Source organism: Aulonocara stuartgranti (assembly GCF_965226115.1).
Source record: "Aulonocara stuartgranti genome assembly, chromosome: 9".
In the NCBI taxonomy this organism is placed as follows: domain Eukaryota; kingdom Metazoa; phylum Chordata; class Actinopteri; order Cichliformes; family Cichlidae; genus Aulonocara; species Aulonocara stuartgranti.
The window spans coordinates 32,152,745-32,729,460 of NC_138960.1; the positions used below are offsets into that span (position 1 = coordinate 32,152,745).

The 576,716-nt window shown below is 42.8% G+C and overlaps 12 protein-coding genes and 5 long non-coding RNA genes across 41 annotated transcripts in view; 11 read left to right on the top strand and 6 right to left on the bottom strand.

The window, feature by feature from the left end:
- The window catches only part of chrnd (cholinergic receptor, nicotinic, delta (muscle)), a 9,867-nt gene extending 5,157 nt beyond the window's left edge, over positions 1-4,710 (top strand). Inside the window, exons 8-12 of the mRNA XM_082547572.1 lie at positions 257-368; positions 1,231-1,345; positions 2,585-2,795; positions 3,053-3,171; positions 4,352-4,710. Coding sequence (XP_082403698.1) covers positions 257-368; positions 1,231-1,345; positions 2,585-2,795; positions 3,053-3,171; positions 4,352-4,534 — 740 coding nt within the window. The 3' untranslated portion in view covers positions 4,535-4,710. The remainder of the gene's footprint in view (positions 1-256; positions 369-1,230; positions 1,346-2,584; positions 2,796-3,052; positions 3,172-4,351) is intronic.
- Positions 4,711-8,018: 3,308 nt separating this feature from the next.
- LOC309713974 lies at positions 8,019-29,314 on the top strand. Of its 3 annotated transcripts, none has more exons than XR_014278767.1 (5): positions 8,019-8,214; positions 8,502-8,687; positions 26,484-26,772; positions 26,912-26,971; positions 27,045-29,314. It is a non-coding gene; the product is annotated as an uncharacterized lncRNA (long non-coding RNA). The 3 variants fall into 3 exon arrangements; XR_014278768.1 differs by having other exon boundaries at positions 8,020-8,214; positions 26,484-26,640; XR_014278769.1 differs by lacking the exons at positions 26,484-26,772; positions 26,912-26,971 and having other exon boundaries at positions 8,026-8,214.
- Positions 29,315-31,795: 2,481 nt separating this feature from the next.
- LOC309714469 (V-set domain containing T-cell activation inhibitor 1-like) lies at positions 31,796-42,839 on the bottom strand. Its single transcript, XM_082546961.1, has 6 exons — positions 42,666-42,839; positions 37,812-38,126; positions 37,421-37,687; positions 35,403-35,699; positions 33,960-34,053; positions 31,796-32,813 (listed from the first exon to the last, which is right to left on the bottom strand). The coding sequence occupies exons 1-6, from the start codon at positions 42,724-42,726 to the stop codon at positions 32,666-32,668; spliced, it is 1,182 nt and encodes a 393-aa protein (XP_082403087.1). The 5' UTR covers positions 42,727-42,839; the 3' UTR covers positions 31,796-32,665.
- A 5,176-nt stretch (positions 42,840-48,015) lies between these two features.
- On the bottom strand, positions 48,016-327,290 carry LOC309713967 (uncharacterized protein). Of its 9 annotated transcripts, none has more exons than XR_014278759.1 (5): positions 115,537-115,748; positions 54,428-54,800; positions 49,852-49,957; positions 48,949-49,711; positions 48,030-48,598 (listed from the first exon to the last, which is right to left on the bottom strand). XR_014278759.1 is itself a non-coding variant. In XM_082545970.1 (4 exons), the coding sequence occupies exons 2-3, from the start codon at positions 325,302-325,304 to the stop codon at positions 108,287-108,289; spliced, it is 1,368 nt and encodes a 455-aa protein (XP_082402096.1). In that variant the 5' UTR covers positions 325,305-325,392; positions 327,085-327,290; the 3' UTR covers positions 107,177-107,937; position 108,286. The 9 variants fall into 9 exon arrangements, 4 of the variants coding, with proteins under 4 accessions (XP_082402096.1, XP_082402097.1, XP_082402098.1 ...); XR_014278760.1 differs by having other exon boundaries at positions 48,031-48,598; positions 49,862-49,957; XR_014278757.1 differs by lacking the exons at positions 49,852-49,957; positions 54,428-54,800 and adding an exon at positions 109,807-109,909 and having other exon boundaries at positions 48,016-48,598; positions 115,537-115,753.
- On the top strand, positions 68,288-88,635 carry LOC309713973. Of its 2 annotated transcripts, XR_014278765.1 has the most exons (5): positions 68,288-68,466; positions 69,297-69,482; positions 85,889-86,177; positions 86,317-86,376; positions 86,450-88,635. It is a non-coding gene; the product is annotated as an uncharacterized lncRNA (long non-coding RNA). The 2 variants fall into 2 exon arrangements; XR_014278766.1 differs by lacking the exons at positions 85,889-86,177; positions 86,317-86,376 and having other exon boundaries at positions 68,294-68,466.
- On the bottom strand, positions 91,116-102,132 carry LOC309714257 (V-set domain containing T-cell activation inhibitor 1-like). The gene is made up of 6 exons (XM_082546556.1): positions 101,995-102,132; positions 97,134-97,448; positions 96,743-97,009; positions 94,723-95,019; positions 93,280-93,373; positions 91,116-92,133 (listed from the first exon to the last, which is right to left on the bottom strand). Exons 1-6 carry the CDS (start codon positions 102,053-102,055, stop codon positions 91,986-91,988), a joined length of 1,182 nt encoding a protein of 393 aa, XP_082402682.1. The 5' UTR covers positions 102,056-102,132; the 3' UTR covers positions 91,116-91,985.
- On the top strand, positions 295,177-300,032 carry LOC309713972. The gene is made up of 3 exons (XR_014278764.1): positions 295,177-295,347; positions 296,177-296,362; positions 297,789-300,032. It is a non-coding gene; the product is annotated as an uncharacterized lncRNA (long non-coding RNA).
- On the top strand, positions 303,869-314,301 carry LOC309713969 (uncharacterized protein). Its single transcript, XM_082545977.1, has 4 exons — positions 303,869-304,073; positions 306,365-306,470; positions 307,392-308,072; positions 309,737-314,301. The coding sequence occupies exons 2-4, from the start codon at positions 306,453-306,455 to the stop codon at positions 310,352-310,354; spliced, it is 1,317 nt and encodes a 438-aa protein (XP_082402103.1). The 5' UTR covers positions 303,869-304,073; positions 306,365-306,452; the 3' UTR covers positions 310,355-314,301.
- A 4,873-nt stretch (positions 327,291-332,163) lies between the features above and the next one.
- On the bottom strand, positions 332,164-470,926 carry LOC309713968 (uncharacterized protein). 4 transcript variants are annotated; one of them, XM_082545975.1, is made up of 4 exons: positions 470,258-470,770; positions 339,155-339,260; positions 337,105-337,869; positions 332,164-333,784 (listed from the first exon to the last, which is right to left on the bottom strand). In XM_082545975.1, exons 2-4 carry the CDS (start codon positions 339,170-339,172, stop codon positions 333,206-333,208), a joined length of 1,362 nt encoding a protein of 453 aa, XP_082402101.1. In that variant the 5' UTR covers positions 339,173-339,260; positions 470,258-470,770; the 3' UTR covers positions 332,164-333,205. The 4 variants fall into 4 exon arrangements, 3 of the variants coding, with proteins under 3 accessions (XP_082402101.1, XP_082402100.1, XP_082402102.1); XM_082545974.1 differs by lacking the exon at positions 470,258-470,770 and adding an exon at positions 349,325-349,665; XR_014278762.1 differs by lacking the exons at positions 332,164-333,784; positions 470,258-470,770 and adding an exon at positions 349,325-349,653 and having other exon boundaries at positions 333,791-337,869.
- Positions 363,987-388,937, top strand: LOC309713965 (uncharacterized protein). 4 transcript variants are annotated; one of them, XM_082545965.1, is made up of 5 exons: positions 363,987-364,615; positions 364,841-365,026; positions 382,462-383,158; positions 383,363-383,463; positions 384,596-388,937. In XM_082545965.1, the coding sequence occupies exon 5, from the start codon at positions 384,631-384,633 to the stop codon at positions 386,053-386,055; it is 1,425 nt and encodes a 474-aa protein (XP_082402091.1). In that variant the 5' UTR covers positions 363,987-364,615; positions 364,841-365,026; positions 382,462-383,158; positions 383,363-383,463; positions 384,596-384,630; the 3' UTR covers positions 386,056-388,937. The 4 variants fall into 4 exon arrangements, with proteins under 4 accessions (XP_082402091.1, XP_082402092.1, XP_082402094.1 ...); XM_082545966.1 differs by lacking the exons at positions 363,987-364,615; positions 364,841-365,026 and adding an exon at positions 382,158-382,388; XM_082545968.1 differs by lacking the exons at positions 363,987-364,615; positions 364,841-365,026; positions 382,462-383,158; positions 383,363-383,463 and adding exons at positions 383,470-384,345; positions 384,463-384,522.
- LOC309713963 (uncharacterized protein) lies at positions 407,877-450,563 on the top strand (the record flags this gene model as incomplete). Of its 6 annotated transcripts, none has more annotated exons than XM_082545961.1 (4): positions 407,877-407,893; positions 447,163-447,268; positions 448,605-449,621; positions 449,985-450,563. In XM_082545961.1, exons 2-4 carry the CDS (start codon positions 447,251-447,253, stop codon positions 450,561-450,563), a joined length of 1,614 nt encoding a protein of 537 aa, XP_082402087.1. In that variant the 5' UTR covers positions 407,877-407,893; positions 447,163-447,250. The 6 variants fall into 6 exon arrangements, with proteins under 6 accessions (XP_082402087.1, XP_082402086.1, XP_082402085.1 ...); XM_082545960.1 differs by lacking the exon at positions 407,877-407,893 and adding an exon at positions 440,960-440,977; XM_082545959.1 differs by lacking the exon at positions 407,877-407,893 and adding an exon at positions 441,277-441,312.
- On the top strand, positions 416,599-421,682 carry LOC309714790. Its single transcript, XR_014279025.1, has 3 exons — positions 416,599-416,887; positions 418,006-418,065; positions 421,183-421,682. It is a non-coding gene; the product is annotated as an uncharacterized lncRNA (long non-coding RNA).
- Positions 470,927-479,559: 8,633 nt separating the features above from the next.
- On the bottom strand, positions 479,560-511,390 carry LOC309713959 (uncharacterized protein). The gene is made up of 4 exons (XM_082545949.1): positions 511,343-511,390; positions 509,089-509,194; positions 484,798-486,822; positions 479,560-481,287 (listed from the first exon to the last, which is right to left on the bottom strand). The coding sequence occupies exons 2-4, from the start codon at positions 509,104-509,106 to the stop codon at positions 480,709-480,711; spliced, it is 2,622 nt and encodes an 873-aa protein (XP_082402075.1). The 5' UTR covers positions 509,107-509,194; positions 511,343-511,390; the 3' UTR covers positions 479,560-480,708.
- A 3,403-nt stretch (positions 511,391-514,793) lies between these two features.
- Positions 514,794-522,845, top strand: LOC309713964 (uncharacterized protein). Its single transcript, XM_082545964.1, has 3 exons — positions 514,794-514,949; positions 515,240-515,412; positions 520,385-522,845. Exon 3 carries the CDS (start codon positions 520,420-520,422, stop codon positions 521,992-521,994), a length of 1,575 nt encoding a protein of 524 aa, XP_082402090.1. The 5' UTR covers positions 514,794-514,949; positions 515,240-515,412; positions 520,385-520,419; the 3' UTR covers positions 521,995-522,845.
- Positions 522,846-530,950: 8,105 nt separating this feature from the next.
- LOC309713971 lies at positions 530,951-536,745 on the top strand. Its single transcript, XR_014278763.1, has 3 exons — positions 530,951-531,099; positions 531,391-531,576; positions 532,725-536,745. It is a non-coding gene; the product is annotated as an uncharacterized lncRNA (long non-coding RNA).
- A 12,435-nt stretch (positions 536,746-549,180) lies between these two features.
- On the top strand, positions 549,181-554,545 carry LOC309713960 (uncharacterized protein). 3 transcript variants are annotated; one of them, XM_082545951.1, is made up of 3 exons: positions 549,181-549,386; positions 549,538-549,723; positions 551,301-554,545. In XM_082545951.1, exon 3 carries the CDS (start codon positions 551,336-551,338, stop codon positions 553,544-553,546), a length of 2,211 nt encoding a protein of 736 aa, XP_082402077.1. In that variant the 5' UTR covers positions 549,181-549,386; positions 549,538-549,723; positions 551,301-551,335; the 3' UTR covers positions 553,547-554,545. The 3 variants fall into 3 exon arrangements, with proteins under 3 accessions (XP_082402077.1, XP_082402076.1, XP_082402078.1); XM_082545950.1 differs by having other exon boundaries at positions 549,181-549,324; XM_082545952.1 differs by lacking the exons at positions 549,181-549,386; positions 549,538-549,723 and adding exons at positions 549,752-551,028; positions 551,168-551,227.
- A 7,720-nt stretch (positions 554,546-562,265) lies between these two features.
- Positions 562,266-576,716, bottom strand: part of LOC309713962 (uncharacterized protein) — a 17,048-nt gene continuing 2,597 nt past the window's right edge. The window contains exon 2 of the mRNA XM_082545957.1: positions 562,266-565,453. Within this exon, the coding sequence (XP_082402083.1) occupies positions 563,775-565,448 (1,674 nt within the window). The 5' untranslated portion in view covers positions 565,449-565,453 and the 3' untranslated portion in view covers positions 562,266-563,774. The remainder of the gene's footprint in view (positions 565,454-576,716) is intronic.

The following is a 576,716-nucleotide window of genomic DNA, read 5'->3' on the forward strand; positions in this document are numbered from 1 at the left end:
AAATGTATTTGTAAACTAATTATAATTAAATCATTTATATTTTTAAACATTAATCTGGGAAAAAGTCAGAAATCACCGTAACTGGGAATCTCCTGTCGATTCCTCTGGTCTTAGTGTAAACAGAGCTCACCTGCAAACACTTTGCAAACACTTTGCTCTTAAACTGCCCAGAAATACTTTGTTGGAGGTTTAAAATAATCCCAGTCTGAACTGGTTTCCTTCACTTGTTGAAACAGTTTGTGCGTTTTGTGTGCAGGTGGCGAGAAGATGACCTTGTCCATCTCTGTGCTGCTCGCTCAGTCTGTCTTCCTGCTGCTGATCTCTCAAAGGCTGCCGGAAACTTCCATGTCTGTGCCGCTCATTGTTAAGTAAGAAACGCAAAACATACTCCCAACAACAGCTGGAAACATCAGCTTTAGATTCAGATTGAAGCTTTTCCAAGTGCTTCATTATAATATGCTGGTTTTCTTCAGTAAACATGAATGATTTCTGTTTGCACACAGCAACACGATTATTTCAGAGAACAGTCAGAGTTACCAGGGTCAGTGTTATTAGCCTTCTGACGCCCTTTTTATTGAGCCAGAGCGCAAACCACTGCTGTGCAGAGATGTACTTAAACTTTGCAATGCAGTTTAAAAACTTCAACAAGGCTTTAACATGTCACCTGAGAAAGCGTCACGCCAAAACCAGATACATTTGTTTAGATTTGAGAAAAAGAATAGTTGATGCTCACAACGCAGGAGATGAATATTCAAAGTTAGTATCACAGCGTGTATCATGAACTGGAGTGAGAAGTGTCGTCAAGAAATTCAGAGACACGCAGGACAGAACGAGCCTGGCAGAGGCAGGAAGCAAACAAAAAACGACTGAGATATGTGACGTCCAACAGTTGGGAATTGTAGCCTCAAAGGAGAGAGTCATGAGAGGAATGGACTGCAGGACAGAAGCCTTCAAACGAGACTGAAGTAATAATGAGATCTTGGAGAAAGAGTCTGCATACTGGAAGCGCATCATTTGTTCAGTAAAGTGTAGCACAGCTGAATTACAGAATTACAGTTTTGCTGTTTGGGGTGAAGACTCTCCAAATATGGACTGCTGTTTTTTAAAGTTCCCAGTCTGTAAACACTCGCTGACAAATAACAAGAAATGAAAAGTGAGAAAATAATGTGTATATTTAATTTAAAAAAGAAAGAAATAATAGATCAAAGTTAAAGTTAAACTGTCTCCCAGGTATTTGATGTTCATCATGGTGCTGGTTACTGTGGTCGTTTTAAACTGTGTGGTCGTCCTCAACCTGCACTTCAGGACGCCGAGCACGCACGTCATGACTGAGTGGACCAAGAGGGTAAAACACACACACACACACACACACACACACACACACACACACACACACACACACACACACACACACACACACACACACCATGTGATGTACATCCTGTCCAGGTGAAATGAATTTATAAAATATACCATTCAATGCACAAACATATTACACATTTTAAGCAGCAGCCAAAGAATATTTCTGTGCATTTATTTTAAATATCTGTTGCACGTTTTAAAAACGTATTAAAAACTGATTTATTTATTTAGAACTTATTTCTAATAATAATAATACATTTTATTTAAGGGCGCCTTTCAGAAACCCAAGGTCACCTTACAAAAAACAGAATTAATAAAAGAAACAATAGTCATAAAATACATAAAATAAGTTAAAATTACAAAACAGAGCTTGACAACAGATAAAATCAGCATTAAAGCGAATAAGCCAGTTTAAACAGATGTGTTTTGAGCTGTGACTTAAATACGGAGAGGGAGTCAACAGGAGGAAGGAGGAGGAAGAGAGCTCCAGAGCCGAGGAGCAGAGCGACTGAAAGCTCCGTTCCCCAGAGTGCTAAGGTGTGAGGATGGAGCAGTAAGATGAATAGCAGATGATGATCTGAGAAGGCGGGAAACAGTGGTGATATGGAGCAGGTCACATAAATATGAAGGAGCATATTTATGGATACACCTGTATGTAAGAAGTAAGATTTTAACATTTATTCTGGCCTCTATGGGCAACCAGTGAAGCTGCTGAAGAACTGGGGTAATATGAGCTCTCAACGGAGTGCGAGTTATGACCCGAGCTGCAGAATTTTTTATTTGCTTTGCATCTTTCTCTCACAATATTTTCCCAGCTTATTTTAATGCTTTGCTGCTTATTGATGTGTATTCACTGATTCACACTGACAGCGCTGAGGCAGCACAGCTGAAAATAAAATAATAAAGTACAATTAATTCAAAAGCAAAAATAGGAGAATCAATATCAAGGTACATAACTACAGAATTAAATACTACAAATATCTATTTATGGCGTATTTGAGCATTAATTCAATGACTACATTTTTAAGAATATTTATGGCATTAAAATTCATTTGTTTATATTTGATTTACTTTTGTTTGTCCAATATATGCCAACTTAAAGTGTCAGCTTTCAGACACACTGCAGTGTAGTACTGTAATAGTGCCATACAGCAATAGTAATGTATAAAATATAAAACTTTCTGAGTTTTATGTAAATAAACACGTTTCTCTCCACGTCCAGTTTTTCCTCGAACGGTTGCCTCGGCTCTTGCTCATGTCCCACCCTGCGGAGGCAGAGCCAGCGTGGGATGGAGCGTTGCCGCGACGATCGAGTTCAGTGGGTTACATCGCCAAAGCGGACGAGTACTACACCGTCAAGTCTCGCAGCGAGCTGATGTTTGAGAAACAATCGGAGAGACACGGCTTCACCACTCGAGTCACCCATGCAGCATGTACGCACCGTCGCCTGAGTGTGTTTATAAGATGCTGCGTTATTGTGACAGGAAATCAGAATCAGATGTAGTGATGTGGCCTTCGTCGCCAGGCTTCAGCACATCAGTATTACACGTAGTTTTGTGTTGGAGTCTGATGCTGCTGGGGCCAGCTGTTTGGTCGTATACGTGATCAGTGGACTCTGCAGTAAAACCTGCAGAGAGGATGTTTAAATTGAGGTGTGTGTGTGTGTGTGTGTGTGTGTGTGTGTGTGTAGTGGTGAAACCCCAGGATGACGGAGGTGTGACGGATCAGCTGTACTCTGAAATGAAGCCAGCTGTGGACGGAGCGAACTACATCATCAAACACATGCGCAACAAGAACGAATACAACGAGGTGAGAGCGAACAACCAGAACGTGACGATGCTCTGCTTGATTCAAGATGCTTTGAATTGTGTAAAAAATGTTAGCACGTTTTCATCAACATTTTGCATTTTTTTCAGTATTTCCCACACGCACATGTTTCAAATCAACAAACAAATTCTAATATTTGTCAAAGTTAATCCAAGAAAATACAAAACACAGTTTTCAAATGATGGTTTCATTGATAAAGAGAAAAAGCTGCCCAAACCGACCTGGCCCTGTGTGAAAGTCATCGCCCCTTAAGCCTCAGAACTGGTTGTGCCAACCTGGGGGGGGGGAAGTTCATGCATTGATAATAAATAAAAACAAATGTTACACATCACTGGGGAGGAATTTTGGCCCCACTCCTTTTCGCAGAATTGTGTGAATTCTGCCACATTGGAGGGTTTTTCAGCATAAACAGCATCTCCATTGGACTTTAGTCTGGACTCCAAAGCCAGTCCAAAACTTTCATCTGTTTTTTTGGGCTCATCATCCAGCTGTATAACCCAAGTGATCTTGAGCTTCAGTGTATGAACTGATGGTCGGACATTCTCCTTCAGGATTTTCTGGTACAGATCAGAATTCACGGTTCATTTACAGCAAGTCGTCCAGGGCCTGAAGCAGCAACGCAGCCCCAACCCATCACACTACCTCCATGTTTGATTGAAAAGTTGTATTCGTTTTAAACCTGATGTAACTGGACTTAAACCCGTTACATCTGGTCAGTCTGGGGATCATCCAGATGTTTTGTTGGTCAGCAGTGGTTTTCGTCTTGGATCTCGCCCATGGATGACATTTTTGCCCAGTCACTTTCTTATTGTTGAATCGTGAACTCTGACCTTAAGTGATGCCTGCAGTTCTTTAGATGTTCTTTTGTGACATCCTAGATGAGTCGTTGATGTGCTCTTGGAGTAATTTCGGTAGTCTGGCCACTGCTGGGAAGATTCACGTCTCTTCCAAATCTTCCACTGTGGTTCACTGGAGTCCCCAAACCAGCAGTTTTTAACACTGCTGTGTTGACTTCATTATTCTTGGATCTGGGGCCAGACTGTAACAACATCTGATGAGAGGACTAGAAGCTCATTAGTTCCTTTGGTTATGGCTTTATTGTTTTTATTGAATAAAAAATGAGGTGAAACATAAAACTCTGCCCTCGCTGGTGTCGTCACAGGAGAAAGATAACTGGAGCGGCATCGCTCGCACCGTCGACCGTCTCTGCCTCTTCCTGATCACTCCTGTGATGATCTTTGGCACCATCATCATCTTCCTGATGGGAGCCTGCAACAGTCCTCCACGTCTGCCCTTTGAAGGAGACCCGCATGACTACATGGAGAACCATGCACGTCTGCTGTAGCACATGAACAAAAGCACCCAACACAGCAGAGAGCGCTGTTACTGTGTTCATATCCTGAGGTTTGTTACTCTGTATGACAAAATATTGTAGCTGTGTGTTTTCTTGTGTTGAATGAATAAGTCTGTATTTGATTTAATCCGGGGTTTGTGGTTTGAATAAAGATTTATAATCAGAAATCTTTGACATGATTTGTTTCTGTTCACAATGATTGAACCAGCAGAGAATATTCACTTTCACTCTTTAACCTTTTTTTCTTTGCATGAACTAAAGACTGTTTTTTTAAACTCTCCAAGGTTCGGTGTGTAAAATGTCACCACTAGATGTTATTAGATTGCATAGTGCAGTCAGTTAAATTCTATGTTTGCAACTCTCCCAATTCGAATGCATGTCCAGCTGCAGCAGGATAAACAAGTCTATGATGTGACTCCTCTGTCAGTCAGCTGTTTACCTCGGCTGGTGTCCACGTCGATTCACTCTGGAGAAAGCTGTCCAGTGACACAGATATCAAGGTGAGCTGGTGAGGATATCCTGCATGTTTCTGTTGTTAAGTGCTGCTGTTAGTCAGCATTAGTACAACAGTCTGTAAAGTGGATGTAACTTTGTTGGATTCTGAGACTTGGATAATAAACTCGTATGATGTGAGAATGTACTTTACCTTTAAAAAAACTGTTTAAGTGTGATTTTTAGGACACTTCAGTCCTACATTACCTGTCATAATGGCGGAAAGGCTTTTACAGACAAAAACATGGCTGTGCCATGGGCTCCCCCGTGTCACCTATTGTAGCCAACCTTTACATGGAGGAAGTGGAAAGGAAGGCTCTTGGCTCTTTCAAAGGAAGAGTACCCAGCCACTGGTACAGATATGTGGACGACACCTGGGTCAAAATCAAGACACAAGAAGTGGAATCCTTCACTGCGCACATTAACTCTGTGGATAAAAACATCAAGTTCACCAGGGAAGACACAAAGGACGACTGTTTGCCTTTCCTGGACTGCGCTGTGCACATTGAAGAGAACGGCAAACTCAACATCGAAGTTTACCGGAAGCCCACACACACGGACCAGTACCTCCTCTTTGACTCCCATCACCCTCTGGAACACAAACTTGGAGTAATCAGGACCCTACACCACCGGGCAGAACATGTTCCCTCTAAGCCTGAAGGAAAAAGAAGGAACACACACATGTAAAGGAAGCACTCAAAACGTGCGGCTATCCTAAATGGGCGTTCTTAAAGTCAGCAAAGAGGCACAGAAAAGAAGACCAGACACCAGCGAGGGAGGACAGACGCAACAACATTGTCATCCCCTATGTAGCCGGTGTATCAGAGAAACTCAGGAGAGTTTTCTCCAAGCATGACATCCCAGTGTATTTCAGACCCAGCAACACGCTCAGACAGAAACTGGTTCACCCGAAAGATAAAACGCCAAAACACAGACTTAACAATGTGGTGTATGCTGTACAGTGCAGCGAGGAATGCCCAGACCTCTACATTGGAGAGACCAAACAGCCACTTCACAAGCGCATGGCACAACACAGAAGAGCCACCTCCACAGGACAAGACTCAGCATCCATCTGCATCTTAAGGACAAAGGACACTCTTTCGAGGATGCCAATGTTCACATTTTGGACAGAGAGGACAGATGGTTTGAAAGAGGAGTGAAAGAATCCATCTATGTCCACTGTGAGCGACCATCTTTGAACAGAGGCGGGGGTTTACGACACCAACTCTCTGCCATCTATAATCCAGTTTTGAGATCCTTCCCAGACGCCTTAACGCCCACTCACATCCTGGGCCATCTGATCTCAGGAATTCGCATGATAAGGTGGGGCCAGGTTTCACAATGAACTCACACGAAACTCTGGCTGATTGGGACCCACGCCCAGTTTCCCACCTTGGCTCAGGCGATTAGAGGATCATCAGGGGGTCCTTTTGTCCCTCTGTGGGGGGAAACTCCCACTAGGTTTATATCTGGGACTCTCCACCATTTGACCTTAGAACTGAAGAAGCTTCTCGGATGAGAGGTGAAACGTCTTCAAGCAACTTAAAGAAGTCCAGATCTTATCCGTGCTGACTCAATGAGCCCATTTGAGAAACTCACACCTCTCCCATCATTCCAATCCCAGTGGGCAGCCTTGTGGGGGTTTGAACAGCCAGTTCAGCTTTCTTAATTCTTCGATAAGTCAGGGCCAAGCCAGCTCCGATCAACCAGAACAATGTTACCATGGTTCCTAATAGGTAGATATCTTCAGCACTCAGGCTCACCCAAGCCCAGACTTCTCGTTGAGAAAGGGGTGTCAATTGCAGGGAAGATAAGGGAGAGGAGAGGAGAAAAAGTGCGACCGCCTTCGCTGAGAGCCAAACGAGATAATTATCATGTTTATTTCTTCCATGTGAAGTGTAGTTTGGATCTTCTTTTGCTGCTGGTTTGGTCAATATTGTTTGGTGAGAGATAAAACCTGCAGCTTCAGAACTTGAGCAAAAAGGGCGTAAACACAAAGCGCGGACCCGGCGAAACATTAGAATCAGCGAGCTGTCGGCTTTCAGCCCCGACCGCATCCCCGTACGAGCCGTCGGGTGAGAAAGGCGACATCTCACTGCTTCTGACCCGTCGGAGGCTCCGTGCTTTGTGTTTACGTCTTTGTGCAGAATCCGTGTTCCTGCTCTCATTTACTGCTTTAGCTGTTTGGTGGTTGTTGAAATTTTGTGAGGTTTAACCTGAGATTCTGGCATTTCGGGCAAAATACATTTATATAAAAAAATGATTCAGGATTTTAATGAATCGATATGACGTTATCCAAGAATCGATTTTAATCGATAATCAAAACCCACCCCTAGTAACTGTGTAATCATGCTTATGTACATCTGGATAATGACACAAACTAGTGTGTGGCGCTTCACTTTTTAAAAAACTAAAAGACAGAAATCAGATTATAGGATATGTGGTGTTGTTTATTTATATTGTGGTACTAATCATTCGTGATATTTAGTACTGTGTGCATACTTTATTAGAAGAGATGAGATAAAAAAAATCTCTTCCTTGCTGGTTCCATCGAACAATAAATGCTCAAGTAACTATGTAACACGTACGTAATCTGTTCAACAACACTGATGGGGAAATCAGCTGTGTTTTGCTGCCCATTTTATTTCGAATAAATTTATTGAACTTGAGGGGGTAGGGACAAATAAGTAAATACTTCTGCCTACTCCTTTTCAAACAAATAATGGAATGATATTTTGTAATGATCGTGAAGGCACATGTTTGAAATGTTTGAAATAAAAATGAACTGAACTGAACTGAATCTGGCGCGAAAACTCGCCGAGATTACCCGACACAGGTATCGAAGCTTCGACACACAGGACACATCACTAATTATCAGGCTTTATTCCAGTTTTTAAAAGAGAGTAAACATTTGGGGAGGGTTTGAGGGTCGACACTCCATACCAGTTGGTGGCGGTAACGCACCATTTTATTGTTTGCAAACCGCCAATAGAATTTAAGAAGCAGAAGAAGAAGTAGGGGAGAAGACGAAGACGAAGGGTTGTGCGTACTGTGCTCTTTGCTGTCTTTCCGCCGTTTAAAAAAAAAAAAAAAAAAAAGGGCACTTTTTGAAGAACCCGCATCAAAGTATTGTGGAGAAGCGTCGTGTTAAATCTAATTGATGAACGGCAATTTGTCAGGTATGTATTGCAGCTGCGAAGACGAACGTACGTTCTCCTGTTAGGTTACAGCTGGTAGGAAGGTGCGTTCAGTGTCTCTTTGTAATTTTAAGTTTCCATGTCAAACGAGATAAAACAGTTATTTCTGGATGCACACTTATTTGCTGAGATTAACAATGTGTTTTTGTAAACCACGTGATGATTTAAGTCATTTAATCTTTACAGAACATGTGAGCGAGGCTAATAGAGCAATATTTTTATGTTTAGTAAACTGACGTTTCTAAATGTTACTGCTTTTATTTCATTAGTTCTGACGAGGACAGCTGAATGATGTTGTTGGTGAGCTTGGATTAAATCATCTCTAAACAAAGAACTTGTCCTCGTGGTGACTGACTTGGGGAGTGGAGGTCAGTGAGCCCATTGTCTCTGCTGGTCCGACTCCAGCTACAAAGCCGGCCCGCTCGCCCCCTCCTGAGTCTGAGAGGAGATCCAGAGTAAGTCAGTTATAACTACACTGGTTGCTTAACTTCATCATTTTCTACAGGGTCTCTCTCTCTTAGCTCACTTTGGTTTGATTTCTGCCTTCTGTTTAGCCTCTCTGTTTGTCTGCCTCAGGAACTTAATGTTTTATCATTTGAGTTACACTCTTTGTTTCTCTTCATATGAAGGTGATGTCTGTGGAGTGATCATGACTTCATTAATAATCCTCTGTTTTCCTTTTCCACTTCTCTTTCATATTCTTTCTGTTCTTGTGTAAGCTGCTAACTCTTGTGATGGACATTTCTTTATTTTATGTGTTGATCATATGTTTTGACAATATCACTTTAGTAATATCTATAGTACATTTTGTGCGACTTTGTTCTACATATAGGAAAACATCAAATATGTTATTCCACACACAGATGGGTATTGTGAGTGAGTTGGACTGACACTCCCAGGCACCATGAGACATTAGGCAGATAGTGAGACTCCTTATCTCCAGGGAGGAGGTGTTGAGATGAAAATATTTGAAGTGCCTCAATTCTATGCTGTATATTAACTAAAATGCCATATAACCATATAGTGCAGTATTAAGTGGACATGGTCATGAAAAATAAAGGCATTAGACTACGTGTCCTTGGGGGGTAGAATGCTGTAGACTCTCACCCACGCTTGCCTGTGAAAAAGTAGATAACAGGGGACCATCTTCTAGTGGAGATGCATTATAACTCACCTATTGGCGCCTGTCAAGCCTTTGAGTTGCCGAGCAGCTGAATAGGGGAATAATGTTGACGCGCCCGCAGTTCAAAACGTATGTCAAAGTTCCAGATTGCAAGCTTCTTTATTTGTTATCAAATCCTTAAAATCCGTAGAAAAACAGTGATCAAAAAACATTCTAAGCTTGAGCGGTCAGCAAAAGTCGACTTCTCCCATCACCCACTCATTCACAAAAATTCCCTCGGGATGTGAACAGGTGATATAGCAATCACTATTACCGGCACCACGTGACCCAAAGCTACGCCTATCCATAACATTCCAGCCCCTAATTATTACATTCTTACAGTAATAATTACACATCCAACACCATAACTCACAACACACACTTCATCACATCACAGACACACTTCATCACATCACAGACACCCAGTGAGACAACGTAACATACTCAAAAGTCCACCAAAGTTATTTTCTCATTTCTTCTCTTCTTTTCTTCTGTCTGCACACGGTCAGTCATTCATAGGTTACCAGCACTTAGCCTAAATATAGTCAGTCTGTGATGTACATCTCATAACATTAAAGTCAATTCAAAGTTAGTTATGTCACTCTGTGTCAAAAATGTCATCGTCATGGGTCAGAGGCCTCCTGAAGAAGGCATATCTTTGTGACGGGTCTGCACACATGGCTGGTTGGGGTCTTAATCCAGACCTGACGCACAAGCCCCTTTTCATCTGGTGCAGCTCCGGTGACTCTCCCAATGATCCATGAACCACGAGGTGCAGAATCATCCACTATAAGGACCACATCTCCAGGAACAAAGTTGCATTTAATCCTTCCCCATTTCTGGCGCTGCTGAAGTTGTGGCAAGTACTCTTTAGTCCATCTGTTCCAAAACAGGTCAGATATATATTGAACTTGCCTCCATCGTTTACGTGCGTAGAACAGGCGGAACAGGCCAGGTGGTAAAGACGGGTTGGACTTGAAAAGGAGATGGTTTGGTGTTAATGCTTCCAAATAATTTGGATCAGTGGATTCCAGCGTAATGGGTCTACTGTTGAGGATTGACTCCACTTCACAAAGAGCAGTTTGGAGCCCTTCCTCGTCCAATGTCTTGAACCTCAAAATCCAACCCATCACCCTGATGAGACGAGTCCAGTATGAGGCACGATGGATTAAAAGGGTCAGAGGATGATCATCATCGTGTGCTTGTAAGACCTCGATGGCAGCAGACACCTTAACTTCAGGATCTTCATGTGGAAGTTCTTGCAAGTTTTCTGGGTTCACAGGCCAATTGTTCTCTGGCTGTGTAAGAAATGCAGGACCAGATATCCATTCAGTGTCACGTAAAAAGGTCTCTGCCTTCATACCTCTGGAGGCAAGGTCCGCAGGGTTATGTGTGGTGTTCACATACCTCCATTGGGAGGCACTAGAAGCCTTGAGGATTTCTGACACTCTGTTCGCCACAAAAACACGGAACCTGGAAGTCTCATTGTTTATATATTTCAACACTGCGGTGCTGTCCGTCCAAAAGACAGTTTAGGAGAGGTAGTCTCAACTCCCTCCTCCACATTCTATCCATGCAAACAGCTACCACTGCTGCCGTCAATTCCATGCGAGGGATTGTGACTGGTTTTAAAGGTGCCACCCTGGATTTTCCCATTATGAAGGAACTGTGCATCTGTGAGCGACTGTTGTACAGCAACAGGTAGGTAACGGCCCCATAGCCCTTCTCACTCACTCGCATCTGCAAAGTGGTGCAACTGAGCAGTGGTCGTCTGTCCAAAATCAGAAGGTTTTAAACATCGTCCCGTGCTGATGTTGTTCAACAGATGCAATTCTTCTACCCAGCTTTTCCACTCTTGAGCAACTGCTGATGGTATAGCATCATCCCATCCTATCCCCCTCTGGCACAGATCTTGAAGGATTCTCTTGGCTGTGAAGATAACAGGAGCAAGGAACCCCAGAGGGTCATAGAAGGAGCTTACTGTGGATAGGATCGCTCTCCCAGTCAATGGTCTGTTTGGGATGGATATGCAGAACTTATATGCATCTGACTGCAGGCACCACTTCACTCCCAATGCCCGCTCAATAGGTAAAAGGTCACAATCCAGGTCTAGGTCCTTAACTTCATTTGCTCTTTCCTCCTCAGGTATAACTGCCAAAACGCTGCGGCTATTGCTGATCCACTTTGTTAAGTGGAAACCACCCTTGGTGCAAATGTCTCTGAGGTCTGAGTAAAGATTGATGGCTTCTTCTTCAGAGCATATTGAAGCAAGGCAGTCATCCACATAAAAACTATACAGAATGGTGTCAGTCACCTGCTGGCTGAAGTATGCTTTGTTGTCCTCTGCGCATTTCCGCAGGGCGTAGTTAGCACAGCTCAGAGAGGACGTTGCCCCAAACAAATGAACACCCATCCTGTACTCCTGCATGCTCTGATTGTAATCACCACCGGGCCACCAAAGAAACCTCAAAAGGTCAGCATCTTCCTCTGGCACATGCACCTGGTGAAACATAGCCTCGATGTCAGACATCAAAACAATAGGCTCTTTTCTGAACCTCGTCAGTACGCCAACCAAACAGTTTAAGTCAGGACCACTCAGGAGCTGCGCATTAAGAGAGACACCCTGGAATGATGCTGCACAGTCAAAGACGACCCACATCTTCCCCTTGGTAGGATGGTAAACCCCATGGTGAGGGATATACCAAAGCTTCCAATCACTGCGCTCTAATTCTGCGACTGGCACTCTCTTTGCATATCCTTTAGATATGAGATCTGTCATGAAGGCAGTGTAGTCTTTGTGAAAGTCTTTATCTCTGATTAACCTTTTCTTCAAACCTAAGGCTCGTTGCTCAGCGATTGCACGGTTGTCAGGCATTCTTATGTCTCGGTCTTTCAGTGGCAGGGCAATGCTGTAGTGCCAATCCCCCAAAGTCACCGACTTGCTGGCCAATTCCAGGAACTTCAAGTCTTCCTTTGACAGCCCCATCTGTTCATCATCGCTGCTCTCTGGAAAGTCCATCTTGAACTGCTGTTTCCATAGCTTGTCCAGGTTGACAGCAGAAACTCTGTTGGCAGTAACTGTTGCCAAACATCCTGGCCTTCCACAGCATTCTCGATTAAGTGGCCCATTCACTGTCCAGCCAAGCACAGTCCTAATGGCAAAAGGTCCATCACCTACACTCCGGATGACCTCCAAAGGTTCTAGAGCTCTGGGCATATTCATGCCAATCAAAAGCTCCACATTGGCCTTAATTTCTGGCAAATGAACATGCTTCAAATGTGGCCAGTCATCCAGGTCCTGTTGATTTGGGATGTTACCAATATCTACAGGCATTTTATGCTGAGTGAAGAGGTTAGGCATATCACAGTACATGTCACTGTCCAATCCAGCAACTTCAAGTTCAGGTACAATGAAACTGTCCACCACTTTCTCCTGTCCCATGGTGCGCAGGAGAATCTTTGTCCTCCTCCCAGAAAAATTCAGCTTGTCCATAAGACCCACTGTACAAAAGGATGCTGAACTCCCTTGGTCCAGAAAGGCATACGTTTCCACTATTCTTTGACCTCTCTTTGATTTTACTTTAACTGGCACAATGGCAAGCTTACAGTCCTGTTCACCGGCCCCAGTAAGACCACTAGTCTGGATCGTAACAGGAATGTTATCTGCCTCATTATTAGGTTTGACTTCATTCTTCTCTTTGTGGTGGATATGGAGTATACTTGCATGTCAGAGACCACAGATTTTACATGAAAGGCGTTTTCTGCATTCTTTGTTTATGTGCCCAGTATACAAACAGCCAAAACAGATGCTATTCTTTTTAAGAAAAGAAATCTTCTTATTATGAGGTTTCTTATCAAGCAGAGCACATGACTCCAGTGTGTGTCTGCCTTTGCAGAAAAAAACAAGCCTTCACAGTGCTGTGACGATCTTGAGCCCCTGTCTGATTCTGTCTCTCAACATCAGAGACTGTTGTGGCAAAGCTACTTCCTTTAGCTCTTAGATGTGGAGAACGTTTCCCTCCATTGCTGCCCTTGGCTGTTAGATGTGTTGCTGGAATGTCACATAGATTTCCAAAGACAGGATCTGTTGCAATTTTAACTTGACGCTCAAGGAAGGAAACAATGTCAATGAATGCGGCTCTGCGATGTTGCCTCTCCTGAATGTCACATGGTACTGTTCGCCATTTGTCTTTTAACTTATATGGCAGTCTTCTAATCACAGCAAGCATATTGGCAGGTGTATTTAATTCAGAGAGATCATTAATCTCTTCCATTGCATTGCAGCATCCACGTAAGAACAAACAATATGCCTGAAGAGTTTTTCCATCTTCCGATCTAATCAGTGACCATGAGTGAACTTTGTTCAAACAAGCAGATGCAATCACATGTCCATTCCCAAAGTGCTCATACAGCAGAGTCTTTGCCTTTACATATCCAGCACTTCCAGACATATGTTGACAGCTTTTAACAAGTTCATTGGGCTGCCCCTTGGTGTACTTTGCAAGATAATGCAGGCAGTCGCCAGCATCGCCAGTCTTTGCTTCTATGACCTGTTCAAACGAGCGCATAAAAGCCTGAAAATGTAAAGGGTCTGTGGTGGGGCGTGGTCTGCGGTGCCGTGCAGGGAGGGCGGACGCACCTGCACGGCATCCTTAATCACGCCCGCCTAGTTAAAAACACGGGGACTGAGGGGTTTGGGGGTGTTGTGGTGTGGTGAGATGTAAATAAAGATGACTCTGAACGTTGCTCCGTGGTCCCGCCGTGTCTTATTCACGCCACATTGGTGCCGAAACCCAGGAGGCAGCACGGCGGGTCCATATCGGAGCCAGGGAATGGAGGAGCTGGCCCAGAGGGTGGCCGAAATGGCGGCCGCCCAGCGGGAGCAGGCGGCGGAGGTGCGTCGCCAGCAGGAAGAGCTGCAGGACCAGTCCGAGCGGCACCTGGAAAGGATTGGGGAGCTGGCGGCGCTGCTCTGGGCCTGGGCGCCACCCCCACAGGTGTGTCCCGAGGACAGTGAAGCGGTGGAGGAGCCGCGTGAGGCACCTCAGCAGCCGGAGGTGGCAGACGAGGCGCGCGGGGATCTGCGCCTGCCGGAGGAGGGGGAACAGCCAGGTGAAGGGCTGCTCCTGCCGGGAGTGGTGGATGAGCCGCTCCAACCGGAGGCGGCAGACGAGGTGCGCGAGGGTCTGCGCCGGTTGGAGAAAGAGGAGCTGCTCGAGCCGGGAGTGGCGGCGGAGGGAGCAGTAGTGACGGAGGAGTCGCGCTATGGGCTGCTCCAGCAGGGAGCGACAGCGGTGACGGAGGGGCCGCGCAAGGAGCTGGAGGTCCCAGTGCCAGGGGAGCTTGCTCGAGTGGAACTGGCGAGCGAGGCGGGCGCCACGCTTGAGATCGCCGTGCTCGCCAGACCGGCCTCACCACCACCAGAGGCCTGTACACGCCACACCTCTGCCCAGCCACCTGTGAGCTGGGGCTCACGCTTGTGCCGGCCGCGCCGGGTGCACCTGTCACGTGTCCGACTTCCGAACCAGCTTTGCCTGCGCCGCTGGATTCGCGGGCGGCCGCCTGAACTCGCACCTCCCCGTCGCTTGGCCGGGGCCTGGGGGTGCCAGCTGTCCGGGCTGATTCCCTCTCCCACTGGCGGTGGGGGAGTAGGTTCGGCCGGATGGCTCCCCGGCCTCAATCGGGCGATGGGGGTATGTGGTGGGGCGTGGTCTGCGGTGCCGTGCAGGGAGGGCGGACGCACCTGCACGGCATCCTTAATCACGCCCGCCTAGTTAAAAACACGGGGACTGAGGGGTTTGGGGGTGTTGTGGTGTGGTGAGATGTAAATAAAGATGACTCTGAACATTGCTCCGTGGTCCCGCCGTGTCTTATTCACGCCACAGGGTCACCATCAAAGGTTTGAATCTCCCTTTTGGGCAGTGAAGAAAGACTTTGCTGATAGACCAACATACAAGTTAATTCATTTTGTTTTTCCATAATGGACAACAGATTTTCATTGGCTACTGGATGAGCAGCTTGTGGCTTAGGCAAAGGTGGAATTGATCCAAAAGCGTCAGAAGGCCCATAAGAGCTGGTGCAGGCCTTTCCCTTTTCATATTCTGTTGCACTGTTTTTACTTGAAGCTCTGCATTCCCAGTGATTGCATTTCCTTTTGTAAGCGTCTGTGGAACAAAAGTCTCTGCATCCGCATTAAGAATTTCAAGGCCGTTTTCCCTTTGTTTTAAAATATGATTCCATTCCATTAGATTTCCGTGAAGTGACGCTCCGCATAGTGGATCCAGTTCTTAGCACGTTCACCTTTGCAACAGTTGCAGCTATATCTGCTTCAAGCTGAAGTTGTTCTTTCTCCTCAGTTCCTCTTGTTCTTCAAGAGAGTGTTTTTCTTTCAGCACATGTTGATGTGCGAGCAAGGCGGCCATTTCAGCTTCTGCCCTGAGACGTGCAGATGAAGTAGATGATACTCTTGAGCTTGACCTACTGCCTTTATTTGACACACTGTCGGATGGCGACACTTTATCATTAACATCATTCTGGGGATTAAGAGATGATTGAGGTTCTTTTCAGAATAGAATAGAATAGCCTTTATTGTCATTATACAGAGTACAACAAAATTGGAGTGCCACTCCCTTGGTGCAAGTTTCAATAATAAATATAAATGTAAAATATAAAAAGTACGAAAAAAAAACCAATCGTAAGTACTCAAACAATAGTATGTACAATATATACAGGATAGCAGCATTAATATAATGACAGCATGAATAGCAGCATAATATAATGACAGTGACTGTATGGAATAGCTAAGGTTCAATTGTTTTTGTGCTTATTTACTACGGTGATAGCTCTGGGAAAGAAGCTATCCCTGAATCTGTTTGTCCTGGTTTTATGTGACCTGTACCGTCGGCCTGACGGTAATAGTTCAAACAGTTGGTTGCTGGGGTGAGAGTGATCCTTGATGATATTGCCAGCTCTGCTGAGGTACCGAGAGTTTGCAGTGACCTCCAGGCTGGGCAGAGAGCAGCCAGTGATCTTCTGGGCTGTGTTGATGACCCTCTGCAGTACTTTCCTGTCCGCAGCTGAGCATCCTGCATACCATGATGTTATGCCGTACGTTAGGACGCTCTCTATGGTGGCTCTGTAAAATGTCACCAGCAGCCTCTCCTCCAGGTTGTTCCTCCTGAGCACTTTCAGATAGTGGAGACGCTGCTGGGCCTTTTTAACCACCGCTGTGGTATTTGCAGTCCAGGAGAGGTCATCAGAGATGTGCACGCCCAGAAACCTCATGGAGTGTACCCTCTCCACACAGTTCCCGTGGATGTAGAGTGGGGCCGGGTCTGCTCTGTCCTTCCTGAAGTCCAAGATAAGTTCTTTAGTTTTCGTGGTGTTCAGTTGGAGGTTGTTAACTGAACACCACTTAGTCAGTCTGTTGACCTCATCTCTGTAGTCCGACTCATCCCCCCTTGAGATGAGTCCAAGCACAGTGGTGTCATCCGCGAACTTTATGATGGTGTTTGAGAGATGGGTAGGGGAGCAGTCGGATGTGTAGAGCATAAACAAGAGGGGACTCAAAACACATCCTTGTGGAGACCCGGTGCTGAGTGTGATGGTGCTGGTGGGGGCCGAGTCTGACAGACTGTGGTCTATTTGTCAGGAAGTCCTTGATCCAGAGGCAGATGGGGGTGGAGAGTCCCAGGTGAGACAGTTTCTGGACCAGGATCTCCGGGATGATATGATTGAATGCTGAGCTGAAGTCCAGGAAGAGCATTCTCACATAGCTTCCTCTGTGCTCCAGGTGACTCAGCGCAGTGTGGAGCGCTATGGTGATAGCGTCCTCGGTGGATCGATTTGTCCTCTAGGCAAATTGGTGGGGGTCCAGAGTGGGAGGCAGACTGGCCCTGATGTGCTGACAGACCAGTCTCTCAAAGCACTTCATCACTACAGGCGTAAGTGTAACAGGCCTGTAGTCATTTGGGCTGGCCACAGCTGTCTTCTTGGCGATGGGGATGATGGTGGAGGTTTTGAGGCAGGGCGGGATGGTGTTTGATGACAAGGAAAGGTTGAAGATTTTAGTGAAGACTCCGGTCAGTTCGTCAGCACATGCTCTGAGAACCTTTCCATGTATTCCATCAGGACCTGCCGCCTTCCTGGGATTCACTGACCTTAGAACACACCTCACTTGATGCTCCCTGAGTGTTAGTGTGCCAGTGCTGGGGGCGGGTGGAAGTGGTGTGGCAGCTGGGGGCCTGGTCGTCTCAAAGCGGGCGAAGAAACGGTTTAGATCCTCAGCCAGCGAGGCATCAGTCCTAGATGTCGCCTGGTTATTGCTTCTGTAGTTGGTAATGTGATTGATCCCCTGCCACATTTTTCTGGGGTCGTTGTCAGCAAAGTGATCTTCAATCCTCCTCCTATAGGCAGCCTTAGCTTTTCTGATTCCTCTACTCCTGTCTGCCCTGGCCGCCCTATATGCAGCCCTGTCCCCTGACTTGAAGGCAGTGTTGCGGCTTTTTAGGAGGGATTGCACTTTGCTATTCATCCAGGGTTTTTGATTTGGAAACACCCTGACCCTTTTGTTGACGGTGACATTGTCAACACAGTTCCTGATGTACGAGAGTACAGTGTCCGTGTACTCCTGGAGGTTGTGGCTGCAGAATAAATCCCATACAGTTGTTGAGAAGCAGTCCTGCAGTTGAGAAAGGGCTCCTTCAGGCCAGGTTTTTATTGTCTTTGTCTGGGGCTTTATTTTTCTCAGCAGGGGGGTGTAGGTGGGGGTGAGGGACATGCAGAGGTGGTCAGATCCAGCCAGGTGGGGGAGGGGTGTCGCTCTGAAAGCATGCCTGATGTTTGAATAGAGATTGAAAATGTGACGTCATTCAGGGGTAAAACCGTAAAGAATTCTGGGAACTCGTGGCAAGAGGTACTAGCGCACGCAGGCTTTCAATTGAAATCGGTTATACAGCGATAAAAAGAAACACAAAAAATGGCAAGAAGCTGTTGTATTATTAACTGCAATAGCCGGTCGCATGACAGCCACGGGAAGCCGACGGGTAAAGAGATCGGTTGTTATCGGATTACGTCGTTGAAGAGAAATTGTTCGAGCCATGTTTCCGAAGTAACAAAGAGGCGACTGGATTGCAGCCATTCAAAGACCAAATATAACGTCCCAGAACACTCCAGCTCACAGGTTAGTCTGCTCCAAGCATTTCCACAAAGGTCAGTCTGCTGTTGTAGTTAATGCGTCATTTTTCTTAACATAATTAGTGATATAGGTTACAAGCAAGTCTGGCGCTGAACAGAAATTATCGCGCTATGCTCCTTTGTTTATTGTGCATAAATAGTGAATTGTCCTGCCACAATATTGCGTTTCGCTTCTGTTATTACCATGGTACATTGACAAAAACATATACTTTTATTCACAGGATAAAACAGTTGTTTTGTATCACTAATTGCCCAGTACGATTACAGCATACAATATTTGTCACTGCTACATTTCTGTGATGCGTACCAGAAATTATTTCCACTACTAATTAATTATTGTTGAGCTCAAAGGTCCTATTAATAAACTGTTAACGAATGTGTATTTATGAAGACTATTTGTAAGACTGGTAAACTTATGATACGTACGATGGTCTTTCGTTCTACACGGTGCATTTCAAGGTCCTGCACCCATCCGTCGGTAAACTGTACCTGGGCTTGTTGCAGTGACCTGAAGTTACCGTATTTTCACGACCATAAGGCGCACTTAAAAGTCTTAGATTTTCTTCAAAAAGTGCGGCGCGCCCTATAGCGCAGTGCGCCCTGTGTGTTGTAAGGAGGACGTAGTAGAGAACACCATGAGAACGTTAAAGGGTGAAGTGTGGGCGTTGATCGTATATACCGGGACAATCGCACATACCTGTATAAAAGAACAGGTATGTGCATTATGCAGGACATCGTTGTTTTAACAACCCTGAAAATGGCAAAGAGACACGCTTACGAAGCACAGTTTAAACTGAAGGCAATCAGCTACGCGGAGGAACATGGAAATCGAGCAGCGGCGAGAGAATTTAAGATTAACGAATCGATGGTTCGCAAATGGAGGAAGCTGGAAAACAAGCTCCGGCAGGTCAAGAAAACGCAGCTGAGTTTCCGCGGACATAAGGCGAGGTGGCCCGAGTTGGAGGAAAGACTCGAGCGGTGGATCATCGAGCAAAGAGCGAGCGGGAGAAGCGTTTCGACGGTCACCATTCGGCTAAAAGCAGTTTCACTAGCTGAAGAGATGAACATTGAACATTTCCAAGGAGGTCCGTCTTGGTGCTTTCGTTTTATGAAACGGTGCCATTTTTCCATCCGGACCAGGACTACGGTAGCGCAGCAACTTCCAGCGGATTATAAGGAAAAGCTGGCCATCTTCCGCTCCTACTGCAGCAAACACATCGGCGACAAAAACATCCAGCCCAGCCACATCACTAACATGGACGAGGTCCCGCTCACTTTTGACATCCCGGTGAGTCACACTGTGGAGAAGAAGGGGACCAGCACGGTAGCGATACGCACAACGGGTATGAAAAGTCTTCTTTTACTGTTGTGCTTGGCTGCCATGCTAATGGACAGAAACTGCCGCCTATGGTGATTTTTAAGCGAAAGACTTTGCCTAAAGAGAAGTTTCCAGCAGGAATCATCATTAAGGCAAATGAAAAGGGCTGGATGGATGAGGAAATGATGAAAGACTGGCTGAGGGAGGTGTATGTAAGGAGACCAGGTGGTTTTTTCCACGCAGTTTCACTAAGAGTGGAAGGCGGCGCCGGGCGAGTTACGCCACAATTTGCCAATGGATTGTAGATGCTTGGGCTAACATGTCTGCTGGCACTGTTGTTCGAGCTTTCGCAAAAGCCGGCATCATTTCCGAGGAGCCGCACGGCACGGAAAGTGACTCTGACGGTGAAGAAAGTGAACCTGGCATGTTTGATGGAGATTTAGCGCAGCAGTTCAATTCAGACACAGAGGATGAGGACTTCGATGGGTTTGACTGATGATAAAAATGTGAGTACCAAACTTTGTTTTGCTCCTGCTTTATTTTTAAATACGCACACTTGTATGCTTGTGTGTTGTTGATGATGACGATTATTGGTAATAAAAATGTGAGTACCAAACTCAGTGTTGCTCCTGCTTTATTTTTAAATATGCACACTTGTATGCTTGTGTGTTGTTGATGATGACGATTACCGGCAATAGAAATGTGAGTAAGGTACCGAATTCAGGTTTGCTCCCGCTTTATTTTTAAATACGCATACGGTACTTGTATGCGCCCTATGGTCCAGTGCGCCTTATGTGTGTGTTAAATACAGTAAGGGCACACATAACTGAGACTGCGCCTTTTAGCACAGTGCGCCTTATGGTCGTGAAAATACGGTACTAAACTTCACGAGTGTATGCACTCACTCCAAGAACCGTATAATTATAAATATGAGCATGGTGAAAGTTGGGCAGCATGCTAACGTATTTTGTCCCTCTGTGTGCTCGTAAGGGTCTAACCCTTTCACTGGTTTGATTTTTTTCCTCGTATCTTTTCTTTGACTTTTCATCAAGTCTGTCTTTGTACGGACCGGGATTGTTCTCCTTCGTTTTGTACATACCTTTTTGGGGGGCAAAGAAAAAGCAAGAATTTATTGGAACCGAAGAATGAACGTTTTGCGGTGCTGCAAATGCTTGCATTTGATGCGGTACTTGGATTGTTTTGCAATGCGCGAAAGTCACGTGGTCTGTCAATCTCTATAGACATGGTCCAAAGTGGGTTCTCCTCTCGTAGCAAAGTCCACAAACTGGGCAAATTTAGGAAGCACAGTCTTTAGGCACGCTTTGTTAAAGTCGCCGGCGACAATAAAAACCCCATCGGGGTGGGCAAGCTGTTGTTTGTTTATGGTGTAGAGCAAGAGGCAAAGAGCCGTGCTAACGTTAGCATCCGGCGGTATATAAACAGCTATCACAATGACTACTCTAAACTCCCTCGGGATGTAAAAAGGTCTGTACGAGACTGCCAGAACCTCCAAATCAGGAGAGCAGTGTGTGTGAATGATCCTGCTGTTACAACACCACTCGTTATGCACGTAAACACATAGCCCCCCTCCTCTGCTTTTACCTGAGTTGCTGTTTCTGTCATGCCGGTGTAGCGTGCGGCCTGCTAACTCGACTGCAGCGTCGGGAATCAGCGGGTGAAGCCACGTCTCCGTAATAAGAATAATGCTGCAGTTACGTGCAAAGCTCGTGGTGGCTATCTGTAGCTCCAATTTGTGGGTGATGGATCTGGCGTTCGATAGGAAAAGGCTCGGAAGTGCTGGCCGGTGTGGATGTTTGCGTAGCCTAGCGTCTGAGCCCGACCGGCATCCCCTCTTCTTTCTTTCCCTCCGTCGCCTTCTACGCTTGCTGGGCGGGCAGACCATCCACGGTGACCCCGGCGGTCTCGCTATCTCCTCCAGGATGTTTTGTGTTCGCTGATAGTCGCCAGAAACAGACAAACTATATTTAAAACCTAGGTCAATTAGGTTCTGGCGACTGTAAGAGATGGCGGCGTTGCAAACATTAAAAAATATCCACATTAAAAGTAAAAATGAGCACCAAACTGGAGAGCTGCACCCGTGCGTGCCGCCATCTTGATTTTCCAATGTGTTCTCGCACCTCCACTTCTCCTCCCAGGGAAGTTTCCTGTGACTGTGCTTTGTCAGATGATGGCCTCCCCGAACGTTTCAGAAAGCCATATCTTAACATCCTCCATAAACCCTTTATTGTATTTAGCGATGCTTGAGAACCATGTATTTTATCTTTCTCATCAAATGAGATTAGAGAAAGTAAAGATTCATGCAATGCACTGGCATCCTTAAACAGGTGTGTTAACTCATCAAACTGTTTTTTGACTTGTGAATGATTTTTATCACCTTTCATTAGCTCTTTAAGTGCCATAATAACACTTTTTATTTTGTTTACATGCCTTTTCCGATCTGTTTGGATGGTTTCAATTTTGTTTGCAAGAGCTTTCTCAGTGAGGGAAATTAATCTTTTATCCTTTTCAGTTTTTCCAACAACAGATGCAGCCTGCGATCCAGTCATTTTAAGCATTCAACATAAGCAGCATGCCAAAATCCAAAACAAAGGCAACAGCGATTCCTTCAAACTCAGTTGAATGCCTGCAGAGCCACAGCACACACACACACACCAAATCCAACAGCAAACGTAGCGGTGGGCGTGTCACGAAAACATCTTCGTATGGTCAGAATCCAAACTGCGTTCAAACAAACAACACGCAGCACAATAACACAGTTTACATACCACCGTCGTCTTCTCCTTATCTGTCAGACTAGCCGATTTTATGGGTGTAGTGGCGATGGCGTGTGGGCTCGCGTCGGCGTTTATTCAGCGCTGATTGCGGGAGGCTCCATTGCCGTCGCACGTTTTTGCTGACAAATATTGGCGACTGTCAAGCCTTTGAGTTGCCGAGCAGCTGAATAGGGGAATAATGTTGACGCGCCCGCAGTTCAAAACGTATGTCAAAGTTCCAGATTAAAAACTTCTTTGTTTGTTATCAAATCCTTAAAATCTGTAGAAAAACAGTGATCAAAAAAACATTCTAAGCTTGAGCGGTCAGCAATGGTCGACTTCCTCCATCACCCACTCATTCACAAAAATTCCCTCGGGATGTGAACAGGTGATATAGCAATCACTATTACTATTACCGGCACCACGTGACCCAAAGCTACACCTATCCACAACATCACCTGTGCATTATAATAAAAGGTTGTGGAGTATACCAGGCCCAAGCGCACACACACACACGCAGATCCGTATTGCCAAGGACCACATTTATTGATATTTACACAGCAGACAATAGTGTGACGCATGCACCAGTTTATTGTATTTCCAGACTTGCTTTCGGCACAATTTACAGTGCACGCTACTCTGTTTTTTGTCAGACTTGAAATAGCCGAAATACCTTCACACTACGGAACTTCTATGGCTCTTCCGTTCGACAATCTCTCCGGCATTGGAACCATCATCTGTTTTCTCTTCGGTCACGCTCGGTTGACTTTTCTAGTTGGCACACTCATTTCCTCCATTACGCGCTGGCTCCATTACCCGCTGGCTGCTTCCCAAACAAACACACGTGCGGCTTGGCACGTGTGCTGTAAGTAACAAGTCACGCGACGTGACGCTGCGGCTGTGATTGGTTCGGCTCTGTGCTACTTAATTTGGATTGGCTGACCTTTTTTTTTTTTTTTTTTAGAGGACAAGAGCGGCGAGGTCTATCGCGATAGCTTAATTTCTCTATCGAGTAAAAGTTATATCGCGATACATATCGTTATCGTTCTATCGCCCAGCTCTAAGTCAACGTCCCCGACTCGCCGTGTGACCACAAAGGGTCCTTGCCACTTGGCGAGCAACTTCGAGCTGTAAGAAGGGAGTAATACAAGCACTTTGTCTCCCGGTGAAAATTGCCTAAGTCTAGCCCCTCTGTCATACAGGCGTTGCTGACGCTGCTGAGCCTGGAGCAAATTCTCCCGTGACAACCTCCCCAAAGTGTGGAGTTTTGCTCTCAGGTCTAACACGTACTGAATCTCATTCTTGGCGGGGCTCGGACCGTCCTCCCAGCTTTCTTTAATCAGGTCGAGCACCCCACGTGGCCTCCTGCCGAACAGCAGTTCAAAGGGAGAAAATCCCGTAGAGGCCTGGGGCACCTCCCGCACTGCGAATAACAGAGGGTCTAGCCAGTGATCCCAATTGCGTTCATCCTCGTTAATGAACTTACGAATCATGGACTTTAAGGTCTTATTCAGCCGCTCCACCAGCCCGTCCGTCTGAGGGTGGTAGACGCTGGTCCGAATAGATTTAATGCCCAGTAATTCGTATAGTTCCCGCAGTGTACGAGACATAAACGACGTGCCCTGGTCAGTCAGTATCTCTTTCGGGATTCCGACTCGGGAGATGACCTGAAACAGTGCCTGCGCCACACTCTTTGCAGAGATGGTGCGCAGCGGGACTGCTTCCGGGTACCGCGTTGCATAATCCACCAGGACTAACACAAAGCGGTAGCCGCGTGCACTCCGGTGAAACGGCCCGATGAGGTCCATGCCAATGCGCTCGAACGGGACCTCTATGAGTGGAAGCGAACGCAAAGGCGCTTTTGGTATGGCCGGCAGATTAACAAGTTGGCAGTCCGGGCAGGACGCGCACCAGCGGCGCACATCCGCTCGGATGCCCGGCCAATAAAATCGGGCCGTTATTCGCTCCAGAGTTTTTTCGTATCCCATATGCCCTGCCATGGGGTTATAATGAGCCGCCTGGAAAATCGTTTCCCGGCGGCCCTGCGGCACCAACAGCTGGGTGTGCATCACCTCCGTGCGAGCGTCACGACTCACTCGGTATAACCCATCTTTCGACAAAATGAAGCGTGGGTAGGTCCGCACGGCTTCAGGGCGCACCACGTGACCATCAATCTCAATCACTTGGTCAAAGGCTGAGCGTAGGGTATCGTCACGAGACTGCTCCAGTGGGAAATCACCCGTGGGGGGAACTTCCGGAGCCGGCGGGACTACCTGTGAAGGACTCGCCGTCTCCCCCTCCCCAGAGTCAGTGTCGGACAACCCCGCGTCACCACTGAGCGCCGCGCAGACACTACATGCTACTAGCGGTCGTGACCGCACCCCCGCATACTGTCCCAACAGATGACAAAACCCCGGCCAATTTGTGCCCAGAATTAGGGGATGCGACAGGCGCGGGCTAACCGCAGCCGTTATTCTATGCGTTTTACCCTTATACTTCAATAACAGCGGCACTATGGGATACCTGTGAACATCACCATGCACACACCTCACCTCCACCCATTCTGCCTCCAGCAATGCCCCGGGGCGAACCAAACTTTGGTGCACGAGGGTCTGCGTGCAGCCTGTGTCCACCAAAGCATGGCGTATACCCCCTCGAGTCCTTACCGGAATGCTGTATGTCCCTCCCGGACCGGGAGAGGGCGCTGGAGCACCGGCAACGCGGAACACCTGCCCCACCTCCATCAGAGGACAGTCCCTCCTCAGGTGTCCCGGCTGTCCGCACTTCCAGCACTCCTGCCCCGGCGTCTGTGCTGCTCTCCGTGGCTCAGGGGCAGCGCTGCTTAGGTCCGGTCCCTGGGAAGGCACAAACGCAGCAAAAGGATTAGAAGGGCTCAACGCCAGCGTCCGCTCTGCCTGCCCTGGCACAGGCATCCGGCGCCTCGGTGCCGGCACCGAGGCGCCGGCACCGGGGCTTGTCTGTTCGGCCTCCGGCCGCTGTCCCGGGGCTCCCCCGCTCTAGCGGCAAGGTGGTCCTCCGCCAACGTCACCGCCACCTCCAGACTCGCGGGACGGTGGCACCTGACCCATCTCGCCGTCTCTGCAGGCAGCCCCTCCACAAACTGCTCCAGCACCACTTTGCCCACCAGCAGCGTCTCGCCTTCTGACGATCCCGGCTGCAGCCAGCCTACGGCCGCGTCATGCAGCTTCCGGGCCCAAGCAAACGGCCGATCCGCCACGGCCAGCCGACAGGCCCGGAATCGCCGGCGATGATCTTCAGCGGTGAGCCCCAACCTGTCCACCACCGCCCGGCTCACGTCCTGGAAGCTGCCCCTCGAAGCCGGCGGCAGACCCAGGGCCGCCGTCCGAGCCTCCCCTGACAACAGAGGCAGCAAACGTGGAGCCCACTCCGCCTGCGGCCACTGGCAGGCCTCCGCCGTGGCATGAAAAGTCTCCAGAAAAACCTGGGGGTCGTCCCCGTCCCCCATCCGGGGCACCGCCACCGACAGCGGTGGGGGCTTCGGCGGGTCGTGCCTGGTCGTGGCTCATCTTTGCCATCTCCGCCAGCATCTGCGCCAAATACTGCAAAGGCTGGGCGGGCGGCGCAGCCTGCGGGTCGGACATCCCCACACCGGCAGGCTCCTGGGTTTCGGCACCACTTGTGGAGTATACCAGGCCCAAGCACACACACACGCAGATCCGTATTGCCAAGAACCACATTTATTGATATTTACACAGCAGACAATATGACGCACAGACTGACAGCTCTCGATCCCAGCTGATGTGTGTCTCTTTTCCCTTAGCGCTCCTCCACTCCTCTCCGCCTCACTATATAAAGGGAAGGAAAACCACCATCAGTCCAAAATCGCCATCAGCTGTTCTTACCAGCACCGCCCCGTCGAGCTCACTGCACCACTCCTCCCCTGCAGCCGCGCCCCGGACCACACCTCCGCCACAAAGGTGTTGATTGCAGCTGACAGTGTCTGCAGACTTTGATAACTGTGTGTCACCCTCGTGGTTAATCAGAGGGAAATCTGAGTCAGTGTGGATTTGGTTGTACAGCTCTCACACATACAACCTGAACTGCACATTGTAAGTGTGATGTTCTTCAAATTTGAACAAAGTAAAAAGTAAAAAACTTTGAAGTCACACAAGCCAAAATTTTATTCACAATCTTGAACTTTTACTACTTTTATCCCCAAAATGAGCTCACTTCGAATGTTTACCACAGCATAGCGTCCCCAGGCACCTGAGACGTTTGGCAGATGGTGAAACTGTTTATCTTTGTGAGGTAAGAGGGGGCACTTGTTGATGAGCTGAAGGTATAGACCTGATGTCACTGTTTGGGTTCTTTGTCATTACAGGAGAAAGAAGTGAAAGCAGGCCCAAACCTCAGCACATGGATGACATCAACCAAAAACATCCAGCACCAGCAAGTAAAGATGAGCCAGCGGCGATCCCTGTGGAAAAGACTTTTCCTGCTATGAAGCAGCCCAGAAGACGCAAGCGCGCCAACGGGGAGGAGAGAAGCTTGAGCTGTGACCAGTGTGGAAAGACCTTTACTCTGATTGGTAGCTTAAAATCACATCAGCTGATCCACACCGGTGTGAAACCATTCAGCTGTGATCAGTGTGGAAAGACCTTTACTCTAAGATGCAACTTAAAAACACATCAGCTGATCCACACCGGTGTGAAACCATTCAGCTGTGATCAGTGTGGAAAGTCTTTTACTCAGATTTGTAACTTGAAATCACATCAGCTGATCCACACGGGGGTGAAATCATTCAGCTGTGATCAATGTGGGAAGACCTTTACTCATAGATGGAGCTTAAAAACACATCAGGTCGTCCACACGAAATTTAAAGCTTTCAGCTGTGATCAGTGTGGAAAGTCTTTTACTCAGATTGGTCACTTAAAAGCACATCAGCTGATCCACACAGGGGTGAAACCATTCAGCTGTGATCAATGTGGGAAGACCTTTACTCATAGATGGAGCTTAAAATTACATCAGGTCATCCACACTGAAGTTAAAGCTTTCAGCTGTGATCTGTGTGGAAAGTCTTTTACTCAGATTGGTCACTTAAAATCACATCAGCTGATCCACACAGGGGTGAAACCATTCAGCTGTGATCAATGTGGGAAGACCTTTACTCATAGAGCCAGCTTAAAAAGACATCAGCTGATCCACACCGGTGTGAAACCATTCAGCTGTGATCAGTGTGGAAAGTCTTTTACTCTAAAAACTCACTTTAACAGACATTATATGATCCATGTTGGAGGTAAATCATTTGTCTGTGATCTGTGTGGAAATTCTTTTACTGGGATTAGTAGGTTAAAATCACATCAGCGCACCCACTCTGGAGTTAAATCATTTGTATGTGGTGACTGTGGAAAGGCTTTTACTCACATGACTGGCTTAAAATCACATCAGCGCACCCACTCTGGAGTTAAATCATTTGTATGTGGTGACTGTGGAAAGGCTTTCATCCATTACAAAAGTCTATGGAGCCATCAAAAGACCCACAAAGTGTCCTCCTGTGAGAAAAGTGGCAGACCAATGGGACATTACCCTGACAGGGTTCATTTGAACACAGTGGGAGAAACGGGGGTTCTGAACAAAAGTTCTTCTGGATGCTGCGTCAAACTTAAAAAGCTTGAGATCAGGCTTCACAGAATTCAGCTTTAATTTCCTGAGAAAGTCAGAGCTTCACTGTCTTTGTAGATCTAGTGAAAACATGAAAGGGTGCAAAAAGAGGCACTGTGGTACTGCATGATGAAGTCAGAAGTGACAGAGAAGTATGTGAGCGTGGTTCAGGACATGTTTGTGTGGTAGCAGTGACTACCACACATACTTGGGTTGAAGGTGGGGGCAGGATTACATCAATTCTGAGCGCCTTCTTCCTTTTTCAAAGAGAGGGCAATACTCAGGAAAGGATGATGACAATAGAGCTGCAAGACAGGATGGAAAGAAAAAGAGTTTAAGAGAAGATCATGAATGTTGTGAAGTGATCGAGCCGCGATTACAAAATCTTAGCTTATGGAGTTAGTTATCCCAACACAAGTTTAGCAAGTTACACTTCACTGGCTGTGTCCACAAACAGCATGCAGAGCAAACATTACTCCCATCATCTGATCACAAGAAAAGCAAAATGTCAGAAGAGTTCACCTTCTGGGTCAAACTGTCAGACCTGTTACTGTTTATTTGGCTGTTCATTGTGAGGTAATTATCAGTGGCAGTGCTGCGCCACTTCTGTTGTAACTCACAGGAAATGTGTTTTAAATGGGCTCTATTGTCTTACAATATTGTGTGAGTCTGTTTTGCTCCAGAAGGACACAACCGTTCCTGCAATTTTTAATGTTACAGTAAAAAAAAGTAAATTCATAAATTTGTGTCATTTTAAACAGGCAGTATGTGGAAAATTACACGTGGGTAAGAATATATTTAATGTTTTCAGTGGTCTGTTTTCTTACAGGATGTGAGTGTGTTTTGCTCCATGAAGACACAAACCTTCATTTTTTGTTATGTTGCAGTAAAAATATTTTTATTGTAAGTCATATATTTTCGTCATTTTATCCAGGCAGGATGTAAAAGATTAACTGAATCATATGAAAAATAAAATGTAGAAAGATGTGACGTATCTTTCCGTCTTTTTCTGAATAATTACACACTGCTTAAAATTAATTGCAGTATAATTATTTGTTTATTTCTTCCTCTGTAAGAAACTGACTTGCTGTCCCTTTGTTCCCGTGTACCTAAGTAATTGTGGGTAATATCTAGATGCATGCTCAATCATCCAGGTAAGGAAATCCCAGAAGTTGATTCTGTTCATCTGGACGTAGCGTTTTCAGTGGGACAAACGTTTCGTAACTCATCCCAGAGACTTCTTCAGTCTCAGCTGACTGCAGGTTTCTCCAATCTTATAAACACTTGCATAATTTTTGCATAATGAATGAACAATGGGCTGTGAGGTCAGTTCCTTGATCATTAGCATGCAAAGTGTCATGACCACTGATCACTAAATCCACTATTGGAGTGTACATTGTCCGCTCCATTCATAGCTGAATGCATCACATTTACTTCTTCACATTTTGTACCAGAAGACTTACCAGCCTTTAGAAGACAGTGGTCCCGAACCAGAAATGGTAAAGTCGCTGTGTATAAGAGCAAGGATATTATATAGGGTCTATCTGACAATATAAATGGTACTTGATTAAATATTAACAGCAGTACTAAGTAGCAGCCTGACCATTGATTCAGATTGAATACATAATTTTCTCTGGGAGCAGGCCTGTCGTCTGGAACATGCTTTATATTTACAGCATGGAGGGCATCCGGGTGGGTCTTTATAAATTCCTTGCAAGTAGTCTTAAGATGACACTTTGCAGATCCCAGTGCCAACACTTCTCATAAGCCTTCACCCTTGTGTACTTCTGCTCTGTGCTCACTTGACAAGTTGTTTCAGATAGTGGTCCGTCTTGGTAGTGATGGTGAGATGAAGCCTTGTGATGAACTGAAGCTTTCCATCCAACTGGTCGACTCATGGTTCGAAGCATTGTGATGATTCATTTGGAATTCATGACGACGTTTATGTGAAGCGTAGTTTGAATCTTTGTTTGCTGCTGGTTCGGTCAATATTGTTTGGAGAGAGATCAAACAGCTTTAGAATCGGTGCAAAAAGGGCGTAAACACAAAGCGCGGACCCGCCGAAACATCAGAATCAGCGAGCTGTCGGCTTTCAGTCCCGACCGTGTCCATGTCCACGTACGAGCCGTCGGGTGAGAAAGGCGACATCTCACTGCTTCTGATCCGTCGGAGGCTCTGTGCTTTGTGTTTATGTCTTTGTGCAGAATCTGTGTTCCTGCTCTCATTTACTGCTTTAGCTGTTTGGTGGTTGTTGAAATTTTGTGAGGTTTAACCTGAGATTCTGGCATTTCGGGCAAAATACATTTATATAAAAAAAATTGATTCAGGATTTTAATGAATCGATATGACGTTATCCAAGAATCGATTTTAATCGATCATCAAAACCCACCCCTAGTAACTGTGTAATGCTTATGTACATCTGGATAATGACACAAACTAGTGTGTGGCGCTTCACTTTTTAAAAAACTAAAAGACAGAAATCAGATTATAGGATCTGTAGTGTTGTTTATTTATATTATGGTTCTTATCATTCGTGATATTTATTACTGTGTGCATACTTTATTAGAAGAGATGAGATTTTAAAAAAATCTCTTCCTTCTTCCAATCAGCTGTGTTTTGCTGCCCATTTTATTTCGAATCTGGCGCGAACCGGCGAGCCAGTTACTGAATCAGTCACTGCATACGTAATCAAAGCGAGCCTCGATACGCGCTTCACAAAAACTCGCCGAGATTACCCGACACAGGTAGTGATGGTAAATTTGATACTTTTTACTGAATCGAGTTTTAATGAGTCACTCACCAAAGTGAATCGGCTTATTTGAGTCATTTGATTCACTGAGTCAGTTGACCAGAGAGTGCAAAAAAATGTACATTTTCACTCAAACTTAATTTGTTTCTCTTTTCATGTAAATCCCACTGCTAAGATGAATGATTCTAAAAACAACTATTTTATAGAGCAAAAAAAGAGTAAAAAAATTTCTAAAATTAAGCAATTTCCTATCAAAATTGCTTAATAAACATTTATTTTGTTTATTTTTATTTTATTAGTATTTTCCTTAAATGTGTTAAATATATATTTTCTCATCTAAATGTCCACTGAAATGTGAGCCTGGGGGCGGTAATGCGCTTTAACATTGGTTAAAGCGCATTGAGTAGAAGCTCAACATTGGTTGAGCTTCTACTCAAGGTCTTTTCTTCCAGTTCAGAGCAGAAATGTTTTTGTTAAGATACTGGATGTTGTGTTTTTCTCCACAATTTTAATTATAAGCTAGATACATTGCTGCTAACAGCAACAGGGATGAGTCAGTGAGTCAGTTGGACTTGTGAATCATGATTCATGAGTCAGTAAAGTGATTCTCCAGTATTGAACGATTCGCGCATCACTATTGATGATGTAATGTGATGTATCAAATGTGATACACTAAGTATCACAGGGTTGAAAAAATAAAGTCTCAGTTCTTCACTTACATATACATTATGACAGAAATCTTTATTGGCATGCGACCACTGTTTTTTAATTAAGACATTTACAGAAATTCACATTTTCATTCAAATTGTGCAAATATCAGCAAATTACAAACATATATCAATCGAAAAAGGCGTTTTTGAAATTTTTTAAATGGGAAACATTTCAGTGTTAAACATTAGGCCAGAAAAACGTCAGAGCGTGACGTCCCCCCTCTATAGAGGTCTGCATCAGCAGTTTAGATGCTGAACCTGATCTGTGTTTAGCTGTGTTGTGATCATAGTGATCATAATACTGTCAGAGTATTGGCCAAAAATGTTTTCTAGACTAAACAACATAAAAAACTAAGCGCTAAAAACTAATAATTAACATTATTTTAGCTGTTAGCTTACACACACAAACTAACAGCTGTGGCTGTTTTGAAACCTTTGTCTAAACTGACAGTTGGCCACATTTTCACTGGGATGTTTTCACTTCAGGTAAGAATAAAACTGGAGACAATTCTTGAAAGAAAAGGAATCAATTGAAGCATAAACACATTCAGCACATCCTTTAAACACAACAGATTGTCAAAGGCAAGACTGCTGATTTACAAACGTTGTTTTCAAGAGTTCTCAGTGATGGTCCTTCATCAAACATCTTTGAACAGACAAATATGCTTATGGTCCATTTCCCCACCTCTAATAATACTGATACAGCATGTTTAGTCTATCAATTGTTTCGTAGACTAAACAAGTACAAGTGAGTCAAGTTGAACTAGTTCTTGTAATTAAGACTTTGTCCACCAGGGGTCAGCATTTTTCAAATCACAGCAGCGTCTGATCTGAGCTGACTGCATACAGAGACTGTTGGTGAAAACAGCCTAATGGTTAACTCTACGTCACTATGTTTTTACTTTGTTCTTCATCAGGTAGTAAAATAAGGTTTCTCTTTGTTGTGACTCTGAACAAAACAGAGTCCATCCTGGTTTGTGACGACGATACAAAGGCCGCGTGTCTGTAGCGCGTTAGCAGCAGTGGGTAGCTGTATATTGTAATACACAGAAAAAGAAGGCTCATGTGATTATTGCTGTTCTATCCAACTGTCCTGCGGATGATTGATGAATCCTTTCTTAACTTCCTGATTATTAAATTTAGTACAATTAATGAATCAATGTAATATTAACTATGTATTAGAGACGTTGGCAATGATGAGGTAAACTCAGCTGATGCCATGAACAAAGGTTATGGATGAGGCTCGGCTTCATTACACAGTCACCCGCAAAATAAAAAGACAGTAAGACACATATTCGTCCTCAGAATAAGAAGGTCAGAAAGTCATTCATGTCTAATCTACAGTAGCTGTTACATCATATCAAGTAGAAAAATTTAGATTTTTTAAAATCTATTTATAGGATCCGTTAGTTTAGTATTCATTTTTCTGTATCCACAATGAATTAGTTTATTTCCTGTTTCATTAAGTTGTTTGTTTCTTGTTATATTTGTTATATATTTTTATTGTTTTTGTACTTCACTGATGTTTTTGGTGCTTTCTTTTCACCTTATTGTAAAAAACCCTGAGAGTTTCATTGTCTTGGTGCATGCTCAATCATCCAGGTAAGTAAATCTCCAAAAGTTGATTCTGCACGTAGCGTTTTGTGGGAGCAGACGTGCACCATAAACCTACACATACGGATCAGTATTTAAGGTTTGACTCTCGTCATCCACTGGAGCACAAACTGGGTGTCATCAGTAACATAGTTCCCGAGTTCCTTCATCTAAACTCTCTGCTTAAGATTAAGGAACTGACCTCCCAGCCCTTTGTTCCTTCAGTGGGCTGATTTCAGTCATTATGCAAATGTACTGTTTATAAGATTGAAACCTGCAGTCAGCTGAGACTGAAGAAGTCACTTGGATGAGTGACGAAACGTTTCTCCCACAAAACGCTACGTGCAGATGAACAGAATCAACTTTCTTTTTTTTTACTTGAACAAAAGTACCAGCTGTTCAATATTTATCAGCTCAAAGTGTGACATGAACAGATTAGTTTCCCTCATGATGGCAGAACGATGCAGACAGACCAGCACAAACAAACGCCATCACACTCTATGGTGTGTAGACACTGCAGTGATTCAACCCTGGACTATAAACAACTCAAAGTCAAACAAAGTGATTAAAGTGTAGCACAGACCTCCTGATGGAGATTAGGGCAGCGATCGACAGGCCGATCAATACCAGTCCACACATAACAGCTGTAGTAATGACTGCAGTGTTAGAGCGAGCCCCTGTGGAAAAATGTGTAATGAAAGTACAGTTACTAATCATAATGTTGGTGATTATCAAAGAATGTACATGATCTTTATAAGTATAAACACAGCTGACTTAATACTTCATACTAGTTTGCGCACCAGAATATTACTGTAATCCCGACAGGCTTGTTTTACTGCTGAATTATTCAAAAACTGAAGTGTATGATGACTAAGTGACAGTAAAACTTGCTGCTGCATCAGGATTAGTTATGTTTTCTGTTTTGGTTCAACTGACAGATTCACTTCCTCAATAAGCTTTAACTTGTTAACTGAACCATGAAGAGAGAAACCTGTAAAAAAGTCCATTTCCCCTCCAATTGTTCCCCTCACAGTCGCTCACATGTCTTATTTTAGGAAATTATGAGTAAAGCTCAGGTGCAGTAATAACACGAGGTCATAGCTGCAGAAACACTGATAGGTTCACTTTTGATACAGTTACACTGAATCTTTACTTTTACGTTATTGGTCTGTGTAGTTATGTTTCAACAGCAAACATTTCTGGGTGTGGGCGACCGTGGCTCAGGGGGTTGGGAATTGCATCTGTAACCGGAAGGTCGCCGGTTCAATCCCTGGGCTCTCTGTCCTGGTCGTTGTGTCCCTGGGCAAGACACTTTACCCTACTTGCCTACTGGTGTTGGCCAGAGGGGCCGATGGCGCGATATGGCAGCCTCGCTTCTGTCAGTCTGCCCCAGGGCAGCTGTGGCTACAACTGTAGCTGCCTCCACCAGTGTGTGAATGTGAGAGTGAATGAATAGTGGTATTGTAAAGCGCTTTGGGTGCCTTGAAAAGCGCTATATAAATCCAATCCATTATTATTATTTCTGAGTAGAATAAGTCTTTGTCTGGCTGAATGTCCCCACTTTACAAATGCAATAATAAAAGCTCTGGCAGGTGCATGGTTACACATTTAGTCAGGACTCTACAGGTAAGAAGTTATTTGTTATGAGAAGTTGAGATTTTGGGTCATGTTGTTTCACTTTTTAAACCAATGCAAAGAAAATGTCCAAAATACACATTTAGTAGTTTATTTTATGCTTTTGTCCAATTATCCAAATTTATTTGCATAGCCACCCTGGGGCGCACAGACACTGGCGCCCTCTGACCACCACCAGTAGGCAATGGGTGAAGTGTCTTGCCCAAGGACACAACAACCGAGACTGCCCAAGCCGGGGCTCGAACCGGCAACCTTCCAATTACAAGGCGAACTCCCAACTCTTGAGCCACGATCGCCCAATGATTAATTAATTTCTTTAGAAATCTGGCTTTATCTGGTCATCAGCTGGGCAAGTTTCTCCCTGCAGTGTTTTATATCAGCTCGATCTTACCTTCAGTTATTCTCAGGTGGATGTGGGTAATGTGCGTCTCCTCAGCATTACTGAGCTTACAGGTGTACATCCCCTCCTGCTTTGTGGATAAGTCCTTTAGCATGAGGCTGCCTGACTTGGACACATTCTCCACCTTCTGCCTCCACCCGTCTGACACCGAGTAGGTGACGTCGGTCCAGGACTGGCTCAGGACGGTCTGAGTGTGGTTGAATCTCCAGAGGAGGGTGAAGTTGGTGAGTGAAGTGTTTGAGGGGGTGCAGGGGATTGTCACACCAGTGCTGGGACCACTGATATCAGCTGAAGGCATACAACGTAAATGATTAACAACAATATTAAAAACTACAGTCTTGGGAAATTACTAAGAGGTCCATGCAGCCCCAAGCAACACCGAGCCGAGGCGAGCACTCCCACACAGAGCGTCATGTATCCATGGTAATCAAAGGAGCTTGCAAAGAAAAGCATCTGGACTTCTTTAAGATACTTGAAGACGTTTTGCCTTAACGCCCACTCACATCCTGGGCCATCTGATCTCAGGAATTTGCATGATAAGGTGGGGCCAGGTTTCACAATGAACTCACCCGAAACTCTGGCTGATTGAGACCCACACCCAGTTTCACACCTTGGCTCAGGCAATTAGAGGATCATCAGGGGGTCCTTTTGTCCCTCTGTGGGGGGAAACTCCCACTAGGTTTATATCTGGGACTCTCCACCATTTGACCTTAGAACTGAAGAAGCTTCTCGGATGAGAGGTGAAACGTCTTCAAGTAACTTAAAGAAGTCCAGACGCTTTTCTTTGCAAGCTCCTTTGACTACGATGACCTGGATGACTGAGAACCTTCACAGACATATCCATGGTAACCACATAGTGAACCCTCACCAGCCAAAAGACCCCAGCAAAGAGCGTTGTCCAACACTCATCAGTGATGTGATATTTGCTTGAGTTTTCAGGTTCTGTTGCCACAGCATCTTACAATGCAGAGAAGACAGAATGCAATTGGACGAGAAGCGAAACTTAAACTCACCGGCAAAAGTTAAGGATACAAAGTTTGTGTTTGGTGATTTTAATTCTGTAACAAAAAGCAGGAAAAATGGTAAAGAAGAGGAGTCCTGACTCTGAGGGACTCTCAGACAGCCATGAATTTGGGATATCAACAGGAACTCGTGATGTCGTCTACGAATGTCATCACACACCCACTGTTGTGCTTCACTTCTAGAACAAAACATCCAAGTCAATATCCTCAGATATTTGTAACAGGGTATCAGACTGATCCATGCTGCACTGTTCCTCCTGAAGCTTGGAGTCTTCCTAAAAGTATCGTAGCACGGACCTTCCCAGGATGGCTGAGAAATGTGAACCCTCTAGTTCCTCTGTGGATCCAGAGCACCAATCCGGAGGAGCTGTCCCCAAACCCCCACTGATGTCACCCAGGAGAAGCCTTCAAGACCCAAAGCCTAAAAGAACTTGAGTTGAATTTCATCCACCTCAGTGCACCAACCACCAAACAGCTTAATAAATACCTCAGTGACCTCTGCCCCGCTGGCAGACCAATCTTCCTTGTTTTCACTGAGCTCATATAGACCCCTGCAGCTGAGCCCTCCACATACTGATATATGTATGTTATTACTGATATTTAAAGAAATTCCTGTATTTTCTAACAGTGTTTTGATGAGAGAGAGCTCAACAGTTTTTTCTTCTTTTTTGCATAAACCACATCCAAAGTCCGCCTTTAACTTTTCTGCTTTTTGATCATTCTGGTGCGCCTTGTTCATCTTGACACTTTTTAAAGGTCCACAGTCTTTGTGTGGATGCTGCATTTTATCTGAAAGTGCACGGTGACGAAGATACATCACGGATAGATTTCCTTGCATTGTTTCATCAGGATAGATAAACAGGTTTTGTGTTTTTTGTTTGTTTGTTTTAATTTTACAGACAACATATTTAATGCAGTTTTCCTTCATATTTTTCCTAGTTATCTACGTCCCATCTGCAGTTCTCCTAGTTTGGTTGAAATACTCACATAGTCTCTGCAGAGTGGCTCTCCTCCTGTTCCTGCGAGTGCTGATGGTGCAGATAAAGAGCAGGTGATAAACACCGGCTGAAAGCATCTGAGAGCTGCTGATGTTGTAAAGCAGCTGCTCAGTCCGCTCGACTGTGGTGGTGTTAGTGAAGGTGATGTTGGATGGAGGGCTTGTGGACCAGGTGAGCTGAGGTTCAGGGTAGATCCCCTCTGACCTGCAACTGATCCTGTTTTCAACCTGATTCATTTTGACCTTATTAACTGGAGCTGCAACAAAAAATCACGGATCAAAAACTCATCATTAATCTGATGACAAAAATGAACACAAAATCTTCATTCATCTGACAGTGCACGGAGAACTGAGCTGATGTTCACTGCAAGTTTCTCCTACCGTCCACTTTTAGGTTGACAAATGACTCCTGGTTTCCCGTGATGGTGCTGGTGTGGCACTTATATCTGCCCTCATCCTGAACCTCCACACTTGTCAGCTGGAGTGAGGCATTTCCACTGGAGATCTGGTCCTTGAACAGTGAAGTCCTGTTTCTGTAGTACTGGTCCTGGTTTCCAAGCTGGTCTCTGCTGTAGTAGAATGAGTGGACATGAAGGTCTCTTGGTGTCTTAAACCAGTGGATGACGATTTCATTCCCAATCTTGAAACTGCACGGTAAGACGCATCTCTCCATGAAAACACAGGACACCTCAGTATCTGAAACATCAGAACAGACAAACACTAAAATTAAACACATACAGCGGCTTGCAAAAGTATTCGTCCCCTTGAACTTTTCCACAAACATGAATCAATTTTATTGGAATTCCACGTGAAAGACCAACACAAAGTGGTGAACACGTGAGAAGTGGAACGAAAATCATACAGGACTCCAAACATTTTTTACAAATAAATAACTGCAAAGTGGGGTGTGCATAATTATTCAGCCCCCTTTGGTCTGAGTGCAGTCAGTTGCCCATAGACGCTGCCTGATGAGTGCTAATGACTAAACAGAGTGCACCTGTGTGTGATCTAATGTCAGTACAAATACAGCTGCTCTGTGACGGCCTCGGAGGTTGTCTAAGAGAATATTGTGAGCAACAACACCATGAAGTCCAAAGAACACACCAGACAGGTCAGGGATAAAGTTATTGAGAAATTTAAAGCAGGCTTAGGCTACAAAAAGATTTCCCAAGCCTTGAACATCCCACGGAGCACTGTTCAAGCCATCATTCAGAAATGGAAGGAGTCCGGCACAACTGTAAACCTACCAAGACAAGGCCGTCCACCTAAACTCACAGGCCGAACGAGGAGAGCGCTGATCAGAAATGCAGCCAAGAGGCCCATGGTGACTCTGGACGAGCTGCAGAGATCTACAGCTCAGGTGGGGGAATCTGTCCATAGCACAACTATTAGTATCTGACCCACCTGGCCTTTTTGACAGCCACGTCTGGCCCATGTACCTGAAACATAAGAACATCTAACTTTAAAATATTAGAAATAAGCTTGCCTAAGAGTTCAGGCTGTGTTGAAGAATAAATATGGTCAAACCAAACGTTGACTTTCAAGCATGTTACAGTTGTGTAAATGCCGATTTTGCCCTATATGCTGTATTTCCATGAATGTTTGCAAATTCCTCAATTTTTCTAGTGAATTATAAAAACACGAGTGGTGGCTCAAAACCTTTACACAGCACTGTATACGTAACAGCTGCAGCACTTCTTCCTGCAAGGGTTACATGTTGTAACTTCGTACTGTTACTAGAGGAGAGCTTAAAAATTGTGTTGGACAGCCATTATTTCTGTCTTAATGGGCAACTCCCACTAGGGTTTAAATAGTGGGAGATTTACCCGAGGCACTGACCAGAGGGCAGCAGTCAAACAGGTGGTGGACGGGGTGCGAGAGGTCACCTGAGATAGTCCTGCTTTTTCTGACACAGGAGGATCTGGCCATGGCCTCCAGGGGTCGCAGAGGGCAGCCAGTGATTTTTGGGCAGTGTTAATTACCCTCTGAGCAGCCTGTTCTCAGTCGTGGCCCCTGCACATCTAGCTCCAAACACCCAGGCAGGAGGAGAGCACGCTCTCTTCTTGAAAATGGCTGTGAGTTCACTGCTATAAAACGACAGCCAATAAAGCAACTATGAGATGTGGTGGAACGGCAGATTCACATCACGGATCTGACAAATCTCCAGCAGCTGTGAGAAGCTATCAAGTCAACGTGGAACAGAATCTCAGAGGAGGGTTTCCAGAAAATAGCTGCGTCTTTGTAATGAAGGATGAAGGCAGCTCTGAAGGCAAGAGGACGCAACAAGATGTACCTGCTGGTGATGAGTGTGTGCAGGCTATTACATTTGTATTCATGTTGGACAGTCGGCTGTGATTTATCGAACTTCTCTTGTTTGAAATCTGCTCTTACGTTTGGTTCAGTTCACTAAGTGAAACAGATTTTGAGTGATGGGATTCTTAGTTTCGGTCTTTGTAATCAAACATTTTGACTGTAGGTCTCAGACATTATTAACAGGCACGTGCAGAGGGGGGGCTAGAGGGGCTTGAGCACCCGCCCCTTTCCTGATGAGTGCCCAAAGTGCCCTTTTGTTGAGGCAACTTTTAAAAGATTTTTTGTGTGTGTGTGCGCGCGTGCGGAGTCCTGTCTGTGCCCCTCAACAATGTTATATTTAACTATTAATCACAGTTTTGCTAAATAAAAGGATCTGGCTTGCATCAGACGGCAGAACGCGCTGGTTACGAGCCGGGAACGAGCTCACAAAGAGCACGCGCATTTTTAGCGGTCCAGAGCTGTAGGAGAAACACAAGTTAACTCAGAGACACAGACTGATGCGACACAACCAGTAAGTAGGTGTACAGCGCACACTGTAGTGTGTAGCACACAGGAGTATCAGCTTATTACGTACACGTTGGTAAGCTGTCTTGTTGCAACTGACGAACTGAAACAAACGAGCGTGCTGTGTGTGCAACAGCGCGACAAACATTACCTGTCCTTTTATTAACTGCACAAGTAGTGCTGGTCATAGCTGCTGGCTACCTGTGTAAGGCTGTCATGGGTCTGTAGCTCTGTCACCGTTTTAGGGAACATATTTAGTTTTAAAGTAAGTTTCCGGGCTTTTCCTGCCTTTCTGGAGGGATTATATTTCACTAAAAACGATCTAATATGCATGTCCACATAATAATAATTATAATTATAATATATTAAAAACACACGCTGTATTTTAAAGAACATACATTAAGAAGCAATTATATTAGATTTATATTTTAAATAAGACAAAATTAGGATTTTACAGCAGTAAAATTATTGTATCTCTACAGTTTAAACATGTAATAAGCTTTGCCCTGCACAGAGTGGATAGTGAAACAAATGGAATCATCATAATGACATTATTTCATATTTATTACTTCCCCCTCCTCATTGCTTTATTATTGTAGCTCTAGTAATAAATAATAATGTAAGGATTCTGGATCAGCACCATGATGCCCATAGTATATACAGTATTCTGAAGGTCTAAAATGTCACTGTGTGCGTGCATGTGTGTGTTTTATTTTGATGGATTTTTAAAAAAAAATATTACTCATGATATAACATTGTCCAGACATGGCTGGTAAGGACATGAGGAGGAAACAGCAGGAGCTGTGTGAGGCTACTAAAGGCAGGGCTATAACATTTTTCTGTCATCATTTTATTTTAGATTAAGTGCAAGAGTTGTTAGGTGTGGATAATTAGATTATAGTTTATTGCAATAGCAAGTTGTGCTTTGTTCTCACATAGCAAGTGGAGAGTGATATATGAAAAGATGGGATGGAAGGAAGAAGAGAAGCAAAGAGTGATTCACAGGCAGAGCCTAAATTATTTCTCACAGTTTTTTGTGTCCTTATGGTTCCAAGCGCTGTCACCAATCTTTGCATTTTGTTATTATCTCATGACACTTGTTTAATCAGCTACCATCTCTCCTGTGGACTTTTTAATGTCTACAGTCTCAGATCAACACAGCCCTGCCCACCAGCACTATCCACAGCAACCCCTCAACAGCAACATTGTACCCATCAGGTAAAGCATCGGCTACGTTTGCTTTGCCTTGTTGCCCATATTAGATTCTTGATGAATGTGTTGTTGTTGTTATTCAGCCTGGTTCAATGTGCCCCTTTAAACCTCTCTGCACGGCCCTGATTATTAACATTGTGTCTAACCCTGAGTGTGAGCTTGTTATTACAGCCTGTACTCTTTTAATTATTGTAGATCTTTAGCTATGTTGTGTTTTGATATGCTGTATTTTTACAACCTAAATTACAGAACTTAGACTTCTGTTTAATATTTTGTAAGTGAAAGCGGGCGGACTGATTGGAAAGCAAACTGAAATGTTTAAAGTACTTAGAATGAGGTTTTCAGAAGAGGAAGGGAAAAAGGAAGTAACATTGATACTTGATCTTCGCAAATATTCAGACATAAGGACTTCAGTGTTCAGAGATTTCAGTTACTGATTATATTTACATGATTAACAAGCACAGTGATGCATGTCTCCTCTGCTCTAAGCCCCAATAACCAAACTACAGTTTCCTCTAATAATCAAAGTTAACTATGGAGCCCATTCACTGACGTGCCGTCCAGACTCGTGTAACTGGCTTTGGCTACGAATAAAAGCCGAGATGTGCTTTTGCTGCTGTCCCATTGTAGTCGCTCAGGAAGAGGACGTCTCCCACCCAGCCCGACCGTTAACTTCTCCGCTTTAAAAGCATTTCCAGACCCACTGATAAATACGACGCATTACTCAAATCCTGACTGCGACATCATGTCTACGTTTAGATTTTTGTTCAGCCTGCTGAGATTTTCAGGGCTTTCCCTCCGTCGCAGGAAATCCCGTGTAGTCGGGCTGAGTTTGTTTCCTGATTTTTAATGTTTTTAACTAAAAAGTTTATGCGTCTTTTGAAGAACACAGACGCCAAGCTTCTTATTACAGCCTGTACTCTGTTAAGATGCTTATTGTAGATCTTTATTTTCGTTACTTCTAAGCAAAAGTTCGTTGGTTCAGTTCCAGCCAGGGATAATAAATAAATAGATAAATGAACAAACCCCGCCTTGTCACGAGGGAGCAGTAAATGCCTTCACGAAACATCGAAAGAAGTCCAAAGAAGTCCAGTCGCAGAGCCAAAGCGTGAAAACTGAATACAGTGAAAAGTTTCGACCAAGTTCCCCAAAATGTTTTTTTTTTTACAAACGCTCTGATCAACTGACAGCAAACATCTCACTCACCTCCATCTACAATCGTCAGAAAGATCCAGAGCAACAAATACGAGCTCCGTTGACGCACCATTACTGTTACTGTAGCCGTCGCATTGAAATGTAATTATTTTGTGATTGCAATGTTCAAACTTTGGTGTTTAATCTGGATTCATGTTGTGTTGTCGCCACCTACTGGTTGGCCTGAGTGTGGCGCTTTGTGGTGCGCATGCTTTGGGGTGATGCTCAATTAAGTGCACGTGTCACCAGAGACTGAAGGCTCCAGCCAGAAAGAGAATGCTGGCCTGTGTAAAGGGTGGAAATATAGAAGATATGGACTACAATTGCTCATGAATGTTCAGTAGAAAGGCGCACACGGTATGTTGGTGCATTTACTTTGTGTGTATGTTTTATTTGAGTTGTAATTTTTGTTCTGCTGATGTAATATCCGTGTTTTTCATTGATCGTTTCACCATAGTTTTTCACGGTGTTTGCTGGTGAAAAGAAGATTAAAATACTGGCTGAACATCAGTTGGAGCATGGCCCTTTATTCTACTTCGAACATGAAAAACCTTCAGGAGCAGTTAGTTACATTCTCCGCTGTGTCCCGCCTCCTCACCAGGGACCTACTGTCCACAGTTTTCTTTTAAATCAAATCAAATCACTTTTATTGTCACATCACATGTGCAGGTACATTGGTACAGCACATGTGAGTGAAATTCTTGTGTGCGAGCTTCACAAGCAACAGAGTTGTGCAAAATACAATAATGTAAACAAGCAAAATACAAGAATGGCTACATCTGAAATAATAGTATATGCATTTCTGGATGTGTATACTAAATATTTTTCTACACGTGTGTGTGTGTGTGTGTGTGTGTGTGTGTGTGTGTGTACACATATTTTACAAATTAAATAGAGTAAACAATAAATAAAATATATAAAATATACAGAGTTGAATATGTGCAAAACAGTGGCATTACTGTACAGTATGGAGTGCATAATGTTAAAGTTCCAGTAGTGAAGCTGAGGTGTCTATGACGTGTTCAGCAGTCTGATGGCCTGGTGGAAGAAGCTGTTTCTCAGTCTGCTGGTACGGGACCGGATGCTGCAGAACCTCCTTCCTGATGGAAGCAGTCTGAACAGTTTATGGCTGGGGTGACTGGAGTCCTTGATGATCCTCCCCGCTTTCCTCAGGCACCGCTTCCTGTAGATGTCTTGGAGGGAGGGAAGCTCACCTCCGATTATCCGTTCAGAGCACCGCACTACTCGCTGGAGAGCTTTGCAGTTGTAGGCGGTGCTGTTGCCATACCAGGTGGTGATGCATCCAGTGAGGATGCTCTCAATGGCACAGTGATAGAAGGTCCTGAGGATGCGGGGGCTCATGCCGAATCTTTTCAGTCTCCTGAGAAAGAAGAGGCGCTGCTGCGCCTTCTTCACTGTTTTGTTTGTGTGTACTGACCACGTAAGATCCTCAGCCAGATGTACTCCAAGGAACCGGAAGCTGCTCACTCTCTCCACAGCAGCGCCGTTGATGGTGATGGGGGTGTGTACTTCTCTGCACCTCCGGAAGTCCACTATCAACTCCTTTGTCTTTGCGACGTTGAGGGTGAGATGGTTGTCTTGACACCAGTGGGTCAGGGCGCTGACCTCCTCCCTGTAGGCCGTCTCATCGCCGTTGGTGATAAGACCCACCACTGTAGTGTCGTCCGCAAACTTCACAATGATGTTGGAGCTGTTAGTGGCTGTGCAGTCGTAGGTGTAGAGTGAGTATAGTATAGTTTACATGAGGTGGATGAAGTCAAACACAAAGCTCCCTGTAGTCAAAGTTTTTTTTCATTAACGTTTTCATTAAAATCATGAAAGTTATGGTGCAGTGACTGTTTTTATGTTTCTTTAAATTCAGAACCATAATTCCTGCTGCAAAGGTTAAAAAGGGGCCTGTTTACACATGCAAGTGAAGTTACGGGCATGAAATACACTTCAGACTGTGTTACAGGTCAAAATGAATAATATGCGATATTCAACTCAAAAACAAACTTATTAAATCTGCGGGGGTTTTTGTAACTTGTCGTGTTATTTTCTGTTGAACACCCATTTGCATATTTCGTCACCAAAAACTCTCCCAAACAAACCAGAAAATGTTGCAGGATCATCGGATTAAACATGTAACTGGTTTTCAAAGCTGTGGGACAAATCTGCAACAGAAACAAGAAAAATGATTTAATGTGATGGGTCCTGCAACACTGACGCACCGACGCATGTATCAAGCTCACATAGCAAAGCCTGCGTGCGTCGCTTTAAGAAAAAGTCACGTGATCGACACAGCTGCAGTATCGCTCATTGCCAACGACCCAATCTGTGTTTAAAAGGTTCCGCATCTGTCAACGGAATGAGTCGCCACCAAAAAACACAAAATTACTCTCGCAAAGATAAAAAAAATACACATCTCTCCATAACAAAATGGAGCCCGAAAGAAAAAGAAATGTTTCTGCTGTGTGGGATCATTTTGATCTTTTAACTGCAAATAAGGTAATAGTTTGTCTGTCTTTGTTTCAGTGTAACCTATCATAATAGGAAAAACAGCAATGTGACTTGAAGTGTAAATTATTTATTTCATTTTATGCAGGTTAAATGTCGCATCTGTTCTGCGGAGCTTTCTTACACAAACAAAAGCACCTCCTCAGTGTTTAGGCATTACAGAGCCAAACATGAAAATGAGGAGACAAACACACCGAGGATGAACACTGGTGGGCCTATATAGACACTGAACATCTTTATCATCATTTGTTTTAATTAATATGTGTTTTATTATTTTCATCTAGGAAGACTGTTCTGGACCAGGCAGTCCTGAATTTTATTATAAAGGACTGCCAACCCCTTAGTATTGTGGAGAGTGTCGGAGAGAAAAATTCCAAGATCAGAGGATCCTTTAACGTACTGGGGGGAAAGGAAGACATATTATCAGAACCTTATCCACCTGGCTTTACAGTTTTTGTGTAGCCCAGCTTCATCTGTGCCTGTGAGTTTTCCAAAGCTGTGGAAATGGTGCAAAAAAAAAAAAATGCAATAGACTGAATTCAAAAACATTGGATAAACTTTTTTTTCTGAATAGAAATTTATAATAAACTCTGAGTCAAATGGGTAATATTACATTCACAATACTTTCATTTTAATTTTCACTTAATGTCATTCACAATATATTTGTAGAGTATAAAATAAAGATGTGTAAAATATTTGCAATGTAAAAGATATAAAATGATTCCATGGAAAGTACAATACCTTACAGTGTACAAGTGTGACTTGGCCATTGAATCAGTGTCTGTTGTGAGTCTCAAGTTGCCTGCAATGGTATTTAAGGTCCAGCAGGTGTCAGCATGGAGCAAAACAGCAACACTGTGTCGACACAGCATGGATACAGTTTGTGCTGAAACGCTTCACGAGGCCTCATCTACCCATCGCTACACGAAACCGAACATGACCGTATTCAGTCATAGTCCCCTGACCTGTAAAGCATCATCGATGCAAGCAGCATGTAAATTCAAAAGACGGCATAATATCATTTTACCTCTTTTCTTCGTCCAGTGCAGAACCACACCAGCTGCTGTCGCTGATAATGCAATGACCAAAATGTGCTTTTGGTATATAGGTTTTGCCTTCTGCACTTAAGATGCGTTTAGATGAGGCCTGCTGGCTTTTAATTCAATCACCATTTTCTGCACAGCTGTCACATGACTACACTCAGACATCACGCAGACTTCATTACAGGGAGATAAAAGATTAAAGATCTGCTTAATTGCAAAGAAAGCCTTTCAGATGTATCTTTTAGAAAAGTTCAGGGCTGCAGTGAGTGTGAGTCCAGGTCACATGCCCCAGCAGAGGGAGTGTTCGCCCAGGGCGCCAAACAGGCTAGGACCGCCACTGATGCCACAAAATGTTGAAGTCCTTCTCTTAAAGCTCTTTAGCCTTTTCGGTTAGTGTTCATACTCTTTCGCTTTTATGAGCAGTCTGTAGTTCTGTAATTTGCTCAGCATCATCTTCTTCCACTGCAGTAAGTGGTACAGCATAGTGCTCTTGGAGATCTTTGTCAACCGTCTTGTGAGTATAGTTAAATGTCATTTAATGGTCTGTGTTTAGATTTCAAAATCCTTAAGTATTACTCTGGGGTTACTGTTGCATATACTTTAGCTGTAATGACATTCACTCTTAATGCAGATGCGTTTGTACTGAAAGAACCCTGCGAACTTCACTCATAGTTCGACCTTAAACAAGCACACAGAACTCTTCCCTAAACTACAAAGCATCACTTTGAAGTACAGTAGAAATTAAGTTACCTTTGATGAACATGTTATAGAAACTTATTGTGGATCTTTCAACTTGCCTTACACCACTCTCATTCTACTTTTAACACTGTCCTTTGTTAATTTCCACCTTACTCCAGTTGTATACAGTAGTTGCTGCTGTGCTTGGCTGCTTGTGAGCAGTAAGCTTGTGTAATGGCGCCCTCTTGTGTCGCTCTACTGTACCGTCACTCTCTGCAGCTGCCGTCTTTGTGATGAGCTTCTTGAGAACTGAAGAAGCTTCTCGGATGAGAGGTGAAGCGTCTTCAAGCAACTTAAGGAAGTCCAGACGCTTTTCTTTCCAAGCTCCTTAGACTACGATGACCTGGATGGCTGAGAACCTTCACCGACTCTTAATATAAGCAGTCCTTACCCTTAAATCTCACCTCTCTTCTTCCTCTCCTGTCTTTATTATCTTTCTCCATCTCTGCGTGAAATTAGCTCCCCTTCTTTTCTTTCCCAGTGATATACAGCAGATGGACCTTCTGTGCCATTTCATGTTTAGGTCAGTTATATTTCTTTGTGCAGTCATTTGGTTTGTTAAGTTTGCAGTTCTTTGCCCGAGTTCAGTTTTGTTTCTTTGACCTTTTTTATGAGCTCAACATTAATTACTTTTGTAAACATAATTTTTGGGTTAAATGAATAAAAACCCTGTTTTTCTAATAATTCTTGTGACTCCTGCTTTTCCAACTCAGTCCATCACACAGACCTAAATATTTGTTTAATGTCCTGGTCAAATATTACTCCAAGGTGTGACTGGAGGCCAAGGTAATGGCATCCAGAGCAAGTATCTGGTTAGATACCACATTTCTAGGTATTTTAGGGCCAAGTATAATCAGCGGCATAAAGTTGGTTGTTACCCAGGTCTTTATATCAAGCTCTGCTGTGTTCAAGCTATTAATTACTGCGCGCAAGAGAACCACAACACACATCAAACATTAAGGTTCAGTTATGCCAGCTTTAACTTTGGGATGCCTCAGCTTCTCCTTTATCCCCCCACACACAACTCTCTGGCACTGGTCATCCTGGGAGTTTCGTCCTTCTACGCCCTAACAGTTAGCAGATAACATAGTGAAGCAGCGCCAAGCAGTTTTCACAAGGTCATGCTGACACATAATTTGACTATGACTTTAAACATTGGTAACTTCAGGTGTTGCTCTGATATACAGGAAATGACATCACGGCTCAAACTCTTTGTCAGTAAACCATTTCTTTATTTAACATATAAAATTTTGGTTTAACTGTTGCAGGATCTCATAACAAACAAGCTGAAAAAAAACTGCAGAAAACATGGATCGATGCATTCATTAAAAACATGATAACAGGAAACAGATTTTTTGATTCAACTGCTGGAACAAAGCTAACCACTCAACATGAACACTACAGTAGAACAGTTTAGAAAGCTTAAAATGTAACGAGGCACATTTTCATTCATATTGTTTGAAGTCCTTTGAAGTGGTGAAGCCTCTCCCACATTCTTTACAGTAGTTCAGTTTGTCTCCAGTGTGTCTACGTTGATGTATTTTAGGGTCTTTTGATGACTGAAAGTTTTTCCGCAAAGGTCGCAAAAAAGTCTTTCCCACAGCGATGACAGGGTTGAGAACTGGATCCATCTGTGTCGCTCTGCTTCTAAACAAAGACACAAACACAGTGTAAGTCAGTCCTTCAACATTTTCACCCTGAACGTTGCCTGAAATAAAGAGCATCTCTGCCAAAGTCCAATTACATTTTACTGTTTACATTATCACACTCGGCTCAATTTAAATTGCTATAAAAACGATAAGAGTAAAACCATTAAATTAATACTAGTTTAATGCTACAATAACAATAATACAATTCTCAAACACTATCACTAAAAACCTGTGATTAGAGTCTGAATAATCACTCAGAGGTGTTTTTCCATGCAGTAAAATTGCTAACATGCTAATACAAGTTGTTTCAAACAGTTGGGTTGACAAGATAAAAATATAAATACATACCTCACAGTAACTGCACTTGTAGAGTCTTTCTTGTGTGGATCTTTTGGTGTGCTTTCAGGTAACTTGGAGATTTAAAAGTCTTGTCACACAAGTCACATTTATAAGGTCTCTCCTCAGAGTGGGTAAACATGTGTTGTTGTAAGTGTGTGCCTGTTAAACATAGTTTACCACACTGATCACAGCTGTACACATCATGTCTGGTGTGAATGCGTAGGTGTGTATTTCGGTTCTGTTTCAGGCTGAAGGTTTTTCCACAAACGTCACAGCTGTATGCTTTAATCCCAGAGTGGGTAACTAGATGACTCTGTAAGCTGCTACTCTGAGTAAAAGCTCTGCCACACTGATCACAGCTGTACGCTTTAACTCCACTGTGGATGAGTTGATGTGATTTTAAGCTTCTAGGCTGAGTAAACGACTTTCCACAGTCTCCACAGCTGAACGGTCTCTCTCCAGTGTGGATGAGTTGGTGTGTTTTTAAGCTTCCAGACTGGGTGAAAGACTTTCCACAGTCTCCACAGCTGAACGGTCTCTCTCCAGTGTGGATGAGTTGGTGTGTTTTTAAGGTTCCAGACTGGGTGAAAGACTTTCCACAGTCTCCACAGCTGAACGGTCTCTCTCCAGTGTGGATGACCTGATGCATTTTTAGGGAAGCTTTAACGGTAAAATCCTTCCCACACTCGTCACAACTGTATTTTCTCTCTCCCTTTCTTCTGTGAGGTTTGTCGGCCTCCTGAGAGCGCTGACTTCTTGGTCCACGTTGGTCCTGCAGTGACAGAGAAACAAACAGAGGCAGTGAGTGAAATGCAGTCGTGGAACAAACTGAACTCCCTCCATTAACCCTTTATGGGTGGTCCGAGTGTGCTATAGAGATTATCTATAGCACATTTGGACACACACACACACACACACACACACACTCATTGTTTCCTCTGTAGTGACTCAGCTGAGTCCAGATGGCTGAAAATGTTCCTCTGCTGCTCCGTCAGACTCTTCTCCTCCTGCTGATCAGCTGGGACACAAAACAGATCTTTGTTAGGCTCCACACTGCACTGAAGAGTCAAAGTGTCTCATATGTTCATCTGACAACACAAAGTACAAATTTCACTCTGATTGCTTGTAGAAATCTTGTGAGACGTGTTGTGCTGCAAAGTGAGGAAACTCTCTCACTCACTTATACTTCAGGAGGAACTTTGTGACATTGGCTCTAATATTCTAAGCAGCCCTTTACTATGACAGGGCCAGAAAGTCCTATTTGAAGGTTTGGGAGAAGGACCATGTTAAAGGTGGATTGGGGTTTATACACTTTGTTATGATACAGGTAAGGCTGTAAGAGCCTGAGAAGGTGTCCTGAATGAAGCTCTAAAACCAGTTTTCAGCTAACGACTCTGCTTCAGTCTGGAAAACAGCAACTACAAGTTTAAAGACTCCATCAACAATTCACACCCAGCAACAGCCTGAACAGCTCCTCCTGTGGTTTCCACAAACAGGGACAGACCTGTTACTCCCCCACCCCACACTTTCCACACCTTCAGGCCCCCAGCTCCACCTACATAATGACTGCAACTAGCACCACTGAAGGAACAATGGGCTGGGAGGTCAGTTCCTTGACCATTAATATGCAAATTCTCATGACCATGTGATTGCAGCCATTCCCCAAACTCTTCATGAAAGGTACTCATGACCATTGATCAATGAGCTTCTATCAGTGAAAAGACTTTTCTACTCCAACTTTCTGCCAGCAAATGCTCAACTTCTCCCAGCGTGCTGAGCCAATGATTAGTTGGTGTTTTTCTTTTGCTAATTAAAAAAAAGAAAACCACTTCCTGTCATGTGTTCATCCAGAGCAGCTGGACAATAAAGTTTATTGTGATCCTGATACTGCAGCAGATCGCTCTCCAAGTTCCAAGTTCAACTTTATTGTCACTTCAACCATATACAGTTTAAAAATACACAGTGAGGCGAAACAACGTTCCTCCAGGAACCAAGGTGCTACAAGACAAGTTAGTGCAAAAAAAATAATAATATATAATATATCTAGTAATAATATTGTGCAAAAGAGCATTTACAGGTTGGTGTGTGCGATGGTTTGGTGGTGTAGGTCAGTGTGTTTGCGCTTTGTGTTGGTTAGTCAGTCCAGTCTCAATGTTTTGAGGTATTTGAGTTAAGCTGAGTGATAATGTTAGTGTATGTGTGTGTGTGCGTGTTTATCAGTCAGTCCCTTTTTGCTGAGGAGACGGATGGCTTGTGGAAAAAAGCTGTTGCACAGTCTGGATGTGCGTGCCCGAATGCTTCGGTACCTTTCTCCAGATGGCAGGAGTGTAAAGAGTGTGTGTCCGATCAGCCACAATGCTGGTGGCTTTGCGAATGCAGCGTGTGGTGTAGATGTCCTCAATAGAGGGTAGAGAGACCCCGATGATCTTCTCTGCTGTTCCCACTATCCGCTGTAGGGTCTTGCGGTCTGATATGGCACAGCTCCCAAACCAGACAGTGATGCAGCCGCTCAGGATGCTCTCAATAGTTCCTCTATAGAAGGTGGTCAGGATCGGTGGTGGAAGCCGGGCCTTTCTCAGTCTTCTCAGAAAGAAGAGACGCTGTTGGGCTTTCTTGTGCAGGGAGCTGGTGTTGAGGGACCAGCCGAGGTCCTTCTCCAGGTGTACACCCAGGAATTTGGTGCTGTCAACGATCTCCACAGAGGAGCCGTTGATGCTCAGCGGTGAGTGGTCGCCTCGTGTCCTCCTAAAGTCAACAACCATCTCTTTTGTCTTGTCAACATTCAGAGACAGGTTGTTGTCCTTACACCAGTCCGTTAGTCTCTGCACTTCCTCTCTGTACGCTGACTCGTCGTTCTTGCTAATGAGACCCACCACGGTCGTGTCATCAGCGAATTTAATGATGTGATTTGAACTGTGTGTTGCTACACAGTCATGAGTCAGCAGTGTGAACAGCAGAGGACTGAGCACACAGCCTTGTGGGGCCCCAGTGCTCAGTGTGGTGGTGCTGGAGGTGCAGTTCCCGATCCGTACTGACTGAGGCCTTCCGGTCAGAAAGTCCAGGATCCAGTTGCAGAGGGAGGTGTTCAGGCCTAACAGGCTCAGCTTTCCGATCAGTTGTTGGGGGATGATCGTGTTAAATGCTGAGCTGAAATCTATGTACAGCATTCGGACGTGTGAGTCCTTCTTGTCCAAGTGTGTCAGGGCAAGATGGAGTGCAGTGGAGATGGCGTCGTCCGTTGAGCGGTTATGGCGGTATGCAAATTGCATTGGGTCCAGTGAGGGGGGCAGCAGGGTCTTGATGTGTCTCATGACGAGCCGTTCGAAGCACTTCATGATGGTGGGTGTAAGTGCGATAGGGCGGTAGTCATTGAGACAGGACACAGAAGACTTCTTGGGCACGGGGACGATGGTGGTGGCCTTGAAGCACGTGGGGACAACGGCACTGCTCAGAGAGATGTTGAAGATGTCGGTGAGAACATTTGCCAGCTGATCAGCACATTCTCTGAGCACTCTGCCTGGGATGTTGTCTGGTCCAGCAGCTTTACGTGGATTGACTCTGCGTAGAGTTTTCCTCACCTCAGCTGTAGTGAGACACAGGACCTGGTCGTTCGGAGGAGGGGTGGTCTTCCTCGCCGCCACGTCGTTCTGCCTGTCGAACCGAGCATAGAAGTTGTTAAGCACATCTGGGAGGGAGCCGTCACTGTCACAGGCAGGTGGTGTCGTCCTGTAGTTAGCGATGGCTTGTAAGCCCTGCCACATGCGTCGTGTGTCGCCGCTGTCCTTAAAGTGGTTGTGGATTCTCTGGGCGTGTGCGCGCTTCGCCTCTCTGATGGCCCGAGAAAGTTCAGCCCTCGCTCTTCTAAGCGCCACCTTATCTCCCTCTTTGAAGGCAGAGTCTCGGGTCCTTAGAAGTGCACGCACTTCCGCAGTAATCCACGGTTTCTGGTTGGGTCGTGAGATGATGATCTTGGAGACAGTGACGTCATCGGTGCACTTGTTGATATAGCTGGACACTGATGATGTGTACTCCTCCAAGTCAGTGAAGTCGCCGTAAGTTGCAGCCTCTCTAAACATGTTCCAGTCAGTGCTCTCAAAACAGTCCTGAAGAGCAGAGATGGCTCCTGCTGGCCAGGTTTTCACCTGCTTCAGAACCGGTTTTGATCGCCTGACGAGTGGTCTGTATGCTGGAATTAGCATAACAGAGATGTGGTCTGAGTAGCCGAGGTGGGGGCGGGGCTCTGCCCGATATGCGCCGGGGATGTTTGTGTAAACAAGATCCAGCGTGTTTTCTCCCCTGTTGCAAAGTCCACATACTGATGGAATCTAGGAAGCACTGACTTGAGATTTGCATGGTTGAAGTCCCCAGCAACAATAAACAGTCCATCCGGGTGTGTATTTTGCAGTTCACTGATCTTTGTATACAATTCCCATAGCGCTTCCTTAGCATTAGCGCTAGGTGGAATGTACACTCCGATAATGAAAACAGTGGTGAATTCCCGTGGTAAGTAAAAAGGTCTGCATCTAACAGTCACAAACTCCACCAGCGATGAGCAATAACTAGAGACTAGCACAGAGTTCTTGCACCATTTCTCGTTGATGTAAACACACAAGCCGCCACCGCGAGTCTTACCGCACAGAGCTGCATTTCTGTCGGCGCGAAACGAGGCCAGCCCGTTTAGCTGAATAGCGGCGTCCGGTACTCTTTCGCTGAGCCATGTTTCCGTGAAAACAAAGACACAGCAGTCTCTAATCTCACGCTGTGTGGCCTGCTGGAGTCGGATGTAATCCAGTTTGTTATCCAGGGAGCAGACGTTGGATAAGATGATGGACGGTAGAGCCGGCCGGCTAGGGTTTGTTTTTAGCCTAGCACAGACTCCCGCCCGCTTGCCGCGCTTCCGCTTCCTCGCGCAACGCTTCCGATGTCTCCACCTCCGTCCGCCGGCATCAGGCAACGCAGAGGCTTCGAGGCCTGGTTCGCGGAGCAAGCAGAGTTCACGCAGCGTTTCCCGCAGCCCCTCCTGGATGTCGTCAACTAGGTTATTTAGGTTGAAAAGTGTCTGGCTGTTGTATGCACGAACACCGACACCAGTTGCGACGTTATCCATACATAGTGCAAAATAAGCACGCTACACACAAAAACGTAAACAATAAACAATGCAGCACCAGTTTTGGCTCCGGAGTGGCCGCTGCGTGCTACTGCCGCGCCGCCATTTCCTGTTATCGCTTCAAATAGAAATGAGGCTGTAGAGGTTTGGTGCAGGCAGAAAAACAGCTGCAGGGACAATGAAAAGACTTTTCTGCTCCAACTTCTCCCAGCATGCTGAGCTAATGATTAGTTGGTGTTTTTCTCCAAACACTCTCTCACTCTTCTCTCAACGTGTTCACAATAAACTGTGAACAGACACCGAGGAGAGCAGCAGAAGACCTCATTCAGGAGCTAAACTCAACATGAACTGAACTCACAGTAAAGTTAGCTCGGTGCTTACCTTTAGATGAGCCCACAAACCGAGAGAAACTCCGCGATGAAGCTGCAACTCTTTCCAAACACAGGAAACAGATCAGGGAGCAGAGACCCACGTGGTTCACGCTGATCTCGGCTACGATCCAGGAGACAAGGGTGGGCAGATCGATGCAGATATCGATCCAAACGGTGGTAGTGGTTTATGATCGATGCTTTAGTTCGTCCCTCTCCTCTAAATTTAGAACTTTACTCCCTTTGGATGAAAAAGCAGCTCTGTCTGTGAAAACACCGCTTCTTATGCGGCAGACTCACTTTGCTCCGCCCCCTTCTTTTTGCCCTGCTGGGATTTGTTACTGTGCGGTCACGTGACTCAGATGCGCTCGGAAGACGCATTTGGGCTGCAGAGAGAGAGAGAGAGAGAGAGAGGAGCACCATGTGGAGATATTTTACGGTTGTAAATGAAAATGCAGGAGAACAGATGGAAGGCATGTCAGCACCTAAAGCCACAGGAGACCACAACAAGATGTAGAGTTCAGCTTAGTTTTTTCACATCTCAGTTAAATGCTTTGACTGAATTCTCACTGCACAGTCTGTCAAGTAAAATATTCACAGTCTTGGAGTAATATTCGACTCTTCTTTGGGCCTTGACTCTCATGTAAAATATTTTTCTCGTTCCTGTTTCTATCATTTAAGAAACATATCTAAACTGCGACATGTGGTTTCCTCAGCTGAACTGGAAAAACTCATTCATGCATTTGTGTCATCACACTTAGATTACTGTAATTCCCTGTTTACTAGCTTGGATAAATCATCTCTCTGTCGCCTCCAGGCAATACAAAACGAAGCAGCCAGACAACTAACTCGCTCTACCAAGCGTGTTCACATCACTCCCATCTTATATTCTTTACATTGGCTCCCAATACAGTTTAGAATTTGCTTTAAAATTCTTGTTTTAACATACAGAGCACTAAATGGCCAGGCCCCAGATTATTTATCCAAGCTTCTTATAAAATACACTGCTGCTTGTCATCTCCGCTCACAGACTCAGAGTCTGTTAGTTGTTCCCCGTACACGACTGAAGACAAAAGGGGACAGCCTTTCAGTCAGTTGCACCAAGCCTGTAGAACAGTTTACCACATCAATTACGTTTGCTTGACTCTGTGGATTCTTTTAAAAAACAGTTAAAATCTTTTCTGTTCAAACAAGCCTTTTGTTGATCTACATATTTTATTTAATTTTTTTTACATTATTTACATTTGATCTTTTACATTGTATATAATGTCTATTGTTTTTATTGTTTATTTTAATATTTGTGTACAGAGGGGAAAAAAAGTTACCGGGCCACCGAGGAAATGCCCGATGGCCAGTCCAGCATTGGTTGTGCCAACACTTAATCCTTCACGTGCAAACTGTGGCACGCGTGCCTAGGGTTGCTGACCCCTGATGTAGATGCTAAAAATGACAGCCTCAACATGATCAAACTATCTCTAATAATCCTCTATGTACCACAGGCCTTCAAGGTGGCTGTAGTTAAACCTTTACTCAAAAAGCCATCTGTAGATCCAGCAGTCTTAGCTAATTATAGGCCAATCTCCAACCTTCCTTTCATATCAAAAATCTTTGAAAGAGTAGTTGTCAAACAGCTAACAGATCATCTGCAGAGGAATGGCTTATTTTAAGAGTTTCAGTCAGGTTTCAACAGCTTTAGTGAAGGCTACAAATGATCTTCTTATGGCCTCTGACAGTGGACTCATCTCTGTGCTTGTCCTGCTAGACCTCAGTGCAGCATTCGATACTATTGACCATAATATCCTATTAGAGCGATTAGAACATGCTGTAGGTATTACAGGTACTGCACTGCAGTGGTTTGTATCATATCTATCTAATAGACTCCAGTTTGTGCATGTAAATGGAGAGTCCTCTTCACACACTGAGGTCAATTATGGAGTTCCACAGGGTTCAGTGCTAGGACCAATTCTGTTTACATTATACATGCTTCCCTTAGGCAGCATCATTAGAAGACATAGCATACATTTTCACTGCTATGCAGATGACACCCAGCTCTATCTGTCCATGAAGCCAGATAACACACACCAATTAGTTAAACTGCAGGAATGTCTTAAAGACATAAAGACCTGGATGGCCGCTAACTTTCTGCTTCTTAATTCAGATAAAACTGAGCTTATTGTACTCGGCCCTGAAAATCTTAGAAATATGGTATCTAACCAGATTCTTACTCTGGATGGCATTACCTTGGCCTCCAGTAACGCTGTGAGGAACCTTGGAGTCATTTTTGACCAGTACATGTCCTTCAACGCACTTATTAAACAAATATGTAAGACTGCTTTCTTCCATTTGCGCAACATCTCTAAAGTTAGAAATATCCTGTCTCAGAGTGACGCTGAAAAACTAGTTCATGCATTTATTACTTCCAGGCTGGACGACTGTAATTCATTATTATCAGGAAGTCCAAAAAACTCGCTGAAAAGCCTTCAGCTAATCCAAAACGCTGCAGCAAGAGTCCTGACAGGGACTAGAAAGAGAGAGCAGATTTCTTCTGTATTGTCTTCCCTTCATTAGCTTCCTGTTAAATCCAGAATTGAATTCAAAATCCTGCTCCTCACATACAAGGTCTCAAATAATCAGGCCCCATCTTATCTTAATGACCTTGTAGTACCATATCACCCTATTAGAGCACTTCGCTCTCGTTCTGCAGGCCTACTTGTTGTTCCTAGAGTATTTAAAAGTAGAATGGGAGGCAGAGCCTTCAGTTTTCAGGCCCCTCTTCTGTGGAACCAGCTTCCAGTTTGGATTCGGGAGACAGACACTATCTCTACTTTTAAGATTAGGCTTAAAACTTTCCTTTTTGCTAAAGCATATAGTTAGGGCTGGACCAGGTGACCCTGAATCCTCCCTTAGTTATGCTGCAATAGACGTAGGCTGCCGGGGGTTTCCCATGATGCATTGAGTATTTCTTCCTCAGTCATCTTTCTCACTCACTATGTATTAACAGACCTCTTTGCATTGAATCATATCTGTTATTAACCTCTGTCTCTCTTCCACAGCATGTCTTTATCCTGTCTTCCTTCTCTCACCCCAACCGGTCACAGCAGATGGCCCCGCCCCTCCCTGAGCCTGGTTCTGCCGGAAGTTTCTTCCTGTTAAAAGGGAGTTTTTCCTTCCCGCTGTTGCCAAAGTGCTGCTCATAGGGGGTCATATGATTGTTGAAGCACCTTGAGGCGACCTTTGTTGTGATTTGGCGCTATATAAATAAAATTGAATTGAACTGAACTATATGCCTTTTTGAGCATTGCTATCTGTCAGGGAATTTCTTTTTTTTTTTTTCCTGTCCCATTTGGTTCTTTAGTCGTCAGAATTGTTGTCTGAAGACCTACAAGGATACCCAATGGATTTATTTTGCCAAATGGGTCATCATGGCATTGCCGTATTGGTCCATTTGATCGACTTTTGTTTTTATTATTTATTTTATTTTATTTTCAGTTGTTACAGACGGGACAGACATGAGTGAGGGATAGGAAAGGGAGAAAGAAAGAGGAAGGAAAAGAAAAATAGAAGGGGAGAGGGACAGTGAGAAAGGGGAAAAAAATCTCCTGGATCACCTGCTGAGAGAAAAAGAATAGAAAACAAGCAAAAAAAACCAAAGCAACATACTAAACACAACACATTATTCTAGCATCGCATTAATCTAGCTAAGTGTAAACAGCAGTAAACACTAAATATTGAATGTTGTTGTGCAGCACGCAGGACAGACAGCGCACAATGTGCTTTGACGTAGCAGCCAAGAAAGGTGTGATTTAAGTCTATGAACAGTGAACATCCATGTGCACACCTGTGTGGATCAGCGCGCTTATATTCAAATGGTTTCCCCATGTAATGGTCTGCAAGAGGATGTAGAGAGCCATAGCCCTGTCCCCCAGGGCATGAAGTAGGCATGGAGGAGATCCAGGCCCCAGACATCCAGAGGCCCCAGAGTGCGAGAGCCCAAGGAGGACCACTGGAGGGCATCCGTGCCACCCTCATGGGAAGGGCTGAGGATCCCCAGACGAGGGGTCACCCAGTAGCCATCGAGCAGAAGCTAGAGGGGGCTGCACCGGCGTGCCCGCCGGCTCTGCCGGCAGCCAGCTGTGCCAGAGTGAACCGAGCCGCAGGCCCAGAGGCCGGAGGCCCGAGGGCCCCCCCGCACCCCGGAGGAAGCCTGACCGAGCAACAGGCGCCAGGCCCCGGGGTCATATGATTGTTGAAGCACCTTGAGGCGACTTTTGTTGTGATTTGGCGCTATATAAATAAAATTGAATTGAATTGAACTATATGCCTTTTTGAGCATTGCTATCTGTCAGGGAATTTCTAAGAATCTCCCAACAGTTCTTCAGCTGAGACACCTGAGTTAGAAAACACAAACACTGCAGTTGTCTTCACTCCCGAGGGCAGCCAGAGCGCTCGTACTCGCAGAGAGACGCTCACGGATTCGTGCTCTGTCACTGTCTGCGTTCTTTATTTATACAAGCTGGTTACACGTGTGTACAAAGATAACAAAGTTATTCCAAGAACTCAGAGCTGAGGTTCCCCTTTTCTGCATCTGTATGTTCTCAGAACAGAGGAAGCTGTTAGTTGCTAAATAAGTTTATCACCACTGTAGCTGCCTCCACCAGTGTGTGAATGTGAGAGTGAATGAATAGTGGCATTGTAAAGCGCTTTGGGTGCCTTGAAAAGCGCTATATAAATCCAATCCATTATTATTATTATTATTATTATTATTAAAAGTTGTTATATGAAAAGTCACGTAGACATGAGGTTTGCTTAACTATCCTTACAAGGGCACATTTCATAAAACTGATCACATTATGTATAATTGACTCTTAACACTATCAAATCTACATTAGTGTCCGACACCACTGTAATTGTCATCTTTATATAGTGTCTTATTTGTAAGTATCAATAGAAATCCTGCGATCTTTTCCAGATCGTATTTTTTTTTTCAATGTATCAACACTAATTAAATTCCCATCTTTAATCCGCCTATCAAATGTAGGTAATCCTTCAGCAGACCAGCTTTTAAGACTTGAGTCCAATTTATTTGGGGTAAATCTCCCTTTTGACAAGAAAGCAGAACTCTTGCAGAACCAGGCTCAGGAAGGGGAGGCCATGTGCCACAACCGGGTAGAATGAGAGAAGGAAGACAGGATAACAGACATGCTGTGGAAAAGAACAAGAGATTAATAACAAGTATGATTCAATGCAGAGAGGTCTATTAACACATAGTGAGTGAGAAAGATGACTGAGGAAGAAATACTCAATACATCATGGGAAACCCTGGCAGCCTACACCTATTGCAGCATAAATAAGGGAGGGTTCAGAGTCACCTGAACCAGCTCTAACTATATGACTTAGTAAAAGGGAAAGCTTTACTTTTGTTGTGATTTGGCGCTATATAGATAAAAATTGAATTGACTTGAATCGGTTCTTTAGTAGGTCTAGAGGGGCATGCGTCCTCACATCTGCTTCATGAATATGAAGGGCTGTAGTGGGAGAAGGTGGTTTGAAATCCTCAAGGTTGTGAAGTGAGGAGGGGGCTCCTGTGGGTGAAGTCTTTGATAGCATCGATGGCTCTGTTGTGGGGGGAGCGGGGAAGGTGGGGGGATGATGGACCAAAGTGTCTCTATTGAGGTGTGAAAGCTGCTTGATGGATCATCAAACCGACAGTAAAAGTCGTTGAGGGTGTTGGCCAACAGCAAGTCATCAGTGGGGTGGGGCTGTGTGCTTCCTGAAGTGAAAATATGGCATTTAAAGATGAATGGGAAAACTCGCTCACAGCTGACTAATGAACATTTGTATGCATGCTTAAGAACTGCATTGACCCCATTTCACCCAAGGTTTAAAATTCTGCCTGCAAATGTCAGAGGTGTACTCGTCTGTGTCCATATTTTCTCCAGCATACGGGGGATTCCCATCATAAGTGCGCATGCGCCAACCAGCGTGCAGCCTGTTACAGTCGCTCCTGCTTTTCTCTTAGTTTAGCTCTTTTTTCTTACGTATTCTTTTTTTTTTCTGACTTGTATTTTCCTCCATTTTCTATCTCTTACTCAATCATGTGGATTGAGAGAGTTTTTGTTCTTCTGGTGGCCGTGGAACTGTTACTTTTATCATGGAACGGGACCGCGGCACATCTCCTACACGCACGGACTGTTTACTCCAGAGATCAGCTGATCGCCCTGATGCCGGCCGGCTCGCTGGCCAGGCCCGCAGAAGTGCCCGCAGAAGTACCAGCTGAAATTTGGAGGAAAACACATCGGGGATGCAGAGGTCAAGGACAGAAGAGAAGAAAAAAGGTGACGGTGAGACAGCGGAGGCTCGAAGCGAGGAGGAGGTTTAAACCGTGTCTGCCGTCTATCGTGATGGGAAATGTGCGATCGTTGGCAAGTAAAATCGACGAGCTCTCAGCACTGGTACGGAGTCAGAGGGAATACCGAGAGTGTAGCCTGATGTGTTTCACCGAATCATGGCTGCACCAGGTCATTCCCGATGAGAATGCTTCCGTGGAAGGCTTCCACACTGTTCGGGCGGACAGGGACAGCATCGCTAGCGGTAAGCGTAAAGGAGGTGGGCTTGCTGTTTTAGTTAACAACCGGTGGTGTAACCCTGCCAACATAACAATCAAAGAAAGGATTTGTTGCCCGGACACTGAACTGTGTGCTGTTGGACTCAGGCCGTATTATTTACCCAGGGAATTCTCTCACGTCATCTTGGTGGCTGTTTATGTTCCCCCCTCTGCTAACCCCACAGCTGCATGTGACACTATCCACTCTGCCATAGCTCGGCTACAGACTCAGCACCCGAGTGCCTTTATTGTGATCTCGGGTGACTTCAACCATGTATCACTGGACAATACACTACCAACATTCAAACAATATGTGGACTGTCCCACCAGGGGAGAGAAAACTTTAGACTTTAGACGCGGTGCTGGACCAAGGCCAGGAAGATGGTGAAGGACCTCAGCCATCCCAACAACAGACTGTTCTCTCTGTTGAGGTCAGGAAAGCGATTCCGCTCCCTGAAGACCAACACAGAGAGACTGAGGAGGAGCTTCTTCCCACAGGCGATACGGTCTCTCAATCACACCACCACACAGTACTGACCCACACATACAGTTCTTACACACACACTGGACTTTCTGGACTTTGGTTTTGCACAACACTGGTCACTATATTCTTCATTTCCGGTTAATACTTGTACAGCTGCTGTTATTGTGTATATATTTATTTATATTTAGATTTCTTCATACATTCTTATATAGTTCTATATTGTGTATTGTGTATTTTGTTGTACAGTTATTTTATTTTCAACTTTAATTTATATATTTATCTTTATCTTATTCTTCCCAGTTAAATTTACCCTTCATTCTAATTTGTGTTGTACAGTTATTTCATTTTTAACCTTAATTTATATTCTATTCCTTCCTAGTTAAATTTACCCTTTTTAATTTTTCATATTTATTTCCTATCTTATTCATAGCCTTTCCTTTTTTGTTTTCTTTAGGTCACGAGCAGTTGTACAAGCATTTCACTACATATCGTACTGTGTATGACTGTGTACGTGACAAATAAAATTTGAATTTGAATTTGAATTTGAATTTGAACTTACTGTATGCTAACGTCAAGGATGCATACAGCTCCTCCTCCCTCCCCCCACTTGGTAGGTCAGATCATAACCTGATTCACCTCACCCCCCGCTATGTGCCAATTGTGAGGAGGGAACCTGTGACCACCAGGACTGTTAGGAGGTGGTCAGAGGAGGCAATAGCGGAACTACAGGGCTGTTTCGAGGTGACCGACTGGGAAACACTCTGTGAGCCTCACGCCGAGGACATCAATGGGCTTACTGAGTGTATCACAGACTACATAACTTTCTGCACCGACTCCATTGTTCCAGCTCAGACTGTTCATTGTTACCCAAATAACAAGCCGTGAGTGACTAAGGACATCAAAGCCCTCCTCAACAACAAGAAGAGGGCTTTCAGAGGGGGCAACAAAGAGGAGGTGAGGAAGGTCCAGGTGTTACTAAAGGACAAGATCAGAGAGGCTAAGGACAATTACAGGAGGAAGCTGGAGTGGAAACTCCAGCAGAACAGCATGAGAGAGGTGTGGAGGGGCATGAAGACCATCACTGGATTCAGGCCAACCAACAGCAGGGGAGCTGAGGGAGGTGAGAATAGAGCCGACGAGTTGAATCTGTTTTTCAATAGATTCGACACCACAGTGTCTGCTCCCACCCCCACAACCTCACCTGCAGTCAGCCTGGAATCCAGAGCCACACCACTGTGCCAGCCTCTCTCTTCACATGTTGCCTCCTGTGAGATTCCTGACACCCCTCCCCCACCCATCACCTTCACTCAATACCAGGTTGAGATGCAAATGAGGAGACTTCACTCAGGCAAGTCTGCTGGACCAGACGGAGTGAGTCCCCTTGTCCTCAAGGCCTGTGCCCCCCAGCTGTGTGGAGTCTTTCATAAACTGTTTATGCTGAGTCTGAGTCTGCAGAGGGTCCCGGTGATGTGGAAGACATCATGCCTCGTCCCTGTACCAAAGACGCCTCGTCCCAGTGGCCCCCAGGATTACAGGCCCGTGGCACTGACCTCCCACATCATGAAGACCCTGGAAAGGCTCATCCTGGACCAGCTGCGACCCATAGTAAGACCACATCTGGATCCCCTTCAGTTCGCTTATCAGCCTCGTCTCGGAACAGAGGACGCCATCATCTACCTGCTCAATCGTGTCTACACCCATCTGGACCAGCCGGCGAGCACTGTGAGGGTCATGTTTTTTGACTTTTCCAGTGCTTTCAACACCATCAGGCCGACCCTCCTGGGTGATAAGTTAGCAGCGATGCAGGTGGATGCTTCTCTGGTGTCCTGGATTGTTGATTACCTGACAGGAAGACCACAATATGTACGTCTCCCACAGTGTGTGTCTGACAAGGTGATTAGCAACACAGGGGCACCACAGGGGACTGTCCTCTCCCCCTTCCTCTTCACCCTCTACACCACAGACTTCAGCCACTGCACAGAGACCTGCCATCTTCAGAAGTTTTCTGATGACTCTGCGGTGGTTGGATGCATCAGCAGGGATGATGAGACAGAGTACCGGGCTGTGGTCGACTCCTTTGTCACGTGGTGTGAGCAGAATCATCTGCAGCTCAACGTGGCAAAGACCAAGGAACTGATCGTGGACTTCAGGAAGACCAGGAAACACTTGACCCCTGTTTCAATCCAGGGGGTCAGTGTTGACATTGTGGAGGACTATAAATACCTTGGAGTACACATTGACAATAAACTGGACTGGGCTAAAAACACCACAGCACTTTACAGGAAGGGCCAGAGTCGTCTCTATTTTTTGAGGCGACTGAGGTCCTTCAACATCTGCCAGAAAATGCTGAGGATTTTCTATGAGTCTGTGGTGGCCAGTGCGATCCTCTATGCTGTTGCATGCTGGGGGAGCAGGCTGAGGGTCGCAGATGCCAACAGACTTAATAAACTGATCCGTAAGGCCAGCAATGTTGTGGGGATGGAGCTGGACTCCCTCAAGGTGGTGTCGGAGAGGCGGATGCTGTCCAAGATAAAGACAATGTTGGATAACACCTCCCACCCACTCCATGACATGTTGGTCAGTCACAGGAGCTCGTTCAGTGAGAGACTGAGATTACCGAAAAGCACCACTGAACGACACAGGAAATCATTCCTGCCTGTGGCCATCTCCCTGTACAACGCATCCACTTAACACACTGTTTGCTGCTACAACTACACATGTTTCTTTTCCAAATATTTATTTATAAGTGACTTATGTATGTATGTATATATATGTATATATTGTACTATTCTTAGTTAGCGTATTGTCTGTCTTGTCTTAATGTTGGTTTAAAATGGAGCACTGTAACAAAAAATAATTTCCCCCAGGGATCAATAAAGTATTCTGATTCTGATTCTGATAATGAGTCTTTTGGTAAGAGGTGATAAAGAACCTAATCAAAATTTTCCATCCAAATTCCCTCCATCTTTGTGAGGTAGTGCATTTCCATTGTTGTTTCCATATTTGAGTCCATTCATCCTGTGTTATGCACACTCCTCCCTCCTTCTCCCATAATATCTTATTTGTAAAAAATGTATACAAAGAGGAAATGTGTTTTTTGTTGACTTCGCCACTACATGCCTTTTTGAGCGTTGCTATCAAATCTACATTAGTGTCCGACGCCACTCTCATCGTCGTCTTTAGTTCCTTATTTGCAAGTATCGGCATGAATCCTGTCTTTCCAGATTGTATTTTTGTTTCAATGTATCAACACTAATTAAATTCCCATCTTTAATCAGACTATCAAATGTAGGTAATCCTTTAGCAGACCAACTTTCAAGACGTGAGTCCAATTTAATTGGGGTAACGTCACAGACATAAGCATATCCTTTAAATAATGCCAAGTCTTGTTCTAGCTTAAATTCAAAAATATATATTGTTAATTAAATGTTAAATAAAAGCTAGAAAAGGTTGCATTTCCTGCGAAAATGCAGTGTAGTGGAATCTGATGAAAACGGCAGGAAAATCTCCCTTTTAAAAGGACAGCCGAAGCTGCACAAAACACCTACAAACTTATCTCACTACAACGTGGTGCCGAAAATATGACTCGCAGCTCCAGCACGACACAGCTGCTGACATCCAGCTAGCCACAGCTAAAAAGATATTTAGAGAAAACGTACCATTTCCTCAGGTTACACGAGTTGAGTTTTTTCACGCTGAAAAGTTGGTTTGTTTTGGCTCTCACCGAAGACACCGACACTGCAGACATAGCTGTTCCTTTGTGCTGCTTTTAAACGAAACATTCTTTGCATGTGAGGAAAATGCTGTTCATCCTCTTCAGCTCTAGCGTAGACTCTGCAATGTTTTCATGTTTCTTCTTTCCATGTGTCGCTACTTTGAAACGCTTGGGCCGCTCTGCCCACCACAGCTTCAAACTGGTCATGTGACTGCATGGCCACATCTCATTGGTAAAAAAAGTTACCAGAAACTCCACTGACGTCATGTTATCTAATGTGTTAAACTAATTATTTTTTAAAAAAGTAACGAGTCGAATTTTGCAAATGTAGCAGAGTAAAAGTACCGTTTCTTCTTCACAAATGTACTCAAGTAAAAGTAAAAAGTATCGTGCAAAAAAGATACTTTAAAAGTGCATTTTTTTCAAAAACTTACTCAAGTAAATGTAATGGAGTAAATGTAACTCGTTACTACTGTTACCTGATTCGTGTTTTGAGGAAAGACAACGACTGCAGAGTCCCAGTACGGTGCGCCAAAACAAGGATTTTATTGAAACGTATATGGGGGGAAGTCGAGCACGATCACTCAAACAGCATCGATCTTCCCCGAACAATAGTTGGGGTGTGATACTTATAGACATGATGACCATGGTGACATGCGTCACTACAGATGAAAAACAACATGCATGTTCCAGTAATTCTATCTCAGGAGATATTCCAAAAAGAACAGTTCCTTCCGATGTTCCTCCACCTAACAGATGCATCCTGTCATTACACTCTTACACTGGACTAATCAGAACTAAACTGTCACGTATACAGGTACACAGCCTTTGCAATCAGTTCCCTCAGGCAGACTATGTGTCTGTGTTGTGACCTTAGCGCCTGACCCCCCTCTACGTCCTCTGTTACCAGGCAAACTTCAATGCAGGAGGCTGCTGAATGCACACAGGCAATATGCAGTAAATTATACGATAAACATGTAGGCAACCTTTCAATAGCTGAACTTTGCTCCATTGATCGGCCAGACATCGCGCTGCCCGTAGCTTCAAACCATTAATTAACTTGACCGAGCTTCAACCCTTTAATTATGCAATATGTGTATAACATGATTACAGTTGCACCTGCAATGAAAGATTATGTGCTTATGCCAACCCGTGAAATACAGACTTTAATATAACCTCACCAGTTTCAATAAATGTGTCAATGAAAGATTACAATGATAAATCATAAATGATACAACAGTAATATTGATTATGAATATAAAATAATATTTCATCTCGACATTACCCACCTCTGTCCAAGAGTGAATGTTAGAACAAGTTCAGAATCAGCAACTGACCTCACAATAGTGTCAGACTCATTGGCAGGTATTTGTTCATGGCAGGTACTGACCGTAGGTAAAGACCGCTATCCTATGACTGAGATAGAGCTGAATGTAGAGAAACATGACAAAGGGGGTGTTTAGAAGTGGTGTTGCAGTACTGCTGATTGGTAAACATTTAGATTAGTCAGTGACCAGGAAATACAAAAGATTGATATAAATGTTGAGGTTGCTGATTAAATTCTTCTACTTGTAATGCAGTCTCAGAGGTGGCAAATCGGGCGATAAGGTCTTAAGATCAAGCTTTTATATTTGAGGCAATTAGCCAAAATAAAGCCCATCTTATCAAAGGAGTGTTATGAGACAGCATAACTGAGTTTAAAACTTATCTGAAAACATACTGATTTGCTGAAGCCTTTGGCACTATTTTAAGGGGTTGACTCAACTTTCTTTAAAAACATTTTTAATGAAATTATTTTATTTTGTTTATTTGTTTATTTGTTTAAATCTACCTGTATATATACAGTACTTTTTAAAGCGCTATATAAACGTTAACATAAAACCATATAAATAAAGCTGGTACGGTCAGATGGATGGAATAAACGAGGAGTATGGATGTCCAATCTTGAGGAATGGAGAGGCAAGAGCAGTAAAAAATGAGGAGAAGGCAAATGTGTTGGCAAAAACGTTTGTTAAAATCCACAGTTCAGGCAATATTAGTGAAGAAGGGTGAAGAGGAAGAGTAATGCCATCATAGAGAATAGGGCTTTACTGAAACAGATAGAAGATACGGATGATTTATTAAATCACTTTAAAAAAGAGGTTGTGGTTGTGCCCATACATGAACCAGGAAAGGATGATACAAATCCAGGAAATTACAGTCTCATAGCTTTAACATCTGAGTTGGGAGTTCGCCTTGTAATCGGAAGGTTGCCGGTTCGAGCCCCGGCTTGGACAGTCTCGGTCGTTGTGTCCTTGGGCAAGACACTTCACCCGTTGCCTACTGGTGGTGGTCAGAGGGCCCGGTGGCGCCAGTGTCCGGCAGCCTCGCCTCTGTCAGTGCTCCACAGGGTGGCTGTGGCTACAATGTAGCTGCCATCACCAGTGTGTGAATGGGTGGATGAGTGGATATGTAAAGCGCTTTGGGGTCCTTAGGGACTAGTAAAGCGCTATATAAACACAGGCCATTTACCATTTATCTTTAAAATTACGGAGCGAATAATAAATGACAAATTAATGTGTTATATAGAAAATAAAGGATACATATCTAAACATCAAAGCGGTTTCAGAAGAGGGAGAAATACAATGGATAAAGAAAGGAGGGGACGATGCTTGTAATAAAATTCAAAGGAGAGCAGGAGAAATGAGGAGCACAGTTTGGAGTAGGCGCGAGGAGGTGGTCATTTCTAGAATAAGGTTTGGACATACTGGTTTGAACACAAAACTATTCATGACAGGGAAACATGATGCAGGGAAACGTGATCACTGCAGAGAAGGGTGAACTATAGAACGTGTTAGATTACACTGTCAGAAATATCAGGTGGAGAGAAGGTAACTGATCCAAAACCTCAGTAACATAAAAATTAAACTGGATCTTATTGATTTACTGCAAAAGGACTCAAGACGTGAGTGTTATCAGGCCCTATTCCACTTTTTAAAAGAGAGTAAACATTTGAGGAGGGCTTGAGGGTCGACACTCCATACCAGTTGGTGGCAGTAACGCACCATTTTATTGTTTGCAAACCGCCAATAAAACTTAAGAAGAAGAAGAAGAAGCAGGGGAGGAGACGAAGAAGAAGAGGTGTGCGTACTGTGCTCTTTGCTGTGTCTTGCCACAGTTTTAAAAGTAGGGCACTTGTTGAAGAACCCGTATCAAAGTATTGTGGCGACGCCTCGTGTTTAATGTAATTGATGAACGGCGTGTTGTGAGGTGTGTATTGCAGCTGCGAAGACGAACGTTCGTTCTCCTGTTATGCTGGGCTCACACTGTGCGATTTTTGGCCCATTTTGAGCCAGTTTTTGAGTCGTGCGACCGTTTTGTCGATCGGCCCGGTTTTGGCCTTCATCGTGCGTCGTGTAGTATACGTGGGGGTAACGAGAAGCGATTAACACCTCCGAGCAGCTCCCGAACATAAATCGCTTGGTCGGGAGGGTGTCACCGCAGCTTCTCGCACTGCGCACGCGCAAACACAACCGGGAAAATAGTTGGATTTACATTGCTGCTCAAACACAGCTGATCATGTTTTTCATTAGCAATTTAGCAAAGTTGATGGTGGTGGTGTGTCTGTGTGAGTGAAAGGCAGAGAGGGAGAGCGAGCGACAGAATTTCTGTTATAACCTTCATTTTATGGACGCACAGTGTGAGCACTCGGGTCGCATCAGAGCATCGGGCCGTATAGTGTGAGACCTGCATCGTGACCTACGAACTTCTAACCCCTGCGAGTCAATCGTGCAGTTCGAGCAGAAGCTGAATAATGCGACTGAAAAAATCGCACAGCGTCTGCCCAGCTTTAGGTTACAGCTGGTAGGAAGGTGCGTTCAGTGTGTCTTTGTAAATTTAAGTTTCCATGTCAAACGACATGAAACAGTTATTTCTGGATGCGCAATTGTTCGCTGAGTTTGGTAACAATGTGTTTTTGTAAACAGCGTGATGATTTAAGTCATTTAATCTTTACAGAATATGTCAGCGAGGCTAAAAGAGCAATATTTTTATGTTTAGTAAACTGACGTTTCTAAATGTTACTGCTTTTATTTCATTAGTTCTGACGAGGACAGCTGAATGATGTTGTTGGTGAGCTTGGATTAAATCATCTCTAAACAAAGAACTTGTCCTCGTGGTGACTGACTTGGGGAGTGGAGGTCAGTGAGCCCATTGTCTCTGCTGGTCCGACTCCAACTACAAAGCCGGCCCGCTCGCCCCCTCCTGAGTCTGAGAGGAGATCCAGAGTAAGTCAGTTATAACTACACTGGTTGCTTAACTTCATCATTTTCTACAGGGTCTCTCTCTCTTAGCTCATTTTGGTTTGATTTCTGCCTTCTGTTTAGCCTCTCTGTTTGTCTGCCTCAGGAACTTAATGGTTTATCATTTGAGTTCAACTCTCTGTTTCCCTTCATATGAAGGTGATGTCTGTGGAGTGATCATGACTTCATTAAAAATGCTCTGTTTTCCTTTTCCACTTTTCTTTCATATTCTTTCTGTTCTTGTGTAAGCTGCTAACTCTTGTGATGGACATTTCTTTATTTTATGTGTTGATCATATGTTTTGACAAAATGACTTTAGTAATATCTATAGTACATTTTGTGCGACTTTGTTCTACATATAGGAAAACATCAAATATGTTATTCCACACACAGATGGGTATTGTGAGTGAGTTGGACTGACACTCCCAGGCACCATGAGACATTAGGCAGATAGTGAGACTCCTTATCTCCAGGGAGGAGGTGTTGAGATGAAAATATTTGAAGTGCCTCAATTCTATGCTGTATATTAACTAAAATGCCATATAACCATATAGTGCAGTATTAAGTGGACATGGTCATGAAAAATAAAGGCATTAGACTACGTGTCCTTGGGGGGTAGAATGCTGTAGACTCTCACCCACGCTTGCCTGTGAAAAAGTAGATAACAGGGGACCATCTTCTAGTGGAGATGCATTATAACTCACCTATTGGCGCCTGTCAAGCCTTTGAGTTGCCGAGCAGCTGAATAGGGGAATAATGTTGACGCGCCCGCAGTTCAAAACGTATGTCAAAGTTCCAGATTGCAAGCTTCTTTATTTGTTATCAAATCCTTAAAATCCGTAGAAAAACAGTGATCAAAAAACATTCTAAGCTTGAGCGGTCAGCAAAAGTCGACTTCTCCCATCACCCACTCATTCACAAAAATTCCCTCGGGATGTGAACAGGTGATATAGCAATCACTATTACCGGCACCACGTGACCCAAAGCTACGCCTATCCATAACATTCCGGCCCCTAATTATTACATTCTTACAGTAATAATTACACATCCAACACCATAACTCACAACACACACTTCATCACATCACAGACACACTTCATCACATCACAGACACCCAGTGAGACAACGTAACATACTCAAAAGTCCACCAAAGTTATTTTCTCATTTCTTCTCTTCTTTTCTTCTGTCTGCACACGGTCAGTCATTCATAGGCCAGAGGTTACCAGCACTTAGCCTAAATATAGTCAGTCTGTGATGTACATCTCATAACATTAAAGTCAATTCAAAGTTAGTTATGTCACTCTGTGTCAAAAATGTCATGGGTCAGAGGCCTCCTGAAGAAGGCATATCTTTGTGACGGGTCTGCACACATGGCTGGTTGGGGTCTTAATCCAGACCTGACGCACAAGCCCCTTTTCATCTGGTGCAGCTCCGGTGACTCTCCCAATGATCCATGAACCACGAGGTGCAGAATCATCCACTATAAGGACCACATCTCCAGGAACAAAGTTGCATTTAATCCTTCCCCATTTCTGGCGCTGCTGAAGTTGTGGCAAGTACTCTTTAGTCCATCTGTTCCAAAACAGGTCAGATATATATTGAACTTGCCTCCATCGTTTACGTGCGTAGAACAGGCGGAACAGGCCAGGTGGTAAAGACGGGTTGGACTTGAGAAGGAGATGGTTTGGTGTTAATGCTTCCAAATAATTTGGATCAGTGGATTCCAGCGTAATGGGTCTACTGTTGAGGATTGACTCCACTTCACAAAGAGCAGTTTGGAGCCCTTCCTCGTCCAATGTCTTGAACCTCAAAATCCAACCCATCACCCTGATGAGACGAGTCCAGTATGAGGCACGATGGATTAAAAGGGTCAGAGGATGATCATCATCGTGTGCTTGTAAGACCTCGATGGCAGCAGACACCTTAACTTCAGGATCTTCATGTGGAAGTTCTTGCAAGTTTTCTGGGTTCACAGGCCAATTGTTCTCTGGCTGTGTAAGAAATGCAGGACCAGATATCCATTCAGTGTCACGTAAAAAGGTCTCTGCCTTCATACCTCTGGAGGCAAGGTCCGCAGGGTTATGTGTGGTGTTCACATACCTCCATTGGGAGGCACTAGAAGCCTTGAGGATTTCTGACACTCTGTTCGCCACAAAAACACGGAACCTGGAAGTCTCATTGTTTATATATTTCAACACTGCGGTGCTGTCCGTCCAAAAGACAGTTTAGGAGAGGTAGTCTCAACTCCCTCCTCCACATTCTATCCATGCAAACTGCTACCACTGCTGCCGTCAATTCCATGCGAGGGATTGTGACTGGTTTTAAAGGTGCCACCCTGGATTTTCCCATTATGAAGGAACTGTGCATCTGTGAGCGACTGTTGTACAGCAACAGGTAGGTAACGGCCCCATAGCCCTTCTCACTCACTCGCATCTGCAAAGTGGTGCAACTGAGCAGTGGTCGTCTGTCCAAAATCAGAAGGTTTTAAACATCGTCCCGTGCTGATGTTGTTCAACAGATGCAATTCTTCTACCCAGCTTTTCCACTCTTGAGCAACTGCTGATGGTATAGCATCATCCCATCCTATCCCCCTCTGGCACAGATCTTGAAGGATTCTCTTGGCTGTGAAGATAACAGGAGCAAGGAACCCCAGAGGGTCATAGAAGGAGCTTACTGTGGATAGGATCGCTCTCCCAGTCAATGGTCTGTTTGGGATGGATATGCAGAACTTATATGCATCTGACTGCAGGCACCACTTCACTCCCAATGCCCGCTCAATAGGTAAAAGGTCACAATCCAGGTCTAGGTCCTTAACTTCATTTGCTCTTTCCTCCTCAGGTATAACTGCCAAAACGCTGCGGCTATTGCTGATCCACTTTGTTAAGTGGAAACCACCCTTGGTGCAAATGTCTCTGAGGTCTGAGTAAAGATTGATGGCTTCTTCTTCAGAGCATATTGAAGCAAGGCAGTCATCCACATAAAAACTATACAGAATGGTGTCAGTCACCTGCTGGCTGAAGTATGCTTTGTTGTCCTCTGCGCATTTCCGCAGGGCGTAGTTAGCACAGCTCAGAGAGGACGTTGCCCCAAACAAATGAACACCCATCCTGTACTCCTGCATGCTCTGATTGTAATCACCACCGGGCCACCAAAGAAACCTCAAAAGGTCAGCATCTTCCTCTGGCACATGCACCTGGTGAAACATAGCCTCGATGTCAGACATCAAAACAATAGGCTCTTTTCTGAACCTCGTCAGTACGCCAACCAAACAGTTTGTTAAGTCAGGACCACTCAGGAGCTGCGCATTAAGAGAGACACCCTGGAATGATGCTGCACAGTCAAAGACGACCCGCATCTTCCCCTTGGTAGGATGGTAAACCCCATGGTGAGGGATATACCAAAGCTTCCAATCACTGCGCTCTAATTCTGCGACTGGCACTCTCTTTGCATATCCTTTAGATATGAGATCTGTCATGAAGGCAGTGTAGTCTTTGTGAAAGTCTTTATCTCTGATTAACCTTTTCTTCAAACCTAAGGCTCGTTGCTCAGCGATTGCACGGTTGTCAGGCATTCTTATGTCTCGGTCTTTCAGTGGCAGGGCAATGCTGTAGTGCCAATCCCCCAAAGTCACCGACTTGCTGGCCAATTCCAGGAACTTCAAGTCTTCCTTTGACAGCCCCATCTGTTCATCATCGCTGCTCTCTGGAAAGTCCATCTTGAACTGCTGTTTCCATAGCTTGTCCAGGTTGACAGCAGAAACTCTGTTGGCAGTAACTGTTGCCAAACATCCTGGCCTTCCACAGCATTCTCGATTAAGTGGCCCATTCACTGTCCAGCCAAGCACAGTCCTAATGGCAAAAGGTCCATCACCTACACTCCGGATGACCTCCAAAGGTTCTAGAGCTCTGGGCATATTCATGCCAATCAAAAGCTCCACATTGGCCTTAATTTCTGGCAAATGAACATGCTTCAAATGTGGCCAGTCATCCAGGTCCTGTTGATTTGGGATGTTACCAATATCTACAGGCATTTTATGCTGAGTGAAGAGGTTAGGCATATCACAGTACATGTCACTGTCCAATCCAGCAACTTCAAGTTCAGGTACAATGAAACTGTCCACCACTTTCTCCTGTCCCATGGTGCGCAGGAGAATCTTTGTCCTCCTCCCAGAAAAATTCAGCTTGTCCATAAGACCCACTGTACAAAAGGATGCTGAACTCCCTTGGTCCAGAAAGGCATACGTTTCCACTATTCTTTGACCTCTCTTTGATTTTACTTTAACTGGCACAATGGCAAGCTTACAGTCCTGTTCACCGGCCCCAGTAAGACCACTAGTCTGGATCGTAACAGGAATGTTATCTGCCTCATTATTAGGTTTGACTTCATTCTTCTCTTTGTGGTGGATATGGAGTATACTTGCATGTCAGAGACCACAGATTTTACATGAAAGGCGTTTTCTGCATTCTTTGTTTATGTGCCCAGTATACAAACAGCCAAAACAGATGCTATTCTTTTTAAGAAAAGAAATCTTCTTATTATGAGGTTTCTTATCAAGCAGAGCACATGACTCCAGTGTGTGTCTGCCTTTGCAGAAAAAAACAAGCCTTCACAGTGCTGTGACGATCTTGAGCCCCTGTCTGATTCTGTCTCTCAACATCAGAGACTGTTGTGGCAAAGCTACTTCCTTTAGCTCTTAGATGTGGAGAACGTTTCCCTCCATTGCTGCCCTTGGCTGTTAGATGTGTTGCTGGAATGTCACATAGATTTCCAAAGACAGGATCTGTTGCAATTTTAACTTGACGCTCAAGGAAGGAAACAATGTCAATGAATGCGGCTCTGCGATGTTGCCTCTCCTGAATGTCACATGGTACTGTTCGCCATTTGTCTTTTAACTTATATGGCAGTCTTCTAATCACAGCAAGCATATTGGCAGGTGTATTTAATTCAGAGAGATCATTAATCTCTTCCATTGCATTGCAGCATCCACGTAAGAACAAACAATATGCCTGAAGAGCTTTTCCATCTTCCGATCTAATCAGTGACCATGAGTGAACTTTGTTCAAACAAGCAGATGCAATCACATGTCCATTCCCAAAGTGCTCATACAGCAGAGTCTTTGCCTTTACATATCCAGCACTTCCAGACATATGTTGACAGCTTTTAACAAGTTCATTGGGCTGCCCCTTGGTGTACTTTGCAAGATAATGCAGGCAGTCGCCAGCATCGCCAGTCTTTGCTTCTATGACCTGTTCAAACGAGCGCATAAAAGCCTGAAAATGTAAAGGGTCACCATCAAAGGTTTGAATCTCCCTTTTGGGCAGTGAAGAAAGACTTTGCTGATGGACCAACATACAAGTTAATTCATTTTGTTTTTCCATAATGGCCAACAGATTTTCATTGGCTACTGGATGAGCAGCTTGTGGCTTAGGCAAAGGTGGAATTGATCCAAAAGCGTCAGAAGGCCCATAAGAGCTGGTGCAGGCCTTTCCCTTTTCATATTCTGTTGCACTGTTTTTACTTGAAGCTCTGCATTCCCAGTGATTGCATTTCCTTTTGTAAGCGTCTGTGGAACAAAAGTCTCTGCATCCGCATTAAGAATTTCAAGGCCGTTTTCCCTTTGTTTTAAAATATGATTCCATTCCATTAGATTTCCGTGAAGTGACGCTCCGCATAGTGGATCCAGTTCTTAGCACGTTCACCTTTGCAACAGTTGCAGCTATATCTGCTTCAAGCTGAAGTTGTTCTTTCTCCTCAGTTCCTCTTGTTCTTCAAGAGAGTGTTTTTCTTTCAGCACATGTTGATGTGCGAGCAAGGCGGCCATTTCAGCTTCTGCCCTGAGACGTGCAGATGAAGTAGATGATACTCTTGAGCTTGACCTACTGCCTTTATTTGACACACTGTCGGATGGCGACACTTTATCATTAACATCATTCTGGGGATTAAGAGATGATTGAGGTTCTTTTCAGAATAGAATAGAATAGCCTTTATTGTCATTATACAGAGTACAACAAAATTGGAGTGCCACTCCCTTGGTGCAAGTTTCAATAATAAATATAAATGTAAAATATAAAAAGTACGAAAAAAAAACAATCGTAAGTACTCAAACAATAGTATGTACAATATATACAGGATAGCAGCATTAATATAATGACAGCATGAATAGCAGCATAATATAATGACAGTGACTGTATGGAATAGCTAAGGTTCAATTGTTTTTGTGCTTATTTACTACGGTGATAGCTCTGGGAAAGAAGCTATCCCTGAATCTGTTTGTCCTGGTTTTATGTGACCTGTACCGTCGGCCTGACGGTAGTAGTTCAAACAGTTGGTTGCTGGGGTGAGAGTGGTCCTTGATGATATTGCCAGCTCTGCTGAGGTAGCGAGAGTTTGCAGTGACCTCCAGGCTGGGCAGAGAGCAGCCAGTGATCTTCTGGGCTGTGTTGATGACCCTCTGCAGTACTTTCCTGTCCGCAGCTGAGCATCCTGCATACCATGATGTTATGCCGTACGTTAGGACGCTCTCTATGGTGGCTCTGTAAAATGTCACCAGCAGCCTCTCCTCCAGGTTGTTCCTCCTGAGCACTTTCAGATAGTGGAGACGCTGCTGGGCCTTTTTAACCACCGCTGTGGTATTTGCAGTCCAGGAGAGGTCATCAGAGATGTGCACGCCCAGAAACCTCATGGAGTGTACCCTCTCCACACAGTTCCCGTGGATGTAGAGTGGGGCCGGGTCTGCTCTGTCCTTCCTGAAGTCCAAGATAAGTTCTTTAGTTTTCGTGGTGTTCAGTTGGAGGTTGTTAACTGAACACCACTTAGTCAGTCTGTTGACCTCATCTCTGTAGTCCGACTCATCCCCCCTTGAGATGAGTCCAAGCACAGTGGTGTCATCCGCGAACTTTATGATGGTGTTTGAGAGATGGGTAGGGGAGCAGTCGGATGTGTAGAGCATAAACAAGAGGGGACTCAAAACACATCCTTGTGGAGACCCGGTGCTGAGTGTGATGGTGCTGGTGGGGGCCGAGTCTGACAGACTGTGGTCTATTTGTCAGGAAGTCCTTGATCCAGAGGCAGATGGGGGTGGAGAGTCCCAGGTGAGACAGTTTCTGGACCAGGATCTCCGGGATGATATGATTGAATGCTGAGCTGAAGTCCAGGAAGAGCATTCTCACATAGCTTCCTTGGTGCTCCAGGTGACTCAGCGCAGTGTGGAGCGCTATGGTGATAGCGTCCTCGGTGGATCGATTTGTCCTCTAGGCAAATTGGTGGGGGTCCAGAGTGGGAGGCAGACTGGCCCTGATGTGCTGACAGACCAGTCTCTCAAAGCACTTCATCACTACAGGCGTAAGTGTAACAGGCCTGTAGTCATTTGGGCTGGCAACAGCTGTCTTCTTGGCGATGGGGATAATGGTGGAGGTTTTGAGGCAGGGCGGGATGGTGTTTGATGACAAGGAAAGGTTGAAGATTTTAGTGAAGACTCCGGTCAGTTCGTCAGCACATGCTCTGAGAACCTTTCCATGTATTCCATCAGGACCTGCCGCCTTCCTGGGATTCACTGACCTTAGAACACACCTCACTTGATGCTCCCTGAGTGTTAGTGTGCCAGTGCTGGGGGCGGGTGGAAGTGGTGTGGCAGCTGGGGGCCTGGTCGTCTCAAAGCGGGCGAAGAAACGGTTTAGATCCTCAGCCAGCGAGGCATCAGTCCTAGATGTCGCCTGGTTATTGCTTCTGTAGTTGGTAATGTGATTGATCCCCTGCCACATTTTTCTGGGGTCGTTGTCAGCAAAGTGATCTTCAATCCTCCTCCTATAGGCAGCCTTAGCTTTTCTGATTCCTCTACTCCTGTCTGCCCTGGCCGCCCTATATGCAGCCCTGTCCCCTGACTTGAAGGCAGTGTTGCGGCTTTTTAGGAGGGATTGCACTTTGCTATTCATCCAGGGTTTTTGATTTGGAAACACCCTGACCCTTTTGTTGACGGTGACATTGTCAACACAGTTCCTGATGTACGAGAGTACAGTGTCCGTGTACTCCTGGAGGTTGTGGCTGCAGAATAAATCCCATACAGTTGTTGAGAAGCAGTCCTGCAGTTGAGAAAGGGCTCCTTCAGGCCAGGTTTTTATTGTCTTTGTCTGGGGCTTTATTTTTCTCAGCAGGGGGGTGTAGGTGGGGGTGAGGGACATGCAGAGGTGGTCAGATCCAGCCAGGTGGGGGAGGGGTGTCGCTCTGAAAGCATGCCTGATGTTTGAATAGAGATTGAAAATGTGACGTCATTCAGGGGTAAAACCGTAAAGAATTCTGGGAACTCGTGGCAAGAGGTACTAGCGCACGCAGGCTTTCAATTGAAATCGGTTATACAGCGATAAAAAGAAACACAAAAAATGGCAAGAAGCTGTTGTATTATTAACTGCAATAGCCGGTCGCATGACAGCCACGGGAAGCCGACGGGTAAAGAGATCGGTTGTTATCGGATTACGTCGTTGAAGAGAAATTGTTCGAGCCATGTTTCCGAAGTAACAAAGAGGCGACTGGATTGCAGCCATTCAAAGACCAAATATAACGTCCCAGAACACTCCAGCTCACAGGTTAGTCTGCTCCAAGCATTTCCACAAAGGTCAGTCTGCTGTTGTAGTTAATGCGTCATTTTTCTTAACATAATTAGTGATATAGGTTACAAGCAAGTCTGGCGCTGAACAGAAATTATCGCGCTATGCTCCTTTGTTTATTGTGCATAAATAGTGAATTGTCCTGACACAATATTGCGTTTCGCTTCTGTTATTACCATGGTACATTGACAAAAACATATACTTTTATTCACAGGATAAAACAGTTGTTTTGTATCACTAATTGCCCAGTACGATTACAGCATACAATATTTGTCACTGCTACATTTCTGTGATGCGTACCAGAAATTATTTCCACTACTAATTAATTATTGTTGAGCTCAAAGGTCCTATTAATAAACTGTTAACGAATGTGTATTTATGAAGACTATTTGTAAGACTGGTAAACTTATGATACGTACGATGGTCTTTCGTTCTACACGGTGCATTTCAAGGTCCTGCACCCATCCGTCGGTAAACTGTACCTGGGCTTGTTGCAGTGACCTGAAGTTACCGTATTTTCACGACCATAAGGCGCACTTAAAAGTCTTAGATTTTCTTCAAAAAGTGCGGCGCGCCCTATAGCGCGGTGCGCCCTATGTGTTGTAAGGAGGACGTAGTAGAGAACACCATGAGAACGTTAAAGGGTGAAGTGTGGGCGTTGATCGTATATACCGGGACAATCGCACATACCTGTATAAAAGAACAGGTATGTGCATTATGCAGGACATCGTTGTTTTAACAACCCTGAAAATGGCAAAGAGACACGCTTACGAAGCACAGTTTAAACTGAAGGCAATCAGCTACGCGGAGGAACATGGAAATCGAGCAGCGGCGAGAGAATTTAAGATTAACGAATCGATGGTTCGCAAATGGAGGAAGCTGGAAAACAAGCTCCGGCAGGTCAAGAAAACGCAGCTGAGTTTCTGCGGACATAAGGCGAGGTGGCCCGAGTTGGAGGAAAGACTCGAGCGGTGGATCATCGAGCAAAGAGCGAGCGGGAGAAGTGTTTCGACGGTCACCATTCGGCTAAAAGCAGTTTCACTAGCTGAAGAGATGAACATTGAACATTTCCAAGGAGGTCCGTCTTGGTGCTTTCGTTTTATGAAACGGTGCCATTTTTCCATCCGGACCAGGACTACGGTAGCGCAGCAACTTCCAGCGGATTATAAGGAAAAGCTGGCCATCTTCCGCTCCTACTGCAGCAAACACATCGGCGACAAAAACATCCAGCCCAGCCACATCACAAACATGGACGAGGTCCCACTCACTTTTGACATCCCGGTGAGTCACACTGTGGAGAAGAAGGGGACCAGCACGGTAGCGATACGCACAACGGGTATGAAAAGTCTTCTTTTACTGTTGTGCTTGGCTGCCATGCTAATGGACAGAAACTGCCGCCTATGGTGATTTTTAAGCGAAAGACTTTGCCTAAAGAGAAGTTTCCAGCAGGAATCATCATTAAGGCAAATGAAAAGGGCTGGATGGATGAGGAAATGATGAAAGACTGGCTGAGGGAGGTGTATGTAAGGAGACCAGGTGGTTTTTTCCACGCAGTTTCACTAAGAGTGGAAGGCGGCGCCGGGCGAGTTACGCCACAATTTGCCAATGGATTGTAGATGCTTGGGCTAACATGTCTGCTGGCACTGTTGTTCGAGCTTTCGCAAAAGCCGGCATCGTTTCCGAGGAGCCGCACGGCACGGAAAGTGACTCTGACAGTGAAGACAGTGAACCTGGCATGTTTGATGGAGATTTAGCGCAGCAGTTCAATTCAGACACAGAGGATGAGGACTTTGATGGGTTTGATTGATGATAAAAATGTGAGTACCAAACTCAGTTTTGCTCCTGCTTTATTTTTAAATACGCACACTTGTATGCTTGTGTGTTGTTGATGATGACGATTACCGGCAATAGAAATGTGAGTAAGGTACCGAATTCAGGTTTGCTCCCGCTTTATTTTTAAATACGCATACAGTACTTGTATGCGCCCTATGGTCCAGTGCGCCTTATGTGTGTGTTAAATACAGTAAGGGCACACATAACTGAGACTGCGCCTTTTAGCACAGTGCGCCTTATGGTCGTGAAAATACAGTACTAAACTTCACGAGTGTATGCACTCACTCCAAGAACCGTATAATTATAAATATGAGCATGGTGAAAGTTGGGCAGCATGCTAACGTATTTTGTCCCTCTGTGTGCTCGTAAGGGTCTAACCCTTTCACTGGTTTGATTTTTTTCCTCGTATCTTTTCTTTGACTTTTCATCAAGTCTGTCTTTGTACGGACCGGGATTGTTCTCCTTCGTTTTGTACATACCTTTTTGGGGGGCAAAGAAAAAGCAAGAATTTATTGGAACCGAAGAATGAACGTTTTGCGGTGCTGCAAATGCTTGCATTTGATGCGGTACTTGGATTGTTTTGCAATGCGCGAAAGTCACGTGGTCTGTCAATCTCTATAGACATGGTCCAAAGTGGGTTCTCCTCTCGTAGCAAAGTCCACAAACTGGGCAAATTTAGGAAGCACAGTCTTTAGGCACGCTTTGTTAAAGTCGCCGGCGACAATAAAAACCCCATCGGGGTGGGCAAGCTGTTGTTTGTTTATGGTGTAGAGCAAGAGGCAAAGAGCCGTGCTAACGTTAGCATCCGGCGGTATATAAACAGCTATCACAATGACTACTCTAAACTCCCTCGGGATGTAAAAAGGTCTGTACGAGACTGCCAGAACCTCCAAATCAGGAGAACAGTGTGTGTGAATGATCCTGCTGTTACAACACCACTCGTTATGCACGTAAACACATAGCCCCCCTCCTCTGCTTTTACCTGAGTTGCTGTTTCTGTCATGCCGGTGTAGCGTGCGGCCTGCTAACTCGACTGCAGCGTCGGGAATCAGCGGGTGAAGCCACGTCTCCGTAATAAGAATAATGCTGCAGTTACGTGCAAAGCTCGTGGTGGCTATCTGTAGCTCCAATTTGTGGGTGATGGATCTGGCGTTCGATAGGAAAAGGCTCGGAAGTGCTGGCCGGTGTGGATGTTTGCGTAGCCTAGCGTCTGAGCCCGACCGGCATCCCCTCTTCTTTCTTTCCCTCCGTCGCCTTCTACGCTTGCTGGGCGGGCAGACCATCCACGGTGACCCCGGCGGTCTCGCTATCTCCTCCAGGATGTTTTGTGTTCGCTGATAGTCGCCAGAAACAGACAAACTATATTTAAAACCTAGGTCAATTAGGTTCTGGCGACTGTAAGAGATGGCGGCGTTGCAAACATTAAAAAATATCCACATTAAAAGTAAAAATGAGCACCAAACTGGAGAGCTGCACCCGTGCGCGCCGCCATCTTGATTTTCCAATGTGTTCTCGCACCTCCACTTCTCCTCCCAGGGAAGTTTCCTGTGACTGTGCTTTGTCAGATGATGGCCTCCCCGAACGTTTCAGAAAGCCATATCTTAACATCCTCCATAAACCCTTTATTGTATTTAGCGATGCTTGAGAACCATGTATTTTGTTTATCTTTCTCATCAAATGAGATTAGAGAAAGTAAAGATTCATGCAATGCACTGGCATCCTTAAACAGGTGTGTTAACTCATCAAACTGTTTTTTGACTTGTGAATGATTTTTATCACCTTTCATTAGCTCTTTAAGTGCCATAATAACACTTTTTATTTTGCTTACATGCCTTTTCCGATCTGTTTGGATGGTTTCAATTTTGTTTGCAAGAGCTTTCTCAGTGAGGGAAATTAATCTTTTATCCTTTTCAGTTTTTCCAACAACAGATGCAGCCTGCGATCCAGTCATTTTAAGCATTCAACATAAGCAGCATGCCAAAATCCAAAACAAAGGCAACAGCGATTCCTTCAAACTCAGTTGAATGCCTGCAGAGCCACAGCACACACACACACACCAAATCCAACAGCAAACGTAGCGGTGGGCGTGTCACGAAAACATCTTCGTATGGTCAGAATCCAAACTGCGTTCAAACAAACAACACGCAGCACAATAACACAGTTTACATACCACCGTCGTCTTCTCCTTATCTGTCAGACTAGCCGATTTTATGGGTGTAGTGGCGATGGCGTGTGGGCTCGCGTCGGCGTTTATTCAGCGCTGATTGCGGGAGGCTCCATTGCCGTCGCACGTTTTTGCTGACAAATATTGGCGACTGTCAAGCCTTTGAGTTGCCGAGCAGCTGAATAGGGGAATAATGTTGACGCGCCCGCAGTTCAAAACGTATGTCAAAGTTCCAGATTAAAAACTTCTTTGTTTGTTATCAAATCCTTAAAATCTGTAGAAAAACAGTGATCAAAAAAACATTCTAAGCTTGAGCGGTCAGCAATGGTCGACTTCCTCCATCACCCACTCATTCACAAAAATTCCCTCGGGATGTGAACAGGTGATATAGCAATCACTATTACTATTACCGGCACCACGTGACCCAAAGCTACACCTATCCACAACATCACCTGTGCATTATAATAAAAGGTTGTGGAGTATACCAGGCCCAAGCGCACACACACACACACGCAGATCCGTATTGCCAAGGACCACATTTATTGATATTTACACAGCAGACAATAGTGTGACGCATGCACCAGTTTATTGTATTTCCAGACTTGCTTTCGGCACAATTTACAGTGCACGCTACTCTGTTTTTTGTCACACTTGAAATAGCCGAAATACCTTCACACTACGGAACTTCTATGGCTCTTCCGTTCGACAATCTCTCCGGCATTGGAACCATCATCTGTTTTCTCTTCGGTCACGCTCGGTTGATTTTTCTAGTTGGCACACTCATTTCCTCCATTACGCGCTGGCTCCATTACCCGCTGGCTGCTTCCCAAACAAACACACGTGCGGCTTGGCACGTGTGCTGTAAGTAACAAGTCACGCGACGTGACGCTGCGGCTGTGATTGGTTCGGCTCTGTGCTACTTAATTTGGATTGGCTGACCTTTTTTTTTTTTTTTTTTTTTTTTTTAAGAGGACAAGAGCGGCGAGGTCTATCGCGATAGCTTAATTTCTCTATCGAGTAAAAGTTATATCGCGATACATATCGTTATCGTTCTATCGCCCAGCTCTAAGTCAACGTCCCCGACTCGCCGTGTGACCACAAAGGGTCCTTGCCACTTGGCGAGCAACTTCGAGCTGGAAGAAGGGAGTAATACAAGCACTTTGTCTCCCGGTGAAAATTGCCTAAGTCTAGCCCCTCTGTCATACAGGCGTTGCTGACGCTGCTGAGCCTGGAGCAAATTCTCCCGTGACAACCTCCCCAAAGTGTGGAGTTTTGCTCTCAGGTCTAACACGTACTGAATCTCATTCTTGGCGGGGCTCGGACCGTCCTCCCAGCTTTCTTTAATCAGGTCGAGCACCCCACGTGGCCTCCTGCCGAACAGCAGTTCAAAGGGAGAAAATCCCGTAGAGGCCTGGGGCACCTCCCGCACTGCGAATAACAGAGGGTCTAGCCAGTGATCCCAATTGCGTTCATCCTCGTTAATGAACTTACGAATCATGGACTTTTAAGGTCTTATTCAGCCGCTCCACCAGGCCGTCCTTCTGAGGGTGGTAGACGCTGGTCCGAATAGATTTAATGCCCAGTAATTCGTATAGTTCCCGCAGTGTACGAGACATAAACGACGTGCCCTGGTCAGTCAGTATCTCTTTCGGGATTCCGACTCGGGAGATGACCTGAAACAGTGCCTGCGCCACACTCTTTGCAGAGATGGTGCGCAGCGGGACTGCTTCCGGGTACCGCGTTGCATAATCCACCAGGACTAACACAAAGCGGTAGCCGCGTGCACTCCGGTGAAACGGCCCGATGAGGTCCATGCCAATGCGCTCGAACGGGACCTCTATGAGTGGAAGCGAACGCAAAGGCGCTTTTGGTATGGCCGGCAGATTAACAAGTTGGCAGTCCGGGCAGGACGCGCACCAGCGGCGCACATCCGCTCGGATGCCCGGCCAATAAAATCGGGCCGTTATTCACTCCAGAGTTTTTTCGTATCCCATATGCCCTGCCATGGGGTTATAATGAGCCGCCTGGAAAATCGTTTCCTGGCGGCCCTGCGGCACCAACAGCTGGGTGTGCATCACCTCCGTGCGAGCGTCACGACTCACTCGGTATAACCTATCTTTCGACAAAATGAAGCGTGGGTAGGTCCGCACGGCTTCAGGGCGCACCACGTGACCATCAATCTCAATCACTTGGTCAAAGGCTGAGCGTAGGGTATCGTCACGAGACTGCTCCAGTGGGAAATCACCCGTGGGGGGAACTTCCGGAGCCGACGGGACTACCTGTGAAGGACTCGCCGTCTCCCCCTCCCCAGAGTCAGTGTCGGACAACCCCGCGTCATCACTGAGCGCCGCGCAGACACTACATGCTACTAGCGGTCGTGACCGCACCCCCGCGTACTGTCCCAACAGATGACAAAACCCCGGCCAATTTGTGCCCAGAATTAGGGGATGCGACAGGCGCGGGCTAACCGCAGCCGTTATTCTATGCGTTTTACCCTTATACTTCAATAACAGCGGCACTATGGGATACCTGTGAACATCACCATGCACACACCTCACCTCCACCCATTCTGCCTCCAGCAATGCCCCGGGGCGAACCAAACTTTGGTGCACGAGGGTCTGCGTGCAGCCTGTGTCCACCAAAGCATGGCGTATACCCCCTCGAGTCCTTACCGGAATGCTGTATGTCCCTCCCGGACCGGGAGAGGGCGCTGGAGCACCGGCAACGCGGAACACCTGCCCCACCTCCATCAGAGGACAGTCCCTCCTCAGGTGTCCTGGCTGTCCGCACTTCCAGCACTCCTGCCCCGGCGTCTGTGCTGCTCTCCGTGGCTCAGGGGCAGCGCTGCTTAGGTCCGGTCCCTGGGAAGGCACAAACGCAGCAAAAGGATTAGTAGGGCTCAACGCCAGCGTCCGCTCTGCCTGCCCTGGCACAGGCATCCGGCGCCTCGGTGCCGGCACCGGGGCTTGTCTGTTCGGCCTCCGGCCGCTGTCCCAGGGCTCCCCCGCTCTAGCGGCAAGGTGGTCCTCCGCCAACGTCACCGCCACCTCCAGACTCGCGGGACGGTGACACCTGACCCATCTCGCCGTCTCTGCAGGCAGCCCCTCCACAAACTGCTCCAGCACCACTTTGCCCACCAGCAGCGTCTCGCCTTCTGACGATCCCGGCTGCAGCCAGCCTACGGCCGCGTCATGCAGCTTCCGGGCCCAAGCAAACGGCCGATCCGCCACGGCCAGCCGACAGGCCCGGAATCGCCGGCGATGATCTTCAGCGGTGAGCCCCAACCTGTCCACCACCGCCCGGCTCACGTCCTGGAAGCTGCCCCTCGAAGCCGGCGGCAGACCCAGGGCCGCCGTCCGAGCCTCCCCTGACAACAGAGGCAGCAAACGTGGAGCCCACTCTGCCTGCGGCCACTGGCAGGCCTCCGCCGTGGCATGAAAAGTCTCCAGAAAAACCTGGGGGTCGTCCCCGTCCCCCATCCGGGGCACCGCCACCGACAGCGGTGGGGGCTTCGGCGGGTCGTGCCTGGTCGTGGCTCATCTTTGCCATCTCCGCCAGCATCTGCGCCAAATACTGCAAAGGCTGGGCGGGCGGCGCAGCCTGCGGGTCGGACATCCCCACACCGGCAGGCTCCTGGGTTTCGGCACCACTTGTGGAGTATACCAGGCCCAAGCACACACACACGCAGATCCGTATTGCCAAGAACCACATTTATTGATATTTACACAGCAGACAATATGACGCACAGACTGACAGCTCTCGATCCCAGCTGATGTGTGTCTCTTTTCCCTTAGCGCTCCTCCACTCCTCTCCGCCTCACTATATAAAGGGAAGGAAAACCACCATCAGTCCAAAATCGCCATCAGCTGTTCTTACCAGCACCGCCCCGTCGAGCTCACTGCACCACTCCTCCCCTGCAGCCGCGCCCCGGACCACACCTCCACCACAAAGGTGTTGATTGCAGCTGACAGTGTCTGCAGACTTTGATAACTGTGTGTCACCCTCATGGTTAATCAGAGGGAAATCTGAGTCAGTGTGGATTTGGTTGTACAGCTCTCACACATACAACCTGAACTGCACATTGTAAGTGTGATGTTCTTCAAATTTGAACAAAGTAAAAACTAAAAAACTTTGAAGTCACACAAGCCAAAATTTTATTCACAATCTTGAACTTTTACTACTTTTATCCCCAAAATGAGCTCACTTCGAATGTTTACCACAGCATAGCGTCCCCAGGCACCTGAGACGTTTGGCAGATGGTGAAACTGTTTATCTTTGTGAGGTAAGAGGGGGCACTTGTGGATGAGCTGAAGGTATAGACCTGATGTCACTGTTTGGGTTCTTTGTCATTACAGGAGAAAGAAGTGAAAGCAGGCCGAAACCTCAGCACATGGATGACATCAACCAAAAACATCCAGCACCAGAAAGTAAAGATGAGCCAGCGGCGATCCCTGTGGAAAAGACTTTTCCTGCTATGAAGCAGCCCAGAAGACGCAAGCGCGCCAACGGGGAGGAGAGAAGCTTGAGCTGTGACCAGTGTGGAAAGACCTTTACTCTGATTGGTAGCTTAAAATCACATCAGCTGATCCACACCGGTGTGAAACCATTCAGCTGTGATCAGTGTGGAAAGACCTTTACTCTAAGATGCAACTTAAAATCACATCAGCTGATCCACACCGGTGTGAAACCATTCAGCTGTGATCAGTGTGGAAAGTCTTTTACTCAGATTGGTCACTTAAAAGCACATCAGCTGATCCACACAGGGGTGAAACCATTCAGCTGTGATCAATGTGGGAAGACCTTTACTCATAGATGGAGCTTAAAATTACATCAGGTCATCCACACTGAAGTTAAAGCTTTCAGCTGTGATCTGTGTGGAAAGTCTTTTACTCAGATTGGTCACTTAAAATCACATCAGCTGATCCACACAGGGGTGAAACCATTCAGCTGTGATCAATGTGGGAAGACCTTTACTCATAGAGCCAGCTTAAAAAGACATCAGCTGATCCACACCGGTGTGAAACCATTCAGCTGTGATCAGTGTGGAAAGTCTTTTACTCTAAAAACTCACTTTAACAGACATTATATGATCCATGTTGGAGGTAAATCATTTGTCTGTGATCTGTGTGGAAATTCTTTTACTGGGATTAGTAGGTTAAAAATGCATCAGCTCATCCACTCTGGAGTTAAATCATTTGTATGTGGTGACTGTGGAAAGGCTTTTACTCACATGACTGGCTTAAAATCACATCAGCGCACCCACTCTGGAGTTAAATCATTTGTATGTGGTGACTGTGGAAAAGCTTTTACTCGTATGACTTGCTTAAAATCACATCAGCGCACCCACTCTGGAGTTAAATCATTTGTATGTGGTGACTGTGGAAAGGCTTTCATCCATTACAAAAGTCTATTGAGCCATCAAAAGACCCACAAAGTGTCCTCCTGTGAGAAAAGTGGCAGACCAATGGGACATTACCCTGACAGGGTTCATTTGAACACAGTGGGAGAAACGGGGGTTCTGAACAAAAGTTCTTCTGGATGCTGCGTCAAACTTAAAAAGCTTGAGATCAGGCTTCACAGAATTCAGCTTTAATTTCCTGAGAAAGTCAGAGCTTCACTGTCTTTGTAGATCTAGTGAAAACATGAAAGGGTGCAAAAAGAGGCACTGTGGTACTGCATGATGAAGTCAGAAGTGACAGAGAAGTATGTGAGCGTGGTTCAGGACATGTTTGTGTGGTAGCAGTGACTACCACACATACTTGGGTTGAAGGTGGGGGCAGGATTACATCAATTCTGAGCGCCTTCTTCCTTTTTCAAAGAGAGGGCAATACTCAGGAAAGGATGATGACAATAGAGCTGCAAGACAGGATGGAAAGAAAAAGAGTTTAAGAGAAGATCATGAATGTTGTGAAGCGATCGAGCCGCGATTACAAAATCTTAGCTTATGGAGTTAGTTATCCCAACACAAGTTTAGCGAGTTTAACTTCACTGGCTGTGTCCACAAACAGCATGCAGAGCAAACATTACTCCCATCATCTGATCACAAGAAAAGCAAAATGTCAGAAGAGTTCACCTTCTGGGTCAAACTGTCAGACCTGTTACTGTTTATTTGGCTGTTCATCGTGAGGTAATTATCAGTGGCAGTGCTGCGCCACTTCTGTTGTAACTCACAGGAAATGTGTTTTAAATGGGCTCTATTGTCTTACAATATTGTGTGAGTCTGTTTTGCTCCAGAAGGACACAACCATTCCTGCAATTTTTAATGTTACAGTAAAAAAAAGTAAATTCATAAATTTGTGTCATTTTAAACAGGCAGTATGTGGAAAATTACACGTGGGTAAGAATATATTTAATGTTTTCAGTGGTCTGTTTTCTTACAGGATGTGAGTGTGTTTTGCTCCATGAAGACACAAACCTTCATTTTTTGTTATGTTGCAGTAAAAATATTTTTATTGTAAGTCATATATTTTCGTCATTTTATCCAGGCAGGATGTAAAAGATTAACTGAATCCTATGAAAAATAAAATGTAGAAAGATGTGACGTATCTTTCAGGGTTTTTTTTCTGAATAATTACACACTGCTTAAAATTAATTGCAGTATAATTATTTGTTTATTTCTTCCTCTGTAAGAAACTGACTTGCTGTCCCTTTGTTCCCGTGTACCTAAGTAATTGTGGGTAATATCTAGATGCATGCTCAATCATCCAGGTAAGGAAATCCCAGAAGTTGATTCTGTTCATCTGGACGTAGCGTTTTCAGTGGGACAAACGTTTCGTAACTCATCCCAGAGACTTCTTCAGTCTCAGCTGACTGCAGGTTTCTCCAATCTTATAAACACTTGCATAATTTTTGCATAATGAATGAACAATGGGCTGTGAGGTCAGTTCCTTGATCATTAGCATGCAAAGTGTCATGAACACTGATCACTAAATCCACTATTGGAGTGTACATTGTCCGCTCCATTCATAGCTGAATGCATCACATTTACTTCTTCACATTTTGTACCAGAAGATTTACCAACCTTTAGAAGACAGTGGTCCCGAACCAGAAATGGTAAAGTCACTGTGTATAAGAGCAAGAATATTTTATAGGGTCTGACAATATAAATGGTACTTGATTAAATGTTAACAGCAGTACTAAGTAGCAGCCTGACCATTGATTCAGATTGAATACATAATTTTCTCTGGGAGCAGGCCTGTCGTCTGGAACATGCTTTATATTTACAGCATGGAGGGCATCCGGGTGGGTCTTTATAAATTCCTTGCAAGTAGTCTTAAGATGACACTTTGCAGATCCCAGTGCCAACACTTCTCATAAGCCTTCACCCTTGTGTACTTCTGCTCTGTGCTCACTTGACAAGTTGTTTCAGATAGTGGTCCGTCTTGGTAGTGATGGTGAGATGAAGCCTTGTGATGAACTGAAGCTTTCCATCCAACTGGTCGACTCATGGTTCGAAGCATTGTGATGATTCATTTGGAATTCATGACGACGTTTATGTGAAGCGTAGTTTGAATCTTTGTTTGCTGCTGGTTCGGTCAATATTGTTTGGAGAGAGATCAAACAGCTTTAGAATCGGTGCAAAAAGGGCGTAAACACAAAGCGCGGACCCGCCGAAACATCAGAATCAGCGAGCTGTCGGCTTTCAGTCCCGACCGTGTCCATGTCCACGTACGAGCCGTCGGGTGAGAAAGGCGACATCTCACTGCTTCTGATCCGTCGGAGGCTCTGTGCTTTGTGTTTATGTCTTTGTGCAGAATCTGTGTTCCTGCTCTCATTTACTGCTTTAGCTGTTTGGTGGTTGTTGAAATTTTGTGAGGTTTAACCTGAGATTCTGGCATTTCGGGCAAAATACATTTATATAAAAAAAATTGATTCAGGATTTTAATGAATCGATATGACGTTATCCAAGAATCGATTTTAATCGATCATCAAAACCCACCCCTAGTAACTGTGTAATGCTTATGTACATCTGGATAATGACACAAACTAGTGTGTGGCGCTTCACTTTTTAATAAACTAAAAGACAGAAATCAGATTATAGGATCTGTAGTGTTGTTTATTTATATTATGGTTCTTATCATTCGTGATATTTATTACTGTGTGCATACTTTATTAGAAGAGATGAGATTTTAAAAAAATCTCTTCCTTCTTCCAATCAGCTGTGTTTTGCTGCCCATTTTATTTCGAATCTGGCGCGAACCGGCGAGCCAGTTACTGAATCAGTCACTGCATACGTAATCAAAGCGAGCCTCGATACGCGCTTCACAAAAACTCGCCGAGATTACCCGACACAGGTAGTGATGGTAAATTTGATACTTTTTACTGAATCGAGTTTTAATGAGTCACTCACCAAAGTGAATCGGCTTTTTTGAGTCATTTGATTCACTGAGTCAGTTGACCAGAGAGTGCAAAAAAATGTACATTTTCACTCAAACTTAATTTGTTTCTCTTTTCATGTAAATCCCACTGCTAAGATGAATGATTCTAAAAACAACTATTTTATAGAGCAACAAAAGAGTAAAAAAATTTCTAAAATTAAGCAATTTCCTATCAAAATTGCTTAATAAACATTTATTTTGTTTATTTTTATTTTATTAGTATTTTCCTTAAATGTGTTAAATATATATTTTCTCATCTAAATGTCCACTGAAATGTGAGCCTGGGGGCGGTAATGCGCTTTAACATTGGTTAAAGCGCATTGAGTAGAAGCTCAACATTGGTTGAGCTTCTACTCAAGGTCTTTTCTTCCAGTTCAGAGCAGAAATGTTTTTGTTAAGATACTGGATGTTGTGTCTTTCTCCACAATTTTAATTATAAGCTAGATACATTGCTGCTAACAGCAACAGGGATGAGTCAGTGAGTCAGTTGGACTTGTGAATCATGATTCATGAGTCAGTAAAGTGATTCTCCAGTATTGAACGATTCGCGCATCACTATTGATGATGTAATGTGATGTATCAAATGTGATACACTAAGTATCACAGGGTTGAAAAAATAAAGTCTCAGTTCTTCACTTACATATACATTATGACAGAAATCTTTATTGGCATGCGACCACTGTTTTTTAATTAAGACATTTACAGAAATTCACATTTTCATTCAAATTGTGCAAATATCAGCAAATTACAAACATATATCAATCGAAAAAGGCGTTTTTGAAATTTTTTAAATGGGAAACATTTCAGTGTTAAACATTAGGCCAGAAAAACGTCAGAGCGTGACGTCCCCCCTCTATAGAGGTCTGCATCAGCAGTTTAGATGCTGAACCTGATCTGTGTTTAGCTGTGTTGTGATCATAGTGATCATAATACTGTCAGAGTATTGGCCAAAAATGTTTTCTAGACTAAACAACATAAAAAACTAAGCGCTAAAAACTAATAATTAACATTATTTTAGCTGTTAGCTTACACACACAAACTAACAGCTGTGGCTGTTTTGAAACCTTTGTCTAAACTGACAGTTGGCCACATTTTCACTGGGATGTTTTCACTTCAGGTAAGAATAAAACTGGAGACAATTCTTGAAAGAAAAGGAATCAATTGAAGCATAAACACATTCAGCACATCCTTTAAACACAACAGATTGTCAAAGGCAAGACTGCTGATTTACAAACGTTGTTTTCAAGAGTTCTCAGTGATGGTCCTTCATCAAACATCTTTGAACAGACAAATATGCTTATGGTCCATTTCCCCACCTCTAATAATACTGATACAGCATGTTTAGTCTATCAATTGTTTCGTAGACTAAACAAGTACAAGTGAGTCAAGTTGAACTAGTTCTTGTAATTAAGACTTTGTCCACCAGGGGTCAGCATTTTTCAAATCACAGCAGCGTCTGATCTGAGCTGACTGCATACAGAGACTGTTGGTGAAAACAGCCTAATGGTTAACTCTACGTCACTATGTTTTTACTTTGTTCTTCATCAGGTAGTAAAATAAGGTTTCTCTTTGTTGTGACTCTGAACAAAACAGAGTCCATCCTGGTTTGTGACGACGATACAAAGGCCGCGTGTCTGTAGCGCGTTAGCAGCAGTGGGTAGCTGTATATTGTAATACACAGAAAAAGAAGGCTCATGTGATTATTGCTGTTCTATCCAACTGTCCTGCGGATGATTGATGAATCCTTTCTTAACTTCCTGATTATTAAATTTAGTACAATTAATGAATCAATGTAATATTAACTATGTATTAGAGACGTTGGCAATGATGAGGTAAACTCAGCTGATGCCATGAACAAAGGTTATGGATGAGGCTCGGCTTCATTACACAGTCACCCGCAAAATAAAAAGACAGTAAGACACATATTCGTCCTCAGAATAAGAAGGTCAGAAAGTCATTCATGTCTAATCTACAGTAGCTGTTACATCATATCAAGTAGAAAAATTTAGATTTTTTAAAATCTATTTATAGGATCCGTTAGTTTAGTATTCATTTTTCTGTATCCACAATGAATTAGTTTATTTCCTGTTTCATTAAGTTGTTTGTTTCTTGTTATATTTGTTATATATTTTTATTGTTTTTGTACTTCACTGATGTTTTTGGTGCTTTCTTTTCACCTTATTGTAAAAAACCCTGAGAGTTTCATTGTCTTGGTGCATGCTCAATCATCCAGGTAAGTAAATCTCCAAAAGTTGATTCTGCACGTAGCGTTTTGTGGGAGCAGACGTGCACCATAAACCTACACATACGGATCAGTATTTAAGGTTTGACTCTCGTCATCCACTGGAGCACAAACTGGGTGTCATCAGTAACATAGTTCCCGAGTTCCTTCATCTAAACTCTCTGCTTAAGATTAAGGAACTGACCTCCCAGCCCTTTGTTCCTTCAGTGGGCTGATTTCAGTCATTATGCAAATGTACTGTTTATAAGATTGAAACCTGCAGTCAGCTGAGACTGAAGAAGTCACTTGGATGAGTGACGAAACGTTTCTCCCACAAAACGCTACGTGCAGATGAACAGAATCAACTTTCTTTTTTTTTACTTGAACAAAAGTACCAGCTGTTCAATATTTATCAGCTCAAAGTGTGACATGAACAGATTAGTTTCCCTCATGATGGCAGAACGATGCAGACAGACCAGCACAAACAAACGCCATCACACTCTATGGTGTGTAGACACTGCAGTGATTCAACCCTGGACTATAAACAACTCAAAGTCAAACAAAGTGATTAAAGTGTAGCACAGACCTCCTGATGGAGATTAGGGCAGCGATCGACAGGCCGATCAATACCAGTCCACACATAACAGCTGTAGTAATGACTGCAGTGTTAGAGCGAGCCCCTGTGGAAAAATGTGTAATGAAAGTACAGTTACTAATCATAATGTTGGTGATTATCAAAGAATGTACATGATCTTTATAAGTATAAACACAGCTGACTTAATACTTCATACTAGTTTGCGCACCAGAATATTACTGTAATCCCGACAGGCTTGTTTTACTGCTGAATTATTCAAAAACTGAAGTGTATGATGACTAAGTGACAGTAAAACTTGCTGCTGCATCAGGATTAGTTATGTTTTCTTTTTTCGTTCAACTGACAGATTCACTTCCTCAATAAGCTTTAACTTGTTAACTGAACCATGAAGAGAGAAACCTGTAAAAAAGTCCATTTCCCCTCCAATTGTTCCCCTCACAGTCGCTCACATGTCTTATTTTAGGAAATTATGAGTAAAGCTCACGTGCAGTAATAACACGAGGTCATAGCTGCAGAAACACTGATAGGTTCACTTTTGATACAGTTACACTGAATCTTTACTTTTACGTTATTGGTCTGTGTAGTTATGTTTCAACAGCAAACATTTCTGGGTGTGGGCGACCGTGGCTCAGGGGGTTGGGAATTGCATCTGTAACCGGAAGGTCGCCGGTTCAATCCCTGGGCTCTCTGTCCTGGTCGTTGTGTCCCTGGGCAAGACACTTTACCCTACTTGCCTACTGGTGTTGGCCAGAGGGGCCGATGGCGCGATATGGCAGCCTCGCTTCTGTCAGTCTGCCCCAGGGCAGCTGTGGCTACAACTGTAGCTGCCTCCACCAGTGTGTGAATGTGAGAGTGAATGAATAGTGGTATTGTAAAGCGCTTTGGGTGCCTTGAAAAGCGCTATATAAATCCAATCTATTATTATTATTTCTGAGTAGAATAAGTCTTTGTCTGGCTGAATGTCCCCACTTTACAAATGCAATAATAAAAGCTCTGGCAGGTGCATGGTTACACATTTAGTCAGGACTCTACAGGTAAGAAGTTATTTGTTATGAGAAGTTGAGATTTTGGGTCATGTTGTTTCACTTTTTAAACCAATGCAAAGAAAATGTCCAAAATACACATTTAGTAGTTTATTTTATGCTTTTGTCCAATTATCCAAATTTATTTGCATAGCCACCCTGGGGCGCACAGACACTGGCGCCCTCTGACCACCACCAGTAGGCAATGGGTGAAGTGTCTTGCCCAAGGACACAACAACCGAGACTGCCCAAGCCGGGGCTCGAACCGGCAACCTTCCAATTACAAGGCGAACTCCCAACTCTTGAGCCACGATCGCCCAATGATTAATTAATTTCTTTAGAAATCTGGCTTTATCTGGTCATCAGCTGGGCAAGTTTCTCCCTGCAGTGTTTTATATCAGCTCGATCTTACCTTCAGTTATTCTCAGGTGGATGTGGGTAATGTGCGTCTCCTCAGCATTACTGAGCTTACAGGTGTACATCCCCTCCTGCTTTGTGGATAAGTCCTTTAGCATGAGGCTGCCTGACTTGGACACATTCTCCACCTTCTGCCTCCACCCGTCTGACACCGAGTAGGTGACGTCGGTCCAGGACTGGCTCAGGACGGTCTGAGTGTGGTTGAATCTCCAGAGGAGGGTGAAGTTGGTGAGTGAAGTGTTTGAGGGGGTGCAGGGGATTGTCACACCAGTGCTGGGACCACTGATATCAGCTGAAGGCATACAACGTAAATGATTAACAACAATATTAAAAACTACAGTCTTGGGAAATTACTAAGAGGTCCATGCAGCCCCAAGCAACACCGAGCCGAGGCGAGCACTCCCACACAGAGCGTCATGTATCCATGGTAATCAAAGGAGCTTGCAAAGAAAAGCATCTGGACTTCTTTAAGATACTTGAAGACGTTTTGCCTAAACGCCCACTCACATCCTGGGCCATCTGATCTCAGGAATTTGCATGATAAGGTGGGGCCAGGTTTCACAATGAACTCACCCGAAACTCTGGCTGATTGAGACCCACACCCAGTTTCACACCTTGGCTCAGGCAATTAGAGGATCATCAGGGGGTCCTTTTGTCCCTCTGTGGGGGGAAACTCCCACTAGGTTTATATCTGGGACTCTCCACCATTTGACCTTAGAACTGAAGAAGCTTCTCGGATGAGAGGTGAAACGTCTTCAAGTAACTTAAAGAAGTCCAGACGCTTTTCTTTGCAAGCTCCTTTGACTACGATGACCTGGATGACTGAGAACCTTCACAGACATATCCATGGTAACCACATAGTGAACCCTCACCAGCCAAAAGACCCCAGCAAAGAGCGTTGTCCAACACTCATCAGTGATGTGATATTTGCTTGAGTTTTCAGGTTCTGTTGCCACAGCATCTTACAATGCAGAGAAGACAGAATGCAATTGGACGAGAAGCGAAACTTAAACTCACCGGCAAAAGTTAAGGATACAAAGTTTGTGTTTGGTGATTTTAATTCTGTAACAAAAAGCAGGAAAAATGGTAAAGAAGAGGAGTCCTGACTCTGAGGGACTCTCAGACAGCCATGAATTTGGGATATCAACAGGAACTCGTGATGTCGTCTACGAATGTCATCACACACCCACTGTTCTGCTTCACTTCTAGAACAAAACATCCAAGTCAATATCCTCAGATATTTGTAACAGGGTATCAGACTGATCCATGCTGCACTGTTCCTCCTGAAGCTTGGAGTCTTCCTAAAAGTATCGTAGCACGGACCTTCCCAGGATGGCTGAGAAATGTGAACCCTCTGGTTCCTCTGTGGATCCAGAGCACCAATCCGGAGGAGCTGTCCCCAAACCCCCACTGATGTCACCCAGGAGAAGCCTTCAAGACCCAAAGCCTAAAAGAACTTGAGTTGAATTTCATCCACCTCAGTGCACCAACCACCAAACAGCTTAATAAATACCGCAGTGACCTCTGCCCCGCTGGCAGACCAATCTTCCTTGTTTTCACTGAGCTCATATAGACCCCTGCAGCTGAGCCCTCCACATACTGATATATGTATGTTATTACTGATATTTAAAGAAATTCCTGTATTTTCTAACAGTGTTTTGATGAGAGAGAGCTCAACAGTTTTTTCTTCTTTTTTGCATAAACCACATCCAAAGTCCGCCTTTAACTTTTCTGCTTTTTGATCATTCTGGTGCGCCTTGTTCATCTTGACACTTTTTAAAGGTCCACAGTCTTTGTGTGGATGCTGCATTTTATCTGAAAGTGCACGGTGACGAAGATACATCACGGATAGAGATTTCCTTGCATTGTTTCATCAGGATAGATAAACAGGTTTTGTGTTTTTTGTTTGTTTGTTTTAATTTTACAGACAACATATTTAATGCAGTTTTCCTTCATATTTTTCCTAGTTATCTACGTCCCATCTGCAGTTCTCCTAGTTTGGTTGAAATACTCACATAGTCTCTGCAGAGTGGCTCTCCTCCTGTTCCTGCGAGTGCTGATGGTGCAGATAAAGAGCAGGTGATAAACACCGGCTGAAAGCATCTGAGAGCTGCTGATGTTGTAAAGCAGCTGCTCAGTCCGCTCGACTGTGGTGGTGTTAGTGAAGGTGATGTTGGATGGAGGGCTTGTGGACCAGGTGAGCTGAGGTTCAGGGTAGATCCCCTCTGACCTGCAACTGATCCTGTTTTCAACCTGATTCATTTTGACCTTATTAACTGGAGCTGCAACAAAAAATCACGGATCAAAAACTCATCATTAATCTGATGACAAAAATGAACACAAAATCTTCATTCATCTGACAGTGCACGGAGAACTGAGCTGATGTTCACTGCAAGTTTCTCCTACCGTCCACTTTTAGGTTGACAAATGACTCCTGGTTTCCCGTGATGGTGCTGGTGTGGCACTTATATCTGCCCTCATCCTGAACCTCCACACTTGTCAGCTGGAGTGAGGCATTTCCACTGGAGATCTGGTCCTTGAACAGTGAAGTCCTGTTTCTGTAGTACTGGTCCTGGTTTCCAAGCTGGTCTCTGCTGTAGTAGAATGAGTGGACATGAAGGTCTCTTGGTGTCTTAAACCAGTGGATGACGATTTCATTCCCAATCTTGAAACTGCACGGTAAGACGCATCTCTCCATGAAAACACAGGACACCTCAGTATCTGAAACATCAGAACAGACAAACACTAAAATTAAACACATACAGCGGCTTGCAAAAGTATTCGTCCCCTTGAACTTTTCCACAAACATGAATCAATTTGATTGGAATTCCACGTGAAAGACCCACACAAAGTGGTGAACACGTGAGAAGTGGAACGAAAATCATACATGACTCCAAACATTTTTTACAAATAAATAACTGCAAAGTGGGGTGTGCATAATTATTCAGCCCCCTTTGGTCTGAGTGCAGTCAGTTGCCCATAGACGCTGCCTGATGAGTGCTAATGACTAAACAGAGTGCACCTGTGTATAATCTAATGTCAGTACAAATACAGCTGCGCTGTGACGGCCTCAGAGGTTGTCTAAGAGAATATTGTGAGCAACAACACCATGAAGTCCAAAGAACACACCAGACAGGTCAGGGATAAAGTTATTGAGAAATTTAAAGCAGGCTTAGGCTACAAAAAGATTTCCCAAGCCTTGAACATCCCACGGAGCACTGTTCAAGCCATCATTCAGAAATGGAAGGAGTCCGGCACAACTGTAAACCTACCAAGACAAGGCCGTCCACCTAAACTCACAGGCCGAACGAGGAGAGCGCTGATCAGAAATGCAGCCAAGAGGCCCATGGTGACTCTGGACGAGCTGCAGAGATCTACAGCTCAGGTGGGGGAATCTGTCCATAGCACAACTATTAGTATCTGACCCACCTGGCCTTTTTGACAGCCACGTCTGGCCCATGTACCTGAAACATAAGAACATCTAACTTTAAAATATTAGAAATAAGCTTGCCTAAGAGTTCAGGCTGTGTTGAAGAATAAATATGGTCAAACCAAACGTTGACTTTCAAGCATGTTACAGTTGTGTAAATGCCGATTTTGCCCTATATGCTGTATTTCCATGAATGTTTGCAAATTCCTCAATTTTTCTAGTGAATTATAAAAACACGAGTGGTGGCTCAAAACTTTTACACAGCACTGTATACGTAACAGCTGCAGCACTTCTTCCTGCAAAGGTTACATGTTGTAACTTCGTACTGTTACTAGAGGAGAGCTTAAAAATTGTGTTGGACAGCCATTATTTCTGTCTTAATGGGCAACTCCCACTAGGGTTTAAATAGTGGGAGATTTACCCGAGGCACTGACCAGAGGGCAGCAGTCAAACAGGTGGTGGACGGGGTGCGAGAGGTCACCTGAGATAGTCCTGCTTTTTCTGACACAGGAGGATCTGGCCATGGCCTCCAGGGGTCGCAGAGGGCAGCCAGTGATTTTTGGGCAGTGTTAATTACCCTCTGAGCAGCCTGTTCTCAGTCGTGGCCCCTGCACATCTAGCTCCAAACACCCAGGCAGGAGGAGAGCACGCTCTCTTCTTGAAAATGGCTGTGAGTTCACTGCTATAAAACGACAGCCAATAAAGCAACTATGAGATGTGGTGGAACGGCAGATTCACATCACGGATCTGACAAATCTCCAGCAGCTGTGAGAAGCTATCAAGTCAACGTGGAACAGAATCTCAGAGGAGGGTTTCCAGAAAATAGCTGCGTCTTTGTAATGAAGGATGAAGGCAGCTCTGAAGGCAAGAGGACGCAACAAGATGTACCTGCTGGTGATGAGTGTGTGCAGGCTATTACATTTGTATTCATGTTGGACAGTCGGCTGTGATTTATCGAACTTCTCTTGTTTGAAATCTGCTCTTACGTTTGGTTCAGTTCACTAAGTGAAACAGATTTTGAGTGATGGGATTCTTAGTTTCGGTCTTTGTAATCAAACATTTTGACTGTAGGTCTCAGACATTATTAACAGGCACGTGCAGCGGGGGGGCTAGAGGGGCTTGAGCACCCGCCCCTTTCCTGATGAGTGCCCAAAGTGCCCTTTTGTTGAGGCAACTTTTAAAAGATTTTTTTTTTGTGTGTGTGTGTGTGTGTGTGTGTGTGCGCGTGCGGAGTCCTGTCTGTGCCCCTCAACAATAATATTTAACTATTAATCACAGTTTTGCTAAATAAAAGGATCTGGCTTGCATCAGACGGCAGAACGCGCTGGTTACGAGCCGGGAACGAGCTCACAAAGAGCACGCGCATTTTTAGCGGTCCGGAGCTGTAGGAGAAACACAAGTTAACTCAGAGACACAGACTGATGCGACAAACCCAGTAAGTAGGTGTACAGCGTACACTGTAGTGTGTAGCACACAGGAGTATTAGCTTATTACGTACACGTTGGTAAGCTGTCTTGTGGCAACTGACGAACTGAAACAAACGAGCGTGCTGTGTGTGCAACAGCGCGACAAACATTACCTGTCCTTTTATTAACTGTACAAGTAGTGCTGGTCATAGCTGCTGGCTACCTGTGTAAGGCTGTCATGGGTCTGTATCTCTGTCACCGTTTTAGGGAACATATTTAGTTTTAAAGTAAGTTTCCGGGCTTTTCCTGCCTTTCTGGAGGGATTATATTTCACTAAAAACGATCTAATATGCATGTCCACATAATTATGCATTATTATAATATTTTAAAAAACACACGCTGTATTTTAAAGAACATACATTAAGAAGCAGATTATATTAGATTTATATTTTAAATAAGACAAAAGTTGGATTTTACAGCAGTAAAATGATTGTATCTCTACAGTTTAAACATGTAATAAGCTTTGCCCTGCACAGAGTGGATAGTGAAACAAATGGAATCATCATAATGACATTATTTCATATTTATTACTTCCCCCTCCTCATTGCTTTATTATTGTAGCTCTAGTAATAAATAATAATGTAAGGATTCTGGATCAGCACCATGATGCCCATAGTATATACAGTATTCTGAAGAAGGTCTAAAATGTCACTGTGTGTGTTTTATTTTGATGGATTTTTAAAAAAAATATTACTCATGATATAACATTGTCCAGACATGGCTGGTAAGGACATGAGGAGGAAACAGCAGAGCTGTGTGAGGCTACTAAAGGCAGGGCTATAACATTTTTCTGTCATCATTTTATTTTAGATTAAGTGCAAGAGTTGTTAGGTGTGGATAATTAGCTTATAGTTTATTGCAATAGCAAGTTGTGCTTTGTTCTCACATAGCAAGTGGAGAGTGATATATGAAAAGATGGGATGGAAGGAAGAAGAGAAGCAAAGAGTGATTCACAGGCAGAGCCTAAATTATTTCTCACAGTTTTTTGTGTCCTTATGGTTCCAAGCGCTGTCACCAATCTTTGCATTTTGTTATTATCTCATGACACTTGTTTAATCAGCTACCATCTCTCCTATGGACTTTTTAATGCCTACAGTCTCAGATCAACACAGCCCTGCCCACCAGCACTATCCACAGCAACCCCTCAACAGCAACATTGTACCCATCAGGTAAAGCATCGGCTACGTTTGCTTTGCCTTGTTGCCCATATTAGATTCTTGATGAATGTGTTGTTGTTGTTATTCAGCCTGGTTCAATGTGCCCCTTTAAACCTCTCTGCACGGCCCTGATTATTAACATTGTGTCTAACCCTGAGTGTGAGCTTGTTATTACAGCCTGTACTCTTTTAATTATTGTAGATCTTTAGCTATGTTGTGTTTTGATATGCTGTATTTTTACAACCTAAATTACAGAACTTAGACTTCTGTTTAATATTTTGTAAGTGAAAGCGGGCGGACTGATTGGAAAGCAAACTGAAATGTTTAAAGTACTTAGAATGAGGTTTTCAGAAGAGGAAGGGAAAAAGGAAGTAACATTGATACTTGATCTTCGCAAATATTCAGACATAAGGACTTCAGTGTTCAGAGATTTCAGTTACTGATTATATTTACATGATTAACAAGCACAGTGATGCATGTCTCCTCTGCTCTAAGCCCCAATAACCAAACTACAGTTTCCTCTAATAATCAAAGTTAACTATGGAGCCCATTCACTGACGTGCCGTCCAGACTCGTGTAACTGGCTTTGGCTACGAATAAAAGCCGAGATGTGCTTTTGCTGCTGTCCCATTGTAGTCGCTCAGGAAGAGGACGTCTCCCACCCAGCCCGACCGTTAACTTCTCCGCTTTAAAAGCATTTCCAGACCCACTGATAAATACGACGCATTACTCAAATCCTGACTGCGACATCATGTCTACGTTTAGATTTTTGTTCAGCCTGCTGAGATTTTCAGGGCTTTCCCTCCGTCGCAGGAAATCCCGTGTAGTCGGGCTGAGTTTGTTTCCTGATTTTTAATGTTTTTAACTAAAAAGTTTATGCGTCTTTTGAAGAACACAGACGCCAAGCTTCTTATTACAGCCTGTACTCTGTTAAGATGCTTATTGTAGATCTTTATTTTCGTTACTTCTAAGCAAAAGTTCGTTGGTTCAGTTCCAGCCAGGGATAATAAATAAATAGATAAATGAACAAACCCCGCCTTGTCACGAGGGAGCAGTAAATGCCTTCACGAAACATCGAAAGAAGTCCAAAGAAGTCCAGTCGCAGAGCCAAAGCGTGAAAACTGAATACAGTGAAAAGTTTCGACCAAGTTCCCCAAAATGTTTTTTTTTTTTTACAAACGCTCTGATCAACTGACAGCAAACATCTCACTCACCTCCATCTACAATCGTCAGAAAGATCCAGAGCAACAAATACGAGCTCCGTTGACGCACCATTACTGTTACTGTAGCCGTCGCATTGAAATGTAATTATTTTGTGATTGCAATGTTCAAACTTTGGTGTTTAATCTGGATTCATGTTGTGTTGTCGCCACCTACTGGTTGGCCTGAGTGTGGCGCTTTGTGGTGCGCATGCTTTGGGGTGATGCTCAATTAAGTGCACGTGTCACCAAAGACTGAAGGCTCGAGCCAGAAAGAGAATGCTGGCCTGTGTAAAGGGTGGAAATATAGAAGATATGGACTACAATTGCTCATGAATGTTCAGTAGAAAGGCGCACACGGTATGTTGGTGCATTTACTTTGTGTGTATGTTTTATTTGAGTTGTAATTTTTGTTCTGCTGATGTAATATCCGTGTTTTTCATTGATCGTTTCACCATAGTTTTTCACGGTGTTTGCTGGTGAAAAGAAGATTAAAATACTGGCTGAACATCAGTTGGAGCATGGCCCTTTATTCTACTTCGAACATGAAAAACCTTCAGGAGCAGTTAGTTACATTCTCCGCTGTGTCCCGCCTCCTCACCAGGGACCTACTGTCCACAGTTTTCTTTTAAATCAAATCAAATCACTTTTATTGTCACATCACATGTGCAGGTACATTGGTACAGCACATGTGAGTGAAATTCTTGTGTGCGAGCTTCACAAGCAACAGAGTTGTGCAAAATACAAGAATGGCTACATCTGAAATAATAGTATATGCATTTCTGGATGTGTATACTAAATATTTTTCTACACGTGTGTGTGTGTGTGTGTGTGTGTACACATATTTTACAAATTAAATAGAGTAAACAATAAATAAAATATATAAAATATACAGAGTTGAATATGTGCAAAACAGTGGCATTACTGTACAGTGTGGAGTGCATAATGTTAAAGTTCCAGTAGTGAAGCTGAGGTGTCTATGACGTGTTCAGCAGTCTGATGGCCTGATGGAAGAAGCTGTCTCTCAGTCTGCTGGTACGGGACCGGATGCTGCAGAACCTCCTTCCTGATGGAAGCAGTCTGAACAGTTTATGGCTGGGGTGACTGGAGTCCTTGATGATCCTCCCCGCTTTCCTCAGGCAGCGCTTCCTGTAGATGTCTTGGAGGGAGGGACGCTCACCTCCAATTATCCGTTCAGAGCACCGCACTACTCGCTGGAGAGCTTTGCAGTTGTAGGCGGTGCTGTTGCCATACCAGGTGGTGATGCATCCAGTGAGGATGCTCTCAATGGCACAGTGATAGAAGGTCCTGAGGATGCGGGGGCTCATGCCGAATCTTTTCAGTCTCCTGAGAAAGAAGAGGCGCTGCTGCGCCTTCTTCACTGTTTTGTTTGTGTGTACTGACCACGTAAGATCCTCAGCCAGATGTACACCAAGGAAGCGGAAGCTGCTCACTCTCTCCACAGCAGCGCCGTTGATGGTGATGGGGGTGTGTACTTCTCTGCACCTCCGGAAGTCCACTATCAACTCCTTTGTCTTTGTGACGTTGAGGGTGAGATGGTTGTCTTGACACCAGTGGGTCAGGGCGCTGACCTCCTCCCTGTAGGCCGTCTCATCGCCGTTGGTGATAAGACCCACCACTGTAGTGTCGTCCGCAAACTTCACAATGATGTTGGAGCTGTTAGTGGCCGTGCAGTCGTAGGTGTAGAGTGAGTATAGTATAGTTTACATGAGGTGGATGAAGTCAAACACAAAGCTCCCTGTAGTCAAAGTTTTTTTTCATTAACGTTTTCATTAAAATCATGAAAGTTATGGTGCAGTGACTGTTTTTATGTTTCTTTAAATTCAGAACCATAATTCCTGCTGCAAAGGTTAAAAAGGGGCCTGTTTACACATGCAAGTGAAGTTACGGGCATGAAATACACTTCAGACTGTGTTACAGGTCAAAATGAATAATATGCGATATTCAACTCAAAAACAAACTTATTAAATCTGCGGGGGTTTTTGTAACTTGTCGTGTTATTTTCTGTTGAACACCCATTTGCATATTTCGTCACCAAAAACTCTCCCAAACAAACCAGAAAATGTTGCAGGATCATCGGATTAAACATGTAACTGGTTTTCAAAGCTGTGGGACAAATCTGCAACAGAAACAAGAAAAATGATTTAATGTGATGGGTCCTGCAACACTGACGCACCGACGCATGTATCAAGCTCACATAGCAAAGCCTGCGTGCGTCGCTTTAAGAAAAAGTCACGTGATCGACACAGCTGCAGTATCGCTCATTGCCAACGACCCAATCTGTGTTTAAAAGGTTCCGCATCTGTCAACGGAATGAGTCGCCACCAAAAAACACAAAATTACTCTCGCAAAGATTAAAAAAATAAAAAATAATCATCTCTCCATAACAAAATGGAGCCCGAAAGAAAAAGAAATGTTTCTGCTGTGTGGGATCATTTTGATCTTTTAACTGCAAATAAGGTAATAGTTTGTCTGTCTTTGTTTCAGTGTAACCTATCATAATAGGAAAAACAGCAATGTGACTTGAAGTGTAAATTATTTATTTCATTTTATGCAGGTTAAATGTCGCATCTGTTCTGCGGAGCTTTCTTACACAAACAAAAGCACCTCCTCAGTGTTTAGGCATTACAGAGCCAAACATGAAAATGAGGAGACAAACACACCGAGGATGAACACTGGTGGGCCTATATAGACACTGAACATCTTTATCATCATTTGTTTTAATTAATATGTGTTTTATTATTTTCATCTAGGAAGACTGTTCTGGACCAGGCAGTCCTGAATTTTATTATAAAGGACTGCCAACCCCTTAGTATTGTGGAGAGTGTCGGAGAGAAAAATTCCAAGATCAGAGGATCCTTTAACGTACTGGGGGGAAAGGAAGACATATTATCAGAACCTTATCCACCTGGCTTTACAGTTTTTGTGTAGCCCAGCTTCATCTGTGCCTGTGAGTTTTCCAAAGCTGTGGAAATGGTGCAAAAAAAAAAAAAATGCAATAGACTGAATTCAAAAACATTGGATAAACTTTTTTTTCTGAATAGAAATTTATAATAAACTCTGAGTCAAATGGGTAATATTACATTCACAATACTTTCATTTTAATTTTCACTTAATGTCATTCACAATATATTTGTAGAGTATAAAATAAAGATGTGTAAAATATTTGCAATGTAAAAGATATAAAATGATTCCATGGAAAGTACAATACCTTACAGTGTACAAGTGTGACTTGGCCATTGAATCAGTGTCTGTTGTGAGTCTCAAGTTGCCTGCAATGGTATTTAAGGTCCAGCAGGTGTCAGCATGGAGCAAAACAGCAACACTGTGTCGACACAGCATGGATACAGTTTGTGCTGAAACGCTTCACGAGGCCTCATCTACCCATCGCTACACGAAACCGAACATGACCGTATTCAGTCATAGTCCCCTGACCTGTAAAGCATCATCGATGCAAGCAGCATGTAAATTCAAAAGACAGCATAATATCATTTTACCTCTTTTCTTCGTCCAGTGCAGAACCACACCAGCTGCTGTCGCTGATAATGCAATGACCAAAATGTGCTTTTGGTATATAGGTTTTGCCTTCTGCACTTAAGATGCGTTTAGATGAGGCCTGCTGGCTTTTAATTCAATCACCATTTTCTGCACAGCTGTCACATGACTACACTCAGACATCACGCAGACTTCATTACAGGGAGATAAAAGATTAAAGATCTGCTTAATTGCAAAGAAAGCCTTTCAGATGTATCTTTTAGAAAAGTTCAGGGCTGCAGTGAGTGTGAGTCCAGGTCACATGCCCCAGCAGAGGGAGTGTTCGCCCAGGGCGCCAAACAGGCTAGGACCGCCACTGACGCCACAAAATGTTGAAGTCCTTCTCTTAAAGCTCTTTAGCCTTTTCGGTTAGTGTTCATACTCTTTCGCTTTTATGAGCAGTCTGTAGTTCTGTAATTTGCTCAGCATCATCTTCTTCCACTGCAGTAAGTGGTACAGCATAGTGCTCTTGGAGATCTTTGTCAACCGTCTTGTGAGTATAGTTAAATGTCATTTAATGGTCTGTGTTTAGATTTCAAAATCCTTAAGTATTACTCTGGGGTTACTGTTGCATATACTTTAGCTGTAATGACATTCACTCTTAATGCAGATGCGTTTGTACTGAAAGAACCCTGCGAACTTCACTCATAGTTCGACCTTAAACTGCAGCTCATAGCTGCCTTAAACAAGCACACAGAACTCTTCCCTAAACTACAAAGCATCACTTTGAAGTACAGTAGAAATTAAGTTACCTTTGATGAACATGTTATAGAAACTTATTGTGGATCTTTCAACTTGCCTTACACCACTCTCATTCTACTTTTAACACTGTCCTTTGTTAATTTCCACCTTACTCCAGTTGTATACCGTAGTTGCTGCTGTGCTTGGCTGCTTGTGAGCAGTAAGCTTGTGTAATGGCGCCCTCTTGTGTCGCTCTACTGTACCGTCACTCTCTGCAGCTGCCGTCTTTGTGATGAGCTTCTTGAGAACTGAAGAAGCTTCTCGGATGAGAGGTGAAGCGTCTTCAAGCAACTTAAGGAAGTCCAGACGCTTTTCTTTCCAAGCTCCTTAGACTACGATGAACTGGATGGCTGAGAACCTTCACCGACTCTTAATATAAGCAGTCCTTACCCTTAAATCTCACCTCTCTTCTTCCTCTCCTGTCTTTATTATCTTTCTCCATCTCTGCGTGAAATTAGCTCCCCTTCTTTTCTTTCCCAGTGATATACAGCAGATGGACCTTCTGTGCCATTTCATGTTTAGGTCAGTTATATTTCTTTGTGCAGTCATTTGGTTTGTTAAGTTTGCAGTTCTTTGCCTGAGTTCAGTTTTGTTTCTTTGACCTTTTTTATGAGCTCAACATTAATTACTTTTGTAAACATAATTTTTGGGTTAAATGAATGAAAACCCTGTTTTTCTAATAATTCCTGTGACTCCTGCTTTTTCCAACTCTGCCGATCACACAGCCCTAAATATTTGTTTAATGTCCTGGTCAAATATTACTCCAAGGTGTTACTGGAGGCCAAGGTAATGGCATCCAGAGCAAGTATCTGGTTAGACACCACATTTCTAGGTATTTTAGGGCCACGTATAATCAGCGGCAGAAAGCTAGTTGTCACCCAGGTCTTTATATCAAGCTCTGTGTTCAAGCTATTAATTACTGCGCGCAAGAGAACCACAACACACATCAAACATTAAGGTTCAGTTATGCCAGCTTTAACTTTGGGATGCCTCAGCTTCTCCTTTATCCCCCCCACACACAACTCTCTGCATCAGGAAGGTCCTGGCACTGGTCATCCTGGGAGTTTCGTCCTTCTACGCCCTAACAGTTAGCAGATAACATAGTGAAGCAGCGCCAAGCAGTTTTCACAAGGTCATGCTGACACATAATTTGACTATGACTTTAAACATTGGTAACTTCAGGTGTTGCTCTGATATACAGGAAATGACATCACGGCTCAAACTCTTTGTCAGTAAACCATTTCTTTATTTAACATATAAAATTTTGGTTTAACTGTTGCAGGATCTCATAACAAACAAGCTGAAAAAAAAACTGCAGAAAACATGGATCGATGCATTCATTAAAAACATGATAACAGGAAACAGATTTTTTGATTCAACTGCTGGAACAAAGCTAACCACTCAACATGAACACTACAGTAGAACAGTTTAGAAAGCTTAAAATGTAACGAGGCACATTTTCATTCATGTTGTTTGAAGTCCTTTGAAGTGGTGAAGCCTCTCCCACATTCTTTACAGTAGTTCAGTTTGTCTCCAGTGTGTCTACGTTGATGTATTTTAGGGTCTTTTGATGACTGAAAGTTTTTCCGCAAAGGTCGCAAAAAAGTCTTTCCCACAGCGATGACAGGGTTGAGAACTGGATCCATCTGTGTCGCTCTGCTTCTAAACAAAGACACAAACACAGTGTAAGTCAGTCCTTCAACATTTTCACCCTGAACGTTGCCTGAAATAAAGAGCATCTCTGCCAAAGTCCAATTACATTTTACTGTTTACATTATCACACTCGGCTCAATTTAAATTGCTATAAAAACGATAAGAGTAAAACCATTAAATTAATACTAGTTTAATGCTACAATAACAATAATACAATTCTCAAACACTATCACTAAAAACCTGTGATTAGAGTGAATAATCACTCAGAGGTGTTTTTCCATGCAGTAAAATTGCTAACATGCTAATACAAGTTGTTTCAAACAGTTGGGTTGACAAGATAAAAATATAGATACATACCTCACAGTAACTGCACTTGTAGAGTCTTTCTTGTGTGGATCTTTTGGTGTGCTTTCAGGTGATATGGAGATTTAAAAGTCTTGTCACACAAGTCACATTTATAAGGTCTCTCCTCAGAGTGGGTAAACATGTGTTGTTGTAAGTGTGTGCCTGTTAAACATAGTTTACCACACTGATCACAGCTGTACACATCATGTCTGGTGTGAATGCGTAGGTGTGTATTTCGGTTCTGTTTCAGGCTGAAGGTTTTTCCACAAACGTCACAGCTGTATGCTTTAATCCCAGAGTGGGTAACTAGATGACTCTGTAAGCTGCTACTCTGAGTAAAAGCTCTGCCACACTGATCACAGCTGTACGCTTTAACTCCACTGTGGATGAGTTGATGTGATTTTAAGCTTCTAGGCTGAGTAAACGACTTTCCACAGTCTCCACAGCTGAACGGTCTCTCTCCAGTGTGGATGAGTTGGTGGTTTTTTAAGCTTCCAGACTGGGTAAAAGACTTCCCGCACTCATCACAGCTGAACGGTCTCTCTCCAGTGTGGATGAGTTGGTGTTTTTTAAAGGTTCCAGACTCGGTAAAAGACTTTCCACAGTCTCCACAGCTGAACGGTCTCTCTCCAGTGTGGATGAGTTGGTGGTTTTTTAAGCTTCCAGACTGGGTAAAAGACTTTCCGCACTCATCACAGCTGAACGGTCTCTCTCCAGTGTGGATGAGTTGGTGTTTTTTAAAGGTTCCAGACTCGGTAAAAGACTTTCCACAGTCTCCACAGCTGAACGGTCTCTCTCCAGTGTGGATGAGTTGGTGGTTTTTTAAGGTTCCAGACTCGGTAAAAGACTTTCCACAGTCTCCACAGCTGAACGGTCTCTCTCCAGTGTGGATGAGTTGGTGGTTTTTTAAGCTTCCAGACTGGGTAAAAGACTTCCCGCACTCATCACAGCTGAACGGTCTCTCTCCAGTGTGGATGAGTTGGTGTTTTTTAAAGGTTCCAGACTCGGTAAAAGACTTTCCACAGTCTCCACAGCTGAACGGTCTCTCTCCAGTGTGGATGAGTTGGTGGTTTTTTAAGGTTCCAGACTGGGTAAAAGACTTTCCGCACTCATCACAGCTGAACGGTCTCTCTCCAGTGTGGATGAGTTGGTGTCTTTTTAAGCTTCGAGACCCAGTAAACGACTTTCCACAGTCTCCACAGCTGAACGGTCTCTCTCCAGTGTGGATGACCTGATGCATTTTTAGGGAAGCTTTAACGGTAAAATCCTTCCCACACTCGTCACAACTGTATTTTCTCTCTCCCTTTCTTCTGTGAGGTTTGTCGGCCTCCTGAGAGCGCTTACTTCTTGGTCCACGTTGGTCCTGCAGTGACAGAGAAACAAACAGAGGCAGTGAGTGAAATGCAGTCGTGGAACAAACTGAACTCCCTCCATTAACCCTTTATGGGTGGTCCAAGTGTGCTATAGAGATTATCTATAGCACATTTGGACACACACACGCACACACGGACACACACACACACACACACACACCTGTGTTGAGCTCATTGTTTCCTCTGTAGTGACTCAGCTGAGTCCAGATGGCTGAAAATGTTCCTCTGCTGCTCCGTCAGACTCTTCTCCTCCTGCTGATCAGCTGGGACACAAAACAGATCTTTGTTAGGCTCCACACTGCACTGAAGAGTCAAAGTGTCTCATATGTTCATCTGACAACACAAAGTACAAATTTCACTCTGATTGCTTGTAGAAATCTTGTGAGACGTGTTGTGCTGCAAAGTGAGGAAACTCTCTCACTCACTTATACTTCAGGAAGAACTTTGTGACAGTGGCTCTAATATTCTAAGCAGCCCTTTACTATGACAGGGCCAGAAAGTCCTATTTGAAGGTTTGGGAGAAGGACCATGTTAAAGGTGGATTGGGGTTTATACACTTTGTTATGATACAGGTAAGGCTGTAAGAGCCTGAGAAGGTGTCCTGAATGAAGCTCTAAAACCAGTTTTCAGCTAACGACTCTGCTTCAGTCTGGAAAACAGCAACTACAAGTTTAAAGACTCCATCAACAATTCACACCCAGCAACAGCCTGAACAGCTCCTCCTGTGGTTTCCACAAACAGGGACAGACCTGTTACTCCCCCACCCCACACTTTCAACTCCTTCAGGCCCCCAGCTCCACCTACATAATGACTGAAACTAGCACCACTGAAGGAACAATGGGCTGGGAGGTCAGTTCCTTGACCATTAATATGCAAATTCTCATGACCATGTGATTGCAGCCATTCCCCAAACTCTTCGTGAAAGGTACTCATGACCATTGATCAATGAGCTTCTATCAGTGAAAAGACTTTTCTACTCCAACTTTCTGCCAGCAAATGCTCAACTTCTCCCAGCGTGCTGAGCCAATGATTAGTTGGTGTTTTTCTTTTGCTAATTAAAAAAAAAGAAAACCACTTCCTGTCATGTGTTCATCCAGAGCAGCTGGACAATAAAGTTTATTGTGATCCTGATACTGCAGCAGATCGCTCTCCAAGTTCCAAGTTCAACTTTATTGTTTATCAGTCAGTCCCTTTTTGCTGAGGAGACGGATGGCTTGTGGAAAAAAGCTGTTGCACAGTCTGGATGTGTGTGCCCGAATGCTTCGGTACCTTTTTCCAGATGGCAGGAGTGTAAAGAGTGTGTGAGAGGGGTGTGTCCGATCAGCCACAATGCTGGTGGCTTTGCGAATGCAGCGTGTGGTGTAGATGTCCTCAATAGAGGGTAGAGAGACCCCGATGATCTTCTCTGCTGTTCCCACTATCCGCTGTAGGGTCTTGCGGTCTGATATGGCACAGCTCCCAAACCAGACAGTGATGCAGCCGCTCAGGATGCTCTCAATAGTTCCTCTATAGAAGGTGGTCAGGATCGGTGGTGGAAGCCGGGCCTTTCTCAGTCTTCTCAGAAAGAAGAGACGCTGTTGGGCTTTCTTGTGCAGGGAGCTGGTGTTGAGGGACCAGCCGAGGTCCTTCTCCAGGTGTACACCCAGGAATTTGGTGCTGTCAACGATCTCCACAGAGGAGCCGTTGATGCTCAGCAGTGAGTGGTCGCCTCGTGTCCTCCTAAAGTCAACAACCATCTCTTTTGTCTTGTCAACATTCAGAGACAGGTTGTTGTCCTTACACCAGTCCGTTAGTCTCTGCACTTCCTCTCTGTACGCTGACTCGTCGTTCTTGCTAATGAGACCCACCACGGTCGTGTCATCAGCGAACTTAATGATGTGATTTGAACTGTGTGTTGCTACACAGTCATGAGTCAGCAGTGTGAACAGCAGAGGACTGAGTACACAGCCTTGTGGGGCCCCAGTGCTCAGTGTGGTGGTGCTGGAGGTGCAGTTCCCGATCCGTACTGACTGAGGCCTTCCGGTCAGAAAGTCCAGGATCCAGTTGCAGAGGGAGGTGTTCAGGCCTAACAGGCTCAGCTTTCCGATCAGTTGTTGGGGGATGATCGTGTTAAATGCTGAGCTGAAATCTATGTACAGCATTCGGACGTGTGAGTCCTTCTTGTCCAAGTGTGTCAGGGCAAGATGGAGTGCAGTGGAGATGGCGTCGTCCGTTGAGCGGTTATGGCGGTATGCAAATTGCATTGGGTCCAGTGAGGGGGGCAGCAGGGTCTTGATGTGTCTCATGACGAGCCGTTTGAAGCACTTCATGATGGTGGGTGTAAGTGCGATAGGGCGGTAGTCATTGAGACAGGACACAGAAGACTTCTTGGGCACGGGGACGATGGTGGTGGCCTTGAAGCACGTGGGGACAACGGCACTGCTCAGAGAGATGTTGAAGATGTCGGTGAGAACATTTGCCAGCTGATCAGCACATTCTCTGAGCACTCTGCCTGGGATGTTGTCTGGTCCAGCAGCTTTACGTGGATTGACTCTGCGTAGAGTTTTCCTCACCTCAGCTGTAGTGAGACACAGGACCTGGTCGTTCGGAGGAGGGGTGGTCTTCCTCGCCGCCACGTCGTTCTGCCTGTCGAACCGAGCATAGAAGTTGTTAAGCACATCTGGGAGGGAGCCGTCACTGTCACAGGCAGGTGGTGTCGTCCTGTAGTTAGCGATGGCTTGTAAGCCCTGCCACATGCGTCGTGTGTCGCCGCTGTCCTTAAAGTGGTTGTGGATTCTCTGGGCGTGTGCGCGCTTCGCCTCTCTGATGGCCCGAGAAAGTTCAGCCCTCGCTCTTCTAAGCGCCACCTTATCTCCCTCTTTGAAGGCAGAGTCTCGGGTCCTTAGAAGTGCACGCACTTCCGCAGTAATCCACGGTTTCTGGTTGGGTCGTGAGATGATGATCTTGGAGACAGTGACGTCATCGGTGCACTTGTTGATATAGCTGGACACTGATGATGTGTACTCCTCCAAGTCAGTGAAGTCGCCGTAAGTTGCAGCCTCTCTAAACATGTTCCAGTCAGTGCTCTCAAAACAGTCCTGAAGAGCAGAGATGGTTCCTGCTGGCCAGGTTTTCACCTGCTTCAGAACCGGTTTTGATCGCCTGACGAGTGGTCTGTATGCTGGAATTAGCATAACAGAGATGTGGTCTGAGTAGCCGAGGTGGGGGCGGGGCTCTGCCCGATATGCGCCGGGGATGTTTGTGTAAACAAGATCCAGCGTGTTTTCTCCCCTCGTTGCAAAGTCCACATACTGATGGAATCTAGGAAGCACTGACTTGAGATTTGCATGGTTGAAGTCCCCAGCAACAATAAACAGTCCATCCGGGTGTGTATTTTGCAGTTCACTGATCTTTGTATACAATTCCCATAGCGCTTCCTTAGCATTAGCGCTAGGTGGAATGTACACTCCGATAATGAAAACAGTGGTGAATTCCCGTGGTAAGTAAAAAGGTCTGCATCTAACAGTCACAAACTCCACCAGGGATGAGCAATAACTAGAGACTAGCACAGAGTTCTTGCACCATTTCTCGTTGATGTAAACACACAAGCCGCCACCGCGAGTCTTACCGCACAGAGCTGCATTTCTGTCGGCGCGAAACGAGGCCAGCCCGTTTAGCTGAATAGCGGCGTCCGGTACTCTTTCGCTGAGCCATGTTTCCGTGAAAACAAAGACACAGCAGTCTCTAATCTCACGCTGTGTGGCCTGCTGGAGTCGGATGTAATCCAGTTTGTTATCCAGGGAGCAGACGTTGGATAAGATGATGGACGGTAGAGCCGGCCGGCAAGGGTTTGTTTTTAGCCTAGCACAGACTCCCGCCCGCTTGCCGCGCTTCCGCTTCCTCGCGCAACGCTTCCGATGTCTCCGCCTCCGTCCGCCGGCATCAGGCAACGCCGAGGCTTCGAGGCCTGGTTCGCGGAGCAAGCCGAGTTCACGCAGCGTTTCCCGCAGCCCCTCCTGGATGTCGTCAACTAGGTTATTTAGGTTGAAAAGTGTCTGGCTGTTGTATGCACGAACACCGACACCAGTTGCGACGTTATCCATACATAGTGCAAAATAAGCACGCTACACACAAAAACGTAAACAATAAACAATGCAGCACCAGTTTTGGCTCCGGAGTGGCCGCTGCGTGCTACTGCCGCGCCGCCATTTCCTGTTATCACTTCAAATAGAAATCAGGCTGTAGAGGTTTGGTGCAGGCAGAAAAACAGCTGCAGGGACAATGAAAAGACTTTTCTGCTCCAACTTCTCCCAGCATGCTGAGCTAATGATTAGTTGGTGTTTTTCTCCAAACACTCTCTCACTCTTCTCTCAACGTGTTCACAATAAACTGTGAACAGACACCGAGGAGAGCAGCAGAAGACCTCATTCAGGAGCTAAACTCAACATGAACTGAACTCACAGTAAAGTTAGCTCGGTGCTTACCTTTAGATGAGCCCACAAACCGAGAGAAACTCCGCGATGAAGCTGCAACTCTTTCCAAACACAGGAAACAGATCAGGGAGCAGAGACCCACGTGGTTCACGCTGATCTCGGCTACGATCCAGGAGACAAGGGTGGGCAGATCGATGCAGATATCGATCCAAACGGTGGTAGTGGTTTATGATCGATGCTTTAGTTCGTCCCTCTCCTCTAAATTTAGAACTTTACTCCCTTTGGATGAAAAAGCAGCTCTGTCTGTGAAAACACCGCTTCTTATGCGGCAGACTCACTTTGCTCCGCCCCCTTCTTTTTGCCCTGCTGGGATTTGTTACTGTGCGGTCACGTGACTCAGATGCGCTTGGAAGACGCATTTGGGGTGCAGAGAGAGAGAGAGAGAGAGAGAGGAGCACCATGTGGAGATATTTTACGGTTGTAAATGAAAATGCAGGAGAACAGATGGAAGGCATGTCAGCACCTAAAGCCACAGGAGACCACAACAAGATGTAGAGTTCAGCTTAGTTTTTTCACATCTCAGTTAAATGCTTTGACTGAATTCTCACTGCACAGTCTGTAGTGGAGATATCAAAGATAGGCACGGCTGTGGCACTGATTCAGTCTTTGAGCACTACGGTCACCCCGGTGTGTCGGCCAGAACACCACTTAAGGCCAAATTGCCCAGAGCACGAAAGAAGGAGAGAGCTTAAGGTTCCGTTTGAGGCACTTTATTGTCACCGCTTAATTTCTGGGGCTGTAACACAGCGGGTGTACATAAGTGTGTGTCTGGGTGTGTGTGTGTGTGGTTTCCTACAAAGGAAATAAACAAGGGAAATAACAATAAATAAAGAGAATGGAAAAGTCAAATACTCAAATATAAACATAATACAACATAGTTAACATAATCAAATATAAAGATCAGAAAAATATAATACACTTCAAACTGCTCACACTATGCAACTAAATAGCATTAGTGCGAGGTTAAGCAACCGTCAGTACATGTGAACTACTTCCGGTAGTTATACAAAATAAAAGCGTCCCCCATTATATTCCGCTATAATGCTCTTATTGTGAAGGGCAAGCGGGACGCCATACTTCCGGTTATACTACGTTTGCTATTTTATTAATCCACGTACCTAATTGTTCGCTACAAACTCCGCTACTTCAAAGTAAACAATCACAAGCATCACATACAACATATAGAGAAGGTCTGATAACACAGGAATGACATTATGGACATACGAGCGACCGTACATGCGTCAACAAGCTAAACCGGGGCCAAGCTAACAACATAAGTTAGCATATGAAATGAGGGTGAACTCACGCGTTGCATGCGTGGCCTACCGCTCCAACTATGGACTACATTAGCTCCTAAATGGTAACATACTACAGTACTGACACAACAAAGGCAAAATACGACACAGGTCACTACTTACTTGTCATTTACGCACACCTAACATGCCCCAGGAATCAGTGCACCCCCTCCGGACCAACACTGCTCAGCCGCCATTAAACTGCCCACCTTACTAACCGGATGATGTCACTAGAAGGTGGGCTGGCCCAAACTGACAGAAGATGGAACATTACATGAACTTATATAAACTTATAAACACCAGTAAAACTATTATATGAACTTTGGGCAGGGATAGCTCAGTAGGTAGAGTGGTTGCCCCATGATCGGAAGGTCGATTCCCCTTAACAGCTACCCTGAGGTACCCCTGAGCAAGGTACCGTCCCTACACACTGCTCCCCGGGCGCCCAATGGCTGCCCACTGCTTCACTGAGTGAATGGGTTAAATGCAGAGAGCAATTTCCCCACGGGGCTCAATAAAGTACAATAATGTACACACTTTCTTCTTCTTCTTGGGGCCTTTTATACACAGTCTGTCAAGTAAAATATTCACAGTCTTGGAGTAATATTCGACTCTTCTTTGGGCCTTGACTCTCATGTAAAATATTTTTGTCGTTCCTGTTTCTATCATTTAAGAAACATCTCTAAACTGCGACATGTGGTTTCCTCAGCTGAACTGGAAAAACTCATTCATGCATTTGTGTCATCACACTTAGATTACTGTAATTCCCTGTTTACTAGCTTGGATAAATCATCTCTCTGTCGCCTCCAGGCAATACAAAACGAAGCAGCCAGACAACTAACTCGCTCTACCAAGCGTGTTCACATCACTCCCATCTTATATTCTTTACATTGGCTCCCAATACAGTTTAGAATTTGCTTTAAAATTCTTGTTTTAACATACAGAGCACTAAATGGCCAGGCCCCAGATTATTTATCCAAGCTTCTTATAAAATACACTGCTGCTTGTCATCTCCGCTCACAGACTCAGAGTCTGTTAGTTGTTCCCCGTACACGACTGAAGACAAAAGGGGACAGCCTTTCAGTCAGTTGCACCAAGCCTGTAGAACAGTTTACCACATCAATTACGTTTGCTTGACTCTGTGGATTCTTTTAAAAAACAGTTAAAATCTTTTCTGTTCAAACAAGCCTTTTGTTGATCTACATATTTTATTTAATTTTTTTTACATTATTTACATTTGATCTTTTACATTGTATATAATGTCTATTGTTTTTATTGTTTATTTTAATATTTGTGTACAGAGGGGAAAAAAAAGTTACCGGGCCACCGAGGAAATGCCCGATGGCCAGTCCAGCATTGGTTGTGCCAACACTTAACCCTTCACGTGCAAACTGTGGCACGCGTGCCTAGGGTTGCTGACCCCTGATGTAGATGCTAAAAATGACAGCCTCAACATGATCAAACTATCTCTAATAATCCTCTATGTACCACAGGCCTTCAAGGTGGCTGTAGTTAAACCTTTACTCAAAAAGCCATCTGTAGATCCAGCAGTCTTAGCTAATTATAGGCCAATCTCCAACCTTCCTTTCATATCAAAAATCTTTGAAAGAGTAGTTGTCAAACAGCTAACAGATCATCTGCAGAGGAATGGCTTATTTTAAGAGTTTCAGTCAGGTTTCAACAGCTTTAGTGAAGGCTACAAATGATCTTCTTATGGCCTCTGACAGTGGACTCATCTCTGTGCTTGTCCTGCTAGACCTCAGTGCAGCATTCGATACTATTGACCATAATATCCTATTAGAGCGATTAGAACATGCTGTAGGTATTACAGGTACTGCGCTGCAGTGGTTTGTATCATATCTATCTAATAGACTCCAGTTTGTGCATGTAAATGGAGAGTCCTCTTCACACACTGAGGTCAATTATGGAGTTCCACAGGGTTCAGTGCTAGGACCAATTCTGTTTACATTATACATGCTTCCCTTAGGCAGTATCATTAGAAGACATAGCATACATTTTCACTGCTATGCAGATGACACCCAGCTCTATCTGTCCATGAAGCCAGATAACACACACCAATTAGTTAAACTGCAGGAATGTCTTAAAGACATAAAGACCTGGATGGCCGCTAACTTTCTGCTTCTTAATTCAGATAAAACTGAGCTTATTGTACTCGGCCCTGAAAATCTTAGAAATATGGTATCTAACCAGATTCTTACTCTGGATGGCATTACCTTGGCCTCCAGTAACGCTGTGAGGAACCTTGGAGTCATTTTTGACCAGGATATGTCCTTCAACACACTTATTAAACAAATATGTAAGACTGCTTTCTTCCATTTGCGCAACATCTCTAAAGTTAGAAATATCCTGTCTCAGAGTGACGCTGAAAAACTAGTTCATGCATTTATTACTTCCAGGCTGGACGACTGTAATTCATTATTATCAGGATGTCCAAAAAACTCGCTGAAAAGCCTTCAGCTAATCCAAAACGCTGCAGCAAGAGTCCTGACAGGGACTAGAAAGAGAGAGCATATTTCTCCTGTTTTGGCTTCCCTTCATTAGCTTCCTGTTAAATCCAGAATTGAATTCAAAATCCTGCTCCTCACATACAAGGTCTCAAATAATCAGGCCCCATCTTATCTTAATGACCTTGTAGTACCATATCACCCTATTAGAGCACTTCGCTCTCGTTCTGCAGGCCTACTTGTTGTTCCTAGAGTATTTAAAAGTAGAATGGGAGGCAGAGCCTTCAGTTTTCAGGCCCCTCTTCTGTGGAACCAGCTTCCAGTTTGGATTCGGGAGACAGACACTATCTCTACTTTTAAGATTAGGCTTAAAACTTTCCTTTTTGCTAAAGCATATGGTTAGGGCTGGACCAGGTGACCCTGAATCCTCCCTTAGTTATGCTGCAATAGACGTAGGCTGCCGGGGGTTTCCCATGATGCATTGAGTATTTCTTCCTCAGTCATCTTTCTCACTCACTATGTATTAACAGACCTCTTTGCATTGAATCATATCTGTTATTAACCTCTGTCTCTCTTCCACAGCATGTCTTTATCCTGTCTTCCTTCTCTCACCCCAACCGGTCACAGCAGATGGCCCCGCCCCTCCCTGAGCCTGGTTCTGCCGGAAGTTTCTTCCTGTTAAAAGGGAGTTTTTCCTTCCCGCTGTTGCCAAAGTGCTGCTCATAGGGGGTCATATGATTGTTGAAGCACCTTGAGGCGACCTTTGTTGTGATTTGGCGCTATATAAATAAAATTGAATTGAACTGAACTATATGCCTTTTTGAGCATTGCTATCTGTCAGGGAATTTCTTTTTTTTTTTTTTCCTGTCCCATTTGGTTCTTTAGTCCTCAGAATTGTTGTCTGAAGACCTACAAGGATACCCAATGGATTTATTTTGCCAAATGGGTCATCATGGCATTGCCGTATTGGTCCATTTGATCGACTTTTGTTTTTATTATTTATTTTATTTTATTTTACACACGGGACAGACATGAGTGAGGGATAGGAAAGGGAGAAAGAAAGAGGAAGGAAAAGAAAAACAGAAGGGGAGAGGGACAGTGAGAAAGGGGAAAAAAATCTCCTGGATCACCTGTTGAGAGAAAAAGAATAGAAAACAAGCAATAAAAAGCCAAAGCAACATACTAAACACAACACATTATTCTAGCATCACATTAATCTAGCTAAGTGTAAACAGCAGTAAACACTAAATATTGAATGTTGTTGTGCAGCACGCAGGACAGACAGCGCACAATGTGCTTTGACGTAGCAGCCAAGAAAGGTGTGATTTAAGTCTATGAACAGTGAACATCCATGTGCACACCTGTGTGGATCAGCGCGCTTATATTCAAATGGTTTCCCCATGTAATGGTCTGCAAGAGGATGTAGAGAGCCATAGCCCTGTCCCCCAGGGCATGAAGTAGGCATGGAGGAGATCCAGGCCCCAGACATCCAGAGGCCCCAGAGTGCGAGAGCCCAAGGAGGACCACTGGAGGGCATCCGTGCCACCCTCATGGGAAGGGCTGAGGATCCCCAGACGAGGGGTCACCCAGTAGCCATCGAGCAGAAGCTAGAGGGGGCTGCACCGGCGTGCCCGCCGGCTCTGCCGGCAGCCAGCTGTGCCAGAGTGAACCGAGCCGCAGGCCCAGAGGCCGGAGGCCCGAGGGCCCCCCCGCACCCCGGAGGAAGCCTGACCGAGCAACAGGCGCCAGGCCCCGGGGTCATATGATTGTTGAAGCACCTTGAGGCGACTTTTGTTGTGATTTGGCGCTATATAAATAAAATTGAATTGAATTGAACTATATGCCTTTTTGAGCATTGCTATCTGTCAGGGAATTTCTAAGAATCTCCCAACAGTTCTTCAGCTGAGACACCTGAGTTAGAAAACACAAACACTGCAGTTGTCTTTACTCCCGAGGGCAGCCAGAGCGCTCGTACTCGCAGAGAGACGCTCACGGATTCGTGCTCTGTCACTGTCTGCGTTCTTTATTTATACAAGCTGGTTACACGTGTGTACAAAGATAACAAAGTTATTCCAAGAACTCAGAGCTGAGGTTCCCCTTTTCTGCATCTGTATGTTCTCAGAACAGAGGAAGCTGTTAGTTGCTAAATAAGTTTATCACCACTGTAGCTGCCTCCACCAGTGTGTGAATGTGAGAGTGAATGAATAGTGGCATTGTAAAGCGCTTTGGGTGCCTTGAAAAGCGCTATATAAATCCAATCCATTATTATTATTATTATTAGGGCCCGAGCACCGAGAGTGCGAAGGCCCTATTGTATCTGCTCCGTTTCTTATTATTATTATTAGGGCCCGAGCACTGACAGTGCGAAGGCCCTATTGTAATTGCTCTGTTTATTATTATTATTATTATTATTATTATTAGGGCCCGAGCACCGAGAGTGCGAAGGCCCTATTGTATCTGCTCCGTTTCTTATTATTATTATTATTATTATTATTATTATTAGGGCCCGAGCACCGAGAGTGCGAAGGCCCTATTGTATCTGCTCCGTTTCTTATTATTATTAGGGCCCGAGCACTGAGAGTGCGAAGGCCCTATTGTATCTGCTCCGTTTCTTATTATTATTAGGGCCCGAGCACCGAGAGTGCGAAGGCCCTATTGTATCTGCTCCGTTTCTTATTATTATTATTAGGGCCCGAGCACCGAGAGTGCGAAGGCCCTATTGTATCTGCTCCGTTTCTTATTATTATTATTATTATTAGGGCCCGAGCACCGAGAGTGCGAAGGCCCTATTGTATCTGCTCCGTTTATTATTATTATTATTATTATTATTATTATTATTATTATTATTATTATTATTATTATTCAGGTGAAACAAGGGCCTTTTTGAGGGCCTAAACATGCTCAAAAACTCATGAAATTTTGCACACATGCCAGGTCTGGTGAAAAATTTTGTATTTTAATGGTTTTACATATGAGCACTGGGAAATGGCTCTAGAGCGCCACCTATGCCTTGTTAAATGCAGCCCTACGACCACATCGTTTGGGCTACATGTATGAAATTTGGCACACATGTGTATCATGCCAAGACAAACAAAAAAGTCAGTGGGCCCATTGACGCAAACCCAACAGGAAGTCCGCCATTTGGAAGAGAAGGTGACATTTTGGCTCTAATTTTGCCATTTCCATGCCTCGAACTTTTGCGAACTCCTCCTTGGGGTTTGATTTCATAACCTTCATATTTGGTCAGTGTCAACTACACCCTTGTGCCATGTTAAATTGCGGAGCTTTTGAGTTTTCACAATACTATGAGGCCGTGGCGCCATGGCGAATTTCGATGACTCGCCATGAAAATCTTATTGCCTCTCATTTTGTCATACATTTTCTGACCTTGACCAAAGTGAACACATATGATAAGGCTCCACCCCTAAACATATTTCAACTGCCATATTTGACATCAAGGACAGCGCCACCTAGTGGGAACAGGAAATGTCATGTTTTACACTTTGGGGTACAGTATAGTGATGGGTGACATCTGCAGCCTCAAATTTCTCCAGAAAAGCCTTAAGGAGTTGGTCTTGGGTTACAGTGAAAACTGTGACTTTTCGCAAAAGGGTGTGACCCCAGCAGCATGGCGAACTTTGATGTCACGCCATGAAGAAACAAATTAGTATAACTCAATGAAATCCAGTCTGATCAGTACCAGACTTTACAGGCATGATGACAGACCCGCCCTGAACAGATTGATGTGCCCATTGTCGGGAATACGGACAGCGCCACCTAGTGGGAACAGGAAATGTCATGGCTTTAATTTTGTTGTACTGATTTTCACAGGTTCATCGTGGCCACCTCAAAAGCGGTGAATATCACCATCAGTCCCTTGTGATGCTTCAGTGCAAAAATTGTGACTTTAAACTGAACGGCGCACCCTGGTGGCAACGCTGTTCACCATGAAAGATGAAGTGGCTTTTGAGGGGCTTGGAAAGTTTAAAAAGTCTTGAAATTTGGCACACACCTCCAATGTGGTTAAGGCTTTGTTGTTATGTGATCATTTTCATTGAATATCCCAAAATGGCTCCACAGCGCCCCCTACAATATTTCAAAATCACAGCCCCTGCTCTGTGTTTTATGTATGAGTCTGAAACCTGGTAAGCTTATAGGAGATATCAAGATGTACAAAAAAGTCTCTTGGAGCAATATCCCAAATCCAACAGGAAGTCAGCCATTTTAAAATTAATGTGCAATTTTGGCAATATTTTCCACTCTTTTCAGGCATCGTTCTTTGACGAACTCCTCCAAGGGATTTCATCAGATTGGACCGATCTGCAGTTTGTGGAATCTAAAGACCTTTGTGATGTTAAATTGTGAAGCTTTTTACGTCCAGGGAAACGGGGTGGTTATGGCGGCACGTGGAGTTTCAATCACTCGCCAAAAAGCAGTAATCTGCTGTCACTCAAAAACACAATGTCCAATCTCTCCCAAACGTCTCAGGTGTGATGAGACTCGAGCTTGGAAGTGTTTGTTATGCCATTTGTACATAATGGTTAGAGCGCCACCTAGTGGAACGACTAACTAATCATGAATGAATGAGTTGAAATGTTAGCTGGTGGTTAAATGCATGAATTCCATCAATGTGACATCAGATCGGACGTGCTGGTTTTAGGTGTTGGGCGTGGCTCGACGTGCCGGGGGTGCGAGGGCCCTCATAACGCTGCTTGCAGCTTTAATTATTATTATTATTATTATTCACCCCAAACAAGGGCCTTTTTGAGGGCCTAAACATGCTCAAAAACTCATGAAATTTTGCACACATGCCAGGTCTGGTGAAAAATTTTGTATTTTAATGGTTTTACATATGAGCACTGGGAAATGGCTCTAGAGCGCCACCTATGCCTTGTTAAATGCAGCCCTACGACCACATCGTTTGTGCTACATGTATGAAATTTGGCACACATGTGTATCATGCCAAGACGAACAAAAAAGTCTGTGGGCCCATTGACGCAAACCCAACAGGAAGTCCGTCATTTGGAAGAGAAGGTGACATTTTGGCTCTAATTTTGCCATTTCCATGCCTCGAACTTTTGCGAACTCCTCCTTGGGGTTTCATTTCATAACCTTCAAATTTGGACAGTGTCAACTACACCCTTGTGCCATGTTAAATTGCGGAGCTTTTGAGTTTTCACAATACTATGAGGCCGTGGCGCCATGGCGAATTTTGATGACTCGCCATGAAAATCTTATTGCCTCTCATTCTGTCATACATGTTCCGATCTGGACCAAAGAGCACACATATGATAAGGCTCCACCCCTGAACATATTTCAACTGCCATATTTGACACCAGGGACAGCGCCACCTAGTGGGAACAGGAAATGTCATGTTTTACACTTTGGGGTACAGTATTGTGATGGGTGACATCTGCAGCCTCAAATTTCTCCAGGAAAGCCTTAAGGAGTTGGTCTTGGGTTACAGTGAAAACTGTGAGTTTTCGCGAAAGGGTGTGACCCCAGCAGCATGGCGAACTTTGATGTCACGCCATGAAGAAACAAATTAGTATAACTCAATGAAATCCAGTCTGATCAGTACCAGACTTTACAGGCATGATGTCAGACCCGCCCTGAACAGATTGATGTGCCCATTGTCGGAAATACGGACAGCGCCACCTAGTGGCAACAGGAAATGTCATGGCTTTAATTTTGTTGTACTGATTTTCACAGGTTCATCGTGGCCACCTCAAAAGCGGTGAATATCACCATCAGTCCCTCGTGATGCTTCAGTGCAAAAATTGTGACTTTAAACTGAATGGCGCACCCTGGTGGCAACGCTGTTCACGATGAAAGATGAAGTGGCTTTTGAGGGGCTTGGAAAGTTTATAGAGGCCTGAAATTTGGCACACACCTCCAATGTGACGAAGGCTTTGTTGTTATGTGATCATTTTCATTGAATATCCCAAAATGGCTCCACAGCGCCCCCTACGAAATTTCAAAACCACAGCCCCAGCTCTGTGTTTCATCTATGAGTCTGAAACCTGGTAAGCTTATAGGAGATATCAAGATGTACAAAAAAGTCTCTTGGAGCAATATCCCAAATCCAACAGGAAGTCAGCCATTTTAAAACTAATGTGCAATTTTGGCAACATTTTCCCCTCTTTTCAGGCATCGTTCTTTGACGAACTCCTCCAAGGGATTTCATCAGATTGCACTATTCTTCAGTGTGTGGAATCCAAAGACCTTTGTGTTGTTAAATTGCGAAGCTTTTTACGTTCAGGGAAACGGGGTGGTTATGGCGGCACGTAGACTCTCAATCACTCGCCAAAACGCAGTAATCTGCTGTTACTCAAAAACACAATGTCCAATCTTACCCAAAGGTCGCAGGCATAATGAGACTCGAGTTCGGAAATGTTTGTTATGCCATTTGTACATAATGGTTAGAGTGCCACCTAGTGGAACGACTAGCTAATCATGAATGAATGAGTTGAAATGTTAGCTGGTGGTTAAATGCATGAATTCCATCAATGTGACATCAGATTGGACGTGCTGGTTTTAGGTGTTGGCAGTGGCTCGACGTGCCGGGGGTGCGAGGGCCCTCATAACGCTGCTTGCAGCTTTAATTATTAGGGCCCGAGCACTGAGAGTGCGAAGGCCCTATTGTATCTGCTCCGTTTCTTATTATTATTATTATTATTATTATTATTATTCACCCCAAACAAGGGCCTTTTTGAGGGCCTAAACATGCTCAAAAACTCATGAAATTTTGCACACATGCCAGGTCTGGTGAAAAATTTTGTATTTTAATGGTTTTACATATGAGCACTGGGAAATGGCTCTACAGCGCCACCTATGCCTTGTTAAATGCAGCCCTACGACCACATGGTTTGAGCTACATGTATGAAATTTGGCACACATGTGTATCATGCCAAGACGAACAAAAAAGTCTGTGGGCCCATTGACGCAAACCCAACAGGAAGTCCGCCATTTGGAAGAGAAGGTGACATTTTGGCTCTAATTTTGCCATTTCCATGCCTCGAACTTTTGCGAACTCCTCCTTGGGGTTTCATTTCATAACCTTCAAATTTGGACAGTGTCAACTACACCCTTGTGCCATGTTAAATTGCGGAGCTTTTGAGTTTTCACAATACTATGAGGCCGTGGCGCCATGGCGAATTTCGATGACTCGCCATGAAAATCTTATTGCCTCTCATTTTGTCATACATTTTCTGACCTTGACCAAAGTGAACACATATGATAAGGCTCCACCCCTGAACATATTTCAACTGCCATATTTGACACCAGGGACAGCGCCACCTAGTGGGAACAGGAAATGTCATGTTTTACACTTTGGGGTACAGTATAGTGATGGGTGACACCTGCAGCCTCAAATTTCTCCAGGAAAGCCTTAAGGAGTTGGTCTTGGGTTACAGTGAAAACTGTGAGTTTTCGCAAAAGGGTGTGACCCCAGCAGCATGGCGAACTTTGATGTCACGCCATGAAGAAACAAATTAGTATAACTCAATGAAATCCAGTCTGATCAGTACCAGACTTTACAGGCATGATGTCAGACCCGCCCTGAACAGATTGACGTGCCCATTGTCGGAAATACGGACAGCGCCACCTAGTGGCCACAGGAAATGTCATGGCTTTAATTTTGTTGTACTGATTTTCACAGGTTCATCGTGGCCACCTCAAAAGCGGTGAATATCACCATCAGTCCCTCGTGATGCTTCAGTGCAAAAATTGTGACTTTACACTGAACGGCGCACCCTGGTGGCAACGCGGTTCAACATGAAAGATGAAGTGGCTTTTGAGGGGCTTGGAAAGTTTATAGAGGCTTTAAATTTGGCACACACCCCCAAATGGATGAAGGCTTTGTTGTCATGTGATCATTTTCATTGAATAGCGCGAAATTGCTCCACAGCGCCCCCTACAAAGTTTCAAAATATCAGCCCCTGCTCTGTGTTTTATCTATGAGTCTGAAACTTGGTAAGCTCATGGAAGATATTAAGATGTACAAAAAAGTCTCTTGGAGCAATATCCCAAATCCAACAGGAAGTCAGCCATTTTAAAATTAATGTGTAATTTTGGCGACATTTTCCCCTCTTTTCAGGCTTCATACTTTGACGAACTCCTCCAAGGGATTTCATCAGATTGGACCGATCTGCAGTTTGTGGAATCTAAAGACCTTTGTGATGTTAAATTGCGAAGCTTTTTACGTTCAGGGAAACGGGGTGGTCATGGCGGCACTTAGAGTTTGAATCACTCGCCAAAAAGCAGTAATCTGCTGTCACTCAAAAACACAATATCCAATCTCTCCCAAACGTCGCAGGTGTGATGAGACTCGAGCTCGGAAATGTTTGTTATGCCATTTGTCAGTAATAGTTAGAGCGCCACCTAGTGGGACGACTATAATCATGGTTCAATGAGATGAAATGTTAGCTGGTGGTTAAATGCATGAATTCCATCAATGTGACATCACATTGGACGTGCTGGTTTTAGGTGTTGGGCGTGGCTCGACACGCCAGGGTGCGAGGGCCCTCATAACGCTGCTTGCAGCTTTAATTATTATTATTATTATTATTATTATTCAGGCGAAACAAGGGCCTTTTTGAGGGCCTAAACATGCTCAAAAACTCATGAAATTTTGCACACATGCCAGGTCTGGTGAAAAATTTTGTATTTTAATGGTTTTACATATGAGCACTGGGAAATGGCTCTAGAGCGCCACCTATGCCTTGTTAAATGCAGCCCTACGACCACCTCGTTTGAGCTACATGTATGAAATTTGGCACACATGTGTATCATGCCAAGACGAACAAAAAAGTCTGTGGGCCCATTGACGCAAACCCAACAGGAAGTCCGCCATTTGGAAGAGAAGGTGACATTTTGGCTCTAATTTTGCCATTTCCATGCCTCGAACTTTTGCGAACTCCTCCTTGGGGTTTCATTTCATAACCTTCATATTTGGTCAGTGTCAACTACACCCTTGTGCCATGTTAAATTGCGGAGCTTTTGAGTTTTCACAATACGGTGAGGCCGTGGCGCCATGGCGAATTTCGATGACTCGCCATGAAAATCTTATTGCCTCTCATTTTGTCATACATTTTCTGACCTTGACCAAAGAGCACACATATGATAAGGCTCCACCCCTGAACATATTTCAACTGCCATATTTGACATAAGGGCCAGCGCCACCTAGTGGGAACAGGAAATGTCATGTTTTACACTTTGGGGTACAGTATAGTGATGGGTGGCATCTGCAGCCTCAAATTTCTCCAGAAAAGCCTTAAGGAGTTGGTCTTGGGTTACAGTGAAAACTGTGACTTTTCGCAAAAGGGTGTGACCCCAGCAGCATGGCGAACTTTGATGTCACGCCATGAAGAAAGAAATTAGTATAACTCAATGAAATCCAGTCTGATCAGTACCAGACTTTACAGGCATGATGTCAGACCCGCCCTGAACAGATTGATGTGCCCATTGTCGGAAATACGGACAGCGCCACCTAGTGGCAACAGGAAATGTCATGGCTTTAATTTTGTTGTACTGATTTTCACAGGTTCATCGTGGCCACCTCAAAAGCGGTGAATATCAACATCAGTCCCTCGTGATGCTTCAGTGCAAAAATTGTGACTTTAAACTGAACGGCGCACCCTGGTGGCAACGCGATTCACCATGAAAGATGAAGTGGCTTTTGAGGGGCTTGGAAAGTTTATAGAGGCTTGAAATTTGGCACACACCTCCAAATGGATGTAGGCTTTGTTGTCATGTGATCATTTTCATTGAATAGGGCGAAATTGCTCCACAGCGCCCCCTACAAAATTTCAAAACATCAGCCCCAGCTCTGTGTTTCATCTATGAGTCTGAAACCTGGTAAGCTTATGGAAAATATCAAGATGTACAAAAAAGTCTCTTGGAGCAATATCCCAAATCCAACAGGAAGTCAGCCATTTTAAAATTAATGTGTAATTTTGGCGGCATTTTCCCCTCTTTTCAGGCTTCATACTTTGACGAACTCCTCCAAGGGATTTCATCATATTGAACCATTCTCCAGTGTGTGGAATCTAAAGACCTTTGTGATGTTAAATTGCGAAGCTTTTTACGTTCTAGGAAACGGGGTGGTCATGGCGGCACGTGGAGTTTCAATCACTCGCCAAAAAGCAGTAATATGCTGTCACTCAAAGACACAAAGTCCAATCTCTCCCAAAGGTCGCAGGCGTGATGAGACTCGAGCTCGGAAATGTTTGTTATGCCCTTTGTCTATAATGGTTAGAGCGCCACCTAGTGGGACGACTATAATGATGATTGAATGAGATGAAATGATAGCTGGTGGTTAAATGCATGAATTCCATCAATGTGACATCAGATCGGAGGTGCTGGTTGTAGGTGTTGGGCATGGCTCGACACGCCGGGGGTGCGAGGGCCCTCATAACGCTGCTTGCAGCTTTAATTATTATTATTATTATTCACCCCAAACAAGGGCCTTTTTGAGGGCCTAAACATGCTCAAAAACTCATGAAATTTTGCACACATGCCAGGTCTGGTGAAAAATTTTGTATTTTAATGGTTTTACATATGAGCACTGTGAAATGGCTCTACAGCGCCACCTATGCCTTGTTAAATGCAGCCCTACGACCACATCGTTTGAGCTACATGTATGAAATTTGGCACACATGTGTATCATCCCAAGACGAACAAAAAAGTCTGTGGGCCCATTGACGCAAACCCAACAGGAAGTCCGCCATTTGGAAGAGAAGGTGACATTTTGGCTCTAATTTTGCCATTTCCATGCCTCGAACTTTTGCGAACTCCTCCTTGGGGTTTCATTTCATAACCTTCAAATTTGGACAGTGTCAACTACACCCTTGTGCCATGTTAAATTGCGGAGCTTTTGAGTTTTCACAATACTATGAGGCCGTGGCGCCATGGTGAATTTCGATGACTCGCCATGAAAATCTTATTGCCTCTCATTTTGTCATACATTTTCTGACCTTGACCAAACTGAACACATATGTTAAGGCTCCACCCCTGAACATATTTCAACTGCCATATTTGACACCAGGGACAGCGCCACCTAGTGGGAACAGGAAATGTCATGTTTTACACTTTGGGGTACAGTATAGTGATGGGTGACACCTGCAGCCTCAAATTTCTCCAGGAAAGCCTTAAGGAGTTGGTCTTGGGTTACAGTGAAAACTGTGACTTTTCGCAAAAGGGTGTGACCCCAGCAGCATGGCGAACTTTGATGTCACGCCATGAAGAAACAAATTAGTATAACTCAATGAAATCCAGTCTGATCAGTACCAGACTTTACAGGCATGATGTCAGACCCGCCCTGAACAGATTGATGTGCCCATTGTCGGAAATACGGACAGCGCCACCTAGTGGCAACAGGAAATGTCATGGCTTTAATTTTGTTGTACTGATTTTCACAGGTTCATCGTGGCCACCTCAAAAGCGGTGAATATCACCATCAGTCCCTCGTGATGCTTCAGTGCAAAAAATGTGACTTTAAACTGAACGGCGCACCCTGGTGGCAACGCTGTTCAACATGAAAGATGAAGTTACTTTTGAGGGGCTTGGAAAGTTTATAGAGGCTTTAAACTTGGCCCACGCCTCCAATGTGATGAAGGCTTTGTTGTTATGTAACCATTTTCCTTGAATAGCGCAAAATGGCTCCACAGCGCCCCCTACAAAATTCCAAAATATCAGCCCCTGCTCTGTGTTTTATGTATGAGTCTGAAACTTGGTAAGCTTATGGAAGATCTTAAGATGTACAAAAAAGTCTCTTGGAGCAATATCCCAAATCCAACAGGAAGTCAGCCATTTTAAAGTTAATGTGTAATTTTGGTGACATTTTCCCCTCTTTTCAGGCACCGTACTTTGACGAACTCCTCCAAGGGATTTCATCATATTGAACCAATCTCCAGTGTGTGGAATCTAAAGACCTTTGTGATGTTAAATTGCGAAGCTTTTTACGTCCAGGGAAACGGGGTGGTTATGGCGGCACTTAGAGTTTGAATCACTCGCCAAAAAGCAGTAATCTGCTGTCACTCAAAAACACAATGTCCAATCTCTCCCAAACGTCTCAGGTGTGATGAGACTCGAGCTTGGAAGTGTTTGTTATGCCATTTGTACATAATGGTTAGAGCGCCACCTAGTGGAACGACTAACTAATCATGAATGAATGAGTTGAAATGTTAGCTGGTAGTTAAATGCATGAATTCCATCAATGTGACATCAGATCAAACGTGCTGGTTTTAGGTGTTGGGCGTGGCTCAACACGCCGGGGGTGCGAGGGCCCTCATAACGCTGCTTGCAGCTTTAATTAGGGCCCGAGCACTGAGAGTGCGAAGGCCCTATTGTATCTGCTCCGTTTCTTATTATTATTATTATTATTATTATTAGGGCCCGAGCACCGAGAGTGCGAAGGCCCTATTGTATCTGCTCCGTTTCTTATTATTAGGGCCCGAGCACTGAGAGTGCGAAGGCCCTATTGTATCTGCTCCGTTTCTTATTATTATTATTATTATTATTATTATTATTATTATTAGGGCCCGAGCACCGAGAGTGCGAAGGCCCTATTGTATCTGCTCCGTTTCTTATTATTATTATTATTATTATTAGGGCCCGAGCACTGACAGTGCGAAGGCCCTATTGTAATTGCTCTGTTTATTAGGGCCCGAGCACCGAGAGTGCGAAGGCCCTATTGTATCTGCTCCGTTTCTTATTAGGGCCCGAGCACTGAGAGTGCGAAGGCCCTATTGTATCTGCTCCGTTTCTTATTATTATTATTATTATTATTATTATTCACCCCAAACAAGGGCCTTTTTGAGGGCCTAAACATGCTCAAAAACTCATGAAATTTTGCACACATGCCAGGTCTGGTGAAAAATTTTGTATTTTAATGGTTTTACATATGAGCACTGGGAAATGGCTCTACAGCGCCACCTATGCCTTGTAAAATGCAGCCCTACGACCACATCGTTTGGGCTACATGTATGAAATTTGGCACACATGTGTATCATGCCAAGACGAACAAAAAAGTCAGTGGGCCCATTGACGCAAACCCAACAGGAAGTCCGCCATTTGGACGTGAAGGTGACATTTTGGCTCTAATTTTGCCGTTTCCATGCCTCGAACTTTTACGAACTCCTCCTTGGGATTTGGTCGTATAAGCTTCATCTTTGGTCAGTTTCAACTACACACCTGGGCCATGTTAAATTGCGGAGCTTTTGAGTTTTCACAATACCATGAGGCCGTGGCGCCACGGCGAATTTCGATGACTCGCCATGAAAATCTTATTGCCTCTCATTTTGTGATACATTTTCTGACCTTGACCAAAGTGAACACATATGATAAGGCTCCACCCCTGAACATATTTCAACTGCCATATTTGACACCAGGGACAGCGCCACCTAGTGGGAACAGGAAATGTCATGTTTTACACTTTGGGGTACAGTATTGTGATGGGTGACATCTGCAGCCTCAAATTTCTCCAGAAAAGCCTTAAGGAGTTGGTCTTGGGTTACAGTGAAAACTGTGAGTTTTCGCGAAAGGGTGTGACCCCAGCGGCATGGCGAACTTTGATGTCACGCCATGAAGAAACAAATTAGTATAACTCAATGAAATCCAGTCTGATCAGTACCAGACTTTACAGGCATGATGTCAGACCCGCCCTGAACAGATTGATGTGCCCATTGTCGGAAATACGGACAGCGCCACCTAGTGGCAACAGGAAATGTCATGGCTTTAATTTTGTTGTACTGATTTTCACAGGTTCATCGTGGCCACCTCAAAAGCGGTGAATATCACCATCAGTCCCTCGTGATGCTTCAGTGCAAAAATTGTGACTTTAAACTGAACGGCGCACCCTGGTGGCAACGCGGTCCACCATGAAAGATGAAGTGGCTTTTGAGGGGCTTGGAAAGTGTATAGAGGCTTGAAAGTTGGCACACACCTCCAAATGTATGAAGGCTTTGTTGTTATGTGATCATTTTCATTGAATAGCGCAAAATGGCTCCACAGCGCCCCCTACAATATTTCAAAACATCAGCCCCAGCTCTGTGTTTCATCTATGAGTCTGAAACCTGGTAAGCTTATGGAAAATATCAAGATGTACAAAAAAGTCTCTTGGAGCAATATCCCAAATCCAACAGGAAGTCAGCCATTTTAAAATTCATGTGTAATTTTGGCGACATTTTCCCCTCTTTTCAGGCTTCATACTTTGACGAACTCCTCCAAGGGATTTCATCATATTGAACCATTCTCCAGTGTGTGGAATCTAAAGACCTTTGTGATGTTAAATTGCGAAGCTTTTTACGTTCAAGGAAACGGGGTGGTCATGGCGGCACGTGGAGTTTCAATCACTCGCCAAAAAGCAGTAATATGCTGTCACTCAAAGACACAAAGTCCAATCTTTCCCAAAGGTCGCAGGCGTGATGAGACTCGAGCTCGGAAATGTTTGTTATGCCCTTTGTCTATAATGGTTAGAGCGCCACCTAGTGGGACGACTATACTCATGGTTGAACCAAATGAAATGTTAACTGGTGGTTAAATGCATGAATTCCATCAATGTGACATCAGATCGGACGTGCTGGTTTCAGGTGTTGGGCATGGCTCGACACGTCGGGGGTGCGAGGGCCCTCATAACGCTGCTTGCAGCTTTAATTATTATTATTATTATTATTATTATTATTATTATTATTCACCCCAAACAAGGGCCTTTTTGAGGGCCTAAACATGCTCAAAAACTCATGAAATTTTGCACACATGCCAGGTCTGGTGAAAAATTTTGTATTTTAATGGTTTTACATATGAGCACTGGGAAATGGCTCTACAGCGCCACCTATGCCTTGTTAAATGCAGCCCTACGACCACATGGTTTGAGCTACATGTATGAAATTTGGCACACATGTGTATCATGCCAAGACGAACAAAAAAGTCTGTGGGCCCATTGACGCAAACCCAACAGGAAGTCCGCCATTTGGAAGAGAAGGTGACATTTTGGCTCTAATTTTGCCATTTCCATGCCTCGAACTTTTGCGAACTCCTCCTTGGGGTTTCATTTCATAACCTTCAAATTTGGACAGTGTCAACTAAACCCTTGTGCCATGTTAAATTGCGGAGCTTTTGAGTTTTCACAATACTATGAGGCCGTGGCGCCATGGCGAATTTCGATGACTCGCCATGAAAATCTTATTGCCTCTCATTTTGTCATACATTTTCTGACCTTGACCAAAGTGAACACATATGATAAGGCTCCACCCCTGAACATATTTCAACTGCCATATTTGACATCAAGGACAGCGCCACCTAGTGGGAACAGGAAATGTCATGTTTTACACTTTGGGGTACAGTATAGTGATGGGTGACATCTGCAGCCTCAAATTTCTCCAGGAAAGCCTTAAGGAGTTGGTCTTGGGTTACAGTGAAAACTGTGACTTTTCGCGAAAGGGTGTGACCCCAGCAGCATGGCGAACTTTGATGTCACGCCATGAAGAAACAAATTAGTATAACTCAATGAAATCCAGTCTGATCAGTACCAGACTTTACAGGCATGATGTCAGACCCGCCCTGAACAGATTGATGTGCCCATTGTCGGAAATACGGACAGCGCCACCTAGTGGCAACAGGAAATGTCATGGCTTTAACTTTGTTGTACTGATTTTCACAGGTTGATCGTGGCCACCTCAAAAGCAGTGAATATCACCATCAGTCCCTCGTGATGCTTCAGTGCAAAAATTGTGACTTTAAACTGAACGGCGCACCCTGGTGGCAACGCGGTTCATCATGAAAGATGAAGTGGCTTTTGAGGGACTTGGAAAGTTTATAGAGGCTTTAAATTTGGCACACACCTCCAAATGGATGAAGGCATTGTTGTTATGTAACCATTTTCCTTGAATAGCGCAAAATGGCTCCACAGCGCCCCCTACAATATTTCAAAACATCAGCCCCTGCTCTGTGTTTCATCTATGAGTCTGACACTTGGTAAGCTTGTGTAAGATATCAAGATGTACAAAAAAGTCTCTTGGAGCAATATCCCAAATCCAACAGGAAGTCAGCCATTTTAAAATTAATGTGTAATTTTGATGACATTTTCCCCCCTTTTCAGGCCTCATACTTTGACGAACTCCTCCAAGGGATTTCATCATATTGAAGCATTCTTCAGTGTGTAGAATCTAAAGACCTTTGTGATGTTAAATTGCGAAGCTTTTTCCGTTCAGGGAAACGGGGTGGTCATGGCGGCACGTAGAGTTTCAATCACTCGCAAAAAGCAGTAATCTGCTGTCACTAAAAAACACAATGTCCAATATCTCCCAAAGGTCGCAGGTGTGATGAGACTCGAGCTTGGAAATGTTTGTTATGCTATTTGTCAATAATGGTTAGAGCGCCACCTAGTGGCATGACTATAATCCTGGTTGAATAAGATGAAATGTTAGCTGGTGATTAAAAGCATGAAATCCATCAATGTGACATCAGATCGGACGTGCCGGTTTGAGGTGTTGGCAGTGGCTCGACGTGCCGGGGGTGCGAGGGCCCTCATAACGCTGCTTGCAGCTTTAATTATTAGGGCCCGAGCACTGACAGTGCGAAGGCCCTATTGTAATTGCTCTGTTTATTATTATTATTATTATTATTATTATTATTATTATTATTAGGGCCCGAGCACCGAGAGTGCGAAGGCCCTATTGTATCTGCTCCGTTTCTTATTATTATTATTATTATTATTATTATTATTATTATTATTATTCAGGCGAAACAAGGGCCTTTTTGAGGGCCTAAACATGCTCAAAAACTCATGAAATTTTGCACACATGCCAGGTCTGGTGAAAAATTTTGTATTTTAATGGTTTTACATATGAGCACTGGGAAATGGCTCTACAGCGCCACCTATGCCTTGTTAAATGCAGCCCTACGACCACATCGTTTGAGCTACATGTATGAAATTTGGCACACATGTGTATCATGCCAAGACGAACAAAAAAGTCTGTGGGCCCATTGACGCAAACCCAAGAGGAAGTCCACCATTTGGAAGAGAAGGTGACATTTTGGCTCTAATTTTGCCATTTCCATGCCTCGAACTTTTGCGAACTCCTCCTTGGGGTTTCATTTCATAACCTTCAAATTTGGACAGTGTCAACTACACCCTTGTGCCATGTTAAATTGCGGAGCTTTTGAGTTTTCACAATACTATGAGGCCGTGGCGCCATGGCGAATTTCGATGACTCGCCATGAAAATCTTATTGCCTCTCATTTTGTCATACATTTTCTGACCTTGACCAAAGTGAACACATATGATAAGGCTCCACCCCTGAACATATTTCAACTGCCATATTTGACCTCAAGGACAGCGCCACCTAGTGGGAACAGGAAATGTCATGTTTTACACTTTGGGGTACAGTATAGTGATGGGTGACATCTGCAGCCTCAAATTTCTCAAGAAAAGCCTTAAGGAGTTGGTCTTGGGTTACAGTGAAAACTGTGAGTTTTCGCGAAAGGGTGTGACCCCAGCAGCATGGCGAACTTTGATGTCACGCCATGAAGAAACAAATTAGTATAACTCAATGAAATCCAGTCTGATCAGTACCAGACTTTACAGGCATGATGTCAGACCCGCCCTGAACAGATTGATGTGCCCATTGTCGGAAATACGGACAGCGCCACCTAGTGGCAACAGGAAATGTCATGGCTTTAATTTTGTTGTACTGATTTTCACAGGTTGATCGTGGCCACCTCAAAAGCGGTGAATATCACCATCAGTCCCTCGTGATGCTTCAGTGCAAAAATTGTGACTTTAAACTGAACGGCGCACCCTGGTGGCAACGCGGTTCATCATGAAAGATGAAGTGGCTTTTGAGGGGCTTGGAAAGTTTATAGAGGCTTGAAATTTGGCACACACCTCCAAATGGATGAAGGCATTGTTGTTATGTAACCATTTTCCTTGAATAGCGCAAAATGGCTCCACAGCGCCCCCTACAATATTTCAAAACATCAGCCCCTGCTCTGTGTTTCATCTATGAGTCTGACACTTGGTAAGCTTGTGTAAGATATCAAGATGTACAAAAAAGTCTCTTGGAGCAATATCCCAAATCCAACAGGAAGTCAGCCATTTTAAAATTAATGTGTAATTTTGATGACATTTTCCCCCCTTTTCAGGCCTCATACTTTGACGAACTCCTCCAAGGGATTTCATCATATTGAAGCATTCTTCAGTGTGTAGAATCTAAAGACCTTTGTGATGTTAAATTGCGAAGCTTTTTCCGTTCAGGGAAACGGGGTGGTCATGGCGGCACGTAGAGTTTCAATCACTCGCAAAAAGCAGTAATCTGCTGTCACTAAAAAACACAATGTCCAATCTCTCCCAAAGGTCGCAGGTGTGATGAGACTCGAGCTTGGAAATGTTTGTTATGCTATTTGTCAATAATGGTTAGAGCGCCACCTAGTGGAACGACTAACTAATCATAAATGAATGAGTTGAAATGTTAGCTGGTGGTTAAATGCATGAATTCCATCAATGTGACATCAGATCGGAGGTGCTGGTTTTAGGTGTTGGGCGTGGCTCGACGCGCCGGGGGTGCGAGGGCCCTCATAACGCTGCTTGCAGCTTTAATTATTATTATTATTATTATTATTATTATTATTCCGGCAAATGAATTGGCCGTTTGAGGGCCTAAACATGCTCGAAAACTCATGAAATTTTGCACACGCGTCAGGTCTGGTGAAAATTTACGTATTTTAATGTTCCCAGACATGGCCAGGGAAAATTAGCTCAGTAGCGCCACCTAGAAAAATGAAAAACGCGAGCCCCCGGTATGGGTATGACCTACACGTTTGAAAGTCGGTACACCTATATAACGTTCAGAGTCGAACAAAAAAGTCTATTATGGCAATGTCCTAAACCCAACAGGAAGTCCGCCATTTTGGATTGAAGGTGACATTTTGGGTCTGATTTTACCGTTTCCATGCCTTGTACTTTAACGAACTCCTCCTTGGGATTTGCTCCTATAAACTTCAAATTTGGACAGTGTCAACTACACCCTTGTGCCATGTTAAATTGCGGAGCTTTTGAGTTTTCACAATACTATGAGGCCGTGGCACCATGGCGAATTTCGATGACTCGCCATGAAAATCTTATTGCCTCTCATTCTGTCATACATGTTCCGATCTGGACCAAAGAGCACACATATGATAAGGCTCCACCCCTGAACATATTTCAACTGCCATATTTGACATAAGGGCCAGCGCCACCTAGTGGGAACAGGAAATGTCATGTTTTACACTTTGGGGTACAGTATAGTGATGGGTGACATCTGCAGCCTCAAATTTCTCCAGGAAAGCCTTAAGGAGTTGGTCTTGGGTTACAGAGAAAACTGTGACTTTTCGTGAAAGGGTGTGACCCCAGCAGCATGGCGAACTTTGATGTCACGCCATGAAGAAACAAATTAGTATAACTCAATGAAATCCAGTCTGATCAGTACCAGACTTTACAGGCATGATGTCAGACCCGCCCTGAACAGATTGATGTGCCCATTGTCGGAAATACGGACAGCGCCACCTAGTGGCAACAGGAAATGTCATGGCTTTAATTTTGTTGTACTGATTTTCACAGGTTCATCTTGGCCACCTCAAAAGCAGTGAATATCACCATCAGTCCCTCGTGATGCTTCAGTGCAAAAATTGTGAGTTTAAACTGAACGGCGCACCCTGGTGGCAACGCTGTTCAACATGAAAGATGAAGTGGCTTTTCAGGGTCTTGGCAAGTTTATAGAGGCTTGAAATTTGGCACACACCTCCAAATGGATGAACGCTTTGTTGGCATGTGATCATTTTCATTGAATAGCGCGAAGTGGCTCCACAGCGCCCCCTACAAAATTTCAAAACCACAGCCCCTGCTCTGTGTTCTATGTATGATTCTGAAACCTGGTAAGCTTATAGGAGATATCAAGATGTACAAAAAAGTCTCTTGGAGCAATATCCCAAATACAACAGGAAGTCAGCCATTTTAAAATTAATGTGTAATTTTGGCGACATTTTCCCCTCTTTCCATGCACCGTTCTTTGACGAACTCCTCCAAGGGATTTCATCATATTGAACCAATCTCCTGTGTGTGGAATCTAAAGACCTTTGTGATGTTAAATTGCGAAGCTTTTTACGTTCAGTGAAACGGGGTGGTTATGGTGGCACTTAGAGTTTGAATCACTCGCCAAAAAGCAGTAATCTGCTGTCACTCAAAAACACAATGTCCAATCTCTCCCAAACGTCTCAGGTGTGATGAGACTCGAGCTCGGAAGTGATTGTTATGCCATTTGTACATAATGGTTAGAGCGCCACCTAGTGGAACGACTAACTAATCATGAATGAATGACTTGAAATGTTAGCTGGTGGTTAAATGCATGAATTCCATCAATGTGACATCAGATCGGAGGTGCTGGTTTTAGGTGTTGGGCTTGGCTCGACGCGCCGGGGGTGCGAGGGCCCTCGTAACGCTGCTTGCAGCTTTAATTAGGGCCCGAGCACCGAGAGTGCGAAGGCCCTATTGTATCTGCTCCGTTTCTTATTATTATTATTATTATTATTATTATTATTATTATTATTATTATTATTATTATTATTCAGGCAAAACAAGGGCCTTTTTGAGGGCCTAAACATGCTCAAAAACTCATGAAATTTTGCACACATGCCAGGTCTGGTGAAAAATTTTGTATTTTAATGGTTTTACATATGAGCACTGGGAAATGGCTCTACAGCGCCACCTATGCCTTGTTAAATGCAGCCCTACGACCACATCGTTTGAGCTACATGTATGAAATTTGGCACACATGTGTATCATGCCAAGACGAACAAAAAAGTCTGTGGGCCCATTGATGCAAACCCAACAGGAAGTCCGCCATTTGGAAGAGAAGGTGACATTTTGGCTCTAATTTTGCCATTTCCATGCCTCGAACTTTTGCGAACTCCTCCTTGGGATTTGGTTGTATAAGCTTCATCTTTGGTCAGTGTCAACTACACACCTGGGCCATGTTAAATTGCGGAGCTTTTGAGTTTTCACAATACTATGAGGCCGTGGCGCCATGGCGAATTTCGATGACTCGCCATGAAAATCTTATTGCCTCTCATTTTGTCATACATTTTCTGACCTTGACCAAAGTGAACACATATGATAAGGCTCCACCCCTGAACATATTTCAACTGCCATATTTGATATCAAGGACAGCGCCACCTAGTGGGAACAGGAAATGTCATGTTTTACACTTTGGGGTACAGTATAGTGATGGGTGACATCTGCAGCCTCAAATTTCTCCAGAAAAGCCTTAAGGAGTTGGTCTTGGGTTACAGTGAAAACTGTGAGTTTTCACGAAAGGGTGTGACCCCAGCAGCATGGCGAACTTTGATGTCACGCCATGAAGAAACAAATTAGTATAACTCAATGAAATCCAGTCTGATCAGTACCAGACTTTCTACGCATGATGTCAGACCCACCCTGAACAGATTGATGTGCCCATTGTCGGAAATACGGACAGCGCCACCTAGTGGCAACAGGAAATGTCATGGCTTTAATTTTGTTGTACTGGTTTTCACAGGTTCATCGTGGCCACCTCAAAAGCGGTGAATATCACCATCAGTCCCTCGTGATGCTTCAGTGCAAAAATTGTGACTTTAAACTGAACGGCGCACCCTGGTGGCAACGCTGTTCACCATGAAAAATGAAGTGGCTTTTGAGGGGCTTGGAAAGTTTATAGAGGCTTGAAATTTGGCGCACACCTCCATTGTGCTTAAGGCTTTGTTGTTATGTGATCATTTTCATTGAATAGCGCAAAATGGCTCCACAGCGCCCCCTACAAAATTTCAAAACCACAGCCCCAGCTCTGTGTTTTATGTATGAGTCTGAAACCTGGTAAGCTTATAGGAGATATCAAGATGTACAAAAAAGTCTCTTGGAGCAATATCCCAAATCCAACAGGAAGTCAGCCATTTTAAAATTAATGTGTAATTTTTGTGACATTTTCCCCTCTTTTCAGGCACCGTTCTTTGACGAACTCCTCCAAGGGATTTCATCATATTGAACCAATCTCCAGTGTGTGGAATCTAAAGACCTTTGTGATGTTAAATTGCGAAGGTTTTTACGTTCAGGGAAACGGGGTGGTCATGGCGGCATGTGGAGTTTCAGTCACTCGCCAAAAAGCAGTAATCTGCTGTCACTCAAAATCAAAATGTCCAATATGTCCCAAAGGTCGCAGGCGTGATGAGACTCGAGCTCGGAAATGTTTGTTATGCCATTTGTCAGTAATGGTTAGAGCGCCACCTAGTGGGACGACTATAATCATGATTGAATGAGATGAAATGTTAGCTGGTGGTTGAATGCATGAATGTCATTAATGTGACATCAGATCGGAGGTGCTGGTTTTAGGTGTTGGGCGTAGCTCGACGCGATGGGGTGCGAGGGCCCTCATAACGCTGCTTGCAGCTTTAATTAGGGCCCGAGCACCGAGAGTGCGAAGGCCCTATTGTATCTGCTCCGTTTCTTATTATTATTATTATTATTATTATTATTATTATTATTATTATTATTATTATTATTCAGGCGAAACAAGGGCCTTTTTGAGGGCCTAAACATGCTCAAAAACTCATGAAATTTTGCACACATGCCAGGTCTGGTGAAAAATTTTGTATTTTAATGGTTTTACATATGAGCACTGGGAAATGGCTCTACAGCGCCACCTATGCCTTGTAAAATGCAGCCCTACGACCACATCGTTTGTGCTACATGTATGAAATTTGGCACACATGTGTATCATGCCAAGACGAACAAAAAAGTCAGTGGGCCCATTGACGCAAACCCAACAGGAAGTCCGCCATTTGGAAGAGAAGGTGACATTTTGGCTCTAATTTTGCCGTTTCCATGCCTCGAACTTTTGCGAACTCCTCCTTGGGGTTTCATTTCATAACCTTCAAATTTGGACAGTGTCAACTACACCCTAGTGCCATGTTAAATTGCGGAGCTTTTGAGTTTTCACAATACTATGAGGCCGTGGCGCCATGGCGAATTTCGATGACTCGCCATGAAAATCTTATTGCCTCTCATTTTGTCATACATTTTCTGACCTTGACCAAAGTGAACACATATGATAAGGCTCCACCCCTGAACATATTTCAACTGCCATATTTGACACCAGGGACAGCGCCACCTAGTGGGAACAGGAAATGTCATGTTTTACACTTTGGGGTACAGTATAGTGATGGGTGACACCTGCAGCCTCAAATTTCTCCAGGAAAGCCTTAAGGAGTTGGTCTTGGGTTACAGTGAAAACTGTGACTTTTCGCAAAAGGGTGTGACCCCAGCAGCATGGCGAACTTTGATGTCACGCCATGAAGAAACAAATTAGTATAACTCAATGAAATCCAGTCTGATCAGTACCAGACTTTACAGGCATGATGTCAGACCCGTCCTGAACAGATTGATGTGCCCATTGTCGGAAATACGGACAGCGCCACCTAGTGGCAACAGGAAATGTCATGGCTTTAACTTTGTTGTACTGATTTTCACAGGTTGATCGTGGCCACCTCAAAAGCGGTGAATATCACCATCAGTCCCTCGTGATGCTTCAGTGCAAAAATTGTGACTTTAAACTGAACGGCGCACCCTGGTGGCAACGCGGTTCATCATGAAAGATGAAGTGGCTTTTGAGGGGCTTGGAAAGTTTATAGAGGCTTGAAATTTGGCACACACCTCCAAATGCATGAAGGCATTGTTGTTATGTAACCATTTTCCTTGAATAGCGCAAAATGGCTCCACAGCGCCCCCTACAATATTTCAAAACATCAGCCCCTGCTCTGTGTTTCATCTATGAGTCTGACACTTGGTAAGCTTGTGTAAGATATCAAGATGTACAAAAAAGTCTCTTGGAGCAATATCCCAAATCCAACAGGAAGTCAGCCATTTTAAAATTAATGTGTAATTTTGATGACATTTTCCCCCCTTTTCAGGCCTCATACTTTGACGAACTCCTCCAAGGGATTTCATCATATTGAAGCATTCTTCAGTGTGTAGAATCTAAAGACCTTTGTGATGTTAAATTGCGAAGCTTTTTCCGTTCAGGGAAACGGGGTGGTCATGGCGGCACGTAGAGTTTCAATCACTCGCAAAAAGCAGTAATCTGCTGTCACTCAAAAACACAATGTCCAATCTCTCCCAAAGGTCGCAGGTGTGATGAGACTCGAGCTTGGAAATGTTTGTTATGCTATTTGTCAATAATGGTTAGAGCGCCACCTAGTGGCATGACTATAATCCTGGTTGAATAAGATGAAATGTTAGCTGGTGATTAAAAGCATGAAATCCATCAATGTGACATCACATTGGACGTGCCGGTTTGAGGTGTTGGCAGTGGCTCGACGTGCCGGGGGTGCGAGGGCCCTCATAACGCTGCTTGCAGCTTTAATTATTATTATTATTATTATTTCGGCAAATGAATTGGCCGTTTGAGGGCCTAAACATGCTCGAAAACTCATGAAATTTTGCACACGCGTCAGGTCTGGTGAAAATTTACGTATTTTAATGTTCTCAGACTTGGCCAGGGAAAATTAGCTCAGTAGCGCCACCTAGAAAAATGAAAAACGCGAGCCCCCGGTATGGGTATGACCTACATGTTTGAAAGTCGGTATACCTATATAACGTTCAGAGTCGAACAAAAAAGTCTATTATGGCAATGTCCTAAACCCAACAGGAAGTCCGCCATTTTGGATTGAAGGTGACATTTTGGGTCTGATTTTACCGTTTCCATGCCTTGTACTTTAACGAACTCCTCCTTGGGATTTGGTCCTATAAACTTCAAATTTGGACAGTGTCAACTACACCCTTGTGCCATGTTAAATTGCGGAGCTTTTGAGTTTTCACAATAGTATGAGGCCGTGGCGCCATGGCGAATTTTGATGACTCGCCATGAAAATCTTATTGCCTCTCATTTTGTCATACATTTTCTGACCTTGACCAAAGTGAACACATATGATAAGGCTCCACCCCTGAACATATTTCAACTGCCATATTTGACATGAAGGACAGCGCCACCTAGTGGAAACAGGAAATGTCATGTTTTACACTTTGGGGTACAGTATAGTGATGGGTGACATCTGCAGCCTCAAATTTCTCCAGGAAAGCCTTAAGGAGTTGGTCTTGGGTTACAGTGAAAACTGTGACTTTTCGCAAAAGGGTGTGACCCCAGCAGCATGGCGAACTTTGATGTCACGCCATGAAGAAACAAATTAGTATAACTCAATGAAATCCAGTCTGATCAGTACCAGACTTTACAGGCATGATGTCAGACCCGCCCTGAACAGATTGATGTGCCCATTGTCGGAAATACGGACAGCGCCACCTAGTGGCAAAAGGAAATGTCATGGCTTTAATTTTGTTGTACTGATTTTCACAGGTTCATCTTGGCCACCTCAAAAGCGGTGAATATCACCATCAGTCCCTCGTGATGCTTCAGTGCAAAAATTGTGAGTTTAAACTGAACGGCGCACCCTGGTGGCAACGCTGTTCAACATGAAAGATGAAGTGGCTTTTGAGGGTCTTGGCAAGTTTATAGAGGCTTGAAATTTGGCACACACCTCCAAATGGATTAAGGCTTTGTTGGCATGTGATCATTTTCATTGAATAGCGCGAAATTGCTCCACAGCGCCCCCTACAAAATTTCAAAACCACAGCCCCTGCTCTGTGTTCTATGTATGATTCTGAAACCTGGTAAGCTTATAGGAGATATCAAGATGTACAAAAAAGTCTCTTGGTGCAATATCCCAAATCTAACAGGAAGTCAGCCATTTTAAAATTAATGTGTAATTTTGGCAACATTTTCCCCTCTTTTCAGGCTTCATACTTTGACGAACTCCTCCAAGGGATTTCATCATATTGAACCATTCTCCAGTGTGTGGAATCTAAAGACCTTTGTGATGTTAAATTGCGAAGCTTTTTACGTTCAAGGAAACGGGGTGGTCATGGCGGCACGTGGAGTTTCAATCACTGGCCAAAAAGCAGTAATCTGCTGTCACTCAAAAACACAATGTCCAATCTCTCCCAAAGCTCATAGGCGTGATGAGACTCGAGCTCGGAAATGTTTGTTATGCCATTTTTACATAATGGTTAGAGCCCCACCTAGTGGAACGACTAACTAATCATGAATGAATGAGTTGAAATGTTAGCTGGTGGTTAAATGCATGAATTCCATCAATGTGACATCAGATCGGACGTGCTGGTTTTAGGTGTTGGGCGTGGCTCGACGCGCCGGGGGTGCGAGGGCCCTCATAACGCTGCTTGCAGCTTTAATTATTATTATTATTATTATTTCGGCAAATGAATTGGCCGTTTGAGGGCCTAAACATGCTCGAAAACTCATGAAATTTTGCACACGCGTCAGATCTGGTGAAAATTTACGTATTTTAATGTTCTCAGACATGGCCAGGGAAAATTAGCTCAGTAGCGCCACCTAGAAAAATGAAAAACGCGAGCCCCCGGTATGGGTATGACCTACATGTTTGAAAGTCGGTACACCTATATAACGTTCAGAGTCGAACAAAAAAGTCTATTATGGCAATGTCCTAAACCCAACAGGAAGTCCGCCATTTTGGATTGAAGGTGACATTTTGGGTCTGATTTTACCGTTTCCATGCCTTGTACTTTAACGAACTCCTCCTTGGGATTTGGTCCTATAAACTTCAAATTTGGTCAGTGTCAACTACACCCTTGTGCCATGTTAAATTGCGGAGCTTTTGAGTTTTCACAATACTATGAGGCCGTGGCGCCATGGCGAATTTCGATGACTCGCCATGAAAATCTTATTGCCTCTCATTCTGTCATACATGTTCCGATATGGACCAAACAACACACATATGATAAGGCTCCACCCCTGAACATATTTCAACTACCATATTTGACATCAAGGACAGCGCCACCTAGTGGGAACAGGAAATGTCATGTTTTACACTTTGGGGTACAGTATAGTGATGGGTGACATCTGCAGCCTCAAATTTCTCCAGGAAAGCCTTAAGGAGTTGGTCTTGGGTTACAGTGAAAACTGTGACTTTTCGCAAAAGGGTGTGACCCCAGCGGCGTGGCGAACTTTGATGTCACGCCATGAAGAAACAAATTAGTATAACTCAATGAAATCCAGTCTGATCAGTACCAGACTTTACAGGCATGATGTCAGACCCGCCCTGAACAGATTGATGTGCCCATTGTTGGAAATACGGACAGCGCCACCTAGTGGGAACAGGAAATGTCATGGCTTTAATTTTGTTGTACTGATTTTCACAGGTTCATCGTGGCCACCTCAAAAGCGGTGAATATCACCATCAGTCCCTTGTGATGCTTCAGTGCAAAAATTGTGACTTTAAACTGAACGGCGCACCCTGGTGGCAACGCGGTTCACCATGAAAGATGAAGTGGCTTTTGAGGGTCTTGGAAAGTTTATAGAGGCTTGAAATTTGGCACACACCTCCAAATGGATGTAGGCTTTGTTGTCATGTGATCATTTTCATTGAATAGCGCGAAATGGCTCCACAGCGCCCCCTACAAAATTTCAAAACCACAGCCCCTGCTCTGTGTTCTATGTATGATTCTGAAACCTGGTAAGCTTATAGGATATATAAAGATGTACAAAAAAGTCTCTTGGTGCAATATCCCAAATCCAACAGGAAGTCAGCCATTTTAATATTAATGTGTAATTTTGGCAACATTTTCCCCTCTTTCCAGGCACCGTTCTTTGACGAACTCCTCCAAGGGATTTCATCATATTGAACTAATCTCCAGTGTGTGGAATCTAAAGACCTTTGTGATGTTAAATTGCGAAGCTTTTTACGTTCAGTGAAACGGGGTGGTTATGGTGGCACTTAGAGTTTGAATCACTCGCCAAAAAGCAGTAATCTGCTGTCACTCAAAAACACAATGTCCAATCTCTCCCAAACGTCTCAGGTGTGATGAGACTCGAGCTCGGAAGTGTTTGTTATGCCATTTGTACATAATGGTTAGAGCGCCACCTAGTGGAAGGACTAACTAATCATGAATGAATGAGTTGAAATGTTAGCTGGTGGTTAAATGCATGAATTCCATCAATGTGACATCAGATCGGAGGTGCTGGTTTTAGGTGTTGGGCGTGACTCGACGCGCCGGGGGTGCGAGGGCCCTCATAACGCTGCTTGCAGCTTTAATTATTAGGGCCCGAGCACTGACAGTGCGAAGGCCCTATTGTAATTGCTCTGTTTATTATTATTATTATTATTATTATTATTATTATTATTATTATTATTATTATTATTATTATTATTATTATTATTCCGGCAAATGAATTGGCCTTTTGAGGGCCTAAACATGCTCGAAAACTCATGAAATTTTGCACACGCGTCAGGTCTGGTGAAAATTTACGTATTTTAATGTTCTCAGACATGGCCAGGGAAAATTAGCTCAGTAGCGCCACCTAGAAAAATGAAAAATGCGAGCCCCCGGTATGGGTATGACCTACATATTTGAAAGTCGGTACACCTATATAACGTTGAGAGTCGAACAAAAAAGTCTATTATGGCAATGTCCTAAACCCAACAGGAAGTCCGCCATTTTGGATTGAAGGTGACATTTTGGGTCTGATTTTACCGTTTCCATGCCTTGTACTTTAACGAACTCCTCCTTGGGATTTGGTCCTATAAGCTTCAAATTTGGACAGTGTCAACTACACCCTTGTGCCATGTTAAATTGCGGAGCTTTTGAGTTTTCACAATAGTATGAGGCCGTGGCGCCATGGCGAATTTTGATGACTCGCCATGAAAATCTTATTGCCTCTCATTCTGTCATACATGTTCCGATCTGGACCAAAGAGCACACATATGATAAGGCTCCACCCCTGAACATATTTCAACTGCCATATTTGACATCAAGGACAGCGCCACCTAGTGGGAACAGGAAATGTCATGTTTTACACTTTGGGGTACAGTATAGTGATGGGTGACATCTGCAGCCTCAAATTTCTCCAGGAAAGCCTTAAGGAGTTGGTCTTGGGTTACAGTGAAAACTGTGACTTTTCGCAAAAGGGTGTGACACCAGCGGCATGGCGAACTTTGATGTCACGCCATGAAGAAACAAATTAGTATAACTCAATGAAATCCAGTCTGATCAGTACCAGACTTTACAGGCATGATGTCAGACCCGCCCTGAACAGATTGATGTGCCCATTGTCAGGAATATGAAGAGCGCCACCTAGTGGCAACAGGAAATGTCATGTCTTACACTTTGTTGTACTGATTTTCACAGGTTCATAGTGGCCACCTCAAAAGCGGTGAATATCACCATCAGTCCTTGATGATGCTTTAGTGCAAAAATTGTGACTTTAAACTGAACGGCGCACCCTGGTGGCAATGCTGTTCACCATGAAAAATGAACTGGCTTTTGAGGGGCTTGGAAAGTTTATAGAGGCTTGAAATTTGGCGCACACCTCCATTGTGCTTAAGGCTTTGTTGTTATGTGATCATTTTCATTGAATAGCGCAAAATGGCTCCACAGCGCCCCCTACAATATTTCAAAACCACAGCCCCAGCTCTGTGTTTTATGTATGAGTCTGAAACCTGGTAAGCTTATAGGAGATATCAAGATGTACAAAAAAGTCTCTTGGAGCAATATCCCAAATCCAACAGGAAGTCAGCCATTTTAAAATTAATGTGCAATTTTGGCAACATTTTCCCCTCTTTTCAGGCATCGTTCTTTGACGAACTCCTCCAAGGGATTTCATCAGATTGCACTATTCTTCAGTGTGTGGAATCCAAAGACCTTTGTGTTGTTAAATTGCGAAGCTTTTTACGTTCAGGGAAACGGGGTGGTTATGGCGGCACGTAGACTCTCAATCACTCGCCAAAACGCAGTAATCTGCTGTTACTCAAAAACACAATGTCCAATCTCACCCAAAGGTCGCAGGCATAATGAGACTCGAGTTCGGAAATGTTTGTTATGCCATTTGTACATAATGGTTAGAGCGCCACCTAGTGGAACGACTAGCTAATCATGAATGAATGAGTTGAAATGTTAGCTGGTGGTTAAATGCATGAATTCCATCAATGTGACATCGATCGGACGTGCTGGTTTTAGGTGTTGGGCGTGGCTCGACGCGCCGGGGGTGCGAGGGCCCTCATAACGCTGCTTGCAGCTTTAATTATTATTAGGGCCCGAGCACCGAGAGTGCGAAGGCCCTATTGTATCTGCTCCGTTTCTTATTATTATTAGGGCCCGAGCACCGAGAGTGCGAAGGCCCTATTGTATCTGCTCCGTTTCTTATTATTATTATTATTATTATTATTATTATTATTATTATTATTCACCCCAAACAAGGGCCTTTTTGAGGGCCTAAACATGCTCAAAAACTCATGAAATTTTGCACACATGCCAGGTCTGGTGAAAAATTTTGTATTTTAATGGTTTTACATATGAGCACTGGGAAATGGCTCTACAGCGCCACCTATGCCTTGTTAAATGCAGCCCTACGACCACATCGTTTCAGCTACATGTATGAAATTTGGCACACATGTGTATCATGCCAAGACGAACAAAAAAGTCTGTGGGCCCATTGACGCAAACCCAACAGGAAGTCCGCCATTTGGAAGAGAAGGTGACATTTTGGCTCTAATTTTGCCATTTCCATGCCTCGAACTTTAACGAACTCCTCCTTGGGGTTTCATTTCATAACCTTCAAATTTGGACAGTGTCAACTACACCCTTGTGCCATGTTAAATTGCGGAGCTTTTGAGTTTTCACAATACTATGAGGCCGTGGTGCCATGGCGAATTTCGATGACTCGCCATGAAAATCTTATTGCCTCTCATTTTGTCATACATTTTCTGACCTTGACCAAAGTGAACACATATGATAAGGCTCCACCCCTGAACATATTTCAACTGCCATATTTGACATGAAGGACAGCGCCACCTAGTGGGAACAGGAAATGTCATGTTTTACACTTTGGGGTACAGTATAGTGATGGGTGACATCTGCAGCCTCAAATTTCTCCAGAAAACCCTTAAGGAGTTGGTCTTGGGTTACAGTGAAAACTGTGACTTTTCGCAAAAGGGTGTGACCCCAGCAGCATGGCGAACTTTGATGTCACGCCATGAAGAAACAAATTAGTATAACTCCATGAAATCCAGTCTGATCAGTACCAGACTTTACAGGCATGAAGTCAGACCCGCCCTGAACAGATTGATGTGCCCATTGTCGGGAATACGGACAGCGCCACCTAGTGGGAACAGGAAATGTCATGGCTTTAATTTTGTTGTACTGATTTTCACAGGTTCATCGTGGCCACCTCAAAAGCGGTGAATATCACCATCAGTCCCTTGTGATGCTTCAGTGCAAAAATTGTGACTTTAAACTGAACGCCGCACCCTGGTGGCAACGCAGTTCACCATGAAAGATGAAGTGGCTTTTGAGGGGCTTGGAAAGTTTAAAAAGTCTTGAAATTTGGCGCACACCTCAAATGTGGTTAAGGCTTTGTTGTTATGTGATCATTTTCATTGAATATCCCAAAATGGCTCCACAGCGCCCCCTACAAAATTTCAAAATCACAGCCCCTGCTCTGTGTTTTATGTATGAGTCTGAAACCTGGTAAGCTTATAGGAGATATCAAGATGTACAAAAAAGTCTCTTGGAGCAATATCCCAAATCCAACAGGAAGTCAGCCATTTTAAAATTAATGTGCAATTTTGGCAACATTTTCCCCTCTTTTCAGGCATCGTTCTTTGACGAACTCCTCCAAGGGATTTCATCATATTGCACTATTCTTCAGTGTGTGGAATCCAAAGACCTTTGTGTTGTTAAATTGCGAAGCTTTTTACGTTTAGGGAAACGGGGTGGTTATGGCGGCAGGTAGACTCTCAATCACTCGCCAAAACGCAGTAATCTGCTGTTACTCAAAAACACAATGTCCAATCTCACCCAAAGGTCACAGGCATAATGAGACTCGAGTTCGGAAATGTTTGTTATGCCATTTGTACATAATGGTTAGAGTGCCACCTAGTGGAACGACTAGCTAATCATGAATGAATGAGTTGAAATGTTAGCTGGTGGTTAAATGCATGAATTCCATCAATGTGACATCGATCGGACGTGCTGGTTTTAGGTGTTGGGCGTGGCTCGACGCGCCGGGGGTGCGAGGGCCCTCATAACGCTGCTTGCAGCTTTAATTATTATTATTATTATTATTATTATTATTATTATTCAGGCGAAACAAGGGCCTTTTTGAGGGCCTAAACATGCTCAAAAACTCATGAAATTTTGCACACATGCCAGGTCTGGTGAAAAATTTTGTATTTTAATGGTTTTACATATGAGCACTGGGAAATGGCTCTAGAGCGCCACCTATTCCTTGTTAAATGCAGCCCTACGACCACATCGTTTGAGCTACATGTATGAAATTTGGCACACATATGTATCATGCCAAGACGAACAAAAAAGTCTGTGGGCCCATTGACGCAAACCCAACAGGAAGTCCGCCATTTGGAAGAGAAGGTGACATTTTGGCTCAAATTTTGCCATTTCCATGCCTCGAACTTTTGCGAACTCCTCCTTGGGGTTTGATTTCATAACCTTCATATTTGGTCAGTGTCAACTACACCCTTGTGCCATGTTAAATTGCGGAGCTTTTGAGTTTTCACAATACTATGAGGCCGTGGCGCCATGGCGAATTTCGATGACTCGCCATGAAAATCTTATTGCCTCTCATTTTGTCATACATTTTCTGACCTTGACCAAAGTGAACACATATGATAAGGCTCCACCCCTGAACATATTTCAACTGCCATATTTGACACCAGGTACAGCGCCACCTAGTGGGAACAGGAAATGTCATGTTTTACACTTTGGGGTACAGTATAGTGATGGGTGACATCTGCAGCCTCAAATTTCTCCAGGAAAGCCTTAAGGAGTTGGTCTTGGGTTACAGTGAAAACTGTGACTTTTCGCGAAAGGGTGTGACCCCAGCAGCATGGCGAACTTTGATGTCACGCCATGAAGAAACAAATTAGTATAACTCAATGAAATCCAGTCTGATCAGTACCAGACTTTACAGGCACAATGTCAGACCCGCCCTGAACAGATTGATGTGCCCATTGTCGGAAATACGGACAGCGCCACCTAGTGGCAACAGGAAATGTCATGGCTTTAACTTTGTTGTACTGATTTTCACAGGTTGATCGTGGCCACCTCAAAAGCGGTGAATATCACCATCAGTCCCTCGTGATGCTTCAGTGCAAAAATTGTGACTTTAAACTGAACGGCGCACCCTGGTGGCAACGCGGTTCATCATGAAAGATGAAGTGGCTTTTGAGGGGCTTGGAAAGTTTATAGAGGCTTGAAATTTGGCACACACCTCCAAATGCATGAAGGCATTGTTGTTATGTAACCATTTTCCTTGAATAGCGCAAAATGGCTCCACAGCGCCCCCTACAATATTTCAAAACATCAGCCCCTGCTCTGTGTTTCATCTATGAGTCTGACACTTGGTAAGCTTGTGTAAGATATCAAGATGTACAAAAAAGTCTCTTGGAGCAATATCCCAAATCCAACAGGAAGTCAGCCATTTTTAAATTAATGTGTAATTTTGATGACATTTTCCCCCCTTTTCAGGCCTCATACTTTGACGAACTCCTCCAAGGGATTTCATCATATTGAAGCATTCTTCAGTGTGTAGAATCTAAAGACCTTTGTGATGTTAAATTGCGAAGCTTTTTCCGTTCAGGGAAACGGGGTGGTCATGGCGGCACGTAGAGTTTCAATCACTCGCAAAAAGCAGTAATCTGCTGTCACTAAAAAACACAATGTCCAATCTCTCCCAAAGGTCGCAGGTGTGATGAGACTCGAGCTTGGAAATGTTTGTTATGCTATTTGTCAATAATGGTTAGAGCGCCACCTAGTGGCATGACTATAATCCTGGTTGAATAAGATGAAATGTTAGCTGGTGATTAAAAGTATGAAATCCATCAATGTGACATCACATTGGACGTGCCGGTTTGAGGTGTTGGCAGTGGCTCGACGTGTCGGGGGTGCGAGGGCCCTCATAACGCTGCTTGCAGCTTTAATTATTATTATTATTATTATTATTATTCAGGCGAAACAAGGGCCTTTTTGAGGGCCTAAACATGCTCAAAAACTCATGAAATTTTGCAGACATGCCAGGTCTGGTGAAAAATTTTGTATTTTAATGGTTTTACATATGAGCACTGGGAAATGGCTCTAGAGCGCCACCTATGCCTTGTTAAATGCAGCCCTACGACCACATGGTTTGAGCTACATGTATGAAATTTGGCACACATGTGTATCATGCCAAGACGAACAAAAAAGTCTGTGGGCCCATTGACGCAAACCCAACAGGAAGTCCGCCATTTGGAAGAGAAGGTGACATTTTGGCTCTAATTTTGCCATTTCCATGCCTCGAACTTTTGCGAACTCCTCCTTGGGTTTTGATTTCATAACCTTCATATTTGGTCAGTGTCAACTACACCCTTGTGCCATGTTAAATTGCGGAGCTTTTGAGTTTTCACAATACGGTGAGGCCGTGGCGCCATGGCGAATTTCGATGACTCGCCATGAAAATCTTATTGCCTCTCATTTTGTCATACATTTTCTGACCTTGACCAAAGTGAACACATATGATAAGGCTCCACCCCTGAACATATTTCAACTGCCATATTTGACACCAGGGACAGCGCCACCTAGTGGGAACAGGAAATGTCATGTTTTACACTTTGGGGTACAGTATTGTGATGGGTGACATCTGCAGCCTCAAATTTCTCCAGGAAAGCCTTAAGGAGTTGGTCTTGGGTTACAGTGAAAACTGTGACTTTTCACGAAAGGGTGTGACCCCAGCAGCATGGCGAACTTTGATGTCACGCCATGAAGAAACAAATTAGTATAACTCAATGAAATCCAGTCTGATCAGTACCAGACTTTACAGGCATGATGTCAGACCCGCCCTGAACAAATTGATATGCCCATTGTCGGAAATACGGACAGCGCCACCTAGTGGCAACAGGAAATGTCATGGCTTTAACTTTGTTGTACTGATTTTCACAGGTTGATCGTGGCCACCTCAAAAGCGGTGAATATCACCATCAGTCCCTCGTGATGCTTCAGTGCAAAAATTGTGACTTTAAACTGAACGGCGCACCCTGGTGGCAACGCAGTTCATCATGAAAGATGAAGTGGCTTTTGAGGGGCTTGGAAAGTTTATAGAGGCTTGAAATTTGGCACACACCTCCAAATGGATGTAGGCTTTGTTGTTATGTAACCATTTTCCTTGAATAGCGCAAAATGGCTCCACAGCGCCCCCTACAATATTTCAAAACATCAGCCCCTGCTCTGTGTTTCATCTATGAGTCTGACACTTGGTAAGCTTGTGTAAGATATCAAGATGTACAAAAAAGTCTCTTGGAGCAATATCCCAAATCCAACAGGAAGTCAGCCATTTTAAAATTAATGTGTAATTTTGATGACATTTTCCCCTCTTTTCAGGCTTCATACTTTGACGAACTCCTCCAAGGGATTTCATCATATTGAAGCATTCTTCAGTGTGTAGAATCTAAAGACCTTTCTGATGTTAAATTGCGAAGCTTTTTCCGTTCAGGGAAACGGGGTGGTCATGGCGGCACGTAGAGTTTCAATCACTCGCAAAAAGCAGTAATCTGCTGTCACTAAAAAACACAATGTCCAATTTCTCCCAAAGGTCGCAGGTGTGATGAGACTCGAGCTTGGAAATGTTTGTTATGCTATTTGTCAATAATGGTTAGAGCGCCACCTAGTGGCATGACTATAATCCTGGTTGAATAAGATGAAATGTTAGCTGGTGATTAAAAGCATGAAATCCATCAATGTGACATCACATCGGACGTGCCGGTTTGAGGTGTTGGCAGTGGCTCGACGTGTCGGGGGTGCGAGGGCCCTCATAACGCTGCTTGCAGCTTTAATTATTAGGGCCCGAGCACTGACAGTGCGAAGGCCCTATTGTATCTGCTCCGTTTCTTATTATTATTATTATTATTATTATTATTATTATTATTCACCCCAAACAAGGGCCTTTTTGAGGGCCTAAACATGCTCAAAAACTCATGAAATTTTGCACACATGCCAGGTCTGGTGAAAAATTTTGTATTTTAATGGTTTTACATATGAGCACTGGGAAATGGCTCTACAGCGCCACCTATGCCTTGTTAAATGCAGCCCTACGACCACATCGTTTGAGCTACATGTATGAAATTTGGCACACATGTGTATCATGCCAAGACGAACAAAAAAGTCTGTGGGCCCATTGACGCAAACCCAACAGGAAGTCCGCCATTTGGAAGAGAAGGTGACATTTTGGCTCTAATTTTGCCATTTCCATGCCTCGAACTTTTGCGAACTCCTCCTTGGGGTTTCATTTCATAACCTTCAAATTTGGACAGTGTCAACTACACCCTTGTGCCATGTTAAATTGCGGAGCTTTTGAGTTTTCACAATACTATGAGGCCGTGGCGCCATGGCGAATTTCGATGACTCGCCATGAAAATCTTATTGCCTCTCATTTTGTCATACATTTTCTGACCTTGACCAAAGTGAACACATATGATAAGGCTCCACCCCTGAACATATTTCAACTGCCATATTTGACCTCAAGGACAGCGCCACCTAGTGGGAACAGGAAATGTTATGTTTTACACTTTGGGGTACAGTATAGTGATGGGTGACATCTGCAGCCTCAAATTTCTCCAGGAAAGCCTTAAGGAGTTGGTCTTGGGTTACAGTGAAAACTGTGAGTTTTCGCGAAAGGGTGTGACCCCAGCAGCATGGCGAACTTTGATGTCACGCCATGAAGAAACAAATTAGTATAACTCAATGAAATCCAGTCTGATCAGTACCAGACTTTACAGGCATGATGTCAGACCCGCCCTGAACAGATTGATGTGCCCATTGTCGGAAATACGGACAGCGCCACCTAGTGGCAACAGGAAATGTCATGGCTTTAACTTTGTTGTACTGATTTTCACAGGTTGATCGTGGCCACCTCAAAAGCGGTGAATATCACCATCAGTCCCTCGTGATGCTTCAGTGCAAAAATTGTGACTTTAAACTGAACGGCGCACCCTGGTGGCAACGCGGTTCATCATGAAAGATGAAGTGGCTTTTGAGGGGCTTGGAAAGTTTATAGAGGCTTGAAATTTGGCACACACCTCCAAATGGATGAAGGCATTGTTGTTATGTAACCATTTTCCTTGAATAGCGCAAAATGGCTCCACAGCGCCCCCTACATTATTTCAAAACATCAGCCCCTGCTCTGTGTTTCATCTATGAGTCTGACACTTGGTAAGCTTGTGTAAGATATCAAGATGTACAAAAAAGTCTCTTGGAGCAATATCCCAAATCCAACAGGAAGTCAGCCATTTTAAAATTAATGTGTAATTTTGATGACATTTTCCCCCCTTTTCAGGCCTCATACTTTGACGAACTCCTCCAAGGGATTTCATCATATTGAAGCATTCTTCAGTGTGTAGAATCTAAAGACCTTTGTGATGTTAAATTGCGAAGCTTTTTCCGTTCAGGGAAACGGGGTGGTCATGGCGGCACGTAGAGTTTCAATCACTCGCAAAAAGCAGTAATCTGCTGTCACTAAAAAACACAATGTCCAATCTCTCCCAAAGGTCGCAGGTGTGATGAGACTCGAGCTTGGAAATGTTTGTTATGCTATTTGTCAATAATGGTTAGAGCGCCACCTAGTGGCATGACTATAATCCTGGTTGAATAAGATGAAATGTTAGCTGGTGATTAAAAGCATGAAATCCATCAATGTGACATCACATCGGACGTGCCGGTTTGAGGTGTTGGCAGTGGCTCGACGTGCCGGGGGTGCGAGGGCCCTCATAACGCTGCTTGCAGCTTTAATTATTATTATTATTATTATTATTCACCCCAAACAAGGGCCTTTTTGAGGGCCTAAACATGCTCAAAAACTCATGAAATTTTGCACACATGCCAGGTCTGGTGAAAAATTTTGTATTTTAATGGTTTTACTTATGAGCACTGGGAAATGGCTCTAGAGCGCCACCTATGCCTTGTTAAATGCAGCCCTACGACCACATCGTTTGAGCTACATGTATGAAATTTGGCACACATGTGTATCATTCGAAGACGAACAAAAAAGTCTGTGGGCCCATTGACGCAAACCCAACAGGAAGTCCGCCATTTGGAAGAGAAGGTGACATTTTGGCTCTAATTTTGCCATTTCCATGCCTCGAACTTTAACGAACTCCTCCTTGGGATTTGGTCGTATAAGCTTCAAATTTGGACAGTGTCAACTACACCCTTGTGCCATGTTAAATTGCGGAGCTTTTGAGTTTTCACAATACTATGAGGCCGTGGCGCCATGGCGAATTTCGATGACTCACCATGAAAATCTTATTGCCTCTCATTTTGTCATACATTTTCTGACCTTGACCAAAGAGCACACATATGATAAGGCTCCACCCCTGAACATATTTCAACTGCCATATTTGACATCAAGGACAGCGCCACCTAGTGGGAACAGGAAATGTCATGTTTTACACTTTGGGGTACAGTATAGTGATGGGTGACATCTGCAGCCTCAAATTTCTCCAGGAAAGCCTTAAGGAGTTGGTCTTGGGTTACAGTGAAAACTGTGAGTTTTCGCGAAAGGGTGTGACCCCAGCAGCATGGCGAACTTTGATGTCACGCCATGAAGAAAGAAATTAGTATAACTCAATGAAATCCAGTCTGATCAGTACCAGACTTTACAGGCATGATGTCAGACCCGCCCTGAACAGATTGATGTGCCCATTGTCGGAAATACGGACAGCGCCACCTAGTGGCAACAGGAAATGTCATGGCTTTAATTTTGTTGTACTGATTTTCACAGGTTCATCTTGGCCACCTCAAAAGCGGTGAATATCACCATCAGTCCCTCGTGATGCTTCAGTGCAAAAATTGTGAGTTTAAACTGAACGGCGCACCCTGGTGGCAATGCTGTTCAACATGAAAGATGAAGTGGCTTTTGAGGGTCTTGGCAAGTTTATAGAGGCTTGAAATTTGGCACACACCTCCAAATGGATGAAGGCTTTGTTGGCATGTGATCATTTTCATTAAACAGCGCGAAATTGCTCCACAGCGCCCCCTACAAAATTTCAAAACCACAGCCCCTGCTCTGTGTTCTATGTATGATTCTGAAACCTGGTAAGCTTATAGGAGATATCAAGATGTACAAAAAAGTCTCTTGGTGCAATATCCCAAATCCAACAGGAAGTCAGCCATTTTAAAATGAATGTGTAATTTTGGCAACATTTTCCCCTCTTTCCAGGCACCGTTCTTTGACGAACTCCTCCAAGGGATTTCATCATATTGAACCAATCTCCAGTGTGTGGAATCTAAAGACCTTTGTGATGTTAAATTGCGAAGCTTTTTACGTTCAGTGAAACGGGGTGGTTATGGTGGCACTTAGAGTTTGAATCACTCGCCAAAAAGCAGTAATCTGCTGTCACTCAAAAACACAATGTCCAATCTCTCCCAAAGCTCATAGGCGTGATGAGACTCGAGCTCGGAAATGTTTGTTATGCCATTTGTACATAATGGTTAGAGCGCCACCTAGTGGGACGACTATACTCATGGTTGAAGCAAATGAAATGTTAACTGGTGGTTAAATGCATGAATTCCATCAATGTGACATCAGATCGGACGTGCTGGTTTCAGGTGTTGGGCATGGCTCGACACGCCGGGTGTGCGAGGGCCCTCATAACGCTGCTTGCAGCTTTAATTATTATTATTATTATTCACCCCAAACAAGGGCCTTTTTGAGGGCCTAAACATGCTCAAAAACTCATGAAATTTTGCACACATGCCAGGTCTGGTGAAAAATTTTGTATTTTAATGGTTTTACATATGAGCACTGGGAAATGGCTCTACAGCGCCACCTATGCCTTGTTAAATGCAGCCCTACGACCACATGGTTTGAGCTACATGTATGAAATTTGGCACACATGTGTATCATGCCAAGACGAACAAAAAAGTCTGTGGGCCCATTGACGCAAACCCAACAGGAAGTCCGCCATTTGGAAGAGAAGGTGACATTTTGGCTCTAATTTTGCCATTTCCATGCCTCGAACTTTTGCGAACTCCTCCTTGGGGTTTCATTTCATAACCTTCAAATTTGGACAGTGTCAACTACACCCTTGTGCCATGTTAAATTGCGGAGCTTTTGAGTTTTCACAATACTATGAGGCCGTGGCGCCATGGCGAATTTCGATGACTCGCCATGAAAATCTTATTGCCTCTCATTCTGTCATACATGTTCCGATCTGGACCAAAGAGCACACATATGATAAGGCTCCACCCCTGAACATATTTCAACTGCCATATTTGACATCAAGGACAGCGCCACCTAGTGGGAACAGGAAATGTCATGTTTTACACTTTGGGGTACAGTATAGTGATGGGTGACATCTGCAGCCTCAAATTTCTCCAGAAAAGCCTTAAGGAGTTGGTCTTGGGTTACAGTGAAAACTGTGACTTTTCGCAAAAGGGTGTGACCCCAGCAGCATGGCGAACTTTGATGTCACGCCATGAAGAAACAAATTAGTATAACTCAATGAAATCCAGTCTGTTCAGTACCAGACTTTACAGGCATGATGTCAGACCCGCCCTGAACAGATTGATGTGCCCATTGTCGGGAATACGTACAGCGCCACCTAGTGGCAACAGGAAATGTCATGGCTTTAATTTTGTTGTACTGATTTTCACAGGTTCATCGTGGCCACCTCAAAAGCGGTGAATATCAACATCAGTCCCTCGTGATGCTTCAGTGCAAAAATTGTGACTTTAAACTGAACGGCGCACCCTGGTGGCAACGCTGTTCAACATGAAAGATGAAGTGGCTTTTGAGGGGCTTGGAAAGTTTATAGAGGCTTGAAATTTGGCCCACACCTCCAAATGGATGAAGGCTTTGTTGTCATGTGATCATTTTCATTGAATAGCGCGAAATTGCTCCACAGCGCCCCCTACAATATTTCAAAACATCAGCCCCAGCTCTGTGTTTTATCTATGAGTCTGAAACTTGGTAAGCTCATGGAAGATATTAAGATGTACAAAAAAGTCTCTTGGAGCAATATCCCAAATCCAACAGGAAGTCAGCCATTTTAAAATTCATGTGTAATTTTGGCGACATTTTCCCCTCTTTTCAGGCTTCATACTTTGACGAACTCCTCCAAGGGATTTCATCAGATTGGACCGATCTGAAGTTTGTGGAATCTAAAGACCTTTGTGATGTTAAATTGCGAAGCTTTTTACGTTCAGGGAAACGGGGTGGTCATGGCGGCACTTAGAGTTTCAATCACTCGCCAAAAAGCAGTAATCTGCTGTCACTCAAAAACACAATATCCAATCTCTCCCAAACGTCGCAGGTGTGATGAGACTCGAGCTCGGAAATGTTTGTTATGCCATTTGTCAGTAATAGTTAGAGCGCCACCTAGTGGGACGACTATAATCATGGTTCAATGAGATGAAATGTTAGCTGGTGGTTAAATGCATGAATTCCATCAATGTGACATCACATTGGACGTGCTGGTTTTAGGTGTTGGGCGTGGCTCGACACGCCAGGGTGCGAGGGCCCTCATAACGCTGCTTGCAGCTTTAATTAGGGCCCGAGCACCGAGAGTGCGAAGGCCCTATTGTATCTGCTCCGTTTCTTATTATTAGGGCCCGAGCACTGAGAGTGCGAAGGCCCTATTGTATCTGCTCCGTTTCTTATTATTAGGGCCCGAGCACCGAGAGTGCGAAGGCCCTATTGTATCTGCTCCGTTTCTTATTAGGGCCCGAGCACCGAGAGTGCGAAGGCCCTATTGTATCTGCTCCGTTTCTTCTTATTATTATTATTATTAGGGCCCGAGCACTGAGAGTGCGAAGGCCCTATTGTATCTGCTCCGTTTCTTATTATTATTATTATTATTAGGGCCCGAGCACTGACAGTGCGAAGGCCCTATTGTAATTGCTCTGTTTATTATTAGGGCCCGAGCACTGAGAGTGCGAAGGCCCTATTGTATCTGCTCCGTTTCTTATTATTATTATTATTATTATTATTCACCCCAAACAAGGGCCTTTTTGAGGGCCTAAACATGCTCAAAAACTCATGAAATTTTGCACACATGCCAGGTCTGGTGAAAAATTTTGTATTTTAATGGTTTTACATATGAGCACTGGGAAATGGCTCTAGAGCGCCACCTATGCCTTGTTAAATGCAGCCCTACGACCACATCGTTTGAGCTACATGTATGAAATTTGGCACACATGTGTATCATGCCAAGACGAACAAAAAAGTCTGTGGGCCCATTGACGCAAACCCAACAGGAAGTCCGCCATTTGGAAGAGAAGGTGACATTTTGGCTCTAATTTTGCCATTTCCATGCCTCGAACTTTTGCGAACTCCTCCTTGGGGTTTGATTTCATAACCTTCATATTTGGTCAGTGTCAACTACACCCTTGGGCCATGTTAAATTGCGGAGCTTTTGAGTTTTCACAATACCATGAGGCCGTGGCGCCATGGCGAATTTCGATGACTCGCCATGAAAATCTTATTGCCTCTCATTTTGTCATACATTTTCTGACCTTGACCAAAGTGAACACATATGATAAGGCTCCACCCCTGAACATATTTCAACTGCCATATTTGACACCAGGGACAGCGCCACCTAGTGGGAACAGGAAATGTCATGTTTTACACTTTGGGGTACAGTATTGTGATGGGTGACATCTGCAGCCTCAAATTTCTCCAGGAAAGCCTTAAGGAGTTGGTCTTGGGTTACAGTGAAAACTGTGACTTTTCACGAAAGGGTGTGACCCCAGCAGCATGGCGAACTTTGATGTCACGCCATGAAGAAACAAATTAGTATAACTCAATGAAATCCAGTCTGATCAGTACCAGACTTTACAGGCATGATGTCAGACCCGCCCTGAACAAATTGATATGCCCATTGTCGGAAATACGGACAGCGCCACCTAGTGGCAACAGGAAATGTCATGGCTTTAACTTTGTTGTACTGATTTTCACAGGTTGATCGTGGCCACCTCAAAAGCGGTGAATATCACCATCAGTCCCTCGTGATGCTTCAGTGCAAAAATTGTGACTTTAAACTGAACGGCGCACCCTGGTGGCAACGCAGTTCATCATGAAAGATGAAGTGGCTTTTGAGGGGCTTGGAAAGTTTATAGAGGCTTGAAATTTGGCACACACCTCCAAATGGATGAAAGCATTGTTGTTATGTAACCATTTTCCTTGAATAGCGCAAAATGGCTCCACAGCGCCCCCTACAATATTTCAAAACATCAGCCCCTGCTCTGTGTTTCATCTATGAGTCTGACACTTGGTAAGCTTGTGTAAGATATCAAGATGTACAAAAAAGTCTCTTGGAGCAATATCCCAAATCCAACAGGAAGTCAGCCATTTTAAAATTAATGTGTAATTTTGATGACATTTTCCCCTGTTTTCAGGCTTCATACTTTGACGAACTCCTCCAAGGGATTTCATCATATTGAAGCATTCTTCAGTGTGTAGAATCTAAAGACCTTTGTGATGTTAAATTGCGAAGCTTTTTCCGTTCAGGGAAACGGGGTGGTCATGGCGGCACGTAGAGTTTCAATCACTCGCAAAAAGCAGTAATCTGCTGTCACTAAAAAACACAATGTCCAATCTCTCCCAAAGGTCGCAGGTGTGATGAGACTCGAGCTTGGAAATGTTTGTTATGCTATTTGTCAATAATGGTTAGAGCGCCACCTAGTGGCATGACTATAATCCTGGTTGAATAAGATGAAATGTTAGCTGGTGATTAAAAGCATGAAATCCATCAATGTGACATCACATCGGACGTGCCGGTTTGAGGTGTTGGCAGTGGCTCGACGTGCCGGGGGTGCGAGGGCCCTCATAACGCTGCTTGCAGCTTTAATTATTATTATTATTATTATTTCGGCAAATGAATTGGCCGTTTGAGGGCCTAAACATGCTCGAAAACTCATGAAATTTTGCACACGCGTCAGGTCTGGTGAAAATTTACGTATTTTAATGTTCTCAGACATGGCCAGGGAAAATTAGCTCAGTAGCGCCACCTAGAAAAATGAAAAACGCGAGCCCCCGATATGGGTATGACCTACATGTTTGAAAGTCGGTACACCTATATAACGTTCAGAGTCGAACAAAAAAGTCTATTATGGCAATGTCCTAAACCCAACAGGAAGTCCGCCATTTTGGATTGAAGGTGACATTTTGGCTCTGATTTTACCGTTTCCATGCCTCGAACTTTAACGAACTCCTCCTTGGGGTTTGATTTCATAACCTTCATATTTGGTCAGTGCCAACTACACCCTTGTACCATGTTAAATTGCGGAGCTTTTGAGTTTTCACAATACCATGAGGCCGTGGCGCCACGGCGAATTTCGATGACTCGCCATGAAAATCTTATTGCCTCTCATTTTGTCATACATTTTCTGACCTTGACCAAAGTGAACACATATGATAAGGCTCCACCCCTGAACATATTTCAACTGCCATATTTGACATCAAGGACAGCGCCACCTAGTGGGAACAGGAAATGTCATGTTTTACACTTTGGGGTACAGTATAGTGATGGGTGACATCTGCAGCCTCAAATTTCTCCAGGAAAGCCTTAAGGAGTTGGTCTTGGGTTACAGTGAAAACTGTGAGTTTTCGCGAAAGGGTGTGACCCCAGCAGCATGGCGAACTTTGATGTCACGCCATGAAGAAACAAATTAGTATAACTCAATGAAATCCAGTCTGATCAGTACCAGACTTTACAGGCATGATGTCAGACCCGCCCTGAACAGATTGATGTGCCCATTGTCGGAAATACCCACAGCGCCACCTAGTGGCAACAGGAAATGTCATGGCTTTAACTTTGTTGTACTGATTTTCACAGGTTGATCGTGGCCACCTCAAAAGCGGTGAATATCACCATCAGTCCCTCGTGATGCTTCAGTGCAAAAATTGTGACTTTAAACTGAACGGCGCACCCTGGTGGCAACGCTGTTCACGGTGAAAGATGAAGTGGCTTTTGAGGGGCTTGGAAAGTTTATAGAGGCTTGAAATTTGGCACACACCTCCAAATGGATGAAGGCATTGTTGTTATGTAACCATTTTCCTTGAATAGCGCAAAATGGCTCCACAGCGCCCCCTACAATATTTCAAAACATCAGCCCCTGCTCTGTGTTTCATCTATGAGTCTGACACTTGGTAAGCTTGTGTAAGATATCAAGATGTACAAAAAAGTCTCTTGGAGCAATATCCCAAATCCAACAGGAAGTCAGCCATTTTAAAATTAATGTGTAATTTTGATGACATTTTCCCCCCTTTTCAGGCCTCATACTTTGACGAACTCCTCCAAGGGATTTCATCATATTGAAGCATTCTTCAGTGTGTAGAATCTAAAGACCTTTGTGATGTTAAATTGCGAAGCTTTTTCCGTTCAGGGAAACGGGGTGGTCATGGCGGCACGTAGAGTTTCAATCACTCGCAAAAAGCAGTAATCTGCTGTCACTAAAAAACACAATGTCCAATCTCTCCCAAAGGTCGCAGGTGTGATGAGACTCGAGCTTGGAAATGTTTGTTATGCTATTTGTCAATAATGGTTAGAGCGCCACCTAGTGGCATGACTATAATCCTGGTTGAATAAGATGAAATGTTAGCTGGTGATTAAAAGCATGAAATCCATCAATGTGACATCACATCGGACGTGCCGGTTTGAGGTGTTGGCAGTGGCTCGACGTGCCGGGGGTGCGAGGGCCCTCATAACGCTGCTTGCAGCTTTAATTAGGGCCCGAGCACCGAGAGTGCGAAGGCCCTATTGTATCTGCTCCGTTTCTTATTATTATTATTATTATTATTATTATTATTATTATTCAGGCAAAACAAGGGCCTTTTTGAGGGCCTAAACATGCTCAAAAACTCATGAAATTTTGCACACATGCCAGGTCTGGTGAAAAATTTTGTATTTTAATGGTTTTACATATGAGCACTGGGAAATGGCTCTACAGCGCCACCTATGCCTTGTTAAATGCAGCCCTACGACCACATCGTTTCAGCTACATGTATGAAATTTGGCACACATGTGTATCATGCCGAGTCGAACAAAAAAGTCTGTGGGCCCATTGATGCAAACCCAACAGGAAGTCCGCCATTTGGAAGAGAAGGTGACATTTTGGCTCTAATTTTGCCATTTCCATGCCTCGAACTTTTACGAACTCCTCCTTGGGATTTGGTTGTATAAGCTTCATCTTTGGTCAGTGTCAACTACACACCTGGGCCATGTTAAATTGCGGAGCTTTTGAGTTTTCACAATACTATGAGGCCGTGGCGCCATGGCGAATTTCGATGACTCGCCATGAAAATCTTATTGCCTCTCATTTTGTCATACATTTTCTGACCTTGACCAAAGTGAACACATATGATAAGGCTCCACCCCTGAACATATTTCAACTGCCATATTTGACACCAGGGACAGCGCCACCTAGTGGGAACAGGAAATGTCATGTTTTACACTTTGGGGTACAGTATAGTGATGGGTGACACCTGCAGCCTCAAATTTCTCCAGGAAAGCCTTAAGGAGTTGGTCTTGGGTTACAGTGAAAACTGTGACTTTTCGCAAAAGGGTGTGACCCCAGCAGCATGGCGAACTTTGATGTCACGCCATGAAGAAACAAATTAGTATAACTCAATGAAATCCAGTCTGTTCAGTACCAGACTTTACAGGCATGATGTCAGACCCGCCCTGAACAGATTGATGTGCCCATTGTCGGGAATACGTACAGCGCCACCTAGTGGCAACAGGAAATGTCATGGCTTTAATTTTGTTGTACTGATTTTCACAGGTTCATCGTGGCCACCTCAAAAGCGGTGAATATCACCATCAGTCCCTCGTGATGCTTCAGTGCAAAAATTGTGACTTTAAACTGAACGGCGCACCCTGGTGGCAACGCTGTTCAACATGAAAGATGAAGTGGCTTTTGAGGGGCTTGCAAGTTTATAGAGGCTTGAAATTTGGCCCACACCTCCAAATGGATGAAGGCATTGTTGTTATGTAACCATTTTCCTTGAATAGCGCGAAATGGCTCCACAGCGCCCCCTTCAAAATTTCAAAACATCAGCCCCTGCTCTGTGTTTCATCTATGAGTCTGACACTTGGTAAGCTTGTGTAAGATATCAAGATGTACAAAAAAGTCTCTTGGAGCAATATCCCAAATCCAACAGGAAGTCAGCCATTTTAAAATGAATGTGTAATTTTGATGACATTTTCCCCCCTTTTCAGGCCTCATACTTTGACGAACTCCTCCAAGGGATTTCATCATATTGAAGCATTCTTCAGTGTGTAGAATCTAAAGACCTTTGTGATGTTAAATTGCGAAGCTTTTTACGTTCAGGGAAACGGGGTGGTCATGGCGGCACGTAGAGTTTCAATCACTCGCAAAAAGCAGTAATCTGCTGTCACTAAAAAACACAATGTCCAATCTCTCCCAAAGGTCGCAGGTGTGATGAGACTCGAGCTCGGAAATGTTTGTTATGCTATTTGTCAATAATGGTTAGAGCGCCACCTAGTGGCATGACTATAATCCTGGTTGAATAAGATGAAATGTTAGCTGGTGATTAAAAGCATGAAATCCATCAATGTGACATCACATCGGACGTGCCGGTTTGAGGTGTTGGCAGTGGCTCGACGTGCCGGGGGTGCGAGGGCCCTCATAACGCTGCTTGCAGCTTTAATTATTATTATTATTATTATTATTATTCAGGCGAAACAAGGGCCTTTTTGAGGGCCTAAACATGCTCAAAAACTCATGAAATTTTGCACACATGCCAGGTCTGGTGAAAAATTTTGTATTTTAATGGTTTTACATATGAGCACTGGGAAATGGCTCTACAGCGCCACCTATGCCTTGTTAAATGCAGCCCTACGACCACATCGTTTGAGCTACATGTATGAAATTTGGCACACATGTGTATCATGCCAAGACGAACAAAAAAGTCAGTGGGCCCATTGACGCAAACCCAACAGGAAGTCCGCCATTTGGAAGAGAAGGTGACATTTTGGCTCTAATTTTGCCATTTCCATGCCTCGAACTTTTGCGAACTCCTCCTTGGGGTTTCATTTCATAACCTTCAAATTTGGACAGTGTCAATTACACCCTTGTGCCATGTTAAATTGCGGAGCTTTTGAGTTTTCACAATACTATGAGGCCGTGGCGCCATGGCGAATTTCGATGACTCGCCATGAAAATCTTATTGCCTCTCATTTTGTCATACATTTTCTGACCTTGACCAAAGTGAACACATATGATAAGGCTCCACCCCTGAACATATTTCAACTGCCATATTTGACATCAAGGACAGCGCCACCTAGTGGGAACAGGAAATGTCATGTTTTACACTTTGGGGTACAGTATAGTGATGGGTGACATCTGCAGCCTCAAATTTCTCCAGGAAAGCCTTAAGGAGTTGGTCTTGGGTTACAGTGAAAACTGTGAGTTTTCGCAAAAGGGTGTGACCCCAGCGGCATGGCGAACTTTGATGTCACGCCATGAAGAAACAAATTAGTATAACTCAATGAAATCCAGTCTGATCAGTACCAGACTTTACAGGCATGATGTCAGACCCGCCCTGAACAGATTGATGTGCCCATTGTCAGAAATACGGACAGCGCCACCTAGTGGCAACAGGAAATGTCATGGCTTTAATTTTGTTGTACTGATTTTCACAGGTTCATCGTGGCCACCTCAAAAGCGGTGAATATCACCATCAGTCCCTCGTGATGCTTCAGTGCGAAAATTGTGACTTTAAACTGAACGGCGCACCCTGGTGGCAATGCTGTTCACGATGAAAGATGAAGTGGCTTTTGAGGGGCTTGGAAAGTTTATAGAGGCTTGAAATTTGGCACACACCTCCAATGTGACGAAGTCTTTGTTGTTATGTGATCATTTTCATTGAATATCCCAAAATGGCTCCACAGCGCCCCCTACAAAATTTCAAAACCACAGCCCCAGCTCTGTGTTTTATGTATGAATCTGAAACCTGGTAGGCTTATAGGAGATATCAAGATGTACAAAAAAGTCTCTTGGAGCAATATCCCAAATCCAACAGGAAGTCAGCCATTTTAAAATTAATGTGCAATTTTGGCGACATTTTCTCCTCTTTTCAGGCTTCATACTTTGACGAACTCCTCCAAGGGATTTCATCATATCGAACCATTCTCCAGTGTGTGGAATCTAAAGACCTTTGTGATGTTAAATTGCGAAGCTTTTTACGTCCAGGGAAACGGGGTGGTTATGGCGGCACGTAGAGTTTCAATCACTCGCCAAAACGCTGTAATCTGCTGTCACTCAAAAACACAATGTCCAATCTCTCCCAAACGTCTCAGGTGTGATGAGACTCGAGCTTGGAAGTGTTTGTTATGCCATTTGTCAGTAATGGTTAGAGTGCCACCTAGTGGGACGACTATAATGATGATTGAATGAGATGAAATGTTAGCTGGTGGTTAAATGCATGAATTCCATCAATGTGACATCAGATCGGAGGTGCTGGTTGTAGGTGTTGGGCGTGGCTCGACGCGATGGGGTGCGAGGGCCCTCATAACGCTGCTTGCAGCTTTAATTATTATTATTATTATTATTATTATTCACCCCAAACAAGGGCCTTTTTGAGGGCCTAAACATGCTCAAAAACTCATGAAATTTTGCACACATGCCAGGTCTGGTGAAAAATTTTGTATTTTAATGGTTTTACATATGAGCACTGGGAAATGGCTCTAGAGCGCCACCTATGCCTTGTTAAATGCAGCCCTACGACCACATCGTTTGAGCTACATGTATGAAATTTGGCACACATATGTATCATGCCAAGACGAACAAAAAAGTCTGTGGGCCCATTGACGCAAACCCAACAGGAAGTCCGCCATTTGGAAGAGAAGGTGACATTTTGGCTCAAATTTTGCCATTTCCATGCCTCGAACTTTTGCGAACTCCTCCTTGGGGTTTCATTTCATAACCTTCAAATTTGGACAGTGTCAACTACACCCTTGTGCCATGTTAAATTGCGGAGCTTTTGAGTTTTCACAATACGGTGACGCCGTGGCGCCATGGCGAATTTCGATGACTCGCCATGAAAATCTTATTGCCTCTCATTTTGTCATACATTTTCTGACCTTGACCAAAGTGAACACATATGATAAGGCTCCACCCCTGAACATATTTCAACTGCCATATTTGACACCAGGTACAGCGCCACCTAGTGGGAACAGGAAATGTCATGTTTTACACTTTGGGGTACAGTATTGTGATGGGTGACATCTGCAGCCTCAAATTTCTCCAGGAAAGCCTTAAGGAGTTGGTCTTGGGTTACAGTGAAGACTGTGACTTTTCACGAAAGGGTGTGACCCCAGCAGCATGGCGAACTTTGATGTCACGCCATGAAGAAACAAATTAGTATAACTCAATGAAATCCAGTCTGATCAGTACCAGACTTTACAGGCATGATGTCAGACCCGCCCTGAACAGATTGATGTGCCCATTGTCGGAAATATGGACAGCGCCACCTAGTGGCAACAGGAAATGTCATGGCTTTAACTTTGTTGTACTGATTTTCACAGGTTGATCGTGGCCACCTCAAAAGCGGTGAATATCACCATCAGTCCCTCGTGATGCTTCAGTGCAAAAATTGTGACTTTAAAATGAACGGCGCACCCTGGTGGCAACGCGGTTCATCATGAAAGATGAAGTGGCTTTTGAGGGGCTTGGAAAGTTTATAGAGGCTTGAAATTTGGCACACACCTCCAAATGGATGAAGGCATTGTTGTTATGTAACCATTTTCCTTGAATAGCGCAAAATGGCTCCACAGCGCCCCCTACAATATTTCAAAACATCAGCCCCTGCTCTGTGTTTCATCTATGAGTCTGACACTTGGTAAGCTTGTGTAAAATATCAAGATGTACAAAAAAGTCTCTTGGAGCAATATCCCAAATCCAACAGGAAGTCAGCCATTTTAAAATTAATGTGCAATTTTGGCAACATTTTCCCCTCTTTTCAGGCCTCATACTTTGACGAACTCCTCCAAGGGATTTCATCATATTGAAGCATTCTTCAGTGTGTGGAATCCAAAGACCTTTGTGTTGTTAAATTGCGAAGCTTTTTACGTCCAGGGAAACGGGGTGGTTATGGCGGCACTTAGAGTTTGAATCACTCGCCAAAAAGCAGTAATCTGCTGTCACTCAAAAACACAATGTCCAATCTCTCCCAAACGTCTCAGGTGTGATGAGACTCGAGCTTGGAAGTGTTTGTTATGCCATTTGTACATAATGGTTAGAGCGCCACCTAGTGGAACGACTAACTAATCATGAATGAATGAGTTGAAATGTTAGCTGGTGGTTAAATGCATGAATTCCATCAATGTGACATCAGATCGGATGTGCTGGTTTTAGGTGTTGGGCGTGGCTCGACGCGCCGGGGGTGCGAGGGCCCTCATAACGCTGCTTGCAGCTTTAATTATTATTATTATTATTATTCACCCCAAACAAGGGCCTTTTTGAGGGCCTAAACATGCTCAAAAACTCATGAAATTTTGCACACATGCCAGGTCTGGTGAAAAATTTTGTATTTTAATGGTTTTACATATGAGCACTGGGAAATGGCTCTACAGCGCCACCTATGCCTTGTTAAATGCAGCCCTACGACCACATCGTTTGAGCTACATGTATGAAATTTGGCACACATGTGTATCATGCCGAGTCGAACAAAAAAGTCTGTGGGCCCATTGATGCAAACCCAACAGGAAGTCCGCCATTTGGAAGAGAAGGTGACATTTTGGCTCTAATTTTGCCATTTCCATGCCTCGAACTTTTGCGAACTCCTCCTTGGGATTTGGTTGTATAAGCTTCATCTTTGGTCAGTGTCAACTATACACCTGGGCCATGTTAAATTGCGGAGCTTTTGAGTTTTCACAATACTATGAGGCCGTGGCGCCATGGCGAATTTCGATGACTCGCCATGAAAATCTTATTGCCTCTCATTTTGTCATACATTTTCTGACCTTGACCAAAGTGAACACATATGATAAGGCTCCACCCCTGAACATATTTCAACTGCCATATTTGACACCAGGGACAGCGCCACCTAGTGGGAACAGGAAATGTCATGTTTTACACTTTGGGGTACAGTATAGTGATGGGTGACATCTGCAGCCTCAAATTTCTCCAGGAAAGCCTTAAGGAGTTGGTCTTGGGTTACAGTGAAAACTGTGACTTTTCGCAAAAGGGTGTGACCCCAGCAGCATGGCGAACTTTGATGTCACGCCATGAAGAAACAAATTAGTATAACTCAATGAAATCCAGTCTGTTCAGTACCAGACTTTACAGGCATGATGTCAGACCCGCCCTGAACAGATTGATGTGCCCATTGTCGGGAATACGTACAGCGCCACCTAGTGGCAACAGGAAATGTCATGGCTTTAATTTTGTTGTACTGATTTTCACAGGTTGATCGTGGCCACCTCAAAAGCGGTGAATATCAACATCAGTCCCTCGTGATGCTTCAGTGCAAAAATTGTGAGTTTAAACTGAACGGCGCACCCTGGTGGCAACGCTGTTCAACATGAAAGATGAAGTTGCTTTTCAGGGGCTTGGCAAGTTTAAAAAGTCTTGAAATTTGGTGCATACCTCCAATGTGATGCGGGGTTTTTTGTTATGTGATCATTTTCATTGAATATCCCAAAATGGCTCCACAGCGCCCCCTACGAAATTTCAAAACCACAGCCCCAGCTCTGTGTTTTATGTATGAGTCTGAAACCTGGTAGGCTTATAGGAGATATCAAGATGTACAAAAAAGTCTCTTGGAGCAATATCCCAAATCCAACAGGAAGTCAGCCATTTTAAAATTAATGTGCAATTTTGGCGGCATTTTCCCCTCTTTTCAGGCTTCATACTTTGACGAACTCCTCCAAGGGATTTCATCATATTGAACCATTCTCCAGTGTGTGGAATCTAAAGACCTTTGTGATGTTAAATTGCGAAGCTTTTTACGTTCAAGGAAACGGGGTGGTCATGGCGGCACGTGGAGTTTCAATCACTCGCCAAAAAGCAGTAATATGCTGTCACTCAAAGACACAAAGTCCAATCTCTCCCAAAGGTCGCAGGCGGGATGAGACTCGAGCTCGGAAATGTTTGTTATGCCCTTTGTCTATAATGGTTAGAGCGCCACCTAGTGGGACGACTATACTCATGGTTGAACCAAATGAAATGTTAACTGGTGGTTAAATGCATGAATTCCATCAATGCGACATCAGATCGGAGATGCTGGTTTTAGGTGTTGGGCATGGCTTGACACGCCGGGGGTGCGAGGGCCCTCATAACGCTGCTTGCAGCTTTAATTATTATTATTATTATTATTATTATTATTATTCAGGCGAAACAAGGGCCTTTTTGAGGGCCTAAACATGCTCAAAAACTCATGAAATTTTGCACACATGCCAGGTCTGGTGAAAAATTTTGTATTTTAATGGTTTTACATATGAGCACTGGGAAATGGCTCTAGAGCGCCACCTATGCCTTGTTAAATGCAGCCCTACGACCACATCGTTTCAGCTACATGTATGAAATTTGGCACACATGTGTATCATGCCGAGTCGAACAAAAAAGTCTGTGGGCCCATTGATGCAAACCCAACAGGAAGTCCGCCATTTGGAAGAGAAGGTGACATTTTGGCTCTAATTTTGCCATTTCCATGCCTCGAACTTTTGCGAACTCCTCCTTGGGATTTGGTTGTATAAGCTTCATCTTTGGTCAGTGTCAACTACACACCTGGGCCATGTTAAATTGCGGAGCTTTTGAGTTTTCACAATACTATGAGGCCGTGGCGCCATGGCGAATTTCGATGACTCGCCATCAAAATCTTATTGCCTCTCATTTTGTCATACATTTTCTGACCTTGACCAAAGTGAACACATATGATAAGGCTCCACCCCTGAACATATTTCAAGTGCCATATTTGACATCAAGGACAGCGCCACCTAGTGGGAACAGGAAATGTCCTGTTTTACACTTTGGGGTACAGTATAGTGATGGGTGACACCTGCAGCCTCAAATTTCTCCAGGAAAGCCTGAAGGAGTTGGTCTTGGGTTACAGTGAAAACTGTGAGTTTTCGCAAAAGGGTGTGACCCCAGCAGCATGGCGAACTTTCATGTCTCGCCATGAAGAAACAAATTAGTATAACTCAATGAAATCCAGTCTGTTCAGTACCAGACTTTACAGGCATGATGTCAGACCCGCCCTGAACAGATTGATGTGCCCATTGTCGGAAATACGGACAGCGCCACCTAGTGGCAACAGGAAATGTCATGGCTTTAATTTTGTTGTACTGATTTTCACAGGTTCATCGTGGCCACCTCAAAAGCGGTGAATATCACCATCAGTCCCTCGTGATGCTTCAGTGCAAAAATTGTGACTTTAAACTGAACGGCGCACCCTGGTGGCAACGCTGTTCACGATGAAAGATGAAGTGGCTTTTGAGGGTCTTGGCAAGTTTATAGAGGCTTGAAATTTGGCACACACCTCCAATGTGACGAAGGCTTTGTTGTTATGTGATCATTTTCATTGAATATCCCAAAATGGCTCCACAGCGCCCCCTACAAAATTTCAAAACCACAGCCCCAGCTCTGTGTTTTATGTATGAATCTGAAACCTGGTAGGCTTATAGGAGATATCAAGATGTACAAAAAAGTCTCTTGGAGCAATATCCCAAATCACACAGGAAGTCAGCCATTTTAAAATTAATGTGCAATTTTGGCAACATTTTCCCCTCTTTTCAGGCACCGTGCTTTGACGTACTCCTCCAAGGGATTTCATCAGATTGATGCAATCTCCAGTGTGTGGAATCTAAAGACCTTTGTGATGTTAAGTTGCGAAGCTTTTTACGTTCAGGGAAACGGGATGGTTATGGCGGCACTTAGAGTTTGAATCACTCTCCAAAAAGCAATAATCTGCTGTCACTCAAAAACACAATGTCCAATCTCTCCCAAACGTCCCAGGTGTGATGAGACTCGAGCTCGGAAATGTTTGTTATGCCATTTGTACATAATGGTTAGAGCGCCACCTAGTGGAACGACTAACTAATCATGAATGAATGAGTTGAAATGTTAGCTGGTGGTTAAATGCATGAATTCCATCAATGTGACATCAGATCGGAGGTGCTGGTTTTAGGTGTTGGGCTTGGCTCGACGTGCCGGGGGTGCGAGGGCCCTCATAACGCTGCTTGCAGCTTTAATTAGGGCCCGAGCACCGAGAGTGCGAAGGCCCTATTGTATCTGCTCCGTTTCTTATTATTAGGGCCCGAGCACTGACAGTGCGAAGGCCCTATTGTAATTGCTCTGTTTATTATTATTATTATTATTATTATTATTAGGGCCCGAGCACTGAGAGTGCGAAGGCCCTATTGTATCTGCTCCGTTTCTTATTATTATTAGGGCCCGAGCACTGAGAGTGCGAAGGCCCTATTGTATCTGCTCCGTTTCTTATTATTATTAGGGCCCGAGCACTGAGAGTGCGAAGGCCCTATTGTATCTGCTCCGTTTCTTATTATTATTATTATTATTATTATTATTATTATTATTCACCCCAAACAAGGGCCTTTTTGAGGGCCTAAACATGCTCAAAAACTCATGAAATTTTGCACACATGCCAGGTCTGGTGAAAAATTTTGTATTTTAATGGTTTTACATATGAGCACTGGGAAATGGCTCTACAGCGCCACCTATGCCTTGTTAAATGCAGCCCTACGACCACATCGTTTGAGCTACATGTATGAAATTTGGCACACATGTGTATCATGCCAAGACGAACAAAAAAGTCTGTGGGCCCATTGACGCAAACCCAACAGGAAGTCCGCCATTTGGAAGAGAAGGTGACATTTTGGCTCTAATTTTGCCATTTCCATGCCTCGAACTTTTGCGAACTCCTCCTTGGGGTTTGATTTCATGACCTTCAAATTTGGACAGTGTCAACTACACCCTTGTGCCATGTTAAATTGCGGAGCTTTTGAGTTTTCACAATAGTATGAGGCCGTGGCGCCATGGCGAATTTTGATGACTCGCCATGAAAATCTTATTGCCTCTCATTCTGTCATACATGTTCCGATCTGGACCAAAGAGCACACATATGATAAGGCTCCACCCCTGAACATATTTCAACTGCCATATTTGACATCAAGGACAGCGCCACCTAGTGGGAACAGGAAATGTCATGTTTTACACTTTGGGGTACAGTATTGTGATGGGTGACATCTGCAGCCTCAAATTTCTCCAGGAAAGCCTTAAGGAGTTGGTCTTGGGTTACAGTGAAAACTGTGACTTTTCACGAAAGGGTGTGACCCCAGCAGCATGGCGAACTTTGATGTCACGCCATGAAGAAACAAATTAGTATAACTCAATGAAATCCAGTCTGATCAGTACCAGACTTTACAGGCATGATGTCAGACCCGCCCTGAACAGATTGATATGCCCATTGTCGGAAATACGGACAGCGCCACCTAGTGGCAACAGGAAATGTCATGGCTTTAACTTTGTTGTACTGATTTTCACAGGTTGATCGTGGCCACCTCAAAAGCGGTGAATATCACCATCAGTCCCTCGTGATGCTTCAGTGCAAAAATTGTGACTTTAAACTGAACGGCGCACCCTGGTGGCAACGCGGTTCATCATGAAAGATGATGTGGCTTTTGAGGGGCTTGGAAAGTTTATAGAGGCTTGAAATTTGGCACACACCTCCAAATGGATGAAGGCATTGTTGTTATGTAACCATTTTCCTTGAATAGCGCAAAATGGCTCCACAGCGCCCCCTACAATATTTCAAAACATCAGCCCCTGCTCTGTGTTTCATCTATGAGTCTGACACTTGGTAAACTTGTGTAAGATATCAAGGTGTACAAAAAAGTCTCTTGGAGCAATATCCCAAATCCAACAGGAAGTCAGCCATTTTAAAATTAATGTGTAATTTTGATGACATTTTCCCCCCTTTTCAGGCCTCATACTTTGACGAACTCCTCCAAGGGATTTCATCATATTGAAGCATTCTTCAGTGTGTAGAATCTAAAGACCTTTGTGATGTTAAATTGTGAAGCTTTTTCCGTTCAGGGAAACGGGGTGGTCATAGCGGCACGTAGAGTTTCAATCACTCGCAAAAAGCAGTAATCTGCTGTCACTAAAAAACACAATGTCCAATCTCTCCCAAAGGTCGCAGGTGTGATGAGACTCGAGCTTGGAAATGTTTGTTATGCTATTTGTCAATAATGGTTAGAGCGCCACCTAGTGGCATGACTATAATCCTGGTTGAATAAGATGAAATGTTAGCTGGTGATTAAAAGCATGAAATCCATCAATGTGACATCACATCGGACGTGCCGGTTTGAGGTGTTGGCAGTGGCTCGACGTGCCGGGGGTGCGAGGGCCCTCATAACGCTGCTTGCAGCTTTAATTATTATTATTATTATTATTTCGGCAAATGAATCAGCCTTTTGAGGACCTAAACATGCTCGAAAACTCATGAAATTTTGCACACGCGTCAGGTCTGGTGAAAATTTACGTATTTTAATGTTCTCAGACATGGCCAGGGAAAATTAGCTCAGTAGCGCCACCTAGAAAAATGAAAAATGCGAGCCCCCGGTATGGGTATCACCTACATGTGTGAAAGTCGGTACACCTATATAACGTTCAGACTCGAACAATAAAGTCTATTATGGCAATGTCCTAAACCCAACAGGAAGTCCGCCATTTTGGATTGAATGTGACATTTTGGCTCTGATTTTACCGTTTCCATGCCTCGAACTTTAACGAACTCCTCCTTGGGGTTTGATTTCATAACCTTCATATTTGGTCAGTGCCAACTACACCCTTATGCCATGTTAAATTGCGGAGCTTTTGAGTTTTCACAATAGTATGAGGCCGTGGCGCCATGGCGAATTTTGATGACTCGCCATGAAAATCTTATTGCCTCTCATTCTGTCATAGATTTTCTGACCTTGACCAAAGTGAACACATATGATAAGGCTCCACCCCTGAACATATTTCAACTGCCATATTTGACATCAAGGACAGCGCCACCTAGTGGGAACAGGAAATGTCATGTTTTACACTTTGGGGTACAGTATTGTGATGGGTGACATCTGCAGCCTCAAATTTCTCCAGGAAAGCCTTAAGGAGTTGGTCTTGGGTTACAGTGAAAACTGTGACTTTTCGCGAAAGGGTGTGACCCCAGCGGCATGGCGAACTTTGATGTCACGCCATGAAGAAACAAATTAGTATAACTCAATGAAATCCAGTCTGATCAGTACCAGACTTTACAGGCATGATGTCAGACCCGCCCTGAACAGATTGATATGCCCATTGTCGGAAATACGGACAGCGCCACCTAGTGGCAACAGGAAATGTCATGGCTTTAACTTTGTTGTACTGATTTTCACAGGTTGATCGTGGCCACCTCAAAAGCGGTGAATATCACCATCAGTCCCTCGTGATGCTTCAGTGCAAAAATTGTGACTTTAAACTGAACGGCGCACCCTGGTGGCAACGCGGTTCATCATGAAAGATGAAGTGGCTTTTGAGGGGCTTGGAAAGTTTATAGAGGCTTGAAATTTGGCACACACCTCCAAATGGATGAAGGCATTGTTGTTATGTAACCATTTTCCTTGAATAGCGCAAAATGGCTCCACAGCGCCCCCTACAATATTTCAAAACATCAGCCCCTGCTCTGTGTTTCATCTATGAGTCTGACACTTGGTAAGCTTGTGTAAGATATCAAGGTGTACAAAAAAGTCTCTTGGAGCAATATCCCAAATCCAACAGGAAGTCAGCCATTTTAAAATTAATGTGTAATTTTGATGACATTTTCCCCCCTTTTCAGGCCTCATACTTTGACGAACTCCTCCAAGGGATTTCATCATATTGAAGCATTCTTCAGTGTGTAGAATCTAAAGACCTTTGTGATGTTAAATTGCGAAGCTTTTTCCGTTCAGGGAAACGGGGTGGTCATGGCGGCACGTAGAGTTTCAATCACTCGCAAAAAGCAGTAATCTGCTGTCACTAAAAAACACAATGTCCAATCTCTCCCAAAGGTCGCAGGTGTGATGAGACTCGAGCTTGGAAATGTTTGTTATGCTATTTGTCAATAATGGTTAGAGCGCCACCTAGTGGCATGACTATAATCCTGGTTGAATAAGATGAAATGTTAGCTGGTGATTAAAAGCATGAAATCCATCAATGTGACATCACATCGGACGTGCCGGTTTGAGGTGTTGGCAGTGGCTCGACGTGCCGGGGGTGCGAGGGCCCTCATAACGCTGCTTGCAGCTTTAATTAGGGCCCGAGCACCGAGAGTGCGAAGGCCCTATTGTATCTGCTCCGTTTCTTATTATTATTATTATTATTATTATTATTATTATTATTATTATTATTATTATTATTCACCCCAAACAAGGGCCTTTTTGAGGGCCTAAACATGCTCAAAAACTCATGAAATTTTGCACACATGCCAGGTCTGGTGAAAAATTTTGTATTTTAATGGTTTTACATATGAGCACTGGGAAATGGCTCTACAGCGCCACCTATGCCTTGTTAAATGCAGCCCTACGACCACATCGTTTGAGCTACATGTATGAAATTTGGCACACATGTGTATCATGCCAAGACGAACAAAAAAGTCTGTGGGCCCATTGACGCAAACCCAACAGGAAGTCCGCCATTTGGAAGAGAAGGTGACATTTTGGCTCTAATTTTGCCATTTCCATGCCTCGAACTTTTGCGAACTCCTCCTTGGGGTTTCATTTCATAACCTTCAAATTTGGACAGTGTCAACTACACCCTTGTGCCATGTTAAATTGCGGAGCTTTTGAGTTTTCACAATACTATGAGGCCGTGGCGCCATGGCGAATTTCGATGACTCGCCATGAAAATCTTATTGCCTCTCATTTTGTCATACATTTTCTGACCTTGACCAAAGTGAACACATATGATAAGGCTCCACCCCTGAACATATTTCAACTGCCATATTTGACACCAGGGACAGCGCCACCTAGTGGGAACAGGAAATGTCATGTTTTACACTTTGGGGTACAGTATAGTGATGGGTGACACCTGCAGCCTCAAATTTCTCCAGGAAAGCCTTAAGGAGTTGGTCTTGGGTTACAGTGAAAACTGTGACTTTTCGCAAAAGGGTGTGACCCCAGCAGCATGGCGAACTTTGATGTCACGCCATGAAGAAACAAATTAGTATAACTCAATGAAATCCAGTCTGATCAGTACCAGACTTTACAGGCATGATGTCAGACCCGCCCTGAACAGATTGACGTGCCCATTGTCGGAAATACGGACAGCGCCACCTAGTGGCCACAGGAAATGTCATGGCTTTAATTTTGTTGTACTGATTTTCCCAGGTTCATCGTGGCCACCTCAAAAGCGGTGAATATCACCATCAGTCCCTCGTGATGCTTCAGTGCAAAAATTGTGACTTTACACTGAACGGCGCACCCTGGTGGCAACGCGGTTCAACATGAAAGATGAAGTGGCTTTTGAGGGGCTTGGAAAGTTTATAGAGGCTTTAAATTTGGCACACACCCCCAAATGGATGAAGGCTTTGTTGTCATGTGATCATTTTCATTGAATAGCGCGAAATTGCTCCACAGCGCCCCCTACAAAGTTTCAAAATATCAGCCCCTGCTCTGTGTTTTATCTATGAGTCTGAAACTTGGTAAGCTCATGGAAGATATTAAGATGTACAAAAAAGTCTCTTGGAGCAATATCCCAAATCCAACAGGAAGTCAGCCATTTTAAAATTAATGTGTAATTTTGGCGACATTTTCCCCTCTTTTCAGGCTTCATACTTTGACGAACTCCTCCAAGGGATTTCATCAGATTGGACCGATCTGAAGTTTGTGGAATCTAAAGACCTTTGTGATGTTAAATTGCGAAGCTTTTTACGTTCAGGGAAACGGGGTGGTCATGGCGGCACTTAGAGTTTCAATCACTCGCCAAAAAGCAGTAATCTGCTGTCACTCAAAAACACAATATCCAATCTCTCCCAAACGTCGCAGGTGTGATGAGACTCGAGCTCGGAAATGTTTGTTATGCCATTTGTCAGTAATAGTTAGAGCGCCACCTAGTGGGACGACTATAATCATGGTTCAATGAGATGAAATGTTAGCTGGTGGTTAAATGCATGATTTCCATCAATGTGACATCACATTGGACGTGCTGGTTTTAGGTGTTGGGCGTGGCTCGACACGCCAGGGTGCGAGGGCCCTCATAACGCTGCTTGCAGCTTTAATTATTATTATTATTATTCACCCCAAACAAGGGCCTTTTTGAGGGCCTAAACATGCTCAAAAACTCATGAAATTTTGCACACATGCCAGGTTTGGTGAAAAATTTTGTATTTTAATGGTTTTACATATGAGCACTGGGAAATGGCTCTACAGCGCCACCTATGCCTTGTTAAATGCAGCCCTACGACCACATCGTTTGAGCTACATGTATGAAATTTGGCACACATGTGTATCATGCCAAGACGAACAAAAAAGTCTGTGGGCCCATTGACGCAAACCCAACAGGAAGTCCGCCATTTGGAAGAGAAGGTGACATTTTGGCTCTAATTTTGCCATTTCCATGCCTCGAACTTTAACGAACTCCTCCTTGGGATTTGGTCCTATAAGCTTCAAATTTGGACAGTGTCAACTACACCCTTGTGCCATGTTAAATTGCGGAGCTTTTGAGTTTTCACAATAGTATGAGGCCGTGGCGCCATGGCGAATTTTGATGACTCGCCATGAAAATCTTATTGCCTCTCATTCTGTCATACATGTTCCGATCTGGACCAAAGAGCACACATATGATAAGGCTCCACCCCTGAACATATTTCAACTGCCATATTTGACATCAAGGACAGCGCCACCTAGTGGGAACAGGAAATGTCATGTTTTACACTTTGGGGTACAGTATTGTGATGGGTGACATCTGCAGCCTCAAATTTCTCCAGGAAAGCCTTAAGGAGTTGGTCTTGGGTTACAGTGAAAACTGTGACTTTTCACGGAAGGGTGTGACCCCAGCAGCATGGCGAACTTTGATGTCACGCCATGAAGAAACAAATTAGTATAACTCAATGAAATCCAGTCTGATCAGTACCAGACTTTACAGGCATGATGTCAGACCCGCCCTGAACAGATTGATATGCCCATTGTCGGAAATACGGACAGCGCCACCTAGTGGCAACAGGAAATGTCATGGCTTTAACTTTGTTGTACTGATTTTCACAGGTTGATCGTAGCCACCTCAAAAGCGGTGAATATCACCATCAGTCCCTCGTGATGCTTCAGTGCAAAAATTGTGACTTTAAACTGAACGGCGCACCCTGGTGGCAACGCGGTTCATCATGAAAGATGAAGTGGCTTTTGAGGGGCTTGGAAAGTTTATAGAGGCTTGAAATTTGGCACACACCTCCAAATGGATGAAGGCATTGTTGTTATGTAACCATTTTCCTTGAATAGCGCAAAATGGCTCCACAGCGCCCCCTACAATATTTCAAAACATCAGCCCCTGCTCTGTGTTTCATCTATGAGTCTGACACTTGGTAAGCTTGTGTAAGATATCAAGATGTACAAAAAAGTCTCTTGGAGCAATATCCCAAATCCAACAGGAAGTCAGCCATTTTAAAATTAATGTGTAATTTTGGCGACATTTTCCCCTCTTTTCAGGCTTCATACTTTGACGAACTCCTCCAAGGGATTTCATCATATTGAAGCATTCTTCAGTGTGTAGAATCTAAAGACCTTTGTGATGTTAAATTGCGAAGCTTTTTCCGTTCAGGGAAACGGGGTGGTCATGGCGGCACGTAGAGTTTCAATCACTCGCAAAAAGCAGTAATCTGCTGTCACTAAAAAACACAATGTCCAATCTCTCCCAAAGGTCGCAGGTGTGATGAGACTCGAGCTTGGAAATGTTTGTTATGCTATTTGTCAATAATGGTTAGAGCGCCACCTAGTGGCATGACTATAATCCTGGTTGAATAAGATGAAATGTTAGCTGGTGATTAAAAGCATGAAATCCATCAATGTGACATCACATCGGACGTGCCGGTTTGAGGTGTTGGCAGTGGCTCGACGTGCCGGGGGTGCGAGGGCCCTCATAACGCTGCTTGCAGCTTTAATTATTATTATTAGGGCCCGAGCACCGAGAGTGCGAAGGCCCTATTGTATCTGCTCCGTTTCTTATTATTATTATTATTATTATTATTATTATTATTATTATTATTAGGGCCCGAGCACTGACAGTGCGAAGGCCCTATTGTAATTGCTCTGTTTATTATTATTATTATTATTATTATTATTATTATTATTATTATTATTATTATTATTATTATTCCGGCAAATGAATTGGCCGTTTGAGGGCCTAAACATGCTCGAAAACTCATGAAATTTTGCACACGCGTCAGGTCTGGTGAAAATTTACGTATTTTAATGTTCTCAGACATGGCCAGGGAAAATTAGCTCAGTAGCGCCACCTAGAAAAATGAAAAACGCGAGCCCCCAGTATGGGTATGACCTACACGTTTGAAAGTCGGTAGACCTATATAACGTTCAGAGTCGAACAAAAAAGTCTATTATGGCAATGTCCTAAACCCAACAGGAAGTCCGCCATTTTGGATTGAAGGTGACATTTTGGGTCTGATTTTACCGTTTCCATGCCTTGTACTTTAACGAACTCCTCCTTGGGATTTGGTCCTATAAACTTCAAATTTGGACAGTGTCAACTACACCCTTGTGCCATGTTAAATTGCGGAGCTTTTGAGTTTTTACAATACTATGAGGCCGTGGCGCCATGGCGAATTTTGATGACTCGCCATGAAAATCTTATTGCCTCTCATTCTGTCATACATGTTCCGATCTGGACCAAAGAGCACACATATGATAAGGCTCCACCCCTGAACATATTTCAACTGCCATATTTGACATCAAGGACAGCGCCACCTAGTGGGAACAGGAAATGTCATGTTTTACACTTTGGGGTACAGTATAGTGATGGGTGACATCTGCAGCCTCAAATTTCTCCAGGAAAGCCTTAAGGAGTTGGTCTTGGGTTACAGTGAAAACTGTGACTTTTCGCAAAAGGGTGTGACCCCAGCGGCGTGGCGAACTTTGATGTCACGCCATGAAGAAACAAATTAGTATAACTCAATGAAATCCAGTCTGATCAGTACCAGACTTTACAGGCATGATGTCAGACCCGCCCTGAACAGATTGATGTGCCCATTGTCGGAAATACGGACAGCGCCACCTAGTGGGAACAGGAAATGTCATGGCTTTAATTTTGTTGTACTGATTTTCACAGGTTCATCTTGGCCACCTCAAAAGCGGTGAATATCACCATCAGTCCCTCGTGATGCTTCAGTGCAAAAATTGTGAGTTTAAACTGAACGGCGCACCCTGGTGGCAACGCTGTTCAACATGAAAGATGAAGTGGCTTTTGAGGGTCTTGGCAAGTTTATAGAGGCTTGAAATTTGGCACACACCTCCAAATGGATGAAGGCTTTGTTGGCATGTGATCATTTTCATTGAATAGCGCGAAATTGCTCCACAGCGCCCCCTACAAAATTTCAAAACCACAGCCCCTGCTCTGTGTTCTATGTATGATTCTGAAACCTGGTAAGCTTATAGGAGATATCAAGATGTACAAAAAAGTCTCTTGGTGCAATATCCCAAATCCAACAGGAAGTCAGCCATTTTAAAATTAATGTGTAATTTTGGCAACATTTTCCCCTCTTTCCAGGCACCGTTCTTTGACGAACTCCTGCAAGGGATTTCATCATATTGAACCAATCTCCAGTGTGTGGAATCTAAAGACCTTTGTGATGTTAAATTGCGAAGCTTTTTACGTTCAGTGAAACGGGGTGGTTATGGCGGCACTTAGAGTTTGAATCACTCGCCCAAAAGCAGTAATCTGCTGTCACTCAAAAACACAATGTCCAATCTCTCCCAAAGCTCATAGGCGTGATGAGACTCGAGCTCGGAAATGTTTGTTATGCCATTTGTACATAATGGTTAGAGCGCCACCTAGTGGAACGACTAACTAATCATGAATGAATGAGTTGAAATGTTAGCTGGTGGTTAAATGCATGAATTCCATCAATGTGACATCAGATCGGACGTGCTGGTTTCAGGTGTTGGGCATGGCTCGACGCGCCGGGGGTGCGAGGGCCCTCATAACGCTGCTTGCAGCTTTAATTATTATTATTATTATTATTCACCCCAAACAAGGGCCTTTTTGAGGGCCTAAACATGCTCAAAAACTCATGAAATTTTGCACACATGCCAGGTCTGGTGAAAAATTTTGTATTTTAATGGTTTTACTTATGAGCACTGGGAAATGGCTCTAGAGCGCCACCTATGCCTTGTTAAATGCAGCCCTACGACCACATCGTTTCAGCTACATGTATGAAATTTGGCACACATTTGTATCATGCCAAGACGAACAAAAAAGTCTGTGGGCCCATTGACGCAAACCCAACAGGAAGTCCGCCATTTGGAAGAGAAGGTGACATTTTGGCTCTAATTTTGCCATTTCCATGCCTCGAACTTTAACGAACTCCTCCTTGGGGTTTCATTTCATAACCTTCAAATTTGGACAGTGTCAACTACACCCTTGTGCCATGTTAAATTGCGGAGCTTTTGAGTTTTCACAATAGTATGAGGCCGTGGCGCCATGGCGAATTTTGATGACTCGCCATGAAAATCTTATTGCCTCTCATTCTCTCATACATGTTCCGATCTGGACCAAAGAGCACACATATGATAAGGCTCCACCCCTGAACATATTTCAACTGCCATATTTGACATCAAGGACAGCGCCACCTAGTGGGAACAGGAAATGTCATGTTTTACACTTTGGGGTACAGTATTGTGATGGGTGACATCTGCAGCCTCAAATTTCTCCAGGAAAGCCTTAAGGAGTTGGTCTTGGGTTACAGTGAAAACTGTGACTTTTCACGAAAGGGTGTGACCCCAGCAGCATGGCGAACTTTGATGTCACGCCATGAAGAAACAAATTAGTATAACTCAATGAAATCCAGTCTGATCAGTACCAGACTTTACAGGCATGATGTCAGACCCGCCCTGAACAGATTGATATGCCCATTGTCGGAAATACGGACAGCGCCACCTAGTGGCAACAGGAAATGTCATGGCTTTAACTTTGTTGTACTGATTTTCACAGGTTGATCGTGGCCACCTCAAAAGCGGTGAATATCACCATCAGTCCCTCGTGATGCTTCAGTGCAAAAATTGTGACTTTAAACTGAACGGCGCACCCTGGTGGCAACGCGGTTCATCATGAAAGATGAAGTGGCTTTTGAGGGGCTTGGAAAGTTTATAGAGGCTTGAAATTTGGCACACACCTCCAAATGGATGAAGGCATTGTTGTTATGTAACCATTTTCCTTGAATAGCGCAAAATGGCTCCACAGCGCCCCCTACAATATTTCAAAACATCAGCCCCTGCTCTGTGTTTCATCTATGAGTCTGACACTTGGTAAGCTTGTGTAAGATATCAAGGTGTACAAAAAAGTCTCTTGGAGCAATATCCCAAATCCAACAGGAAGTCAGCCATTTTAAAATTAATGTGTAATTTTGACGACATTTTCCCCCCTTTTCAGGTCTCATACTTTGACGAACTCCTCCAAGAGATTTCATCATATTGAAGCATTCTTCAGTGTGTAGAATCTAAAGATCTTTGTGATGTTAAATTGCGAAGCTTTTTCCGTTCAGGGAAACGGGGTGGTCATGGCGGCACGTAGAGTTTCAATCACTCGCAAAAAGCAGTAATCTGCTGTCACTAAAAAACACAATGTCCAATCTCTCCCAAAGGTCGCAGGTGTGATGAGACTCGAGCTTGGAAATGTTTGTTATGCTATTTGTCAATAATGGTTAGAGCGCCACCTAGTGGCATGACTATAATCCTGGTTGAATAAGATGAAATGTTAGCTGGTGATTAAAAGCATGAAATCCATCAATGTGACATCACATCGGACGTGCCGGTTTGAGGTGTTGGGCGTGGCTCGACGTGCCAGGGGTGCGAGGGCCCTCATAACGCTGCTTGCAGCTTTAATTATTATTATTATTATTATTATTCACCCCAAACAAGGGCCTTTTTGAGGGCCTAAACATGCTCAAAAACTCATGAAATTTTGCACACATGCCAGGTCTGGTGAAAAATTTTGTATTTTAATGGTTTTACATATGAGCACTGGGAAATGGCTCTACAGCGCCACCTATGCCTTGTTAAATGCAGCCCTACGACCACATCGTTTGAGCTACATGTATGAAATTTGGCACATATGTTTATCATGCCAAGACGAACAAAAAAGTCTGTGGGCCCATTGACGCAAACCCAACAGGAAGTCCGCCATTTGGAAGAGAAGGTGACATTTTGGCTCTAATTTTGCCATTTCCATGCCTCGAACTTTTGCGAACTCCTCCTTGGGGTTTCATTTCATAACCTTCAAATTTGGACAGTGTCAACTACACCCTTGTGCCATGTTAAATTGCGGAGCTTTTGAGTTTTCACAATACTATGAGGCCGTGGCGCCATGGCGAATTTCGATGACTCGCCATGAAAATCTTATTGCCTCTCATTTTGTCATACATTTTCTGACCTTGACCAAAGTGAACACATATGATAAGGCTCCACCCCTGAACATATTTCAACTGCCATATTTGACACCAGGGACAGCGCCACCTAGTGGGAACAGGAAATGTCATGTTTTACACTTTGGGGTACAGTATAGTGATGGGTGACACCTGCAGCCTCAAATTTCTCCAGGAAAGCCTTAAGGAGTTGGTCTTGGGTTACAGTGAAAACTGTGACTTTTCGCAAAAGGGTGTGACCCCAGCAGCATGGCGAACTTTGATGTCACGCCATGAAGAAACAAATTAGTATAACTCAATGAAATCCAGTCTGTTCAGTACCAGACTTTACAGGCATGATGTCAGACCCGCCCTGAACAGATTGATGTGCCCATTGTCGGGAATACGTACAGCGCCACCTAGTGGCAACAGGAAATGTCATGGCTTTAATTTTGTTGTACTGATTTTCACAGGTTCATCGTGGCCACCTCAAAAGCGGTGAATATCAACATCAGTCCCTCGTGATGCTTCAGTGCAAAAATTGTGACTTTAAACTGAACGGCGCACCCTGGTGGCAACGCTGTTCAACATGAAAGATGAAGTGGCTTTTGAGGGGCTTGCAAGTTTATAGAGGCTTGAAATTTGGCCCACATCTCCAAATGGATGAAGGCTTTGTTGTCATGTAACCATTTTCCTTGAATAGCGCAAAATGGCTCCACAGCGCCCCCTACAATATTTCAAAACATCAGCCCCTGCTCTGTGTTTCATCTATGAGTCTGACACTTGGTAAGCTTGTGTAAGATATCAAGGTGTACAAAAAAGTCTCTTGGAGCAATATCCCAAATCCAACAGGAAGTCAGCCATTTTAAAATTAATGTGTAATTTTGATGACATTTTCCCCCCTTTTCAGGCCTCATACTTTGACGAACTCCTCCAAGGGATTTCATCATATTGAAGCATTCTTCAGTGTGTAGAATCTAAAGACCTTTGTGATGTTAAATTGCGAAGCTTTTTCCGTTCAGGGAAACGGGGTGGTCATGGCGGCACGTAGAGTTTCAATCACTCGCAAAAAGCAGTAATCTGCTGTCACTAAAAAACACAATGTCCAATCTCTCCCAAAGGTCGCAGGTGTGATGAGACTCGAGCTTGGAAATGTTTGTTATGCTATTTGTCAATAATGGTTAGAGCGCCACCTAGTGGCATGACTATAATCCTGGTTGAATAAGATGAAATGTTAGCTGGTGATTAAAAGCATGAAATCCATCAATGTGACATCACATCGGACGTGCCGGTTTGAGGTGTTGGCAGTGGCTCGACGTGCCGGGGGTGCGAGGGCCCTCATAACGCTGCTTGCAGCTTTAATTATTATTAGGGCCCGAGCACCGAGAGTGCGAAGGCCCTATTGTATCTGCTCCGTTTCTTATTATTATTATTATTATTATTATTATTATTATTATTATTATTCAGGCGAAACAAGGGCCTTTTTGAGGGCCTAAACATGCTCAAAAACTCATGAAATTTTGCACACATGCCAGGTCTGGTGAAAAATTTTGTATTTTAATGGTTTTACATATGAGCACTGGGAAATGGCTCTAGAGCGCCACCTATGCCTTGTTAAATGCAGCCCTACGACCACATCGTTTGGGCTACATGTATGAAATTTGGCACACATGTGTATCATGCCAAGACAAACAAAAAAGTCAGTGGGCCCATTGACGCAAACCCAACAGGAAGTCCGCCATTTGGAAGAGAAGGTGACATTTTGGCTCTAATTTTGCCATTTCCATGCCTCGAACTTTTGCGAACTCCTCCTTGGGGTTTGATTTCATAACCTTCATATTTGGTCAGTGTCAACTACACCCTTGTGCCATGTTAAATTGCGGAGCTTTTGAGTTTTCACAATACTATGAGGCCGTGGCGCCATGGCGAATTTCGATGACTCGCCATGAAAATCTTATTGCCTCTCATTTTGTCATACATTTTCTGACCTTGACCAAAGTGAACACATATGATAAGGCTCCACCCCTAAACATATTTCAACTGCCATATTTGACATCAAGGACAGCGCCACCTAGTGGGAACAGGAAATGTCATGTTTTACACTTTGGGGTACAGTATAGTGATGGGTGACATCTGCAGCCTCAAATTTCTCCAGAAAAGCCTTAAGGAGTTGGTCTTGGGTTACAGTGAAAACTGTGACTTTTCGCAAAAGGGTGTGACCCCAGCAGCATGGCGAACTTTGATGTCACGCCATGAAGAAACAAATTAGTATAACTCAATGAAATCCAGTCTGATCAGTACCAGACTTTACAGGCATGATGACAGACCCGCCCTGAACAGATTGATGTGCCCATTGTCGGGAATACGGACAGCGCCACCTAGTGGGAACAGGAAATGTCATGGCTTTAATTTTGTTGTACTGATTTTCACAGGTTCATCGTGGCCACCTCAAAAGCGGTGAATATCACCATCAGTCCCTTGTGATGCTTCAGTGCAAAAATTGTGACTTTAAACTGAACGGCGCACCCTGGTGGCAACGCTGTTCACCATGAAAGATGAAGTGGCTTTTGAGGGGCTTGGAAAGTTTAAAAAGTCTTGAAATTTGGCGCACACCTCCAATGTGGTTAAGGCTTTGTTGTTATGTGATCATTTTCATTGAATATCCCAAAATGGCTCCACAGCGCCCCCTATAAAATTTCAAAATCACAGCCCCTGCTCTGTGTTTTATGTATGAGTCTGAAACCTGGTAAGCTTATAGGAGATATCAAGATGTACAAAAAAGTCTCTTGGAGCAATATCCCAAATCCAACAGGAAGTCAGCCATTTTAAAATTAATGTGCAATTTTGGCAATATTTTCCACTCTTTTCAGGCATCGTTCTTTGACGAACTCCTCCAAGGGATTTCATCAGATTGGACCGATCTGCAGTTTGTGGAATCTAAAGACCTTTGTGATGTTAAATTGTGAAGCTTTTTACGTCCAGGGAAACGGGGTGGTTATGGCGGCACGTGGAGTTTCAATCACTCGCCAAAAAGCAGTAATCTGCTGTCACTCAAAAACACAATGTCCAATCTCTCCCAAACGTCTCAGGTGTGATGAGACTCGAGCTTGGAAGTGTTTGTTATGCCATTTGTACATAATGGTTAGAGCGCCACCTAGTGGAACGACTAACTAATCATGAATGAATGAGTTGAAATGTTAGCTGGTGGTTAAATGCATGAATTCCATCAATGTGACATCAGATCGGACGTGCTGGTTTTAGGTGTTGGGCGTGGCTCGACGTGCCGGGGGTGCGAGGGCCCTCATAACGCTGCTTGCAGCTTTAATTAGGGCCCGAGCACTGACAGTGCGAAGGCCCTATTGTAATTGCTCCGTTTATTATTATTATTATTATTATTATTATTATTATTTCGGCAAATGAATCAGCCTTTTGAGGACCTAAACATGCTCGAAAACTCATGAAATTTTGCACACGCGTCAGGTCTGGTGAAAATTTACGTATTTTAATGTTCTCAGACATGGCCAGGGAAAATTAGCTCAGTAGCGCCACCTAGAAAAATGAAAAATGCGAGCCCCCGGTATGGGTATCACCTACATGTTTGAAAGTCGGTACACCTATATAACGTTCAGACTCGAACAATAAAGTCTATTATGGCAATGTCCTAAACCCAACAGGAAGTCCGCCATTTTGGATTGAATGTGACATTTTGGCTCTGATTTTACCGTTTCCATGCCTCGAACTTTAACGAACTCCTCCTTGGGGTTTGATTTCATAACCTTCATATTTGGTCAGTGCCAACTACACCCTTATGCCATGTTAAATTGCGGAGCTTTTGAGTTTTCACAATACCATGAGGCCGTGGCGCCACGGCGAATTTCGATGACTCGCCATGAAAATCTTATTGCCTCTCATTCTGTCATAGATTTTCTGACCTTGACCAAAGTGAACACATATGATAAGGCTCCACCCCTGAACATATTTCAACTGCCATATTTTACATCAGGGACAGCGCCACCTAGTGGGAACAGGAAAAGTCATGTTTTACACTTTGGGGTACAGTATTGTGATGGGTGACATCTGCAGCCTCAAATTTCTCCAGGAAAGCCTTAAGGAGTTGGTCTTGGGGTACAGTGAAAACTGTGGCTTTTCACGAAAGGGTGTGACCTCAGCAGCATGGCGAACTTTGATATCTCGCCATGAAGAAACAAATTAGTATAACTCCATGAAATCCAGTCTGATTAGTACCAGACTTTACAGGCATGATGTCACACCCGCCCTGAACAGATTGATGTGCCCATTGTCAGGAATATGAAGAGCGCCACCTAGTGGGAACAGGAAATGTCATGTCTTACACTTTGTTGTACTGATTTTCACAGGTTCATAGTGGCCACCTCAAAAGCGGTGAATATCACCATCAGTCCTTGATGATGCTTTAGTGCAAAAATTGTGACTTTAAACTGAACGGCGCACCCTGGTGGCAACGCTGTTCACCATGAAAAATGAAGTGGCTTTTGAGGGGCTTGGCAAGTTTATAGAGGCTTGAAATTTGGCGCACTCCTCCATTGTGCATAAGGCTTTGTTGTTATGTGATCATTTTCATTGAATAGCGCAAAATGGCTCCACAGCGCCCCCTACAAAATTTCAAAACATCAGCCCCAGCTCTGTGTTTTATGTATGAGTCTGATACCTGGTAAGCTTATAGGAGATATCAAGATGTACAAAAAAGTCTCTTGGAGCAATATCCCAAATCCAACAGGAAGTCAGCCATTTTAAAATTAATGTGTAATTTTTGTGACATTTTCCCCTCTTTCCAGGCACCGTTCTTTGACGAACTCCTCCAAGGGATTTCATAATATTGAACCAATCTCCAGTGTGTGGAATCTAAAGACCTTTGTGATGTTAAATTGCGAAGGTTTTTACGTTCAGGGAAACGGGGTGGTCATGGCGGCACGTGGAGTTTCAGTCACTCGCCAAAAAGCAGTAATCTGCTGTCACTCAAAATCAAAATGTCCAATATGTCCCAAAGGTCGCAGGCGTGATGAGACTCGAGCTCGGAAATGTTTGTTATGCCATTTGTCAGTAATGGTTAGAGCGCCACCTAGTGGGACAACTATAATCATGATTGAATGAGATGAAATGTTAGCTGGTGGTTGAATGCATGAATGTCATTAATGTGACATCAGATCGGAGGTGCTGGTTATAGGTGTTGGGCGTAGCTCGACGCGATGGGGTGCGAGGAACCTCATAACGCTGCTTGCAGCTTTAATTATTATTATTATTCACCCCAAACAAGGGCCTTTTTGAGGGCCTAAACATGCTCAAAAACTCATGAAATTTTGCACACATGCCAGGTCTGGTGAAAAATTTTGTATTTTAATGGTTTTACATATGAGCACTGGGAAATGGCTCTACAGCGCCACCTATGCCTTGTTAAATGCAGCCCTACGACCACATCGTTTGAGCTACATGTATGAAATTTGGCACATATGTGTATCATGCCAAGACGAACAAAAAAGTCTGTGGGCCCATTGACGCAAACCCAACAGGAAGTCCGCCATTTGGAAGAGAAGGTGACATTTTGGCTCTAATTTTGCCATTTCCATGCCTCGAACTTTTGCGAACTCCTCCTTGGGGTTTCATTTCATAACCTTCAAATTTGGACAGTGTCAACTACACCCTTGTGCCATGTTAAATTGCGGAGCTTTTGAGTTTTCACAATACTATGAGGCCGTGGCGCCATGGCGAATTTCGATGACTCGCCATGAAAATCTTATTGCCTCTCATTTTGTCATACATTTTCTGACCTTGACCAAAGTGAACACATATGATAAGGCTCCACCCCTGAACATATTTCAACTGCCATATTTGACACCAGGGACAGCGCCACCTAGTGGGAACAGGAAATGTCATGTTTTACACTTTGGGGTACAGTATAGTGATGGGTGACACCTGCAGCCTCAAATTTCTCCAGGAAAGCCTTAAGGAGTTGGTCTTGGGTTACAGTGAAAACTGTGACTTTTCGCAAAAGGGTGTGACCCCAGCAGCATGGCGAACTTTGATGTCACGCCATGAAGAAACAAATTAGTATAACTCAATGAAATCCAGTCTGTTCAGTACCAGACTTTACAGGCATGATATCAGACCCGCCCTGAACAGATTGATGTGCCCATTGTCGGGAATACGTACAGCGCCACCTAGTGGCAACAGGAAATGTCATGGCTTTAATTTTGTTGTACTGATTTTCACAGGTTCATCGTGGCCACCTCAAAAGCGGTGAATATCAACATCAGTCCCTCGTGATGCTTCAGTGCAAAAATTGTGACTTTAAACTGAACGGCGCACCCTGGTGGCAACGCTGTTCAACATGAAAGATGAAGTGGCTTTTGAGGGGCTTGCAAGTTTATAGAGGCTTGAAATTTGGCCCACACCTCCAAATGGATGAAGGCTTTGTTGTCATGTGATCATTTTCATTGAATAGCGCGAAATTGCTCCACAGCGCCCCCTACAATATTTCAAAACCACAGCCCCTGCTCTGTGTTCTATGTATGATTCTGAAACCTGGTAAGCTTATAGGAGATATCAAGATGTACAAAAAAGTCTCTTGGAGCAATATCCCAAATCCAACAGGAAGTCAGCCATTTTAAAATTAATGTGTAATTTTGATGACATTTTCCCCCCTTTTCAGGCCTCATACTTTGACGAACTCCTCCAAGGGATTTCATCATATTGAAGCATTCTTCAGTGTGTAGAATCTAAAGACCTTTGTGATGTTAAATTGCGAAGCTTTTTCCGTTCAGGGAAACGGGGTGGTCATGGCGGCACGTAGAGTTTCATTCACTCGCAAAAAGCAGTAATCTGCTGTCACTAAAAAACACAATGTCCAATCTCTCCCAAAGGTCGCAGGTGTGATGAGACTCGAGCTTGGAAATGTTTGTTATGCTATTTGTCAATAATGGTTAGAGCGCCACCTAGTGGCATGACTATAATCCTGGTTGAATAAGATGAAATGTTAGCTGGTGATTAAAAGCATGAAATCCATCAATGTGACATCACATCGGACGTGCCGGTTTGAGGTGTTGGCAGTGGCTCGACGTGCCGGGGGTGCGAGGGCCCTCATAACGCTGCTTGCAGCTTTAATTAGGGCCCGAGCACCGAGAGTGCGAAGGCCCTATTGTATCTGCTCCGTTTCTTATTATTATTATTATTATTATTATTATTATTCAGGCGAAACAAGGGCCTTTTTGAGGGCCTAAACATGCTCAAAAACTCATGAAATTTTGCACACATGCCAGGTCTGGTGAAAAATTTTGTATTTTAATGGTTTTACATATGAGCACTGGGAAATGGCTCTACAGCGCCACCTATGCCTTGTTAAATGCAGCCCTACGACCACATCGTTTGAGCTACATGTATGAAATTTGGCACACATGTGTATCATGCCAAGACGAACAAAAAAGTCTGTGGGCCCATTGACGCAAACCCAACAGGAAGTCCGCCATTTGGAAGAGAAGGTGACATTTTGGCTCTAATTTTGCCATTTCCATGCCTCGAACTTTTGCGAACTCCTCCTTGGGGTTTCATTTCATAACCTTCAAATTTGGACAGTGTCAACTACACCCTTGTGCCATGTTAAATTGCGGAGCTTTTGAGTTTTCACAATACTATGAGGCCGTGGCGCCATGGCGAATTTCGATGACTCGCCATGAAAATCTTATTGCCTCTCATTTTGTCATACATTTTCTGACCTTGACCAAAGTGAACACATATGATAAGGCTCCACCCCTGAACATATTTCAACTGCCATATTTGACACCAGGGACAGCGCCACCTAGTGGGAACAGGAAATGTCATGTTTTACACTTTGGGGTACAGTATAGTGATGGGTGACATCTGCAGCCTCAAATTTCTCCAGGAAAGCCTTAAGGAGTTGGTCTTGGGTTACAGTGAAAACTGTGAGTTTTCGCGAAAGGGTGTGACCCCAGCAGCATGGCGAACTTTGATGTCACGCCATGAAGAAACAAATTAGTATAACTCAATGAAATCCAGTCTGATCAGTACCAGACTTTACAGGCATGATGTCAGACCCGCCCTGAACAGATTGATGTGCCCATTGTCGGAAATACGGACAGCGCCACCTAGTGGCAACAGGAAATGTCATGGCTTTAACTTTGTTGTACTGATTTTCACAGGTTGATCGTGGCCACCTCAAAAGCGGTGAATATCACCATCAGTCCCTCGTGATGCTTCAGTGCAAAAATTGTGACTTTAAACTGAACGGCGCACCCTGGTGGCAACGCGGTTCATCATGAAAGATGAAGTGGCTTTTGAGGGGCTTGGAAAGTTTATAGAGGCTTGAAATTTGGCACACACCTCTAAATGGATGAAGGCATTGTTGTTATGTAACCATTTTCCTTGAATAGCGCAAAATGGCTCCACAGCGCCCCCTACAATATTTCAAAACATCAGCCCCTGCTCTGTGTTTCATCTATGAGTCTGACACTTGGTAAGCTTGTGTAAGATATCAAGATGTACAAAAAAGTCTCTTGGAGCAATATCCCAAATCCAACAGGAAGTCAGCCATTTTAAAATTAATGTGCAATTTTGATGACATTTTCCCCTCTTTTCAGGCCTCATACTTTGACGAACTCCTCCAAGGGATTTCATCATATTGAAGCATTCTTCAGTGTGTGGAATCCAAAGACCTTTGTGTTGTTAAATTGCGAAGCTTTTTACGTCCAGGGAAACGGGGTGGTTATGGCGGCACTTAGAGTTTCAATCACTCGCCAAAAAGCAGGAATCTGCTGTCACTCAAAAACACAATGTCCAATCTCTCCCAAACGTCTCAGGTGTGATGAGACTCGAGCTTGGAAGTGTTTGTTATGCCATTTGTACATAATGGTTAGAGCGCCACCTAGTGGAACGACTAACTAATCATGAATGAATGAGTTGAAATGTTAGCTGGTGGTTAAATGCATGAATTCCATCAATGTGACATCAGATCGGACGTGCTGGTTTTAGGTGTTGGGTGTGGCTCGACGTGCCGGGGGTGCGAGGGCCCTCATAACGCTGCTTGCAGCTTTAATTAGGGCCCGAGCACCGAGAGTGCGAAGGCCCTATTGTATCTGCTCCGTTTCTTATTATTATTATTATTATTATTATTATTATTATTATTATTCACCCCAAACAAGGGCCTTTTTGAGGGCCTAAACATGCTCAAAAACTCATGAAATTTTGCACACATGCCAGGTCTGGTGAAAAATTTTGTATTTTAATGGTTTTACATATGAGCACTGGGAAATGGCTCTACAGCGCCACCTATGCCTTGTTAAATGCAGCCCTACGACCACATCGTTTGAGCTACATGTATGAAATTTGGCACATATGTGTATCATGCCAAGACGAACAAAAAAGTCTGTGGGCCCATTGACGCAAACCCAACAGGAAGTCCGCCATTTGGAAGAGAAGGTGACATTTTGGCTCTAATTTTGCCATTTCCATGCCTCGAACTTTTGCGAACTCCTCCTTGGGGTTTCATTTCATAACCTTCAAATTTGGACAGTGTCAACTACACCCTTGTGCCATGTTAAATTGCGGAGCTTTTGAGTTTTCACAATACTATGAGGCCGTGGCGCCATGGCGAATTTCGATGACTCGCCATGAAAATCTTATTGCCTCTCATTTTGTCATACATTTTCTGACCTTGACCAAAGTGAACACATATGATAAGGCTCCACCCCTGAACATATTTCAACTGCCATATTTGACACCAGGGACAGCGCCACCTAGTGGGAACAGGAAATGTCATGTTTTACACTTTGGGGTACAGTATAGTGATGGGTGACACCTGCAGCCTCAAATTTCTCCAGGAAAGCCTTAAGGAGTTGGTCTTGGGTTACAGTGAAAACTGTGAGTTTTCGCAAAAGGGTGTGACCCCAGCAGCATGGCGAACTTTGATGTCACGCCATGAAGAAACAAATTAGTATAACTCAATGAAATCCAGTCTGTTCAGTACCAGACTTTACAGGCATGATGTCAGACCCGCCCTGAACAGATTGATGTGCCTATTGTCGGGAATACGTACAGCGCCACCTAGTGGCAACAGGAAATGTCATGGCTTTAATTTTGTTGTACTGATTTTCACAGGTTCATCGTGGCCACCTCAAAAGCGGTGAATATCAACATCAGTCCCTCGTGATGCTTCAGTGCAAAAATTGTGACTTTAAACTGAACGGCGCACCCTGGTGGCAACGCTGTTCAACATGAAAGATGAAGTGGCTTTTGAGGGGCTTGGAAAGTTTATAGAGGCTTGAAATTTGGCCCACACCTCCAAATGGATGAAGGCTTTGTTGTCATGTGATCATTTTCATTGAATAGCGCGAAATGGCTCCACAGCGCCCCCTACAATATTTCAAAACCACAGCCCCTGCTCTGTGTTCTATGTATGATTCTGAAACCTGGTAAGCTTATAGGAGATATCAAGATGTACAAAAAAGTCTCTTGGAGCAATATCCCAAATCCAACAGGAAGTCAGCCATTTTAAAATTAATGTGTAATTTTGATGACATTTTCCCCCCTTTTCAGGCCTCATACTTTGACGAACTCCTCCAAGGGATTTCATCATATTGAAGCATTCTTCAGTGTGTAGAATCTAAAGACCTTTGTGATGTTAAATTGCGAAGCTTTTTCCGTTCAGGGAAACGGGGTGGTCATGGCGGCACGTAGAGTTTCAATCACTCGCAAAAAGCAGTAATCTGCTGTCACTAAAAAACACAATGTCCAATCTCTCCCAAAGGTCGCAGGTGTGATGAGACTCGAGCTTGGAAATGTTTGTTATGCTATTTGTCAATAATGATTAGAGCGCCACCTAGTGGCATGACTATAATCCTGGTTGAATAAGATGAAATGTTAGCTGGTGATTAAAAGCATGAAATCCATCAATGTGACATCACATCGGACGTGCCGGTTTGAGGTGTTGGCAGTGGCTCGACGTGCCGGGGGTGCGAGGGCCCTCATAACGCTGCTTGCAGCTTTAATTATTATTATTATTATTATTTCGGCAAATGAATTGGCCGTTTGAGGGCCTAAACATGCTCGAAAACTCATGAAATTTTGCACACGCGTCAGGTCTGGTGAAAATTTACGTATTTTAATATTCTCAGACATGGCCAGGGAAAATTAGCTCAGTAGCGCCACCTAGAAAAATGAAAAACGCGAGCCCCCGGTATGGGTATGGCCTACAAGTTTGAAAGTCGGTACACCTATATAACGTTCAGAGTCGAACAAAAAAGTATATTATGGCAATGTCCTAAACCCAACAGGAAGTCCGCCATTTTGGATTGAAGGTGACATTTTGGCTCTGATTTTACCGTTTCCATGCCTTGTACTTTAACGAACTCCTCCTTGGGATTTGGTCCTATAAACTTCAAATTTGGACAGTGTCAACTACACCCTTGTGCCATGTTAAATTGCGGAGCTTTTGAGTTTTCACAATACTATGAGGCCGTGGCGCCATGGCGAATTTCGATGACTCGCCATGAAAATCTTATTGCCTCTCATTCTGTCATACATGTTCCGATCTGGACCAAAGAGCACACATATGATAAGGCTCCACCCCTGAACATATTTCAACTGCCATATTTGACATCAAGGACAGCGCCACCTAGTGGGAACAGGAAATGTCATGTTTTACACTTTGGGGTACAGTATAGTGATGGGTGACATCTGCAGCCTCAAATTTCTCCAGGAAAGCCTTAAGGAGTTGGTCTTGGGTTACAGTGAAAACTGTGACTTTTCGCCAAAGGGTGTGACCTCAGCGGCATGGCGAACTTTGATGTCACGCCATGAAGAAACAAATTAGTATAACTCAATGAAATCCAGTCTGATCAGTACCAGACTTTACAGTCATGATGTCAGACCCACCCTGAACAGATTGATGTGCCCATTGTCGGGAATACGTACAGCGCCACCTAGTGGCAACAGGACATGTCATGTCTTACACTTTGTTGTACTGATTTTCACAGGTTCATCATGGCCACCTCAAAAGCGGTGAATATCACCATCAGTCCTTCGTGATGGTTCAGTGCGAAAATTGTGACTTTAAACTGAATGGCGCACCCTGGTGGCAGCGCAGTTCACCATGAAAGATGAAGTTGCTTTTGAGGGGCTTGGAAAGTTTATAGAGGCTTTAAATTTGGCACACACCTCCAATGTGACGAAGGCTTTGTTGTTATGTGACCATTTTCCTTGAATAGCGCAAAATGGCTCCATGGCGCCCCCTACAAAATTCCAAAATATCAGCCCCTGCTCTGTGTTTTATCTATGAGTCTGAAACTTGGTAAGCTCATGGAAGATATTAAGATGTACAAAAAAGCCTCTTGGAGCAATATCCCAAATCCAACAGGAAGTCAGCCATTTTAAAATGAATGTGCAATTTTGGCGACATTTTCCCATCTTTTCAGGCACCGTACTTTGACGAACTCCTCCAAGGGATTTCATCAGATTGGACCGATCTGCACCTTGTGGAATCTAAAGACCTTTGTGATGTTAAATTGCGAAGCTTTTTACGTTCAGGGAAACGGGGTGGTTATGGCGGCACTTAGAGTTTGAATCACTCGCCAAAAAGCAGTAATCTGCTGTCACTCAAAAACACAATGTCCAATCTCTCCCAAACGTCTCAGGTGTGATTAGACTCGAGCTCGGAAATGTTTGTTATGCCATTTGTACATAATGGTTAGAGCGCCACCTAGTGGAATGACTAACTAATCATGAATGAATGAGTTTAAATGTTAGCTGGTGGTTAAATGCATGAATTCCATCAATGTGACATCACATCGGACGTGCTGGTTTTAGGTGTTGGGCGTGGCTCGACGCGCCGGGGGTGCGAGGGCCCTCATAACGCTGCTTGCAGCTTTAATTATTATTATTATTATTATTCAGGCAAAACAAGGGCTTTTTTGAGGGCCTAAACATGCTCAAAAACTCATGAAATTTTGCACACATGCCAGGTCTGGTGAAAAATTTTGTATTTTAATGGTTTTACATATGAGCACTGGGAAATGGCTCTACAGCGCCACCTATGCCTTGTTAAATGCAGCCCTACGACCACATCGTTTGAGCTACATGTATGAAATTTGGCACACATGTGTATCATGCCAAGACGAACAAAAAAGTCTATGGGCCCATTGACGCAAACCCAACAGGAAGTCCGCCATTTGGAAGAGAAGGTGACATTTTGGCTCTAATTTTGCCATTTCCATGCCTCGAACTTTAACGAACTCCTCCTTGGAAATTGGTCGTATAAGCTTCATATTTGGTCAGTGCCAACTACACCCTTGTGCCATGTTAAATTGCGGAGCTTTTGAGTTTTCACAATACGGTGAGGCCGTGGCGCCACGGCGAATTTCGATGACTCGCCATGAAAATCTTATTGCCTCTCATTCTGTCATACATTGTCCGATCTGGACCAAAGAGCACACATATGATAAGGCTCCAGCCCTGAACATATTTCAACTGCCATATTTGACGTCAGCAACAGCGCCACCTAGTGGGAACAGGAAATGTCATGTTTTACACTTTGGGGTACAGTATAGTGATGGGTGACATCTGCAGCCTCAAATTTCTCCAGAAAAGCCTTAAGGAGTTGGTCTTGGGTTACAGTGAAAACTGTGACTTTTCGCAAAAGGGTGTGACCCCAGCAGCATGGCGAACTTTGATGTCACGCCATGAAGAAAGAAATTAGTATAACTCAATGAAATCCAGTCTGATCAGTACCAGACTTTACAGGCATGATGTCAGACCCGCCCTGAACAGATTGATGTGCCCATTGTCGGAAATACGGACAGCGCCACCTAGTGGCAACAGGACATGTCATTTCTTACACTTTGTTGTACTGATTTTCACAGGTTCATCGTGGCCACCTCAAAAGCGGTGAATATCACCATCAGTCCCTCGTGATGCTTCAGTGCAAAAATTGTGACTTTAAACTGAACGGCGCACCCTGGTGGCAACGCTGTTCAACATGAAAGATGAAGTGGCTTTTGAGGGCCTTGGCAAGTTTATAGAGGCTTGAAATTTGGCACACACCTCCAAATGGATGAAGCCTTTGTTGGCATGTGATCATTTTCATTGAATAGCGCGAAATTGCTCCACAGCGCCCCCTACAAAATTTCAAAACAACAGCCCCTGCTCTGTGTTTCATTTATGAGTCTGAAACCTGGTAAGCTTATGGAAAATATCAAGATGTACAAAAAAGTCTCTTGGAGCAATATCCCAAATCCAACAGGAAGTCAGCCATTTTAAAATTAATGTGCAATTTTGGCAACATTTTCCCCGCTTTTCAGGCACCGTTCTTTGACGAACTCCTCCAAGGGATTTCATCACATTGATGCGATCTCCTGTGTGTGGAATCTAAAGACCTTTGTGATGTTAAATTGCGAAGCTTTTTACATTCAGGGAAACGGGGTGGTCATGGCGGCACATAGAGTTTCAATCACTCGCCAAAAAGCAGTAATCTGCTGTCACTCAAAAACACAATGTCCAATCTCTCCCAAAGCTCATAGGCGTGATGAGACTCGAGCTCGGAAATGTTTGTTATGCCATTTGTGCATAATGGTTAGAGCGCCACCTAGTGGAACGACTAACTAATCATAAATGAATGAGTTGAAATGTTAGCTGGTGGTTAAATGCATGAATTCCATCAATGTGACATCAGATCGGAGGTGCTGGTTTTAGGTGTTGGGCGTGGCTCGACACGCCAGGGTGCGAGGGCCCTCATAACGCTGCTAGCAGCTTTAATTAGGGCCCGAGCACCGAGAGTGCGAAGGCCCTATTGTATCTGCTCCGTTTCTTCTTATTATTATTATTATTATTATTATTATTATTATTAGGGCCCGAGCACCGAGAGTGCGAAGGCCCTATTGTATCTGCTCCGTTTCTTATTATTATTATTATTATTATTATTATTATTATTATTATTATTATTATTATTATTATTATTATTCAGGCGAAACAAGGGCCTTTTTGAGGGCCTAAACATGCTCAAAAACTCATGAAATTTTGCACACATGCCAGGTCTGGTGAAAAATTTTGTATTTTAATGGTTTTACATATGAGCACTGGGAAATGGCTCTACAGCGCCACCTATGCCTTGTTAAATGCAGCCCTACGACCACATCGTTTGAGCTACATGTATGAAATTTGGCACACATGTGTATCATGCCAAGACGAACAAAAAAGTCAGTGGGCCCATTGACGCAAACCCAACAGGAAGTCCGCCATTTGGAAGAGAAGGTGACATTTTGGCTCTAATTTTGCCATTTCCATGCCTCGAACTTTTGCGAACTCCTCCTTGGGGTTTGATTTCATAACCTTCATATTTGGTCAGTGTCAACTACACCCTTGTGCCATGTTAAATTGCGGAGCTTTTGAGTTTTCACAATACTATGAGGCCGTGGCGCCATGGCGAATTTCGATGACTCGCCATGAAAATCTTATTGCCTCTCATTTTGTCATACATTTTCTGACCTTGACCAAAGTGAACACATATGATAAGGCTCCACCCCTGAACATATTTCAACTGCCATATTTGACACCAGGGACAGCGCCACCTAGTGGGAACAGGAAATGTCATGTTTTACACTTTGGGGTACAGTATTGTGATGGGTGACATCTGCAGCCTCAAATTTCTCCAGGAAAGCCTTAAGGAGTTGGTCTTGGGTTACAGTGAAAACTGTGAGTTTTCACGAAAGGGTGTGACCCCAGCAGCATGGCGAACTTTGATGTCACGCCATGAAGAAACAAATTAGTATAACTCAATGAAATCCAGTCTGATCAGTACCAGACTTTACAGGCATGATGTCAGACCCGCCCTGAACAGATTGATGTGCCCATTGTCAGGAATATGAAGAACGCCACCTAGTGGGAACAGGAAATGTCATGTCTTACACTTTGTTGTACTGATTTTCACAGGTTCATTGTGGACACCTCAAAAGCGGTGAATATCACCGTCAGTCCTTCATGATGCTGCAGTGCGAATATTCTGACTTTATACTGAACGGCGCACCCTGGTGGCAACGCTGTTCACCATGAAAAATGAAGTGGCTTTTGAGGGGCTTGGAAAGTTTATAGAGGCTTGAAATTTGGCGCACACCTCCATTGTGCTTAAGGCTTTGTTGTTATGTGATCATTTTCATTGAATAGCGCAAAATGGCTCCACAGCGCCCCCTACAAAATTTCAAAACATCAGCCCCAGCTCTGTGTTTTATGTATGAGTCTGAAACCTGGTAAGCTTATAGGAGATATCAAGATGTACAAAAAAGTCTCTTGGAGCAATATCCCAAATCCAACAGGAAGTCAGCCATTTTAAAATTAATGTGTAATTTTTGTGACATTTTCCCCTCTTTCCAGGCACCGTTCTTTGACGAACTCCTCCAAGGGATTTCATCATATTGAACCAATCTCCAGTGTGTGGAATCTAAAGACCTTTGTGATGTTAAATTGCGAAGGTTTTTACGTTCAGGGAAACGGGGTGGTCATGGCGGCATGTGGAGTTTCAGTCACTCGCCAAAAAGCAGTAATCTGCTGTCACTCAAAATCAAAATGTCCAATATGTCCCAAAGGTCGCAGGCGTGATGAGACTCGAGCTCGGAAATGTTTGTTATGCCATTTGTCAGTAATGGTTAGAGCGCCACCTAGTGGGACAACTATAATCATGATTGAATGAGATGAAATGTTAGCTGGTGGTTGAATGCATGAATGTCATTAATGTGACATCAGATCGGAGGTGCTGGTTGTAGGTGTTGGGCGTAGCTCGACGCGATGGTGTGCGAGGGCCCTCATAACGCTGCTTGCAGCTTTAATTATTATTATTATTATTATTCAGGCGAAACAAGGGCCTTTTTGAGGGCCTAAACATGCTCAAAAACTCATGAAATTTTGCACACATGCCAGGTCTGGTGAAAAATTTTGTATTTTAATGGTTTTACATATGAGCACTGGGAAATGGCTCTACAGCGCCACCTATGCCTTGTTAAATGCAGCCCTACGACCACATCGTTTGAACTACATGTATGAAATTTGGCACACATGTGTATCATGCCAAGACGAACAAAAAAGTCTGTGGGCCCATTGACGCAAACCCAACAGGAAGTCCGCCATTTGGAAGAGAAGGTGACATTTTGGCTCTAATTTTGCCATTTCCATGCCTCGAACTTTTGCGAACTCCTCCTTGGGGTTTGATTTCATAACCTTCATATTTGGTCAGTGTCAACTACACCCTTGTGCCATGTTAAATTGCGGAGCTTTTGAGTTTTCACAATACGGTGAGGCCGTGGCGCCATGGCGAATTTCGATGACTCGCCATGAAAATCTTATTGCCTCTCATTTTGTCATACATTTTCTGACCTTGACCAAAGTGAACACATATGATAAGGCTCCACCCCTGAACATATTTCAACTGCCATATTTGACACCAGGGACAGCGCCACCTAGTGGGAACAGGAAATGTCATGTTTTACACTTTGGGGTACAGTATTGTGATGGGTGACATCTGCAGCCTCAAATTTCTCCAGGAAAGCCTTAAGGAGTTGGTCTTGGGTTACAGTGAAAACTGTGACTTTTCACGAAAGGGTGTGACCCCAGCGGCATGGCGACCTTTGATGTCACGCCATGAAGAAACAAATTAGTATAACTCAATGAAATCCAGTCTGATCAGTACCAGACTTTACAGGCATGATGTCAGACCCGCCCTGAACAAATTGATATGCCCATTGTCGGAAATACGGACAGCGCCACCTAGTGGCAACAGGAAATGTCATGGCTTTAACTTTGTTGTACTGATTTTCACAGGTTGATCGTGGCCACCTCAAAAGCGGTGAATATCACCATCAGTCCCTCGTGATGCTTCAGTGCAAAAATTGTGACTTTAAACTGAACGGCGCACCCTGGTGGCAACGCAGTTCATCATGAAAGATGAAGTGGCTTTTGAGGGGCTTGGAAAGTTTATAGAGGCTTGAAATTTGGCACACACCTCCAAATGGATGAAAGCATTGTTGTTATGTAACCATTTTCCTTGAATAGCGCAAAATGGCTCCACAGCGCCCCCTACAATATTTCAAAACATCAGCCCCTGCTCTGTGTTTCATCTATGAGTCTGACACTTGGTAAGCTTGTGTAAGATATCAAGATGTACAAAAAAGTCTCTTGGAGCAATATCCCAAATCCAACAGGAAGTCAGCCATTTTAAAATTAATGTGTAATTTTGATGACATTTTCCCCTCTTTTCAGGCTTCATACTTTGACGAACTCCTCCAAGGGATTTCATCATATTGAAGCATTCTTCAGTGTGTAGAATCTAAAGACCTTTGTGATGTTAAATTGCGAAGCTTTTTCCGTTCAGGGAAACGGGGTGGTCATGGCGGCACGTAGAGTTTCAATCACTCGCAAAAAGCAGTAATCTGCTGTCACTAAAAAACACAATGTCCAATCTCTCCCAAAGGTCGCAGGTGTGATGAGACTCGAGCTTGGAAATGTTTGTTATGCTATTTGTCAATAATGGTTAGAGCGCCACCTAGTGGCATGACTATAATCCTGGTTGAATAAGATGAAATGTTAGCTGGTGATTAAAAGCATGAAATCCATCAATGTGACATCACATCGGACGTGCCGGTTTGAGGTGTTGGCAGTGGCTCGACGTGCCGGGGGTGCGAGGGCCCTCATAACGCTGCTTGCAGCTTTAATTAGGGCCCGAGCACTGACAGTGCGAAGGCCCTATTGTAATTGCTCTGTTTATTATTATTATTATTATTATTATTATTATTATTATTATTATTATTATTATTATTATTATTATTATTCCGGCAAATGAATTGGCCGTTTGAGGGCCTAAACATGCTCGAAAACTCATGAAATTTTGCACACGCGTCAGGTCTGGTGAAAATTTACGTATTTTAATGTTCCCAGACATGGCCAGGGAAAATTAGCTCAGTAGCGCCACCTAGAAAAATGAAAAACGCGAGCCCCCGGTATGGGTATGACCTACACGTTTGAAAGTCGGTACACCTATATAACGTTCAGAGTCGAACAAAAAAGTCTATTATGGCAATGTCCTAAACCCAACAGGAAGTCCGCCATTTTGGATTGAAGGTGACATTTTGGGTCTGATTTTACCGTTTCCATGCCTTGTACTTTAACGAACTCCTCCTTGGGATTTGCTCCTATAAACTTCAAATTTGGACAGTGTCAACTACACCCTTGTGCCATGTTAAATTGCGGAGCTTTTGAGTTTTCACAATACTATGAGGCCGTGGCACCATGGCGAATTTCGATGACTCGCCATGAAAATCTTATTGCCTCTCATTCTGTCATACATGTTCCGATCTGGACCAAAGAGCACACATATGATAAGGCTCCACCCCTGAACATATTTCAACTGCCATATTTGACATAAGGGCCAGCGCCACCTAGTGGGAACAGGAAATGTCATGTTTTACACTTTGGGGTACAGTATAGTGATGGGTGACATCTGCAGCCTCAAATTTCTCCAGGAAAGCCTTAAGGAGTTGGTCTTGGGTTACAGAGAAAACTGTGACTTTTCGTGAAAGGGTGTGACCCCAGCAGCATGGCGAACTTTGATGTCACGCCATGAAGAAACAAATTAGTATAACTCAATGAAATCCAGTCTGATCAGTACCAGACTTTACAGGCATGATGTCAGACCCGCCCTGAACAGATTGATGTGCCCATTGTCGGAAATACGGACAGCGCCACCTAGTGGCAACAGGAAATGTCATGGCTTTAATTTTGTTGTACTGATTTTCACAGGTTCATCTTGGCCACCTCAAAAGCAGTGAATATCACCATCAGTCCCTCGTGATGCTTCAGTGCAAAAATTGTGAGTTTAAACTGAACGGCGCACCCTGGTGGCAACGCTGTTCAACATGAAAGATGAAGTGGCTTTTCAGGGTCTTGGCAAGTTTATAGAGGCTTGAAATTTGGCACACACCTCCAAATGGATGAACGCTTTGTTGGCATGTGATCATTTTCATTGAATAGCGCGAAGTGGCTCCACAGCGCCCCCTACAAAATTTCAAAACCACAGCCCCTGCTCTGTGTTCTATGTATGATTCTGAAACCTGGTAAGCTTATAGGAGATATCAAGATGTACAAAAAAGTCTCTTGGTGCAATATCCCAAATACAACAGGAAGTCAGCCATTTTAAAATTAATGTGTAATTTTGGCGACATTTTCCCCTCTTTCCATGCACCGTTCTTTGACGAACTCCTCCAAGGGATTTCATCATATTGAACCAATCTCCTGTGTGTGGAATCTAAAGACCTTTGTGATGTTAAATTGCGAAGCTTTTTACGTTCAGTGAAACGGGGTGGTTATGGTGGCACTTAGAGTTTGAATCACTCGCCAAAAAGCAGTAATCTGCTGTCACTCAAAAACACAATGTCCAATCTCTCCCAAACGTCTCAGGTGTGATGAGACTCGAGCTCGGAAGTGATTGTTATGCCATTTGTACATAATGGTTAGAGCGCCACCTAGTGGAACGACTAACTAATCATGAATGAATGACTTGAAATGTTAGCTGGTGGTTAAATGCATGAATTCCATCAATGTGACATCAGATCGGAGGTGCTGGTTTTAGGTGTTGGGCTTGGCTCGACGCGCCGGGGGTGCGAGGGCCCTCGTAACGCTGCTTGCAGCTTTAATTATTATTATTATTATTATTATTCACCCCAAACAAGGGCCTTTTTGAGGGCCTAAACATGCTCAAAAACTCATGAAATTTTGCACACATGCCAGGTCTGGTGAAAAATTTTGTATTTTAATGGTTTTACTTATGAGCACTGGGAAATGGCTCTAGAGCGCCACCTATGCCTTGTTAAATGCAGCCCTACGACCACATGGTTTGAGCTACATGTATGAAATTTGGCACACATGTGTATCATTCCAAGACGAACAAAAAAGTCTGTGGGCCCATTGACGCAAACCCAACAGGAAGTCCGCCATTTGGAAGAGAAGGTGACATTTTGGCTCTAATTTTGCCATTTCCATGCCTCGAACTTTAACGAACTCCTCCTTGGGATTTGGTCGTATAAGCTTCAAATTTGGACAGTGTCAACTACACCCTTGTGCCATGTTAAATTGCGGAGCTTTTGAGTTTTCACAATACTATGAGGCCGTGGCGCCATGGCGAATTTCGATGACTCACCATGAAAATCTTATTGCCTCTCATTTTGTCATACATTTTCTGACCTTGACCAAAGAGCACACATATGATAAGGCTCCACCCCTGAACATATTTCAACTGCCATATTTGACATCAAGGACAGCGCCACCTAGTGGGAACAGGAAATGTCATGTTTTACACTTTGGGGTACAGTATAGTGATGGGTGACATCTGCAGCCTCAAATTTCTCCAGGAAAGCCTTAAGGAGTTGGTCTTGGGTTACAGTGAAAACTGTGACTTTTCGCGAAAGGGTGTGACCCCAGCAGCATGGCGAACTTTGATGTCACGCCATGAAGAAAGAAATTAGTATAACTCAATGAAATCCAGTCTGATCAGTACCAGACTTTACAGGCATGATGTCAGACCCGCCCTGAACAGATTGATGTGCCCATTGTCGGAAATACGGACAGCGCCACCTAGTGGCAACAGGAAATGTCATGGCTTTAACTTTGTTATACTGATTTTCACAGGTTGATCGTGGCAACCTCAAAAGCGGTGAATATCACCATCAGTCCCTCGTGATGCTTCAGTGCAAAAATTGTGACTTTAAACTGAACGGCGCACCCTGGTGGCAACGCGGTTCATCATGAAAGATGAAGTGGCTTTTGAGGGGCTTGGAAAGTTTATAGAGGCTTGAAATTTGGCACACACCTCCAAATGGATGAAGGCTTTGTTGTCATGTAACCATTTTCATTGAATAGCGCAAAATGGCTCCACAGCGCCCCCTACAATATTTCAAAACATCAGCCCCTGCTCTGTGTTTTATCTATGAGTCTGACACTTGGTAAGCTTGTGTAAGATATCAAGATGTACAAAAAAGTCTCTTGGAGCAATATCCCAAATCCAACAGGAAGTCAGCCATTTTAAAATTAATGTGTAATTTTGATGACATTTTCCCCCCTTTTCAGGCCTCATACTTTGACGAACTCCTCCAAGGGATTTCATCATATTGAAGCATTCTTCAGTGTGTAGAATCTAAAGACCTTTGTGATGTTAAATTGCGAAGCTTTTTCCGTTCAGGGAAACGGGGTGGTCATGGCGGCACGTAGAGTTTCAATCACTCGCAAAAAGCAGTAATCTGCTGTCACTAAAAAACACAATGTCCAATCTCTCCCAAAGGTCGCAGGTGTGATGAGACTCGAGCTTGGAAATGTTTGTTATGCTATTTGTCAATAATGGTTAGAGCGCCACCTAGTGGCATGACTATAATCCTGGTTGAATAAGATGAAATGTTAGCTGGTGATTAAAAGCATGAAATCCATCAATGTTACATCACATCGGACGTGCCGGTTTGAGGTGTTGGCAGTGGCTCGACGTGCCGGGGGTGCGAGGGCCCTCATAACGCTGCTTGCAGCTTTAATTATTAGGGCCCGAGCACTGACAGTGCGAAGGCCCTATTGTAATTGCTCTGTTTATTATTATTATTATTATTATTATTAGGGCCCGAGCACTGACAGTGCGAAGGCCCTATTGTAATTGCTCTGTTTATTATTATTATTATTATTAGGGCCCGAGCACTGACAGTGCGAAGGCCCTATTGTAATTGCTCTGTTTATTATTATTATTATTATTATTATTATTTCGGCAAATGAATTGGCCGTTTGAGGGCCTAAACATGCTCGAAAACTCATGAAATTTTGCACACGCGTCAGGTCTGGTGAAAATTTACGTATTTTAATGTTCTCAGACATGGCCAGGGAAAATTAGCTCAGTAGCGCCACCTAGAAAAATGAAAAACGCGAGCCCCCGGTATGGGTATGACCTACATGTTTGAACGTCGGTACACCTATATAACGTTCAGAGTCGAACAAAAAAGTCTATTATGGCAATGTCCTAAACCCAACAGGAAGTCCGCCATTTTGGATTGAAGGTGACATTTTGGGTCTGATTTTACCGTTTCCATGCCTTGTACTTTAACGAACTCCTCCTTGGGATTTGGTCCTATAAACTTGAAATTTGGACAGTGTCAACTACACCCTTGTGCCATGTTAAATTGCGGAGCTTTTGAGTTTTCACAATACTATGAGGCCGTGGCGCCATGGCGAATTTCGATGACTCGCCATGAAAATCTTATTGCCTCTCATTCTGTCATACATGTTCCGATCTGGACCAAAGAGCACACATATGATAAGGCTCCACCCCTGAACATATTTCAACTGCCATATTTGACATCAAGGACAGCGCCACCTAGTGGGAACAGGAAATGTCATGTTTTACACTTTGGGGTACAGTATAGTGATGGGTGACATCTGCAGCCTCAAATTTCTCCAGGAAAGCCTTAAGGAGTTGGTCTTGGGTTACAGTGAAAACTGTGACTTTTCGCGAAAGGGTGTGACCCCAGCAGCATGGCGAACTTTGATGTCACGCCATGAAGAAACAAATTAGTATAACTCAATGAAATCCAGTCTGATCAGTACCAGACTTTACAGGCATGATGTCAGACCCGCCCTGAACAGATTGACGTGCCCATTGTCGGAAATACGGACAGCGCCACCTAGTGGCAACAGGAAATGTCATGGCTTTCATTTTGTTGTACTGATTTTCACAGGTTCATCGTGGCCACCTCAAAAGCGGTGAATATCACCATCAGTCCCTTGTGATGCTTCAGTGCAAAAATTGTGACTTTAAACTGAACGCCGCACCCTGGTGGCAACGCGGTTCATCATGAAAGATAAAGTGGCTTTTGAGGGGCTTGGAAAGTTTATAGAGGCTTGAAATTTGGCACACACCTCCAAATGGATGAAGGCATTGTTGTTATGTAACCATTTTCCTTGAATAGCGCAGAATGGCTCCACAGCGCCCCCTACAATATTTCAAAACATCAGCCCCTGCTCTGTGTTTCATCTATGAGTCTGACACTTGGTAAGCTTGTGTAAGATATCAAGATGTACAAAAAAGTCTCTTGGAGCAATATCCCAAATCCAACAGGAAGTCAGCCATTTTAAAATTAATGTGTAATTTTGATGACATTTTCCCCCCTTTTCAGGCCTCATACTTTGACGAACTCCTCCAAGGGATTTCATCATATTGAAGCATTCTTCAGTGTGTAGAATCTAAAGACCTTTGTGATGTTAAATTGCGAAGCTTTTTCCGTTCAGGGAAACGGGGTGGTCATGGCGGCACGTAGAGTTTCAATCACTCGCAAAAAGCAGTAATCTGCTGTCACTAAAAAACACAATGTCCAATCTCTCCCAAAGGTCGTAGGTGTGATGAGACTCGAGCTTGGAAATGTTTGTTATGCTATTTGTCAATAATGGTTAGAGCGCCACCTAGTGGCATGACTATAATCCTGGTTGAATAAGATGAAATGTTAGCTGGTGATTAAAAGCATGAAATCCATCAATGTGACATCAGATCGGACGTGCTGGTTTTAGGTGTTGGGCGTGGCTCGACGCGCCGGGGGTGCGAGGGCCCTCATAACGCTGCTTGCAGCTTTAATTAGGGCCCGAGCACCGAGAGTGCGAAGGCCCTATTGTATCTGCTCCGTTTCTTATTATTATTATTATTATTATTATTATTATTATTATTATTATTCAGGCGAAACAAGGGCCTTTTTGAGGGCCTAAACATGCTCAAAAACTCATGAAATTTTGCACACATGCCAGGTCTGGTGAAAAATTTTGTATTTTAATGGTTTTACATATGAGCACTGGGAAATGGCTCTAGAGCGCCACCTATGCCTTGTTAAATGCAGCCCTACGACCACATCGTTTGAGCTACATGTATGAAATTTGGCACACATGTGTATCATGCCAAGACGAACAAAAAAGTCTGTGGGCCCATTGACGCAAACCCAACAGGAAGTCCGCCATTTGGAAGAGAAGGTGACATTTTGGCTCTAATTTTGCCATTTCCATGCCTCGAACTTTTGCGAACTCCTCCTTGGGGTTTCATTTCATAACCTTCAAATTTGGACAGTGTCAACTACACCCTTGTGCCATGTTAAATTGCGGAGCTTTTGAGTTTTCACAATACTATGAGGCCGTGGCGCCATGGCGAATTTCGATGACTCGCCATGAAAATCTTATTGCCTCTCATTTTGTCATACATTTTCTGACCTTGACCAAAGTCAAGACATATGATAAGGCTCCACCCCTGAACATATTTCAACTGCCATATTTGACCTCAAGGACAGCGCCACCTAGCGGGAACAGGAAATGTCATGTTTTACACTTTGGGGTACAGTATAGTGATGGGTGACATCTGCAGCCTCAAATTTCTCCAGGAAAGCCTTAAGGAGTTGGTCTTGGGTTACAGTGAAAACTGTGAGTTTTTGCAAAAGGGTGTGACCCCAGCAGCATGGCGAACTTTGATGTCACGCCATGAAGAAACAAATTAGTATAACTCAATGAAATCCAGTCTGATCAGTACCAAACTTTACAGGCATGATATCAGACCCGCCCTGAACAGATTGATGTGCCCATTGTCGGAAAAAAGGACAGCGCCACCTAGTGGCAACAGGAAATGTCATGGCTTTAATTTTGTTGTACTGATTTTCACAGGTTCATCTTGGCCACCTCAAAAGCGGTGAATATCACCATCAGTCCCTCGTGATGCCTCAGTGCAAAAATTGTGAGTTTAAACTGAACGGCGCACCCTGGTGGCAACGCTGTTCAACATGAAAGATGAAGTGGCTTTTGAGGGTCTTGGCAAGTTTATAGAGGCTTGAAATTTGGCACACACCTCCAAATGGATTAAGGCTTTGTTGGCATGTGATCATTTTCATTGAATAGCGCGAAATTGCTCCACAGCGCCCCCTACAAAATTTCAAAACCACAGCCCCTGCTCTGTGTTCTATGTATGATTCTGAAACCTGGTAAGCTTATAGGAGATATCAAGATGTACAAAAAAGTCTCTTGGAGCAATATCCCAAATCCAACAGGAAGTCAGCCATTTTAAAATTAATGTGCAATTTTGGCAACATTTTCCCCTCTTTCCAGGCACCGTTCTTTGACGAACTCCTCAAAGGGATTTCATCAGATTGATGCGATCTCCTGTGTGTGGAATCTAAAGACCTTTGTGATGTTAAATTGCGAAGCTTTTTACGTTCAGTGAAACGGGGTGGTTATGGTGGCACTTAGAGTTTGAATCACTCGCCAAAAAGCAGTAATCTGCTGTCACTCAAAAACACAATGTCCAATCTCTCCCAAACGTCTCAGGTGTGATGAGACTCGAGCTCGGAAGTGTTTGTTATGCCATTTGTACATAATGGTTAGAGCGCCACCTAGTGGAAGAACTAACTAATCACGAATGAATGAGTTGAAATGTTAGCTGGTGGTTAAATGCATGAATTCCATCAATGTGACATCAGATCGGAGGTGCTGGTTTTAGGTGTTGGGCGTGACTCGACGCGCCGGGGGTGCGAGGGCCCTCATAACGCTGCTTGCAGCTTTAATTAGGGCCCGAGCACTGACAGTGCGAAGGCCCTATTGTAATTGCTCTGTTTATTATTATTATTATTATTAGGGCCCGAGCACCGAGAGTGCGAAGGCCCTATTGTATCTGCTCCGTTTCTTATTATTATTATTATTATTATTATTATTATTATTATTATTATTCAGGCGAAACAAGGGCCTTTTTGAGGGCCTAAACATGCTCAAAAACTCATGAAATTTTGCACACATGCCAGGTCTGGTGAAAAATTTTGTATTTTAATGGTTTTACATATGAGCACTGGGAAATGGCTCTAGAGCGCCACCTATGCCTTGTTAAATGCAGCCCTACGACCACATCGTTTGAGCTACATGTATGAAATTTGGCACACATGTGTATCATGCCAAGACGAACAAAAAAGTCTGTGGGCCCATTGACGCAAACCCAACAGGAAGTCCGCCATTTGGAAGAGAAGGTGACATTTTGGCTCTAATTTTGCCATTTCCATGCCTCGAACTTTTGCGAACTCCTCCTTGGGGTTTCATTTCATAACCTTCAAATTTGGACAGTGTCAACTACACCCTTGTGCCATGTTAAATTGCGGAGCTTTTGAGTTTTCACAATACTATGAGGCCGTGGCGCCATGGCGAATTTCGATGACTCGCCATGAAAATCTTATTGCCTCTCATTTTGTCATACATTTTCTGACCTTGACCAAAGTCAAGACATATGATAAGGCTCCACCCCTGAACATATTTCAACTGCCATATTTGACCTCAAGGACAGCGCCACCTAGCGGGAACAGGAAATGTCATGTTTTACACTTTGGGGTACAGTATAGTGATGGGTGACATCTGCAGCCTCAAATTTCTCCAGGAAAGCCTTAAGGAGTTGGTCTTGGGTTACAGTGAAAACTGTGAGTTTTTGCAAAAGGGTGTGACCCCAGCAGCATGGCGAACTTTGATGTCACGCCATGAAGAAACAAATTAGTATAACTCAATGAAATCCAGTCTGATCAGTACCAAACTTTACAGGCATGATATCAGACCCGCCCTGAACAGATTGATGTGCCCATTGTCGGAAAAAAGGACAGCGCCACCTAGTGGCAACAGGAAATGTCATGGCTTTAATTTTGTTGTACTGATTTTCACAGGTTCATCTTGGCCACCTCAAAAGCGGTGAATATCACCATCAGTCCCTCGTGATGCCTCAGTGCAAAAATTGTGAGTTTAAACTGAACGGCGCACCCTGGTGGCAACGCTGTTCAACATGAAAGATGAAGTGGCTTTTGAGGGTCTTGGCAAGTTTATAGAGGCTTGAAATTTGGCACACACCTCCAAATGGATTAAGGCTTTGTTGGCATGTGATCATTTTCATTGAATAGCGCGAAATTGCTCCACAGCGCCCCCTACAAAATTTCAAAACCACAGCCCCTGCTCTGTGTTCTATGTATGATTCTGAAACCTGGTAAGCTTATAGGAGATATCAAGATGTACAAAAAAGTCTCTTGGAGCAATATCCCAAATCCAACAGGAAGTCAGCCATTTTAAAATTAATGTGCAATTTTGGCAACATTTTCCCCTCTTTCCAGGCACCGTTCTTTGACGAACTCCTCAAAGGGATTTCATCAGATTGATGCGATCTCCTGTGTGTGGAATCTAAAGACCTTTGTGATGTTAAATTGCGAAGCTTTTTACGTTCAGTGAAACGGGGTGGTTATGGTGGCACTTAGAGTTTGAATCACTCGCCAAAAAGCAGTAATCTGCTGTCACTCAAAAACACAATGTCCAATCTCTCCCAAACGTCTCAGGTGTGATGAGACTCGAGCTCGGAAGTGTTTGTTATGCCATTTGTACATAATGGTTAGAGCGCCACCTAGTGGAAGAACTAACTAATCACGAATGAATGAGTTGAAATGTTAGCTGGTGGTTAAATGCATGAATTCCATCAATGTGACATCAGATCGGAGGTGCTGGTTTTAGGTGTTGGGCGTGACTCGACGCGCCGGGGGTGCGAGGGCCCTCATAACGCTGCTTGCAGCTTTAATTATTATTATTATTATTATTTCGGCAAATGAATTGGCCGTTTAAGGGCCTAAACATGCTCGAAAACTCATGAAATTTTGCACACGCGTCAGGTCTGGTGAAAATTTACGTATTTTAATGTTCTCAGACATGGCCAGGGAAAATTAGCTCAGTAGCGCCACCTAGAAAAATGAAAAACGCGAGCCCCCGATATGGGTATGACCTACATGTTTGAAAGTCGGTACACCTATATAACGTTCAGAGTCGAACAAAAAAGTCTATTATGGCAATGTCCTAAACCCAACAGGAAGTCCGCCATTTTGGATTGAAGGTGACATTTTGGCTCTGATTTTACCGTTTCCATGCCTCGAACTTTAACGAACTCCTACTTGGGGTTTGATTTCATAACCTTCATATTTGGTCAGTGCCAACTACACCCTTGTGCCATGTTAAATTGCGGAGCTTTTGAGTTTTCACAATACTATGAGGCCGTGGCGCCACGGCGAATTTCGATGACTCGCCATGAAAATCTTATTGCCTCTCATTCTGTCATACATTTTCTGACCTTGACCAAAGTGAAGACATATGATAAGGCTCCAGCCCTGAACATATTTCAACTGCCATATTTGACATCAAGGACAGCGCCACCTAGTGGGAACAGGAAATGTCATGTTTTACACTTTGGGGTACAGTATAGTGATGGGTGACATCTGCAGCCTCAAATTTCTCCAGGAAAGCCTTAAGGAGTTGGTCTTGGGTTACAGTGAAAACTGTGAGTTTTCGCGAAAGGGTGTGACCCCAGCAGCATGGCGAACTTTGATGTCACGCCATGAAGAAACAAATTAGTATAACTCAATGAAATCCAGTCTGATCAGTACCAGACTTTACAGGCATGATGTCAGACCCGCCCTGAATAGATTGATGTGCCCATTGTCGGAAATACGGACAGCGCCACCTAGTGGCAACAGGAAATGTCATGGCTTTAACTTTGTTGTACTGATTTTCACAGGTTGATCGTGGCCACCTCAAAAGCGGTGAATATCACCATCAGTCCCTCGTGATGCTTCAGTGCAAAAATTGTGACTTTAAACTGAACGGCGCACCCTGGTGGCAACGCGGTTCATCATGAAAGATGAAGTGGCTTTTGAGGGTCTTGGCAAGTTTATAGAGGCTTGAAATTTGGCACACACCTCCAAATGGATGAAGGCATTGTTGTTATGTAACCATTTTCCTTGAATAGCGCAAAATGGCTCCACAGCGCCCCCTACAATATTTCAAAACATCAGCCCCTGCTCTGTGTTTCATCTATGAGTCTGACACTTGGTAAGCTTGTGTAAGATATCAAGATGTACAAAAAAGTCTCTTGGAGCAATATCCCAAATCCAACAGGAAGTCAGCCATTTTAAAATTAATGTGTAATTTTGATGACATTTCCCCCCCTTTTCAGGCCTCATACTTTGACGAACTCCTCCAAGGGATTTCATCATATTGAAGCATTCTTCAGTGTGTAGAATCTAAAGACCTTTGTGATGTTAAATTGCGAAGCTTTTTCCGTTCAGGGAAACGGGGTGGTCATGGCGGCACGTAGAGTTTCAATCACTCGCAAAAAGCAGTAATCTGCTGTCACTAAAAAACACAATGTCCAATCTCTCCCAAAGGTCGCAGGTGTGATGAGACTCGAGCTTGGAAATGTTTGTTATGCTATTTGTCAATAATGGTTAGAGCGCCACCTAGTGGCATGACTATAATCCTGGTTGAATAAGATGAAATGTTAGCTGGTGATTAAAAGCATGAAATCCATCAATGTGACATCACATCGGACGTGCCGGTTTGAGGTGTTGGCAGTGGCTCGACGTGCCGGGGGTGCGAGGGCCCTCATAACGCTGCTTGCAGCTTTAATTAGGGCCCGAGCACCGAGAGTGCGAAGGCCCTATTGTATCTGCTCCGTTTCTTATTATTATTATTATTATTATTATTATTATTATTATTCACCCCAAACAAGGGCCTTTTTGAGGGCCTAAACATGCTCAAAAACTCATGAAATTTTGCACACATGCCAGGTCTGGTGAAAAATTTTGTATTTTAATGGTTTTACATATGAGCACTGGGAAATGGCTCTACAGCGCCACCTATGCCTTGTTAAATGCAGCCCTACGACCACATCGTTTGAGCTACATGTATGAAATTTGGCACATATGTGTATCATGCCAAGACGAACAAAAAAGTCTATGGGCCCATTGACGCAAACCCAACAGGAAGTCCGCCATTTGGAAGAGAAGGTGACATTTTGGCTCTAATTTTGCCATTTCCATGCCTCGAACTTTTGCGAACTCCTCCTTGGGGTTTCATTTCATAACCTTCAAATTTGGACAGTGTCAACTACACCCTTGTGCCATGTTAAATTGCGGAGCTTTTGAGTTTTCACAATACTATGAGGCCGTGGCGCCATGGCGAATTTCGATGACTCGCCATGAAAATCTTATTGCCTCTCATTTTGTCATACATTTTCTGACCTTGACCAAAGTGAACACATATGATAAGGCTCCACCCCTGAACATATTTCAACTGCCATATTTGACACCAGGGACAGCGCCACCTAGTGGGAACAGGAAATGTCATGTTTTACACTTTGGGGTACAGTATAGTGATGGGTGACACCTGCAGCCTCAAATTTCTCCAGGAAAGCCTTAAGGAGTTGGTCTTGGGTTACAGTGAAAACTGTGAGTTTTCGCAAAAGGGTGTGACCCCAGCAGCATGGCGAACTTTGATGTCACGCCATGAAGAAACAAATTAGTATAACTCAATGAAATCCAGTCTGTTCAGTACCAGACTTTACAGGCATGATGTCAGACCCGCCCTGAACAGATTGATGTGCCCATTGTTGGGAATACGTACAGCGCCACCTAGTGGCAACAGGAAATGTCATGGCTTTAATTTTGTTGTACTGATTTTCACAGGTTCATCGTGGCCACCTCAAAAGCGGTGAATATCAACATCAGTCCCTCGTGATGCTTCAGTGCAAAAATTGTGACTTTAAACTGAACGGCGCACCCTGGTGGCAACGCTGTTCAACATGAAAGATGAAGTGGCTTTTGAGGGGCTTGCAAGTTTATAGAGGCTTGAAATTTGGCCCACACCTCCAAATGGATGAAGGCTTTGTTGTCATGTGATCATTTTCATTGAATAGCGCGAAATTGCTCCACAGCGCCCCCTACAATATTTCAAAACCACAGCCCCTGCTCTGTGTTCTATGTATGATTCTGAAACCTGGTAAGCTTATAGGAGATATCAAGATGTACAAAAAAGTCTCTTGGAGCAATATCCCAAATCCAACAGGAAGTCAGCCATTTTAAAATTAATGTGTAATTTTGATGACATTTTCCCCCCTTTTCAGGCCTCATACTTTGACGAACTCCTCCAAGGGATTTCATCATATTGAAGCATTCTTCAGTGTGTAGAATCTAAAGACCTTTGTGATGTTAAATTGCGAAGCTTTTTCCGTTCAGGGAAACGGGGTGGTCATGGCGGCACGTAGAGTTTCAATCACTCGCAAAAAGCAGTAATCTGCTGTCACTAAAAAACACAATGTCCAATCTCTCCCAAAGGTCGCAGGTGTGATGAGACTCAAGCTTGGAAATGTTTGTTATGCTATTTGTCAATAATGGTTAGAGCGCCACCTAGTGGCATGACTATAATCCTGGTCGAATAAGATGAAATGTTAGCTGGTGATTAAAAGCATGAAATCCATCAATGTGACATCACATCGGACGTGCCGGTTTGAGGTGTTGGCAGTGGCTCGACGTGCCGGGGGTGCGAGGGCCCTCATAACGCTGCTTGCAGCTTTAATTAGGGCCCGAGCACCGAGAGTGCGAAGGCCCTATTGTATCTGCTCCGTTTCTTATTATTATTATTATTATTATTATTATTATTATTATTAGGGCCCGAGCACTGAGAGTGCGAAGGCCCTATTGTATCTGCTCCGTTTCTTATTATTATTATTATTATTATTATTCACCCCAAACAAGGGCCTTTTTGAGGGCCTAAACATGCTCAAAAACTCATGAAATTTTGCACACATGCCAGGTCTGGTGAAAAATTTTGTATTTTAATGGTTTTACATATGAGCACTGGGAAATGGCTCTACAGCGCCACCTATGCCTTGTTAAATGCAGCCCTACGACCACATCGTTTGAGCTACATGTATGAAATTTGGCACACATGTGTATCATGCCAAGACGAACAAAAAAGTCTGTGGGCCCATTGACGCAAACCCAACAGGAAGTCCGCCATTTGGAAGAGAAGGTGACATTTTGGCTCTAATTTTGCCATTTCCATGCCTCGAACTTTTGCGAACTCCTCCTTGGGGTTTCATTCCATAACCTTCAAATTTGGACAGTGTCAACTACACCCTTGTGCCATGTTAAATTGCGGAGCTTTTGAGTTTTCACAATACTATGAGGCCGTGGCGCCATGGCGAATTTCGATGACTCGCCATGAAAATCTTATTGCCTCTCATTTTGTCATACATTTTCTGACCTTGACCAAAGTGAACACATATGATAAGGCTCCACCCCTGAACATATTTCAACTGCCATATTTGACGTCAAGGACAGCGCCACCTAGTGGGAACAGGAAATGTCATGTTTTACACTTTGGGGTACAGTATTGTGATGGGTGACATCTGCAGCCTCAAATTTCTCAAGGAAAGCCTTAAGGAGTTGGTCTTGGGTTACAGTGAAAACTGTGAGTTTTCGCAAAAGGGTGTGACCCCAGCAGCATGGCGAACTTTGATGTCACGCCATGAAGAAACAAATTAGTATAACTCAATGAAATCCAGTCTGTTCAATACCAGACTTTACAGGCATGATGTCAGACCCGCCCTGAACAGATTGATGTTCCCATTGTCGGAAATACGGACAGCGCCACCTAGTGGCAACAGGAAATGTCATGGCTTTAATTTTGTTGTACTGATTCTCACAGGTTCATCGTGACCACCTCAAAAGCGGTGAATATCACCATCAGTCCCTCGTGATGCTTCAGTGCAAAAATTGTGACTTTAAACTGAACGGCGCACCCTGGTGGCAACGCCGTCCACCATGAAAGATGAAGTGGCTTTTGAGGGGCTTGGAAAGTATATAGAGGCTTTAAATTTAGCACACCCCTCCAAAAGGATGAAGGCTTTGTTGTCATGTGATCATTTTCATTGAATAGCGCGAAATGGCTCCACAGCGCCCCCTACAAAATTTCAAAACCACAGCCCCTGCTCTGTGTTTTATGTATGAGTCTGAAACCTGGTAAGCTTATAGGAGATATCAAGATGTACAAAAAAGTCTCTTGGAGCAATATCCCAAATCCAACAGGAAGTCAGCCATTTTAAAATGAATGTGCAATTTTGGCAACATTTTCCCCTCTTTCCAGGCACCGTTCTTTGACGAACTCCTCCAAGGGATTTCATCAGATTGAACCAATCTCCAGTGTGTGGAATCTAAAGACCTTTGTGATGTTAAATTGCGAAGCTTTTTACGTTCAGGGAAACGGGGTTGTCATGGCGGCACGTGGAGTTTCAATCACTCGCGAAAAAGCAGTAATCTGCTGTCACTCAAAATCAAAATGTCCAAACTCTCCCAAAGGTCTCCCAAAGGTCGCAGGCGTGATGAGACTCGAGCTCGGAAATGTTTGTTATGCCATTTGTCAGTAATGGTTAGAGCGCCACCTAGTGGGACGACTATAATGATGATTGAATGAGATGAAATGTTAGCTGGTGGTTAAATGCATGAATTCCATCAATGTGACATCAGATCGGAGGTGCTGGTTGTAGGTGTTGGGCGTGGCTCGACGCGATTGGGTGCGAGGGCCCTCATAACGCTGCTTGCAGCTTTAATTATTATTATTATTATTATTCAGGCGAAACAAGGGCCTTTTTGAGGGCCTAAACATGCTCAAAAACTCATGAAATTTTGCACACATGCCAGGTCTGGTGAAAAATTTTGTATTTTAATGGTTTTACATATGAGCACTGGGAAATGGCTCTAGAGCGCCACCTATGCCTTGTTAAATGCAGCCCTACGACCACATCGTTTGAGCTACATGTATGAAATTTGGCACACATGTGTATCATGCCAAGACGAACAAAAAAGTCTGTGGGCCCATTGACGCAAACCCAACAGGAAGTCCGCCATTTGGAAGAGAAGGTGACATTTTGGCTCTAATTTTGCCATTTCCATGCCTCGAACTTTTGCGAACTCCTCCTTGGGGTTTCATTTCATAACCTTCAAATTTGGACAGTGTCAACTACACCCTTGTGCCATGTTAAATTGCGGAGCTTTTGAGTTTTCACAATACTATGAGGCCGTGGCGCCATGGCGAATTTCGATGACTCGCCATGAAAATCTTATTGCCTCTCATTTTGTCATAGATATTCTGACCTTGACCAAAGTGAACACATATGATAAGGCTCCACCCCTGAACATATTTCAACTGCCATATTTGACATCAAGGACAGCGCCACCTAGTGGGAACAGGAAATGTCATGTTTTACACTTTGGGGTACAGTATAGTGATGGGTGACATCTGCAGCCTCAAATTTCTCCGGGAAAGCCTTAAGGAGTTGGTCTTGGGTTACAGTGAAAACTGTGAGTTTTCGCAAAAGGGTGTGACCCCAGCAGCATGGCGAACTTTGATGTCACGCCATGAAGAAACAAATTAGTATAACTCAATGAAATCCAGTCTGATCAGTACCAGACTTTACAGGCATGATGTCAGACCCGCCCTGAACAGATTGATGTGCCCATTGTCGGAAATACGGACAGCGCCACCTAGTGGCAACAGGAAATGTCATGGCTTTAACTTTGTTGTACTGATTTTCACAGGTTCATCGTGGCCACCTCAAAAGCGGTGAATATCACCATCAGTCCCTCGTGATGCTTCAGTGCAAAAATTGTGACTTTAAACTGAACGGCGCACCCTGGTGGCAACGCGGTTCATCATGAAAGATGAAGTGGCTTTTGAGGGTCTTGGCAAGTTTATAGAGGCTTGAAATTTGGCACACACCTCCAAATGGATGAAGGCATTGTTGTTATGTAACCATTTTCCTTGAATAGCGCAAAATGGCTCCACAGCGCCCCCTACAATATTTCAAAACATCAGCCCCTGCTCTGTGTTTCATCTATGAGTCTGACACTTGGTAAGCTTGTGTAAGATATCAAGATGTACAAAAAAGTCTCTTGGAGCAATATCCCAAATCCAACAGGAAGTCAGCCATTTTAAAATTAATGTGTAATTTTGATGACATTTTCCCCCCTTTTCAGGCCTCATACTTTGACGAACTCCTCCAAGGGATTTCATCATATTGAAGCATTCTTCAGTGTGTAGAATCTAAAGACCTTTGTGATGTTAAATTGCGAAGCTTTTTCCGTTCAGGGAAACGGGGTGGTCATGGCGGCACGTAGAGTTTCAATCACTCGCAAAAAGCAGTAATCTGCTGTCACTAAAAAACACAATGTCCAATCTCTCCCAAAGGTCGCAGGTGTGATGAGACTCGAGCTTGGAAATGTTTGTTATGCTATTTGTCAATAATGGTTAGAGCGCCACCTAGTGGCATGACTATAATCCTGGTTGAATAAGATGAAATGTTAGCTGGTGATTAAAAGCATGAAATCCATCAATGTGACATCACATCGGACGTGCCGGTTTGAGGTGTTGGCAGTGGCTCGACGTGCCGGGGGTGCGAGGGCCCTCATAACGCTGCTTGCAGCTTTAATTATTATTATTATTATTATTTCGGCAAATGAATTGGCCGTTTGAGGGCCTAAACATGCTCGAAAACTCATGAAATTTTGCACACGCGTCAGGTCTGGTGAAAATTTACGTATTTTAATGTTCCCAGACATGGCCAGGGAAAATTAGCTCAGTAGCGCCACCTAGAAAAATGAAAAACGCGAGCCCCCGGTATAGGTATGACCTACACGTTTGAAAGTCGGTACACCTATATAACGTTCAGAGTCGAACAAAAAAGTCTATTATGGCAATGTCCTAAACCCAACAGGAAGTCCGCCATTTTGGATTGAAGGTGACATTTTGGGTCTGATTTTACCGTTTCCATGCCTTGTACTTTAACGAACTCCTCCTTGGGATTTGGTCCTATAAACTTCAAATTTGGACAGTGTCAACTACACCCTTGTGCCATATTAAATTGCGGAGCTTTTGAGTTTTCACAATAGTATGAGGCCGTGGCGCCATGGCGAATTATGATGACTCGCCATGAAAATCTTATTGCCTCTCATTCTGTCATACATGTTCCGATCTGGACCAAAGAGCACACATATGATAAGGCTCCACCCCTGAACATATTTCAACTGCCATATTTGACATCAAGGACAGCGCCACCTAGTGGGAACAGGAAATGTCATGTTTTACACTTTGGGGTACAGTATAGTGATGGGTGACATCTGCAGCCTCAAATTTCTCCAGGAAAGCCTTAAGGAGTTGGTCTTGGGTTACAGTGAAAACTGTGACTTTTCGCAAAAGGGTGTGACCCCAGCGGCGTGGCGAACTTTGATGTCACGCCATGAAGAAACAAATTAGTATAACTCAATGAAATCCAGTCTGATCAGTACCAGACTTTACAGGCATGATGTCAGACCCGCCCTGAACAGATTGATGTGCCCATTGTCGGAAATACGGACAGCGCCACCTAGTGGCAACAGGAAATGTCATGGCTTTAATTTTGTTGTACTGATTTTCACAGGTTCATCTTGGCCACCTCAAAAGCGGTGAATATCACCATCAGTCCCTCGTGATGCTTCAGTGCAAAAATTGTGACTTTAAACTGAACGGCGCACCCTGGTGGCAACGCTGTTCAACATGAAAGATGAAGTGGCTTTTGAGGGTCTTGGCAAGTTTATAGAGGCTTGAAATTTGGCACACACCTCCAAATGGATGAAGGCTTTGTTGGCATGTGATCATTTTCATTGAATAGCTCGAAATTGCTCCACAGCGCCCCCTACAAAATTTCAAAACCACAGCCCCTGCTCTGTGTTCTATGTATGATTCTGAAACCTGGTAAGCTTATAGGAGATATCAAGATGTACAAAAAAGTCTCTTGGTGCAATATCCCAAATCCAACAGGAAGTCAGCCATTTTAAAATTAATGTGTAATTTTGGCAACATTTTCCCCTCTTTCCAGGCACCGTTCTTTGACGAACTCCTCCAAGGGATTTCATCATATTGAACCAATCTCCAGTGTGTGGAATCTAAAGACCTTTGTGATGTTAAATTGCGAAGCTTTTTACGTTCAGTGAAACGGGGTGGTTATGGCGGCACTTAGAGTTTGAATCACTCGCCAAAAAGCAGTAATCTGCTGTCACTCAAAAACACAATGTCCAATCTCTCCCAAAGCTCATAGGCGTGATGAGACTCGAGCTCGGAAATGTTTGTTATGCCATTTGTACATAATGGTTAGAGCGCCACCTAGTGGAACGACTAACTAATCATGAATGAATGAGTTGAAATGTTAGCTGGTGGTTAAATGCATGAATTCCATCAATGTGACATCAGATCGGACGTGCTGGTTTCAGGTGTTGGGCATGGCTCGACACGCCGGGGGTGCGAGGGCCCTCATAACGCTGCTTGCAGCTTTAATTATTATTATTATTATTATTATTATTATTAGGGCCCGAGCACTGACAGTGCGAAGGCCCTATTGTAATTGCTCCGTTTATTAGGGCCCGAGCACCGAGAGTGCGAAGGCCCTATTGTATCTGCTCCGTTTCTTATTATTATTAGGGCCCGAGCACCGAGAGTGCGAAGGCCCTATTGTATCTGCTCCGTTTCTTATTATTAGGGCCCGAGCACTGAGAGTGCGAAGGCCCTATTGTATCTGCTCCGTTTCTTATTATTATTATTATTATTATTATTATTATTATTATTATTATTCAGGCGAAACAAGGGCCTTTTTGAGGGCCTAAACATGCTCAAAAACTCATGAAATTTTGCACACATGCCAGGTCTGGTGAAAAATTTTGTATTTTAATGGTTTTACATATGAGCACTGGGAAATGGCTCTAGAGCGCCACCTATGCCTTGTTAAATGCAGCCCTACGACCACATCGTTTGAGCTACATGTATGAAATTTGGCACACATATGTATCATGCCAAGACGAACAAAAAAGTCTGTGGGCCCATTGACGCAAACCCAACAGGAAGTCCGCCATTTGGAAGAGAAGGTGACATTTTGGCTCAAATTTTGCCATTTCCATGCCTCGAACTTTTGCGAACTCCTCCTTGGGGTTTCATTTCATAACCTTCAAATTTGGACAGTGTCAACTACACCCTTGTGCCATGTTAAATTGCGGAGCTTTTGAGTTTTCACAATACGGTGACGCCGTGGCGCCATGGCGAATTTCGATGACTCGCCATGAAAATCTTATTGCCTCTCATTTTGTCATACATTTTCTGACCTTGACCAAAGTGAACACATATGATAAGGCTCCACCCCTGAACATATTTCAACTGCCATATTTGACACCAGGTACAGCGCCACCTAGTGGGAACAGGAAATGTCATGTTTTACACTTTGGGGTACAGTATTGTGATGGGTGACATCTGCAGCCTCAAATTTCTCCAGGAAAGCCTTAAGGAGTTGGTCTTGGGTTACAGTGAAGACTGTGACTTTTCACGAAAGGGTGTGACCCCAGCAGCATGGCGAACTTTGATGTCACGCCATGAAGAAACAAATTAGTATAACTCAATGAAATCCAGTCTGATCAGTACCAGACTTTACAGGCATGATGTCAGACCCGCCCTGAACAGATTGATGTGCCCATTGTCGGAAATATGGACAGCGCCACCTAGTGGCAACAGGAAATGTCATGGCTTTAACTTTGTTGTACTGATTTTCACAGGTTCATCGTGGCCACCTCAAAAGCGGTGAATATCACCATCAGTCCCTCGTGATGCTTCAGTGCAAAAATTGTGACTTTAAAATGAACGGCGCACCCTGGTGGCAACGCGGTTCATCATGAAAGATGAAGTGGCTTTTGAGGGGCTTGGAAAGTTTATAGAGGCTTGAAATTTGGCACACACCTCCAAATGGATGAAGGCATTGTTGTTATGTAACCATTTTCCTTGAATAGCGCAAAATGGCTCCACAGCGCCCCCTACAATATTTCAAAACATCAGCCCCTGCTCTGTGTTTCATCTATGAGTCTGACACTTGGTAAGCTTGTGTAAGATATCAAGATGTACAAAAAAGTCTCTTGGAGCAATATCCCAAATCCAACAGGAAGTCAGCCATTTTAAAATTAATGTGCAATTTTGGCAACATTTTCCCCTCTTTTCAGGCCTCATACTTTGACGAACTCCTCCAAGGGATTTCATCATATTGAAGCATTCTTCAGTGTGTGGAATCCAAAGACCTTTGTGTTGTTAAATTGCGAAGCTTTTTACGTCCAGGGAAACGGGGTGGTTATGGCGGCACTTAGAGTTTGAATCACTCGCCAAAAAGCAGTAATCTGCTGTCACTCAAAAACACAATGTCCAATCTCTCCCAAACGTCTCAGGTGTGATGAGACTCGAGCTTGGAAGTGTTTGTTATGCCATTTGTACATAATGGTTAGAGCGCCACCTAGTGGAACGACTAACTAATCATGAATGAATGAGTTGAAATGTTAGCTGGTGGTTAAATGCATGAATTCCATCAATGTGACATCAGATCGGACGTGCTGGTTGTAGGTGTTGGGCGTGGCTCGACGCGCCGGGGGTGCGAGGGCCCTCATAACGCTGCTTGCAGCTTTAATTAGGGCCCGAGCACCGAGAGTGCGAAGGCCCTATTGTATCTGCTCCGTTTCTTATTATTATTATTATTATTATTATTATTATTATTATTCAGGCGAAACAAGGGCCTTTTTGAGGTCCTAAACATGCTCAAAAACTCATGAAATTTTGCACACATGCCAGGTCTGGTGAAAAATTTTGTATTTTAATGGTTTTACATATGAGCACTGGGAAATGGCTCTACAGCGCCACCTATGCCTTGTTAAATGCAGCCCTACGACCACATCGTTTGAGCTACATGTATGAAATTTGGCACACATGTGTATCATGCCAAGACGAACAAAAAAGTCTGGGGGCCCATTGACGCAAACCCAACAGGAAGTCCGCCATTTGGAAGAGAAGGTGACATTTTGGCTCTAATTTTGCCATTTCCATGCCTCGAACTTTTGCGAACTCCTCCTTGGGGTTTGATTTCATAACCTTCATATTTGGTCAGTGTCAACTACACCCTTGTGCCATGTTAAATTGCGGAGCTTTTGAGTTTTCACAATACTATGAGGCCGTGGCGCCATGGCGAATTTCGATGACTCGCCATGAAAATCTTATTGCCTCTCATTCTGTCATACATGTTCCGATCTGGACCAAAGAGCACACATATGATAAGGCTCCACCCCTGAACATATTTCAACTGCCATATTTGACATCAAGGACAGCGCCACCTAGTGGGAACAGGAAATGTCATGTTTTACACTTTGGGGTACAGTATAGTGAAGGGTGACATCTGCAGCCTCAAATTTCTCCAGGAAAGCCTTAAGGAGTTGGTCTTGGGTTACAGTGAAAACTGTGAGTTTTTGCGAAAGGGTGTGACCCCAGCAGCATGGCGAACTTTGATGTCACGCCATGAAGAAACAAATTAGTATAACTCAATGAAATCCAGTCTGATCAGTACCAGACTTTACAGGCATGATGTCAGACCCGCCCTGAACAGATTGATGTGCCCATTGTCGGAAATACGGACAGCGCCACCTAGTGGCAACAGGAAATGTCATGGCTTTAATTTTGTTGTACTGATTTTCACAGGTTCATCTTGGCCACCTCAAAAGCGGTGAATATCACCATCAGTCCCTCGTGATGCTTCAGTGCAAAAATTGTGACTTTAAACTGAACGGCGCACCCTGGTGGCAACGCTGTTCAACATGAAAGATGAAGTGGCTTTTGAGGGGCTTGGAAAGTTTATAGAGGCTTGAAATTTGGCACACACCTCCAAATGGATGAAGGCTTTGTTGTCATGTGATCATTTTCATTGAATAGCGCGAAATTGCTCCACAGCGCCCCCTACAAAATTTCAAAACCACAGCCCCTGCTCTGTGTTCTATGTATGATTCTGAAACCTGGTAAGCTTACAGGAGATATCAAGATGTACAAAAAAGTCTCTTGGTGCAATATCCCAAATCCAACAGGAAGTCAGCCATTTTAAAATTAATGTGTCATTTTGGCAACATTTTCCCCTCTTTCCAGGCACCGTTCTTTGACGAACTCCTCCAAGGGATTTCATCATATTGAACCAATCTCCAGTGTGTGGAATCTAAAGACCTTTGTGATGTTAAATTGCGAAGCTTTTTACGTTCAGTGAAACGGGGTGGTTATGGCGGCACTTAGAGTTTGAATCACTCGCCAAAAAGCAGTAATCTGCTGTCACTCAAAAACACAATGTCCAATCTCTCCCAAAGCTCATAGGCGTGATGAGACTCGAGCTCGGAAATGTTTGTTATGCCATTTGTACATAATGGTTAGAGCGCCACCTAGTGGAAAGACTAACTAATCATGAATGAATGAGTTGAAATGTTAGCTGGTGGTTAAATGCATGAATTCCATCAATGTGAGATCAGATCGGACGTGCTGGTTTTAGGTGTTGGGCATGGCTCGACACGCCGGGGGTGCGAGGGCCCTCATAACGCTGCTTGCAGCTTTAATTATTATTATTATTATTCAGGCGAAACAAGGGCCTTTTTGAGGGCCTAAACATGCTCAAAAACTCATGAAATTTTGCACACATGCCAGGTCTGGTGAAAAATTTTGTATTTTAATGGTTTTACATATGAGCACTGGGAAATGGCTCTAGAGCGCCACCTATGCCTTGTTAAATGCAGCCCTACGACCACATCGTTTGAGCTACATGTATGAAATTTGGCACACATGTGTATCATGCCAAGACGAACAAAAAAGTCTGTGGGCCCATTGACGCAAACCCAACAGGAAGTCCGCCATTTGGAAGAGAAGGTGACATTTTGGCTCTAATTTTGCCATTTCCATGCCTCGAACTTTTGCGAACTCCTCCTTGGGGTTTCATTTCATAACCTTCAAATTTGGACAGTGTCAACTACACCCTTGTGCCATGTTAAATTGCGGAGCTTTTGAGTTTTCACAATACTATGAGGCCGTGGCGCCATGGCGAATTTCGATGACTCGCCATGAAAATCTTATTGCCTCTCATTTTGTCATACATTTTCTGACCTTGACCAAAGTGAACACATATGATAAGGCTCCACCCCTGAACATATTTCAACTGCCATATTTGACACCAGGGACAGCGCCACCTAGTGGGAACAGGAAATGTCATGTTTTACACTTTGGGGTACAGTATAGTGATGGGTGACACCTGCAGCCTCAAATTTCTCCAGGAAAGCCTTAAGGAGTTGGTCTTGGGTTACCGTGAAAACTGTGACTTTTCGCAAAAGGGTGTGACCCCAGCAGCATGGCGAACTTTGATGTCACGCCATGAAGAAACAAATTAGTATAACTCAATGAAATCCAGTCTGATCAGTACCAGACTTTACAGGCATGATGTCAGACCCGCCCTGAACAGATTGACGTGCCCATTGTCGGAAATACAGACAGCGCCACCTAGTGGCCACAGGAAATGTCATGGCTTTAATTTTGTTGTACTGATTTTCACAGGTTCATCGTGGCCACCTCAAAAGCGGTGAATATCACCATCAGTCCCTCGTGATGCTTCAGTGCAAAAATTGTGACTTTACACTGAACGGCGCACCCTGGTGGCAACGCGGTTCAACATGAAAGATGAAGTGGCTTTTGAGGGGCTTGGAAAGTTTATAGAGGCTTTAAATTTGGCACACACCCCCAAATGTATGAAGGCTTTGTTGTCATGTGATCATTTTCATTGAATAGCGCGAAATTGCTCCACAGCGCCCCCTACAAAGATTCAAAATATCAGCCCCTACTCTGTGTTTTATCTATGAGTCTGAAACTTGGTAAGCTCATGGAAGATATTAAGATGTACAAAAAAGTCTCTTGGAGCAATATCCCAAATCCAACAGGAAGTCAGCCATTTTAAAGTTAATGTGTAATTTTGGCGACATTTTCCCATCTTTTCAGGCACCGTACTTTGACGAACTCCTCCAAGGGATTTCATCAGATTGGACCGATCTGCAGTTTGTGGAATCTAAAGACCTTTGTGATGTTAAATTGCGAAGCTTTTTACGTCCAGGGAAACGGGGTGGTTATGGCGGCACTTAGAGTTTCAATCACTCGCCAAAAAGCAGTAATCTGCTGTCACTCAAAAACACAATGTCCAATCTCTCCCAAACGTCTCAGGTGTGATGAGACTCGAGCTTGGAAGTGTTTGTTATGCCATTTGTACATAATGGTTAGAGCGCCACCTAGTGGAACGACTAACTAATCATGAATGAATGAGTTGAAATGTTAGCTGGTGGTTAAATGCATGAATTCCATCAATGTGACATCACATCGGACGTGCTGGTTTTAGGTGTTGGGCGTGGCTCGACGCGCCGGGGGTGCGAGGGCCCTCATAACGCTGCTTGCAGCTTTAATTAGGGCCCGAGCACCGAGAGTGCGAAGGCCCTATTGTATCTGCTCCGTTTCTTATTATTATTATTATTATTATTATTATTAGGGCCCGAGCACTGAGAGTGCGAAGGCCCTATTGTATCTGCTCCGTTTCTTATTATTATTATTATTATTATTATTATTATTATTATTATTCACCCCAAACAAGGGCCTTTTTGAGGGCCTAAACATGCTCAAAAACTCATGAAATTTTGCACACATGCCAGGTCTGGTGAAAAATTTTTGTATTTTAATGGTTTTACATATGAGCACTGGGAAATGGCTCTACAGCGCCACCTATGCCTTGTTAAATGCAGCCCTACGACCACATCGTTTGAGCTACATGTATGAAATTTGGCACATATGTGTATCATGCCAAGACGAACAAAAAAGTCTGTGGGCCCATTGACGCAAACCCAACAGGAAGTCCGCCATTTGGAAGAGAAGGTGACATTTTGGCTCTAATTTTGCCATTTCCATGCCTCGAACTTTTGCGAACTCCTCCTTGGGGTTTCATTTCATAACCTTCAAATTTGGACAGTGTCAACTACACCCTTGTGCCATGTTAAATTGCGGAGCTTTTGAGTTTTCACAATACTATGAGGCCGTGGCGCCATGGCGAATTTCGATGACTCGCCATGAAAATCTTATTGCCTCTCATTTTGTCATACATTTTCTGACCTTGACCAAAGTGAACACATATGATAAGGCTCCACCCCTGAACATATTTCAACTGCCATATTTGACACCAGGGACAGCGCCACCTAGTGGGAACAGGAAATGTCATGTTTTACACTTTGGGGTACAGTATAGTGATGGGTGACACCTGCAGCCTCAAATTTCTCCAGGAAAGCCTTAAGGAGTTGGTCTTGGGTTACAGTGAAAACTGTGACTTTTCGCAAAAGGGTGTGACCCCAGCAGCATGGCGAACTTTGATGTCACGCCATGAAGAAACAAATTAGTATAACTCAATGAAATCCAGTCTGTTCAGTACCAGACTTTACAGGCATGATGTCAGACCCGCCCTGAACAGATTGATGTGCCCATTGTCGGGAATACGTACAGCGCCACCTAGTGGCAACAGGAAATGTCATGGCTTTAATTTTGTTGTACTGATTTTCACAGGTTCATCGTGGCCACCTCAAAAGCGGTGAATATCAACATCAGTCCCTCGTGATGCTTCAGTGCAAAAATTGTGACTTTAAACTGAACGGCGCACCCTGGTGGCAACGCTGTTCAACATGAAAGATGAAGTGGCTTTTGAGGGGCTTGCAAGTTTATAGAGGCTTGAAATTTGGCCCACATCTCCAAATGGATGAAGGCTTTGTTGTCATGTAACCATTTTCCTTGAATAGCGCAAAATGGCTCCACAGCGCCCCCTACAATATTTCAAAACATCAGCCCCTGCTCTGTGTTTCATCTATGAGTCTGACACTTGGTAAGCTTGTGTAAGATATCAAGGTGTACAAAAAAGTCTCTTGGAGCAATATCCCAAATCCAACAGGAAGTCAGCCATTTTAAAATTAATGTGTAATTTTGATGACATTTTCCCCCCTTTTCAGGCCTCATACTTTGACGAACTCCTCCAAGGGATTTCATCATATTGAAGCATTCTTCAGTGTGTAGAATCTAAAGACCTTTGTGATGTTAAATTGCGAAGCTTTTTCCGTTCAGGGAAACGGGGTGGTCATGGCGGCACGTAGAGTTTCAATCACTCGCAAAAAGCAGTAATCTGCTGTCACTAAAAAACACAATGTCCAATCTCTCCCAAAGGTCGCAGGTGTGATGAGACTCGAGCTTGGAAATGTTTGTTATGCTATTTGTCAATAATGGTTAGAGCGCCACCTAGTGGCATGACTATAATCCTGGTTGAATAAGATGAAATGTTAGCTGGTGATTAAAAGCATGAAATCCATCAATGTGACATCACATCGGACGTGCCGGTTTGAGGTGTTGGCAGTGGCTCGACGTGCCGGGGGTGCGAGGGCCCTCATAACGCTGCTTGCAGCTTTAATTATTAGGGCCCGAGCACCGAGAGTGCGAAGGCCCTATTGTATCTGCTCCGTTTCTTATTATTATTATTATTATTATTATTATTATTATTATTATTATTATTATTATTATTATTATTCACCCCAAACAAGGGCCTTTTTGAGGGCCTAAACATGCTCAAAAACTCATGAAATTTTGCACACATGCCAGGTCTGGTGAAAAATTTTGTATTTTAATGGTTTTACATATGAGCACTGGGAAATGGCTCTACAGCGCCACCTATGCCTTGTTAAATGCAGCCCTACGACCACATGGTTTGAGCTACATGTATGAAATTTGGCACACATGTGTATCATGCCAAGACGAACAAAAAAGTCTGTGGGCCCATTGACGCAAACCCAACAGGAAGTCCGCCATTTGGAAGAGAAGGTGACATTTTGGCTCTAATTTTGCCATTTCCATGCCTCGAACTTTTGCGAACTCCTCCTTGGGGTTTCATTTCATAACCTTCAAATTTGGACAGTGTCAACTACACCCTTGTGCCATGTTAAATTGCGGAGCTTTTGAGTTTTCACAATACTATGAGGCCGTGGCGCCATGGCGAATTTCGATGACTCGCCATGAAAATCTTATTGCCTCTCATTTTGTCATACATTTTCTGACCTTGACCAAAGTGAACACATATGATAAGGCTCCACCCCTGAACATATTTCAACTGCCATATTTGACACCAGGTACAGCGCCACCTAGTGGGAACAGGAAATGTCATGTTTTACACTTTGGGGTACAGTATTGTGATGGGTGACATCTGCAGCCTCAAATTTCTCCAGGAAAGCCTTAAGGAGTTGGTCTTGGGTTACAGTGAAAACTGTGACTTTTCACGAAAGGGTGTGACCCCAGCAGCATGGCGAACTTTGATGTCACGCCATGAAGAAACAAATTAGTATAACTCAATGAAATCCAGTCTGATCAGTACCAGACTTTACAGGCATGATGTCAGACCCGCCCTGAACAGATTGATGTGCCCATTGTCGGAAATACGGACAGCGCCACCTAGTGGCAACAGGAAATGTCATGGCTTTAATTTTGTTGTACTGATTTTCACAGGTTCATCGTGGCCACCTCAAAAGCGGTGAATATCAACATCAGTCCCTCGTGATGCTTCAGTGCAAAAATTGTGACTTTAAACTGAACGGCGCACCCTGGTGGTAACGCGGTTCACCATGAAAGATGAAGTGGCTTTTGAGGGGCTTGGAAAGTTTATAGAGGCTTGAAATTTGGCACACACCTCCAAATGGATGAACGCTTTGTTGGCATGTGATCATTTTCATTGAATAGCGCGAAATGGCTCCACAGCGCCCCCTACAATATTTCAAAACATCAGCCCCTGCTCTGTGTTTCATCTATGAGTCTGACACTTGGTAAGCTTGTGTAAGATATCAAGATGTACAAAAAAGTCTCTTGGAGCAATATCCCAAATCCAACAGGAAGTCAGCCATTTTAAAATTAATGTGTAATTTTGATGACATTTTCCCCCCTTTTCAGGCCTCATACTTTGACGAACTCCTCCAAGGGATTTCATCATATTGAAGCATTCTTCAGTGTGTAGAATCTAAAGACCTTTGTGATGTTAAATTGCGAAGCTTTTTCCGTTCAGGGAAACGGGGTGGTCATGGCGGCACGTAGAGTTTCAATCACTCGCAAAAAGCAGTAATCTGCTGTCACTAAAAAACACAATGTCCAATCTCTCCCAAAGGTCGCAGGTGTGATGAGACTCGAGCTTGGAAATGTTTGTTATGCTATTTGTCAATAATAGTTAGAGCGCCACCTAGTGGCATGACTATAATCCTGGTTGAATAAGATGAAATGTTAGCTGGTGATTAAAAGCATGAAATCCATCAATGTGACATCACATCGGACGTGCCGGTTTGAGGTGTTGGCAGTGGCTCGACGTGCCGGGGGTGCGAGGGCCCTCATAACGCTGCTTGCAGCTTTAATTATTATTATTATTATTATTATTATTATTATTCACCCCAAACAAGGGCCTTTTTGAGGGCCTAAACATGCTCAAAAACTCATGAAATTTTGCACACATGCCAGGTCTGGTGAAAAATTTTGTATTTTAATGGTTTTACTTATGAGCACTGGGAAATGGCTCTAGAGCGCCACCTATGCCTTGTTAAATGCAGCCCTACGACCACATCGTTTCAGCTACATGTATGAAATTTGGCACACATTTGTATCATGCCAAGACGAACAAAAAAGTCTGTGGGCCCATTGACGCAAACCCAACAGGAAGTCCGCCATTTGGAAGAGAAGGTGACATTTTGGCTCTAATTTTGCCATTTCCATGCCTCGAACTTTAACGAACTCCTCCTTGGGGTTTCATTTCATAACCTTCAAATTTGGACAGTGTCAACTACACCCTTGTGCCATGTTAAATTGCGGAGCTTTTGAGTTTTCACAATAGTATGAGGCCGTGGCGCCATGGCGAATTTTGATGACTCGCCATGAAAATCTTATTGCCTCTCATTCTGTCATACATGTTCCGATCTGGACCAAAGAGCACACATATGATAAGGCTCCACCCCTGAACATATTTCAACTGCCATATTTGACATCAAGGACAGCGCCACCTAGTGGGAACAGGAAATGTCATGTTTTACACTTTGGGGTACAGTATTGTGATGGGTGACATCTGCAGCCTCAAATTTCTCCAGGAAAGCCTTAAGGAGTTGGTCTTGGGTTACAGTGAAAACTGTGACTTTTCACGAAAGGGTGTGACCCCAGCAGCATGGCGAACTTTGATGTCACGCCATGAAGAAACAAATTAGTATAACTCAATGAAATCCAGTCTGATCAGTACCAGACTTTACAGGCATGATGTCAGACCCGCCCTGAACAGATTGATATGCCCATTGTCGGAAATACGGACAGCGCCACCTAGTGGCAACAGGAAATGTCATGGCTTTAACTTTGTTGTACTGATTTTCACAGGTTGATCGTGGCCACCTCAAAAGCGGTGAATATCACCATCAGTCCCTCGTGATGCTTCAGTGCAAAAATTGTGACTTTAAACTGAACGGCGCACCCTGGTGGCAACGCGGTTCATCATGAAAGATGAAGTGGCTTTTGAGGGGCTTGGAAAGTTTATAGAGGCTTGAAATTTGGCACACACCTCCAAATGGATGAAGGCATTGTTGTTATGTAACCATTTTCCTTGAATAGCGCAAAATGGCTCCACAGCGCCCCCTACAATATTTCAAAACATCAGCCCCTGCTCTGTGTTTCATCTATGAGTCTGACACTTGGTAAGCTTGTGTAAGATATCAAGGTGTACAAAAAAGTCTCTTGGAGCAATATCCCAAATCCAACAGGAAGTCAGCCATTTTAAAATTAATGTGTAATTTTGACGACATTTTCCCCCCTTTTCAGGTCCCATACTTTGACGAACTCCTCCAAGGGATTTCATCATATTGAAGCATTCTTCAGTGTGTAGAATCTAAAGATCTTTGTGATGTTAAATTGCGAAGCTTTTTCCGTTCAGGGAAACGGGGTGGTCATGGCGGCACGTAGAGTTTCAATCACTCGCAAAAAGCAGTAATCTGCTGTCACTAAAAAACACAATGTCCAATCTCTCCCAAAGGTCGCAGGTGTGATGAGACTCGAGCTTGGAAATGTTTGTTATGCTATTTGTCAATAATGGTTAGAGCGCCACCTAGTGGCATGACTATAATCCTGGTTGAATAAGATGAAATGTTAGCTGGTGATTAAAAGCATGAAATCCATCAATGTGACATCACATCGGACGTGCCGGTTTGAGGTGTTGGGCGTGGCTCGACGTGCCAGGGGTGCGAGGGCCCTCATAACGCTGCTTGCAGCTTTAATTAGGGCCCGAGCACTGAGAGTGCGAAGGCCCTATTGTATCTGCTCCGTTTCTTATTATTATTATTATTATTATTATTATTATTATTATTATTAGGGCCCGAGCACTGAGAGTGCGAAGGCCCTATTGTATCTGCTCCGTTTCTTATTATTATTATTATTATTATTATTATTATTATTATTATTATTCAGGCAAAACAAGGGCCTTTTTGAGGGCCTAAACATGCTCAAAAACTCATGAAATTTTGCACACATGCCAGGTCTGGTGAAAAATTTTGTATTTTAATGGTTTTACATATGAGCACTGGGAAATGGCTCTACAGCGCCACCTATGCCTTGTTAAATGCAGCCCTACGACCACATCGTTTCAGCTACATGTATGAAATTTGGCACACATGTGTATCATGCCAAGACGAACAAAAAAGTCTGTGGGCCCATTGACGCAAACCCAACAGGAAGTCCGCCATTTGGAAGAGAAGGTGACATTTTGGCTCTAATTTTGCCATTTCCATGCCTCGAACTTTTGCGAACTCCTCCTTGGGGTTTCATTTCATAACCTTCAAATTTGGACAGTGTCAACTACACCCTTGTGCCATGTTAAATTGCGGAGCTTTTGAGTTTTCACAATACTATGAGGCCGTGGCGCCATGGCGAATTTCGATGACTCGCCATGAAAATCTTATTGCCTCTCATTTTGTCATAGAAGTTCTGACCTTGACCAAAGTGAACACATATGATAAGGCTCCACCCCTGAACATATTTCAACTGCCATATTTGACATCAAGGACAGCGCCACCTAGTGGGAACAGGAAATGTCATGTTTTACACTTTGGGGTACAGTATAGTGATGGGTGACATCTGCAGCCTCAAATTTCTCCAGGAAAGCCTTAAGGAGTTGGTCTTGGGTTACAGTGAAAACTGTGACTTTTCGTGAAAGGGTGTGACCCCAGCAAAATGGTGAACTTTGATGTCACGCCATGAAGAAACAAATTAGTATAACTCAATGAAATCCAGTCTGATCAGTACCAGACTTTACAGGCATGATGTCAGACCCGCCCTGAACAGATTGATGTGCCCATTGTCGGAAATACGGACAGCGCCACCTAGTGGCAACAGGAAATGTCATGGCTTTAACTTTGTTGTACTGATTTTCACAGGTTGATCGTGGCCACCTCAAAAGCGGTGAATATCAACATCAGTCCCTCGTGATGCTTCAGTGCAAAAATTGTGACTTTAAACTGAACGGCGCACCCTGGTGGCAACGCGGTTCATCATGAAAGATGAAGTGGCTTTTGAGGGGCTTGGAAAGTTTATAGAGGCTTGACATTTGGCACACACCTCCAAATTGATGAAGGCATTGTTGTTATGTAACCATTTTCCTTGAATATCCCAAAATGGCTCCACAGCGCCCCCTACAATATTTCAAAACATCAGCCCCTGCTCTGTGTTTCATCTATGAGTCTGACACTTGGTAAGCTTGTGTAAGATATCAAGATGTACAAAAAAGTCTCTTGGAGCAATATCCCAAATCCAACAGGAAGTCAGCCATTTTAAAATTAATGTGTAATTTTGATGACATTTTCCCCCCTTTTCAGGCCTCATACTTTGACGAACTCCTCCAAGGGATTTCATCATATTGAAGCATTCTTCAGTGTGTAGAATCTAAAGACCTTTGTGATGTTAAATTGCGAAGCTTTTTCCGTTCAGAGAAACGGGGTGGTCATGGCGGCACGTAGAGTTTCAATCACTCGCAAAAAGCTGTAATCTGCTGTCACTAAAAACACAATGTCCAATCTCTCCCAAAGGTCGCAGGTGTGATGAGACTCGAGCTTGGAAATGTTTGTTATGCTATTTGTCAATAATGGTTAGAGCGCCACCTAGTGGCATGACTATAATCCTGGTTGAATAAGATGAAATGTTAGCTGGTGATTAAAAGCATGAAATCCATCAATGTGACATCACATCGGACGTGCCGGTTTGAGGTGTTGGCAGTGGCTCGACGTGCCGGGGGTGCGAGGGCCCTCATAACGCTGCTTGCAGCTTTAATTATTATTATTATTATTATTTCGGCAAATGAATTGGCCGTTTGAGGGCCTAAACATGCTCGAAAACTCATGAAATTTTGCACACGCGTCAGGTCTGGTGAAAATTTACGTATTTTAATGTTCTCAGACATGGCCAGGGAAAATTAGCTCAGTAGCGCCACCTAGAAAAATGAAAAACGCGAGCCCCCGGTATGGGTATGACCTACATGTTTGAAAGTCGGTACACCTATATAATGTTCAGAGTCGAACAAAAAAGTCTATTATGGCAATGTCCTAAACCCAACAGGAAGTCCGCCATTTTGGATTGAAGGTGACATTTTGGCTCTGATTTTACCATTTCCATGCCTCGAACTTTGACGAACTCCTCCTTGGGGTTTGATTTCATAACCTTCATATTTGGTCAGTGCCAACTACACCCTTATGCCATGTTAAATTGCGGAGCTTTTGAGTTTTCACAATACCATGAGGCCGTGGCGCCATGGCGAATTTCGATGACTCGCCATGAAAATCTTATTGCCTCTCATTCTGTCATAGATTTTCTGACCTTGACCAAAGTGAACACATATGATAAGGCTCCATCCCTGAACATATTTCAACTGCCATATTTTACATCAGGGACAGCGCCACCTAGTGGGAACAGGAAATGTCATGTTTTACACTTTGGGGTACAGTATTGTGATGGGTGACATCTGCAGCCTCAAATTTCTCCAGGAAAGCCTTAAGGAGTTGGTCTTGGGTTACAGTGAAAACTGTGACTTTTCGCAAAAGGGTGTGACACCAGCGGCATGGCGAACTTTGATGTCACGCCATGAAGAAACAAATTAGTATAACTCAATGAAATCCAGTCTGATCAGTACCAGACTTTACAGGCATGATGTCAGACCCGCCCTGAACAGATTGATGTGCCCATTGTCGGGAATACGGACAGCGCCACCTAGTGGCAACAGGAAATGTCATGGCTTTCATTTTGTTGTACTGATTTTCACAGGTTCATCGTGGCCACCTCAAAAGCGGAGAATATCACCATCAGTCCCTCATGATGCTTCAGTGCAAAAATTGTGACTTTAAACTGAACGGCGCACCCTGGTGGCAACGCGGTCCACCATGAAAGATGAAGTGGCTTTTGAGGGGCTTGGAAAGTTTATAGAGGCTTGAAATTTGGCACACACCTCCAATGTGATGAAGGCTTTGTTGTTATGTGATCATTTTCATTGAATAGCGCGAAATGGCTCCACAGCGCCCCCTACAATATTTCAAAATATCAGCCCCTGCTCTGTGTTTTATGTATGATTCTGAAACCTGGTAAGCTTATAGGAGATATCAAGATGTACAAAAAAGTCTCTTGGAGCAATATCCCAAATCTAACAGGAAGTCAGCCATTTTAAAATTAATGTGTAATTTTTGTGACATTTTCCCCTCTTTTCAGGCACCGTTCTTTGACGAACTCCTCCAAGGGATTTCATCATATTGAACCAATCTCCAGTGTGTGGAATCTAAAGACCTTTGTGATGTTAAATTGCGAAGGTTTTTACGTTCAGGGAAACGGGGTGGTCATGGCGGCACGTGGAGTTTCAGTCACTCGCCAAAAAGCAGTAATCTGCTGTCACTCAAAATCAAAATGTCCAACATGTCCCAAAGGTCGCAGGCGTGATGAGACTCGAGCTCGGAAATGTTTGTTATGCCATTTGTCAGTAATGGTTAGAGCGCCACCTAGTGGGACGACTATAATCATGATTGAATGAGATGAAATGTTAGCTGGTGGTTGAATGCATGAATTTCATCAATGTGACATGAGATCGGACGTGCTGGTTGTAGGTGTTGGGCGTAGCTCGACGCGATGGGGTGCGAGGGCCCTCATAACGCTGCTTGCAGCTTTAATTAGGGCCCGAGCACTGAGAGTGCGAAGGCCCTATTGTATCTGCTCCGTTTCTTATTATTATTATTATTATTATTATTCACCCCAAACAAGGGCCTTTTTGAGGGCCTAAACATGCTCAAAAACTCATGAAATTTTGCACACATGCCAGGTCTGGTGAAAAATTTTGTATTTTAATGGTTTTACATATGAGCACTGGGAAATGGCTCTACAGCGCCACCTATGCCTTGTAAAATGCAGCCCTACGACCACATCGTTTGGGCTACATGTATGAAATTTGGCGCACATGTGTATCATGCCAAGACGAACAAAAAAGTCTGTGGGCCCATTGACGCAAACCCAACAGGAAGTCCGCCATTTGGAAGAGAAGGTGACATTTTGGCTCTAATTTTGCCGTTTCCATGCCTCGAACTTTTTCGAACTCCTCCTTGGGATTTGGTCGTATAAGCTTCATCTTTGGTCAGTGTCAACTACACACCTGGGCCATGTTAAATTGCGGAGCTTTTGAGTTTTCACAATACCATGAGGCCGTGGCGCCACGGCGAATTTCGATGACTCGCCATGAAAATCTTATTGCCTCTCATTTTGTCATACATTTTCTGACCTTGACCAAAGTGAACACATATGATAAGGCTCCACCCCTGAACATATTTCAACTGCCATATTTGACACCAGGGACAGCGCCACCTAGTGGGAACAGGAAATGTCATGTTTTACACTTTGGGGTACAGTATTGTGATGGGTGACATCTGCAGCCTCAAATTTCTCCAGGAAAGCCTTAAGGAGTTGGTCTTGGGGTACAGTGAAAACTGTGAGTTTTCGCGAAAGGGTGTGACCCCAGCAGCATGGCGAACTTTGATGTCACGCCATGAAGAAACAAATTAGTATAACTCAATGAAATCCAGTCTGATCAGTACCAGACTTTACAGGCATGATGTCAGACCCGCCCTGAACAGATTGATGTGCCCATTGTCAGGAATATGAAGAGCGCCACCTAGTGGGAACAGGAAATGTCATGTCTTACACTTTGTTGTACTGATTTTCACAGGTTCATTGTGGACACCTCAAAAGCGGTGAATATCACCGTCAGTCCTTCATGATGCTGCAGTGCGAATATTGTGACTTTATACTGAACGGCGCACCCTGGTGGCAACGCTGTTCACCATGAAAAATGAAGTGGCTTTTGAGGGGCTTGGAAAGTTTAAAAAGTCTTGAAATTTGGCGCACACCTCCAATGTGCATAAGGCTTTGTTGTTATGTGATCATTTTCATTGAATAGCGCAAAATGGCTCCACAGCGCCCCCTACGAAATTTCAAAACATCAGCCCCAGCTCTGTGTTTTATGTATGAGTCTTAAACCTGGTAAGCTTATAGGAGATATCAAGATGTACAAAAAAGTCTCTTGGAGCAATATCCCAAATCCAACAGGAAGTCAGCCATTTTAAAATTAATGTGTAATTTAGGCAACATTTTCCCCTCTTTCCAGGCACCGTTCTTTGACGTACTCCTCCAAGGGATTTCATCATATTGAACCAATCTCCAGTGTGTGGAATCTAAAGACCTTTGTGATGTTAAATTGCGAAGCTTTTTACGTTCAGGGAAACGGGGTGGTTATGGCGGCACTTAGAGTTTGAATCACTTTCCAAAAAGCAGTAATCTGCTGTCACTCAAAAACACAATGTCCAATCTCTCCCAAACGTCTCAGGTGTGATGAGACTCGAGCTCGGAAATGTTTGGTATGCCATTTGTCGGTAATAGTTAGAGCGCAACCTATTGGGACGACTATAATCATGGTTCAATGAGATGAAATGTTAGCTGGTGGTTAAATGCATGAATTCCATCAATGTGACATCACATTGGACGTGCTGGTTTTAGGTGTTGGGCGTGGCTCGACACGCCGGGGTGCGAGGGCCCTCATAACGCTGCTTGCAGCTTTAATTATTATTATTATTATTATTCACCCCAAACAAGGGCCTTTTTGAGGGCCTAAACATGCTCAAAAACTCATGAAATTTTGCACACATGCCAGGTCTGGTGAAAAATTTTGTATTTTAATGGTTTTACATATGAGCACTGGGAAATGGCTCTACAGCGCCACCTATGCCTTGTTAAATGCAGCCCTACGACCACATCGTTTGAGCTACATGTATGAAATTTGGCACACATGTGTATCATGCCAAGACGAACAAAAAAGTCAGTGGGCCCATTGACGCAAACCCAACAGGAAGTCCGCCATTTGGAAGTGAAGCTGACATTTTGGCTCTAATTTTGCCATTTCCATGCCTCGAACTTTAACGAACTCCTCCTTGGGATTTGGTCGTATAAGCTTCATATTTGGTCAGTGCCAACTACACCCTTGTGCCATGTTAAATTGCGGAGCTTTTGAGTTTTCACAATACTATGAGGCCGTGGCGCCATGGCGAATTTCGATGACTCGCCATGAAAATCTTATTGCCTCTCATTTTGTCATACAATTTCTGACCTTGACCAAAGTGAACACATATGATAAGGCTCCAGCCCTGAACATATTTCAACTGCCATATTTGACATCAAGGACAGCGCCACCTAGTGGGAACAGGAAATGTCATGTTTTACACTTTGGGGTACAGTATAGTGATGGGTGACATCTGCAGCCTCAAATTTCTCCAGGAAAGCCTTAAGGAGTTGGTCTTGGGTTACAGTGAAAACTGTGAGTTTTCGCGAAAGGGTGTGACCCCAGCAGCATGGCGAACTTTGATGTCACGCCATGAAGAAACAAATTAGTATAACTCAATGAAATCCAGTCTGATCAGTACCAGACTTTACAGGCATGATGTCAGACGCGCCCTGAACAGATTGATGTGCCCATTGTCAGGAATATGAAGAGCGCCACCTAGTGGGAACAGGAAATGTCATGTCTTACACTTTGTTGTACTGATTTTCACAGGTTCATTGTGGCCACCTCAAAAGCGGTGAATATCACCATCAGTCCTTCATGATGCTTTAGTGCAAAAATTGTGAGTTTAAACTGAACGGCGCACCCTGGTGGCAACGCTGTTCACCATGAAAAATGAAGTGGCTTTTGAGGGGCTTGGAAAGTTTAAAAAGTCTTGAAATTTGGCGCACACCTCCAATGTGCATAAGGCTTTGTTGTTATGTGATCATTTTCATTGAATAGCGCAAAATGGCTCCACAGCGCCCCCTACGAAATTTCAAAACATCAGCCCCAGCTCTGTGTTTTATGTATGAGTCTTAAACCTGGTAAGCTTATAGGAGATATCAAGATGTACAAAAAAGTCTCTTGGAGCAATATCCCAAATCCAACAGGAAGTCAGCCATTTTAAAATTCATGTGTAATTTTGATGACATTTTCCCCCCTTTTCAGGCCTCATACTTTGACGAACTCCTCCAAGGGATTTCATCAGATTGGACCGATCTGCAGTTTGTGGAATCTAAAGACCTTTGTGATGTTAAATTGCGAAGCTTTTTACGTTCAGGGAAACGGGGTGGTTATGGCGGCACTTAGAGTTTGAATCACTCGCCAAAAAGCAGTAATCTGCTGTCACTCAAAAACACAATGTCCAATCTCTCCCAAACGTCTCAGGTGTGATGAGACTCGAGCTTGGAAGTGTTTGTTATGCCATTTGTACATAATGGTTAGAGCGCCACCTAGTGGAACGACTAACTAATCATGAATGAATGAGTTGAAATGTTAGCTGGTGGTTAAATGCATGAATTCCATCAATGTGACATCAGATCGGACGTGCTGGTTTTAGGTGTTGGGCGTGGCTCGACGCGCCGGGGGTGCGAGGGCCCTCATAACGCTGCTTGCAGCTTTAATTAGGGCCCGAGCACTGAGAGTGCGAAGGCCCTATTGTATCTGCTCCGTTTCTTATTATTATTATTATTATTATTATTCACCCCAAACAAGGGCCTTTTTGAGGGCCTAAACATGCTCAAAAACTCATGAAATTTTGCACACATGCCAGGTCTGGTGAAAAATTTTGTATTTTAATGGTTTTACATATGAGCACTGGGAAATGGCTCTACAGCGCCACCTATGCCTTGTAAAATGCAGCCCTACGACCACATCGTTTGGGCTACATGTATGAAATTTGGCGCACATGTGTATCATGCCAAGACGAACAAAAAAGTCTGTGGGCCCATTGACGCAAACCCAACAGGAAGTCCGCCATTTGGAAGAGAAGGTGACATTTTGGCTCTAATTTTGCCGTTTCCATGCCTCGAACTTTTTCGAACTCCTCCTTGGGATTTGGTCGTATAAGCTTCATCTTTGGTCAGTGTCAACTACACACCTGGGCCATGTTAAATTGCGGAGCTTTTGAGTTTTCACAATACCATGAGGCCGTGGCGCCACGGCGAATTTCGATGACTCGCCATGAAAATCTTATTGCCTCTCATTTTGTCATACATTTTCTGACCTTGACCAAAGTGAACACATATGATAAGGCTCCACCCCTGAACATATTTCAACTGCCATATTTGACACCAGGGACAGCGCCACCTAGTGGGAACAGGAAATGTCATGTTTTACACTTTGGGGTACAGTATTGTGATGGGTGACATCTGCAGCCTCAAATTTCTCCAGGAAAGCCTTAAGGAGTTGGTCTTGGGGTACAGTGAAAACTGTGAGTTTTCGCGAAAGGGTGTGACCCCAGCAGCATGGCGAACTTTGATGTCACGCCATGAAGAAACAAATTAGTATAACTCAATGAAATCCAGTCTGATCAGTACCAGACTTTACAGGCATGATGTCAGACCCGCCCTGAACAGATTGATGTGCCCATTGTCAGGAATATGAAGAGCGCCACCTAGTGGGAACAGGAAATGTCATGTCTTACACTTTGTTGTACTGATTTTCACAGGTTCATTGTGGACACCTCAAAAGCGGTGAATATCACCGTCAGTCCTTCATGATGCTGCAGTGCGAATATTGTGACTTTATACTGAACGGCGCACCCTGGTGGCAACGCTGTTCACCATGAAAAATGAAGTGGCTTTTGAGGGGCTTGGAAAGTTTAAAAAGTCTTGAAATTTGGCGCACACCTCCAATGTGCATAAGGCTTTGTTGTTATGTGATCATTTTCATTGAATAGCGCAAAATGGCTCCACAGCGCCCCCTACGAAATTTCAAAACATCAGCCCCAGCTCTGTGTTTTATGTATGAGTCTTAAACCTGGTAAGCTTATAGGAGATATCAAGATGTACAAAAAAGTCTCTTGGAGCAATATCCCAAATCCAACAGGAAGTCAGCCATTTTAAAATTAATGTGTAATTTAGGCAACATTTTCCCCTCTTTCCAGGCACCGTTCTTTGACGTACTCCTCCAAGGGATTTCATCATATTGAACCAATCTCCAGTGTGTGGAATCTAAAGACCTTTGTGATGTTAAATTGCGAAGCTTTTTACGTTCAGGGAAACGGGGTGGTTATGGCGGCACTTAGAGTTTGAATCACTTTCCAAAAAGCAGTAATCTGCTGTCACTCAAAAACACAATGTCCAATCTCTCCCAAACGTCTCAGGTGTGATGAGACTCGAGCTCGGAAATGTTTGGTATGCCATTTGTCGGTAATAGTTAGAGCGCAACCTATTGGGACGACTATAATCATGGTTCAATGAGATGAAATGTTAGCTGGTGGTTAAATGCATGAATTCCATCAATGTGACATCACATCGGACGTGCTGGTTTTAGGTGTTGGGCGTGGCTCGACACGCCGGGGTGCGAGGGCCCTCATAACGCTGCTTGCAGCTTTAATTATTATTATTATTATTATTATTATTCAGGCGAAACAAGGGCCTTTTTGAGGGCCTAAACATGCTCAAAAACTCATGAAATTTTGCACACATGCCAGGTCTGGTGAAAAATTTTGTATTTTAATGGTTTTACATATGAGCACTGGGAAATGGCTCTAGAGCGCCACCTATGCCTTGTTAAATGCAGCCCTACGACCACATCGTTTGAGCTACATGTATGAAATTTGGCACACATGTGTATCATGCCAAGACGAACAAAAAAGTCAGTGGGCCCATTGACGCAAACCCAACAGGAAGTCCGCCATTTGGAAGAGAAGGTGACATTTTGGCTCTAATTTTGCCATTTCCATGCCTCGAACTTTAACGAACTCCTCCTTGGGATTTGGGCGTATAAGCTTCAAATTTGGACAGTGTCAACTACACCCTTGTGCCATGTTAAATTGCGGAGCTTTTGAGTTTTCACAATACTATGAGGCCGTGGCGCCATGGCGAATTTCGATGACTCGCCATGAAAATCTTATTGCCTCTCATTTTGTCATACATTTTCTGACCTTGACCAAAGTGAACACATATGATAAGGCTCCACCCCTGAACATATTTCAACTGCCATATTTGACATAAGGGCCAGCGCCACCTAGTGGGAACAGGAAATGTCATGTTTTACACTTTGGGGTACAGTATTGTGATGGGTGACATCTGCAGCCTCAAATTTCTCCAGGAAAGCCTTAAGGAGTTGGTCTTGGGGTACAGTGAAAACTGTGAGTTTTCGCGAAAGGGTGTGACCCCAGCAGCATGGCGAACTTTGATGTCTCGCCATGAAGAAACAAATTAGTATAACTCAATGAAATCCAGTCTGATCAGTACCAGACTTTACAGGCATGATGTCAGACCCGCCCTGAACAGATTAATGTGCCCATTGTCGGGAATACGGACAGCGCCACCTAGTGGCAACAGGACATGTCATGTCTTACACTTTGTTGTACTGATTTTCACAGGTTCATCGTGGCCACCTCAAAAGCGGTGAATATCACCATCAGTCCCTCGTGATGCTTCAGTGCAAAAATTGTGACTTTAAACTGAACGGCGCACCCTGGTGGCAACGCGGTCCACCATGAAAGATGAAGTGGCTTTTGAGGGGCTTGGAAAGTCTATAGAGGCTTGAAATTTGGCACACACCTCCAATGTGATGAAGGCTTTGTTGTCATGTGATCATTTTCATTGAATAGCGCGAAATGGCTCCACAGCGCCCCCTACAATATTTCAAAACATCAGCCCTTGCTCTGTGTTTTATCTATGAGTCTGAAACCTGGTAAGCTTATGGAAGATATTAAGATGTACAAAAAAGTCTCTTGGAGCAATATCCCAAATCCAACAGGAAGTCAGCCATTTTAAAATTAATGTGTAATTTTGGCGACATTTTCCCCTCTTTTCAGGCACCGTACTTTGACGAACTCCTCCAAGGGATTTCATCAGATTGGACCGATCTGAAGTTTGTGGAATCTAAAGACCTTTGTGATGTTAAATTGCGAAGCTTTTTACGTTCAGGGAAAAGGGGTGGTTATGGCGGCACTTAGAGTTTGAATCACTCGCCAAAAAGCAGTAATCTGCTGTCACTCAAAAACACAATATCCAATCTCTCCCAAAGGTCGCAGGCGTGATGAGACTCGAGCTCGGAAATGTTTGTTATGCCATTTGTACATAATGGTTAGAGCGCCACCTAGTGGGACGACTAACTAATCATGATTGAATCAGATGAATTGTTAGCTGGTGGTTAAATGCATGAATTCCATCAATGTGACATCAGATCGGAGGTGCTGGTTTTAGGTGTTGGGCGTGGCTCGACGTGCTGGGGGTGCGAGGGCCCTCATAACGCTGCTTGCAGCTTTAATTATTATTATTATTAGGGCCCGAGCACTGAGAGTGCGAAGGCCCTATTGTATCTGCTCCGTTTCTTATTAGGGCCCGAGCACTGACAGTGCGAAGGCCCTATTGTATCTGCTCCGTTTCTTATTATTATTATTATTATTATTATTATTATTATTATTATTCACCCCAAACAAGGGCCTTTTTGAGGGCCTAAACATGCTCAAAAACTCATGAAATTTTGCACACATGCCAGGTCTGGTGAAAAATTTTGTATTTTAATGGTTTTACTTATGAGCACTGGGAAATGGCTCTAGAGCGCCACCTATGCCTTGTTAAATGCAGCCCTACGACCACATCGTTTCAGCTACATGTATGAAATTTGGCACACATTTGTATCATGCCAAGACGAACAAAAAAGTCTGTGGGCCCATTGACGCAAACCCAACAGGAAGTCCGCCATTTGGAAGAGAAGGTGACATTTTGGCTCTAATTTTGCCATTTCCATGCCTCGAACTTTAACGAACTCCTCCTTGGGGTTTCATTTCATAACCTTCAAATTTGGACAGTGTCAACTACACCCTTGTGCCATGTTAAATTGCGGAGCTTTTGAGTTTTCACAATAGTATGAGGCCGTGGCGCCATGGCGAATTTTGATGACTCGCCATGAAAATCTTATTGCCTCTCATTCTGTCATACATGTTCCGATCTGGACCAAAGAGCACACATATGATAAGGCTCCACCCCTGAACATATTTCAACTGCCATATTTGACATCAAGGACAGCGCCACCTAGTGGGAACAGGAAATGTCATGTTTTACACTTTGGGGTACAGTATTGTGATGGGTGACATCTGCAGCCTCAAATTTCTCCAGGAAAGCCTTAAGGAGTTGGTCTTGGGTTACAGTGAAAACTGTGACTTTTCACGAAAGGGTGTGACCCCAGCAGCATGGCGAACTTTGATGTCACGCCATGAAGAAACAAATTAGTATAACTCAATGAAATCCAGTCTGATCAGTACCAGACTTTACAGGCATGATGTCAGACCCGCCCTGAACAGATTGATATGCCCATTGTCGGAAATACGGACAGCGCCACCTAGTGGCAACAGGAAATGTCATGGCTTTAACTTTGTTGTACTGATTTTCACAGGTTGATCGTGGCCACCTCAAAAGCGGTGAATATCACCATCAGTCCCTCGTGATGCTTCAGTGCAAAAATTGTGACTTTAAACTGAACGGCGCACCCTGGTGGCAACGCGGTTCATCATGAAAGATGAAGTGGCTTTTGAGGGGCTTGGAAAGTTTATAGAGGCTTGAAATTTGGCACACACCTCCAAATGGATGAAGGCATTGTTGTTATGTAACCATTTTCCTTGAATAGCGCAAAATGGCTCCACAGCGCCCCCTACAATAATTCAAAACATCAGCCCCTGCTCTGTGTTTCATCTATGAGTCTGACACTTGGTAAGCTTGTGTAAGATATCAAGGTGTACAAAAAAGTCTCTTGGAGCAATATCCCAAATCCAACAGGAAGTCAGCCATTTTAAAATTAATGTGTAATTTTGACGACATTTTCCCCCCTTTTCAGGTCTCATACTTTGACGAACTCCTCCAAGGGATTTCATCATATTGAAGCATTCTTCAGTGTGTAGAATCTAAAGATCTTTGTGATGTTAAATTGCGAAGCTTTTTCCGTTCAGGGAAACGGGGTGGTCATGGCGGCACGTAGAGTTTCAATCACTCGCAAAAAGCAGTAATCTGCTGTCACTAAAAAACACAATGTCCAATCTCTCCCAAAGGTCGCAGGTGTGATGAGACTCGAGCTTGGAAATGTTTGTTATGCTATTTGTCAATAATGGTTAGAGCGCCACCTAGTGGCATGACTATAATCCTGGTTGAATAAGATGAAATGTTAGCTGGTGATTAAAAGCATGAAATCCATCAATGTGACATCACATCGGACGTGCCGGTTTGAGGTGTTGGGCGTGGCTCGACGTGCCAGGGGTGCGAGGGCCCTCATAACGCTGCTTGCAGCTTTAATTAGGGCCCGAGCACTGAGAGTGCGAAGGCCCTATTGTATCTGCTCCGTTTCTTATTATTATTATTATTATTATTATTCACCCCAAACAAGGGCCTTTTTGAGGGCCTAAACATGCTCAAAAACTCATGAAATTTTGCACACATGCCAGGTCTGGTGAAAAATTTTGTATTTTAATGGTTTTACATATGAGCACTGGGAAATGGCTCTACAGCGCCACCTATGCCTTGTTAAATGCAGCCCTACGACCACATCGTTTGAGCTACATGTATGAAATTTGGCACACATGTGTATCATGCCAAGACGAACAAAAAAGTCTGTGGGCCCATTGACGCAAACCCAACAGGAAGTCCGCCATTTGGAAGAGAAGGTGACATTTTGGCTCTAATTTTGCCATTTCCATGCCTCGAACTTTTGCGAACTCCTCCTTGGGGTTTCATTCCATAACCTTCAAATTTGGACAGTGTCAACTACACCCTTGTGCCATGTTAAATTGCGGAGCTTTTGAGTTTTCACAATACTATGAGGCCGTGGCGCCATGGCGAATTTCGATGACTCGCCATGAAAATCTTATTGCCTCTCATTTTGTCATACATTTTCTGACCTTGACCAAAGTGAACACATATGATAAGGCTCCACCCCTGAACATATTTCAACTGCCATATTTGACGTCAAGGACAGCGCCACCTAGTGGGAACAGGAAATGTCATGTTTTACACTTTGGGGTACAGTATTGTGATGGGTGACATCTGCAGCCTCAAATTTCTCAAGGAAAGCCTTAAGGAGTTGGTCTTGGGTTACAGTGAAAACTGTGAGTTTTCGCAAAAGGGTGTGACCCCAGCAGCATGGCGAACTTTGATGTCACGCCATGAAGAAACAAATTAGTATAACTCAATGAAATCCAGTCTGTTCAATACCAGACTTTACAGGCATGATGTCAGACCCGCCCTGAACAGATTGATGTTCCCATTGTCGGAAATACGGACAGCGCCACCTAGTGGCAACAGGAAATGTCATGGCTTTAATTTTGTTGTACTGATTCTCACAGGTTCATCGTGACCACCTCAAAAGCGGTGAATATCACCATCAGTCCCTCGTGATGCTTCAGTGCAAAAATTGTGACTTTAAACTGAACGGCGCACCCTGGTGGCAACGCCGTCCACCATGAAAGATGAAGTGGCTTTTGAGGGGCTTGGAAAGTATATAGAGGCTTTAAATTTAGCACACCCCTCCAAATGGATGAAGGCTTTGTTGTCATGTGATCATTTTCATTGAATAGCGCGAAATGGCTCCACAGCGCCCCCTACAAAATTTCAAAACCACAGCCCCTGCTCTGTGTTTTATGTATGAGTCTGAAACCTGGTAAGCTTATAGGAGATATCAAGATGTACAAAAAAGTCTCTTGGAGCAATATCCCAAATCCAACAGGAAGTCAGCCATTTTAAAATGAATGTGCAATTTTGGCAACATTTTCCCCTCTTTCCAGGCACCGTTCTTTGACGAACTCCTCCAAGGGATTTCATCAGATTGAACCAATCTCCAGTGTGTGGAATCTAAAGACCTTTGTGATGTTAAATTGCGAAGCTTTTTACGTTCAGGGAAACGGGGTTGTCATGGCGGCACGTGGAGTTTCAATCACTCGCGAAAAAGCAGTAATCTGCTGTCACTCAAAATCAAAATGTCCAAACTCTCCCAAAGGTCTCCCAAAGGTCGCAGGCGTGATGAGACTCGAGCTCGGAAATGTTTGTTATGCCATTTGTCAGTAATGGTTAGAGCGCCACCTAGTGGGACGACTATAATGATGATTGAATGAGATGAAATGTTGGTTAAATGCATGAATTCCATCAATGTGACATCAGATCGGAGGTGCTGGTTGTAGGTGTTGGGCGTGGCTCGACGCGATTGGGTGCGAGGGCCCTCATAACGCTGCTTGCAGCTTTAATTAGGGCCCGAGCACTGACAGTGCGAAGGCCCTATTGTAATTGCTCTGTTTATTATTATTATTATTATTATTATTATTATTATTATTATTATTATTATTATTATTATTATTATTATTATTATTATTATTATTCCGGCAAATGAATTGGCCGTTTGAGGGCCTAAACATGCTCGAAAACTCATGAAATTTTGCACACGCGTCAGGTCTGGTGAAAATTTACGTATTTTAATGTTCTCAGACATGGCCAGGGAAAATTAGCTCAGTAGCGCCACCTAGAAAAATGAAAAACGCGAGCCCCCGGTATGGGTATGACCTACATGTTTGAAAGTCGGTACACCTATATAACGTTCAGAGTCGAACAAAAAAGTCTATTATGGCAATGTCCTAAACCCAACAGGAAGTCCGCCATTTTGGATTGAAGGTGAGATTTTGGGTCTGATTTTACCATTTCCATGCCTTGTACTTTAACGAACTCCTCCTTGGGATTTGGTCCTATAAACTTGAAATTTGGACAGTGTCAACTATACCCTTGTGCCATGTTAAATTGCGGAGCTTTTGAGTTTTCACAATACTATGAGGCCGTGGCGCCATGGCGAATTTCGATGACTCGCCATGAAAATCTTATTGCCTCTCATTCTGTCATACATGTTCCGATCTGGACCAAACAGCACACATATGATAAGGCTCCACCCCTGAACATATTTCAACTGCCATATTTGACATCAAGGACAGCGCCACCTAGTGGGAACAGGAAATGTCATGTTTTACACTTTGGGGTACAGTATAGTGATGGGTGACATCTGCAGCCTCAAATTTCTCCAGGAAAGCCTTAAGGAGTTGGTCTTGGGTTACAGTGAAAACTGTGAGTTTTCGCGAAAGGGTGTGACCCCAGCAGCATGGCGAACTTTGATGTCACGCCATGAAGAAACAAATTAGTATAACTCAATGAAATCCAGTCTGATCAGTACCAGACTTTACACGCATGATGTCAGACCCACCCTGAACAGATTGATGTGCCCATTGTCGGAAATACGGACAGCGCCACCTAGTGGCAACAGGAAATGTCATGGCTTTAATTTTGTTGTACTGGTTTTCACAGGTTCATCGTGGCCACCTCAAAAGCGGTGAATATCACCATCAGTCCCTCATGATGCTTCAGTGCAAAAATTGTGACTTTAAACTGAACGGCGCACCCTGGTGGCAACGCTGTTCACCATGAAAAATGAAGTGGCTTTTGAGGGGCTTGGAAAGTTTATAGAGGCTTGAAATTTGGCACACACCTCCATTGTGCTTAAGGCTTTGTTGTTATGTGATCATTTTCATTGAATAGCGCAAAATGGCTCCACAGCGCCCCCTACAAAATTTCAAAACCACAGCCCCAGCTCTGTGTTTTATGTATGAGTCTGAAACCTGGTAAGCTTATAGGAGATATCAAGATGTACAAAAAAGTCTCTTGGAGCAATATCCCAAATCTAACAGGAAGTCAGCCATTTTAAAATTAATGTGTAATTTTTGTGACATTTTCCCCTCTTTTCAGGCACCGTTCTTTGACGAACTCCTCCAAGGGATTTCATCATATTGAACCAATCTCCAGTGTGTGGAATCTAAAGACCTTTGTGATGTTAAATTGCGAAGGTTTTTACGTTCAGGGAAACGGGGTGGTCATGGCGGCATGTGGAGTTTCAGTCACTCGCCAAAAAGCAGTAATCTGCTGTCACTCAAAATCAAAATGTCCAATATGTCCCAAAGGTCGCAGGCGTGATGAGACTCGAGCTCGGAAATGTTTGTTATGCCATTTGTCAGTAATGGTTAGAGCGCCACCTAGTGGGACGACTATAATCATGATTGAATGAGATGAAATGTTAGCTGGTGGTTGAATGCATGAATGTCATTAATGTGACATCAGATCGGAGGTGCTGGTTGTAGGTGTTGGGCGTAGCTCGACGCGATGGGGTGCGAGGGCCCTCATAACGCTGCTTGCAGCTTTAATTATTATTATTATTATTATTCACCCCAAACAAGGGCCTTTTTGAGGGCCTAAACATGCTCAAAAACTCATGAAATTTTGCACACATGCCAGGTCTGGTGAAAAATTTTGTATTTTAATGGTTTTACATATGAGCACTGGGAAATGGCTCTACAGCGCCACCTATGCCTTGTTAAATGCAGCCCTACGACCACATCGTTTGAGCTACATGTATGAAATTTGGCACACATGTGTATCATGCCAAGACGAACAAAAAAGTCTGTGGGCCCATTGACGCAAACCCAACAGGAAGTCCGCCATTTGGAAGAGAAGGTGACATTTTGGCTCTAATTTTGCCATTTCCATGCCTCGAACTTTTGCGAACTCCTCCTTGGGATTTGGTTGTATAAGCTTCATCTTTGGTCAGTGTCAACTACACACCTGGGCCATGTTAAATTGCGGAGCTTTTGAGTTTTCACAATACTATGAGGCCGTGGCGCCATGGCGAATTTCGATGACTCGCCATGAAAATCTTATTGCCTCTCATTTTGTCATACATTTTCTGACCTTGACCAAAGTGAACACATATGATAAGGCTCCACCCCTGAACATATTTCAACTGCCATATTTGACACCAGGGACAGCGCCACCTAGTGGGAACAGGAAATGTCATGTTTTACACTTTGGGGTACAGTATAGTGATGGGTGACACCTGCAGCCTCAAATTTCTCCAGGAAAGCCTTAAGGAGTTGGTCTTGGGTTACAGTGAAAACTGTGACTTTTCGCAAAAGGGTGTGACCCCAGCAGCATGGCGAACTTTGATGTCACGCCATGAAGAAACAAATTAGTATAACTCAATGAAATCCAGTCTGATCAGTACCAGACTTTACAGGCATGATGTCAGACCCGCCCTGAACAGATTGACGTGCCCATTGTCGGAAATACGGACAGCGCCACCTAGTGGCCACAGGAAATGTCATGGCTTTAATTTTGTTGTACTGATTTTCACAGGTTCATCGTGGCCACCTCAAAAGCGGTGAATATCACCATCAGTCCCTCGTGATGCTTCAGTGCAAAAATTGTGACTTTACACTGAACGGCGCACCCTGGTGGCAACGCGGTTCAACATGAAAGATGAAGTGGCTTTTGAGGGGCTTGGAAAGTTTATAGAGGCTTGAAATTTGGCACACACCCCCAAATGGATGAAGGCTTTGTTGTCATGTGATCATTTTCATTGAATAGCGCGAAATTGCTCCACAGCGCCCCCTACAAAGTTTCAAAATATCAGCCCCTGCTCTGTGTTTTATCTATGAGTCTAAAACTTGGTAAGCTCATGGAAGATATTAAGATGTACAAAAAAGTCTCTTGGAGCAATATCCCAAATCCAACAGGAAGTCAGCCATTTTAAAATTCATGTGTAATTTTGGCGACATTTTCCCCTCTTTTCAGGCTTCATACTTTGACGAACTCCTCCAAGGGATTTCATCAGATTGGACCGATCTGAAGTTTGTGGAATCTAAAGACCTTTGTGATGTTAAATTGCGAAGCTTTTTACGTTCAGGGAAACGGGGTGGTCATGGCGGCACGTGGAGTTTCAATCACTCGCCAAAAAGCAGTAATCTGCTGTCACTCAAAATCTAAATGTCCAAATTCTCCCAAAGGTCGCAGGCGTGATGAGACTCGAGCTTGGAAATGTTTGTTATGCCATTTGTCAGTAATTGTTAGAGCGCCACCTAGTGGGACGACTATAATGATGACTGAATGAGATGAAATGTTAGCTGGTGGTTAAATGCATGAATTCCATCAATGTGACATCAGATCGGAGGTGCTGGTTGTAGGTGTTGGGCGTGGCTCGATGTGATGGGGTGCGAGGGCCCTCATAACGCTGCTTGCAGCTTTAATTATTATTATTATTATTATTATTCACCCCAAACAAGGGCTTTTTTGAGGGCCTAAACATGCTCAAAAACTCATGAAATTTTGCACACATGCCAGGTCTGGTGAAAAATTTTGTATTTTAATGGTTTTACATATGAGCACTGGGAAATGGCTCTAGAGCGCCACCTATGCCTTGTTAAATGCAGCCCTACGACCACATCGTTTGATCTACATGTATGAAATTTGGCACACATGTGTATCATGCCAAGACGAACAAAAAAGTCTGTGGGCCCATTGACGCAAACCCAACAGGAAGTCCGCCATTTGGAAGAGAAGGTGACATTTTGGCTCTGATTTTGCCATTTCCATGCCTCGAACTTTTGCGAACTCCTCCTTGGGGTTTGATTTCATAACCTTCATATTTGGTCAGTGTCAACTACACCCTTGTGCCATGTTAAATTGCGGAGCTTTTGAGTTTTCACAATACTATGAGGCCGTGGCGCCATGGCGAATTTCGATGACTCGCCATGAAAATCTTATTGCCTCTCATTTTGTCATACATTTTCTGACCTTGACCAAAGTGAACAAATATGATAAGGCTCCACCCATGAACATATTTCAACTGCCATATTTGACATCAAGGACAGCGCCACCTAGTGGGAACAGGAAATGTCATGTTTTACACTTTGGGGTACAGTATAGTGATGGGTGACATCTGCAGCCTCAAATTTCTCCAGAAAAGCCTTAAGGAGTTGGTCTTGGATTACAGTGAAAACTGTGACTTTTCGCAAAAGGGTGTGACCCCAGCAGCATGGCGAACTTTGATGTCACGCCATGAAGAAACAAATTAGTATAACTCAATGAAATCCAGTCTGATCAGTACCAGACTTTACAGGCATGATGACAGACCCGCCCTGAACAGATTGATGTGCCCATTGTCGGGAATACGGACAGCGCCACCTAGTGGCAACAGGAAATGTCATGGCTTTAATTTTGTTGTACTGATTTTCACAGGTTCATCGTGGCCACCTCAAAAGCGGTGAATATCACCATCAGTCCCTTGTCATGCTTCAGTGCAAAAATTGTGACTTTAAACTGAACGCCGCACCCTGGTGGCAACGCGGTTCAACATGAAAGATGAAGTGGCTTTTGAGGGGCTTGGAAAGTTTAAAAAGTCTTGAAATTTGGCGCACACCTCCAATGTGGTTAAGGCTTTGTTGTTATGTGATCATTTTCCTTGAATATCCCAAAATGGCTCCACAGCGCCCCCTACAATATTTCAAAATCACAGCCCCTGCTCTGTGTTTTATGTATGAGTCTGAAACCTGGTAAGCTTATAGGAGATATCAAGATGTACAAAAAAGTCTCTTGGAGCAATATCCCAAATCCAACAGGAAGTCAGCCATTTTAAAATTAATGTGCAATTTTGGCAACATTTTCCCCTCTTTTCAGGCATCGTTCTTTGACGAACTCCTCCAAGGGATTTCATCAGATTGGACCGATCTGCAGTTTGTGGAATCTAAAGACCTTTGTGATGTTAAATTGCGAAGCTTTTTACGTCCAGGGAAACGGGGTGGTTATGGCGGCACGTGGAGTTTCAATCACTCGCCAAAAAGCAGTAATCTGCTGTCACTCAAAAACACAATGTCCAATCTCTCCCAAAGGTCTCAGGTGTGATGAGACTCGAGCTTGGAAGTCTTTGTTATGCCATTTGTACATAATGGTTAGAGCGCCACCTAGTGGGACGACTATAATCATGGTTCAATGAGATGAAATGTTAGCTGGTGGTTAAATGCATGAATTCCATCAATGTGACATCACATCGGACGTGCTGGTTTTAGGTGTTGGGCGTGGCTCGACACGCCAGGGTGCGAGGGCCCTCATAACGCTGCTTGCAGCTTTAATTATTATTATTATTATTATTATTCACCCCAAACAAGGGCCTTTTTGAGGGCCTAAACATGCTCAAAAACTCATGAAATTTTGCACACATGCCAGGTCTGGTGAAAAATTTTGTATTTTAATGGTTTTACATATGAGCACTGGGAAATGGCTCTAGAGCGCCACCTATGCCTTGTTAAATGCAGCCCTACGACCACATCGTTTGAGCTACATGTATGAAATTTGGCACACATGTGTATCATGCCAAGACGAACAAAAAAGTCTGTGGGCCCATTGACGCAAACCCAACAGGAAGTCCGCCATTTGGAAGAGAAGGTGACATTTTGGCTCTAATTTTGCCATTTCCATGCTTCGAACTTTTTCGAACTCCTCCTTGGGATTTGGTCGTATAAGCTTCATCTTTGGTCAGTTTCAACTACACACCTGGGCCATGTTAAATTGCGGAGCTTTTGAGTTTTCACAATACCATGAGGCCGTGGCGCCATGGCGAATTTCGATGACTCGCCATGAAAATCTTATTGCCTCTCATTTTGTCATACATTTTCTGACCTTGACCAAAGTGAACACATATGATAAGGCTCCACCCCTGAACATATTTCAACTGCCATATTTGACACCAGGGACAGCGCCACCTAGTGGGAACAGGAAATGTCATGTTTTACACTTTGGGGTACAGTATTGTGATGGGTGACATCTGCAGCCTCAAATTTCTCCAGGAAAGCCTTAAGGAGTTGGTCTTGGGTTACAGTGAAAACTGTGACTTTTCGCAAAAGGGTGTGACCCCAGTGGCATGGCGAACTTTGATGTCACGCCATGAAGAAACAAATTAGTATAACTCAATGAAATCCAGTCTGATCAGTACCAGACTTTACAGGCATGATGTCAGACCCGCCCTGAACAGATTGATGTGCCCATTGTCGGGAATACGGACAGCGCCACCTAGTGGGAACAGGAAATGTCATGGCTTTAATTTTGTTGTACTGATTTTCACAGGTTCATCGTGGCCACCTCAAAAGCGGTGAATATCACCATCAGTCCCTTGTGATGCTTCAGTGCAAAAATTGTGACTTTAAACTGAACGGCGCACCCTGGTGGCAACGCTGTTCACCATGAAAGATGAAGTGGCTTTTGAGGGTCTTGGCAAGTTTATAGAGGCTTGAAATTTGGCACACACCTCCAATGTGACGAAGGCTTTGTTGTTATGTGATCATTTTCATTGAATATCCCAAAATGGCTCCACAGCGCCCCCTACAAAATTTCAAAACCACAGCCCCAGCTCTGTGTTTTATGTATGAATCTGAAACCTGGTAGGCTTATAGGAGATATCAAGATGTACAAAAAAGTCTCTTGGAGCAATATCCCAAATCCAACAGGAAGTCAGCCATTTTAAAATTAATGTGCAATTTTGGCAACATTTTCCCCTCTTTTCAGGCACCGTGCTTTGACGTACTCCTCCAAGGGATTTCATCAGATTGATGCAATCTCCTGTGTGTGGAATCTAAAGACCTTTGTGATGTTAAATTGCGAAGCTTTTTACGTTCAGGGAAACGGGATGGTTATGGCGGCACTTAGAGTTTGAATCACTCTCCAAAAAGCAATAATCTGCTGTCACTCAAAAACACAATGTCCAATCTCTCCCAAACGTCCCAGGTGTGATGAGACTCGAGCTCGGAAATGTTTGTTATGCCATTTGTACATAATGGTTAGAGCGCCACCTAGTGGAACGACTAACTAATCATGAATGAATGAGTTGAAATGTTAGCTGGTGGTTAAATGCATGAATTCCATCAATGTGACATCAGATCGGACGTGCTGGTTTTAGGTGTTGGGCGTGGCTCGACGTGCCGGGGGTGCGAGGGCCCTCATAACGCTGCTTGCAGCTTTAATTATTATTATTATTATTATTATTATTATTCAGGCGAAACAAGGGCCTTTTTGAGGGCCTAAACATGCTCAAAAACTCATGAAATTTTGCACACATGCCAGGTCTGGTGAAAAATTTTGTATTTTAATGGTTTTACATATGAGCACTGGGAAATGGCTCTAGAGCGCCACCTATGCCTTGTTAAATGCAGCCCTACGACCACATCGTTTGAGCTACATGTATGAAATTTGGCACACATATGTATCATGCCAAGACGAACAAAAAAGTCTGTGGGCCCATTGACGCAAACCCAACAGGAAGTCCGCCATTTGGAAGAGAAGGTGACATTTTGGCTCTAATTTTGCCATTTCCATGCCTCGAACTTTTGCGAACTCCTCCTTGGGGTTTCATTTCATAACCTTCAAATTTGGACAGTGTCAACTACACCCTTGTGCCATGTTAAATTGCGGAGCTTTTGAGTTTTCACAATACTATGAGGCCGTGGCGCCATGGCGAATTTCGATGACTCGCCATGAAAATCTTATTGCCTCTCATTTTGTCATACATTTTCTGACCTTGACCAAAGTGAACACATATGATAAGGCTCCACCCCTGAACATATTTCAACTGCCATATTTGACACCAGGTACAGCGCCACCTAGTGGGAACAGGAAATGTCATGTTTTACACTTTGGGGTACAGTATTGTGATGGGTGACATCTGCAGCCTCAAATTTCTCCAGGAAAGCCTTAAGGAGTTGGTCTTGGGTTACAGTGAAAACTGTGACTTTTCACGAAAGGGTGTGACCCCAGCAGCATGGCGAACTTTGATGTCACGCCATGAAGAAACAAATTAGTATAACTCAATGAAATCCAGTCTGATCAGTACCAGACTTTACAGGCATGATGTCAGACCCGCCCTGAACAGATTGATGTGCCCATTGTCGGAAATACGGACAGCGCCACCTAGTGGCAACAGGAAATGTCATGGCTTTAATTTTGTTGTACTGATTTTCACAGGTTCATCGTGGCCACCTCAAAAGCGGTGAATATCAACATCAGTCCCTCGTGATGCTTCAGTGCAAAAATTGTGACTTTAAACTGAACGGCGCACCCTGGTGGTAACGCGGTTCACCATGAAAGATGAAGTGGCTTTTGAGGGGCTTGGAAAGTTTATAGAGGCTTGAAATTTGGCACACACCCCCAAATGGATGAAGGCTTTGTTGGCATGTGATCATTTTCATTGAATAGCGCGAAATGGCTCCACAGCGCCCCCTACAATATTTCAAAACATCAGCCCCTGCTCTGTGTTTCATCTATGAGTCTGACACTTGGTAAGCTTGTGTAAGATATCAAGATGTACAAAAAAGTCTCTTGGAGCAATATCCCAAATCCAACAGGAAGTCAGCCATTTTAAAATTAATGTGTAATTTTGATGACATTTTCCCCCCTTTTCAGGCCTCATACTTTGACGAACTCCTCCAAGGGATTTCATCATATTGAAGCATTCTTCAGTGTGTAGAATCTAAAGACCTTTGTGATGTTAAATTGCGAAGCTTTTTCCGTTCAGGGAAACGGGGTGGTCATGGCGGCACGTAGAGTTTCAATCACTCGCAAAAAGCAGTAATCTGCTGTCACTAAAAAACACAATGTCCAATCTCTCCCAAAGGTCGCAGGTGTGATGAGACTCGAGCTTGGAAATGTTTGTTATGCTATTTGTCAATAATGGTTAGAGCGCCACCTAGTGGCATGACTATAATCCTGGTTGAATAAGATGAAATGTTAGCTGGTGATTAAAAGCATGAAATCCATCAATGTGACATCACATCGGACGTGCCGGTTTGAGGTGTTGGCAGTGGCTCGACGTGCCGGGGGTGCGAGGGCCCTCATAACGCTGCTTGCAGCTTTAATTAGGGCCCGAGCACCGAGAGTGCGAAGGCCCTATTGTATCTGCTCCGTTTCTTATTATTATTATTATTATTATTATTATTATTATTATTATTATTATTATTATTATTATTATTATTATTCAGGCGAAACAAGGGCCTTTTTGAGGGCCTAAACATGCTCAAAAACTCATGAAATTTTGCACACATGCCAGGTCTGGTGAAAAATTTTGTATTTTAATGGTTTTACATATGAGCACTGGGAAATGGCTCTACAGCGCCACCTATGCCTTGTTAAATGCAGCCCTACGACCACATCGTTTGAGCTACATGTATGAAATTTGGCACACATGTGTATCATGCCAAGACGAACAAAAAAGTCAGTGGGCCCATTGACGCAAACCCAACAGGAAGTCCGCCATTTGGAAGAGAAGGTGACATTTTGGCTCTAATTTTGCCATTTCCATGCCTCGAACTTTTGCGAACTCCTCCTTGGGGTTTGATTTCATAACCTTCATATTTGGTCAGTGTCAACTACACCCTTGTGCCATGTTAAATTGCGGAGCTTTTGAGTTTTCACAATACTATGAGGCCGTGGCGCCATGGCGAATTTCGATGACTCGCCATGAAAATCTTATTGCCTCTCATTTTGTCATACATTTTCTGACCTTGACCAAAGTGAACACATATGATAAGGCTCCACCCCTGAACATATTTCAACTGCCATATTTGACACCAGGGACAGCGCCACCTAGTGGGAACAGGAAATGTCATGTTTTACACTTTGGGGTACAGTATTGTGATGGGTGACATCTGCAGCCTCAAATTTCTCCAGGAAAGCCTTAAGGAGTTGGTCTTGGGTTACAGTGAAAACTGTGACTTTTCACGAAAGGGTGTGACCCCAGCAGCATGGCGAACTTTGATGTCACGCCATGAAGAAACAAATTAGTATAACTCAATGAAATCCAGTCTGATCAGTACCAGACTTTACAGGCATGATGTCAGACCCGCCCTGAACAGATTGATGTGCCCATTGTCAGGAATATGAAGAACGCCACCTAGTGGGAACAGGAAATGTCATGTCTTACACTTTGTTGTACTGATTTTCACAGGTTCATTGTGGACACCTCAAAAGCGGTGAATATCACCGTCAGTCCTTCATGATGCTGCAGTGCGAATATTGTGACTTTATACTGAACGGCGCACCCTGGTGGCAACGCTGTTCACCATGAAAAATGAAGTGGCTTTTGAGGGGCTTGGAAAGTTTATAGAGGCTTGAAATTTGGCGCACACCTCCATTGTGCTTAAGGCTTTGTTGTTATGTGATCATTTTCATTGAATAGCGCAAAATGGCTCCACAGCGCCCCCTACAAAATTTCAAAACATCAGCCCCAGCTCTGTGTTTTATGTATGAGTCTGAAACCTGGTAAGCTTATAGGAGATATCAAGATGTACAAAAAAGTCTCTTGGAGCAATATCCCAAATCCAACAGGAAGTCAGCCATTTTAAAATTAATGTGTAATTTTTGTGACATTTTCCCCTCTTTCCAGGCACCGTTCTTTGACGAACTCCTCCAAGGGATTTCATCATATTGAACCAATCTCCAGTGTGTGGAATCTAAAGACCTTTGTGATGTTAAATTGCGAAGGTTTTTACGTTCAGGGAAACGGGGTGGTCATGGCGGCATGTGGAGTTTCAGTCACTCGCCAAAAAGCAGTAATCTGCTGTCACTCAAAATCAAAATGTCCAATATGTCCCAAAGGTCGCAGGCGTGATGAGACTCGAGCTCGGAAATGTTTGTTATGCCATTTGTCAGTAATGGTTAGAGCGCCACCTAGTGGGACAACTATAATCATGATTGAATGAGATGAAATGTTAGCTGGTGGTTGAATGCATGAATGTCATTAATGTGACATCAGATCGGAGGTGCTGGTTGTAGGTGTTGGGCGTAGCTCGACGCGATGGTGTGCGAGGGCCCTCATAACGCTGCTTGCAGCTTTAATTAGGGCCCGAGCACTGAGAGTGCGAAGGCCCTATTGTATCTGCTCCGTTTCTTATTATTATTATTATTATTATTATTATTATTAGGGCCCGAGCACCGAGAGTGCGAAGGCCCTATTGTATCTGCTCCGTTTCTTATTATTAGGGCCCGAGCACTGACTGTGCGAAGGCCCTATTGTATCTGCTCTGTTTCTTATTATTATTATTATTATTATTATTATTATTATTCAGGCAAAACAAGGGCTTTTTTGAGGGCCTAAACATGCTCAAAAACTCATGAAATTTTGCACACATGCCAGGTCTGGTGAAAAATTTTGTATTTTAATGGTTTTACATATGAGCACTGGGAAATGGCTCTACAGCGCCACCTATGCCTTGTTAAATGCAGCCCTACGACCACATCGTTTGAGCTACATGTATGAAATTTGGCACACATGTGTATCATGCCAAGACGAACAAAAAAGTCAGTGGGCCCATTGACGCAAACCCAACAGGAAGTCCGCCATTTGGAAGAGAAGGTGACATTTTGGCTCTAATTTTGCCATTTCCATGCCTCGAACTTTAACGAACTCCTCCTTGGAAATTGGTCGTATAAGCTTCATATTTGGTCAGTGCCAACTACACCCTTGTGCCATGTTAAATTGCGGAGCTTTTGAGTTTTCACAATACCATGAGGCCGTGGCGCCACGGCGAATTTCGATGACTCGCCATGAAAATCTTATTGCCTCTCATTTTGTCATACATTTTCTGACCTTGACCAAAGTGAAGACATATGATAAGGCTCCACCCCTGAACATATTTCAACTGCCATATTTGACATCAAGGACAGCGCCACCTAGTGGGAACAGGAAATGTCATGTTTTACACTTTGGGGTACAGTATAGTGATGGGTGACATCTGCAGCCTCAAATTTCTCCAGGAAAGCCTTAAGGAGTTGGTCTTGGGTTACAGTGAAAACTGTGGCTTTTCACGAAAGGGTGTGACCTCAGCAGCATGGCGAACTTTGATATCTCGCCATGAAGAAACAAATTAGTATAACTCCATGAAATCCAGTCTGATTAGTACCAGACTTTACAGGCATGATGTCACACCCGCCCTGAACAGATTGATGTGCCCATTGTCAGGAATATGAAGAGCGCCACCTAGTGGGAACAGGAAATGTCATGTCTTACACTTTGTTGTACTGATTTTCACAGGTTCATAGTGGCCACCTCAAAAGCGGTGAATATCACCATCAGTCCTTGATGATGCTTTAGTGCAAAAATTGTGACTTTAAACTGAACGGCGCACCCTGGTGGCAACGCTGATCACCATGAAAAATGAAGTGGCTTTTGAGGGGCTTGGAAAGTTTATAGAGGCTTGAAATTTGGCGCACACCTCCATTGTGATGAATGCTTTGTTGTTATGTGATCATTTTCATTGAATAGCGCAAAATGGCTCCACAGCGCCCCCTACAAAATTTCAAAAAGTCAACCCCAGCTCTGTGTTTTATGTATGAGTCTGAAACCTGGTAAGCTTATAGGAGATATCAAGATGTACAAAAAAGTCTCTTGGAGCAATATCCCAAATCCAACAGGAAGTCAGCCATTTTAAAATTAATGTGTAATTTTTGTGACATTTTCCCCTCTTTCCAGCCACCGTTCTTTGACGAACTCCTCCAAGGGATTTCATCATATTGAACCAATCTCCAGTGTGTGGAATCTAAAGACCTTTGTGATGTTAAATTGCGAAGCTTTTTACGTTCAGGGAAACGGGTGGTCATGGCGGCACGTGGAGTTTCAGTCACTCGCCAAAAAGCAGTAATCTGCTGTCACTCAAAATCAAAATGTTCAATATGTCCCAAAGGTCGCAGGCGTGATGAGACTCGAGCTCGGAAATGTTTGTTATGCCATTTGTCAGTAATGGTTAGAGCGCCACCTAGTGGGACGACTATAATCATGATTGAATGAGATGAAATGTTAGCTGGTGGTTGAATGCATGAATTTCATCAATGTGACATCAGATCGGAGGTGCTGGTTGTAGGTGTTGGGCGTAGCTCGACGCGCCGGGGGTGCGAGGGCCCTCATAACGCTGCTTGCAGCTTTAATTATTATTATTATTAGGGCCCGAGCACTGACAGTGCGAAGGCCCTATTGTAATTGCTCTGTTTATTATTATTATTATTATTATTATTATTTCGGCAAATGAATTGGCCGTTTGAGGGCCTAAACATGCTCGAAAACTCATGAAATTTTGCACACGCGTCAGGTCTGGTGAAAATTTACGTATTTTAATGTTGTCAGACATGGCCAGGGAAAATTAGCTCAGTAGCGCCACCTAGAAAATTGAAAAACGCGAGCCCCCGGTATGGGTATGGCCTACAAGTTTGAAAGTCGGTACACCGTTATAACGTTCAGAGTCGAACAAAAAAGTCTATTATGGCAATGTCCTAAACCCAACAGGAAGTCCGCCATTTTGGATTGAAGGTGACATTTTGGCTTTGATTTTACCGTTTCCATGCCTTGTACTTTAACGAACTCCTCCTTGGGATTTGGTCCTATAAACTTCAAATTTGGACAGTGTCAACTACACCCTTGTGCCATGTTAAATTGCGGAGCTTTTGAGTTTTCACAATACTATGAGGCCGTGGCGCCATGGCGAATTTCGATGACTCGCCATGAAAATCTTATTGCCTCTCATTTTGTCATACATTTTCTGACCTTGACCAAAGTGAACACATATGATAAGGCTCCACCCCTGAACATATTTCAACTGCCATATTTGACACCAGGGACAGCGCCACCTAGTGGGAACAGGAAATGTCATGTTTTACACTTTGGGGTACAGTATAGTGATGGGTGACATCTGCAGCCTCAAATTTCTCCAGGAAAGCCTTAAGGAGTTGGTCTTGGGTTACAGTGAAAACTGTGACTTTTCGCGAAAGGGTGTGACCCCAGCATCATGGCGAACTTTGATGTCACGCCATGAAGAAACAAATTAGTATAACTCAATGAAATCCAGTCTGATCAGTACCAGACTTTACAGGCATGATGTCAGACCCGCCCTGAACAGATTGATGTGCCCATTGTCGGAAATACGGACAGCGCCACCTAGTGGCAACAGGAAATGTCATGGCTTTAATTTTGTTGTACTGATTTTCACAGGTTCATCGTGGCCACCTCAAAAGCGGTGAATATCACCATCAGTCCCTCGTGATGCTTCAGTGCAAAAATTGTGACTTTAAACTGAACGGCGCACCCTGGTGGCAACGCGGTTCGTCATGAAAGATGAAGTGGCTTTTGAGGGGCTTGGAAAGTTTATAGAGGCTTGAAATTTGGCACACACCTCCAATGTGACGAAGGCTTGGTTGTCATGTGATCATTTTCATTGAATTGCGAGAAATGACTCCACAGCGCCCCCTACAAAATTTCAAATTATTAGCCCCAGCTCTGTGTTTTATGTATGAGTCTGAAACCTGGTAAGCTCATGGAAGATATTAAGATGTACAAAAAAGTCTCTTGGAGCAATATCCCAAATCCAACAGGAAGTCAGCCATTTTAAAATTCATGTGTAATTTTGGCGACATTTTCCCATCTTTTCAGGCACCGTAGTTTGACGAACTCCTCCAAGGGATTTCATCAGATTGGACCGATCTGCAGCTTGTGGAATCTAAAGACCTTTGTGATGTTAAATTGCGAAGCTTTTTACATTCAGGGAAACGGGTTGGTTATGGCGGCACTTAGAGTTTGAATCACTCTCCAAAAAGCAGTAATCTGCTGTCACTCAAAAACACAATGTCCAATCTCTCCCAAACGTCTCAGGTGTGATGAGACTCGAGCTCGGAAATGTTTGGTATGCCAATTGTCGGTAATAGTTAGAGCGCCACCTATTGGGACGACTATAATCATGGTTCAATGAGATGAAATGTTAGCTGGTGGTTAAATGCATGAATTCCATCAATGTGACATGAGATCGGAGGTGCTGGTTTTAGGTGTTGGGCGTGGCTCGACGCGCCGGGGGTGCGAGGGCCCTCATAACGCTGCTTGCAGCTTTAATTATTATTATTATTATTCAGGCGAAACAAGGGCCTTTTTGAGGGCCTAAACATGCTCAAAAACTCATGAAATTTTGCACACATGCCAGGTCTGGTGAAAAATTTTGTATTTTAATGGTTTTACATATGAGCACTGGGAAATGGCTCTAGAGCGCCACCTATGCCTTGTTAAATGCAGCCCTACGACCACATCGTTTGAGCTACATGTATGAAATTTGGCACACATGTGTATCATGCCAAGACGAACAAAAAAGTCAGTGGGCCCATTGACGCAAACCCAACAGGAAGTCCGCCATTTGGAAGAGAAGGTGACATTTTGGCTCTAATTTTGCCATTTCCATGCCTCGAACTTTTGCGAACTCCTCCTTGGGGTTTGATTTCATAACCTTCATATTTGGTCAGTGTCAACTACACCCTTGTGCCATGTTAAATTGCGGAGCTTTTGAGTTTTCACAATACTATGAGGCCGTGGCGCCATGGCGAATTTCGATGACTCGCCATGAAAATCTTATTGCCTCTCATTTTGTCATACATTTTCTGACCTTGACCAAAGTGAACACATATGATAAGGCTCCACCCCTAAACATATTTCAACTGCCATATTTGACATCAAGGACAGCGCCACCTAGTGGGAACAGGAAATGTCATGTTTTACACTTTGGGGTACAGTATAGTGATGGGTGACATCTGCAGCCTCAAATTTCTCCAGAAAACCCTTAAGGAGTTGGTCTTGGGTTACAGTGAAAACTGTGACTTTTTGCAAAAGGGTGTGACCCCAGCAGCATGGCGAACTTTGATGTCACGCCATGAAGAAACAAATTAGTATAACTCAATGAAATCCAGTCTGATCAGTACCAGACTTTACAGGCATGATGACAGACCCGCCCTGAACAGATTGATGTGCCCATTGTCGGGAATACGGACAGCGCCACCTAGTGGGAACAGGAAATGTCATGGCTTTAATTTTGTTGTACTGATTTTCACAGGTTCATCGTGGCCACCTCAAAAGCGGTGAATATCACCATCAGTCCCTTGTGATGCTTCAGTGCAAAAATTGTGACTTTAAACTGAACGCCGCACCCTGGTGGCAACGCGGTTCACCATGAAAGATGAAGTGGCTTTTGAGGGGCTTGGAAAGTTTAAAAAGTCTTGAAATTTGGCGCACACCTCCAATGTGGTTAAGGTTTTTTTGTCATGTGATCATTTTCATTGAATTGCGAGAAATGACTCGACAGCGCCCCCTACAAAATTTCAAATTATTAGCCCCAGCTCTGTGTTTTATGTATGAGTCTGAAACCTGGTAAGCTTATAGGAGATATCAAGATGTACAAAAAAGTCTCTTGGAGCAATATCCCAAATCCAACAGGAAGTCAGCCATTTTAAAATTAATGTGCAATTTTGGCAACATTTTCCCCTCTTTTCAGGCATCGTTCTTTGACGAACTCCTCCAAGGGATTTCATCAGATTGGACCGATCTGCAGTTTGTGGAATCTAAAGACCTTTGTGATGTTAAATTGCGAAGCTTTTTACGTCCAGGGAAACGGGGTGGTTATGGCGGCACGTGGAGTTTCAATCACTCGCCAAAAAGCAGTAATCTGCTGTCACTCAAAAACACAATGTCCAATCTCTCCCAAACGTCTCAGGTGTGATGCGACTCGAGCTTGGAAGTGTTTGTTATGCCATTTGTACATAATGGTTAGAGCGCCACCTAGTGGAACGACTAACTAATCATGAATGAATGAGTTGAAATGTTAGCTGGTGGTTAAATGCATGAATTCCATCAATGTGACATCAGATCGGACGTGCTGGTTTTAGGTGTTGGGCGTGGCTCGACGCGCCGGGGGTGCGAGGGCCCTCATAACGCTGCTTGCAGCTTTAATTATTATTAGGGCCCGAGCACTGAGAGTGCGAAGGCCCTATTGTATCTGCTCCGTTTCTTATTAGGGCCCGAGCACTGACAGTGCGAAGGCCCTATTGTAATTGCTCTGTTTATTATTATTATTATTATTATTATTATTATTATTATTATTATTAGGGCCCGAGCACCGAGAGTGCGAAGGCCCTATTGTATCTGCTCCGTTTCTTATTATTATTATTAGGGCCCGAGCACTGACTGTGCGAAGGCCCTATTGTATCTGCTCTGTTTCTTATTAGGGCCCGAGCACTGACTGTGCGAAGGCCCTATTGTATCTGCTCTGTTTCTTATTATTATTATTATTCAGGCAAAACAAGGGCCTTTTTGAGGGCCTAAACATGCTCAAAAACTCATGAAATTTTGCACACATGCCAGGTCTGGTGAAAAATTTTGTATTTTAATGGTTTTACATATGAGCACTGGGAAATGGCTCTACAGCGCCACCTATGCCTTGTAAAATGCAGCCCTACGACCACATCGTTTGGGCTACATGTATGAAATTTGGCACACATGTGTATCATGCCAAGACGAACAAAAAAGTCAGTGGGCCCATTGACGCAAACCCAACAGGAAGTCCGCCATTTGGACGTGAAGGTGACATTTTGGCTCTAATTTTGCCGTTTCCATGCCTCGAACTTTTTCGAACTCCTCCTTGGGATTTGGTCGTATAAGCTTCATCTTTGGTCAGTTTCAACTACACACCTGGGCCATGTTAAATTGCGGAGCTTTTGAGTTTTCACAATACCATGAGGCCGTGGCGCCACGGCGAATTTCGATGACTCGCCATGAAAATCTTATTGCCTCTCATTTTGTCATACATTTTCTGACCTTGACCAAAGTGAACACATATGATAAGGCTCCACCCCTGAACATATTTCAACTGCCATATTTGACACCAGGGACAGCGCCACCTAGTGGGAACAGGAAATGTCATGTTTTACACTTTGGGGTACAGTATAGTGATGGGTGACATCTGCAGCCTCAAATTTCTCCAGGAAAGCCTTAAGGAGTTGGTCTTGGGTTACAGTGAAAACTGTGACTTTTCGCAAAAGGGTGTGACCCCAGCGGCATGGCGAACTTTGATGTCACGCCATGAAGAAACAAATTAGTATAACTCAATGAAATCCAGTCTGATCAGTACCAGACTTTACAGGCATGATGTCAGACCTGCCCTGAACAGATTGATGTGCCCATTGTCGGGAATACGGACAGCGCCACCTAGTGGGAACAGGAAATGTCATGGCTTTAATTTTGTTGTACTGATTTTCACAGGTTCATCGTGGCCACCTCAAAAGCGGTGAATATCACCATCAGTCCCTTGTGATGCTTCAGTGCAAAAATTGTGACTTTAAACTGAACGCCGCACCCTGGTGGCAACGCGGTTCACCATGAAAGATGAAGTGGCTTTTGAGGGGCTTGGAAAGTTTAAAAAGTCTTGAAATTTGGCGCACACCTCCAATGTGGTTAAGGCTTTGTTGTTATGTGATCATTTTCATTGAATATCCCAAAATGGCTCCACAGCGCCCCCTACAAAATTTCAAAATCACAGCCCCTGCTCTGTGTTTTATGTATGAGTCTGAAACCTGGTAAGCTTATAGGAGATATCAAGATGTACAAAAAAGTCTCTTGGAGCAATATCCCAAATCCAACAGGAAGTCAGCCATTTTAAAATTAATGTGCAATTTTGGCAACATTTTCCCCTCTTTTCAGGCATCGTTCTTTGACGAACTCCTCCAAGGGATTTCATCATATTGCACTATTCTTCAGTGTGTGGAATCCAAAGACCTTTGTGTTGTTAAATTGCGAAGCTTTTTACGTTCAGGGAAACGGGGTGGTTATGGCGGCACGTAGACTCTCAATCACTCGCCAAAACGCAGTAATCTGCTGTTACTCAAAAACACAATGTCCAATCTCACCCAAAGGTCGCAGGCATAATGAGACTCGAGTTCGGAAATGTTTGTTATGCCATTTGTACATAATGGTTAGAGTGCCACCTAGTGGAACGACTAGCTAATCATGAATGAATGAGTTGAAATGTTAGCTGGTGGTTAAATGCATGAATTCCATCAATGTGACATCGATCGGACGTGCTGGTTTTAGGTGTTGGGCGTGGCTCGACGCGCCGGGGGTGCGAGGGCCCTCATAACGCTGCTTGCAGCTTTAATTATTATTATTATTCAGGCAAAACAAGGGCCTTTTTGAGGGCCTAAACATGCTCAAAAACTCATGAAATTTTGCACACATGCCAGGTCTGGTGAAAAATTTTGTATTTTAATGGTTTTACATATGAGCACTGGGAAATGGCTCTACAGCGCCACCTATGCCTTGTAAAATGCAGCCCTACGACCACATCGTTTGGGCTACATGTATGAAATTTGGCACACATGTGTATCATGCCAAGACGAACAAAAAAGTCAGTGGGCCCATTGACGCAAACCCAACAGGAAGTCCGCCATTTGGACGTGAAGGTGACATTTTGGCTCTAATTTTGCCGTTTCCATGCCTCGAACTTTTTCGAACTCCTCCTTGGGATTTGGTCGTATAAGCTTCATCTTTGGTCAGTTTCAACTACACACCTGGGTCATGTTAAATTGCGGAGCTTTTGAGTTTTCACAATACCATGAGGCCGTGGCGCCACGGCGAATTTCGATGACTCGCCATGAAAATCTTATTGCCTCTCATTTTGTCATACATTTTCTGACCTTGACCAAAGTGAACACATATGATAAGGCTCCACCCCTGAACATATTTCAAGTGCCATATTTGACAGCAGGGACAGCGCCACCTAGTGGGAACAGGAAATGTCATGTTTTACACTTTGGGGTACAGTATTGTGATGGGTGACATCTGCAGCCTCAAATTTCTCCAGGAAAGCCTTAAGGAGTTGGTCTTGGGTTACAGTGAAAACTGTGACTTTTCGCAAAAGGGTGTGACCCCAGCGGCATGGCGAACTTTGATGTCACGCCATGAAGAAACAAATTAGTATAACTCAATGAAATCCAGTCTGATCAGTACCAGACTTTACAGGCATGATGTCAGACCCGCCCTGAACAGATTGATGTGCCCATTGTCGGGAATACGGACAGCGCCACCTAGTGGGAACAGGAAATGTCATGGCTTTAATTTTGTTGTACTGATTTTCACAGGTTCATCGTGGCCACCTCAAAAGCGGTGAATATCACCATCAGTCCCTTGTGATGCTTCAGTGCAAAAATTGTGACTTTAAACTGAACGCCGCACCCTGGTGGCAACGCGGTTCACCATGAAAGATGAAGTGGCTTTTGAGGGGCTTGGAAAGTTTAAAAAGTCTTGAAATTTGGCGCACACCTCCAATGTGGTTAAGGCTTTGTTGTTATGTGATCATTTTCATTGAATATCCCAAAATGGCTCCACAGCGCCCCCTACAAAATTTCAAAATCACAGCCCCTGCTCTGTGTTTTATGTATGAGTCTGAAACCTGGTAAGCTTATAGGAGATATCAAGATGTACAAAAAAGTCTCTTGGAGCAATATCCCAAATCCAACAGGAAGTCAGCCATTTTAAAATTAATGTGCAATTTTGGCAACATTTTCCCCTCTTTTCAGGCATCGTTCTTTGACGAACTCCTCCAAGGGATTTCATCATATTGCACTATTCTTCAGTGTGTGGAATCCAAAGACCTTTGTGTTGTTAAATTGCGAAGCTTTTTACGTTCAGGGAAACGGGGTGGTTATGGCGGCACGTAGACTCTCAATCACTCGCCAAAACGCAGTAATCTGCTGTTACTCAAAAACACAATGTCCAATCTCACCCAAAGGTCGCAGGCATAATGAGACTCGAGTTCGGAAATGTTTGTTATGCCATTTGTACATAATGGTTAGAGTGCCACCTAGTGGAACGACTAGCTAATCATGAATGAATGAGTTGAAATGTTAGCTGGTGGTTAAATGCATGAATTCCATCAATGTGACATCGATCGGACGTGCTGGTTTTAGGTGTTGGGCGTGGCTCGACGCGCCGGGGGTGCGAGGGCCCTCATAACGCTGCTTGCAGCTTTAATTATTATTATTATTATTATTATTCACCCCAAACAAGGGCCTTTTTGAGGGCCTAAACATGCTCAAAAACTCATGAAATTTTGCACACATGCCAGGTCTGGTGAAAAATTTTGTATTTTAATGGTTTTACATATGAGCACTGGGAAATGGCTCTACAGCGCCACCTATGCCTTGTTAAATGCAGCCCTACGACCACATCGTTTGAGCTACATGTATGAAATTTGGCACACATGTGTATCATGCCAAGACGAACAAAAAAGTCTGTGGGCCCATTGACGCAAACCCAACAGGAAGTCCGCCATTTGGAAGAGAAGGTGACATTTTGGCTCTAATTTTGCCATTTCCATGCCTCGAACTTTTGCGAACTCCTCCTTGGGGTTTCATTTCATAACCTTCAAATTTGGACAGTGTCAACTACACCCTTGTGCCATGTTAAATTGCGGAGCTTTTGAGTTTTCACAATACTATGAGGCCGTGGCGCCATGGCGAATTTCGATGACTCGCCATGAAAATCTTATTGCCTCTCATTTTGTCATACATTTTCTGACCTTGACCAAAGTGAACACATATGATAAGGCTCCACCCCTGAACATATTTCAACTGCCATATTTGACACCAGGGACAGCGCCACCTAGTGGGAACAGGAAATGTCATGTTTTACACTTTGGGGTACAGTATAGTGATGGGTGACATCTGCAGCCTCAAATTTCTCCAGGAAAGCCTTAAGGAGTTGGTCTTGGGTTACAGTGAAAACTGTGACTTTTCACGAAAGGGTGTGACCCCAGCAGCATGGCGAACTTTGATGTCACGCCATGAAGAAACAAATTAGTATAACTCAATGAAATCCAGTCTGATCAGTACCAGACTTTACAGGCATGATGTCAGACCCGCCCTGAACAGATTGATGTGCCCATTGTCGGAAATACGGACAGCGCCACCTAGTGGCAACAGGAAATGTCATGGCTTTAACTTTGTTGTACTGATTTTCACAGGTTGATCGTGGCCACCTCAAAAGCGGTGAATATCACCATCAGTCCCTCGTGATGCTTCAGTGCAAAAATTGTGACTTTAAACTGAACGGCGCACCCTGGTGGCAACGCGGTTCATCATGAAAGATGAAGTGGCTTTTGAGGGGCTTGGAAAGTTTATAGAGGCTTGAAATTTGGCACACACCTCCAAATGGATGAAGGCATTGTTGTCATGTAACCATTTTCCTTGAATAGAGCAAAATGGCTCCACAGCGCCCCCTACAATATTTCAAAACATCAGCCCCTGCTCTGTGTTTCATCTATGAGTCTGACACTTGGTAAGCTTGTGTAAGATATCAAGATGTACAAAAAAGTCTCTTGGAGCAATATCCCAAATCCAACAGGAAGTCAGCCATTTTAAAATTAATGTGTAATTTTGATGACATTTTCCCCCCTTTTCAGGCCTCATACTTTGACGAACTCCTCCAAGGGATTTCATCATATTGAAGCATTCTTCAGTGTGTAGAATCTAAAGACCTTTGTGATGTTAAATTGCGAAGCTTTTTCCGTTCAGGGAAACGGGGTGGTCATGGCGGCACGTAGAGTTTCAATCACTCGCAAAAAGCAGTAATCTGCTGTCACTAAAAAACACAATGTCCAATCTCTCCCAAAGGTCGCAGGTGTGATGAGACTCGAGCTTGGAAATGTTTGTTATGCTATTTGTCAATAATGGTTAGAGCGCCACCTAGTGGCATGACTATAATCCTGGTTGAATAAGATGAAATGTTAGCTGGTGATTAAAAGCATGAAATCCATCAATGTGACATCACATCGGACGTGCCGGTTTGAGGTGTTGGCAGTGGCTCGACGTGCCGGGGGTGCGAGGGCCCTCATAACGCTGCTTGCAGCTTTAATTATTATTATTATTATTATTCCGGCAAATGAATTGGCCGTTTGAGGGCCTAAACATGCTCGAAAACTCATGAAATTTTGCACACGCGTCAGGTCTGGTGAAAATTTACGTATTTTAATGTTCTCAGACATGGCCAGGGAAAATTAGCTCAGTAGCGCCATCTAGAAAAATGAAAAACGCGAGCCCCCGATATGGGTATGACCTACATGTTTGAAAGTCGGTACACCTATATAACGTTCAGAGTCGAACAAAAAAGTCTATTATGGCAATGTCCTAAACCCAACAGGAAGTCCGCCATTTTGGATTGAAGGTGACATTTTGGCTCTGATTTTACCGTTTCCATGCCTCGAACTTTAACGAACTCCTCCTTGGGGTTTGATTTCATAACCTTCATATTTGGTCAGTGCCAACTACACCCTTGTGCCATGTTAAATTGCGGAGCTTTTGAGTTTTCACAATACTATGAGGCCGTGGCGCCATGGCGAATTTCGATGACTCGCCATGAAAATCTTATTGCCTCTCATTTTGTCATACATTTTCTGACCTTGACCAAAGAGCACACATATGATAAGGCTCCACCCCTGAACATATTTCAACTGCCATATTTGACACCAGGGACAGCGCCACCTAGTGGGAACAGGAAATGTCATGTTTTACACTTTGGGGTACAGTATTGTGATGGGTGACATCTGCAGCCTCAAATTTCTCCAGGAAAGCCTTAAGGAGTTGGTCTTGGGTTACAGTGAAAACTGTGAGTTTTCGCGAAAGGGTGTGACCCCAGCAGCATGGCGAACTTTGATGTCACGCCATGAAGAAACAAATTAGTATAACTCAATGAAATCCAGTCTGATCAGTACCAGACTTTACAGGCATGATGTCAGACCCGCCCTGAACAGATTGATGTGCCCATTGTCGGAAATACGGACAGCGCCACCTAGTGGCAACAGGAAATGTCATGGCTTTAACTTTGTTGTACTGATTTTCACAGGTTGATCGTGGCCACCTCAAAAGCGGTGACTATCACCATCAGTCCCTCGTGATGCTTCAGTGCAAAAATTGTGACTTTAAACTGAACGGCGCACCCTGGTGGCAACGCGGTTCATCATGAAAGATGAAGTGGCTTTTGAGGGGCTTGGAAAGTTTATAGAGGCTTGAAATTTGGCACACACCTCCAAATGGATGAAGGCTTTGTTGTTATGTAACCATTTTCCTTGAATAGCGCAAAATGGCTCCACAGCGCCCCCTACAATATTTCAAAACATCAGCCCCTGCTCTGTGTTTAATCTATGAGTCTGACACTTGGTAAGCTCATGGAAGATATTAAGATGTACAAAAAAGTCTCTTGGTGCAATATCCCAAATCCAACAGGAAGTCAGCCATTTTAAAATTAATGTGTAATTTTGATGACATTTTCCCCCCTTTTCAGGCCTCATAGTTTGACGAACTCCTCCAAGGGATTTCATCATATTGAAGCATTCTTCAGTGTGTAGAATCTAAAGACCTTTGTGATGTTAAATTGCGAAGCTTTTTCCGTTCAGTGAAACGGGGTGGTTATGGTGGCACTTAGAGTTTGAATCACTCGCCAAAAAGCAGTAATCTGCTGTCACTCAAAAACACAATGTCCAATCTCTCCCAAACGTCTCAGGTGTGATGAGACTCGAGCTAGGAAATGTTTGTTATGCCATTTGTCAGTAATGGTTAGAGCTCCACCTAGTGGGACAACTATAATCATGATTGAATGAGATGAATTGTTAGCTGGTGGTTAAATGCATGAATTCCATCAATGTGACATCAGATCGGAGGTGCTGGTTTTAGGTGTTGGGCGTGGCTCGACGCGCCGGGGGTGCGAGGGCCCTCATAACGCTGCTTGCAGCTTTAATTATTATTATTATTATTATTATTCACCCCAAACAAGGGCCTTTTTGAGGGCCTAAACATGCTCAAAAACTCATGAAATTTTGCACACATGCCAGGTCTGGTGAAAAATTTTGTATTTTAATGGTTTTACATATGAGCACTGGGAAATGGCTCTACAGCGCCACCTATGCCTTGTTAAATGCAGCCCTACGACCACATCGTTTGAGCTACATGTATGAAATTTGGCACACATGTGTATCATGCCAAGACGAACAAAAAAGTCTGTGGGCCCATTGACGCAAACCCAACAGGAAGTCCGCCATTTGGAAGAGAAGGTGACATTTTGGCTCTAATTTTGCCATTTCCATGCCTCGAACTTTTGCGAACTCCTCCTTGGGGTTTCATTCCATAACCTTCAAATTTGGACAGTGTCAACTACACCCTTGTGCCATGTTAAATTGCGGAGCTTTTGAGTTTTCACAATACTATGAGGCCGTGGCGCCATGGCGAATTTCGATGACTCGCCATGAAAATCTTATTGCCTCTCATTTTGTCATACATTTTCTGACCTTGACCAAAGTGAACACATATGATAAGGCTCCACCCCTGAACATATTTCAACTGCCATATTTGACGTCAAGGACAGCGCCACCTAGTGGGAACAGGAAATGTCATGTTTTACACTTTGGGGTACAGTATTGTGATGGGTGACATCTGCAGCCTCAAATTTCTCAAGGAAAGCCTTAAGGAGTTGGTCTTGGGTTACAGTGAAAACTGTGAGTTTTCGCAAAAGGGTGTGACCCCAGCAGCATGGCGAACTTTGATGTCACGCCATGAAGAAACAAATTAGTATAACTCAATGAAATCCAGTCTGTTCAATACCAGACTTTACAGGCATGATGTCAGACCCGCCCTGAACAGATTGATGTTCCCATTGTCGGAAATACGGACAGCGCCACCTAGTGGCAACAGGAAATGTCATGGCTTTAATTTTGTTGTACTGATTCTCACAGGTTCATCGTGACCACCTCAAAAGCGGTGAATATCACCATCAGTCCCTCGTGATGCTTCAGTGCAAAAATTGTGACTTTAAACTGAACGGCGCACCCTGGTGGCAACGCCGTCCACCATGAAAGATGAAGTGGCTTTTGAGGGGCTTGGAAAGTATATAGAGGCTTTAAATTTAGCACACCCCTCCAAATGGATGAAGGCTTTGTTGTCATGTGATCATTTTCATTGAATAGCGCGAAATGGCTCCACAGCGCCCCCTACAAAATTTCAAAACCACAGCCCCTGCTCTGTGTTTTATGTATGAGTCTGAAACCTGGTAAGCTTATAGGAGATATCAAGATGTACAAAAAAGTCTCTTGGAGCAATATCCCAAATCCAACAGGAAGTCAGCCATTTTAAAATGAATGTGCAATTTTGGCAACATTTTCCCCTCTTTCCAGGCACCGTTCTTTGACGAACTCCTCCAAGGGATTTCATCAGATTGAACCAATCTCCAGTGTGTGGAATCTAAAGACCTTTGTGATGTTAAATTGCGAAGCTTTTTACGTTCAGGGAAACGGGGTTGTCATGGCGGCACGTGGAGTTTCAATCACTCGCGAAAAAGCAGTAATCTGCTGTCACTCAAAATCAAAATGTCCAAACTCTCCCAAAGGTCTCCCAAAGGTCGCAGGCGTGATGAGACTCGAGCTCGGAAATGTTTGTTATGCCATTTGTCAGTAATGGTTAGAGCGCCACCTAGTGGGACGACTATAATGATGATTGAATGAGATGAAATGTTAGCTGGTGGTTAAATGCATGAATTCCATCAATGTGACATCAGATCGGAGGTGCTGGTTGTAGGTGTTGGGCGTGGCTCGACGCGATTGGGTGCGAGGGCCCTCATAACGCTGCTTGCAGCTTTAATTAGGGCCCGAGCACTGACAGTGCGAAGGCCCTATTGTAATTGCTCTGTTTATTATTATTATTATTATTATTATTATTATTATTATTTCGGCAAATGAATTGGCCGTTTGAGGGCCTAAACATGCTCGAAAACTCATGAAATTTTGCACACGCGTCAGGTCTGGTGAAAATTTACGTATTTTAATGTTCTCAGACATGGCCAGGGAAAATTAGCTCAGTAGCGCCACCTAGAAAAATGAAAAACGCGAGCCCCCGGTATGGGTATGACCTATAAGTTTGAAAGTCGGTACACCTATATAACGTTCAGAGTCGAACAAAAAAGTCTATTATGGCAATGTCCTAAACCCAACAGGAAGTCCGCCATTGTGGAGTGAAGGTGACATTTTGGCTCTGATTTTACCATTTCCATGCCTCGAACTTTAACGAACTCCTCCTTGGGATTTGGTCCTATAAACTTCAAATTTGGACAGTGTCAACTATACCCTTGTGCCATGTTAAATTGCGGAGCTTTTGAGTTTTCACAATACTATGAGGCCGTGGCGCCACGGCGAATTTCGATGACTCGCCATGAAAATCTTATTGCCTCTCATTTTGTCATACATTTTCTGACCTTGACCAAAGTGAACACATATGATAAGGCTCCACCCCTGAACATATTTCAACTGCCATATTTGACATCAAGGACAGCGCCACCTAGTGGGAACAGGAAATGTCAGGTTTTACACTTTGGGGTACAGTATAGTGATGGGTGACATCTGCAGCCTCAAATTTCTCCAGGAAAGCCTTAAGGAGTTGGTCTTGGGTTACAGTGAAAACTGTGACTTTTTGCAAAAGGGTGTGACCCCAGCAGCATGGCGAACTTTGACGTCACGCCATGAAGAAACAAATTAGTATAACTCAATGAAATCCAGTCTGATCAGTACCAGACTTTACAGGCATGATGTCAGACCCGCCCTGAACAGATTGATGTGCCCATTGTCGGAAATACGGACAGCGCCACCTAGTGGCAACAGGAAATGTCATGGCTTTAATTTTGTTGTACTGATTTTCACAGGTTCATCGTGGCCACCTCAAAAGCGATGAATATCAACATCAGTCCCTCGTGATGCTTCAGTGCAAAAATTGTGACTTTAAACTGAACGGCGCACCCTGGTGGCAACGCGGTTCACCATGAAAGATGAAGTGGCTTTTGAGGGGCTTGGAAAGTTTATAGAGGCTTGAAATTTGGCACACACCTCCAAATGGATGTAGGCTTTGTTGTCATGTGATCATTTTCATTGAATAGCGCGAAATTGCTCCACAGCGCCCCCTACAAAATTTCAAAACATCAGCCCCAGCTCTGTGTTTCATCTATGAGTCTGAAACCTGGTAAGCTTATGGAAAATATCTGGATGTACAAAAAAGTCTCTTGGAGCAATATCCCAAATCCAACAGGAAGTCAGCCATTTTAAAATTAATGTGTAATTTTGGCGGCATTTTCCCCTCTTTTCAGGCTTCATACTTTGACGAACTCCTCCAAGGGATTTCATCATATTGAACCATTCTCCAGTGTGTGGAATCTAAAGACTTTTGTGATGCTAAATTGCGAAGCTTTTTACGTTCAAGGAAACGGGGTGGTCATGGCGGCACGTGGAGTTTCAATCACTCGCCAAAAAGCAGTAATATGCTGTCACTCAAAGACACAAAGTCCAATCTCTCCCAAAGGTCGCAGGCGTGATGAGACTCGAGCTCGGAAATGTTTGTTATGCCCTTTGTCTATAATGGTTAGAGCGCCACCTAGTGGGACGACTATACTCATGGTTGAACCAAATGAAATGTTAACTGGTGGTTAAATGCATGAATTCCATCAATGTGACATCAGATCAGACGTGCTGGTTTTAGGTGTTGGGCGTGGCTCGACGCGCCAGGGGTGCGAGGGCCCTCATAACGCTGCTTGCAGCTTTAATTATTATTATTATTATTATTCCGGCAAATGAATTGGCCTTTTGAGGGCCTAAACATGCTCGAAAACTCATGAAATTTTGCACACGCGTCAGGTCTGGTGAAAATTTACGTATTTTAATGTACTTAGACATGGCCAGGGAAAATTAGCTCAGTAGCGCCACCTAGAAAAATGAAAAACGCGAGCCCCCGGTATGGGTATGGCCTACAAGTTTGAAAGTCGGTACACCTATATAACGTTGAGAGTCGAACAAAAAAGTCTATTATAGCAATGTCCTAAACCCAACAGGAAGTCCGCCATTTTGGATTGAAGGTGACATTTTGGGTCTGATTTTACCGTTTCCATGCCTTGTACTTTAACGAACTCCTCCTTGGGATTTGGTCCTATAAACTTCAAATTTGGACAGTGTCAACTACACCCTTGTGCCATGTTAAATTGCGGAGCTTTTGAGTTTTCACAATAGTATGAGGCCGTGGCGCCATGGCGAATTTTGATGACTCGCCATGAAAATCTTATTGCCTCTCATTCTGTCATACATGTTCCGATCTGGACCAAAGAGCACACATATGATAAGGCTCCACCCCTGAACATATTTCAACTGCCATATTTGACATCAAGGACAGCGCCACCTAGTGGGAACAGGAAATGTCATGTTTTACACTTTGGGGTACAGTATAGTGATGGGTGACATCTGCAGCCTCAAATTTCTCCAGAAAAGCCTTAAGGAGTTGGTCTTGGGTTACAGTGAAAACTGTGACTTTTCGCAAAAGGGTGTGACCCCAGCAGCATGGCGAACTTTGATGTCACGCCATGAAGAAACAAATTAGTATAACTCAATGAAATCCAGTCTGATCAGTACCAGACTTTACAGGCATGATGTCAGACCCGCCCTGAACAGATTGATGTGCCCATTGTCGGAAATACGGACAGCGCCACCTAGTGGCAACAGGAAATGTCATGGCTTTAATTTTGTTGTACTGATTTTCACAGGTTCATCGTGGCCACCTCAAAAGCGGTGAATATCAACATCAGTCCCTCGTGATGCTTCAGTGCGAAAATTGTGACTTTAAACTGAACGGCGCACCCTGGTGGCAACGCGGTTCACCATGAAAGATGAAGTGGCTTTTGAGGGGCTTGGAAAGTTTATAGAGGCTTGAAATTTGGCACACACCTCCAAATGGATGTAGGCTTTGTTGTCATGTGATCATTTTCATTGAATAGCGCGAAATTGCTCCACAGCGCCCCCTACAATATTTCAAAACATCAGCCCCAGCTCTGTGTTTCATCTATGAGTCTGAAACCTGGTCCTGGTAAGCTTATGGAAAATATCAAGATGTACAAAAAAGTCTCTTGGAGCAATATCCCAAATCCAACAGGAAGTCAGCCATTTTAAAATTAATGTGTAATTTTGGCGGCATTTTCCCCTCTTTTCAGGCTTCATACTTTGACGAACTCCTCCAAGGGATTTCATCATATTGAACCATTCTCCAGTGTGTGGAATCTAAAGACCTTTGTGATGTTAAATTGCGAAGCTTTTTACGTTCAAGGAAACGGGGTGGTCATGGCGGCACGTGGAGTTTCAATCACTCGCCAAAAAGCAGTAATATGCTGTCACTCAAAGACACAAAGTCCAATCTCTCCCAAAGGTCGCAGGCGTGATGAGACTCGAGCTCGGAAATGTTTGTTATGCCCTTTGTCTATAATGGTTAGAGCGCCACCTAGTGGGACGACTAACTAATCATGAATGAATGAGTTGAAATGTTAGCTGGTGGTTAAATGCATGAATTCCATCAATGTGACATCAGATCGGAGGTGCTGGTGTTAGGTGTTGGGCGTGGCTCGACGCGCCGGGGGTGCGAGGGCCCTCGTAACGCTGCTTGCAGCTTTAATTATTAGGGCCCGAGCACTGAGAGTGCGAAGGCCCTATTGTATCTGCTCCGTTTCTTATTATTAGGGCCCGAGCACCGAGAGTGCGAAGGCCCTATTGTATCTGCTCCGTTTCTTATTATTATTATTATTATTATTATTATTATTATTATTCAGGCGAAACAAGGGCCTTTTTGAGGGCCTAAACATGCTCAAAAACTCATGAAATTTTGCACACATGCCAGGTCTGGTGAAAAATTTTGTATTTTAATGGTTTTACATATGAGCACTGGGAAATGGCTCTAGAGCGCCACCTATGCCTTGTTAAATGCAGCCCTACGACCACATCGTTTGAGCTACATGTATGAAATTTGGCACACATGTGTATCATGCCAAGACGAACAAAAAAGTCTATGGGCCCATTGACGCAAACCCAACAGGAAGTCCGCCATTTGGAAGAGAAGGTGACATTTTGGCTCTAATTTTGCCATTTCCATGCCTCGAACTTTTGCGAACTCCTCCTTGGGGTTTGATTTCATAACCTTCAAATTTGGACAGTGTCAACTACACCCTTGTGCCATGTTAAATTGCGGAGCTTTTGAGTTTTCACAATACTATGAGGCCGTGGCGCCATGGCGAATTTCGATGACTCGCCATGAAAATCTTATTGCCTCTCATTTTGTCATACATTTTCTGACCTTGACCAAAGTGAACACATATGATAAGGCTCCACCCCTGAACATATTTCAACTGCCATATTTGACACCAGGGACAGCGCCACCTAGTGGGAACAGGAAATGTCATGTTTTACACTTTGGGGTACAGTATAGTGATGGGTGACACCTGCAGCCTCAAATTTCTCCAGGAAAGCCTTAAGGAGTTGGTCTTGGGTTACAGTGAAAACTGTGACTTTTCGCAAAAGGGTGTGACCCCAGCAGCATGGCGAACTTTGATGTCACGCCATGAAGAAACAAATTAGTATAACTCAATGAAATCCAGTCTGATCAGTACCAGACTTTACAGGCATGATGTCAGACCCGCCCTGAACAGATTGACGTGCCCATTGTCGGAAATACGGACAGCGCCACCTAGTGGCCACAGGAAATGTCATGGCTTTAATTTTGTTGTACTGATTTTCACAGGTTCATCGTGGCCACCTCAAAAGCGGTGAATATCACCATCAGTCCCTCGTGATGCTTCAGTGCAAAAATTGTGACTTTACACTGAACGGCGCACCCTGGTGGCAACGCGGTTCAACATGAAAGATGAAGTGGCTTTTGAGGGGCTTGGAAAGTTTATAGAGGCTTTAAATTTGGCACACACCCCCAAATGGATGAAGGCTTTGTTGTCATATGATCATTTTTATTGAATAGCGCGAAATTGCTCCACAGCGCCCCCTACAAAGTTTCAAAATATCAGCCCCTGCTCTGTGTTTTATCTATGAGTCTGAAACTTGGTAAGCTCATGGAAGATATTAAGATGTACAAAAAAGTCTCTTGGAGCAATATCCCAAATCCAACAGGAAGTCAGCCATTTTAAAATTCATGTGTAATTTTGGCGACATTTTCCCCTCTTTTCAGGCTTCATACTTTGACGAACTCCTCCAAGGGATTTCATCAGATTGGACCGATCTGAAGTTTGTGGAATCTAAAGACCTTTGTGATGTTAAATTGCGAAGCTTTTTACGTTCAGGGAAACGGGGTGGTCATGGCGGCACTTAGAGTTTCAATCACTCGCCAAAAAGCAGTAATCTGCTGTCACTCAAAAACACAATATCCAATCTCTCCCAAACGTCGCAGGTGTGATGAGACTCGAGCTTGGAAATGTTTGTTATGCCATTTGTCAGTAATAGTTAGAGCGCCACCTAGTGGGACGACTATAATCATGGTTCAATGAGATGAAATGTTAGCTGGTGGTTAAATGCATGAATTCCATCAATGTGACATCACATTGGACGTGCTGGTTTTAGGTGTTGGGCGTGGCTCGACACGCCAGGGTGCGAGGGCCCTCATAACGCTGCTTGCAGCTTTAATTATTATTATTATTATTATTATTATTATTCAGGCGAAACAAGGGCCTTTTTGAGGGCCTAAACATGCTCAAAAACTCATGAAATTTTGCACACATGCCAGGTCTGGTGAAAAATTTTGTATTTTAATGGTTTTACATATGAGCACTGGGAAATGGCTCTAGAGCGCCACCTATGCCTTGTTAAATGCAGCCCTACGACCACATCGTTTGAGCTACATGTATGAAATTTGGCACACATATGTATCATGCCAAGACGAACAAAAAAGTCTGTGGGCCCATTGACGCAAACCCAACAGGAAGTCCGCCATTTGGAAGAGAAGGTGACATTTTGGCTCAAATTTTGCCATTTCCATGCCTCGAACTTTTGCGAACTCCTCCTTGGGGTTTCATTTCATAACCTTCAAATTTGGACAGTGTCAACTACACCCTTGTGCCATGTTAAATTGCGGAGCTTTTGAGTTTTCACAATACGGTGACGCCGTGGCGCCATGGCGAATTTCGATGACTCGCCATGAAAATCTTATTGCCTCTCATTTTGTCATACATTTTCTGACCTTGACCAAAGTGAACACATATGATAAGGCTCCACCCCTGAACATATTTCAACTGCCATATTTGACACCAGGTACAGCGCCACCTAGTGGGAACAGGAAATGTCATGTTTTACACTTTGGGGTACAGTATTGTGATGGGTGACATCTGCAGCCTCAAATTTCTCCAGGAAAGCCTTAAGGAGTTGGTCTTGGGTTACAGTGAAGACTGTGACTTTTCACGAAAGGGTGTGACCCCAGCAGCATGGCGAACTTTGATGTCACGCCATGAAGAAACAAATTAGTATAACTCAATGAAATCCAGTCTGATCAGTACCAGACTTTACAGGCATGATGTCAGACCCGCCCTGAACAGATTGATGTGCCCATTGTCGGAAATATGGACAGCGCCACCTAGTGGCAACAGGAAATGTCATGGCTTTAACTTTGTTGTACTGATTTTCACAGGTTGATCGTGGCCACCTCAAAAGCGGTGAATATCACCATCAGTCCCTCGTGATGCTTCAGTGCAAAAATTGTGACTTTAAAATGAACGGCGCACCCTGGTGGCAACGCGGTTCATCATGAAAGATGAAGTGGCTTTTGAGGGGCTTGGAAAGTTTATAGAGGCTTGAAATTTGGCACACACCTCCAAATGGATGAAGGCATTGTTGTTATGTAACCATTTTCCTTGAATAGCGCAAAATGGCTCCACAGCGCCCCCTACAATATTTCAAAACATCAGCCCCTGCTCTGTGTTTCATCTATGAGTCTGACACTTGGTAAGCTTGTGTAAGATATCAAGATGTACAAAAAAGTCTCTTGGAGCAATATCCCAAATCCAACAGGAAGTCAGCCATTTTAAAATTAATGTGCAATTTTGGCAACATTTTCCCCTCTTTTCAGGCCTCATACTTTGACGAACTCCTCCAAGGGATTTCATCATATTGAAGCATTCTTCAGTGTGTGGAATCCAAAGACCTTTGTGTTGTTAAATTGCGAAGCTTTTTACGTCCAGGGAAACGGGGTGGTTATGGCGGCACTTAGAGTTTGAATCACTCGCCAAAAAGCAGTAATCTGCTGTCACTCAAAAACACAATGTCCAATCTCTCCCAAACGTCTCAGGTGTGATGAGACTCGAGCTTGGAAGTGTTTGTTATGCCATTTGTACATAATGGTTAGAGCGCCACCTAGTGGAACGACTAACTAATCATGAATGAATGAGTTGAAATGTTAGCTGGTGGTTAAATGCATGAATTCCATCAATGTGACATCAGATCGGAGGTGCTGGTTTTAGGTGTTGGGCGTGGCTCGACGCGCCGGGGGTGCGAGGGCCCTCATAACGCTGCTTGCAGCTTTAATTATTATTATTATTCACCCCAAACAAGGGCCTTTTTGAGGGCCTAAACATGCTCAAAAACTCATGAAATTTTGCACACATGCCAGGTCTGGTGAAAAATTTTGTATTTTAATGGTTTTACATATGAGCACTGGGAAATGGCTCTACAGCGCCACCTATGCCTTGTTAAATGCAGCCCTACGACCACATCGTTTCAGCTACATGTATGAAATTTGGCACACATGTGTATCATGCCAAGACGAACAAAAAAGTCTATGGGCCCATTGACGCAAACCCAACAGGAAGTCCGCCATTTGGAAGAGAAGGTGACATTTTGGCTCTAATTTTGCCATTTCCATGCCTCGAACTTTTGCGAACTCCTCCTTGGGGTTTCATTTCATAACCTTCAAATTTGGACAGTGTCAACTACACCCTTGTGCCATGTTAAATTGCGGAGCTTTTGAGTTTTCACAATACTATGAGGCCGTGGCGCCATGGCGAATTTCGATGACTCGCCATGAAAATCTTATTGCCTCTCATTTTGTCATACATTTTCTGACCTTGACCAAAGTGAACACATATGATAAGGCTCCACCCCTGAACATATTTCAACTGCCATATTTGACCTCAAGGACAGCGCCACCTAGTGGGAACAGGAAATGTTATGTTTTACACTTTGGGGTACAGTATAGTGATGGGTGACATCTGCAGCCTCAAATTTCTCCAGGAAAGCCTTAAGGAGCTGGTCTTGGGTTACAGTGAAAACTGTGAGTTTTCGCGAAAGGGTGTGACCCCAGCAGCATGGCGAACTTTGATGTCACGCCATGAAGAAACAAATTAGTATAACTCAATGAAATCCAGTCTGATCAGTACCAGACTTTACAGGCATGATGTCAGACCCGCCCTGAACAGATTGATGTGCCCATTGTCGGAAATACGGACAGCGCCACCTAGTGGCAACAGGAAATGTCATGGCTTTAACTTTGTTGTACTGATTTTCACAGGTTGATCGTGGCCACCTCAAAAGCGGTGAATATCACCATCAGTCCCTCGTGATGCTTCAGTGCAAAAATTGTGACTTTAAACTGAACGGCGCACCCTGGTGGCAACGCGGTTCATCATGAAAGATGAAGTGGCTTTTGAGGGGCTTGGAAAGTTTATAGAGGCTTGAAATTTGGCACACACCTCCAAATGGATGAAGGCATTGTTGTTATGTAACCATTTTCCTTGAATAGCGCAAAATGGCTCCACAGCGCCCCCTACAATATTTCAAAACATCAGCCCCTGCTCTGTGTTTCATCTATGAGTCTGACACTTGGTAAGCTTGTGTAAGATATCAAGATGTACAAAAAAGTCTCTTGGAGCAATATCCCAAATCCAACAGGAAGTCAGCCATTTTAAAATTAATGTGTAATTTTGATGACATTTTCCCCCCTTTTCAGGCCTCATACTTTGACGAACTCCTCCAAGGGATTTCATCATATTGAAGCATTCTTCAGTGTGTAGAATCTAAAGACCTTTGTGATGTTAAATTGCGAAGCTTTTTCCGTTCAGGGAAACGGGGTGGTCATGGCGGCACGTAGAGTTTCAATCACTCGCAAAAAGCAGTAATCTGCTGTCACTAAAAAACACAATGTCCAATCTCTCCCAAAGGTCGCAGGTGTGATGAGACTCGAGCTTGGAAATGTTTGTTATGCTATTTGTCAATAATGGTTAGAGCGCCACCTAGTGGCATGACTATAATCCTGGTTGAATAAGATGAAATGTTAGCTGGTGATTAAAAGCATGAAATCCATCAATGTGACATCACATCGGACGTGCCGGTTTGAGGTGTTGGCAGTGGCTCGACGTGCCGGGGGTGCGAGGGCCCTCATAACGCTGCTTGCAGCTTTAATTAGGGCCCGAGCACTGACTGTGCGAAGGCCCTATTGTATCTGCTCCGTTTCTTTTTATTATTATTATTCACCCCAAACAAGGGCCTTTTTGAGGGCCTAAACATGCTCAAAAACTCATGAAATTTTGCAGACATGCCAGGTCTGGTGAAAAATTTTGTATTTTAATGGTTTTACTTATGAGCACTGGGAAATGGCTCTACAGCGCCACCTATGCCTTGTTAAATGCAGCCCTACGACCACATAGTTTGAGCTACATGTATGAAATTTGGCACACATGTGTATCATGACGAGCCGAAAAAAAAAGTCAATGGGCCTATTGATGCAAACCCAACAGGAAGTCCGCAATTTAGAAGTGAAGGTGACATTTTGGCTCTAATTTTGTCGTTTCCATGCCTCGAACTTTAACGAACTCCTCCTTGGAAATTGGTCGTATAAGCTTCATATTTGGTCAGTGCCAACTACACCCTTGTGCCATGTTAAATTGCGGAGCTTTTGAGTTTTCACAATACCATGAGGCCGTGGCGCCACGGCGAATTTCGATGACTCGCCATGAAAATCTTATTGCCTCTCATTCTGTCATACATTGTCCGATCTGGACCAAAGAGCACACATATGATAAGGCTCCACCCCTGAACATATTTCAACTGCCATATTTGACATCAGCGACAGCGCCACCTAGTGGGAACAGGAAATGTCATGTTTTACACTTTGGGGTACAGTATTGTGATGGGTGACATCTGCAGCCTCAAATTTCTCCAGGAAAGGCGTAAGGAGTTGGTCTTGGGGTACAGTGAAAACTGTGACTTTTCACGAAAGGGTGTGACCTCAGCAGCATGGCGAACTTTGATATCTCGCCATGAAGAAACAAATTAGTATAACTCCATGAAATCCAGTCTGATTAGTACCAGACTTTACAGGCATGATGTCACACCCGCCCTGAACAGATTGATGTGCCCATTGTCAGGAATATGAAGAGCGCCACCTAGTGGGAACAGGAAATGTCATGTCTTACACTTTGTTGTACTGATTTTCACAGGTTCATAGTGGCCACCTCAAAAGCGGTGAATATCACCATCAGTCCTTGATTATGCTTTAGTGCAAAAATTGTGACTTTAAACTGAACGGCGCACCCTGGTGGCAACGCTGTTCACCATGAAAAATGAAGTGGCTTTTGAGGGGCTTGGAAAGTTTATAGAGGCTTGAAATTTGGCGCACACCTCCATTGTGCTTAAAGCTTTGTTGTTATGTGATCATTTTCATTGAATAGCGCAAAATGGCTCCACAGCGCCCCCTACAAAATTTCAAAACATCAGCCCCAGCTCTGTGTTTTATCTATGAGTCTGAAACCTGGTAAGCTTATAGGAGATATCAAGATGTACAAAAAAGTCTCTTGGAGCAATATCCCAAATCCAACAGGAAGTCAGCCATTTTAAAGTTAATGTGTAATTTTTGTGACATTTTCCCCTCTTTCCAGGCACCGTTCTTTGACGAACTCCTCCAAGGGATTTCATCATATTGAACCAATCTCCAGTGTGTGGAATCTAAAGACCTTTGTGATGTTAAATTGCGAAGGTTTTTACGTTCAGGGAAACGGGGTGGTCATGGCGGCATGTGGAGTTTCAGTCACTCGCCAAAAAGCAGTAATCTGCTGTCACTCCAAAATCAAAATGTCCAAACTCTCCCAAAGGTCGCAGGCGTGATGAGACTCGAGCTAGGAAATGTTTGTTATGCCATTTGTCAGTAATGGTTAGAGCGCCACCTAGTGGGACGACTATAATCATGATTGAATGAGTTGAAATGTTAGCTGGTGGTTGAATGCATGAATGTCATTAATGTGACATCAGATCGGAGGTGCTGGTTGTAGGTCTTGGGCGTAGCTCGACGCGATGGGGTGCGAGGGCCCTCATAACGCTGCTTGCAGCTTTAATTATTATTATTATTATTATTATTATTAAAAGTTGTTATATGAAAAGTCACGTAGACATGAGGTTTGCTTAACTATCCTTACAAGGGCACATTTCATAAAACTGATCACATTATGTATAATTGACTCTTAACACTATCAAATCTACATTAGTGTCCGACACCACTGTAATTGTCATCTTTATATAGTGTCTTATTTGTAAGTATCAATAGAAATCCTGCGATCTTTTCCAGATCGTATTTTTTTTTCAATGTATCAACACTAATTAAATTCCCATCTTTAATCCGCCTATCAAATGTAGGTAATCCTTCAGCAGACCAGCTTTTAAGACTTGAGTCCAATTTATTTGGGGTAAATCTCCCTTTTGACAAGAAAGCAGAACTCTTGCAGAACCAGGCTCAGGAAGGGGAGGCCATGTGCCACAACCGGGTAGAATGAGAGAAGGAAGACAGGATAACAGACATGCTGTGGAAAAGAACAAGAGATTAATAACAAGTATGATTCAATGCAGAGAGGTCTATTAACACATAGTGAGTGAGAAAGATGACTGAGGAAGAAATACTCAATACATCATGGGAAACCCTGGCAGCCTACACCTATTGCAGCATAAATAAGGGAGGGTTCAGAGTCACCTGAACCAGCTCTAACTATATGACTTAGTAAAAGGGAAAGCTTTACTTTTGTTGTGATTTGGCGCTATATAGATAAAAATTGAATTGACTTGAATCGGTTCTTTAGTAGGTCTAGAGGGGTTAAACTGCGTCCTCACATCTGCTTCATGAATATGAAGGGCTGTAGTGGGAGAAGGTGGTTTGAAATCCTCAAGGTTGTGAAGTGAGGAGGGGGCTCCTGTGGGTGAAGTCTTTGATAGCATCGATGGCTCTGTTGTGGGGGGAGCGGGGAAGGTGGGGGGATGATGGACCAAAGTGTCTCTATTGAGGTGTGAAAGCTGCTTGATGGATCATCAAACCGACAGTAAAAGTCGTTGAGGGTGTTGGCCAACAGCAAGTCATTAGTGGGGTGGGGCTGTGTGCTTCCTGAAGTGAAAATATGGCATTTAAAGATGAATGGGAAAACTCGCTCACAGCTGACTAATGAACATTTGTATGCATGCTTAAGAACTGCATTGACCCCATTTCACCCAAGGTTTAAAATTCTGCCTGCAAATGTCAGAGGTGTACTCGTCTGTGTCCATATTTTCTCCAGCATACGGGGGATTCCCATCATAATGAGTCTTTTGGTAAGAGGTGATAAAGAACCTAATCAAAATTTTCCATCCAAATTCCCTCCATCTTTGTGAGGTAGTGCATTTCCATTGTTGTTTCCATATTTGAGTCCATTCATCCTGTGTTATGCACACTCCTCCCTCCTTCTCCCATAATATCTTATTTGTAAAAAATGTATACAAAGAGGAAATGTGTTTTTTGTTGACTTCGCCACTACATGCCTTTTTGAGCGTTGCTATCAAATCTACATTAGTGTCCGACGCCACTCTCATCGTCGTCTTTAGTTCCTTATTTGCAAGTATCGGCATGAATCCTGTCTTTCCAGATTGTATTTTTGTTTCAATGTATCAACACTAATTAAATTCCCATCTTTAATCAGACTATCAAATGTAGGTAATCCTTTAGCAGACCAACTTTCAAGACGTGAGTCCAATTTAATTGGGGTAACGTCACAGACATAAGCATATCCTTTAAATAATGCCAAGTCTTGTTCTAGCTTAAATTCAAAAATATATATTGTTAATTAAATGTTAAATAAAAGCTAGAAAAGGTTGCATTTCCTGCGAAAATGCAGTGTAGTGGAATCTGATGAAAACGGCAGGAAAATCTCCCTTTTAAAAGGACAGCCGAAGCTGCACAAAACACCTACAAACTTATCTCACTACAACGTGGTGCCGAAAATATGACTCGCAGCTCCAGCACGACACAGCTGCTGACATCCAGCTAGCCACAGCTAAAAAGATATTTAGAGAAAACGTACCATTTCCTCAGGTTACACGAGTTGAGTTTTTTCACGCTGAAAAGTTGGTTTGTTTTGGCTCTCACCGAAGACACCGACACTGCAGACATAGCTGTTCCTTTGTGCTGCTTTTAAACGAAACATTCTTTGCATGTGAGGAAAATGCTGTTCATCCTCTTCAGCTCTAGCGTAGACTCTGCAATGTTTTCATGTTTCTTCTTTCCATGTGTCGCTACTTTGAAACGCTTGGGCCGCTCTGCCCACCACAGCTTCAAACTGGTCATGTGACTGCATGGCCACATCTCATTGGTAAAAAAAGTTACCAGAAACTCCACTGACGTCATGTTATCTAATGTGTTAAACTAATTATTTTTTTAAAAAGTAACGAGTCGAATTTTGCAAATGTAGCGGAGTAAAAGTACCGTTTCTTCTTCACAAATGTACTCAAGTAAAAGTAAAAAGTATCGTGCAAAAAAGATACTTTAAAAGTGCATTTTTTTCAAAAACTTACTCAAGTAAATGTAATGGAGTAAATGTAACTCGCTACTACTGTTACCTGATTCGTATTTTGAGGAAAGACAACGACTGCAGAGTCCCAGTACGGTGCGCCAAAACAAGGATTTTATTGAAACGTATATGGGGGGAAGTCGAGCACGATCACTCAAACAGCATCGATCTTCCCCGAACAATAGTTGGGGTGTGATACTTATAGACATGATGACCATGGTGACATGCGTCACTACAGATGAAAAACAACATGCATGTTCCAGTAATTCTATCTCAGGAGATATTCCAAAAAGAACAGTTCCTTCCGATGTTCCTCCACCTAACAGATGCATCCTGTCATTACACTCTTACACTGGACTAATCAGAACTAAACTGTCACGTATACAGGTACACAGCCTTTGCAATCAGTTCCCTCAGGCAGACTATGTGTCTGTGTTGTGACCTTAGCGCCTGACCCCCCTCTACGTCCTCTGTTACCAGGCAAACTTCAATGCAGGAGGCTGCTGAATGCACACAGGCAATATGCAGTAAATTATACGATAAACATGTAGGCAACCTTTCAATAGCTGAACTTTGCTCCATTGATCGGCCAGACATCGCGCTGCCCGTAGCTTCAAACCATTAATTAACTTGACCGAGCTTCAACCCTTTAATTATGCAATATGTGTATAACATGATTACAGTTGCACCTGCAATGAAAGATTATGTGCTTATGCCAACCCGTGAAATACAGACTTTAATATAACCTCACCAGTTTCAATAAATGTGTCAATGAAAGATTACAATGATAAATCATAAATGATACAACAGTAATATTGATTATGAATATAAAATAATATTTCATCTCGACATTACCCACCTCTGTCCAAGAGTGAATGTTAGAACAAGTTCAGAATCAGCAACTGACCTCACAATAGTGTCAGACTCATTGGCAGGTATTTGTTCATGGCAGGTACTGACCGTAGGTAAAGACCGCTATCCTATGACTGAGATAGAGCTGAATGTAGAGAAACATGACAAAGGGGGTGTTTAGAAGTGGTGTTGCAGTACTGCTGATTGGTAAACATTTAGATTAGTCAGTGACCAGGAAATACAAAAGATTGATATAAATGTTGAGGTTGCTGATTAAATTCTTCTACTTGTAATGCAGTCTCAGAGGTGGCAAATCGGGCGATAAGGTCTTAAGATCAAGCTTTTATATTTGAGGCAATTAGCCAAAATAAAGCCCATCTTATCAAAGGAGTGTTATGAGACAGCAATACATGCCTTTGTTACATCTAGGCTGGAATATTGTAACACACTTTATTGTGGGGTTAGTGATGCATCCGTTGTTGTGGAATAATCTGTCCTTGCACGTTAGGCAGGTCTTTTTTCTTTCTGAGTTTAAAACTTATCTGAAAACATACTGATTTGCTGAAGCCTTTGGCACTATTTTAAGGGGTTGACTCAACTTTCTTTAAAAACATTTTTAATGAAATTATTTTATTTTGTTTATTTGTTTATTTGTTTAAATCTACCTGTATATATACAGTACTTTTTAAAGCGCTATATAAACGTTAACATAAAACCATATAAATAAAGCTGGTACGGTCAGATGGATGGAATAAACGAGGAGTATGGATGTCCAATCTTGAGGAATGGAGAGGCAAGAGCAGTAAAAAATGAGGAGAAGGCAAATGTGTTGGCAAAAACGTTTGTTAAAATCCACAGTTCAGGCAATATTAGTGAAGAAGGGTGAAGAGGAAGAGTAATGCCATCATAGAGAATAGGGCTTTACTGAAACAGATAGAAGATACGGATGATTTATTAAATCACTTTAAAAAAGAGGTTGTGGTTGTGCCCATACATGAACCAGGAAAGGATGATACAAATCCAGGAAATTACAGTCTCATAGCTTTAACATCTGAGTTGGGAGTTCGCCTTGTAATCGGAAGGTTGCCGGTTCGAGCCCCGGCTTGGACAGTCTCGGTCGTTGTGTCCTTGGGCAAGACACTTCACCCGTTGCCTACTGGTGGTGGTCAGAGGGCCCGGTGGCGCCAGTGTCCGGCAGCCTCGCCTCTGTCAGTGCTCCTCAGGGTGGCTGTGGCTACAATGTAGCTGCCATCACCAGTGTGTGAATGGGTGGATGACTGGATATGTAAAGCGCTTTGGGGTCCTTAGGGACTAGTAAAGCGCTATATAAACACAGGCCATTTACCATTTATCTTTAAAATTACGGAGCGAATAATAAATGACAAATTAATGTGTTATATAGAAAATAAAGGATACATATCTAAACATCAAAGCGGTTTCAGAAGAGGGAGAAATACAATGGATAAAGAAAGGAGGGGACGATGCTTGTTATAAAATTCAAAGGAGAGCAGGAGAAATGAGGAGCACAGTTTGGAGTAGGCGCGAGGAGGTGGTCATTTCTAGAATAAGGTTTGGACATACTGGTTTGAACACAAAACTATTCATGACAGGGAAACATGATGCAGGGAAACGTGATCACTGCAGAGAAGGGTGAACTATAGAACGTGTTAGATTACACTGTCAGAAATATCAGGTGGAGAGAAGGTAACTGATCCAAAACCTCAGTAACATAAAAATTAAACTGGATCTTATTGATTTACTGCAAAAGGACTCAAGACGTGAGTGTTATCAGGCCCTATTCCACTTTTTAAAAGAGAGTAAACATTTGAGGAGGGCTTGAGGGTCGACACTCCATACCAGTTGGTGGCAGTAACGCACCATTTTATTGTTTGCAAACCGCCAATAAAACTTAAGAAGAAGAAGAAGCAGGGGAGGAGACGAAGAAGAAGAGGTGTGCGTACTGTGCTCTTTGCTGTGTCTTGCCACAGTTTTAAAAGTAGGGCACTTGTTGAAGAACCCGTATCAAAGTATTGTGGCGACGCCTCGTGTTTAATGTAATTGATGAACGGCGTGTTGTGAGGTGTGTATTGCAGCTGCGAAGACGAACGTTCGTTCTCCTGTTATGCTGGGCTCACACTGTGCGATTTTTGGCCCATTTTGAGCCAGTTTTTGAGTCGTGCGACCGTTTTGTCGATCGGCCCGGTTTTGGCCTTCATCGTGCGTCGTGTAGTATACGTGGGGGTAACGAGAAGCGATTAACACCTCCGAGCAGCTCCCGAACATAAATCGCTTGGTCGGGAGGGTGTCACCGCAGCTTCTCGCACTGCGCACGCGCAAACACAACCGGGAAAATAGTTGGATTTACATTGCTGCTCAAACACAGCTGATCATGTTTTTCATTAGCAATTTAGCAAAGTTGATGGTGGTGGTGTGTCTGTGTGAGTGAAAGGCAGAGAGGGAGAGCGAGCGACAGAATTTCTGTTATAACCTTCATTTTATGGACGCACAGTGTGAGCACTCGGGTCGCATCAGAGCATCGGGCCGTATAGTGTGAGAGTACATCGTGACCTACGAACTTCTAACCCCTGCGAGTCAATCGTGCAGTTCGAGCAGAAGCTGAATAATGCGACTGAAAAAATCGCACAGCGTCTGCCCAGCTTTAGGTTACAGCTGGTAGGAAGGTGCGTTCAGTGTGTCTTTGTAAATTTAAGTTTCCATGTCAAACGACATGAAACAGTTATTTCTGGATGCGCAATTGTTCGCTGAGTTTGGTAACAATGTGTTTTTGTAAACCACGTGATGATTTAAGTCATTTAATCTTTACAGAACATGTGAGCGAGGCTAAAAGAGCAATATTTTTATGTTTAGTAAACTGACGTTTCTAAATGTAACTGCTTTTATTTCATTAGTTCTGACGAGGACAGCTGAGTGATGTTGTTGGTGAGCTTGGATTAAATCATCTCTAAACAAAGAACTTGTCCTCGTGGTGACTGACTTGGGGAGTGGAGGTCAGTGAGCCCATTGTCTCTGCTGGTCCGACTCCAACTACAAAGCCGGCCCGCTCGCCCCCTCCTGAGTCTGAGAGGAGATCCAGAGTAAGTCAGTTATAACTACACTGGTTGCTTAACTTCATCATTTTCTACAGGGTCTCTCTCTCTTAGCTCACTTTGGTTTGATTTCTGCCTTCTGTTTAGCCTCTCTGTTTGTCTGCCTCAGGAACTTAATGGTTTATCATTTGAGTTAAACTCTCTGTTTCCCTTCATATGAAGGTGATGTCTGTGGAGTGATCACGACTTCATTAAAAATCCTCTGTTTTCCTTTTCCACTTTTCTTTCATATTCTTTCTGACATCTTTTCTTGTGTAAGCTGCTAACTCTTGTGATGGAGATTTCTTTATTTTATGTGTTGAGCATATGTTTTGACAATATCACTTTAGTAATATCTATAGTACATTTTGTGCGACTTTGTTCTACATATAGGAAAACATCAAATATGTTATTCCACACACAGATGGGTATTGTGAGTGAGTTGGACTGACACTCCCAGGCACCATGAGACATGAGGCAGTAGAGGTGGGAATCACCATACAACTCACGATACGATATTATTGCAATTTTTTAAAAATATTTTGCGATATTCAGATTCTGTACATAAAGGTCAACTTTATCAATATTCATTTTATCTAATAACAAAGTCTCACACTCAGTCTTTCTCTCATTTCAGTCAGTTTTATTGTTGACAAACTGAACGGTTTGTATTACAGTCTAGTCCAACTTAACTGAATGCAACCATCTGGTACAATTATAGCTATTCTGAACTATGCAATTTATGAAAACTATGCAGCCCATTCAGCAACTGAAGAATTTGAAAGTAAATTAAAACAAAATCTAATTTTACATTAAATAAAGTTTTAAACTTAATTAAAATAAAACATGTCTTAAATTAAAATAAGCAAACTGTCATGTTTATTGCTGCCAAAAAAAAAGTTAAACACATTTGGACAGTGAAGGAATGTCAGGATTCTTGCTCAGAAAAAGGATCAACATGAAGTCAGATCATGTTCCAGTCCACGAAAAAATTGTTTGTAACAAAATATCGATTTCTGCTGTCCCTGTATCGATACATTATTAGCAAACAAAATATCACGATACTACACAGTATCGATTTTTTCCCCCACCCCTATTAGGCAGATAGTGAGACTCCTCCTTATCTCCAGGGAGGAGGTGTTGAGATGAAAATATTTGAAGTGCCTCAATTCTATGCTGTATATGAACTAAAATGCCATATAACCGAATAGTGTAGTATTAAGTGGACATGGCCCTGAAAAATAAAGACATTAGACTACGTGTCCTTGGGGGGTAGAAAGCTGTAGACCAGCGGTCCCCAACCTTTTTTGCACCACGGACCGGTTTATGCCTGACAATATTTTCATGGACCAGCTTTGTGAGGTAAGAGGGGGCACTTGTGGATGAGCTGAAGATATAGACCTGATGTCACTGTTTGGGTTCTTTGTCATTACAGGAGAAAGAAGTGAAAGCAGGCCCAAACCTCAGCACATGGATGACATCAACCAAAAACATCCAGCACCAGCAAGTAAAGATGAGCCAGCGGCGATCCCTGTGGAAAAGACTTTTCCTGCTATGAAGCAGATCAGAAGACGCAAGCGCGCCAACGGGGAGGAGAGAAGCTTGAGCTGTGATCAGTGTGGAAAGACCTTTACTCAGAAAGGTCACTTGAAATCACATCAGCTGATCCACACCGGTGTGAAACCATTCAGCTGTGATCAATGTGGGAAGACCTTTACTCTTAGATGGAGCTTAAAATTACATCAGGTCATCCACACTGGATTTAAAGCTTTCAACTGTGATCAGTGTGAAAAGTCTTTTACTCTGAGATGCACCTTAAAAAGACATCAGCTGATCCACACCGGTGTGAAGCCATTCAGCTGTGATCAATGTGGAAAGACCTTTAGTCTAAGATGCAACTTAAAAAAACATCAGCTACTCCACACCGGTGTGAAACCATTCAGCTGTGATCAGTGTGGGATGTCTTTTACTCGAAAAGGTCACTTAAAGAGACATTATATGATCCATGTTGGAGGTAAATCATTTATCTGTGATCTGTGTGGAAAGGCTTTTATGGATAGAGATCACTTAGAGAGACATCAGGGCATCCACAGTGAAGTTAAACCTTTCACCTGTGATCAGTGTGGAAATTCTTTTACTCAGAAGAGCAACTTAAAAGCACATCAGCTCATCCACAGTGGATATAAACCGTTTGGCTGTGATCAGTGTGGAAAGGCTTTTACTCAGAAGAGCAACTTAAAAGCACATCAGCTCATCCACAGTGGATATAAACCGTTTGGCTGTGATCAGTGTGGAAAGGCTTTTACGTCTATGACTGGCTTAAACTCACATCAGCTCATCCACTCTCGAGTTAAATCATTTGTATGTGGTGACTGTGGAAAGGCTTTTACTCGTATGACTAGCTTAAAATCACATCAGCGCACCCACTCTCGAGTTAAATCATTTGTATGTGATCAGTGTGGAAAGTCTTTCATCCATTACAAAAGTCTATGGAGCCATCAAAAGACCCACAAAGTGTCCTCCTGTGAGAAAAGTGGCAGACCAATGGGACATTACCCTGACGGGGTTCATTTGAACACAGTGGGAGAAACGGGGGTTCTGAACAAAAGTTCTTCTGGATGCTGCGTCAAACTTAAAAAGCTTGAGATCAGGCTTCACAGAATTCAGCTTTAATTTCCTGAGAAAGTCAGAGCTTCACTGTCTTTGTAGATCTAGTGAAAACATGAAAGGGTGCAAAAAGAGGCACTGTGGTACTGCATGATGAAGTCAGAAGTGACAGAGAAGTATGTGAGCGTGGTTCAGGACATGTTTGTGTGGTAGCAGTGACTACCACACATACTTGGGTTGAAGGTGGGGGGAGGATTACATCAATTCTGAGCCCCTTCTTCCTTTTTCAAAGAGAGGGCAATACTCAGGAAAGGATGATGACAATAGAGCTGCAAGACAGGATGGAAAGAAAAAGAGTTTAAGAGAAGATCATGAATGTTGTGAAGCGATCGAGCCGCGATTACAAAATCTTAGCTTATGGAGTTAGTTATCCCAACACAAGTTTAGCGAGTTTAACTTCACTGGCTGTGTCCACAAACAGCATGCAGAGCAAACATTACTCCCATCATCTGATCACAAGAAAAGCAAAATGTCAGAAGAGTTCACCTTCTGGGTCAAACTGTCAGACCTGTTACTGTTTATTTGGCTGTTCATTGTGAGGTAATTATCAGTGGCAGTGCTGCGCCACTTCTGTTGTAACTCACAGGAAATGTGTTTTAAATGGGCTCTATTGTCACAAAACACGGAGTGTACAGGTAACAGAACCCCAAAAGCATACTCAGTACACCCAAGCTCAGAACTATGTACAAGTTTTATATAACTGAGGAATCTTCTAACACAGCTAAGGGAACCAAAATTATATTTAAATGTTCATTTGCTATTTCATCTAGGGTTTGAGAGTAACGAAATTTCTATTCTCTGTATGTCCTGTACATGTGGCAGAATTGACAAATAAAGTTGACTTTGACTTTGAAAAAGTAAGGCTCATGCCGCGGGGGACGAGGTAATGTGTAAAGTTTTCAGTGGTCTGTGTTTTCTTACAGGATGTGAGTGTGTTTTGCTCCATGAAGAGACAAACCTACATTCTTTTTTTTTATGTTGCAATAAAAATATTTTTATTGTAAGTCATAAATGTGTGTCATTTATGATAAAACTGACTTGCTGTCCCTTTGTTCCCGTGTACCTAAGTAATTGTGGGTAATATCTTGATGCATGCTCAATCATCCAGGTAAGGAAATCCCAGAAGTTGATTCTGTTCATCTGTGCATAATGAATAATGAAGGCTGTTAATCATTAGCATGCAAAGTGTCATGACCACTGATCACTAAATCCACTATTGGAGTGTACATTGTCCGCTCCATTCATAGCTGAATGCATCACATTTACTTCTCCACATTTTGTACCAGAAGATTCACCAGCCTTTAGAAGACAGTGGTCCCGAACCAGAAATGGTAAAGTCGCTGTGTATAAGAGCAAGGATATTTTATACAGTGGCTTGCAAAAGTATTCGGCCCCCTTGAACTTTTCCACATCTTGTCACATTACAGCCACAAACATGAATCAATTTGATTGGAATCCCCCTTCCCCCGCCACACACACATAAAACATATTAACATAAAAGTGTTGTCGGAACCATACTGAATTTCCCCAAAAACACACACACACATATGAAGAGAGAGAGAGTATACATAGTATGCAAACGGCTACCAAACAGCCATCATAATTCGTCATACAATGAGAACAGGACAAATCAACAACTGACACTGACTAATTAATATTAAAATCTGTAACATAACATATTGTTTTGAGTTTAGTCTGTTACTGTTACTATTTTTACCATTTCTTCTTGGAGCAACTGTAACCCACATTATTTACTTAGGGATTAATAAAGTATTCTGACTCTGATTGTTTCAGGATGAGCTGCCATTATCCAATCACACGTCTGCTTACCTGTAGCTCGTTTCTCCTCCTCTTCTTTTGAATGAATGAATGAATGAATGCTTTATTGGCCATATGCAGGTTGCCCCACAGAGGAATAGGACCCCCCCCCCCCCCCCCCCCCCCCCCGACTTACACAACAACAAGACAACACAAGGGAATACAGTCGGAGACCGGCAGCGTTGAGAGAATAACACTGAAAAAATTACACAACATTGGGAAAAGTACAAGAGGAAAAAAAGAGACCTCTTCACACGCTGGGCAACCTATGGGAGGACAGCATGAGAACAGGAAACAAAAAAACTCCTCTGCACAGAGAGCACATTAATGTCCACATCACAACATCAGAGCACATGACAAGCCACAGGGGATGGATAGGGGGGTGGGGGGTGATTCGAAGGAACACAGCAGTCGTCCTGCACCATGCTATCATTTCAGCGCGGCACGCAGACCCGCTGCCTTCCCCCGCAGGAACAAGCATCGAAGGCGTTTGGAAGGGAGGGGGATGAGTGCGTGCTTATCAGTGTAAGTGTGTCCAGAGTTCAGCTGAGACAGTGTCCTTCGCTGTATCAGGCTAAGTAAACAGTCCTCCAGCCGATCCTGGTGTCCTTCATGGGATGGGAAGAATAGTCATCACACAGTCGTTATCAGGGAGTTGTTTTGGTGGGCTCCAGCCTTGGGCCTAGCAGCTGGCGCCGTGGTGTCCAAATGTTGAATATTGTTGATTTCTCCTTTATGCGAGCAGCGAATTTAGCACTCTGACACTGGGGCCTCGATTTCCCGTTGGAGCGCTGCGAGCCTCCCCATGATGGTATCAAGCTTCTGTTCCGTGGTGTTGTCATTCTTTTGGTTCTGAGACCCCACAGCTGCAGTGAGCCGTTCCGCGATGTTATCCAACTTTCGCTCAAGGGTGTTATTGTGAGCAGGCCCCTCTCTGATGTATCCCATCATACACTCAATGGTGTTAGTTTGAGTCTTCACGGCAGCTGTAAGCGTCTCCAAGGTGTTAACCATGCTGCGTTCGGTGTGGGAGGCCGCGCCTCGTCCCATCGCTTCAATTCCAGCGGTCAGCTTTGGGGGGGTTTGAACAGCTGGTTCCGCTCTCTTATTTCTCCGATAAGTCAGGGCCAAGCCAGCTCCGATCAGCAAGAACCCTGTTATCATGGCAAGAACCCTGTTATCATGGCAAGAACCCTGTTATCACCCTTTTCTATTTTTTCTAAACTGAGCACCTGATGGCTTTGAACTTTTCTTGTACATCTTCCATTGGTTTTAATTTTGCACTCCAGTATGAACACCCATCCCTCAACTCGAGGATCACCACAACATAACCTAACAGACCTACACCTTAGTTCACAGATTCCCTTTGTGTAGGTTTTATTTCTGGGATTTCACACAACCCAGGATTCAAATCATGAATACATAATGGGCTTGGATTTACATCATTATGAATGAAATGTGCTCTATCTGGAAGCAGCCGGCCCCGCCCCTTTCGACAGGTTGTGTGTGAGACTTTAAATCATCAAACTGTAAATTATACATTTTAAATTGTTATTGATCCTTTACCCCGAGTCCTAATGTGTATATTTATTTTCTTACTCTTCTTATATTTATTGTTTGTTTACTTGCACTGCTGTAACTGGAGCCTCGTCGTCTCGTCTCTCTGGACTGTCTGTAGCGGAGATGACAATAAAGTTTACTTTGACTTCAGCAGCGAGCAGGAGCACCGAGGAAAAACATGGGTGCAAATTATAAGTCTGTATCATGATGTCTGGTGTTTTAGTGTTTGTTGATTTGTTTTTATTTTGTTTTTATTTTGCGAGTCGGTTATTAGATGCTGCTCCAGCCGGTCAGAGAATCCCCCGCCGCCCCGCCCTCTCCTTTCTGTGCCGCAAGCAGCAGGCGCACCTCGCAAACGGAGGGCGCCCTTACTCCCAGCAAATGGGCGATAGAAAAACGATTGGTGCCCATGCCATTCCCAATATGCGCTGGCTGATGTTGGAGCAGCATGAGTACGAGCAATTATTTATTTATTTTTGCCGATGCCCACTAGGGCAACCGCCCGTATCAAAAACCGCTACTGGTTACAGTGATGGTTCATGCACTTCATATAAAAGCAGACCAAACAGATGTGCAGGTGACTTCGGGTCACTTCAGACAGGGTCAGTGAATGTCTCATTCAAAAAAACTGTGGGGAATGAAATGGGATAGTCCTTAATTAATACGTTTAAGCCTCTGGAAATAGGGACTGTGTTTGAAGTAAATTAAACATCTGCACTTGATTGGAAATCCGCTGTGGTTTTGTACAGAGGCTAAACTGGTGTATGTGTTCATAATTTGTAAACTGAAGATAATTAATCTCAGAAATCATGACACAATATGGAGCCCGCATAAGCTGCATTTACTAGCATCAGGAATACCCGTCCTGTAGTAACTCAGTATCAGATCGATACTGTTGCGACTTTCATCCATAAATAAAGCCGCGGCCGGCTGAGTTGGTTGTGTCCCTGTGACGCGCCTCCAATAATCCATATGAGTCGGACTTGTACTTTGCGCATTTATTTTAAGAACAAAACAAAAACAAACGTTTGCGCTTTCAATCAATTTACAAATAGCGCATGGATTAACTGGTGTGCCAAAAAATGACGCTCAACAGAAAAGTTTGCCCACATCCACTCACCCAACACACCTGCATCAGGTAAATAGACTGTGACCACACCCACATGCCATCACCTAAGACGCAGGTAAAGCTATACACCTGTGCCACCGTAACAAATAAGCAAAACATAAACATTGACTTTGGCTCTTACAGATACCAAAGCTGTTACGACTCTGCTAATCACAGTTCAATCAAGTTCACTTCTCCATCCCTGAGGGATCCTCTTGGTCATACCGTATTTTAATAAGAAGAATCGGATTTGATATTCTCCGCATGCTCATTGGACAGGAGCCTGTCAATCACAAATTATTAGCCAATGAGCAAGCCGTTTCACAGCCAGATCCGTGCTTCCAAAGTTACGTGGGTTTTCTATCACCAAGATGGCGACCGCGGAAACGCTCGTCCCGATGCTTTCAAACGGCTTCAGAAAACAGCGCGTGGCGTCACCTGTAGCTACGATCGCACCTGACAACCGCGTGAACCACGTGGGTCTCTGCTCCCTGATCTGTTTCGTGTGTTTGGAAAGAGTTGCAGCTTCATCGCGGAGTTTCTCTCGGTTTGTGGGCTCATCTAAAGGTAAGCACCGAGCTAACTTTACTGTGAGTTCAGTTCATGTTGAGTTTAGCTCCTGAATGAGGTCTTCTGCTGCTCTCCTCGGTGTCTGTTCACAGTTTATTGTGAACACGTTGAGAGAAGAGTGAGAGAGTGTTTGGAGAAAAACACCAACTAATCATTAGCTCAGCATGCTGGGAGAAGTTGAGTGTTTGCTGTGATGCACAGGAAGATGTTAACAAAAACTAATGAAACAGAGATGAAAGTAAACCGTGTTCATATTTGAAAGCACAGAGAATAAAATATATTGTGGTGGTTAATGTGCAGCTCTTGGTGATTTGGGAGAATCATGTTTTTAATCGTGTTGTGGATTAAATGTTGGGTTTGATTTCATTTTGTCTACATGCATGTTGTAGAGAAGTTGGAGCAGAAAAGTCTTTTCATTGTCCCTGCAGCTGTTTTTCTGCCTGCACCAAACCTCTACAGCCTCATTTCTATTTGAAGTGATAACAGGAAATGGATGAGAGCGATCTGCTGCAGTATCAGGGTCACTATAAACTTTATTGTCCAGCTGCTGTGGATGAACACATGAGAGGAAGTGAACTCCTAAAATGATCTGCAGACAGCAGTGAGAGTGATGAGGAGAGAATAGAGATACCAGTAACAACACATAAGACAAAACACAAACTGCAGGAGACAAAAAGAAAGACATGCACCGGTGACTGCGGTCTGTGTGTTGAGGCCAGGAGAAAATTAGGCTTAAGCTGAAATTGGGGAACTCGGCTATCTATACTCCAGAAGCCAGGGAGGTTGTTTGCAGGGGAGTTACTAAATTTTTAAAACCCAACTTGGAAATATCACATTTTTACTTGATAGCAGCAGGTGTTAAAATTATTGGTCATATTTTGTGGCAGGATGCCTAAATAACATTAAATGTTTAAATGTGTCCATTTTAAAGTTTGAGAGCTCTACTGGACAGCTGTGAGGTTACAAATGAAGAGCGTGTTATGTGCAACAATGTAGCAATTTTACTGTTACACTTTGATTCTCTTTACAGACTTGTCATCTGCATTGTATCACCGTCTGATAAGGTCGCTTATTAGAGTATTGTGCACTCATAGGGGTCATTTTGATGCCCGATATGCCTGTTTTTGTGAGCATGTACAGAGCTAGGAGTAAAAGCCCAGCTTAAGAGGAAGCTGATATTCACTGTTTCTATGTAGCTAGCTACACAAATCTGGTTAATGTTTGCAAACATGCTGTCTTTTAGGCTATATCAGAATCAGAAAGACTTTATTTATCCCCAAGGAGCAATTAATAAAGCCTCACATAGAAGCTGCAACTCCACTGAGCATGTGCATGTGTTTGTGCATGTCCGCCAGACTCAGGGAGATGCACCAATGTGCTATGGGAGGGGTGAGATGGGACAGAAGACACACCGAGTTTAATAATAACAAAGAACGCAGCAGTGACACATTAACACATGTGGATTAAAAAAAGAGGTGTGTGAAGACGTGCTCATTGCATCATGGGAAGGCCTTAGCAGCATGAGCCTGTTGCAGCATAACTAATGAAGCATTCAGGGTCACTTGATCCAACATTAACTATAAGTTTTATTAAACAGGAGAATTTTAAGTAAGTTTTTTGTTATTCGAGTTTTTATTGGGGAAATACAGGCATGAATGCACTTTTGGCTCATCATTTCATCATTTTAAAGTAACAAAACCGAGAAGGAAAGAAAAATGTCTGGGCCTTGTCGTACAATGGGTACACTAAAGTTTGACTTTGCAAAAAACTGTGTTTCAGGCTAAAAAGTTCTGTGGTTCAAAAAAACCTATGAAAAGCACTTTTTTATACTTGTGTTAGGTTTTGTATAGAAATGACACAAAATTCAATCTCGAGCTAAATGTGATGTAAAAAGTTTACACTGACATCCATCTTGATCAAAGATGAGTGTTGTGAAGCTTATCTCAAAAGTAGAATCTGCCTACCAAATCCAAACTGGGAGCTAGTTCTGCAGCAGAGAGGGGCAACAGGAGGTTGAAAGCTGAAGTCTCTGCCTCCCATTCTACTTTCAAATATCATAAGAACGGCAAGTAAACCTGCAGCAAAGTGGTCTGCAGTGAAAACATGGTATTTTGAGGTCATTAAGATGGGGCCGGATTATTCAAGACCTTGTATGTGAGGAGGAAGATTTAAAATTCACTTCTCGATTTAACAGAGAGTCAATGAAGGGACGCCAGTGTAGTATTCTCTCTCTTTGTAGTCCCTCTCAGTAGTCTCGTTGTCTAATAAAAATCTGTTCTTTGTCCCAGCTGATCAGCAGGAGGAGAAGAGTCTGACGGAGCAGCAGAGAAAGATTTTCAGCTATTTGGTCTCAGCTGACTCACTACAAAGGAAACAATGAGTTTCGCAGAAAAGGTGAGAAAAATATCAGTTTCTCTGTTGGTGAATCTGGGTGCACTTCATCGGCTCTCAAATCTAAACTGGGAGCTGGTTCCACATCGGCTGCTGTGTGTTAGCCCCAGGCTACACATTCATACCTATACAAACAAGAATCAAGTTAATAGATGAAATAAGAAGATCACACATTAACAGGACACTAAAATAGCAGATTAAGAAAATTGAAATTCATATTAAACCCCCAAATTTTAAATGTAATAATTTCCCATTTAAACATAATCTGATCTACAAACATCTCAGAGTGACAGCCCTGGTCTTTATGAGAAATATTGTGAAGTCTTTAAAGCTCCCATTTCGACAATATCATAGGATTAAAACAGTGGAGTGCCACCCAACAACTCTCAGCTGATCAGCAGTGAAATATGACTAGAAGTAGAGAAAATAAACAGGATAGTAGCTGGATACGTTTTCATGGTCCAGTATTGTTCTGATTTTCTTTTTCCCCTCCCTCTGGCAGTCAGGTAATTTTCTGGGTATTGAGATTGAGTTTGTAGCATCGTGATAATCCTGCTTTAATCAGCTTCACTCTACTAATTACTGCTTGTTCTGGGTGGGGATGAGAAACATAAGATGATATTTACCACTTTTAGTTGCTTCTTTGTCATAAGGGGTCTGGTATAATTTTAATTAATATCTCAATCTAAACACTAGGTATAGCCATTTACAGATATTCTAATGGTTAAGTTATGGAAAAATGAATAATTGATAGTAAAGTATGCTCCTGTCACCAGAAGGTTGGGGTAATCCACAAGGTATTTGGCAACTGCCATGATTCAACATCAGGTTTAAAGCTCGTGTTAATGGAGGAAGTTTGAAGGTTGAGTTTGTTCCACGACTGCATTTCACTCACTGCCTCTGTTTGTATCTCTGTCACTGCAGGACCAACATGGAGCGAGAAGTCAGCGCTCTCAGGAGGCCGACAAACCTCACAGAAGAAAGAGAGACAAAACATACACCTGTGACGATTGTGGGAAAGGTTTTACCTGGAAGGTCTCATTAAAAAAACATCAAGTCATTCACACTGGAGAGAGATCGTTTAGCTGTGACTTGTGTGGAAAGTCTTTTAGACAGCCTGGAAGTTTAAAAAGACACCAGCTCATTCATAGTGGAGTTAAAGAACATACTTGCAATCAGTGTGGGAAGTGTTTCTCTCGGAAAGAAGGGTTGGAAGAGCACAAACGTATCCACAGTGGCGTTAAACAGTACAGCTGTGATCAGTGTGGTAAAGTCTTTGCTCACCGTAGCGGCTTATGGACTCATCAAGTTGCCCACTCTGGAATTAAGGCATACAGCTGTGAGGTTTGTGGAAAAACCTTCAGCCAAGTAGGGCACCGAAATGCACACCTACGCATTCACACCAAAGAGGATGTGTACTACTGTGAACAGTGTGGAAAAGTGTTTATGACAAACAGAGACTTAAAAATCCACAAATTCACTCACACTGGAGAGAGACCTTATAAATGTGACGTGTGCGATAAGGCTTTTAAAGATCCAAGTTCCCTCAAAGCGCACCAACAGATCCACACCAGGAAGAAACTCTACAAGTGCAGTTACTGCGAGGTATGTGTTTACATTTTTATCTTGTAGTTTTAGTGTTTGAACAACTCTGCTTATTAAATTTTGTTACAATATTAGCAACTATGCTGTATGTACAGGAGATTCATCACATTTCAATATCATTTTTTGTTTTGTTTCTTTCATGATTAGGTCAACAAAACAAACCTTTATGTAACTATATTATTTAATGGCACTTTCATGGTATTAAAAGATTATTTCTGTAAAAATGTGGCTGTATGTGAGTTTACAGTTACTCATTTTCTGTCTGGTCTACATAGAATAAAAAGAATTGTAGTGTCATTATAAAGATATAAGACTTAAAAAACAACCACAACTAAATAGTCTACTCTCAAGTAGGCTGTTTGGCTGTGATGCCACTGCTGGTTGTTAACATTAATGTTTTCATAACACTTCCATTACAGCTGGTAAGTGGGCCTTAGAAACTGTCCACACCTAAACTTTTGAGGCACAAATTCTTCTGTCTCCGTTCAAAACACATTTTAGTTATCTTTGACGCACCTGAGGGATTTACTATGAGGGAATTTCAACCACTGTCAGAGATCAAGTTTTCCGCTTCAGCTTCTGTACGAGGTCATATAAAAAAATGTCAACCATAAAAAGATCCCCATGAGTGCCACCTAATCTAATCGAAGACATTGTCCAATGATGATAAAGTGGTGAAATATAAAGAAAATAAAAGTGTAACACTAAATTTCTACATAATTGTAAAAATATTAGATTAATATTGCAAAGAAACATTAAGTTTGTTATTTCAAGTGACAATTTTAGAGTAATGGTGCATTCACTGGTCGTGTGCGCATTCGCACCTCGAAGCACGTCCAAAGCGAACTGGTCAGGCTTTAAAATATGCAATTTTCATGCCGTGAAGCGGAAATGTGGGAGGAAGTAGTGCCAGATGGCAGCTGTCGATCTAGCGTTTGAAGAGAGGGTCTCCCTTCTCTATTCACCGTGGAGAGCAGAGCAGCGGCGTAAAGGACGCTTTACACATTAGTCATTACAAAAATTTATTTGAAACAATATTAAGATGCTCAAACTGAAAAACATTAAACATGAATATATAAAATATAACTATTTACAGAGAGACAGGAATAAAAAGGACCCAGCTTAAAGTGGAAGAGCCTCAGGGAGAAGGAGGAGAAAAATAAGAACATTGTTTCTGCCCTGGAGGCTCCTGATTGGTTTTCGCGGCGCGACTTGACGCTGGAGTTCAGATTTTTCCAACTCAAGCGGTAGACGCAATAAGCGGGAATGCACAAAATGCACCACACAAACTGCAGTGCGTATTTTACTTCGCGCTTCAAACGCATCAGCCAGGCTTCTTTTTGCGCGAATCAGGCAGAAAAGTGTTTTTTGCGATGCAAATCTGTCGCACTTCATCACGCTCCTCCATTGACTTTATATGTTAACCTGAAGCTCTGGTCGCTTCTAATGCGTTCGGTGTGAACGCATTAGTTGAAAGTACATGAGTGTTATTGTTGTATTCTTTTTGGTATACCTACAATAACTATATTTTACTTTTTAGTTATCACTGACATAGTAAAATGTAACTGGACATTGGCAGAGATTCTCTTAATTTCAGGCAACCTTCAGGAAAAAAGATTTTGAAGAAATTCCCTGACTTACTCTGTCTTTGTGTCTTTGTTTAGAAGCAGAGCGACACAGATGGATCCAGTTCTCAACCCTGTCATCACTGTGGTGGTGGGAAAGCGTTTCATTGTGACATTTGTGGAAAAACTTTCAATTGGCAAAGGAGCCCAAAAATACATCTACGTAGACACACTGGACACAAACTCAAGTACTGCAAAGAATGTGGGAAAGGCTTCCCCACAGCAGGCGAATTAAAGCGCCATGAACTCATTCACAGTAGCATTAAAACGAACCTCTGTGACCAGTGTGGGTCATCCTTCACCACTGCAGGTGAGCTTAAAGCTCATAAACGAGTCCACACAGGAGAGAAACCATACAAGTGCAGACACTGTGACAGAAGCTTCTCTCGTGCAAATACTCGTAATGATCATGAACGTACACACATTGAAGGAAACTTCAGCTGTGACCAGTGTGACAAGAGCTTCAAGAATCTCAGTTCATACTCCAAACACAAACGATCGCACTCTGCAAATAAGCTATTTCAGTGTGACCAATGTGCAAAACCGTTCACTTCATTATCTGCTCTGACCAAACATCTGCATGATCATGCAGGACTAAAATCTTTGCTGCCATTGGATCACAACAAATCTGAACAGACAGAAAGAACCTCTTCCTGATCAGGCTCCACATAGTTCTGACTGTTTACCCCTGTAAAGAGTCAGCTAATGTCACACCTGGTTCTTATGACATAGCTATGACTTTTGGACTGGCAGTGATACTCTTTGTATTTAATAAGTGGCAACCATTGAAAACTACAGACATTCACCACCAACAGGAGGTGCCATATGGGTTTAGTGCTATTTGGACCAGGTGGTAGTCAGAGGCCCTGGCGTTCTGAGCTGTGGCATACATGACTAACCATGGGACCAGTATAATTTTAAATTTGAACTAGACCTGGGCTGTACTTCTGTGTAATACTTATTTACAGTGGTGGCCCGCAGAAGTAAAAGCCTTTGTCCCAGCAATCAGTTTACTCCCTTCGAGCAAGTGCTTTGGCCACAGTGGGAAGGAAAAAGTCCCTTTTATGAAGGGAGCTGGGATGAAGAAGAGACATAAACATGCTGTGGAAGAGAACCAAAGATTAATGAAAGTTTTTCATTTTAACATGGATGAGTTGCTCAGTGGAAACCAAATGTACCTACAAATAATCGAATCTAACCTGAACCTGAAGCCATTCGATATTTTATTTTGATAAATATGGCAGCACTGAGACTCATTTCCTGACTCGTTTTTTTCAGTTAATTCAAATGATTTAATCTTTTAGTTTTGGTTTCTAATTTAGGCTCAGTTCGTTTCATGTAACCTTGCCCACATGTTAGTTTGTAGCTATATTTAATTAACTTTAAAGTTTGTCTTATTAAATGTTTCGGTGTGAAAAATAAAGAAATAATCGTATATTATCGTTACAGCCATTGGACCCATCCTACAATCCTACACTCAATCCTGCTTATGTTGGTGACTTTATTTCACTCAAGGTCACTTTAAATCACTCATACTGTAAACTGTAAAGCTGCTACGTTGGTCATTTTAAACCACTTCAAGGTCACTTTAAATCACAATTCTAAATTGTAAAGTTAGACTGAAATTAACCTTTTTTTTTACCTCAAAGTGTATATTTACTCCCCTTACCTTAGTCTTATAGTGTATATTTATTCCTACTCTTCCTATATTAATTGTTGTTCTTTTTGCACTGAATGGAACTGGAGCCTCGTCGTCTCATCTCTATATACTGTACTGTATATAGCAGAGATGACAATAAAGTTTACTTTCGCTTTAAAACGAAAAACTATTTCAATGTCTTTTGCTCTATAAACGTGTCTCATGCAGTCTGGTTCGCCTCGAGGTCAATCCAAAATTCTCCATTGATTAGTGCATTGGGGCAGTAACTGAAATTAGCACGGTTAACAGTGAAAACCTTATGAATCTATGATGTATCCATATCAAACATGTAGTCCTAATCCGCCCTGGGTCCAGCATCTGTAGTTTGGTTTCACCAGGTTGAGGAGGTTTGGCCTTTTTCTCGTCTTTTTGATCTGTAAACGGGAGCCTGACAAGTGATGGAAAAAGGTTTGAAAACCAACTCTGTCTCATGCATGTTTTATTGGTGTCTATTGACATACAGTAAACATTTTTTGTGTCTTAGATAAAAGAGTTCAATCCAAAGTTAAAGCAAGATTCAAGTCCATAAATTATGAAATAACTGATGGTGAAATAAAATTAACTAGAACTCAGAGTAGAACTTATAAAGCCATAATGTGGTGTGAAGATAAATAAATAAATAAATGAAGTTCCATAACCAAGATCTATGCCAGGGGTGTCCAAAACCTGGCCTCAAGGGCCGGTGTCCTGCAGGTTTTAGATGTATCTTTGATCCAGCACAGCTGATTTAAATGGCTAAATGACCTTCTCGATATTTCTTGAAGTTCTCCAGAGGCCTGGTAATGAAACAATCATTTGAATCAGGTGTGTTGACCCAGGGTGAGATCTAAAACCTGCAGGTCATTGACCCTTGAGGCCTGGAGTGTGCTGCCAGCTAAATCTAAGCTTTATCACTCTGACTTTCCCACACTGTCAAACTCTTTGTGTTATCACTGGTCTAGTTCCGCCTTCACCAGACCAATCAGCAGTCATGCCCCATACTTTAAATCTAACCTTGCATCTGCCATTGGCCTTTACAGACGCCTTTGTGCAACCCACCCCCTCCTCTTCTTTGCCCCTCTTCACTCAGGCTCCATATAAACCACCTTCGTCTCCACCATCAGGATCTAGGCTCTTAGGGGTCCTACTCTAATCCCTTTCACAGCTGGGGTCCGTTCTGCCAAGACATACCATCAGAGGCTAACTGCCAAACACGTCTATCTAAATTATGTTCATCGATAATTCTGTCTTTGACAGAAAAAGGAACAGAAATCCTATAAAGTGAGATTAAATGTGTCACATTGTCAGTAGCTGGTGCCTGCATATATTTCCTCTTCCTGTTGAAGAAAGGTGTAAATCCTCCTTCATTAAGACTTTCTGTGAATCAAGTCAAATGTAGTCATGATGATCTCTAAGGTTGCAGTACAGCAAACCTGGAACAAATGCAAACTGGATTATGGTGAACCTTAAACTCACATTTTAAGATTATAGTCTTTTTACAGCATTTTTACAGCTGTTATTTTAAAAGATTTATTGCAGAAAATTCAGTATTTTTTACTCCTTTACATTTGTTTGACAGCTTTAGTTATTTTCCAAATCAAATTTAACCCAACATCCTGACTCATCCTAGCAGTCCAGTTAAAAGCCCACATCGACTCATCTACTGTTGAAAACATGTCTCACTTTATTCAAAAACTCTTTATGCTGTTTCATTCAGTTGAATAACAGAAAACATAAACTACAGCTCATACAACTGCTCTCATAGCTTACTCAGGTTTAAAAAAATTACAAATTTCAACTTAATGAGAGAAAGAGTTAAAAAAAGTTTTTAAAAAAACACTACCACAAGAAAAACCTCACTGGTGTTAACAAAATTGAACAAAACATTGTGATGTACAGCACACATACTCAGTCCCACCGTCGATAATTTCTTCAGTTCAGTCGATACTTTTCCAGATACAAAATCTGCACGTTAGATTTCCACAGTTGAAATTTTGTGCCCAGCATTAGTTTTGAAGTGTTTGATGATGTAAAGATGGTGGCAGCAGACGGGTGTGCCACAAGGCCACATTAATGTCGAGTGCAACACTTTCATCTTTTCATTACTGCTGATTAGCTGCTAAATGTGTTTATTGCTGGAATTTCAGCTAACAGAGCACAAATGAGAAAAAAATATTACTTGTAGGATTTTTATCCCCCAAGATCATAAGGAATTGTATGTAATTTCACAAAACAAATAGATTAACACCTGAATTGATGTGAGTAACAGAGTTCAGGTATTTGCAGTGTTTCCTTTCACTGCATGCTTCTCTGTGACGTCTCTGACTGAAGTGGGGACAATCAATAGTTTCTTTATGTGCTGATGGAGACTCAGCTGGTGTTTCAAATGTCCTCTTTAGTCTCTTTTCAAACTCCAGGTCTGAAAGGTGAAGCCAATACAAAGTGCCCTAAACCTATATTTTTTTTCTCGCTGGCCACCAGGGGGCGATAGTTATGGTTGCAAAAAAGATTTAAGCTCCTGTGTAAATATCTGTCTGCCTGGACCTCTTTAAATTGTTTCCTGGTGAGTTCATGGGCTGATTTGCTAATTTCAGGTCATAGTGAACGAAACATTAGGCCAGGTTTGTGGACTTTAAGCTCAGACAAATGGGAGGTTGCATCATAAATTCTGTGCCAAGTGATGTGGATCCATCTGTTTTGGGACTTCTGTGGAAATAGAGGAGCAGCTGAAAGCGTCTATTAGTTCAACTTTAGAACTAAACGGTTTTAGCTTATTTTGAGCCACCTATCACACTGGCTATGCCAAACTTGCTTTGTGCACTCCTGTGGTAAGCAAACACCGGTATCGTGTGTGTGTGTATAAGTTAATGGATATTTTTCACTGGAAAAACTTAATGAAGAAAAATAATCACATCAGTGAAACAAAAAGGTAAAAATATGGAAGGAAACATTTTTCTTATTGGAAATTAATTCCAAATGAAGTATAAACAAAAACAGGTTTTTCTCTGGCAAAAAATGCGGATTATTCGACCACTGAAAGTCATCCCCAACAAAGTCCCTTGTTTTTGAGAAAACCAACAGCAGCCGGCTGTTAATGGAAATAACCCACCCCCGCCCCCCAGGTTTGTTTAAATGTTTGTGGAATCTGTTAACATGAGCAAAAGTGTAAAGTGAAGACAAAACCAGTCGACTACAAGCACAGCTGGTGCTTTTCGGGGAAGAGATGTCCCAGATTTTCACCGGCACACTCTGTCTCTGTTGCTCTTTACATATGTGACAGAAGTCATAACTACAATACAAATTGTTAACATGGGGGCTTTAGCAAACTAGAAGTTACCTACACTTGATTCCAGTTGTATCTGTACAGACCCTTAAAAAGCTTTAATGTTGAGACTATACAATGCTACATAACACACCGGGATGCCATTCGTACTGTAAGGTGTAGCAATGACTTACACCTAAAGACATATGCAGAAGAGAGAATCCCACAGTTAAATTTGAACTGTTTCAGCTGAGTTTGGGTTGTGGTCCAGCATAAAACCTGTGCTAAATCAATCCATCTGCTCTGAAGGCACCTTGGAAAATAAGGTTCAACAGCAGTCCTCACTTTCTGACGTGATTTAAATAATGATCTTCAAAGTTTGAAGAGCTTTGAATCATTATCATGACTTCAAGGCAGGTTAGTTGGAAGAATTGTGGTCCAATAACTTCATTTTGGATCCAAGGTTTTCCATCGAGGGAACACCTTTCTAGGATTCGTGACTATTCTCCAGCTGATAATGTCATGACCTGTGGAATATACTTCCATTAGCCATGTGTCACCAGAGAAAAGGATGAGTATAACTTGATGGTATAAGGAATAGGGTAAAAACTGATCAAAGAAAAGGTATCTTACTTTAATGCTGAGGGTGGAGTCTAGAATTTTACGTCCAGCCCTTTACTGTTGGTTCTCACGCAAGCATTTCTAAAAAGAAATTTAAAAAAAAAAGAAGCCAAGTGTTTATGAACTCTCAACAGTGCAAGGCTACAAAAACACAAACCATCAGCTCATCTCACTTGCAGAAGTACAAATAAAAGTAAAGATATGCGATTGCTATTGTGAAATATTAAAAATAATAAAAGTCAAGTGACAGAGGGGAGCAAAGTAGAAAGTTGATGATGCATGGAGCAAGGATATTGAAAGTGGATGAGTAAATACCTGGGGTCAAACATTCAAAGCATCAAACAATGAACAAGAGAGGTGCAGAAGAGAGCGTGGGGAGGGTGAAGCAAGTGGAGATGAGTGTTAGGGGTCATTTGTAAAATAAGGAAGCAGCAACAGTGCAAGGGAAGGTTTACAAGATGTTAGTACGGTCTGCTATGATGCGTATTTTACAGATGGTGATACTAACAAAAAGGCAAGAGGATGGACAGGATTAGAAATGAGTGCGAAACACAGAAAAAATTAGAGAGGCAGGGCTGAGATGGTTTGCACATGTGCAGAAGATGGAAAGTGAATATACTGGCCAAAGCATGCTGAAGATGGAGCTGCCAGGAAAGAAGTAACACCTCATAGATGAAGGTCGTAAAGGAGGACAGTGGGCTGGTGTGACAAACGAGGATGGTAAAGAAAGGGTGAAATGGAGGCAGATGACTAACATAACATCTTATCCTGAGTAAAACACAGAATGAAGGCATGTGAAGTAATAAAAGTTCAGATGTATTAATATGTATGCAGCGTAGTTATGTAGTGGCAGATCATTTGTGATTTATAGTGGAGACAAAGTTTAAAAAATTAGTTTGTAAATGTCCGTCGGGTGTAGTGGTTAACAAATTCACTTGCAAGCAAACAGTCTGTGGGTCAGTTCCAGCCTTGGGGTAACTGCTGAATCAAACATGCTGAGCTACTTGCTGAGGCACCGGAAGCAGTTTCTTTAATTCAAATGTGATTATCTCTGCTAAATGTTTGTGTGTAAACAACGCATATGATTTTAGGCCAAAGAAAACATTTTACTTTTTTCATTTCATACATTTTGGATGTCAGGTTGTACAAGAGTAGTGCACATGTTGGGCCAGCTGTTTTTCCCTGCTTCTAGTTTTTAATATTACAGTAAGTGAGAGGACTTAAAGGGAGGATGCAGATGCAGGCCAAATAAGGTGATGTGAGGTAGACGCAGAGAGAGAACAAACAGATGATCTAACAATAGGTGAGGGAAGACGAGATTTTATACACAAACTGGGCACATTGAAGCCACGTGAAAGCATCGAGACCAGGGAGACAATCAAAGAGGAGTACAGTCAGATCGAAGATAATCAGGAAACTCTCAGAGACAGGGCTTTAAGCATAGGAGCTGCTGTTCACTGCGTATTTATGGGTAATCAAGCTTACTTGACGATTTTATTCTCCAAGTTAAAGTTTATCAGGTCTAGGTTGTGATTCATCAGCAGATAAAGAATCGTGGAAAACTCCACCGCATCCATCTGCAGGTCATCACTGAAAGACAGGGTCAGTCTGTCAGTTCGGTTTAAAGAGACAAATGTAGTGTAGCTGCGGGCCAAGTAAAGAAGAAGTGTGCCTCATTTCTTTAAAATCATAATTTCTTTTACGGCAGCCATGCGTCAATGTGTAAACAGTTGGAGATTTGAAAGATGAACATAGTGAGTGCAAAAGTGCTAGAAAATGTAAATCTGAATTCATATGCTAAACATACTTCAACAGTTACTGTATTTATTCACATGACTGGTTGGTATTTACACAAAAATCCATTATAAGATAAATAAGGATTATAATGAGCTGTGAATCATGCAAAGCTACCCTGATACCATCTCTGAATAAAAACACCCTTAAGGAAGAACACATGGAACAATAAGCTTGTTACAGTAACATTAAGTTGTTACATGGGTCTCACTTTGTAGGTTTGTGGTGATGGCTGAAGTCTGCACTGATGAGGCGCTCTGTGAAACTAGAGCAGCTGGTCGCTCCAGTCTCTGGTATGTGCTGATCTGTGATGCTTCCAAGATGGCATCCATCACAGGGCCTCATTTTGGCACGGCCAGAAAACCTGAACGAGATCAGCGAAGCGAACAAAGGTGCGTTCAGTAAAACTGTGGCTCGCTGGCAGAGGGCCAGGCGGATGATTTAAATCAGTAACAATACCACAGCGTGGAAACACGTCATTACAAGCATATGATCTGCACTGATGATGTTAATCACATAATATCATTGGGTCACTGCCTCCTCAGTATGTGGATACGTGCAAAATGTCCCATTACCTGTTCATATAAACCAGGGGTGCCCAATCCCGGTCCTCGAGAGCTACCGTCCTGCAGCTTTTAGATGCATCCTTGTTCCCACACACCTGAATCAAATGAATGGCTTGTTATCAGGCCTTTGCCAAACATGATGGCATGCTGAAGAGATCAAACCATTTGATTCAGCTGTGTTGGAGTAGGGATGCATCTAAAAGCTGCAGGATAGTAGCTCTCGAGGACTGGGATTGGGCACCCCTGATATAAACAATTTCAATTAAAAAAATGTTGTCTTTTGTTTATCTATTTCCTGTAGCGATTAATATTTTATAATAACATTTGAATATTTATTACTAATAATATAATAATATTTTATATTTTAATGATAATAACATTTCAATAACAACATAATAATTTTTTTAAATTTTTTATCACTTGCTTACACAGTTTGTAAGTCTGTGTGCTTAAACTGAACTGGTATTTGAAGACTGGTATTGAGTCACATCTCTATAAATAGTAACACAAAGACTTCACTACTCTCAATCTTACAATAACAGACTCAGGAGGGTTTTTTTTTTTTTTACTTTCCTGGATGATGTCATGCAAACATGCCACACAAGAACACATTAACCCGGTGCAGAGGATTTAACATTTAAGAGGCCGGTTTCCTTTTCTAACATTTGTACAGTGAACCTGAGCGCCAATTTTTTAAGTGATGCATTCATGCAGAAACTTCTAAGAACAGCTTCTCGTTTACTCAGAAGATTTTGTCAGCGTACCAATCTCAACATCAGTCACCTCAAGGTGCTTTATATTGTAAGGTAGACCCTACAATGTCAAAGAAAAACCCAACTATCATATGACCCACTGATTGTTAAATCAAATATATATGTACACATTTTTTGTGTAAAGACTGTTTGAAGTTATGCCAACAGTTTCCTCTTGTGTTTGAGAAGTCTTCTAACATTGGTTCAATTTAATAATGAGATGAATTATCATGAACTAAAATGCGTCAAAAACACAAATCACTGATTAAGTTATTAACAAAAGTCTGGGTATAGTTTTGTCTTACACTGTGTTGTAGGACTTGAGTTCGAGCTTTTCTGTATGAATGATATGCTTTCTGAAAACTCAATAAAAACACTTTGATTAAGTTATTAACAAAACCCAGCTCTCAGACTGAATCCCTCTATACATGGTAGCATTTCTGTTACACCACTATCGCTCAAATGGTCTTAGATCATCAGGTCGGTCCTTCTGGTTGTTTAAGGGTTAAATATAAAAGCTTAAGTCATCAACAACATCCTTTAAATCGCTTCTAAACACAAAAACCCCAAACGTTTTGTAGACTTGCAATGCCACTTATTTATTGCCCTTATATTATTTTTATTATGGTAATAATATTAATCACTTTACATTATAAACAAAGATGCTTACACTGTAACACTTGAAGCACATTTTATTGATTCTTATCTACAGGCCAGTACTTTGCATGCCTGCACTTTGTTGTACTGTGTTTGGTTACTCAAGCAAACGGAGCTCTTTCTCCACCACGGCTCACGTAACACATAAAAAGCGCTAAACAAAGAAACACGCCTAGCTTCTTTTCCTTTGTCATTCAGACTTTATGGAAATTCTCTGTGTTTGTCCAGCTTTAGTAATCGTATCCTCTACTGTTTGAAATTTTACACTCTAACGCACTTTTTACATATATTCCACAATGCACACAAAAGGCTTAAGGAAACATTTGCAGGTGTTCCAGTGTCCATCGTTCTGTGTGGGAAAGAAAATGTCAGCCCTGACGACTTTAGTTTTGAAGAAATAAACAATAGTAACATAAAACATGCACGATGGGTCAACTTGGTGGGGAATATTTTCTAAACTGCTGTAATGTTGCATTTAGTCCACTCCAGGCTGAGTTAAATAAAAAAACAGAGCTGATCAAGCAGAAGTCTGTGCTGTGAAGCTGGATGTGGGGATTAGAAAGATAAGAAGATACTGTCCCCATGTAGTGCACAGATCTGAATATTGGGAGCACTTTGTTTTACTAGTAATCTGAGATCTCATTCCGAAACACATGACACGCATAAAAAATGATGAACAATTAAACATCTTCTGTCTACTTTTTAAAAGGTGTATTTTATAACGTATTATATTACCAACTAGATATTGGTTATGGATGACCTCTGGTTAACAAGCATTTTTTATGAGGGTATTTTGAACATGTGGCTCTTGCTCACTGTGATTTCGGAAAAGCATACGGGGTGACTATTTTCACATGAATGTTTTTCAAGCAAAAGAAAACTGAAAAAAGAAAATGCAACAGTAATTCAGCTGTGAGGTTTTTCTGCTTGGGGTGCTTTGGAGAGCAGGTCATCTGCTAATCCTTGGCTGCTGCTGTCTCCATTCTTATGCCTACTAAGTGTCCTTGGGCAAGACAGTATAGGAACGCACGCACGCACACACACACACACACACACACACACACACACACACACACACACACACACACACACACACACACACATACATCCCAAATATCTTTGAAATCCAATCCAAGCCTGACAGCTGTTCACAACTTTGACTGATCTTCTTTACTATTTCCTAACACTTAAAGACCAAACAACTGCTTGTTTCATAAGGAAGAATAACCAAATTAAAGCTCGAGTCTGGAGATTTGTCATGCAGAGATATAGTGGGATTCTGTCTGGAGAGGTCAGCCCCTGCTTTTGATTTTTGAGTTGTCTCTCGTGCAGCCTGAGCAAGTCCAAGCTACACCTACACAGGTCCCAACTAATCAATGTTTGGAAAATAGCATCACTGTTCTTAAAGATCTTAGTGCAAAGATAATAAGACCTGAATTTTTGAAAGCAAGCCTGAAGTTTTTATCTTTAACTGATAAAAACTAACAAGAAAAACAGATTTTTAAGATGAGCTTTATTTTTCACATTTTTTCCTGTTTGTTGTCCACTTAATATACAGAAACAGGAAACCTGCTGCCAACACTGTCTCTGTATTGTGAATGGACTCATAGCCCTCAGCTGGTGTATTGAGCTGGAATCCACAGTCATGTAACACATGAGGATAAGTTACAGTCAGTGAGGCGTAATAAGGAAAACAAACCCTGGGTTGTTAAAAGTGCTTTGTTGTACGGGGCTCTGCATCAGGTCATTTCTCACACAATGCAGTGTGCCAGTTTTATACGTGTTTTTCTCTCTATTGCTTTTCCTTGACACACATGATATTCACATACTACAACATTGTAGATTTGTACTGACAGATTATCCAAAAATACCTGACACTTACTCGTGAGGTCAGAGCTTCTCGGCCCCAGGTGTGTTTTGCTGATAATCCAGCCTCAGTAAAACACGCAATAAAAATAACAACAAAACCTGCTTCTTTCTGCCTGATTGTGATCTGGATTGCAGCAAGTCAGCTTACCCTCTGGTGTTGTCTGGACTTCAGCTTCTCCTCCGACATCACAAAGCGAAATCAGAAATGTCTTCAGTGTTTCACTGCCATCAGCTCTGCTCAACTAAGAAAAATCTGGTTTGTTGACACTTGAGATTCTTGATCATTTGCCAGATTATCTTTGCCTCAACGCCACTCCTACAGTGCTTGTACAGAAGGTAGAATTTCAATGTGGAAATCAGCCAAGTCTCCTCCTCTGATAGGCCTCAGTCTGTGCCAATGAAAACAGGTATGCTGACGTTAAGAGAACTTTCCATTTGTTACATCAGAGAGAGAGAAAAATGATCTGTCACACGCCTAACAAAACTTTGTAGAATTGTTTTTCTTTTTTTACAAAATGAAAAGTAGAATTTCCAGGTTTTGGAGACCCAAACCTTTTCTTTGAAACTTTGAAACAACAGATGTGAAAATACAACCATAAATCTGTGCCAAAATACATGGAACAAAAACACAATAATACACAGCAAATTCAAAAGTGTTAAATGTTTTGGTGTTAGTAGTCTTCTTGCAAAAGTAGAGTTAATTTTACTCTAAGTAGAGTCACATTCTTTTAATGTAACTCTGAGGTGTAAAATGATAGTAGTTAACCCTTTACAGCCGATCGGAGCGGGCACGCTCTGTTTTGCGTAACTATTTTTAAATCCCGGTAGCTCTGCAACCACGTAAGCTAGCGCAATAATTTTTTTTGCATATGAAACCGGAGGAGTTGTACTTACATCTTATGCCATCAGCTTGTCCTAGGTCACAGTTTCCTTCCACATATAGCTTTGCAAAAACTGCATAAAAATCACTTGCAGCAACAAAAACATGATATTCCAGAAACACGCTTTGCCGATCCGATCAGCTGTTTGTAACACTTCCTACGTCCATCAGCGCGAACTATCACATGACCGCATGACCTGCCCGAAACCGGAAGTGACGTCATTTTGCGGAAATGTAGTTTTTTTACGATCGGGGCCTTATGAGCCTATACTTGTGTTTTAAAAAGTTATGTTTGAGTTTATGACTTTCTGTGTCGTTTCTGGGATGCTTAGGACTCATATTGCACTGCTGGAAATAGTTTGTTTTGATGCATATGCTGTTATTTTGCAAATTTGCACTATAATATTTATTTTCGTTTTTCCTGCAGTGTATAAAAATTGGTGTATTTCAAAAATAAAACTATGAAGACACTCAAAATAAATTTCCTGTGGTGGGAAACTAGTTTGTGCAACTTTTTTGTATTTACAGTTTTGAGGGATGAGCCTCTTAAATTTCTCTAACTAGAAATATATGTTAAAAAAACTAAAACGATTTTCAATTTTTTTGTAGTTTATTGCACTTTTTTGCAATTTATGTAATTACTATGCACCTAATGCAGACATATTATTAAAGTTTGGGCTATAATGGTTGTATTGATGTATAGCAACTTGAAATGCTCCCAAAAACGGCTCCACAGCATGTAAAAAAATATAAGCTCTGGCCGACTTGGTTCTATGGTAGGTCTTAAAGGGTTAAAATCGAGTGTTAAAAATGAGTGTTTCTCTGTCAAATCTGGAGGTGTTACAATGGAAACATTAACTCTTGACCTCTTAACTCTGAACTCCTACAGGGGCTATGACACCAATAGAGTAAATTCACAGACTCCGCCCCCAGCACCATAGGCTCCAATCGAAGCTGAAGTGAAGCCGTTTCAGAACATTTTGCTCTACATATTTGAGTTGTTTGCCATGCTTGGTAAGTCATTTTTTCAAAGATTGTTTCAATTATTATTATGAGCTTTTACTTCTGTGGCTCTTTGGAGTTGAGACAAAGCTGTGTGAAAGGCATTAGCCATGTTGCTCGCTGATAGCATAATATTCTGTTTTAGCTAGCTGAAAGGTATTGTTTGCGGGCAAATACCACAGCCTTGAAAAAAAGCTTGCATGTGAATTTTCAGTCAAACTTTTGGTCAAATACACCTAAAACAATGTCTAGAATGTGAAATGTTGGTGTAATGGTGCTACTTGAAGCCTGAAAACGATCGCCCATAAAAAAAAAAACGAGCAAACAGCAGTAGCAGGCGTCCTGACTGGATTCTACGTTAGCATAGATCCCTCCAGAGTTTTGTGCACACAGTTTAGGTAAAAATAAAAAAGGTTGAGGTTTTACATTTAGTTCAGTATTACCTGTTGCCTGTGTCCTTGTCTTTTGGGAAAATACTTTACACAAGTAATGGCTCAAAGAGGATTCCTTTTTTTACTGTGCTGGAATTGATTACCGGATTATTTGTGCCATTAATTAGTGTCAACTAATTTTTATTCAATCTCCACACAGGATATGCTTGTGAAGATGGAATATGGGGGAGAGCAGAAGTGCGTTGAAGTTCCACAAAGGGATGAATGAAGGACATGCATATTGTATTGAAGAAATAAGTGTTGAGAATGCTGTTATTTGCATTTACCATGTCAGACCTTTTGATAAACAAAATTCTAATGAAAGTGAGAACATGTACACTGTTACATCTTTCAGAAAATGTTTTGAAATTGTGGTGCACAGTTCAGAATAAATGTTTTTCAAAAACCATTGAAACTCCACTATAGATGAGCTGGTGTGTTTTTAGGTGTGCATGTTGGCTAAAATCCTTTCCACACTCATCACAGCTGTATGGTTTAACGCCACGGTGGAGGAATTGGTGTGCTTTTAAGCTTCCAGAGTGGGTAAAAGACTTTCCACACTTGTCACAGCTGAACTGTCTCTCTCCAGTGTGGATGAGTTGGTGGATTTTTAGTGAATTCTTCTTAGTAAAATCTTTCCCACACTCGTCACAGCTGTATTTCTTCTCTCCCTTTCTTCTGTGAGGTTTGTCGGCCTCCTGAGAGCGCTGACTTCTCGCTCCATGTTGGTCCTGCAGTGACAGAGATACAAACACAGGCAGTGAGTGAAATTTAGGGCTGGGCATCATCACTGATTTCGATTCGGGGAAATCTTGCCTCAGACAATCAGAAATATTAGAATTCTGATCACTATGTACTTATCAGTACATATCTGTATTTTATATTTCTAAAATGAAAGCTGACATGTGTGAGACTTCATCAGAGGTGTAAGCATCACAGCAGATGCCTTTGTGTCAAAGTAACTGAGGATAAAACAGAAAAACATGAAGGAGAATTTTCTGGCCTGGGTTTAAAAATATTCTGCAGTGGATCAAACACGAAAGAAAACCATTAATCAACATATGAACATTACCTGATGCTGCTGAAGTGAAGCAGAGCAAAGTTACAGACGTTTTATTACAGACACAGCTCAGCTAAGCATTTTGAAATTTTGCATAATTTCAAAAAGTTTACATTTGTTCTGTATTGAACAGCAGAAATTAGGCTTTGTTGCTGGGAGTGAAAAAAAAAGAGAAACAAAAAGCAAAACAATAACAAAAAAGAAACATCACCCGACAGAGCTGTAAACAACAGTCTTCTTTTGCTGCTGGTTCAGTCAGTTTTGTTTGGAGAGTGACAAAACCTGCAGCTTCAGAACCTAGCGCCAAGAAAGATGTAAACATAAAGGAACTGAGAACGCATCAGAATCAGTGAGCAGCCGGCTTTCAGCCCCGACAGCACGGACGTCTTTGTGCAGAATCCGTGCACATGCTCTCATTTACTGTTTTAGCCGTTTGGTGGTTGTTGAAATTTTCTGAGGTTTAACCTGAGATTCTGGCGTTTTGGGCAAAATTAATTTATATTTAAAAATCCATTCAGGATTTTAATGAATTGATATCATGTTATCCAAGCTACAATCAATTTTAATCGATAATCAAAACCCAGTGAAATGCAGTCGTGGAACAAACTGTCATTACTTGAAGCTTTTCAACAGTCCTCTTTGGTGACATCTGCTGGTCAAAATATGAAGAGCAGCTTGAATCTACAAATTATAATGAAGCGCTTCATTATGTTTAGTATCATGTGACAGTTCTGTCTGATATCAGGCTACTGTTGTGTTGCTTTGCACATGTATTTTCTGTGTGATTGAAAAGGTTTTGAAATTTCATTAATAAATAATTTTGATGAATATCCTTATTTAAACATGTGCTGTGGTGTGGTTTCTCTTTGCTTGTGACTTCTTGATGTTTGTAAACATAATAGATATAAAATAAAAACATAGTACATAATAAAATACAACACAGTCATATAACAGGTTGGGAGGATGAGAGTTTTAGACGTGACTGATTATTTGGTGAAACTGTGATATTTTCCTCACCTCCTGTGTTGAGCTCATTGTTTCCTCTGTAGTGACTCAGCTGAGTCCAGATGGCTGAAAATGTTCCTCTGCTGCTCCGTCAGACTCTTCTCCTCCTGCTGATCAGCTGGGACACAAAACAGATCTTTGTTAGGCTCCACACTGCACTGAAGAGTCAAAGTGTCTCATATGTTCATCTGACAACACAAAGTACAAATTTCACTCTGATTGCTTGTAGAAATCTTGTGAGACGTGTTGTGCTGCAAAGTGAGGAAACTCTCTCACTCACTTATACTTCAGGAGGAACTTTGTGACATTGGCTCTAATATTCTAAGCAGCCCTTTACTATGACAGGGCCAGAAAGTCCTATTTGAAGGTTTGGGAGAAGGACCGTGTTAAAGGTGGATTGGGGTTTATACACTTTGTTATGATACAGGTAAGGCTGTAAGAGCCTGAGAAGGTGTCCTGAATGAAGCTCTAAAACCAGTTTTCAGCTAACGACTCTGCTTCAGTCTGGAAAACAGCAACTACAAGTTTAAAGACTCCATCAACAATTCACACCCAGCAACAGCCTGAACAGCTCCTCCTGTGGTTTCCACAAACAGGGACAGACCTGTTACTCCCCCACCCCACACTTTCAACTCCTTCAGGCCCCCAGTTCCACCCCCCACCCCCACCATTCATAATAACAGGGGCCCACACCTGATCACCACTTCACAAGTCTCTCCAGCCCCCATGGTGCCGCTCTCCAAACTCCACCATTCCCCAAACTTTGATTCTGTTCATCTGGACGTAGCTTTTTGTGGGAGAAACATTTCGTCACTCATCCAAGTGACTTCTTCAGTCTCAACCGACTGCAGGTTTCCCCAATCTTCAACAGTGCACTTGCATAATGACTGAAACGAGCTCCACTGAAGGAACAATGGGCTGGGAGGTCAGTTATTGAGCATTAATTTGCAAATTCTCATGATCATTGATCAACAACCACTGATCACTTGCAGCGGGAATGGTACTCATTGCTATTGATCAGCAGACTTTGATTAATGAGCTTTGATCAGTGGTTTCAGTGCTTTCCTTCCTGCTTTGACTGCAGCTGTGTTTGACACAGGAAGACATTATTACATTTTTCTTGATTATACTTTATTCTTTTTGGGGGAAGTGCAGCTTTAAACCTTCACATGATTCAAGTCAATCCAACAAATCAATCCGAACAATCACAGGTGGGAAAAACTTCTGTAGACAAAATGAAATAAAAATTCAATCCACAACATGATTAAAAACACGATTCTCCCAAATCACCAAGAGCTGCACATTAACCACCACAATATATTTTTATTCTCTGTGCTTTCAAATATGAACACTGTTTACTTTCATCTCTGTTTCATTAGTTTTTGTTAACATCTTCCTGTGCATCACTTTACAGCAGCCACACTCATTAAAATGAGACTTTGTAGGAGTTCACTTCCTCTCATGTGTTCATCCACAGCAGCTGGACAATAAAGTTTATTGTGACCCTGATACTGCAGCAGATCGCTCTCATCCATTTCCTGTTATCACTTCAAATAGAAATGAGGCTGTAGAGGTTTGGTGCAGGCAGAAAAACAGCTGCAGGGACAATGAAAAGACTTTTCTGCTCCAACTTCTCCCAGCATGCTGAGCTAATGATTAGTTGGTGTTTTTCTCCAAACACTCTCTCACTCTTCTCTCAACGTGTTCACAATAAACTGTGAACAGACACCGAGGAGAGCAGCAGAAGACCTCATTCAGGAGCTAAACTCAACATGAACTGAACTCACAGTAAAGTTAGCTCGGTGCTTACCTTTAGATGAGCCCACAAACCGAGAGAAACTCCGCGATGAAGCTGCAACTCTTTCCAAACACAGGAAACAGATCAGGGAGCAGAGACCCACGTGGTTCACGCTGATCTCAGCTACGATCCAGGAGACAAGGGTGGGCAGATCGATGCAGATATCGATCCAAACGTTGGTAGTGGTTTACGATCGATGCTCCTCCGAGTTCACTATTTTACTCAGCTTATTTTTTCACACTCCAGTTAAATACTTTGACTGAATTCTCACTGCACACACTCAAACTGGCCCAGCGTACATTCATATCAGGACAGTGAGATCATTTTATATAGATTATTTTTAATGACTGTTATGCATGGCCCGACGATATGAGGTGCTATTAACACACAAACAACAGATCCTGTAACGCAGCGCTGCGGCCTCTTTCCCAGACATTCCCGCGTCAATCAAGTCAAACTTCTGTTATTGCGAAGCTAGCCCCTCACAATGGCAAAGAGAGAGCACCAGTGGGAGACTGAATGTATGTTTACAGACATTGCTGGTAAACCAACAGTTTACATTGGTAGTAAACTGGTAAATCACAAAGTGAAGCTGTTGTGAAAGCAAATTTTTTTGTAGCAGAGGAGACGGTCAAATCAGCCCGGTACCACTCTGATGAAGCTGTGCGATGCTATCCAGAAAAAAAGGCAGATTTTGGCAAATGTGAGCCTGAGGAGAAATACGATTGCCGATCGGGTTTGTGAGATGGCCACTGATTTAGAAACACAGTTTTGTGAAAGAAGCAAACACGTTATTGCATACTCTCTTGCTGTGATGAACGTACAGACATGATGGGCATTGCACAGCTGGCCATCTTCATCAGTGGAGAGGAAATATTGAACATTAAATCGATGCAAGGGACAACGACAGGAAAAGACATTTTTAAAAATGTATGTCAAAGTGTAACCGACATGAAACTGCCCTGGGACAAACTTGTTGGACTTACAACAGATGGAGCGCCGGTGTTGTGCAGTGGACAAGTCGGCAGAATGAGAGTAAAGATGCAGGAGGAGAAATGTACCGGTGAGTTAACAGCAGATCACACACCAGGAAAGGCTGTGTGGTAAAGTCCTAAAATGGTAAATGGTAAATGGCCTGCATTTGTATAGCGCTTTTCTAGTCCATAGGACCCCAAAGCGCTTTACACTACATTCAGTCATTCACCCATTCACACACACATTCACACACTGGCGATGGCAAGCTACATTGTAGCCACAGCTGCCCTGGGGCGCACTGACAGATGGAGCATGTAATGATCACCGTAACGCCGACCGTAAATTTTATCTGAGCTGAAGGTTTAAATCACCGTCAATTTCAGTCTTTTATGTGAGAAATAGATTCAGAGTTTGCCGACATTCCCTATCATACAGAGGTCCGTTGGCTGAGTTGGGGAAAAGTTCTTAATAGTGTTTTTGTGCTCAGCAAGGAAATCTGTCAGTTCATGGACATGGCATGTATGATGCGGTGAAGGCATTTCAAGTGAAGCTGTCACAAATGCACCAGTGCAACTTGTCTCACTTTCACTGTTGCCAAGTAATGTTGAACCATGTCGGCGCACTTTGCTGGTAAACTGAGCGCACTGCGCACTGAGTACGCACGGCGCTTTGGTGACTTTGAAGCACACAAAGAGAATTTCGAGCTGCTTCGCAACCCATTTACGTGAAAACTGCACCTGTGCAGATTCAGATGGAGTTCCACTGTAATGGGACACTCAAGGCAAAGTATGACACTGAATGGCCCGCACAGTTTATTAGTTCCATTCCTGAAGTAATGCCCCAGCTCTTTACATGCGGCTCCAACCTTGTGTATGCTTTCATTTATTTAATCTGGGGTTTTTGGCAGCATGTTCATATTTCTAACTTGCATAATTTTGACAGGATATATTTTTATGAAGAGCAAAATATATAAAGTTAAAGTTTTTTTAAGGTTTTTTTTTTCTGGAATAATATTCCCATCTGTTTTTATTCATATTTATGTTTAAAAAATTGTTTAAGTGTGTTCAAAAAATGGTTATCTTGTTTGGCCTGTGACCTAAAGTGTGCCTTGAGTTTTGGCCCCCTGTGCAGTTGAGTTTGACACCCCTGCTGTAGAGAAACTCTGGGTTTGTGTGCTGACAAGCATCACTCACGGTACGTTACGAAAGCTCACTCATACCTTTCCTCATGTGACAAATTCAAAAAGATGCTGAAACCTTTAGAACATCATAAACTACACATTGTTGTACTCTTTTAGGATGGAACAGCTTTCAGATTTGTTTACTCTTAAAGAATAAAAGATGTTTTTAAGAATTTTGCATTCAAGAGGAGAATGTTTAAATAAGTCATGTAAATGAGAATTACAAAGTTGGTGGCTGCAGTATAAACAAATTGGTGTATCTCAAAAATAAAACTATGAAGACACTCAAAATTAATTTCGTCTGGTTGGAAGCACACAAACTGTTTTATGCAACTTTTTTACATTTACAATTTTGAGGGATGAACCTCTGAAATTTCTTTAACTAGAAATGTGTGTAAAAATACCACTTTTGCAATTTATGTAGTTACTGTTGACTTAATGCATACATATGATTAAAATGTGGGATATAAGGGTTGTATTGATGTATAGCAACTTGAAATGCTCCCAGAAATGGAAGTACAACATGTAAAAATATAAAGATAAGCTCAGGCAGACTTGGTTCTGTGGTAGGTCTATAAGGTTAAACTGCTTCCTCACATCTGCTTCATGAATATGAAGGGTTGTAGTGGGAGATGGTGGTGTGAAATCCTCATAGCTGTGGAGTGAGGAGGGGGCTCCTGTGGGTGAAGTCTTTGATGGTGGTGATGGCTCTGTGCTGGTGGGAGTGGGGAGGTGGGGGGATGATGTCTCTATTGTTGGGGAAGATGGAGATGTCAAGGCTGCTTGATGTCTCATCAAACCGGCAGTAAAAGTCGTTGAGGGCTTTGGCCAACAGCAAGTCGTCAATGGAGTGGGGCTGTGTGCTTATATCCTTACTCTCATTTCCCTTAGCGTATCTGTAACATGCAACTTCTGTCGGTGCTGTGCTACTGGAAACTGAATTTCCCGGAGGAACCGACCCGAGGCATTAATAAAGTTCCATCCATCCATCGGACATTTGCACACATGCTTAAGAATTGCATTGACCCCATTTCCTCCAAAGTAAAATTCTAGCTACACATGCCCATGAAAATTTCTCCCACTGAAATAAGAGCCAGCACTGTTTTGCAGTATGTTTTAGATTACAATGTTTTGAGTTTGTCATACATATTTACTGCCCAGTTTAAAGCATTTCTGAATATTGAGTCTTTTTTGTGGTGAATTGTTTGTACCAAAATAATTGATTCTGTTCATCTGGACATGGCGTTTTCAGTGTTGCAAGTGACTTCTTCAAACTCAGCTGACTGCAGGTTTCCCAAACCTAGTAAACACTACATTTGCATAATGACGAAAACAGCCCACTGAATGAACAATGAGCTGTAAGATAAGTTTCTTCATCATTAATATGCAAATCATGACCATTGATCAACAGCCACAGATCAAATTCCATGAGTACCATTCACAGAGAGTTGGGGAATGGCTGCAATCCCAGCTTTGTAAGATGGTGAAAGATGTACCCTCAGGGTTAGTGGCTCCAGATTGGATCATGGAGGTAGTGGACCCCCTGCCCTGCAATAACACATACAAAACCCAACAATCCCTTTGGTGACAGTGGGAAGGAAAATCTCCCTTTTAATAGGAAGAAACCTCCGGCAGAACCAGGCTCAGGGAGGGGCAGCCATCTGCCACAGGCGGTTGGGGTGAGAGAAGGAAGACAGGAGAAAAGACATGCTGTGGAAGACAGAGATTAATAACAAGTATGATTCAATGCAGAGAGCTCTATATAGTGAGTGAGAAAGCTGACTGAGGAAGAAATACTGAATACATCATGGGAATCCCCCAGCAGCCTACACCCATTACAGCATTAAAAAGGGAGAATTCAGGGTCACCTGATGTTGCCCTAACTATATATTTTAGTAAAAGGGAAAGTTTGAAGCCTAATCTTAAAAGTAGAGATCGTGTCTGCCTCACCAATCCCAACTGGAAGCTGGTTCCACAGAAGAGGGGCCTGAAAACTCAAAGCTCTGCCTCTCACTCTACTTTTAAATATTCTAGGAACAACAACTAATCCCTGTCAGTACTCTTGCTGCAGCATTTTGGATTACCTGCAGGCTTCTCTGGGAGTTTTTAGGACATCCTGATAATAGCAAATTACAGTAGTCCAGTCTAGAAATAATAAATGCATGGAGTAGTTTTTGAGTGTCACTCTGACAGGATATAGGACAGTATCTGGTTCGATACCATATTTCTAGGTATTGTAGGCCAAGTATAATCAGCAGCAGGAAGTTAGAGGTCACCCAGGTCTTTATATGCGTGTTATCTGGCTTCATTCCATTATTGTAAATTTAAATGTTATTATCAAACGATCAGACAAGAGAGGGTTTACAGAAAACAGTGTTAAATGTTCAGTTTCTATGTCATATGTTAAAACAAGTTCTAGAGTGTGATTAACGTGATGGGTGGGTTACTTTACATTCGAGATCAACAAAAGTGGACAAGAAAAGATTGAGACCCATCAGTCCAGGCAACTTTTTTCAATCTCTGCAACTTTCAGATTTTAGGGGCAGAATTTGTCTTAAACAAAATAAAGCATGGATCCATCCTGCTGCTGGTGTAATAGCGTGGAGATGTTTGGTTGGCACAATTTGGGTCCCTTAGTACCAACTGACATCATTTACAGACCACAGCCTACCTGAGTCTCAGTCCAATAGAGCACCTTTGGGATGTGGTGAAATAAGATTCACATCATGGACGTCCAGCTGAAAAATCAGCTGTCATGTCAATATAGACCAACAACTTCAGAGAGGCAGTGCCAACAAAGGAAACTCTGATAAGCTGAGCAAATCAAACCACAACTTTAAAAGATAATTTTCCAAAATTAATCTTTTTATATCTCTGTCAGGGGTAGACATTTGTTCAAAACACAAGTAAGAGAAATGAGACAACTGCAGACCGACTCAGAGTGTAATTAGAAAACGTGCGCACGGGTGAATGTCTCTCTGAGAAGACACACACTCCGAGCACAGGCTCGCTTGCTTTATTTATAAGGCAAAAATGGGTTACATAGTACTTCCTCTTTTAACAGATGTTGACGAGAGGTTAAACATTAAATCAGCTTATCTGATCTTTCACACACTGGGATAAAAATACAGAAGTATATCATGCTTTATCTGACATCACAGACACTATAGGAAAGAATGCATCATTATATCATGCTGTCAAACATCTCAAACACTTAGGTAAGGAATGCATCAGTTTTCCTTTAACAATAAACTTGGTTAGGTGATTCTTCAACAATAGGCTTGGTTATGTGAAAATATATGAACACACAAAATATAAGGCATACTTGGTTAGAATATAAGGCTCACTTGGTTAGAATATAAGGCCTACTTGATTATATTGTATTATAGAGATTTGGTTATAATGTATAATGTAGAAAATCTTCTAACAATCTCAAACACAAATCAGAATTTTTGATACCTACAGCAACTTTGTTAAAATACAAAAGATTTTAAAGATCTTATTTTTTCATGAATTTCAGGTCACTGAGAACATTTGTCACATCAGTTTTTGGTTTGACATACAGGAAATGACATCATGGATCAAACTCTTTGTCAGTAAATTATTTCTTTATTTAACATGTAAAATTTTGGTTTAACTGTTGAAGGATTTCATAAACACAAAAAACCTGAACACAAAAAAAAACAAAAACAAAAAAAAAAAACACCCAACAAAAACACATGGATCAAAATACATTCAATAAAAACATAAGAGGAAACAGATTTTTTGATTCAACTGCTGGAACAATGCTAACCACTCAACACCAACACTACAGTAGAACAGTTTAGAAAGCTTAAAATGTAACGAGAGGCACATTTTCATTCATAGCTGCCTCATCAGATCTTTACAGGAGATTCCATCTGAACTCTGTGGAGCCTGATCTCAAGGGCTTTGAGTCTGACCCTGAAACCAAACGAGGATCTTTCTGTCTCTGCAGATTCACCGTGATGAGAGTGATTTCAGTCCTGCATGATCACGCTGATGTTTGCACAGAGCAGACAATGTGGTGAATATTTTGGCACATTGGTAACAGTGAAAGAGTTTATTAGTAACGTGGGATCGTTTGTGTGTGGAGTATGAACTGAAATTCTTGAAGCTCTTGTCACACTGGTCACAGCTGTAGTTTCCTTCCATGTGTGTCCGTTCATGCCTGTTACAATCACCTGATTGTGGAAAGCTTTTGTCACAGTGTCTGCACTTGTATGGTTTCTCTCCTGTGTGGACGCGTTTGTGTGTTTTAAGCTCACCTCTAGTGGTGAAGGATGACCCACACTGATCACAGAGATGCTTTTTGACCCCACTGTGAAAGAGTTCGTGTCGTTTTAAGTCACGTTTTGTGGTGAAGCCTTTCCCACATTCTTTGCAGTAGTTCATTTTGTCTCCAGTGTGTCTACGTTGATGTAGTTTTAGGGTGTTTGAATGACTGAAAGTTTTTCCACAAAGGTCACAACGAAAGTCTTTCCCACCACCACAGTGACGACAGGGTTGAGAATTGGATCCATCTGTGTCGCTCTGCTTCTAAACAAAGACACAAAGACAGTGTAAGTCAGTCCTTCAACATTTTCATCCTGAACGTCGCCTGAAATAAAGAGCATCTCTGCAGACGGCCAATTACATTTTACTCCTTCAGTTAACAGTTTACTGGGCTATACAAACACACACTGTGGTACCACACCCTTGTGAGCATCAGTTGAACAGTATTGTACCTAACCAGATTCTTACTCTCGGTGGCATTACCTTGGCCTCCAGTAACACTGTGGGGAACTTTGGACTCATTTTGGACCAGGACAAATTCTGTCGCCTCTTTGGTGACATCTGCTGTTCAAAATATGTAGAGCAGCTTGAATCTACAAATTATGAAGCGTTTCCTTGTAATTACCCACGCTGCAGAGCTCAGTCCCGTCGACTGAGTTTCTTAGAGTGGGCAATTATAAGGAAACACTTCAGTAACTTCCAGTAACGCTGTGAGGAACCTTGGAGTCATTTTGACCAGGATATGTCCTTCAATGCACATTAAGCAATTCATTATTATCAAGAAGTCCTAAAAACTCGCTGAAAAGCCTTCAGTTAATCCGAAATGCTGCAGCAAGAGTCCTGACAGGGACTAGAAAGAGAGAGCATATTTCTCCTTCATTGGCTTCCTGTTTAATCCAGAATTGAATTCAAAATCCGGTCTTGAATAATCAGGCCCAATCTTATTTTAATGACCTTGTAGTACCATATCACCCTGTTAGAGCACTTTGCTCTCGCACTGCAGCCTTACTTGTTGTTCCTACAGTATTTAAAAGTAGAATGGGAGGCAGATCGTTCGGTTTCAGGCCCCTCTTCTGTGGAACCAGCTTCCAGTTTGGATTCAGGAGACAGACACAGTGTCTACTTTCAAGATTAGGCTTCAAACTTTCCTTTTTGCTAAAGCATATAGTTAGGGCTGGACCAGGTGACCCTGAATTTACAGTCATGTTTTCATTTTTACATACTGTATTAACACAACTGATCTAAAGGTCAGACAAAAAACATAAGATCAGAGTAGAAAAAGTTATATTTTTTACTGTAACAACCACAAACATGTTTAATGAATCATATTTCATAACTTTAAATGCAAATATAAATTGTCAATTTTAAAATCCTATGCACAAGTTTTGCAAACAACAAAGTTATTTGCATCCATTTACCTTTTATCCTGATTTTTTAAATAACCACTTCAAACTATTTAAGAACAATCAGCTGTTCTTCAATAAGATGCCACACAAATTATTTGTGCCACTCCAAAAATTTCTGTCCACGATAAAGGAAACATCACAGCCTGATACCTGCAGGTCTGACAGCAGCAGCTGTATCACTCCTGTTTCTACCTGGAGACAGCAGTCGCCTCATTGTTCTGACACACAACACAAAACTATCCACAACACTACACATTAACTACACACTCCAAACACGCTAAACATCCATCCATCCATCCATCTCTCTCTCTCTCTCTCTCTCTCTAAAAACGCCGGATACATATTGTTTATCGTGACTCTGCTTGCTTTGTCTTTAAGTGGTCATGTGATTTGCTTACCACGGCTACTTTATTCTTCCTCAGTCAAACAGCAGCACTCATGCGATTGTTTTTCCCCCTTAGCTCCAGGTGTTGTGCTAGAAAGTGATCGTGATTACCGTCCACGGGAGCGCACGCAGCTGCTTAAAGCTGTAGCTTCCAGATTACTTACGTAGTCAGCTACTTCCGTTACTTGTAACGCCGTTATTCCCATCACTGATTAAAAGGGAGTTTTTCCTTCCCACAGTCGTCAAAGTGCTTGCACATAGAGGGTCATATGATTGTTGGGCTTTTCTCTGTATGTATTATTGTAGGGCAGGGGTCGGCAACCCTAGGCACGTGTGCCACAGTTGGCACGGGAAGGGTTAACTGATGGCACGACCAATGCTGGACTGGCCATCGGGCATTTGCTCGGTGGCCCGGTGACTTTTTTCCCTTTGTAACGGTATAAACAATGAAAGGTGGTGGATTGGCCAGATGCTGTAAAAATAACTCAGTTGTTTGGTGGTGGCTGTGGCGGAGCTTCCTCAGATTCAGTAAAATTAGCAAGTGGTGGAGGCCAGCGGGTGGATGAGGGAAAGGGGAGGCAGGAGGAGGAGAGACCCGAGGCGGCCGCCGGTCCGAGTGTCAGGTGAACTGAACTTCAGGTAAGAAGTTATGACCTGCAGTCTATCTTGGTCAGATATAAACCAAGTTTAGGTGGAGTTTATTTTCGTTGTGCTGACTTTTTACCGTCAGTTACAATAACTTGTACTGCGTGCTAGCTAGCATGACGGAGTTTATATACTGCTGGGTGGGTGCTTTGATGTTAGTGATACCATAGTGAACTGTATTTTATTCATAAGGTTAGTTAGTAGAGTTGCCTGTAAAAAGACGGAATCGTCCCTCATTCAGAGAAATTATTACGCATTTCGTATTAAGGTGAAAAGGAACAGAGTTTGTCCCGAACTTCAGCTAGAAAGAAAAAAAGACACAAAGATTGATTTATTCTGTCTTTACGCTGCACAGCTGCCTCTTCTTCTCTCATTCTCCCCCCTGCCTCTCCTGTTGCTACTTCAATCATGAAACTGATCAATGATCAGCTGATCGGCTTTCCTCTCTTGTTTGTTTATCGCCCACTTTGCGCCAGAGAGAGGAAACCAGCGGATGTCGCGCTAAACAACAGCAGCGCGTTTAAGCTTGATCAGCTGTTGTTAGAATTTATTTAATATTCCTTTCTAATATCAGCTGAGGTTTGCTGGAGCCACAGCTGTAAAAGCTGCTGGTCATGATGTCGGTTTGGATATGTGGTGAGAGGGAAACATGAAGATGAAACCAGGAGATGTCCTTACTGAATCATGAGAGCTGAACAGGTGATGGAGAAACAGGTTTACCTTTTAGGTGACATGAATGAGTTGAAGTTATGAACTGTTTCTGAGAGACAAATAACACCAAGATCCTTTTCTATGTAGCTGACAGCTGGTAACTGTGCAGGGTCTACCTTACAATATAAAGAACCTTCAGGGAACTACTGCTGTGATTTGGCGCTATATAAATAAAACTGAATTGAATACCACGAAACTACATGAATTTTAAATAACACCATCATATCACTTTTCAGCACTTTCAGTTTAGTTTTTTAGGATCATTTACACAAAAATGATAACTGAATTGAAAATCTGAATAATCACACAACACCGTCTCTCCATTCTGTAGAACTCTGCTTATTAAATTGTGTTAGCAACATGCTAACACGGTTTAATGAGCAGAGTTGTTCCAAACAGTCAGGCTAAAATGACACGATAAAAATATAAAAACATACCTCACAGTAACTGCACTTATAGAGTCTCTTTCTGGTGTGGATCTGTTGGTGTTGTCTCAGGTAATGTGGAGATTTAAAAGTATTCTCACACAGGTCACATTTATAAGGTAGTTCCTCAGAGTGGGTAAACATGTGGCGTTTTAATAGTGTGTGTTTAGCAAACTCTTTGCCACACTGTTGACAGCTGTACACATCATGTCTGGTGTGAATGCGTAGGTGTGTATTTAGGCTCTGTTTCAGGCTGAAAGATTTTCCACAAATGTCACAGCTGTATGTTTTAATTCCAGAGTGGGTAACTAGATGATTCTGTAAGTTACTACGCTGAGTAAAAGCTCTGCCACACTGATCACAGCTGTACGCTTTAACTCCACTGTGGATGAGTTGGTGTTTTTTTAGAGCATTCTTCCGAGAAAAAGTGTGTCCACACTCGTCACAGCTGAACGGTCTCTCTCCAGTGTGGATGACCTGATGGTTTTGTAGTGAAGCCTTCCTAAGAAAATCCTTCCCACACTCGTCACAGCTGTACGCTTTAACTCCACTGTGGACGAGTTGGTGTTTTTTTAGACTACCCTTCCAGGAAAAACTCTTTCCACACTCGTCACAGCTGTATGCTTTAACTCCACTATGGATGAGCTGGTGTGCTTTTAAGCTTCCAGACTGGGTAAAAGACTTTCCACAGTCATCACAGCTGTATTTCTTCTCCCCCTTTGTTCTGTGAGGTTTGTCGGCCTCCTGAGAGCGCTGACTTCTCGCTCCATGTTGGTCCTGCAGTGACAGAGATACAAACACAGGCAGTGAGTGAAATTTAGGGCTGGGCATCATCACTGATTTCGATTCGGGGAAATCTTGCCTCAGACAATCAGAAATATTAGAATTCTGATCACTATGTACTTATCCATATTTTATATTTCTAAAATGAAAGCTGACATGTGTGAGACTTCATCAGAGGTGTAAGCATCACAGCAGATGCCTTTGTGTCAAAGTAACTGAGGATAAAACAGAAAAACATGAAGGAGAATTTTCTGGCCTGGGTTTAAAAATATTCTGCAGTGTATCAAACACGAAAGAAAACCATTAATCAACATATGCACATTACCTGATGCTGCTGAAGTGAAGCAGAGCAAAATTACAGACGTTTTATGACAGACACATCTAAACGTTTTGCATAATTTAAAAAAGTTTACATTTGTTCTGTATTGAACAGCAGAAATTAGGCTTTGTTGCTGGGAGTGAAAAAACAAAAAACAGCACCCGACAGAGCTGTAAACAATGGAGAGAGAGAATTCTGCTGGTTTAATTAATTTTATTTTGGAGAGAGACACAACCTGCAGCTTCAGAATCTAGCGCCGAAAAAGACGTAAACACAAAGAGCGGACCGGCAAACGCATCAGAATCAGCGAGCTGCCGGCTTTCTCACCCGACGTCGAGTCCATGTCATGTACCTGCTCTCATTTGCTGTTTTAGCTGTTTTGTGAAATTTTCTGAGGTTTAACTTGAGATTCTGGCGTTTTGGGCAAAATTAATTTATATTTAAAAATCCATTCAGGATTTTAATGAATTGATATCATGTTATCCAAGCTACAATCAATTTTAATCGATAATCAAAACCCAGTGAAATGCAGTCGTGGAACAAACTGTCATTACTTGAAGCTTTTCAACAGTCCTCTTTGGTGACATCTGCTGGTCAAAATATGAAGAGCAGCTTGAATCTACAAATTACTGTATAATGAAGCGCTTCATTATGTTTAGTATCATGTGACAGTTCTGTCTGATATCAGGCTACTGTTGTGTTGCTTTGCACATGTATTTTCTGTGTGATTGAAAAGGTTTTGAAATTTCATTAATAAATAATTTTGATGAATATCCTTATTTAAACATGTGCTGTGGTGTGGTTTCTCTTTGCTTGTGACTTCTTGATGTTTGTAAACATAATAGATATAAAATAAAAACATAGTACATAATAAAATACAACACAGTCATATAACAGGTTGGGAGGATGAGAGTTTTAGACGTGACTGATTATTTGGTGAAACTGTGATATTTTCCTCACCTCCTGTGTTGAGCTCATTGTTTCCTCTGTAGTGACTCAGCTGAGTCCAGATGGCTGAAAATGTTCCTCTGCTGCTCCGTCAGACTCTTCTCCTCCTGCTGATCAGCTGGGACACAAAACAGATCTTTGTTAGGCTCCACACTGCACTGAAGAGTCAGTGTCTCATATGTTCATCTGACAACACAAAGTACAAATTTCACTCTGATTGCTTGTAGAAATCTTGTGAGACGTGTTGTGCTGCAAAGTGAGGAAACTCTCTCACTCACTTATACTTCAGGAGGAACTTTGTGACATTGGCTCTAATATTCTAAGCAGCCCTTTACTATGACAGGGCCAGAAAGTCCTATTTGAAGGTTTGGGAGAAGGACCATGTTAAAGGTGGATTGGGGTTTATACACTTTGTTATGATACAGGTAAGGCTGTAAGAGCCTGAGAAGGTGTCCTGAATTGTCCTGAATTGCTCTCTTCAGTTGGGTGTCTTCCCTGCTGCCTTTAAAACGGCGGTGGTGAGGCCCCTTCTGAAGAAGAGCAATTTGGATTGTAATGATTTTAATAACTACAGACCTGTATCCAACTTACCATTTTTAAGTAAAGTCTTAGAAAAACTTGTTTTTACTCAGATTACTGATTTTCTCAATGATAGACAGATCCTGGAGATATTCCAGTCTGGATTTAGGGTGAACCACAGCACAGAGATGGCTCTCCTAAAGGTTTTAAATGATCTTAGATGTAACTGGGACTCCCAAAAGCTCTCAGTCCTGGTGCTGCTGGATCTAAGCGCAGCCTTTGATACAGTAGACCACGCTATTCTTTTAAACAGACTGAAACACATGGTGGGCCTCTCTGGTGCTGTACACAGCTGGTTCACTTCCTATCTCTCTGACAGAACTTTTATGGTGAGTATGGATACATGCTCCTCTAAGATCCATAAAATGACATGTGGTGTGCCTCAAGGGTCGGTTCTAGGCCCTGTACTTTTTAATTTGTATATGCTCCCTCTCGGCGGTGTCATCAGGAGGCATGGAGTGAACTTCCACAGTTACGCTGATGACACGCAGCTGTACATCTCCGTGTCTCCTGATGACACCAGACAAATGGATGCCCTCTTTAACTGTATCTTGGATATAAGATCTTGGATGGCAGAAAACTTTTTACAACTTAACCAGGACAAAACTGAAGTTTTAATTGTCGGTCCTGAGGCTCAGAGAGAGAAACTCTTGTCTAAATTAGAGGCATTTTCACTATGTCCTTCGCTACAAGTGAAAAACCTGGGTGTTATTTTTGACTCTGAGCTTGGTTTTATCCCACATATTAAACATGTAACTAAAATTGGATTTTATCATCTAAAAAATATAGCCAGAGTCCGCCCTATTCTCTCTCGGGCCAACACGGAGATGCTGATGCATGCTTTTATTACCAGTCGCATTGATTACTGTAATGCCCTGCTCTCTGGTCTTCCTAAGAAGAATATTTCAACTTTACAACTCTTGCAAAACTCGGCAGCTCGTGTGCTGACGAAGACCAGAGGGCGGGCCCACATTACACCGGTTTTAGAATCGCTGCACTGGCTCCCCGTGTGTTTCAGGATCGATTTTAAAGTTCTTTTATTGGTTTTTAAATGTCTTAATGGTCTTGGGCCTTCCTAGCTCTCAGATCTGCTTTTACCATACGAACCCTCGCGGACCCTGAGGTCCTCTGGTACTGGCCTTTTGATTGTCCCTAAAGTCAGGACACATACTCACGGAGAGGCAGCGTTTCAGTGGTATGGTCCTCGTCTGTGGAACAGCCTGCCGGAGGAGCTCAGGGCCGCAGAGAACGTACATGTTTTTAAGAACAGGCTCAAGACCCACCTTTTTAATTTAGCTTTTACTTAGCGTTTATTTATTTTATGCTTATTTATTCTATCCTGTTATTCTATTATTAATTTAGGATTTACCTAATATTTGTTTGATTTTATTCTTATTCATTTTTTAATCTTCTTATTCTATTTATATTTATATTTATATTGTATCCTGTTCTTATTTATTTTATCATTTTACCCTATATATATTGTATTGCGTCATATCTCCAGTGTTTCCTCGGAGGGCGCTCTCTGCACCGGGGCTGTTATTGACCGTGGCTGCTGGGTCTCTGGGGTCCTCTCAGCCTGGCTGGGGGGCTCCTTTGCCTCCCTCCTGCTGTGTGCCCAGCCTGGAGGCTGCGGTCTGTGACCGGCTCCCGGTGCAGACGGCTCCCTGTTATAGTGTTTCCTCACTTGGCTCATGCGAGCCCAGCCCAATTTTTACTCTTTAAGTGTGCGCGTGTGTGTATGTGTGTGTGGGTGGGGGGATATATGTGTATTGAGAGTGTGGGGAGTGAGTTGGAGGGTGGGGTGGGCTGCTTTTAACTATGTAAAGCACTTTGTGCTACATTTTCTCTGTATGAAAAGTGCTTTATAAATAAAGATTGATTGATTGATTGATTGAATGAACCTCTAAAACCAGTTTTCAGCTAACGACTCTGCTTCAGTCTGGAAAACAGCAACTACAAGTTTAAAGACTCCATAAACAATTCACACCCAGCAACAGCCTGAACAGCTCCTCCTGTGGTTTCCACAAACAGGGACAGACATGTTACTCCCCAACCCCACACTTTCAACTCCTTCAGGCCCCCAGTCCCACCACCTCCACCATGTAAACAGACTCTTTAACATACAGACCCCAACAAAGCAGCTGAACCAGACTCAGTGTCTCCATCATAAACCATACAGTTGGTTTACACAGCTTTGTGTATGTATGTGTAATGTATATATAGACACGTGTGTGTGTGTGTGTGTGTGTGTGTGTGTTTGTTTGTTTTACATTGCTGTGCTTGAGAGCCTCCATCTACCGGAACCAAATTCCTTGTATGTGTCTGCACTTATACTTGGCCAAGAAACACGATTCTGATTCTGATGTTCATCTGACAACACAAAGTACAAATTTCACTCTGATTGGTTGTAGAAATCTTGCGAGACTGGACATGGAGAAGCTGCATTCAGCTTTTATGCTCCATATATCTGGAACAAACTCCCAGAAAGCCTCAGAGCAGCTGAAACACTCAGTTTATTTAAATCCAGGTTGCAGACTCACCTGTTCTCAGCTGCATTTGAATAAAGCACCAAATCTGCACGGTTTTACTTTTAAGCTTAAATTTCAAAATCTACATTTTAACTACTGATTTTATGTACTGCCCCCCCCCCCCCTTTTTTAAATCATGCTTTTTATTTTTTTGTTTTTTAATGTCTCTGAAAAGCACTTTGAATCAACTTGCTGTTGAATTGTGCTATATAATGAATGAATGAAACAGCCTTTATTTTGCAGGTTGCCCTGCAGCGAGATGCCCAGGAGAATTTTCAGGCTGCCCTAACACTCTAAATAAACTTGCCTTGCCTATAGAAAGAAAACTGAACAGAACATCTGAATTCACTTGATGCTAAACATTCATTTCATAGAATAGTTTTTGTTAACATCTTCCTGTGCATCACTTTACAGCAGCCAGACTCGTTAAAATGAGACTTTGTAGGAGTTCACTTCCTCTCATGTGTTCATTAGGGGTGGGTTTTTATAATCGATTCATCGATTAAAATTGATTCTGGCTTGGATAACGTAAAATCGATTCATTAAAATCCTGAATCGATTTTTTTAATATAAATTTATTTTGCCCGAAATGCCAGAATCTCAGGTGACATCTCACAAAATTTCAAGAACCACCAAACAGCTAAGACAGTAAATGAGAGCAGGAACACAGATTCTGCACATAGACTTAAACACACAGCGCGACCCGCGGATCAGAATCAGTTAGATGTCGCCTTTCTCACGGTCGGGGCTGAAAGCCGACAGCTCGCTGATTCTGATCTGTCGGCGGGTCCGCGCTTTGTGTTCACGCCCTTTATGAGCAGATTCTAAAGCTGTTAGTTTGATGTCTCACCAAACAATATTGACCGAACCAGCAGCAAAAGAAGATCCAAACGCTTCACATAAACATCGTCATGAATTCACTCTGACTTTTACTGTTTTGCTTCCACCGCGATGCGCAGCTCTCTCTCTCTCTGTACTTCAAGAACAGTTTCCCTTTCTTCATTATTCGCTTGCTTGTTACGCACAAGTCTACTGTTGTTTACAGCGCTGTCGGCCGCTGTTTTTTTCCCCTTTTACATTCTTCCGAAAAGAAAACCTCATTTCTGCTGTTCAATACTGAACAAATTTAAACTTTTTAAAATTATTCAAAATGCAAAACGCTTAGCCGTGTCTCTAATAAAACCGCTGTAACGTCAGAGGTAATGTTCATATGTTGATTAATGGCTTTCTTTCGTTTTTGATGTACTGCAGAATATTTTTATAAAATCCCAGGCCAGGAAAATCACCTTCATGTTTTTCTGTGTTTTATCTTCAGCTACTTTGACACAAAGGCATCTGCTGTTGAATTGGGCGATCGTGGCTCAAGAGTTGGGAGGTTGCCTTGTAATCGGAAGGTTGCCGGTTCGAGCCCCGGCTTGGACAGTCTCGGTCGTTGTGTCCTTGGGCAAGACACTTCACCCGTTGCCTACTGGTGGTGGTCAGAGGGCCCGGTGGAGCCAGTGTCCGGCAGCCTCGCCTCTGTCAGTGCGCCCCAGGGTGGCTGTGGCTACAATGTAGCTTGCCATCACCAGTGTGTGAATGTGTGCGTGAATGGGTGGATGACTGGATATGTAAAGTGCTTTGGGGTCCTTAGGGACTAGTAAGGCGCTATATAAATACAGGCCATTTTGCTGTGACGCTCACACCTTTGAAAAAGTCTTGCGTGTGTCAGCTTCCTTTTTATTGATACAAAAATATGTAAATGTACTGATCTGAATTATAATATTTCTGACTGTCAAAATTTCCCAGATTTAAATCGAATCGAATTAAATCGAATTGTGGATCGAATCGATTCGGGACCTTGTGAATCAGAATTGAATCGATTCTAGAAATCAGTGACGATACCCAGCCCTAGTGTTCATCCACAGCAGCTGGACATTAAAGTTTATTGTGACCCCGATACTGCAGCAGATCGCTCTGATTTCCTGTTATCACTTCAAATAGAAATGAGGCTGTAGAATGTCAAACTCTGGCCCGCGCGCCAAATTTGGCCCGCAGCCCAATAGAGATTGAAAATGTGACGTCATTCAGGGGTAAAACCGCAAAGAATTCTGGGAACTCATGGCAAGAGGTACAAGCGCACGCAGGCTTTCAATTGAAATCAGTTATACAGCGATAAAAAGAAACACAAAAAATGGCAAGAAGCTGTTGTATTATTAAATGCAATAGCCGGTCCCATGACAGCCACGGGAAGCCGACGGGTAAAGAGATCGGTTGTTATCGGATTACGTCGTTGAAGAGAAATTGTTCGAGCCATGTTTCCGAAGTAACAAAGAGGCGACTGGATTGCAGCCATTCAAAGACCAAATATAACGTCCCAGAACACTCCAGCTCACAGGTTAGTCTGCTCCAAGCATTTCCACAAAGGTCAGTCTGCTGTTGTAGTTAATGCGTCATTTTTCATAACATAATTGGTGATATAGGTTACAAGCAAGTCTGGCGCTGAACAGAAATTGTCGCACTATGCTCCTTTGTTTATTGTGCATAAATAGTGAATTGTCCTGACACAATATTGCGTTTCGCTTCTGTTATTATGGTACATTGACAGAAACATGTACTTTTATTCACAGGATAAAACAGTTGTTTTGTATCACTAATTGCCCAGTACGATTACAGCATACAATATTATTGTCACTGCTACATTTCTGTGATGCTACCAGAAATTATTTCCACTACTAATTAATTACCGTTGAGCTCAAAGGTCCTATTTATAAACGGTTAATGAATGTGTATTTATGAAGACGATTTGTGAGACTGGTAAACTTATGATATGTACGATGGTCTTTACTTTCTACACGGTGCATTTCAAGGTCCTGTACCCATCTGTCGGTAAACTGTAGCTGGGCTTGTTGCAGTGACCTGAAGTTACTAAACTTCACGAGTGTATGCACTCATTCCAAGAAGCGTATAATTATAAATATGAGCAGTGATGCTCAGTGATGACACGACGAATCCTACTTCCGGGTCTAAAGTAGTCTGCGTTTAATATGGCTTTTGTGTTGTTAACATGTTTAATGTTATGTATTTTCTTCTATTTGATCTCAAAAAGCTCCTAAAACAGTCAGTGATCACTGTTGACCTCCCTCGGCTTTTATTACCGCTAATCATTTATTTAAGCTCAGTTTTTAAAACCTTAGGATGTAACTACAGCCCAGCCCAGCCCATGCATATGAATGACTAACCTCGTATTGTGGATGGATTATCTCAGTTGTTCTCCTGGCTGAAGTTTGGTCCTTTTACAGCATCCTGCCATGCGATTATATTTGTTCCTGACCACCGAGAACACTCACGTTAACTTTTATCGATTGGAAAAAAAGTTAGCTTGTTTATATTATGCTAACATAGCTGTGTCGCTAGCGGTCACGTAGCACATCATTATATACAAGCTAGCCCAACTTCAGTAACCCTACAAACGTCACTGCTTTTTAGTTTTCGGTCTTCATTTATGCTGGAAGTGATAACAGAGCTGTACGTTTTAATTTCTCAGATTTATATCTAATTTAGTTCTGAGCTCAGATAAAATAATTATTGTGGGTGATTTTAACATCCATGTAGATGCTAAAAATGACAGCCTCAACATGGCATTTAATCTGTTATTAGACTCAATTGGTTTCTCTCAAAATGTAAAAGAACCCACCCACCACTTTAATCACACTCTAGATCTTGTTTTAACATATGGCATAGAAACTGAACATTTAACAGTGTTTCCTGAAAACCCTCTCCTGTCTGATCATTTCCTGATTACATTTACATTTACAATAAGTGATTACACAGCGGTGAAGAGTAGACTTTATCAAAGTAGATGTCTTTCTGAAAGCACTGTAACTAAGTTTAAGAATATAATCCACCCACTGTTATCATCTTCAATGCCCTGTACCAACACAGAGCAGAGCAGCTATCTGAACGCTACCCCAACAGAGGTCGATTATCTTGTTAATAATTTCACCTCCTCACTACGTACGACTCTGGATACTGTAGCTCCTGTGAAAACTAAGGCCTCAAATCAGAAGTACCTGACTCCGTGGTATAATTCTCAAACACGTACCCTAAAGCAGATGACTCGTAATCTGGAGAGGAAATGGCGTGTCACAAATCTAGAGGATCATCATTTAGCCTGGAGAAATAGTTTGCTGCTTTATAAGAAAGCCCTCCGCAAAGCCAGAACATCTTACTATTCATCACTGATTGAAGAAAATAAGAACAACCCCAGGTTTCTCTTCAGCACTGTAGCCAGGCTGACAAAAAGTCAGAGCTCTTTTGAGCCAACCATCCCTTTAACGTTAACTAGTAATGACTTCATGAACTTCTTCACAAATAAAATTTTTATCGTTAGAGAAAAAATTACCAATAATCATCCCACAGATGTAATATTATCTACAGCTACTCTTAGTATCATTGATGTTAAGTTAATGCTTTATTGGCCATATGCAGGTTGCATATGGCCCCCCCCCCCCCCGACTTACACACACAACAAAGACATCACATGGGAATACAGTCGGAGATCGGCAGCGTTGCAGAGAATAACACAGAAAAATTACACAACAATGGGAAAAGTACAAGAGGAAAAAAAGAGACCTCTTCTCACGCTGGGCACTGTTAGATTATAATATTATTTTATGCCATGTTATACCCCTAATTAAAGATTGTGAATTATTATGTAGTTTTAGTTTGCATTATTCTCCTGAATTAGAAGAAGCTGATAACTATTGCATTAGTTAAACTGATTTGCATTAAATTAGACTGCTGATTTATTGTGGATGAATGATATTGTTTTATGATGTTACAAGAAAATACTGTTTGCAGAAAGTCATCGCCTTATTTGTCTGATTAGAAGAGAACGGAACATGCTAGAGTTTTCTGCCCCATCTCAGCAGGAGCAGATAAACGGGAAGCCAAGGTCGTAGCTTAGGCGCCATGTGAGAGAAAGAATGTGAATGTTTAGGCTTTTATGATAAGGTGGGAGAACCAGAGGCTATAAGAGTTTGAGCAATGCTCCACCATTTTGAGATCTGAGGCTGTCTGCATACAGTGTCCATCTCCCACGCGTGTGATCATTAAAATCATCGTTTGACTTAACCCGGCCGGACCAGTGTTGTTATTTTGGTTTTTTCTCTTGTCTCCATCCCCAATTTTGAACTGGTAACAGCACCTATGGGAGGACAGCATGAGAACAGGAAACAAAAAAACTCCTCTACACAGAGAGCACATTAATGTCCACATCACAACATTAGAGCACGTGACAAGCCACAGGGGTTGGATAGGGGGGTGGGGGGTAATCCGAAGGAACACAGCAGTCGTCCTACACAGCGCTACCATTTCAGCGCGGCACGCAGACCCGCAGTCTTCCCCCGCAGGAAACAAGCATCGAAGGCGTTTGGAAAGGGAGGGGGATGAGTGCGTGCTTATCAGTGTAAGTGTGTCCAGAGTTCAGCTGAGACAGTGTCCTTTGCTCTATCAGGCTAAGTAAACAGTGACACTGACACTGGTCTCTCGATCTCCCGTTGGAGATAACTTTTTTGTTAAGTTAAGGCCTGATCCTTCTGAAATTCATAGCCAGTGCTCGGAAAAAGCACAGTGTATCCAGGAAACACACTATATGCTGCAATAAATGCAGTGCCCAAGTGTCCCCTCGCCTAACTTTTGTGCCAGTACGCCTAAATTTTTCAAGTTAGGCGTACCGGTGCGCCCATGTCAAAAAGTTAGTCTAGAGTAGTGATGGGACGTTCTGTATCGAGGCTTCGGAGCGTGTGTCGAGTAATGGAGGGGGCGTTTCCGCGAAGCGCGTATCGAGGCTTGCTTCATTTATGGGAGGAGCTGAAAATGATGACGTCCGAAGCCTCGCTGCCCGGCTGTACCACGTGACTGGTTCATGAAGTGGTTCGAACTTTGCCGCGAGATATGACAGCGATATAAAGCCCTCAGACTTCATTCAAAATGTGGGTGTTTGATGGAGAGTTGCGGTTAGTGAGAGTTTGGAGACCGTTTGGAGGTTTATGAGAGTGAGGAGAGAAAGTCAGGAGAGAATGGAGCCAGCTAAGAAGAGGAGGATGTCCTCCCCTGTGTGGGAACATTTTGATCTTATTCCTCCCAACAAGGTATGTAAATTTCTACAGAAGATGTATTTTCATGATACTGATGGTGCAATACAATTTATGTTGAGCTGTCTTGACTTTTGTACAAGGTGAAGTGTTTTCTATGTGCCAGGGAGCTGGGATATAACAACAACAACACCTTATCCATGCTTAGGCACTACAGAGCTTTGCCTGAGAATAAGGGGGACACCGATTGTGGAGCAAGACCAGGTGAGCCATCAAATGCAATGATAATATAGGATGCAGTAATGTTACTAAATGATATAACAATATTATACAACTGTTATAAGTTACGTATGTGATATTTATATTTGTGCTTTATCTTTATTGTCTTTCCTCAGGAGAACAATCTCAAATAGATGAAGACCTGGTCAGCATGGTGATTGAGGACTCCCAGCTATTTAGCATTGTGGAGGACAAAGGATTCAAAAGATTTGTTAAATCATTAAATCCTAGCTATGTTCTCCCCACTAAAAAGGTCATAAAAGCAGTGAAAATTTAGTTTTTACAGAATAAAATGTGAACAGGCAGTGTGTAGCTGTCCATACCTCAACGTTACAAAAGCACAACTACTGTCCACACCCCAACCACACCTCACCTCACAGTAAATGATCGTTTCCATTTCAAGCATTTCCAAATAATCATTTTCCATACTGCCACTATAAATATACACAGTATACTGCCATCACTACAATATACATGTTTTACACACTCCTTTTGTTGTTGACATTTACAGGCTGTGTGCAAAATGCCACACTCTTCAAATTCATGCCAGCTATTATTTTTACGTCCAGTAGGTGTCCTGCTAGAGCAAATGAAGCTTCATGAAGCTTCGCGTTGGGGTGAACCAATTGGATGAAAAGCTTCAGTGCTTCATGGGGCTTCATCTGCCCATCACTAGTCTAGAGCCCTGCTCACAGTAAAGTTAGCTCGGTGCTTACCTTTAGATGAGCCCACAAACCGAGAGAAACTCCGTGATGAAGCTTTGGCTACGTCCACACGTACACGGGTATTTTGAAAACGGAGATTTCAAAATAGTCAAAACGGACTTTTCGAAAGTATCCACCCTGGCAGGCGTTTTTCAGTGACCGAAAACGCCGTTTACGTGTGGACGAAAGGTGCAAACGCATAGAAAAACCTGCGTTTTCAAAAATACCCAGGAAACAGATGAGGGAAACGTTTGTAGTGATGGTCCGCTTGAAGCTGATGCTCCGGTGCGTGTGTCAAAAAATCAACACACTGCTTCAGAAGCTCCGTGTCGAAGCTTGATTCGTTTGGCCAAAGTCACGTGATCAGTGACGTCCGAAGCTTTGTTTAGAACGTGACTACTTCGGGGTCTCATTCAATGGTTTATAAGGAAGTGAATAATTCGCAGGATTTGTGGTGTTTTGATGGTGACAGGTAGCAAACCACTGATATTTCTACTGAGAGACATGGAGCCAGCGAGGAGGAGAGGAGGTTCTGTTGTGTGGGAGTATTTTGAGTAGATTTTGGTCATTCGGGTGGGTTTTCCAGCTTTGTGTTCTGGCTGTTTGCTTTTGTTTTGTGCGTGTTTATTTTATCTGAAAACGGGAAAAACTCAAAATGCCAAAAATCTGTTTTTCATAATATAAATATCATCAAATATCTTTAGAAAAACTTCCATTTGACTCGTTACATTTAATGTTAAAATATATATATTTTATTTTTCAATTAATCTTAAAATGTTAGTCTGCCAAATGTGCAGCAATTTCATGTATTTATTCTCTTTAGCTGAGTTTGTGGGGCCCAGGTAGACTGTATAACTGCATCTCTACCAGTTTCTCTGCACTCCAGCCTCTTCTGTTCCACGTGAAGGGATTTTCCTTAATGCAGGAGAAATTATCTCCACGAAAAGGAACAGTTTCGGCCATCGCACAGTGGAACAAATTCTCTTCTTAAATAAAAATGAAAAAGGGTTACCTTAAATGCATCATGTTTTTAGTTTGCAAGTTCATAAGCACTTTCCCTTTCACAATCAATTCTACCCCCAGGTCAGAAATATTTATAGGAAAATTTCCCTAATATAATATTATTGATAAATACACCCATCTTGCGATTAATTTCACAAGTGGATGGAGGCAGGACCTCACAGCAGAAGCATACTCCATAATGTGTTGTACATTATTATATGTATATTGTATGTAACGTGGTGTTTTCCAATTATTCTATTTACCAACATCAAGAAGTGAAAAGCAAAGAAAGACCACAAACTGGTGCATGTTTAAACAAGGAAAATTTGCTGGTCGAAATTATTTATTAAACAAATAAATCACATTTTTAACTCCAAAAAATAAACGTTCAAAGCAACACAACGGTGGCCCAATAGCAGACAGAATTCCACTCTGTAGAGTGAGTGGGCAATCATAATGAAGCAGTTGGTTTTATTTTGTGGATTCAAGCTGCTCTTCATATTTTTGGCCACCAGATGTCACCAGAGAGGACCGTGTTGAAAAGCTTCGAGTAATGAACCGTTTTTCAATACAAGCCTCAGTGCTTCAGAAAGCTTCATTTGGCCATCACTCAAGGGCGTAAATTTGGCATGGACGGAAGGGACATGTCCCCACCAATAATTTGATCTCTTCGAGTAAAGAAAAACAAGCCCGATAGTAAGAAAAAAATGATCTGTCAGCGTCTCGGTGCAGAAAGAGTTAAATTATGTTCTCTACTGGAGTCCTACGTCATGTGACAAATATGGCCAATGTGATTGGATGAGCCTTTCAGGGAGCTCTGTTTAGTTTCAGCAGCGGCAAACCTGCGCTGCCAGGAGGAGAGGAGGATGGCAGCGCAAAGGAAGAACCTGGATATAAGAAATTGTTTTTCAAAGAAACCTGTAAGTCACGTAAAGTCAAGTTCACTCATATAATGTGTCCGTCACAATCAGTGGCGTGTCTAGAAAATTTTTGTTGGGGGGGCCAGGTAGGGGCACAGATTTGGAGAAGGGTGGCAGATTTAATTGGCAGATAATGTTTTAAAAAAAAATTCTACCAACCCTTAACCATAATTCAATAATCCTATAAACCTAATAACCAAATGCACTTTTAACTCTTATTAGAATGAGATTTTAACCACTACGGTGCAAAGTTTTTAGATACTGCGTTGATAAAGTACAAGAGATACAATCAGTGCTTTGTCAGTGTTTACTCAGCAGTCAAGGACAACAATATTTGCATAGTATTTTTACTGACATATAGTGCACATATGTTTTGGGCAAAAACATTTTTGAAAATTAAAATACGAACATTTGTAACAAACAATTGACAAATTAGCCAATGCCAATGCAAAACTTTATCTGCCTGTTAAAAAAAGAAGATAATCTTCTCACAAACTGGTGTTTGATTTTGAAACAGGAAAAAAGTGGGGAAACAAATGAAAAGACTAACATTTGAATGAAACCTGAAAGCAAGTAAATACTTTCTATGCTGCCTTATCGTAAACTTTGGTAATATTGATCAAGAACAACACTGGCTGATGATAAAATACAGTCAGCTGGCATGGTGACACTGCCAGTATTAACCTGCAGGGCTGGACTGGGACAAAAAAATTGGGCATTTTTACTACAGACCGACCCACCAGGTAGTAAAGCCATAAAGACTTTGACTGAAAACAAACCCTGTTGTGACAGTGATGTACAGTCTTGTTGGTATATGTATGATTTCTATACATTTTACGTCAGATAAAAACTTTGGTTGTAAGATTTAGATAATTATTTAATAAAAACTAGGTATTTTAAATGAGAATAAGAAAGAAAAGTATTTCTTTGTGCCCACCTTTCCCTGTTAATGCCCTACCTGGCCCCCTGGCAAAACTTTGCTAGACCCGCCCCTGCACAGTTACCAGCTGTCAGCTACATAAAAAAGGATCCTGGTGTTATTTGTCTCTCAGAAACAGTTCATAACTTCCCTTCAACTCATTCATGTCACCTAAAAGGTAAACCTGTTTCTCCATCACCTGTTCAGCTCTGATGGTTCAGTAAGGACATCTCCTGGTTTCATGTTTCCCTCTCACCACATATCTAAACAGACATCATGACCAGCAGCTTTACAGCTGTGGCTCCAGCAAACATCAGCTGATACTAGAAATTAATATTAAATAAATTCTAACAACAGCTGATCAAGCTTAAACGTGCTGCTGTTGTTTAGCGCAACATCTGCTGGTTTCCTCTTTCTGGCGCAAAGTGGGCGATAAACAAGAGAGAAAAGCCGATCAGCTGATCATTGATCAGTTTCATGATTGAAGTAGCAACAGGAGAGGGAGGGGGAGAGAATGAGAGAAGAGGCAGCTGTGCAGCATAAAGACAGAATAAATCCAGCTTTGTGTCTTTTTTCCATTCTAGCTAAAGTCCGGGACAAACTGCGTCTCTTCTCAGCTCAATACGAAACGTGTAATATTTTCTCTGAATGAGGGACCATTCCATTTTTTTAAGGAGCCGTTGGCAACTCTACTAACTAACCTTATGAATAAAATAAAGTTCACTATCAGTAACATCATAGCACCCACCCAGCTGTATAAAAACTCCGTCAAGCTGGCTAGAACGCAGTATGAGTTATTGCAACTGACAGTAAAAAGTCAGCAACATGAAAATAAACTCCACCTAAACTTGGTTTATATCTGACCCAGATAGACTGCAGGTCATAACTTCTTACCTGAAGTTCAGTTCACCTGACACTCGGACTGGTGGCTGCTTCGGGTCTCTCCTCCTGCCTCCCCTTCCCTCATCCACCTGTTGCCTCTGTGGAAGCCCCGTCATAGCCACCACCAAACAACGGAGTTATTTCTACACATCGACCTGCATCTGGCCAATCCACCACCTCTCATTGTTCATGCCGTTACAAAAAAAATAAAAAATAAGTCACTGGGGATATGCCCGGTATGCCCGATGGCCAGTCCAGCTATGTTAACCTGCAACCAAATCTGCAGCTCCATACAGCAATGTTATGACTTAGATTATATCTTATAACGCATAACTCTTATGTTAGCTGCCCTCAGTAGCATACTGTCTGAAATATTCCACAGCTGCAATAATTCTTTAAGTGTTATTTTTTTCCTTGGTATTCTAATTTCACCGAAGTTTACTAAACTCAACAAACTTGATATTACTTACCGGGACATTTATTCTGTCCTCATTTTCTTTCACCGAAAAATTGTTTCCTGCAGTGCCATCTTTGGCGCTTGGCTCTCCTACCTTTGCTAACGTGATGCGCATAGCGCAGAAGCGATGCTGCATTCACTTACACTCGGATATCTGAGCGTCACCGTGAAAACATAATCGGACATTTGATATTTGATTGAATTTTATTGTTTTGCCTTTGGGGTGGCACCTGGGGTGGCCAGTCTGGTTTGGGGGGTGGCCTGTGCCCCCCCAGGCCACCCCGCTGGACACGCCATTGGTCACAATAACATTACAGGCTACGCTAGGCCATACATGCCAACACTCACGATTTTTCCGAGAAATCCCGAATTTCAGTGCCCCTCCCGATAATCTCCCGGGGCGACCATTCTCCCCCCAATTTCTCCTGATTTTCCACCCGGACAACAAAACTGAAAACCATATCGCAGACCGGCCCAGCCAATTCCAGTTTCCAACAATGGCTACTATTACTGCAGCTACTTAGTTTTAATATTACTCTTATTTCTCTTTCTGGGTCGCAAAATAAACTTTTAACACATTTTCAGGCGAGAATGTAGCTGTGTAAACGTTAAATAACATAAACATGTTATTGTTTGGCCTTTTTCAGTGCTTTAGTTGTGTTTTATTTGTTGGTGAGTAAAGCGTTTTGTCTGAGACTAAAGTTATTAGATTAAATTAGATTAAATAAAACTTTATTAATCCCTCGGGAGGATTCCTCCGTGTTGGAGGTTCCATTTTTTAGGGCAGAAATACCGTGGTAACTCGCATATCTCACGGAGGAATAAACCACACACACGTTGTTAGAGTTTTACATCAGAGGCACACGCCTTCCTCTGTGCCATCATTTATTGCACACACACTTCCGTATTTATACCTTTCAGATTAAGAACACATACATATATGATAGGGCAACTGTAACTGTCCCTGAGACAGTTAAAATAAAGTTGGTTATTTTGTGTTTCTGTGATAGATTCATGCTTAATTTAGTTCATTTATTTATAAGATAAGATGATAAAAGTGTAACATCAATTAAAAAACATGTCTAAAATATGTGATTACAAAATATGGGTTTGTTAAATATGTAAAGTGCTGTTAAGTTTGTATGAGGTAAAGTTTGTAATTGTCACATGACCAGAGTTTGGTTGAGAGCACAACCACGGCATTGTGGAGCTAGCATGGATACGTGGCTACAGATGCATCTACAGCCTCAGCGTTAATGTTATTCTGCATGTGGTCCAAGAGGCGCACACGGTATGGTTTCATGTATATTGTTTGTATAATGTTGCATACGTGTTCTACACTGGTAATGAGAGGACATTTTTGTGATATCCATTATTGTGCATTTTTTCTGTTCTGCTTGCACAAGACTGTTTATGGACATTTATGTTGTAAACTTTGTGTTTCTTCAGTTTTCACGGTGTCTGAAGACAATAAGAGTGAGAGAGAGAGAGAAATAAATTTCCGAAGACATCAGTATGATGCGTGGCCATTCTTTGTTGGACCCCTGTAGTTACAGTGAAAACGTACCGCCAACGTGGCTGGAAGTTCGACGTTAGAAGCAATGCATGTTCCAGAATGCACACAGCAAGAACTGTAAAATCCCTGGTGGTCTTCAAGGAAAAGATAACAGCTCTTCAGTCAGCGCCAGGTTGGGCTGTGATATATCCACAACTTCATGGAGAGGTTTGGAGTTTGGAGAGGTCTATTAAAATAATAATTTATTTTGTTTAAGAAAGGTACTGAGTTAAAGGTAACCAACCTGTCATTATAGCCAAAGTGTTCCCTTTTATTTTACAAGTGGTGTTGTTTAAAGTGTTCTAAAAATGTTTAAGAGTTCAACTTAAAAGAAGAATAACAAGGGGTGTAGTTAAGCAAATTGTTGCAAGAATCAGATTGTACTGAGAATTGTATATTTGCCAGGATCGCATGTACATATAGCAACAACTTGTTTATGCAGCAGGTTTGCTGAAACATGCACAATGTCAGTAAACACAGAAAAATCACAAATTGAAGAATGCAGAGAACAAATTGATTCCCTTAAGGAAGAGCTAAGTAGATTGAATGAACAATTGAAATTACAGACTGATGATGTTGAAAGGGAGAAATTGGAGTTACTGATAGGTGCTATTCATGATAAAATAGAAATCCAGCTGATAATGTTGAAGAAGCCTGCCTCTAATACTTCAAGACTAGAGCCCAGGAAATCCTCAAGGGAGCGAAAGTTAACGCCCAAAATGCTAGAACTCAAGCAACAAGAGTTCTCTCAGGAGAGTAAATTTATCAAACTATATGAAAGCTGGAAAGAACAAGTTAAAGCTACACGTTCCAAACTTAAAGATGAGTGCTCTGACCAGGAATTAGCTGACATGATGGATACTGTCGAAGGGCTAGAGTCACAAGTGAAAAATACATACGAAGATATGAGATCGCAGTCAGCCCCTTCTACTGAGACTAGAAGAAAAATTGATTCCTGCACAGCAGTAACAGCGGACTTGATGAGAATACTTAAAGTACGTATGAGTGAAGTGGGGCAAGAAGAGTTTGATGCTAAGGCAGAAAATGCGAGACTTCACATGGTGCTAGACAGAGAATATGCTCAGTCAATATTTGGGACTACAATCTCCCGACCTTCTGTACGTAGCTGCCGCTCAAGCTGTCTATCGGAGCAGCAAAGCATCAATGTAAAAAAGGCAGAGTGCGCTGCACAGCTTGCCGCGAAGCAGGCTGAGATAGAGATGGAGGAGGCTATTGCTACACAAAGGCAAGAGCTTAAAAGACTAGAAAATCAGCGAGATCTTCAGGTAATAACTGCAAAGCTAAAGGCTTATTCTCAAGCAGATTCAAGTGAAGCCTGTGGAGAAGACAAAAGCGCACACAGTGCGGTAGTCAGTTGTCCTCCATTAGCTCCTGAAGAAATCATACCAGAGCAAACCTACAAGAATAATAACAATAAACAACCAAACAACAATGAGTCATTGTTAATGCAAGCCTTGAATGACACAGTGGTCCTCACCAGACTTCCTGCACCTGAGCCCCCAGTCTTCTCAGGGGACCCACTTAAGTTCTTAGAGTGGAGCACTAGTTTCAAAGCTTTGATAGAGCGGCGATGCACAAATCCAGCTGACAGGTTGTTCTACCTACGCAAATACATCAGTGGAGAAGCACGGTCTGTATTGGAGGGAAGCTTTTACAGAAAGGATGACGAAGCATATGACCAAGCTTGGGAAGCTTTGAATGCTCGGTATGGCCACCCCTTTATAATTCAGCGTGCATTTAGGGAAAAACTGAACAACTGGCCAAAGATTGGTTCAAGAGAGTCGCTTAAACTGAGACAATTCAGTGATTTTCTGACAGCCTGCAGCAATGCTATGCCATACATCAAAGAACTGCAGGCGTTAAATGACTGTGAAGAGAATCAAAAATTGCTCCAAAAACCTCCTGACTGGGTGACTTCTCGTTGGAATCGTCGCGTCACAGTGCAGTTACAGCAAAAAGAAGAATATCCAAGCTTCAAACAATTTGCTGATTTTGTTGCACAAGAAACGGAAGTTGCATGCAATCCTGTAACATCATTTCATGCCTTGAAACACACTGAAGAAAGGTCAGCTAGAGACATAAAGCGTCCAAAGGCTAATGCATACATCACAAATGTGAAAGCATCAGAGAGAACAACCACAGGATACAGCGGAGTGGAGAACAATTCAAATGAGCCTGATATAGAAAGAAAAGCAAATGCTTTGCCATCAAACTCAGTCACATGTATTTGCTGTGGAGAAAGCCATTCTATTCACAAATGCCAGACCTTTGCTAAAATGTCCGTGGAGAACAAAAGAAAGTTCATACTTGACAATAACCTGTGCTTTGGTTGTCTCAGAAGAGGACACAATTCAAAAGACTGTAAGCGTAAGGCGACTTGCGGGGTTTGTAAAAAACATCATCCAACAGCTCTTCACGAAGACCGTCCAAAGACTCCAGTGAACACATCATCACATAGAATGCAGGCAGAAGAAAACATATCTGCACTTTCTTGTTGCATGGACAGAGGAGATGGTGGGAGCACATCCATGATCGTGCCTGTGTGGGTTTCTTCAACCACCACTCCAGAGAGAGAGACCTTAGTGTATGCTCTATTAGATACACAGAGTAGCAACACTTTTGTAGATCAAGGGATATGTGAGGAGATGGGGATGAGTTTAGAGCCAGTGAAGTTAAAGCTAACCACTATGATGGGAAGAGATTCCATTGTTCAGAGCGAAAGAGTTAGTGGGCTCAGAGTTAGAGGGTTTTCCTCCAAAAGCTTTATCAACTTGCCACTTGCCTATACCAGAGACTTCATCCCACTTGAACGTTCACACATTCCCACCTCTGAAACTGCCAAAAGATGGGAACATCTAATCAGAATAGCACAGGAGATGCCTGAGTTAATGGATTGCAAGGTCAGGCTGTTAATAGGCTACGACTGTCCTAGAGCACTGGCACCACGGCAAGTAATCGCGGGAGGTGACGAAGAGCCATATGCAATCAAGACAGACCTGGGCTGGAGCATTGTTGGCAGTTCACAAAAAATGGCAACATCAGCAGAAGTGACAGGCCTGTGCCATCGCTTATCTGTTAAGGAACTTCCACCCTTGACACCAGCCACCATCATCAGAGTGCTTGAGTCAGACTTCAAAGACACAGCTCCTGGAGAAAAGAGCATATCACAAGATGACATACAGTTCATGCAACTGCTAAATGAGAAAATACACCAGAATGCTGATGGGCACCTAGAGATGCCACTTCCCTTTAAGGCACGCCCTCAGCTGCCAGAAAATAAGCGTCTGGCTCTGGTGCGACTTAAGCACCTGAAAGGGAAGTTTGAGAAAAATCCCAAATTTAAGGACGATTATGTAAGGTTCATGGACAATGTCTTCAAGGAAGGTGATGCTGAAAGAGCTGAAGATGATCCCAGAGAAGGAAATATGTGGTATATTCCACATCAAGGCGTCTATCACCCGAGAAAACCGGAAAAAATCAGGGTTGTGTTTGACTGCTCTGCAAAGTACAGTGGCACAGCTCTGAATATTGCATCAAGTCTATACAGATGTTTAGAGACATAATGCAAAGCATGTTTGTTTCTTATGGCTTACAAATGTGTTTGCCTTTAACATAATTTACATTTCATTTATACAGTTTCACAGACAAAACAATAAAATAGGTTTCCTGAACTGTTCTTCATGGCCCAAATTTTGAATCCTTTTGAGGGTGATGCATTATCCAAGAAGGTGGGCAATTTGTTCATTGATCTCTGACCCTCGCTGACTATGACGCCTCCTAATTCTGCTTCCAGCCTTGCTGATTAATTTGGTCTTCCTTTTGGCATCCCTGTCACTGATGCTGTCACCAGTTGTACACAACATCTCTGTTTGTCCACCACTCTAATCTGTAATTCAGGTGAACCCAGAATTACATGTATCTTTGTAATGTTTCAAAAAATATACACTATATGTTGATGGGCATTGTCACACTTTTCTTTCCTTTATAAGTAAGAATCTCTATGGTTTTAATGACAATTCATATACAGATTGTGGAGGACATTTAATTCAACACTCTAAAAAGTTCCTCATCTGCAGACTATAGTACAATTTCAGCCCACCGTTAATAAACCCATCCAATGCAGGGTTATCAGAGAAATTGTGCAAATGTTATGTTTTTATGTACTGGTAATCTATTTATTATTTATCATGATTCCTGCTCTGATGATTACGTTCTTCTACTTCTGTAATTTTAATAGATAAAGGATGTTGAACATTAAGCTCCAAACAGGATGAGTGAGGAAGACCACAGAGGAGAATCATGGATGTAGTAAAAGAATACATGCAGTTGTTTTTTTTTCATGGTGGAGGAGCAACTTCTGATACTATCTTAAAGAAAAAACACATCAAATTGAAGAGTAAAAATAATGACAACAATATGTCTACATGTTTTTTATTAATTCCTTAAAGTAAATGCAGTCTTGTCATGGTCAGAGTTGCCCACTCATATTTAACTAATTCAAATACAATTACTGCATATCAATGCTTATGTTCTAATAAAAGGCATTGTTTAATACTTCTTCCATGACAACCCAAATAAATCAATGATAGGGAAACGGGAAGATTAGTCATCAGGCAAGGTTTACTGTTCATTTACCATGCCCTGATAACAGTAAGCTTAACAAAAGAAAAATGTTGGGGACGAGAACCAGGCGGCTGAGCCAGATCAAAGACATTACTAAAACAAAAAGACGCCAACAGCTTCCCTAAAGTGGAAATAAAATAATATGCAAAACAAAAGGCCTGTGTACCTGCTTGACACATAAGATCAGTCACAGGACACAAAAGTGTCATCACCTGCCTAACCCAGTGTTTTTAACACTTAAAGCTCAGTTGAATGTGTTTGGGGTACCCCGATCTTATCTGTCCAGCCTCACACCCAAACACTCTGTTCACACACATAGACACCTACTAACAAAAGTTCAAAGACAGTCTGAAGCCAACCTGCTGGCCTGGGAGCTGGTTTTTTGAAATTATCCCAGGCAAGCGATTGGTCTACTGTTCCCCAGATCAGCCAATAGAGACGTGCCAATTACCTTTGTATTGAGTGTATTGAGTATTGAATGAGGCTTGACACCTGAAAGACAAGAGTAAGAGAAAACAAAGAGCTGGGTACCATGGCATGTAACAGATGTTGTTCCATGCTCATTTTTGATTGTCTCAGTAAATATGTTAACTGCAAAAACATTGAAAATCTAATTCAACTCACTTGTTTAATAGAAAATAATATTTTCCTTCTTGTTCGTTAATTTTCACGTCACTCTAAGTAATAGTAGTCTTAGAAGTATAAAAACAACTTTCAATTCTCATAATTTATATGAAAGTCTTTAATCACATCTTTTACAATATATTTTAAGCAATATGCTTTTGCCTTTTTCTCTGACACTCATTGTCTTTAACATTAATATTATGAATTACCTATACAATATCTTGCCTTTTGATTACAGGTTTCATAATTTTTTTTTCATACTGTAACTCGTAGAAATATTTCTGCCAATACTATTTTGATTATATTTTATACATGAAATAACAAGGTCGTACATTGCCTTAACATTTTTTAGTTTTTGCTTCATTATTAGAATTAAATTAGTATTATTTGTTAATTCAATGCAAACTGATGTGTGGGACAAGAGCCACATGACATAGAGCCAACCCACTTTTGATCTTTCGGTATTTATTGAGGTGTTGCGTCGCACGGACAGATAACGTAGCTTTCATTGCGACAGGAAACGTTTATATGTGGTTACGCTGTCATTACATATAATTATTATTAGTACACTGAACTTTTCATCGAGGCCTACGTGGACTAAAATTTTTGGTTTACCCACCAACAATAAAATGGAAAGGTGAGTAATTAACACTACAAATGGGACTATTAACAAGAAACGAGCACATTCTAGCCACTTAATGCCAGTTATTTTCCTCAGTCTAATTAGAGAAAATTGTTTTAGATTGTTTGCGCTTTGTGTATAGTCTTCGTCCAGAAATGTGTCTAAAATCATAATTTTTAGAATTTGAAAACCTCAATAATATTGATATACTAACCAATAGAGAGCATATATAGAGATATAGCATATACCGAAGATTAGATTTTGTACTCTTAGGCGTACATTTAAAAGTAACACCCTCCAGTTAAGCTTAGTGAAAACTGCTCAGTCCTTTGACTTTTGATGTTGTATCTTTTCCAAAATATATATATTCATTGAGAAAAAGAAGTGATAACACATTCAGATAATTGAAAAATACGTAACATTTTGTAGTACGAAGAAATACGTTAAAACAAAATCAATGTTTGGTTGCATTACTTGTAAAAAAAAACACAAACATAATAAGTAACACTGTTCACCATGATAAATAACTCATCTTACAAAAATGTTTTTGTCACGTAAGGTCATAAATTCTCTTTTAAGCAAAGATTTGCACTGGGTATTACCAGAATTTAATCTTTCATTGGCTTGACACAATGACTCTTTCAAGTCATGGTGATTGTGATAATGATTGTAAAGTCCGTTCAGAGCAACGGTCTTTGTACTATATGTGTCTTTTTCTGTGTGACTTTTATCTTTCATTATTATATAAATGTGATGTATGTTATGTTCACAAAGTGAATACTTCAAAATGAGGAGGACATGCTACAACAAAACAGACTGGGTGAATGTGAGACTTCGAGGAGGAGTACTGACACATCCATTTCAACGGGATGGTTCTAGCTGCGGAGTAATGGTCACCATGGTATGGTACAACATTAACGCAATAATATTTTTCTGTGAAATTAGATAAGAAGATGGGGTGGGGGAAGTTAAAACAATCTTAAAAGGTTAAATTGTGTAAACAGGAAGTGTAACATTTGCAGATGTTTTCAATTAATTGTTTTTGTTGTTTTTTTTTTTATTTCAGATGGCCAAAGAAGTAATGGAAGCCATCCATCCATCCATCCATCCGCTTCCGCTTATCCTTTTTCAGGGTCGCGGGGGGCACTGGAGCCTATCCCAGCTGTCATGGGGCGAGAGGCGGGGTACACCCCGGACAGGTCGCCAGTCTGTCGCAGGGCTAACACACAGAGATTTTTGACGACAAAAAAAGAGATGGCCCAGGCACGAAGGACATTTGCACAGACAATACTTGAGGCCTCTGGTGTGTAATATCTTCTTCAAATGGACATATTTATTTGTGTCAAACTGATGAACACTAACATATATATATATATTATGTTTTAGTATTTGACAGTGACAACAACTGTGCCATGTGTGCAACAGTGAAACCACCTAATCCAGGACCCTCCATCATTGACTGGGTATAGTATTTTTAAAAATTGTTTTATGTTATCTTCCAAAAAATATTTGACTCTGTGTCTTTAATGATTGTAATTGATTAAAACATAGAATTATTTATGTAATGTGTTTATGAAAGTTCATATGTTTTTGTTTACAGATCCAGTGTGATAATTGCAACCGCTGGTTCCATTCTGAATGCCTGGACATGACAAATGAACAGCTCAGCAGTGCTCAGAAGACAGAGTGGAAGTGTGTGCTTTGTGTAACCTAATTCCACATGCGGTGAAAGCTACTTGAATAATCTGCTTATAGTTGTTATTGGTGTTTTGAGGAACACATGTGTAAAACACAATGTGTATAACATTCTTGCTTTGTGCACGTACTTCAAGTATTTCCTTTTTGATTTTTTGGGTTGATTTGTGTGATGACAGATAATGAATAACAATATATCTAAACTGTGTAGTAGTAATATGAGAAATCAGTAATCTGAGAAATGTAATTTCTCACCCTGACCGGTTGAGGCAGATGGCCCCGCCCCTCCCTGAGCCTGGTTCTGCCGGAGGTTTCTTCCTGTTAAAAGGGAGTTTTTCCTTCCCACTGTTGCTCATAGGGGGTCATATGATTGTTGGGTTTTTCTCTGTATGTATTATTGTAAGGTTTAACTTATTATGTAAGTGCCTTAAGTTGACTATTGTTGTGATTAAGCACTGAATAAATAATGTCTAAAACTGAAGTTGATACTTGAGGTGGTGTGTGAATGACATTTTGAAAAATTTAAATTGTGTGTGGAAAGACATTTCTTGTAGTTAAGCAAATACTTCAATGAACTCATTTTGTTTGGTAATGGAATAGGATTTAATTTTATCAGAAATCCGTACAGTAATTTTGGCTGTGGATCACAGGGTGCAGAGTGGGGGTCACCCAGAGTCATAATCCAGTGAGATATCTGCGTCACCTCTTATAGTTTTCCTGTAATCTGAGATCAAAGATGAGAATATATAGAGTATAGTACAGTAAATTGTGCAAAGTTTACTATCAATTTTCTCAAAATCCGTACAGTAATTTTGGCTGTGGATCACAGGGTGCAGAGTGGGGGTCACCCAGAGTCATAATCCAGTGAAATATCTGTGTCACCTCTTACAGTTTTCCTGTAATCTGAGCTCAAAGATGTCAATATATAGAGTATAGTACAGTAAATTGTGCAAAGTTTACTATCAATTTTCTCAAAAACCGTACAGTAATTTTGGCTGTGGATCACAGCATGCAGAGTGGGGGTCACCCAGAGTCAGAATCCAGTGAAATATCTGCGTCACCTCTTACAGTTTTCCTGTAATCTGAGCTCAAAGATGTCAATATGTAGAGTACAGTAAAGCAAAATGGGAAGATTTTACTATGAATTTTCTCAAAATCCGTACAGTAATTTTGGCTGTGGATCACAGGGTGCAGAGTGGGGGTCACCCAGAGTCATAATCCAGTGAAATATCTGCGTCACCTCTTATAGTTTTCCTGTAATCTGAGGTCAAAGATGAGGACATTAAAAATACAGTTGAGTAAATTGGGTAAATTTTATTGTTAATTTTCTCTGAATCATACAGTAATTTGGGCTGTGGATCACAGGGGGGAAAGTGGAGATAAACCAAAACTGGTAGTGGATTGTGAAGTAAAATAGTATCAGGACACAAAACACTGCGTTTCTAAGCCAGTCTTCACCCATACCGTAATATACGTAAGAGTAGTGCAACCACATTTTCGGTGCGGCTGGCGGAGCGGCTAGCTTGACTGTGACTTCCTAAGTGAGGGCTCACTTGACCGCAGTCTTTAAGACGCCCAAATCGAGGGTTGATGGTGTCATCAGTTTGTGCCACTGCTCTCTCGCTCCGGGATTATGAGGTCACGTGCCTTCACGCTTGTGCTTAACGAAGGACGGATTTATGTTTTCTTCTCCAGACCTTTTTTTTTGGTTGTTTTATTTGCAACGCTTGGGTTGTATGAACGCTGGGCGTTATGTTGTTGAGCCGCAGCCGTTCAACCGGGCTTTTATATGGTTGTTGAAGAAGGCGTATTAAAGAACCACCGTGGATTACCGATACCAGCGTGGGTGTGTGTTCTTCCGACTAGCCTGCTAGGTGTTTTGCCGCCTCCTCTCAACCACGCAACACAACCCGACGTTACAGTATGTATTGCAGCTGCGAAGACGAACGTACGTTCTCCTGCTAGGTTACAGCTGGTAGGAAGGTGCGTTCAGTGTCTCTTTGTAATTTTAAGTTTCCATGTCAAACGAGATAAAACAGTTATTTCTGGATGCGCACTTATTTGCTGAGATTAACAATGTGTTTTTGTAAACCACGTGATGATTTAAGTCATTTAATCTTTACAGAACATGTGAGCGAGGCTAATAGAGCAATATTTTTATGTTTAGTAAACTGACGTTTCTAAATGTAACTGCTTTTATTTTATCAGTTCTGACGAGGACAGCTGAATGATGTTGTTGGTGAGCTTGGATTAAATCATCTCTAAACAAAGAACTTGTCCTCGTGGTGACTGACTTGGGGAGTTGAGGTCAGTGAGCCCATTGTCTCTGCTGGTCCGACTCCAACTACAAAGCCGGCCCGCTCGCCCCCTCCTGAGTCTGAGAGGAGATCCAGAGTAAGTCAGTTATAACTACACTGGTTGCTTAACTTTATCATTTTCTACAGAGTCTCTCTCTCTTAGCTCATTTTGGTTTGATTTCTGCCTTCTGTTTAGCCTCTGTTTGTCTGCCTCAGTACCTTAATGTTTTATCATTTGAGTTACACTCTTTGTTTCCCTTCATATGAAGGTGATGTCTGTGGAGTGATCATGACTTCGTTAAAAATGCTGTTTTCCTTTTCCACGTTTCTTCTTTCATATTCTTTCTGACGTCTTTTCTTGTGTAAGCTGCTAACTCTTGTGATGGACATTTCTTTATTTTATGTGTTGATCATATGTTTTGACAATATGACTTTAGTAATATCTATAGTACATTTTGTGTGACTTGGTTCTACATATAGGAAAACATCAAATAAGTATTTCACAGGTTATTCCACACACAGATGGGTATTGTGAGTGAGTTGGACTGACACTCCCAGGCACCATGAGACATTAGGCAGATAGTGAGACTCCTTATCTCCAGGGAGGAGGTGTTGAGATGAAAATATTTGATGTGCCTCAATTCTATGCTGTATATTAACTAAAATGCCATATAACCATATAGTGTAGTATTAAGTGGACATGGCCATGAAAAATAAAGGCATTAGACTACGTGTCCTTGGGGGGTAGAAAGCTGTAGACTCTCGCCCACGCTTGCCTGTGAAAAAGTAGATAACAGGGGACCATCTTCTAGTGGAGATGCATTATAACTCACCTGTGCATTAGAATAAAAGGTGTTGATTGCAGCTGACAGTGTCTGCAGACTTTGATAACTGTGACACCCTCGTGGTTAATCAGAGGGAAATCTGAGTCAGTGTGGATTTGGTTGTACAGCTCTCACACATACAACCTGAACTGCACATTGTAAGTGTGATGTTCTTCAAATTTGAACAAAGTAAAAACTAAAAAACTTTTTATTCACAAGTTGAACTTTTACTACTTTTATCCCCAAAATGAGCTCACTTCAAATGTTTACCACAGCATAGCGTCCCCAGGCACCTGAGACGTTTGGCAGATGGTGAAACTGTTTATCTTTGTGAGGTAAGAGGGGGCACTTGTGGATGAGCTGAAGGTATAGACCTGATGTCACTGTTTGGGTTCTTTGTCATTACAGGAGAAAGAAGTGAAAGCAGGCCGAAACCTCAGCACATGGATGACATCAACCAAAAACATCCAGCACCAGCAAGTAAAGATGAGCCAGCGGCGATCCCTGTGGAAAAGACTTTTCCTGCTATGAAGCAGCCCAGAAGACGCAAGCGCGCCAACGGGGAGGAGAGAAGCTTGAGCTGTGACCAGTGTGGAAAGTCTTTTACTCAGATTGGTCACTTGAAATCACATCAGCTGATCCACACCGGTGTGAAACCATTCAGCTGTGATCAGTGTGGAAAGACCTTTACTCATAGATGGAGCTTAAAAACACATCAGCTCGTCCACACGAAATTTAAAGCTTTCAGCTGTGATCTGTGTGGAAAGTCTTTTACTCAGATTGGTCACTTGAAATCACATCAGCTGATCCACACCGGTGTGAAACCATTCAGCTGTGATCAGTGTGGAAAGACCTTTACTCAGAGATGCAACTTAAAATCACATCAGCTCGTCCACACGAAATTTAAAGCTTTCAACTGTGATCTGTGTGGGATGTCTTTTACTCACAGTAGCAACTTAAAAAGACATCAGCTGATCCACACCGGTGTGAAACCATTCAGCTGTGATCAGTGTGGAAAGACCTTTACTCAGATTTTTCACTTCAAATCACATCAGCTGATCCACACCGGTGTGAAACCATTCAGCTGTGATCAGTGTGGAAAGACCTTTACTCGGATTGGTAGATTAAAAACACATCAGCTCATCCACAGTGGAGATAAACCATTCAGGTGTGATCTGTGTGGAAAGTCTTTTACTCAGATGGGCAATTTAAAAACACATCAGCTTATCCACAGTGGAGATAAACCTCTCAGCTGTGATCAGTGTGGAAAGGCTTTTGCTTACGTTGGTAACTTAAAAAGACATCAGCTCATCCACAGTGGAGAGAAACCATTCAGTTGTGATCTGTGTGGAAAGTCTTTTACTCAGATAGGCAATTTAAAAGTACATCAGCTCATCCACAGTGGAGATAAACCTCTCACCTGTGATCAGTGTGGAAAGGCTTTTGCTTACGTTAGTAACTTAAAAAGACATCAGCTCATCCACAGTGGAGATAAACCCTTCAGCTGTGAGCAGTGTGGAAAGTCTTTTACTCACATTGCTGCCTTGAAATCACATCAGCTTATCCACTCTGGTACTAAACAATTTGTATGTGGTGACTGTGGAAAGGCTTATATTGAGATCGAAAGGTTAAAAGCACATCAGCTCATCCACTCTGGTGCTAAACAATTTGTATGTGGTCAGTGTGGAAAGGCTTTTACTCACATGACTGGCTTAAAATCACATCAGCTCACCCACTCTGGAGTTACATCATTTAAATGTGGTCAATGTGGAAAGGCTTTTACTCACATGACTGGCTTAAAATCACATCAGCTCACCCACTCTGGAGTTACATCATTTAAATGTGGTCAATGTGGAAAGGCTTTTACTCACATGACTGGCTTAAAATCACATCAGCTCACCCACTCTGGAGTTAAATCATTTGTATGTGGTCACTGTGGAAAGTCTTTCATCCATAAAACAAATCTATTGAGGCATCAGAAAACCCACAAAGTGTCCTCCTCTGAGAAAAGTGGAAGACCAATGGGACATTACTAGGGCTGCCACAAATGATTATTTTGATAGTCGACTAGTCACCGATTATTTTTGCAATTAGTCGACTAATCAGATCATGCATCCATTGGACGTAAAATGTACAGCATGCATCTGCTCTTATATAACTATCATGAGCTTACAGCTTTAAGTGTTTAAGGTCTGTGCTAACTAAGAATAGAGACAAGGTGATAGTTTATTAAATTTTAATGAAATGTGCAGATTGTTTCGGTGAAGTTTAATAAACTCCTTGCTAGGGATGGGTACCTGTATCCGGTGCCATGACGGCACCAGTTCTGACATAAACGGTAGTAACCAGACCGAAAAGAAGCGCACATTTCGGTGCTTTATTTCGGTGCTTTTATTTTCCTGAGATGTCATACACTTTAGATTCTAGCCAATCATTTTACGTTTCCGAGGATAGTAGGCGGGTCCAGGTACGTACGTTCTTTTGGAGCAGAGCTACAGATTAAAAATGCCCAAGGCAAAGCGGTGAAAAGTCTGGCTGTACTTCACAGCAAAATATGCAAACTCAGCAGCCTGCAACAAGTGCTTTAAGGTGATACTTTGATACTGTCAAAGGAGGTAACACCTCGAATCCGATGAAACACCTGGCGACGCATAACGGTGTTTTTTAAAGCCGAAAAATGCGCCGTATTTGATAGCTTGCTGCGAGACCTCACACCGAGCACATCTACTGCGGGTGTGGTGCCTGTTATCGGACCCGGAGTTAGCAACATCCCCCAAAAACCCGAAGAGGGGAGTCCTGGCCCCTAGCCCTGCCAGTGTAGCAGAAATGATGATGCAGCAGCAGCCGTTCTTCTCTGCGTGAGTAGCTTAATGTTGTTCGTGTGTAATTTACGTTGAGTAGGCTAAACACGTTATTACATTAATGCATGTAAGGTGAACTAGCAAACAGCATCATATCTATTTGCGGCTGTCTTCTTGTTTGATGGCAGATACTCCCTTCACCCTGGCCAAAAAGGCTAAAATGACCAAAGAAAGATTGGAAAACAGTTAAACATGAGAGGTTTTTGGAGAAAGTTTGTGTTTTTTCCATTGATTAAGCACTGCTTCCAGCCAAGAGTGATGCCATATATGCCCCATAGCTGCAGAAAAGACTAACATTGTTATCTTTTTACAAAAAAACAGCTGAACATGAGAGGTTTTTGGACCAATTTTGTGTTCTCCATTCTTTAAGCACCGGCACCGTTTCAAAAGTACCAGTTTGGCACCGGTATCGGATAAAACCTAAACGATACCAAATCCCTACTCCTTGCTATCTAAAATATAACAGGACACCGGAGTATATTCTCGAGCATCTCACATTTCTGATAATCAGCTGTCTGCTTGACGTTTTTTCAGCTGTGTAAAAACTATAACTTTAATCTCAGCCAAACCGATTTACTCAGGAACAAATAAAATACTGAAAAAAAGCAGAACAGTAACATTTTTAAGTTATCTAAGTGACTTATATATCATGTTTAACCTGAGTAGTGAAAGATGGCGGTGGGTTTGGAAACCATTTGCCGGGAGTCCGGTGTTCTCACCGGCTCCAGGGAGCCTGTAACCCCGGCTAGCTATCGAAGTCTCCGAAAACGTCGGAGCACTTTTGAAAAAATGTGGTGTCTTGATAAACTGAGCAGATATTTGAAGTTTACACAGCTACATTCTCGCCTGAAAATATGTTAAGCGTTTACTTTGTGACCCAGAAAGAATGATAAGAATAAAACTGACTAGCTGCCGCCATTGTTGGAAACTGAGCTGTGCAATGAATTCTGGGACACAGCTTCTTCTTCTTCGGTGTTTAATGGCAGCTGTCATCCTTCTTCATGCAGTGCTGCCGTCTTCTGTTTCAGTCCGTTATTAAATCCTACTACTTATTCCTGCGTCTTTTGGGATCTTACAAAGCTTCAAACGACGCCTTGACTATTAAATTAGTCGTTGGCGATTTTGATAGTCGACGTAATCGTGACTAGTCGACTAATCGTGGCAGCCCTAGACATTACCCTGACAGGGTTCATTTGAACACAGTGGGAGAAACAGGGGTTTGAACAAAAGTTCTTCTGGATGCTGCGTCAAACTTAAAAAGCTTGAGATCAGGCTTCACAATTCAACTTGTTCCAAGTTTAGCAAGTTAAACTTCACTGGCTGTGTCCACAAACAGCATACAGAGAAAAAATTACTCCCATCATCTGATCACAAGAAAAACAAAATGTCAGAAGAGTTCACCTTCTGGGTCAAACTGTCAGACCTGTTACTGTTTATTTTAGGAGTCCCCAATCCCAGTCCACGAGGGCCGGTGTCCCTGCAGGTTTTAGATCTCACTCTGGGTCAACACACCTGAATCACATGATTACTTCATTACCAGGCCTCTGGACAACGTCAAGACATGTTGAAGGGGATAATTTAACATTTTTAAATCATCTATGACGGATCAAGGACACCTCTAAACCCTGCAGGGACACCGGCCCTCGTGGACTGGGATTGGGGACCCCTGGTTTATTTGGCTATTCATCGTGAGGTAATTATCAGTGTCAGTGCTGCGCCACTTCTATTGTAACTCACATGAAATGTGTTTTAAATGGGCTCTATTGTCTTACAATATTGTGTGAGTCTGTTTTGCTCCACAAAGACACAACCCCTCCTGCAATTTTTAATGTTACAGTAAAAAAAAGGTAAATTGATAAATTTGTGTCATTTTGAAACAGGCAGTATGTGGAAAATTAAATATTTTCTTACCCATGTGTAAAGTTTTCAGTGGTCTGTGTTTTCTTACAGGATGTGAGTGTTTTGCTCCATGAAGAGACAAACCTACATTTTTTTATGTTGCAATAAAAATATTTTTATTGTAAGTCATAAATGTGTCATTTATGATAAAACTGACTTGCTGTCCCTTTGTTCTCGTGTACCTAAGTAATTGTGGGTAATATCTTGATGCATGCTCAATCATCCAGGTAAGGAAATCCCAGAAGTTGATTCTGTTCATCTGGACGTAGCGTTTTCAGTGGGACAAACGTTTCGTCACTCATCCAAGAGACTTCTTCAGTCTCAGCTGACTGCAGGTTTCTCCAATCTTATAAAGAGTACATTTGCATAATGAATGAGGGGGTTTTCCATGACGAAGGACTCAAAACAATATCAGAGCCTTAGTCCAAACAATTAAAAAACCCGGTTGCACCTCCAGCAGCAGCGGCACACAGTCCAACAAGCCAAGTTCTTGTGGCCAACTTGGTTGGTGGCAAATCCGGCAAGACCGTTTAGGCAGCCTCCCACGGGTTCAGTGGCACCAAAACAGTCTAGGCGGCCTGCGATGAGACCAGTGGCGGCAGCATTGCGGCTCAGGCAGCCTGCCCCGGGTCCAGTGACAGTGGTGTTACAGATCAACCGGCCTGCCCTGGGTCCTGTGGCAGTGATAACATAACGGCTCCGGTGGCTCTCAACAGCTCCTTAGCTGTTGGCCTGGAAAGTGGCCAATGATTATTGGTCTTGGCTGATGGCTGGTGTTTCGCTGCTGGACTCGGAAGCAGCGGTGCAGTCGGTGCTGGATGAGGAAGCGGGTGTGCAGGTGTGGTAGGTATGGACAGCTCGCAGACCCCCGGTGCTCAAACCTCCGACTCAGGCAGAGCGGGACCATCCAGTGCGCAGATCCTCTGCGCTCAAACTTCCACCTCAGGTTGAGCGGGCACCTCTAGTGTGCAGACCCATGTAGCTCAAACCCCCAGATTGGGCTGAATGGCGCTCTCTGGCGCACAGACCCTCGGCCCTTAAACCTCTAGCCTGGGCTAAGCAGCCCATCCGGCACGCAGACCCCCGGAGCTCAAACCTCCAGCTCTGGCTGAGCAGACCCCTCTGGCTCGCAGACCCTCGACCCTTAAACCTCCAGCTCAGGCTGAGCGCTAATGCTAAGCTCCATTCCCAATCTGGATAGTTATCATCTGGTTATGTCTGGGGATTACAACCTGGTAATGGATTCTGTTTGGGATCGCTCTTCCCAATCTTTACTAAGACCTGTTATGTGACGGCTGTGTGCAGGCAGGAAAAGGACCCAAGGTGCAGACTCCGGAGACAGATGTGAACTCAAAACAGCTTTAATGTTAAACTCAAATATAACATAACTGGAAAAAATCAAAATAAACTTACACCAGAGGACTGACAAAACACACAGCTAGGTAAACGGTAGATCGCAACACAGACACAAACACAGGGCTCAAATACACAGAGGGAGCAATCAGGGAATGGGTAACAGGAGGGAAGCACAGCTGGGGCAAATCAGGCCTAACGAGACAAGGGGAAGCAAAACCAGACACAGTAACATCAGACATGGACTTTCAAAGTAAAACAGGAAACCCATAACACAGACTGAACAAAAGACACAGACTCACATGCAAGCACTACAACAGAGGGAACAGAGACGTGGGACCAGGGCAGACACAGACACTGACTGGACACGGGGATATAGCAGACAGGGGAGACAGAGCAACTAGAGAAGACAGAGACATAAACCATAAGACAGAACTCAAAGAAACCAAAGACTAGAAATAATAAATAATAAACTCAAAAACCCTGGGTCAACGACCCAGGCATCCTAACAAGACCATCTAAATCTGTGCAAACAATTCAGTCGTTCGTAGAGCCACATAAACTTGTAGACCCTTGGAGATTTAAGTATCCCACTAGAAGGGAGTATTCATTTTACTCTAATGTGCATAAGTCATTTTCTAGGATAGATTTTTTTTCTGGTTGGCCCCTACTTACTGAGTGCTATTACAGACTGTAAATATGATCCAATTGTCATTTCTGATCATGCCCCGGTTACAGAGGTGGGTCGAGTATCCAAAAATTGTACTCAAGTAAGAGTAGCATGACTTTGAAATATTATTACTCAAGTAAAAGTGAAAAGTAGTCTTCAAAAAAGTTACTCGAGTAAGAGTAAAGTACTTGGTGAAAAGACTACTCAAGTAGCGAGTAACTGTTTGAAATGTCCGATTTATTTTATAAATGCTATCAGACAAACAAAAATAAATAAATATACAAATTTTAGTATTTTCAAAAGGAATATATGTAAAAACATCAACAAAATAAAGCACAACAATTCTAATTTCCAGATTTTCACAACATTTTTCAAACAAGCTTTTTTCACCAATACCTACAGTAAATAATATAAATATATAAACAGTGCAAACAATTTCCAGTGACAAGATATGCTGTAAACTTTATATTCATTTTTGCTCCAAATGGCACAGCAACCTCAGAGAAAACAGAACGAGACATCTTCCTCATGTACATACAAGCCAGCTCAGTTCATCATAAATTGTATGGGTGTGCATCTATTTCTGCATATTTAGCAAAAATGTGCCATTTCTTCACTCAGTGAGGTGATGGTTAAGCTTCAGCAGCAGTTTGCTCTCAAGGTTCTTTCTGTGAAGCTGTGACTGTTTAGCAGTGAACAGGAGTCCTGCATGACTGAGAAGTCCTTCACAAGCTCCAGATGCAGGAAGAGCTGTATTGCCTTTGATTGACAGCTTCTTGATGTGAGGAACGCCATGCAATAGATCCACACCTCCAGTGAATGGACATGAAAGGTACCGCTCCAGCCCTGCATCTGGCTTTCCTGACCCCATGGATCTATCATCTTAGTCGGTTAGGCTGCTGTTTGCGCTGGCATCATCCAGCTTTGTGTCTAGGTGATGTCTGATGAAGTTGAGACCTGTGGAAAGATGTATGGTTTTCAAAAGAATTGGGTCTCTTCATTATAGTGCTGTATACACTGCAAAGCTGCGGATGTTTGGCAAGAAGATTTGATCACACTGGAGATGTTTTTTACTAACTCTTGTAGAAAAACAAAATCTTGTCATTCATATCCCGCACAAACAGTTTGCAATGAATTCCAGATTAAGTTTAAAATAAGAACGCATGCAAGGCGAAGCAGTGCTAGCCAATAGATCGTCCTGTTTGGCTGTTACTCTGGGAAAAGATGAGAAAGACTGTGATGGAAGCGTGACTGGAGTTGCGATGTAGCCTATATAATATTTATATTGTACGAATGTGATAATTCTGTATATTGTAATAATGTGATATTATATTGTTAAAAAACGTGAAAGGTATATTGTTAGAACAATATACTTTTCACTTTTCTTTTGCCTGGGTGGCAGCTCTACGCTTCCATAGCCGAGGCTTTTCAATGTGGCCTCACAAAATTATCACGACTACAACAACCATGAAAAGAGTTGGATGGACATTGCTGCTCAATCACAGCTGCCTGGTCAGTGTTTTTCATTAGTAATTTAGCAAAGTTGACAGTGGTGGTGTGTGTCTGTGTGAGTGAGTGAAAGATAGAGAGGGAGAGTGAGAGATTGATTTTGTAGGATAAGCATTAGAGCTGGGCGATAGAACAATAACTAAATGTATTGCGAAATAACTTTTTCTCAATAGAAAAATTAAACTATTGCGATAGGCCTCATCTCTCTTGGACTCTTAAAAAAAAAAGAACAGCCAATCCAAATTAAGTTGCACAGAGAATCACTAATTCGTCATTCGGCTTTTGTCAGACTAAAGTAACTGTTAAAACTGTTTGAAAAGCTAATCTATACAACAAGGAGAGATTGAGAATTTCCTTTTAGTTCTCAGTTTATTTGATGTTGACAAAAGTTAGTCAATTTTGTCTGTTCTTCTGTAAAACCAACTAAGATTTTTTTATAGAATTAATATTTTGTTTCTAAGTGGAATTGACAATTTAGTCTGTTTTGTTTGTCCTATTTTGAAACTTAAACGCTTTAGCGGCTGCCTTTTGTGTAGTTTGCAATATTTGCCTTTATTTATCTGAAAAAGTCTCGTGTTCCTCAAGTACATGGGGGAACTGCGAACTGTGCTTCAGCGACTCACACATGCAGGAATTTTTAAAAGAACCAAGAGAGGCACTGAAAAGGATCTGCAATGGTGAGCTGTTTTGATTTGGGAGGATTTTCAAGCGGACCAACAGGGAAAGCCTCGCTTCCTTACTGCTGCAATTATTGGGTGCAGGTTCCTAGAAACTCAGTTTGGGTATTCTAGTGGGTGTTCTTCTTCGTCTAAAGGCGTAAATATGATGTGGGGAACATGAACAGAAGCAGTGACTGCAGCACTGCATGGCAGATTTTAATCCCTACAGCATGTTGTGTCACCAGAAAGCAAAACCTTTCCTGTGATTTCTGGTAGATTTGGTTTTTTTGTTTGTTTGTTTGTTTTAGTACCAGGCTGATTTTGCCAGATAGGTTAGGGTTGTTTTCTTTTTGTAAGAGAAACACAGGTTTATTTTTTATATATATTTAGACATGTCCTGAACAAGGCCTAATATGTTTTGTTTGTAACGGTGCACTTAGGGGGAAAAAACCTGCCAGGTATCATCCCTCTGGGGGTGATATTTTGTGTGTTGATGATGTAAAAGCAGGCCTGCAAGATCAGGAGTAAAAGTGTTATAAAATACTTTAATTGAGAGCAAATATAAGGTGAGCTTCTCTAGATTACAATGGGCTTCTGAGAAAATTCACCTACATAGGACGCTGACCATATTAGATAGTAAGTCCTCTGTTTTAAAAGGATTGTAGCGATTCAATCCATTTCAAAAGCAATAAGAATAGTTTTTATTTTTGGAATGATGAAATATTGCTGTCAGTGGATATTTAAATTCATGCGCGGTTTTCTACTATCAGCAATGATTGGTACGATTGCATGTGACTGGATGAATGCATGTGATTGGACTGTGGCTGGACTGATGATGTGGACTAAGTGTGACTGACTTGAAATTGTGAAGACGTTAACTATTTTAGCATTAGTCACTGCTAATGCCTAACCCACCCAAACAGTGAAAAAGGGTGGATGTATGTGCTTTTGTTTGCTTGTTTTTGCAGGAGCAGGAGGATGACAGAGACCAGAGGAGGGGAGACTGTAGGTTCACATGAGTGTGTGTGGGCCTTACAGACTTAACCCTTAAGCTGCTACTTTTCTGTGTTACTGATTTTGTGTGGAGAAAACTGTGTTTTCCTGGCTGCTTGTTGGTTACAGTAACACACTGTATTGTTGGAAAATGTTAAATGCTACAGGAGAAAAATGTGTATTCAATGTGAAACACATACTGTGTTAAAATCGGTATCACTCCTTTCACAGACAAGGAGGGTTGACCACATGATTTACAGCAACACCTCTGGAATCTGTTGATCCAGGCCCGACCTGCGAGGAAACACCACTGGCTAATGTTTTTTTTCCCTCTCTAAGGGTTCTGGCGTCACGCAGGCAGACATGAGTGAAATGAAGCAGATTGTGCAGTGATTACTCATTATCATATCGTTATTCATTTTAAGGTGTTGAGCTCAAAGTGTGAAAACAAGTGAGTGACATTACTTAAGATAAAACTACTGTAACCAGTAACTTAATTAAACACATGGGATGATCCATGGTTTGAGCAAATTATGGTAACAGTAGTGTTTTAATGATTTGGGGAAATAAACTGCATATGACACACTTTTGTCTGTGTTGGATGCCTTATTACTCTCATAACCTACAGTTGTTCGTAAGTGTGAAGTTTGTATTTACTCACCAATTTTGGTTTCTAGGTAATTGTGGTGTGGATGCAGGCTCCAGGCAGAGCCAAGAGTTAGACCCACTTGACATGACATTAATGCTGATTTTAGTCTTTAACAGGGCTGAAGCAAAATTACTCCGGAGGAGGAGCCCTGATGTTGTCTGAGAATTTGTGTAACTAACCTTTTCCTTTTTGTTATTCTCCTAGTTCTGATGAGTTGACTCATGGGAGAGACCACGTGTCAAACGGAGGGATTCTAGGTTTAAACAATGTTTTCTATGTTTTCCATGAGTTTTTTCATGGTGTTTTTGTCCATGGCTTTTTACTGTGATTTGTGGGATTAACCGTTCATGTACAGGTATTAAACCTCTACAGGGGGGTTAAGTCCATGTTCAGATAAGGTTTTGATGATCTATAAGTAAACTTCACTGAACTGAAAGGAAAATGTGGTTTGAAGCCTCGCTTCTGTCAGTCTGCCCATGACTGTAGCTGCCTCCACCAGTGTGTGAATGTGAGAGTGAATGAATAGTGGAATTGTAAAGCGCTTTGAGGGTCTCGAAAAGTGCTATATAAATGCAATTCATTATTATTATTATTATGATGATGGTTGACGTGTTTTCTAAATGGTTAGAAGTTTTTCCTCCTAGTGAAGAGATACAGGTGCAGCAGCCAGAGTATTGCTGGAAGAAATCATCCCAAGGGTGGAATCTCCTGACTGAGTCTGCGTGCTGATCAGAAGTCTTCAGAGACCCAGCAAGAACAGGGACCATTCATAACAGAGCTGACAGCCCAGGCAGTGGTTAAGGTCAAAGGTCATGGGGTTTGGGGCCCTACTAGTCATCATGAGAAGATTCCAGAACCACAGCAATAACCATAAAGCTGCGTTGGAACGAGAGGGTGAGGGCTGAAAAGAGCCCCCTCCTCCAACAAGAGCGTGCCGAGCTCCAACTCAGCGACTGCAGAGTGAGACTCTGTGCCACCCAAGAGGGATCAGCGAATGAATGCAGATCACATCTGCTTAAAACAGCCAATCAGTTTCCCTGGAAAGCTTAGTGTGTTTTCAAGTTACGGAGGTTGTTGTTGTGACGTTAATAATCATTTTATAAATGATATGCATTTACATGATTCTCCGAACATCACAAACTCTGTTAGAGTCCTGAGCATGAGTAAAAGTGATTGGAGTAATTATAGCATGCATGTTTTACAGCAACTTGTGTGCATTTTGTAGGGTAGGTAGACTGATTATCTAGCATGTCAGTTCCTGATGCGTAAGTGCATTAGGCCCTCATTGTCTGAGTAAACATAGTGTGGGATTATAATATGATCTTATGCCATGTTATACCCCTAATTAAAGATTGTGAAATCATTATGTAGTTTTAGTTTGTAGTATTCTCCTGAATTAGGTGAAAACTATTACAGTTATTAAACTGATTTGTATTACGTTAGACTGCTGATTCAGTGTGAATGAATGATATTGTTTATGATGCATTATACTGCTGAGTTATAAGAAACACGGTTTTCAGAGAGTCAGGACCTTGCTTTTTCTCATAGTGGAGGAGACAGAGAGCACATTCCACGGGAGACTACACCCCCACCGTTGTTGAAGGCAGACAAAACAGGGAGCCAAGGCCATAAGTCAGGCTCGCTAGGAGTTAGAAAGAATGTGAATGTTTAGGTTTTTACGACTAGGTGCGGGCCACTAGAGGCTATAAGAGTTTGAGTAACCCTCCACCAGTTTGAGATTTGCTGTGACCCTCTTCATGCATGTCTCCCCATCCGGATGGTTTATGCTCGTAAAGTGTTCAATTGTATGTAATAAAAGATTGTTGATTGAGCATTTGTACACCGAGTATTGTCCGTCCTTCAGCCCAAAGATCGAAAGAATTGGGAGAATTTAACAATAGTAACAGTCGTGAGTTCTTTTGACATGTGTACTCAATTTTGACACATGTGACACCGTAAAGATTGGATTTTTGGTTTATCCCATTTCATTGAGGGGTTTTGATCGGCCTCAAAAATGCTGGAAGCACTAAAGAAGGAAGTCGTTCTTCCAGAGTTGTGGTTGTTTTGGTTTCCCCAATCACTGATGTGGGCACAGTAAAGATAATTGCAAATGCCTTGGAGAGGGTTCACACCTTTTAAACGGGCTGATGGCCCTACAATAGTAAAGAGTACAGTATGCTGCATAGACAGAGAGGAAAGATCTATAATTCTGTTGCAAAATGTAGCTCAGAAGTGTTGGCTGTGTGGAAACTCATGGCTACTTTTGGGTTTTACTTTAAAACTCGAGAAGCACTAACATCAGTGTTAGTATATGTTTGTGCTATTCATTTGCCTACAGGTTCGGACATTCACTGTCCCTGATGGCAAACATCTGGACAGGGCAAAGCAAATGGCACAAAGGAGTGTGTGATGTTTGGTGAGGCATGTGTGCCTCAATCCCTAATAACACTGGGGAAGAGGGTCTTTTACAGAAACAGTTAATAAATTGGGAGATTTAATGATAAAATAGGAAATATATCACACACCTAAAAACTTCCTTATCTTAACAACGGGTTCTTATGAGAGAGCCGCTTGATGTAACTAAGACATATAACCTGTCTATTTCATACATTCGAGAACAGTGGGAGAATGATTTGGGTGCTGTGGTGGCAGATTTCTTTTCTCATGTATTAATCACACATTTAATCATATCACATTAGTTATGTAATATCACTTTCTCACTTTACCATAGTAAGAGCACTCCTGTCACTAGTTTACATGCATGTGGAAAGTTAACACAGTGAGGCCAATGTAATGGGAGACATTAAACAGATAGTGAGGCTCCTTCTGCTTATCAGGGATGTAAATTCTTAGGTGAAGGCTAAGCAGAAAACAAGGTCATAATTCTCTCTGTGAGGGAGGAGGTATAGCCCCCCCATGAGAGGGGCCAACATGTGAGGTTGTGGAATGTTCTTTGTCTGTGTGGGCGGTGGCCACAATCCGGAGATGGTCCCGGTGTTTCACTGGGATGCTCTCTCCACATCGCAATGTGTTTATTAAACCCACTTCAAATCAAGCTCGCTGGGTGTGTTGCAGGTTATTGTTAAATTTTCCACGACAGTGCCCAGCTGTCTGACAAAGAGTGAGATATGGCTCTTACCAGGGTCCATTCGTCTTCTATATGTTCAAGACACTCCCTAATACAATTCAAAGTGTTACACAGGTTACATTTTTCAAAAGTTAAACTAGCAAAAATATTTCCGAACATAGACATAGACCCATCGTGTGATAGATGCAAACAGACTCCAGCTACTTCCCTTCATATGTTTTGGTCCTGTCCGAAAATTGCTCTTTTCTGGTCATCATTTTTTGAAGTCATCTCTGAAGCATATGCCTATAACATCTCGCCTCCCCCTTGGTGACAGTTTTTGGTTGTTTCTCTGGTATTGTGACTTCTGTTCCCCCTGCCCATTTACAGAGGGTCATTGCGTTTTTGTCATTATTAGCGAGACGCCTGATTTTATTTAAATGGAAGTCTACTACTGCTCCATCACACCACCGCTGGATAACGGATGTTATGCAAAATGTCAAACTGGAAAAAATCAGATGTACTCTGAACGGATCCATCGGCAAATTCCACACAACGTGGAACCCTCTGTTAACATACGTCAACAATTTATCCGGTCTGGAACTGGAATCTTCAGTGTTTTTGTTTGCCCTAGAACAGTCCTGTAAAAACAATAGAGAGGTGCACCCCCCTCCCCCCTTTCTTTTTCTTTTTTTTGCTGTTGTTGCTGTGCTTTTTGTTTGTTTTTTTGTTTGTTTTGTTTTTTGTTTCCCTTTTCCCGTCTTGGTATTATCTGTCTTTATGATCTGTGGGATTGTTGTTTTGTGGTTTTCTGTAAAATAATAGGAATGCTATGTATGATAATTGGAAAACTACAAGTGTTAAAAAAAAAGAATTACTACTACATTGAAAGCTGTTATAGTACGCCTTAAACTCATAGACATTTGGAGATTCAAATATCCTCATTCCAAAACGTTTACTTAGTGCAACCTTTTGGTTAGTTTTGGAAAGTTTTGATAGCGATAGCATAGATGTAGGTGGCCTTCGCCAGCAACAGATCATAAAGCCGTATTAAAATAAATTTAACTTCCCCTAAATCTTCTGTTGTTAAATCTACATATTGGAAACTCAACAGCTCTTTTTTAGAGAAAGATGATGTGAAAAAGGATCTTAAAGAACTGATCTCAAACTATTGATCTATAGCTCGAGAAAAATTAAAGTTTGCAAATAACTGGGAATTATTAAAATTTGAAATTGACAAATATTTAAGGAAGGTTGGCAGCCTTAATGTGAAATCGAAAAGATTAGAGGAAGAAAAATCAATCTCTCAAATTGACACTAATTGAAGAGGATAAATTGAACCTTGCTAAATTACAAGATAAATTAGATGGCTTATACTCAGTGTTTTGCTTGTAAATAAATAACTGAAAAGTGGGACGTCCGTATTTATTCAGCCCCACTGTTCGCTTCAACAGTGCTCCGTGGGATGTTCAAGGCCTGGGAAATCTTTTTGTAGCCTAAGCCTGCTTTAAATTTTCAATAATTTTATCTCTGACCTGTCTGGTGTCTAAATCGAATCGAGAATCTGTGGCAAGATCTGAAAACTGCTGTTCACAAACCCTGTCTATGTAATCTGACTGAGCTGGAGCTGTTTTGCAAAGAAGAATGGGGAAAAATTTCAGTCTCTAGATGTGCAAAGCTGGTAGAGACATACCCTAAAAGACTGGCAGCTGGAACTGCAGAAAAAGGTGGTTCTACAAAGGTGGGGTGACCATGGCTCAGCGGTTGGGAAGCGCATCTGTAACCAGAAGGTCACCGGTTCGATCTCTCTGTCCTGGTCGTCGTGTCCTTGGGCAAGACACTTTACCCTACCGGCCAGAGGGGCCGATGGCGCGGTATAGCAGCCTCGCTTCTGTCAGTCTGCCCCAGGGCAGCTGTGGCTGCAACCTGCTTGCCTCCACCAGTGTGTGAATGTGAAAGTGAATGAATAGTGGAATTGTAAAGCGCTTCGGGTGCCTTGAAAAGCGCTATATGAATGCAATCCATTATTATCATTACAACGTATTGACTCAGGGGGCTGAATAATTACGCACTCCCCACTTTTCAGTTATTTATTTGTAAAAAAATGTGTGGAATCATGTTTGATTTTCATTACACTTCTTACGTGTACACCACCTTATGTTCGTCTTTCACGTGGAATAAAAATAAAATGGATTCATGTTTGTGGCTGTAATGTGACAAAATGTGGGAAAGTTCAAGGGGGCGTGTACAACCCTTTAAATAAAGAAGTGCTTGTGCTTCCTCTTTAAGATCTCCCGGATTACACTGAGGGTGGTATCGTGCACGTCTCCCACATATGTGCTTAATACATAATTGTTGTGTACTGGACCTGATCTGAGTATTGGTTGTTTGTTCTCAGCCCAACATAAAACAATCGCGACAAGAGGCTCAGCATGACCTCATTAAAAATGCTCCGTTTTCTTTTTCCACTTCTCTTCTTTCATATTCTTTCTGACGTCTTTTCTTGTGTAAGCTGCTAACTCTTGTGATGGACATTTATTTTATGTGTTGATCATATGTTTTGACAATATGACTTTAGTAATATCTATAGTACATTTTGTGTGGTTTTGTTTTACATATAGGAAAACATCAAATATGTATTTCACAGGTTATTCCACACACAGATGGGTATTGTGAGTGAGTTGGACTGACACTCCCAGGCACCATGAGACATTAGGCAGATAGTGAGACTCCTTATCTCCAGGGAGGAGGTGTTGAGATGAAAATATTTGAAGTGCCTCAATTCTATGCTGTATATGAACTAAAATGCCATATAACCGAATAGTGTAGTATTAAGTGGACATGGCCCTGAAAAATAAAGACATTAGACTACGTGTCCTTGGGGGGTAGAAAGCTGTAGACCAGCGGTCCCCAACCTTTTTTGCACCACGGACCGGTTTATGCCTGACAATATTTTCATGGACCAGCTTTGTGAGGTAAGAGGGGGCACTTGTGGATGAGCTGAAGATATAGACCTGATGTCACTGTTTGGGTTCTTTGTCATTACAGGAGAAAGAAGTGAAAGCAGGCCCAAACCTGAGCACATGGATGACATCAACCAAAAACATCCAGCACCAGCAAGTAAAGATGAGCCAGCGGCGATCCCTGTGGAAAAGACTTTTCCTGCTATGAAGCAGCCCAGAAGACGCAAGCGCGCCAACGGGGAGGAGAGAAGCTTGAGCTGTGATCAGTGTGGAAAGACCTTTACTCTGAAAGGTCATTTAAAGAGACATCAGCTCGCCCACACTGGATTTAAAGCTTTCAACTGTGATCAGTGTGGAAAGTCTTTTACTCGGATTGATAGGTTAAAAAGACATCAGCGCAGCCACAGATTGGTAGCTTGAAATCACATCAGCTGATCCACACCAGTGTGAAACCATTCAGCTGTGATCAGTGTGGACAGTCTTTTGCTCACATCAGTAGCTTAAAAGAGTAAACATTTGGGTAGGGCTTGAGGGTCGACACTCCATAACAGTTGGTGGCGGTAACGCACCATTTTATTGTTTGCAAACCGCCAATAAAACTGAAGAAGAAGAAGAAGAAGAAGAAGCAGGGCAGCAGACGAAGAGGAAGGAGGGGTGTGCGTACTGTGCTCTTTGCTGTGTCTTTCCGCCGTTTTAAAAATGGGCACTTTTTGAAGAACCCGCATCAAAGTATTGTGGAGAAGCGTCGTGTTAAATCTAATTGATGAACGGCTTTTTGTGAGGTATGTATTGCAGCTGCGAAGACGAACGTACGTTCTCCTGTTAGGTTACAGCTGGTAGGAAGGTGCGTTCAGTGTGTCTTTGTAATTTTAAGTTTCCATGTCAAACGAGATAAAACAGTTATTTCTGGATGCGCACTTATTTGCTGAGATTAACAATGTGTTTTTGTAAACCACGTGATGATTTAAGTAATTTAATCTTTACAGAACATGTGAGCGAGGCTAAAAGAGCAATTGTCTCTGCTGGTCCGACTCCAACTACAAAGCCGGCCCGCTCGCCCCCTCCTGAGTCTGAGAGGAGATCCAGAGTAAGTCAGTTATAACTACACTGGTTGCTTAACTTCATCATTTTCTACAGGGTCTCTCTCTCTTAGCTCACTTTGGTTTGATTTCTGCCTTCTGTTTAGCCTCTCTGTTTGTCTGCCTCAGTACATTAATGTTTTATCATTTGAGTTACACTCTCTGTTTCCCTTCATATGAAGGTGATGTCTGTGGAGTGATCATGACCTCGTTAATAATCCTCTGTTTTCCTTTTCCACTTCTCTTTCATATTCTTTCTGTTCTTGTGTAAGCTGCTAACTCTTGTGATGGACATTTCTTTATTTTATGTGTTGATCATATGTTTTGACAATATCACTTTAGTAATATCTATAGTACATTTTGTGCGACTTTGTTCTACACATAGGAAAACATCAAATAAGTATTTCACAGGTTATTCCACACACAGATGGGTATTGTGAGTGAGTTGGACTGACACTCCCAGGCACCATGAGACATTAGGCAGATAGTGAGACTCCTCCTTATCTCCAGGGAGGAGGTGTTGAGATGAAAATATTTGAAGTGCCTCAATTCTATGCTGTATATGAACTAAAATGCCATATAACCATATAGTGTAGTATTAAGTGGACATGGCCATGAAAAATAAAGGCATTAGACTACGTGTCCTTGGGGGGTGGAAAGCTGTAGACTCTCACCCACGCTTGCCTGTGAAAAAGTAGATAACAGGGGACCATCTTCTAGTGGAGATGCATTATAACTCACCTGTGCATTAGAATAAAAGGTGTTGATTGCAGCTGACAGTGTCTGCAGACTTTGATAACTGTGACACCCTCGTGGTTAATCAGAGGCAAATCTGAGCCAGTGTGGATTTGGTTGTACAGCTCTCACACATACAACCTGAACTGCACATTGTAAGTGTGATGTTCTTCAAATTTGAACAAAGTAAAAACTAAAAAACTTTTTATTCACAAGTTGAACTTTTACTACTTTTATCCCCAAAATGAGCTCACTTCAAATGTTTACCACAGCATAGCGTCCCCAGGCACCTGAGACGTTTGGCAGATGGTGAAACTGTTTATCTTTGTGAGGTAAGAGGGGGCACTTGTGGATGAGCTGAAGGTATAGACCTGATGTCACTGTTTGGGTTCTTTGTCATTACAGGAGAAAGAAGTGAAAGCAGGCCCAAACCTCAGCACATGGATGACATCAACCAAAAACATCCAGCACCAGCAAGTAAAGATGAGCCAGCGGCGATCCCTGTGGAAAAGACTTTTCCTGCTATGAAGCAGATCAGAAGACGCAAGCGCGCCAACGGGGAGGAGAGAAGCTTGAGCTGTGACCAGTGTGGAAAGACCTTTACTCAGAGATGCAACTTAAAATCACATCAGCTCGTCCACACGAAATTTAAAGCTTTCAACTGTGATCTGTGTGGGATGTCTTTTACTCACAGTAGCAACTTAAAAAGACATCAGCTGATCCACACCGGTGTGAAACCATTCAGCTGTGATCAGTGTGGAAAGACCTTTACTCGGATTGGTGGCTTAAAAACACATCAGCTGATCCACACCGGTGTGAAACCATTCAGATGTGATCAGTGTGGAAAGTCTTTTCAGGATAGAGATCACTTAGAGAGACATCAGGGCGTCCACAGTGAAGTTAAACCTTTCACCTGTGATCAGTGTGGAAAGGCTTTTACTGAGATTGGTAGATTAAAAACACATCAGCTCATCCACAGTGGAGAGAAACCATTCAGGTGTGATCTGTGTGGAAAGTCTTTTACTCAGATGGGCAATTTAAAAACACATCAGCTTATCCACAGTGGAGATAAACCATTCAGTTGTGATCTGTGTGGAAAGTCTTTTACTCAGATGGGCAATTTAAAAGTACATCAGCTCATCCACAGTGGAGATAAACCTCTCACCTGTGATCAGTGTGGAAAGGCTTTTGCTTACGTTGGTAACTTAAAAAGACATCAGCTCATCCACAGTGGAGATAAACCTCTCACCTGTGAGCAGTGTGGAAAGTCTTTTACTCACATTGCTGCCTTGAAATCACATCAGCTTATCCACTCTGGTACTAAACAATTTGTATGTGGTGACTGTGGAAAGGCTTATATTGAGATCGAAAGGTTAAAAGCACATCAGCTCATCCACTCTGGAGTTACATCATTTAAATGTGGTCAATGTGGAAAGGCTTTTACTCACATGACTGGCTTAAAATCACATCAGCTCACCCACTCTGGAGTTAAATCATTTAAATGTGGTCAATGTGGAAAGGCTTTTACTCACATGACTGGCTTAAAATCACATCAGCTCACCCACTCTGGAGTTACATCATTTAAATGTGGTCAATGTGGAAAGGCTTTTACTCACATGACTGGCTTAAAATCACATCAGCTGATCCACTCTGGTGCTAAACAATTTGTATGTGGTCAGTGTGGAAAGGCTTTTACTCACATGACTAGCTTAAAATCACATCAGCTCACCCACTCTGGAGTTAAATCATTTGTATGTGGTCACTGTGGAAAGTCTTTCATCCATAAAACAAATCTATTGAGGCATCAGAAAACCCACAAAGTGTCCTCCTCTGAGAAAAGTGGAAGACCAATGGGACATTACTAGGGCTGCCACAAATGATTATTTTGATAGTCGACTAGTCACCGATTATTTTTGCAATTAGTCGACTAATCAGATCATGCATCCATTGGACGTAAAATGTACAGCATGCATCTGCTCTTATATAACTATCATGAGCTTACAGCTTTAAGTGTTTAAGGTCTGTGCTAACTAAGAATAGAGACAAGGTGATAGTTTATTAAATTTTAATGAAATGTGCAGATTGTTTCGGTGAAGTTTAATAAACTCCTTGCTAGGGATGGGTACCTGTATCCGGTGCCATGACGGCACCAGTTCTGACATAAACGGTAGTAACCAGACCGAAAAGAAGCGCACATTTCGGTGCTTTATTTCGGTGCTTTTATTTTCCTGAGATGTCATACACTTTAGATTCTAGCCAATCATTTTACGTTTCCGAGGATAGTAGGCGGGTCCAGGTACGTACGTTCTTTTGGAGCAGAGCTACAGATTAAAAATGCCCAAGGCAAAGCGGTGAAAAGTCTGGCTGTACTTCACAGCAAAATATGCAAACTCAGCAGCCTGCAACAAGTGCTTTAAGGTGATACTGTGATACTGTCAAAGGAGGTAACACCTCGAATCCAATGAAACACCTGGCGACGCATAACGGTGTTTTTTAAAGCCGAAAAATGCGCCGTATTTGATAGCTTGCTGCGAGACCTCACACCGAGCACATCTACTGCGGGTGTGGTGCCTGTTATCGGACCCGGAGTTAGCAACATCCCCCAAAAACCCGAAGAGGGGAGTCCTGGCCCCTAGCCCTGCCAGTGTAGCAGAAATGATGATGCAGCAGCAGCCGTTCTTCTCTGCGTGAGTAGCTTAATGTTGTTCGTGTGTAATTTACGTTGAGTAGGCTAAACACATTACATTAATGCATGTAAGGTGAACTAGCAAACAGCATCATATCTATTTGCGGCTGTCTTCTTGTTTGATGGCAGGTACTCCCTTCACCCTGGCCAAAAAGGCTAAAATGACCAAAGAAAGATTGGAAAACAGTTAAACATGAGAGGTTTTTGGAGAAAGTTTGTGTTTTTTCCATTGATTAAGCACTGCTTCCAGCCAAGAGTGTTGCCATATATGCCCCATAGCTGCAGAAAAGACTAACATTGTTATCTTTTTACAAAAAAACAGCTGAACATGAGAGGTTTTTGGACCAATTTTGTGTTCTCCATTCTTTAAGCACCGGTTTGAACACCGTTTAGGCACCGGCACCGTTTCAAAAGTACCAGTTTGGCACCGGTATCGGATAAAACCTAAACGATACCAAATCCCTACTCCTTGCTATCTAAAATATAACAGGACACCGGAGTATATTCTCGAGCATCTCACATTTCTGATAATCAGCTGTCTGCTTGACGTTTTTTCAGCTGTGTAAAAACTATAACTTTAATCTCAGCCAAACCGATTTACTCAGGAACAAATAAAATACTGAAAAAAAGCAGAACAGTAACATTTTTAAGTTATCTAAGTGACTTGTATATCATGTTTAACCTGAGTAGCGAAAGATGGCGGTGGGTTTGGAAACCATTTGCCGGGAGTCCGGTGTTCTCACTGGCTCCAGGGAGCCTGTAACCCCGGCTAGCTATCGAAGTCTCCGAAAACGTCGGAGCACTTTTGAAAAAATGTGGTGTCTTGATAAACTGAGCAGATATTTGAAGTTTACACAGCTACATTCTCGCCTGAAAATATGTTAAGCGTTTACTTTGTGACCCAGAAAGAATGATAAGAATAAAACTGACTAGCTGCCGCCATTGTTGGAAACTGAGCTGTGCAATGAATTCTGGGACACAGCTTCTTCTTCTTCGGTGTTTAATGGCAGCTGTCATCCTTCTTCATGCAGTGCTGCCATCTTCTGTTTCAGTCTGTTATTACACTCTTAAATCCTACTACTTATTCCTGCGTCTTTTGGGATCTTACAAAGCTTCAAACGACGCCTTGACTATTAAATTAGTCGTTGGTGATTTTGATAGTCGACGTAATCGTGACTAGTCGACTAATCGTGGCAGCCCTAGACATTACCCTGACAGGGTTCATTTGAACACAGTGGGAGAAACGGGGGTCTGAACAAAAGTTCTTCTGGATGCTGCGTCAAACTTAAAAAGCTTGAGATCAGGCTTCACAATTCAACTTGTTCCAAGTTTAGCAAGTTAAACTTCACTGGCTGTGTCCACAAACAGCATACAGAGAAAAAATTACTCCCATCATCTGATCACAAGAAAAACAAAATGTCAGAAGAGTTCACCTTCTGGGTCAAACTGTCAGACCTGTTACTGTTTATTTTAGGAGTCCCCAATCCCAGTCCACGAGGGCCGGTGTCCCTGCAGGTTTTAGATCTCACTCTGGGTCAACACACCTGAATCACATGATTACTTCATTACCAGGCCTCTGGACAACCTCAAGACATGTTGATGGGGATAATTTAACATTTTTAAATCATCTATGACGGATCAAGGACACCTCTAAACCCTGCAGGGACACCGGCCCTCGTGGACTGGGATTGGGGACCCCTGGTTTATTTGGCTATTCATCGTGAGGTAATTATCAGTGTCAGTGCTGTGCCACTTCTCTTGTAACTCACATGAAATGTGTTTTAAATGGGCTCTATTGTCTTACAATATTGTGTGAGTCTGTTTTACTCCACAAAGACACAACCCCTCCTGCAATTTTTAATGTTACAGTAAAAAAAAAAAGGTAAATTGATAAATTTGTGTCATTTTTAAACGGGCAGTATGTGGAAAACTAAATATTTTCTTACCCATGTGTAAAGTTTTCAGTGGTCTGTGTTTTCTTACAGGATGTGAGTGTGTTTTGCTCCATGAAGAGACAAACCTACATTTTTTTATGTTGCAATAAAAATATTCTTATTGTAAGTCATAAATGTGTCATTTATGATAAAACTGACTTGCTGTCCCTTTGTTCTCGTGTACCTAAGTAATTGTGGGTAATATCTTGATGCATGCTCAATCATCCAGGTAAGGAAATCCCAGAAGTTGATTCTGTTCATCTGGACGTAGCGTTTTCAGTGGGACAAACGTTTCGTCACTCATCCCAGAGACTTCTTCAGTCTCAGCTGACTGCAGGTTTCTCCAATCTTATAAAGAGTACATTTGCATAATGAATGAACCCCCCCCAGCAGGCCTGAAGGTGCCTGCTGGGGGGGTTTCCATGACGAAGGACTCAAAACAATATCAGAGCCTTAGTCCAAACAATTAAAAAACCCGGCTGCACCTCCAGCAGCAGCGGCACACAGTCCAACAAGCCAAGTTCTTGTGGCCAACTTGGTTGGTGGCAAATCCGGCAAGACCGTTTAGGCAGCCTCCCACGGGTTCAGTGGCACCAAAACAGTCTAGGCGGCCTGCGATGAGACCAGTGGCGGCAGCATTGCGGCTCAGGCAGCCTGCCCCGGGTCCAGTGACAGTGGTGTTACAGATCAACCGGCCTGCCCTGGGTCCTGTGGCAGTGATAACATAACGGCTCCGGTGGCTCTCAACAGCTCCTTAGCTGTTGGCCTGGAAAGTGGCCAATGATTATTGGTCTTGGCTGATGGCTGGTGTTTCGCTGCTGGACTCGGAAGCAGCGGTGCAGTCGGTGCTGGATGAGGAAGCGGGTGTGCAGGTGTGGTAGGTATGGACAGCTTGCAGACCCCCGGTGCTCAAACCTCCGGTGCTATTACAGACTGTAAATATGATCCAATTGTCATTTCTGATCATGCCCGGTTACAGAGGTGGGTCGAGTATCCAAAAATTGTACTCAAGTAAGAGTAGCATGACTTTGAAATATTATTACTCAAGTAAAAGTGAAAAGTAGTCATAAAAAAAAGTTACTCGAGTAAGAGTAAAGTACTTGGTGAAAAGACTACTCAAGTAGCGAGTAACTGTTTGAAATGTCCGATTTATTTTATAAATGCTATCAGACAAACAAAAATAAATAAATATACAAATTTTAGTATTTTCAAAAGGAATATATGTAAAAACATCAACAAAATAAAGCACAACAATTCTAATTTCCAGATTTTCACAACATTTTTCAAACAAGCTTTTTTCACCAATACCTGCAGTACATAATATAAATATATAAACAGTGCAAACAATTTCCAGTGACAAGATATGCTGTAAACTTTATATTCATTTTTGCTCCAAATGGCACAGCAACCTCAGAGAAAACAGAACGAGACATCTTCCTCATGTACATACAAGCCAGCTCAGTTCATCATAAATTGTATGGGTGTGCATCTATTTCTGCATATTTAGCAAAAATGTGCCATTTCTTCACTCAGTGAGGTGATGGTTAAGCTTCAGCAGCAGTTTGCTCTCAAGGTTCTTTCTGTGAAGCTGTGACTGTTTAGCAGTGAACAGGAGTCCTGCATGATTGAGAAGTCCTTCACAAGCTCCAGATGCAGGAAGAGCTGTATTGCCTTTGATCGGCAGCTTCTTGATGTGAGGAACGCCATGCAATAGAGCCACACCTCCAGTGAATGGACATGAAAGGTACCGCTCCAGCCCTGCATCTGGCTTTCCTGACCCCATGGATCTATCATCTTAGTCGGTTAGGCTGCTGTTTGCGCTGGCATCATCCAGCTTTGTGTCTAGGTGATGTCTGATGAAGTTGAGACCTGTGGAAAGATGTATGGTTTTCAAAAGTATTAGGTCTGGTCATTATAGTGCTGTATACACTGCCAAGCTGTGGATGTTTGGCAAGAAGATTTGATCACACTGGAGATGTTTTTTACTAACTCTTGTAGAAAAACAAAATCTTGTCGTTCATATCCCGCACAAACAGTTTGCAATGAATTCCAGATTAAGTTTAAAATAAGAACGCGTGCAAGGCGAAGCAGTGCTAGCCAATAGATCGTCCTGTTGGGCTGTTACTCTGGGAAAAGACGAGAAAGACGGTGATGGAAGCGTGACTGGAGCTGCGATGTAGTCTATATAATATTTATATTGTACGAATGTGATAATTCTGTATATTGTAATAATGTGATATTATATTGTTAAAAAACGTGAAAGGTATATTGTTAAACAATATACTTTTCACTTTTCTTTTGCCTGGGTGGCAGCTCTACGCTTCCATATCCGAGGCTTTTCAATGTGGCCTCACAAAGTTATCACGACTACAACAACCATGAAAAGAGTTGGATGGACATTGCTGCTCAATCACAGCTGCCTGGTCAATGTTTTTCATTAGTAATTTAGCAAAGTTGACAGTGGTGGTGTGTGTCTGTGTGAGTGAGTGAAAGACAGACAGAGGGAGAGTGAGAGATTGATTTTGTAGGATAAGCATTAGAGCTGGGCGATAGAACAATAACGAAATGTATTGCGAAATAACTTTTTCTCAATAGAAAAATTAAACTATTGCGATAGGCCTCATCTCTCTTGGACTCTTAAAAAAAAAAGAACAGCCAATCCAAATTAAGTTGCACAGAGAATCACTAATTCGTCATTCGGCTTTTGTCAGACTAAAGTAACTGTTAAAACTGTTTGAAAAGCTAATCTATACAACAAGGAGAGATTGAGAATTTCCTTTTAGTTCTCAGTTTATTTGATGTTGACAAAAGTTAGTCAATTTTGTCTGTTCTTCTGTAAAACCAACTAAGATTTATTTATAGAATTAATATTTTGTTTCTAAGTGGAATTGACAATTTAGTCTGTTTTGTTTGTCCTATTTTGAAACTTAAACGCTTTAGCGGCTGCCTTTTGTGTAGTTTGCAATATTTGCCTTTATTTATCTGAAAAAGTCTCGTGTTCCTCAAGTACATGGGGGAACTGCGAACTGTGCTTCAGCGACTCACACATGCAGGAATTTTTAAAAGAACCAAGAGAGGCACTGAAAAGGATCTGCAATGGTGAGCTGTTTTGATTTGGGAGGATTTTCAAGTGGACCAACAGGGAAAGCCTCGCTTCCTTACTGCTGCAATTATTGGGTGCAGGTTCCTAGAAACTCAGTTTGGGTATTCTAGTGGGTGTTCTTCTTCGTCTAAAGGCGTAAATATGATGTGGGGAACATGAACAGAAGCAGTGACTGCAGCACTGCATGGCAGATTTTAATCCCTACAGCATGTTGTGTCACCAGAAAGCAAAACTTTTCCTGTGATTTCTGGTAGATTTGTTTTTTTTGTTTGTTTGTTTGTTTTAGTACCAGGCTGATTTTGCCAGATAGGTTAGGGTTGTTTTCTTTTTGTAAGAGAAACACAGGTTTATTTTTTATATATATTTAGACATGTCCTGAACAAGGCCTAATATGTTTTGTTTGTAACGGTGCACTTAGGGGGAAAAAACCTGCCAGGTATCATCCCTCTGGGGGTGATATTTTGTGTGTTGATGATGTAAAAGCAGGCCTGCAAGATCAGGAGTAAAAGTGTTATAAAATACTTTAATTGAGAGCAAATATAAGGTGAGCTTCTCTAGATTACAATGGGCTTCTGAGAAAATTCACCTACATAGGACGCTGACCATATTAGATAGTAAGTCCTCTGTTTTAAAAGGATTGTAGCGATTCAATCCATTTCAAAAGCAATAAGAATAGTTTTTATTTTTGGAATGATGAAATATTGCTGTCAGTGGATATTTAAATTCATGCGCGGTTTTCTACTATCAGCAATGATTGGTACGATTGCATGTGACTGGATGAATGCATGTGATTGGACTGTGGCTGGACTGATGATGTGGACTAAGTGTGACTGACTTGAAATTGTGAAGACGTTAACTATTTTAGCATTAGTCACTGCTAATGCCTAACCCACCCAAACAGTGAAAAAGGGTGGATGTATGTGCTTTTGTTTGCTTGTTTTTGCAGGAGCAGGAGGATGACAGAGACCAGAGGAGGGGAGACTGTAGGTTCACATGAGTGTGTGTGGGCCTTACAGACTTAACCCTTAAGCTGCTACTTTTCTGTGTTACTGATTTTGTGTGGAGAAAACTGTGTTTTCCTGGCTGCTTGTTGGTTACAGTAACACACTGTATTGTTGGAAAATGTTAAATGCTACAGGAGAAAAATGTGTATTCAATGTGAAACACATACTGTGTTAAAATCGGTATCACTCCTTTCACAGACAAGGAGGGTTGACTACATGATTTACAGCAACACCTCTGGAATCTGTTGATCCAGGCCCGACCTGCGAGGAAACACCACTGGCTAATGTTTTTTTTCCCTCTCTAAGGGTTCTGGCGTCACGCAGGCAGACATGAGTGAAATGAAGCAGATTGTGCAGTGATTACTCATTATCATATCGTTATTCATTTTAAGGTGTTGAGCTCAAAGTGTGAAAACAAGTGAGTGACATTACTTAAGATAAAACTACTGTAACCAGTAACTTAATTAAACACATGGGATGATCCATGGTTTGAGCAAATTATGGTAACAGTAGTGTTTTAATGATTTGGGGAAATAAACTGCATATGACACACTTTTGTCTGTGTTGGATGCCTTATTACTCTCATAACCTACAGTTGTTCGTAAGTGTGAAGTTTGTATTTACTCACCAATTTTGGTTTCTAGGTAATTGTGGTGTGGATGCAGGCTCCAGGCAGAGCCAAGAGTTAGACCCACTTGACATGACATTAATGCTGATTTTAGTCTTTAACAGGGCTGAAGCAAAATTACTCCGGAGGAGGAGCCCTGATGTTGTCTGAGAATTTGTGTAACTAACCTTTTCCTTTTTGTTATTCTCCTAGTTCTGATGAGTTGACTCATGGGAGAGACCACGTGTCAAACGGAGGGATTCTAGGTTTAAACAATGTTTTCTATGTTTTCCATGAGTTTTTTCATGGTGTTTTTGTCCATGGCTTTTTACTGTGATTTGTGGGATTAACCGTTCATGTACAGGTATTAAACCTCTACAGGGGGGTTAAGTCCATGTTCAGATAAGGTTTTGATGATCTATAAGTAAACTTCACTGAACTGAAAGGAAAATGTGGTTTGAAGCCTCGCTTCTGTCAGTCTGCCCATGACTGTAGCTGCCTCCACCAGTGTGTGAATGTGAGAGTGAATGAATAGTGGAATTGTAAAGCGCTTTGAGGGTCTCGAAAAGTGCTATATAAATGCAATTCATTATTATTATTATGATGATGATGGTTGACGTGTTTTCTAAATGGTTAGAAGTTTTTCCTCCTAGTGAAGAGATACAGGTGCAGCAGCCAGAGTATTGCTGGAAGAAATCATCCCAAGGGTGGAATCTCCTGACTGAGTCTGGGTGCTGATCAGAAGTCTTCAGAGACCCAGCAAGAACAGGGACCATTCATAACAGAGCTGACAGCCCAGGCAGTGGTTAAGGTCAAAGGTCATGGGGTTTGGGGCCCTACTAGTCATCATGAGAAGATTCCAGAACCACAGCAATAACCATAAAGCTGCGTTGGAACGAGAGGGTGAGGGCTGAAAAGAGCGCCCTCCTCCAACAAGAGCGTGCCGAGCTCCAACTCAGCGACTGCAGAGTGAGACTCTGTGCCACCCAAGAGGGATCAGCGAATGAATGCAGATCACATCTGCTTAAAACAGCCAATCAGTTTCCCTGGAAAGCTTAGTGTGTTTTCAAGTTACGGAGGTTGTTGTTGTGACGTTAATAATCATTTTATAAATGATATGCATTTACATGATTCTCCGAACATCACAAACTCTGTTAGAGTCCTGAGCATGAGTAAAAGTGATTGGAGTAATTATAGCATGCATGTTTTACAGCAACTTGTGTGCATTTTGTAGGGTAGGTAGACTGATTATCTAGCATGTCAGTTCCTGATGCGTAAGTGCATTAGGCCCTCATTGTCTGAGTAAACATAGTGTGGGATTATAATATGATCTTATGCCATGTTATACCCCTGATTAAAGATTGTGAAATCATTATGTAGTTTTAGTTTGTAGTATTCTCCTGAATTAGGTGAAAACTATTACAGTTATTAAACTGATTTGTATTACGTTAGACTGCTGATTCAGTGTGAATGAATGATATTGTTTATGATGCATTATACTGCTGAGTTATAAGAAACACGGTTTTCAGAGAGTCAGGTCCTTGCTTTTTCTCATAGTGGAGGAGACAGAGAGCACATTCCACGGGAGACTACACCCCCACCGTTGTTGAAGGCAGACAAAACAGGGAGCCAAGGCCATAAGTCAGGCTCGCTAGGAGTTAGAAAGAATGTGAATGTTTAGGGTTTTACGACTAGGTGCGGGCCACTAGAGGCTATAAGAGTTTGAGTAACCCTCCACCAGTTTGAGATTTGCTGTGACCCTCTTCATGCATGTCTCCCCATCTGGATGGTTTATGCTCGTAAAGTGTTCAATTGTATGTAATAAAAGATTGTTGATTGAGCATTTGTACACCGAGTATTGTCCGTCCTTCAGCCCAAAGATCGAAAGAATTGGGAGATTTTAACAATAGTAACAGTCGTGAGTTCTTTTGACATGTGTACTCAATTTTTACACATTTGACACCGTAAAGATTGGATTTTTGGTTTATCCCATTTCATTGAGGGGTTTTGATCGGCCTCAAAAATGCTGGAAGCACTAAAGAAGGAAGTCGTTCTTCCAGAGTTGTGGTTGTTTTGGTTTCCCCAATCACTGATGTGGGCACAGTAAAGATAATTGTAAATGCCTTGGAGAGGGTTCACACCTTTTAAACGGGCTGATGGCCCTACAATAGTAAAGAGTACAGTACGCTGCATAGACAGAGAGGAAAGATCTATAATTCTGTTGCAAAATGTAGCTCAGAAGTGTTGGCTGTGTGGAAACTCATGGCTACTTTTGGGTTTTACTTTAAAACTCGAGAAGCACTAACATCAGTGTTAGTATATGTTTGTGCTATTCATTTGCCTACAGGTTGACAGGGCAAAGCAAATGGCACAAAGGAGTGTGTGATGTTTGGTGAGGCATGTGTGCCTCAATCCCTAATAACACTGGGGAAGAGGGTCTTTTACAGAAACAGTTAATAAATTGGGAGATTTAATGATAAAGTGGGAAATATATCACACACCTAAAAACTTCCTTATCTTAACAACGGGTTCTTATGAGAGAGCCGCTTGATGTAACTAAGACATATAACCTGTCTATTTCATACATTCGAGAACAGTGGGAGAATGATTTGGGTGTTGTGGTGGCAGATTTCTTTTCTCATGTATTAATCACACATTTAATCATATCACATTAGTTATAGTAATATCACTTTCTCACTTTACCATAGTAAGAGCACTCCTGTCACTAGTTTACATGCATGTGGAAAGTTAACACAGTGAGGCCATTGTAATGGGAGACATTAAACAGATAGTGAGACTCCTTCTGCTTATCAGGGATGTAAATCCTTAGGTGACAGCCAAGCAGAAAACAAGGTCATAATTCTCTCTGTGAGGGAGGAGGTATAGCCCCCTGTGAGAGGGGCCAACATGTGAGGTTGTGGAATGTTCATTGTCTGTGTGGGCGGTGGCCACAATCCGGAGATGGTCCCGGTGTTTCACTGGGATGCTCTCTCCACATCGCAATGTGTTTATTAAACCCACTTCAAATCAAGCTCGCTGGGTGTGTTGCAGGTTATTGTTAAATTTTCCACGACAGTGCCCAGCTGTCTGACAAAGAGTGAGATATGGCTCTTACCAGGGTCCATTCGTCTTCTATATGTTCAAGACACTCCCTAATACAATTCAAAGTGTTACACAGGTTACATTTTTCAAAAGTTAAACTAGCAAAAATATTTCCGAACATAGACATAGACCCATCGTGTGATAGATGCAAACAGACTCCAGCTACTTCCCTTCATATGTTTTGGTCCTGTCCGAAAATTGCTCCTTTCTGGTCATCATTTTTTGAAGTCATCTCTAAAGCCTATGCCTATAACATCTCGCCTCCCCCTTGGTGACAGTTTTTGGTTGTTTCTCTGGTATTGTGACTTCTGTTCCCCCTGCCCATTTACAGAGGGTCATTGCGTTTTTGTCATTATTAGCGAGACGCCTGATTTTATTTAAATGGAAGTCTACTACTGCTCCATCACACCACCGCTGGATAACGGATGTTATGCAAAATGTCAAACTGGAAAAAATCAGATGTACTCTGAACGGATCCATCGGCAAATTCCACACAACGTGGAACCCTCTGTTAACATACGTCAACAATTTATCCGGTCTGGAACTGGAATCTTCAGTGTTTTTGTTTGCCCTAGAACAGTCCTGTAAAAACAATAGAGAGGTGCACCCCCCTCCCCCCTTTCTTTTTCTTTTTTTTGCTGTTGTTGCTGTGCTTTTTGTTTGTTTTTTTGTTTGTTTGTTTGTTTTGTTTTTTGTTTCCCTTTTCCCGTCTTGGTATTATCTGTCTTTATGATCTGTGGGATTGTTGTTTTGTGGTTTTCTGTAAAATAATAGGAATGCTATGTATGATAATTGGAAAACTACAAGTGTTAAAAAAAAAGAATTACTACTACATTGAAAGCTGTTATAGTACGCCTTAAACTCATAGACATTTGGAGATTCAAATATCCTCATTCCAAAACGTTTACTTAGTGCAACCTTTTGGTTAGTTCTGGAAAGTTTTGATAGCGATAGCATAGATGTAGGTGGCCTTCGCCAGCAACAGATCATAAAGCCGTATTAAAATTAATTTAACTTCCCCTAAATCTTCTGTTGTTAAATCTACATATTGGAAATTCAACAGCTCTTTTTTAGAGAAAGATGATGTGAAAAAGGATCTTAAAGAACTGATCTCAAACTATTGATCTATAGCTCGAGAAAAATTAAAGTTTGCAAATAACTGGGAATTATTAAAATTTGAAATTGACAAATATTTAAGGAAGGTTGGCAGCCTTAATGTGAAATCGAAAAGATTAGAGGAAGAAAAATCAATCTCTCAAATTGACACTAATTGAAGAGGATAAATTGAACCTTGCTAAATTACAAGATAAATTAGATGGCTTATACTCAGTGTTTTGCTTGTAAATAAATAACTGAAAAGTGGGACGTCCGTATTTATTCAGCCCCACTGTTCGCTTCAACAGTGCTCCGTGGGATGTTCAAGGCCTGGGAAATCTTTTTGTAGCCTAAGCCTGCTTTAAATTTTCAATAATTTTATCTCTGACCTGTCTGGTGTCTAAATCGAATCGAGAATCTGTGGCAAGATCTGAAAACTGCTGTTCACAAATCTTATGTAATCTGACTGAGCTGGAGCTGTTTTGCAAAGAAGAATGGGGAAAAATTTCAGTCTCTAGATGTGCAAAGCTGGTAGAGACATACCCTAAAAGACTGGCAGCTGTAATTGCAGAAAAAGGTGGTTCTACAAAGGTGGGGTGACCATGGCTCAGCGGTTGGGAAGCGCATCTGTAACCAGAAGGTCACCGGTTCGATCTCTCTGTCCTGGTCGTCGTGTCCTTGGGCAAGACACTTTACCCTACCGGCCAGAGGGGCCGATGGCGCGGTATAGCAGCCTCGCTTCTGTCAGTCTGCCCCAGGGCAGCTGTGGCTGCAACCTGCTTGCCTCCACCAGTGTGTGAATGTGAAAGTGAATGAATAGTGGAATTGTAAAGCGCTTCGGGTGCCTTGAAAAGCGCTATATAAATGCAATCCATTATTATCATTACAACGTATTGACTCAGGGGGCTGAATAATTACGCACTCCCCACTTTTCAGTTATTTATTTGTAAAAAAATGTGTGAAATCATGTTTGATTTTCATTACACTTCTTACGTGTACACCACCTTATGTTCGTCTTTCACGTGGAATAAAAATAAAATGGATTCATGTTTGTGGCTGTAATGTGACAAAATGTGGGAAAGTTCAAGGGGGCGTGTACAACCCTTTAAATAAAGAAGTGCTTGTGCTTCCTCTTTAAGATCTCCCGGATTACACTGAGGGTGGTATCGTGCACGTCTCCCACATATGTGCTTAATACATAATTGTTGTGTACTGGACCTGATCTGAGTATTGGTTGTTTGTTCTCAGCCCAACATAAAACAATCGCGACAAGAGGCTCAGCATGACCTCATTAAAAATGCTCCGTTTTCTTTTTCCACTTCTCTTCTTTCATATTCTTTCTGACGTCTTTTCTTGTGTAAGCTGCTAACTCTTGTGATGGACATTTCTTTATTTTATGTGTTGATCATATGTTTTGACAATATGACTTTAGTAATATCTATAGTACATTTTGTGCGACTTTGTTCTACATATAGGAAAACATCAAATATGTTATTCCACACACAGATGGGTATTGTGAGTGAGTTGGACTGACACTCCCAGGCACCATGAGACATTAGGCAGATAGTGAGACTCCTCCTTATCTCCAGGGAGGAGGTGTTGAGATGAAAATATTTGAAGTGCCTCAATTCTATGCTGTATATGAACTAAAATGCCATATAACCGAATAGTGTAGTATTAAGTGGACATGGCCCTGAAAAATAAAGACATTAGACTACGTGTCCTTGGGGGGTAGAAAGCTGTAGACCAGCGGTCCCCAACCTTTTTTGCACCACGGACCGGTTTATGTCTGACAATATTTTCATGGACCAGCTTTGTGAGGTAAGAGGGGGCACTTGTGGATGAGCTGAAGATATAGACCTGATGTCACTGTTTGGGTTCTTTGTCATTACAGGAGAAAGAAGTGAAAGCAGGCCGAAACCTGAGCACATGGATGACATCAACCAAAAACATCCAGCACCAGCAAGTAAAGATGAGCCAGCGGCGATCCCTGTGGAAAAGACTTTTCCTGCTATGAAGCAGCCCAGAAGACGCAAGCGCGCCAACAGGGAGGAGAGAAGCTTGAGCTGTGATCAGTGTGGGAAGACCTTTACTCTGAAAGGTCATTTAAAGAGACATCAGCTCGCCCACACTGGATTTAAAGCTTTCAACTGTGATCAGTGTGGAAAGTCTTTTACTCGGATTGATAGGTTAAAAAGACATCAGCGCAGCCACAGATTGGTAGCTTGAAATCACATCAGCTGATCCACACCAGTGTGAAACCATTCAGCTGTGATCAGTGTGGACAGTCTTTTGCTCACATCAGTAGCTTAAAAGAGTAAACATTTGGGGAGGGTTTGAGGGTCGACACTCCATACCAGTTGGTGGCGGTAACGCACCATTTTATTGTTTGCAAACCGCCAATAAAACTGAAGAAGAAGAAGAAGAAGAAGCAGGGCAGCAGACGAAGAGGAAGGAGGAGTGTGCGTACTGTGCTCTTTGCTGTGTCTTTCCGCCGTTTTAAAAATGGGCACTTTTTGAAGAACCCGCATCAAAGTATTGTGGAGAAGCGTCGTGTTAAATCTAATTGATGAACGGCTTTTTGTCAGGTATGTATCGCAGCTGCGAAGACGAACGTACGTTCTCCTGTTAGGTTACAGCTGGTAGGAAGGTGCGTTCAGTGTCTCTTTGTAATTTTAAGTTTCCATGTCAAACGAGATAAAACAGTTATTTCTGGATGCACACTTATTTGCTGAGATTAACAATGTGTTTTTGTAAACCACGTGATGATTTAAGTCATTTAATCTTTACAGAACATGTGAGTGAGGCTAAAAGAGCAATATTTTTATGTTTAGTAAACTGACGTTTCTAAATGTTACTGCTTTTATTTTATCAGTTCTGACGAGGACAGCTGAGTGATGTTGTTGGTGAGCTTGGATTAAATCATCTCTAAACAAAGAACTTGTCCTCGTGGTGACTGACTTGGGGAGTGGAGGTCAGTGAGCCCATTGTCTCTGCTGGTCCGACTCCAACTACAAAGCCGGCCCGCTCGCCCCCTCCTGAGTCTGAGAGGAGATCCAGAGTAAGTCAGTTATAACTACACTGGTTGCTTAACTTTATCATTTTCTACAGGGTCTCTCTCTCTTAGCTCACTTTGGTTTGATTTCTGCCTTCTGTTTAGCCTCTCTGTTTGTCTGCCTCAGGAACTTAATGTTTTATCATTTGAGTTACACTCTCTGTTTCCCTTCATATGAAGGTGATGTCTGTGGAGTGATCATGACTTCATTAATAATCCTCTGTTTTCCTTTTCCACTTCTTTTTCATATTCTTTCTGTTCTTGTGTAAGCTGCTAACTCTTGTGATGGACATTTCTTTATTTTATGTGTTGATCATATGTTTTGACAATATCACTTTAGTAATATCTATAGTACATTTTGTGCGACTTTGTTCTACATATAGGAAAACATCAAATATGTTATTCCACACACAGATGGGTATTGTGAGTGAGTTGGACTGACACTCCCAGGCACCATGAGACATTAGGCAGATAGTGAGACTCCTTATCTCCAGGGAGGAGGTGTTGAGATGAAAATATTTGAAGTGCCTCAATTCTATGCTGTATATTAACTAAAATGCCATATAACCATATAGTACAGTATTAAGTGGACATGGTCATGAAAAATAAAGGCATTAGACTACGTGTCCTTGGGGGGTAGAATGCTGTAGACTCTCACCCACGCTTGCCTGTGAAAAAGTAGATAACAGGGGACCATCTTCTAGTGGAGATGCATTATAACTCACCTGTGCATTAGAATAAAAGGTGTTGATTGCAGCTGACAGTGTCTGCAGACTTTGATAACTGTGACACCCTCGTGGTTAATCAGAGGCAAATCTGAGCCAGTGTGGATTTGGTTGTACAGCTCTCACACATACAACCTGAACTGCACATTGTAAGTGTGATGTTCTTCAAATTTGAACAAAGTAAAAACTAAAAAACTCACACAAGCCAAAATTTTATTCACAAGTTGAACTTTTACTACTTTTATCCCCAAAATGAGCTCATGTTGTGAAATCAGTTTTACCCCGGTTCTTTTTATTCCTCGAGCATCCAGAGATGGCTCCGGACTCAGTAGTCATTTTCACAAAATCTTTATTCATCTTCATTTAAGCATGCACTTCTAGAAGGGAAGACGAGGCCGATGTCCCTCTGCAAAAATCTTCACCCCTTTGTTAGTTACAGCCAGCTTTATAGAGGCTGTCATAAAACCCCCTACGGTGTGCTGCAAACTCTGTGTCTGTGTCTATGTGCACGAGCACATGAATGCCTACATGTGCGCGTTCCCGCGTGCCTATATGAGTGCTCGTGTGTGACTGTGTGCACATGAGTGATGTTGTGATATTTTGATACCATGGTAGCATTTACAGGATAATGTTTTGTGGTGATGTTGTGCAGAGAAACTGCTACTCAATAAGGCCCATTTACTAGTTGTTTTTCTCTTTCTCTGTGACCCAAGAATTAATGTGTAAGACTCACAGGCTGGTACCCCAAGGTCGAAAACACCACAGAGACGAGACCACTTCCTTACTCCCATCCTCCCTTTTTCTTTATCTCCTGGAAAAGGCTTGTTAAAGGCCAGGTGGTTTGTTTCAGAATTCACTAATGAAAGAACTCTGTATTCTATGTCTAGGAGTGTATTTTGCTGGGATGATCATAAATTGTAGCTGAACTGATAAACTACACAAGGGATACTTTGCTCAGAAGGCAGGAAGACGTTTCCTTATTTAGTCTGTACCGGTTTGAACTGGGAAAGCTGACACACGAACCTTTTTTTCTCTATATAAACTGCTGTGTACCAAATAAACCTTTGAGTTGATTCTGGGAAAGCAATCTGAACAGTCTCTGTATCACTTTGTTCTCCTAACTGCTCCCGATATCGTAACTAACCCAGCTGAACGGCATACCAGAGTGTTACTTTGAATAATTAGGAGTCTTATAAGGAAAGGACAAAACTCTGCTTATCGCTCACGCCTTGGAGGAAACCGGGGACGGAAATTTCCTTCAAGTGAGTGTGCGTGTGGATGTGTGTGCGTGACAGTTAAAACACTGTGGGTGTAGGTAACTCCCTAGAGGTCATAAAACCCCTCTCACTTCCAGACCACAGTTATCCAGTTACAATGTTGAAACCCCCACCCTAAAACATCCTCTGGGGAATTTCCACTCAGTGGGGGGAGAAGCCTTCTACAATCTACTCCTAAGTTCACAACACAGTGAGGCCTTTATTACTTTAAGGGCAGTGTCTCTACAATAGTTCTACATTCTATGATAACACATTTCTAAACTCTAAATCAGCTAAACATTCTACACTCACTTCAAATGTTTACCACAGCATAGCGTCCCCAGGCACCTGAGACGTTTGGCAGATGGTGAAACTGTTTATCTTTGTGAGGTAAGAGGGGGCACTTGTGGATGAGCTGAAGGTATAGACCTGATGTCACTGTTTGGGTTCTTTGTCATTACAGGAGAAAGAAGTGAAAGCAGGCCAAAACCTGAGCACATGGATGACATCAACCAAAAACATCCAGCACCAGCAAGTAAAGATGAGCCAGCGGCGATCCCTGTGGAAAAGACTTTTCCTGCTATGAAGCAGCCCAGAAGACGCAAGCGCGCCAACGGGGAGGAGAGAAGCTTGAGCTGTGATCAGTGTGGAAAGACCTTTACTCAGAGATGCAACTTAAAATCACATCAGCTCGTCCACACGAAATTTAAAGCTTTCAACTGTGATCTGTGTGGGATGTCTTTTACTCACAGTAACAACTTAAAAAGACATCAGCTGATCCACACCGATGTGAAACCATTCAGCTGTGATCAGTGTGGAAAGTCTTTTATTCAGAAATATCATTTAAAGATACATAAGCTGATCCACAGCAGTGTGAAACCATTCAGCTGTGGTGAGTGCGGAAAGTCTTTTATTCAGAGTAACCGCTTAAAAGCACATCAGCTCGTCCACAGTGAAGTTAAACCATTCAGCTGTGATCAGTGTGGAAACACCTTTACTCAGAGATGCAGCTTAAAAGTACATCAGCGCCTCCACACTGCATTTAAAGCTTTATGCTGTGATCAGTGTGGGAAGTCTTTTACTCACAAAGGTCACTTAAAGAGACATTATAAGATCCATGTTGGAGGTAAATCATTTGTCTGTGATCAGTGTGGAAAGTCTTTTCATTATAGAGATCACTTAGAGAGACATCAGGGCGTCCACAGTGAAGTTAAACCTTTCACCTGTGATCAGTGTGGAAAGGCTTTTACTGAGATTGGTAGATTAAAAACACATCAGCTCATCCACAGTGGAGATAAACCTTTCAACTGTGAGCAGTGTGAACAGTCTTTTACTCACATTGCTGCCTTGAAATCACATCAGCTCATCCACAGTGGAGATAAACCTTTCAGCTGTGAGCAGTGTGGAGAGTCTTTTACACACATTGCTGCCTTGAAATCACATCAGCTCACCCACTCTGGTACTAAACAATTTGTATGTGGTGACTGTGGAAAGGCTTTTACTCACATGACTGGCTTAAAATCACATCAGCTCATCCACTCTGGTGCTAAACAATTTGTATGTGGTCAGTGTGGAAAGGCTTTTACTTACATGACTGGCTTAAAATCACATCAGCTCACCCACTCTGGAGTTAAATCATTTGTATGTGGTCACTGTGGAAAGTCTTTCATCCATAAAACAAATCTATTGAGGCATCAGAAAACCCACAAAGTGTCCTCCTCTGACAAGGTGATAGTTTATTAAATTTTAATGAAATGTGCAGATTGTTTCGGTGAAGTTTAATAAACTCCTTGCTATCTAAAATATAACAGGACACCGGAGTAAATTCTCGAGCATCTCACACTTCTGATAATCAGCTGTCTGCTTGACGTTTATTCAGCTGTGTAAAAACTATAACTTTAATCTCAGCCAAACCGATTTACTCAGGAACAAATAAAATACAAAAAAACCCCGAACAGTAACATTTTTAAGTTATCTAAGTGACTTATATATCATGTTTAACCTGAGTAGTGAGAGACGCCGGTGGGTTTGAAAAATGATTTGCCGGGAGTCCGGTGTTCTCACCGGTTCGCTATCGAGCTTTTGAAAAAATGTGGTGTCTTGATAAAGTGAGCAGATATTTGAAGTTTACACAGCTACATTCTCGCCTGAAAATATGTTAAACGTTTATTTTGTGACCCAGAAAGAATGATAAGAATAAAACTGACTAGCTGCCGCCATTGTTGGAAACTGAGCTGTGCTATGAATTCTGGGACACAGCTTCTTCTTCTTCGGGGTTTAATGGCAGCTGTCATCCTTGTACATGCAGTGCTGCCATCTTCTGTTTCAGTCCGTTATTACACTCTTAAATCCTACTACTTATTCCTGCGTCTTTTGGGATCTTGCAAAGCTTCAAACGACGCGTCGACTATTAAATTAGTTGTCGGCGTAATCGTGACTAGTCGACTAATCGTGGCAGCCCTAGACATTACCCTGACAGGGTTCATTTGAACACAGTGGGAGAAACGGGGGTTTGAACAAAAGTTCTTCTGGATGCTGCGTCAAACTTAAAAAGCTTGAGATCAGGCTTCACAATTCAACTTGTTCCAAGTTTAGCAAGTTAAACTTCACTGGCTGTGTCCACAAACAGCATGCAGAGCAAACATTACTCCCATCATCTGATCACAAGAAAAGCAAAATGTCAGAACAGTTCACCTTCTGGATCAAACTGTCAGACCTGTTACTGTTTATTTGGCTGTTCATCGTGAGGTAATTATCAGTGTCAGTGCTGCGCCACTTCTGTTGTAACTCACATGAAATGTGTTTTAAATGGGCTCTATTGCCGTACAATATTGTGTGAGTCTGTTTTGCTCCACAAAGACACAACCCCTCCTGCAATTTATAATGTTACAGTAAAAAAAAAGGTAAATTGATAAATTTGTGTCATTTTTAAACAGGCAGTATGTGGAAAATTAAATATTTTCTTACCCATGTGTAAAGTTTTCAGTGGTCTGTGTTTTCTTACAGGATGTGAGTGTGTTTTGCTCCATGAAGAGACAAACCTACATTTTTTTTATGTTGCAGTAAAAATATTTTTATTGTAAGTCATAAATTGTAGTCATTTTATCTAGACAGTATGTAAAAGATTAACTGAATCCTATGAAAAATAAAATGTAGAAAGATGTGATGTATCTTTCCGGGGTTTTTTTCTGAATAATTACACACTGCTTAAAATTAATTGCAGTATAAATTTTTTTTTCTTCCTCTGTAAGAAACTGACTTGCTGTCCCTTTGTTCCCGTGTACCTAAGTAATTGTGGGTAATATCTTGATGCATGCTCAATCATCCAGGTAAGGAAATCCCAGAAGTTGATTCTGTTCATCTGGACGTAGCGTTTTCAGTGGGACAAACGTTTCGTAACTCATCCCAGAGACTTCTTCAGTCTCAGCTGACTGCAGGTTTCTCCAATCTTATAAAGAGTATGTTTGCATACTAATGAACAATGGGCTGTTAATCATTAATACAGGGAGTGCAGAATTATTAGGCAAGTTGTATTTTTGAGGAATAATTTTATTATTGAACAACAACCATGTTCTCAATGAACCCAAAAAACTCATTAATATCAAAGCTGAATGTTTTTGGAAGTAGTTTTTAGTTTTAGCTATTTTAGGGGGATATCTGTGTGTGCAGGTGACTATTACTGTGCATAATTATTAGGCAACTTAACAAAAAACAAATATATACCCATTTCAATTATTTATTTTTACCAGTGAAACCAATATAATTTCAATTCAATTTTATTTATATAGCGCCAAATCACAACAAAAGTCACCTCAAGGCGCTTCATAGATACAGAGAATGGTAAATGGCCTGTATTTATATAGCGCTTTACTAGTCCCTAAGGACCCCAAAGCGCTTTACATATCCAGTCATCCACCCATTCACACACACATTCACACACTGGTGATGGCAAGCTACATTGTAGCCACAGCCACCCTGGGGCGCACTGACAGAGGCGAGGCTGCCGGACACTGGCGCCACCGGGCCCTCTGACCACCACCAGTAGGCAACGGGTGAAGTGTCTTGCCCAAGGACACAACGACCGAGACTGTCCAAGCCGGGGCTCGAACCGGCAACCTTCCGATTACAAGGCGAACTCCCAACTCTTGAGCCACGATCGCCCAACAATCATATGACCCCCTATGAGCAAGCACTTTGGCGACAGTGGGAAGGAAAAACTCCCTTTTAACAGGAAGAAACCTCCGGCAGAACAAGGCTCAGGGAGGGGCGGGGCCATCTGCTGCGACCGGTTGGGGTGAGAGAATGAAGACAGGATAAAGACATGCTGTGGAAGAGAGACAGAGGTTAATAACAGATATGATTCAATGCAGAGAGGTCTGTTAACACATAGTGAGTGAGAAAGGTGACTGGAAAGGAAAAACTCAATGCATCATGGGAATCCCCGGCAGCCTACATCTATTGCAGCATAACTAAGGGAGGATTCAGGGTCACCTGGTCCAGCCCTAACTATATGCTTTAGCAAAAAGGAAAGTTTGAAGCCTAATCTTAAAAGTAGAGATAGTGTCTGTCTCCTGAATCCAAACTGGAAGCTGGTTCCACAGAAGAGGGGCCTGAAAACTGAAGGCTCTGCCTCTCATTCTACTTTTAAATACTCTAGGAACAACAAGTAGGCCTGCAGAGTGAGAGCGAAGTGCTCTAATAGGGTGATATGGTACTACAAGGTCATTAAGATAAGATGGGGCCTGATTATTTAAGACCTTGTAAGTGAGGAGCAGGATTTTGAATTCAATTCTGGATTTAACAGGAAGCCAATGAAGGGAAGCCAATACAGAAGAAATCTGCTCTCTCTTTCTAGTCCCTGTCAGGACTCTTGCTGCAGCATTTTGGATTAGCTGAAGGCTTTTCAGTGAGTTTTTAGGACTTCCTGATAATAATGAATTACAGTCGTCCAGCCTGGAAGTAATAAAAGCATGAACTAGTTTTTCAGCGTCACTCTGAGACAGGATATTTCTAATTTTAGAGATGTTGCGCAAATGGAAGAACGCAGTCTTACATGTTTGTTTAATATGTGCGTTGAAGGACATGTCCTGGTCAAAAATGACTCCAAGGTTCCTCACAGTGTTACTGGAGGCCAAGGTAATGCCATCCAGAGTAAGAATCTGGTTAGATACCATATTTCTAAGATTTTCAGGGCCGAGTACAATAACCTCAGTTTTATCTGAATTAAGAAGCAGAAAGTTAGCGGCCATCCAGGTCTTTATATCTTTAAGACATTCCTGCAGTTTAATTAATTGGTGTGTGTTATCTGGCTTCATGGACAGATAGAGCTGGGTGTCATCGGCATAGCAGTGTAAATGTATGCTATGTCTTCTAATGATACTGCCTAAGGGAAGCATGTATAATGTAAACAGAATTGGTCCTAGCACTGAACCCTGTGGAACTCCATAATTAACCTCAGTGTGTGAAGAGGACTCTCCATTTACATGCACAAATTGGAGTCTATTAGATAGATATGATACAAACCACTGCAGCACAGTACCTGTAATACCTACAGCATGTTCTAATCGCTCTAATAGGATATTATGGTCAACAGTATCGAATGCTGCACTGAGGTCTAGCAGGACAAGCACAGAGATGAGTCCACTGTCAGAGGCCATAAGAAGATCATTTGTAACCTTCACTAAAGCTGTTTCTGTGCTGTGCTGAGCTCTGAAACCTGACTGAAACTCTTCAAATAAACCATTCCTCTGCAGATGATCTGTTAGCTGTTTGACAACTACTCTTTCAAGGATTTTTGATATGAAAGGAAGGTTGGAGATTGGCCTATAATTAGCTAAGACTGCTGGGTCTAGAGATGGCTTTTTGAGTAAAGGTTTAACTACAGCTAGCTTGAAGGCCTGTGGTACATAGCCGATCATTAGAGATAGGTTGATCATATTTAAGATCGAAGAATTAATTAATGGCAGGACTTCTTTGAGCAGTTTTGTAGGAATGGGGTCTAAAAGACACGTTGATGGTTTGGAGGAAGTAATTATTGAAGTTAACTCAGAAAGATCAATTAGAGAAAAAGAGTCTAACTTAACATCAATGGTACTAAGAGTAGCTGTAGATAATATTACATCTGTGGGATGATTACTGGTAATTTTTTCTCTAATGATAAAAAATCTATTTGTGAAGAAGTTCATGAAGTCATTAATAATTAATGTTAAAGGGATGGTTGGCTCAAAAGAGCTCTGACTTTTGTCAGCCTGGCTACAGTGCTGAAGAGAAACCTGGGGTTGTTCTTATTTTCTTCAATCAGTGATGAATAGTAAGATGTTCTGGCTTTGCGGAGGGCTTTCTTATAAAGCAGCAAACTATTTCTCCAGGCAAAATTATGATCTTCTAAATTTGTGACACGCCATTTCCTCTCCAGATTACGAGTCATCTGCTTTAGGCTACGTGTTTGAGAATTATACCACGGAGTCAGGTACTTCTGATTAGAGACCTTAGTTTTCACAGGAGCTACAGTATCCAGAGTCGTACATAGTGAGGAGGTGAAATTATTAATAAGATAATCGACCTCTGTTGGGGTAGCGTTCAGATTGCTGCTCTGCTCTGTGTTGGTACAGGGCATTGAAGATGATAACAGTGGGTGGATTATATTCTTAAACTTAGTTACAGCACTTTCAGAAAGACATCTACTTTGATAAAGTAGGGGGGGGGGGGGGGGTGCCCAGCAGGCACCAACCACCTTGCAACTGCAGCTCAATGAAGCAGCTTCGGCAATGGAGATGCTGAACATGGTCCATTTGGACTCAATGTCCCCAGTCTCCCTCGGAATGCTGTTGAAGCTCTGCCGGAGGTGTGCGTTGAAGATCTCGCGGACTGGGGCCTCTGCTAGACGTTCCCCAGCACACCCTAACTACACGTTTAGGTGCACCAGGTCTGTCCAGCGTCCTCCCCCGCCACCTGATCTAACTCACCACCAATTGGTGATCAGTTGACACCTCAACCCCTCTCTTTACTCGAGTGTCCAGAACATATGGTCGCAGGTCTAGTGACACGATTACAAAATCGATCATCGACCTGTGGCCTAGAGTGTCCTGATGCCGCGTGCACTTATGGACACTCTTTGGTTCGAACAAGGTGTTCGTTATGGCCAAACTGTGATTGTCACAGAAGTCCAATAACAAAACACCGCTCAGGTTCAGGTCAGGAAGGCCATTCCTCCCAATCACGCCCCTCCAGGTCTCGCTGTCGTTACCCACGTGAGCACTGAAGTCTCCCAGCAGGACAACAGAGTCTCCAGGTGGGGCACCTTCCAGCACCCCCCCCCCAGGGACTCTAAGAAGGCTGGGTACTCTGAACTACCACTCGGCGCATAAGCGCAGATGACAGTCAGGACCCGTTCCCCGACCCTAAGGCGCAGGGAACAAACCCTCTCATCCACCGGGAAGAACCCCAACGTACCGGCAGCAAGCCAAGGGGATATTAGAATACCCACCCTAGCCCGCCACCTCTCACCAGGAGCAACTCCAGACTGAGACAGAGTCCAGCCCCTCTCCAGGAGACTGGTTCCAGAGCCCAAGCCATGCGTAGAGGTGAGCCCGACTATATCTAGCCGGTACCTCTCAACCTCACGCACTAACTCAGGCTCTTTCCCCACCAGAGAGGTGACATTCCATGTCCCAATTGCCAGTTTTAGCAGCTGGGGATCAGTCCGCCAGGGCCACCCGGCACACCATGCACCTGACCCCTATGGTACCTCCTGCGGGTGGTGGGCCTGTGGGAGGATAGGCCCATGTCCCCTTTTCGGGCTGTGCCAGGCTGGGCCCCATGGACTAAGGCCCGGCCACCAGACGCTCGTCCTCTGGCACCCTCCCCAGGCCCGAAGGGCATATTTTTTTAATTTCTTTGTCAATTTGTGTACTTTCTTTTTTTTTTAATGCTAGGGGTCTTCAAACCTATTTTAAACATAAAGCCAATTTTAACACAAAGCTAGAAAATGATCATTTATTTTTGACGGTGATGAAAAAAAAATCTAGCTGGTTAAATAAATTTCCAAATGCCAAATTATTACTAGGTCGAGACTTTAACTGTATTATGGATGCTGAAATAGATAAATTTCCTCCAGGACATTCGAACAGAATTAATACTACATTGGGAGGAGGGGGGGCGCTTGAGCATAGGTCGTAAGTAGTCGTGTCTTCCACAGCTCCCGCTTTAATATATTAAATTCATTCATTCTGCACCTTGCAACTGACTGAACTTCGTTTGAACATTTAGTAGGTGACTTTATTATCCTATGAGTGGATGAATGCCTCCTCAACTGCCCAAACGACAGGGTGGGAAAGCCACAGCGCGGGGCGATTCAAACTCCTCGGCCAGTACGGAAACAGATGCTAAAGCTAACAGCATGGATGCGCTAGCAAATGCGGTTACGGCGGTACAAGCCTCTATCAACTCGTTTCGGGAGGAGAACCGGGCATCTATTGCTTCTCTACATTCAATCCTGAGTGGGTACGGCCAACGAATTACCGATATGGAAGAAGGAATGAATGAGTTCGACAAGAGACTGAGCAGCATGAAGACCTCCCAATCCTTGCTTGTTAAAGAGAATGAGGCTTTAAGAGAGAAGGTGGCTGTTGGGTCTGTGTTTTCACAAGGCCCGCTGGTTTAGAGACTTATTTGTCATGAAGAAAACAAGACAGTCAGCGATCAATCGATTTACATGCAAGGGAGGCCTAGTCGGTGTCTACCACAAAATGACCCCAAATCCGGCCTCTGCTTGCTGCCTTTTATTGGGAAAACAGTTGACACAAAACAATAGTACCTCCCCTCATAAACCCCACTTGGTTACAAAGACAATGCACTTTATGTATGTGTGTGTGTGTGTGTGCAGGTAAGAATGTGTGTATGTGCGTACGAATGTGCGTGTGTATGTGTGTGTAAACATCTGTATGCATGCGAGAATGTGTGTGTGACCTCCTGCTGACCAAAAGGGTTATAAAAGCAGGAAGCAACATCACAAGAAACAGATCTTCACAAGGATGTGCTTGTCAAGTCAAGTCAAGTCAAGTTTATTTATAGAGCACATTTAAAAACAACCAAGGCTGACCAAAGTGCTGTACAGTAAATACAGATAAAATACAATAGAACACAATTTCGTAATAACACCTCGCTGATAAAAATAAAATAAAAATATATAAAACAAATAAATTAAACCTTTCTAAAAGCCAATGAAAAGAGGTGAGTTTTAAGAGCGGTTTTAAAAGTTTCTAGGCTTTTGGAGAGTCTGACGTGAGGAGGTAAACTGTTCCACAGTCTGGGTGCAGCCACAGCAAACGCCCTCTCTCCCTTTGTCTTTAATTTATACCTGGGAACATCTAAAAGCATCAGGTCGGCTGACCTCAAAGATCTCCTGGGGCGATAAGTACTAAGGAGTTCTGACAGGTAAGAAGGTGCAGTGCCATTTAAAACCTTAAAAGCCAGCAATAAGATTTTAAAATCAATCCTAAAGGCAACTGGGAGCCAGTGGAGAGAGCAGAGAACCGGAGTGATGTGGTCTCTTTTTTTTGAACCGGTCAACAGGCGAGCGGCAGCGTTCTGCACCAGTTGAAGGCGATGTAGACAGGAACGATCTAGGCCAGCATAGAGGGAATTGCAGTAGTCTAGCCGTGAAGTAATAAAAGCATGGACCACTCTTTCTAGATCGTTCCTGCAAAGGTAAGACTTGACTTTGGCTAAAATCCGCAAATGATAAAAAGATCCCTTAACTACAGAGCTGATTTGTTTATCAAGTTTAAAAGCATTGTCAAAAATAACACCAAGACTCTTAATGGAAGAAGTGCAATCGGAGGTTAGGGGTCCCAAAAAGTCAAGAGAGAAGTTGGGATCTTTAGGAAGCCCAAACACAATGACTTCAGTTTTGCTTTCATTAAGGTGTAAGAAGTTAAGAGTCATCCAAGTCTTAATGTCAGACAAGCAGGAGAGGAGCGGCTGCAAAGAAACATTGCAGTTCAACCTCAGAGGGAGGTAGATCTGAATATCATCGGCAAAGATGTGGAAGGACACATTATGTTTACGGAGCACATCGCCCAGAGGGAGCAAGTACAGAATAAACAACAGGGGGCCTAGTATGGACCCCTGAGGTACGCCACAGGTTAAAGGAGCTCTGGGAGATGACAGTTCACCAAGGTGAACAGAAAAACTCCTATTATTCAAATAGGACTGGAAAAACTTTAAGACAGTGCCCTTTAAACCGACACAATGTTGAAGGCGGGATAGCAGTATGTTGTGATCAACAGTGTCGAAGGCTGCTGTCAGGTCCAGGGTTACTAAGACAGCAGCACAACCAGAGTCAACAGTTAAAAGCAAATCATTAAAAACTCTCAGAAGGGCGGTTTCTGTGCTATGCCGAGCTCTAAAACCAGACTGGAACTTCTCATAGAGATTGTTATTGTCAAGAAATAGCTGGAGCTGCGTGAGGGCGGCTCGTTCCAGTACTTTAGACAGAAAAGGGAGGTTGGAAATGGGCCTATAGTTAGAGAGTAGGGATGGATCTAGATTAGGCTTTTTAAGGAGAGGTTGAACAACAGCGTGCTTGAAGGGTGTTGGAAAACAACCAGAACTGAGGCAGGCATTGATCAGGACCAGAAGGAAAGGTCCGACTGAGTCCAGAACCTGCTTCAGAAGCCGAGAGGGGATAGCATCGGTGGAACAGTTGGTAGTCTTAACCTTGCAGACTATTTCATGCAGCTGAGAGAGAGAGATTGGTTCGAACTGATTAAAGGCAGAATGGCACAAAGACAAAACACAGGGATTGGAAGGTGAAGATGGAATGACAGACTGCAGGGAGGAAATCTTGTTTACAAAGAACTTTAGAAAGTCATTACAGAGGGTGGCAGAAGGTGTGAGGAGTCTGAGGTTTATGGACACTACTGTGTGTAAGGATTTACAATGGAATTTAAAACACGAAACAGAGTCTGAGGTTTATGGACACTACTGCTAACCAGGTTTGATATGTAGGAGGACTTGGCCTCTTTAACGGCTTTCTGATAGGTTGAAAGAGAGTCTCTGAGGATATTAAAAGAAATGTGCAGCTTGTCCTTTTTCCATTTTCTCTCAGCACACCTACAGGTGCGCCTGAGAGCACGAACAGAGTCTGTAATCCAGGGTTCAGCGTGAGCTTTGGGACGGAGTGTTTTTAGGGGAGCGATGAGGTCCAAAATAGAAGTACATGTTGAGTTGAAAAGAGCAGTTAAATCTTCTGCACACAAGGAATCAATCCAGTCCACCGTGGAGAGCTCAGAGTTGCTAAAAGCAGCAGAAAACTGAGATGGTACATGGGTATTGATGATCCAGTGACGGCGTGAAGGAGGTTTAACTGCAGCATCAGAACAATGTGCAGTGGCAGAAAATAGAACAGGAAAATGATCGGAGATACACGCACTCTCACAAATTTCAGAGATGTGGATACCCAAGCCGTGAGACATGACAAGGTCCAAAGTGTGACCCTTCTCATGTGTGGAGCCAGACACACACTGAGTAAGGTTGAAGGAATCCAACAGTGAAACAAAGTCTCTAACCAGGGGCTTAGATGGACAGCACACATGAATATTCAGGTCCCCCCCCCCCCCCCCCCCCCCCCCCCGAACCTCGAGAAGCTGGGGAGGGGGACTAATGAATTCCTTTCATCACAGAGTTAAAACAATGTAAAGATGGTAAGCATAAAAATTACAACATTTAACAATTCACTTCAACAGTGGCATACTTGGAAAACTACACCAGATGGCAGAATATACGCATTGTGAGGATACCAGAGAATGCGGAGGGCCCACGACCAACGGAATTCATCACCAAACTACTCTTTGATGTGCTTGATGAGAACAACTTTGAGAGACCGCCATCGGTGGATAGAGCCCACAGGAGTTTGGCTTCTAAACCAGTAGATGGCGACAACAGATCACGTCCGTTCATTGTCAGACTCCACCACTTCCAAACCAGAGAGCTTATCCTACGCCTTGTCAGACAGAAGGGCCCACTCCTATTCAACGGATCGAGATTCCACATATTTCCTGACTACAGCCCAGAAGTCAACAAACGACGCGCGGCCTTCTCCAAGTCCAAAAGGAAGCTCCACGCTGCGAAGGTCAGGTTCGGTCTCTTCTACCCAGCCACTCTGCAGTTCACACACAACGGGAAACGCTTGAGGTTTACCGACCCTGTAGAGGCGCTGACCTACATTAATAATAATATCACTATTGATAACGGACGCCCGGCCTCGCACCCTGCAGAGACTGGTGACCGAGGTAATGGTAACGATTGGGTTGATTACATTGAAGATCACTTCACAGAAGGTGGCATCATTAGACATGGCTACTCTGTCAAACTTTGAATATTTCTTTACTCTTAATGTGTGCTGTTATCATTGGTCATAGTGGCAATGAACATTTTATATTTGATGGTGAACATCTTCTTAAATGTTCAACTTTTTTTTTCTTTTCTTCTTTACTGATGTTATTGCCCTTTTTTTCTTTTTCAAATTATGAAAGGATGTTACAGTTTGTACCCTGTTGAAGGTTTTTTTTTTTTTTTTGGGGGGGGGGGGGGGGGTAGCCTTTTTAAGGCCCGTTTATGTGTTATGTGTTGTTTTGGTGTGGCATTTGCTTTGTATTCACCATGTGCACCTACTGTGCTTTTTATCGCTTAAATTGGGCAAACATCTATATTTTTGAATTACATGGTTCTGACAAAGAGTAAATTGGACCCTGTCACAGATAATGCTGACATAAAAATTATAAGTTGGAATGTGAAGGGTATGAACATGTTGGCCCCCCTGTGAGAGGGGCCAACATGTGAGGTTGTGGAATGTTCTTTGTCTGTGTGTCTGTATATAAGATGTAAGGACGGTGGCCACAATCCGGAGATGGTCCTGGTGTTTCACTGGGATGCTCTCTCCACATCGCAATGTGTTTATTAAACCCACTTCAAATCAAGCTTGCTGGGTGTGTTGCAGGTTATTGTTAAATTTTCCACGACAGTGCCCAGCTGTCTGACGAAGAGTGAGATATGGCTCTTACCAGGGTCCATTCGTCTTCTATATGTTCAAGACACTCCCTAATACAATTCAAAGTGTTACACAGGTTACATTTTTCAAAAGTTAAACTAGCAAAAATATTTCCGAACATAGACATAGACCCATCGTGTGATAGATGCAAACAGACTCCAGCTACTTCCCTTCATATGTATTGGTCCTGTTCGAAAATTGCTCCTTTCTGGTCATCATTTTTTGAAGTCATCTCTAAAGCCTATGCCTATAACATCTCGCCTCCCCCTTGGTGACAATTTTTGGTTGTTTCTCTGGTATTGTGACTTCTGTTCCCCCTGCCCATTTACAGAGGGTCATTGCCTTTTTGTCATTATTAGCGAGACGCCTGATTTTATTTAAATGGAAGTCTACTACTGCTCCATCACACCACCGCTGGATAACGGATGTTATGCAAAATGTCAAACTGGAAAAAATCAGATGTACTCTGAACGGATCCATCGGCAAATTCCACACAACATGGGACCCTCTGTTAACATACGTCAACAATTTATCCGGTCTGGAACTGGAATCTTCAGTGTTTTTGTTTGCCCTAGAACAGTCCTGTAAAAACAATAGAGAGGTGCACCCCCCCCTTTCTTTTTTTTTTGCTGTTGTTGCTGTGCTTTTTGTTTGTTTGTTTTTTTGTTTGTTTGTTTAGTGTTTTTGTTCCCTTTTCCTGTCTTGGTATTATCTGTCTTTATGATCTGTGCACTGTAAAAACTGTGATTGGGGTTAATTAGAATCTAATAGGAGATTAATGGTAATTATTACTCAGTAAAAACGTGTATGAGTAGTTTTAATCAAATCTAAGCAAAATTCAACAATTTTGAGATGTTCAGTTATTTAAATTTACACAGTTTTGTTTGGGGTAAATTCAGCAATGGTTTGTTGAGTAGATTTTAAAAAAATGTTTGAGTACTAAAAAAATTTAAGAAATCTAATAGATTTAACTGATGAAAGCATTTTCATTTTAATCATTGTACACTTCCGCCCATAATCCTTTGTGCCACGTGCAGGACACACGCGCTTCATGAGTGGACGTCTCCATTTTGTCAGAGGTAAGACTTCTTAATTTGTTCAAATATAAGACACGGTTTAAACAATAACGTATATTGGTTTTGAGTAAAGGTTTTAAAGAGTATGATACGTCGAAATTTTATTAATAATCATCACTGTAATGATAGTATCGTATTTTTACACAAATGGCAGTTAGTGGACTGCTAGCACAACGTCACTTTCCAAGCCTTCACGACTGTGTTACTGAACAGCTTTAACTAACCACATGTTTTACCGTATTAAAAAATATCAACGGTATATTCCGATGAGTTTTAACGTCTTTCATCCACGTTTAAAAGTTCATGAAAAGGTTTTGCGGTCAGTTGTGAGTGATTTTGTCAGCCACGGTCAGTTTTTCGAACTCCAGTTTCCAATAATGTCGGCCGCTACTAAGTTTTAAAATTACTCTTAGTAATCTTTCTGGGTCACAAATAATCTTTCTGTGGCTCAAGAGTTGGGAGTTCGCCTTGTAATCGGAAGGTTGCCGGTTCGAGCCCCAGCTTGGACAGTCTCGGTCGTTGTGTCCTTGGGCAAGACACTTCACCTGTTGCCTACTGGTGGTGGTCAGAGGGCCTGGTGGCGCCAGTGTCCGGCAGCCTCGCCTCTGTCAGTGCGCCCCAGGGTGGCTGTGGCTACAATGTAGCTTACCATCACCAGTGTGTGAATGTGTGCGTGAATGGGTGGATGACTGGATATGTAAAGCGCTTTGGGGTCCTTAGGGACTAGAAAAACGCTATATAAATACAGGCCGTTTACCATTTACAAAATAAACTTTTAACATATTTTCAGGCGCGAAAGTAGCTGTGTAAACATCAAATATCTGCTCTGTTTATCAAGATATCGCATGTTTGCAAAAGTGCTTCGACGTTTTCGGAGCATCTGCTACCCACCAGCTCGATAGCAAGCCGGGAGCTCGAGGGTCACTGAAGCCGCTGAGAACGGCACAACTCCCGGCACATCATTTTCAGATCACCGCGGGGTTTCGCTACTCAGTTTAAACGTAATGTATAAGTCACTTAGACAACCTAAAAATGTTATTGTTTGGTTTTTTTCAGTGTTTTATTTGTTCGTGAGTAAATCGGTTTGGCTGAGATTAATGATAATGTTGCTTTCCTTTCAGGTAATGGAAGATCCCTCAACTTAAATTCACCTGATCAGCATGTAGACTGTGCATTATAAAGTAAGTTGTGATAACATGTTATATTAAATTAAACTAATGGTTTTGAAATTGAAGCGGCATGAAATTACCAAGTTGACCCCACTTAATCTAACTTATTTGTTTTTGTAAAAACAATAAGTAGAAAATAATTGCTTATTATTTGTAGGATTTTTTTCTTCTTCTCTATAATCTCAACATCAAATGTGTATAGATACCCATGCTCTTACATTTGTCATGAAAAACTATTTAGATTCTTAGATATATATTTTTCCATCACTTTAGGACCTGGCAAATGGGATGGCAGTGTAAGATATGCAAATCTTTTTCTACTACAAAGGGGAATCTTCTACGTCATTACAGATTACAACACGCAACATTTGGTCGTGGACAGCACCAGCCATGTCTGTATGGCAGTTGTCCTTGCACATTTAAAACACAAGGAGCCCTTCGCACACATTTGTCCAGATACCATACCGCTGAAGAGAGTCCAAGGCCTGGAGTGATCACTGCATTTAAGTGTTTGGCTTGCACTGCTTTTTGCTCTACTCAGAAGGACTATTTTCAGCATATAGGAAATCACTTGAAGAGACACGAAACTGTATTTTGCGTTTTTAATGGATGTGACTTTCGCACAAATATATACAATACATTTCTAAAGCACAAAGGCAGGAGACATACATGTTGTTCCTTAACTGATTTTAAGAAAGAAGTCTTGGAAAGTCATCCTAGTCAGAACACTGACCATTCTGATGTCCCTGAACTCAACAGTGATGAATGCTCTAGTGATGTTGATCCAGAAAGTGCATCTCGTACTGTTCTTCAAGGACTTGGCTTACTTCTACTCAAGTTAGAAAGCACTTACAATGTTTCAGTGAGGTGCATTAATGCTTTGGTTGAAGATCTCTTCTATATTTCTTCTTCAGCATCTGTGGAGGCGGTTAAAAATATAATTGATTCAGCACTGAAATCTAACAAATGCACAGTTGACCACACTATCATAAAGGACTTGGCTGAACAGTTGTGCAGCTCTCATCCCATTAGCAGAGCTCTTGGAGCAGGCGGGCCACTTGGTTCAGCTTTCAAGAGAAATAAGTATTTTAAGGAGCATTTCCAGTTTGTGGATCCTATTGAATATATTCTTGATGCTGAACAAAAAAAGAGCTTTCAATATGTACCAGTTCTAAAGACTTTGCAAGAAGTACTGAAGAACAAAGATATTGCAGTGGAAGCCTTTTCGAGGTGCTCAAGTAGCACTGGGCATTTTGAGTCCATTTTTGATGGTACGTGTTTTAAGGACAATGACTTTTATGCTGTAGAAGAAACAAGACTCTCTATAATAATTTATGTTGATGAATTTGAGGTGTGTAACCCATTAGGAACCTCTCGAAAAAAACATAAAATAACTGCAGTTTATTGGGTTTTGGCCAATTTGCCATTGAGATTACAGTCTGCCTTAACATCAATACAACTAGCTTTACTTTGCAAATCTGTTGATGTGAAACAGTTTGAATACAAAGTAGTATTGGATCCACTTTTGAAAGATCTTGTCACTCTTGAACAGGAGGGGGTTTTTATTTCATGTTTAGGGAGAAATATTAAAGGCGCCCTACACTGTGTTGTAGCTGATAACCTTGGTGCTCATGCAATTAGTGGACTTGTTGAAAGTTTTAACGGGCCATATGTTTGTAGATTTTGCCTTGGACATTCTTCAGAGTACCAGACATATGAAGTACGGTCTGGGGTCTTCCCACTTCGAAAAAAGGATGACTATGATTTACACGTACAAGCTGTCAAAGAAAATCCAAATTTAGTGCCTCATTTTGGCTTAAAGCGGTCATGTCCATTAACTGATCAACTTAATAATTTTCACTTTGTGTCTGGATACCCACCAGATGTCCTTCATGACCTTTTTGAGGGAATAGTGCCAAGAGAGTTAGCATTGTGTTTTCAAGTTTTTTTGAAGAAGCACTACTTCAGTTTGACTGAACTGAATAATATAATCACATGTTTTCCATATAAGGGCTCAGACAAATTGAACAGTCCACAAGCAATCCCTTCAAATTTTGCTGGTCGCAAAACTGTAGGAGGAAATGCTCATGAAAACTGGGCCCTAATACGTTTGTTGCCTCTCCTTGTTGGTTTACGTGTACCTGAAGATGATCCTGTTTGGCAACTTCTTCTGACTTTGAAGGACATTGTTGAGTTAGTGGTTGCCCCTGTTCACACAACACAAAGTATTGCCTACCTTGAATTTAAAATATCTGAACATCGTGTCAGATATTTGGAAGTTTTTCCTGATCAAAGGCTCACACCAAAACACCATTTTTTGGAGCACTACCCTGCTGTAATAGAAAAATATGGGCCATTGGTTGGAGTATGGACAATGCGCTTTGAGGCGAAACACAGATTTTTCAAGCAAGTTGTGAGACACACTAACAATTGCAAAAATGTGTTGCTGACCCTTTCTACAAGGCATCAAATGATGATGGCATACCACATGCAATCAAAAGAGGTGAAACCTGCCCTGCTTGTCACAAAAATATCCAGAATGCCTGTAGATGTGCTGCATCCAGACATACAGGCAGATTTAAGAGCAAGATCACCATCTCTGACTTGTGTGCAGCTTGCCACCACTGTCACCTACAGTGGAACAAGATACACTGCTGGGATGATCCTGTCTAATGGTTCAACATGTGGACTACCAGACTTTGCTGAGATAATACAGATAGTCGTTTTGGACAATTGTGTATATTTCATTGTGAAGTTACTTGCTGCATGGTATGTAGAGCATCTGAGATCTTTTCAACTGGAGGACACTGGCAAGATCAGTCTTTTGGAGCAGCAGAAACTTGGTGACATGTGGCCCTTGGCTTCTTACAATGTGGGAAGAAAACGCTTGGTAACCCTGAAACGTTACATCTGCTGTGAATAATAGGTAAAAAAAAAACAAAACGACAACAACAAAAACTTGATAACATGTACATCTCCCAAGTATTTGTTATTTGCAACATTTGGTGTGTTGAAGTGTGCTTTTTGTTTTATAGTTTTATATCTCAACTATTGTATAAATGAAAAGTAATAACTAATTTTATTTAATTGAAGGGAAATTTAACTCTGCCCATTTACATTTTATTCTAGGTTGAACAAGATGGAGGCAAAGCTTCGTGTAATTATTGATGACCAAATCGAGAAGTTGGTTCTTCCATCAGGGATCCCACCAACATTGGAGGAGCTGCAGAGTGTTGTGAAGGATACTTTTGGGATTTCAAATGACTTCAGTCTTCAGTATTTTGACCCAGAATTCCAGGACTACTTCACTCTTCACAGAGCTGACCAGATAAAAGACAAAGACACTGTGAAGGTTGTTGGCATCACCCCGGTCATGATAAACTTGACTCCGGTTGATGACAGTTTTGGCAGCCCCTCTGGCCAACTGTCTGACTATGACTCCTCATATGCTGAGTCAGTTGTATCCAATGCAGACTCTGCTGCAACTACTTCTTCTCAGGACACCATTATTCTCAAAAGGCAGAAGACCACAGAACGTTGTGAGCCCTGGCCGAAACAGTTTCCCATTCCACAGTTTGCATATGAAACTGAGATGTACCTGGAAAGAGCCACTGAGGAGTATAAAAAGAATGGAAGAATTACTTTTCAACTTTATTTGAAAAAATAGGACACACTACTTTTTTTTCTTTTTTTTAAAAACAGTTCTTATGAACTCCTGTGTCAATGGAGGACTTAATGTGTTAGATTTTAACACTCTAAATAACACATTCAAAATAAATTGGTTAAAAATATAATTACAAATCCTACATCCATTTGGATACTATACCTATGTACATGTTTTCTAAGGAAGGTGTCCTTACTTATAATTTTAATATTGATAAAATCCCTATATAAATCTCTGCATTTCATCGCCAAGCTTTTTTAGCATGGACTCTTATTTACAAACATGGTCTACACAAACACCAAAACCACAACAGATGTGTGATTAACTTGTTAATCTTAATGGTTAAATTTCATATTCACAAATCCAAATGTTTAGGAAGACATCCCTCTTTTTATGTTTTTTTTCCCACGAGCTTGTGCAATACCTTTAATATAGTGCTGTTTAATTCTACTTTGTATAATGATGTTTAAATAAAGGTTTGTAAAAAAAAAAAAAAAGAAGACGAAGAAGGAGGAGTGTGCGTACTGTGCTCTTTGCTGTGTCTTGCCGCCGTTTTAAAAATGGGCACTTTTTGAAGAACCCGCATCAAAGTATTGTGGAGAAGCGTCGTGTTAAATCTAATTGATGAACGGCTTGTTGTGAAGTATTGTAACAGCCACTATGGTGTGGTGTCCCTTTAAGACGCCCAAGTCGAGGGTTGATGGCGTCATCAGTTTGTGCCACTGCTCTCTCGCTCCGGGATTATGAGGTCACGTGCCTTCACGCTTGTGCTTAACGAAGGACGGATTTATGTTTTCTTCTCCAGACATTTTTTTTTGTTGTTTTATTTGCAACGCTTGGGTTGTATGAACGCTGGGCGTTATGTTGTTGAGCCGCAGCCGTTCAACCGGGCTTTTATATGGTTGTTGAAGAAGGCGTATTAAAGAACCACCGTGGATTACCGATACCAGCGTGGGTGTGTGTTCTTCCGACTAGCCTGCTAGGTGTTTTGCCGCCTCCTCTCAACCACGCAACACAACCCGACGTTACAGTATGTATTGCAGCTGCGAAGACGAACGTACGTTCTCCTGCTAGGTTACAGCTGGTAGGAAGGTGCGTTCAGTGTCTCTTTGTAATTTTAAGTTTCCATGTCAAACGAGATGAAACAGTTATTTCTGGATGCGCACTTATTTGCTGAGATTAACAATGTGTTTTTGTAAACCACGTGATGATTTAAGTCATTTAATCTTTACAGAACATGTGAGCGAGGCTAAAAGAGCAATATTTTTATGTTTAGTAAACTGACGTTTCTAAATGTAACTGCTTTTATTTTATCAGTTCTGACGAGGACAGCTGAGTGATGTTGTTGGTGAGCTTGGATTAAATCATCTCTAAACAAAGAACTTGTCCTCGTGGTGACTGACTTGGGGAGTGGAGGTCAGTGAGCCCATTGTCTCTGCTGGTCCGACTCCAACTACAAAGCCGGCCCGCTCGCCCCCTCCTGAGTCTGAGAGGAGATCCAGAGTAAGTCAGTTATAACTACACTGGTTGCTTAACTTCATCATTTTCTACAGGGTCTCTCTCTCTTAGCTCATTTTGGTTTGATTTCTGCCTTCTGTTTAGCCTCTCTGTTTGTCTGCCTCAGTACATTAATGTTTTATCATTTGAGTTACACTCTCTGTTTCCCTTCATATGAAGGTGATGTCTGTGGAGTGATCATGACCTCGTGTTGGGGAGTAACGGAATATATGTACCGCCGTTACGTATTTAAAATACAAAATATGAGTAACTGTATTCCGTTACAGTTACCGTTTAAAAAGGTGGTATTCAGAATACAGTTACTTTGTTGAAATAAATGGATTACACTGCGGTACTTTCCTGTTTCATATTGTCGCGGGTCAGGACTGTTTGGGTTTTGTTTGACAGCTACGTTGTGTTGTTCCAGGAGGCAGCGTTACGGTTGCCATGGTTACAGGGCGACGCTCTCTCTCTGCGACTGTGTGTTTCCTGGGTGAGAGAGCGCCTTTTCGTTGTTGTTGTGCTAAGCTAACAGGCAGAATGCTACAAGCATAGCTCTAAAGAATGTAGCATCATGGGCAGTGTAGTCCGTGTTGCAGGGAGAATGGACTGCCATACACGTTATGGGTCTGTGAGCGCGAGGAGGGAGAAAAAGGGGAGTGGAAAGGTACGAGCTGTCATCGAGGAAAAACGGGAGCTGGAAGCATGTAAATATAATAATAACCACTTCAGCCAAGAAGAGAGCCTGACGAGCCCAGTTGTAAGTAAGCTATTAAGACTCGACTGTACGCTGTGTTCGTGTTTTCCTCCGAAAACAATAAGTTCCGTTGGAGCAGTCTTTCAACGCCTCTCTCTGTCTCTCGCAAGCAAAGTTGACCCAGACAACAAAGTAAAGCTATTTTTCGGCTATGAGCCGACAGGGACCCCGCCGTTTTAGTCAGAGGTCCCTTTACTACGGTTCGGCGTCGCGGACCTTCAGTAACAGTAATAAATCACACAGCAATAGTACATTAACGTTGTTGTAAAAAGCATGATAATATATTAAGTAATCCAAAGTATTCAGAATACGTTACTGTCATTGAGTAACGTAACGGAACACGTTACAGAATACATTTTGGGGCATGTATTCTGTATTCTGTAATGGAATACATTTTAAAAGTAACCTTCCCAACACTGAGTGTAGTATTAAGTGGACATGGCCCTGAAAAATAAAGGCATTAGACTACGTGTCCTTGGGGGGTAGAAAGCTGTAGACTCTCGCCCACGCTTGCCTGTGAAAAAGTAGATAACAGGGGACCATCTTCTAGTGGAGATGCATTATAACTCACCTGTGCATTATAATAAAAGGTGTTGATTGCAGCTGACAGTGTCTGCAGACTTTGATAACTGTGACACCCTCGTGGTTAATCAGAGGGAAATCTGAGTCAGTGTGGATTTGGTTGTACAGCTCTCACACATACAACCTGAACTGCACATTGTAAGTGTGATGTTCTTCAAATTTGAACAAAGTAAAAACTAAAAAACTTTGAAGTCATACGAGCCAATATTTTATTCACAATGTTGAACTTTTACTACTTTTATCCCCAAAATGAACTCACTTCAAATGTTTACCACAGCATAGCGTCCCCAGGCACCTGAGACGTTTGGCAGATGGTGAAACTGTTTATCTTTGTGAGGTAAGAGGGGGCACTTGTGGATGAGCTGAAGATATAGACCTGATGTCACTGTTTGGGTTCTTTGTCATTACAGGAGAAAGAAGTGAAAGCAGGCCCAAACCTCAGCACATGGATGACATCAACCAAAAACATCCAGCACCAGCAAGTAAAGATGAGCCAGCGGCGATCCCTGTGGAAAAGACTTTTCCTGCTATGAAGCAGCCCAGAAGACGCAAGCGCGCCAACAGGGAGGAGAGAAGCTTGAGCTGTGACCAGTGTGGAAAGACCTTTACTCAGATTGGTAGCTTAAAATCACATCAGCTGATCCACACCAGTGTGAAACCATTCAGCTGTGATCAGTGTGGAAAGACCTTTACTCTGAGATGCAACTTAAAATCACATCAGCTCGTCCACACGAAATTTAAAGCTTTCAACTGTGATCTGTGTGGGATGTCTTTTACTCACAGTAGCAACTTAAAAAGACATCAGCTGATCCACACCGGTGTGAAACCATTCAGCTGTGATCAGTGTGGAAAGACCTTTACTCAGATTTTTCACTTCAAATCACATCAGCTGATCCACACCGGTGTGAAACCATTCAGCTGTGATCAGTGTGGGAAGTCTTTTACTCAGAAAGCTCACTTAAAAACACATCAGCTGATCCACACCGGTGTGAAACCATTCAGCTGTGATCAGTGTGAAAAGCGCTATACTCTGAAAGGTGACTTAAAGAAACATTATATGATCCATGTTGGAGTTAAATCATTTGTCTGTGATCAGTGTGGAAAGTCTTTTACTCAGAAGAGCAACTTAAACTCACATCAGCGCACCCACTCTGGAGTTAAATCATTTGTATGTGGTCCCTGTGGAAAGGCTTTTACTCGTATGACTGGCTTAAAATTACATCAGCGCACCCACTCTCGAGTTAAATCATTTGTATGTGGTGACTGTGGAAAGGCTTTCATCCATTACAAAAGTCTATTGAGGCATCAAAAGACCCACAAAGTGTCCTCCTGTGAGAAAAGTGGCAGACCAATGGGACATTACCCTGACAGGGTTCATTTGAACACAGTGGGAGAAACGGGGGTTCTGAACAAAAGTTCTTCTGGATGCTGCGTCAAACTTAAAAAGCTTGAGATCAGGCTTCACAGAATTCAGCTTTAATTTCCTGAGAAAGTCAGAGCTTCACTGTCTTTGTAGATCTAGTGAAAACATGAAAGGGTGCAAAAAGAGGCACTGTGGTACTGCATGATGAAGTCAGAAGTGACAGAGAAGTATGTGAGCGTGGTTCAGGACATGTTTGTGTGGTAGCAGTGACTACCACACATACTTGGGTTGAAGGTGGGGGGAGGATTACATCAATTCTGAGCCCCAGATGGAAATTAGCCCTTGGCTATAATCTGGTATGTTTACATTCATGTAATTTTTTTTTTTACATTTGTATTCATTAACATGCACTGTCCTAAATAAATAAATTCAAATTCAAATTCAAACCACTGTAGTTATGGCTAGACAGGTTACCCTGAATCTTCCCTTAGGTATGCTGCAATAGGTGGAGGCTGCTGGGAATTTCCCATGATGCATTGAGTATTTCTTCCTCAGTCACCTTTCTCTCTCACTACTTGTTAATAGCAGAGATGGATAGTAATGCATGCGTTACTGTAATCCGATTACTTTTTTCAAGTAACCAGTAAAGTAAGGGATTACTATTGCAAAAAAGGTAATTAGATTACTGTTACTTTCCCGTAGGAACGCTGCGTTACTGCGTTACTAAAACCGTCTTATTTTTTTTTTCAAGAATGTCTCATGACAGTGATGTAAGCGAGTGCGACGTTCGTGGCAACAGCTGTGTAACTCCCAAAATGACAACACAGGCACAGCTTCTTCAAGACGGGCGCTTCGCTGCATTTATTGAACACCGTGAAAACTATAAACATAAAACTCAAAGGCTTTAAGTGCTTCAGTCTATCAGAAATAACACTTGTGCTTTAACAACAAAAACTTACCTCGTGGCCGCCTGCCACTTCAGAGGTCCTAGAAGAATACCTTTACAGTCTTGCGGATTCTAAATTAAAACATAAAATAATTAGAACACCGTACATTACAAATTTTCACAATATTACAATACAGTTATAGCAAATGACAAATACCTTGTACAGCTGGTAGACTAAACAGGGCTTTGCCAATAGCTCGCTGAACTCCTTAGTGTGATTATTAAACGTGGGCTCACAGCCTATATTATCAAACCTCGCAATAATAGCGGTGTAACAAAACTTGTTCTTTGTGACAAGATAAACACACCTTTACAATATTGACCACAGAAATGTACAAGCAAGAACATTTTAACTGCTGGAACCATCTATTAAACTTCTTTATGCATAAGCCATTTCTGTGACACTTACACTCCCACCAAAATCACTCATTGTTTGCAATGTGACTTTCTAATGTGTCAACATTAAAGTCTGGTTCACTTTCCATGTCAGTCTCCAGTAAAGTCACTACCTTGTGAATAGGTCTTTCCAGATATATCAGCCTTGTCAGTGCTTTACCCCTGTCAAAGGTAGTTTCGCTGGTCTTGAGCTTCACCTTTCGAACCTTGCCATCTGGGCTCTCTATAGCCTCTACTATTAGAGCAAGTTTCCATTTACATCTTGGAGCATTATCATCCTGCAGTATCACAATGTCATTTACTCGCAGGTTTCGTGAGACGTTCTGCCATTTCCTTCGCCGCTGGAAATTTAACAGATACTCTCGCCTCCACCTTTGCCAAAACTCATTTGCTAGAAATTGTACTCTCTTCTATCTTTTGTTCAAGTACAAATCCTCTCTGCAAAACTCTCCTGGAGGTGGAACAATAACTGAAGATTTCATCGTTAATATGTGATTGGGAGTTAATGGCTCTGGTCCCAAGGGATTGTTGAGATACTCAACAAGGTCTGCTGTTAATGATGGCCATTGTCTCGTAAAGCAGTGTTCTTAGACTAGCTGTATCGAGTCTGTTTCAGAACTTGTCCAGCATCGCTGTCAGTACACTTCGTACTGTTTGAATTTGATGTTCCCAGATGCCCCCCATGTGGCTAGCTGCCGGAACGTTCACCACAAATTCACAACCAATAGCTCTTTGTGGTTCTTGATCCATATCCTTCATTAGCTCCAAAAATTCTCTTTTGGCGCCCATAAAGTTTGTCCCTTGGTCATGTGGCAGGATGAATGTTATTCCTTGGTTCAACCCACTTTCAGCCTGGCGCATTAGGGGGCGCTAGTATAAATAGTGGCCATTTGAGCATTCCTGGATCGCTTACCTGTGATCTCCTTTTTGGTCACCTGACTTCCCTTTGGTGTTGCAGAGATCATTCTGAAGCCTCCATCGCGACTGGTAGGTGTTTACTCATTGTAGTGTGTACATTACCTTACTTGGTGGTAAACAGATATTGTTTTTAGGTCATAGCTGTAGAAGCCTCCTATGAGCCACTCTGCTCATGTTTCATGACGCGGTTTACTTGGTACGTAATTCAATTTTGTTACGATCTCTGCCTTTTATTGTTCTTTTATAGTAATTACTTATTATGCTTTGCAGGAAGTGTGGGCCTTAGTTTTACGCAACGCTACGCTAACTGAAGTGCTGCTGCTTTGCTTTGCTTTGCTTTTACCGTCTGTTCCCGTTGCGAGGTTTCTCTTCCTGCTGCTGCCAGCTTTTTAAAGTGGACGTCAGCATGGACAGCGGCCATATGCATGCCGGTTATGGGAATCAGCTGGCGTACATATTAATTGACCGGATGATTAACTTATAGTTGGGCAGGCGGCAAGTTGGAGCAACACGGCGATTCCGTTTGCTCCAGATTTTAACGTTTTATCCAGATTGTACGTTGTTTTTCTGTTGTTTTGATTTGTAGTTTGGATTTTTGTTACGCCACTGGTGGGAGGCCCTTTTTCTAGCTGAAGATCACCAGTGTGGTCCTGCAGTTGGGTTATCCCCCGGTGCTACATTAGTTTTGTTGTAATATATTAAAATTTTCTTTGTTCCTTTATTCAGATGCGGAGTGCCGACATGGAGTAGACTAGGGTGCCTTGGTGGTGGGATCCTTTGAGTGTACACACCTGCCTCGTTTAGTTCATTAGTGTGAGCGTGTGATTTTGTGTTGCACTTGTATCTTGGTGTGTTTCTTTTGAGTTTGTGCGTGGCATCCCTGCCCCTCCACTGGTAAGCCTCAGCTCTGAATACCTTTTTAAGCATATTTGTACATGGATATTTATGATTGTGCTTTTATATGGTGTTTTAAATGATTATTAATAAATTGTCAACTTGTTTTATCATTGAACCTCGTCTCTGTACTGAGTATAACAAACCTAACTGCCTTCTTGGTGATTAGTGTTACTTCCAGTATTCTCTGGGTGAAATTCCCAGAGTGGCGTTGTCTTTTAAACTGTGAAGAGTATTTACTTTATTCTCACTTTGTGCTGCCACAGTCACATCTTAATTGCTGGACAGGACCTCTTACGGCTATCAGAACTTGAAGAGCGTTCATGAAGGCATCTGTCGATAAGTCATCTAGCATTTCAATGTGCACAACTCGTGAACATAAACACGTGAACAATAGTCCATACCTTTTGACTTCCTTTCTTCCTTCCTTTACCATGAATGAACCAAAACAGTCGACACCACAATACGAGAACGGAGGTGCTGTCAGACACTTTGATGAGTCTTCACATATCTCACGCCAAAACTTCTGAACTGGTGGACAGAAACAAAGAGCGTGGATGTAATTGTCCGGTGTATTTGCTAGACAGTGTGAGCAGTTGTTGGAAGGCGTATAGCCCATCTTGAACATCCTATGACCAGTATAGCGCACTCTATGTAATATTTTGTATTGTATTAATTGCAAACTGGGATTTCTGATCCATTGAAAGGTTTTTAAGCTGAATCTGTTTCTACCTTGAGAAACAATATGCACTCTCATCCTGTACACTGAAGGCTCAGAGTTTAAATCGCCTTTGTCCCACCAAAGAAATCTCAAATAGTCTTGATGCTCCTTGGTGACGTGGAATTGGTGGAACATCCTCTCCACATCCCACATGATGGCGATGGGGCCCTTTCTGAATCGACATAACACTCCAATCAGTGCATTGGTAAGATCTGGTCCAGTCAGAAGGTGATCGTTAAGAGATGTCCCCTGGAAATGGGCCGAACAATCAAAAACCACATGTATTTTCTCAGGTTTGTGGGAGTGGTAGACCCCATGGTGCGGTGTATATACCATGCTGCCTCATTATCCAGTTCTTGCTCTGGGACCTTCTCTGCGTCTCCACGGGCTATGATGTTGTCCATGAACTTGACGTAATCTTCATAGTATTTCTTATCTCTTCTGAGCCGACGTTCCAACGAAGACAGTCTATGCTCAGCACATTGTTTGTTGATTGGAAGATTTGGGTTGTCGGTTTTGAATGGCAATGGGACTTCATAGTGACCGTTTTCCTTTTGCCTTATGCCTTTGGTCACCTTTGACATGAACAAAATGTCTTCCTGAGAGACTGGATTGTCATCTGTTGCATGCTCAGAGAAATCAGATCCCAAAGCCTTTATTACATCAACTGGACCAACTTCCTTCACTTCTGCATACAAAATGCACTTCTTGCTTGAGTTCAACTGCTTGTTGTACTGCAGGAGTAACTTCTCGAACAATGATTCTGTGGCTTATGCCAATATCATCATTGTGATTTTGAACTTGAAATGTATAACCAACTATGCTCCAGCCGAGATCAGTTAGCTGTGTGTAAGGCTGACTCTCCTCACCTGCAATAATTTCCCGTGGAAGAAGGGCTTGCTGACAGTTATAGCCGAGAAGCAGACCAACTTTGCATTCAAGCATTGGAGGTAACCTATCTGCCAGCCTTTTCAAGGTGAGGCCAATTCAAAGCAGTTTCAGACGTCGGGATGTGTGATCTGTTCACAGGGATGAACTCTCTTGTATAGACCAGTGGCAATGTAATTCTCTTTTCCTGCTTGTAGCCTCTAACTTGAAGATTTACCAGTTTCTCGCATGGTATGACTGTTGACTTGGCGGACATGGTCGATAGTCTTAGATGAGCCTTACTCTTATCTGTGTCGAGATCCTGGGCCACTTCATCCAAGATAAAGGATGTATCGCTCTGAGAATCGAGGAGGGCATACACTAGAACTTCTCTGTCTAGGTGATTTTTTTTTTTTTTTTTTTTTGACGAAACCCAGACCGGTAGAATGGTGGATGTCAGTGTGCTCGAAGTTACTTGAGTTACTCTATTAGTGATTGCGGTTGCTGGTTCATCTCCTTCGCCCTTGTCTTGAGAGTTATCATTCGTTTCAGGCATTATCCTTCTACGCTCTACAAACTTGTCATCATGCACACACGTGGGATGCTTCTTCTGGCATTTTTCACACGTGTTCCTTTTATCACACTTCTTACAATGATGTCCCCCCTTTAAACATCCAAAACACAACCTTTCTGCTTGTACAAACTTGATACGATCCTGGACTGATTTTTCCGTGAATTTGAAGCATTTATCCAGTGTGTGACCATTTCTTTTGCAGTAAAGTAAACTGTGAAGTTTGTCTCTGAAGCATTTTCCTATAGTGAACAGATCTCCAAAGCACCTTTCCCGCACTTCCCAAGCTGCATCATACGCTTCATCTGTGCCCACTAGGAGAAATCCTTCAACCACTCTCTTTGCGGGTCCACCAAGATACTTCCTGAGATAATAGAGCTTTTCGTTCTTTGGAATGTTTTTTCTTTCAATCAAGGTCTCAAATGACAACTGCCAGTCCTTGAACTTTAAAGGGTCACCAGTGAACAGTGCAGGTTCCAGAGTTGGAAGACGATTAGCACTTATTGCGTCTGCTAGTATGCTGATTAGATCCAAGTTTGGCTGTGGATGAGTTGCTGAAGCGGCAGCTTGTGTTGCTTTAGGGATAAATGGCAGACTTGATGCGTTAACTGCTTGGCCTGTGGTGCCCTTAGGTTGCACACCAGGATTTTGTTGGGCTTGGTTTATGACTGTGGGAGTACGTGGAACAAATGCAGGGCTTGTGGCATTATGGGCTTGGGTTGTATTTGGCGCTTGAGAGGGAACTTGTGGTGGAGCAGGGATTGCTGAGGTTTCGCTCTCAGTTTTGATACTGCGCACTAAACTACGACTTTCAGAAATACTTTCAGCTTCTGCATAAACCTTTACTTTAGCTCTTGCAGCATTCAGTTTTTTAACCTCTTCCAAGCGTTCAATCTTTCTGCGCTGCTCCTCCATTGCTTGTTGCCTTTCTAAGTTTTCAAGTTCCAACTTTTTTAGTTCAGCTGCTTCCCTTTCTTGATCCTCCATTACTGCTAATATTTCTTGACACACAGCTGCCTCAGCCTCTGCTTCTATTGATTTGTGAGTATGACGGGCTTGAACCACTTTTAGACCTTCGTGATCTTGATTTAGTACTTTCAGATCCTAAGCACGACCCAACATCTGGCCATGGCTCTTCATCACCATCTGCAAGGTCTCCTTGTAAGTGTTTTTTAGCTCTTCTGACAATGAACGAGGAAAGTGATGTACATGTATCCACTTTGCATCTTTCATCTGCATCAGGAGTTTGTATTTGCCATATTTGTTCATAAATGATTTGTACATCTTTGCAAGCAACATTTACATTGTTGATGAGCTCATTCAATCCACTCTCGGAAACTTCATTTCTTAATATTACTTTGCTCAATCTTGCTTCATATCTCCATTTTTTCAAAAACGGCATATCTGTGTTGGAGGCCTTTGAGTTTCTTCTCTTGAAGCTCTTTACCCTTTTCTGTTAGTGTTCTTACTCTTTCACTTTTACAAACAGTCTGTAGTTCTGTAATTTGTTCATCATCATTTTCTTCCACTTCAGTAAGTGGTACAGCATGGTGCTCTTCGAGATCTTTGTCAACGATCTCGGAGTCTAGTTAAATGTCATTGAGCGCACTGTGTTCAGAGTTCAAATACTTCTTATATTTGTGACTTAAGTTACTTTGGGGTTACTGTTACTGTATACTTTAAGTGCACCTTTTCTTAAAGGACCTTGTAAACTTCACTCAAACTTTGACCTTAAGCAAGCACACAGAACTATTCACCAAACTACAAAGCATACCTTGAAGTACAGTAGAAATGAAATAAACTTTGACAAATGTGTTATAGAAACTTATTGTGGCTCTTTAAACTTGACTTAAACCACTCTTATTCTACCTTTAACACTGTCCTTTAACAATTTACACCTTACTCCAGTTGTATAACGTTGCTGCTGCTGTGCTTGGCTGCTTGAGAATGGTGAGCTTATGCAATTGCGCCCTCTTGTGTCGCTCCACTTCACCGTCACTCTCTGCAGCTGCCGTCTTCGTAATTAGCTTCTCACCGGCACTGGCTAGGGCGAGTTTTCACTGTAACTCCAAAATGACAACACAGGCACAGCTTCTTCAAGACGGGCGCTTCGCTGCATTTATTGAACGCCGTGAAAACTATAAACATAAAACTCAAAGGCTTTAAGTGCTTCAATCTATCAGAAATAACACTTGTGCTTTAACAACAAAAACTTACCTCGTGGCCGCCTGCCACTTCGGAGGTCCTAGAAGAATACCTTTACAGTCTTGCGGATTCTAAATTAAAACATAAAATAATTAGAACACCGTACATTACAAATTTTCACAATATTACAATACAGTTATAGCAAATGACAAATACCTTGTACAGCTGGTAGACTAAACAGGGCTTTGCCAATAGCTCGCTGAACTCCTTAGTGTGATTATTAAACGTGGGCTCACAGCCTATATTATCACGCCCAAACCTCGCAATAATAGCGGTGTAACAAAACTTGTTCTTTGTGACAAGATAAACACACCTTTACAATATTGACCACAGAAATGTACAAGCAAGAACATTTTAACTGCTGGAACAATCTATTAAACTTCTGTATACATAAGCCATTTCTGTGACACTTACAAGCTGTGTGCAGATCAACAATGGATAATATATCGAGTGCACGAGAGAGTATGAGCATCCAGCGTTTAAAGAGTGGTAGTGCTGACCTTTGAGTTTGATTCCATGAAAAGTGACAAAAACATTAGCGTTCATTGTTCGTGGGAAGAAAACTTATTTTTACAGCGAAAAAAACCCTAAACTTCCAAGCAAGCACCAAGTGCGCTACCATGCAATGGGAAAAATCACAGAGAAATTTGCAGATTATTCCATTGACCGCTGCTTTACAGGTGAAAAGGGAGCAACAGGACCGCTAGTCTTTGATTTAATTTATTTTCTGCTGTGTTTTACTTGCATCTATTTGAAAGACTGGGCGTAAACACAAATTTTTTTTTATTTTATATGCTGGAATGTGCAGAAAATAGGTTTAAATGTTAAACAAATTTCTTCCAGTCAGAGAATGTTGCATATAATTTAATTTTTGTTTGATGCAAAAGTTAAAAGATTAAAACTAATAAAACAAGTTTTAAAAAGAGACTTTTCCATTTGATTACATTTTTGTATGATAGATTATGCAGAAATAGTAGAATTGGGCTGAAAAATCTATCGCTTTATCACCCGTTCAGGTTGTAAATTGTGTTTTTAAAAAGTAACTAAGTAATTAATTACTTTTGAAAATAAGTAATCAGATCCATCATTACAATATTGAGGGCTTTGTATAATAGTCTAACTGCAAAAATAAAGACCAACGGTGAACTTTCAGTTGCTTTTAAGCTTGAAAGGTCCGCAAGACAGGGATGCCCCCTGAGTCCACTCTCATTTGCCATTTCTATAGAGCTGCTGGCTCAAAGGATTAGGCAGAATGATAAAATAAAAGGGATTAATATTGTTGGAAGTGAGCAGAAATTGGCCTTGTTCGCAGATGATGTTTTGGTTCACTTATCAAAACCTACAGAAAGTTCTTAGTAACTTTTGAAAGCCCCCCCCCCCCCCGCAAAAAAATTGCTCAACAAATACAAACTAGGCTGGGACAAAAAAAAAAATGAAATATTTGGGCATTAACTTATCAATGGATATTACCAGTTTGGAAGAAATCAACTACTCCCCATTTAAAAAATATATTATGGTAGATATTAACAGATGGTCATTAACCCCTTATCTAAGCATCTCTTCTAGAGTAGACACCATAAAATTGAGAATGCTTCCAAAGATATTATACTTATTCCAGTCTATTTCTGTTTTTTTTCTTTCTTCCCCCCCCCCCCCCCTTCTCACCGTCTCTTCTCCCCTTTGGTTTTCTTTCTCTCCCTCTCTTTCTTTCATTCTTTCTCCCTGTCCTATCCCCCAGTCATGTCTGTCCCGTTTGTAGCAACTGAAAATAAAATAAATTCATAATTATAATAAAGGTCAATCAAATGGACCTTAAGACAACAATTCTGATGGCTGAAGATCCAAACGGGACGGAAAAAAAAAAAAAAAAAAAGGAGTGCAGTGTGGCAGGCAGGAGTAGGACCCAAAATGCAGGCGCTCAGACTCAAGGTGTTAACTCAAAGTCACAGCTTTATTGGCTGGCAGGGGGAAAAAAAACATACAAACTAAAACTGGGAAACAACAAACTAAAACTCACAGGGAGCTCCACACAGCAAGAGCGACAACGCGACACTGACTCAGAGAAACACAGGGTTTAAATACACTGGGAAGTAACAAGGGGAATGAGACACAGGAGGGCACAGCTGGGAGAAATCAGGACTGACGAGACAAGAAAAGCAGGACGCATTCACATAAGACACGGACCTTCAAAGTAAAACAGGAAGTATGATATAGAGACACGGTGGAGACAGCAACTAAGAAACACAGAGACAAACCATAAGGTAGAGGACTCTAAGAACCGAAAGACACAGAGGGAAACTCACACATGCAGACACAGACTTACACAGAACAGAGGGTACACAGAGAAACATGAAGGGCAAGGGATCGAAACTAGAAACCATAGAATAACTCACACAAGTACAATAATACAAAAATCACAAAGAACTAAACATGCTGGGTCATGGGACCCAGGACCCTGACAATTTCTATAGAAAACCCTGATAGATACTTTGCAGAATGGGATTGGATCCTCTCTAGATTTATATGGGCGAGTAAAAAGCCAAGAGTTAAGTTTAAAACACTTCAGCTTTCAAAGGATAAAGGAGGACTAGGCCTCCCTTGCCTACATGACTATTATAGGGCAACCCAAATAAGAAATCTGGTGGGCTGGTGTAAACCTGGATACTGTTCAAGATGGAAGGAAGTGGAACTTTCCTTGGGAGGTAACTTCCTTGTTGGGGTACTGATACAAGATCCCTCAGAGTTACGACACCTGGAAGACCCGGGTAACCCTTGGATAGTAAGCTCAATAAAAACATGGAAAAGAGTACTTAAAAAGTATCAATTAATCCAAAGGGCCGGATTCCTTAGGTGGTTTGCATATAGACCAGATTTTTTGCCTAGTAAGACCGACTCGACATTTAAAACATGGGCTAATAAAGGCCTCACCACATACAGTATCTTGTTGAAAGATGGAAAAGTGATGAGTTTCCAGGATCTCAAGAAAAAGTTTGGGTTGCAAAATCAAGATTATTTTTATAGATATTTGCAACTGAGGGACTTCCTGAATAAAAAAAACTAAAACATCCCCAGTTATCAACTGGGAATGAAGAAATTATTTATATATTTGAGAATGCATATAGAGATGCACCCTATTGAAAGATTATTTCCAAATGATATTGTTCACTGACCAATCTAAGAGGTCATGATACAAGATATGTTAAAGCAAGATGGGAAACAGAGAGTAATCTATCCCTAACAGGAGAGGAATGGGATGGGATCTGTAGGCAGCAGTGGTCGGTAACAACCTCCCCCTCGTGGAGGGAATTCAGCTGGAAGAATGTAATTCATCATTTTAATACCCCGGCTCAAAAATCCAATTATTCTCATAAAATAACATGCTGGAGGCAGTGTGGACATGCAGCAGCAAATCATTTCCACATTTTTTGGGAATTTCCTCGTGTGGCTCAATCTTTGAAGGAAATACATAAGGTCCTGGAAACAATCTTTCAAAAGAAAATACAATTTCATTTTGCAGTATTGTACCTAGGTAACTTAGAGTCTTAATCTATGCAAACCGGATAAATATTTGTTGAGTGTGCTGTTGGTAGCTGCTAAAAAGGCCATTGGCTTAAAGAGGACACTCCTACTATAAATGAGTGGATTGATGTGATACTATTTTTGTTATGGAAAGAACAATTTTTAGGCTAAAGTGGCAGGCGGACTCATTTGAAGATTAGTGGTTGAAATGGTTGAAATATGTACAAAATGGGAGGCCCGATTCTGTATAATCTCATTGTATTTTCTGTTTTTTGTTTTTTGTCCCCCCCCCCCCACTGTGTTTATTTGATGTTGTATTGTAGAAAACAAATAAAACAATTTGAAGAAAAGAAAAGAAGTAATCAGTAACGTAACGTGATTGCTTTTTTGGTGAAGTAATCAGTAATTAGTTACTGATTACTTTTTTCATGTACTTTGACCAACACTGGTTTATAGACCTCTCTGCATTGAATCATACTTGTTATTAATCTCTGGCTCTCTTCCACAGCATGTCTTTTATCCTGTTTTCTTCTCTGAAGAAGTCACTCGGAACACTGAAAACGCCACGTCCAGATGAACAGAATCAACTTTTCGGGACAACATTTAGGTACAAACAATTCACCACAAAAAGACTAAATATCCAGGAAAATTGACAGGTGCTTTCAACTGTGCAGTAAACATGTTTGACAAACTTAACACAATGTAACTTAAATCATACTGCAAGACAGAGCTGGCTTTCATTTCAGTGGGAGATAGTTTCATGGACATTTGCAGCTAGAAGTTTAAACTTTGGGTGAAATGGGGTCAATGCAACTCTTAAGCATCCATGCAAATGTTCATTAGTCAGCTGTGAGTGATTTTTTTTTCCCATTCATCTTTAAATTGCAGATTTTCACTTCAGGAAGCACACAGCCCCACTCCACTGATGACTTGCTGTTGGCCAACACCCTCAATGACTTTTACAGCTGGTTTGATGAGCCATCAAGCAGCCTTGACATCCCCACCTCCCCACTCCCACCAGCACAAAGCCATCACCACCATCAAAGACCTCACCCACAGGAGCTCCCTCCTCACTCCACACCTGAGAGCATTTCACACCACCTTCTCCCACTACAACCCTTCATATTCATGAAGCAGATGTGAGGAAGCAGTTTAAGAGCCTGAATGCTCAGAAAGCTCCTGGCCCAGACGGTGTGTCTCCTGCCTCACTGTGCAAATGAGCTGGCCCCAGTGTTTTCTGGCATTTTCAATTCCTCCTGCCTGCTACAAGTCCTCCACCTTAGTCATCCACCAAATGTCCTCTGCTCTTGTCCCCGTACTCCAGGGTGGGCAACTCCAGGCCTCGAGGGCAGATGTCCTGCAGGTTTTACATATAACCCTGGGTCAACACACCTGAATCAAAGAATTAGTTTATTACCAGGCCTCTGGAGAACTACAAAAAATGTTGAGGAGGTCATTTAGCCATTTGAATCAGCTGTGTTGGATCAAGGACACATCTAAAATCTTCAGGACACTGGCCCTCGAGGCCTGGAGTTGTCCACCCCTGCTGTACACCAACTGCTGCACCTCCAACCACCAGTCGGTCAAGCTAATTAACTTTGAAGATGACACCACCATTATCGACTCATCTCGGACAGGGATGAGTCTGCCTACAGGATGGAGATTGAACGTCTGGTGTCCTGGTGCAGCTGCAACAACCTGGTGCTGAACAACCAGAAGACAGTGGAGATTATTGTGGACTTAAGGAAGCACACAGCCCCACTACCCCCATCATCCTGACTGACACCCTCATCGCCACTGTGGACTCATTCCGCTTCCTGACCTCACCCTGGAGTGAGTGGGTGCCCACCATCACCTTAATTATAAAGAAGGCCCAGCAGAGGATGTACTTCCTGAGGCAGCTGAAGAAATTCAACCTGCCAATACGGACGATGATGCAATTCTACACTGCAATCATCGAGTCCATCCTCACCTCCTCCATCACCGTGTGGTACGCTGGAGTCGCCACCACTTACAAACTTATAAACAGAGACTGCAGTGTGTTGTACGCTCTGCTGAGAAGGTGATTGGCTGCAGACTCCCATCTCTGCACCTCCAGGACACTGGGGCGTGCAGCTCGGATCACAGCTGACCCTTCTCACCCTGGACACAGTCGGTTTGACCTGCTCCCCTCAGGCAGGAGGCTCCGGTCCATTCGGACCAGAACCTGTCGCCATAAGAACAGTTTCTTCCCCTCTGCTGTTGGACTCATGAACAATAAACATAAGACTGTTCCAACCACAAACACATGACCTATACTGTGTTCTCTGCATCTGTCCCATTTTTGCACTTATCATCGCCTGCATTCATGTACATCCCAATCTGCTTCGCACTATTTAAAATGTTTATTTTTATTTATTTATTTTACAGGCTGCATCATGCCTGTTCAAGAGTTGCCCACAGCAGATGGCAGGAATAAAATCTCCAACTACATACTAAATGAAAAATTGTTTGGCTGTTCAGACAAAACCCTCTTGGGGTCCGGATTTGGACCGAAGTCATGGGATTGGGGATCCTGTTGTAGGGTCTACCTTACCATATAAAGTGATTTGAGGAGACTGTTGTTATGATTAAAGTAAAATCCAATTGAAAAAGAACACACTAACACTTTTATTTGTCACAGATTTAGCAGAGAGGAGTCGATCGCTGTGCACACAGAGCCGAGAAAAAAGACGCTCATGTCTGTTCATTTCTGCTCTGTTTGATGAAAAAAGTGTTACTGAGGAACAACAAGAGGGCTTGCCTCTGAACACTCAGCTTGAGGAGTTTTAAAACAGAGCCAAAGCTTGACAGTCACACATCAACATTCAGAAGATTGTTTCAGAGTCTGGTTTAGTGAAATTTGAGGTTAATGGTGTGCCACAGACTTTGTAATTCCCATGTGTATGACTTATTTAAACATTCTCCAAAATGCAAAACTCTTAAAAACAACTTTTACCTTTTAAGAGTAATTAAATCTGAAAGCTGTTCCATCCTAAAGGATTACAACACTGCGTAGTTTATCATTTTATAAAAGTTTCAGCAGCTTTTTGAATTTGTCACATGTGTGGAAAGTTAAGAGTGAGCCTTTGTATCTTACTGTGAGTGATGCTCGTCAGCACACAAACCCAGAGTTTCTCTACAGGAACACAGACAGAGTTATTCCCTGTACTGTAAGGACACATTCAGCATTGTGCAGTAAACCCAGATCATCCCAGTTAAATGATTACATGGATGTGAGTGTGATCGTCAGAGCAGCACTGATCAGAGTCAGGTTATAATGTCCAAGGTGTACACAAACACTAAGTTTGATATTAAAATGTGTGAAGCGAAAATTCAGCCAAAGCCTTTAACTGGGATGTGAAAAAATATAAAATCACAGTATTTAATATTGAGGTCGTGTCAGCTGTATAATATAATTCTGCATATTTCCTAGTAAGAAGGAAATGTGTTTGTTCTTCACAGGCCGTTAACTGAGCACGAAGTCATTTGGATGAGTTTTTCTTGTATTTGTTCATCTCACATCTCTTATTTTCTTCCATATGAGGCGTTCGTTCAGGAAATGTCTGTGAAGTGCAGCTGCATGTAACATGAGTAATACAGTCACTACAAGTGGATGAAATGCTAATTAAAGAAGGAGTGTAACGGCTGATATTTCTGTGGAGATTATACAAGCACTACATGGCGTAAGTTTTTGGACAGCTGGAAAAATACCCGGAGAACAACCCGGAAATATCGTGATGCATGCTCAATCATCCAGGTAAGTAAAACTCAAAAAGTTGATTCTGTTTACCTGGACGTACCGTTCCATATGAACAGAATCAACTTTTGGAGAACCTGGAAATACGGGAACATGCAAACTGCTCACAGGAAGAGACTGAGGTTGCACAAGCTCCTCCAGTCCTCCTGTCAGGCCTGAGCCACTATGCTGCCTATTTTTCAACACTGCAAACAAACGAGCTGAAAGCTGAACTCTGCAGCTTGTTGTGGTCTCCTGTGGCTTTAGGTGATGACAAGCCTTCCATCTGTTCTCCAGCATTTTCATTTACAGCCATAAAATATTTCCACATGATGCTCCTCTTTCTCTCTGCTTGGGATGTGTCGTTCGTGAACGAAACGGCTCTTAGAGCCGACTCTTTGAAGTGAACGACGCGAGCCGTGAGGTTTTTCTTTCTTTCTCTCACCCTCTCTCTCTCACCCTTTTTTCCGCTAAACTCCACACGCGCGGCCTGTACTTTGCGCTCAGAAGAGGGGGGGGGGGGGCGTTAGTTACACTCGCAGTAGCACAGGAACAGAGCCAGAGAGAAAGAGAGCGAGGGACAACAACGTCACATTAGAAAGGTATAGTAATCATCCACTATTTTCAGTTGCAGATGATAAAGGATTCAGAAATCATGCAGGCCCATATGAGAGAGAATGTGCATCTTCTTTTTGTTTTAATATTTTAATTTATATTTAATTATGTTGTGGTTTGCAGTGTTTTGTGTTGTTTCATGTTAAATTTGTTTAAAAAGAAAAAGCTGAAAATTTAAATAGTTAAAAGTTTACAATGTAAATAATTGTTTTTTGTATTATATGCTTTATTTATTACATTTTATGTGGAATGAATAAATAAAGTATATTTATGGTGGCCCTTAGAGAAAAAGCACGTACAAACTCCAAAACACATACAAACTCCTAAGCATGTACAAACCCTGAAGCACGTAAAAACTCCAAAACGCGTAAAAACTCCAAAACACGTAAAAACTCCAAAGCACGGAAAAACTCCAAAACGCGTAAAAACTCAGACGCACTTACAAACCCCGAAGCACGTACAAACTCCAAAACACGTAAAAACTCAGAAGCATGTGCAAACTCAGAATCACCTACAAAAGACAACAGAAGTGCTCCAGGATGCTAGGCGCAGTGTTGAGCTTTTGTTACCTAGTGGCTACACAAGCCAGGAAGTATCAACAACCAGATTTGGTGTGTGGTAGTAACAGGTAAATGAACTTTTTTTTTTTATTATTTGAATAAATATGAGTGCTTGTTTATAAATACACAAACAATACACACATGCTTTCAATTGTGTAATTTAAGTGATCTGGGTAGCTCTGTTTTGGAAGTTCAGTTAACGCTAGAAATGTGTTTTGGAGTTTGTATATGCTTTAGAGTTTGTACGTGCTTTGTCTCTAGGGGCCATATATAAACATATATAAATAAAACCACTTTTTTTACATTAGTAATTCAAATTGCATAATTTTATATTATTGTTAAAGATAAATTAATTAAAGCAACAAAACAACCTGAAGAGCCGGTTCGGAGCCGAAAGAGCCGGCTCTTTTTAGTGAGTCGAGCCGAAAGAGCCGGCTCTCTAGAAAGAGCCGGAAATCCCATCACTACTCTCTGCAGCTCAAATGCGGTTTTTTGTGCGTAGCTGAGTCACGTGCCAGCACAGTAACAAATCCCAGCAGGGCAGAAAGAAGGGGGTGGAGCAAAGTGAGTCTGCAGCATAAGAAGCGGTGTTTGCACAGACAGAGCTAGTGATGGGCAGATGAAGCCCCATGAAGCACTGAAGCTTTTCATCCAATTGGTTCACCCCAACGCGAAGCTTCATGAAGCTTCATTTGCTCTAGCAGGACACCTACTGGACGTAAAAATAATAGCTGGCATGAATTTGAAGAGTGTGGCATTTTGCACACAGCCTGTAAATGTCAACAACAAAAGGAGTGTGTAAAACATGTATGTTGTAGTGATGCAGTATACTGTGTATATTTATACTGGCAGTATGGGAAATGATTATTTGGAAATGCTTGAAATGGAAATGATCATTTACTGTGAGGTGAGGTGTGGTTGGGGTGTGGACAGTAGTTGTGCTTTTGTAACGTTGAGGTATGGACAGCTACACACTGAGGCTTTGAGCCTCAGTCCTGCCTGTTCACATTTTATTCTGTAAAAACTAAATTTTCACTGCTTTTATGACCTTTTTAGTGGGGAGAACATAGCTAGGATTTAATGATTTAACAAATCTTTTGAATCCTTTGTCCTCCACAATGCTAAATGGCTGGGAGTCCTCAATCACCATGCTGACCAGGTCTTCATCTATTTGAGATTGTTCTCCTGAGGAAAGACAATAAAGATAAAGCACATATATAAATATCACACACGTAACTTATTACAGTTGTATAATATTGTTATATCATTTAGTAACATTACTGCATGCTATATTATCATGGCATTTGATGGCTCACCTGGTCTTGCTCCACAATCGGTGTTCCTCTTATTCTCATGCAAAGCTCTGTAGTGCCTAAGCATGGATGAGGTGTTGTTGTTATATCCCAGCTCCCTGGCACATAGCAAACACTTCACCTTGTACAAAAGTCAAGACAGCTTAACATAAATTGTATTGCACCATCAGTATCATGACAATACATCTTCTGTAGATATTTACATACCTTGTTGGGAGGAATAAAATCAAAATGTTCCCACACAGGGGAGGACATCCTCCTCTTCTTAGCTGGCTCCATTCTCTCCTGAGTTTCTCTCCTCACTCTCATAAACCTCCAAACGGTCTCCAAACTCTCACTAACCGCAACTCTCCATCAAACACCCACATTTTGACTGAAGTCTGAGGGGTTTATATCGCTGTCATATCTCGCGGCAAAGTTCGAACCACTTCATGAACCAGTCACGTGGTACAGCCGGGCAGCGAGGCTTCGGACGTCATCATTTTCAGCTCCTCCCATAAATGAAGCAAGTCTCGATACGCGCTTCGCGGAAACGCCCCCTCCATTACTCGACACACGCTCCGAAGCCTCGATACAGAACGTCCCATCACTAGACAGAGCTGCTTTTTCATCCAAAGAGAGTAAAGTTCTAAACTTAGACGAGTGAGACGAACGTAAAGTATCGATCATAAACCACTACCAACGTCCTGATCGATATCTGCATCGATCTGCCCACCCTTGTCTCCTGGATCGTAGCTGAGATCAGCGTGAACCACGTGGGTCTCTGCTCCCTGATCTCTTTCCTGTGTTTGGAAAGAGTTCCAGCTTCATCGCGGAGTTTCTCTCGGTTTGTGGGCTCATCTAAAGGTAAGCACCGAGCTAACTTTACTGTGAGTTCAGTTCATGTTGAGTTTAGCTCCTGAATGAGGTCTTCTGCTGCTCTCCTCGGTGTCTGTTCACAGTTTATTGTGAACACGTTGAGAGAAGAGTGAGAGAGTGTTTGGAGAAAAACACCAACTAACCATTAGCTCAGCATGCTGGGAGAAGTTGGAGCAGAAAAGTCTTTTCATTGTCCCTGCAGCTGTTTTTCTGCCTGCACCAAACCTCTACAGCCTCATTTCTATTTGAAGTGATAACAGGAAATGGATGAGAGCGATCTGCTGCAGTATCAGGGTCACAATAAACTTTATTGTCCAGCTGCTGTGGATGAACACATGAGAGGAAGTGAACTCCTACAAAGTCTCATTTTAATGAGTGTGGCTGCTGTAAAGTGATGCACAGGAAGATGTTAACAAAAACTAATGAAACAGAGATGAAAGTACCGTAAATGTCGGGCTATAAGCCGCTACTTTTTGCACAAGCTTTGAACCCTGCGGCTTTTAGTCAGGTGCGGCTTTTCTATGGATTGTCCGTGATTTTTGTCATATCGTAAGACGATTTGTTTTGTGTGTTCCGCTGTTGTACGGTGTTGTGCCAAAAAGTGATTGTCTGCCAAAAACTGATTTCCAGTGTTTCTGTGTATTTTTTATGTGTAATATCTTTACGTATGTTCGTAAATAGACTTCGGTGAACAGGGGATACAAAGGGGTTACATAAAGAATTAAAAAATTATCTGTTTTTTAAGTATCTTTACAACTTGTACTTACATTATAACCAATCCGGTCCTTTATCCCCACTTAAAATATTTTTACAGAACTACTGTAATATTTGCTGACATTTCTGCTGTCCTGTTGGGCAACTTACTCTTACAAAATACATTTTTAATGTTAATGAGATTTTTTTTACTGCATAAATAAAGGTTATATAAAAGTCGCTGCCAAAAACTGATTGCGGCTTGTATCTTGCTACACGAATGTTGTTTGTGGCTCAAGATGACTTTATGTCATCCATAAGGGATGCATTTGACATATGTTTAACATATTATAGCCCAACAAGTTACTTATAGCACTTTAAATATGAGCAATCGCTTTTTGGCAAATACCGGAAATCAGTTTTTGGCAGACAATCACTTTTTGGCACAACAACGGCACTACGTTGCCTGGCGGAAGGATCGGGGTTCAAGAGTGGTATGTTAGTCACATGTCCGTCCGCCAGGCAACGTAGTGCCGTACGAAGTAGCGCGAAAAACAAACTTCAAAGTAGCGCTACGCGTTCAGCGGGAGGCGTGGATGACGAGCGGCGATAAACTTGCAAGTTATGCCCAAAAAGCAAGTTATGCCCAACTCCACCGGTGGATTCTGACAGCGTGGAAAAGTGTGAAAACATCCACGATCACCAACGGATTTTGAAGGGCTGGACTGCTGCATGATGGAGAGGAGGACACCGCCACGGCCCTTCTGAGGGTGTTCGACTCTGACACTGACAATGAGGATTTCTTTGGTTTTGAAAGTGACAACGAAGGAGAGAAGAAGAGTGGATGACGAAGCCATCATGAGCCTGTTTGTATCCGACACTGGAGAAGAGGACTTTGGTGGTTTTAGTGCGTAGGAAGAAGAGAAAGATGTTGGTGAATGACTGACTTTTCTTCTTGTTAAAGCTGTGTCACTGCACCTGAGCCTAAAAGGTAGTCCGAATCTATTGTTCTGGTGTGCTGTAGGTTATTGTTATGTACTACATGTGCAAATATGTACCCATAACTTGTTTTTCAAAATATTAATAAAAGTGATGTCTCCAAACAGCCATCTCTTTCCTGACAATTCCCTTTGTGCATATTCTCTTACATATGATAAGTCAACATTGAAACACCTGCGGCTTTTGGTCAGGTGCGGCTAATGTATGTACAAAACAGGATTTTCCCCTGATGTTAGCTTGTGCGGCTAATATTTAGGTGCGCTTTGTAGTCCGGGAAATACGGTAAACAGTGTTCATATTTGGAAGCACAGAGAATAAAAATATATTGTGGTGGTTAATGTGCAGCTCTTGGTGATTTGGGAGAATCATGTTTTTAATCATGTTGTGGATTGAATGTTGGGTTTGATTTCATTTTATCTATACATATTTTGTCCACTTGTGATCCTTCTGATTGATTTTTTTTTTTTTGGTTGACTTGAACCATGTGAAGGTTTAAAGCTGCACTTCCCCCAAAAAGAATAAACTATAATATTGAAGAATGTAAAAATGTCTTCCTGTGTCAAACACAGCTGCAGTCAAAGGAGGAAGGAAAACTGGTTAAAACTGTTGAATGTGTAAGTTTAAAGGCCCCATCATTAAAGCACAGGTAGATCTGAGTATAATTACAATTCTTCTTTCTATGAAATGAATGTTCAGCATCGAGTGAATTCAGATGTTCTGTTCAGTTTTCTTTCCGTAGTGAAAGTTCACAGCAACAATCGTCTTAAACTGCTTCATATTGTGATCCACTGTATGGTTTATGATGGAGACCCTGAGTCTGGTTCAGCTGCTTTGTTGGGGTCTGTATGTTAAAGAGTCTGTTTGCATGGTGGAGGTGGTAGGACTGGGGGCCTGAAGGAGTTGAAAGTGTGGGGTGGGGGAGTAACAGGTCTGTCCCTGTTTGTGGAAACCACAGGAGGAGCTGTTCAGGCTGTTGCTGGGTGTGAATTGTTGATGGAGTCTTTAAACTTGTAGTTGCTGTTTTCCAGACTGAAGCAGAGTCGTTAGCTGAAAACTGGTTTTAGAGGTTCATTCAGGACACCTTCTCAGGCTCTTACAGCCTTACCTGTATCATAACAAAGTGTATAAACCCCAATCCACCTTTAACATGGTCCTTCTCCCAAACCTTCAAATAGGACTTTCTGGCCCTGTCATAGTAAAGGGCTGCTTAGAATATTAGAGCCAATGTCACAAAGTTCCTCCTGAAGTATAAGTGAGTGAGAGAGTTTCCTCACTTTGCAGCACAACACGTCTCACAAGATTTCTACAAGCAATCAGAGTGAAATTTGTACTTTGTGTTGTCAGATGAACATATGAGACACTTTGACTCTTCAGTGCAGTGTGGAGCCTAACAAAGATCTGTTTTGTGTCCCAGCTGATCAGCAGGAGGAGAAGAGTCTGACGGAGCAGCAGAGGAACATTTTCAGCCATCTGGACTCAGCTGAGTCACTACAGAGGAAACAATGAGCTCAACACAGGAGGTGAGGAAAGTATCACAGTTTCACCAAATAATCAGTCACGTCTAAAACTCTCATCCTCCCAACCTGTTATATGACTGTGTTGTATTTTATTATGTACTATGTTTTTATTTTATATCTATTATGTTTACAAACATCAAGAAGTCACAAGCAAAGAGAAACCACACCACAGCACATGTTTAAATAAGGATATTCATCAAAATTATTTATTAATGAAATTTCAAAACCTTTTCAATCACACAGAAAATACATGTGCAAAGCAACACAACAGTAGCCTGATATCAGACAGAACTGTCACATGATACTAAACATAATGAAGCGCTTCATTATAATTTGTAGATTCAAGCTGCTCTTCATATTTTGACCAGCAGATGTCACCAAAGAGGACTGTTGAAAAGCTTCAAGTAATGACAGTTTGTTCCACGACTGCATTTCACTGGGTTTTGATTATCGATTAAAATTGATTGTAGCTTGGATAACATGATATCAATTCATTAAAATCCTGACTTGATTTTTAAATATAAATTAATTTTGCCCAAAACGCCAGAATCTCAGGTTAAACCTCAGAAAATTTCAACAACCACCAAACGGCTAAAACAGTAAATGAGAGCATGTGCACGGATTCTGCACAAAGACGTCCGTGCCGTCGGGGCTGAAAGCCGGCTGCTCACTGATTCTGATGCGTTCTCAGTTCCTTTATGTTTACATCTTTCTTGGCGCTAGGTTCTGAAGCTGCAGGTTTTGTCACTCTCCAAACAAAACTGACTGAACCAGCAGCAAAAGAAGACTGTTGTTTACAGCGCTGCCGGGTGCTGTTTCTTTTTTGTTATTGTTTTGCTTTTTGTTTCTCTTTTTTTTTCACTCCCAGCAACAAAGCCTAATTTCTGCTGTTCAATACAGAACAAATGTAAAGTTTTTGAAATTATGCAAAATTTCAAAATGCTTAGCTGAGCTGTGTCTGTAATAAAACCTCTGTAACTTTGCTCTGCTTCACTTCAGCAGCATCAGGTAATGTTCATATGTTGATTAATGGTTTTCTTTCGTGTTTGATCCACTGCAGAATATTTTTAAACCCAGGCCAGAAAATTCTCCTTCATGTTTTTCTGTTTTATCCTCAGTTACTTTGACACAAAGGCATCTGCTGTGATGCTTACACCTCTGATGAAGTCTCACACATGTCAGCTTTCATTTTAGAAATATAAAATATGGATAAGTACATAGTGATCAGAATTCTAATATTTCTGATTGTCTGAGGCAAAATTTCCCCGAATCGAAATCAGTGATGATGCTCAACCCTACATTTCACTCACTGCCTGTGTTTGTATCTCTGTCACTGCAGGACCAACATGGAGCGAGAAGTCAGCGCTCTCAGGAGGCCGACAAACCTCACAGAAGAAAGGGGGAGAAGAAATACAGCTGTGACGAGTGTGGGAAAGATTTTACTAAGAAGGATTCACTAAAAACCCACCAACTCATCCACACTGGAGAGAGACCGTTCAGCTGTGACAAGTGTGGAAAGTCTTTTACCCACTCTGGAAGCTTAAAAACACACCAATTCCTCCACAGTGGCGTTAAACCATACAGCTGTGATGAGTGTGGAAAGGATTTTAGCCAACATGGACACCTAAAAACACACCAGCTCATCCATAGTGGAGTTAAAGTGTACATCTGTGATCAGTGTGGGAAGTGTTTTTCTCGGAAGGATAGCTTGGAATATCATAAACGCATCCACAGTGGAGTTAAACCATACAGCTGTGACGAGTGTGGAAAGAGTTTTTCCTGGAAGGGTAGTCTAAAAAAACACCAACTCGTCCACAGTGGAGTTAAAGTGTACAGCTGTGACGAGTGTGGGAAGGATTTTCTTAGGAAGGCTTCACTACAAAACCATCAGGTCATCCACACTGGAGAGAGACCGTTCAGCTGTGACTTGTGTGGACAGACTTTTTCCTGGAAGGATGCTCTAAAAAAACACCAAGTCATCCACAGTGGAGTTAAAGCATACAGCTGTGATCAGTGTGGCAGAGCTTTTACTCAGCGTAGCAGCTTACAGAGTCATCTAGTTTCCCACTCTGGAATTAAGGCATACAGCTGTGACATTTGTGGAAAAACTTTCAGCCGGCTAGGGACCCGAAACAGACACCTACGCATTCACACCAGACATGATGTGTACTGTTGTGGTCAGTGTGGCAAAGAGTTTGCTACAAACACAAACTTACAAAACCATATTATTACCCACTCCGAGGAGAGACCTTATAAATGTGACCTGTGTGAGAAGACTTTTAAAACTCCATATTACCTGAAAGATCACCAACAGATCCACACCAGAAAGACACTCTCCAAGTGCAGTTACTGTGAGGTATGTATTTTTATTTTTATGTTGTGCTTTTAGTCAGACTCTCTGAAACATCTGTTAGCAACGTGTTAGCATTTCTGCTGCATTGAAAAGCAGCTCTGAGTGATTATTCAGATTTGAATTACAGTATTTTAGTGGTAGCAGTTGAGAATTATATTAGTGTTATTGTAGTATTGTTTCTATTATAGTTTTTGCAACACATTAAGCTGAGTATTATAATGCAAAAAGTAAATGGATGTTATTTTATGTCTTGTCTTAGTCCTGGATGTTGACACAGATGATGTTTTGTTTTTTGTCATTTTCAGGTGACGTTAGCAATAAAAATATTGAAGGACTGACTTACACTGTCTTTGTGTCTTTGTTTAGAAGCAGAGCGACACAGATGGATCCAGTTCTCAACCCTGTCATCGCTGTGGTGGTGGGAAAGACTTTCGTTGTGACCTTTGTGGGAAAAGTTTCAGACATCAAATCACCCTAAAAAGACATCAACGTAGACACACTGGAGACAAAATGAACTACTGTAAAGAATGTGGGAGAGGCTTCCCCACAACAAGTGAGTTAAAACAACACGAACTCTATCACAATGGGGTTAGAAAGCACGTCTGTGATCAGTGTGGGTCATCCTTCACCACTGCAACTCACCTTAAAAAACACAAATTAGTCCACACAGGAGAGAAACCATACAAGTGCAGACACTGTGACAAAAGCTTCTCACAATCAACTAATCGTAACTATCATGAACGTACACACATGGAAGTAAACTACAGCTGTGACCAGTGTGACAAGAGCTTCAGGAATTTCAGTTCATACTCCGAACACAAACGATCCCACGTTACTAATAAACTGTTTCACTGTTACCAATGTGCCAAAATATTCACCACATTGTCTGCTCTGTGCAAACATCAGCGTGATCATGCAGGACTGAAATCACTCCCATCTCTGTGAATCTGCAGAGACAGAAAGATCCTCGTCTGGTTTCAGGGTCAGACTTAAAACCCTTGAAATCAGGCTCCACAGAGTTCACAGTGAATCTCCTGTAAAGATCTGATGAGGCAGCTATGAATGAAAATGTGCCTCTCGTTACATTTTAAGCTTTCTAAACTGTTCTACTGTAGTGTTGGTGTTGAGTGGTTAGCTTTGTTCCAGCAGTTGAATCAAAAAATCTGTTTCCTCTTATGTTTTTATTGAATGTATTTTGATCCATGTGTTTTTGTTGGGTGTTTTTTTTTTTTTTTTTTTGTGTGTGTTCAGGTTGTTTGTGTTATGAAATCCTTCAACAGTTAAAACAAATTTGAAATGTTAAATAAAGAAATGGTTTAATGACAAAGAGTTTGACCCATGATGTCATTTCCTGTATATCAAACCAAAAACTGACGTGACAAATGTTCTCAGTGACACAGATGGAGGTTTATCAGAGGAGACTTGGCTGTTCTGACACTAAACAGGGTTCCTGCAGCTTACTGAAAATCCTGACCTGAAATTTATGAAAAAATAAGATCATCTTTAAAATCTTTTAATTTTTTAACAAAGTTGCTGTTGGTATTAAACATTCTGATTTGTGTTTGTGTGTATAAAAAAGATTAATTTTGGAAAATAATCTGTTAGGGGTTCCGAAAGAGACTCAGGCGCAGGCCAGGGTTTCCCTTTAAGCGAAGAACAGTGCGTTTATTCACAGTGAACACAATCACCAAGTGGCTATGTACAATGTGCAGGGGAAACGGGTCCGGGTCGCCAGGGTCCGTGGGAAACAGGGTTAGGGGAAAAGGTGCTCCACACTTTCTGTACAAAAGCTCCTCCTCAGTCACTCCTCTCAGAATCCGGTTCCAAAAACGATCTAAACACAAAAGGTCGGGTTAGCGGGATAATAACAAAGGGCTTTCAAGATACAGGTTGGCAGATACACAAGTTTGACTGACGCTGATAGTTCAACGATCCAGCGAAGACTAGTGCAGACTCGCCATCTAAGTAGTGCAGTAATCAGCTGGGATCAGCGGCCGGTGTGGTGATGAGCAGGTGTGTGGGCCAGCAGCGGGAGCCCGCAGTGAGCATCGCCGTGGCGAGAGAGAGAGAGTGAGAGAGAGAGAGGGCGAGAGAGCAAACAAACCACAAACATATTGCCCAATAGAGGATTGACCAGCAGGGCACAGGGACCATGACAGTACCCCCCCCTCAACGGGAGCCCCCCGGCGACCCACCAGGCTTACCAGGATGAGACAGATGGAAGGCCCGCAGCATACGCTCGTCCAGGACAGCGGCCCGCGGAACCCAGGATCGCTCCTCAATGCCATAGCCCTCCCAGTCCACAAGGTACTGGAAGCCACGCCCGCGGCGGCGAGAGTCCATAATCCGCGTGATGGAATAGGCGGGCAAGCCGTCCACAAGCCGGGCGGGCGGAGGGGGCCCGGAAGGAGGGCACAGGGGGCTATTCTGTACAGGTTTGATTTGGGAGACGTGGAACACATTGTGAATCCTCATGTTGCGGGGCAGCCGGAGTTTCAGAGAGACGGGGTTGATCAGCGCCGAAACCTCAAAAGGACCAATGAAGTTTGGGTTGAGCTTCTTGGACTCAGTCCTGAGAGGAACAAAGCGCGTGGACAGCCATACCTTTTGTCCCACGCTGTATGCTGGAGCTGGTGTGCGGCGGCGATCTGCGGTCTGTTTGGTTCGGTCCTTCGTGCGCAGCAACGCCGTCCGTGCGGCCCGCCAAGCTCGTCGGCACCTCCGTAGATGGGCCTGGACAGATGGCACAGAATGCTCACCCTCGACAGAGGGGAAGAGAGGCGGCTGGAAACCCAGTGAGACCTCGAAGGGAGACAGACCAGTGGCGGAGGAAGTCAGACTGTTGTGGGCGTACTCAATCCAGGGTAGTTCATCACTCCAGATGGACTGGTTGGAGGACGCTGTGCACCGCAACATTGCCTCGAGCTCCTGTTAGCTCGCTCACACTGACCGTTGCTTTGGGGATGGTAACCGGAGGTCAGACTGACCTTTGCTCCTAATGAGGAGCAGAATTCCTTCCAGACGCCAGACGTGAACTGGGGGCCTCTGTCAGACACAATGTCTTCCGGGATCCCATGCAAACGAAACACATGACGGGTAAGCAGTCGTGCGGTCTCCATGGCCGTGGGAAGCTTGGGTAGAGCTATGAAGTGGGCAGCTTTAGAAAAACGGTCCACGATGGTAAGTATGACAGTGTTGCCTGCTGATTGCGGCAGTCCGGTTACAAAGTCCAAAGCTATATGGGACCACGGCCTGGACGGAGTCGGCAGGGGATTGAGCTGTCCAGCGGGCGGCTGATGAGATGGTTTATTCCGGGCACAGGTCGCGCAGGCGGAGACGTACTCCCGAGCGTCTTTAGTCAGAGAGGGCCACCAGAAGTAGCGCTGGAGGAAGTTGATAGTGCGGTGGACCCCTGGGTGGCACGTAAAGCGGGCAGTGTGGGCCCATTGAAGCACTTGAGAACGTACTGATTGAGGGACGTAGAGCCGTTGGGCTGGCCCGCCTCCCGGATCCGGTTCCAACACCTGAGCCTCCCGAATGGCTGCTTCGATCCCCCAGGAGATGGCGCCCACGACACAGGTGGCGGGGAGAACGGGAGCGGGCTCAGTGGTGTCCTCCGAGACTGAGAACTGACGGGACAGGGCATCGGGTTTGACATTCCGGGAACCGGGTCTGTAAGAGATGGAGAAGTGGAAACGGGTGAAAAACAGGGCCCACCTGGCCTGTCGAGCGTTGAGCCTCTTAGCTGATTGTAGGTATGCCAGGTTCTTGTGGTCTGTCCAGACGAGGAAAGGCTGAGCCGTGCCCTCCAACCAGTGCCGCCACTCCTCCAGGGCTAGTTTTATCGCCAGCAGTTCCCGATCCCCGACGTCATAGTTTCTCTCTGCAGGGGACAGACGGCGGGAGAAGAAGGCACAAGGGTGGAGCTTACCGTCCTTCCGTTGCGACAGAACCGCTCCAACCCCTGAGTCGGACGCGTCGACCTCGACCACAAATGGCTGCGTGAGGTCGGGTTGGATCAGGATGGGGGCTGAGGCGAATCGTTTCTTCAGTTCTTGGAAAGCTGCCTGAGCTTCTTTGTTCAACTGAAAAGGAAGCTTGGGAGAGGTTAGCTGGGTCAGCGGCAAGGCAACTCGGCTGAAGTCCCGAATGAACCGCCGGTAGAAGTTGGCAAATCCAAGGAAACGTTGCAGTTGGTGCCTATTAGGAGGTTCCGGCCACTCAACAACGGCTTTTACCTTCACAGGGTCCGGGCGGAGGTTTCCTTGGTCGATTATGTACCCCAGGAATGCAACGGTGGAGACGTGGAACTCACACTTTTCTCCTTTGACGAACAATCGGTTTTCGAGGAGTCGTTGCAGGACCTGTCTGACATGGGTCTCGTGCTCGGATTGGTTTCTGGAAAAGATCAGGATGTCATCTAGATAGACAAAAACAAAACGGTTAATGAAGTCTCTGAGCACGTCGTTCACCAGGGCTTGGAACACCGCAGGGGCGTTAGTGAGACCAAAGGGCATGACAAGGTACTCGAAGTGGCCGAGGTGGGTGTTGAAGGCGGTCTTCCACTCATCGCCCTCACGGATGCGAACCAGATGGTATGCGTTTCGCAAATCCAGTTTGGTGAAAACAGTAACCCCCTGGAGGAGCTCGAAGGCAGAACTGAGGAGCGGCAGAGGGTATTTATTTTTTACTGTGATGTTGTTTAATCCGCGATAGTCAATGCATGGCCGGAGGGTTTTATCCTTCTTTTCGACAAAGAAGAAGCCTGCCGCGACTGGAGAGGTGGAGGCCCGAATGAGGCCGGCAGCCAGGGATTCCGTGATGTACTTGTCCATAGCGTCTCGTTCTGGAAGTGAGATGCTATATAGCCGACTGGTGGGTAAAGGAGCTCCCGGGAGCAGTTCGATAGCACAGTCATAGGGTCTATGCGGAGGGAGTGACTGGGCGCGGGCCTTTTGAAACACCTCAGCTAGGTCGTGATAAACAGAGGGCACATTAGTTAAATCAGCTGATTCCAATACCCCAGAAGAGGGCGTTTCAACGCTTGGAGGCGAGGCTGCTTTAAGGCAGGTCATGTGGCAGTCCTCCCCCCACCCAGTGACACGCCCCTTCAGCCAATCTATGTGAGGGTTGTGCTGTTGTAGCCAAGGATGGCCGAGAACTAGTGGAGTGCGAGTTGCTTTAAACACCAAAAAACAGATTTCTTCAGAATGATTGCCAGAGAGGGTGAGCTCGACAGGCTCCGTCACCAGAGTGATGTCTGGAAGGCGTTGACCTGACAATGCCGTAACACGTAATGCATGAGGCAGGGGCTCCAATAGTAACCCAAGTTGCCGGGCTAACTGACAGTCAATAAAGTTTTGTTCCGCCCCAGAGTCGATTAACACCGATAGGGAGCGGCTCTTAGAGTGAATGGAAAGCGTGGCCGGTAGTGTTAAACGGGGAGGAGCTTCTTCCTGGCTCAGCTCGCCCACCAGTACTCCTACCATCACTGGCGGGCGCGCCCTTTTGCCCGCGAAGGGCAGGTAGCCACAACATGTCCCCTGTGACCACAATAGAGGCACTCACCGGCGGTAATCCGGCGCTGACGCTCCGCCGCGGTGAGATGGGAGCCGCCCAGCTGCATGGGTTCCTCTCCGTCCCCGCTCTCGTGAGTCCGGGAGGGGCCGGCATCCGCCATGGCGCCGGTGCCAGAGATTCCCGCAGCCTCATGGAAGTTGTAGTTCCGCTGCGACCGGCGAGCCCGTAACCGCTCATCCACCTTAATGCACAGGGACATTAGCTCATTAAAGGAGGCAGGGAGATCACGCATGATTAGCTCGTCCCTTAATTCTTCTCTGACATTGTTCAGCAACGTGCTCCGTAGCGCCTCCTGATTCCACCCTGCCTCTTCTGCCAGAATCCAGAAGTCGATAGCGTAATCAGACATGCTTCTCCTACCTTGTTTGAAGTTGAGGAGACGGAGAGCAGCGGCCTCTGCCCCGGTGCCTGGGTTAAATACATTCTTAAACTTGGAGAGAAAGTCAGCGTAGGTGATGACAGGATCAGAGTTTAACACAACCTGGGCCCACTTTAGTGCACGGCCCCTCAGAAGTTGAACGAAATAAGTGATCTTCTCCCCATCGTTGCCATGAAAACGCTGCAGCTCGCGAAACGTCAGAGACACCTGAGCCAAAAAGCCGGCGCATTTGTCAGACTCACCCGAGAATGGTTCCGGTGTGGGTAAAGGTCCGTCAGACGGCGTACCGACCCGCGGTGAGCTACCTGACGCTACGGCGGGCGGTGCCGCCTGGGGAGCCGGGCTGGGCGGCTGGGGATTCCCTGGTTGCGCATTTCCCTCCAGCGGTATTAACTGCGCCACTGCCAGGGTCAATGCGGCGACATCCTGCCGTAGCTGCCCGAGCATTTGTTCATGGCGGGCCAGCGCGGCTTCCTGGGCGGCCAGAGCCCGGCCCACGGGGTCCTGTCCTGCTGAGTCCATAATGGCTGGATCGTTCTGTTAGGGGTTCCGAAAGAGACTCAGGCGCAGGCCAGGGTTTCCCTTTAAGCGAAGAACAGTGCGTTTATTCACAGTGAACACAATCACCAAGTGGCTATGTACAATGTGCAGGGGAAACGGGTCCGGGTCGCCAGGGTCCGTGGGAAACAGGGTTAGGGGAAAAGGTGCTCCACACTTTCTGTACAAAAGCTCCTCCTCAGTCACTCCTCTCAGAATCCGGTTCCAAAAACGATCTAAACACAAAAGGTCGGGTTAGCGGGATAATAACAAAGGGCTTTCAAGATACAGGTTGGCAGATACACAAGTTTGACTGACGCTGATAGTTCAACGATCCAGCGAAGACTAGTGCAGACTCGCCATCTAAGTAGTGCAGTAATCAGCTGGGATCAGCGGCCGGTGTGGTGATGAGCAGGTGTGTGGGCCAGCAGCGGGAGCCCGCAGTGAGCATCGCCGTGGCGAGAGAGAGAGAGTGAGAGAGAGAGAGGGCGAGAGAGCAAACAAACCACAAACATATTGCCCAATAGAGGATTGACCAGCAGGGCACAGGGACCATGACATAATCTTTTAAAGTTGTGGTTTGAGTTGCTCAGTTTCAGAGTTTCCTTTGTTGGCACTGCCTCTCTTCAGAAGTTGTTGGTCTATATTGACATGACAGCTGATTTTTCGGCTGGACGTCATGATGTGAATCTTAGGGACCGAGTTTCAGAGGTGATCTCCCCCAGCCTCACTTGGTCGTTGAGACTGGAATGGGGAGGGTGAGGGTGAAGGGGGGAGAGATGGAAGGTGTGTTGGGGGTCAGTGTCTGAAGTAGTGTCCCTGGGGAGGGGAGGGTGAGGCGTGGGAGTCGGTCCGTCTCAAACCTGCAGTAGAATGTGTTTAACTCGTTGGCGAGGTCTTTGTTTTCTTCAACAGTGGGTGGGGGGCGTCTGTAGCTGGTGATTTCCTGCAGGCCCCTCCACACTGACGCTGGGTTGTTGGCTGAGAGCTGTTCTTCCATCTTCTGGGAGTATCCTGTGAAAGTGACACTCAAAAACTACTCCATGCATTTATTATTTCTAGACTGGACTACTGTAATTTGCTACTATCAGGATGTCCGAAAAACTCGCTGAGACACCTTCAGTTAATCTAAAATTGCTGCAGCAAGAATACTGACAGCGCTTACTTCTTGTTCCTTTAGTATTTAAAAGTAGAATGGGAGGTAGAGACGTCAGTTTTTTGGCCCCTCTGTCTCCCAGTTGGGATTGAGGCGGCAGACACTGTGTCTACTTTTAAGTTTAGGCTTAACTTTCCCTTTTACTAAAACATATAGTTATGGCTAGACAGGCTACCCTGAATCTTCCCTTAGGTATGCTGCAATAGGTGGTTGCTGCTGGGGGTTTCCCATGATGCATTGAATATTTCTTCCTCAGTCACCTTTCTCTCTCACTGAGGTTGTATCACAATTCAGGGTCTGCAGCCTTAAAGGCCGCATTTTAAGGCCGATTACATCACAGCGACGCGATGAAGGCTGTCCCAATTCAAAGGCTGCTCGAAATGCGGCCCTCAAATGCGTCCTTCACTTCCCTGAAATTTAAGGCTGTGGCGGTGTAGACTTCGTGGCCCAATATATCCCACAATTCATAGCATGGCAGTCGGTGTGGATAATTTTGCCGCAGACGGCAGAAGCGGAGCGGCCAAGGAGTAAACTGATAAAAGTAAGTACTGAATAATATATCACTTATTTATGTGCAAATGTTTAATAATGAAGAACATTAAAACATTACTGTTGGCCACATGTCGGCAAAGTTATGTGGCATTAGTCATGTTTGTACTTTCAGCATTTACTTGGTTTTAAAGCCTTTACTTTAAAATATACGCCGTTCAATAGCTGACCTTAATCTTACAGAGAATCTGATGATTTTGTGGATAATTAAAGTCAGTCATATATCCACAAACACAACAAGCTGAAAGTCAGTGATGCTGCTCGGTTTGCAGTCATGAATATCACGGCACAAGCAGGATTCACTGCACTGTTAATGTTAGCTATGTTATATTGCTGCCTCTGTTCGGTGGTGTCGAGCCAAACGGACTTTAACGTGTGTTTGAACGAGCTGACGGTTCACTCGTTAAGCTGAAAGAAAGATGCTTTAATCACAGGAGTCACACATGTGTCCACTGTACCATCTGGGAACTCTTCTTGTTTACACTCGTAATAACACAAACACTAAATCCTCCTGTTTTGTAGTAGTGTGTACACCTGAGACTGTCACCTGTCTGTCTGTCCTGCACTCTCTCTCCGTTTCTCTCTGATTGTGGAATAAAAGTATGAACATGTGTTTATAAGTTACACTTGTGTTTGAATCCTGCAGCTTATCACACATTTGATTTCCATGTGTGACGACTGCAAGTGTCCAAAGTGAGGACAGACTGAGGGACCCACTGCTGCACATCATCTGTGAGGCTTTGCACCCCTGATGATCCACCAGGACAAACTCAGCAGTGTGTGAGGAAGAGGAGGAGGAAGAGCCAGCAGCAGCTGACAGATGGAGAGAATAGACAGACTGTTCCCTGTTTGTGAAGGACTGCTAGGAAAGTTTAACATAACTGTCTGTCCTGAATCAGTCTTATTAGGTAATGTTCAAATAATTTTATCATTCCAGTGTTTTCAGTGTGGGAGAAAGTACTCAGGGCCTTCAAGTTACACACTATGAAAGGCAGCAACAAGTTTAATGTTCAGAAACCTAAAGTCTGTATCAGCAGCAGAATGGAGCTAAAAATAAATGTTTGTTTCAGTTCTATGAAGCTTTGAGTATTTTGGATCAGTAGCACTGCTGTGTTTGTTGCATCATATTGCTGTAATTGTTTATATGTGATCTATAGTGTAACATCATATTCTATAAGGATGTTATGTGTTTGTATACTTTCTTCTCCCTCTCTCGCTCTCTCGCTCCCCCTCTCTCTCCCCCTCTCTCTCCCCAACAGTGAGATGATTTCAGTCTCATGAACAACGTGATCTAATTGTTATTACTAACTAATCTTAAATGACAGTTCAGCACAGAAATGAAGCCCAACAATCATGTTTTACAGTCCCGTGGTCTCAGCCTCAGATACTCAACTAATCAGAGTGATGTCATGACTAAAACGAATGACTAACAAAACATTTTTCTCCTTCATTTCTGTCAAACAAAGCTGTATGTAACGTTTCTCGTGGTTAGTATCATGGTTGCTAGCGCGATGAAGGCTAGAACGTCCCATTTCACAAGCCTCTCACTTCCGCACTTCTCGTACTTATAGTACGCACCGTACGTAGTGCGCGTACTTCAAGCGAGCGGTCTCTTGATTGGGACACAGCTGAAGTTTTCCAGAGGCCTGGTAATGAGCTAATCATGTGATACAGGTGTGTTGACCCAGGGTGCGATCTAAAACCTGCAGGGACACTGGACTGAGATTGGGGACCCCTGCAGTAGATGCTATGCAGATGACACTGAGCTTTGTCTATCCATAAAACCAGGTAACACACACCAATTAATTAAATTGCTGAAATGTTTTAAAGATATAAAGACCTGGGTGATGTCTAACTTTCTGCTGCTGATTGTACGTGGCCCTGGAATTCCTAGAAATATAATATCTAACCAGATACTTGCTCTGGATGGAATTACCGTGGCCTCCAGTAGCACTGTCAGAATCTTGGAGTAATATTTGACCAGGACATTATACAAATATGTAGAGCTGCTTTATTTCATATGCGCAATATCTCTAAACATCTCAAAATATCCCGTCTCAGAGTGATGCTGTTCATTAATTTATTACTTCTAGACTGGATTACTATTACTACTACTACTACTAGTGTGCATAACACAGGATAAATGGACTCAAATATGGAAACAACAATGGAAATGCACTACCTCACAAAGATGGAGGGAATTTGGATGGAAAATTTTGATTAGGTTCTTTATCACCTCTTACCAAAAGACTCATTATGATGGGAATCCCCCGTATGCTGGAGAAAATATGGACACAGACGAGTACACCTCTGACATTTGCAGGCAGAATTTTAAACCTTGGGTGTAGGGATGGGTATCGTTTAGGTTTTATCCGATACCGGTGCCAAACCGGTACTTTTGAAACGGTGCCGGTGCTTGAACGGTGCTCAAACCGGTGCTTAAAGAATGGAGAAGACAAAATTGGTCCAAAAACCTCTCATGTTCAGCTGTTTTTTTGAAAAAAAAATTCTGCCTTTTCTGCAGCTAGAGGGCATATATGGTATCATTCTTGGCTGGAAGCAGTGCTTAAACAATGGGAGAAACACCAATTTTGTCCAAAAACCTCTCATGTTTGACTGTTTTCCATTTTTTTCTTTGGTCATTTTAGTCTTTTTGGCCAGGGTGAAGGGAGTATCTGCCATCAAACAAGAAGACAGCTGCATGTAACAACAACGGTGTTTGCTAGTTCACTTTACATGCATTAATTTAATAACGTGGCTAGAGTACTCAACGTAAATTATACACGAACAACATTAAGCTACTCACGCAGAGAAGAACGGCTGCTGCTGCCATCGTCATCCTCTTTTAAAAAAAATGCTATGTGTCGCCAGGTGTTTCATCGGATTTGAGGTGTTACCTCCTTTGACAGTATCACAGTATCAGCTTAAAGCACTTGTTGCAGGCTGCTGAATTTGCATACTTTGCTGTGAAGTACAGCCAGACTTTAGACCGCTTTGCCTTGGGCATTTTTAATCTGTAGCTCTGCTCTAAAAGAACGTACGTACCTGGACCCGCCTACTGTCCTCTGAAACATAAAATGATTGGCTAGAATTCAAAGTATATGACATCTCAGGGGAAAAAAAGCACCGAAATGTGCGCTGCTTTTCGGTCTGGTTACTACCGTTTATGACAGAACTGGTGCCATCATGGCACCGGATACCGGTACCCATCCCTACTTGGGTGAAATGGGGTCAATGCAGTTCTTAAGCATGCATGCAAATGTTCATTAGTCAGCTGTGAGCGAGTTTTTCCTATTTATGTTTAAATGCCAGATTTTCACTTCAGGAAGCACACAGCCCCACTCCACTGACGACTTGCTGTTGGCCAACACCCTCAACGACTTTTACTGTCGGTTTGATGATCCATCAAGCGGCTTTCACACCTCAATAGAGACTTCCCCAACAATAGATACACTTTGGTCCATCATCCCCCCACCTTCCCCGCTCCCCCCACAACAGAGCCATCTACACTATCAAAGACTTCACCCACAGGAGCCCCCTCCTCACTTCACACCTATGAGGATTTCAAACCACCTTCTCCCACTACAGCCCTTCATATTCATGAAGCAGATGTGAGGACGCAGTTTAACCCCTCTAGACCTACTAAGGAACCAAGTCAATTCAATTTTTATCTATATAGCGCCAAATCACAACAAAAGTTGCCTCAAGGTGCTTTATATTGTACAGTAGATACAGAGAAAAGCCCAACAATCATATGAACCCCTATGAGCAAGCACTTTGGCGACAGTGGGAAGGAAAAACTCCCTTTTAACAGGAAGAACCCTCCGGCAGAACCAGGCTCAGGGAGGGGCGGGGCCATCTGCTGCGACCGGTTGGGGTGAGAGAAGGAAAACAGGATAAAGACAAACCAGACTGTACTGCCATGTTTGTTGTTTACAATTGTGTTTTGTTTAGTTACTCCTCGTGTGTCATAGTGGTCTGATCAGACTTTATATATACCCTTCTGTGTCAGTTCATGTTTAGGTCAGTTATATTTCTTTGTGCAGTCATTTGGTTTGTTAAGTTTGCAGTTCTTTGCCTGAGTTAACCTTTTTTATGAGCTCAACATTAATTACTTTTGTAAATATAATTTTTGGGTTAAATGAATGAAAACCCTGTTTTTATAATAATTCCTGTTACTCCTGCTTTTTCCAACTCGGCCGATCACACAGCCCTAAATATTTGTTTAATGTCCTGGTCAAATATTACTCCAAGGTGTTACTGGAGGCCAAGGTAATGCAATCCAGAGCAAGTATCTGGTTAGATACCACATTTCTAGGTATTTTAGGGCCACGTATAATCAGCGGCAGAAAGCTAGTTGTCACCCAGGTCTTTATATCAAGCTCTGCTGTGTTCAAGCTATTAATTACTGCGCGCAAGAGAACCACAACACACATCAAACATTAAGGTTCAGTTATGCCAGCTTTAACTTTGGGATGCCTCAGCTTCTCCTTTATACCCCCCACACACAACTCTCTGCATCAGGAAGGTCCTGGCACTGGTCATTCCTGGGAGTTTCGTCCTTCTACGCCCTAACAGTTAGCAGATAACATAGTGAAGCAGCGCCAAGCAGTTTTCACAAGGTCATGCTGACACATAATTTGACTATGACTTTAAATATTGGTAACTTCAGGTGTTGCTCTGATATACAGGAAATGACATCACGGCTCAAACTCTTTGTCAGTAAACCATTTCTTTATTTAACATATAAAATTTTGGTTTAACTGTTGCAGGATTTCATAACAAACAAGCTGAAAAAAAACTGCAGAAAACATGGATCGATGCATTCATTAAAAACATGATAACAGGAAACAGATTTTTTGATTCAACTGCTGGAACAAAACATGAAAACTACAGTAGAACAGTTTAGAAAGCTTAAAATGTAACGAGGCACATTTTCATTCATAGCTGCCTCATCAGATCAGGAGACTCTACCTGAACTCTGGAGCCTGATCTCAAGGGTTTAAGTCTGACCCTGAAACCAGAAGAGGATCTTTCTGTCTCTTCAGATTCACTGTGATCCAGAGATGGCAATGATTTCAGTCCTGCATGATTAGGCTGATGTTTGCACAGAGGAGATAATTTAGTAAATGTTTTTGAACATTGTAACAGTAAAACAAGTTCCTTCATAATCATTATGCAAATTTTTACTCTGTGAATGGTACTCATGGCCATTGACCAATGGTCATAAGAATTTGCTTATTAACGATCAAGAAATTGACCTCACAGCCCATTGTTCATTCATTGGACTGGTTTCAGTCGTTATGCAAATGTACTGTTTACAAGATTTACTTAAAAGCAGGAATCAAGACTGTCAGGGGTAGACATTTGTTCAAACACAAGTAAGAGAAATGAGACAACTGCAGACCGACTCAGAGTGTAATTAGAAAACGTGCGCACGGGTGAATGTCTCTGAGAAGACACCCACACGGGTGAATGTCTCTGAGAAGACAAAACACACCGAGCACAGGCTTGCTTGCTTTATTTATAAGGCAAAAATGGGTTACATAGTACTTCCTCTTTTAACTGTCAGGGAAGAGGTTAAACATTAAATCAGCTTATCTGATCTTTCACACACTGGGATAAGAATACAGAAGTATATCATGCTTTATCTGACATCACAGACACTGAAGTGAAGAATGCATCATTATATCATGCTGTCAAACATCTCAGACACTGAGGTAAGGAATGCATCAGTTTTCCTTTAACAATAGACTTGGTTAGGTGATTCTTCAACAATAGGCTTGGTTATGTGAAAATATATGAACACACAAAATATAAGGCATACTTGGTTAGAATATAAGGCTTACTTGATTATATTGTTTTATAGAGATTTGGTTATAATGTATAATGTAGAAAATCTCTAACAAAGACGTAACAGGTTATTCGTAACATGGAATCGCTTGTGAGTGGAGTATGAACTGAGATTACTCAAACTCTCTTACAGATGAAGTTCTTTCATGCGTCTGCGTTCATGCTTAGTGTGATCACATGATTGTGAAAGGGTTTTGTCACAGTGTCTGCACTTGTATGGTTTTTCTCATGTGTGGACTCGCTTTTGAAGCTGATGTGCACTGATGAAGGATGACCCACACTGATCGTAGACGTGCTTTTTAACTCCACTGTGAAGGAGTTCATATTGTTTGAAGTCCGTTGAAGTGGTGAAGCCTCTCCCACATTCTTTACAGTAGTTCATTTTGTCTCCAGTGTGTCTACGTTGATGTATTTTTAGGGTCTTTTGATGACTGAAAGTTTTTCCACAAAGGTCACAAAAAACTCTTTCCCACAGTGATGACAGGGTTGAGAACTGGATCCATCTGTGTCGCTCTGCTTCTAAACAAAGACACAAACACAGTGTAAGTCAGTCCTTCAACATTTTCATCCTGAACATTGCCTGAAATAATGAGCATCTCTGCCAAGTCCAATTGCATTTTACTGTTTACATTATCACACTCAGCTCAATTTAATGTGCTATAAAAACGATAAGAGTAAAAACATTAAATTAATACTAGTTTAATTCTACAATAACTAGGGATGGGTACCGGTGTCCGGTGCGTTCTGACATAAACGGTAGTAACCAGACCGAAAAGCAGCGCACATTTCGGTGCTTTATTTCGGTGCTTTTTTTTCCTGAGCTGTGATACACTTCTAGCCAATCATTTTACGTTTCCGAGGATAGTAGGCGGGGCCAGGTACGTACGTTCTTTTATGCAGAGCTACTGATTAAAAATGCCCAAGGCGAAGCGGTCAAAAGTCTGGCTGTACTTCACAGCAAAAGATGCAAACTCAGCAGCCTGCAACAAGTGCTTTAAGCTGATACTGTGATACTGTCAAAGGAGATAACACCTCGAATCCGATGAAACACCTGGCGACGCATAGCGTTGTTTTTTTTTTTTCAAAAACCAAGAAATGCGCTGTATTTGATAGCTTGCTGCGAGACCTCACACCGAGCGCATCTACTGCGGTGGTGCCTTTTATCAGACCCGGAGTTAGCAACATACCCAAAAACACAAAGAGGAGAGTCCTGGCCCCTAGCCCTGTCAGTGTAGCAGAAATGATGATGATGGCAGCAGCAGCCGTTCTTCTCTGCGTGAGTAGCTTAATGTTGTTCGTGTAATTTACGTTGAGTAGGCTAACCACGTTATTACATTAATGCATGTAAGGTGAACTAGCAAACATCATCATAGCTACATGCGGCTGTCTTCTTGTTTGATGGCAGATACTCCCTTCACCCTGGACAAAAAGGCTAAAATAACCAAAGAAAAAGAGGGAAACAGCTGAACATGAGAGGTTTTTGGACAAAGTTTGTGTTTTTTCCATTGTTTAAGCACTGCTTCCAGCCAAGAGTGATACCATATATGCCCCATAGCTGCATAAAAGGCTAACATTGTTATCTTTTTACAAAAAAAAACAGCTGAACATGAGAGGTTTTTGGACCAATTTTGTGTTCTCCATTCTTTAAGCACCGGTTTGAGCACCGTTTAAGCACCGGCACCGTTTCAAAAGTACCGATTTGGCACCGGTATCGGATAAAACCTAAACGATACCCATCCCTAACAATAACAGTAATACAATCCTCAAACACGATCACTAAAAACCTGTGATTAGAGTCTGAATAATCATTCAGAGGTGTTTTTCCATGCAGTAAAATTGCTAACATGCTAACACAATTTGATGAGCAGAGTTGTTTCAAACAGTCGGCTGACAAGATAAAAATATAAACATATATAAGCATACCTCACAGTAACTGCACTTGTAGAGACTTTCTTGTGTGGATCTTTTGGTGTGCTTTCAGGTAATGTGGAGATTTAAAAGTCTTCGCACACAAGTCACATTTATAAGGTTGTTCCTCAGAGTGGGTAAACATGTGACGTTGTAACTCTGTGTTTGTAGCAAACTGTTTACCACACTGTTCACAGCTGTACACATCATGTCTGGTGTGAATGCGTAGGTGTTTATTTCGGTTCTGTTTCAGGCTGAAAGTTTTTCCACAAATGTCACAGCTGTATGCCTTAATTCCAGAGTGGGTAACTAGATGACTCTGTAAGCAGCTACTGAGAGTAAAACCTTTCCCACAATCATCACAGCTGTACGCTTTAACTCCACTGTGGATGAGCTGGTGTGTTTTTAAGTATGAAGCTGAGGGAAAAGACCTTCCACAAATATCACACTTGAATGGTCTCTCTCCAGTGTGGATGAGTTGGTGTCGTTTTAAGTGTGAAACCTGCATAAAAGACTTTCCACACTCATCACAGCTGAATGGTCTCTCTCCAGTGTGGATGAGTTTGTGTGTTTTTAAGTGTCCAGACTCTGTAAAAGACTTTTCACAGTCTCCACAGCTGAACGGTCTCTCTCCACTGTGGATGAGTTGGTGTCGTTTTAAGTGTGAAGCCCGCATAAAAGACTTTCCACACTCGTCACAGCTGAATGGTCTCTCTCCAGTGTGGATGAGTTTGTGTGTTTTTAAGTGTCCAGACTCGGTAAAAGACTTTCCACAGTCTCCACAGCTGAACGGTCTCTCTCCACTGTGGATGAGTTGGTGTCGTTTTAAGTGTGAAGCCTGCATAAAAGACTTTCCACACTCGTCACAGCTGAATGGTCTCTCTCCAGTGTGGATTACCTGATGCCTTTTTAGGGAAGCTTTTACGGTAAAATCCTTCCCACACTCGTCACAGCTGAATGGTCTCTCTCCAGTGTGGATTACCTGATGCATTTTTAGGGAAGCTTTTACGGTAAAATCCTTCCCACACTCGTCACAGCTGTGTTTTTTCTCTCTCTTTCTTCTGTGAGGTTTGTCGGCCTCCTGAGAGCGCTGACTTCTCGCTCCACGTTGGTCCTGCAGTGACAGAGATACAAACAGAGGCAGTGAGTTGTGGGAAACACATTCTTCTAACCGGGCTTTTATTAGTGGTACTTTGTGCAAAGCTTGTGTTAAATAAGTAGTTATACATGTACTCATTTTCATACACACATTGCAAATGTGCTCATGAGAGATGGCATTGAGTCTTTTGAGGGTCAAACACGCTTCCAGACAAAGATAAATATTCGACTTGTTTCTAGGGCAAAGATTAGAGACATTTGGCCTGCAAAGTGCCCGTACACCTGTTCAGTGAGATGAGTACAGGATGTTTCAGAGACATGTATGAGGAGAAAATAACGGCAGGAAACACACAGAGTGTGAGACGGTGAAGAGGGTTTTTAATTGTTATAGAAGTCAAGAGAGTTAAAAAAGGAAATGTGTCTAACTGTAACTGGTGTATATTACGATATCTGCTAACGTATTGTGAGGCTGGACCTTAATATACAAAAATAGTGTGATGTCTGCTTCCTTGTTGAGATCTCTGTAAGTGAGTGGCACTGCAGATCTCTCCCGCGTACGTGTAATCAATAAATCATTGTTTGACTGGACTTCTAACAATGATTTGAGAGAGACGTAAAGCTAGTGTATAAGTTCATCTTTGATGGTTTGTAAAGCATTCCCACGTTAAGCTTAATAACCGATATATGGAGCGACTGCCTCTCTCTCTCCCTCTGCTGTTGCTACTTCAATCATGAAACTGCTTAATGATCAGCTTTTCTGTCGCGAGTCCGTCTCTCTTCTTTATGTTTGGCCCACTTTGCGCCAGAAAGAGGAAACCAGCGGCTGAACAACTTCGCACTCTCCCTGTAATGGATGCTCCCGTGTGTTTCAATCAATCAGTCTTTATTTATAAAGCACTTTTCATACAAAAAAAAAAAAAAAAGGTAGCACAAAGTGCTTTACATAGTTAAAAGCAGCCCACCCCACCCTCCAACTCACTCCCCACACTCTCATTAACATAAATGATGTGAATACCCCCCCCCCCCCCCACACACACACACCCGTGCACACTTAAAGAGTAAAATTGGGCTGGGCACACATGAGCCCGGTGAGGAAACACTATCACAGGGAGCCGTCTGCACCGGGAGCCGGTCACAGACCGCAGCCTCCAGGCTGGGCACACAGCAGGAGGGAGGCAAAGGAGCCCCCCAGCCAGGCTGAGAGGACCCCCAGAGCCCCAGCAGCCACGGTTGATCACAGCCCCAGTGCAGAGAGCGCCCTCCGAGGAAACACTGGAGATATGACACAATAGGATATATACAGGGTAAAATGATAAAATAAATAAGAACGGGATACAATATAAATATAAATATAAATAGAGTAAGAAGATTAAAAATGAATAAGAATAAAATCAATAAATATTAGGTAAAGCCTAAATTAATAATAGAATAACAGGATAGAATAAATAAGCATAAAATAAATAAACGTTAGGTAAAAGCTAAATTAACCCTTTAAGACCTACCATAGAACCAAGTTCGCCAGAGCTTATATTATATTTTTACATGCTGTGGAGCCATTTTTGGGAGCATTTCAAGTTGCTATACATCAATACAACCATTATAGCCCAAACTTTAATAATATGTCTGCATTAGGTGCATAGTAATTACATAAATTGCAAAAAAGTGCAATAAACAACAAAAAAATTGAAAATCGTTTTAGTTTTTTTAACATATATTTCTAGTTAGAGAAATTTAAGAGGCTTATCCCTCAAAACTGTAAATACAAAAAAGTTACACAAACTAGTTTCCCACCACAGGAAATTTATTTTGAGTGTCTTCATAGTTTTATTTTTGAAATACACCAATTTTTATATAATGCAGGAAAAATGAAAATAAATATTATAGTGCAAATTTGCAAAATAACAGCATATGCATCAAAATAAACTATTTCCAGCAGTGCAATATGAGTCTTAAGCATCCCAGAAACGACACAGAAAGTCATAAAGTCAAACATAACTTTTTAAAACACATAACAAGTAAAACACAAGCTCATAAGGCCCCGATCGTAAAAAACTACATTTCCGCAAAATGACGTCACTTCCGGTTTCGGGCAGGTCATGCGGTCATGTGATAGTTCGCGCTGATGGACGTAGGAAGTGTTACAAACAGCTGATGGATCGGCGAAGCGTGTTTCTGGAATATCATGTTTTTGTTGCTGCAAGTGATTTTTATGCAGTTTTTGCAAAGCTATATGTGGAAGGAAACTGTGACCTAGGACAAGCTGATGGCATAAGATGTAAGTACAACTCCTCCAGTTTCATATGCAAAAAAAATTATTGCGCTAGCTTACTTGGTTGCAGAGCTACCGGGATTTAAAAATAGTTACGCAAAACAGAGCGTGCCCGCTCCGATCGGCTGTAAAGGGTTAAAAAGGTGGTCTTGAGCCTGTTCTTAAAAACATGTACGTTCTCTGCGGCCCTGAGCTCCTCCGGCAGGCTGTTCCACAGACGAGGACCATACCACTGAAAAGCTGCCTCTCCGTGAGTATGTGTCCTGACTTTAGGAACGATCAAAAGGCCAGTACCAGAGGACCTCAGGGTCCGCGAGGGCTCATATGGTAAAAGCAGATCTGAGAGATAAGAAGGCCCAAGACCATTAAGACATTTAAAAACCAGTAAAAGAACTTTAAAATCGATCCTGAAACACACGGGGAGCCAGTGCAGCGATTCTAAAACCGGTGTAATGTGGGCCCGCCCTCTGGTCTTCGTCAGCACACGAGCTGCAGAGTTTTGCAAAAGTTGTAAAGTTGAAATATTCTTTTTGGGGAGACCAGAGAGCAGGGCATTACAGTAATCAATGCGACTGGTAATAAAAGCATGCGTCAGCATCTCCGTGTTGGCCCGAGAGAGAATAGGGCGGACTCTGGCTATATTTTTTAGATGATAAAATCCAATTTTGGTTACATGTTTAATATGTGGGATAAAACCAAGCTCAGAGTCAAAAATAACACCCAGGTTTTTCACTTGTAGTGAAGGACATAGTGAAAATGCCTCTAATTTAGACAAGAGTTTCTCTCTCTGAGCCTCGGGACCGACGATTAAAACTTCAGTTTTGTCCTGGTTAAGCTGTAAAAAGTTTTCTGCCATCCAAGATCTTATATCTAAAATACAGTTAAAAAGGGCATCCTTTGGTCTGGTGTCATCAGGAGACACGGAGATGTACAGCTTACAGTTTGCGTACTAGTGTGCTCTCGACTAATGTGTGGTAGAGGTAGCACTTTTATTTTTCATATTCTAAATAAATGAGTACTTTTGGAAAGTCAGAAACTGTTGCTCATTCGCTATCCACCCGCACACCTCCGCGGCTGGCTTCATCTCCACCGCACGTTGAAAGCAAATGTGCCAGGCCTCAAAGACAATGGGTGGTTTGCGCAACAAAAGCAGGAGAATCGAGCATATGACTTGTAAAAATCTCAGCAGGGGTGATTAACACCTCGGGACTTGCACCAGAAAATAAACGCAGTGATTTTAGTAGGTGTTGGGTTCAAGGGATTTTGAGAAGGGTTAGTAAATCTAGTGTTGAGGTTAGCTCGGTGCTTACCTTTAGATGAGCCCACAAACCGAGAGAAACTCCGCGATGAAGCTGGAACTCTTTCCAAACACAGGAAACAGATCAGGGAGCAGAGACCCACGTGGTTCACGCTGATCTCAGCTACGATCCAGGAGACAAGGGTGGGCAGATCGATGCAGATATCGATCCAAACGGTGGTAGTGGTTTACGATCGATGCTCCTCCGAGTTCACTATTTTACTCGCTGCGGATGAAGAAGCAGCTGTCTGTGCGAACACCTCTTCTTATGCGGGAGACTCACTTTGCTCCGCCCCCTTCTTCTGCCCTGCTGGGATTTGATACTGTGCCGTCACGTGACTCGGCTACACACAGAAAACCCATTTGGACTGCAAAGAGAGAGAAACAGGAGCAACATGTGGAGATATTTTACGGCTGTAAATGAAAATGCTGGAGAACAGCTGGAAGGCTTGTCAGCACCTAAAGCCACAGGAGACCACACAAGCTGTAGAGTTCAGCTTATTTTTTCACACTCCAGTTAAATACTTTGACTGAATTCTCACTGCACACACTCAAACTGGCCCAGCGTACATTCATATCAGGACAGTGAGATCATTTTATATAGATTTTTTTAAATTACTGTTATGCATGGCCCGACGATATGAGGTGCTATTAACACACAAACAACAGATCCTGTAACGCAGCGCTGCAGCCTCTTTCCCAGACGTTAGGCTACCTGGCAACATTCCCGCGTCAATCAAGTCAAACTTCTGTTATTGCGAAGCTAGTCCCTCACAATGGCAAAGAAAAAAGTTATTTCTGAAAATGGAGCCTTTCAGCACCAGTGGGAGACTGAATGTATGTTTACAGACATTGCTGGTAAACCAGCAGTTTACATTGGTAGTAAACTGGTAAATCACATGGTGAAGCTGTTGTGAAAGCAAATTTTATTGTAGCAGAGGAGACAGTCAAATCAGCCCGGTACCACTCTGATGAAGCTGTGCGATGCTATCCAGACAAAACGCAGATTTTGGCAAATGTGAGCCTGAGGAGAAATACGATTGCCGATCGGGTTTGTGAGATGGCCACTGATTTAGGAACACAGTTTTGTGAAAGAAGCAAACACGTTATTGCATACTGTGTATGAAAGTATAGACATGATGGACATTGCACAGCTGGCCATCTTCATCAGTGGAGAGGAAATATTGAACATTAAATCGATGCAAGGGACAACGACAGGAAAAGACATTTTTAAAAACGTATGTCAAAGTGTAACCGACATGAAACTGCCCTGGGACAAACTTGTTGGACTTACAACAGATGGAGCGCCATGTCATGTAAATCGTATAGTATACATGTATAGTCATGTAAATGAGAATTACAAAGTTGGTGGCTGCAGTATAAACAAATTGGTGTATCTCAAAAATAAAACTATGAAGACACTCAAAATTAATTTCGTCTGGTTGGAAACTGTTTTATGCAACTTTTTTACATTTACAATTTTGAGGGATGAACCTCTGAAATTTCTTTAACTAGAAATGTGTGTAAAAATACCACTTTTGCAATTTATGTAGTTACTGTTGACTTAATGCATACATATGATTAAAATGTGGGATATAAGGGTTGTATTGATGTATAGCAACTTGAAATGCTCCCAGAAATGGAAGTACAACATGTAAAAATATAAAGATAAGCTCAGGCAGACTTGGTTCTGTGGTAGGTCTAACACTAGCATCCCCAGGCTTCTACCTTTCTACCTATAAAACCCGAGAGCAGTCAAATGGTGGAAGTGGAAGCTAAATTGGCTAGTCATTCATCTGTATATTAGGTCGTTACCTAGGAATTCTGGAGGGAGGGGAGTGGGGGTGAGTGATTGAGGGGGTGGGGGAGTGGAGTGTTTCAGTTTGCCATCTTAGGGAGAAATCAACACATGTCCTTTGTATGTCCTTTGTTGCTGACATTTATTGATGAAAACAGTACAAAAAACCAACCATTTGTACACATATTTACAAATAATGATAAAAAGTGAGTGAGTACATTTCAACATTTTCAGCAATCACTCACAATCCTGGCACTGCCACGGTATCTGTCGTCTGCATTTACCACATGTGTACCTGTAGCAGTGAACACATCGCACAGTGGCCTGATTTTTTTTGCATCTGTGTACTTGGATTTTAGGTCGCAAGCCACCCAAAACTTGCTCCATGCACCACTCAGCAGGCCATTTGTAAATATGTGTACAAATGGTTGGTTTTTTGTACTGTTTTTATCAAATGTCAGCAACAAAGGACATACAAAGGACATGTGTTGATTTCTCCCTAAGATGGCAAACTGAAACACTGAAACACTCCACTCCCCCACCCCCTCAATCACTCACTGAGTGATTGAGGGGGTGGGGGAGCTGCTAAAAGCGGTGAGCTTCCTTTTGTGTTTCATCTTGATGCATTCTCAATCATCCAGGGAAACAAATCTCCAAAAGTCACCAACTTGGAGTGTTTCAGTTTGCCATCTTAGGGAGAAATCAACACACATGGGTGTATGTCCTTTGTTGCTGACATTTATTGATAAAAACAGTACAAAAAACCAACCATTTGTACACATATTTACAAATGGCCTGCTGAGTGGTGCATGGAGCAAGTTTTGGGTGGCTTGCGACCTAAAATCCAAGTACACAGATGCAAAAAAAATCAGGCCACTGTGCGATGTGTTCACTGCTACAGGTACACATGTGGTAAATGCAGACGACAGATACCGTGGCAGTGCCAGGATTGTGAGTGATTGCTGAAAATGTTGAAATGTACTCACTCACTTTTTATCATTATTTGTAAATATGTGTACAAATGGTTGGTTTTTTGTACTGTTTTCATCAATAAATGTCAGCAACAAAGGACATACAAAGGACATGTGTTGATTTCTCCCTAAGATGGCAAACTGAAACACTCCACTCCCCCACCCCCTCAATCACTCACCCCCACTCCCCTCCCTCCAGAATTCCTAGGTAACGACCTAATATACATATGAATGACTCCAGCATTTGACTGACTGCTCTCCGGCTTTTAAAGGTAGAAACGCAAAATGATGACTCCGCAGGGGTCTAAGGTAGAAAACCAAAATGACTGCTCTCCGGGGGTCTAAGCTAAAGGGTTAAACTGCTTCCTCACATCTGCTTCATGAATATGAAGGGTTGTAGTGGGAGATGGTGGTGTGAAATCCTCATAGCTGTGGAGTGAGGAGGGGGCTCCTGTGGGTGAAGTCTTTGATGGTGGTGATGGCTCTGTGCTGGTGGGAGTGGGGAGGTGGGGGGATGATGTCTCTATTGTTGGGGAAGGTGGAGATGTCAAGGCTGCTTGATGTCTCATCAAACCGGCAGTAAAAGTCGTTGAGGGCTTTGGCCAACAGCAAGTCGTCAGTGGAGTGGGGCTGTGTGCTTATATCCTTACTCTCATTTCCCTTAGCATATCTGTAACATGCAACTTCTGTCGGTGCTGTGCTACTGGAAATTGAATTTCCCGGAGGAACCAAACCCGAGGGATTAATAAAGTTCCATCCATCCATCGGACATTTGCACATATGCTTAAGAATTGCATTGACCCCATTTCCTCCAAAGTAAAATTCTAGCTGAACATGCCCATGAAAATTTCTCCCACTGAAATAAGAGCCAGCACTGTTTTGCAGTATGTTTTAGATTACAATGTTTTGAGTTTGTCATACATATTTACTGCACAGTTTAAAGCATTTCTGAATATTGAGTCTTTTTTGTGGTGAATTGTTTGTACCAAAATAATTGATTCTGTTCATCTGGACATGGCGTTTTCAGTGTTGCAAGTGACTTCTTCAATCTCAGCTGACTGCAGGTTTCCCAAACCTAGTAAACAGTACATTTGCATAATGATGAAAACAGCCCACTGAATGAACAATGAGCTGTAAGATAAGTTTCTTCATCATTAATATGCAAATCATGACCATTGATCAACAGCCACAGATCAAATTCCATGAGTACCATTCACAGAGAGTTGGGGAATGGCTGCAACCCCAGCTTTGTAAGATGGTGAAAGATGTACCCTCAGGGTTAGTGGCTCCAGATTGGATCATGGAGGTAGTGGACCCCCTGCCCTGCAATAACACATACAAAACGCTTGAGCTCTCAGCGAAGGCGGTCGCACTTTCTCCTCTCCTCCTCACCCTTATCTTCCCTGCTTCGCCTCTATGTCCTTGTCTTGTCTTGTGTGAATTTACTTTCCCTGGAACAGTCTCTCACTGTCGTTCTCTAAACCTAAAAGAGAATTATGGATTTGATCAACTGGTCTCTGAGTGCTATTGACACCCTTTTCTCAACGAGAAGTCGGGGCTCGGGAGAGCCTGAGTGCCCTGGAGGGACTTTCCCTGCCGGTTACACGATGGACGGGTGGCAGAACTGGAGGACCGTGTGCCTGGCGGGACTGTCGATCAAGGACGCTGAAGATATCTACCTATTCGGAACCATGATAACAGGGTTCATGCTGATCGGCGTTGGCTTAGCCCTGGTTTATCAGAGAAATAAGAAAGCGGAACCGGCTGTTCAAACCCCCACAAGGCTGCCCGCTGGATTCGAAGCGACGGGACGAGGTGCGACCTCTCACAACGAACGTAATATGGTCAACACCTTGGAGACGCTTACAGCTGCTGTGAAGGCTCAAAACAACACCATTGAGCGTATGAGGGGAAACATCAGAGAGAGGCCTGCTCAAAATGAGACCCTTGAGCGACAGTTGGAAAACATCGCGGAACGGATCACTGCAGTTGTGAGGTCTCAGAATCAAAAGACTGACAACACCACGGAACAGAAGTTTGATACCATCATGGGGAGGCTCGCAGCTCTTCAACGGGAGATCGAGAGACCAGCCTCGGAGTGCTAGAATTCGAGCTGCTCACAAAGGAGAAATCAACAATATTCAACATTTGGACACCACGGCTCCAGCTGCAGGCCCAAGGCTGGAGCCCACCAAAACAACTCCCTGATAACAACTGTGTGATGACTATTCTTCCCGCCCCATGAAGGACACCTGGATTGGCTGGAGGACTGTTTACTTAGCCTGATAGGCCGAAGGACACTGTCTCAGCTAAACTATGGACACGCACACACACACACTTACACTGATAAGCACTCACTCATCCCCCTCCCTTTCCAACGCCTTCGATGCTTGTGCCCTACCGGGGATGATAGCAGTCAACTGGACCAGCACAGATGCTGCAGGACCGGATGCGCTGTCTACGCCGGCTCTCTCTTACCCTTTACCCGCCCTGTTGCTTGTCTCGTGTTTCTATGGTGTATTGATAGTCATGTGCTTTTGTGCTGAGGTGTTTTTTCTTTTATCAAACTGTTCTCCCACTAGGAGCTCAGTCTGAGTGGAGTTTTTTTTCTCCTCCTCTTACCTCATGTAGTGTATTTTCGTTGTTTTTTTCCTATCAGCCTACCTTCTGACATGTCTGCCCAATGTGATGTTTGTGTAAAGTTGGTCAGAAGGTTCCTTTGTGAGTGCGCATGCGCCATTAGCGTGCTGCCTGCTGTAACCCCTAATTTCCCTCGGGATGAATAAAGTATTCTGATTCTGATTCTGAAAACCCAACAATCCCTTTGGTGACAGTGGGAAGGAAAATCTCCCTTTTAATAGGAAGAAACCTCCGGCAGAACCAGGCTCAGGGAGGGGCGGCCATCTGCCACAGGCGGTTGGGGTGAGAGAAGGAAAACAGGAGAAAAGACATGCTGTGGAAGACAGAGATTAATAACCACTAGCATCCCCAGGCTTCTACCTTTCTACCTATAAAACCCGAGAGCAGTCAAATGGTGGAAGTGGAAGCTAAATTGGCTAGTCATCCATATGTATATTAGGTCGTTACCTAGGAATTCTGGAGGGAGGGGAGTGGGGGTGAGTGATTGAGGGGGTGGGGGAGTGGAGTGTTTCAGTTTGCCATCTTAGGGAGAAATCAACACATGTCCTTTGTATGTCCTTTGTTGCTGACATTTATTGATGAAAACAGTACAAAAAACCAACCATTTGTACACATATTTACAAATAATGATAAAAAGTGAGTGAGTACATTTCAACATTTTCAGCAATCACTCACAATCCTGGCACTGCCACGGTATCTGTCGTCTGCATTTACCACATGTGTACCTGTAGCAGTGAACACATCGCACAGTGGCCTGATTTTTTTTGCATCTGTGTACTTGGATTTTAGGTCGCAAGCCACCCAAAACTTGCTCCATGCACCACTCAGCAGGCCATTTGTAAATATGTGTACAAATGGTTGGGTTTTTGTACTGTTTTTATCAATAAATGTCAGCAACAAAGGACATACAAAGGACATGTGTTGATTTCCCCCTAAGATGGCAAACTGAAACACTGAAACACTCCACTCTGCTAAAAGCGGTGAGCTTCCTTTTGTGTTTCATCTTGATGCATTCTCAATCATCCAGGGAAACAAATCTCCAAAAGTCACCAACTTGGAGTGTTTCAGTTTGCCATCTTAGGGAGAAATCAACACACATGGGTGTATGTCCTTTGTTGCTATAACTATATATTTTAGTAAAAGGGAAAGTTTGAAGCCTAATCTTAAAAGTAGAGATCGTGTCTGCCTCACCAATCCCAACTGGAAGCTGGTTCCACAGAAGAGGGACCTGAAAACTCACAGCTCTGCCTCTCACTCTACTTTTAAATATTCTAGGAACAACAACTAATCCCTGTCAGTACTCTTGCTGCAGCATTTTGGATTACCTGCAGGCTTCTCTGGGAGTTTTTAGGACATCCCGATAATAGCAAATTACAGTAGTCCAGTCTAGAAATAATAAATGCATGGAGTAGTTTTTGAGTGTCACTCTGACAGGATATACTCTCCCCTCCTCCCAAACATCTCCCAGTGTCACAGTGGATCAGGTCAGGAGACAACTGAGGAAGCTTTGCCCCAGAAAGGCAGCAGGCCCAGACAAGGTGTGTCCTAGGATGCTAAAGGCGTGTGCTGCTGAACTTGGGGAGCCGCTACAACGAGTCTTCAACCTCAGTCTGCGACTGGGGAGAGTGCCCGCCCTATGGAAGACATCCTGCATCGTCCCGGTCCCCAAAAAGAACCGGCCCAATGAGCTGAATGACTTCCGACCGGTGGCACTGACGTCACATCTTATGAAGACTCTAGAGCGGCTCTTCCTCAACCTCCTCCGACCACAGGTACAACATGCCCAGGACCCACTACAGTTTGCATACAAGGCGGGTGTCGGAGTGGAGGATGCCATCCTGTACCTCCTACACAGAGCCCACTCACACCTGGATGGGGGAAAAGGCACGGTCAGGATCCTGTTTCTTGACTTTTCCAGTGCCTTTAATACCATCCGGCCCTGTATGCTTCAGGAAAAACTGAACAGGATGGAGGTGGACCCCTGCCTGGTCGCTTGGATCTCCGACTACCTCACCGACAGACCACAGTACGTCAGGCTGAAGGACATCACGTCTGACACAGTAGTCAGCAGCACAGGAGCACCACAGGGAACTGTGCTGTCCCCTCTTCTCTTCACCCTGTACACCTCTGACTTCTGCTACAACTCTGAATTATGCCATATTCAGAAGTTTGCAGACGACACAGCCATCATGGGGTGTATCTTGGATGATCAGGAAGAGGAGTACAGAAGTCTGGTGAGGAACTTTGTCGCATGGAGTCACACAAACCACCTGCAACTCAACACCTCAAAGACTAAGGAACTGGTTGTGGACTTCGGGAGGTCCAGAGCAGGTCCACTGCCGGTTCAGATAGAGGGGGAGGAGGTGGAGGTGGTCAACAAGTACAAGTACCTCGGGCTGTGGGTGGACAATAAACTGGACTGGTCATGCAACACAGAGCACCTGTATAAAAAAGCACAAAGCCGACTGTACTTCCTCAGGAGGCTGAGGTCTTTTAACATTTGCAGGAAGCTCCTGAGGATGTTTTACCAGTCGGTGGTTGCTGGAGTCCTTTTCTATGCTGTGGTGTGCTGGGGGAGCAGCACAGCAAAGAAGGACTCATCCAGGCTGGAGAAACTGATCAGGAAGGCTAGCTCTGTGGTCGGCATGAAGCTGGACACTCTGGTGACAGTGGCAGAGAAAAGGACATTAAAGAAACTGATGGACATTATGGACAATGCCAGGCATCCTCTGCACACGGCCATAAACAACCAGAAGAGTCTGTTCAGTGACAGGTTGCTTCTCCCCAAGACAAGAACTAACAGACTTAAAAACTCCTTTGTCCCACACGCCATCAGACTGTTTAACTCCTCTCTGGAGGGGAGAGGGAGGGGAAACAGGAGGACAAAGGAGGGGGGACCAACTAAGCTGTAGTGCCTCTTCACCTCACTGTACAATACTTTTGTAAATAGTCAACAGTGCAATAGACCTCAATACTTGAAATGTGCAATTCACTTGTATTTTTATTTTTTTATTCCCATTTATTCCCTTCGTATATTTTATTTATATTGTCTCTGTATTTATTTATATATACATATATACACACACACACACACACACACACGTGTGTGTGTGTGTGTGTGTGTGTGTGTGTGTGTGTGTGTGTGTGTGTGTGTGTGTGTGTGTGTGTGTGTGTGTGTGTATAATATTCTGTAACTTCTGTCGGTGCTGTGCTTTTTTGGAAATCGAATTTCCCAGAGGAACCCACCCGAGGGATTAATAAAGTTCTATCTTATCTTATCTTATAGGACAGTATCTGGTTAGATACCATATTTCTAGGTATTGTAGGGCCAAGTATAATCAGCAGCAGAAAGATAGAGGTCACCCAGGTCTTTATATGCATGTTATCTGGCTTCATTCCATTATTGTAAATTTAAATGTTATTATCAAACGATCAGACAAGAGAGGGTTTACAGAACAACAACTCAAACCACAACTTTAATTTTGGAAAATGATCTTTTAATCTTTTTATATCTCAAACACAAATCAGATTTTTGATACCTACAGCAACTTTGTTAACCCTTTAAGACCTACCATAGAACCAAGTCCGCCAGAGCTTATATTATATTTTTACATGCTGTGGAGCCATTTTTGGGAGCATTTCAAGTTGCTATACATCAATACAACCATTATAGCCCAGATTTTAATAATATGTATTCATTAAGTGCATAGTAATTACATAAATTGCAAAAAAGTGCAATAAACTACAAAAAAAAATTGAAAATCGTTTTTGATTTTTTAACATATATTTGTAGTTAGAGAAATTTAAGAGGCTTATCCCTCAAAACTGTAAATACAAAAAAGTTGCACAAAATAGTTTCCCACCACGGGAAATTTATTTTGAGTGTCTTCATAGTTTTATTTTTGAAATACACCAATTTTTATACACTGCAGGAAAAACGAAAATAAATATTATACTGCAAATTTGCAAAAAAGCAGCATATGCATCAAAATAAACTATTTCCAGCAGTGCAATATGAGTCCTAAGCATCCCAGAAACGACACAGAAAGTCATAAAGTCAAAGATAACTTTTAAAAAGAGCAGTATAGGCCCTGAGGCCCTGATCGCAAAAGACTACATTTCCGCGAAAATGACGTCACTTCCGGTTTCGGCCAGGTAATGGCGGAAATGCAAAAGTTCGCGCTGACGTCTATTCCAACGTAGGAAGTGTTTTGAACAGCTGATCGGACCAGCAAAGCGTGTTTCTGGAATATTATGTTTTTGTTCCTGCAAGCGCTTTTTATGCAGTTTTTGCAAAGCTTTATGTGGAAGGTGACCGAGGACAAGCTGATGGCACAATATGCAAGTACAACTCCTCCGGTTTCATATGCAAAAAAAATTTTTGCGCTAGCTTACGTGGTTGCAGTGCTACCGGGATTTAAAAATAGTTACGCATAACAGAGCGTTCCCGCTCCGATCGGCTCTAAAGGGTTAAAATATAAAAGATTTTAAAGATCTTATTTTTTCATAAATTTCAGGTCAGAATTTTCAGTAAGCTGCAGGAACCCTGTTCAGTGTCAGAACAGCCAAGTCTCCTCTGATAAACCTCCATCTGTGTCACTGAGAACATATGTCATGTCAGTTTTTGGTTTGATATACAGGAAATGACATCATGGATCAAACTCTTTGTCATTAAACTATTTCTTTATTTAACATTTCAAATTTTGTATTAACTGTTGAAGGATTTCATAACACAAACAACCTGAACAAAAAAAAAAAAAAAAAAAAAAAAAAAAAACACCCAACAAAAACACATGGATCAAAATACATTCAATAAAAACATAATAAGAGGAAACAGATTTTTTGATTCAACTGCTGGAACAAAGCTAACCACTCAACACCAACACTACAGTAGAACAGTTTAGAAAGCTTAAAATGTAACGAGAGGCACATTTTCATTCATAGCTGCCTCATCAGATCTTTACAGGAGATTCCATCTGAACTCTGTGGAGCCTGATCTCAAGGGCTTTGAGTCTGACCCTGAAACCAAACGAGGATCTTTCTGTCTCTGCAGATTCACCGTGATGAGAGTGATTTCAGTCCTGCATGATCACGCTGATGTTTGCACAGAGCAGACAATGTGGTGAATATTTTGGCACATTGGTAACAGTGAAAGAGTTTATTAGTAACGTGGGATCGTTTGTGTTTGGAGTATGAACTGAAATTCCTGAAGCTCTTGTCACACTGGTCACAGCTGTAGTTTCCTTCCATGTGTGTCCGTTCATGACAGTTACGATTAGCTGATTGTGGAAAGCTTTTGTCACAGTGTCTGCACTTGTATGGTTTCTCTCCTGTGTGGACGCGTTTGTGTCTTTTAAGCTCACCTGCAGAGGTGTAGGATGACCCACACTGATCACAGAGATGCTTTTTGACCCCACTGTGAAAGAGTTCGTGTCGTTTTAAGTCACGTTTTGTGGGGAAGCCTTTCCCACATTCTTTGCAGTAGTTCATTTTGTCTCCAGTGTGTCTACGTTGATGTAGTTTTAGGGCATTTGAATGACTGAAAGTTTTTCCACAAAGGTCACAACGAAAGTCTTTCCCACCACCACAGCGACGACAGGGTTGAGAACTGGATCCATCTGTGTCGCTCTGCTTCTAAACAAAGACACAAAGACACAGTGTAAGTCAGTCCTTCAACATTTTCATCCTGAACGTCGCCTGAAATAAAGAGCATCTCTGCAGACGTCCAATTACATTTTACTCCTTCAGTTAACAGTTTACTGGGCTATACAAACACACACTGTGGTACCACACCCTTGTGAGCATCAGTTGAACAGTATTGTACCTAACCAGATTCTTACTCTCGGTGGCATTACCTTGGCCTCCAGTAACACTGTGGGGAACTTTGGACTCATTTTGGACCAGGACAAATTCTGTCGCCTCTTTGGTGACATCTGCTGTTCACAATATGTAGAGCAGCTTGAATCTACAAATTATGAAGTGCTTCCTTGTAATTACCCACGCTGCAGAGCTCAGTCCCGTCGACTGAGTTTTATAGAGTGGGCAATTATAAGGAAACACTTCAGTAACTTCCAGTAACGCTGTGAGGAACCTTGGAGTCATTTTGACCAGGACATGTCCTTCAATGCACATTAAGCAATTCATTATTATCAAGAAGTCCTAAAAACTCACTGAAAAGCCTTCAGTTAATCCGAAATGCTGCAGCAAGAGTCCTGACAGGGACTAGAAAGAGAGAGCATATTTCTCCTTCATTGGCTTCCCTTCATTGGCTTCCTGTTTAATCCAGAATTGAATTCAAAATCCGGTCTTGAATAATCAGGCCCAATCTTATTTTAATGACCTTGTAGTACCATATCACCCTGTTAGAGCACTTTGCTCTCGCACTGCAGCCTTACTTGTTGTTCCTACAGTATTTAAAAGTAGAATGGGAGGCAGATCGTTCGGTTTCAGGCCCCTCTTCTGTGTAACCAACTTCCAGTTTGGATTCAGGAGACAGACACTAGCTCTACTTTTAAGATTAGGCTTAAAACTTTCCTTTTTGCTAAAGCATATAGTTAGGGCTGGACCAGGTGACCCTGAATCCTCCCTTAGTTATGCTGTAATAGACGTAGGCTGCCGGGGGATTCCCATGATGCATTGAGTTTTTCCTTTCCAGTCACCTTTCTCACTCACTATGTGTTAACAGACCTCTCTGCATCGAATCATATCTGTTATTAACCTCTGTCTCTCTTCCACAGCATGTCTTTTATCCTGTCTTCCTTCTCTCACCCCAACCGGTCGCAGCAGATGGCCGCCCCTCCCTGAGCCTGGTTCTGCCGGAGGTTTCTTCCTGTTAAAAGGGAGTTTTTCCTTCCCACAGTCGTCAAAGTGCTTGCACATAGAGGGTCATATGATTGTTGGGCTTTTCTCTGTATGTACTATTGTAGGGCAGGGGTCGGCAACCGTAGGCACGTGTGCCACAGTTGGCACACGAAGGGTTAACTGATGGCACGACCAATGCTGGACTGGCCATCGGGCATTTGCTCGGTGGCCCGGTGACTTTTTTTCCCCTTTGTAACGGTATAAACAATGAAAGGTGGTGGATTGGCCAGATGCTGTAAAAATAACTCAGTTGTTTGGTGGTGGCTGTGGCGGAGCTTCCTCAGATTCAGTAAAATTAGCAAGTGGTGGAGGCCAGCGGGTGGATGAGGGAAAGGGGAGGCAGGAGGAGGAGACACCCGAGGCGGCCGCCGGTCCGAGTGTCAGGTGACCTGAACTTCAGGTAAGAAGTTATGACCTGCAGTCTATCTGGGTCAGATATAAACCAAGTTTAGGTGGAGTTTATTTTCGTTGTGCTGACTTTTTACAGTCAGTTACAATAACTCGTACTGCGTGCTAGCTAGCATGACGGAGTTCCTATACAGCTGGGTGGGTGCTTTGATGTTAGTGATACCATAGTGAACTGTATTTTATTCATAAGGTTAGTTAGTAGAGTTGCCTGTAAAAAGACGAATCGTCCCTCATTCAGAGAAATTATTACGCGTTTCGTATTAAGGTGAAAAGGAACAGAGTTTGTCCCGAACTTCAGCTAGAAAGAAAAAAAGACACAAAGATTGATTTATTCTGTCTTTACGCTGCACAGCTGCCTCTTCTTCTCTCATTCTCTCCCTCCCTCTCCTGTTGCTACTGATCAATGATCAGCTGATCAGCTTTCCTCTCTTGTTTGTTTATCGCCCACTTTGCGCCAGAGAGGGGAAACCAGCGGATGTCGCGCTAAACAACAGCAGCACGTTTAAGCTCGATCAGCTGTTGTTAGAATTTATTTAATATTACTTTCTAGTATCAGCTGTTTGCAGGAGCCACAGCTGTAAAAGCTGCTGGTCATGATGTCGGTTTGGATATGTGGTGAGAGGGAAACATGCAGATGAAACCAGGAGATGTCCTTACTGAATCATCAGAGCTGAACAGGTGATGGAGAAACAGGTTTACCTTTTAGGTGACATGAATGAGTTGAAGTTATGAACTGTTTCTGAGAGACAAATAACACCAGGATCCTTTTCTAAGTAACTGACAGCTGGTAACTGTGCAGGGGCGGGTCTAGCAAAGTTTTGCCAGGGGGGCCAGGTGGGGCATTAACAGGGAAAGGGGGGCACAAAGAAATATTTTCTTATTCTCATTTAAAATGTCTGGCTGTTATTAAATAATTATCTGAAGCTTACAACCAAAGTTTTTATCTGACATGAAATGTATAGAAGCAGCTGGAATCCATAGATGTGCGTGTTCACGGAGCTTGCATTGTCACCTGCTGGACACTACCTGACAAGTTTAACTGTCTTCAGAACATTGCAGAGGCCTTGTTGACAGTATTTGGTTCTACATATCTGTGTGAGCAGATTTTCTCTCACATGAAGAGTGTCCTCACGTAGCCGTCTGAATGCTGGACACTGGGAGACCTGTGTCTCCGAGTGGGAGACCAGAGATCACATTAGCATGTGTATCTCTGTATTAACAAACATGCCATATTGGCCCAGTTTATTTTTCTTATCATTGTTGTGAGGAGACCATAAATAGCATTTGTATTTTCTGTATTTGCTGTTGTGGAGTTCTTGTTATGGATAAAAAGTGTCTTTTTTTTTGTTTCAAAATAGCTGCTAACTATTCGCTGATAGCTGTCAACATCTGTGAACAAATATAATTCTATAAAGTTGTTCTATGTAGTGTGTAACTGTTAATATAGAGCGTTATTAAATTTATTGCTAATACAATCATATGGCACACTGACTTCTGAGGAAATTTTAAATGGCACTGGCCATCAGAAAGGTTGCCTAAATCTGTTGTAGGGTCTACCTTACAATATAAAGTACCTTGAGGCAACTACTGTTGTGATTTGGCGCTATATAAATAAAACTGAATTGAATACCATGAAACTACGTGAATTTTAAATAACACCATATCAGTTTTCAGCACTTTCAGTTTAGTTTTTTAGGATCATTTAAACAAAAATGATAACTAAAATGAAAATCTGAATAATCACACAACACCGTCTCTCCATTCTGTAGAACTCTGCTTATTAAATTGTGTTAGCAACATGCTAACACGGTTTAATGAGCAGAGTTGTTCCAAACAGTCAGGCTAAAATGACACGATAAAAATATAAAAACATACCTCACAGTAACTGCACTTGTAGAGTCTCTTTCTGGTGTGGATCTGTTGGTGTAGTCTCAGGTAATGTGGAGCTTTAAAAGTCTTCTCACACAGATCACACTTATAAGGTAGTTCCTCAGAGTGGGTAAACATGTGACGTTGTAACTTTGCGTCTGTTGTAAACTCTTTGCCACACTGTTGACAGCTGTACACATCATGTCCGGTGTGAATGCGTAGGTGTGTATTTCGGCTCTGTTTCAGGCTGAAAGATTTTCCACAAATGTCACAGCTGTATGCTTTAATTCCAGAGTGGGTAACTAGATGACTCTGTAAGTGGCCACTTTGAGTAAAAGCTCTGCCACACTGATCACAGCTGTACGCTTTAACTCCACTGTGGATGACTTGGTGTTTTTTTAGACCATTCTTCCGAGAAAAAGTGTGTCCACACTCGTCACAGCTGAACGGTCTCTCTCCAGTGTGGATGACCTGATGGTTTTCTAGTGAAGCCTTCCTAAGAAAATCCTTCCCACACTCGTCACAGCTGTACGCTTTAACTCCACTGTGGACGAGTTGGTGTTTTTTTAGACTACCCTTCCAGGAAAAACTCTTTCCACACTCGTCACAGCTGTATGGTTTAACTCCACTATGGAAGAGCTGGTGTGCTTTTAAGCTTCCAAACCGGGTAAAAGACTTTCCACAGTCATCACAGCTGAACGGTCTCTCTCCAGTGTGGATGAGTTGGTGGGTTTTTAGTGAATCCTTCCTAGTAAAATCTTTCCCACACTCATCACAGCTGTACGCTTTAACTCCACTGTGGATGAGTTGGTGTTTTTTTAGACTATCCTTCCAGGAAAAAGTCTGTCCACACTCGTCACAGCTGAACGGTCTCTCTCCAGTGTGGATGAGTTGGTGGGTTTTTAGACTATCCTTCCAGGAAAAAGTGTGTCCACACTCGTCACAGCTGAACGGTCTCTCTCCAGTGTGGATGACCTGATGGTTTTCTAGTGAAGCCTTCCTAAGAAAATCCTTCCCACACTCGTCACAGCTGTACGCTTTAACTCCACTGTGGACGAGTTGGTGTTTTTTTAGACTACCCTTCCAGGAAAAACTCTTTCCACACTCGTCACAGCTGTATGGTTTAACTCCACTATGGAAGAGCTGGTGTGCTTTTAAGCTTCCAAACCGGGTAAAAGACTTTCCACAGTCATCACAGCTGAACGGTCTCTCTCCAGTGTGGATGAGTTGGTGGGTTTTTAGTGAATCCTTCCTAGTAAAATCTTTCCCACACTCATCACAGCTGTACGCTTTAACTCCACTGTGGATGAGTTGGTGTTTTTTTAGACTATCCTTCCAGGAAAAAGTCTGTCCACACTCGTCACAGCTGAACGGTCTCTCTCCAGTGTGGATGAGTTGGTGGGTTTTTAGACTATCCTTCCAGGAAAAAGTGTGTCCACACTCGTCACAGCTGAACGGTCTCTCTCCAGTGTGGATGACCTGATGGTTTTCTAGTGAAGCCTTCCTAAGAAAATCCTTCCCACACTCGTCACAGCTGTACGCTTTAACTCCACTGTGGACGAGTTGGTGTTTTTTTAGACTACCCTTCCAGGAAAAACTCTTTCCACACTCGTCACAGCTGTATGGTTTAACTCCACTATGGAAGAGCTGGTGTGCTTTTAAGCTTCCAAACCGGGTAAAAGACTTTCCACAGTCATCACAGCTGAACGGTCTCTCTCCAGTGTGGATGAGTTGGTGGGTTTTTAGTGAATCCTTCCTAGTAAAATCTTTCCCACACTCATCACAGCTGTACGCTTTAACTCCACTGTGGATGAGTTGGTGTTTTTTTAGACTATCCTTCCAGGAAAAAGTCTGTCCACACTCGTCACAGCTGAACGGTCTCTCTCCAGTGTGGATGAGTTGGTGGGTTTTTAGTGAATCCTTCTTAGTAAAATCTTTCCCACACTCATCACAGGTGTATTTCTTCTCCCCCTTTGTTCTGTGAGGTTTGTCGGCCTCCTGAGAGCGCTGACTTCTCGCTCCATGTTGGTCCTGCAGTGACAGAGATACAAACACAGGCAGTGAGTGAAATGTAGGGCTGGGCATCATCACTGATTTCGATTCAGGGAAATTTTGCCTCAGACAGTCAGAAATATTAGAATTCTGATCACTATGTACTTATCAGTACATATCTGTATTTTATATTTCTAAAATGAAAGCTGACATGTGTGAGACTTCATCAGAGGTGTAAGCAGCACAGCAGATGCCTTTGTGTCAAAGTAACTGAGGATAAAACAGAAAAACATGAAGGAGAATTTTCTGGCCTGGGTTTAAAAATATTCTGCAGTGGATCAAACACGAAAGAAAACCATTAATCAACATATGCACATTACCTGATGCTGCTGAAGTGAAGCAGAGCAAAGTTACAGAGGTTTTATTACAGACACGGCTAAACGTTTTGCATAATTTAAAAAAGTTTACATTTGTTCTGTATTGAACAGCAGAAATTAGGCTTTGTTGCTCGAAGTGAAAAAACAAAAAACAGCACCCGACAGAGCTGTAAACAATGGAGAGAGAGAATTCTGCTGGTTTAATAAATTTTATTTTGGAGAGAGACAAAACCGGCAGCTTCAGAATCTAGCGCCGAAAAAGACGTAAACACAAAGAGCGGACCGGCGAACGCATCAGAATCAGTGAGCTGCCGGCTTTCAGCCCCGATGGCACGGACGTCTTTGTTTACGTCTTTGTGCAGAATCCGTGCACCTGCTCTCATTTACTGTTTTAGCCGTTTGGTGGTTGTTGAAATTTTCTGAGGTTTAACCTGAGATTGTAGCGTTTTCAGGATTTTAATCAATTGATATCATGTTATCCAAGCTACAATCAATTTTAATTGATAAAACCCTCCCCGATTGAAATGCAGTCGTGAAACAAACTGTCATTACTTGAAGCTTTTCAACAGTCCTCTTTGGTGACATCTGCTGGTCAAAATATGAAGAGCAGCTTGAATCTACAAATTATAATGAAGCGCTTCATTATGTTTAGTATCATGTGACAGTTCTGTCTGATATCAGGCTACTGTTGTGTTGCTTTGCACATGTATTTTCTGTGTGATTGAAAAGGTTTTGAAATTTCATTAATAAATAATTTTGATGAATATCCTTATTTAAACATGTGCTGTGGTGTGGTTTCTCTTTGCTTGTGACTTCTTGATGTTTGTAAACATAATAGATGTAAAATAAAAAAAAACATAGTACATAATAAAATACAACACAGTCATATAACAGGTTGGGAGGATGAGAGTTTTAGACGTGACTGATTATTTGGTGAAACTGTGATATTTTCCTCACCTTCTGTGTTGAGCTCATTGTTTCCTCTGTAGTGACTCAGCTGAACCCAGATGGCTGAAAATGTTCCTCTGCTGCTCCGTCAGACTCTTCTCCTCCTGCTGATCAGCTGGGACACAAAACAGATCTTTGTAAGGCTCCACACTGCACTGAAGAGTCAAAGTGTCTCATATGTTCATCTGACAACACAAAGTACAAATTTCACTCTGATTGCTTGTAGAAATCTTGTGAGACGTGTTGTGCTGCAAAGTGTCTCATATGTGTCCTGTTTATTTTCTGCGCTTTTGGTCACTCAGACCACATCACTTTCTCCAGAGATCAACTGCTAAACATCAGGCAGTCGCCTCACTATAGTTCTTATCCATTTTTCACAAACCCGGAAAGTTTTTTGGAGATTTTAGTTGGAGGCGCAGCAGCTCTCTGTGGCTCCTGGAGAAGATGTAGACAGGGCAGTCGCGCTGGTGCGCTGGTGAAACTACGTCGGCGAGGATTCCGCACGGCACTCCCCTCCATTCACCTCACGAATCTCCGCTCTCTTCCAAACAAAGTCGATGAACTACTGCTCTTAAAGCGGACTAACAAGGGCTTTGCACGCTCTGCTGCCCTCTGCTTCACTGAAACCTGGCTCGGTGAGCGAGTCCCAGACGCTGTCTTAAATCTGCCGGGCTTCCAACTTCACCGGACGGACCGCGAAACAGAGCTCTCAAGGAAAACAAAGGGTGGTGGAGTCTGCTTCTACATTAATGAAGGTTGGTGTACTGATGTCACAGTGTTACAGAAACACTGCAGCCCACACTTGGAAAGTTTTTTCATCAACTGTAAACCTTTTTATTCACCGCGGGAGTTTTCTTCCTTCATGCTGGTCGGAGTTTACATCCCTCCACAGGCCAACGCGAACAACGCACTGTGCAAGCTGGCTGACCAGATTACTACCCTGGAGAGGAAATTCCCGGATTCCTTTACAATTATTCTTGGGGATTTTAACAGAGCAAACCTAAACTACGAACTCCCTAAATACAGACAGCATACTGTATAAACTGCCCCATCAAGGACAACATCATACTGGATCACTGTTACACCACTCTAAAAGATGCCTATCGCTCTGTGCCCCGGGCAGCTTTGGGACATTCTGATCACTGCATGGTCCATTTTATTCCAGTTTATAGGCAAAAACTCAAACGTGCGAAAACTGAAGAAGTGGACTAACGCAGCAAAGCAGGAACTGCAGGACTGTTTTGACTCCACTAATTGGACTGTTTTTGAAGCTGCATCTGAGAACCTAGATAAGCTCACGGACACTGTGACATCATACATCAGTTTCTGTGAAGACGTGTGTGTGCGCCACAAAGACCTTTTGCACATACAACAACAATAAACCATGGTTCACTGCTAAACTCCAACATCTTCGTAAGGCCAAGGAGGACGCCTACAGAAGTGGTGACAGGGCCCTGTACAAGCAAGCTAGGAACACACTGACCAAGGAGATCAAAGCAGCTAAAAGGATCTACTCCCAGAAGCTGGAAGAACGGCTCTCAGTCAACGACCCAGCGTCAATGTGGAGGGGCCTGCAGGAAATCACCAGACGCCCCCCACCCACTATTGAAGGAAACAAAGACCTGGCCAACGAGTTAAATACTTTCTACTGCAGGTTTGAGACGGACAGACTCCCACACCCCACCCTCCCCAGGGACATTGCTTCAGACATTGACCCCCAACACACCTTCCACCTCTCCCCCCCTTCACCCTCCCCAATCCAGACCCAACGACCACCCCCACCCTCCCCAATCCAGACCCAACGACCACCACCACCCTCTCCAATCCAGACTCAACCACCTCCACCACACCTCTCACCCCCCTTTCCTCCTCCCTGAAACTCAGAATACACACTCAGGATGTGAGCCGACTATTCCAGAAACAGAAGCGCAGGAAAGCCCCCGGACCAGACGGTGTCTCACCCTCCTTTCTCAAAACCTGTGCTGAACAGCTGGCTCCCATCTTTACTCGCATCTTCAACACATCCCTGGAGCTGTGTGAAGTTCCCTCCTGCTTCAAACGCTCCACCATCATCCCTGTTCCCAAGAAACCCACCATCACAGGACTGAATGACTACAGACCTGTCGCCTTGACGTCTGTGGTCATGAAATCCTTCGAACGACTAGTGTTAGCCCATCTGAAAGACATTACAGACCACCAGCTGGACCCTCTGCAGTTTGCCTACCAGGCAAACAGGTTGGTGGATGATGCAGTGAACATGGGGCTGCATTACATCCTGCAACACCTCGACCGCCCGGGAACTTATGCCAGGGTCCTGTTGCCAGGGTCCTGTTTGTGGACTTTAGTTCGGCTTTTAACACCATTGTGCCTGAACTTCTCTCCTCCAAACTCTCCCAGCTCAGCGTGTCTCCAGCTACCTGTCAGTGGATCACCAGCTTCCTGACAGACAGAAAGCAGCAAGTGAGGCTGGGGGAGATCACCTCTGAAACTCGGTCCCTCAGTATTGGTGCCCTCAAGGATGTGTCCTCTCACCACTACTGTTCTCCCTCTACACTAACGACTGCACCTCCAAGAACTCGGCTGTCAAACTCCTAAAGTTTGCAGATGACACCACTGTCATTGGCCTCATTCAGGATGGTGATGAGTCTGCATACCGGCAGGAAGTTGAGCGGCTGGTACTCTGGTGCAGTCAGCACAATCTGGAGCTGAACACTCTTAAAACTGTAGAGATGACAGTGGACTTCAGGAGACATCCCTCAACTCTGCTCCCCCTCACCATATCAGACAGCCCTGTGTCAACTGCGAAGATCTTCAAGTTCCTGGGTACAACCATCTCCCAGGACCTGAAGTGGGAGACCAACATCAACTCCATCCTCAAAAAGACCCAGCAGAGGATGTACTTCCTGAGACAACTGGGGAAGTACAGTCTTCCACAGGAGCTGCTGATCCAGTTCTACACTGCGGTCATTGAGTCTGTCCTGTGCTCCTCCATCACAGTCTGGTATGGAGCAGCCACTAAACAGGACAAGAGCAGACTGCAGCGGACTGTACGGGCAGCAGAAAGGATCATCAGCGCCCCCCTGCCCTCCATCCAGGATCTGTACCTCTCAAGAACCAGGAAACGGGCAGGGAAAAATCATCACAGACCCCTCACACCCTGGACACAGACTTTTTGATCTGCTGCCCTCTGGCAGACGGTACAGAAGCCTGCAGACCAGGACCACCCGACATAGGAACAGTTTCTTTCCCCTCGCCATCTCCCTCCTAAACAGTTGACCTGTCACACTGCTCCCACTGCCAGACTGCAACTGCACCTTATGTACATTCTGCAGTATTCATTCCACCTCACTTCATTTCTGTATTTTATGTATATAAGTTTAGATTAGTTATTTATAGTTTGTTTACACAGCTTTGTGTATGTATGTGTGATTTACATTGCTGTGCTTGAGAGCCTCCATCTACCGGAACCAAATTCCTTGTATGTGTCTGCACATATACTTGGCCAATAAACACGATTCTGATTCTGATGTTCATCTGACAACACAAAGTACAAATTTCACTCTGATTGGTTGTAGAAATCTTGTGAGACTAGACATGGAGAAGCTGCATTCAGCTTTTATGCTCCATATATCTGGAACAAACTCCCAGAAAGCCTCAGACCAGCTGAAACACTCAGTTTATTTAAATCCAAGTTGCAGACTCACCTGTTCTCAGCTGCATTTGAATAAAGCACCAAATCTGCACGGTTTTACTTTTAAGCTTAAATTTCAAAACCTACATTTTAACTACTGATTTTATGTACTGCCCCCCCCCCCCCCTTTTTAAATCATGCTTTTTATTTTTTTGTTTTTTAATGTCTCTGAAAAGCACTTTGAATCAACTTGCTGTTGAATGGTGCTATATAAATAAACTTGCCTTGCCTATAGAAAGAAAACTGAACAGAACATCTGAATTCACTTGATGCTAAACATTCATTTCATAGAATAGTTTTTGTTGACATCTTCCTGTGCATCACTTTACAGCAGTCAGACTCATTAAAATGAGACTTTGTAGGAGTTCACTTCCTCTCATGTGTTCATCCACAGCAGCTGGACAATAAAGTTTATTGTGACCCTGATACTGCAGCAGATCGCTCTCATCCATTTCCTGTTATCACTTCAAATAGAAATCAGGCTGTAGAGTGTCAAACTCTGGCCCGCGCGCCAAATTTGGCCCGCAGCCCAATTACATTTGGCCCGCAAAACCATAGGCTTTGGAGCGTGATGTCATGGTAGGGGGCGTGGTCATGATTTTTCGTTGAGCTGCCATCTTAGTAGGCGAAACAAATGGCTACAGGAGTGAAAGCACACGGAAACATCAGCTATAGCTCGTACTTGCTGTGTTGTCAGTTGCAATGTTAGATCCCAAGATCGGGAAGGGAATAACCTGGAAAATGGGCTCTTTTTATCGTTTCCCCTCCTGGAAGCAACGTGAGGAATCTCACGTATCTGATGTAACCAAACGAAGACATCAAGCTTGGATAGCAGCAGTGAGACGAGCTGATATCGAGTTCTCTGCCATCGTTTTTTGTTGGTGTGCTCTCCACATTTTCATTCCGGTAATTTCTAAAGAAATTCATATTGCTCTTTATAGGCTTTTCGATGGCCCGAACACGGACACACTGTCGGAGCTTAGCGATTCTGATGTGTCGGCTCCGCTCTGTGTTTACGTCTTTTTTGCGCTGATTCTGAGCTGCAGGTTTTGTCTCTCTCCAACCAAGATTCACCGAGCCAGCAGCAAAGGAGCAGCAAACTGCGCTTCACATTTGATCAATGTCGTCATGAATTCCCTCTGACTTTTGCTGTTTTGCTTCCACCACGATAAAAATCACACTTCCTGCACAGCTCTCTCTCTGATGAAGTCTCACATGTATCAGTACTGATAAATGATCAGAATTATAATATTTCTGACTGTCTGAGGCTAAATTGAATCGAATCAAGTCTTTGAGAACCGGAATCGAATGGATTATAGAAATCAGTGATGATACCCAGCCCTAGTGAGCAGCCTAGGCCTGAGAGAAGTGGATGTAGCTGTGGGTAATAAGAAAAGATGAAAAGAACTATTGATAACTTTTTTGTTAAGTTAAGGCCTGATCCTTCTGAAATTCATAGCCAGTGCTCGGAAAAAGCACAGTGTATCCAGGAAACACATTATATGCTGCAATAAATGCACTGCCCAAGTGTCCCCTCTCCCCACTGCCTTTCAGCAGCAGACAGCAGCAAACAGGTCGTCAGAGGAGCCGAAATGATGATTAAGTTTAACATTTTCTACAATATTGACAAAGCACTTTAAGCACAAGTTTGTTAGTTAATAATTTAGAAATTAATATTGTCTGTATGGACTTCCCCCCCCCCAAAGAAAGTGCACATGTAAAACTGCGGTGTTAAGCGATGCGGTTGAAAAATTTGAGTGCGCCTAACTTTTGTGCCGGTGTTGTGCCCAAAAGTGATTGTCTGCCAGAAAGTGATTGCCGTCCGCGGGAGCGCGCGCAGCTGCTTAAAGCTGCAGCGCCCGGATTACTTCCGTTGCCAGCTACTTCCGTGCAACTGATATAACGTGGGGGAAAAAAAACCCCAAACACATTTATGCCTTTGTTATTAGGCAAAGGTATGCATTTATGGAGCTTTAATTTTTAAAGTTAGGCGTACCGGTGCGCCCATGTCAAAAAGTTAGTCTAGAGCCCTGCTCACAGTAAAGTTAGCTCGGTGCTTACCTTTAGATGAGCCCACAAACCGAGAGAAACTCCGTGATGAAGTTGTGGCTACGTTCACACGTACACGGGTATTTTGAAAACGGAGATTTCAAAATACTCACAGTCACAGTGTGATCCCAAAATAGGACCACACCTTTGACGCTGCGTTTTTCACGTTTTCCTCGTGCACACGTAAACACAAAAACGGACTTTTCGAAAGTATCCACCCTGGCAGGCGTTTTTCAGTGTCCGAAAACGCCGTTTACGTGTGGACGAAAGGTGCAAACGCATAGAAAAATCTGCGTTTTCAAAAATACCCGGGAAACGTTGGTAGTGGTATAGTTTGTAGTGATGGTCCGCTTGAAGCTGATGCTCCGGTGCGTGTGTCAAAAAAATCAACACACTGCTTCCGAAGCTCTGTATCGAAGCTTGATTCGTTTGGCCAGAGTCACGTGATCAGTGACGTCCGAAGCGTCGTTTAGAACGTGACTACTTCGGGGTCTCGTTCAATGCTTTATAAGGAAGTGAATAATTCGCAGGATTTGTGGAGTGTTTTGATGGTGACAGGTAGCAAACCACTGATATTTCTACTGAGAGACATGGAGCCAGCGAGGAAGAGAGGAGGTTCTGTTGTGTGGGAGTATTTTGAGTAGATTTTGGTCATTCGGGTGGGTTTTCCAGCTTTGTGTTCTGGCTGTTTGCTTTTGTTTTGTGCGTGTTTATTTTATCTGAAAACGGGAAAAACTCAAAATGTCAAAAATCTGTTTTTCATAATATAAATATCATCAAATATCTTTAGAAAAACTTCCATTTGACTCGTTACATTTAATGTTAAAATATATATTTTATTTTTCAATTAATCTTAAAATGTTAGTCTGCCAAATGTGCAGCAATTTAATGTATTTATTCTCTTTAGCTGAGTTTGTGGGGCCCAGGTAGACTGTATAACTGCATCTCTACCAGTTTCTCTGCACTCCAGCCTCTTCTGTTCCACGTGAAGGGATTTTCCTTAATGCAGGAGAAATTATCTCCACGAAAAGGAACAGTTTCAGCCATCGCACAGTGGAACAAATTCCCCTTCTTAAATAAAAATGAAAAAGGGTTACCTTAAATGCATCATGTTTTTAGTTTGCAAGTTCATAAGCATTTTCCATTTCACAATCAATTCTACCCACAGGTCAGAAATATGTCTGGGAAAATTTCCCTAATATAATATAAATACACCCGTCTTGCGATTAATTTCACAAGTGCATGGAGACAAGACCTCACAGCAGAATCATACTCCATAATGTGTTGTACAGTATTATATGTATATTATATGTAACGTCGTGTTTTCCAATTATTGTATTTACCAACATCAAGAAGTGAAAAGCAAAGAAAGACCACATAATGGTGCATGTTTAAACAAGGAAAATTTGCTGGTCGAAATTATTCATTACACAAATAAACCACATTTTTTAACCCCAAAAAATACACGTTCAAAGCAACACAACGGCGGCCCAATATCAGAGAAAATTCCACTCTGTAGAGTGAGTGGGCAATCATAATGAAGCAGTTGGTTTTATTTTGTGGATTCAAGCGGCTCTTCATATTTTTGGCCACCAGATGTCACCAGAGAGGACTGTGTTGAAAAGCTTCGAGTAATGAACCATTTTTCAATACAAGCTTCAGAAAGCTTCATTTGGCCATCACTAATAGTTTGTTTCGCTCCTCTAAGTTCACTACTTTACTCGCTGTGGATGAAAAATTGATATGATTATTAGTGTTAGTAGGACAGAGATTAAGAGTAGAATACGGCACAAAATGAAGGAACGCTGGCAAAAGCAATGGGAGGAAGAGAGGAAAGGGTGATGGTTTTACAAAATCCAAAGGAAATTGGGAGACATGAGAAGTACAGGAAGAAACAGGAGACTGTTATATCTCGACTTAGATTCGGACACACTGGTTTTAATACCACATTACTTTTAATAGGAAAACACTGTACAGTGGAGTGTGACTGCAGTAGGGAACAGGAAATAATGTTTTATTGCATTGTCAGAAGTATGATATTGAAAGAAGACAACTAATCAAAATGCTGGCCGATATGAGAGTAAAACTGGACTTGATTTATTTATTTTGCATGAGCTCTATAAGTAAAAGCTACTTTTCCAGCTATCCAAAAACATGCATCTCAACTGGAAACTCAAAGTCACCCACTGAAAACTGACTTAGTTTGAAAATAAAAGAGACCATTTAAAGATTCAACCAATGCTGATATTTGAATCTATCCAAAACATGTCTAGTTAATGATAAAGGACTGAACAGGTCTCCTTTTTGTTTTTGCTTCTTGATTAAAAAAAAGGACAAATATACTTGCCTACATATGCTATTCTACATGCTTTTAAACCGTTTAAAATTACAATTCATAGTTTTATATGTGAATTATATAATGTTAAATTACTATTAAACAAATGACTAAGTATTTCAGACTTTAGTTTACTTCAGCCATATATCATATAAATCAGGTATCATACAAAAGTAAAAATAGCTTCAAATACAGTCATGACAATAAAAGAATATGACTTTAAGGACTTAACAACATTACTTCAGTTATAGTACACCAACATCAGATAGGGGGCTGGGATGTTTTATTCTAAACATGAACTACTGTTACAGCAACAGACATGGACTACATGCCCCACAAAACAAACACATGCCTGCTCCTCTCGTTAGCTGAAATGAACTGCTGGCATATTTGTTTTACATCTATACTGTCCAGTCTCTCCTGGTGGACATGGCATCACATTATTCATGGTTACATACAATTTTAGACTGATGTGGACCAAGCCTAGCACCTACTTGGCAACCTTGAGACCTCAGAATTAGGGAGACATTCAAATGGGCTGGGGGGATATACATGTACATATATATACAAAAAACTTGAATCTTACAGTGTTTATTTATAAAATAAGATAAAATAAGTTAAATGTCACCGTTATTACCGGAAACAGGCCGGGGGTGTCCAAATTCAGAGGCCGCGCCCACCTGAGGACCCGGCCTTTGTGGTCTGAGTGGGCCGGGTCCTCCGAAAGCCAGGTAGACCGGAAATGAACGACTGTGAAATTGGACGGTCTAGCCTTCAGAATTACGTCACCTGCCGTCTGCTCCTTGCTGTCTAAAATATAACCAGACGCTGGCGTAGATGGTCGAATAAACTGCTGTTTTCACACAGCAGTTTATTCAGCTGTGTGAAAACCCGGGAAAAATCCTCCCGAGAGATTAATAAAGTTTTATTTTATTTAATTTAATCTAATAACTTTAATCTCAGCCAAAACGATTTACTCACCAACAAATAAAACACAACTAAAGCACTGAAAAAGGCCAAATAATAACACGTTTAAGTTATTTGACGTTTACACAGCTACATTCTCGCCTGAAAATGTGTTAAAAGTTTATTTTGCGACCCAGAAAGAGTAATAAGAGTAATATTAAAACCAAGTAGCTGCAGTAATAGTAGCCATTGTTGGAAACTGGAATTGGCGGGCCGGTCTGCGATATGGTTTTCAGTTTTGTTGTCCGGGTGGAAAATCAGGAGAAATTGGGGGGAGAATGGTCGCCCCGGGAGATTTTCGGGAGGGGCACTGAAATTCGGGATTTCTCGGAAAAATCGTGAGTGTTGGCATGTATGGCCTAGCATAGCCTGTAATGTTATTGTGACGGACACAATATATGAGTGAACTTGACTTTAAGTGACTTACAGGTTTCTTTGAAAACCAATTTCTTATATCCAGGTTCTTCCTTTGCGCTGCCATCTTCCTCTCCTCCTGGCAGCGCAGGTTTGTTTGCCGCTGCTGAAACTAAACAGAGCTCCCTGAAAAGCTCAGCCAATCACATTGGCCATATTTGTCACATGACGTAGGACTCCAGTAGAGAACGTAATTTAACTCTTTCTGCACCGCTCGCTGAATGAGACGCTGACAGATCGTTTTTTTTTCTTACCATCGGGTTTGTTTTTCTTTACTCGAAGAGATCAAATTATTGGTGGGGACAATTCAATAATTGCTGGTGGGGACATGTCCCTTCCGTCCATGCCAAATCTACGCCCTTGGTTCTCCATCATCAAAGTAGATGGAGCTTGGAAAGAAAGCGAATGGACTTCTTTAGGTTTCATGAAGATGTTGCATCTCTCACCCCACTGTTGGCAGTCACCCATCTCCAATGCAGTTTTGAGATGGGTGACTTTGAAAGCTCAGAGCAGGCGGCAGACCAGCATGCACAAGCGCAAACAATGTGCGGTAAATGCGGGAAGCTTGCACCAGCCTGTAGGCTGTACGGAAAGTCAGAGAGGGACATCATTCTTCTTCTGCTCTTCTGCGGCAGTTGCCAGCTTAAATTTTGGTGTTTTGTCACCACCTGCTTGTCTTCACAGCTCACAGAGTAGTTGAGCGCTCACCGTTTATTTTTTATTATTATTATTATTTTTCTATTCAAAAAAGGCTGAAAGTGGAGTCCTGCACAGCAAAATCTCCAGTGTTAAATTAACACTGTGTTACGGCCGAGACCGTTTTAGACGAGGGACAGGACTCAAATGCAGGACGCCGAACAGCACGTAAGTAGATTTTAAGAATAATGTTTAATGACTTCACAAATATTCATAAACAAAAGGTGAGTTAGACAAGTACGACGTTCCACCACTGAATCTAAGTAACAATCTGGTCCGGGTCAGAGGGGACAGCTATTCCGGGAACTGGACTGGAAAGCAAGTCACATTAGATCCAGGAAAAGGTCGGGGTCACTGTAACAGAGTGCAGATGTTCAGATACGGATAAGGAGACATATGAATATGTTGTTGGTTCAGAATCCTCCTTCGTACTGCGTACTTGCCACAGGTGGTCGGAGATGATGTAGAGGGGTGAGTAGTCCGGGTGTGTAATCCAAAAACTCCTGGCGTGGAGGCAGAGAGGCAGGTAGGTGATTCGAGTAATAGCCTGTGGGACTGCCAGATGGTCCAATATCCAAGTAGGAGCTCTTTGGCAGGGATTGGCAGTTAGGTGTAGCTAAGAGAGAGGCACACAAAAAACAAACATACAGTGAGGCAAGGTGATTCACAAAATACATAGGGAATCATGGTGGTGGCCTGCACTGACTGATGTTAGCAGAGAATCTGGCGAAGAGAGATTGAGAACGCTGGCCTTATGAGTCCCCGGCTAAATTACCCACAGGTGTAAGCGATCAGCAAAAACACTGAAGCCCCTCCCAGGGGTGGAGACGCCAGCTCGGAGGGAGACACAGTGGCACACACCCGGACCATGACACACTGGAGATTTTGCTGTGTGGCACTGCAGAAATCCCCCTGCACGAAAATATTAAAACACACACTACACACACTTGTACTTCTGTATTTTTAACTAGGGTTTCTCCTGCTTGTGCATCACCTTCCTCCCTCAAAATGCATCACTGCATTTAATCCTGCTTGTTCAAATTCAAATTCAAATTCAAATTTTATTTGTCACGTACACAGTCATACACAGTACGATATGTAGTGAAATGCTTGGACAACTGCTCGTGACCTAAAGAAAACAAAAAAGGAAAAGGCTATGAATAAGAAAGGAAATAAATATGAAACATTAAAAAGGGTAAATTTAACTAGGAAGGAATAAAATATAAATTAAGGTTAAAAATGAAATAACTGTACAACACAAATTAGAATGAAGGGTAAATTTAACTGGGAAGAATAAGATAAAATATATAAATTAAAGTTGAAAATAAAATAACTGTACGACAAAATACACAATATAGAACTATATAAGAATGTATGAAGAAATCTAAATATAAATAAATATATACACAATAACAGCAGCTGTACAAGTATTAACCGGAAATGAAGAATATAGTGACCAGTGTTGTGCAAAACCAAAGTCCAGAAAGTCCAGTGTGTGTGTAAGAACTGTATGTGTGGGTCAGTACTGTGTGGTGGTGTGATTGAGAGACCGTATCGCCTGCGGGAAGAAGCTCCTCCTCAGTCTCTCTGTGTTGGTCTTCAGGGAGCGGAATCGCTTTCCTGACCTCAGCAGAGAGAACAGTCTGTTGTTGGGATGGCTGAGGTCCTTCACGATCTTCCTGGCCTTGGTCCAGCACCGCCTGCTGTAGATTGAGTGCAGGTCAGGGAGCTCGGAGCGGATGGTGCGCTCAGCTGATCGCACAACCCTCTGTAGAGCTCGTCTGTCCTGCATGGTGCTGTTCCCGAACCAGGTTAAGATGTTTCCCGCCAGGATGCTCTCTATGGTGCACGAGTAAAAGTTCCTGAGCACCTTGGAGGGCAGTTGGAAGTCTCTCAAGCGTCTGAGGTGGTAGAGACGCTGTCGGGCCTTTTTCACCACGGTGTTGATGTGACAGGACCATGACAGGTCCTGCGTGATGTGAACTCCGAGGTATTTGAAGCTGTCCACTCTCTCCACTGGGCACTCGTTGATGACGGGGGTCTGGTAGTTCCTCTCCTGCTTAGTGCTGAAGTCCACTATCAGCTCCTTTGTCTTACTGACGTTTAGAAGGAGGTTGTTCCTCTGGCACCAGTTCTCCAGATTCCTAATCTCCTTCAGGTAGGCCGTCTCGTTGTTATCAGAGATCAGGCCCACCACGACGGTGTCGTCAGCAAACTTGATGATGGTGGTGGAGCTGGTAGTGGCCACACAGTGGTGTTCTGTCTTTAACTTTGAAACCACTTCCCTTTTATTTTCACAAGCCATATGATACATGGTAATCCAAACAGTTATCATGACTGACATGAATTTTTAATAACTGCATATTGTATGCCAAAAACATTAAAGTAATCAGTTCATTAGTGATTCTATTATATATATACTGTAGGGTATTTACCTCAAGCTTTGATGTTGTAATTAAAATTAAATTGAGCACTTGATAAGAACCATATTTGACATTTATAAGATACTGAGCAGTAAGTACCAGAGTCAAAACTGCACGTAAGCTAATTTTGTGTATATTTTATTATTTATAGGATCAATAAAAACCTTTTTTTGTACTTTTATCTCCTCATGCAGCAAAACAAACTCAAATTTTAAAACAACAAAGACATTTATAGGACATTTCACATGAGTAAACTAGAACAGAAATGGCGCAGCACCGACTCCACTGACAAGAATCAGGAGGTTCTGACAGAATTCTGCTGCTATTTATTGCACAGTTTAAGTAAAATCAGAAGACCTAATACATAAATAAATAAATAACAACAATTCAAAGGAAGTCTCTGCAAATGCTGGCTGCCAGCTTCAGACAGGTGTTTTTTCACCTCCATTATTCAATGGGAGACATGGATATTTCAAAATCTGTTAAGTTCTGACAGGCAGTTAGCAAAGGTTCCACCTAGTGGAGAAAATACATATTGCTGTAACAATAAAGCTTTAGCACTAATTGTTACACTTCATATCCTTTATTACAAACAACTGTTTTTAGAATACTTACAGAATTAAGCGCTGCTATATGAACATGTACATGCTGCTAAAAGGTTTTGTTAAAGCAACATTTAGACAAGCCGCAAGTTAAGTGTTCATACACAGCTAGCAAAGCTTAACTGGTTGTGCTTTTGCCAAAACCAGAGACAACAAAAATGCATGCAGTCAATTTAATCCATGAAACGAAATAAAAAGTATGTACTAGGTTAACCAACTACATCTGCTGAGGTTCTGGAATCTCAAAGGCTTTAAGCACAAATATTTAAAATTAGGTACACTAGAATAAAGATGTGAAACACCAGTTTTTTGCAGGAAAAAAGTTTCTTGTTGTTAATTTTAAGTAATGTGTAAGTAAATTCAGAGAATGCATGAGTAACTTTAAGTGTTGCATAATTTTAGGTATTTTATCAGGATGGAGACAAATTTTACTCTGAGTAATTTTGATTTCTTGGTATGTAGCTTATAAATGTATAAGGTGACTATAAACATCTGATTATGTAAAACAAAGCCTCAGATTAGCATACAGTCTACATATTCATTTCTTTGAAGCATCCAGTACAACACAGTGTAAATGCAGCTGTTATCAGGAAGTTTACATGGTAAATTTCATTGTCTGTACTTCTGGATCAAATCCTCAAAGCAAACATCACATCTGTAGTCTTTTTATTTACTTGATAATCCTAACAGTCCCGGTACTTTTCTAATACTTAGCTGAATACTTTAAAAGTTTAAAAATACTTGCTTGCACCAGACAGCACGTCTGAGGTCATAACTGATCTGATGGACTTTCTCGCAGTAACACTAAACAGGAGATTAAAGCTGAATTCTGTGAAGCCTGATCTTAAACTTTGAAAGTTTGACCCAATGGTCTGGCAGTTTTGTCACAGCAGTGTGCGCAGTGTTCATGTGTTGGTGTGTTTTTAGAGCACACGGCACTCTGAATGTTTTTCCACAAAGGTCAGCACAATAATGCTTACATCTGCAGTTTGCATTATTATTATTCAGTTCATGTGCGGTTACGGTGTTAACGTCATTTTAACGAGATTAACGCTAACAGCACTATTTTTTACATGATAAAAACTACCAAAGAACTTTCCACTCTGAGCACAACTTAAAGGTTTAACTCTAGCTTAGATAAGCTTATGCAAACTTAAGATGCTAATCTGACCAAAGGACTTGCAACATTGATGGCAGTTGAAAGGTTTCACTCCAGCGTGGATGATCTGATGTTCTCCTCACTTGGCACAGCTACATCTTTCACCACGGCTGTCTTCCTCTGCTTATCCACCACTACTATGTACATTCACAGCATAAGAGGCCATCCAGGTGGGTCTCTTTACATTGCTTTCACGTCCTTTTACGTCAACACCTTGCAGTCTAGTGGTCATAGCCAGAGTGCCAACACTTCTTATTAGCCTGCACCCACGTGCACTTCTGACCTGTAGTCAGTTGACTGAAGTAGGTGCACTGAAACAGATAGTGCTCAGAGTTGGAGCGGTACGAACAATACACCTGTCACTCCTCTGACTTGCTGCTTGACGGTGAAGGGAACTCTGGTGCGGTGTCGTGTTCTGGCGCATCAGAAACTGCTTGTCAAATAGAATTTACTACAGCACAGAGTAGGAGCGTCAAAACCAGAATGTGGTGTGAAGAAAAGGGGAGGCATAGATGCTCTGTATGTTTTGTTGTTCCCTGCATGTTTGATGAAAAAAGATGTCAAAGTACCAACTCCATCTGATGTCCCTTGATTTCCTCACTGTTTACAATCCAGTACAGTACAGTGAGCTTAGTAGAAAAGTCTTACAGATCCATTTCTTGGATGGTATTTGTTTGGTGATGGTTAATCCTCCTGCACTCTGCTTTATAATCCAACTGCAAATCCTCAGTATAATCCCATCTTCCAGGTGTGTCTGCTCTGCACAGAGTTCGGAGGAAGGACGATTGAATCTTCTCAAAACACTGATTATTGGATTATCTCCATGGATCCCTATCACTCACCCTCCCTCTATGAGCAAGTCTGAACATGCCAGTATACGTGCTGTGAGACTTACACTTCCTTTCAGTATTCACCACATGTTGAATATTCAAAATCAATGCAGAATTAGTTCTCAGTCATACAATATATCTATTACAACTTAACCCCATTTCTTCAAGTGGCTTTTCCTTCTGCAAGCCACCAATGCAAATAAGAATGTGTTCTTCAGCCTAATTAAATAATGGCTACACAGGCACGCTCACTGACTCACAAGAGGTATTTCTGCAACTTTATAACACAAGTACTACTACCACCAAATATTACTGTTTTGAAGGGAAGAGACTAAAATGTAACTGGGACATTTTGGAGCATGAAGAGCTTCTAGGAAAAATACTTGTTATATATATGCTGTATATGCAGATTCTTACATTTGAACTTTATTACTCACTGCAAGCCCAGAAACACTACCTCATCAGATCTAACTGTGATATTAGCTGACACCCTTTACAGGAGATTTCATCTGAACTCTGTGGAGCCTGATCTCAAGGCTTTTAAGTCCGTCCCTGCAACCAGAAGAGGAGATTTTCATCTCTTCGGATTCACTGTGACCAAATGATGGGAGTGATTTCAGCCCTGTATGATCATGTTGATGTTTGCACAGAGCAGATAATGAAGTGAATGTTTTTGCACATTGGTCACACTGAAACTGTTTATTTACAGCGTGGGATCGTTTGTGTCTGGAGTATGAACTGAGATTCTTGAAGCTTTTGTCACACTGGTCACAGCTGTAGTTTCCTTCAGTGTGTGTACGTTCATGAAGTATACGGCTATTTGAATGAGAGAAGCTTTTGTCACAGTATGTGCACTTGTATGGTTTCTCTCCTGTGTGGACTCGTTTATGTGCTTTAAGCTGACCTGCAGTGGTGAAGGATGACCCACACTGGTCACAGACGTGCTTTTTAACCCCACTGTGAATGAGTTCATGGCGTTTTAATGCACTAGGTGTGGGGAAGCCTCTGCCACATTCTTTGCAGTAGTTCAACTTTTGTCCAGTATGTCCACGTTGATGTATTTTTAGATTCCTTTGATGATAGAAAGTTTTTCCACAAAGGTCACAATGAAATACTTTCCCACCACCACAGTGATGACAGGGTTGAGAACTGGATCCATCTGTGTCGCTCTGCTTCTAAACAAAGACACAAAGAGAGTGTAAGTCAGTCCTTCAACATTTTTATCCTGAATGTCACTTAAAAAAAAGAAAGAAAGAAAAGAGTCCCTACATAATTTTTATGGTTTCAATTATAACATTTAGGTTATGTTACAGATCACTACCAAAACTGGAGACTCCTCAGCTTCCTGGCACTGTTACCCTCATTCACTGGCGATGCCACCGGGGTCAACAGAACAACTGAACTTTCAAGCAAATTGCCCAATCCTATACCATGATAATAACAATGTAATAATACAGTGGTACCACAACAAGTAACAGTAATTCCACAATAACATCACTCTAATACTGACACAATTCTGCAGCAATACAGCAATAAGGCCACTGTAATGAAAAGTTTAAAGTAAATCTGAGTGCAAAAATAGATCTGACTGCTGGGTCCACCTGACAAGAAGGACAGGAATATGGTACTGTTGAAATCCTACTACACATACAGACACATAAATTCAATCCATTGCATCCTTAAACAACAGTCTATATAACCGGCAACAAGTCAGACTCACTCCCGATGGGTGTTGGACTCGCTGCCCTTTGTCACAAATTCTACCAGTAGTAATAGTAGACATAACGATGACCAGTACTACAAAATGCAATTTTTATTTCAAAAAATGTAAGCAAATTCACAACTGAAACTAAATTGGATGATTCAACCAGTGTCCCATTGAAATGTAGTAGAATTACTAACATGCAAACACAATTGAATGAGCAGAGTTGTTCCAAACAGTCAGGCTAAAATGACAAGATAAAAATAAAAATACATACCTCACAGTAACTGCACTTGTAGAGTCTCTTTCTGGTGTGGATCTGTTGGTGTTCTTTCAGGGAATGTGGATATTTAAAAGCCTTCTCACACAGGTCACATTTATAGGATCTCTCTTCGGTGTGGGTAATTTTGTGGATTTGTAAGTTTGCATATGTTGTAAACCATTTGTCACACTGATCACAGCAGTACACATCCTCTCCAGTGTGAATGCGTTGGTGTTTATTTCGGCGTCCAAGGTTGTTAAAGGTTTTCCCACAAAAGTCACAGCTGTACGCCTTAATTCCAGAGTGGGAAACTTGATGAGTCTGTAAGGCATCGTTGCGAGTATAAGATTTACCGCACTGATCACACTTGTAAGCCTTAACTCCACTGTGGATGAGTTGGTGATTTTTTAGCCCACTCTTCTGTCTAAAAGGTTTTCCACACAAGTCACAGCTGAATGGTTTCTCTCCAGTGTGGATGAGCGTATGACTATTTAGGTTATTCTTTAGAGTAAAACACTTTCCACACAGGTTACACTTGAATGGTTTAACTCCACTGTGAATGCGTTTGTGTGTCTTTAAGGTATTCCTCAAACTAAAAGATTTTCCACACAAGTCACAGCTGAACGGTCTCTCTCCAGTGTGGATGACTTGATGTCTTCTTAGGTTAGACTTTACAGTAAAATCCTTCCCACACTCCTCACAGCTGTATGTTTTCTCTCTCTTTCTTCTGTGAGGTTTGTCGGCTTCCTGAGAGCGCTGACTTCTCGCTCCATGTTGGTCCTGCAGTGACAGAGATACAAACAGAGGCAGTGAGTGAAATGCAGTCATGGAACAAACCGAAATTTCAAACTAGTTTTAAACCTGAAGGTTGAAACAAAATCAAGGCTGTCAAAAACAATGTTTACAGTAAGGCAAGGTTCAGTACAGATGAGAATTCAAGCAGAAATTCTGTGAACTATTTGAATATCTTTCAGAGATTGTCCTGGTCATATATCAAATCAAATCACTTTTATTGTCACATCACATGTGCAGGTACACTGGTACAGTACATGTGAGTGAAATTCTTGTGTGCGAGCTTTACAAGCAACAGAGGTGTGCAAAGTACAATAACATAAGAACAAGCAAAATATAAGAATGGCTAAATCTGAGAGTTATATGAATAAATATATGTACAATATAAGAGTGTATGCATATTACTGAATGTGTATACTAAATATGTATGTCTACGTGTGTGTATACATATTTTACAAATTAAATAGAGTAAAACAATAAAATATATAAAATATACAGAGTTGAATATGTGCAAAACAAGTGGCATTTATATACAGTATGGCGTGCATAATGTTGAAGTTCCAGTAGTGAAGGTGAGGTGTCTATGAAGTGTTCAGCAGTCTGATGGCCTGGTGGAAAAAGCTGTCTCTCAGTCTGCTGGTACGGGACCGGATGCTGCAGAACCTCCTTCCTGATGGAAGCAGTCTGAACAGTTTATGGCTGGGGTGACTGGAGTCCTTGATGATCCTCCCCGCTTTCCTCAGGCACCGCTTCCTGTAGATGTCCTGGAGGGAGGGAAGCTCACCTCCAATTATCCGTTCAGAGCACCGCACTACTCTCTGGAGAGCTTTGCGGTTGTAGGTGGTGCTGTTGTCATACCAGGTGGTGATGGATCCAGTGAGGATGCTCTCAATGTGGGCGACCATGGCTCAGGGGGTTGGGAAGCGTATCTGTCGCCGGTTCAATCCCCGGGCTCTCCGTCCTGGTCATTGTGTCCTTGGGCAAGACACTTTACCCTACCGCCTACTGGTGTTGGCCAGAGGGGCCGATGGCGCGATATGGCAGCCTCACTTCTGTCAGTCTGCCCCAGGGCAGCTGTGGCTACAACCGTAGCTTGTGTGTGAATGTGAGAGTGAATGAATAGTGGCATTGTAAAGCGCTTTGGGTGCCTTGAAAAGCGCTATATAAATCCAGTCCATTATTAATGGCACAGTGATAGAAGGTCCTGAGGATGCGGGGGCTCATGCCGAATCTTTTCAGTCTCCTGAGAAAGAAGAGGCGCTGCTGGGCCTTCTTCACTGTTTTGTTTGTGTGTACTGACCACGTAAGATCCTCAGCCAGATGTACACCAAGGAACCGGAAGCTGCTCACTCTCTCCACAGCAGCGCCGTTGATGGTGATGGGGGTGTGTACTTCTCTGCACCTCCGGAAGTCCACTATCAACTCCTTTGTCTTTGCGACGTTGAGGGTGAGATGGTTGTCTTGACACCAGTGGGTCAGGGCGCTGACCTCCTCCCTGTAAGCCGTCTCATCACCGTTGGTGATAAGACCCACCACTGTAGTGTCGTCCGCAAACTTCACAATGATGTTGGAGCTGTTAGTGGCTGTGCAGTCGTAGGTGTAGAGTGAGTACAGGAGAGGGCTCAGTACACACCCCTGTGGAGCACCAGTGTTCAGTGTGACGGGGGATGAGGTGATGCTGCCCAGTCTGACCACCTGGCGTCTGTCAGACAGGAAGCTATGGATCCAGCTGCAGAGGGAGCTGCTCAGTCCTAGATCCTGCAGTTTCCTGTCCAGCTTCGAGGGAACGATGGTATATCAGGATTGTGATGCATTAGATGAGCCCAGTGAAATATAGAGCATTCCCAGAGTATTTTAATTTAACAAAACACCAGCACTTGGTGTCCCTGTATCAATGTACTCACGCAGATTTGACTGCAGGTGCCATGTAACTACAGCAACAACTGTGACTGGCCTCTCTAGTACAGTTAATTCACGGTCTCAATATAAGAAATGTTAATCTCGGCATCAATAAAAGGACACATTCGTTGAGAAAAGTACTGAACACACGGGAATGTCCAAAGAAGACAAATATCGTTTCTCCTAAAAATAATGGCCACAACAAACAGGATACAGGAGGGGGATAAAACACCAGGACAGCCACAAACATAAATGCTGGCAACAACGTAGACTGCTTATGTAGAGCTTATAATTTAACATACGAAGATTGACCACATAAGTCTAAGTCAGCCAACACTCTGTCATGTTGGAAATAACTCTTTATTTTTCAGTATATTTTTCAGTAAGCAGATAGTGACAAACATGCCTGCTGCGCCCAAACTTTAAAGAGCCACTTTACATCATTTCTGCCAATAAACAACAAAGCAGTCTCTCCATGGTATTTCTCATTCAACGGACAGAGAGCACAAAGACGACTGCCACCAGCTGCAGTGAGTCTGTTGACCCACAGAAAAGTGAGATACTTTCCATGTGGAGGGGTGTGGCCTGCAGTGCCGTGCAGGGAAGGCAGACGCACCTGCACGGCATCCGTAATCACGCCCGCCGACTTAAATATTGTACTGGGTCATGTGGTTGTGGTAATGTTGAGCTGGCAGCGGAAGAGCTGCAGCTCTGTGTGCATTGTGAACAGCAACCATGTGTGTGCTAATAAAGAATGCTGTAAAGCATGGTAATGTCACCGGGTCTGCACGGCAGACCCAGGACTGGGCCAGCAGAGGGAGGGGCCGGTGCAAATGGTGGCCGACCTAGTGTCACCAGTGACTTCAACATGATCTCCTTTTATCTAAATTACATATGAGCAGAAATGCAGGACAAGAGAGCCATACTTAAAAAATGCTTTAAAAATTATTGTTTAATTGATTGATGTTTTTGTTCCCGTTTCTTAGTCTGATCTTTTTTCTTGTTTTAATTTCAGAGATTCTCTATGTGTGAATATACTGAGGTTGAGAAAGAATAACAACACTAAGCCTGATGTTACCTGAGACCGTAATAAAACCAACAGCAGCCGATAAAGTGCACATAGTTATAGCACTGTAGCTTAGCAGTGATATTGTGCTGACCTTCTGTGTTGAGCTCATTGTTTCCTCTGTAGTGGCCGACCTGAGTACAGGTGGGTGAAAATGTTCTTCTGCTGCTCCGTCAGACTCTTCTCCTCCTGCTGAACAGCTGGGACACAAAACAGATCTTTGTTAGGCAACCATTTTGATCCTTGAAAAAAAAAAAAGAACCTACGCAAATTAACATTAAGAAGATTGACTTGTTCCAGCAGCTGCAGGATGGTTTCTGCAGGCTGAAGAACAGCAGTCACTGCAGGAATTAACATCTGCACATTGATTGTCTATTAGAGGAACAAAGTGAATGCAGACACACACAGACTCTCTCCAAACCCGCAGAATAAAAGCTGTCCAGCTCTGTGTGTCCATCAAAATGTTTTTTACAAATCCTGCTGGAATCAATGTTGTTACAGCTGCAGTCAAAGCAAGATGGAAATATTTGAGAAGGAAATGTTTAATCCAATCAAACCAAAAGTCTTAACAGGTATACACAGAATAACTGCAGTTTGGTTCCCCATTATAGCTTCAGAATTGACGTTTGTGACAGCAGGTGCACAAACAAGCTGATCAATTTATCCCTACCAAGTTAAAACAAACTATTCTAAAATAATTAAAGAGTGAGGATGTCAAAGTTATTGAGAGAAAATAAATTTCTCTTCCCCTTCCTCTTTAAGTAAAAGAAGCAAACTTCAAAAGTCATATATGAGATCTGCCCAACTGATCACACAACTGAAGTGTAATCTGGATGTGAACGCCTGTGTATTTTGTGAAAACAAACCTGAAAGCCTGACTCACTCCTGGCTGCAGTCCAGTGGGATTCAGTTACCACGCTTAATGACCTCGTGAAAACCAGCCTATTATTTTACGTGTTTAGTAGCCATATACATGTAGAAACGTGTCTGTACAGCAATACCACATGACCTGTGCTATATTTTATAATCTAAGCATCTAAGTCTTTAAAAGGAATAAAAAAAAGAGATGAGAGTGTTTATGATAACACATTTCTCCTACTTGCCTCCACACAATGAGCCGTACATAACGATGTAGATGCGCAGACCTTTTTAGAGTCGACATTTAAAAAGAACTGCAGTGATCGCGGTCAGCGCTCCTTGTCTCCTCCGCTCCTCAGTTTGTTCTCCTTCAGCGTGTAAACCATAAACGGCAGGAGACCTGCAGCAGTGAGCAGCGTCCAGCTTCCGAAGCGTGGATCGCGACACCCAGGTCACGTGACCAGGACTTAAACCTTTGGCGTAATCAAGTCAAAATGATGGAGCTATATAAATATATAAATATATTTGAACGGCTACTGTCACATGACAGAAAGCGAGAGACAAAGAGTGGTGAGCTCCATTGACTCCCATCAGCAGAGAGAGGGGGAGAGAGCCACACACTGCGCTGTGAATTCATTCAAATCTCTCAATAAACGCGCCTCTGCTTTTAAACAACACAGGATGAAATCTTCAGCTCGGGCTCCATCCGCTCTTTTTTCTACTTTCACCTGAAAAGAAATTGCCGAATCGTTTGACGTCATTGTCACGCTAACCCGTTACCCACGCGCTGCGCAGCCGTGACGATATGCGCTTCCGGTGTGAATATATCATAAACAAATCCACAGCAGAGTGAAGTACAGGAAGGTTTCCTCGTGTTCAGAGGCTGCTGAGCAGAGGAGGATTTAAAGATGTGCGTGAAATTGACGATCTGTCAGAATTATCTAGGCCAGCGTCTGGCTTTTATTGGCAGTGTGTAGAACAAACCCGATGACACGAACTGACAGAAAGCTAAAAGTCAACCAAACACATGCAACGTTGCAAAACCAGCTGTAAACCTGTGTGCTTATCACAGTAAACACAGCATCCTTTCTCTGTGTGTTTCGCATCATAAACTGACTTCTAAATAGATTTATTCTGAGCAACACAAACGATAAAAGATGGAATATTTTGCTGAAGCACAAAGTTTTCTGTCTTTAACCGTCTCAGTATTTTTCTTTCCTTGTTTTGCGGGATTTCTCCAAAACGTGTAGACCGCAGCTACTGACAGTCTGGTATAATAAGTAGTTTGTTGGGGTTGTGCAGGGCTCGTCTGCGTCACTCAGCAGCATCCATCAACATGTAATGGTAGCCGAAATGGCCAGTAGGTGTCAATGCGGGGATGGGTTTCTGATTATTTCAGACGGGTCGGATGTTGCGGTGTTTCACGCTTTGCACATTCAGGATCTACCCAAGACTAACTGAACTGACATTAAAGTTTGCTCAGTTCTTACCCTACAACCCACAAACCGAGAGAAGGGGTGAAGCTGGAAGCAGGGAGCAGAAACCCACGTGGTTATCTGTAGACCCATCCCATTTCCGGCGTATTCCACCGGACACGAAGCCAATAGCGCAGACAGGGCAGCACGAGAGTTGAGGGCAAGCACCAGAAAGAAGTCCCTCCTATCTCCTTTTCCTGATCACTTTACCTTAACACGGATGAAAAACGTCATGACGTGAAGGAAAGATGCGAAGATAGATAGATAGATAGATAGATAGATAGATAGATAGATAGATAGATAGATAGATAGATAGATAGATAGATAGATAGATAGATAGATAGATAGATAGAGCCTCGCTACATGCTTCCTAACCGCGGCGGGGGATTGTCTGACCGGCTGGAGCGGCATCTAATAACCGACTCGCAAAATAAAGCAAAATAAAAACAAACCAACAAACACGAAAACACCAGACATCATGATACAGACTTATAATTTACACCGATGTTTTTTTTAAAATTCTATACACGTTAAGTGAGCGCGAGAGCCCTCGGTACGCTTGCTTGTTGCTGAAGTCAAAGTAAACTTTATTGTCATCTCCGCTACATACAGAGAAACGAGACGACGAGGCTCCAGTTACAACAATGCAAGTAAACAAACAATAAATATAAGAAGAGTAAGAAAATAAATATACACATTAGGACTCGGGGTAAAGGATCAATAACAATTTAAAACTTATAATTTACAGTTTGATGATTTAAAGTCTCACACACAACCTGTTGAAGGGGGAGGGAGACCCGCTGCTTCCAGATAGAGCACATTTCATTCATAATGTTGTAAATGTAAGTCCATTATGTATTCATGATTTGCTCCTGGATTGTGCAAAGTCCCAGAAATAAACCTTAGACAAAGTGAATCTGTGAACTAAGGTGTAGGTCTGTTAGGTTATGTTGTGGTGATCCTCGTGTTGGGGGATTTGTGTTCATACTGCAGTGCAAAATTAAAACCAATGGAAGATGGAAAACCAACAACTTCCCACTACGATGAATCAAGGTTTGACCACATTGTTTTTGGAGCCAAATAAGGACCTCTTAATGATTGATAATTGAAGACCAAATAGTTTATTGATGATTTATATGATGATTATAAAATATTTGCTCTAATTTTAGCTAACAGACTTAAGATGGTTGTTGACTCATTATTTATGAAACACAATCTGGCTTTATGCCCAAAAGACATATAACAATATCCGATTGGTTTTAGATATTCTGGATTATTCTGATAAATAGCAGTGGTTTCATATTATTTTTAGAGTTCTACAAGGCCTTCGATACGGTGAAGCATGAATTTATATTTCAAGCTCTAGATAGATATGGTTTTGGTACTTACTTTCTACGTTGATTAAAGCATTATAACAATAACAGCAGTGTCAAATTAACAAACAGTACTTCACCCAGATTTAACATACAAAGAGGGAAAAGACGAGGCTGTCCCAAAACAGGTCCCTGTACCTGTTTTAGTTAATTGCCCAACTATTGTTTAACCATATGAAGTCAAGCAATGTAAAAGGTATATCGCTAATTGGCAAAGATTTACACATAACACAGGTAGCTGATGACACTACATTATTCCTAAAAGATGAGTATCAAATTTCTATTGCTACTGAAACAATCTCCACATTTCTTAAAGTTTCTGGATTGTACTTGAATATTCCTAAATGTGAACTTATGGCAATAAAAGAATGTTCAAAAACAGCTTTGTGTAACCTTCCAATAAAACAAGAAGTTTGTTATTTAGGTATTTGAATAACCAAAAACCAGGAAAGAAGAATTGATCAAAATTATATCTAATTCTAGTGAAACTCAAACACAGATTTACTCTGTGGCTCTTAAGAGATTTATCATTAAAAGGCAGAGTATTAAAAACTAAAGCAGATGGCATCTCTCATCCTACATACGCTGCATTGGCATTGCACCTTGATAATAAACTCATAAAAGAGGTTGATAAGTTACTTTTCAACTTTATTTGGAAAAATAGGACACACTACATTTAAAAAAACAGTTCTTATGAACTCCTGTGTCAACGGAGGACTTAATATGTTAGATTTTAACACTCTAAATAACACATTCAAAATAAATTGGTTAAAAAAATCTAATTACTAATCCTACATCCATTTAGATACTATATCATGTTTTCTAAGTTAGGTGGTGCTGATTTTTTCCTTACTTGTAATTTTAATATTCATAAAATCCCCATAAAAACCTCTGTTTTTCATCGCCAAGCTTTTTTTTTTTTTTAGCATGGACTCTTATATAGAAGCAGAACTTTAGTCCGCACAGTTATTATATGTAGAATAACAAGGATATCTTATATAAAAGAAAATCTCTCTTCTTAGGGAGTTGGTTTAGGAATAATATTGTTTTAGTCGACCAATTATTCAATTCCAATGGTATGCTTTTTTCCTATAAAACATTTTGTCTATATTTAATAATTTAGCTGTAAATCGTGATGATTATACAAAAACATTTGGCTCAAAACCATCACAGGTTTGTATGCTTTTTAAGAATAAACCTAACATCACTTCATTCCACAGGCCGTTGGCATCTTTATTATAAACTTTTGTTGGAAGATGTGCTTTTCTAAGAATTCTAAAAACAACAACAAATCTATCAGATCTTTATTTCAGGATAGTATAACCACAGAACCGTATGTAATTTTTTTTCTGGAACCGGTTGCCTGTCGATATTATGTGGAACGAAGTTTGGAAGACGAAGTTTTTAATTACCAACAAAAGTAAAGACATTTATTATAAATTAATACACAGAATTTACCCATCTAAAGATTATCTTCACAGCAAATTCAAATTAGACATTGATGCAAACTGCAGATTTTGTCAAAAGTGCAAGGAATCTACTATACAGCTTTTTTGGTTTTGTAACCTTGTGCAAGACTTTTGGCCGAGATTATGTGTTTTTATCTCAGAAAATGTATTTAAAGGATTTGTACTGTTTTGGAACTATGTATTATTTGGTCTACAAAAACACCAAAGACATTTCAACATTGACAACAACAGATGTGTGATTAACTTGTTAATCTTAATGGCTAAATGTCATATTCACAAATCCAAACGTTTTGGAAGACATCCCTCTTTTTATGTATTTTCCTATGAGCTTGTGCAATATCTTAATTCAATTAAGAACTCTACTAACCCAAAAGCTATAAAAACTATGGTTGTGTGTAAAAAAAATGAAGATCCTTCAATCACTTTACTCTTTGCTTTGATCAGTTAAACTTTTCCCCCTAGCAGGTTCCCCCTGTAGGTTCTGAATAATGTTTATTTGTTTGTTTATTGTATACATTTTTTGGTAAGCATAACACCTATAATATAGTACTGTTTAACTCTAGTTTGTATTGTACTGATGTTTAAATAAAGGTTTGTAAAAAAAAAAGAAGAAGAAGAAGCAGCAGGGGGAGGAGACGAAGAAGAAGGAGGAGTGTGCGTACTGTGCTCTTTGCTGTGTCTTTCCGCCGTTTTAAAAATGGGCACTTTTTGAAGAACCCGCATCAAAGTATTGTGGAGAAGCGTCGTGTTAAATCTAATTGATGAACGGCTTTTTGTGAGGTATGTGTTGCAGCTGCGAAGACGAACGTACGTTCTCCTGCTAGGTTACAGCTGGTAGGAAGGTGCGTTCAGTGTCTCTTTGTAATTTTAAGTTTCCATATCAAACGAGATGAAAACAGTTATTTCTGGATGCGCAATTGTTCGCTGAGTTTGGTAAAAATCTGTTTTTGTAAACCACGTGATGATTTAAGTCATTTAATCTTTACAGAACATGTGAGCGAGGCTAAAAGAGCAATTTTTTATGTTTAGTAAACTGACGTTTCTAAATGTAACTGCTTTTATTTCATTAGTTCTGACGAGGACAGCTGAGTGATGTTGTTGGTGAGCTTGGATTAAATCATCTCTGTCCTCGTGGTGACTGACTTGGGGAGTGGAGGTCAGTGAGCCCATTGTCTCTGCTGGTCCGACTCCAACTACAAAGCCGGCCCGCTCGCCCCCTCCTGAGTCTGAGAGGAGATCCAGAGTAAGTCAGTTATAACTACACTGGTTGCTTAACTTCATCATTTTCTACAGGGTCTCTCTCTCTTAGCTCACTTTGGTTTGATTTCTGCCTTCTGTTTAGCCTCTCTGTTTGTCTGCCTCAGTACTTTAATGTTTTAAGAATAAGAATAGGAATAACTTTATTTATCCCGAGGGAAATTCTTTTGTCATGTACATGCTCAAAGCAGCAGGAGAGACAGACTTACTTTTATCATTTCAGTTAAACTCTTTGTTTCCCTTCATATGAAGGTGATGTCTGTGGAGTGATCTATGTGGAGATTGTGGGAAATACACATGTTGCAGTATTTCAATAAGTGTCAATAAATCAAGAAGCAAAAGAATATTTAAACTAAAACACATTAAAAGAAGTGTTTTGCTTGTAACTGCATACGTGCCTGCACAGGGGCGGTTAGAACAGGATGTACTCAGGATGTGGCATACACGATCACGGGCCTCATAACGAACAACAGGAAACAGCTGGGGGTGAAAGGGTCTCGAAACTGCATTCTAAGTGTTGTAAAAAGCAGATGCAGCTAACTGTCGCTGATGCATGATATGTAACTTGCTCATGCATCTCGGGTGTGTACAACCCTTTAAATAAAGAAGTTCTCGTGCTTCCTCTTTTTCTCAGGGTTCCTGGGCTGTTGACCTGGTATTTTCAGTTCTTGTTCATTGTTTATCCTCTGCATGTTCTACTTCCTGTTTTATTGTGTTAGCCTTACTCTGTGCATTATGTTCTAGCTCCCTTCCCATTTATCATTAGTTCATTATGCTCAGCTGTTCTCTCACCTGTCTCTAGTCACTCATTTTTCAGCCTGTGTATTTATGTTCCTCAGTTCCACCAGTCCAGTGTCGTGTCATTGATGTTATGTTGTCGTTCCCGTCTGTGTTCAGTTATTTAGCCAGCCACTCAGTCTTTCAGTCAGCTAGTCAGTCTTGCCGTTGCTGCTTTGTCCATTCACTCGCACCAATAAATCCTCTTTGTTCTGCACCATGAGTCCTGCGTTTGGATCGTCTTTTCCACGCCTCCACACATCTGTGAGATCTACCGGACTAGACTGAGGGTGGTATTGTGTACGTCTCCCACATATGTGCTTAATACATAATTGTTGTGTACTGGACCTGATCTGAGTATTGGTTGTTTGTTCTCAGCCCAACATAAAACAATCGGGACAAGAGGCTCAGCATGACCTCATTAAAAATCCATGTTTCTTCTTTCATATTCTTTCTGACGTCTTTTCTTGTGTAAGCTGCTAACTCTTGTGATGGAGATTTCTTTATTTTATGTGTTGATCATATGTTTTGACAAAATGACTTTAGTAATATCTATAGTACATTTTGTGTGGCTTTGTTCTACATACAGGAAAACATCAAATATGTATTTCACAGGTTATTCCACACACAGATGGGTATTGTGAGTGAGTTGGACTGAAACTCCCAGGCACCATGAGACATGAGGCAGATAGTGAGACTCCTTCTCCTTATCTCCAGGGAGGAGGTGTTGAGATGAAAATATTTGAAGTGCCTCAATTCTATGCTTTATATTAACTAAAATGCCATATAAGCATATAGTGTAATATTAAGTGGCCCTGAAAAATAAAGACATTAGACTACGTGTCCTTGGGGGGTAGAATGCTGTAGACCAGCGGTCACCAACCTTTTTTGCACCACGGACCGGTTTATGCCCGACAATATTTTCACAGACCGGCCTTTAAGGTGTTGCAGATAAATACAACACAGTACTATTTAGATACAGAAACGTTTATATAATTATTTAGCCTTGTTGCACAAACATGCCTGCATAACTTAATAAATATAGAATTTGAAAAGTAACAAATGGTATCTAAAAAGATACACTAGCTACTAGATACATGTTCTGAAGAGTTTTGGCAAATAACCATTTGACATGTGCGTCTCACCTGCTCTTGTTCCATCTCTGTTCTGTCCTCATTCTCCTCTCCATCTCTCTCTCTGTTCCTCTCTCTCCCTCTTTGTGCTGACAATCAAGCCAAACACCAACATCATCAAATATACAGTTGAAACCAGATATTTATATACCCTTAAGATTAAAAAAAAAGATTTTTTTAATTGTAACATCAAATCAGACTAAATGTTTATTTTTATAGATCGATAAATATAAAAAAACATATTTGTTAACTTTAAGAGTAAAGAGAGAAACTATCTGTATTTCTTAATTGCAAATGGCACCAAATTGTATTCAAAATTGAGCCACACTTATGGAGCTCCACAATTATTTTCCTGGTGTTTTGGTTGACATCTCTTGATTTTCCCATGTCAAAGAAACAGGATCTGTGTTTTGCCTTATATGGATCCACAGGTGTGCCACCAATTTTCTCACATGGACTCTACGAACCAATCAGAAGCTTCTTCAGCTCAGAATAGAATCGTCTGGAGTTTTCTTATTAATTAACAATAAACTTAGTGCATATGTGCTCCTAAATTTGATGAAAGTGATAAAAAACAGAAAGCTCTGTCTCTCTTTATTCTGACATTTAACTAATTTAAAATATATTTCAATATTTATTTATCTAAAACAAAACAAGTTTACTCTAAATTGATTTTTAACAGTAAAAAAATGTTTTTATGTTTTCTCCCTAAAGTGTATCTAAATATCTGGTTTTAACTAGAGATGGACCGATCCGATATTACGTATCGGTATCGGTCCGATACTGACCTAAATTACTGGATCGGATATCGGAGAAAAATAAAAAATGTAATCCGATCCATTAAATATCACGAAAGCATCTCGCAAAACTTGCAACACGCCGTAACTCACCTCAGAACGTTAGCACGTCGGAGCAGTATGCATCACGTGATAGAGCGGCTGTGGCATGCGGGACCTGTCGGTGGTCTGGATAGCATTTGGAGCTTAGCTAGCAACCCGGCATTTCATCTCCGACAAAGTTATGTAAAGCAAGTGTGTAAGTCCATCTCTGAATGTTTGTAAAGCATTCCCACGTTAAGCTTAATAACCGATATATGGAGCGACTGCCTCTTCTCTCTCTCACCCTCTCTTGCTGCTACTTCAATCATGAAACTGCTTAATGATCAGCTGATCGGCTTTTCTGTCGCGAGTCCGTCTCTCTTGTTTGTTTTTGGCCCACTTTGCACCAGAAAGAGGAAACCAGCGGCTGAACAACAGCAGCACGTTTAAGCTTGATAAGCTGTTGTTAGAATTTATTTAATATTACTTTCTACACCAGGATCTTTTTCTACGTAGCTGAAGGCTGGTAACTGTGCAGGGGCGGATCTAGCAAAGTTTAGCCAGGGGGGCCGATAGGGCATGAACAGGGAAAAGGGGGCACAAAGACATACTTTTCTTTCTTATTCTCATTTAAAATGTCTAGCTTTTAATAAATAATTATCTGACACCCAAAGTTTTATTCTGATGTAAAATATATAGAAGTCCAATACTGTATATAGTAACTATTAATTCTAATATACCCTAGTAAGCTATAGTGCTTTTTCCTTTGGGAAGGTACCATCTGTGCAGTCTGCAGTTCTGTTGAAGAAAGATGTTGAATCTATTTAATATTTCTTGAAAAATTATTGATTTCTGTGCATTTTTTTTCACACTGCATCAAATTAAGGTTGATTACGTCGATTAAGCATCATGAGGTGGAGCGTGAGGGGTGGTTCCCTATTTTTTAATTTATTTATTTTTGTTGTTGCTGGGAGTTGCAACCCTATTAGTTAGGTTGCTTAATATTTACGCTAAGTACTCTTTAAAATACCAGAATAGGGAGGATGGTGTAGGTTTAAGTTTATTAGATTGATCAGTATTGCTGAACTATGAAATATTTTTTTTGCATACAGGTATAACAGAATAGCTTTAGTGTTGTTGTTGTTTTAAACTTGATTATGAACTTATACAAAATGCAGCAAGATATTAAAAAAACAGTTTTATTGATTAAAAAATACTATATCGGATTCATATCGGTATCGGCAGATATCCAAATTTATGATATCGGTATCGGTATCGGACATAAAAAAGTGGTATCGTGCCATCTCTAGTTTTATGTGAATATACTGCTGTGTATTGAAATTCCTCTTGTTTGGCATAGAATTATATTGAACAACATACACAGTATAATCAATAAGATAACATCTACCTAAGTTTTTTTTCTTTGAAAGACGCCCCTTATGTCCATTGTTGTGTTCATCCGTACATAACTAAAAACGATTTAGAGTTATTTATTTAGCCGTGGAGGGTAACAACTAAAAATATGGAATAAACACACATGTAAGCTAAGACTCTCTAAAAAGAAAAACAGCATTGTTGTTCTGCTTTTCATTTTGCCATTTGTTGATTCACTCGAAGAGTGAGAAGCGTAATATGGGCCAAGTAATCAGTTTGATATCAATCTTTGGTGATACACCGTCATATTTACATTATTTGTACAATACGAGTGATTTGCTTTGGTACCTGGTTAAACTTAAGCTTTGCTCTGTCTGCAGCAAACTTGCAGGCAGCAGCTTCTCCCCCCTCGCTCACATGCGTAACTGCTGTCCTCAGCTAGTACCTGAGCTCGGGTCCTACCAAAATTAGGGGGAATTTACGACGGTGTGCAATGTGCTTCAAATGTTGTGTGTTGTTTTTGACAAGACCAAGAAAAAAGTCAGTCGAGACCAAGACCACGTAAAAGTTGTCTCAAGACGTCCAACTCTACTGGTACCTAAAAAAAGAAGATTTATACATGACGCACGTGAAAAGACCTAGGAAAACCGAGTTGACAATAAAAACGATAACAAAATAATGCTGAAAACCGATAAATGAGCTCACTTCAAATATTTACCACAGCATAGCGTCCCCAGGCACCTGAGACGTTTGGCAGATGGTGAAACTGTTTATCTTTGTGAGGTAAGAGGGGGCACTTGTTGATGAGCTGAAGGTATAGACCTGATGTCACTGTTTGGGTTCTTTGTCATTACAGGAGAAAGAAGTGAAAGCAGGCCCAAACCTCAGCACATGGATGACATCAGCCAAAAACATCCAGCACCAGAAAGTAAAGATGAGCCAGCGGCGATCCCTGTGGAAAAGACTTTTCCTGCTATGAAGCAGCTCAGAAGACGCAAGTGCGCCAACAGGGAGGAGAGAAGCTTGAGCTGTGATCTGTGTGGAAAGACCTTTACTCAGATTGGTAGCTTAAAATCACATCAGCTGATCCACACCGGTGGGAAACCATTCAGCTGTGATCAGTGTGGAAAGTCTTTTACTCAGATTGGTCACTTGAAATCACATCAATTGATCCACACCGGTGTGAAACCATTTAGCTGTGAGCAGTGTGGGAAGTCTTTTACTCAAATTGGTAGCTTGAAATCACATCAGCTAATCCACACCGGTGTGAAACCATTCAGCTGTGATCAGTGTGAAAAGTCTTTTACTCAGATTGGTAGCTTAAAATCACATCAGCGGATCCACACCGGTGTGAAACCATTTAGCTGTGATCAGTGTGGAAAGTCTTTTACTCAGATTGGTAACTTGAAATCACATCAGCGGATCCACACCGGTGTGAAACCATTCAGCTGTGATCAGTGTGGAAAGACCTTTACTCAGATTTGTAACATGAAATCACATCAGTTGATCCACGCCGATGTGAAACCATTCAGCTGTGATCAGTGTGGAAAGACCTTTACTCAGATTTGTAACATGAAATCACATCAGTTGATCCACGCCGATGTGAAACCATTCAGCTGTCATCAGTGTGGAAAGACCTTTACTCATAGATCCAGCTTAAAAGAACATCAGGTTGTCCACAGCAAAGTTAAACCATTCAGCTGTGATCAGTGTGGGAAGACCTTTGCTCTGAGATGCATCTTAAAACAACATCAGGTCGTCCACACTGAATTTAAAGCTTTCAACTGTGATCAGTGTGGAAAGTCTTTTACTCAGATTGGTAGCTTGAAATCACATCAGCGGATCCACACCGGTGTGAAACCATTCAGCTGTGATCAGTGTGGAAAGTCTTTTACTCATATGTGTAACTTGAAATCACATCAGCTGATCCATACCGGTGTGAAACCATTTAGCTGTGATCAGTGTGGAAAGTCTTTTACACAGGTTAGTAGCTTGAAATCACATCAGCTGATCCATACCGGTGTGAAACCATTCAGCTGTGATCAGTGTGGAAAGTCTTTTACTCAGATTGGTAACTTGAAATCACATCAGCTGATCCACACGGGGGTGAAACCATTCAGCTGTGATCAGTGTGGAAAGTCTTTTACTCAGATTGGTAGCTTGAAATCACATCAGCGGATCCACACCGGTGTGAAACCATTCAGCTGTGAGCAGTGTGGGAAGACCTTTACTCATAGATCCAGCTTAAAAACACATCAGGTCGTCCACACTGAATTTAAAGCTTTCAACTGTGATCAGTGTGGAAAGTCTTTTACTCAAAAAGGTCACTTAGAGAGACATTATATGATCCATGTTGGAGTTAAATCATTTATCTGTGATCAGTGTGGAAAGTCTTTTACTGGGATTGATAGGTTAAAAATGCATCAGCGCATCCACAGTGGAGAGAAACCTTTCAGCCGTGACTAGTGCGGAAAATCTTTTACTGGCATTTGTCACTTAAAATCACATCAGCTCATCCACTCTGGTACTAAAAAATTTGTATGTGGTCACTGTGGAAAGGCTTAAACTCAAAAGAAGGGCTTAAAATCACATCGGCTCATCCAGTATGGAGTTAAATCATTTGTATGTGGTCAGTGTGGAAAGTCTTTCATCCATAACAAAAGTCTATTGAGGCATCAAAAGACCCACAAAGTGTCCTCCTGTGAGAAAAGGGGCAGACCAATGGGACATTACCCTGACAGGGTTCATTTGAACACAGTGGGAGAAACAGGAGTTTGAACAAAAGTTCTTCTGGATGCTGCGTCAAACTTAAAAAGCTTGAGATCAGGCCTCACAGAATCGCAGCTTGTGTTCCATTTTGTTTCATGCATTTAATTGACTGGTGCATCTTTGTTGTCTTATATTTTGGCAAAAGTTTAGCAAGTTAAACTTCACTGGCTGTGTCCACAAACAGCATACAGACTTAACATTATTCCCATCTTCTGATAACAAGAAAAGGCTAAATGTCAGAACAGTTCACCTTCTGGGTCAAACTATCAGATCCGTTACTGTTTATTTGGCCATTCATCGTGAGGTAATTATCAGTGTCACTGCTGTGCCACTTCTGTTGCAGCTTACCAATGTGCAATGTGTTTTCATTAGTCCCTGTTGTCTTACAGGATGTGAGTCTGTTTTGATTCATGAAGAGACAAACCATGTTTTTTTTTTTATGTTGCACTGAAAATATTATTACTGTAAGTCGTAAATGTCTGTCATTTAACCAGGCAATATGTAAACACATTTACTTTATCCTATGAATAAAATGAATTAAGATGTAACGCATCTTTCTTATTGTCTGAAAAATTGCAGCCTGCGGTCCCAGCTGACTGTAACTTAGGTGTGGTGCCACCTTCTGGCAACACCATGGAGAATGTTTGTGGACCGTTTTGACCTTTTGATTCTTGTGTCTGGTCTTTTTGTGGGTCCCTATTCGCTTTAACAGCATCTCCAAGGATTTCAAACACCGATTCCTGCATCCTCAGGACATGTGGATTTGCTGAGGACACAATTTCTTTGAAGGAAGTACAGGAGATTAAAAGGATTTAATATAAAACACAGTAAAGATAAGGTTTATAGGGTATAATCAACGTAACGTTACAGGAAAAAAGTAGGCACAATTGAAAAGACAGAAATTATTATAGTATATAGAGACTAGTTGGACAATGTAGAAGAAGCAATTGAAGTGAAAGAGAAGAAGATTGTTGGGTCTGTGTTTCCACAAGCTCCACTAGTCTAGGGACTTATTCATCATGAGGAAAACAAGACAGTCAGCGATCGATCGATTTGCTTGCAAAGGAGGCCTCATCGGTATCTACCACAAAATGACCCCAAATCCGGCCTCCGCTTGCTGCCTTTTATTGCAAAAGCGCCTCCCACCGTAAACCCGCCAAATGGTTCTAAAACAAGACACTATGTGTCTGTATGTGTAAACATCTGTATGCATGTGCAAGAACGTGTGTGTGTGTGTGTGTGTGTGTGTGTGTGTGTGTGTCCATGACTTCCTGCTCACCAAAAGGATCATAAAAGCAGGAAACAACATCACAAGGAACAGATCTTCCAGAGAGAGTGCATCTGCAATAAAACCTCCCCCAGCACAGAGTGGGTGGAGACGTGGTCAGGATCAAAGGACTGGCTTGATCCTATAGATTGAACTAAGACCTAACAAATTTAAGAAACACAATGACAACATTCAACAATTAGACTTAACAAAGATATACAGTGGGGCAAAAAAGTATTTAGTCAGCCACCGATTGTGCAAGTTCCCCCACTTAAAATGATGACAGAGGTCAGTAATTTGCACCAGAGGTACACTTCAACTGTGAGAGACAGAATGTGAAAAAAAAAATCCATGAATCCACATGGTAGGATTTGTAAAGAATTTATTCGTAAATTAGGGTGGAAAATAAGTGATTGGTGGTAATTGGTGGCAACAGTAGCAAGGCTGTTCATGCGGCCTCCCGCAGGTCCAGCAGCAGCAGCAAAACAGTTCAGGCAGCCTGCCACGGGTCCAGCAGCAGTGAAACAGTCTAGGCGGCCTGCTATGAGACCAGTGGCAGCAACGTTGCAGCTCAGGCAGTGACAACATAACGGCTCTGGTGGCTCTCAACAGCTCCTTAGCTGTTGGCCTGGAAAGTGGCCGGTGATTATGGGTCTTGGCTGATGGCTGGTGTTTTGCTGATAGACTTGGAAGCAGCGGTGCAGACCGTGCTGGATGAGGACGCGGCCAATCTCAAAGCATACTTTTCTGTCTACAGTTTTGGTGAAAGTTGTCTACTTGCAGGCCCACCTTGATTTTAACAAGATCTCGGAAAAATTCCAATATATTTTTAAATCACTAAATTGCACTGAGACTGCACTTTTAAGGATTTTTAATTATATTCTTTTAACTTTGGAATCCGGCAGCTGTCATGTATTTAATATATATTGCCCCTGTTGCCCTGGCAACAGACTTTAGAAAGGAGAAGTAAAGAAAAGAGGAAGTTCAGTGCAGAGCTGCACTGGAAATCTGACACAAAGAAAGAGGAACTGAGTAAACTGAGGGTGTGTGTGTGACGTAGCCAAACTAGACACATACAGTTTCATCTTATGATTTTTTCAGAGGTGTGGGTGCATGATAGCGCCTAACAGCTCCCCATTCCCGGGAATGCAAAATAAAGATCACTTTTTGAGTTAGACCACTTTGAGCCCGCCAAAAGAATGCAAGGAACCGAATTTAATACAGCCCTGCTGCCCTTTTATTGTTGGTCCTGTCAGCAGCTTTTGACACGGTCAACCATGACATCCTGTAATCACAGCTAGAATTTCATCCTGGACTAAAAGGATGTGCCCTCCAGTGGTTTCTGCCCTACTTGTCAGGAAGGTCTTTTTACATTAATATTGGCCTGGGGGAGATATAGGAGAGGTGGAGGAAGATCTCAGCCTTGGTGTCTATTGTCTTGTGTAGTCTGGAAGATGAGTTGATGACAGGTTGGGTGCAGTTTTCTCTGTGGTGGGGTCAGGTGGGCTGTCCCGGACTCTGTGGGGCCGGGCGGCGCTGCTGGGCCCAGGGAGGCATCCCCCTGGTGGGTTGCAGTGTATGGTATCCATACTCTGCAACCCACCAGGGGGATGCCTACCGGGTTCAGCGGAGGTGCTGGGCCCAGGGAGGGGCCACTTGCCCCTTCCTTCACTCCCCATCTCCAGCTGCCTCCCTCTTCTCGCTCCACCACAATCACCCACACATGCAGGGCCTTGGGGTAAAGGTGTGTCACCAGGGTGCATCCCCCCCCTTCTGTCCCCTTCCGGCTGCCTGTGTCTCAATTTTATCCCACAACTTAGACATTCACATTACTCACACTCTCATAACACATACATATAGGATCTTGGGGGTGGGCACGCTACACGGCATCCAGAAGACCATCAGGGTGTACACCTCACCTCTTGCCCACCTGTCAACTTTAAATACACATAGACATTGAGGGCTATCAGGAGGGGCTATGCGCTTACCTGCTGCTCTCTGGCAGGTAGCTCAATGCCCTCCTGGGTTTAAATGCACCTTAGAACACACATGCATCAACACTACGTATGAGTGGGCAGAGAGAGATTTGGAGTCTTCTCACACCCCCGTTCTCTGCAACCTGCTGGAGCGGGGGGGCTAGGAGGATGAGTTGGCCGTCCAATTGGGGTCTGGAGTGTGGGGCCTCCCTGCAGCTGCGGAGTCGGGGCGGTCTGCTTCTCTGCTTAAACCCCAGGGAAGAGGGTGTCACCACCTGTGCCTGGGTGCAGTTTCCACCTCCAAGGCAAGAGTACCTAGACCTGGGGTATAGAGTACGCTTGGGGAGTGTGATTGTGTGTAATGTGTCTATTTATGTCTGTCTCCACGTTGGGTGAGTGTTGAGTAATCGCGTATGAGAGCATGAGGGTGGGAATGGATGTTTGTATCTGTGTGTGCCTGTATGTCTGTGTCGATATGTCAGGTCGGATATCAGATGCCACCTGTCTAGGAACATCTCAGGCCCTCCATGGTTTGGAGGCCTATCTCCCCCCACCACTTCCCCTGCCGGTGGAAGATCCCCTCAGACATCAGTGCATTGGTGGTTCTTTGTGTCCGGGGATGGGCGTCCAGGTACACACCGGCTCACTCCTGGTGGCTGCTTGTCGGGTCCTGGAGCCTGGGGCTTTTCTTTCACCCAATCATGTCTGTCCCGTGTGTAGCAAGTGAAAATAAAATAAAATAAACAATAAAAGCAAAGGTGAATCAAATACACCAATACGGCAAGGTGGGATGGTCCATTTGGTAAAGTAAATCTGTTGAGCATCTTCCTTTGCCTTTAGACAATAATTCTGATGGCAAAAGAACCAAACAGGACAGGCAGGGAAAAAAAAGCAAAATATATGGGCCCCTAGCTCTAAAATAGCACCTCTTAAATATGTTGTACCTCCAGGCTCTTTTTTGGGTCCTGCCCTGTTTGCACTGTATTTGTTGTCATTGGGTTCCAACTTTTCGCGTTACAACATTTTATTCCACTGCTTTGCTGATGATTTCTAGATTTATCTGCCTTTAAAAGCAGGGTCACACCGTCCACAGCTTTTATTACGCTGCCTTGATGACATCAAACAGTGGATGTCTATAAAATTTCTACAGCTAAACCAAAACAAAACTGAAGTTATCATTGTCGGCAACATTGTCAATAATCACATCAATAGCACTCTGCCCCCTTTCCTCCAACTATAAGACACACATAAAAAACCTACCTTGTCTACCTCGATGTTTTTTTTTTAAATTGAATAAGCAGGTGAGTACAGTAGTCCAGTCCTGCTTCTTTCAGTTAAGACAGCTAGCCAAGGTAACACCGTACCTCCCCGCGAATGTCTTCGAACGTGTCATTCACCTTTTCCTTACTTGCAGATTGGACTACTGCAATTCATTGTATTTTGGTCTCAACCAGGCCTCCATTCATCGTCTTCTGATGGTCCAAAATGCAGGTACTCACCTGCTAACTGGTACCAAACAGAGAGAGCATATAAACCCACTTTTATTTTACCTACACTGGCTTCCTGTCTCCTACAGGATCCAACTAAAACTTTTACTTTTTGTTTTTAAGTCACTCAACGCCAAAGTCCCCTCTGACCTGTCTGAGCGCCTTTGTGTTTATGCTCCAGGAAAAACCATGTGTAGTCACTCAAGGTTAATGCTGCACATCCCACAGACTAATCTCAAATCTCTGCCATCTCTGTGGCAGGTCCCAGACTTTAGAATAGTCTTCTCTTAGATGTTAGATCTTCACAAACACTTGATGAATTTAAATCACTACTAAAGAAACAGTTTTATGCCCTGGCTTTTAACACACGGTCCCCCCCCCCCCCCCCCCCCCCTCTTTTGGTGGTCCTCATCGGGTCCTCGTACTCTGGGGTCTCTGGATGTTGGATCTCCTCCATACCTGCTTCATGCCTTGGGGGACGGGGCTATGGCTCCCCACACTCCCTAGCAGATCGTTACATGGAGAAACCTTTGGAATACAAGCATGCTGATCCACACAGGTGTGCACACAGGTGTACACACGGGTGTTCACTAGTTTATTGTGATGGTGCTGCATTTATCATGTTGCCCTTTTTTTTTTGCTTTCTCTTCTGTTTTTTTTTTCTCCATACAGGTGATCCAGGTGTTTTGTTTGTTTTTCTTTCTTTCTTCCCCCCTTCTCACCATCTCTTCTCCCCTTTGGTTTTCTTTCTCTCCCTCTCTTTCTTTCATTCTTTCTCCCTGTCCTATCCCCCAGTCATGTCTGTCCCGTTTGTAGCAACCGAAAATAAAATAAATACATAATTATAATAAAGGTCAATCAAATGGACCAATATGGCAAGGCCATGATGATCCACTTGGTAAAATAAATCCGCTTGGCATCTTTCTTGGCCTTAAGACAACAATTCTGATGGGTAAAGATCCAAATGGGACAACAACAACAACAACAACAAAAAGAATCTTCTAAATAACTCATGAAAGAATAAAGTTACGTTGAAACCAAAGGAAAAAAAAGTTTATGGACATTGAGAAGAGGGTTGAGAATAATGAAATGCTTACACAGAAATGTGACGAATACATTTCTGAAGTTGAACGCTACAACCGCTTTTCCTTTTCTGCCAGCAGAAAAGGAAAAGCTTCCCAAGATCTTAGACATTGCTCATCGAGTGGGGAAACCTAAACAAAATTACCGGAAACCCTTAGGGATCATCATCCAGTTCATGGATTGAAAGCTGCCAAGAACAATCCTTTCCTTCAAAATAATCATCTGCGGTTCACTGAAAACCTGATGAGAGAGGACAAAGAAAACAGACTGAAGCTGTGGCCCATTATAAAGAAAGCACGTGAAGAAGGGAAATCTGCTTACTTTGTTCAAGCAATGTAAAAGGCATATCGCTAATAGGCAAAGATTTACTCATAACACAGTTAGCGGATGAAACTACATTATTCCTAAAAGATGAGTATCAAATTTCTATTGCTATTGAAACAATCTCAACATTTCTTAAAGTTTCTGGATTGTACTTGAATATTCCTAAATGTGAACTTATGGCAATAAAAGAATGTTCAAAAACAGCTTTGTGTAACCTTCCAATAAAACAAGAAGTTCGTTATTTAGGTATTTGAATAACCAAAAACCAGGAAAGAAGAATTGATCAAAATTCTATCTTATTCTAGTGAAACTCAAACACAGATTTACTCAGTGGCTCTTAAGAGATTTATCATTAAAAGGCAGAGTATTAAAAACTAAAGCAGATGCATCTGCTTTAGTTTGCATCTCTCGTCTTATTATGCTGCATTGGCATTTTACCTTGATAATAAAATCATAAAAGAGGTTGATAAGTTACTTTTCAACTTTACTTGGAAAAATAGGACACACTACATTAAAAAAACAGTTCTTATGAACTCCTGTGTCAATGGAGGACTTACTGTGTTAGATTCTGACACTTGTGGGATTATAATATTACCTTATGCCATGTTAGACCCCTAATTAAAGATTGTGAATTATTATGTAGCTTTAGTTTGCATTATTCTCCTGAATTAGAAGAAGCTGATAACTATTACATTTGTTAAACCGATTTGCATTACATTAGACTGCTGATTTATTGTGAATGAATGATATTGTTTTATGATGCATTATACTGCTGAGTTATAAGAAATACTGTTCGCAGAAAGTCATCGCCTTATTTGTCTGATTAGAAGAGAACAGAATATACTGGAGTTTTCTGCCCCATCTCAGCAGGAGCAGATAAACAGGGAGCCAAGGTCGTAGCTTAGGCGCTGTGTGAGAGAAAGCATGTGAATGTTTAGGCTTTTATGATAAGGTGGGGGCCACTAGAGGCTATAAGAGTTTGAGCAATGCTCCACCATTTTGAGATCTGATGCTGTCTGCGTACGGTGTCCATCTCCCACGCGTGTGATCATTAAAATCATCGTTTGACTCAACCCGGCCGGACCAGTGTTGTTATTTTGGTTTTCCTCTTGTATCCATCCCCAATATTTGAATCCATAACACACTCTTAATAACACATTCAAAATAAATTGGTTAAAAAAATCGAATTACTAATTCTACATCCATTTGGAATACTATATATACCTATGTACATGTTTTCTAAGTTAGGTGGCACTGATTTTTTCCTTACTTGTAATTTTAATATTCATAAAATCCCCATAAAAACCTCTGTTTTTCATCGCCAAGCTTTTTTTTTTTTTAACATGGACTCTTATATAGAAGCAGAACTTTAGTCCACACAGTTATTATATGTAGAATAACAAGGATATCTTATATAAAAGAAAATCTCTCTTCTTAGGGAGTTGGTTTAGGAATAATATTGTTTTAGTCGACCAATTATTCAATTCCAATGGTATGCTTTTTTCCTATAAAACATTTTGTCTATATTTAATAATTTAGCTGTAAATCGTGATGATTATACAAAAACATTTGGCTCAAAACCATCACAGGTTTGTATGCTTTTTAAGAATAAACCTAACATCACTTCATTCCACAGGCCGTTGGCATCTTTATTATAAACTTTTGTTGGAAGATGTGCTTTTCTAAGAATTCTAAAAACAACAACAAATCTATCAGATCTTTATTTCAGGATAGTATAACCACAGAACCGTATGTAATTTTTTTTCTGGAACCGGTTGCCTGTCGATATTATGTGGAACGAAGTTTGGAAGACGAAGTTTTTAATTACCAACAAAGTTAAAGACATTTATTATAAATTAATACACAGAATTTACCCATCTAAAGATTATCTTCAAAGCAAATTCAAATTAGACATTGATGCAAACTGCAGATTTTGTCAAAAGTGCAAGGAATCTACTATGCAGCTTTTTTGGTTTTGTAACCTTGTGCAAGACTTTTGGCCGAGATTATGTGTTTTTATCTCAGAAAATGTATTTAAAGGATTTGTACTGTTTTGGAACTATGTATTATTTGGTCTACAAAAACACCAAAGACATTTCAACATTGACAACAACAGATGTGTGATTAACTTGTTAATCTTAATGGCTAAATGTCATATTCACAAATCCAAACGTTTTGGAAGACATCCCTCTTTTTATGTATTTTCCTATGAGCTTGTGCAATATCTTAATTCAATTAAGAACTCTACTAACCCAAAAGCTATAAAAACTATGGTTGTGTGTAAAAAAAATGAAGATCCTTCAATCACTTTACTCTTTGCTTTAATCAGTTAAACTTTTCCCCCTAGCAGGTTCCCCCTGTAGGTTCTGAATAATGTTTATTTGTTTGTTTATTGTATACATTTTTTGTAAGCATAACACCTATAATATAGTACTGTTTAACTCTAGTTTGTATTGTACTGATGTTTAAATAAAGGTTTGTAAAAAAAAAGAAAAGAAGAAGAAGCAGCAGGGGGAGGAGACGAAGAAGAAGGAGGAGTGTGCGTACTGTGCTCTTTGCTGTGTCTTTCCGCCGTTTTAAAAATGGGCACTTTTTGAAGAACCCGCATCAAAGTATTGTGGAGAAGCGTCGTGTTAAATCTAATTGATGAACGGCAATTTGTCAGGTATGTATCGCAGCTGCGAAGACGAACGTACGTTCTCCTGTTAGGTTACAGCTGGTAGGAAGGTGCGTTCAGTGTGTCTTTGTAATTTTAAGTTTCCATGTCAAACGAGATAAAACAGTTATTTCTGGATGCACACTTATTTGCTGAGTTTGGTAAAAAAAAGTGTTTTTGTAAACACGTGATGATTTAAGTAATTTAATCTTTACAGAACATGTGAGCGAGGCTAATAGAGCAATATTTTTATGTTTAGTAAACTGACGTTTCTAAATGTAACTGCTTTTATTTTATTAGTTCTGACGAGGACAGCTGAGTGATGTTGTTGGTGAGCTTGGATTAAATCATCTCTAAACAAAGAACTTGTCCTCGTGGTGACTGACTTGGGGAGTGGAGGTCAGTGAGCCCATTGTCTCTGCTGGTCCGACTCCAACTACAAAGCCGGCCCGCTCGCCCCCTCCTGAGTCTGAGAGGAGATCCAGAGTAAGTCAGTTATAACTACACTGGTTGCTTAACTTTATCATTTTCTACAGAGTCTGTCTCTTAGCTCACTTTGGTTTGATTTCTGCCTTCTGTTTAGCCTCTCTGTTTGTCTGCCTCAGTACATTAATGTTTTATCATTTGAGTTACACTCTCTGTTTCCCTTCATATGAAGGTGATGTCTGTGGAGTGATCATGACTTCATTAAAAATCCTCTGTTTTCCTTTTCCACTTCTCTTCTTTCATATTCTTTCTGACGTCTTTTCTTGTGTAAGCTGCTAACTCTTGTGATGGACATTTCTTTATTTTATGTGTTGATCATATGTTTTGACAATATCACTTTAGTAATATCTATAGTACATTTTTTGTGACTTTGTTCTACAAATAGGAAAACATCAAATATGTTATTCCACACACAGATGGGTATTGTGAGTGAGTTAGACTGACACTCCCAGGCACCATGAGACATTAGGCAGATAGTGAGACTCCTTATCTCCAGGGAGGAGGTGTTGAGATGAAAATATTTGAAGTGCCTCAATTCTATGCTGTATATTAACTAAAATGCCATATAACCATATAGTGTAGTATTAAGTGGACATGGCCATGAAAAATAAAGACATTAGACTACGTGTCCTTGGGGGGTAGAAAGCTGTAGACTCTCACCCACGCTTGCCTGTGAAAAAGTAGATAACAGGGGACCATCTTCTAGTGGAGATGCATTATAACTCACCTGTGCATTATAATAAAAGGTGTTGATTGCAGCTGACAGTGTCTGCAGACTTTGATAACTGTGACACCCTCGTGGTTAATCAGAGGGAAATCTGAGTCAGTGTGGATTTGGTTGTACAGCTCTCACACATACAACCTGAACTGCACATTGTAAGTGTGATGTTCTTCAAATTTGAACAAAGTAAAAACTAAAAAACTTTGAAGTCACACAAGCCAAAATTTTATTCACAATGTTGAACTTTTACTACTTTTATCGCCAAAATGAGCTCACTTCAAATGTTTACCACAGCATAGCGTCCCCAGGCACCTGAGACGTTTGGCAGATGGTGAAACTGTTTATCTTTGTGAGGTAAGAGGGGGCACTTGTGGATGAGCTGAAGGTATAGACCTGATGTCACTGTTTGGGTTCTTTGTCATTACAGGAGAAAGAAGTGAAAGCAGGCCGAAACCTCAGCACATGGATGACATCAACCAAAAACATCCAGCACCAGCAAGTAAAGATGAGCCAGCGGCGATCCCTGTGGAAAAGACTTTTCCTGCTATGAAGCAGCCCAGAAGACGCAAGCGCGCCAACGGGGAGGACAGAAGCTTGAGCTGTGATCTGTGTGGAAAGTCTTTTACTCAGATTGGTCACTTGAAATCACATCAGCTGATCCACACCAGTGTGAAACCATTCAGCTGTGATCAGTGTGGAAAGACCTTTACTCATAGATGGAGCTTAAAAACACATCAGGTCGTCCACACTGGATTTAAAGCTTTCAACTGTGATCAGTGTGAAAAGTCTTTTACTCAGAAAGGTCACTTAAGGAGACATTATATGATCCATGTTGGAGGTAAATCATTTGTCTGTGATCAGTGTGGAAAGTCTTTTACGGATAGAGATCACTTAGAGAGACATCAGGGCATCCACAGTGAAGTTAAACCTTTCACCTGTGATCAGTGTGGAAATTCTTTTACTGAGATTGATAGGTTAAAAAGACATCAGCTCATCCACAGTGGAGAGAAACCATTCAGTTGTGATCTGTGTGGAAAGTCATTTACTCAGATAGGCAATTTAAAAGTACATCAGCTCATCCACAGTGGAGATAAACCTCTCACCTGTGATCAGTGTGGAAAGGCTTTTGCTTACGTTAGTAACTTAAAAAGACATCAGCTTATCCACAGTGGAGCTAAACCCTTCAGCTGTGAGCAGTGTGGAAAGTCTTTTACTCACATTGCTGCCTTAAAATCACATCAGCTTATCCACTCTGGTACTAAACAATTTGTATGTGGTGACTGTGGAAAGGCTTATATTGAGATCGAAAGGTTAAAATCACATCAGCTCATCCACTCTGGAGTTACATCATTTAAATGTGGTCAATGTGGAAAGGCTTTTACTCACATGACTGGCTTAAAATCACATCAGCTGATCCACTCTGGTGCTAAACAATTTGTATGTGGTCAGTGTGGAAAGGCTTTTACTCACATGACTGGCTTAAAATCACATCAGCTGATCCACTCTGGTGCTAAACAATTTGTATGTGGTCAGTGTGGAAAGGCTTTTACTCACATGACTGGCTTAAAATCACATCAGCTCACCCACTCTGGAGTTAAATCATTTGTATGTGGTCACTGTGGAAAGTCTTTCATCCATAAAACAAATCTATTGAGGCATCAGAAAACCCACAAAGTGTCCTCCTCTGAGAAAAGTGGAAGACCAATGGGACATTACTAGGGCTGCCACAAATGATTATTTTGATAGTCGACTAGTCACCGATTATTTTTGCAATTAGTCGACTAATCAGATCATGCATCCATTGGACGTAAAATGTACAGCATGCATCTGCTCTTATATAACTATCATGAGCTTACAGCTTTAAGTGTTTAAGGTCTGTGCTAACTAAGAATAGAGACAAGGTGATAGTTTATTAAATTTTAATGAAATGTGCAGATTGTTTCGGTGAAGTTTAATAAACTCCTTGCTAGGGATGGGTACCTGTATCCGGTGCCATGACGGCACCAGTTCTGACATAAACGGTAGTAACCAGACCGAAAAGAAGCGCTTATTTCGGTGCTTTTATTTTCCTGAGATGTCATACACTTTAGATTCTAGCCAATCATTTTACGTTTCTGAGGATAGTAGGCGGGTCCAGGTACGTACGTTCTTTTAGAGCAGGGCTACAGATTAAAAATGCCCAAGGCAAAGCGGTGAAAAGTCTGGCTGTACTTCACAGCAAAATATGCAAACTCAGCAGCCTGCAACAAGTGCTTTAAGGTGATACTTTGATACTGTCAAAGGAGGTAACACCTCGAATCCGATGAAACACCTGGCGACGCATAGCGTTTTTTTTTAAAGCCGAAAAATGCGCCGTATTTGAGAGCTTGCTGCGAGACCTCACACCGAGCACATCTACTGCGGGTGTGGTGCCTGTTATCAGACCCGGAGTTAGCAACATCCCCCAAAAACCCGAAGAGGGGAGTCCTGGCCCCTAGCCCTGCCAGTGTAGCAGAAATGATGACGGATGATGATGCAGCAGCAGCCGTGCTTCTCTGCATGAGTAGCTTAATGTTGTTCCTGTGTAATTTACGTTGAGTAGGCTAACCACATTATTACATTAATGCAGGTAAGGTGAACTAGCAAACATCATCATAGCTACATGCGGCTGTCTTCTTGTTTGATGGCAGATACTCCCTTCACCCTGGCCAAAAAGGCTAAAATGAACAAAGAAAAAGTGGAAAACAGTTAAACATGAGAGGATTTTGGACCAATTTTGTGTTCTCCATTCTTTAAGCACCGGCACCGTTTCAAAAGTACCAGTTTGGCACCGGTATCGGATAAAACTTAAACGATACCCATCCCTACTCCTTGCTATCTAAAATATAACAGGACACCGGAGTATATTCTCGAGCATCTCACATTTCTGATAATCAGCTGTCTGCTTGATGTTTATTCAGCTGTGTAAAAACTATAACTTTAATCTCAGCCAAACCGATTTACTCAGGAACAAATAAAATACTGAAAAAAAGCCGAACAGTAACATTTTTAAGTTATCTAAGTGACTTATATATCATGTTTAACCTGAGTAGCAAAAGATGGCGGTGGGTTTGGAAACCATTTGCCGGGAGTCCGGTGTTCTCACCGGCTCCAGGGAGCCTGTAACCCCGGCTAGCTATCGAAGTCTCCGAAAACGTCGGAGCACTTTCAAAAAAATGTGGTGTCTTGATAAAGTGAGCAGATATTTGAAGTTTACACAGCTACATTCTCGCCTGAAAATATGTTAAACATTTACTTTGTGACCCAGAAAGAATGATAAGAATAAAACTGACTAGCTGCTGCCATTGTTGGAAACTGAGCTGGGCCACGCTATGAATTCTGGGACACAGCTTCTTCTTCTTCGGGGTTTAATGGCAGCTGTCATCCTTCTTCATGCAGTGCTGCCATCTTCTGTTTCAGTCCGTTATTACACTCTTAAATCCTACTACTTATTCCTGCGTCTTTTGGGATCTTACAAAGCTTCAAATGACGCGTTGAATATTAAATTAGTCGTTGGCGATTTTGATAGTCGACGTAATCGTGACTAGTCGACTAATCGTGGCAGACCAATGGGACATTACCCTGACGGGGTTCATTTGAACACAGTGGGAGAAACAGGGGTCTGAACAAAAGTTCTTCTGGATGCTGCGTCAAACTTAAAAAGCTTGAGATCAGGCTTCACAGAATTCAGCTTGTGTTCCAAGTTTAGCAAGTTACACTTCACTGGCTGTGTCCACAAACAGCATACAGAGCAAACATTACTCCCATCATCTGATCACAAGAAAAACAAAATGTCAGAACAGTTCACCTTCTGGGTCAAACTATCAGACCTGTTACTGTTTATTTCAGGAGTCCCCAATCCCAGTCCACGAGGGCCGGTGTCCCTGCAGGTTTTAGATCTCACTCTGGGTCAACACACCTGAATCACATGATTACTTCATTACCAGGCTTCTGGACAACGTCAAGACATGTTGAAGGGGATAATTTAACATTTTTAAATCATCTATGACGGATCAAGGACACCTCTAAACCCTGCAGGGACACCGGCCCTCGTGGACTGGGATTGGGGACCCCGTGTTTATTTGGCTATTCATCGTGAGGTAATTATCAGTGTGAGTGCACTTCTGTTGTAACTCACATGAAATGTGTTTTAAATGGGCTCTATTGTCTTACAATATTGTGTGAGTCTGTTTTGCTCCACAAAGACACAACCCCTCCTGCAATTTTTAATGTTACAGTAAAAAAAAAAAGGTAAATTGATAAATTTGTGTCATTTTGAAACAGGCAGTATGTGGAAAACTAAATATTTTCTTACCCATGTGTAAAGTTTTCAGTGGTCTGTGTTTTCTTACAGGATGTGAGTGTGTTTTGCTCCATGAAGAGACAAACCTACATTTTTTTATGTTGCAATAAAAATATTCTTATTGTAAGTCATAAATGTGTGTCATTTATGATAAAACTGACTTGCTGTCCCTTTGTTCCCGTGTACCTAAGTAATTGTGGGTAATATCTTGATGCATGCTCAATCATCCAGGTAAGGAAATCCCAGAAGTTGATTCTGTTCATCTGGACGTAGCGTTTTCAGTGGGACAAACATTTCGTCACTCATCCCAGATACTTCTTCAGTCTCAGCTGACTGCAGGTTTCTCCAATCTTATAAACACTACATTTGCATTGCAAAGAAAAGCGTCTGGACTTCTTTAAGTTAAGTCATCAGGGGGTCCTTTTGTCCCTCTGTGGGGGGTCACTCCCACTAGGTTTATATCTGGGACTCTCCACCATTTGACCTTAGAACTGAAGAAGCTTCTCGGATGAGAGGTGAAACATCTTCAAGTAACTTAAAGAAGTCCAGACGCTTTTCTTTGCAAGCTCCTTTGACTACGATGACCTGGATGACTGAGAACCTTCACAGACACACTACATTTGCATAATGAATGAACCCCCCAGCAGGCCTGAAGGTGCCTGGTTTGGGGGGGGGGGATTTCCAGGACAAAGGACTCAAAACAATATCAGAGCCTTAGTCCAAACAATTAAAAAACCCGGTTGCACCTCCAGCAGCAGCGGCACACAGTCCAACAAGCCAAGTTCTTGTGGCCAACTTGGTTGGTGGCAAATCCGGCAAGACCATTCAGGCGGCCTCCCATGGGTCCAGTGGCACCAAAACAGTCTAGGCGGCCTGTGATGAGACCAGTGGCAGCAGCATTGCGGCTCAGGCAGCTTGCCCCGGGTCCAGTGACAATGGTGTTACAGATCAACCGGCCTGCCCTGGGTCCAGTGGCAGTGATGACATAATGGCTCCGGTGGCTCTCAACAGCTCCTTAGCTGTTGGCCTGGAAAGTGGCCAGTGATTATTGGTCTTGGCTGATGGCTGGTGTTTCGCTGCTGGACTCGGAAGCAGCGGTGCAGTCGGTGCTGGATGAGGAAGCGGGTGTGCAGGTGTGGCAGGTATGGACAGCTCGCAGACCCCCGGTGCTCAAACCTCCGACTCAGGCAGAGTGGGACCATCCAGTGCGCAGATCCTCTGCGCTCAAACTTCCACCTCAGGTTGAGCGGGCACCTCTAGTGTGCAGACCCATGTAGCTCAAACCCCCAGATTGGGTTGAATGGCCCTCTCTGGCGCACAGACCCTCGGCCCTTAAACCTCTAGTTTGGGCTAAGCAGCCCATCTGGCACGCAGACCCCCAGAGCTCAAACCTCCAGCTCTGGCTGAGCAGACCCCTCTGGCTCGCAGACCCTTGACCCTTAAACCTCCAGCTCAGGCTGAGCGCTAATGCTAAGCTCCATTCCCAATCTGGATAGTTATCATCTGGTTATGTCTGGGGATTACAACCTGGTAATGGATTCTGTTTGGGATCGCTCTTCCCAATCTTTACTAAGACCTGTTATGTGACGGCTGTGTGCAGGCAGGAAAAAGACCCAAGGTGCAGACTCCGAAGACAGATGTGGCCCCTACTTACTGAGTGCTATTACAGACTGTAAATATGATCCAATCGTCATTTCTGATCATGCCCGGTTACAGAGGTGGGTCAAGTATCCAAAAATTGTACTCAAGTAAGAGTAGCATTACTTTGAAATATTATTACTCACGTAAAAGTGAAAAGTAGTCTTCAAAAAAGTTACTCGAGTAAGAGTAAAGTACTTGGTGAAAAGACTACTCAAGTAGCGAGTAACTGTTTGAAATGTCCGATTTATTTTATAAATGCTATCAGACAAACAAAAATAAATAAATATACAAATTTTAGTATTTCCAAAAGGAATATATGTAAAAACATCAACAAAATAAGGCACAACAATTCTAATTTCCAGATTTTCACAACATTTTTCAAACAAGCTTTTTTCACCAATACCTACAGTAAATAATATAAATATATAAACAGTGCAAACAATTTCCAGTGACAAGATTTGCTGTAAACTTTATATTCATGTTTGCTCCAAATGCCACAGCAGCCTCAGAGAAAACAGAACGAGGCATCTTCAGCATATGTACATACAAGCCAGCTCAGTTTACCATAAATTGTATGGGTGTGAATCTATTTCTGCATATTTAGCAAAAATGTGCCATTTCTTCACTCAGTGAGGTGATGGTTAAGCTTCAGCAGCAGTTTGCTCTCAAGGTTCTTTCTGTGAAGCTGTGACTGTTTAGCAGTGAACAGGAGTCCTGCATGACTGAGAAGTCCTTCACAAGCTCCTGATGCAGGAAGAGCTGTGTTGACTTTGATCGACAGCTTCTTGATGTGAGGAACGCCATGCAATAGATCCACACCTCCAGTGAATGGACATGAAAGGTACCGCTCCAGCCCTGCTTCTGGCTTTCCTGACCCCATGGATCTATCATCTTAGTCGGTTAGGCTGCTGTTTGCGCTGGCATCATCCAGCTTTGTGTCTAGGTGATGTCTGATGAAGTTGAGACCTGTGGAAAGATGTATGGTTTTCAAAAGAATTGGGTCTCTTCATTATAGTGCTGTATACACTGCCAAGCTGCGGATGTTTGGCAAGAAGATTTGATCACACTGGAGATGTTTTTTTACTAACTCTTGTAGAAAAACAAAATCTTGTCGTTCATATCCCACACAAACAGTTTGCAGTGAATTCCAGATTAAGTTTAAAAAAAGAATGCGTGCAAGGCGAAGCAGTGCTAGCCAATAGATCCTCCTGTTGGGCTGTTACTCTGGGAAAAGACGAGAAAGACGGTGATGGAAGCGTGACTGGAGCTGCGATGTAGCCTATATAATATTTATATTGTACGAACGTGATAATTCTGTATATTGTAATAATGTGATATTATATTGTTAAAAAACATGAAAGGTATATTGTTAAACAATATACTTTTCACTTTTCTTTTGCCTGGGTGGCAGCTCTACGCTTCCATATCCGAGGCTTTTCAATGTGGCCTCACAAAATTATCACGACTACAACAACCATGAAAAGAGTTGGATGGACATTGCTGCTCAATCACAGCTGCCTGGTCAGTGTTTTTCATTAGTAATTTAGCAAAGTTGACAGTGGTGGTGTGTGTCTGTGTGAGTGAGTGAAAGACAGAGAGGGAGAGCGAGAGATTGATTTTGTAGGATAAGCATTAGAGCTGGGCGATAGAACAATAACGAAATGTATTGCGAAATAACTTTTTCTCGATAGAAAAATTAAACTATTGCGATAGGCCTCATCTCTCTTGGACTCTTAAAAAAAAAGAGAACAGCCAATCCAAATTAAGTAGCGCAGAGAAGCGCTAATTCGTCATTTGGCTTTTGTCAGACTAAATTTTTAAAAGAACCAAGAGAGGCACTGAAAAGGATCTGCAACGGTGAGCTGTTTTGATTTGGGAGGATTTTCAAGCGGACCAACAGGGAAAGCCTGGCTTCCTTACTGTTGCAATTATTGGGTGCAGGTTCCTAGAAACTCAGTTTGGGTATTCTAGTGGGTGTTCTTCTTCATCTAAAGGCGTAAATATGATGTGGGGAACATGAACAGAAGCAGTGACTGCAACACTGCATGGCAGGTTCTAATCCCTACAGCATGTTGTGTCACCAGAAAGCAAAACTTTTCCTGTGATTTCTGGTAGATTTGGTTTGTTTGTTTGTTTGTTGGTTTTAGTACCAGGCTGATTTTGCCAGATAGGTTAGGGTTGTTTTCTTTTTGTAAGAGAAACACAGGTTTATTTTTTATATATATTTAGACATGTCCTGAACAAGGCCTAATATGTTTTGTTTGTAACAGTGCACTTAGGGGAAAAAAACCTGCCAGGTATCATCCCTCTGGGGGTGATATTTTGTGTGTTGATGATTTAAAAGCAGGCCTGCAAGATCGGGAGTAAAAGTGTTATAAAATACTTTAATTGAGAGCAAATATAAGGTGAGCTTCTCTAGATTACAATGGGCTTCCTAGTTCTGATGAGTTGACTCATGGGAGAGACCACGTGTCAAACGGAGGGATTCTAGGTTTAAACAATGTTTTCTATGTTTTCCATGAGTTTTTTCATGGTGTTTTTGTCCATGGCTTTTTACCGTGATTTGTGGGATTAACCGTTCATGTACAGGTATTAAACCTCTACAGGGGGGTTAAGTCCATGTTCAGATAAGGTTTTGATGATCTATAAGTAAACTTCACTGAACTGAAAGGAAAATGTGGTTTGAAGCCTCGCTTCTGTCAGTCTGCCCATGACTGTAGCTGCCTCCACCAGTGTGTGAATGTGAGAGTGAATGAATAGTGGAATTGTAAAGCGCTTTGAGGGTCTCGAAAAGTGCTATATAAATGCAATTCATTATTATTATTATTATTATTATGGTTGACGTGTTTTCTAAATGGTTAGAAGTTTTTCCTCCTAGTGAAGAGATACAGGTGCAGCAGCCAGAGTATTGCTGGAAGAAATCATCCCAAGGGTGGAATCTCCTGACTGAGTCTGCGTGCTGATCAGAAGTCTTCAGAGACCCAGCAAGAACAGGGACCATTCATAACAGAGCTGACAGCCCAGGCAGTGGTTAAGGTCAAAGGTCATGCGGTTTGGGGCCCTACTAGTCATCATGAGAAGATTCCAGAACCACAGCAATAACCATAAAGCTGCGTTGGAACGAGAGGGTGAGGGCTGAAAAGAGCCCCCTCCTCCAACAAGAGCGTGCTGAGCTCCAACTCAGCGACTGCAGAGTGAGACTCTGTGGCACCCAAGAGGGATCAGCGAATGAATGCAGATCACATCTGCTTAAAACAGCCAATCACTTTCCCTGGAAAGCTTAGTGTGTTTTTAAGTTACGGAGGTCGTTGTTGTGACGTTAATAATCATTTTATAAATTATATGCATTTACATGATTCTCCGAACATCACAAACTCTGTTAGAGTCCTGAGCATGAGTAAAAGTGATTGGAGTAATTATAGCATGCATGTTTTACAGCAACTTGTGTAGATTTTGTAGGGTAGGTAGACTGATTATCTAGCATGTCAGTTCCTGATGCGTAAGTGCATTAGGCCCTCATTGTCTGAGTAAACATAGTGTGGGATTATAATATGATCTTATGCCATGTTATACCCCTAATTAAAGATTGTGAAATCATTATGTAGTTTTAGTTTGTAGTATTCTCCTGAATTAGGTGAAAACTATTACAGTTATTAAACTGATTTGTATTACGTTAGACTGCTGATTCAGTGTGAATGAATGATATTGTTTATGATGCATTATACTGCTGAGTTATAAGAAACACGGTTTTCAGAGAGTCAGGTCCTTGCTTTTTCTGATAGTGGAGGAGACAGAGAGCACATTCCACGGGAGACTACACCCCCACCGTTGTTGAAGGCAGACAAAACAGGGAGCCAAGGCCATAAGTCAGGCTCGCTAGGAGTTAGAAAGAATGTGAATGTTTAGGTTTTTATGACTAGGTGGGGGCCACTAGAGGCTATAAGAGTTTGAGTAACCCTCCACCAGTTTGAGATTTGCTGTGACCCTCTTCATGCATGTCTCCCCATCCGGATGGTTTGTGCTCATAAAGTGTTCAATTGTATGTAATAAAAGATTGTTGATTGAGCATTTGTACACCGAATATTGTCCGTCCTTCAGCCCAAAGATCGAAAGAATTGGGAGATTTTAACAATAGTAACAACAGTTGTGAGTTCTTTTGACATGTGTACTCAATTTTGACACATGTGACACCGTAAAGATTGGATTTTTGGTTTATCCCATTTCATTGAGGGATTTTGATCGGCCTCAAACATGCTGGAAGCACTAAAGAAGGAAGTCGTTCTTCCAGAGTTGTGGTTGTTTTGGTTTCCCCAATCACTGATGTGGGCACAGTAAAGATAATTGTAAATGCCTTGGAGAGGGTTCACACCTTTTAAACGGGCTGATGGCCCTACAATAGTAAAGAGTACAGTACGCTGCATAGACAGAGAGGAAAGATCTATAATTCTGTTGCAAAAAATCAATCCCTAATAATACTGGGGAAGAGGGTCTTTTACAGAAACAGTTAATAAATTGGGAGATTTAATGATAAAATAGGAAATATATCACACACCTAAAAACTTCCTTATCTTAACAACGGGTTCTTATGAGAGAGCAGCTTGATGTAACTAAGACATATAACCTGTCTATTTCATACATTCGAGAACAGTGGGAGAATGATTTGGGTGCTGTGGTGGCAGATTTCTTTTCTCATGTATTTATCACATATTTAATCATATCACATTAGTTATAGTAATATCACTTTCTCACTTTACTATAGTAAGAGCACTCCTGTCACTAGTTTACATGCATGTGGAAAGTTAACACAGTGAGGCCATTGTAATGGGAGACATTAAACAGATAGTGAGACTCCTTCTGCTTATCAGGGATGTAAATCCTTAGGTGACAGCCAAGCAGAAAACAAGGTCATAATTCTCTCTGTGAGGGAGGAGTTATAGCCCCCTGTGAGAGGGGCCAACATGTGAGGTTGTGGAATGTTCATTGTCTGTGTGGGCGGTGGCCACAATCCGGAGGTGGTCCTGGTGTTTCACTGGGATGCTCTCTCCACATCGCAATGTGTTTATTAAACCCACTTCAAATCAAGCTCGCTGGGTGTGTTGCAGGTTATTGTTAAATTTTCCACGACAGTGCCCAGCTGTCTGACAAAGAGTGAGATATGGCTCTTACCAGGGTCCATTCGTCTTCTATATGTTCAAGACACTCCCTAATACAATTCAAAGTGTTACACAGGTTACATTTTTCAAAAGTTAAACTAGCAAAAATATTTCCGAACATAGACATAGACCCATCGTGTGATAGATGCAAACAGACTCCAGCTACTTCCCTTCATATGTTTTGGTCCTGTCCGAAAATTGCTCTTTTCTGGTCATCATTTTTTGAAGTCATCTCTAAAGCCTATGCCTATAACATCTCGCCTCCCCCTTGGTGACAATTTTTGGTTGTTTCTCTGGTATTGTGACTTCTGTTCCCCCTGCCCATTTACAGAGGGTTATTGCCTTTTTGTCATTATTAGCGAGACGCCTGATTTTATTTAAATGGAAGTCTACTACTGCTCCATCACACCACCGCTGGATAACGGATGTTATGCAAAATGTCAAACTGGAAAAAATCAGATGTACTCTGGACGGATCCATCGGCAAATTCCACACAACGTGGAACCCTCTGTTAACATACGTCAACAATTTATCCGGTCTGGAACTGGAATCTTCAGTGTTTTTGTTTGCCCTAGAACAGTCCTGTAAAAACAATAGAGAGGTGCACCCCCCCCCCCCCTTTCTTTTTTTTTTGCTGTTGTTGCTGTGCTTTTTGTTTGTTTTTTTGTTTGTTTGTTTTTGCTTGTTTGTTTGTTTAGTGTTTTTGTTCCCTTTTCCTGTCTTGGTATTATCTGTATTTATGATCTGTGGGATTGTTGTTTTGTGGTTTTCTGTAAAATGATGCCCTTTATGTAAAATGATGCCCTTTAATGCCCTTCTAAAGAAGGGCATCAAAAAAGCCAAACACCATTACAAAAAGAAGGTAGAAGAACATTTCTCCAACTCCAACCCCCGACGCATGTGGCAAGGACTCCAGACCATCACAGACTACAGGACCACCAAACCTTCCCCCGCATCCTCTGATGTCTCCTTCCTCAATGAGCTCAACAACTTTTATGCTCGTTTTGAGCGAGGGAACCCCACAACCACAACCAAAGCAGACATGACGCCAGATCACCAACCTCTGACTCTCTCCCCCACCGATGTAGGAGCGGTGCTGAGCAGGATCAATGTCCACAAGGCTGCAGGTCCTGATGGCATCCCCGGGCGTGTTCTCAGAGCGTGTTCTGGGGAGCTTGCAGGAGTGCTCACAGACATATTCAATCTGTCCTTGGCCCACGCTGTGGTACCGGCCTGCTTCAAATCCACCTCCATCGTCCCGATACCCAAAAACTCCAACCCATCTTGCCTCAATGACTACCGCCCAGTAGCACTCACCCCCATCATCACTAAGTGCTTAGAGCAGCTGGTCCTAGCACACTTCAAATCCTGTCTCTCCCCCACCCTGGACCCCCACCAATTCGCATACCGCCAGAACAGGAGCACAGAGGATGCAGTCTCCATCGCACTGCACTCTGTCCTCTCACACCTGGACAACAACAACACCTACGCCAGAATGCTGTTTATAGACTTTAGTTCAGCGTTCAATACAATCCACCCCTCACAACTCATCAGGAAACTGACAGACCTGGGTATCAGTTCCCTCATCTGCAAATGGTTACTGGACTTCCTGACCAACCGCCCCCAACGTGTCCGGCTGGATAACCGCTGCTCATCTACAATCACGATGAACACCGGTGTACCACAAGGCTGTGTGATGAGCCCTTTCCTCTACTCCCTCTTCACCCACGACTGCAGACCGGCTGATGGTTCCAACACCATCATTAAGTTTGCAGATGACACCACGGTGATTGGCCTCATCAGTGACAACGATGAGGCCGCCTACAGGGAGGAGGTGGATCGTCTGGCTGAGTGGTGCGACACAAACAACCTGCTGCTTAACACCGAGAAGACCAAGGAGCTCATCGTGGACTACAGGAGGAATGCTGACCCACATCCACCCATCCACATTAAGGGGACAGCTGTGGAGCGTGTGAGCAGCTTCAAGTTCCTGGGAGTCCACATCTCCGAGGATCTCACCTGGACGACCAACTGCTCCAAGCTGGTCAAGAAGGCTCGCCAGCGCCTCTTCTTCTTGAGGACTCTGAGGAAGAACCACCTGTCCTCAGACATCCTGGTGAACTTCTATCGCTGCACCATCGAGAGCATCCTGACCAACTGTATAACAGTCTGGTACGGGAACTGCTCTGCCTCGGACCAGAAGGCGTTGCAGAGGGTCGTGAAAACTGCCCAGCGCATCGCCGGAGCACCACTTCCTGCCATAAAAGACATCTACAGGAAGCGGTGTCTGAAAAGGGCTGGGAAAATCATCAGAGACCCCAGTCACCCATCACATGGACTCTTCACCCTCCTGCCCTCTGGGAGGCGCCACAGGAGCCTTCGGACTAAGACCACCAGGTACCGGAACAGCTTCTTCCCCACAGCTGTCAGACTCCTGAACTCTGCCTCCTGACATCTGACCCACGTTAAACTCATGGACTGAACATACACAGACCCACAATGGACAACTGTACCCTCAAACACACAATAATAACATGGACTGAACCACCACTCACAACCACTAGCACTTTATATAGCCTCTGTAGAAACTATCCACACCCTCACTTATCTTAACTGCACTACTGTATAGCTCTGTGTAAATAATCATTCTGTACATTCGATAATCTTTAATCCTACAACCGTTTACAACTTGCATAGTTCCCATTTCTGTATAGCTGTATATCTCAGATTCTGTAAAGTTATTTATTTCATATTCTGTATAGTTTTTCATATTTATATCCTGTTCATAGCCTGTACATAGCTTGTACTCACTACAGCCTGTACATACTTATAGTTATAGAATATTCACAACATACTTCATACCGTGTACATTATAACATACCATAATAGACCCATTTCTGTAATATACTTACATATCTATACTATTGCTAATATATATTGTAATATATCTATATCATGGCTAAAGCACTTCTGGATGGATGCAAACTGCATTTCGTTGCCCTGTACCTGTGCATGTGCAATGACAATAAAGTTGAATTGTATTCTATTCTAAAATAATAAGAATGCTATGTATGATAATTGGGAAACTACAAGTGTTAAAAAAAAAGAATTACTACTACATTGAAAGCTGTTATAGTACGCCTTAAACTCATAGACATTTGGAGATTCAAATATCCTCATTCCAAAACGTTTACTTAGTGCAACAATTCTAACTCGAGACATTCAAGGATAGACTTTTGGTTAGTTTGTGTCATGGTTCTGGGTCAGTGACCCAGTGTTTTTGATTTTGTACTCTTATTTTTGATAGTATGAATGATAACTGTTTGTGTTTTTGGTTTCCCAGTGTTTATTCTGTGCTCCCTTTGTTTTCTGTCGTCCCTGCCTGTATATCCCCTCTAGTGTAGTCAGGTCTCTGCGTTAAGCCTGCGTCTCTGAGTCTGTGTCTTTGCGTGTGTGTTTCCCGTTTTATTTTGAAGGTCCGTGTCTGATCTCAGTGTGTTCAGATTACGCTTCCTTGTCTCGTCAGTTCTGATTTCTCCCAGCTGTGCCCTCCTTCTGTGTCTCACACACTTCCCAGTGTATTTAAACCCTGTGTTTCTCTGAGTCAGTGTCACGTCGTTCCTCGTGCTGTGTGGAACTCCCTGTGTCTCCCTGAGTGTTTAGTTTGTCATTTTCCAGTTCAGTTTAGTTTGCTTTTGCTTTTGTATGCTTTTCCCGGCCAGCAAATAAAGCTGTGGTTTTGAGTTCATCCCTCGTGTCTAAGAGCCTGCATTTTGGGCCCAATTCCTGTCTGCCACACAGCGATTCATGACAGAGAAAGATGATGTGAAAAAGGATCTTAAAGAACTGATCTCAAACTATTGATCTAGAGCTCGAGAAAAATTAAAGTTTGCAAATAACTGGGAATTATTAAAATTTGAAATTGACAAATATTTAAGGAAGGTTGGCAGCCTTAACGTGAAATCGAAAAGATTAGAGGAAGAAAATACAATCTCTCAAATTGACACTAATTGAAGAGGATAAATTGAACCTTGCTAAATTACAAGATAAATTAGATGGCTTATACTCAGACAAAGCAAAAGGAGCTTTTATCAGATCCAGATCTTGAAGAAGGTGAGTGCAATTCCTATTATTTCTTCAGCTTAGAAAAGAAACACTCAAGCATAATATTAGCAAATTAATGATAAATGTGGTTATAACAGAGGATTACAGATTAATCTCTAAACTCTGTAGTCATTTCTATAAGGAATTTTTAGCTGTACATTTTCTCAGGAAGCTTCAGATCACCTCTTATAATTGCTGAATGTTAAATCTGTCAGCCAAGAAGATTCTATATTATGTGATCTACCCGTCTCATTAGAAGAAGTCACAGATGCAATTGGGCTATTAAAAATAATACATCTCCAGGCACAGATGATCATACTGCAGAATTATATAAAACTTTTTCTGAAGAGTTCTCTTCCTTTCTTCTTGAGGTTTTTGCTGAAAGCATATGAAACCACCAACTTCCCACTACGATGAATCAAGGTTTGACCACATTGTTTCTGAAGCAAAATAAGGACCTCTTAATGATTGATAATTGCGGACCAAATAGCTTATTAAACAATAATTAAAGAATACTTGCTCTAATTTTAGCTAACAGACTTAAGATGGTTGTTGACTCGGTTAATGATGAAAGACAATCTGGGTTTATGCCCAAAAGACATATAACAATATCAGATTGGTTTTAGATATTCTGGATTATTCTGATAAATAGCAGTGGTTTCATATTATTTTTAGAGTTCTACAAGGCCTTCGATACGGTGAAGCATGAATTTATATTTCAAGCTCTAGATAGATATGGTTTTGGTACTTACTTTCTACGGTGATTAAAACATTATAACAATAACAGCAGTATCAAATTAACAAACAGTACTTCACCCAGATTTAACATACAAAGAGGGAAAAGACGAGGCTGTCCCAAAACAGGTCCCTGTACCTGTTTTAGTTAATTGCCCAACTATTGTTCCTTCCAATAAAACAAGAAGTTCGTTATTTCGGTATTGTAATAACCAAAAACCAGGAAAGAAGAATTGATCAAATTTCTTATCTAATTCTAGTGAAACTCAAACACAGATTTACTCTGTGGCTCTTAAGAGATTTATCATTAAAAGGCAGAGTATTAAAAACTAAAGCAGAAGGTATCTCTCATCTTACATACGCTGCATTGGCATTGCACCTTGATAATAAACTCATAAAAGAGGTTGATAAGTTACTTTTCAACTTTATTTGGAAAAATAGGACACACTACATTTAAAAAACAGTTCTTATGAACTCCTGTGTCAATGGAGGACTTAATGTGTTCGATTTTAACACTCTAAATAACACATTCAAAATAAATTGGTTAAAAAATATAATTACAAATCCTACATCCATTTGGATACTATACCTATGTACATGTTTTCTAAGGAAGGTGTCCTTACTTATAATTTTAATATTGATAAAATCCCTATATAAATCTCTGCATTTCATCGCCAAGCTTTTTTAGCATGGACTCTTATTTACAAACATGGTCTACACAAACACCAAAACCACAACAGATGTGTGATTAACTTGTTAATCTTAATGGTTAAATTTCATATTCACAAATCCAAATGTTTAGGAAGACATCCCTCTTTTTATGTTTTTTTTCCCACGAGCTTGTGCAATACCTTTAATATAGTGCTGTTTAATTCTATTTTGTATAATGATGTTTAAATAAAGGTTTGTAAAAAAAAAGAAGAAGAAGAAGACAAAGAAGGAGGAGTGTGCGTACTGTGCTCTTTGCTGTGTCTTTCCGCCATTTTAAAAATGGGCACTTTTTGAAGAACCCGCATCAAAGTATTGTGGAGAAGCGTCGTGTTAAATCTAATTGATGAACGGCTTTTTGTGAGGTATGTGTTGCAGCTGCGAAGACGAACGTACGTTCTCCTGCTAGGTTACAGCTGGTAGGAAGGTGCGTTCAGTGTGTCTTTGTAATTTTAAGTTTCCATGTCAAACGAGATAAAACAGTTATTTCTGGATGCGCACTTGTTCGCTGAGTTTGGTAAAAATGTGTTTTTGTAAACCACTGACGTTTCTAAATGTAACTGCTTTTATTTCATTAGTTCTGACGAGGACAGCTGAATGATGTTGTTGGTGAGCTTGGATTAAATCATCTCTAAACAAAGAACTTGTCCTCGTGGTGACTGACTTGGGGAGTGGAGGTCAGTGAGCCCATTGTCTCTGCTGGTCCGACTCCAACTACAAAGCCGGCCCGCTCGCCCCCTCCTGAGTCTGAGAGGAGATCCAGAGTAAGTCAGTTATAACTACACTGGTTGCTTAACTTCATCATTTTCTACAGGGTCTCTCTCTCTTAGCTCACTTTGATTTGATTTCTGCCTTCTGTTTAGCCTCTCTGTCTGCCTCAGTACATTAATGTTTTATCATTTGAGATATGAAGGTGATGTCTGTGGATATTGTGGGAAATATACATGTAGCAGTATTTCAGTAAGTGTCAGTCAGTCAAGAAGCAAAAGAATATTTAAACTAAAACACATTAAAAGAAGTGTTTTGCTTGTAACTGCATAAGTTCCTGCACAGGGGCGGTTAGAACAGGATGTACTCAGGATGTGGCATACACGATCACGGGCCTCATAACGATCAACAGGAAACAGCTGGGGGTGAAAGGGTCTCGAAACGGCATTCTAAGTGTTGTAAAAAGGAACTTACTCATGCATCTTTAGCGTGTACAACCCTATAAAATAAAGAAGTTCTTGTCCTTCCTCTATGAGATCTACCAGACTACACTGAGGGTGGTATCGTGTACGTCTCCCACATATGTGCTTAATACATAATTGTTGTGTACTGGACCTGATCTGAGTATTGGTTGTTTGTTCTCAGCCCAACATAAAACAATCGGGACAAGAGGCTCAGCATGACCTCATTAAAAATCCACTTTTCTTCTTTCATATTCTTTCTGACGTCTTTTCTTGTGTAAGCTGCTAACTCTTGTGATGGAGATTTCTTTATTTTATGTGTTGATCATATGTTTTGACAAAATGACTTTAGTAGTATCTATAGTACATTTTGTGTGACTTGGTTCTACATATAGGAAAACATCAAATATGTATTTCACAGGTTATTCCACACACAGATGGGTATTGTGAGTGAGTTGGACTGACACTCCCAGGCACCATGAGACATTAGGCAGATAGTGAGACTCCTCCTTATCTCCAGGAAGGAGGTGTTGAGATGAAATTATTTGAAGTGCCTCAATTCTATGCTGTATATTAACTAAAATGCCATATAACCGTATAGTGTAGTATTAAGTGGACATGGCCCTGAAAAATAAAGGCATTAGACTACGTGTCCTTGGGGGGTAGAAAGCTGTAGACTCTCGCCCACGCTTGCCTGTGAAAAACTAGATAACACGGGACCATCTTCTAGTGGAGATGCATTATAACTCACCTGTGCATTATAATAAAAGGTGTTGATTGCAGCTGACAGTGTCTGCAGACTTTGATAACTGTGACACCCTCGTGGTTAATCAGAGGGAAATCTGAGTCAGTGTGGATTTGGTTGTACAGCTCTCACACATACAACCTGAACTGCACATTGTAAGTGTGATGTTCTTCAAATTTGAACAAAGTAAAAACTAAAAAACTTTGAAGTCACACAAGCCAAAATTTTATTCACAATGTTGAACTTTTACTACTTTTATCGCCAAAATGAGCTCACTTCAAATGTTTACCACAGCATAGCGTCCCCAGGCACCTGAGACGTTTGGCAGATGGTGAAACTGTTTATCTTTGTGAGGTAAGAGGGGGCACTTGTGGATGAGCTGAAGGTATAGACCTGATGTCACTGTTTGGGTTCTTTGTCATTACAGGAGAAAGAAGTGAAAGCAGGCCCAAACCTCAGCACATGGATGACATCAACCAAAAACATCCAGCACCAGCAAGTAAAGATGAGCCAGCGGCGATCCCTGTGGAAAAGACTTTTCCTGCTATGAAGCAGCCCAGAAGACGCAAGCGCGCCAACAGGGAGGAGAGAAGCTTGAGCTGTGATCAGTGTGGAAAGGCTTTTACTCGGAGTAGCGACTTAAAAACACATCAGCTCATCCACAGTGGAGAGAAACCATTCAGCTGCGATCTGTGTGAGAAGACCTTTACTAAGAGATGGAACTTAAAAACACATCAGCTGATCCACAGTGGAGAGAAACCATTCAGCTGCGATCTGTGTGAGAAGACCTTTGCTCTGAGATGGAGCTTAAAATCACATCAGCTGATCCACAGTGAAGTTAAACCATTCAGCTGTGATCAGTGTGGGAAGACCTTTACTCAGAGATGCAGCTTAAAAACACATCAGCTAATCCACACCGGTGTGAAACCATTCAGTTGTGATCAGTGTGGAAAAACCTTTACTCTAAGATGCAGCTTAAAAAAACATCAGCTAATCCACACCGGTGTGAAACCATTCAGCTGTGATCAATGTGGAAAGACCTTTACTCAGAGATGCACCTTAAAACAACATCAAGTCGTCCACACGAAATTTAAAGCTTTCAACTGTGATCTGTGTGGGATGTCTTTTACTAGGAAAGCTTACTTTAAATCACATCAGCTGATCCACACCGGTGTGAAACCATTCAGCTGTGATCAGTGTGGAAAAACCTTTACTCAGATTTTTCACTTGAAATCACATCAGCTGATCCACACCGGTGTGAAACCATTCAGTTGTGATCAGTGTGGAAAAACCTTTACTCTAAGATGCAGCTTAAAAAAACATCAGCTAATCCACACCGGTGTGAAACCATTCAGCTGTGATCAGTGTGGAAAAACCTTTACTCAGATTTTTCACTTGAAATCACATCAGCTGATCCACACCGGTGTGAAACCATTCAGCTGTGATCAGTGTGGAAAAACCTTTACTCAGATTTTTCACTTGAAATCACATCAGCTGAGCCACACCGGTTTGAAACCATTCAGCTGTGATCAGTGTGGAAAGACCTTTACTCAGAGATCCAACTTAAAAGCACATCAGCTGATCCACACCGGTGTGAAACCATTCAGCTGCGATCTGTGTGGGATGTCTTTTACTCAGAAAGGTCACTTAAAATCACATCAGCTGATCCACACCGGTGTGAAACCATTCAGCTGTGATCAATGTGGAAAGACCTTTACTCAGAGATGCACCTTAAAACAACATCAAGTCGTCCACACGAAATTTAAAGCTTTCAACTGTGATCTGTGTGGGATGTCTTTTACTAGGAAAGCTTACTTTAAATCACATCAGCTGATCCACACCGGTGTGAAACCATTCAGCTGTGATCAGTGTGAAAAGAGCTATACTCTGAAAGGTCATTTAAAGGCACATCAGCTGATCCACACCGGTGTGAAACCATTCACCTGTGGTGAGTGCGGAAAGTCTTTTATTAAGAATTACCGCTTAAAAGCACATCAGCTCATCCACAGTGAAGTTAAACCATTCAGCTGTGATCAGTGTGGAAAGACCTTTACTCAGAAAGGTGACTTAAAGAGACATTATATGATCCATGTTGGAGGTAAATCATTTGTCTGTGATCAGTGTGGAAAGTCTTTTCAGGATAGAGATCACTTAGAGAGACATCAGGGCGTCCACAGTGAAGTTAAACCTTTCAGCTCTTATCTGTGTGGAAATTCTTTTACTGGGATTAGTAGGTTAAAAATGCATCAGCTCATCCACTCTGGAGTTAAATCATTTGTATGTGGTGACTGTGGAAAGGCTTTTACTCGTATGACTGGCTTAAAATCACATCAGCGCACCCACTCTGGAGTTAAATCATTTGTATGTGGTGACTGTGGAAAGGCTTTTACTCGTATGACTGGCTTAAAATCACATCAGCGCACCCACTGTGGAGTTAAATCATTTGTATGTGATCAGTGTGGAAAGTCTTTCATCCATTACAAAAGTCTATTGAGCCATCAAAAGACCCACAAAGTGTCCTCCTGTGAGAAAAGTGGCAGACCAATGGGACATTACCCTGACAGGGTTCATTTGAACACAGTGGGAGAAACGGGGGTTCTGAACAAAAGTTCTTCTGGATGCTGCGTCAAACTTAAAAAGCTTGAGATCAGGCTTCACAGAATTCAGCTTTAATTTCCTGAGAAAGTCAGAGCTTCACTGTCTTTGTAGATCTAGTGAAAACATGAAAGGGTGCAAAAAGAGGCACTGTGGTACTGCATGATGAAGTCAGAAGTGACAGAGAAGTATGTGAGCGTGGTTCAGGACATGTTTGTGTGGTAGCAGTGACTACCACACATACTTGGGTTGAAGGTGGGGGCAGGATTACATCAATTCTGAGCCCCTTCTTCCTTTTTCAAAGAGAGGGCAATACTCAGGAAAGGATGATGACAATAGAGCTGCAAGACAGGATGGAAAGAAAAAGAGTTTAAGAGAAGATCATGAATGTTGTGAAGTGATCGAGCCGCGATTACAAAATCTTAGCTTATGGAGTTAGTTATCCCAACACAAGTTTAGCAAGTTACACTTCACTGGCTGTGTCCACAAACAGCATGCAGAGCAAACATTACTCCCATCATCTGATCACAAGAAAAGCAAAATGTCAGAAGAGTTCACCTTCTGGGTCAAACTGTCAGACCTGTTACTGTTTATTTGGCTGTTCATTGTGAGGTAATTATCAGTGTCAGTGCTGCGCCACTTCTGTTGTAACTCACAGGAAATGTGTTTTAAATGGGCTCTATTGTCTTACAATATTGTGTGAGTCTGTTTTGCTCCAGAAGGACACAACCATTCCTGCAATTTTTAATGTTACAGTAAAAAAAAGTAAATTCATAAATTTGTGTCATTTTAAACAGGCAGTATGTGGAAAATTACACGTGGGTAAGAATATATTTAATGTTTTCAGTGGTCTGTTTTCTTACAGGATGTGAGTGTGTTTTGCTCCATGAAGACACAAACCTTCATTTTTTGTTATGTTGCAGTAAAAATATTTTTATTGTAAGTCATATATTTTCGTCATTTTATCCAGGCAGTATGTAAAAGATTAACTGAATCCTATGAAAAATAAAATGTAGAAAGATGTGACGTATCTTTCAGGTTTTTTTTTCTGAATAATTACACACTGCTTAAAATTAATTGCAGTATAATTATTTGTTTATTTCTTCCTCTGTAAGAAACTGACTTGCTGTCCCTTTGTTCTCGTGTACCTAAGTAATTGTGGGTAATATCTAGATGCACGCTCAATCATCCAGGTAAGGAAATCCCAGAAGTTGATTCTGTTCATCTGGACGTAGCGTTTTCAGTGGGACAAACGTTTCGTAACTCATCCCAGAGACTTCTTCAGTCTCAGCTGACTGCAGGTTTCTCCAATCTTATAAACACTTGCATAATTTTTGCATAATGAATGAACAATGGGCTGTGAGGTCAGTTCCTTGATCATTAGCATGCAAAGTGTCATGAACACTGATCACTAAATCCACTATTGGAGTGTACATTGTCCGCTCCATTTCTAGCTGAATGCATCACATTTACTTCTTCACATTTTGTACCAGAAGACTTACCAGCCTTTAGAAGACAGTGGTCCCGAACCAGAAATGGTAAAGTCGCTGTGTATAAGAGCAAGGATATTATATAGGGTCTATCTGACAATATAAATGGTACTTGATTAAATATTAACAGCAGTACTAAGTAGCAGCCTGACCATTGATTCAGATTGAATACATAATTTTCTCTGGGAGCAGGCCTGTCGTCTGGAACATGCTTTATATTTACAGCATGGAGGGCATCCGGGTGGGTCTTTATAAATTGCTTGCAAGTAGTCTTAAGATGACACTTTGCAGATCCCAGTGCCAACACTTCTCATAAGCCTTCACCCTTGTGTACTTCTGCTCTGTGCTCACTTGAAAAGTTGTTTCAGATATCAGAATACTTTATTAATCCTGAAGGAAATTAGGGTTACAGCAGGCTAATGGCGCATGCGCACTTACAAAGGAACCTTCTGACCAACTTTACACAAACATCACATTGAGGAGACATGTCAGAAAGGTAGGCTGATAGGAAAAAAAAAACAACGAAAATACATAACATGAGGTAAGAGGAGGAGAAAAAAACTCCACTCAGACTGAGCTCCTAGTGGGAGAACAGTTTGATAACAGAAAAAACACCTCAGCACAAAAAGCACATGACTATCAATACACCATAGAAACACAAGACAAGCAACAGGGGAGGGTAAAGGGTAAGAGAGCCGCTGTAGACAGCGCATCCGATCCTGCAGTGTGTCTGCGCTGGTCCAGTCGACTGCCATCTTCCCCGGTAGGGCACAAGCATCGAAGGCATTTGGAAAGGGAGGGGGGATGAGTGTGTGCATATCAGTGTATGTGTGTGTGTGTGTGTGTGTCCAGAGTTCAGCTGAGACAGTGTCCTTCGCCCTGCCAGGCTAAGTAAACAGTCTTCCAGCCAACCCAGGTGGCCTTGCATGGAATGGGGGGAACAGTCTAAACGCAGTCGTTATCAGGGTGTTTTGTTCAGCTCCAGCCTTGAGGCTGCAGCTGGAGCCGAAGGGGTCTCCGCATGAAGTGATGGTGGTTTTTACTTTAGTGCGAACAACTCATATGAATTTCAAAGCTGTTCTAACAGTCCAACACTAGTCTCTCAATTTCCCGTTGGAGAGCCGTGAGCTTTCTATGATGTTATCCAAACTTACATTCTGTGATGTTGTCATTCTTGTGGTCAAAGAGCAAGTTCTGAGAACTAACGACCGCAGTGCACTTCCCCAAGATGTAATCGAATTTGCGCTCAAAGGTGTTGTTCGAGCTAGCCCCTCCAGATGTAATCCAGTTTTTCACTCAGAGATCTTATTCTGAGTATTGACGGCAGCCGTGTGTTCTCCAAGATCTTCTCCGTGCTGCACTCAATGAGCCCATTTTGAGAAACTCACGCCTCGTCCCATCATTTCAATCCCAGCGGGCAGCCTTGTGGGGGTTTGAACAGCCGGTTCCGCTTCCTTAATTCTTCGATAAGCCAGCTCCGATCAGCAAGAACCCTGTTATCATGGTTCCAAATAGGTAGATATCTTCAGCAGTCAGGCTCACTCGAGCCCGGACTTCTCGTTGAGAAGGGGTGTCAATTGCATTCAGAGACCAGTTGATCAAATCCATAATTCATCTTTTAGGTTTTAGAGAACAGACTGTGAGAGAGTGTTCCAAGGAAAAGTAAGTAAAAACACAAGAGAAGACAAGGACATAAGAAGCTAAGCAGGGAAGATAAGGGCAGGAGAGGAGAAAAGTGCGACCGCCTTCGCTGAGAGCCAAAAGAGAGAGAAAAAAAAGCTAGTGGTCAGTCTTGGAGCAGTACAGTACAACAAAACAAACAAACAAAAAATATGCCTAGCGGACATAAGCCCAAAGATCCTGACTTTCTCTACATTTTTTAGGGCAGCATTCCCCAACCTTTTTTGCACCAGGGACAACTCAGACAATATTTTCAGGGACCGGCCTTTAAGATAAATACAACAAAATAAAACGATACAAAGACGAAAACTGTGGTATTTTGTAAATATAATAATAAACGCGAATTCAGCTGTGTAATTGTGTAACTTTATTAGCAGCGTCCTCCTGAAATGCGCCAACAACATTGAGAGTAACATCCTCCTCTCTGCTTCTTTATGCTCTCTGATCGCTATGTTAACGCTTAAATAGTTCTTTCAAAATAAGACACATGACTACAACATGGGAAAAGACCCAGGGAAACAGACTTAACGATAAAAACCCTGAAAACCATACACTTCACACCAGAGCCTTTTCTCTGAGTCTCACTTTATAAGCTAATTGTTCTAACAATAGCTTCCTCAAAAGTGCAAGTTTAGATGAAAGAACTTTGTGGTTGAATGTTTTTAACATTCAAACATATAGTTTTGTATGTTTGAATGTTAAAAACAGCATCAACACAGCCACTTTATCCAGTAAACTTTAAAATTGAAGTTCATTGAAGTCTCCCAGCAGGACAACAGAGTCTCCACAGAGCACCTTCCAGCACCCCACCCAGGGACTCTAAGAAGGCTGGGTACTCTGAACTACCACTCGGCGCACAAGCGCAGATGACAGTCAGGACCCGATCCCCAACCCTAAGGCGCAGAGAACAAACCCTCTCATCCACCGGGAAGAACCCCAACGTACAGGCAGCAAGCCAAGGGGATATTAGAATACCCACTCCAGCCCGCTGCCTTTCACCAGGGGCTACTTCAGACTGAGACAGAGTCCAGCCCCTCTCCAGGAGACTGGTTCTAGAGCCCAAGCCATCCGTAGAGGTGAGAAAAACTATATCTAGCTGGTACCTCTCAACCTCATGCACTAACTCAGGCTCTTTCTCCATGTCCCAATTGCCAGTCTTAGTAGCCAGGGATCGGTCTGCCAGGGCATCCGCTCCTGGCTGCCGCCCGGCATACAATGCGCCCTACCCCTATCGTACCACCCGCGGGAGGTGCCATAGGGGTCGAGATCGCGGAAACAAGCGCCAGAAATGAGCTTCCTCCGAAGGGTGGCTTGCCTCTCCCTTAAAGATAAAGTGAGAAGTTCAGCCATCCGGGAGGGGCTCAGAGTAGACTCGCTGCTCCTCCACATCGAAAGGAGCCAGCTGAGGTGGTTCGGGCATCTGACAAGGATGCTCCTGGGCACCTCCTGGGTGAGGTGTTCCAGGCATGTCCCACCGGGAGGAGACCCCGGGGCAGACCCAGGACACGCTGGAGAGATTATCTCTCGGCTTGCCTGGGAACGTCTTGGTGTTCCCCCAGACAAGCTAAAGCAGGTGACTGGGGAGAGGAAGGTCTGGGCTTCTCTGCTTAGGCTGCTGCCACCGTGACCCGGCCCCGGATAAAGCAGAAGAAAATGGATGGAAAGCAGTTCTGTTTTTTCCCTGCATTATATACATATATACCGTATTTTCACGCCCATAAGGCGCACTTAAAAGTCTTAGATTTTCTTTAAAAAGTACGGCGCGCCCTATAGCGCAGTGCGCCCTGTGTGTTGTAAGGAGGACATAGTAGAGAACACCATGAGAACGCTAAAGGGTGAAGTGTGGGCGTTGATCGTATATACCGGACAATCGCACATACCTGTCTAAAAGGACAGGTATGTGCATTATGTGGAACATCGTTGTTTTAACAACCCTGAAAATGGCAAAGAGACACGCTTATGAAGCACAGTTTAAACTGAAGGCCATCAGCTACGCGGAGGAACATGGAAATCGAGCAGCGGCGAGAGAATTTAAGATTAACGAATCGATGGTTCGCAAATGGAGGAAGCTAGAAAACAAGCTCCGGCAGGTCAAGAAAACGCAGCTGAGTTTCCGCGGACATAAGGCGAGGTGGCCCGAGTTGGAGGAAAGACTTGAGCGTTGGATCATCGAGCAAAGAACGAGCGGGAGAGGCGTTTCGACGGTCACCATTCGGCTAAAAGCGGTTTCACTAGCTGAAGAGATGAACATTGAACATTTCCAAGGAGGTCCGTCTTGGTGCTTTCGTTTTATGAAACGGTGCCATTTTTCCATCCGGACCAGGACTACGGTAGCGCAGCAACTTCCAGCGGATTATAAGGAAAAGCTGGCCATCTTCCGCTCCTACTGCAGCAAACACATCGGCGACAAAAACATCCAGCCCAGCCACATCACAAACATGGACGAGGTCCCGCTCACTTTTGACATCCCGGTGAGTCACACTGTGGAGAAGAAGGGGACCAGCACGGTAGCGATACGCACAACGGGGTATGAAAAGTCTTCTTTCACTGTTGTGCTTGGCTGCCATGCTAATGGACAGAAACTGCCGCCTATGGTGATTTTTAAGCGAAAGACTTTGCCTAAAGAGAAGTTTCCAGCAGGAATCATCATTAAGGCAAATGAAAAGGGCTGGATGGATGAGGAAATGATGAAAAAGTGGCTGAGGGAGGTGTATGTAAGGAGACCAGGTGGTTTTTTCCACGCATCACCATCGCTCTTAATCTGTGACTCTATGCGTGCCCATCTCACAGCCGATGTGAAAAAACTAGTGAAACAAATGAACTGTGAGCTTGCTGTCATTCCGGGAGGCCTGACAAAGGAACTCCAACCGCTGTACATCGGTGTGAACCGCCCGTTCACGAGCGGCCTGGGAGCGATGGATGACCGATGGAGACCACAGTTTCACCAAGAGTGGAAGGCAGCGCCGGGCGAGTTACGCCACAATTTGCCAATGGATTGTAGATGCTTGGGCTAACATGTCTGCTGGCACTGTTGTTCGAGCTTTCACAAAAGCCGGCATCATTTCCGAGGAGCCGCACGGCACGGAAAGTGACTCTGACGGTGAAGACAGTGAACCTGGCATGTTTGATGGAGATTTAGCGCAGCTGTTAAATTCAGACACAGAGGATGAGGACTTCGATGGGTTTGATTGATGATAAAAATGTGAGTACCAAACTTTGTTTTGCTCCTGCTTTATTTTTAAATATGCACACTTGTATGCTTGTGTGTTGTTGATGATGACGATTACTGGTAATAAAAATGTGAGTACCGAACTCAGGTTTGCTCCCGCTTTATTTTTAAATACGCACACGGTACTTGTATGCGCCCTATAATCCAGTGCGCCTTATGTGTGTGTTAAATACAGTAAGGGCACACATAACTGAGACTGCGCCTTTTAGTACAGTGCGTCTTATGGTCGTGAAAATACGGTAATAATGTAGCATATGAGGTGTTGAAATGTTCTACAAATGGAGAACTGGGCCCAATTTGATTTAGTTACTTACCTCACAGCGGCTGCAGTTGATCGCTCTCTTTCCCTACGAGAAGCCTGGGTTCGAGCCCGACTATCCTGAAGGGACATTTCCTGCCGTATACACAATAGATGGTTGGGCCAAATGCCGCGTCATGTGCCTGGTGGGACTGTCAATTGAGGACATCTGAGATATTGACCTATAAGGAACTGTTACACCCCAGCCCAGGGGAAACTGGCGTGCAACACAAGGAAAAAATTTTAAAAAAGGAAAATGTCCCCACACTCCCTGCTCTCAAGGAAGACGAACCAAAAAACAACGGTCACGGAGTTTGCAACAACCAGTCAGTTTATTAAGTCCCAAAAGGTAGCGGGTGTCAGGATGAGCATGGCCAAAACAACAAACAACACTCTAGAAATGAAATGCAGCTGGTTTACCTACACGGGAAACCCCAAAAGAAAAATACAGGTTTCTTACCTGCCTCCCTAACCAAAAACAGGAGAAAAGGTTCCCAAAGAAAAATGGCTTCTCACCCCTACAGCTACCGAGTCAAAAAACAAAATTGACACAGGACACAATTATGCGACCCTCTGGTGTGGCAGACCAAAAAACACATCAGAGGTGGGCAACTCCAGGCCTCGAGGGCCGGTGTCCTGCAGGTTTTAGATGTGTCCTTGATTCAACACAGCTGATTTAAATGACTAAATTACCTCCTCAACATGTCTTGAGGTTCTCCAGAGGCCTGGTAATGAACTAATCATTTTATTCAGGTGTGTTGATCCAGGGTGAGATCTACAACCTGTAGGACACTGGCCCTCGAGGCCTGGAGTTGCCCACCCCTGACCTAAACCCTTCTTGTAACGGATATTAATGTTAAAGTAAAGACCAGCTCATGAGGCGTTGGTTGCTGTTCTGCATCGGGGGGGGGGTTATGGTCGGAAAATACAATGGTTGGTAGAGGATTGGACCCAAGGTACACTTCGAAATGCTGCAAGGCTAAAGCCTAATTTTCAATCGTGCTGTAATGTAGCTGGTGTTTTATACATTTTTTGAAAAGAAACAGATGGGATGGTCAACGTCATCTTCATCCTAATTGACCAAAATTAGCATTATCACACTAAAGAAAATCCCTTTGACAATTTGGCAGTACAAGTTATTGACGGACTTCTATCTGTCAATAACTTGTACTGCCTGAGATATTCATTAGAAACTTTTACTCAAGCTAACTTCCCTTTGTTTCTACTGCTCTCCATAACTGATAATCTTTGGCAAATTCTCAAATAGTTCCATACAGAAATGTAATCAGTTTTTGCCAAAGGATACAAAATTCAATCTTAATTAAGCATTCATGTGTATGAGCAGTGCATGTAGAGTGATCAAATTAATATGTTGCATACCAGCATTCACTGATACATGTAACACTGTCTACTGGACACTTAGTTACAATTAGTATTGCTTTCCCTCAAATCCCTCGTCAGCCAGAAGTGACTGGTCACAAAACACGAGCTACAGCTGATTCCCAAAGGGAGGACATGAAAATTCCTAGACACTCTGGGCTGGCTGTGTCTGCAGGTCTCGCCGCAAGAAACTGATAAGAGATTCGTCCTTTGGCAGCAATTACGGCTGATGAAAATTGCTTAAATATTACTACAAATAGCAGTGGAATTTTCTCGAAAGCTCAACATTATTCCCAACATACTGGATGTCAGTGTGGGCCTTGGGAGATGCAGGTCATTCAGATTGGCACCTTGGTGGCTGAATAAGCATTTGTCATTGTGGTATACCATATGGTGAGGCATGTACCAAACTCACCATCAGTGCGAGCAGGTGTTTCAGTTTGACCAGAAGGTAATCTGTTCTGACATTCTGCTTCTCTCTGTGATCAGATGATGGGAATAATGTTTAGTTTTTAAGATTACATGGATGTTTGCACAGAACAGATAACACCATTCATATAGTCAACATATTTTACATAATATTAACATGACAATATTAACATCCACTTTGTTCTGCGTGCATAGATTTTAACCCATGTTGCACCAGTGGCCTTTTAATTATGAGTTTTATTTAGACTTTTAGTAAATAGCCATGCAATTCATGAAACAAGAATCAGGAGGTTCTGGTAGAATTCTGTTGCTTTTTAATTGGACGGTTTGACTAAACTTAGAAAACATACAAAATTAATAACAGTTCAAAGGAAATCTTTCTACATGCTGGCTGCCAGCTTCAGACAGGCGTGTGAAATGCATATACTATTATTATATATTGTACATATATTTATTAGTTTCAGATGTAGCCATTCTTGTATTTTGTTTGTTTACATTATTGTATTTTGCACAACTCTGTTGCTTGTGAAGCTCGCACACAAGAATTTCACTCACATGTGCTGTACCAATGTACCTGCACATGTGATGTGTCAATAAAAGTGATTTGACTTGATTTTCCATGTCTTTTGTGAACATTTCAAACTGTGTAGCTCTAACAGGCGGTTGGCTAACACATACAGCACCACCTCATTACAACGATGAGAGGTTCCAGTGGAAAAAATACATACTGCAATAACAATAAAGCAACAGCACTTTTTCCAGTTGTTACACTTATATCTTTCATTACAAGCAATTCATGTTAGAATACTTACGGAATTAAGCACTGCTACTTTTAACATGGACATCATACTAAAAAGTGTTGCTTAGGTAACAAACAGGCAATTCACAGGATAAGTGTTCATATGGAGAGCCTTCAGTTTTCAGGCCCCTCTTCTGTGAAACCAGTTTCCAGTTTGAATTCAGGAGACAGACGCTATTTCTACTTTCAAGATTAGGCTTAAAACTTTCCTTTTTGCTAAAGCATATAGTTAGGGCTGGACCAAGTGACCCTGAATCCTCCCTTAGTTATGCTGCAATAGGTGTAGGCTGCCGGGGATTCCTTTCCGGGAGTTTTTCCTTTCCAGTCACCTTTCTCGCTCACTCTGTGTTAATAGACCTCTCTGCATGGAATCAAATCTGTTATTAATCTCTGTCTCTCTTCCACAGCATGTCTTTATCCTGTTTTTCTTCTTTGCCCCAACCAGATGGCCCCGCCCCTCCCTGAGCCTGGTTCTGCTGGAGGTTTCTTCCTGTGAAAAGGGAGTTTTTCCTTCCCCCTTCGCCAAAGTGCTTGTTCATAGGGGGTCATATGATTGTTGGGTTTTTTTCTGTATCTACTGTACAATATAAAGCGCCTTGAGGCAACTTTTGTTGTGATTTGGCGCTATATAAATAAAATTGAATTGAATTGAATATGCAACACTTATGAGGTCATAACTGATCTAATGGACTTCCACACAGTAACACTGAACAGGAGATTAAAGCTGAATTCTGTAAAGCCTGATTAAGATTGACCCAGCAGAAGAGCATTGGTTCAGATCCCTCGTGTTTCTAGCTGTGTTCAAATGAACTTTGTCAGGATAATGTCCCATTAGTCTGCCACTTTTGTCACAGCAGGACACTTTGTAGGTTTGCTGATGCCTCAATAGGTTTGTGTTACGGATGAAAGACTTCACACTGCTCATATTTCAGTGGATTAACTTTAGTGTGGATGAGCTGATGATTTTTTAGATGATGAAACCTAGCACAAGACTTTCCACACTAAGCACAGTTGAAAGGTTTAACTCCAGTATGAATGAGCTGATGTCGTTTTAAGTTGCAACTCTGAGTAAAAGATTTTCCACATTGATTACAGATAAATGATTTAACTCCACTGTGGATGAGTTGATGTCTTTTTAAGTGACCAATAAAAGTAAAAGACTTTCCACACTGATCACAAACAAATGCTTTAACGCCACTGTGGATGAGCTCATGTTGTTTTAAGTCTCTTTTCTGATTAAAAGACTTTCCACACTGATCACAGTTGAATGCCTTGACACCAGTATGAATGACCCGATGTGCTTTTAAGTAACCAAGCCGTGCAAACGACTTTCCACAGTGATCACAGCTGAAATGTTTAGCTCCTGGGTGGATGACCTCATGGACTTTTAAGCTGTAACTGTGAGCAAAAGCCTTTCCACACTGACCACAAACAAATGGTTTAACTCCACTGTGGATAACCTGATGCGTTTTTAAGTGACCAATCAGAGTAAATGACTTTCCACACTGATCACAACTGAAAGGTTTAACTCCACTGTGGGTGAGCAGATGGACTTTTAAGCTGTAACTGTGAGCAAAAGCTTTTCCACACTGACCACAAACAAATGCTTTAACTCCACTATGGATAACCTGATGCGATTTTAAGTGACCAATCTGAGTAAAAGACTTTCCACACTGATCACAGCTGAATGCTTTGACCCCAGCATGGATGAGCTGATGTGTTTTTATGTGGCCAATCTGAGTAAAACCCTTTCCACACTGACCACAAACAAATGATTTAACTCCAGCATGGATGACTTGATGTCTTTTTAAGTGACCAATCTGAGTAAAAGCTTTTCCACACTGACCACAAACAAATGATTTAACACCAGCATGCGTGACTTCATGTCTTTTTAAGTTACCAATCTGAGTAAAAGCTTTTCCACACTGACTACAAACAAATGATTTAACACCAGCATGCGTGACTTCATGTCTTTTTAAGTACCTTTTCTGAGTAAAGGACTTTCCACACTGATTGCAGCTGAATTCTTTAACTCCACTGTGGATGAGCTGATGTGTTTTTAAGTCGCTTTTCTGAGTAAAAGACTTTCCACATTGATCACAGCTGAATGCCTTGGCACCAGTATGAATGACCTGATGTGCTTTTAAGTGATCAAGGCGATTAAAAGACTTTCCACACTGATCACAGCTGAATGCTTTGACTCCAGCATGGATGAGCTGATGTACTTTTAAGTTGCTACTCAGAGTAAAAGACTTTCCACACTGATCACAGCGGAACGCCTTGACACCAGTATGAATGAGCTGATGTCTTTTTAAGTTGCTACTCAGAGTAAAAGACTTTCCACATTGATCACAGCTGAATGCCTTAATACCAGTATGAATGAGCTGATGAGTTTTTAAGGGACCAAGTCGATTAAAAGACTTTCCACACTGATCACAGCTGAATGCTTTGACTCCAGTATGGATGAGCTGATGTACTTTTAAGCTGCTACTCCGAGTGAAAGACTTTCCACATTGATCACAGGTAAAGCTTCTGTTCCCACTATCGATGCACTGGCGTCTTCTGGGCTGCTTCATAGTGGTCAAAGGGACAACAACTGGATCTGTGCTTGCCGGCGTTGGCTGTTTTTTGCTGATGTCCTCAATGTGTTGAGGTTTTGGCCTGCTTTCCCACATCTCTCCTATAATGACAAAGAAATAAAACAGAAAACCAAATGCAGTTATGGTAAGAAGTAACCCATAAACTGTACAGATGTACACATGGCATTCTTAGAACCTTATTCAGATCAAAAGCATCCTCATAAATAAAATATCAATTTCAGAATTTTTAAAAAATATTTGTACTTCGCATTGCTTCTTAATACTTCTCCTTTAATGGTTTTTGTCTATTTCTACTACTATTTACACTGTAGATATATAGTGAAGATTAAAGACTCAAAGGGTTTATTGTCATATGTACAAGAAGAAAAAGCATTTCTCTGTGCAATGAAATTCTTTCTTTGCTGCCACACACACATGCCGGTTAAGTTAAGGGTTGAAAGAAAGTATGTATATATACACAAATGACACCACATAAAATATAAATAATACAAATAAATAAGTGAAGATAAAATTTAAATCTGAGATAGAAAATAAACCCCCATGTATAAGCTTAAAAACACTACAAAAGACCAAGGATAAAGGAGGATTAGAACTACCTAACTTTCAGCACTACTTCTTAGCCAACAGGCTTCAGTTTACCTCAGGATGGCTAAAACATACCCTCTTAGATGAACCTTGGCTAGATGTAGAACAAGCACTTTGCAATAATCTAGAGCTTATCAGCTCAAATATCCAACGACATGAATGCTTCAAAAGCGTCAACATCGGCTCTTCTCTGACAGCATAGTGGGAGTTTCTAAAATTGACGGCGTCTTCATTAATCCCATGCAAACGTACACCTATCTGGAACAACCCTGACATATTACAAAACAATAATATGATAAACTTTTCAGCTTGGAGTGGTAAAGGAATCAAATATTTAGAACATATACTAGAAGGAACAGAATTTATTTCATTTGACAGACTAGTTACACAATATGGGATCAACAAGAAAAGATTTTTAGAATATCAACAAATTAAATCCATAGTAAAAAAGAAATTTAAACCAGGTCAAGTTGAACTACAAACACCACCAAGTGTGGTTCAATTTCTTACTCTTAAAACCCCCAAATTACTATCCAAAATATACAGAATGCTTTCTAAAACAGATGAATCAATATCACTTCCTATTGCAAAATGGGAAGCGGATTTATCAGTTAACTTAGACCTAAACTTCTGGTCTCAGATTTGCTTAAAAACCTTTCATCTAATTAGAAATCCCAGTCTTCAATTAATTCAATACAAAATATTACATAGAGTGCACTATACAGGTCATCGGATGTTCAAGATGGGCTTTACGTCTACCAACAACTGCTCACACTGTCAAACCAAAACACCGGACATTTATATCCACGCTCTTTGGTTCTGTCCACCAGTTCAGAAGTTTTGGTGCGAGATATGTGAAGACTTATCAAAGTGTCTGAAATGTAACATTCCAACTTCCCCCTTAGTGTGTTTGTTGGGCAGCTTAGATGATGTCACTTCAGAAAAGAATATCGCCCATATGGTTTTCACTGCCCTATGCATAGCCAAGAAAACAGCCCTCATGAACTGGAAAAATAAAAATAATCTTAATTCTAACCAATATAGAAATTATCTATTAAAAATGGTAAATGGCCCGCATTTGTATAGCGCTTTAGTCAGTCCCTAAGGACCCCAAAGCGCTTTACACTACATTCAGTCATTCACCCATTCACACACTGGCAATGGCAAGCTACAGTGGGGCAAAAAAGTATTTAGTCAGCCACCGATTGTGCAAGTTCCCCCACTTAAAATGATAACAGAGGTCAGTAATTTGCACCAGAGGTACACTTCAACTGTGAGAGACAGAATGTGAAAAAAAAATCCATGAATTCACATGGTAGGATTTGTAAAGAATTTATTCGTAAATCAGGGTGGAAAATAAGTATTTGGTCACCTCAAACAAGGAAAATCTCTGGCTCTCACAGACCTGTAACGTCTTCTGTAAGAAGCTTTTCTGTCCCCCACTCGTTACCTGTATGAATGGCACCTGTTTGAACTCATCATCTGTATAAAAGACACCTGTCCACAGCCTCAAACAGTCAGACTCCAAACTCCGCCATGGCCAAGACCAAAAAGCTGTCGAAGGACACCAGGAAAAGTATTGTAGACTTGCACCAGACTTGGAAGAGTGAATCTACAATAGGCAAGCAGCTTGGTGTGAAAAAAATCAACTGTGGAAGCAATCATCAGAAAATGGAAGACATACAAGACCACTGATAATCTCCCTCGATCTGGGGCTCCACGCAAGATCTCATCCCGTGGGGTCAAAATGATCATGAGAACGGTGAGCAAAGATCCCAGAACCACACGGGGGGACCTGGTGAATGACCTGCAGAGAGCTGGGACCAAAGTAACAAAGGTCACCATCAGTAACACACTACAACGGCAGGGAATCAAATCCCGCAGTGCCAGACGTGTTCCGCTGCTGAAGCCAGTGCATGTCCAGGCCCGTCTGAAGTTTGCCAGAGAGCACATGGATGATACAGCAGAGGATTGGGAGAATGTCATGTGGTCAGATGAAACCAAAGTAGAACTTTTTGGTATAAACTCAACTCGTCGTGTTTGGAGGAAGAAGAATACTGAGTTGCATCCCAAGAACACCATACCTACTGTGAAGCATGGGGGTGGAAACATCATGCTATGGGGCTGTTTTTCTGCCAAGGGGACAGGACGACTGATCCGTGTTAATGACAGAATGAATGGGGCCATGTATCGTGAGATTTTGAGCCAAAACCTCCTTCCATCAGTGAGAACTTTGAAGATGAAACGAGGCTGGGTCTTCCAACATGACAATGATCCACAACACACCGCCCAGGCAACAAAGGAGTGGCTCCGTAAGAAGCATTTGAAAGTCCTGGAGTGGCCTAGCCAGTCTCCAGACCTCAACCCCATAGAAAATCTGTGGCGGGAGTTGAAAGTCCGTGTTCCTCGGCGACAGCCCCAAAACATCACTGCTCTCGAGAAGATCTGCATGGAGGAATGGGCCAAAATACCAGCTACTGTGTGTGCAAACCTGGTAAAGACCTATAGTAAACGTTTGACCTCTGTTATTGCCAACAAAGGTTATGTTACAAAGTATTGAGTTGTATTTTTGTTATGACCAAATACTTATTTTCCACCCTGATTTACGAATAAATTCTTTACAAATCCTACCATGTGGATTCATGGATTTTTTTTTTTTCCACATTCTGTCTCTCACAGTTGAAGCGTACCTCTGGTGCAAATTACTGACCTCTGTCATCATTTTAGGTGGGGGAACTTGCACAATCGGTGGCTGACTACAACTACACATGTTTCTTACAACTACACATGTTTCTTTTCCAAATATTTATTTATAAGTGACTTATGTATGTATGTATGTATGTATGTATGTATGTATGTATGTATGTATGTATATATTGTACTATTCTTAGTTAGCGTATTGTCTGTCTTGTCTTAATGTTGGTTTAAAATGGAGCACTGTAACAAAAAATAATTTCCCCCAGGGATCAATAAAGTATTCTGATTCTGATTAAATATTTTTTTGCCCCACTGTACATTGTAGGCACAGCTGCCCTGGGGCGCACTGACAGAGGCGAGGCTGCCGGACACTGGCGCCACCGGGCCCTCTGACCACCACCAGTAGGCAAACAAGGTTAGTATGCAGCCAGGAGGCAGCCTGGGATCGAACCACCGACCTTCTGATTAGTGGCTGACCTGCTCTGCCACCTGAGCTACAGCCATCGAGATTACATTAGTCTCGATACAGCCTCTGCCACCACATCAGATCAATTGCTCTGGGCTCCTTTGATTAGCTCCATCACCTAGTGGGGGTGGGGGGGGGGGTCATAGTTTTGTCCCACCTTCGCTGTTGTGATTGGTGTGGGGGTAGGGACACGCTTAGGGCGTCGGGGGATTCCCCAGGAGCATCTTCCTTGGGGGGGCTCAACCCGGGATAGCAGTCATGGCCTATTAGGGGCTCTGTTGGCTCTTAGGTGACTGTTTCCTCGTGGCTGCGTGCAGCGGGGCTAGGGGAGGGTCGACACTGCTGTTCTGGGCCCCGGTCCGGATGGGCCTTCTCACACCCCCGTTCTCTGCGACCTGCTGGAGCGGGGGGGCCAGGAGGAGGAGTTGGCCGTCCGACTGGGGTCTGGAGTGTGGGGCCTCCCTGCTGCTGCGGAGTCGGGGTGGTCTGCTTCTCCCCACCGCAGGGAAAAGGGTAACACCACCTGGGTCTGGGTGCAGTTTCCCCCTCCAGGGGCAAGGGTACCTAGACCCGGTTCTTAGAGTACGCTTGGGGAGTGTGATTGTGTGTACAGCGTCTCTTTATGTCTGTCTCCACGTTGGTTGAGTGTGGAGTAAGTGCATATGAGAGCATGAGGGTGGGAATGGATGTTTGCATCTGTGTGTGCCTGTATGTCTTGTCTATATGTCAGGTTGGGTATCAGACGCCACCTCTCTGGGGACATCTCAGGCCCTCAAAGGTAAGGAGGCCTATCTCCCCGCACCACTTCCCCTGCCAGTGGCAGATGCCCTCAGACATCGGTGCATTGGTGGTTCTTTGTGTCCGGGGATGGGCGCCCAGGTACACACCGACTCACTCCTTGGTGGCTGCTTATTGGGGCCTGGGGCTCGCTTGGGCCACTTTGGGGGTGGGGTGCCCTCAGCCTCTCAGCCTGGGACTCGGTTACTCTGTCTTATCAGTGCTGAGGGTGAGGTTGTTGTCCTCATACCATGACACCAGACAGGCCACCTCTCTCCTACAAGCCGTCATTCCACATATTGATTATAACGTGGAATGACGTTGAGATGTTCAATGATTTGGTGCAAATTATGGGAAAAGTAGGAGTTAAATGAGTTTAGAATAAACCTGCAATGATACTTGTCTCTGTGATGCTGAATACTTTATTACACTTATGAGTTGTAGTTGGTTGCAAATGTGAAGTTGTTTTAACCTAAAGACTTTGTCTTCTAGGATACAGGCTCTGGGTGGAGCTGGGAGTTAAACAAGCTAAACATTTAATTACTGACTAATGTTTTTACACAGGGTTACAGGTTGGAGTGAAGCTGCTCCAAGTGGGAAACCCTGGAGATTGTTGCACAGTCTCCCTAAAACATTCTTTTACATGTCTCATTGGGGAGTTGACACATGGCGAGAGCCGTGTGGCACAAGAGGAGTGTCATTTTTTTTAATTTGCATATGTCGTGAGGTGCCATGACGAGAAGGAGTGACTGAGGGGATCGTCCACAACGTGGAAGCTGAGGCCAGGAGAGAGGCTTCAGGAGGATCAGAGATCACCTTCAGCACAGCAGACATCGCGCAGAGAGCTGTGCTACTGGGCTTCTAGGAGATCATCAAGAGGAGTCTTTGCACAGCAGACAACTATAAGGAGTGGAAGAGTTTTGACGTTGAAGTTGAGGAAGACAACTAAGGTGTACGACGTGCTCTGCCTTAAATCGTCCGGGGCATTGGAACATGAGAACCTGAGGGATGAAGGGAGGGTGCCAAGCTCCAAAAGTGACAGCGCAGAGGAGGTCCAGCGATGGACTTGTGGTTCTGTGAAAAGCACAAATGCCAGGTGACTGTGAAATAACTAACAGCACTTTTTCCACAAGTGAAGCCAGTGACTTACTATCCTAAAAGATTAGACCTAGTTGCTTGTGCTTTACCTCCATGCGTGAGATCAGTATATGCAGCGGCTCAAACTGTACAATGTTCCGGGAAATAGTTTTATTTCACCCTTTGACACTGTTAGTTCCACACGAGGTGGATGTTTTACTACTGCATGCTAAAATGACCTTTCTGTAAGCTACAAGACACTTGTCTCTAATGTCACTATTACTCTCACAACCACACAATCATAAAATGGGGCACAATTCTGAATCCGTCAACCCTTTTGCCAATGAAAGAAGAGGGCACTGCTCATGAGTGTAGAGAGCACGTGGAGGAGGAGTGTAAGCCCAGGGATGACGTAATAGATGTGCCACTCGTTGAGGGAAAGGTTTGGTTTGTTGATGGTTTGAGCTTTACAACAGCAGAAGGACAGGCTAAAACAGGTTTTTACTGTAGTAGATAGTGAGAAAGTTATCTGTGCAGGACAACTAGCATGTTTCATATCTGCTTAAGCAGCAGAGATAGTAGCTTTAACGGAAGCGTGTAAAGCTGCAGAGAGACAATATACACTGATGGCCAATATGCAGTTGCTACATTACATTTCTTTGAAGTGCAGTGGGTGAGACGAGATGTGACAGCCTCTACAGGGAAGCCTGTAGAACACGCCAAACTCCTGCAAAATCTGCTGGAAGCAATAATATTGCCCAGTAGAATTGCCATTTGTAAATGTGTACACACATGTGAGGGAAAGATCCAGTTGCATTAGGGAATGCTTTTGCAGATAAGATCACAAGAGAGGCAGCTTTCGGAGCACATGGTGTTCACATTTTAGCGGTGCAACACCAACAGATGTTGCCTATTATACGAGATGTACTGGCAGACATGCAGGCCCACTCACCTACTGCAGAAAAACAGTTTGGCTCACAAAAGCAGCGAGCTTGCAGGATGGTGTTTATTGTCTATGTAATAACCCAATACTGCCTCAGAATTTGTATGACCGCTGCGATTTTGAACCATGGGCCGTGCCATGTCTCGACAGGAGGGATGATGGCAGCAGTAGAGCAACATTTTCATAATCTAGGATTTAATACTTAAAAAAAAAAATTTAAAAAAAATTAGGGCTGAACGATATATCGCATTTGCGATAATATCGCGACATGATCAAGTGCAACTTTCTAACCGCAAAGGCTGCGATTATACTGCGATTATATTATACAATTCATGGGCTGCATCCTCCTGAGGCCGCATTTGTAGACCGATTACGTCACAGCGACGCGCCGAAGGCTGTCCAAATTACTACCATATCCCAGCATTCATAGCGCGGCCCAGCCAAACTCCAGTGTCCAGCAATGGCGGCCGCTACTAAGTTTTAAAATTACTCATACTAATCTTTCTGGGTCACAAAATAAACTTTTAACATATTTTCAGGCGAGAAAGTAGTTGTGTAAACATCAAATATCTGCTCGGTTTATCAAGATATCCCATATTTGCAAAAGTGCTTCGACGTTTTCAGAGGCGTCTGCTACCCACCAGCTCGACAGCTAGCCGGGAGCTCGAGGGTTACTGATGCGGCCGAGAACGGCACAACTCCCGGCACATCATTTTCAGATCACCGCGGAGTTTCGCTGCTCGGGTTAAACGTAATATATAAGTCACTTAGACAACCTAAAAATGTTATTGTTGGGCTTTTTTCAGTGTTTTGTTTGTTCGTGAGTAAATCGGTTTGGCTGAGATTAAAGTTATTAGATTAGATAAAATAAAACTTTATTAATCCCCCGGGTGGGTTCCTCCTTGGTTTTCACACAGCTGACTAAACGTCAAACAGAAAACTTATTAAACAGAAGTATGAGACAGTCGAGAATTTACACCAGTGTCTGGTTATATTTTAGATAGCAAGAAGCAGACGGCCGAGTTTATTAAACTCCACCGAGACAGCGGTGACGCTAATCAGAACTAGCCTTCTGATTAGCTAATCAGAAGGCTAGTTCTGATTAGCTAATCAGAAGGCTAGTTCTGATTAGCTAATCAGAACTAGACCGTCCAATTTCACGCCTTTAAACTTTAAAGGCGTGTTTGTTTGTGTGTTTATACAATTGCTATTATGTTTGCACTTTATGTGTAATGTTACTGACTGCAGAGATCAGTAAGATGTGTGTATTTTTTATTTATTAGTTTTATTTATTTAATATTATTTTTTAATTGAATGACTGTCTAGTAGTTCACAGATGTCGAAAAACTGAGTGTGGTAAAGCCACTGATTTTGTTTATGTATATTTCTGCAATCTGCACATTGTACTGACTTTCATTTTAATGTTTACACCAGGGTTCCTTGTCAGCACTTTATGCTCAGATGTTTGTAAGCTAAAAATAAACTATTGTGTATGTTCAAATATACTGTTGTGATTGAAGAAGTAAAATAAAAATGTCAGTCATCAATTCATGCATCACCTCATGTCATCATAACAGAGGTCTGTCTTCCAGGAAAGAACAGTTTAAAATTAATGTAATATAGTATTGGCCAAACTATATGATGTATTGCTTGTCTTTGTTTAATAATACAGAAGACAAAGACCTTAAAAAATAATCGCATATCGCATCGCAATCGCAATATTGGGGCAAAAAAAATCGCAATTAGATTATTTTCCATAATCGTTCAGCCCTAAAAAAAAAAAATTGCAGGTCATGTATGATATGTTGCAAGAACAATTCTCGGGGTAATTTGAGACCTAAGAGAGGGAAATTCCCCAGACCCAGTCACCCATTTCAAGTTATTCACATGGACTTTATAGAGCTGTCTAACTGTAATAACTATAAGTACTGTTTTGTGATAGTGTGCCCTTTTTCAAAGTGGGTAGAAATCGTCCCAACTAGGGAAGCAGATGCCATTTCGGTTGCCAAAGCCATATGTAAGAATATCATCCGGGACACGGGATTCCGGAGACCATTTATAGTAATAATGGTCCACACTTTGTAAATGAAGTGATTGGATTAATGGCACAGCATCTAGGGATAACACTAAAACATCATTGTTCATATCACCCACAAAGTGCAGGGTTGGTAGAGAGAACTAATGGCACAGTAAAGCTAAGACTTAGGAAAACAATGGAAGAGAAAGGCAGGACATGGTTAGACTGTATAGAATTAGTTAAGATGTACATGAGGATTACTCCAACAGAGAACGGTCTGACGCTTTGGGATTATATATGGTAGACCATTTAGAGGTTTAGTCTTCTGTAGTGATGATAGAAAAGCAGAAGAGAGAACACATTAGCAGATTGGATGCTTAAAATGTTTAAAAGTAAAGAAGTCATGAGAACAAATCATCTGCCAGATGATTCTGTTTCTCTGCAGGAGCAGAGTCTGAAGTCTGGAGATTAGATGCTCATTAAGGCCATGGAGAGGAAGTGCTGGCCCAGTCCACGGCGGGAAGGTCCCTATCAGGTGCTGCTGACGACGCCCACAGCAGTGAAGATTGCTGAGATAAACACTTGGATACATCAAGTGCACTGCAAGAAGGTAACACACTTCCTGGCCGACTCTGGGTAATGGTGAAAAGGCCAGCGGTACAAAGGGGGGAGTATATCTCTAGGACCTCTCGTCTCAATCCTGGTGAAGAAACCAATGGATCCAGAACCCAACTTAGAATGGCTAAGGAATGTGCTGTGCACCTTCTTGAGCCTGTTAGCCCTGAGTGGGTTGACAGGAGCGCACTGGGACAGAGCAAACCACACCCAGTACCCGCATGGGTTTTCAACCAACTGCTGGTGGCAGTTGAACACAACCGCTCACATAAACAACGAGACCAATGGTTATGCTTGTGATGCCACTGTCTACACATTCTTCTGGACTGTGGCCATATAGCCACAGAGAGCGAGACAGTTTGTTTGCTTGCCTTAGCAACACATCCAGGAGTAAACGTACTTGGAACACTGCCAAATTTTCAACTCCTCTGAACCTGAATGGATGGTTGATTCACCAGTAGCCGGGAAGGTGAACTGCTCTGGTAAGACAGACCTGCTGGCCTGACTCCAAGTATCTGACTCACTGCAGGACATTGAACAGCTAAACAAACTGGAAGCAGGCCAGTTACCCATGTGTATGAAGGGCAATGGATTAGTCCAAGTTGGAGATTTACCATGGAATTTGTGCAACATCACCCATTCTTTTTGTCCTCTGCAAGAAGGGGTGTAAACAGAAAAGAGTTTTGTCTACATTTACATCATGAACACTTCTCTAAGCTGGTTGAGGTTTTGAGCCAAGAAGATCAAAACAGCTTGATCTAATTTCCTTCTAAAAATCTTTTTCTGCAGAGACAACAGGAAAGGAGAAGTGTTGTAAATGCAGATAATTCACCAGTTGACTCTAACCCCCACAGGATGCCTACAGTGAGAAGATTTGGGGGGTTGATAGGAGTCATAAAAAGGAGTGTTGACCAGGCTGCAGCTTTGAAGTTAGCTGAAAGCAACATGGACCAAACAATAAAATCAACTGATGTGTGTGAATGCCTATGTCTGTATACAGTTGGATTGTAGTGACATATGATTTTTGAGAATGTTGATTCTTCTTGTTTGATTGTTGACATCCAGTTGTTTACTTGCAAGTTGTAGTTTACTGTGTATGAGATCAATGAGAAGCAGGTTAACTGCTTAAAAGAATTAAGTGTGATGTTTTGCTGCAATAGGAGGTGAATGACATGACAGAAGCCTGTGTATAAATGACGCCTGCGCTGAAAATGTCAAGCAACTGGTGCATGGCTGAGAATATACTACACAGGAATAATTTGGAGCATACAAATAACAAAACAGGAGGGAAATGTTAAAGTGAATTGTTAAATGTTGTCATTTTTATATTTACCATCTCTACATTGTTTCAACTCTGTGATGAAAGGAATAGAGATGGAAAATGTGACGTCATTCAGGGGTAAAACCGCAAAGGATTCTGGGAACTTGTGGCAAGAGGTACAAGCGCACGCAGGCTTTCAATTGAAATCAGTTACACTGTGATAAAAAGAAACACAAAAAAATGGCAAGAAGCTGCTGTATTATTAACTGCAATAGCCGGTCCCATGACAGCCACGGGAAGCCGACGGGTAAAGAGATCGGTTGTTATCGGATTACGTCGTTGAAGAGAAATTGTTCGAGCCATGTTTCCGAAGTAACAAAGAGGCGACTGGATTGCAGCCATTCAAAGACCAAATATAACGTCCCAGAACACTCCAGCTCACAGGTTAGTCTGCTATAAGCATTCCCACAAAGGTCAGTCTGCTGTTGTAGTTAATGCGTCATTTTTCATAACATAATTGGTGATATAGGTTACAAGCAAGTCTGGCGCTGAACAGAAATTGTCGCGCTATGCTCCTTTGTTTATTGTGCATAAATAGTGAATTGTCCTGACACAATATTGCGTTTCGCTTCTGTTATTACCATTGTACATTGACAAAAACATATACTTTTATTCACAGGATAAAACAGTTGTTTTCTATCACTAATTGCCCAGTACGATTACAGCATACAATATTATTGTCACTGCTACATTTCTGTGATGCGTACCAGAAATTATTTCCACTACTAATTAATTACCGTTGAGCTTAGGGCTGAACGATTATGGAAAATAATCTAATTGCGATTTTTTTGCCCCAATATTGCGATTGCGATGCGATTATTTTTTAAGGTCTTTGTCTTCTGTAT

Bases quoted from the DNA above. Each gene is read 5' to 3' on its own strand.
- LOC309714469 (XM_082546961.1), bottom strand. From the start codon at position 42,726: ATGGTGCGTCAACGGAGCTCGTATTTGTTGCTCTGGATCTTTCTGACG. The intron at 34,054-35,402 runs GTAAGATCGAGC...ATTTTTCCACAG, and splicing joins CCACCTGAGAATAACTGAAG to GGGCTCGCTCTAACACTGCA. The intron at 32,814-33,959 runs GTCTGTGCTACA...TACAATATACAG, and splicing joins GCCCTAATCTCCATCAGGAG to CTACCCACTGCTGCTAACGC.
- LOC309713965 (XM_082545965.1), top strand. From the start codon at position 384,631: ATGGATGACATCAACCAAAAACATCCAGCACCAGCAAGTAAAGATGAG.
- LOC309713959 (XM_082545949.1), bottom strand. The intron at 481,288-484,797 runs GTATGTTTTTAT...GTCTTTGTTTAG, and splicing joins ACAAGTGCAGTTACTGTGAG to AAGCAGAGCGACACAGATGG.
- LOC309714257 (XM_082546556.1), bottom strand. From the start codon at position 102,055: ATGGTGCGTCAACGGAGCTCGTATTTGTTGCTCTGGATCTTTCTGACG. The intron at 97,449-101,994 runs GTGAGTGAGATG...CTGATGTTTCAG, and splicing joins TCTGACGATTGTAGATGGAG to ATACTGAGGTGTCCTGTGTT. The intron at 93,374-94,722 runs GTAAGATCGAGC...ATTTTTCCACAG, and splicing joins CCACCTGAGAATAACTGAAG to GGGCTCGCTCTAACACTGCA.
- LOC309713968 (XM_082545975.1), bottom strand. The intron at 333,785-337,104 runs GTATGTTTTTAT...GTCTTTGTTTAG, and splicing joins ATAAGTGCAGTTACTGTGAG to AAGCAGAGCGACACAGATGG.
- LOC309713960 (XM_082545951.1), top strand. From the start codon at position 551,336: ATGGATGACATCAACCAAAAACATCCAGCACCAGCAAGTAAAGATGAG.
- LOC309713969 (XM_082545977.1), top strand. The intron at 308,073-309,736 runs GTATGTGTTTAC...GTCTTTGTTTAG, and splicing joins ACAAGTGCAGTTACTGCGAG to AAGCAGAGCGACACAGATGG.
- LOC309713964 (XM_082545964.1), top strand. From the start codon at position 520,420: ATGGATGACATCAGCCAAAAACATCCAGCACCAGAAAGTAAAGATGAG.